Here is a 576,716-nt window from a genome sequence, read left to right as displayed (position 1 = left end):
GGCAAAGGATCTTGAGGGAGGAAACTCAGCATTTGGTCATGTCCATGGGTGCCAGACTTCAGTCAGTCATTGACTGCAAAGGATTTTCTTCCAGGTATTAAAGGTGATCCTTCAATATGAGATGATGTTGGTTTGTTCCATTACTTATGAGCCACCAACGATGTGTGTGTATTTGTATGCCACTGGCAGTCCTTCCTGAATGGTTAGTGCCCCACTTTTGTCAACCCCCTTGAATTACAGCTGAAAGTCCTGCCTTCGCTCCCATCTGGGTGTGTTTCCTTTCAACTTCAACGTGGTGGTGTACAGAGGCCAACTGCCAAAACAGTTATCCTTGTTCCAATATTTCTGGCCCTGACTGTATATTACAATATTAGGCCATATTACACTAATGTGGATTTTTTAAATTTTCTTTATGGTCAGCACGGCTACCTTTGCTTTTTGTGGGACTGATAATAAGGTTAACATCTGCATGAACATGTCCTGCACCTTCTGCTTAGTGTTAAACCGGGAGTATGAGAAAAGGTTGTTTCCTTTTTTCATGTCCTTTGGTTTTCTAAGTTGATACCAGTGATGCTGCTGAAATCTGAAATGTACAGGTTTGGAATAAGAATTTTCAGAGCTTAAAATTCCTGGATATATCCGAAGCAGAGATCTATTGGCCTGTTCTTGTTTTTCTTACTTGAAATGTAAATCAAGATCATTTCAACTTTAAGTGTTTATCTTGTGTCTGTGGGACAGGTGTTCATCAGACTAGGCACTCAAAATGGGCAGCCACTGCTGTTGGCACCTGCTCAGACACTCATTACTTTAATCCCTTTCTCTCAATGCAACTGTAGATGATACCTGAAATTGGCTTGAAATGAGTGTGTGTCTGTGTGTGTGTTCTAGGCTGCCTGCCTTTCAGGGCAGGAACCCTCTTAAGGTGGCTTATAACAATAACATCCCATATAGTAAAAACCCATACAATGATAAAACAGTAAAAAAAAAATCATAAGATCAACAAACAACAGCAATAAAACATCTGGCAAAATGAAACACCGATTGGTTCAAAATTGGGAAAGGAGTACGACAAGGCTGCATATTGTCACCCTGCTTATTTAACTTATATGCAGAGTACATCATGAGAAATGCCGGGTTGGATGAATCAGAGGTCGGAATTAAGATTGCTGGGAGAATTATCAACAACCTCCGATATGCAGACGATACCACCCTAATGGCAGAAAGCGAAGAGGATCTCAAGAGCCTCTTGTTGAGGGTGAAAGAGGAGAGTGCAAAAGCTGGTTTGAAACTCAACATTAAAAAAACGAAGATCATGTCATCTGGCCCTATCACTTCCTGGCATATAGAAGGGGAAGAAATGGAAGCAGTGACAGATTTTACTTTCTTGGGCTCCAAGATCACCGCAGACGGTGACAGTAGCCATGAAATTCAAAGACGCTTGCTCCTTGGGAGGAAAGCTATGGCAAACCTAGACAGCATAGTAAGAAGCAGAGACATCACCTTGCCGACAAAGGTCCGTCTAATCAAAGCTATGGTTTTCCCAGTAGTAATGTATGGCTGTGAGAGCTGGACTATAAGGAAGGCTGAGCGCCGAAGAATTGATGCTTTCGAACTGTGGTGCTGGAGAAGACTCTTACTAGTCCCCTGGACTGCAAGGAGGTCAAATCAGTCCATCCTAAAGGAAATCAACCCTGAGTGCTCATTGGAAGGACAGATAATGAAGCTGAAGCTCCAATATTTTGGCCACCTAATGCGAAGAGAAAACTCCCTGGAAAAGACCCTGATGCTGGGAAAGACTGAAGGCAAAAGGAGAAGGGGACGGCAGAGGATGAGATGGCTAGATAGCATCACGGATGCAATGAATATGAACTTGAGCACGCTCCGGGAGAGAGCGCAGGACAGGAAGGCCTGGCGTGCTATGGTCCATGGGGTCACGAAGAGTCGGACACGACTGAACGACTGAACAACAACAACAACAACAAACTTTTCTCTGAAAAATCAACTTGGCCACAAGTCTGACCATTGGTTAAAACAACATTGCCTCTTGAACAACAAGTTAATAATCAGTTTTAAAGTTCAGAAAAGTGAGATTTACCTTGCTGTGCCAGCCACTGTGTGCACTGCAGGTACATATGGCCTAGAGTACTCTTGGACTCCTACCTTCTTTATTTTTACTATGTGATTTATTGAGTACAGAGCAGAAGACCATTTTTGATGAGCATGTTGTTCTTCTTCTTCTATGATCTATTCAAATAGGGTCAATTCTCCTGTCTTTTCACTGTTGTGTGTGTCACTTGCTTGCCCTTTCCCATGTGCCATCCCATATCTGTGTTGTTTTTTTCCTCAAGTGGATCTTGATTGCCCCTCATTCTGGTTTTAGCACCACTTGAAGGCATGTTTCTTGGGAAGATTACTTATTTTTGTGGTGACTTTGCTTGTGTGTGCTTCTATAAATAATTTCAAGCCAATAAAGAACTGTTGGAAAAAACTGATTTTAATTTATTTATTTTTGTTAGTGTTTGATTACATTGCCAAGCCAATTCCAAATATAGTTAAGGGGAATTCACTCATCACTAAGGGATAGCCAGAATTGTGTATGCTAAGTGATTTTGTCCCTGGGCATACTGGATAAGTGCATCTGCCCTTTCACCCCACTGCAAAATTAAACTACTGCCCCACACATATTGACTTTTCTTTTGGTCCATCCTTGCTGCTTGTCTGTTTCAAAGCATGCCTCAGGGAAGCATGCAAGTGGCGGGATAAGAAAATAAGGGGAACGCAAATAGCGTAGACGCTACGCTATTTGCGTTCCCCTTATTTTCACCGTCTTAGTCTACGTCAATGTTTACGTAGACTAAGACGTGCCAAATGTTTATGTAGACTAAGACGTGCCAAAATAAGGTACGCATTTGCGTACGCGGGGTTTTTTTTCCTTTTAAATCAGCCGTGATAGGCTACGTAAACATTTACGTAGCCTATCATGGCTAGATTTTAAAAAAACACTGTGATAGGCTATGTTTACGTAGACTATGTAAATGTTTACGTAGACTATCACAGTTTTGTGGGTTTTTTTTACTGGAAATGGCCGTTGCAGCAGCCAGTCAGAAGACCGGCCGCCGTCGCCACCGCACCGCCGCCAAACTGCCGCCACAGCCACCGACGCCACCAAGAAGATTCACCGAAGGTAAGTCCCGTCCCAGGGGTGGCGGGGGGTGGCAGACCATTCCGCCACCGATTTCGGGGGGCCGAATGCACTGGCATTCGGCCTCCCTGAGATTTGTAGTGAAATTCTCTGACTTCCCTAGTATACAACCCTGCCGTACTCCTTTTCCAATCTTAAACCAGACCGTTGATCCGTGGTCTGTTCTTACCGTTGCTACTTGATTGTTATACAGATTCCTCAGGAGGCAGACAAGATGATTGGTATCCCCATACCACCAAGAACTTGACACAATTTGTTATGATCCACACAGTCAAAGGCTTTAGAATAGGGATGGAGGAGAATTTCTCCCCGAAACTTCCGGGGCCGAGTGCCAATGTGTTCGGCCCCCCGAACAAGTTTCGGGGAGAAATTCTCCGCCCCCCGCACCCCCCTGGGATGGGACTTACCTTTGCCGAATGTCCCTCCCAGCGGCAGGTCTGGCCGGCGGTTCGTCGGGTCTTCGTCAGGGGCGGGGGCGGCAGCCGATCTTTTGACCGGCTGCTGCCGCCACCATTGCAATAAAAGAAAAAAAAATGCCCCCGTGATAGGCTACATGACGATTAACGTAGCCTATCATGGCTAGATTTGCAAAGTCAGCCATGATAGGCTACGTAAAACGTCACTTTGCCTATCACGGGTGACTTAAAAAAAAAAAAAGCGCGTATGGATAATGGCTGCCCCCATAGGGAGCCGCCATTCCAGTTCCTTATTTGGTCGCTGTAGTCTACGTAAATGTTTACGTAGACTACAGTGAAAATAAGGGCAATGCTATTTGCGTTGCCCTTATTTTCGCCGTTATCTACGTAAACATTTACGTAGACTACAGTGACCAAATAAGGAACGCGAATGGCGGCTCCCTATGGGGGCCGCCATTTGCGTACATGCTTTTTTTTTAAAAAAAAAGTCACCCGTGATAGGCTATGTGGCGATTAACGTAGCCTATCACAGCTGACTTTGCAGATCTAGCCGTGATAGGCTACGTTAATCGTCACGTAGCCTATCACGGGGGCATTTTTTTTTAACTGTTTAGTTCGCGGCCGGGCGAGGCGGGAAGCCTCCCCCCTGGCCTGAATTTCGGCCGGGCAAGGCGGGAAGCCTCCCCCCCCCGGCCTGAACTTCGCGGGGGGAGCAACGAAGCGCCTCCCCCCCACCGTGGGAAATCTTTGAGGACAGGTAAGTGACTTTCGTCCACCCCTACTTTAGAATAGTCAACAAAACAGAAAGAGATGTTTTTCTGAAACTCCCTGGCTTTCTCCATTATCCAGCGGATATTGGCAATTTGGTCTCTAGTTCCTCTGCCTTTTCGAAACCCAGCTTGTACATCTGGCAATTCTTGTTCCATTAATTGCTGGAGTCTACCTTGCAAGATCTTGAGCATTACCTTACTGGCATGTGAAAGAAGTGCCACTGTTCGATAGTTTGAACATTCTTTGGTGCTTCCCTTTTTTGGTATGGGGATATAGGTTGATTTTTTCCAATCTGTTGGCCATCCTTGTGTTTTCCAAATTTGCTGGCATATGGCATGCATCACCTTGACAGCATCATCTTGCAAGATTTTAAACAGTTCATCTGGGATACTGTCGTCTCCTGCTGCCTTGTTATTAGCAATGCTTCTTAAGGCCCATTCAACCTCACTCCTCAGGATGTCTGGCTCTAGCTCACTGATCACACCGTCAAATCTAACCCCGATGTCATTATCCTTCCTATACAGATCTTCCGTATATTCTTGCCACCTTTTCTTCTTCTGTTTCTGTTAGGTCCTTGCCATCTTTGTTTTTGATCATACCCATTTTTGCCTGGAATTTACCTCCAATGTTTCTAATTTTCTAGAAGAGGTCTCTTGTCCTTCCTATTCTATTATCTTCTTCCACTTCCTCACATTGCTTGTTTTAAAATAATTCCTTATCTCTTCTGGCTAACCTCTGGAATCTTGCATTTAATTGGGCATATCTCCCCCTATCACTGTTGCCTTTTGCTTTCCTTCTTTCTTGGGCTGCTTCTAGTGTCTCAGCAGACAGCCATCTTGCCTTCTTGGTTTTCTTTTTCTTTGGGACATTGTTTGTTGCTGCCTCCTGAACAATGTTGCGAACTTCTGTCCATAGTTCTTCCGGGACCCTATCTACTAAATCTAGTCCCTTAAATCTCTTCTTCACCTCCACTGCATATTCATGAGGAATATTCATGAGCTCATATCTAACTGATCTGTGGGTCTTCCCTATTCTCTTTAGTCGGATTCTAAATTGTGCAATAAGAAGTTCATGATCTGAACTACAATCAGCTCCAGGTCTTGTTTTTACCAACTGCATAGATGTCCGCCACCTTTGGCTACAAAGGATGTAGTCAATCTGATTTCAGTGTTGACTGTCTGGTGAAGTCCGTGTATAAAGTTGTCGCTTAGGTTGTTGGAAGAGTTTGTTATGCACAGTGAGTTGTCTTGGCAAAATTCTGTCAGCCTGTGTCCTGCTTCATTTTGTTCTCCCAGACCATGCTTGCCTGTAATTCCAGGTGTCGTTTGACTACCTTAGCATTCCAGTCTCCTGAAATGAAAATAACATCTCTTTTTGGCATATTATGCAGTAGGTGCTGCAGATCCTCATAGAACTGATCTACTTCTGCTTTTTCAGCATCTGTGGTTGGGGCGTATATTTGGATCACTGTGATGTTAAATGGCTTACCCTGAATTTGAATTGAGATCATTCTGTCATTTTTTGGATTGTATCCAAGCACTGCTTTAGCCACTTTATTATTAATTATGAAGGCTACTCCACTTCTTCTGTAGTCCTCTTGTCCACAGTAGTAGATCTGGTGGTCATTTGATGTGAAGTGGCCCATTCCAGTCCATTTCAGTTCACTGACACCCAAAATGTCTATATTTAATCTTGACATCTCCCCAGTAACCACATCCAATTTGCCCTGGCTCATAGATCTTACATTGGTTCCTATGGTGTAGGGATGTACGGAAGTGATTTATCTTTTCGCGGATTCTGTTCATGGTGGGGGGGAGGCATTCTGTCCCTCCCCCTGGAATCTTTGATGGGGGGGAGGCGATCTGGTCCTCCCCCCCCGGAATTCTCGACGGCCGGCTGTGCTCCACGGTGGCTTCGCAGAGCAGCCGGCCAGGCCCAGGCCAGGGCCATCCGCAGCTGGATTTCCAGCCACGGAGGGCTCTGGGTAAAAAAAAAACCACCAAAAAAATGCGTACGCAAATGGTGGTGGCTACAGCCGCTGCCATTTGCGTTCCTTATTTTTTGCCGTCTTAGTCTTCGTAAATATTTACGTAGGCTATTACGGCGAAAATAAAGGGGAACGCAAATAGCATAGTGGGAGCCATTTGCGTCCCTTTTTGATTTGCCGTTTTAGCCTACGTAAATATTTACGTAGGCTAAAACAGTGAATCAAAAAGGGACGCAAATAGCGCCCACTACGCTGTTTGCATTCCCCTTTATTTTCGCCATAATAGTCTACGTAAATATTTTTATCTTTAAAATACTTTATCTACATAAAGGCAGCGAAAAATAGACTGCAAATGGCGGCAGCAGCAGCTGGTCGGAAGACCAGCCGCCGCAGCCGCCACCCCCGCAGCCGCCGCCAGAGCCACCGCCGCCCGGAGCATCCACCCCAGTTAAGTCTCATCCCGAGGGGGATCCATGGGGGGGCGGGGGGGGAGGCCGTTCTGCCACAGATTTCGGCGGGCCGAATGCACTGGCATTCAGCCTCACCGAGATCCGTGGTGGAATTCTCTGACATCCCTACTATGGTGTGTTGATCTTTAGAACATGGGATTTGTCGTTCACCACCAGCACCATCGGCACCATACCAGGGATCGTGTTTAGTCTGACCTCTCTGCCATTACCTTCCCGTCTTGGGTGTCCCTTCACAGTTTAGCTCATGATGTCATTGAGGTGCTCAAGCTCCAGCACCACGACAAGGTAACAATTTCCTTTGCTGAAGAAAGTGCAGAGTAAACACCCCCAAATTAAAATGACTCGAGCTCACTTCAGCAATGTCAACATGCCCTCTTGTGAAATTATTCCATTCAGAAACCTACTCTTGAGTCTTGAACCCTTGAGTGAATGTTGTCAGAATCAAGTTTCTGCCCTATTCAAGTAGGAAAACTCAGAAACATGAACTTTTAGTTCTTATTTAATTTTACTCCTATTCTCCTATTCTCCTCCTCAATCCTCACTTTCTTTATAATCCCTTTATGTAGGTCTTTTGTTGGCTTAACAGATGTACTTCTTGTACTCTCTTAAACTCTTTCTTTGTGTAACCCTTTGCTTAGGGGAAGAAAAGAAATGGAGGGAAACTATGGTTCACTTGAGGTACCCTCAGTAGGCACTCACAATTAACAATTGAATGCATCAGTTGCTTTAAATGGCGTGACTGCAGTCATTCATAAGAATAACAAAAGAGAGATGACTGATTAACATTCTCTGAGGTCTGAAGTGTTTTAAAATTTATTGGTGAGAGTTTGAATGGGAATATTTCTGTCACACACATGCACATCTGTTGCTAGATTGTGATCCACATTAAAATACAAAAGGAGGACTGGCACAGTTAATTCCCTTCACAGAGTACTAATTGTTCAGTTTCTTTAATGCAACTTAGTGACAACTCTTTTGTCTTACATTTTGTCACTGATTTAATGTCTGTACTTATTATTCTCTGCTGCTGCAAGAGCTCAACTGTTATGTTCTGAAAGAACCAGTGGCATGCATCCTTTCCATTTCTAGTTCTGACAATTAAAATATAACAAACCAGACCTCTGATTAGCAGAGCAATCTTATTAGAAATAAATCGTACTGTATTCAATGAGGCTTAGGAAACTGCATAGGACTGCAAACTTAAACTGCGCACAAAGAACTGAAGAAGTTACACTCAGCATTTGCTAACCACACAAAGGGACAGCATGAGCTTGCAAAATAGGATGGTCATTTGTAGTACTTTTAATTTTGACTCTCAGCATTATCAACCATATAAAAACAGTCAATGAAATACCCTTGGCTTCAATCATATACTTTTATTTCTGTCAGTTACAAATGTATACAATTTGAAATAGTGCTGTATCAAACAATGCAACAATATATATCTTTTAAAATCCAAAGCCTGAGCTCCACTTCGTAATAGAGTATCACAGATTCATGGCAGAGGAGCAAACTAAAAATATAAATCCCAAGTAAGAACATGAAACTTGAACTTAAATTCCAAGTACGAACATGAAACTCCCACCTTGCACAGTAAGCTCAGCTTCTCCTAGTTAGTGAGATAAGACTGTATAGACAAAGGGTTTTAAAAAGTTATTATTTATGCCCAAAATAAAAGGATGATTTTCCACTGTGCTTTTCTCAGTAATAGATAAACAGACATATATGGCTTGGGGTCAATATAAGTGCCTCACTAGACTATTCAGGTGTTCAGTAGCCATGGGTACTGACTGCATGAAGGGGCCAATGAGAATGCTAGCTCCATTCCTCACCAATACGGAATGTGCTGGCCACACCCCTAGCCGATGCACAATCAATATCAGTCTGAAGGGGGGGAGCTTCTGTGCATGCAGGGTTTCTGCCATGGGAATGATTGACTATCCCTGTGTTGTAAACCCTATGTGCGTAGAAGTGGCATGCTTCAAACTGATGCCAATCATACATCAGCCAGGGAGCATGGCCAGCACTTGTGTCATCATCAGGGGGGCAGGGATAGCCCCATTCATTCCAGCTGGCTTCTTCATGCCTTCGGAACCGATGCTAATGTTCTGTCTCAGTCCAATGCCATGTGGATATTGTTTTCCTTCCCAACTGGCTTTGCCTGTGTGTCTTTGGCCCTTCATAGGAGAAAAAAAAAATATTTTCCATTCCTGCATTAGAATGCAGCTGTGCAGCTCCAAAGGTGAGCTATGTGCACTGAAAAGCATTTTAATCTTTCACACATTTGGATGAACACAAATATTTAAATGCATACACACTAGGGATGGACAAAAGTCCCTTACCTGTTCTCGAAGCTTGCTTCGTGGTGGGGGGGAGGCACTTCGGTTCTCCCCTCGAGGGGAGGGAGGTGCCCCGCCCTGCCCGGCCGAAATTCAGGCCAGGGGGGAGGTGCCCCATCCCTCGCAGCCAAAATTCAGGCCGGGGAGGAGCGTCCTGTCTCCCTGGCCGCGAAAAAAAAAAGTAAAGTAAAAAAACAACAACACACACCCGTGATAGGCTACATGATGATTCACGTAGCCTATCATGGCTAGATTTCCAAAGTAAGCTGAGATAGGCTATGTAAATGGTTACGTAGCCTATCACTGGTGACTTTGGAAAAAAAAAAAGTGCGTACGCAAATGGTGGCTCCCATGGGAAACGCAAATAGCGTTCCCTTAATAACGCAAATAGCATTCCCTTATTTTCGCCGTAGTCTACGTAAATCTTTACGTAGACTACCCCTGTCCAAATAAGGAACGCAAATGGCGGCGCCCATGGGGGCCGCCATTTGCATATGCGCTTTTTTTGTTTTTTTCAAAGTTACCCGTGATAGGCTATGTGACGATTTACATAGCCTATCATGGCTGACTGTGGAAATCTAGCCGTGATAGGCTACATAAATTGTTACGTAGCCTATCACAGGTGTTTTACTTTTTTTAACTTTACTTTTTTATTTTGTAATGGCGGCGGCAGCCGGTTGGGAGACTGGCCGCTGCCCCCGCTGAAATGCTGCCGAAACGCCGCCGGGACCCGCCGCCGAGAGGGACATTCGGCCACAGTAAGTCCCATCCCGGGGGGGGCGGGGGGCCGGCAGAGAATTTCCCCACCAATTTCGGGGGGCCGAATGCGTTGGCATTCGGCCTCCCAGAGATTCATGGAGAAATTCTCCGCCATCCCTAATTACACACACTAGATGTTGCATTCAGCATGAGATGGTGGATGAACTAGTCCTGGGGGAAGGTAGACTTCTGTGCCACAGAAGACTGGAAGTAGGAAGTTATAAGTAATTGCCAAAGCATGAAGTTCAATTTGCTGGGGTGGTTAAGAGCATGACAGCCAGAAGAGGACTAGATAATATTCTAAGCAAATCACCCATTCTTGACCAGCAGATTGTGCAGCCTTCCCCACAGTCCAGTTGAGGAGTAAAAGAAAGAGGATTCCTTAAAGCAGTCTTCTCCAGCCTGATGCCTCAAGATGTGTTGTACTACAACTCCCATCACCCCAGCCAGGATGGCCCATCCTGGCTGGGGATAATGGGAGTTGTAGTATGAGACATGTGAAAGGTGCCAGGTTGGGGAAGGCTGCTTTTGGGATAAAGGAAATTGTCTTCCAGTATGCCCGGACGCTTCATGAACTCCTGTGAGAGGCCCCACCCCACACCAGTGCTGCTATCAGAAGGGATTGGACAGGCTTTTAACGGGAAGCTGGGTCTACCTTTATTCTACTCCTTCCTCCATGAAAAAAAGTTCATGTTAATTTTTTATAGGCCTCCAACTTTATTTGATAAAATGCTTAAACCACACGATTGCTCATCATAATCTTTTGTGCTTGTATAGCAACAAGGTAAGAGTTTGTTAAAGCAGAGGACCTTAAGGAAGGACATGAAGAAGCAGAGGAAGCTGCCTTAAACCAGGTCAGGATTATCTCCTCTGACAGACAACAGCTCTCCATGGGCTCTGGCAGAGGTCTTTGTCATCACGTGCTGCCTTTGAAACACGCACACACTCCAAGAGAGATTGAACCTGGGGCTTTCTGCATGCAAAGCATGTTCTCTGCCATTGAGCGATGGTCTCTCCCTTCCTCAGAGAGACGAGATCTGACCAATAGAAGAGGTGGGGGATGGTCTGTTCCAACCACAAAGATTACATGCTTTGCTAGGAATAGAAATAAAGGGATGAACACAAGCCGGTGGATACAAGCCAGGACTCTGAATGGCTCATATCTTATATCTTTTTTTTTTTAGATAATTTGTGTATATTTTCTGAGGGGGAGACTTTTTCAAGCAGAGGTCAGTTTTGACCTGAAACATACATTTCAAATGTGTGTGCGTGTGTGTGTGTGTGTGTGTGTGCATTATTTTTTATTTTTTTAAAAAGAAACCATCTCAGGGAAGCAGAAGGTTTCATGAGCAGCCTAGGTTGAAGCATCCCCCAAATCTATAATTCAATCTTAGTTTATCACCCTTAGCAAAAGGCTTTCTATCAATAGGATGTCACCTTCCAACAACACTATCTGCAATATTAAATGAACACTGAAAGCTCGAAGTCCACTAACATCTTTTGCTGCCAAGCATCCCATTTCCCCTGACTCTATCTTTCTTCTGCACTTACAAATCAAACCCATATTGTTCCATGTCTTAACAAGAATCTTGGTAAGGTAACAGGGTTACACCATCATAAATTTAAATGACTAGTGAGACACCAAATGCATATACATCTATATTTGCTGAGAAGATATTATATAGTATGTATGTACACATGCATGCCTGCTTCAAGAAGGGTGTATGCTGCAATACTGTTATTTCCTCCTAATTGAGAATGAACCATTCCTCCTTGCTGCAGACCAAATGAACCTTTAAATCAGAGATTAAAACCTTCAGGAGAAGTAGGTGGCAATTATACTTGTTGGTGTTTTCCCTAGGTGATCTTTTTCAGCAGATCAAGATTACTGACAGAAAACAGCACCTTTTTGAAGATGCTGAGCCTGTGGATTCTGAGTCTGGGGAGGACCAGGCATTTATAAAAATAGGGAAAGGAACTATATGCCGAAGTCTTCCTTAGAATCAGTTAATGAAATGTCAGGTGTTCTCTCTCTGAAGTCCCAAAGGGCAACTACCCTGACCTTTTAAACTTTGAGTTAAAGTTCAGAGAGCCTTTACTTAGAAACATCCAATAATTGGGCTGGGTTGATATTTTTTATGTTTATTTACTTATTCTTGAGATAGAATTAACAGTATTAGGGATGTCAGAGAAATCCGCAATGGAATCAAATGAGTTCCAATTTCCCTGAATCCACTTGTGGATTCTGCAGTGGACTGGTTTTCCCAGAGTTGCATGGATTCCAGAGTTCTGGACCACTTTTTTAACTTCCTGGAATTTTATGCATATTCAGTCACAGAAAAATATGTAACATTAAAAACGCACACACACTGGCTGAAAATGTGCAGTTCCCTCATAGGCTAAAGTATGAAAATGCACATGGGGGAGGGAATTTGTGCATTTTTGCAAGTGCGAATTAGCAAAAATGCAGATTTCTGCAAATTTGGGAAAATGGAAAAAATCCGATTGCATCAATGAGTGGACAATGGAACAAAAGGCATCTGGCAAGCCACAAAATGATTTTACCAAATTTGTAGATCCCTAAACAATATACATGACTTTTACAGAATGACATTTCTTTAAAACAATGTTCATGAGAGCTTTCAAAAGAGAGGATGAGATGATGGTGGAGGTAGTGGCAACGGGATAATATACTGCTACGCACACACTTAGGTTTAGTTCTCTAGTGGTGTGAGACTAAGGCTGCAATCCTATACCCACTTACCTGAGAGTAAGCCTCACTGAAATCAGTAAGATTTAGTTCTGAGTAGATATGTATAAGATTGCACTGTAAAGAGTTAAGCCAAAAGCTCCACAGAAAAGGAGGGATCGAATGAAGAGAGGATATGTAATCAGACTTCCCTAAGATGATGGCCTCTGGATATTTTGGACTTCAGTTCCCATTAGCCCCTGCCAGCAAGGCAGGTCAGCTATCTTGGGAGCTGTAGTCCAAAACACCAGCTTGGGGAAGGCGGGGTCAGATGTCTCAGGTGTGTGGATGAGTGCTTTGCTTTCCCTGGCTGGTAATGTGATTAGGTGTAATATGCATTGAAGTGAACTTGCATCGATACATCCCACTTCCCAAATTGGGGGCTGCACTTATAACAGCAAACATCAGAAATACAACATGGTTTTCACAGGACTATGTAACATGTATCCAGTGCAGTGCCTCTTGCAGGTTTAACAATACCACCAGCATCTTAGCGCTGCAAAAAACCCCACCTCAGTCACTGAATGTCCCCAAAGCCAAATGTTTCTTCCTAGCTGAGCGATCCTTGATGGGCTTATATTCTGAAGCATTTTCTTGTTGTTCAGAATGGTTTGTGTAAAGCTTTCATATTTTTATCCTTAAAGTGGATTTAATTGTCAAGATTCATCAATGTTGTAAAAAGGCATTTAACTGAAAGTTTCTTGCTCAGTATTCGGGTGGAAGAAATGATACTATATATAAATACATTCTTGGTACATTATAAGGATGAATTGGGTTAATAGAAAAGATTATGTTTGCTAAATGTCTTTTCATTTCTCATGTTGTCATCTCATCTTTATTTGAATTATTTTGGCCACAGAATTACAATCAGTAGACTGAACCTGAAAATTTGATACTACAGGTTTAGTAAACCTTTTCAGTCGGGGATGTCGAACCTTTTCAGCCCAAGGCCGAATTCAGTTTTGGAGAAGCTCAGGTGGGGGGTGCATTCCAGTGATGGGTGTAAGTGAAGGGAAATGGGGCTGGACTATACAAAATACAATGTCCCACCCCCAGCATATTTTTAGGTTAAAGTTCTTACTGCCAGTAACTAAGCCTTAAGAGAGGCAATTCGGTCTGTAAGCATGGATTAGAATTCTGCAAAAATATACAGTACACATTCTCGTACAACACCTTGCAGATCATTAATACAACAAAAGACTTTTTCTGCAACTATTCAAATGTGCAGTAGAAAAAACGTAACACAACACAAGCTGGACCAAGAGGTTGCACTTACACCACACAGCTCATTCAAAATGTTTTTTAAAATGTTTTTGGTAAAGATGATGGCCCACAGATGTTCTTTGATCACTCACTTATCACATGAGACTTGCCAGTGATTACTGTGCTACCAAATAGTGAGAATGTCTGTCAGAATGAAGTGGTAGAGTCCCAAGTAGGGTTGGTGGAGAATTTCTCCCCAAAACTTCGGGGGGCCGAGCGCCAACGTGTTCGCCCCCCCAAAAAAGTTTCTGGGAGAAATTCTCTGCACCCCCCCGCACCCCGCACCCCCCCCCCGGGACGGGACTTACCTTTTCCGAATGTCCCTCCCAGCGGCGGGTCCCGGCGGCGGTTCGTCGGGTCTTCGTCAGGGGCAGGGGTGGCAGCCGATCTTTTGACCGGCTGCCGCCCCTGCCATTCCAATAAAAGTAAATAAAAAAAATGCCCCCGTGATAGGCTACATGATGATTAACGTAGCCTATCACGGGGTCGTTTTTTTTTTTTTTACTTTTAATTTCGCGACCGAGCGAGGCGAGGCGCCTCCTCCCCGGCCTGAATTTCGGCCGGGCGAGGCAGGAAGCCTCCCCCCCCAGCCTGAACTTCGGGGGGAGAGCAGCGAAGCACCTCCCCCCCACCGCAAAAAGCTGCGAGACCAGGTAAGTGACTTTCGTGCACCCCTAATCCCAAGGTCATAGAATGTCCTGTCCCACATTACCCTGTAGATGGGTGTGTGTGTGTGTGCGTGCTGTTTTTAATGCTTTCTTATGCACCCCGGGTGCGGTTCTCATTGCAGAATTTTCACAAAAGTAGACCTATAATTCCAAATGCAACATCCAGTTGATTTTGTGGGATATTTTATATCTGAGTCTCTTATTTTCAGAAAGAAAACTCTGTACGGGCACTTGAAATATTTCCCTCTATCATGTTCTGACTTGTCTCATGGCTTTGACTTCTGGCTTGCTTCTTTGTTCTGATTCCTGCATCATCTCTCAGCTCTGATTCCCACTTGCTCCTTGGCTCCAAACTCTTTGTCTCTGACTCCCTGGCTCAACTCCTGGTTCCTGGATTATCTCAGAGCACTGCTACAATTTATTCTCCTGACCTTATAAATTGTATCAGCTGGGTAGCTGTATTGCAATTCTAGGGATGTACGAACGTTCTGCCACGGATCTCGGGGAGGCCGAATGCCAGCACATTCGGACCCCAAAAATCGGTGGCATAACAGCCCACCCCCACCCCCACGCCCCCCTGGGACGAGACTTACCTTAGGCGGATCTTCCTGGCGGCGACGGCGGCGACGGCGGCGGTTCGGCGGCAGTGTGTTGGCACCGGCTGCGGCTGCCGGTCTTCCAACCGGCTGCCGCCGCCGCCGCCATTTCCACGTTAAAAACAAACAAACAAACAAACAAAAGCATGATAGGCTACATAAAGATTTATGTAGCCTATCACGGCTAGATTTTTAAAAAGCACCATGATAGGCTACGTAAATCTTTACGTAGCCTATCACGGCTGACTTAAAAAACAAAACAAAAAACCATGCATACGCAAATGGCGGCGGCCATGGCTGCTGCCATTTGCGTTCCTTATTTTGGCATGTCTTAGTCTACGTAAACATTTATGTAACCTAAGACGGCGAAAATAAGGGGAACGCAAATAGCGTAGACACTACGCTATTTGCGTTCCCCTTATTTTCACCATCTTAGTCTACATATATGTTTGTGTAGACTAAGACATGCCAAAATAAAGAACACAAATGGCGGCAGCCATGGCCGCCGCCATTTGCGTACGCGCGTTTGTTTGTTTTTTGAATCAGCCGTGATAGGCTACGTAAACATTTATGTAGCCTATCACGGCTGACTGCAGGGACGCGAATGGCGGCGGCTATGGCTGCCGCCATTTGCGTCCCTGCTAGCCAGCAGCCGGATGTCAGAATCGCTGTGGAGCACAGCCGGCCGGCCAGGATTCCAGTGGGGAGGAATGGAACACCTTGCCCCCTGGCCAGGATTCCGGGGGGAGGGATGGAACGCCTCCCCCCCACCATCAACAGAATCCGCGGAAAGGTAAGTCACTTTCGTACATCCCTATCCAATTCATACATCCCTATCCAACTGTTATATAAAACAGTTTTTATCAGCTTCCTTTTCTCAGTTGCTAAGTAAGTTGTCCTGTAGCAAACAAGGAAGAAGGAAGCCTGAGGTTTTGTGTTTGGTCGTAGGGATGTACGAAAGTCACTTACCTGGTCTTGCAGCTTGCTTCGCGGTGGGGGGGGAGGCGCTTCGCTGCTCCCCCCGAAATTCAGGCCAGGGGAGAGGCTTCCTGCCTCACCCGGCCGAAATTCAGGCCGGGGAGAAGCGCCCCGTCTCCCCGGCTGTGAACTTCAAAAGAAAAAAAAAACAACAACGCCCCTGTGATAGGCTACATAATGATTAACGTAGCCTATCACGGCTAGATCTGCAAAGTCAGCCGTGATAGGCTACGTTAATCGTCACGTAGCCTATCACGGGTGACTTTGAAAAAAAAAAGGACGTACGCAAATCGCGGCCCCCATAGGGAGCCGCCATTCGCGTTCCTTATTTGGTCCCTGTAGTCTACGTAAAGATTTACGTAGACTACGGCGAAAATAAGGGCAATGCTATTTGCGTTGCCCTTATTTTCGCTGTAGTCTATGTAAATCTTTACGTAGACTACAGGGACCAAATAAGCAATGCAAATGGCGGCTCCCTATGGGGGCCGCCATTAGCCGTACGCCCTTTTTTTTTTTTTTTTTTAAGTCATCCGTGATAGGCTACGTGACGACTTTGCAAATCTAGCCGTGATAAGCTACATTAATCGTCACATAGCCTATCACAGGGGCGGGTTTTTTTTAACTTTTCTTGTAATGGCGGCGGCGGCAGCCGGTCAAAAGACCGGCTGCCGCCCCCGCCCCTGACGAAGACCTGCCGAACCGCCGCTGGGACCCGCCGCCGGGAAGGACATTCGTGAAAGGTAAGTCCCATCCCGGGGGGGGGGGCGGAGAATTTCTCCCCGAACAACCTTCGGAGGACCGAATGCATTGGCACTCGGCCCCCCAAAGTTTCGGGGAGAAATTCTCCCCCATCCTTAGATGAGGTGGGGTGGCTTCAAGTTCTGTTTGTTCATGATTTCAAACCCTTTCCTTTTCCCTTCTCAATTATTAAACCAATCCTTCTCTCAGACATTTTCCTGCAGTGAAACATAATTCTTTCCAGTGCCACCACACTTCACTATTTATTTATTTTTAAAGCCTCAATCTGGTTTTTCAATAATCCCTAGCTCCTGCTTGAAGCTAGGGATGAAGACAGGATACCCTGGAGAAGATGCTGATGTCTAGGGAAAGTGGAAGGCAAAAGGAACTGGGGCCGACCAAGGGCAAGATGGATGGATGATATTCTGGAGGTGACAGACTCGAACTTGGAGGAGCTGGGGGTGGCGATGGCCGACAGGAAGCTCTAGCGTGGGCTGGTCCATGAAGTCACGAAGAGTCGGAAGCGACTGAACAACTAGGTCCTGCATGTATCCTTCTGGAACTTTTCAGCTTTCATGCCTGGAAACACCTCTATGATGTGTTCCATTTTCATACAAATCATCCCCCCAAAAAACCCAAGGCAAGGGGAAGCTAAACACTGCCCCCACCAAAAAAAAAGACTTGAGTGCTCCCATTCCACATGAACTACTGCACCTATCCTCCTAAATCTTTGCAGTTTTCTTACTTAGGGTCACCTATAAGTTATCTATCATTTTCAGAACAATGGTCCACAAGAAACATAATGAAGTATGTGCATCCTTTTCGGGATACCCTTAAAAGTCTGCTCTTCCACAAAAATCCCTATACTTATTCATCTGAAAATTGGCAGGCTATATCCCTTCTGAAGTGGAAACAAATTTAGTTTCCCTGCCAATCCCTGCAAAATTGCAGTCCCTGCACATTTTGTCTCATTCTTCCAAGAAATAAGAACAGGTTATCAGCAGTTCCCTTTTAAAACAATCAAAATATAAAGTCATATAGCACATAAACCCTTATACCCATTTTTCTGGAGTTTGGTAACTGTAATTCCCTTCTAACCCCTTCATGGATCACTGCCTTGTTGTGGCGAAGGGACTTGCATAACTCAGTGAAGCCGTAAGCTATGCCGTGCAGGGCCACCAAGATGGACAGGTCATGGCGGAGAGTTCTGACAAAATGTGGTCCACTGGAGAAGGAAATGGCAACCCACTCCAGGATTCTTGCCAAGAAAACACCATGGAATGTATCACAAGGCTTAAAGATATGATGCCGGAAGATGAGCCCCTCAGGTTGGAAGGTGTCCAATATACTACTGGGGAAGAGCAGAGGGTATTTCCAAGTAGCGCCAGAAAGAGTGAAGCGGCTGGGCCAAAGCCGAAGCCCGAAAGGACACTCAGCTGTGGATGTGTCTGGTGGTGAAAAGAAAGCCCGATGCTGTAAAGAACAATATTGTTTAGGAACCTGGAATGTAAGATCAATGAATCAAGGTAAGCTGGAGGTGGTCAAACATGAGATGGCAAATTGAACATGGACACCTTGGGAATCAGCGAACTCAAATGGACAAGCATGGGTGAATTTAATTCAGGTGACCATCATATCTACTACGGTGGGCAAGAATCCCTTAGAAGAAATGGAGTAGCACTCATACTCAACAAAAGGGTATGAAAAGCAGTACTGGGGTACAATCTTAAAAATGATAGAATGATCTCAGTACGAATCCAAGGCAAACCATTCAACATCACAGTAATTCAAGTCTACGCCCCAACCACTGAGGCAGAAGAAGCTGAGGTTGATCGGTTCTGTAAAGACCTACAACTAGTGATGTACAAAAGTCACTTACCTTGAACAAAATTTGATTTGCGGTAGGGGGGAGGCACTCCGTCCCTCCCCCCAAAATTCTGGCTGGGGGGGAGGCGCTCTGTCCCTCCACCCCTGAATCCTGGCTGGCTGGGCCGCAAATGGCGGTGGCCTTAGCTGCTGCCGTTTGCGTCTCTGCAGTCAGCCGTGATAGGCTACGTAAATGTTTACGTAGCCTATCACTGGTGAGTAAAAAAACCCGCGCGTACGCAAATGGCGGCGCCCATGGGTGCCGCCATTTGCGTTCCTTATTTTGGCACGTCTAGTCTACGTAAACATTTACGTAGACTATGGAGAAAATAAGGGGAACGCAAATAGCGTAGACGCTATGCTATTTGTGTTCCCCTTATGTTCGCCATAGTCTGTGTAAATGTTTACATAGACTAGACATGCCAAAATAAGGAATGCAAATGGTGGCGCCCATGGGCGCCGCCATTTGCGTATGCGCATTATTTTTTTTTTACTCAGCCGTGATAGGCTCCGTAAACATTTACATAGCCTATCACGGTATTTTTTAAAAATCTAGCCGTGATAGGCTACGTAAATCTTTACGTAGCCTATCACATTTTTTTTTTTTTTTTTTTTTACTGGAAATGGTGGTGGCGGCAGCCAGTCGGAAGACCGGCCACCGGATCTGCCGCCACCGAACCGCCGCCGAACCGCCACCGGAGCAGCCGCCACCAGGAGGGTTCACCCAAGGTAAGTCCCATCGCGGGGGGGGCGGGGGGCAGACTGTTTTGCCACCAATTTCGGGGGGCCGAATGCACTGGCATTCGGCCTCCCTGAGATTCATGGTGAAATTCTCTGACATCCCTACCTACAACACCTTCTAGAACTGACTCCAAAAAAGATGTTCTCTTCATCATAGGGGATTGGAATGCTAAAGTAGGAAGTCAAGAAATCACTGGGATAACAGGCAAGCATGGCATTGGTGTACAAAATGAAGCAGGACAAAGGCTAATAGAGTTTTGCCAAGAGAACATGCTGATCATAGCAAACACTCTTTTCCAGAAGCACAGGAGGCGACCCTACACATGGACATCACAAGATGGTCAATATCGAAATCAGATGGATTATGTTTGTTGTTGTTGTTGTTGTTGTTGTTGTTGTTGTTGTTTATTCGGTCAGTTGCTTCCGACTCTTCATGACTTCATGGACCAGCCCACGCCAGACCTTCTTGTCGGCCGTTGCCACCCCCATCTCTCCCAAGGTAAAGTCTGTCACCTCTAGAATATCATCCATCCATCTTGCCCTTGGTCGGCCCCTCTTCCTTTTGCCTTCTGCTTTTCCTAGCATCAGCATCTTCTCCAGGGTATCCTGTCTTCTCATGATGTGGCCAAAGTACTTCAGTTTTGCCTTTAAGATCATTCCCTCAAGTGAGCAGTCTGGCTTTATTTCCTGGAGTATACTATGGACTGGTTTGATCTTCTTGCAGTCCAAGGCACTCTCAGACTTTTCCTCCAGTACCACAGTTCAAAAGCATCGATCTTCCTTCGCTCAGCCTTCCTTATGGTCCAGCTCTCGCAGTCATAGGTTACTACGGGGAATACCATTGCTTTCACTATGTGGACCTTTGTTGGCAGTGTGATGTCTCTGCTCTTAACTATTTTATCAAGATTTGTCATTGCTCTCCTCCCAAGAAGCAAATGTCTTCTGATTTCCTGGCTGCAGTCAGCGTCTGCAGTAATCTTTGCACCTAGAAAGACAAAGTCTGTCACTGCCTCCACGTTTTCTCCCTCTATTTGCCAGTTATCAATCCAGCTGGTTGCCATAATCTTGGTTTTTTTGAGGTTTAACTGCAACCCAGCTTTTGCACTTTCTTCTTTCACCTTCATCATGAGGTTCCTCAGCTCCTCCTCACTTTCAGCCATCAAAGTGTTATCATCTGCTTATCTGAGATTGTTAATGTTTCTTCCAGCGATTTTAACTCCAGCCTTGGCTTCATCAAGCCCAGCACATTGCATGATGTGTTCTGCATACAGGTTGAATAGGTAGGGTGAGAGTATACAGCCCTGCCATACTCCTTTCCCAATCTTGAACCAGTCTGTTGTTCCATGGTCTGTTCTTACCATTGCTACTTCGTTGTTATACAGATTCCTCAGTAGGGATGGCGGAGAATTTCTCCCCGAAACTTCGGGGGGCCGAGCGCCAACGTGTTCGGCCCCCCGAACAAGTTTCGGGGAGAAATTCTCCCCCCTGCCCCCCGCACCCCCCCCCCAGGACGGGACTTACCTTTGCCGAATGTCCCTCCCGGCGGCGGGTCCGGCCGGTAGTTCAGCGGGTGTTCGTGCGGGGCGCTTCAAAAGTCACTTACCTGTCGTCGAAGCTTGTTCGCGGTGGGGGGGAGGCGCTTCGCTGCTCCCCCCGTGAAGTTCAGGCCGGGGGGGGAGGCTTCCCGCCTCGCCCGGCCGCGAACTCCAAAGTTAAAAAAAAAAAAAAAAGCCCCGTGATAGGCTACGTGATGATTAACGTAGCCTATCATGGCTAGATCTGCAAAGTCAGCCATGATAGGCTACGTAAATCATCACGTAGCCTATCATGGGTGACTTAAAAAAAAAAAAGCATGTACGGATAATGGCGGCCCCCATAGGGAGGCGCCATTCACGTTCCTTATTTGGTCGCTGTAGTCTACGTAAATCTTTACATAGACTACGGCGAAAATAAGGGCAACGCTATTTGCGTTGCCCTTATTTTCGCCGTAGGCTATGTAAATCTTTACGTAGACTAGATGTGCCAAAATAAGGAACGCAAATGTTGGTGCCCATGGGCCGCCACCATTTGCGTACGCACTTTTTTTTTTTCAAAGTCACCCGTGATAGGCTACATGATGATTTACATAGCCTATCACGTCTGACTTTGGAAATCTAGCCGTGATAGGCTAGGTAAATCGTCACGTAGCCTATCACGGGGTCTTTTTTTCTTTTTTACTTCTTGTTTTGCGGCCAGGGAGACGGGGCGCTTCTCCCTGGCCTGAATTTCGGCCAGGCGAGGCGGGAAGCCTCCCCCCCTTCACCTGAACTTCGGGGGGGGGAAAGCGAAGCGCCTCCCCCCCACCGCGAAGCCTAGCTGCGAAAAGGCAAGTGACTTTCGTACATCCCTCTATCCGCGATATTATTATCCTTCCTATACAGATCTTCCGTATATTCTTGCCACCTTTTCTTGCTCTCTTCTGCTTCTGTTAGGTCCTTGCCATCTTTGTTTTTGATTATACCCATTTTTGCCTGGAGTTTACCTTCGATGTTTCTAATTTTCTGGAAGAGTTCTCTTGTCCTTCCTGTTCTATTATCTTCTTCCACTTCTGTGCATTGCTTGTTTAAAAATAATTCCTTATCTCTAAGGATGGACGAAAGTCCCTTACCTGGTCCCGCAGCTTGCTTCGCGGTGGGGGGGAGGCGCTTTGGTTCTCCCCCCGAAGTTCTTGGCGGGGAGGAGGCTCCCCACCCCTCCTGGCCGAAATTCAGGCCAGGGGGGAGGCGCCCCATCCCTCGCCGCCGAAATTCAGGCTGGGGGGGAGCGCCCTGTCTCCCCGGCCGCGGAATAAAAAAAGTTAAAAAAAAAAAACACGTGATAGGCTACGTAACGATTTATGTAGCCTATCACGGCTAGATTTTCAAAGTCAGCCGTGATAGACTACGTAAATCTTTAAGTAGCCTATCAGGGGTGACTTTGAAGAAGAAAAAAAAAGCGCGTACTCAAATGGCGGAGCCCATGGGCGCCGCCATTTGTATTCCTTGTTTTGGCAGGGGTAGTCTACGTAAAGATTTACGTAGACTACAGCGAAAATAAGGGCAACGCAAATAGCATTGCAGAGGGGCGGGGGATGGCAGACCGTTTCTCCACCAATTTCGGGGGGCCGAATGCGCTGGCATTCGGCCTCCCCGAGATTCGTGGCAAAATTCTCTGACATCCCTAGCTTAAATTGAAGAACACAGGGAAAACCACTAAATCATTCAGGTATGACCTAAATCATATCCCTTATGAATATACAGTGGAGGTGAGGAATAGATTTCAGGGATTAGACCTGATAGACAAGAGTGCCTGAAGAACTTTGGACAGAGGTAACATAGTTCAGGAGGCAACAATTAAATCCATCCCAAAGAAAAAGAAATACAAGAAGAAAGCAGCTGTCTGATGATGCTTTACAAGTAGCTGAGGAAAGAACGGAAGCGAAAAGCAAAGGAGAAAGGGGAAGATACATCCAACTGCATGCAGAGTTCTAGAGAATAGCAAGGAGAGACAAGAAGGCCTTCTTAAATGAACATTGCAAAGAAATCAAGGATAATAATAGAATGGGAAAGACTAGAGATCTCTTCAAGAAAATCAGAGATCTCAAGGGAATGTTTTGTGCAAAGACGGGCATGATAAAGGACAAAGAAGGCAGGGACCTAACAGAAGCAAATGAGATTAAGAAGAGGTGGAAAGAATACACAGAAGAACTATACAGGAAAGATCTGAATGTCCCTGATAGCCATGATAGTGCAGTCACTGAACTTGAGCCAGACATCCTAGGGAGTGAAGTAAAGTGGGCATTACGAAGCATTACTAACAACAAACCTCGCAGATATGACAGTATTCCAGCTGAGCTATTTAAAATCCTAAAAGATTATGCTGTTAAAGTGATGCTCTTCTTTGGAATTGGAATGTAAACTGACCTTTTCCAGTCTTGTGGCCACTGTTGAGTGTTCCAAATTTGTTGGCATATTGAGTGCCCCACTTTAACTGCATCATCTTTTAGGATTTTAAGCAAAATTTGGTCTACAAATATTTTATTTAGTTTCTTATCAAAATGCAAGAATGCAGGGATGGACCTCCTGCCCAATCACCTGCCTTCTGTGTATGCAAGATCAGCCCTCTTGCAAACATGAACTGACTTTCCAGTCTGAAAACGAAACCTGAGACTTAGGAAACATCTCATGACTTGAGGTTTGGCACCAATCATTTGTCTGTTCGGAGTGAGTAGGTGATTTTGCCATGGAATCTTGTGCGAGCTGGTACATTATCTATGCAAGGTTGCTTGTAAGGAGTCCATGGAGGCGTTTAGGAAAAGTCATGTTGTGCCTGGTTTACAAATAATGAGTGGCCTGTGAGGTTTGCCTGAGAATGTGGCTGAGATAAGAAAATGTGCAAATATTGCTTTCAATAGTCTTAGAATTAGCTGCAATTAAAACCGTGAGAGAGACACACTGCAGTTCATTTTATCACAGTAAGAAATGTTTGTGCCAAACGACAGCTGTGGCAAAACTGGTTGTAGGCCTCTGGGGGACAGCCACCAAAGTGAATCAGCAAAAGGAAGGGGAATTTACAAGGCAATGGTGGAAAATTCAAGCATTATAAAAGCTGAGATTGATAAGACTAATGGGTAGCTGCATCCCAATTAAGAATAAGGCACTGTGATCTCTTTCACAGTGCTTCTCTTTTATTCCTGGCCAATAAAGCGGGGTGAGCCTGAGGTCATGGAGATTCAGATATCATTCTGAGTCACAAAGAGGAGGGCTGCACAGAGCTGGTAGTAGGGGCAAGGATACCTCTAGTTGAAAAAGTACCCTAGCTCTAGAATGCCGCAGCTTTCCCCCAACACGAAGCAATGAATGCATGTTGGCTTGCAGAGCTAGATCTACACTAGGGCTTATTATCAGTATTGAAGTGCGCTGCTAACTGCTGGGCACATTACATTTCATTTCATTCATTATATTTCTATACTGCCTCATAGCCAAAGTTCTCTGGGTGGTTCACAACAATTAAAAATAATTAAAATACATTATATAAAATATAAAAAAAACGATTCACATAATGACATAAATAGCACACACAACAAAAACATATACCTAACACAATTTAAAACCATCAGCCAGAGACAATCAGAGACTCATTATATGCTGCCAAATGCCTAAGAGAAGAGGGCAGTTTTAACCTGGCGCTGAAAAGATGACAATGTTGGTGCCAGGTGGGCCTCATCAGGGAGATTATTCCACAAATGGGGAGCCACCACCGTAAAGGCCCTCTCCCTTGTTGCTGCCCTCCAAGCCTCCCTCGGAGGGCCTTGGATGCAGAGGGCCTTGGATGCAGAGCATAGTGTATGGGACAGTTCATGCCGGGAGAGGCATTCTGTCAGGTGCTGCAGTCCCAAGCCATGTAGGACTTCATAGGTCAAAATCAGCACTTTGAATTGGGCTCAGAAGCATATAGGCAGCCAGTGAAAGTGGGCCAGAACCGGTCTTATGTGTTCAGAACTTCTGGTCCCCGTTATCAGTCTGGCTGCTGCATTTTGCACAAGCTGCAGCTTCCGCACCATCTTCAAAGGCAGCCCCACGTAGAGTGCATTGCAGTAATCTAACTTGGAAGTTACCAGAGCATAGGCAGCTGAAGCTGGGCTATCCCTGTCCAGATGGGGGTGTCGCTGGGCCACCAACCAAAGCTGGTAGAAGGCACTTCGTGCCACTTGCGCCTCAAGTGACAAAGATGGCTTCAGAAGGGCCCCCAAGCTACAGACCTGCTCCTTCAGTATTCCGTATACTTCTTTTCTTGCATTATTTACCTTTTTTTATTCCATATTATCCAAATATGGCAACAGATGACATTGTGTGTGCTACAAGGCATAACTGTGCAAGAGGGATATAGCATTACCATGGTGGGATCGTCTCGATATGACACGAGGCCTAGATCTGGCCCAGGTCAGTCAGCATACAGGTGGGGAGAACATCAGGGCATATATGCCCAGCACCTGCTCCTAGACAGCCATTATCCAGCTTGTCTCAGAGACACCTGCCCAGGTCCGGACCCAGACATTTTGCTGCCTGAGATGAAGAACAAGATGCCCCCCCCCCCAATTCCATGTACAAAAACTGACTGAACTGGCAGCTGAATCTTTCTTCAAGATTGACAGTGGAACAGCATCCTCCCCTACCCCTGAACGCAGCAAGCTAGCTTAGGGGCCAAAGGGCTGGCTGCTTGGCCCACAGCTCTCTCCTCCAACACCTTGTTGCTAACTCCCAGCATCTGCTGCCTGAAGCAACTGCCTCACTCTGTCAGAGAGCTTTGGCGATGGAGCGGTATAGAAATGAAAGAACGAAAGAACGAAAGAACGAAAGAAAGAAAGAAAGAAAGAAAGGGCTGGCTTTGCACCCTCCCCACCCTCCCAGTCAGTGGTTTCTGACTGCCCAAGTAGGATCCCCCGCCCCGCCCATTGATTGGATTGGCACAAGAAAAATGGGGTCACCTGCTCTGCCCTGTCAAGAGGTTGCATTGAATTAGTTAAATAGATTGGTCACAACGGGAGGACAGTTTGGTTTCAAGCAGAGACATTGGTGAGCACCTGGAAGCACCAGAAGGGTGGAGGGGGATTCCCTCAGAGCTGTGAACCCATGGGCAGAGAAGGGAATCTGGCTCACGTATTCAGAGTCTTGAGGCTCATGACGCAGTGACACTCAGGTGGGCTCCCCTCACAGTAAAGGTGGTGTAGCTGTATGGGTCAGAAGCAGATAGTACACTGCTTGTGTTTCAGGACAGGCTCAGGCTTTCCTTCAACTAGCCATGTAGAGGGAGGTTGCATAGTCAGCTCCAGCTTTAGCCAGTTCCTGCACCATCTCCAGTACTCATGCAGAACTCCTATGTTATATTCAATAATGATGTGGCCCTACTTAACCTTACACAAGTGTCTCATCTCTTTATTCCAGGTGTAGGTGGAAAGACTGAACAGATTCCCAGGTAGGGAGTAAGTGACTGGATTAAGATGTTGCTTGGTAGGACCCAACAGCCCTGGTGTTAGGCAGAGTGGGCCCAATAGGGCATAATTAAATAGCAGGGTTTTGTCACATATAGTTAAGGTATTATAATTTTCCTATGGGAAGGGGGCTGGAATTTCTGCCTCTGTGAGAGATATCTTGGACCCGCTCAGCCTGGACCTGATTCTGCCAATGCGGTACCCTTTGGCAGGATTAACCAGGGCTGGGATGAATGAGGACATCTCAGCCAGAGACTTACCCCTCATAAAAATTGTTTCTGGAACCTCTGGAGTCTATCATTCATGGTGCCTGGAAGCAACATGGTAGAATCTGCATTGCTAGCAATGGGTGAAGGAGGGATAGTAAGAAAAAGCAAGGTAGACCAAAATAGCCAGAAGCCAGCCAGGAGGCTAGAGCTACCAAATGAGCACAAAAATGTTAAGCAGGGCTTATTTTCCTAGTTTGTTAACTGACATTAAGCCAGAGTTCCCCAGTTTGGACATAGTCTGGCTTAATACAAGTGAGGATATTCACAACAAAGGCAGTGCATGATGGGAAGAAGACCAGTGGAGGCTGGTGGCTCTGATTTCACTAGGCTGTGAATCCATTCTGGGTTTTAGTCAGAACCAGCAAGAACTCTAAAGGAGCTATCCAACTCTAAAGGTGGTGAACCTATTTTGGGAGTAGGGTTCAGCACCTGGGATAGTTTTGGCTGGTTCTGACTAAAACCCAGAATAGATTCACGGTCCCACCAAAATCGGAGCCACCAGACTCCACTGTGGAACAGTCAGCCCCAGTGCTTTTTCCTGATTTATGAAACCCTCAAAGCATCCTCTGAACTAGGTCACAGGCAATTGCTTTGGTTGCTTTGGTGAAATGAAGATCATAAACCTGCTCACTGACTTTAAATCTGCCAAACTGCATGTTTATGATCATATTGTGTTTCCCCATGAGGCTAGCATGGGACCCTTGAGGAACTCCCTAAAATGCAAGCTTAATTAACATCACCAGCTGTATGAATATGTGCATACATCTGGCAATGTAGAGTAAGAGTACTGCATGGTGACAATATAGCAGTCGCCCCCTCAAATATATTATTCCTTTCTTATCTCAACATATTAAGTGTTGAACCTGAGTTGAACAGATGCCAGTGCTCAGCTGAAGTGAGGGTGGGGAGTACATTTCTTGAGCATTTTTGCCCTCTGCAAAATATGCCACTCTTTTCAGCTACTTTTGTACCCTGTTGTGAAAGGGTGCTATAGCTCAATGGTAGAACACATGTTTTGCTTGCCGAAGGTCTTAGGTTTGCTTGCCAAAGGTCTGGCATCTCCACATAGTGCTGGGAAAGACAACTATCTAACCCTGGAAGACACTGACAGTCAGTGTAGACAATACTGGAGTAGACAGACGTGAAAAAATGGTGTGAAACTGCCCCCATGGGTTTCAGAGGAAATACGTCCTCATTCCCGATGGAAGGGACCCAGTGCTTCTGAATCTGAACTAATCTCACTTAATTGGGTAGCTGAGACTGGATGAGAGTGCAGATGTGCATTCAGATATGTGTCTAAGTGAACATCCCACAAACAGTAATTCAGTGCAGATACATAACACGTACATTCTGATGCACTGCTGAGCTGGTTTGTGGGAAAATCTTGTGCGAGCGCCGCAGGTAGGCAATGAACCTGCCATCAAACTGTGTCAAGCCAGGACACGTTAGACCAGTTGACTGGCCACCCAGAATGTAATGCTCCCTCTGCAGAGCAGGAGGAGATGGAGGGCGGGGGAGGCTGCAAACAGGAGGAAAAGAGAGGAAGCCAGAGGTTGTTCATGAGCATTTATAAGCCTTCCAAAATGGCAACATTTACAGTGAAAAGTGAACTTCATGAGAAGTAGCTCAGCATTAATTTTAAACACATATCTATGACCCAACAAATTATACTGATATGCAGCCTGTATATTTGAAGTTTGGTTTGATTCTTTTTAACAGTTTGCTAAGCATTAAGCAAACTGAAGATATATTGTTTATACTGATTTATGGAAAAATAGAAATGCCCTAACCCCGGAGACCAAGTAGCAACGGTAAGAACAGACCATGGAACAATGGACAGGTTCAAGATTGGGAAAGGAGTACGGCAGGGTTGTATACTCTCACCCTACCTATTCAACCTGTACGCAGAACACATCATGCGACGTGCTGGGCTTGATGAAGCCAAGGCTGGAGTTAAAATCGCTGGAAGAAACATTAACAATCTCCGATATGCAGATGATGCCACTTTGATGGCTGAAAATGAGGAGGAGCTGAGGAACTTCATGACAAAGGTGAAAGAAGAAAGTGCAAAAGCTGGGTTGCAGTTCAACCTCAAAAAAACCAAGATTATGGCAACCAGCTTGATGGATAACTGGCAAATAGAGGGAGAAAACGTGGAGGCAGTGACAGACTTTGTCTTTCTAGGCGCAACGATTACTGCAGACGCTGACTGGAAATCCGAAGACGTTTACTTCTTGGGAGGAGAGCAATGACAAATCTTGATAAAATAGTTAAGAGCAGAGACATCACACTGCCAACAAAGGCCCACATAGTGAAAGCAATGGTATTCCCCGTAGTAACCTATGACTGCGAGAGCTGGACCATAAGGAAGGCTGAGCGAAGGAAGATCGATGCTTTTGAACTGTGGTGCTGGAGGAAAATTCTGAGAGTGCCTTGGACTGCAAGAAGATCAAACCAGTCCATACTCCAGGAAATAAAGCCAGACTGCTCACTTGAGGGAATAATATTAAAGGCAAAACTGAAGTACTTTGGCCACATCATGAGAAGACAGGATACCCTGGAGAAGATGCTGATGCTAGGGAAAGTGGAAGGCAAAAGGAAGAGGGGCCGGCCAAGGGCAAGATGGATGGGTGATATTCTGGACGTGACGGACTCGACCTTGGGGTAGCTGGGGGTGGCGAAGGCTGACAGGAATCTCTGGCGTGGGCTGGTCCATGATGTCACAAAGAGTTGGAAGCGACTGAGTGAATAAACAACAACAAACCCCAGCGCCAGCTTGTCTGGCAGATGATGGCACCTTGATGGCACACCGCCGCCGGAGGCCAGCCGCCCTCCTGAGGTGTCTCTATCACCAGTGACGCAAGCGACATCATCCACCTTGCTGGCAGCGGATCCAAGCACAGCCGTCATGGGTCCAATGTGTCTGGATGACATGGAGGCCCCCACCTCGTCCTCGCAGTCTCGCCTTGGCGGCACACCACCGCCGGAGGCAGCCCACTCTCCTGAGGCATCTCTGTCAGCAGCGGTGCAATCAACAGTAGCACTGCAAGCGAAATCATCCCCCTTACTCACAGGGGACCCCAGCACAGCTGCCCCAGATATGGGTAAGATGACCACACCTCGCTTTACTTGGCCAGGTGGGCAACCTTCAGGGCCTTGGGGCCGGTTGCCTTATCTTACCTCCCTGGGGTGGCCATCCCTCCCAATGTCTTCTCCCTGTGCGACACCTTGGCCGCCTGCAGCTCCAGCAGTCACACCTTCACTGTAGCCCCAGCTGCTTAACTCAGCATCTGGCAGGGCTTTGCTGGAGTAACTCAGGACTGTTTTCCCTGCCCCCGCCTGCTCAGATGGCCACATAAGTGGAAATATTTAGATCCTTACGCCAATCTGGGGAGAGGAGCAATGCCCACCAGGGCTACTTCTCTTATTGGCTTTCACCTGAGGAGGTGTGTGGCTGGCCTATGTCGAGGCTTTCTGCAGGAGGGCCGCTATTGACCCTTCTCTGCACTGGGACCTGAAGGACCGGGACCTTTGGCTCCAATTTTGACTCCTTTCCGACCAGGTTTTGGTGACAGATCTGACTGTGGCCACATTCTCGACAGGCTGTCTCCCGCATTGGCCCTCAGCCTGTTGCGGGTCCGGTGCCTCAGCACCGCTGACTGTGCTGGGAATATAGCTCCAAGGGCGCATGCTCCCGGAACCCGTGCCGTTTCCGTCTTGTGGGCTCCCTTTGTAACGGACAGCACCTGTGCACCTCTTGTCCGTAAGCCTGTGGATGGCAGGGTCCCCCTAGGGAATGCCAAGGCAGTAGGAAGCCCAATGGTGGGCTACAGCACCCTCCTATGGGCCCCAATGTGTTCTACTTGGAACATGGCTTCATGCTAGGTTTTAGGACCCCCCTTTCCTAGGTCAACATAGGCCATCCTTAGCTTGCAAGCGCAAAATCCCTCCTTGCCATGCATCCATGGGTTCACGAGGAAATTGACAAGGCAGCACTGGCAGGATGGGTTATACCCCCCCTTTCCACACCCTGATACCTAATCCAGGGATTTCCCCTCTTGGAATGGTGCCCAGGAAATCCTCTAGGGAGTTTAGGCTGATTCGTTACCTCTCTTCCCCAAGGGCCAGTCTGTTAATCACGAGATCTCCGATCATCAGTGCTCAGTGCGATGCACCTCTTCGATGAGGTGGTTGTCTCAGTACGGGACCCCGGCCATGTGTCCCTGATAGGCATGTGCTATATGGTGTCCAAAGATGGTAGTCAAAGTTCTGACCTATGCAAGCATTGTTCCCCTTTCCTTTTACCTCAGGTGTCCCTTTAGCTCTCAAAAGATGGAGGGCCCATCTGCCATGTTAACATTCCCGGGAATCGAGTTAGATACCCCTAAGCAATGTTCTCGCCTCCCTCAGGACACATTTCTGGTCCTTTGGGCACAGCACTAGGTGGTTAAACATCTTCCTAGGGACTCCCTTGGGGGCCCTGCAAGATGTTGTAGGGTCGTTTCATTTCCCATGCAGGTAAATGGCCCCTGACCATGCCTTCATGAGCCGGCCCTGTTGGAGCGGTGCAGGGACTATGGCTTCTGCACCATCAACCCAGGGTCACTTCTGCTGTGCGCATCGATCCGCAGGTATGGCATCAACTTAGCAGGGCTTTAATGGCGTCTCCTTCTGGAGGCATGAGCCGCTCCTCAAAGCTGACCTGCGGATTCACTCGGGTGCTGCTGGTACCCTGGGGGTTTCGGAATCATGTGGCGGGTCCAACGTGCTGTGGGCAGTGGCCTGTAGAGTCGGGCTGCCACTGGAATTTGTCAGGACCTTACCTTTCTGGGATTCTTGCCAGGTTTGGCAAACCCAATTGCTGATGCTTTGTCACGAAATCAGATCAACAGGTTCTGGGCCTTAGCCCTGCGGGTGTGTCCGTTTCCAGAGCCCATACTTTCAGTACTATGTGACAGGCATACTGAAGCCGAGCATGCCATCCTGAATTCCAAAGCTCCCAATGCAGGAGCCACCTACGATAGAGCAGGTAGGGAGTTCCATGCCTTAGGAGCGCACTTCAGTTACAGGATTCATGGCCCTTACCTATAGATCAACTGCTGCAATTTTGCATCTTTTTAAGGGACAAGGGGCTATCTGACAGGACCGTAAGTGGCAAGCTGGCTGTTTTAGCCTTCCAGGCATTAACGATGGGAGTTACTGACTCCACGTCAGATTTCATGGTTTGGCATGCAATGTAGGGTTGGGCATGGATGTTGCCTGCTTTAATAGATTTTAGCCACTTTCTCTCCCCGGATACCCCTTTTGGGCTCCTGGGATTATGGCCCTCCATTTGCACTTCCCAGTATGATGTTTCCCTTTTCCGTGCAGCAGCCTTAACGGCCTTCTTCGGGGCCCCTTAGGATTTCAGGTTTGGCCGGGGCTTCCATGTCTGACTTGTCTGGGAGGGCCTTGACGTACTCCGATGTACAGGTCTGTTCCAGTGTACCCACTCATGCGTTTGGAAATCAGAAACTTACTGGTATGGCAAGGGCACAGCGGTAGCCCATGGCTGAGTGCAAGTCGATGGGTTATGCCCCATCAGGGCCTTATGAGTTTTTACTGGAATGCCGCGGGTTTGCGGAGGGACCTCAGTTTTGTCACTCCAATGGCTTACCGCTGACATAATGGCAATCTGGGCAATTTCTACAACAGCTCTACCCACTAGGCCTAGGTAATTTTCAGTTCAGAACCCACTGTTTTTATGCATTGGAGCGGTCTCCATGGCAGCTGCTGTAGGTTTCTGTTACTGGAGCGTTATGGCAGTTTGAGGATGGCGCTTCAAAGCGTTCTGGCCTTGCGTTCGCAAGTCTGCTTCTTCCTGATGCAATTTTCTCTTCGCTTGCCCTACTGTTCTTATTCTTTAGACCAGTGGACGTATGCCAGAATGGGTGCTCTTACATGGGCACAGTACAATGTTTTGCATGAAGGGCTGTTACGTCGACTTTTGATTTCAGCTTCTGTCACCCCGACACATTACGGTCCAGTGGTTTCATAGGCGGGTCATACGGAGGGAGTCCCTCCTCCTCACCCTGTGCCACCAAAGTTTGGTCAGTCTTCCTCCTCAGGTCCAGGTGCTGCACATTGTGGGGAACAACTTGAGCTGTAAGCCAGGCAAGGACCTGATCGAGCAGGCCTTGGTTAATATGGAGGTGGTCCAGCATACCTGGCCAGAAGTAGCCATATGGTGGTCCTCACTGCTCCCACGAATCAATTGGAAGGCTCGGAATGACCTTGCCATTGGCGGGCATGTCGGAGAATGAACAGGGAAATGGCTTATGGCTTATGTGAACGGGTTGATGGATGCACCACCCATCAGGGAATTCTGTGGACAAGGAGGGAACGTTAGAGGCAGCAGTGTCCGCCTGTCTCATGTAGGGAATAACATATTTCTAGGGATGTACGAATCCCTTACCTTGTTCCATTCCGGGGATCCATGGTGGGGGTGAGGCGATCCATCCCTCCCCTTGGAATCCTCCCCATTCAGCTCAGCTGCCAGGCTGCTGCAGCCGCAAATGGTGGCCGTTGTAGTGGCCGCCATTTGCATCCTTGCATTAGGCCGTGATAGGCTATGTAAGTATTTACGTAGCCTATCATGACAAACCCTATCACTTCCTGGCATATAGAAGGGGAAGAAATGGAAGCAGTGACAGATTTTACTTTCTTGGGCTCCAAGATCACCACCGACAGTGACTGTAGCCATGAAATTAGAAGATGCTTACTCCTTGGGAGGAAAGCTATGGCAAACCTAGACAGCATAGTAAGAAGCAGAGACATCACCTTGCCGACAAAGGTCCGTCTAATCAAAGCTATGGTTTTCCCAGTAGTAATGTATGGCTGTGAGAACTGAACTATAAGGAAGGCTGAGTGCCCAAAAATTGATGCTTTCGAACTGTGGTGCTGGAGAAGACTCTTACGAGTCCCCTGGACTGCAAGGAGGTCAAATCAGTCCATCCTAAAGGAAATCAACCCTGAGTGCTCATTGGAAGGACAGATACTGAAGCTGAAGCTGAAATATTTTGGCCACCTAATGAGAAGAGAAAACTCTCTGGAAAAGACCCTGATGCTGGGAAAGACTGAAGGCAAAAGGAGAAGAGGACGGCAGAGGATGAGATGGCTAGATAGCATCACCGATGCAATGAATATGAACTTGAGCACTCTCCGGGAGAGAGTGGAGGACAGGAAGGCCTGGCGTGCTATGGTCCATGGGGTCACGAAGAGTTGGACATGACTGAACGACTGAACAACAACAACAACAACATCATGACAAAAGGCAGGGATGCAAATGGCGGCTGCTACTTTGCACCCCTGCTCTTTGCCGTGATAGACTACGTAAGTATTTATGTAGCCTATCATGGCCTAATGTAGGCACAAAAATGGCGGCCGCTACGACGGCCACCATTTGCGGCCGCAGCAGCCTGGCAGCAGCCAGATGACAAGCTGGAGCCGCCACTGCCACCGCCGCACATCTGCTGCCGCCACCGCATCCACCGCCAGGTAGGTCCGTCCCAGGGGGATTTGAGGGGGGGCGGTGGGGGGTAGTCCGTTCCGCCACGGACTCCGAGGGGCTGGATTCCAAAGAATCTGGCCTCACTGGAGTCTGTGGCGGATTTCTCCAACATCCCTACATATTTCTGTCTGATCTGCAAAGGGGCCTGCGGGAAGTGCTTCTGCACAGGTGGGGGGAGTTTCACAAGCAATAGGCTTGTGACTCCTGTGGCGGCTAGTATGGGCTAAAGCAGAAAAAGATTAGGAATGGTGTGCATGCAGAGGCACCTTATGGTGACAGGTGACGCCTGAGGGCCCCTGAACGGGTTGTGCGGCTTGGCGGGGGCATAAGGGTTGCCTGGGAGACCAACCCTCCTCACTTACCCGGGTGTTGTGCGGCACCGGGTTGGGGGTGACACCGGAAGGTCTACCTCCCCCAGAAGAGGCAGTCCGGAGGGGTGGCAGGATCGACGCCACCCCTCAGGCTGGGTGTGTTTTTGCCCGAGAAGTGCCAGCTAGTCGCTGGCACAGTCAGCTGCCCGTCCTAGGTACCCCCTTGCAGATGTTTTCAATAAATGTGGCCCAATTTTCAACCCAAGCCTTGTTGTTTGACTCTTCTTTGACCCATCTCCGCTCGCAATGGCTCAAATGCCAATTTCTGGACTTCTTCTTCTGCCATGCTGTGTCACTTTGTCCTGTAGTGTTATTTTCATCTGTTGACAGAACATTCATCATGCTGAATTTCCTCATACAAAAGGCATTTTGGAAACTATACGAATCCTGGTTTATTTCTACAGTGCGAATGTTGATCTTCCTTGACCACAACCTCATGATATCTTTTTTTAAAAGGCACAGTTCAACATGTCTTTTTGTGTATATATAGTGGTATCTACTGTGGTGCAAAAGCAAAGGAAGCTGAAATAGATTTACTTGCTATTGTCCTTGTAACCATGGTTACCCTATTCAGTTTCTGTGTTGCTAACATAGGGGTAGAAAGAATTTTGGCTACCACACATTCAATCTTATCTCTTCAGCCACGAGGGCTAGAAATCTACTTCTCTTTAAAATTAAAGCTGGGATTCTCAGGATTCTAACAGGACCCATGAATCGCAAAAATGCCCTCAGGAAGGGTGTGTGGTTACTAATCCCTAATATAAAGAAGAGAGAGAGATCTGTTTAATTCTTGAAAAAGGGGAAGGTTTTCCCTAGGCTGCCCCATGTAGAAAAAGATTGTATTTGGTGTATGAATAAACAGTAGTGGAAGGGGTATCTTGTTTCTTTGCTTGTTGTGCTGCAGCGTTGAATTAGGAACATGATTCAGATAAATTAGATTTCTCCTGTCAGCGTGCTACTCTAGATACAGTGCCAGTGATAGATGTTCCCCCTATCTCTGTTTGGTCAAGGGAGATACTTATTTCCTTGCAGGTCTGGCTAAGGTTTTGCATACTGGCAGTGAAGTTTTGGATACTGGGTAAGATTTTGCATAATGCATACAAATACCTTTTTTAAAAAATCCAAGTTAGGTTCTTAAAATGGTGGCTCTACAAGAGGTAGTTTAGACAGAAAAAAGTCCTACAACTCCCAGCATCCCCCAGCCACAAGAACTAACGATGGACACCAATTTGAATAGCTTTAAAGGGGGACTGGATGAATTAATGGAGAATAAGGCTATCAATGGCTACTCGTCCTGATGGCTATATGCTACTTCCAGTATCAGAGGCAGTATGCCTACGTACACCAGTTGCTGAGGAACATGGGCAGAGGGTGTTGATACACTCATGTCCTGCTTGTGAGTTCCTGATCAACAGCTGGTTGGCCACTGTGTGAACAGAATGCTGGGCTAGATGGACCCTTGGTCTGATCCAGCATGGTTCTTGTTAAGTTCTTAATGCTGGGAGTTGTAGGATTTGTTTCTGTCTAAACATGAATAGGATTGTATGCTTGGGTGTTGCCTAAAAAGTGCTGAGTGAGGGCTATAGTGTTATGGTAGGGCAGCAGCAGAATGGAAAAAAAAAATAAATAGAAGCTTACAAAATGGCCCCTGCAAGGTACACTTGTAATTGGTGATATCATGGGCATTTTCTAATTGCACTCGTGACATTCCTGCAGACATGCTCCACTGAACATCTGGAATAGAAAATGAAACCTTGGGAGAGTACAGGAAAGGTTATATTTTGAGCTTGAATAATTCTGCCTTAAGCTTAAACAGTCGAAAAGAAGAAAGCACTAGAAAAATGTTACCTTAAAGCAGTGTTTCCCAACCTGGTACCCTCCAGTCATGTTGGACATCATCCCCAGCTAGCATGGCAATTGACTGTGCTGATTAGGATGGTGGGAGTTGTAGTCTAACACAGGTGGCAACAAATAAATAACAAGTTACGAACAACTACACACTTATTATTCTATAACAAGTCTTCTCCATCCTGGTGCCCTTTACACCTGCTAAAACTTCGCTGACTGAGTGACTGACTGAATGCATAGTCCCAATTTGAACCCTCATGTCTAAGCAAATATTTCCAATGATTTGCAATATAATCAGTTGTCGCTTATGGAATCCCAAGATGTGATAATGGCCAGTGCTGGCTCCAAGATACCCTCAATAGGCCCCCTCCCTCAGTGAGTCTACCTTCTCACTGCTATTGTCACCAGCTGTGATTGCTGCTCATCCTCATCACTGTTACCACTGGTTTGCTTGACAGGCAGATAGCCACTGAGCAGGTAAGCAGTAACATCTACTTTTCCTCCTCACCACCAGTGTCTGGGCAAGAGCAAGAGGCTGGGGAACAAGCAGGTTGCAATGGCAAAGTGGAGGAGCAAGTCCAGGAGGCTCTTGTCAGGGGCCCTCTGGTGGGGCGTGGGCCCTAGGCAGGTGCCCAACCATGCCTACCCTTGATGCCAGCCTTTAGCTATGGCTACCAACGTATATGATTTTAAAAAGGAATTAGACAAATTAATGGAGTATAAGTCTGTCAATGTTGTATTTATATTGTAATGTGTTGGAAGACACCTTGGAAATACTATGCCCTAAAAGGTTGCCTAAAATATGTAAGTAAGTAAGTAAATAAGGTCATGATGGCTATAAATTACCTCCAGGATTAGAGGTGGTATACATCTACATTATCAGTTGCTTAGGGAAGAACATTGAGAATGGACTACTGGTCCCATCATGCCCTACTTGTGGGCTTCCCACAGAAATCTGGTTGGCCACTCTGGGAAACAGGATGGTGGAATAGATAGGCCTTTAGACTGATCCAGCAAGGCTCGTTAATTAATTAATTAAATTTATTTCTTAGCTGTCATTCAAGACCATGTTATTCCCAGAGAGGCTTTCAGCATAAAATCAATACAACAAACCTATTCATAAAATCATATTAGATGTAAACAATTTTAAATAAAACTAGTTTCAATAAGGTGCCATTTCAAAATATCCATCAGCAGCACATACTGTTAAAAAATGTAAATTAAAAGCTAGGGAGAACAAATGAGTTTTTAAATCCCTTTCAAAAGTAGCCACAGATGGGACCAGCCATGTTTCTCGGGGGGGGGGGAATTCCATAAAGTAGGGGCCACCACTCTGTAGCCCCTATATCTAGTGCCAGCAAACCTTAACAAACTTGGTGGTGGGCCAACGAGGAGGGCCTCTAAAATGCTCTTAAAACATGGGCAGGTAGGTAGCTTTTCCTATGTTCCCATGTCCCAGATAAATCACCAGATGCAGTAAGGGGCCAAACCGTATATACTATTGTCATAAGAGGCACAAGACTCTTCAAATGAAAGTTTTTCTCTTACAATATTGTTCTTAATAGTTTGGAATCACCATCTCTCTATTATGTTTTCAGACATAATTATGCCTCTATTGCGTTTTAGTCTCTCCTCTGGTAATGGACTTGGTATTCCTGCAGTGCAAATAAAATTATACTTTAGCCCTTCATCTCAATGGCCTTTTTAAGCACACTTTTTCTTGCAGTTTTGAATGCTCTGTCATTTCATACAGTGAATGGTGCAATCATGAAATCATTATCACAACTGAATAAACCTGCACCGTGAACCAAAATCATACCAGCATTTCTCTGTCTGTCTGTCTGTCTGTCTTTGTAACTCAGGAGATGGAAATAAACTGAGGATGCAGAAATCCTTAGGGAAGGAGACAAAAATAAACCCAACTTTTGACAAATAAATAAATAAACAAACCCAAAGCCACATCTGAACTGTGGCTCCAACAGTGACATTAAATCAGCTCTATAGGGATCAAAGCAAACTGTAGATACACAGAACTTCCTATAGAAGTCTTCATGGGAGCTGCAGTGAATGTTTTGTGAGACATTTATAAAGAAATGAGAAGTTCACAAAGGACTCTGCCAGAGCTGTCTAACAGTGTTTTTTTAGCACTTAAAAAGAACGCCCTTCAGAAAGGCAGCTCTGTAATTAGGGTCTGATCATGCTGCTCTTTTTCAACAGAATTACTCATATTGGATGGGCTACCATTCCAGCACACAAACTCTCTGGTGATATTTGGAGCTAATCTATATTTCTTGTTTAGGCAAATAAACAAATAAAAGAAGGAAGACCTTTTGAATGATTATCGTTGAAAAATAAGAGTTATGAATTCTGCATGAAGATATAAAAGAAAATGTGACGCTCACTTTAAGCAATCATCATCACATCCATAACATTTCCCAAAGATTTTTGCACATCTCTAGTACCATAGCAGGGCATGAAAGTGACAGGTCCTAAACCATGATTTGGATTCCCAAATTAGCCCTTTCATAAGACAATGAGATTTTTTAAAATAATAAATATAAATGGCAACACAAGATGCAAGTAATAAGGCTCATCCACAGAGCATAGGATGGTGTGGATTGCCCCCTCTCACAAGACCATAGACACAGCTATGACCTCAAGAGGGGGATCTGAGTGGAGATTTCCCCTCCTCTCAGCTGCCATGGAGAGCTCTGCAGTGGCTCCTCTTCTGAGGTCACAACAGTAACCTCAGAAGAGGGTCAGGCAAAATGAAAAGGGGTCAGAATAGTGGGTGGGGAAGGAGAAGTAGAGACATGGGTCTGCTAGACCTGTGGCCCTCTCCATCACCTGTCCTGCCCAGTCAGAGATAAGGAAGCTAGATGGGCCAAGAGGCCTGTCTAACTTAAAAGTAGGGTTGTGCACCACCTTCGTCTGAAGACTGAATAACAAGGCGAAGCGGGCTGATTCAGAGGTGCCTTGGTGTGATACGAGGTGGATCAGAGCAGCACCGAGGCACCCTGAAGCAAAACAGCTCATTGACAAGGTGCCTCGTCTGTCTTGGAAATTTGTAGCTCTTTTGATGCCTTCTGAGAAGCCCAGACAGGCTGGTGCCAAATGTATCAATTTCAGAGAGAGCCACGAGGGAGGAAGGGTGAAGGGGAGCTAAGCAGAGGAGGAGGAGGAGGGAGTGAGCTTTGGCTAATGGCAACTCTAGTTGCCAAATTAGGGCTGAACATAACCCAGCAGTCTCCAAACAGTGACAGTGGTGGAGGAGGGGGAAGGAGGAATACTGGAGTTGACTTACTGGAGAGATCAGCCTACATTTGCTCATTGTGAGAGAGGTGGTATTACTGGAGAGGAGAGGAGAGGAGAGGAGAGGAGAGGAGAGGAGAGGAGAGGAGAGGAGAGGAGAGGAGAGGAGAGGACTCTGTCTCTCCACCCCACCCCACCCTTCTGTAATAGGTTTACCGTTCATTCTTCTTGTTTGTTCACTTAAAAATCCAGAAAATTTCACTTTAGTTGCTTATCTTCCCCCCCACATTCACACACCTTTTCAATTCTCTTGTCAACCATTACTTTGCCCTTACTTTTATTCTGTCTATGAGAGAGAGAGAGAGAGAGAGAGAGAGAGAGAGAACTGTCTTGTGCTTCTCCTTGGCTCCCCTCCACCCCCTTCTCAATTCCTGTATTCTTTCCCTTCCCATTTTTTAATCTCTTTTCCCTGAATAATTTTTTTTTTTAAAACTTTGTCTGAGATTATATTTAGTCCCCCCACCCTTTGCTAGTTTAGTGTTTGCTTTTCTTTTGCTCATGTGTGTGTGCGTGTGTGCGCGCGCTTGTACTGTGTGGACAAGCAAACAGTGTGTGTCAAAGGACTACACACAGTCCATGTTTCCAAAAACAGTGGGCAAAACACTACACACACACACACATACACACAGAGACACGCACACGCTAACAGCTGTTATTTAAATTATATAATACTACACTGGGTGGCAAAGCAAGCAAGACCAATATGAGGCATCTTCGCGGTGTTGTTGGCAGGGGCAGAGGTGGGTGAGGTGCTGCTGGGAGTAGCAGCACTGGTAGGCAAGCTGGCTCTCCCCCAGTCTGGATAGCGCATTCTGGGGTAGCAGGAGACAGAGGTTCCAGCACCCAACCCCTCTTCCATTGTTCCCCCTGCTCATGTGGTGACCCCTGAGACTCAAGGCAGGCAGTCTGTGCCTCCACAGAAACGTCAGGGCAGCATCCTGTGGGACCACTTTGAGTTGGGAGTGGATCCCGGCACTGCCGCCTGCCACCGCTGCAAGGCATCTCTGAGCAGGGGGAAACAGCCAGGGCACTACACCACCACCAGCCTGCTCCTGCACTTATGGAGGCAGCACCAATTGGTCTTGCTCAGGGAACAGGCCCCCACGTCCCAGCAGGCAGGCAGAAGGGGCAAGCAGAAGGCTGGTAGTGCCAGAACTCCTGCAAGCTGTCAGTCTCTCACCCCCAAGAGGCTTAGGCAGGCTACCAAGGAGGAGATGGGTTGGGGGAAGCATGGGTCCACAAGGTGGAGGTTTCCAGAGTCTGACCAGATCACCAACTGCATATATAAATAAATATAAACTGGATAATGATGTGCAGTTTGCTACACTCTCAGTTCCTTCAGTTCAATGGCATCGTTTTTTAAATTAAAAACTGTCTGAAATTTGGCAGTTGTGGTGTGGCTAAAAAAAGGGAATTCATTAAAATAAATGTAAAATACTCATTTTGCGTGTGCTAGGGAAAAAAAGGCACATTACAACAGAAATAAACTACTCCTCCAGCCTGCCTGCCAGATAATGTGTTTATTCAGCCAAAGAGGCCCTGAGCCTGTGATCTTCTGAATAGGAAGTACTAGGGGAAAGGGGTTGTTTGCACTCCAAAAAAACCTACAGCAGAGATTAGGGACGACTTCCTCCACTTCAACACACCTAACTTATTATCCTTTCCGAGTTTGATTTCAGTTTCTGAGAACAGCACATTTCACCTGGGCATAGCACAAAAACTACTGGGCCAAACTGTCTGAAATTTGGGAGGTAGGTAAGGATGGACTAAAGTCACTTACCTGGTCCCGCAGCTTTATTCGGGGGGGGAGGCGCTCCGGTTCTCCCCCCGAAATTCTTGGCGGGTGGGGAGGCACCCTGCCCCTCCTGGCTGAAATTATGGCCAGGGGGGAGGTGCCCCATCCCTCCCCGCCAAAATTCTGGCCGGGGGGGAGCGCCCCGTCTCCCCGGCCGCGAAAGAAAAAAGTAAAGTGTAAAAAAAAAAAAAATGTTATAGGCTACGTAACGATTTACGTAGCCTATCACGGCTAGATTTTCAAAGTCAGCCGTGATAGGCTATGTAAATCTTTACGTAGCCTATGGTGGCTGACTAAAAAAAAACACAATGCGTACGCGAATGGCGGTGCCCATGGGCGCCGCCATTTGCATTCCTTATTTGGGCACGGGTAGTCTACGTAAAGATTTACGTAGACTACAGTGAAAATAAGGGCAACGCAAATAGTGTTGCCCTTATTTTTGCCGTAGTCTATGTAAATCTTTACGTAGACTACCCGTGCCCAAATAAGGAACGCAAATGGCGGCGCCCATGGGCACCGCCATTTGAGTACGCACTTTTTTTTTTCAAAGTCAGCTGTCATAGACTACGTAAAGATTTACGTTGCCTATCACAGCTGACTTTGAAAATCTAGCTGTGATAGGCTACGTAAATCGTTACTTAGCCTATCACTTTTTTTTTTTTACTTTACTGGGAAATGGCGGTGGCGGCGGCCGGTCAGAAGACTGGCCGCCACCGCCACAACGCCGCTGCATCGCCGCCGGGACCCGCCACAGAGAGGGACATTCGCACGAGGTAAGTCCCATCCCGGGGGGGGGGGACGGGGGTGTCGGAGAATTTCCCCACCAATTTCGGGGGGCCGAATGCATTGGCATTCGGCCTCCCGGAGATTCGTGGAGAAATTCTCCGACATCCCTAGAGGTAGGATCCCCTCCAGGGGGGGCTGAGAATTCCCCCAAAGTCATGCACTTCTGTTTATGCAGTAAAAAGTTATAGCTCTTTCCTTTGAGAGTTTTTGTGGAGTAAATCAGATCTCACCTGCGCCGAGCACAAAAAGTACTGGGCCAAATTGCCTGAAATATGGTAGGTAGACACCCCTCTATGGGGGCTAAGAGTTCTCCAGATTTCATGTACGTATCATGAAAACTGCAGAAAGTTATGGCCATTTGTGTTTTCCCATGCAAGTCAATGGGAAAACGTCAAAAATGAATGATTTGGATGTCCAAATCTTGCTTTGTATTTGGATCTGAGTCAAAGCAGATGGGGTCTGAACCAGTCCAAAAAGAAATGGGGCTGCTTTGGAAGGTCCAAATCGGCATCCAAAGCAAAGTGGGGGGTCCATGCATAGCCCAACTTAAAAAGTTTTTTTTAAGGTGTAATGGGAGGCATTTTTGCCTCTGCCCTGTCCACAGACCTTTGGATGGAAGCCCTCCATCTAAAGAACAGCAATCCTGCTGGATTGAACTCTTCAGTCTAACAAAATTCTTGCTTTTATTCAAAAGATATAAAACAATGGCTAATGATAATTTAATACATCAACTCACAGGTGTAGAAAGGGATGTAAGCCTGTTGGGAGGCAATGTTTTGTCAAATGCTAGAAAGATTTTTACTTATTTATTTGTGTTTGCACTTTAACCCTACTCAGAAAGTAGGCCCATGTGTTATGGGCCTACCCCCCATGTGAGTATCCCTACCAGTTCTACCCCTCCCTAAGACTTCCAGTGCAGGTCTGGAGTGAAAACCTACACATATTGCTGTGCATGTATAGGTTCCTCCATACAGAGGGCACCCAATCGTATGGAGGAACCTACATGAAAACAGCTCTACATGTGTGGGCTTCCCCTCCAGTCCTTCACTGAACATGTGGATATCTGGGGATGGAAACTGCAAGAATGTTGGGGCATGGAATGCATGGAAACACATTTCTGAATTGGGCTTATATCTTCCTTTCCAGCTCTAAATATGACCAACCCATAATTGGGTTTAAAATCTAGTTATGTAGGGATGAAATTAAAAAATGGGGACTTGTTGATTCATGGGGTTGGGGGGAGGGGTCAGGTTCTTATGATTATATAATATATACCAGGGCAATATCCATGTGATATGCTGGAGAAACATGAAAACTAATTTTAGTGGCTAAACACCTGCTTAACTATCCCCAAGTATTCAGTAGTACAATCATCTTCATTGGTAGCTTCAGGCCATCAATATATTTATTCCCCTCACCCCCCTCAATGCCACTGAAGCTGTCTGAAATGATATGTTCATGGATTTATTGGCTAGAAAAGAACTTGGCATCCCACAGCTTTCGCAGAAGATCCGGCTTAACTCTTATCCCTATAATTCCATGCAATCTCTCTAACTCCCCCCCCCCCCGCAACCTGCAACATGCCATCTTTTAAAATAGTTTTATGTCATAAAGAGCTTTGTTCTAATGGGTATTACTTAAAATAGTGTGTCAGTAATATTTATTATTATGGCATCAGCTATTATTTGTCTCATAATATTATCTTTGCTTTAGACAACCCATAATCCTAAATCCCATATTCACATCAAGGCGGCAGATAACAGCCTCTGAGAAGGTTTGCATACAAATTGCATACAGCTACTACAGACCACATACCTATAAAGTGAAGGCATTTTAATTCATTTTGATAAAGGGAATGCTTTGCTTCAAAATCCTTTGTTATTGTTGTTGCTTTTTTTTTTTTTAAGGAAAGACAGGAAGCCATAAGATTAATTACAATGTTTGTGGCTGGTCACATTGATCGCAAAAATATCTTACAGAAATCCTGAACAAGGTATATGTTATGAGATGTTTTGATGAGGCCTGACTGACTGAAATGACCCCATTCTCAAACAAAGAATGGTGGATGTTGACCTTAGCTCTTCACAATTTTCCTTTCATCAAATCATTGATTATTTCATATTGTGTTTAGGTGTCCTGGCATACTAAGTAATTTATCACCGAGAGATATAAGATCCAGCAGGCTCAAAAAAATCTAATTGAATTTTGTCAAAATTCTCTGAGGGACTGAAAAAATCTATAACTAACATTAAATTTTTTCAGTTTGTGAAGACATTTTGAAATATTGCATGTGTCTTTTAACAGACAACTCTTTAAAAAAACAAACAGTTGAAATGAAGTAATTTAATGACTTAGGGTGCAATCCTAAACATACTTACTAGGGAGCAAGCCCCATTGAACTCAATATTGCATGTGTCTTTTAACAGACATTTTTTTTAAAAAAATAGTTGAAATGAAGTAATTTAACAACTTAGGGCGCAATCCTATGGGGATAGGCAGCCACCTCTGAACGCCTAACTAATGCAGGGCAGGAGAAGCACGGAAGGGATCATCCTTCAGCTGCCCTGCATTCGTAGACAGCCGATTTCGGCTGTCCAGCTGCAGGAAGTTGGAGCGGGCAGGGGGGCGGATGCTGGACAATGCATAGGAAGAGTCAGAATGGCACTCCACACTCCTCTTTCGAGTGCCGAGTGCGGGGCTGTTCTGTGCTGCCTGCAAGGCAGTGTGGGAGGGGGTGGAGGTCAATTCTCAGGGGACCGACCTTAAAGTGTGGGCTCTGAGGTTGGTTCCCGGACACCGACCTCTTCTATGGCTGTCTAACTGCTGACTAGTGGCCATAGGATTGCGCCCTTAGGAAGCAATCCTAATCATACTTACTAGGGAGCAAGTCCCATTGAACTCAATGGGATTTATTTCTGAGTAAACATGATTAGGATTGTGCCATTACAGTATCAGCGCAAATGTCAGCTAGAGTTGACCATTACATTTCCTTCACCATTTTCAAAGCAGTGTAACACAAACAGCTCATTATTATCTTGATGCATGTGTACATCCAGTAACTAAACTGCAACGCATGCATGCAAAGTACGGCTGCTTGAAAAGCAAGTCAATAGAAGCTGCTCCCGGTGGACATCAGTTTGTATGAAGCCACACAATTTTGGGTTTTTTTAACCACATCGCTATAAACTTGAGGTGACGTTGTAAAAATCACCAGACCCACATGGGAATGCTTCACATGAATTACTTGCCAGTAAAGTACTTACCCTGTGGTTGCATTTCATGGTTACCACTTTACATCTGCAAATCAGGTCTAATGATGGCAACAGCTGGATTGAAGCAAGAAATGTTGGGATTCATTTCCATTCTTGTTGGTTTCATATGAAGTTTTGTTCAACTGTATTAGTACCAGAGCTGCACCTGCAAGGAGCCAGTAGGGATGAAAAGGTATGGCCTTTGAAGTGTCCATATTGCAGCACTTTTGAAGCTCCCTGGTCCACTCAGGTCATCCCTGTCAAGATGAGGGCAAGCAGTTGTGGTCTCCTTTGGCTGCTAAATAATGAAAATTTTGATCATGACTGTTCTTGAGTTCCGTGTGTGTGTGTGTGTATGTGTGTGTATGTATATGTGGGACGGAGGGGTGGGGGGAAGACCGGATGATCTGCTTCCAGACAGTGGTCGATCCAACTGATTTCTACCTTTTCTACAGTGGTGCTACAAATTGTGTGATGTTTGAAGGCTCATCTTTATTTCTCCCTGCCTTTGGCAGACCTAATAGATCTTACCCTTTCTGCTGTTTACTATTTCACTGGATGCCTTGTTTTTATGAGTTGTTATTGATTATGGCTTGGATCCACAGTTCCCATGAGCTGAAGTCTGTTCCTGCTAGAGGAAGAGGGTGGGGAGGCTATTTTCATTGATTTCTTTCCCCCCATGCAACCCCATGTAGAGCTGCTCAGAAAGGTTGGAGGACTCTCCAGAGCACTGTGGAAAGTAGTCCCGAGAGCTGCAGAGAGAAGGGGGAACTGGTGAACATTGTCTCCCCCACTTCCTCCAGCATCCGCCCCACCAGATCTCAGTCCCTTGCATGAATGGAAGGAGCCCGTCTATTTGTAGAAGGGACAGTTGGATCCAACCCTATGTATTTCAGATGAGTAGTATTTATATTTTGTCACAAACCATGTTGCATGCCTGTTCTGGGTAGAAAGGAAATATACAAGATTAAGGAAAATAACTAGAGTTCCCTTAATCTGTATTCTCTTCAAAAGTCTGAGATTTGTGCTGATGCTAAAGAACTATCAATCATATTTGGAAGCTGAGTGGCCAAATGTTTGATTGTGCAGTGCTATCAATATTTTTTTTCTCAACCAGACGTGTTGAAGCTCTGATGATTCAAGTTGACAACCAGCACACAAAGATTAAGAAATAAATCTGCTCAATCCCTTGCTCACCGCCTGAAAACAGGCCTACTAGCCATATGTGCTTTTAAAAAAACTAGGAAGGGAGAGTAAGCAAGAATTAAGAGCAAATAGATCCCACGATAATTGATTGCAATCTGATTTTCTTTTTTTATGAAGAAAAAAGATAACAGAATAGCAAGCTGTAAAACGATTTATCATGTCAAGCAAAGCTATGACATTACAAGATGGATCATTTAATATAGCAAACTGTGCCAAGGCTGTGTACTCTTTGCATCCAAAGTACAAAATTGTTATCAGACAACATTTTTTATCCTTCGCGGGCTCTGCTTCGCCAGTTTCTAGTCTAGCAAATCTATCACATCATTAGTCTTTGTTTGCATTCGCCTCCTATAGATTTATCTCACTTTTGTCTTCCCGTTGAAAATCTTTCTGTTGGCATTAGGTAGCAGAATAATTACTTGGAAAGAAGCTAGAGATGTGTGATACATGGGTATATTTACTGCTGTTCAGCAAATATATTGATCAAGTGTTACAAATACCATCAGAAGCTACTGTGCAGAGCTGACACAAGCCCACACTGTCAATCATGCATTACTGCATTGTGGAGTTTCAAGATGTGTGTTAGAATGTGCCACCATATTGGCATTGATCCGATATAATTGGGATAGCCAACAGTGCTTACTTCCTTCAAGCTTGGATCAATTCCAATCTTTAGTGCATGCTCTGTCTCCTAGGTGGGTTATTGTGATCAAGATAATGACTCAGCAGAAATGACATATTTCTGTCTTCTCCGATCCAGTTGTTGTTGCTACATATTTGTGAAGGATAACCTGGGGACAGTAGTCCACATGCTCTGATAACTTCCTGATTGGACTATGGCAATGCTCTCTGCATCAGGCTTCCCTTGGAAATCGTCTGGAAGCTGCAGCTGGTGCAGAATGCTGCTGCTCACATGTTGACTGGAGCAGTGAGATGTGAGCATATCACACCAGTTTTGAAATCTCTGCACTGGCTGCCAGTAAGCTACTAGGGCTGAATCTACACATAGCAGTCATACCGTTATCATACCATTATCGTAACTATTATACACATGACACCAATGGGCACCAATAGTTATGATAACGGTATGATAACGGTATAACTGCTATGTGTAGATTCAGCCTAGGTCCAATTCATGGCATTAGCACTGGTGTAACATGTTCCTATTCCTAGTACTTTCTCCCTAGGGTAGTGAAAAGTGGCAGGAGCCACCAATATCCCTTGGGGCTTATGCCTGAATTGATAGAAACAAAGGGGCACAGAGACACAGTCTTCTGCTTATCCTCCTGGGCCAAAGGGATTTGACAATACCCACTACACAAATCCAAAACTGAGAACCACTTACTCCCATGAAGATAGTTCAAAGCATCATCCATATATAGGGTCATATCCTGGTCTGGTACTGAGCGTTTATTCAAAGTCAGATCAACAGTGCAAATCTATATTTCCCCATTTTTCTTATTGACCACTACTATAGGAGATGCATATGGGCTGTGAGATTCAGCACTGATGCCACTCGCCAATAACTGCTGGAGGTGCTCCCTCACATCCTCCAGCACAGACAATGCAATCTTCTGTGACCACTCCTGAAATGGCCGAGGGTCACTAAGTCAGATACTACGTTCTACTCCTTTCACGCAACCTACATGCTACTCATCCAATGAAAACGCCTTAGCATGCTCACATAACGCCTTCCTCGACCTGATTTTCCATTCCTCTGGCATTGGTGTTATACTGTTATACTATGGCATTGGTATTATACAAAGTTAAACTGACTAGAGTCAATTTAAACAGAATTGTCTTCATTCCAAGGCTGCATTACACTTTTAAATTGAAACAATCAGCAATTTTGGGTCCCAATTTAATAATGGACTCCTGAGCAGTTTTGTTCAATCGTTATACCTTTAATTATTTGGGGGCATTTTTTTCAGGCAAATTTATCAGCAGCCTCTGAAGGGGCATTACCCCAGGTGGTAGCACTCTACACTTTGGATTTTCCAGTGTAACAACAGTTCCTCTTTTATCTTGTGGGCAAACACTGGTTGTTGTTGTTGTTGTTCAGTTGTTCAGTCGTATCCGACTCTACGTGACCCCATGGACCATAGCACGCCAGGCCTTCCTGTCCTGCGCTCTCTCCCAGAGTGTGCTCAAGTTCATATTCATTGCATCGGTGATGCTATCTAGCCATCTCATCCTCTGCATTCCCCTTCTCCTTTTGCCTTCAGTCTTTCCCATCATCAGGGTCTTTTCCAGAGAGTTTTCTCTTTGCATTAGGTGGCCAAAATATTTGAGCTTCAGCTTCAGTATCTGTCCTTCCAATGAGCACTCAGAGATGATTTCCTTTAGGATGGACTGATTTGACCTCCTTGCAGTCCAGGGGACTCATAAGAGTCTTCTCCAGCACCACAGTTCGAAAGCATCAATTCTTGGGCGCTCAGCCTTCCTTATAGTCCAGCTCTCACAGCCATACATTACTACTGGGAAAACCATAGCTTTGATTAGACGGACCTTTGTCGGCAAGGTGATGTCTCTGCTTCTTACTATGCTGTCTAGGTTTGCCATAGCTTTCCTCCCAAGGAGCAAGCGTCTTTTAATTTCATGGCTACAGTCACCATCTGCGGTGATCTTGGAGCCCAAGAAAGTAAAATCTGTCACTGCTTCCATTTCTTCCCCTTCTATATGCCAGGAAGTGATTGGGCCTGATGCCATGATTTTAGTTTTTTTAATGTTGAGTTTCAAACCAGCTTTTGCACTCTCCTCTTTCACCCTCAAAAAGAGGCTCTTTAGATCCTCTTCGCTTTCTGCCATTAGGGTGGTATCGTCTGTATATCGGAGGTTGTTGATAATTCTCCCGGCACTCTTAATTCCGACCTGTGATTCATCCAACCTGGCGTTTCTCATGATGTACTCTGCATATAAGTTAAATAAGCAGGGTGACAATATGCAGCCTTGTCGTACTCCTTTCCCAATTTTGAACCAATCGGTTGTTCCATGTCTGGTTCTTACTGTTGCTTCTTGACCCTCGTACAGGTTTCTCAGGAGACAGGAAAGGTGGTCTGGTACTCCCATCACTTTAAGAATTTGCCACATTTTGTTGTGATCCACACAATCAAAGGCTTTAGCCTAGTCAATGAAGCAGAAATAGATGTTTTTCTGGAATTCTCTTGCTTTCTCCGTGATCCAGCGAATGTTGGCGATTTGATCTGTAGTTCCTCTGCCTCTTTGAAACCCCGCTTGTACTTCCGGTAGTTCTCGGTTCACATACTGCTGAAGCCTAGCTTGTATGATTTTGAGCATCACCTTGCTGGCATGTGAAATGAGTGCAATTGTGCGGTAGTTTGAACACTCTTTGGCATTGCCCTTCTTTGGAATTGGAATGTAAACTGACCTTTTCCAGTCTTGTGGCTACTGTTGAGTGTTCCAGATTTGTTTAGGGATGGCGGAGAATTTCTCCCCGAAACTTCGGGGGGCCGAGCGCCAACGTGTTCGGCCCCCCGAACAAGTTTCAGGGAGAAATCCTCCGAACCCCCCCGCCCCCGCACCCCCCCCCGGGACGGGACTTACCTTCACCGAATGTCCCTCCCGGTGGCGGGTCCGGCCGGCGGTTCGGTAGGTGTTCGAGAGGGGCGGGAGCGGCAGCCGGTCTTTCGAACGGCTGCTGCCGCCGCCATTGCAATCAAAGAAAAAAAAAACGCCCCCTGATAGGCTACGTGACGATTCACATAGCCTATCACGGCTAGATTTGCAAAGTCAGCCGGGATAGGCTACGTCAATCGTCACGTAGCCTATCACGGGTGACTTTAAAAAAAAAAAAAAGCGCGTACAGATAATGGCGGCCCCCATAGGGAGCCGCCATTCCCGTTCCTTATTTGGTCGCTGTAGACTACGTAAATGTTTACGTAGACTACAGTGAAAATAAGGGCAACACTATTTGCGTTGCCCTTATTTTCGCCGTAGTCTACGTAAACATTTACGTAGACTACAGCGACTAAATAAGGAACACGAATGGCGGCTCCCTATGGGGGCCGCCATTTGCGTACGCGCTTTTTTTTTTTTTAAGTCACCCGTGATAGGCTACGTGACGATTGACGTAGCCTATCACAGCTGACTTTGCAGATCTAGCCATGATAGGCTACGTGAATCGTCACGTAGCCTATCAGGGGGCGTTTTTTTTTTTAAAAAAAAACTTTCGCGTTCGCGGCCGGGCGAGGCGGGAAGCCTCCTCCCCGGCCTGAATTTCGGCCGGGGTGAGGCGGGAAGCCTCCCTCCCCAGCCTGAACTTCGCGGGGGGAGCAGCAAAGTGCCTCCCCCCCACCGCGAACATCCTTCGACGACAGGTAAGGGACTTTCGTCCACCCCTAGATTTGTTGGCATATTGAGTGCAGCACTTTAACAGCATCATCTTTTAGGATTTTAAAGAGCTCAGCTGGAATGCTGTCATCTCCTCTAGCTTTGTTGTTACTAATGCTTACTAAGGCCCACTTGACTTCACTCTCGAGGATGTCCGGCTCAAGTTCAGTGACCGCACTATCATGGCTATCAGGGACATTCAGATCTTTCCTGTATAGTTTTTCTGTGTACTCTTGCCACCTCTTCTTAATCTCCTCTGCTTCTGTTAGGTCCCTGCCTTCTTTGTCCTTTATCATGCCCGTCTTTGCACAAAACGTTCCCTTGAGATCTCCAGTTTTCTTGAAGAGATCTCTAGTCTTTCCCATTCTGTTGTTTTCCTCGATTTCTTTACATTGTTCATTTAAGAAGGCCTTCTTGTCTCTCCTTGCTATTCTCTGGAACTCTGCATTCAGTTGGATATATCTTCCCCTTTCTCCCTTGCGTTTCGCTTCCCTTCTTTCTTCAGCTACTTGTAAAGCCTCATCAGACAGCCACTTGGCTTTCTTGCATTTCTTTTTCTTTGGGATGGATTGAGTTGCTGCCTCCTGAACAATGTTACAGACCTCCGTCCATAGTTCCTCAGGCACTCTGTCTATCAGGCCTAATCCCTGAAATCTATTCCTCACCTCCACTGTATATTCATAAGGGATATGATTTAGGTCATACCTGAATGGTTTAGTGGTTTTCCCTACCTTCTTCAGTTTAAGCTGAAATTTTGCAACAAGAAGCTCATGATCTGAGCCACAGTCAGCTCCAGGTCTTGTTTTTACTGACTGTATAGAGCTTCTCCATCTTTGGCTGCAAAGGACATAATCAATCTGATTTCGATATTGACCATCTGGTGATGTCCATGTGTAGAGTCGTCTCTTGTGCTGTTTGAAAAGAGTGTTTGCTATGATCAGCGTGTTCTCTTGGCAAAACTCTATTAGCTTTTGTCCTGCTTCATTTTGTACACCAAGGCCATGCCTGCCTGTTATCCCGGTGATTTCTTGATTTCCTACTTTAGCATTCCAATCCCCTATGATGAAGAGGACATCTTTTTTGGGTGTTAGTTCTAAAAGGTGTTGTAGGTCTTCATAGAACCGATCAACCTCAGCTTCTTCGGTATCAGTGGTTGGGGCATAGACTTGAATTACTGTGATGTTGAATGGTTTGCCTTGGATTCGTACTGAGATCATTCTATCGTTTTTGAGATTGTACCCCAGTACTGCTTTTCCCACCCTTTTGTTGACGATGAGTGCTACTCCATTTCTTCTAAGGGATTCTTGCCCACAGTAGTAGATATGATGGTCACCTGAATTAAATTCGCCCATGCCTGTCCATTTGAGTTCGCTGATTCCCAAGATGTCGATGTTCAATCTTGCCATCTCATGTTTGACCACCTCCAGCTTACCTTGATTCATTGATCTGACATTCCAGGTTCCTAAACAATATTGTTCTTTACAGCATCGGATTTTCTTTTCACCACCAGACACATCCACAGCTGAGTGTCCTTTTGGCTTTGGCCCAGCTGCTTCACTCTTTCTGGCGCTACTTGGAAATTCCCTCTGCTCTTCCCCAGTAGTATATTGGACACCTTCCGACCTGAGGGGCTCATCTTCCGGTGTCATATCTTTTAGCCTTGTGATACGTTCCATGGGGTTTTCTTGGCAAGAATCCTGGAGTGGGTTGCCATTTCCTTCTCCAGTGGACCACATTTTGTCAGAACTCTCTGCCATGACCTGTCCATCTTGGGTGGCCCTGCACGGCATACCTTATAGCTTCACTGAGTTACGCAAGCCCCTTCGCCACAACAAGGCAGTGATCCATGAAGGGGAAACACTAGTTACCAAAAGGTAATTACTCATATTAGCATACATTCAGTCCCCTCTGAATGAGGTGAGGTAGGTGGCTACTAAGGAGAGGACCCTTTCAGTGCTGGCACCCTGGTTGTGGAATGCCTCCCCAGAAAGGCTCACCTGGCACCTACATTGTGGTCCTCTTGGTGGCAGGTGAAGATCTTTTTATTTTGCATTGTTGCATTTTTAGGTGTTCGCATTGCTGCGGGTTTATCTTGGTTCCTACTTTGGTTTTTATTCTGTTGTAAACTTTTGCAACCTCATTGTATTTTATGGTTTTAGGATATATTTTTATGGTTTTAGGATTCTATACTGACCATCATCCAAAAATCTTTGGATGATGGTCAGTATAGAAATGTAATAAACAAACATTGTCACGGGGTCCTTTCTTCATAATGTACAAAGTTTATAGGATAATTTACAACTTCCCTTCTTGCTTTCTTAATCTTCTGATAGGCATTAACACAATGACTTGGTTCAGTCAACACGACAGTCCACTGTAGGTTAATTAACCCTTGGGGCACCGCTTACATGTGCCATCTCCCATTATGAATATGCAAGCACCATCCAGGGGTTGCCGTGGTTTGTTGTGTCATGCAAGCCTGGGTGGTGGGCGTTATTTATTTGTAAAGTTTGGATACCACTGAAAGTTGTTAAATAGTGAGATTATTAAGGCTAAATCATTATCTAGAAGTAAACTGCTCCAACATCAGCAAGATAAAAACCTTAACAGAACACCTTTAGTGATCACCTGTAGTTCATAGTTAAGGGTGCTGCAACACGTTATCAGAGATCTACAGCTGGGGATGTATGGATTTTGTAAAAACCATTTGGTCTGCATTTTGTGGATTGTCAGGTGCCTTTCATTCTGTTGTTTGCTCATTGAAGGAATCAGATTTTCTCCAATTCCCCAAATTTGCACAAATTCGCACTTGTGCAGATTCACACTTGTGGAAATGCACAAAGTCCCTTGCAAATGCTAAAAGTCCCCCCAAATGTGCATTTTCATGCTTCAGCCTATGGGGGAAATGTGCATTTTCAGCCGGGTGATTTTTAATTTTACCTATTTTTCTACGACTCAATGTATGTAACATTCCAGAAAGGTGTTTTCTGTTTTTTTTTTAAAACAGTCCTCAAGTCCATGGAATCCAAGTGACTTGAAAAAGGCTGGTCCACTGCAGAATCCATGGGTCAGATTCATAGAAATTTGAACTCATTTGATTCCACTGCAAATTTTTCTGACATCCCTACCTATAGCCCATCCTGGAGGATGAACCCACTCTAAGAGACATAACAGGAGGCGCCCCTATGCTCGTATATAGACAGCTGCCTAAACTGAAGCAATTGTTGACCAGGGACAAAACCTCATCACTGGACTCAGAGCAAGGCATCAGACCTTGCAATAAACCTAAATGCCAACTGTGCTCATTGATAAACAGCAGTAATAATGTAGGTGGACTCATTTGGGCTACCCACCGCATCCAGGGCAAATATACCTGTGCACTATTGAGTGTTGTGTATTTCATCTTCTGTACCAAGTGCTCTTGCATCAGTAAGCCTGACAGTGAATGCTTTAACCTCCCTGGGCATGCCATCAAGCACCTCAGAGTGGCAGTTCTAAAGAAATTGAAATCAGGGGCTTGCTGGGAATGTGAGATTGAAGAACAACAAATTATACAGAAATTTGATTGTGTTAATCAGGGACTCAATAGGGACTATGGTTTCTGTGCACATTTTACAGACTCTTAGTGCACTTTGTGGTTTGTAACTGTTGCTTTAAGAGAACAGAATCTGGTTGCTGCAGATCTAACTGTTTAACTGTCTTTTCAGACTCAAAGCCTCCAGTTCCACCTATAGCATCGGATGAAGTGGGTGGTAACTCATGAAAGTTCATGCTAATTTATTGAAATATCTGAACAACTAAAACAGTTAGTCTATGTGGGTGCTACAGTGAACCCCTGAATTTCCTTTGGAATGCCGATTCTGAATGGGGCTACACCACCTTTTCTAATGCTTTCTCAAATGCCTTGGCCCATGAATCTGGTGCAACAACAACAATAGGGAGTTCTCATGTGGTAGTAGGCCAAGTAAAGTGAGGACATCCTGTAATGTTGCCCCTCTTTTTTCTAAAAATGAGGTCTTTGGGTTTGGTTTGGTTTTTAGAAATTCTTCTTGTGGAGTTTTAGATAAGTGGCTTGGCTACCTTGAGTTACCATCTTCCAAACTTTCTCCCCCACTATAATTTCACTTGGCATTTCTACTGATGCTTTCAAAGCACATAAAGCAAAGCAAAGCTGCTCTCAGCATTGGGTCAGAGGGCCACCAGCCACCAGACTCCAGCTCTGTAGCAGCCACCAGACCCTGGTCTTTAGAACTGTTCTCATTCCCTGAAACCAGCTCTCCCAGCCCCTCAACTGCAAAGCAGCTTTTGACCCAGGCAGGAACAGCACAGCAGCCTCTCTCTTCCAGATAGCACAACTCTGAGGCAGCCAGGACAATCTCTTTGCTCCTTAGCAAAGTCAGCCACACTTGTTTATAATGTTCTACTTCATTCAAATGTCCTTTGAGCCTGAACTAGCAGAAGCAACAGAAAGGCCCTCCTTTAGGGATGTACGAAAGTGACTTACCTTTCGCAGATTATGTTGATGGTGGGGGGGGAGGTGTTCCGTCCCTCCCCCCGGAATCCTGGCCGGGGGGGAGGCGCTCCGTTCCTCCCCCCGGAATCCTTGAACGGCCAGCTGTGCTCCGTGGCAGCTCTGTGGAGCAGCCGGCCAGGCCCGGCCCGGCCAGAGCCGTCCGCAGCCGGATTTCCAGCCGCGGAGGGCTCTGGGTAAACAAAAAACAAAAACCACATACGCACATGTGTTCCTTCTTTTTGGCCGTCTTAGTCTACGTAAATATTTACGTAGACTATGACGGCGAAAATAAAGGGGAACGCAAATAGCGTAGTGGGTGCTATTTGCATCCCTTTTTGATTCCCCCTTTTAGCCTACGTAGGCTAAAACGGTGAATCAAAAGGGGACGCAGATAGCACCCACTACGCTATTTGCATTCCCCTTTATTTTCGCCGTCATAGTCTACGTAAATATTTACGTAGATTAAGACGATAAAAAGAAGGAACGCAAATGGCGGCGGCCGTAGCCGCCACCATTTGCGTATGTGGTTGTTGTTGTTTTTTTAACCCACCCAGCCGTGATAGGCTATGTAAAGATTTACGTAGCCTATCACATCTTTTTTTTTTAAACCTAGCCATGATAGGCTACGTGAATCTTTACATAGCCTATCACGTCTTTTTGTTTTGTTTTGTTTACACAAGGTAAGCCTGGAAATGGCGGTGGTGGCAGCCGGTTGGAAGACTGGCCGCTGCCGCTGGAGCCGCCACCACCTGGAAGATCCGCCCCAGGTGAGTCTCGTCCCGGGGGGGATCCGCGGGGTGGGGGGGGGTGGCAGGCCATTCTGCCACGGAGTTCGGGGGGCCGAATGCACTGGCATTTGGCCTCACCAAGATCCATGGCAGAATTCTCTGACATGCCTACGCTCCATGTGCCTTCAGGGCTTTGGCTTAAAAACTCATGGTGGTCATGCTGAGCACATTAACTCCAAACATATTAGCCTCTACCAAACCATGGCGCACAGCATAATATAACATTACATTACATTATACTTTCTCCATTATATATTCTCCACAGAAAGGGAAGGATATAGGTCAAATAAATAAATAAATAAATAAATAAGGAGCAAGTGATCAATCCTAGGTTAGGGCACCTTTTGTATATTTCTAACCTATCATATATAATCAGAAATATTGGATCAGGAAATGCAGGCAAAGGAAGCAAGTAGGTGGTGTGTGGATGACTGTACCAGTGAATTTAATCATCCGTCCATCACACAGCCATAAACTTTCCCATGTTTATTGATTTTTCAAGTCATGAAAACTCTTCATGTTATGTAGCATCAGAAAAATGCAGTTTCCTGTGAGAAGCGTTTCTGATGCTCCCACTCACAGCCACAATATGGTCTCTTTGTCTGCTTCACTGGAATGGAATGGCTTGAGCCCTCTCCACCTTCCCGATGATTCCACAGGAGTGGAGGGTGTGGCATGGCCAGCCCTGACTCCTGATCCGTGCCGGAGTGAGGGCTGGCCCTTCCAGGAGGTGGAGTGACTCCCCCGCCTCAGGCAGCTGATCTAGAAGGGCGGCGGCTCCCACCTGCCCTGCTGCAGGGAGAGCCATGGGTCCCCATGCTGCTGCTGTCCTGTGCCTCCCAAAGTGAGGCACAGGGCTGGCAGCCACTCAGGAGAGCCCTGCTGGCCACTCTCCTGCTGGGGCAAATACTGCAGCAGGAAAGCAGCCCTTGCAGCTCCCCGGAGCAGTGGACTGGCCACCACCTTATGCCTCACTCTGAGTAAGGCAGAGGCGGGCAGCTGCTGCCCTGCTGTGGCAAAGGCCACAACAAGGAAGTGCAGCTCCTCGGGGTGCTGCTACCCAGCCCAGTGCCTTTCCCATACTGGGGCACAGAGCAGATGGCTGCCGCTGCACCACCCCTTGAGGCCCTTCCTGAGAGCAAGGCATTAGTGGGGAGGTGGCCCTGGAGCCTGCCTGTGCTGCCGGGCCACAGATGGTCTCTAGGGCCACTTCCCTGCCAGTGCTTCACTCTCACAAAGGACTCCTCAGAGTGAAGTATTGACAGGAAGGTAGACGGAGGTAGTTGGCGGGTAGGAAGGAAGCAGGGGGAGGGCGGCAGTGGCGGTTCGCAGTACTCCCCCCCCGCGCATGTGACAGAAACTCGTGCTTCTTCTCCCCCTCCCCAGCGTGGCTCATGCTGTTCTTCCTCCCTCATCTGCCTCATGCTTCTCCTCCCCACCGCATGGCTCACGCTCCTCTTCCCCCTCTCCATGTGGTGACTTCTGCCCCTTTCCCCCTGCATAGTGGCTCACACTTTCTCCATCCAGCACTCCCCTCCCCTCTGTGTGGCAGCGGCTCGCATTCTTCCTCCCCCCCACACATGGTAGTAGCAGCTCATGCTCATCTCCCCTCTCCTCCACAGGGAAGCAGATTGTGCTCCCCCCACCCCTGTGGCAGGAGGTCTTACGCCAGTCCTGGCAGGAGTGGAGACCTCTTGGGCTCAGCATGCGCTAAAGGCATCATCTACAGGTCTTATGGCAGGTCTACTAAGGTCTTACAACAAATCCAGGCCTCTGGATACAGTTTCACTGAGATGGAACCCAAAGCATTCTGTTAAATTCCCCACCCCCAGTTTTGGTGAGAGAGGTCTGTTGGTTTTGTTTTACCAGCCCTTCAAATGGGGAGCTGAAAACACAGACAGACACATACAGCAGGATAAGTAGGGAAAACAGAACCGTTGTATTCATGTTATCAACATTGCTAGGAAAACCACTGAATGTCCTTTGAATCATCTGCACATTTATCTCTAATGTGAAGTTTAACAAATCTTGAGTTTAACAGAAAAGAGAGATCCCTTTGTCTAATTAACCAACCACAGGAATAACACATTTAGCAAGGATCATAATCAGGCTCTCATATGTTGCTGCTGATGTGTCTTTTGCTTTCCATTTCATGAAAAGAAAAAAAGAAAAAAGCAGAAATGCCTTATGGTTTCCTTTCCTGACAAGCAAAAATGACTGTAACAGCAGCCAAAATTCACACATTGCTAGATTGATATCGATTTCTCAGCATCCTAAATCAGATTCTGAATATATTCTGCTGTAACTTCACAGACTGTAAACACATCTTTTAAAAAAAAATGGATGGGGGGGGCAGGGAATGATGAAAACAAAAAGTGCAGTGGGCTATTCATATTCAGTTACCTGGAGTGGCACAATGCAACCCCCTCATGACTTGGCTTTGTCAGCTAAGGGATGAATGGCAGGGTTTGTCCTAACTCATGAAAATAAATGGCGTTATATTGATGTTTCCAACAGTGCCCTGCACAGCTACTCAGAACAGATTAATGTTATCTATATTGCAACATGTTCTTTTTTCTTTTCTTTTTTTGGAGGGAGGGGTGGCAATTCCGGTCATGGGAAACTTCAAGGTTCTTAATGTAAGTGAGTATTTATATCACCCTGATAGAGATAGGGAGAGACATAGAGCCTTTGATGGCTGCCAACACCTCACTTCTGTGAATAAAAGAGGGACAGACAAATACACAAAGTCCTATGCACTCTCTTTTTAAGCCCTTCAGGCCTATGATATAAAGGCACATTATGTTTCACAGCAACCCTGGAATGATCACATCCTCAGATTGTTTCCCACATACTTGGTCATCTCCATTGTTGTCAGTGGAGGCACATAAGACTTGGACTGGTGCTCACAACTTTTTCTCTTTCTTTCCAGTCTATGAAGGGTCTTTCCCCTTGGCATTTTCCCTAGAAATGGCTAGGGAAAATAATATCTCCCATAAATCCAGAGAGCGGGGGGATGGGACTTCTCCATGCTATCTCTCTGTTACTGTCAACTGCCTTCATAAATTAGACTCTGTGGTAACCTTAGTAAAACCGGGATTGAATTTGTCAAATAGGCCAATATATATAAATATATTGCTTAATAAAATAATATATTTGTTCCCCAAAGACTTCTACAAGTCAAAAAGCTAAACCAATAGGATATGGTCCAGCCAATGTTAAGCACTTTTAAGAGAGTTTTGACTGTTGGGCATTATAGAAATAAATAAATAAGTCCAACAGATTCCAGTGAAGAATTAAGTGCGTGTACAGATTTATAGGAAAAATTAGAATCCTGTATATGGGATGCTATGTTGCTGTCCAAGCATTAATTTTGTGAAGACAAGTACTTCATATACAGAAGATTTATTTACTATCGACTGCCTTCATAAAGGTTGAATATTATAATATGCATAGTAGGTCTGATATCCTTTCATTTCTTTTATAACTCTAATCAGATTGGCAATGCAAAACCAAATAGCTGGAATTATATGAAAGGCATTTTGAAGACCTGTATATATCATTTCTGCCAGCATTGTTAAATCAGAAAATAGTTCCAGGAGTTAATCAGACCTAGGATAGAAACAACAATGAAATCAAAGCAACTAATGGCTTATTTAGGTGAGGAACCCAGTGTTGTAACAATGATACATACAGTGGAGGCTGGTGGCTCAAAAGTCAGTGGGGTGGAAATTCCGCTCCAGATTTCAGTCAGAACTCTGAAGGAGCTATCTAAGGTGCAGATTCACCATGCCATTGACTTTGGAGCCTCCACTGGACACATGTGAAAGGCATGGCAGCCGTATGTTTGTTGTGCACAATAGCAGGGTGAAGACCCCAAACAGAAGGATCCTTCTCCTTCATTTCTTACTAAACATTCTCTTCCATATCAGGGAAGAACAAAAGGCTTAGAAGAAGCTCTTGCACAACTACAAACCATTGATCATACTATTTCCAGTTATTTGTTCTATCCATTCTTCATAATCATTATGAAGAACTACCTCTTTTCAGGCACTGATGGTATTCTGTTACAGACTGGACATGAAGAGCAGGGGGGAGCATATTCCCTTTACTGAGCTACTCACTTTGCTTTCTCCTTAAAATCCCTATCAACATTATGGATTTCAAAATTGTTGTGTGAGGCAGAACCTGGGACCATGAGAAGGATGGGCAAACCCTTTATCTTCAGAATGTGAGTACAAAAGATCACTTATATGTCCTCTTTGGGTTTGAGTAAAGATGAGTTTATGGAAATAATGCCAATCCTTTCACAACCCTTTTCGCAATCTTTTCACAACTTTAACCCTACACATATGAATAAATGGGAAATGGGTATAGTCTGATATACTGTGGACAAGGAGGGATTTCCCTCAGGACTGCAGCAGAGGAGGAAAGGGTTAAATTCCTCCTCCATGCCTGTTGTGATCCCTATAATTACCAGCCCCAGCCCCCAGAGAACTATTTGTATTTTTAAAAACCTGCATGTTAAATGTGGAGGAGCATTAAACCTCACCTCTCATTTGGCCCCAAGAAAGCCTTCCTCCTCTGCACTGTAGTTTATCAATACAATAGCACCAAGCTTATCTTTCCAGGCATGCATTTACTTGAAACATGGTATTGTCTTTTTTTGTCCTAATTCTCTTCTGTCTTTCTTACTGGATGAGAGAGGATTAGTGCTGCCATGGAACCAGAGGAGGAAATCGCTGCTTCTCATAAAATAATATGTGGCTTTGGCAGAAACGTCAAGAGCACAAGCACCTTCAAATTTGTGTTCTGTGCCTCCTATTTTTGAAGTGACCCGTCCTATGCAAATGACTTGTCCATTGGTAGAGAAATTTGTCCTCTACAGCATCCTAAGTGCAATCAGCAGATTCAGCAGAGAGTATAATGATACTTCACAGAAACATAATTGCCATCCCACGGTTTCCTTCCCTGACATGAATCACGGCAGGATTTTGAAATTTCAGCTAATAATATTATTTCCCGCTCTCTTCTTCCAATTTATTTTTGGTTCTTCATTCATCCTAGTCCTTTTTTCTTTTCTTTTTTAGAATAAATCAGATCAGCAGTGCAGACATTTAGGGCTGATCAGGAGAGATGGATGAATCTGTCAGTTTCCTCTTCTCCCAAATTCATAAAAAAAAAAAAAACTCAAGTTCTTTCCATCCTGTTTATGAAGAAATTTGCAAATTTCAGTGGTCAGTTCTCATCAGACAACAAACTGAATGGAATTCTCAATCAATGGTACTTGCCAATTCAGTACATACACCTATTCCCAGCATGAAGATGACCATGTTGTACCTGGCTGTCATATAGTTGTTAAAGATGAGGAGCCTGACAGAAAAAAAAGTGGCAGCCCTAATTCAGCACAACAAAGACGTTTGAATACACAGGGATTCAAAGCCAGGCTGTTAAGAGGTAAGCACCCCGATCCATCTACCTGGGTAGATTAATCTCTCCGTTTGCTTTCCTCCCACATTTGCTTTCCCCCCTCAAATTCTTTCCATTATGTTTATGAAGAAATATGTGAATTTTGGTAAGTTGTTATCGAAAACATAAACAAAATTCTCAGCCATCCCTCTTGATGACAAATGATCAAGGTGATTTCACACAGCAAGACTATTTATGTATTTTTATTTAGACCATTCATAGGCTGCCCTACAACAAAAAGTTATCAGGACAGCTTACAATAGAAAATCAAACAAGCTAAAAAGCCAATAAACATAACATTTAAAAAACAAACAAACAGATGAACTAGATGCAAGAATGAATTCTAGAAACAAACTAGACTTGACACATGAAAGAGTGCTCAACTGATTACCCATAAAATAATCAGGGCATGGAGCAAGGTCTGCAAACCCTAGATAGTGTTATGGTACTACTATAAGACCCCTTCATGGATCACTGCCTTGTTGTGGCGAAGGGGCTTGCGTAACTCAGTGAAGCCATAAGCTATGCCGTGCAGGGCCACCCAAGACGGACAGGTCATGGCAAAGAGTTCTGACAAAATGTGGTCCACTGGAGAAGGAAATGGCAACCCACTCCAGTATTCTTGCCAAGAAAACCCCATGGAATGTATCACAAGGCTAAAAGATATGACGCCGGAAGATGAGCCCCTCAGGTCGGAAGGTGTCCAATATGCTACTGGGGAAGAGCAGAGGGTATTTCCAAGTAGCGCCAGAAAGAGTGAAGCGGCTGGGCCAAAGCCGAAAGGACACTCAGCTGTGGATGTGTCTGGTGGTGAAAAGAAAATCCGATGCTGTAAAGAACAATATTGTTTAGGAACCTGGAATGTCAGATCAATGAATCAAGGTAAGCTGGAGGTGGTCAAACATGAGATGGCAAGATTGAACATCGACATCTTGGGAATCAGCGAACTAAAATGGACAGGCATGGGCGAATTTAATTCAGGTGACCATCATATCTACTACTGTGGGCAAGAATCCCTTAGAAGAAATGGAGTAGCACTCATAGTCAACAAAAGGGTGGGAAAAGCAGTACTGGGGTACAATCTTAAAAATGATAGAATGATCTCAGTACGAATCCAAGGCAAACCATTCAACATCACAGTAATTCAAGTCTATGCCCCAACCACTGAGGCCGAAGAAGCTGAGGTTGATCGGTTCTATGAAGACCTACAACACCTTCTAGAACTAACACCCCAAAAAGATGTCCTCTTCATCATAGGGGATTGGAATGCTAAAGTAGGAAGTCCAGAAATCACCGGGATAACAGGCAGGCATGGCCTTGGTGTACAAAATGAAGCAGGACAAAAGCTAATAGAGTTTTGCCAAGAGAACATGCTGATCATAGCAAACACTCTTTTCCAACAGCACAAGAGGCGACTCTACACATGGACGTCACCAGATGGTCAATATCGAAATCAGATTGATTATGTCCTTTGCAGCCAAAGATGGAGAAGCTCCATACAGACAGTCAAAACAAGACCTGGAGCTGACTGTGGCTCAGATCATGAGCTGCTTCTTGCAAAATTTCAGCTTAAATTGAAGAACGTCGGGAAAACCACTAAACCGTTCAGGTATGACCTCAATCATATCCCTGATGAATATACAGTGGAGGTGAGGAATAGATTTCAGGGATTAGACCTGATAGACAGAGTGCCTGAGGAACTATGGACGGAGGTCCGTAACATTGTTCAGGAAGCAGCAATGAAATCCATCCCAAAGAAAAAGAAATGCAAGAAAGCAAAGTGGCTGTCTGATGAGGCTTTACAAGTAGCTCACGAAAGAAGGGAAGCGAAAAGCAAGGGAGAAAGGGGAAGATATACCCAACTGAATGCAGAGTTCCAGAGAATAGCAAGGAGAGACAAGAAGGCCTTCTTAAATGAACAATGCAAAGAAATCGAGGAAAACAACAGAATGGGAAAGACTAGAGATCTCTTCAAGAAAATTGGAGATCTCAAGGGAACGTTTTGTGCAAAGACGGGCATGATAAAGGACAAAGAAGGCAGGGACCTAACAGAAGCAGATGAGATTAAGAAGAGGTGGCAAGAATACACAGAAGAACTATACAGGAAAGATCTGAATGTCCCTGATAGCCATGATAGTGCGGTCACTGAACTTGAGCCGGACATCCTAGAGAGTGAAGTCAAGTGGGCCTTAGGAAGCATTACTAACAACAAAGCTAGCGGAGATGACAGTATTCCAGCCGAGCTATTTAAAATGCTGTTAAAGTGCTGCATTCAATATGCCAACAAATCTGGAACACTCAACAGTGGCCACAAGACTGGAAAAGGTCAGTTTACATTCCAATTCCAAAGAAGGGCAATGCCAAAGAGTGTTCAAACTACCGCACCATTGCGCTCATTTCACATGCCAGCAAGGTGATGCTCAAAATCCTACAAGCTAGGCTTCAGCAGTATGCGAACCGAGAACTACCGGAAGTACAAGCTGGGTTTCGAAGAGGCAGAGGAACTAGAGATCAAATCGCCAACATTCGCTGCATCATGGAGAAAGCAAGAGAATTCCAGAAAAACGTCTATTTCTGCTTCATTGACTACGCTAAAGCCTTTGATTGTGTGGATCACAACAAACTGTGGCAAATTCTTAAAGTGATGGGAGTACCAGAACACCTTACCTGTCTCCTGAGAAACCTGTACGAGGGTCAAGAAGCAACAGTAAGAACCAGACATGGAACAACCGATTGGTTCAAAATTGGGAAAGGAGTACGACAAGGCTGCATATTGTCACCCTGCTTATTTAACTTATATGCAGAGTACATCATGAGAAATGCCGGGTTGGATGAATGAGAGGTTGGAATTAAGATTGCTGGGAGAATTATCAACAACCTCCGATATGCAGACGATACCACCCTAATGGCAGAAAGCGAAGAGGATCTCAAGAGCCTCTTGTTGAGGGTGAAAGAGGAGAGTGCAAAAGCTGGTTTGAAACTCAACATTAAAAAAACTAAGATCATGGCATCTGGCCCAATCACTTCCTGGCATATAGAAGGGGAAGAAATGGAAGCAGTGACAGATTTTACTTTCTTGGGCTCCAAGATCACCGCAGACGGTGACTGTAGCCCTGAAATTAAAAGACGCTTGCTCCTTGGGAGGAAAGCTATGGCCAACCTAGACAGCATAGTAAGAAGCAGAGACATCACCTTGCCGACAAAGGTCCGTCTAATCAAAGCTATGGTTTTCCCAGTAGTAATGTATGGCTGTGAGAGCTGAACTATAAGGAAGGCTGAGCGCCCAAGAATTGATGCTTTCGAACTGTGGTGCTGGAGAAGACTCTTACGAGTCCCCTGGACTGCAAGGAGGTCAAATCAGTCCATCCTAAAGGAAATCAACCCTGAGTGCTCATTGGAAGGACAGATAATGAAGCTGAAGCTCCAATATTTTGGCCACCTAATGCAAAGAGAAAACTCCCTGGAAAAGACCCTGATGCTGGGAAAGACTGAAGGCAAAAGGAGAAGGGGACGGCAGAGGATGAGATGGCTAGATAGCATCACGGATGCAATGAATATGAACTTGAGCACGCTCCGGGAGAGAGCGCAGGACAGGAAGGCCTGGCGTGCTATGGTCCATGGGGTCACGAAGAGTCGGACACGACTGAACGACTGAACAACAACAACAACAACAACTACTACTATAAGAACAGTGTAATGCTCTTAGTTACTTAGATTTGTTTAATGAAATAAAGAACAAATGCTGGTGGGAAGAAATATTTAAAATGCTCACACTAATTTCACATAGTTTCAACTAGTAGTGTGCCCCAGGCCTGTACAACATAAGCCTCACCAAGCCAAATGCAGCCTACCCGCTATATATGGTAGCACATCAGGGACTGGATAGCCTTCCTGTTTTGGTTGTTTGCTGAAGACTGCAGAAACTGAGATGTTAAATACCTGGAACTGGAAGCCACAAGACATGGATGGAAAGCTTTGTTCAACTTGGTGGGTTATCCATTGTGCAGCCCTTAGGGCTGAGAACTCACTGGTCTTAGCATAGGCAAATCAGTGATTTATGAAGCTTCAAGATGCTTGTCTGGGATCACAGAAGTTGTGGCTGAGATTTATGAGTTCCAAGCTATACACTATATTACTCAGCTGCATGGGGATGCCAGGTGGACTTTTGCATGCCTGCAAGTCTTCCCCAGATCACAGTAATCCAAAATTGCTGTCTCTTCCAGCTTTTCCATTAAGAAATATGGATAGAAGCACTAGGGATGTATGACAAATTCATTTCATTTTTTCTTGGAATATACCCAATTTGCACCTCCCAAACTGAACAGAGACTCTGTTCACTCAAATGCAACCTATAGATGAAGTCAGTACATTTCTAAGCTTGCAATGTGATTTGCAGACCCCAAAATATGTGTTTGACAGCATGCGAGCATTTGAAAAATGTTCATGAAAAACTATGTACTTTTGAAAATATGCACAATCGATGGGATAAGAATGTGTGCATGTGCACAATTGATGTCTACATTTGGAAAATATGCATTAATTTTCATGTGAAAAGAAAAAACGCCCCAAAGATTGCAATCTGATATGGACATGAGATGGAACGAGCTTTGAGGTGGAATATGTAGAACTTCAATGAGTTCAAGTTTTGCTTATACGCAGATCCCTAGTAATAACATATTATGCAAACACGACAACTTGATTAGATCCACCTATCCCATCCTTTCAGCAGTATGATAAAAATATTCATTTCAACATTAATAAATTTACATCTGGCTATTGAGTTTTGAAACAATTATCTCACTAGAGATGCTGCTTCAAGCATTTTTCAGTCTCCATTTGGTGATGCTTCCCAGTAGCTCCTTAGAGGACCACCTGTGGTGACAAAGGGTCATTACATTGCTGTCCTTCTAGGTTCTTTATGGAACAAAAGGTTGCTGATGCTATTGTTAATTAGGAGAAGGGTTTATTTTATTTTATTTTGTGTCACAAGGGTCTGACCTAGTGGTCACTGACAGATGTAGGATCCCAAAATCATCAGTTTTGGGCAAGACATTATTTTAACTGATGAGGTAAAGAAGAAATATTCCACACAATTTCCAGTTCTCCTATGAGCCAGTTCACCTATGAGGACATATATTGCCTAGTGGAGGCTGTAGATCTGAATTATTGGACTTTTTGTCCACTTTTGCAAGTTTAAGGGATCCTATTTTTTTTCTTCACTATTATAGTACTTCATAATCACTTAGATGCCTATGTGAAGGGGAAAGCTTCATTTCCCATCTGTTGTAGAAGACGCAAGTGGGGTTTCAGGAACCAATGCACTATATCAAATCCTATTTTCCTATCTCCAAAGCATGCAGAAGACTCCAAGTTAGTGTATTTTTATGCCCTACGGGTGCCACTGTAAATATTTGTACTGTAAATATTTTGAACATCTAAGAACCATTTTGATGCATATTTACATCATATTCATTCACTCCCGCAGTTTCTGCTTATATTTCTGAACTTAAATATTATCCAACCTTTCTAAAACATTGTTTTAATGAATCAAGCTTACAGCCTATTTGAATCACATGTGAAAAACACAGCACAGTGTGTGTGTGTGTGTGTGTGTGTGTGTGTTTGTTTTTCCCTCAGTAAATATCTGTATCTAACCCAAATTTCATTAGCTGCAAAGGTGGTTTATACTCGGTGAACAGAATACCCTTTTTTTCCCCAACGTATATTTTTCAACATATATTGCAGTGCAGGGGAGGACAGCAAAGCTACGCCATCATCTTGGAAGCATTCTTGCTGCTAGTGCCAGAATTCTATCTTCATTTTTGTATGGAACATTAATGATCACTCTTTGTTTATAAAGCTTCTCAGCTAAACTCTTCAATTCACCATAGCCCAAATCGATGAAATGACCATCCTATCACAAACATACACACACACACACACACACACACTTACGTATAGATTATATGTTATGTGTATAACACACAAGGAGTGACACACACAAGCAAGAAAATGAACAAAAAAGAAATATATGTGGTTTATTGGGAATGATTATTGCCTCTGGATTAATGACTGGCAAACTGCAGTTAGTGCAGATAACTGCAGAACAATGAATCTTGGAACAAAAAGGGAAACATAGCCCATCTGCTAAAAGGGAAGATGCTGCTGAATACTAATTATGAAAGAGATCTGGGAGTTGTTGACAAAAATCTCCAAAGCATTCTGTTTAATGTGCAACTGCAGTGAAAGGGCAAAACCAGTGCTGGATTGCGTTGCTAGTGGGAGACAGTGTTAAACCAAAGCAGCTGGCATTGCTACTGTAAGGTATTGTTGTTTTGTCATCACCTAAACTACTTTTATTGGTTCCTGGCTGTTACAGGGCCAAAATGCATTTCCTGTTGAAGTGTTTAGGCTGTATGGTAGCTAAGATACCAGAGCTGTATAACTTTGATTACCACATGTGCATAGAAGAGAAAAGGATATGGGGGAAACACATATAATCAAACTCATTTGATTAGTATTACTTCTTTCTTTCTCACCTCCCTCCATCCAAATGGTGCATATTTTCTCCTGACTTCCATTTGAAAATACACACACACACACACACACACCAGAGAGAGATAACCCAAGCTCCACATAAAGGATTCTTTTATCATGTGTGCATATATGCTTTCAGGAAATGCCAAATGACAGAGTGAAAATTCAATATGGGAAGGTTCTGGTGCAAGTGTGAAGGTACATGAGGCAAGAAGCTTGCTGAAGCTAAGTAGATCAAGGACAAGGCTAGGATGGGAGAGTTTGCAAACCCTTTGTATGATGCTGCCTTCAGATACATGTTGTTGGAATGATGGGATACGAACATAAACAAATGCAAACATCTGTTTTGGACAGGAGGCACATAGATTAAGTATCTTCTCTAACATGCCTCCCTGGATTAAGTACATTATCCTTTTTTTTACATTTTCATACATTTTTTGAAAGTTCTTTTCTTGTAAAAGGTTTGTGGTAAATTCAAATACAAAGGCTTAATGCTTTGCATGGAAAGATATGTTGCAAAAGTTCAAGAAGAAGTGGAAGGCCTGAGATGCTTAAAATGAAGAAAGGACTTGAAGCTGATGCACAGGGAATGGAGACACATCTCTGTCCATGACTGAAGCTTGTAGAGCATCCACTTGCCAATAGCAGGGGCTAAGATTGTGGACCTGCAGTAGATGTGTTGCAGACCTCAGTAGGCAGGCAGACAAGTAGCAGTCAAGAGTATAGTGTAATAATCTAGTGTTATGACTACACTGTGGGAGAGCTAGAAGTAAGACTAAGGCTAGGACAGAGCTTGCCACCTGGAGTGTTGCTCTGATCTGATGCCTTCAAAGGGTTGAGATACTCATGAGGTAGGTCGATGTTTAAGACATGGCCTCCCTGGAAGTGATCAGGCCTTAGTTATACGACAGAACTCTGTTTCTGAGGCAAAGTTGGTATGTTTCCTGCTTCATCTAGAGATGGTATGGGTGAGACAATGGGATGCGGATAGCTGAGGGAGTTTCTTCAGTGAAGTCATGTGTGTCCTATGTCATTGACAGGGAAACATTATTTGGAGCAGAGAATAGAAAAAGTGTTCTTTAGAATTCTTCTTCCACTTCATCTGAGGAAGTCTCAGACAGTGTGGTGGAGCCAGGGCTCTCAAGGTTGCAGTGCCAGAACCTTCTAAATAGCAGCGATGCTGGCATCACCTGCCACCCCCCCCCTCAGAATTCTCTGTTCCTGCTAAGGTTAGCCACAATTCTCACAGTAGCTGGTGGAAATAAATTTCCCCAAAAACAATAATATTGTCCTGTTGTATGTTGTGGTGGCTTGGTCATGATCATGAATGGTCAATTGAGACCCATTAGCTTAAAAAAAAAAAAAAAAAAGACCAGCTCCTGGTGAAAATAAAACTACTAGAACTGATTTGTTGATATGGATTAACAAAGTTTCTTGAATTTTAGGAATCTCCTTGGAGATTCCACTATGGGGAATTGTTATGATGAGTGTCTGCACTTCAAGATTTACCACTAGACCACTGAAAGTGTGCATATGAGGAGTTGTCTCATTGACTGTTTTCTGAGATGGTTCAGAAAACAGGACTCATTATCAGAGTTCTTTATGTGTTATGACTCTCTTCTGATGCAGAGTTTGAGTTCTGTGCCATGACACTAAGATGTTAATACAGCAAAATGCCTCATACAGCCCCCTAATACCACTGCACTAGTGATTTAAGGAAGACTCTGGGCTGATTATCTGCCACAACTAGTGCACATTCGGAATAATCTGGCACAACAGGAAGGGAGATGCCATGGACAGTGGCATCGTATTACACTGGCCTATCCCAACACAGTGAGGTCTTGTATGCACCTATTGAACTTAATGGAGATTACTTCTGAGTTGACATGAATAGGACTGTAAACGTATTATCCCGTGGGATCCAGTCACTGCTCCCCATCCAACAAACACAATGCACGTGCACAAATAGGACACATGGATCTGCTGAAATGGGGGATTCTTGGTCTGACATAATTAGAGGTCCCCTATAATGCCCTTGGCCCTAGGGTTCAGTCTTCTGTTACTCTTGGGTTATAGCAGTGATCACAAATGAGGGATAGGGAAGGGTATAACATGTCTATTTAGAGAAATGTCAAGTGTATGGATAAAGAAGTATAGGGGGAAAGATATTAAAAATTGTATGCTGATTGTTAGGGATGAAGTAGTGAGGCAAACATACTATTTTGATTGACTGTTGAGAGTATAGAACTTCACTATTGCTGGGTGTTTTTTCCAGGGATCGGGTTGACAGTGGGGTTCTAAGAGCAGCTGGAGAGGTCAGGAAGATAGAGCAGCTGCAAGCTGCAGTTAAAGGAAAAAGAAGTTCTAGGAAAATGAGGAAAGGATTACTCCCGTAACACACACACACACACACACACACACACACAGAACTTTAGGTCTGTGCCTTATAATTTAGGGAGGCAGTCATCTACATTGCCTACTTGTCTTGTTTGACTTTGTGTTGAACAGCCTTCTCCATCTTGGTGCCCTCCAGATGTTTTGGACTTCAACTTCCATCAGCCTGAGCTAGCATGGCCAATGGTAAGTAATGCTGGAAGTTGTAGTCCAAAACTTCTGGAGGGCACCAGGCTGGGGTGGGCAGTTATTACAATGATTAAGCATGAAATTCCATTTTTTTCTTAGAACTTAGGTTACCACAGCTCCATTTCAGGCAATACTTTGGAACTTGCTCAAGACCTTTGTGGTGGTAAGATGATCTCTTTTGCCTCCTTTCTCATCTAGAAACATAGGAAGGCTAGTGCAGAATTGTATAAAGTTATTACTGTTTTTTTGTTTTGTTTTTAAAAACCTATTAGATCCATTGTTGCTTGCCCTGTGTGGTGAAGGTGAACAGCTTTCACAGCCACAACCAGGTTACATTTATATACTTGAGAGCACAGGGTAATGGAAGGAAATTCCTCAGGTGGGGGAAGGAGGTAGGCAATAACAGCAGTAGAACTCTCACTCCCACATGGTGAGGTGTCATAATGGGTATAAAGTCTAATGGAGTGGTGGGCAGGCTCAGGAAATGATCCTTGGTATGAAATATTTTCATCTGTGAAATGTGGGATGGTATGATATTAGCATATATTCAATTATTCTGGGTTAAGTAAGTGTAGATCAGGAAGCAACTAAATTATCAGTTACTGTTACTATGTATTCCCTCCATGCAGCTTACAGGAAAATTCACCGGTACAGATTCCATTTTTATAAAATCCTGTGAATGTTATACCCCTGGATTTTTACAGGAAAATGGACTACACTTAATGACCATCAGTTTGCATATAGGATCATTAATTGATTTCAAATATAGATTAACTACAGAATTAAAATCTGTAGTGGAATCATTGATCACAGATGGGCAAACAGATTCAGATCAGTACGTATCAATGGAAGTAGCTCTTTCTCCTCTATACAAGACATTTGCATAAACAGCCTGTAAGTGGCAACTTCACCCTCCTAAATACACATCCTCTGTATCAATTTCTGAATCATATGTATTTTTTCTGTATTTTGGCTTGCCTTCAGGTCAAACAACAAGAATAAATTAGATGGCATAGTGGTATGATCTGAAGAGTTTTTGCTGTAACAGTATTTTAATAATCAGAAAAGTCATTCATGTATAGTTATGATAAATTGCTTTGCTACAGGGTAATATAAACTTTAACAAGTATGATGAATATTTCTGCTTTGCTAAGGAAACTGAAGTTACGGTAACTGCTTAAAATATATGCATCAGAAGGAATTAAGATGAAAAAAGCAGACTGAAAATAGCTCAGAATGATGCTTCTATATATTAAATCAGAGAATAAGTTTTATAGATAAGCAATATAAAAAACACATTCCTTCTAAAAGGACAAAAAATGGGTAGGCATACATTAGTTATGTCTTTGATGAGAGAAAGGTTTTCTGAAAATTGGTGTGTAATTTGGCTTACATGGATATTTGAACACCTGACTTCTGACACGCTAAGGACTTGAAGACCAGGTTCACACAATCATGGAGGGGAAATAAGCCACCGTGGCTTCCCGTGTGTGCCCATCATGAGCTGCCTAATAAGCATAATTACCCTCACTGGGCACGGGTTGTCATGACATCCCAAACCATCCTGAAACGCATGGCTTGTTCTAGGGTTTCGGGGTGGGGATTTTTGTAAACCACCCCAGTCACCCATGCTCGCTGGGTTTGGATGGACATTCAACTAATTACTGAATGATGGTCCACGAAAATGGACATTAAACTAATACTGAATCTGTCTCTCCACAGATATTTGGGGTTTTCCCTCATCCACTGTTTCACCTGTGATTCCAAGAGACATGAAAACCTAGCCTGGGCTGATCATTATGGCTGTGGCAATCGTATTAACACTGGCTAATTTTTGGAGCCACCTTGTCAGTGCTGTTAAGGCAGTCTGTTCAGGGGAAGAATGCAGTGTGTGTGTGTGTGTGTGTGTGTGTGTGTTTCCATATATCCAGTTTGGTGTTGAAATGATGAACCACAGAGTGTCTCATTTAGAGAACAAGCACTCCTATTAGTGGTGGCTCCAGTTTAAAGAGCTAGAGGAAATGAATTCTATGCATCCCTGAGAAGTGGCAACACAATCCCAAATTGACCAGTATATCCAAGATCTGAGGGGCAGCCATCATAAGACAAAAGAGGAGGAACTGGATGGGGAGTATAAAAGAAAAGAATTGGGGGACAGCTGGCTGGAAGGACTGGGAACAGACAGAAGTGTTACTGTACAGCTTCCAAGTGTGGGAAACCTGGGCTAAAGCAAGAAGGAAAGCCTATGTTTTGTTCTTGAAGCAGTCAGGCAGAAGGACCATGGAATAAAAGAGCAATTCATAAGCAGCTCTAGTTTGACACACATATGCCTGGGTTAGGGAGCCCAGTATAAGAAATGGACTTAGTCATATTCCAAAGCACCCCCCCACCCCTGCCCCAAATGGGGAAAAGACAAGAAAGACCAAAATAGGCCTTACATCTTGGGAGAAGTAAGTAAACAGCTCCTCGCCCCAGGGTAAATTCCATCATGCAGAGGACTGGAGAGGGACCTATTTTTGACCACATACATCCTCTGTGTATCCCACCTAAGGACCCTTTTGCTTTGGAATGAGGCCCTAAAGGTCACTGTCACATGAACTCTTTATGGGACATATAACTGGCATTACAACTGCAGGGCTGAATTTTTAAAAAGTTGTGGGTATCAGTATAGCACAGATATCTTGGAAAAGCCTAAAGGGCCACCGGCTGAGCTACACAATGGTAAGCTGGAACAAAAAGCATAGTCATGGGTCAAGGCAGTAATTCAGACTGTCATTGCAACAGGAAGTTTAAGAATGACCTTTTTATCTTTAGGCAGGAGGTTTGTAAAAAATGCTCTCAGAGTACTTCGGTTGAGTTTATTGTATACATCTCTGTATGTATTTCATTGTACTGTACAAAGTATTTTAGGAGACTAGTATTTTAAGTTTCAATCAAATAGCTGTATGAAGTGGCAGAAGAGAGAACACTGCCATCTTCATTGGGAGGCACCTTGAAGCTCTTACTTCTGTCTGACTTCTAATATATTTCTTTGTGGTCCAGATCGATTCCATTTCCATTAGGCCTTTATATCTGACATTACAAAAAGAAAAGAAAATAGAGGTAAGTGTGCTGAGAATGCTTCTTGTCAATGAAAACGGGGGGGGGGAGGTATATCCATTTGTTTGAAGTGGAATTTATAACTACAAAGAAAAAAACATTTTCTGGAATAAGGGGTGACTTACTCAGTAACTCTGAGTTTCTATACCTTCTCCCAGCTATAGTGTCATGCTTGACTGGACCAGGTTTTTCAGTTGTCAAATATAGATGTACTTCATCAACACTGGAAGTTGAGAAGGAGCTGCTAATGTAGCCTGACTTGACCAACAATATCCTGTCCTGGAATAAAAGTTCCTATCTCCATCAAAACCTCCAACTCTGACCTGTAGGAAACAGATCTACTAAGATGTACATAGGTGACATAGAAAAAGAGGGCACAGCTCATGGGGCGGGGATGGCTATCTGACATCCAGAGAAACATACACAGATGTCATGAAAGGCTTAGAGGACAGATCAGCCAGGAAACTAAACAGTAACATTTTGTTGTTCAGTCGTTAAGTTGTGTCTGACTCTTTGTGACCCCATGGACCATAGCACGCCAGTCCTTCCTGTCCTGCGCTCTCTCCCGGAGCGTGCTCAAGTTCCTATTCATTGCATCAGTGATGCTATCTAGCCATCTCATCCTCTGCTGTCCCCTTCTCCTTTTGCCTTCAATCTTTCCCAGCATTAGGGTCTTTTCCAGTGAGTTTTCTCTTCGCATTACTATCTCTTAACAAGAACAGAACATCAACAATAAACTTGTGATTCCATCCAGATAAATTGAGTGCCACCTAGTGACTAAATTATATCATGATACTATCCAGACAACAGGTTCCATTAGAGATGGACAGACTCAGAGGAGGGAGGTACGCAAGCAGCAACCAATGGCTATCGCCCACATGAGCCAGGCTACACAAACCCCTGGAGGGCTTGGAGAGCTGTCTGGAAGTGCACCACAGCTGCCTGCTCCTCCGTGCAACCAGCCATCTTTTATGCAAGATGGAGCTCTATATTTTTGCATATTTGCTGTGTATATATGAGGCAATAAAATGCTAGTAAATATATGAGGGAGCGAACCTTATCTCCCTCAGCAGGGAGTTCCACAGCCAGGGAGTGGCCACCGAGAAGGCCCTCTTTCGCATTGCCACCAAGTGCACCTTTGAAGGCAGTGGTATTGAAAGAAGGGCCTCTCCAAAAGATCTTCAGAACTGGGCAGGCTCATATGAAAGAAGACAGCCTTTCAGGTATAGAGAAAAAATGATTAAACCCATCCAAACCATTTTTTGTTCAGGTAGAACAATTGTATGAACTATCATAGTTCACATATGTATGCTGGGGAATCTTAAGTAGTAGTGGGTGTGTTTATTCTTTGGACTATGGCAGTGCATTATACATACGGCTTCCTTTGAAAGAGAGGTTCACCTGGCACCTACTTTGGTGGCATTCTGGTGTCAAACGAGGTTCCCCCCCCCAGTCTTTTTAATCTGTCTTGGATTTAGACCATTTTTACTTTTTGCAGCTGTGTTTTTATGCTGGTTTATATTTTATTGTTGTTTGTATTAGGGATGGCGGAGAATTCCGCCACGGATTTCAGTGAGGCCGAATGCACTGGCATTTGGTCCCCCGAAATCCATGGTGGAATGGCCTGCCACCCACACCCCCCGCAGATTCCCCCCAGGACGACGCTTACCTGGGGTGGAATTAAATGGCAGCGGGTCCGGAGGCGGGTCCGGCGGCGGTGGCTGGTCTTTCGACTGGCTGCCGCGGCCGCCATTCCCATCCTGGTCTTTGCCGTGATAGGCTATGTAAGTCTTTACGTAGCCTATCATGGCAAACCAAGCAAAAAAAAAACCAATGGCATACGCAAATGGCGTCGGCTACGGTGTCCGCCATTTGCGTTCCCTATTTTTCGCTGTTTTAGTCTACGTGAATATTTACGTAGGCTATTATGGCGAAAAAAAAGGGGAACGCAAATAGCGTAGTGGGCGCTATTTGCGTTCCTTTTTTTCCCGCCGTAATAGCCTACGTAAATATTCACGTAGGGTAAAACGGTGAAAAATGGGGTACACAAATAGCGGCCGCCGTAGCCACTGCCATTTGTTTATGCCCTTTTTTTTTTGCCCAGCCATGATAGGCTACGTATAGGGATGGACGAAAGTCCCTTACCTGTTCTTGAAGCTTGCTTCGCGGTGGGGGGGAGGCGCTTCGGTTCTCCCCCCAAAGTTCAGGCGAGGGGGGGGAGGTGCCTCACCTCTCCCAGCCGAAATTCAGGCTGGGGGGGAGGCGCCCCATCCCTCGCTGGCAAAATTCAGGCCGGATAGGAACGCCCCGTCTACCCGGCCGCAAAAAAAAAAGTAAAAAGAAAACACACACACACTATGGATATACGAAAGTCACTTACCTGGTCTCGCAGCTTGCTTCGCGGTGGGGGGGAGGCGCTTCGCTTCTCCCCCCAAAGTTCAGGCTGGGGGGGGAGGCTTCTTGCCTCGCCCGGCTAAAATTCAGGCTGGGGGGAGGCTTCCCGCCTTGCCCAGCCGAAATTCAGGCCAGGGAGAAGCGCCCCGTCTCCCCGGCCGCGAACTTCAAAAGAAAAAAAAAAAAAGCCCCGTGATAGGCTACGTAACGATTTACATAGCCTATCACGGCTAGATCTGCAAAGTCAGCCATGATAGGCTACGTTAATCGTCATGTAGCCTATCACGGGTGACTTAAAAAAAAAAAGCGCATACGCAAATGGCGGCCCCCATAGGGAGCCGCCATTCACATTCCTTATTTGGTCCCTGTAGTCTACGTAAAGATTTAGCGTTGCCCTTATTTTCGCCGTAGTCTACGTAAATCTTTACGTAGACTACAGGGACCAAATAAGGAACACGAATGGCGGCTCCCTATGGGGGCCGCCATTAGCGTACGTGCTTTTTTTTTTTTTAAGTCACCCGTGATAGGCTATGTGATGATTAACGTAGCCTATCACGGCTGACTTTGCAAATCTAGCCGTGATAGGCTACGTTAATCGTTACGTAGCCTATCACAGGGGCGGTGGTTTTTTTTTTACTTTTCTTGTAATGGCGGCGGTGGCAGCCGGTCAAAAGACCGGCTGCCGCCCCCGCCCCTGACGAAGACCTGCCGAACCGCTGCCGGGACCCGCCGCCGGGAGCGACATTCGTAAAAGCTAAGTCCCATCCCGGGGGGGGGGGCAGGGGGGCGGAGAATTTCTCCCCGAACCTTCGGAGGACCGAATGCATTGGCACTCGCCCCCCCGAAGTTTCGGAAAGAAATTCTCCCCCATCCCTCACACACACACACCCGTGATAGGCTACGTAACAATTTATGTAGCCTATCACGGCTAGATTTCCAAAGTCAGCCATGTTCGGCTATGTAAATCATCACGTAGCCTATCACGGGTGACTTTGGAAAAAAAAAAGCGTGTACGCAAATGGCGGCTCCCATGGGGACCACCATTTGCATTCCTTATTTTGACACGTCTAGTCTACGTAAAGATTTACGTAGACTACGGCGAAAATAAGGGCAACGCAAATAGCGTTCCCTTATTTTCACTGTAGTCTACGTAAATGTTTATGTAGACTAGACGTGCCAAAATAAGGAACGCAAATGGCGGCGCCCATGGGCCGCCATTTGCGTACGCGCTTTTTTTCTTTTTTTTTCAAAGTCACCCGTGATAGGCTACGTGACGATTTACGTAGCCTATAATGGCTGACTTTGGAAATCTAGCCGTGATAGGCTACGTAAATCGTTATGTAGCCTATCACAGGTGTGTGTTGTTCTTTTTTACTTTGTTTTTTTTTTTTTTTGCAATGGCGGCAGCGGCAGCCAGTCGGGAGACTGGCCACCGCCCCCGACGAACTGCCGCCGAACCGCCGCCGGGACCCACCGCCGAGAGGGACATTCGGCCACGGTAAGTCCCATCCCGGGGGGGGTGGGGGGCCGGTGGAGAATTTCCCCACCAATTTCGGGGGGACGAATGCATTGGCATTCGGCCTCCCGAAGATTCATGGAGAAATTCTCCGCCATCCCTAGCTATGTAAAGACTTACGTAGCCTATCATGACTGCCTGGCTGGACGCAAATGGCTGGACACATTTGCATCCGCACCAGCCAGTCTGCAGCCGGAACTCCGGCTGAGGACGGCCCTGGCTGGCTGCTCCACGGAGCCGCCGCGGAGCAGAGCCGGGCAGGCAGGATTCCGGGGGGGAGGGACGGAGCGCCTCCCCCCCCACTGTGAACACAATCCACAAAAAGGTAAGTGACTTTCGTACATCCCTAGTTTGTATTGTTATTTTACTTGTTGTTGTGTACTTCCTTGAGAACTTTGTTATAGTGCAGCCTATAAACATTGCTAATTGTTGTTTATTATTCCCTTGCTCAGACAGGCGCTCATCCAGAAGAACCAGATTTTATTTTTTTTAATGGCCTGAAGTTGGAAAACTCCATGCCTTGAAAGAGTTTCTTCTGGCCTCAGAAGAACTAAGACTGCCAGACTGCGTTTAAATTGTTTCACTTCTGCTTTATTTGTTCTGGTGTTTAATTCGCTTAGAGCTCAGCTCCTGCTAAAACCTAATTTGCTCGTCTTAATTAACTGCAATGAGCTGTTATTTGCTATGTCACTCCAGGTCTTTCCAAATTTCTTTCACTTTTGCTACTAAGACAATCATATTGTTTAGAAAACCACAATGAAGGAATAAATATTTGGTACCTGAAGAAAGTGACCATAAGGAACTCAAGGTACCAGGAAAGAAATGAGATTTAAATAGGCAATTGTGAGGTTGATTGACCTTAACACTGGCACTCTACCAGTTGAGTAGAGTAAAAAAAGTAGAATACAAAGGTAGAAAGCTTCGAACTCTGTACTTTTGGCCAAGAAGCGATATTTTGTAGGTGGGCTAGCAAAGTACAGACAAGAAGCCAGGAATGTTTTCTGCCGAGACTAATTTGATGATGTATGATGAAGACTGCATGTACATTGAAGAATTAATAGAGGTAACTTTTATTGCCAGAGTTGGTGAGATCAGACATTTTCCAGGCCCAGAAGATCAGCAAAGTGCCCATCACCCTGCCAGTACATCATTCCAACTTTGCACAAGCCTTCCAAGAGAGTCAGGTGCCTAGCTACCTGAGGACCAATGAAATCCTAGACCCAGCACTGACATCACATGTCTCCTTTCTTAAAAGAGTCCTCCAGAAATTACCACCCCTGCCCACTTTGGTGGAAAATGGCTTTTGACCTTAAATCCAAAGCCTGGCTAGGAACAAGTCATCTGAGTTAAGAATTTCGTTGGATTACCCAGGCTCTGGAAAGCTTTGTATGATGTCAATTACCAGGCAGGCCTATTGACAACACATGGCACATTTGGGCAGCTGCTAGCTGATGTCTGCCCTGGACCCCCTTTCAAAAATTCTCAAAACCTTGATCAGTGCAAAGCAGCTGGGAGCTACCACTGAATTCCCCCACAATGGCCTGGACTGACTCTATGTCAGGAGAATTGTGGGAAATGTAAATGGCAGCTCTCAGCTATCTGGTGCAGATTGGAATTCTGATGCTGCTCCAGCCACAAGGTAAGCCCACTAAAGCTTGCTTAAGAGCATTTTGATGAATCATAGAATCATAGAACAGTAGGGTTGGAAGGGGCCTACAAGACCATCAAGTCCAATCCCCTACTCAGTGCAGGAATCCCAGTCAGACCATCCCTGACAAATGGCTGTCCAGCCTTGTCTTGAATGCCTCCAGTGTGGGAGAGCCCACTACCTCCCTAGGTCATTGGTTCCATTGTCATATTGCTCTAACAGTCAGGACGTTTTCCCTGATGTTCAGCTGGAATCTGGCTTCCTGTAACTTGAGCCCATTATTCTCTGTCCTGCACTCTGGGGTAATCGAGAAAAGATGCTGGCCTTCCTCTCTGTGGCAACCTTTCAAGTACTTGAAGAGCGCTATCATGTCTCCCCTCAGTCTTCTCAAGGCTAAACATGCCCAGTTCTTTCAATCTCTCTTCATAGGGCTTTGTTTCCAGTCCCCTGATCATCTTTGTTGCCCTCCTCTGAACCCTCTCCAGCTTGTCTGCATCTTTCTTAAAGTGTGGTGCCCAGAACTGGACACAGTACTCCAGATGAGGCCTAACCAGTGCTGAGTAGAGGGGGACTAGTACTTCCTGGGATTTGGAAGCTATGCTTCTGTTAATGCAGCCCAAAAGAGCATTTGCCTTTTTTGCAGCCACATCACATTGTTGGCTCATATTCAGCTTGTGATCGACAACAATTCCAAGATCCTTCTCACTTGTAGTATTGTTGAGCCAAGTCTCCCACATCTTGTAACTGTGCATTTGGTTTCTTTTTCCTAGGCATTTATCCCTATTAAATTCAATTCTGTTGTTTTCTGCTCAGTGCTCCAGGCTCTCAAGATCACTTTGAATTTTGTTTCTGTCTCCCAAAGTATTAGCTGTCCCATTCAATTTTGTGTCATCTGCAAATTTGATCAGCATTCCCTGCACCTCCTCCTCCAAGCCATTAATAAAAATGTTGAAGAGCACTGGGCCCAGGACTGAGCCCTGCGGTACCCCACTCGTTACATCTCCCCAGTTTGAGAAGATCCCATTGATAAGCACTCTTTGAGTCCGATTCTGTAGCCAACTGTGGATCCACATGATCGTTGTTTCATCTAGCCCACTTCGAGCAAGTTTGCTCATCAGGATATCATGGGGCACTTTGTCGAAAGCTTTGCTGAAGTCGAGGTATATTATGTCCACAGCATTCCCACAGTCCACAAGGGAGGTGACCTGATCAAAAAATGAGATCAGATTCATCTGGCAGGATTTGTTCTTGAGAAATCCATGTTGGCTTCAAGTAATCTTTGCTAGGGATATCAGAGAATTCCACGACGGATTCCAGTGAGAATTATTAGAATCCGGCCCCCCGGAATCCGTGGCGGAACGGTCTCCCGCCCCCCTGCGAAATCCCCCCACGACAGAACTTAACCTGGGGCAGATGCGGCATCGGCAGTGTCCTTGCAGCCGTGATAGGCTACGTAAGTATTTATGTAGCCTATCATGGAAATGACCAGGGGCGCAAATGGCGTAGTGGCCGCCATTTGCATCCCTGCTCTTTGCCGTGATAGGCTATGTAAATGCTTACGTAGCCTATCACAGCTGCTTGCAAGGATGCAAATGGCAGCTGCTACGACAGCTGCCATTTGCAGGCGCAGCTGCCCGGCCGTGGATGGCCCTGGCCGGCGGCTCCGCAGAGCTGCTGCAGAGTGGAGCCAGCCATGGAGGATTCCGGGGGGAAGGGACGGAGTGTCTCCCCTCACCGCAGATGCTGCTGCACGGAGGCAGGTAAGGGATTCGTACATCCCTAATCATTGCATTGTTTTCAAGGTGCTTAAAGATGGATTGCTTTATCATCTGCTCCAGAATTTTCCCAGGGATTGATGTCAGACTGACTGGTCTGTAGTTCCCAGGTTCCTCCTTTTTGCCCTTTTTGAAGATAGGGACAACATTAGCCCTCCTCCAGTCATCTGGCACTTCACCCGTCCTCCATGATTTCTCAAAAATAATAGACAGTGGTTCTGAGTTCTTCAGCCAGTTCCTTTATTACTCTAGGATGCAGTTCATCTGGCCCTGGAGATTTGAACTCATTCAAAGTAATTAGGTGTTTTTTCTTGACCATATGCCTATCGATCTCAAGCTGCAATCGTGCCCCTTCAGCCTGCACTTCACCTTTGCCAGGGGTGGGTGCGTGGGTCATAGACCCTCTTTCAGGAGAAGACTGAGCCAAAGTAGGAGTTGAATACTTCTGCCTTTTCTCTGTCCTCTGTTATAATTTTGAAATCCTCATTTAATAGTTGAACCACCATTTCTTTCCTCTGTATTTTACTATGCACGTAGCTGAAGAAAGCTTTTTTGTTGCATTTAGCTAAGGATGGCAGAGAATTCCGCCACAGATTGTTTAGAATCCGGCCCCTGGAATCCATGGCGGAACAGCCTCCTGCCCCCCCCCTGCAGAATCCCCCAGGACAGCACTTACCTGGGGTGGATGAGGCAGATTCAGCGGCAGCGGCGGTTCCGCCGGCGGCTCCAGTGGCTGCTCTCCTGGCCAGCTGCGGCTGGGCTGCTGTGGCCGCTATTGCCGTCCTTGCAGCTGTGATAGGCTACATAAGAATTTACGTAGCCTATCACGGCTAACCTCCCCCACAAAAAACACACACCAGCGTACGCAAATGGCGGCGGCTACGGCGGCCGCCATTTGCATTCCCTATTTTTCGCCATTCTAGCCTACGTAAATATTTATGTAGGTATTACGGCGAAAAAAAGGGGGATGCAAATAGCGCCCACTACACTATTTGCGTTCCCCTTTTTTTCGCTGTAATAGCCTACATAAATATTTATGTAAATATAATATATAATATATAATATGTAATATATAATATATAATATATAATATATAATATATAATATATAATATATAAATATGTATTTATATACATAAATATTTACGTAAATGTAATAGCCTACATAAATATATTAGAACGGAATGGAGCCGGCCAGGGAGGATTCCTGGGGGGAGGACCGGATCACCTCCCCCCCGTCGAGGATTTTGGGGGAAGGGACGGAGCGCCTCCCCCCCCACCGTGAATGACATCTGAGAACAGGTGAGTTTCGTACATCCCTACTTTTAGCATCCTTTGCTAACCTCTGCTCATTCTCAGCTTTAGCCTTCCTGATGCCATCCCTGCAATTCTGTGCTACCTGCCTGTACTCTTCCTTTGTTGCTTGTCCTTCCTTCCACTTCCTATATGTATCCTTTTTTGTTTTCAGGTCATCCCTAAGCTTTTTGTGAAGCCACATTGGCTTCTTCTGTTGTCTTCCACCTTTTTTTTCTTCTTGGAATTGTTTGTAATTGTGCGTTTAGAATTTCCTTTTTTTTAAACTCTCACCCATCTTGGACTCCTTTTCTCATTAGAGTCGCTTGCCATGGGACCTTACTTACCATTGTTCTGAGTTTATTAAAATCAGCTTTCCTAAAATCAAGGGTACGCATTCGGCTACACTCGGCTTGTGCTTCCTTTAGAACCAAGAACTCAAGTATAACATGGTCGCTTTCCCCCAGAGTGCCTGTAACTGCTACCTAGGGATGGCGGAGAATTCCACCACGGATTTCAGTGAGGCCGAATGCACTGGCATACAGCCCCCTGAAATCCGTGGTGGAACGGCCCGCCCCCCCACCCCCCCACAGATTCCCCCTGGGACAAGACTTACCTGGGGCGGATGTTCCGGACAGCGGCGTCTCCGGTGGCAGCTCCGGCGGAGGCTCTGCCGGTGGCGGTGGCTAGTCTTTCCACCAGCTGCCATGGCCACCATTTTACATCCTGGTCTTTGCCTTGATAGGCTATGTAAGTCTTTACATAGCCTATCACGGCAAGTCATCGAAAAAAAAATACCCGACGTATGCAAATGGCGGCGGCTATGGCGGCTGCCATTTGCGTTCCTTATTTTTCGCCGTTTTAGTCTACGTAAATATTTACGTAGACTATTACGGCAAAAAACAAGGGGAACGCAAATAGTGTAGTGGGTAAAAGTACAGGGAAAATATTTTTGGCGAAAATAAAGGAATGCAAACAGCGCCCACTATGCTATTTGCGTTCCCCTTGTTTTTCGCCATAATAGTCTACGTAAATATTTACGTAGACTAAAATGGCAAAAAATAAGGAACTCAAATGGCGGTCGCCGTCACCGCTGCCATTTGCGTATGCCGTTGTTTTTGTGTGTGTGTTTTGCCCAGCTGTGATAAGCTACGTAAAGAGTTATTTAGCCTATCACGGCTGCCTGGCTGGACGCAAATTGCAGCCGCTACGGTGGCCGCCATTTGCGTCTGCACCAGCCAGTCTGCGGCCGGAAATCCGGCTGCGGACAGCCCTGGCCAGCTCTCTGCAGAGCCGCCACGGAGCAGAGCTGGCCAGAGAGGATTCTGGGGGGGAGGACCAGATCGCCCCCCCACCGCGAACAGAATCCGTGAACAGGTAAGTCACTTTTGTACATTGCTATTGCTACCTTATCCACTAAGTCATGTCCCACTACTACTACTCTTCTCTTCTTGTTGTAGGCCTTGGTTTCATCGCCTCCGCTTGACTGACTTTCAGCCTCTTGCTCACTCTCATGCAGGTTCCCCTGTAATTCTTCCTCTGCAGGCTGTCCTCCAGTCTCATCCTCCAGTACCTGGAAATGGTTCCATAGCTCCACTGCTTCCACTGGTGGAGAATGGCTTCTAGTTCTTCTGCTCCTAACTGCCACCCTTTTCCCAGGAGTATCCTCTACTGCATTTTTCCTCACCTCACCATTTCCCACTTCTGCCTCAGCTTGCTGTTGCTCTTCAAGCTTCTGTTCTTCACTTTGCTGCTGTAGTTCCACCTTTCTCTCCAAGAACTCTTCATGTTCTCTTATTACCTGGAGGGTTGACAGTCGCTGCTCCAGTCCTCTTACTTTTTCTTCCAGCAGTGTGATCAACTTGCACTTCTTGCAGGTGTAGGCCATGTTGTTCTCAGGCAAGAAAACAAACATTGCACACACCTTGCAGGTCACCACCACTGGAGAGTCTTGTCCTTCCATAGCCTCTTTTCGCTTTTTGTGTCTAGCTTTGTGATTGTACTGGAATACCCTGTGCCTGGTCTTCTACTCACTGCACGTTAAAAACAGAGTCCCACTGGTATAGAAGTGTGTGTTACAAGACAAATAATTTTTAAAAAAATGAAAAAAAGTTTTTTAAAAAATGTTAGGGGCCTCCCCCTGCTGAACTCCCCTGGCGAACTCCTGTTTGCTCCTCCTGTTCAGTCTCTCTGATCACTTGCTCTCTGGGAGCTTGCTTGCTTCTATGGTCCCTCGAACAGCTGGAGCAGCTTCCTCTGCTCTGCTCAGCTGGGGGGTGGGAAACAGACTGAAACTTCCTGCCCACACAGCTGCTGGGAGTACTCAGGCCACACCGCCCCAATTCAGTTGGAGCTCTCAGGAGTACCTGGTGAGCTCACAGTCATGCAGAAGGACAGCCCCCTGGGCTTCCTCCAGCCCACTTTCCTCTTTGCCTTTGTCTCTTCTTCCACTGCAACTCCCCTGGCCAACTCCTGTTTGCTAGCTCTGATGGCTCACTCTCTGGGAGCATGCTTGCTTCTATAGTCCCTAGACTAGCTGGAGCAGCTTCCTTTTGATGAAGGTCTCCTCTAACCTTTGTAAATTCCTCCTTGAGAGAGGGAGTGGTGCCAGACTTTTTAAAAGAGGCAGTAATTGGGCCACTCCTGAAAAAGCCTAACCTGGATTCCGAGGACATTAACAACTATAGGCCAATGACCAACATTCCCCTTCCTGGGCAAGGGGCTTGAGTGGGTTGTTGCTGGACAATTCCAGGCACTCTTGAATTAAATGCATTATCTAGATCCATTTCAATCAGGCTTTAGACCTAGTTTTCGAGTGGAAACTGCCTTGGTCGCCCTGTGGGATAACCTCTGCTGGGAGAGGGACAGGGAGAGTGTGACCCTGTTGATTCTCCTGGACCTCTCAATGGCTTTTGATACCATTGACCATGGAATCCTTCTGGAAAGGAAGGATTTGGGAGTTGGAGGCTCTATGTTATCCCCCATGCTGTTTAACATCTACATGAAACCGCTGGGGGAGGTTATCCGGAGGTGCGGGCTGAGGTGCCATCAATATGCAGATGACACCCAGCTCTACCTCTCCTTTTCATCAAATCCAGATGAGGCAGCGGCTGTTCTGAATCAGGGCCTGGGCACGGTAATGGACTGGATGAGGGCCAATACACTGAAACTCAATCCAGACAAGATGGAGCTACTGTTAGTGGGTGGTTCATCTGCCCGGCTAGGTGATATTCAACCTGTTCTGGAGGGATTTGCACTCCCCCTGAAGGATCAGGTTCATCGTTTGGGGGTCCTCTTGGATCCAGAACTGTCACTTGAGGCACAGGTGAACTCAGTGGCATGGGCACTTTTTATCAGCTTAGGCTGCTATACCAACTACGCCCTTATCTGGATAGAGATAGCCTAGCTACAGTTATCCATGCTCTGATAACCTCTTTTCTGGATTACTGCAATGCGTTATATGTGGAGCTGCCTTTGAAAATGGTTCGGAAACTTCAGCTAGTCCAAAATAGGGCAGCAAGATTGTTAACAGGGATTGGCCAATGTGATCACATTACACCAATACTTTTCCAACTGCACTGGCTGCCAGTACATTTCTGGACCTGTTTCAAAGTGCTGGTATTAACATTCAAAGCTCTAAACGGCTTGGGGCCAGGTCATCTGAAGGATCACTTCCTGCAATATGTGCCTGCCCAGACCCTAAGATCATCCTCAGGGGTCCTTCTATGGGATCCCCCATCAAAGGAAGTGAGGCGGGTGGCTACCAGGAAGAGAGCCTTCTCTGCTGTGGCACCCCAGCTGTGGAATGAGCTTCCTAGAGAGGTTCGCCTGGCACCTACATTGTACTCCTGGTGCAAGGTGAAGGCCTTTTTATTCTCCCAGTATTTTAGCATTTTAGCTTCCTAAGTTTTTAGCTCTGGTGTTTTAAATCTGTATTTTAAATCTCTGCATTGCTACTAGGTTTTATTCTGGTTGTACTGTTATATTGTGGTTTTAAGCTTTCATATTTTATATTGTTTTATGCTGCACTCTGTGGTGTTGATTTTTGTGAACTACTCAGAGAGCTTTGGCTATTGGGTGGTATGGAAATGAAATAAATAAAATTGAAAAAATAAAATAAATAGCCTGGAGCCAGCCCTTTGAACAGGAATCTTGGGCAGAGGTCTGTGACTCACTTGAGTACACAACCAAATAATAATTGAAATCACGCAGGTCTATAAATGTCAGGTAGTCAGGGTCAGCCCCAAACATTTTGCTGCCTCATGGCCAAACCAAACGTTCTGTTAAGCATGCATAGCGGAGCTGTGCTCCACTATTTACTGCCAAGTAAATAAAACACAGCCCTGATTTGGATTGGGACCATGGTGCCTTCCAGGGGTGTGTGTGTTAAATGCCCATTTTCATCCCAGAATTCCACCACTGTGATGGGGTTAGAAAAGCAAAAAGTCTCCATTAGAGTCTCTCTCTCTCTCTCTGTATGTGTGTGTGTGTGTGTGTGTATGTATGCATGTATATGTGTGTGTGTGTGTGTGTGTATATATATATATATATGGAATTTGGGGGAGGAAAATGGGTGGGGTGAAGCTCCTCTCTTGAAGCATCATGGTTCCATCTGGATCAGGTAAATACAAGTAGCATGCATAGCTCCACTGTGTGTGCTTAAAGGAATATTTAGTTTGGTCCTCAGGCAAAGGACAAGATGATGCCTCCCGTTTAGGGATGTATGAAAGTCACTTACCTTTTAGCAAAATTGATTCGAGGTGGGGGGGAGGCGCTCCGTCCCTCCCCCCTGAAATTCTGGCCAGCCGGCTCCGCTCCACAGGGATTCTGTGGAGCCGCTGGCCGGCTCCGCCAGCGGCCGGACATCTGGCCTCTGGCTAGCAGGGATGGAAATGGCGGTGGCCGTAGCCGCTGCCATTTGCATCCCTGCAGTCAGCCGTGATAGGCTATGTAAATGTTTACGTAGCCTATCACGGCTGATTTAAAAGGAAAAAAAACCACGCGTACGCAAATGGCAAGTCCCCTTATTCCTTATTTTGGCAAGTCTTAGTCTACGTAAACATTTACGTAGACTAAGATGGCAAAAAAGGGGAACACAAATAGCGTAGATGCTACGCTATTTGCGTTCCCCTTATTTTTGCTGTCTTAGTCTACGTAAATGTTTACGTAGACTAAGACGTGTCAAAATAAGGAACGCAAATGGTGGCGCCCATGGCCGCCGCCATTTGCGTACGTGCATTTTTTTTCTTTTAAATTAGCCATAATAGGCTACGTAAATATTTGCGTAGCCTATCACGGGTGACTGCAGGGACGCAAACAGCGGCGGCTATGGCCGCCGCCATTTGCGGAGCCGGCCGGCCAGGATTTGGGGGGGGGAGGGATGGAGCACCTCCCCCCCGGGCAGAATTTCTGGGGGGAGGGACAGAGCGCCTCCCCCCCACTGTGAATGTCACCCTTTGAAAAGGTAAGTGACTTTCGTACATCCCTATCTCAGGCAGTTGCTTAACTCTGCCTAATGATAGGGCCGGCCCTGCAATTATCTAAGGGTGATTCATATTCAATTAACCTAGAGAATATTCATAAAACAAGGAACACAACAAAACATTTCTGAAATGGTACTTCATACTTCTTTTAATAGTACTCACATTTGTACCTGAGGTATACTTGAGGTGGCAGGGAGGGGAATCTCACAATCATATAGGAAAAACTGGCTGCTTTTGATTGCCTTCTCTGAGGGTAAAACAGACACTTTATGGCAAAATAGACCATAGGTTTCATCAAGTATTGCTACAGGCAAACAAGTCCTTGAGGGATAGACGTGTTGCACAGGAATTAGCTGGTTCATAATCATACATTTAAATAGCGGAATGGTCTTTGAATGGAGTAGGGATGGCGGAGAATTTCTCCCCGAAACTTCGGGGGGGCCGAGCGCCAACGTGTTCAGCCCCCCGAACAAGTTTCGGGGAGACATTCTCCGCACCCCCCGCACCCCGCCCCCGCACCCCCCCCCCCGGGACGGGACTTACTTTTGCCGAATGTCCCTCCCGGCGGCGGGTCCGGCTGGCAGTTCAGCGGGTGTTCGTGTGGGGTGGGGGCGGCAGCCGATCTTTTGACCGGCTGCCGCCACCGCCATTCCAATAAAAGAAAAAAAAAACACCCCCGTGATAGGCTACGTGACGATTAACGTAGCCTATCATGGCTAGATCTGCAAAGTCACCGTGATAGGCTACGTTAATCGTCACGTAGCCTATCACGGGTGATTTAAAAAAAAAAAAAAGCGCGTACGGATAATGGCGGCCCCCATAGGGAGCCGCCATTCCTGTTCCTTATTTGGTCGCTGTAGTCTACGTAAATCTTTACGTAGACTACAGTGACCAAATCAGGAACGCGAATGGCGGCTCCCTATGGGGGCCGCCATTAGCGTATGTGCTTTTTTTTTTTTTTTTAAGTCACCCGTGATAGGCTACGTGACGATTAACATAGCCTATCACGGCTGACTTTGCAGATCTAGCCGTGATAGGCTACGTTAATCATCACATAGCCTATCACGGGGGCGTTTTTTTAAAAACAACTTTGGAGTTCGCGGCCGGGCGAGGCGGGAAGCCTCCTCCCCGGCCTGAATTTCGGCCGGGCGAGGCGGGAAGCCTCCCCCCCGGCCTGAATTTCGGCCGGGCAAGGTGGGAAGCCTCCCCCCCCGGCGTGAACTTCGCGGGGGGAGCAGCGAAGCACCTCCCTCCCACCGCGAACAAGCTTCGACGACAGGTAAGTCACTTTCATCCACCCCTAGAATGGAGGATTATTATAATGCCTAAATACCTAATTGAAACAAGGTACCACAGTTAACACAATAACAGGTTAATTTTCTGCCTTTTATCAACCAAAATGTAATTTAATGGTGGTGGTGACGGGCGGGGGGGAGGAATCCTACCACAGAATGTAGGTAGAAAACTAACAGTGATATTGTCTCACATAAGAGGCTTACATAAATGAAGCACAGTAGAATTCCATTTATTGTAAAGCTTTCATATATAGGTTTTCTTTTAAAGACTTCCTGTAATCTGGAATGTCTTGTGGGACATCACCTAGCCTATATTAAAATGTAAGAGTGGTATTCATAAAAAAAAATACTAAGAGCTTTGTTAGCAACAAATCTGAAAGTGCCTATCTTTGTTGGCTTCTTTTAAAGGAGATTTTCTGTTTTCATTCACTGCCTCCTCTCTCATTTAACTCATAAAGTAGCTTCTGCAGAAACAGTTCAGGCATACAAAATGCAAACATATGCTTCTTGCCCAAACTCAGTATTGGGACAATACCTTTGCTAAGCTAACCCCAAAATCATAAAATAATGTGCAAACCCTTGAGTTCTCCAGAATTCTTCATCAGGCTAGGTGGTAAATAAAATAAAAGTCAGGGAAGGCGTAGGGGTAGGGGAAAGAAAAATACTGGCTGATGTTGAAGTCATGGAATATGCATTCAGTGGAGGCTGGTGGCTCCAATTTTGTGGGACTGTGAATCCATTTCACTCAGAACCAGCCAAAAATCTTATTGAAGTTTAATATAATCCTTTTTTATTTCCTTCTTTTGCTATCCTTCCTTTTTCCACTCAGAATACTGTAAAGTTGCAAACTGAAGATTCTGATTATGTTGTTGGTAGTGTTTATTTCATTTATAAAAATAAAATAAAAATAGATTTTTAAAAAAAGAGATAAAAAGAACCAGCCAGAACTCTAAAGGAGCAATCCAGGGTGCTAAACCCATCTTGGGGATATGTTTAAGCACCTTAGATAGCTCCTTTAGAGTTCTGGCTGGTTCTGAATGAAACCCAGAATGGATTTACAGCCCCACCAAAATCAGAGCTACCAGCTTCCACTGTATAGATTAAGCACAATCTTAAGAGGAGGCTGCAGCCATTCCAGTCAGGCTCAGCTAGGTGCTGCAATGATTTCTGGTTGCACCCAAGACTGCCCCTAGAGCTGCCCCTAGAGCTGCTGGTTGATCATCCATTTTGAAAATAGAGATTACAGCTTTTACCTAGATCTGTCTCAGCCCTTAGGCACACAGGCAAGGATGGGCACACACATGATAATCAAGCATGTCGAGGTTCTCCAAATTCGTCCTTGAAGTTTGGTTCGCCTTGTTCATGTTCCCGAATATGAGCATCTTTTTCCCCCACCAGGGAAAAGACGGATTTTCAACAGTGTGCACCCCAAATGCCCAGTCCTTTGCCATTCAGCTAAGCATGAAAAATGAACATTTTATGAACAGGTTCACAAGTTTGGAAACGAAACGTGAACATTTTCTCTGAAAATGTGTGTATGTTCACATTTGGGGTTGCAAATGGGGCTCGTTTGAGTGTTTTACGAACAGAAATGAAACTCTGAGACATCCCTACACTCAGGTTTCTTGGTTTAGGCACAGATTTATTTAAGAACAGAGGACAGAGTGGGTGATGGGGTAGGACAAATGTTATACAGTCCAATGTTACATATCCTCATAATCTACAGAGGATTTTTGAAATCTTTGTCACTAGTAAGCCAAAATCAGGCCACTATAGGGTCTAGATGGATTGTGAAGCCAGATGTTGTTATCCCCCCCCCTCAGTTGTTAATGCCTGCCAAAGGCTTCTTCCATCTGTATACAACACTACAGGCCAGATTCAATCAAACTCCATTAAGCCTCATGGAGGTAAGACACCAACCAGCTATATTTGAACAAATAACATATTCACACAGTCAACTCCATTTACAAGTATTTGACAGATAAATAAAATATCTGTTATGTAATAGATACATAAATCAAGTTGTTTGTGTTGTTTTTTCTTTGTTAAGTTTGAGGCACAATCCTATGGCCACTAGTCAGCGGCTAGATGGCCATAGGATAGGTTGGTTCCTGGGAACTGACCTTGAAGCCTGCGCTTCCCTGAAGACCGACCTCCACCCCCCTCCCGAGCTGCCTCATAGGCAGTGTGGATCAGCCCCGCCCTTTGCACTCGAAAGAGGAGCGCAGAGCAGTGAAAAAGGGCATTCCTGGGGGCGGGGGCGGGGAGGGTGGATGTGCTCTGTGCTCCTCCTGCCCTGCATTGGATAGGCGGTCACCTCCAAGTTCGGAGGCAGCTGCCTATCCTGATAGGATTGCGCCCTTAGACGCGAATTTATTTCTTGTAATCTGTTTCACATATTTCTCAGAAATACAGAAGTGAGATGAACATGCTTTGAAATAAATAAAAATAAGTATTTCATCATGACAGACCACAATAAAACTCCGAAGATCAGACCATTTCCAGCCAAATATCAAATAGCTCAGGGGCAGAGCCCATGCGTTTCATGCAGAAAGTCCCAGGTTTCATTCCCAACATCTCCGGGCTGAGTTGGAAAAAGCCCTTCCCAAACCCTGAAGTGCTACTGCCAGTCAGTTTCCGCAGAACTGGACTAGATGCACCAATGGTCTGGCTCAGTATAAAGCAACTTCACATGTTTCTAACCCAGTTGAGAAAGGAGGCAAAAGAGTTCATCTTACTACCATGAGGGTCTTGAGCAACTTCTGAAGTATTGCCTGAAATGGAGCTGTGGTAACCTTAGTTCTAAGAAAAGATGTAATCTCATGATTAATCATTGTAATCACCACCTTTCCCCAACCTGGAGCCCTCCAGATGTTTTGCACTACAACTCCAAGCATTCCTGACCACTGGCTGGTGTTGCTGGGAGTTGAAGTCCAAAACACCTGAAAGACACCAGGTTGGGAAAAGGTGTTAAGAATATTAGGATCCCCTAGTAGCAGTGCTCCCCTTCATGGATCACTGCCTTGTTGGGGCGAAGGGGCTTGCATAACTCAGTGAAGCCATAAGCTATGCCATGCAGGGCCACCCAAGACGGACAGGTCATGGCGGAGAGTTCTGACAAAATGTGGTCCACTGGAGAAGGAAATGGCAACCCACTCCAGGATTCTTGCCAAGAAAACTCCATGGAACGTATCACAAGGCTAAAAGATATGACGCCGGAAGATGAGCCCCTCAGGTCGGAAGGTGTCCAATATACTACTGGGGAAGAGCAGAGGGAATTTCCAAGTAGCGCCAGAAAGAGTAAAGCAGCTGGGCCAAAGCCAAAAGGACACTCAGCTGTGGATGTGTCTGGTGGTAAAAAGAAAGTCTGATGCTGTAAAGAACAATATTGTTTCAGAACCTGGAATGTCAGATCAATGAATCAAGGTAAGCTGGAGGTGGTCAAACATGAGATGGCAAGATTGAACATCGACATCTCGGGAATCAGTGAACTAGGGATGGATGAAAGTCACTTACCTGTCCTCGAAGCTTTTCGCGGTGGGGGGGAGGTGCTTTGCGGCTCCCCCCGCGAAGTTCAGGCCGGGGGGGAGGCTTCCCGCCTCGCCCGGCCAAAATTCAGGCCGGGGAGGAGGCGCCTCGCCTCGCCCGGCCGCGAAGTAAAAAGTTTAAAAAAAAAACATAAACGCCCCCGTGATAGGCTACGTGATGATTAACGTAGCCTATCACGGCTAGATCTGCAAAGTCAGCCATGATAGGCTACGTAAATCGTCACGTAGCCTATCACAGGTGACTTTAAAAAAAAAAAAAGCGCGTATGCAAATCGTGGCCCCCATAGGGAGCCGCCATTCGCGTTTCTTATTTGGTCGCCATAGTCTACGTAAAGATTTACGTAGACTACAGCGACCAAATAAGGAACGGGAATGGCGGCTCCCTATGGGGGCCGCCATTATCCGTACGCGCTTTTTTTTTTTTAAAGTCACCCGTGATAGGCTACATGATGATTTACGTAGCCTATCACGGCTGACTTTGCAAATCTAGCCGTGATAGGCTACGTTAATCGTCACGTAGCCTATCACGGGGGCGTTTTTGGGTTTTTTTTTTTTTTGGAATGGCGGCGGCGGCAGCCGGTCAAAAGACCGGCTGCCGCTCCAACCCCGGACAAAGACCCGCCGAACCGCCGGCCGGACCCACCGCCGGGAGGGACATTCGGGAAAGGTAAGTCCCGTCCCGGGGGGGTGCGGGGTGCGGGGGGTGCGGAGAATTTCTCCCCGAAACTTGTTCGGGGGGCCGAACACGTTGGTGCTCGGCCCCCCGAAGTTTTGGGGAGAAATTCTCCGCCAACCCTACAGTGAACTCAAATGGACAGGCATGGGCAAATTTAATTCAGGTGACCATTATATCTACTACTGTGGGCAAGAATCCCTTAGAAGAAATGGAGTAGCACTCATAGTCAACAAAAGGGTGGGAAAAGCAGTACTGGGGTACAATCTCAAAAACGATAGAATGATCTCAGTACGAATCCAAGGCAAACCATTCAACATCACAGTAATTCAAGTCTATACCCCAACCACTGAGGCCGAAGAAGCTGAGGTTGATCGGTTCTATGAAGACCTACAACACCTTCTAGAACTAACACCAAAAAAAGATGTCCTTTTCATCATAGGGGATTGGAATGCTAAAGTAGGAAGTCAAGAAATCACCGGGACAACAGGCATGCATGGCCTTGGTGTACAAAAAGAAGCAGGACAAAGGCTAATAGAGTTTTGCCAAAAGAACACGCTGATCATAGCAAACACTCTTTTCCAACAGCACAAGAGGCAACTCTACACATGGACATCACCAGATGGTCAATATCAAAATCAGATTGATTATGTCCTTTGCAGCCAAAGATGGAGAAGCTCTATACAGTCAGTAAAAACAAGACCTGGAGCTGACTGTGGCTCAGATCATGAGCTTCTTATTGCAAAATTTCAGCTTAAATTGAAGAACGTAGGGAAAACCACTAAACCGTTCAGGTAAGACCTGAATCATATCCCTTATGAATATACAGTGGAGGTGAGGAATAGATTTCAGGGATTAGACCTGATAGACAGAGTGCCTGAGGAACTATGGACGGAGGTCTGTAACATTGTTCAGGAGGCAGCAACTCAATCCATCCCAAAGAAAAAGAAATGCAATGAAAGGCTGTCTGATGAGGCCTTACAAGTAGCTGAGGAAAGAAGGGAAGTGAAAAACAAGGGAGAAAGGGGAAGATATATCCAACTGAATGCAAAGTCCCAGAGGATAGCAGGGAGAGACAAGAAGGCCTTCTTAAATGAACAATGCAAAGAAATCGAGGAAAACAACAGAATGGGAAAGACTAGAGATCTCTTCAAGAAAATCAGAGATCTCAAGGGAACGTTTTGTGCAAAGACGGGCATGATAAAGGACAAAGAAGGCAGGGACCTAACAGAAGCAGAGGAGATTAAGAAGAGGTGGCAAGAGTACACAGAAGAACTATACAGGAAAGATCTGAATGTCCCTGATAGCCATGATAGTGCGGTCACTGAACTGGAGCCGGACATCCTCGAGAGTGAAGTCAAGTGGGCCTTAGGAAGCATTACTAACAACAAAGCTAGCGAAGATGACAGTATTCCAGCTGAGTGATTTAAAATCCTAAAAGATGATGCTGTGAAAGTGCTGCACTCAATGTGCCAACAAATTTGGAACAGCAGTGGCCACAAGACTGGAAAAGGTCAGTTTACATTCCAATTGCAAAGAAGGGCAATGCCAAAGAGTGTTCAAACTACTGCACAATTGTGCTCATTTCACAAGCCAGCAAGGTTATGCTCAAAATCCTACAAGCTAAGCTTCAACAGCATGTGAACCGAGAACTACCGGAAGTACAAGCGGGGTTTCGAAGAGGCAGAGGAACTAGAGATCAAATTGCCAACATTCGCTGGATCATGGAGAAAGCAAGAGAATTCCAGAAAATCGTCTATTTCTGCTTCATTGACTACGCTAAAGCCTTTGATTGTGCGGATCACAACAAACTCTGGCAAATTCTTAAAGAGATGGGAGTACCAGACCACCTTACCTGTCTCCTGAGAGACCCGTACAAGAGTCAAGAAGCAACAGTAAGAACTAGGGATGTCAGAGAATTCCGTGACGGATCTCGGTGAGGCTGAATGCCAGTGTATTCGGCCCCCCAAAAACCATCGCAGAACAAAGCCCCTGCCCCCCCACCCCATGAAAGGTGCACAAAACGGAGCACTTCCCTGCTCCCGTCGGCGCTGCTGTGCAAATGGCAGCCATCCTGCGGCCGCCATTCGCTTCCTCCTTCAGCTGTGATAGGCTACGTAAATACTTACATAGCCTATCACGGCTAACACAGGGACGCCATTTGCGTCCCTGCGGAGGCCGTGATAGGCTATGTAAGTATTTACGTAGCCTATCACGGCGGGGGGGGGGGGAACCCCAGTGTATGCAAATGGCGGTAGCCGCCGCCATTTGCGTATGCTGGGGTTTTCGCCCTGCCGTGATAGGCTACGTAAATATTTACATAGCCTATCATGGCTCACTACAGGGTTGCAAATGGCGGCAGTTACGATAGCCACCATTTTTATCCCTGCAGGGCTGGCCAGCGGCCGGATATGTGGCTGCAGGTGGCTGGAGCTGGCCGGCAGCTCCGCAGCTTGGCCACAGAGCGGAGCCGGCTGGCCAGGATTCCGGGGGGAGGCATGGAGCGCCTCCCCCCCCGGCGAGGATTCTGGGGGGAGGGACAGAGCACCTCCCTCCACCTGTGGAATCCGACGGAGCCAGGAAAGTGGGGTTTCGTACACCCCTAGTAAGAACCAGACATGGAACAACCGATTGGTTCAAAATTGGGAAAGGAGTATGACAAGGCTGTATATTGTTGCCCTGCTTATTTAACTTATATGCAGAGTACATCATGAGAAACGCTGGGTTGGATGAACACAGGTGGGAATTAAGATTGCCGGGAGAATTATCAACAACCTCAGATACGCAAACGATACCACGCTAATGGCAGAAAGCAAAGAGGATCTATAGAGCCTCTTGTTGAGGGTGAAAGTGGAGAGTGCAAAAGCTGGTTTGAAACTCAACATTAAAAAAACGAAGATCATGGCAACTGGCCCCATCATTTCCTGGCATATAGAAGGGGAAGAAATGGAAGCAGTGACAGATTTTACTTCCTTGGGCTCCAAGATCACCGCAGACGGTGACTGTAGCCATGAAATTAAAAGACGCTTGCTCCTAGGGAGGAAAGCCATGGCACACCTAGACAGCATAGTAAGAAGCAGAGACATCACCTTGCCAGCAAAGGTCCACATAATCAAAGCTATGGTTTTCCCAGTAGTAATGTATGGCTGTGAGAGCTGGACTATAAGGAAGACTGAGCGCCCAAGAATTGATGCTTTCGAACTGTGGTGCTGGAGAAGACTCTTACGAGTCCCCTGGACTGCAAGGACGTCCAATCAGTCAATCCTAAAGGAAATCAACCCTGACTGCTCATTGGAAGGACAGATACTAAAGCTGAAGCTCAAATATTTTGGCCACCTAATGCAAAGAGAAAAGTCACTGGAAAAGACCCTGATGCTGGGAAAGATTGAAGGCAAAAGGAGAAGGGGACGGCAGAGGATGAGATGGCTAGATAGCATCACTGATGCAATGAATATGAACTTGAGCACACTCTGGGAGAGAGCGGAGGACAGGAAGGCCTAGCGTGCTATGGTCCATGGGGTCACAAAGTGTCGGACACGGCTTAACAACTGAACAACAACAGTAGCAGTGCTCAAATTATGGGGAGAAAGATTGGGGATGTTTTAACCAAGTTATGCACCTGTAGCTTTTAAAAACAATAGCTAAGGGGACTACCATAAAATGTAAGCAGTCCAGGGGCCCTCTAGCCCCCCCCCCCCCATTCAAGCACTGAACTAGGTGGATCTGTGTAGTAAACTCAGTAATGTAGAGTTGGAAACTAGACTGCCTTCCTCAGCCAGGCATATACACAGAAAAAACATGGTGGGGAGATGTAGGGAGCAACTCATACCCCCTGTAACCTTGTAAAGCAGTAGCTAAGGGGTTCATCACAACAGTTAGGGAGCCAAGTCCCTCTCTCTCACTCTCTGCTAATTCAAGTACTGCTTAGCAAGTAAGAGCTACATCTTCGCATCAGCTGAGTTTAGGGTCCTATGAGAGATAATGTCCAGTGAGATTGAGCATGAAATAACCAAGTGTTTGATACCTTCTTTATAAGGTCTTTCCTATCAGAGAAGAGTGTCCAAACTTAACAGGAACTCTAGGCTGGAGTATATTTTCTGTGCTAGGAGAATGAAGGTAAATTCTTTCTAGGTAACGAGAAGCCTCCCTATCCTAAGTCTTGCATTTAAATCTGAAATGAGAGACATTATATGAGAAGGAAGAGTTCTTATCCAAGAGGTAAATACTTTAATTTAATCACACACCCCTTCTCCACCTCCCAGGATAATTAAATTGCAAGGCCAGGCAAGCTGCAGCCCTTGGCTTCATTTCAAAAGTCCTCTGCAAGTGATCAGTTCAGACCTCTGGCAAGAGTGATCTGTTCCTACCACAGCAGCCTGCTAGGTGGGGAGGAAGAGAGAGAGAGGAGAAGAGAAGGGGCTGGCAGGAAGAGAGACAAGGGTTGACTCCACCCACTTCTGGCTCGTGTTCTGCCTATTGCTCCTGATGGATTAACCTGGAAGGATTTTTTGTCTGGAAAAAAAGTTCCCCACTCCTTCTCTGACCTGACATAGAGCCATTCCAGAAGTACCACTGGGCCACCATTACTGAGGAAGTGGCAGAGGAGCAATTAGTTACAAAACTCATCTTTAATGAGCTTCCGTCGTGCATTAAAAACGTGGTTGTTCAGGCAGGCATTTGGGGTGGGCTAGGGTATTTTTTTAAAAAAAAAATTATGGTAAAATTTTATTGTTTTAAATTGTTTTATGGTGGGTTGTACATCGCCCAGAGTGGCTGGGTGACCAGTCAGATAGGCGATTAATAAATTAAATAAATAAATAAATAAATAAATAAATAAAGCATACAAAGGCCTCTGCCTCCACTGGCCCCCAACCCAGGTCCAAACACATTTAAAATTGACCCCACTTCCCAAAGCATGGCTGAGAATGCTGCCCCACTTTTATAGCATGCAAAGAGGGCTTCAAACATGGGACAGCATTTTTGGTTTAGATATAATTGCTCCAATATTTTCAAATATATGTATAGATTTCTTCAGAAATGCTGCCCCTGATGTCTCGCCCAGAGGCAATTCAAGCCCTTGGGCCTAAAAAGGTTCCCCACTCCTCTTTTACTCTCTTCAAAACTGGGAACCAAATCTGCAAAAGGCTCCCACATGGGGTCACAAAGAGTCGGACACAACTTAACGACTGAACAACAACAACAACCTTTGTATCACTGTGAGATGAAGAAACATCACAACTATGTGTCTCCAACTATAAACAGTCCTTGCATTCATGAAAGCATTTGCTTTCTGGATTTTTCTTCCAGTTCTTTCCCCTCTTAGTCACAATCTGTTCTATTTTTATGCATCCCCTTACTCCTAGACACCAGCAGTTGAAAACTGGTTTCTGCAATTAGTGCAATCTTGCTTCTGCATGGTAATCTTTTCTCCAGCGCTCTGGCTGCCTTGCAAATTTATCTTTGAACACAACTGATCCTCTGGTTCAATAGAGATTAATGCAGGGAAGTGCTACCTTTTAGGGGCAAACCTGATTAGGGAGGTGAAATAGACTCACATTTTCCTATTTGAGGATGGACAAAAGGTACTGGCTGATTTGAAAATGCCGGACTGTAGCAATTTCACACAAAATCAAAACCACATTACCTTCATAGATAATATAATACTCATTTCTCATTTCTTTTTCCGAGTGATCCATCTTTGCCATATTATTTTCCTGTGATGAACAGCTAGACTTGTTGTCAGCTACTAAGAAGCTAATGGATTGTTGATTCAATGAATATGAGGTTCGTGAGTATGAGGGACATGTGACTGATACCGGCATTCTTTTACAATGTGTTTTAACCTGTGATGTTTTTATTTTCCACTGTGAACACCACTTTAATACAAGTAGGCCAATTGACTCTGACATAACTGACTCAAGTGGTCTGCCTCAACAAGGTGGAAAGTGCTTTCTCAGTTACTTGCCATTGCTCAGCCATACTGGAAATAATTAGACCTTGGTTTGCTTTATGAGGAAACTACATAACGAAACTAATCTGTTTATATCTGAAACCTGTAAAAACTACCAAGAGATGCCAACCAGTCTAAAACTTTTTTATTTCAAATTTATGGAAGTTCATTTCAGCTCTTAATCTGTTGTTTTGGTAGAATGCACAGTATGCATAGTTTCCATGTATCCTACACACTGCAAATTCCCTATAATAGAGAATTAGCGCATGAATGCATGGTGGCCCATGTCTCTCGTCATTTTTCCTCTTGCCCACTAGAGTTCCACATCTGGTTCTACATGTAGCATGAGTTTTCCTCAAGCCATCAACTGCCATTGCTGTATAAAGCTGGTGAAAATAATGAGTAAGGCTGGAAATGCTCCTATATACAGCCACATGATTACAAGTCGTATTACAAAAGATAGAACCAAAATAACAGCTGAAATGAACTTCCACAAACATTCAACATTTGACAGATTTTCCATTGTGCTAGGCAAATTTTGAATGATAAATTTCAGATTCAAAATATAGATTTTTTTTTTACTTCCAAACTTGAAATAAGAACAGTTTTAGACCGATTTACATCTCTTGATAGTTTTGATTTTTTGCAGGTTTCAGATATGAAATCTTAACAACTGTCAAACACAAATTACCACTGCATGTTATCTATAAAATGCTGTCAGATATAAACTACCACTGCATGTTTCTCTGACCATTTTTAATATTTTCTAACCATTGATGTTATCATTAATTATACAAGTTCATAATATTATTTCCCACAAGAAGATAATCAGGCATTGTATATCAAAACAATGATTGCTTCAGTAAAGTTTCACAGATCTTGAGTCTGTGGTCTTTTATACTGGTTGTGTTTTACCCCCTGACCCACCAGGTTATAAAGGTGGAAATTCAAACTCAGATTAGACCACTAAATTAGCACATTACCTATCAAACACTATTAAAGATTGTGATTGTATGCCAAATCGGGATGCTGGGGAAATTCGAGATGGACTAAATGAGTTCCGATTTCTAAGAATCTGACCAGCAGAATCCACTGCAGACCAGCCCCCTTAGGCTGTGCAGAGTCGGTGGACTTTTGCATCTTTTTTTTTTCTCACTTTCCCAAAATTTACGCAAATTTATTCATAGGAAAATATGCACCTTTCTGCTGAGACATATGCCAATGGAATGGGGGACAATGCACGAAATGTTATGTAATAACATAAATTATGTAAATTGTTGCGAGGCCTCTTATGGAATTATTTGCATATTTTTCTGCATAACTGAAAAAAAAATCAAATCCATCTGTAAATGAATGACACTGCACAGTCCATGAAACACACATGGGACAGATTTCTCAAAATCTGCACATCCCTAATGCTAACTATCAAATACGGTCATATACGATCCACATACAATGCACATTTGATTATTTAGAGGCTTATTTATTTATTATTATTTATTTATTACATTTGTATCCCGCCTTTTTTCCTCTTTAAGGAACCCAGGGCAGCGTACATAATCCTCCTCCTCTGTTATCAGTGGTTTCTCATGAATTATGAGCTGCTCTGAACAAGTTTCCCCAAACTTGTCCACCATTACTCATCTTCCTCAGCAGAACAGAACCATAGAGAAATATTTGTGTAAGTTTCAGAGCATACTCCTAGCTCAGCACGGGTGATGATAATCCACATGAACTGAATGTGTGTGTACCTGTAATGGAATGAAATATTCAGCCATTTTGTGTTTGGCTGTTGGATTATTCCAACAATTATTAATTATTAATTATTCTTATTATTATTAGGGATTATTCAGCCCAGGAGGGTCAAATGTTCAGCCCAGGAATCTATTAGGGATGGGCAAATGAACAATGCTTGATCTCATTGAGGTGTCAATTTTCCACCTTGACTCATTCTTGCTCCCAAACACAAACACCCTTTTCCCCCCAAACAGGAAAAGTGTATATTTTTCCAGGCATGCACCCAAATGTGCACACACACACACTCACACACACCCATTAAATAAAGTGTGAAAATGCATCCTTTTTGGAAAAATTTGCATTTTGACGTGCACATTTTCTACAAAGGATGCAAGTTGCAGATGTGATTACAAGCTGAAGAATATGCAAGCTTTTCTCAAAAAATGCAATCGCTTTCGACTTTGCGTTCAGGGTATGAGTGGGGCATTTTCGGCTGTTTTTCAAACAGCAACAAAATTCTCACACATCACTAGACTCTATCTAGCATTTAAGAAGAAAGGAGCTAACAGGAGAGAAGTTGAGCCTGGGAATCTAGCATTTAAGAGAGGAAAGGGTCACACAGGAAGGTGAAAATATCAGCCTAGGAACTTAATATTTAAGGAGGGAAATGAGCTCACAAGAAGGTCAAAATTTTAGCCTAGGAACCTAGCAGTTAAAGAGAAATAGAAGGTAACCAGAACTCTCCTCTCCTTCAGATTAACTAAGAGGTTGGGAGTAAAAATAGTGTTCATAAGTACAGCTGGAAAATAGAGGAGGAGGAGGAGCAAATCAAGATATAGAATTGGAAGAAGAGGGAATTTGAGAGACCTAGAACTGAAGTTAGAGCACCATGGCAGAAAAAGGCCAGGGAGGAGGTCTGCTATGGATCTAGATGGGAGAAGCTAAACTGAGAGAGCTGGAAGCTGCTTTATTGATAAGTACTGGCTAGGGTTTTTTGTGTGCGTTTTTTAAACAGTCTAGAATAGGTTTAGCTGCGTGCATTGATCTTGGGGGAGGTTATTTGCTCATGGGGTTAACTATTCATCCCATTCTAAAATTAGTGTTTCTTAAAAAACAAAAACTGTTTATCTTGTTCCCTTACTGAATCTTTTAAGTAAAAGCAAATTGGTTTGGGGAAAACTTTGCCTGAGGCCTTGCTATTCACCCCATGCCTAAAGCTAAGTGCCATCTAGGGATGGCGGAGAATTTCTCCACGAATCTCCGGGAGGCCGAATGCCAACGCATTCGGCCCCCCGAAATTGGTGGTGAAATTCTCCACCCCCCCGCCCCCCTGGGATGGGACTTACCTCCTTCGAATGTCCCTCTCAGCGGCGGGTCCCGGCGGCGTTTTGGCGGCGTTTGGCGGGGGCGGGGACGGCGGCCGGTCTTCTGACCGGCTGCCGCCGCTGCCATTACAAAGTAAAGTAAAAAAAAAACCAACAACACGTGATAGGCTACGTAACGATTTACGTAGCCTATCATGGCTAGATTTCCAAAGTCAGCCGTGATAGGCTTCGTAAATCTTTACGTAGCCTATCACGGCTGACTTTGAAAACAAAAAACAAAAGTGCGTACACAAATGGCAGCGCCCATGGGCGCCGCCATTTGCGTTCCTTATTTGGGCACGGGTAGTCTACGTAAAGATTTATGTAGACTACGGTGAAAATAAGGACAACGCTATTTGCGTTGCCCTTATTTTCGCCATAGTCTACGTAAATCTTTATGTAGACTACCCCTGCCCAAACAAGGAATGCAAATGGCGGCGCCCTTGGGCGCTGCCATTTGTGTACGCACTTTTGTTTTTTGTTTTCAAAGTCACCCGTGATAGGCTACGTAAAGATTTACGTAGCCTATCACAGCTGACTTTGGAAATCTAGCCGTGATAGGCTACGTAAATTGTTACGTAGCCTATCACGTGTTTTTTTTTTTTAATTTACTTTTTTTATTTCGCGGCCTGGGAGATGGGGCGCTCCGCCCCGGCCTGAATTTTGGTGGCGAGGGATGGGGCACCTCCCCCCCAGCCTGAATTTCGGCCGGGAGGGGTGGGGTGCCTCCCCCCCGCCAAGAACTTCAGGGGGAGAACCGAAGCGCCTCCCCCCCACCCCGAAGCAACTGCGGGACCAGGTAAGGGACTTTCATCCATCCTTAGTGCCGTCTCGCACTAGCCAGAGAGTTTTCTGGGTCAGTAATTAGGCTTCAGAAGTAAAGGGCTGTTTAGTGGAAGAAGCCTGGAAATAAAGGCTGGATCTACACTTACCGCCTTTTTTCGCTTCCAATGAGGTTTCACTGCCTGCCTTTCACAGTATGCAGTAGCCGCCTCGAATTGGAACCAGAATTTCCCGCTTCCACGCTCCCACTTTCAATACCCTAATATCCCGGTATTTCCCCTTAATGTGCTCTAATTTTCCGCCTTCGCTACCGTATCCAGTCGTAGTCCCCTCCCCCGCCTGTCCATATACAGCAGTGTTTGTATTTCCCTCCTGTCCAATCACAGGTCTTGACGGCCCCATGTCTTCTTGTGGCTACTGAGTGCATAGCTTCCTCAGCAGCCCCAGTTTCCTCAGCAATAAGCAAAGAGCTGGATGTGCGCGCACTTGTCTATCTTGGATGCTAAGCAGGGTTGGCCCCGGTCAGTAGTTGGATGGGCGACCACCTGGGAATTAGGTTTCCTGCACTGAGCAGGGGGTTATTCCATCCCTTCAAATGAGTCTAAATTTTACCCCCTCCTATCCCCTGCTCCTGTTTTTTTTTTTAAAAAAAAAAAAATTAAGGTGTTGTCCTCGCAGAATCGGGGCTTCTCCGCGATGTTTTTTTTTTTTTTTCTAATTCAGGCATGATCTTCGAAGGGATAGAATAACCCCCTGCTCAGTGCAGGAAGCCTGATTCCCAGGCGGTCGCCCATCCAACTACTGACTGGAGCCGACCCTGCTTAGCATCCAAGATCAGACAAGCGAGCGCAGGAAAACAGCAGGAAAACAGCACAGCGCTCGGGTGTGAACTGAGCTCGTGCATTCGATGAAGCACTGCAACAGGGAAAATGGGTGAGTGTGAATAACCACGTTTTAATGCGAGAGCGTTTAACCCGACAGGACACTGAATTCATTGCAATGGTGGGCGCAATGTAGATCGGCCCCAAGACATCCACTTGGTGGCAGCAGCAAGAACCCAGCAGGGCTGGCTGGGTTTGCTGGTTTGCTTATCTCCCCTCTCTCTGATGGTGCCTGTGCCATCACAACACCCTACTGGAACAGGCCCAATGCAGAAGGTTTCTATGACACACAGGCAGGAATTCATTGGCAAACAGGTCAAAAAGTGTCCCCTGAAAACAAACAAAGAAAGAAACCCTGAAAAGCTCTGTAATATAACATGAGGACAGGCACCGCCTTGTTTATTCTTGATCTTATGGAAGCCACTCTGGGAGCCTTTTCGGCTGAAGAGCAGGGTAAAAATGCTTGCACTAAATAAAGAAAATGCCATTGCATGTCACCTATGAAATATAGTAAAATATCAGCAGTCACACATTGTGTGTATCATTACATGTATATACCTCTTGCAAGGAACCCAAGGGGGAAATGTCTTCCCCTTTCTTGCTTGCTTTGAGCAATGTGGGTGGCTGCTTACTTGTAGCAGCACCAATCCTACTCTGTCAGGGTCCATTTCAGTCCCTAATGCATCTGAGGAAGGACATTATGTGGGCTGAAATGGCCCCCAATGGAGGAGGACTGCTGCTGCTGTGGGAAAGGATATTTCTTTCTATTTAAAAGAAAGAAAGGGAACGATGATAGTAAGAAGTCGTCTCTGGGGCACCAGCTGCCTGAGCAGCTTTGTGCATGCTGCTACTTTCTCCCCTCCATCAGAACCACTTTGTTCACTTGGCTGTCTTCCCTCCTCCCCACCCCACACTTACCAGGTGGCACAGGGGGAAGTGATACCTTTCTCTCTGATTTTATTTTATTTTATTTTCAGATACTGGGTGGCTGAGGCTCCAGCTGCCCACCACATTCATTTCCTCAGAATGCCTCTGGGCCTTCTGGGAAATGAATATGATGCACCAATGGAGCCTTGGCTGCAACTTCACTTTGCAAAGTGCTAGCCAGCTGCTCCCTGACTATAAAATGTTTTCAGAGGAGGAGGAGGAGGGAAGGAAGGAAGGAAGGAGAAGGAGAAGGAGAAGGAGAAAGAATAAGAATGCCATGCATCAGATCAGCATCAGCTCTGGTGGGTCACGGGATGCCCATGCCAGCATGTGTACTGATGCCAATCCTCTTTGCTGCCACCTCATATCATCTGCTGCTCTCTAGGGGGTTGTTCAGGGGAGTGGATGGGCTATGATGCCCCAGACTTTGGCCCCAAGATCTGGTTTTAGGAGAGCCACTGCTGTTAGAGGGCTTTTTTCTCTCTAGATTTTTCATACTTCTACAAATCTTGTGGTTTCCTTAATATGTCTTGCACATGGATGGTGGCATTTTGGCTACAGAAAGGCAGTCACTCTGAGAAGGCATTTACTAGTAGCAGAGAGCAGCCTTCCCCAACCTGGTGCCCTCCAGACATTTTGGATGCTGGTCCTAGCCAGCATGACCAATGTTCAAGAATGCTGAGTGTTGTAGTCCAAACATCTGGAGGGCACCAGGTTCAGGAAGGCTTGTAGAGCAGATGAGGAAAAGCCATATACCGAAAGTATCTGCTCTGTCCAAGGATAATTCCCATACTTGCAGTTTAGCATTAAAGCCCTGGACTAAAAAACGTGGAAAGCTGCCATGCAGACACACTCTAAAATGCTAAATTATATCTTGCAAACTGGCAGTTAAGCAAATTGGGCAGAATTACATTCAGAGCTTTGAATTTTCTAGAGAGAAGTGGTTTTTAATTAAAAACAGCCTGACTGCATTGTGTCACCAATGTCATGCCCTTTCCCTTCCATGACATCCCCTTGAGTTACTCTTCATTTACACCAGTATAATCAATTTTGCAATCAGGCATGCTATCTTTCCTTGCCAATTTGATTTTATCCTTTTCTGGGCTATTCTTCTCCCAAGATGTACAAGCAAGAGTGTTTTATACAGTACAGGTGAAAGAGGGACTGCTAATTAAGCCTTATTAGTCACTGTCATCCCTCTATGAACTAAAGCTGGTGACATTCAAACAATTAATCTTATTCACTCTCAGGGTCACAATTGAAGCTACTGATCTCATCAGAATAAACACCCATAATCACTCCTTATCCACTCCATCACCATTCATGCCATATTTTGTTCCCACTTGCCTTTCCAGAGCTGCCACTCCAAACACACTTCATGGATTTCTTCCTGAGCGCTGTGCAGAATGTATCAGAGTGGATCACATACGTCTTAGTTGAGAAGCATTTTTGTCAATCCAGACAGCTGTTGGGAATTTATGATCTCTCATGGTGCTGCCTGGTAACCTGTCAAGTCTGCTCCTTCACCCAAAATGGAATGCTTTCGGCGGGGGGCGGGGGGCAGGGGGCGGGGGGGGATCTGCAACTGACGTTCTCTTGGGAGATGCCAAATAAATTAATAGGACATCTCCAAAACAGAGTCATTTCAGACATAATCCAATACAACAGTAGGAAGTACATGATAGCTAATTAATTAAGCTAGAATTTACTTCTGGGTAGCAGGGAGTTCCTGGTAAAAAAATAAATAAATCAGGATGTAAATTTGCAGCTGCGTTGGAGCATACCGCTCAGGGTAGATGATATATTCACACCTAAACAGAGAGGAGTAGGGCACATGTTTCTTTCATGCAGGAGGTCCCAGTTTCAATCGCTAGTTTAGAAGGATCTAGTTTAAAAGGATCAGGTAGAAGGTGATAGAAAGAAAACCCTGCCTTAAGCTTGCCTTATGCTGCAAGCCTATGCATGTTTAGACAGAAAAAAGTCCTACAACTCCCAGCATTCCTTGGCCATGTCTAAACATGCATAGGCTTGCACCCTGACTCTGCAGTGGATTTAGGCCTCCGTGTGCGTATGTGTTTTAACAGTAGTAAGTAGTAGCAGTAGCAGCATTGGCAATATTAGCATTCTTGTATTTGCTTTATGTATGAACTTGAGCACGCTCCGGGAGAGAGCGGAGGACAGGAAGGCCTGGCGTGCTGTGGTCCATGGGGTCATGAAGAGTCAGACACGACTGAACAACAACAACAATTTGCTTTATGTAATCTATCCAGCAGTAATCCATCTAAATTAACTATTCACCTTGCTGCAATCAGTTAACACTTTGGGCTGGATCCAGATTTAGTCATACTTACAGAAGACCTTCTGAAATCAGCGGGACTTATGTTAGCCATAAGTAACTTTAAGTCCCACTGATCTCATACTCGAAGTATGACTAAATCTGGATCCAACCCGCTGAATATCCCTGCATTTGACTAGAACCCAGTGATAAGTAACAGAAGCCCTGTCATAAAACAATGTTGTTGTTGTTGTTGTTCAGTCATTCAGTCGTGTCCGACTCTTCGTGACCCCATGGACCATAGCACGCCAGGCCTTCCTGTCCTGCGCTCTCTCCCGGAGCGTGCTCAAGTTCATATTCATTGCATCCGTGATGCTATCTAGCCATCTCATCCTCTGCCGTCCCCTTCTCCTTTGGCCTTCAGTCTTTCCCAGCATCAGGGTCTTTTCCAGGGAGTTTTCTCTTCGCATTAGGTGGCCAAAATACTGGAGCTTCAGCTTCATTATCTGTCCTTCCAATGAGCACTCAGGGTTGATTTCCTTTAGGATGGACTGATTTGACCTCCTTGCAGTCCAGGGGACTCGTAAGAGTCTTCTCCAGCACCACAGTTCGGAAGCATCAATTCTTCGGCGCTCAGCCTTCCTTATAGTCCAGCTCTCACAGCCATACATTACTACTGGGAAAACCATAGCTTTGATTAGACGGACCTTTGTCGGCAAGGTGATGTCTCTGCTTCTTACTATGCTGTCTAGGTTGGCCATAGCTTTCCTCCCAAGGAGCAAGCGTCTTTTAGTTTCATGGCTACAGTCACCGTCTGCGGTGATCTTGGAGCCCAAGGAAGTAAAATCTGTCACTGCTTCCATTTCTTCCCCTTCTATATGCCAGGAAGTGATGGGGCCAGATGCCATGATCTTCGTTTTTTTAATGTTGAGTTTCAAACCAGCTTTTGCACTCTCCTCTTTCACCCTCAGCAAGAGGCTCTTGAGATCCTCTTTGCTTTCTGCCATTAGGGTGGTATCGTCTGCATATCGGAGGTTGTTGATAATTCTCCCAGCAATCTTAATTCCGACCTCTGATTCATCCAACCCGGCATTTCTCATGATGTACTCTGCATATAAGTTAAATAAGCAGGGTGACAATATGCAGCCTTGTCGTACTCCTTTCCCAATTTTGAACCAATCGGTTGTTCCATCTCTGGTTCTTACTGTTGCTTCTTGACCCTCGTACAGGTTTCTCAGGAGACAGGTAAGGTGGTCTGGTACTCCCATCACTTTAAGAATTTGCCAGAGTTTGTTGTGATCCACACAATCAAAGGCTTTAGCATAGTCAATGAAGCAGAAATAGACTTTTTCTGGAATTCTCTTGCTTTCTCCATGATGCAGCGAATGTTGGCGATTTGATCTCTAGTTCCTCTGCCTCTTCTAAACCCAGCTTGTACTTCCGGTAGTTCTCGGTTCGCATACTGCTGAAGCCTAGCTTGTAGGATTTTGAGCATCACCTTGCTGGCATGTGAAATGAGCGCAATGGTGCGGTAGTTTGAACACTCTTTGGCGTTGCCCTTCTTTGCAATTGGAAGGTAAACTGACCTTTTCCAGTCTTGTGGCCACTGTTGAGTGTTCCAGATTTGTTGGCATATTGAATGCAGCACTTTAACAGCATCATCTTTTAGGATTTTAAATAGCTCAGCTGGAATACTGTCATCTCCGCTAGCTTTGTTGTTACTAATGCTTCCTAAGGCCCACTTGACTTCACTCTCTAGGATGTCTGGCTCAGGTTCAGTGACTGCACTATCATGGCTATCAGGGACATGAAGATCTTTCCTGTATAGTTCTTCTGTGTATTCTTGCCACCTCTTCTTAATCTCATCTGCTACTGTTAGGTCCCTGCCTTCTTTGTCCTTGATCATGCCCGTCTTTGCACAAAACGTTCCCTTGAGATCTCTGATTTTCTTGAAGAGATCTCTAGTCTTTCCCATTCTGTTGTTTTCCTCGATTTCTTTGCATTGTTCATTTAAGAAGTCCTTCTTGTCTCTCCTTGCTATTCTCTGGAACTCTGCATTCAGTTGAATATATCTTCACCTTTCTTCCTTGCTTTTCGCTTCCTTTTTTTCCTCAGCTACTTGTAAAGCCTCCTCAGACAACAACTTTGCTTTCTTGGCTTTCTTTTTCTTTGGGATGGATTGAGTTGCTGCCTCCTGAACAATGTTATGATGGACCTCCGTCCATAGTTCCTCAGGCACCCTGTCTATCAGGTCTAATCCCTGAAATCTATTCCTCACCTCCACTGTATATTCATAAGGGATATGATTCAGGTCATACCTGAATGGTTTAGTGGTTTTCCCTACGTTCTTCAATTTAAGCTGAAATTTTGCAAGAAGCAGCTCATGATCTGAGCCACAGTCAGCTCCAGGTCTTGTTTTTACTTACTGTACAGAGCTTCTCCATCTTTGGCTGCAAAGTACATAATCAATCTGATTTTGATATTGACCATCTGGTGATGTCCATGTGTAGAGTTGCCTCTTGTGCTGTTGGAAAAGAGTGTTCTCTTGGCAAAACTCTATTAGCCTTTGTCCTGCTTCATTTTGTACACCAAGGCCATGCTTGCCTGTTATCCCGGTGATTTCTTGACTTCCTACTTGAGCATTCCAATCCCCTATGATGAAGAGGACGTCTTTTTTTGGTGTTAGTTCTAGAAGGTGTTGTAGGTCTTCATAGAACCAATCAACCTCAGCTTCTTCGGCCTCAGTACTGCTTTTCCCACCCTTTTTTTGACTATGAGTGCTACTCCATTTCTTCTAAGGGATTCTTGCACACAATAGTAGATATAATGGTCACCTGAATTAAATTTGCCCACGCCTGTCCATTTTCGTTCGCTGATTCCCAAGATGTTGATGTTCAATCTTGCCATCTCATGTTTGACCACCTCCAGCTTACCTTGATTCATTGATCTGACATTCCAGGTTCCGAAACAATATTGTTCTTTACAGCATCAGATTTTCTTTTCACCACCAGACACATCCACAGCAGAGTGTCCTTTCGGCTTTGGCCTAGCCACTTCACTCTTTCTGGCGCTACTTGGAAATTCCCTCTGCTCTTCCCCAGAAGTATATTGGACACCTTCCGACCTGAGCGGCTCATCTTCCGGCGACATATCTTTTAGCCTTGTGATACATTCCATGGGGTTTTCTTGGCAAGAATCCTGGAGTGGGTTGCCATTTCCTTCTCCAGTGGACCACATTTTGTCAGTACTCTCCACCATGACCTGTCCGTCTTGGGTGGCCCTGCATGGCATAGCTTAAGGCTTCTAGGGATGTACAAAAATCACTTACCTTTCGGGGATTATGCTGATGGTGTGGGGGGAGGTGCTCCGTCCCCCCCCCGGAATCCTGGACGGGGGGGAGGCACTCCTTCCTCCCCCCCCCGGAATCCTGGCCGGCCGGCTGTGCTCCGCAGCGATTCTGCGGAGCTGCCGGCTGGCTGCGCTAGCAGCCGGACATCCGGCCGCTGACTAGCAGGAACGCAAATGGTGGAGGCCGTAGCCGCCACCGTTTGCATCCCTGCAGTCAACCATGATAGGCTACGTAAATGTTTACGTAGCCTATCACGGCTGACTAAAAAAACAACAACAACCGCGTGTACGCAAATGTTGGCGGCCATGGCCGCCGCCATTTGCGTTCCTTATTTTGGCATGTCTTAGTCTATGTAAACATTTACGTAGACTAAGATGGCGAAAATAAGGGGAACGCAAATAGCGTAGCGTCGACGCTATTTGCATTCCCCCTTTTTTTGCCGTCTTAGTCTACATAAATGTTTACGTAGACTAAGATGTGCGAAAATAAGGAACGCAAATGACGGCGGCCATGGCCGCCACCATTTGCGTACACGCGGTTGTTGTTGTTTTTTTGAGTCAGCCATGATAAGCTACGTAAACATTTACGTAGCCTATCGCGGTGTTTTTTTAAAACCTAGCCGTGATAGGCTATGTAAATCTTTACGTAGCCTATCACGTTTTTTTTTTTTAACTGGAAATGGTGGCGGCAGTAGCTGGTTGGAAGACCAGCCGCTGCAGCCGCTGCAGCCGCACCGCCACCGGAGCCGCCGCCGGAGCTGCCGCCGCCGCCAGGAAAATCCACCCAAGGTAAGTGTCGTCCCAGGGGTGGCGGGGGGGTGGCGGGCCGTTCCGCCACAGATTTCAGGGGGGCGAATGCGCTGTCATTCGTGGTGGAACTTTTGTACATCCCGAATGGCTTCACTGAGTTACGCATAGGGATGTCAGAGAATTCTGCCACGGATCTCGGTGAGGCCGAATACCAGTGCATTCGGCCCCCCAAAATCTGTGGCGGAACGGCCTCCCCCCGCCCCCCCGCGGATCCCCCCCCGGGACGAGACTTACCTGTGGCGGATGTTCCGGGTGGTGGCGGCTGTGGCGGCGGCGGCTGTGGCTGCGGCAGCTAGTCTTCCAACAGGCTGCCGCCGCCGCCATTTGCAGTCTTGTCAATTTTTTTTTTTTTTTACAAGACATGATAGGCTACGTAAAGATTTATGTAGCCTATCATGGCTGGGTAAAAAAACACACACAAAAAAAACCACATACGCAAATGGTGGCGGCTATGGCCGCCGCCATCTGCGTTCCTTATTTTTGGCCGTCTTAGTCTACGTAAATATTTACGTAGAGTATGACGGCGAAAATAAAGGGGAACGCAAATAGCGTAGCGGGCGCTATTTGTGTCCCTTTTTGATTCGTCGTTTTAGCCTACGTAAATATTTACGTAGGCTAAAACGGTGAATCAAAAAGGGACGCAAATAGCGCCCACAACGCTATTTGCGTTCCCCTTTATTTTCGCCGTCATAGTCTACGTAAATATTTACATAGACTAAGATGGCCAAAAATAAGGAATGCAAATGGCAGGGGCCGTAGCCGCTGCCATTTGCGTACGCGGTTTTTTTTGTTTTTGTTTTTACCCAGAGCCCTCCATGGCCGGAAATCCGGCTGCGGACAGCTCTGGCCTGGGCCTGGCCGGCTGCTCTGCAGAGCTGCCGCTGAGCACAGCTGGCCGTGGAGGATTCCGCGGGGGAGGAACGGATCACCTCCCCCCCTGTCGAGGATTCTAGGGGGAGGGACGGAACGTCTCTCCCCCCACCATCAACATAATCCGCAGAAAGGTAAGTGACTTTCGTACATCCCTAGTTACGCAAGCCCCTTTGCCACAACAAGGCAGTGATCCATGAAGGGGTTTAACATTATTTGTTTATTATTTCTAGTAGTATTACTACTTATTAATACTACTAATAATATTGATACAATAGATCAATATTATTGTATGAGCTTTGTGTATATGAGTATATACTTTTGATAGCTGACCAAGTTTTATTTTAATTAATAATGGTAGAGGCAGCTGCATGGAACTTATGTGTCCCGCCCCCCCATTATAGGTTCCTAGTGTAAGTCCTATAGACTAGATGGTTTAGACCCTTGGGTGGAGTAACTCAGAGAGAGGGCTAAGAGAAAAAAATAGCAGGAAGAGTCAGGGTGTATTGTTGGGAAGGTAAATGCTAGAGGATGGATGTATGTTTATGGGCTCTTATCACATTGTATAAGTTAAGAAATCTACAGAGGGACTGCTGAAGTATCCAGCATCTTGAGAAAACCACAGACAGTTTGGGACTGTCACTGGCCTACTGCAAAGTTGCAATCAAGAACTCCATATTTTTGTTTGGACTCGGAAGGACTAATTGTTGCATTTATTTATATTGGGAAATTGCTGCATGTTTTGTATAATTTTAATTCTTACTAAAGACATGTGTGTTCAGTTATAACTTCACAAGTTTTATTTTAATTAAGCTCCATAGGACCCACACAAGTGGAGTTTATAGTGGCAGGCACCATCTTTAGCAGGATGATGGTGCCTTGCCCTCTCTCTACTGGCTGCCAGAGAGAAAATGCCAGGAGAGCTTGACACAGGTTGTGGGCACTCAACGGCACTCCACATCTCACCTGGGGAGCTGGTGTCTGCAGCAACCTCCCACTGAACAAGCCACAGTGGGTACAGGCATCTCTCAGTTAGTGCAGGTTCTCAAGTAAAGCCATGATTTCATCTGATCTCGGAAGCTAAGCAGGGTCAGCCCTGGTTAGTACTTGGATGGGATACTGCCTGGGAATCAGGCTTCCTGCACTGAGCAGGGGGTTGGACTCGATGGTCTTGTAGGCCTCTTCCAACTCTATGATTCTATGATTCATTCTGGAAAGCTCTGAGCACTGTTGCTGCCTTGGCTGTCACAGCCACAGCCATAAAATACAGAGAAAACACAGGAGCAGCCTCTTACCAGCTCTGTCAACATCCTTCCTAAAAGCGCTATTATTGGAAGTAAAAAGGGGGCCCCCAGTTAGAAGCTAGAGTTGTCAGTTCACAAAATTACTGTGGAGACTGGCCCGAGCATCACAGAGGGCCTTAACACTGAAGAGTCTGGGTCTGATTCCAAATCAGAGAGGGATGATTTAGACTCCAGGATTGTAGTCGACACCTCAAGGCCTGGGAACCTGGCACAGCCCAACTCTGCAACTGATTACATGACAAGGAGGAGTGTAACTTTAGATCTGGCCCAGCTGCCAGTTAAGGGCTTCATGTCACACCCTTGATTTAGGGCCTGATGGTGGGAACTGGAAAATGAGAGGATTCTGAGGAGGAGGTATGCCACTCAGGTTGAGACAACAGATCAAGAGAGAGAAGTAGTACCATCCCCTGTGCCATTCTCTGCAGTTACAGGCTAAGGTTCAGGTAGGGAACGGTGGTCAGAATAGGGACGTTAACTAGGCCTACCCTTGTATTTAAAGTAGGCCCTAGCTGACGAGACCTCGTGGAGATCAATGTCTTTTATGCTTGGATATCTACCCTGTCTGAATTCTCTTGCCTACTCTGTGAATTTGTGTTTATCATAACTTGGTACTGAGTTATGCATGTCAATCGTTTGCCAGGAACTACAACTCTGAATGGATTTCAGTTTAAGATTGTCTTCCCAGAGTCAGGTTGAGGGGCCCTTGCTGTGAAGAAGCCAATTGTTTGTAGTGGGAAGTTTAAGTGCTGCAAGCTAGTTTGCAAGACTTTGGAATGGCTGGATGGGAAGAGTAGGAGGGATGGGAAGAGATGAAGTTGTCAGAGCTGGGCTACAGGACTCCTCAAGCGATTCAACATGTGAGTCCTTTTGCATTCAGCCTTTTATTTTCATAGATTTGTGTAACCTGAATAGATCTGTGTAGCCTAAATGCAAAAGACCTCTGGTGTTGAATCGCTTCAGGAGCCAGGTAGCCTAGCTCTGAAAACTCCATCCCTTCCCATCCTGGCATGTTCCTTATATGCAGTGCTGGGGGGGGGGGGGGAATCAGTTTTTGGAGACACTGTCTGTGTCACTCTGAATTGTTCATGAAACTTTGGGAGAACCCAGATTTATTTTGGAGCTATTCAGAGAACCTTTGCTTCACTTCAGATGAATCCTGAATCTGTCTGAATCTGCCTGGCTCAGCATTAAGGATTCATCTGCATCCAATGCACAGTGCCAGGGAATGGGAGAGGGAGTTTGGGGATGTTATGTATCAGATGGCAAAATAATTTGACTGCCCTTTGGTACTATGCCCTTTGATTTAGGGGTATACGAGAATTTTCTTTCAGTTTGCAAATCATCCAAACTTGCCCTGTTCGCAACCCCAAACGCAAACACGGATGGGAGTGCATTTTTTCCAAAAATGTTAACATGTTCCTAAACTTGCTATCACATTCTAAAAATGCATACATATTTTTTTCAAAAAAATGTGCACTTTGAAATGCACTTTTTTTTTTAATTCCTTTTTAACCCTTTTGTCAATGGAGGAAAAGCACACATTTTTGAAAAATGGACACAGAAATGTACACTTTTCCCATTTGAAATGCCCATTTTCCCCCATTGAACAAACTGGGAAAAAATGCTGCAAACAAAAATGGGAGTGAGCCAAAGTGAGCTTTGAAATGAAGTTCAGAGAATTTTGGCAAACTCAACTACCGCTGGTTCTTCCATCTCTACTTTCACTTAGGTGGCATGGCATCATTTGCAATTCTGCCTTAGGCAGGACAATGTGTTGAACTGGCCCTGATGAAGGTAGAATGTTTGAAAACCTGTTTCGGTCTATCACAAAACGCCAACAGTCAAACAAGCTGCTGGGTGGCAGTGATATGCTCAAATGAAGATAGCAGAACCATAAATCCAAAGGCAGCACAAAGTGTTTTGAGTAGGAGTCAAAAACACTTTTTACCGCAAACTATTCAGGGGGTCTCTCAACACATTTCAGCCTCTGCCAGCTGTTCATCAGGGGAGTATCGGGAAGAAAATAAGCGGGTAAGAATACCTCTTTGCTTCTATAAAAGGTATATTCAAGCTATAAAACAATGTGCAATGCACTGCAGTGCTTCAGGGGTTTGCCATAGCACTCTCAAACAAAGCTCATAAAGCCACTGAGATAAGGCACAATATTGCTTAGTTGTTTCAAAGCTCATCGTCAGGCTCCAGAGGACATTCCAAAGGTAGCGCAAATCCGTCTACCAGAGGGTATAGATTGGCCCTGCAATAAGCCCCTCTTTTTAGTGTACCTGCTGTTTGCATGCATAGCACCGCAGACTGGATTGTGACTCCCCTTTGAGAAGGTGAGAGGGTCTCAGTTCAATGTTTGGGTTCGAAGCATCATTCAACCTTTGAGTTCTTTCCACAGTTCTATGATCTGGAGCATTGCAGGGGCTGTTGAGCCTTAAACAGGTAAGGATTGTTACCCATCTGGCCATATTCTAAGTGTCTTAATTAGATTCAGAGTGTCTGGTATCGCTCAGTGATGAAAGTACTGTGTCTTTGTTGGACATCAAAAGCTCACACGGGCATAGAATTCAAAACAGCTGTATTCTCCTTTCCTCCCATCTCTGTTTTATCTTCTTTTCTCTCTCCTACTCATGCAGACTTTTTTTTTTTTGCTAATCAGTTTACCATATGCAGGATTTGTAGGGTTTCATTTTTAAAAACTATAGTCTTGGTTGCAATAGCCTCATTTACCACGAGGCCCCTCTCTTGCACACTTCCTTGTACTTTCTCACACATACTCCCTCTCGGTTCTTACTTAAATTGAATATCCTGAAAAACAGGGAGCAAAACAAAGTAATCCATCTTCAGCAGCCGATGAGATTGCATCAGCTAACAAAGATAGTGCAAGCAAAAAAAGGGGATATCTTCTTTTGGTGCAGAGAGGGGCAGAGAGTGATGATTTGGAAAGAAATTAATGACTTAGTGGTGGTTGATAAACAGGACAGAAATGAAACTAGGGACCAAACTATACATTAAATTATTGTTGGCATTTAATGTGAAGGTTTTTAAAAAATGTAAATAGCCTCAGCTGGAAAGGAGTGATCATGATTAGGGTCACAGTAGATGTGGAGGGGAAATTTAACCTTTTCCTACCCTGCTGTAGGCCTGGGGGGGGACCCTCTTCTGAAGGTAGCATTTGCTTTGGGAAGAAATCCTCCAGTGGTGCCAATGAGGGATTTCCCCTCAATGCAAATAATGCCTTCAGAGAAGGGATTCTCTTCAGGACTCCAGCAGCAAAGGAAAAGGTTAAATTGCAGTGATCTGGATAATTATCAGCCTCCCCGCTCCCCACAGCTGCTGCTATTAAAATTTTAAAACCTGCATGTTCAATGCAAAGATGCATTTAACGTCACACCGAATTGATTCCGTGTATTTAAATGTGAAATTTCAGGGATACATTCTTCCTACTGGAATCCAAATAGGAAGATGTGAAGCTGCATTTCAGAGGTGCAATGGACTCAAAATCCACAATATGGCAGATTTCCACTTGGTGCAAATGCTCGTGAATATTACCCCTACGTGTTCAGCATGCTCACATCAGGACATCCGCCCACATGCAAGTCCTGCCGCTCATGTCCCCGCCTCCACCTGCCGGGTCCACAACTTTCCCGTATTGTGAGGGAAGGTCAGAAGGGGATTCTCTAGCCTTTGCTTGAACCTGAGTAGAAGCCTCTCCACAGTCAGGGACTCTGCTTGTTCATAGGGCTGCGGTATCAACAGACCTGGTTTATCTGACTTCTGTTCATGAAAAGAAAACAAAGAAGCATAATCAACAAAAAAGCACATAGATATAATTCTAGCACGTTTCTAAAAGCAGGGCTGTCGATGGGATGACCGTTTGATGCTACTGGATTCTCTCTAGTTTGTTTGTAGCATCCTGTGGAAATGTGGGCTGCTTTCTAGCTTTGCCTTTCATTTTTGACATTTATATTGCCTTGTTCATGCATCCCAGATGCTGGCAGCAACCTTTGCCACCAGCCTGAAATTACCAAATGCAATTTAGAATGTGCAATCAAAAGCGCAATTTTTAGTGCTTTTACTTCACATGGTCTGAAGACATGTCATCTTGAAACTAGGGATGGCGGAGAATTCCGCCACGGATTTCAGTGAGGCCAAATGTACCGGCATTTGGCCCCCTGAAATCCGTGGTGGAACAGCCTGCGGGCGGATGTTCCGGACAGCAGAGGGTCTGGCGGCGGTGGCTGGTCTTTTGACCGCCTGCCGCGGCCGCCATTGCCATCTGCCCTTTGCCGTGATAGGCTACGTAAGTATTCACATAGCCTATCACGGCAAGCCAAGAAAAAAAAAACACCCGTGTACGCAAATGGCGGCAGCTACGGTGGCCGCCATTTGCGTTCCCTTTTTTTCGCAGTTTTAGCCTACATAAATATTAGGGATGTACGAAAGTCACTTACCTGGTCTCGCAGCTTGCTTCGCGGTGGGGGGGAGGCGCTTCGCTTCTCCCCCCGAAGTTCAGGCCGGGGGGGAGGCTTCCCGCCTCGCCCGGCCGAAATTCAGGCCAGGGAGAAGCACCCCGTCTCCCCGGCCGCGAACTTCAAAAGAAAAAAAAAGCCCCATGATAGGCTACGTAACGATTTACGTAGCCTATCACGGCTAGATCTGCAAAGTCAGCCATGATAGGCTACGTTAATCATCATGTAGCCTATCACGGGTGACTTTGAAAAAAAAAAAAAGCGCGTACGCAAATGGCGGCCCCCATAGGGAGCCGCCATTTGCGTTCCTTATTTGGTCCCTGTAGTCTACATAAAGATTTACGTAGACTATGGCGAAAATAAGGGCAACGCTATTTGCGTTGCCCTTATTTTCGCCGTAGTCTACATAAATCTTTACGTAGACTACAGGGACCAAATAAGGAACGCAAATGGCGGCTCCCTATGGGGGCCGCCATTAGCGTACGTGCTTTTTTTTTTCTTTTCAAAGTCACCTGTGATAGGCTACGTGACGATTAACGTAGCCTATCACGGCTGACTTTGCAAATCTAGCCGTGATAGGCTACGTTAATCGTTACGTAGCCTATCACAGGGGCGTTTTGTTTTTGTTTTTACTTTTCTTGTAATGGCGGCGGCGGCAGCCGGTCGAAAGACCGGCTGCCGCCCCCGCCCCTAACAAAGACCTGCCGAACCACCGCCGGGACCCGCCGCCGGGAGCAACATTCATGAAAGGTAAGTCCCATCCCGGGGGGGGGGGTGGCGGGGGGGTGGAGGAGAATTTCTCCCCGAACCTTCGGAGGACCAAATGCATTGGCACTCGGCCCCCCGAAGTTTCGGGGAGAAATTCTCCCCCATCCCTAAAAATATTTACGTAAGCTATTATGGCAAAAAAAAGGGCAACGCAAATAGCATAGTGGGCGCTATTTGCATTCCTTTTTCTTTCACCGTGATAGCTTACGTAAATATTTACGTAGGCTAAAACAGCAAAAAAAAAGGGAACACAATGGCGGCCGCTGTAGCCACCGCCATTTGCATATGCGGGTTGTTGTTTTTCTTTCGGAAGGAAGGCTGCCCAGCGGTCGGATTTCGGCTGTGGGCGGCCCTGGCCGCAGTGGCCGGCAGCTCCGCGGAATCTCTGTGGAGTGGAGCAGTCCAGAGAAGGATTTCGGGGGGAGCTGTGGAGCGCCTCCCCCCCCCACTGCGAATCGCCTCGTCGAAAAGGTAAGTGACTTTTGTACATCCCTACTTGAAACTATGAGCAAAGACTGTTTGCTCCTGTGTAGTGTGGATGCACAAGAATTCGGAACGTAGACCTTCTACCAGGTTAGACTCTTTGTCCATCCAGTCCAGTGGGTTCTCTTTGACTGACAACAGCTCTCTAGGTTCGCAAGCAGGGCTTTGACCAGTCACCTGCTACGTTATCCTTTTTTAACTGGAGATGCCATGGATTCATCCTGGGACCTTCTGCATGCAAAGTAGGGCTGTGCAAGGACCCCAATCCACCTCAGAGGCTGCTTTGGGGCATCCGAGGTGCACCAATTCACTTTGGGCTGCTTTGGGGTGGGGGGCTTGACCCACTTCTGCTTCTGGAGCTGAAGCAGGATTCGGATGGCTGAAGTGGGATTCACTCTGACCCCGTGAGCCCCCAGCTCCTTACCTGGGCCCTCAGGATGTGTGCCAGCAGCCATTTTCTTGTTCCAGGGAGTCTCCATTTTTAAAATGGTGACTCCCTGTATTTCCAGAAATAGATCCTGCACAAATGGAACAGGAAGAAGGCTGCCAGTGTGTGTCCCAAGGGCCCAGGTAAGGAGCTGGGGGCTGGGCGGCAGCGGCAGCACGGCTGGGCTTCTGGATCACTCTGAAGCACCGCCAAAGAGCTTTGGAGTGACCCGACCCACTTCATGCCTCTTTGTGTCCCCTCTTCCTTGCCTCAGAAGAGGCCTGAAGTGGCCCGAAGTGCCCCACTTTGGCTCAGAACTCAGGTTTTGGGCCAAAGCAGTCCACGGTCCTAATGCAAAGCGTGTGCTCTGCTACTGAAATATGGTGCCTCCCTTGAGCACCATTGTCCTGTATATTATGGTCCAATTATGGTCCCTTCTAATTATGACTTTGAAATCCAACTCCAAATGGTTGGAGAAACATCATGGATATTTTAATTTGATAAAGTTGTCAGAAAATATGACTTTTCCCTACTATTTCACAGGGGATATTTTGGCTTTGGGGCAAATAAGGGAATATATGAATGTTAATAACTAAACAATACATCAATAATTTGTACTTTTAAAAAGGTTCAATGGGCCTCTGTTGTCATGTAGTTTGCCCTTGTATTGTTCATTGTTTTCTTTAGTAAATAGCAGGAGCTGGGGGGATTGGGGAGAGCAAGTTCAATGCTGTGAGCTGGAGGGAGGTTCTTCTAAAGTCTCATAATTATGAATGAGACCATGGGAGGGCAAAAGTTCAAAGCTCCCCAACGCCATAGTCTCAGTCTGACCCAGGCTCCTCCATGCCTGCTATTTGTTAAAGAAAAAATCAACCATGCAAGGGCAGACTATGTGACAAATGCCACATCTAGTTTGGCCCTAAGATATACCATTTAAAAACAATGGCTGCTACTGATGCAGTAATACTCCCCAATAGTATAGTGGTAGGTTCATTCGTAAAACACCATGTATGTGCCCAACCTTCAGTCTGTGAATTCCAATGTTTTTGCCTCACCTAAGGAAGAAATTCTGGAGAGCAATGCTCTTAGTGGTACATTATCACTCATCACAAATGGTGTGTTATATTGTGGAATGTAAGGTCAATTTGACTTGGGACTTTTCCAGTTTTTCCAATGCCTTTGTGATGTATACACAAACATATAGAGAAGTGTGAATAACCTGATTTCACTTTTGAAAAAGCATCTTAAAATCAGTTTTCATTTTAATATTGGTTGAAAGACGACAAATGTATCATGAACTGCTTTGGATACATCTGTGTGAAAAAGAGGCACAACAAAAACATATTAAAAGTGTCACATTAAAGGACCTATAGCTCAGCATTTAATTCCCCTTGAAGAAAATAAGAAGCGGCACAACTGTATTCAGTATGGCTTTCCCCAAACAAATCTATCACAATAGAAAGGGCTTTGCAACATTTCAGGATTCAAAGAATCATAGAATAGTAGGGTTGGAAGGGGCCTATAGGACCATCGAGTCCAACCCCCTGCTCAGTGCAGGAATCCCAGTCACAGCATCCCCGACAGGTGGCTGTCCAGCCTCTTCTTGAATGCCTCCAGTATGGGAGAGCCCACCACCTCCCTAGGTAACTGGTTCCATTGTCATATTGCTCTAACAGTCAGGAAGTTTTTCCTGATGTTCAGCCGGAATCTGGCTTCCTGTAACTTGAGCCCATTATTCCATGTCCTGCACTCTGGGATGATTGAAAAGAGACTGAACCATAGTATGGTTCATAGTATATATGGAGCTTGTTCTAGCTCTTCTACATACACTCTTCTCATGTAGGAAAGTTCCTAGTTTATATTTCTGCTCAGTGTCATCTCTTTAGAGTTATGGTGGGTTGCATTCCTATCTAGAGTTTGAGTGTTGGCATGGAGATTCCTTTCTTCTAATGGATGTGTGCAGTGCTTTGAGGGCACAACACATGCTCAGTCCAATTCAGAGTCCTTGTACCAGGCAGGTGTTGTCAGCACTCACAATTAATACCTTGCTGAGAAACTAGCTCTGGGAATTAGATCCACTGTTTCTTTTCACAATTTTCCTTTAGCCAACGATAGGGGTGTCAGAGAATTCTGCCATGGATCTCAGTGAGGCCAAATGCCGGTGCATTCGGCCCCCCAAAATCCATGGCAGAACGAAGCCCCCCGCCCACCACCCCATGAAAGGCACGCAAAACGGAGCATTTACCTGGTGCTGAAGGGAACGCAAATGGTGGCCACCGTAGCTGCCGCCATTTGCGTTCCTGTTTTTTTGCCATGATAGGCTACATAAATATTTACGTAGCCTATCACGGTAAAAAAACAGGGGTGCAAATGGCGTAGTGGCTGCCATTTGTGCCCCTGTCTTTCGCCGTGATAGGCTATGTAAATATTTACGTAGCCTATCACGGCCAAAAACAGGAACGCAAATGGCGGCCACTGTAGCTGCTGCCATTTGGGTCCGCAGGCTCCACACACCTGCGAATGCACCTGGCTGGCGGCTCTGCGGAGTTGCCACAGAGCGGAGCCAGCCAAGTTAGGATTTCAGGGGGAGGTGTGGAGTGCCTCCCCCCCACCGCGAATCACCCCTGCGAAAAGGTAAGTGACTTTCGTACATCCCTAGCCAACGATGCTTAACCATGTATAGGCCATCCTAATCCATTTGATAACAGCATCTCTACAGCAATAGCTTGGCTCCAAATGTTTTTAAAAAGGAACAAAAAGAGGCATAACAATTTCTGTAAAATCTGAATCATTCTTTTCAAGAACAAAAGACCACATTCTGCTCCTTGTAACATTCTTTTAACACCACTGAAATCTGTAATATCAAACCAGTATAGGTTTGGCTGGTGGCATTAAACATTGTTCAATGGTCATATACGCTACAACACATTCTAACATTATTTCACCCAAGGGTTCCATGGCAGTTAAATTTCAAATCTTAGCTAACCAACCAGGTGTGGGGTGTTACAGACCTTTACTTCAGGATATATATAACTTTGGGGGGCAGTGCAAATCCATTTCCTACCTCTGCTGGCTTACTTGGATTTTCTGAACTCCCAAACAAACATATTTTTGACTATTTGCAAAACAAAAGACAGGCTCTTGCACAATCTATTCTATCTTTACTGAAATTTTGCCATGTATTATACAGATGTTTAAAATAATGACCTTTTTTGTCCCGTCCCCCGACCCCGCCACCTATTATTGACCTAACTTTTGGGAGTGGGGATGAATCCAGGGAGCCAGTGTGGCATAGTGTCAGTCTGGGAGCAGGGAGATCTGGGTTCTAGTCCCCACTTGGCCATGGAAGCTCGCTGGGTGACTTTGAGCCAGTCATAGACTCTTAGCCCAACCTACCTTTCAGGGTTGTTGTTGTGAGGAAAAAATGGAGAGGAGGAGGATAATGTAAGCTGCCTTGGGTTCCTTGAAAGTGGAAAAAAGGCAGGATATAAATGCAATAAATAATAAATAATCTTGTGAATGTGTGACATTCTAGGTAAGAGGTTACAAGAAAACGATTTAGAATCAGAGACATATTCTCAGAGGTCTAGAAATGTAATATTTAAGTAAGGATATAAGAGTCACAGTAGACTGAATCAGAGAACTAGGGTTGTATAGGGGCCAGAGAGTTAGATTTGGATGTGAAAAACCCTAATCTAGAAAGCTCACCAGTTGCCTTTGGCATGGCAAGCCACTATGCTCTGCCTAATTTATCTCATAGTCTAAGTTCTGCTGGCAATACTGGGCCACTATATCACATTATTTATAACATTTGAATCTGCTGTTTGTCCAAGGAACTCAGAGGGGGAAACAGAGTTACTTTTATTGTCATAACAACCCTATGAGGTAAATTAGGCTGAGCTGAGTTTGAGACCTGTTGACTGGGCTACACAAATCATGTGTTTATTTGTGCAGTACAGTGTTTAGTTGGGTCCGTGCATCAAAAGGAAAAGAACAAATTAGACACACACACTTAGCTGGGACAATAAATTTTCCGTGACTTTATTGACTTTTGCTTGAATAGTCTTGGCAGAGGCATAGGGTATGGATCCTGACATTGGCCAGGCTACCTGCTGTCCAGTTCCCCCTTCCAGCCTGCTTGCCAGGGGCACTGGTGGTGGATACTAGTGCCAGGGACTCACCACAGTGCAGATTGCTAATGTGAACTGCTTTCCACCACCTTGGACATGGCCAGTTCACAGCCCCCATGTTGGGCTGGTCTTGGTGCCACATCCCTGAGACCCATTACATTAGAGGGATCTCCGCCATGGGGAGTGGGGAGCTCAATCCCACTCACCCTCACAAATGGATCCAGCCCAATGCCTATCATGCTTACTAGTTGTGACATAAACATTATAAAATGAAGCACCTGGACTTTACTGACAGTCCAGATCAACTTATTTACAGTGGAAATAATCTTGCAATGAGGAAGGCAAAAAAAACCCTGCACCATCTTTGCCAATTTGTGTGCAGGTAAATCCCCCCCCCCCACACACACACACACACTGTTAACCAGCGGCTGCTTCTGCTACTGCAATACATATTGCTACCCTAAGTGGGTGGATGGGGAAGTCAGTGACTGCAATGCTACAGCCACATCAGGGGCCTGCTTTTAGGGGCTTCAGGTTGGACCAGGGTGAGAACACTCCCATTAATTTGCCCTTTGGCCCAAATCCCATCAAGCCCATTGGAGCACCAATTGACTCAGCCGGCCTCTCCCTTTTTTCCCTTCACTGCCAGACCTGTGTGCTGCACAAATCACAGCTCCCTGGTAAGTGGGATACTTGGCTTATCACTAGGGATGCTGGAGAAATTCGAGACAGACTAAAATGAGCTCAGATTTCTAAGAATCCAACCAGCAGGCTCCGCTGCAGAGTGAGCCCCTCAGGGCTCACGGAGTCAGTGGACTTTCGGATCTGTTTTTTACTTTCCCCCAAATTACGCATATTTATTTGTAGGAAAATACGCACATTTCTGCTAAGGAAGAGTTTAATGGAATGGGGGATGATGGAGGATGATACGCTAAATGTTATGTACTAAGGTAAATTATGCAGGACATGGAATAATGGGCTCAAGTTACAGGGAGCCAGATTCTGGCTGAACATCCGGAAAAACATCCTGACCTAGAGCAATACGACAATGGAACCAATTCCCTGGGGAGGTGGTGGGCTCTCCCATGCTGGAGGCATTCAAGACGAGGCTGGACAGCCATCTGTCAGGGATGCTCTGACTTGGATTCCTACATTGAGCAGGGGGTTGGACTCCATGGGCTTGTAGGCCCCTTCCAACCCTACTATTCTATGATTCTATGAAACCTCTTACGTAATTATTTATGTATTTTTCTGCATGGCAGGGGAAAAAAATTGCATCCATCTCTGAGTGGACAACAGAACAAAAGGCACTTGACAATCCGCAAAACACAAGATGGAGCAGATTTTACACAGTCCGTACATCCCTACGAATCACACTTGAACCATCTCTTCCTTGAAGGAGCTTAGAGGGGAAAAAATAAGGTTACTTTTACTTTTATTGTCACAACAACCCTTAAGCTAACTTAGGATCTCTCAGAGATCAAGTTTTCCCAGCTTTGATTCCCCTTACGTTAAAGTTGAGGCCACACACTTGAAGAGCATACTCTGCTACTGTCCCATAGTCCTTGCCCATCAGGCCAGCTAATGTCCTACAGATGAGATTTTCTCAAAAAGTGTTGAATAGTTTACTGTTTCAGTCTTACATGTGTATATCTGCTAAACACTTTGGTCTACAGTTCCACTTAGGTCATTCAGGTGAGGATAGGAATGACCTCATCTAGCAGTGTTTCTAATTGTTCAGGCCTTATCTAGACAGGATGCAGATGGGCTGTAAATCTCTAGCGTGAAATCCTTCCTTATCCAAGTATGAATTATTGAGATCAATACCATGCTTGTGTCATGAGGCATGACTGAAATGTGAAGGAAAAATAAAATCTAAGGACATCTTTATCTTTCCTGAGATTAAAAACCACCTGTGTCTGGAGTATTTGAAAGATGCCAGCTGCACAGGTATACACATCTGATGTTCCTTCTGCATGTGCAAATTTGATACAGTTTTCCCACTTTCTTTAAGAACTGCAAAGTGGGTCCAACGTAGGTCTCTGTGCCTGTGGAAATTGGCATAATGTGTGGAGGCAGTGCCACCTTCATTTCTCAAACACATCGAACTTCTACTATCTCCTTCACCCTTTCTGTTCTGAAAACCCTTCCTAGTCTTCTCCCAATGAGCCCAGTAAAAGGAGGGGGGAGGAGTGTTTTATTTACAGTGTAGTGAAAGTGGATAGAGGAAGGTTTTTCTCCCTCTCTCATAAAACTAGAACGCAATGGGGTCATCCCATGAAGCTGATTGGTGGGAGATTCAGGACAGAAAAAGGGAAGTACTTCTTTGCACAGCACATGGTTAAACTATGGAATCCACTACCACAAGATGTAGTGATGGCTGCCAACTTAGATGGCTTTAAAAGGATATTAGATAACTGCACGGAGGATAAGTCCATCAATGGCTACTAGTTGTTGTTGTTGTTGTTGTTCAGTCATTCAGTCGTGTCCGACTCTTCGTGACCCCATGGACCATAGCACGCCAGGCCTTCCTGTCCTGCGCTCTCTCCCGGAGCGTGCTCAAGTTCATATTCATTGCATCCGTGATGCTATCTAGCCATCTCATCCTCTGCCGTCCCCTTCTCCTTTTGCCTTCAGTCTTTCCCAGCATCAGGGTCTTTTCCAGGGAGTTTTCTCTTCGCATTAGGTGGCCAAAATATTGGAGCTTCAGCTTCAGTATCTGTCCTTCCAATGAGCACTCAGGGTTGATTTCCTTTAGGATGGACTGATTTGACCTCCTTGCAGTCCAGGGGACTCGTAAGAGTCTTCTCCAGCACCACAGTTCGAAAGCATCCATTCTTCGGCGCTCAGCCTTCCTTATAGTCCAGCTCTCACAGCCATACATTACTACTGGGAAAACCATAGCTTTGATTAGACGGACCTTTGTCGGCAAGGTGATGTCTCTGCTTCTTACTATGCTGTCTAGGTTGGCCATAGCTTTCCTCCCAAGGAGCAAGCGTCTTTTAATTTCATGGCTACAGTCACCGTCTGCGGTGATCTTGGAACCCAAGAAAGTAAAATCTGTCACTGCTTCCATTTCTTCCCCTTCTATATGCCAGGAAGTGATGGGGCCAGATGCCATGATCTTCGTTTTTTTAATGTTGAGTTTCAAACCAGCTTTTGCACTCTCCTCTTTCACCCTCAACAAGAGGCTCTTGAGATCCTCTTCGCTTTCTGCCATTAGGGTGGTATCGTCTGCATATCGGAGGTTGTTGATAATTCTCCCAGCAATCTTAATTCCGACCTCTGATTCATCCAACCCGGCATTTCTCATGATGTACTCTGCATATAAGTTAAATAAGCAGGGTGACAATATGCAGCCTTGTCGTACTCCTTTCCCAATTTTGAACCAATCGGTTGTTCCATGTCTGGTTCTTACTGTTGCTTCTTGACCCTTGTACAGGTTTCTCAGGAGACAGGTAAGGTGGTCTGGTACTCCCATCCCTTTAAGAATTTGCCACAGTTTGTTGTGATCCACACAATCAAAGGCTTTAGCGTAGTCAATGAAGCAGAAATAGACGTTTTTCTGGAATTCTCTTGCTTTCTCCATGATGCAGCGAATGTTGGCGATTTGATCTCTAGTTCCTCTGCCTCTTCGAAACCCAGCTTGTACTTCCGGTAGTTCTCGGTTCGCATACTGCTGAAGCCTAGCTTGTAGGATTTTGAGCATCACCTTGCTGGCATGTGAAATGAGCGCAATGGTGCGGTAGTTTGAACACTCTTTGGCGTTGCCCTTCTTTGGAATTGGAATGTAAACTGACCTTTTCCAGTCTTGTGGCCACTGTTGAGTGTTCCAGATTTGTTGGCATATTGAATGCAGCACTTTAACAGCATCATCTTTTAGGATTTTAAATAGCTCGGCTGGAATACTGTCATCTCCGCTAGCTTTGTTGTTACTAATGCTTCCTAAGGCCCACTTGACTTCACTCTCGAGGATGTCCGGCTCAAGTTCAGTGACCGCACTATCATGGCTATCAGGGACATTCAGATCTTTCCTGTATAGTTCTTCTGTGTATTCTTGCCACCTCTTCTTAATCTCATCTGCTTCCGTTAGGTCCCTGCCTTCTTTGTCCTTTATCATGCCCGTCTTTGCACAAAACATTCCCTTGAGATCTCCAATTTTCTTGAAGAGATCTCTAGTCTTTCCCATTCTGTTGTTTTCCTCGATTTCTTTGCATTGTTCATTTAAGAAGGCCTTCTTGTCTCTCCTTGCTATTCTCTGGAACTCTGCATTCAGTTGGGTATATCTTCCCCTTTCTCCCTTGCTTTTTGCTTCCCTTCTTTCGTGAGCTACTTGTAAAGCCTCATCAGACAGCCACTTTGCTTTCTTGCATTTCTTTTTCTTTGGGATGGATTTCGTTGCTGCCTCCTGAACAATGTTACGGACCTCCGTCCATAGTTCCTCAGGCACTCTGTCTATCAGGTCTAATCCCTGAAATCTATTCCTCACCTCCACTGTATATTCATCAGGGATATGATTTAGGTCATACCTGAACGGTTTAGTGGTTTTCCCGACGTTCTTCAATTTAAGCCGAAATTTTGCAAGAAGCAGCTCATGATCTGAGCCACAGTCAGCTCCAGGTCTTGTTTTGACTGACTGTATGGAGCTTCTCCATCTTTGGCTGCAAAGGACATAATCAATCTGATTTCGATATTGACCATCTGGTGATGTCCATGTGTAGAGTCGCCTCTTGTGCTGTTGGAAAAGAGTGTTTGCTATGATCAGCATGTTCTCTTGGCAAAACTCTATTAGCTTTTGTCCTGCTTCATTTTGTACACCAAGGCCATGCCTGCCTGTTATCCCGGTGATTTCTTGACTTCCTACTTTAGCATTCCAATCCCCTATAATGAAGAGGACATCTTTTTTTGGTGTTAGTTCTAGAAGGTGTTGTAGGTCTTCATAGAACCGATCAACCTCAGCTTCTTCGGCCTCAGTGGTTGGGGCATAGACTTGAATTACTGTGATGTTGAATGGTTTGCCTTGGATTCGTACTGAGATCATTCTATCATTTTTAAGATTGTACCCCAGTACTGCTTTTCCCACCCTTTTGTTGACTATGAGTGCTACTCCATTTCTTCTAAGGGATTCTTGCCCACAATAGTAGATATGATAGTCACTTGAATTAAATTCGCCCATGCCTGTCCATTTTAGTTCGCTGATTCCCAAGATGTCGATGTTCAATCTTGCCATCTCATGTTTGACCACCTCCAGCTTACCTTGATTCATTGATCTGACATTCCAGGTTCCTAAACAATATTGTTCTTTACAGCATCGGATTTTCTTTTCACCACCAGACACATCCACAACTGAGTGTCCTTTCGGCTTTGGCCCAGCCGCTTCACTCTTTCTGGCGCTACTTGGAAATACCCTCTGCTCTTCCCCAGTAGCATATTGGACACCTTCCGACCTGAGGGGCTCATCTTCCGGCGTCATCTCGTTTAGCCTTGTGATACATTCCATGGGGTTTTCTTGGCAAGAATACTGGAGTGGGTTGCCATTTCCTTCTCCAGTGGACCACATTTTGTCAGAACTCTCTGCCATGACCTGTCCGTCTTGGGTGGCCCTTCACGGCATAGCTTATGGCTTCATTGAGTTACGCAAGCCCCTTCGCCACAACAAGGCAGTGATCCATGAAGGGGGGCTACTAGTAATGAAGGCCATATATTACCTTTAGCATCAGAGGCAGTATGGCTATGTGCACCAGTTGCTGGGGAACACAACTGGGAGGGTGCTATTCCAAGACAGTATTGCATTCCTACTCATGGGTTTCCCACAGGCAGCTGGTTATCCACTTTGGGAAGAGAATGCTGGATTATTCAGGCATTTGGTCCAGCAGGTCTCTACTTAAGTTCTTATGAAGCTGGCATTTTATAGTAGCCTCTAAACTGTGAAAGAAAGTTTGATTGATTCTCCCAAGCCTCGAAGTCTTACAGAAGTCAGTCCCACTATATTCAGTGGAATTCACTTCCGAATAGGTGCAACCTGAAAGGATTGCAACCTTAACAGTACAGATGAAGGGCTATTTGAGGAAGGTGACAAACAGTGGGAAGGCTACTTGAAGGTGAAAACTCTATATAAAATCTTTCCATGGAATGGAGTCTCTGAAAAGTGTGACAAATCAAAACATATATACTAGGGCATTGTTTGAAGGTATTTTACACACAGGTGTGCAGGTGCGCGCACACACACACACTATATATATATATATATATATATACATACACACACACACACACACACACATATATATATGGTTTGATTCAGATTCTCCCAGTGGAAAGATACTGCTTGTGGAATGGGACTTCCACATCTTCTCCTCCCCACTGCAACTCCTCTCTGCATGCCCACCAAATCTGCTCTAGCAGGTCTTCTAACCCTCTGGAGTAGCTTTGGAGGGCTCACAGGGGGCTAGGGATGCTGGAGAAATTTGAGACAGATTAAAATGAGCTCAGATTTCGAAGAATCTGACCTGTGGAATCCACTGCAGAGTGACCCCCTCAGGCCCTGCGGAGTCTGTAGACTTTCAGATGATTTTTTTACTTTCCCAAAATTTACACATATAAATCTGTAGAAAAATACCTAAGTTTCTGCTAAGGAAATGTAGAATGGAATAGGGGACAATACACTAAATGTTACGTACCGGGGTAAATTATGTAAATACTTATGTAAATACTTACGTAATTATTTCCATATTTTTCCACATGATGAAAAAAAAAAATTGCATCCATCTGTGGGCAGATGAGGGAATGAAAGGCACCTGACAATCTGCAAAACACAGATGGGGCAGATTTTACACAGTCCGTACATCCCTATGGGCGCTGTATGGGGTGGCGAGGATGCAGAAGTCACATTCCACATGCAGTATCCTTCTGCTGGTGGAATGATAGATCTGGGTCCAAGATGAAATAATTTAAAGGGGGAAGTAGTGGGGAGGCAAGGCCATCCCCCAGCCCTGCTGAAGACCACCTCCATGAAGGCTTCTCCTCTCTCAGCTGTCACTACAGCAGCCATTATAGCAGGCTGCACCGAGGGAAATAAGAGGGGAAAGCAAGGCCATCCTCCAGCGCTGCTGTAAGGCTTGAATTCCCCCCTCCCCTCCCCATTCCTTTTTCCTTGTGTATTTTTATATTTTTAGGGGCTGCCTTATATTACTTACTGTATGTAATCTGCTCCAGGAGCCTTTCTGGCTGAGGGCAGGATAAAAATACTTTAAATAACCATCGGCATGCTGTTTTTTCTTAGTTTTTCCCTTCAGTGTATTTTAAATCATAGGTTTATTACATTTTAAGTGTACTTTTAAATTTACTATCTTATCCTGATCTAATTTCCAAAACAGTGTTAGGTTATCTGCAACTCGATCTAAAAAGGAATGAATAATGATTTTAATCTCTACAGCATGAAATTAGTTAGCATTTATACAGGAAATAAACATTGTAGAGCTCTAACTTAATTTCACATTATCACTCTGAAAAAGTGAATTAATTACGGTGCTGTATAATATTTCAGTATAAAACTAAAGATATATATATGCTTTGTGACTTATAGTACAGTCCTATGCTTACCTAGACATTGAATTTAATGGGGCTTACTCCCACAAAAGTGAGTGTAGGATTGTGACCTAAATATGTATGCATGTGGGAGTGTGCATGTGCGATGGCAGGTGTTCAAGTCACAGCCCCCAATCTGTTTAATTAAACTGGGTGAAACTAACAAAAATACTTGTTACATCTTATCTTCAGTATTCTTATGTTGTCTCACAATAATAAGCTGAAAAAACTGCAAGAGGCGAAGGAAAACAGATGAATAAACTATTTAGTTCAGGCACCTGATAACTTCTTTTCTCTTCTGTTTTGTGTTACAGTAATAAGTACAATATACATTGGCTCTGTGTTTTTTGGTATTATTTAATTTTTCAGGAAACAATTTTCTGGCATGTTGGGAGGAAAGAATAGTCTTGCCAGGTGAATCCATACTGAAGATAGTAAGATACAGTCTTTAATGAAGATACTTTTACCCTCAAATGTTCAAGGTTACAAAACAAACTCTCAACACTTGCACTGTCTTAGAATTTCTTTTTAGAAAAATCACTTTTATTGCTACTCCTAGATGGGGCTACAGTCCAGGGAACCACACAAAGGACCATGTAAATCCGCTAAATCATCATCATCATCATCATCCAATACATTTAGGGCTCAATCCTATGCATGTTTAGACCCATGCTGGCTGGGGAACGCTGGGAGTTGTAGGACTTTTCTTTTGTTGAAACACACATAAGTTTGTGCCCTTAAACAATAAACAATTAAATATTTCTTTTGTTTGTGAATTCAGTGAACATCAGTGTTTGAATTCTGAAAGATCACCACTTTCAAGTTTCAAATTCAGAAATTCCAAGCTTCAAAATCTTCAAAACATTACTTCAGTACGTCTGAAGTCCTAAAGGTTCTAATTTTAAAAGGGATGAAAATGCAGAGCAACAGAATACTATTTGCTGTGTGAGAAGGACATGCAGTTATCTGTACTAGCTGACCCCATTGGCAGAGTGCCTTTTTTTACTTTCCGGTATATTCACTATCTTATTGTCAAGCATACATTTCTCCAGATGCACCTGATTTGCAAAAGTGACTTTGATCTATACCGAGACACATGGATGGAGACACGCTGCTCTGGCCGGCAGATTTTCGAATCCTTTCTTTGAACCTCTTGAGTTGTTGTATGGCTCTTTGCTAAAAGCATGCAGATGCCAACTGAATGTGTGTTCCAATTTCCAAAAGGTGAAAGGAGCTTAGATGGAGAGACTAACTTCATGGAAGCTACAAGTCTCCTCTTTCAACCCAATCTTGTTTGTACTTGGAGCCCATGCTGGGAAGTTACTGTACCGTACAATTCTGCATTGAAGGGTTCTTTGAGAGAATGTCACTGTTGCTTAGTGAAACGCCCCCTACACACACACAAACACAGACTCACAAAAAGGCATGTTAAAGGTCTCATTTAGCCACCCCTCCCACACCCTTCCAAAGAGGAACTGCTAATTTGCAACCTAAGCTTTGAATTTTTTAGAGAATTTTTAGTATCATCAACAACTTTCTATAGAAAATGTGTTATTTGCTGAGTATCAAAGAACTGGAAGAGCCTCATCTGTGTAATTAAAATATCACACTTAATTCTGATAATTATGTCTGTAGCTAAAAAGAACAAGGTAACCAAAGTCTGTCCTTTCCATTCTTTTTTTAGCATTCATTTTCTGAACCTGACAGCAGTGCATCTTTACGTGGAGTCACTTTCATTTTCTTTCTGTACTAAATGCCTGGGAAAACGTTTCCCTTGTCACTGTTCATAGAAAGGGCAGAGCACATCGTTTGCATGTAAATGATCACAGGTTCACAAGACCCGGCATCTCCAGGTAGGAAATATTCCTGTCTGAAACCCTGGAGAGTGGCTGCCAGTTGGTGTGTAGAAAATATACCCAGTTAAATCAGGTATATAAAATATACCAAGGGTCTGACTTGGTATAAGGCAGCTTCCTATGTTTCTGTCATGATGGGTTTCTCACACAGCAATAAGGAAAAGCAAATAATTTATCTCTGTGTGTATTACATACATGCATATGTAACAAATCATAACTTTATGATGTTAACAAACATATTAATAACAAATCATAAATTATGGACAAGATTGAAACAGCATTTTAGGGTGCATGATTCTGCATGTACAATGGGGCTTCCTTGGGATATTTTTCTCCCATGGTCAGAGCATTCTACCCTACCATGAGACAGAGCAGTAGCCAGTGCAGTGGTTTGTTGAGTGAAACACTGGCAGCGGCAGGGTAGAGATAGAGGGGAGATGAGAAATCCCAGGCTTACTATTTGGTGCTGGCAGGCAGTAGCAGAGGTGGAACATGCTGCAGTCAGCACTGTGCAAGTACAAGTTACTAGGGAGATCATCAGCCCTGTTGAGGCCAGCAGCCTGCATCCACACTAGAGTAACTACCCATTCTAGTGAGCAACTTACCACCAGGGACAGGGGAGAAATCCATTCCATTTGAATTTTAACACAGATTGACCATATATTGCATGTTCAAACCACTATGTGAACCCAAATTCAATTACCCTTCAAAAGGTGCACTTCCCCGAATTTTGCAATTGAATTCTCAAATCAAAAAATGTTTACAAAAATGTGTATATTAGAGAAAATAACATTCAAAGATGCATTATTTTAGGAAAATTGCTTGCAAAAAAATGTGTGTATTAGGGAAAATCCATGTAAAAATGCATGTATTAAGAGAAATGTGCACAAAAATTCTTACGAATTCTCATGAAAACTTTACAAAAAAAATGAACATTTCAGATTTAAAGTTGGAGAATTTCTCAAAGTTTGAAATGAAATGAACATAAGATTGGAAAATGGAGAACTGAGAACAAGTGAATGACAGTTTTCCACCCGTACTTTGTACTTCCACAGTGCTGTTTGTGGCACATCTTTATCTCCACTACCACCACACGCACACATGCACACACACAGCACCAAGAGGTAAGTGTGGGGTTTCCCCACTACTTTTCACCATGCCAGAGTCAACTGAAGTTTTGCATAGCAAGTTGCCCTCCTGACTAGGGATGCTGGAAAAATTCGAGACAGATTAAAATGAGCTCAGATTTCTAAGAAACGGACCTGCGGAGTCTGCTGTGGAGCGCCCCCCTCAGGCCATGTGGAGTCCGTGGACTTTTGGATGATTTTTTTACTTTCCAAAATTTACACATACAAATCCATAGAAAAATACATAAGTTTCTGCTGAGGAAATGCTGAATGGAATGGGGGCAATACACTAAATGTTACATACTGAGGTAAATTATGCAAATACTTACATAAATATTTACGTAATTATTTGCAAATTTTTCCACATGATGAAAAAAAAATCACATCCGTCTGTGGGCGGACAACAGAATGAAAGATGACTGACAATCCATAAAACAGAGACGAAGCAGATTATACATAGTCCATACATCCCTACTCCTGACTACCACTGCTGAGACTACCCATTAAGTTTCCCCAAATTTAGGGAGCAGCTTGTCAGGAAGTATGGGAGGAAGATTAGTGTTCACTTTATATGCAAGATGTTCCCAACATGGCAGTTTTACCATTTGAACACCGAATTGTTGTAAATGCAGATTTACTCAACGCTGACTTTTATTACAAAATGTACCTCTTTCTATGACATCAGATGGATGCTGCAGAGATAGATGCCAACTTGAAGGAATAAATGAATAAATATATATTAATCTGTATTTTTATTTTCAGTTATGCACGTCAGTAATCAGACAGGCATTTTATGTGCTGATCTTTTGACCTTCTGCTAATGGATTGCTTTGATGCTTGGCCCGGTCATTTCCTAGTGCTGATAGTGGAACAGAGTTTGTGCCACTCCAGATTAGAGCCAGTGGCTTATATATAGTAGCAAAAGACAGTTGTAAGACACTGAGTCAATTGTGTAATCATGTACTTGGTAGGAAATAAAAATTTGTCATGACCCCCGCAGGCAATCAATTTATGCCCTGAAGCATGAGATTTGATTAACCATGTTATTATCTTGGCTTGCATGGCTACAAATGTTATATGTAGTCATAAAATTATCCAGCCTTCAAAATGTATATTTGAAAAGATCCCAGAGTATTTGACTCCCTGACCTCCTGAGACTGAATTCCAAGAGGTATAACTGCCTCTAAAATTTGTTGCTATTTTCAAGCATTGACTTTCCCCCATTTCCCCTCATATTTTCCAGCAGTATTAAGAACATGCCCCACTATTTCCTTTGTGAAATGTTCAATGCTGCAATCAAGAGTCTTCTAAATAAGGCTCTGTGTTCTCTAACGCTGAAGAAAAATAATATATATTCAACACGCATTTTTAAAACATTATGAAGCATATAAAAGTGACTTCACCCCCCCTCCCTTTCAGTGCTGCTATGTTATTTAAGGATTACAAGTGTTGCTGTATGCTGCTTATGATATCCATCCTTCTACTTCTATTTACGCTAGCCAAAAATCTGGGAAGTGCTTCTCATGGGTAGACTTTAAAAGACAAGCCTGAGTCATGCAACTACCCCAGTTTGAGCTGGAAGTTTGGACTGAGGTGTTGTCAATATGCAGATGACACTCAGCTCTACTTCTCTATTCCCCCATCTAATCCCAGGGAGGCAGTTGAAACCTCCCTGGGGCAGTATTAGAATGAATGAGGGCCAACAAGCTGAAACTTAATCCGGATAAGATGGAAGTTCTGTGGGAAGGGAAATCTGCTAAACTCGATGGAGGTTGAGATCTGACACTAGTTGGGCTTACACTCCTTCTGAAGTGCCATGCATGAATTCTAAGAGTGGTCCTGGACTAGGTGCTTTCTGTGGAGGTGCAGGGAGCATCAGCTGCCAAGAGTGCTTTTTACCAGCTTAAGCTGGTTCAGCAGTTGTGGCCCTACCTAGAGAAAGCTGGCCTAGCTGCAGTGACACATGCCTTGTTATATCCAGGTTAGATAACTGTCACGTGCTCTACATGGGGCAGCCCTTGAAGCTGATTCGGAAACTGCAACTGCTACAGAATGCAGCAGCTAGAATGCTCATGGGAGCTCGGCATTTGGAACATATTACTCCTATTCTGTATTGTTTACATTGGCTGCCTGTTAGTGTCTGGGCTCAAGATGCTGGTTTTGGCCTTCAGATTTCTAAATGGTTTGGGACCATGTTATCCAAAGGGCTGCCTACACCTGCATGGGCCTGCCCAAGCATTACGATTAGTCTTGCAGGACTTCTCCTGTCCCACCAGCAAGAGCTACTTGGCTGGTAGGTACTAGGGATGGGATTTTCCCACATCATTTCTATGCCCTTCCAAGGGAGATATGTATGGCTTCATCACTGCTGGCTTGAAAACACACACACACACACACACACACACACAGACCCATTTGTTCCAGTCTGTTCGGTGCTTTAAAATCACTAGTTGCTGCCACCACTGATGCACATATGTATGTGTGTTTAATTGTAATTGTATGTTCATGCTTTTGTAATATCTTAAGCCACTTTGTAGGGACACTGCACACTGAAAGGTGGGTTAAAAATCTCTTAAACAAAAGCAACAGAAACACTCTTTTAGTGCACAATTCAAGGACCTCCTTGTCAAGACAGATGTACTGAATTCCATTCCAGAAGATGTGCTAATAGTCATGATCTCAAATGGCTTTCAAAAGGGATTGGTCAAGTTATTGGAGCACAGTCTATCACAGGATTATAAGAGTCAAGGGCACAAACTTCATCTTCTGGGTCAGGACATCTTAAACTATCCACTGCTGGACATTATAGCAGTGGAGCTTCCGCAGGGCATCAGGTTGCCCACTGTTAGAGACAGGTAGATTTGTGATCTGATCTGGCAACACCATTATTTTGTGTCCCTGATATTGCAAGACCTACAATTCACCAGCTGCATTTGCTGGACATGAGCTTTGCTGTGAATGATTGGCTCTGTTTAAAATGCCAGCTATGGACACAGTTAACTTTATGTTTAGCAGAGGATTTTGGACAAATATTTCATTTTCTGAGGAGAACTTGTTGGATGGAGTGGGGGGAGAATATTTCAAATGAAAGAAAGGTTTTTCTTACAATTATGATGTAAAAGCATTTCTTGTTAAAACAATACGGGATTGTTGGAAAGTTTTATAAGCTACCATTTCCATCAGATGTTGTTTAAATAGGTGCATTCTATCATTCTTCAAACTTCAGTGGATAATGAAATTGCACAAATGTTACACTGAAATCATTCTTAATATGAGTGAAAAAGATGCCACAAGAGGAAACTATGGACACTTCAGCAGCTGGTTTCTCCCTTTCTGGACTAACTCACTGAATGGCATTTAATAACCAACACAATTCATACATTTAGAGCGATGCTGATGGGCATAGAATTGAATATACTGAAGCTAGAATTAATGAATCCTGTATCCATTGGGGATTTCTTAAAATAGTTCCTTCATTTTTAAAAAAATTGATACACTTTGGTTATTGTTAACCTTTTATGAGAAATACCATTACCTCATAAGGAAGTGAAGAATCGAGTGGGAAAGAAATACAGGAAAAGTTGATTGTTGTTGGTATCACAGAAAGAGGAACCAATTAATGACCATATTTCTGAACTGAGCTTCAATAGTGACATAAAAGAACCAGAGTAAGTGCAAACCTAACCTGCAGATCTGCAGGCTGGAGGGATTTGGATGGGGCCCCTCCACTGGCAGAAAGGAACTCTGCCAGTGGGGGAAGGTTGCATCCACTATGGAGGACACCTGCAGAACCTCCATGAGTGTGGGTGTAGATCTTCCACCAGCAGTGTTTCCATCACTAGTAGGCCTCAAATTGCAACAACTCAGGGCTGTGTTTGGGACTTGTCAGAGATGGCCTTGGATCTGCTGGATCAAAAGCCCTCCATTCCTCCGAGAGGCCCCACCAATGTGCCCATCAATTATGGCAACTTGAAGCTGGCATAGTTAATTTTTCCCATTGTTTTTTATGGGGGAGATTGACTGCAAAACAATGTTCTGGGGTATTCTGTGTGTGTGTGCGGGGGATGACAGCCTCCACCCCCCAAAAGAAGAACCTTCAGAGAAAATTCTTCAAAGTGTCCTCCTTTTTCAGGGGGAGGGGAAGATGAAAATGAGAAAGATCTCAGTTTTTTCCTCAGAAAAATGTACGTTGAGACATTTCAGCTCAGCTCTGTCAGAAACACAGAAATAAAATAAAATCACTGTCTGTCTGTCTGTCTGTCTGTCCACACACACACATAGAAGGAGAGAGTCTTACAATTTCACAAAAATAAACCAGGGCTGTGCTGACTATTCACTGCAGGCCCCACAGATGGAAGGGTTCCCTCCATTCACAGGAGGCTTCTGATCCAGTGGGGAAATCCAGCTGGCAGCAGGGGAGAGGCAGTCTTTGTTGATTTCCCCCCTCCCCTTGCAGTCCTCTTTCCTTCCCCACTCCAAGATGAGCTCTGGAGAGTTGGGGGACCCTCTGGAATGTTATGGAGTTGGTGCCCCCCCCCCCTTGGGAGCATTCTGTGAGCCACAAAAGACATTACTTTAAATCCAGTATCTAGCAGCTAGGTCTGTTTTTAATTATTTATTTTTTTACTCTAGAGTAGTTTCAGTGAACCTGATCCTGTTATGGACCCTAGTGTGGGGGTGGGAGTTAAGATCTGGATTGAGCTTTATGAGCCTACTAGAGTAAAAATGAAACACAGGGACTTCTAGGTCTGAGTGGGGATATAGAATGAGGCCCCTCGTTCTATACACATGGGGCACAAGAATGTATACAAAACACAGTCACAACTATTACAAGGCCCAATTTTCAGTTTTTACAACAACTGCAGAAAGCATCTTTAAAAATTGCAGGTAGTCATGCTGTGTTATTAGGCAAAATCCAAATGCAACATTAAGGTAATTCATTTTATTAAGACCAATGAAAACACCACTGTTGCTGCCCCCAACTAGATCCTGTGTTATTTGTTGTGTTGCCCCATAGAGTCTGCATTTGTAACTGCTCTAATTTTCCCTGTACGAGTCTGTTGGCAACTGATAGGGCCTTGTTGTCATGTATTAGGAAGAATTTCTAATCCCGTTTGTAGTATCTTTTCCTCAGTTTAGGAAGAATCCTCCCTCTGACCTGGTTCTCTGTTGCTGTTCTGGGTTACAGCCTGAAAGCCTGGGCTTTCATTGTTTTTTTCACCTCATCCATTCCTCATGCATACCATGTCTTTCATTTCAACTATCATTCCTCCTTCTACAGTTAAATATCCTGCATTGATTAGTGGTTTACTGTTTCTGTTGTGTTTCAATAAGGTTGAAGTTTTGATTTACATGGAATTGGATTGGATGTGAGTTCAGCAGCCTGGATAGGCACACAGCCCAACATGTGCTGAGGCCAGAACAGTCACAAAGCAGTGAACAAACTTTCAAGTTAACTCTGATTTGGGCTAGATGCTCAATTAAACAAGAAAAAGGAGAAGAAAGAAAGAAAGAAAGAAAGAAAATATTGGGGGCGGGATGGTAGAAAAGACAGAAAAACTCTGCATTTGCAACAGTCTTAAGATGGGAAACAGGAGATGCTATGCAGACTTACTTATGTTAGGGCAGAAATAGATTTCACGTTGCATCAAAGGCTGCTGGGACAGAGAAGCCTAAATCTTCTTTCTTTAAAAATATAGAAGCTATCAGTAATTTTGATCCACTGCTATTGCTAAATAGACTGCACAGATGCGTTAAAAATGAGAAAATAGAAGCAAAACAAATGTGATAGTCCTTATACTAGCAAAGCTGGAGATTAATTTTTAAGTAGTGCGCTAGGTTAAGCGTCAATAGAAGCTAAGTTGGGTAGCATTAGACAGTGCTTGCAGGATAAGCACTATCCTCATAAAGTAAAGACCCATCATTAGGTAGCAGAAGGTCACCTTCCTACAGTTCTGTGATACTTCTTCTGGGCAGCTGAACTCAGTATTTTTCAAAAGAGACAAAAATTGCAGGTCCATTACAGCAAAAAATCCAAAAGCGTAGAAATGTCTGACATTTGCATAATTAAAATGTCAGGCATAACATTGCATTAATATAAGGTCCTACGTTCAGCTTAATCGTTTTTAGACAGTACTTCGGTCACCTTTTGCCTTATTAGCTTGTGGGATTTTTCTGCTGTTAGCACATTTTTTGTAATATGTGTTATATTCCCTTGTCAACCCCAATGTGCATTTTAGTCACCTTTTCCTATCTGCAACTTATCTCACCTGAACAATATTGCCTGAGGTGAAAAAAGATGCTTCCCCAGTATTTTGATATGTTCTGTTACTTTTCTGAATTTGTTTGTAATTCTTTACCCCAGTAACAATAAAGCCTTAACAGTGCTTGCCCTAATTCAGTATGGTAGTCTTATAGCTCAAAGGCAGCATACATTTTTTTTAGGGTTATTATTGTTCTCTATATTATTAGACGAGGGGTGGGAATACAGAGAGAAAAGTTCTGAGAAAGCTGTGAGGGAAAGAATGATCATAGAAATCTAAACTTCTGTAAAGCTAGGAACAGACAAGATCACCCGGACATTTTCTTATTTCAGTTGACTGAGATCTCAGAGTTGGAGTGAATGACATGCAAAAAAAGTATTTCCTAAGGGCAAGAGAATAAAGTCAAACTACCCAGAAGTCTATCAAAGGTGAAAGATAAGCCTTCATGATCAATGCTCCTGCTGTGGGTTTGATCCAAAAGCTCTTATTGGTCCTTTTTGTCAACTCCTGTCTGTGGGTGGCTATGATGCAGCACATCTCTGCCATATCCCTTTCCTTCTAGGCTCAGGTGTTGTTTTGGATAGAACTCCCTCTGTGATTCCTGATAATTGAAGGAGGACAATAATAGCAAATCCCTCTTATCCTACCAAGATCCAGCTCTCCCACTGGACAGATGAGTCATCTCCATTCAGGACACCAGGTCTGCAGGGAGCACTATGCAGATGGCTGCCAGACACTACTTTGCTACCTCTCTGGCCACCTTTCTACTGTGAATGAGCCTTCTTTTGCCAGTTCTTGGAAAGAATGAATATTGTAGTTGACTATTACCTATGGCAGGCCATTTTCCCCAGCCACTTCCAGGACACAGGAGTGAGCCAGATCTAAACAAGGGAATGGCTGCCATATAAGCCTTGAAGACAAAGCAAGGAAGCACATGAGCATAGATGGGTGGAACTGAAGGAGGCACAAAAAAGGCAAAAATACCAAAATGTGGAAATCAGCAGAACTTGAGCTGGTCGAGTTCTCCAAGTTCCACCTCAAAGCTCAGCCTGACTCATATCCACTCCTAATCAGATTGTAAATGTTTTTCTTTCCTTTTTGTGTGAAAATCATATAAAAATCGCAGTATTTGGGTGCGTGTTCAAAAGTATGCAATCTTCTCCCACTGATTAAAGTGGGTTTGTGTGCACTTTTTTAAAAGCATGCATTTTTTCCATGTGTATTTTTCTAATGTATGCATTTCAAATACACCCCTTCCCCATCACCTACACACACACACACACACACACACACACACCATTGCAAGTTCGGGAATGTACGAGGTTCGGCTGCAAATTGCAGTTGCATTCAGGTTCAGGAGGTGCGAACAGAATAAATTTTGGTCATAAATGAACTGAAACAAATTTCTCTTACATCCCTATCCTCAAACCACTCCTGTGTCTTGTTCTTGGCTTTGGAGCATGTCAGGTAATGGATAATGCAGCCTAGAAAAATGTCATGAGGGTTGTCTAGAGCTATCTCGTTCCTTTTCTTCTCTTGGAGTCTCAGTGATGGCAACTCTGTACTGCTCTCTATCTGCAGATTGATTTCTCTGTTTCTTTTCCCTTCGCTGGTTTTCAGCTAATCAGTCCATTCCTTGACAATGTAGAATGGTTCCCTAATGGATATTTTTCCTAGTGAAGTGTCCAGTCTCATTTTAATTAGCTTAGATAATGGACTCTCTACAGCTTCCCTTGGGGATCTGTTCCAAGGTTGTAAAGATCCAGCTGTTTGTAAGTTCTCACTCCCTGCTATTCGGCCAGGCTTCTCCTTGTCTTGATTTCATTTCATTACTTTCAGATAAGAAATTAAGAACAGATAATCAATGAATGTTCCTATCAAAAACCAAACACTTTTAGTGGGGACAAAATCTAAAATACTGAAAGGAAGAGAGGGAAACACTGGGGCAAAATGGGCTTTCCATGGGTAACAAATGTGTGCCTGAAACTTGTAATCTGTGATGTGGGCTGAATCTACACATGGCAGTTATACCGTTATCATACCATTATCATAACTGTTGGGACACATGACACCAATGGGCACCAATGGTTATGAAAAATGTTATGATAATGGTATAACTGCTATGTTCAGCCATGGTCAGAAAGAGATCAGCCACAATGTGTGAGATTTTAATATAGCACAAGTCTCCATATAATTGCCACTTAAATTGTTCTGATTGCTCCATGTCAAAAAGATTATCATAGAGCTGAGAAGGTACAGAATGAGCAACCAAAATCATCAAGGGCTTAGATAATTTTTCCAATAAGGAAAGAATTTGGGACTTTTTAGTTTACAAAAAGATGGCAGAGGGAGCAATCCTATGGCCAATAGACAGCGGCTACATGGCCGTCGGATATCTTGTTTTCTGGGAACCAACCTTGGAGCTCCAGTTCCTGGAGAACTGATCTCCCCACACTTCCATGCTGCCTTGGAGACAGCACAGAACAGCCCCATCCTCCACGCTTGCAAGAGGAGCACAGAGCGGCTGAAAAGGGCCATTCCGGGGCGGGGAAGGAGGAAATGCCTATATGATACATCCTTTGTGTCATCCGGCAGCCTCCTCCCCTGCTCCACTGTCCTGTGGCTACACAGCCACAATCGGCTGTCTAGCCACAAACGTAGGGCAGGAGAAGTGCGAAGGGAACAATCCCCTCCGTGCTTCTCCTGCCCTGCATTGGATAGGCGGTCACCTCTGAGTTTAGAGGCAGCCGCCTATCTGGATAGGATTGCGCCCAGAGAGAACACATGATTAGGCCAGATCTGATGCTATCACTCCCACAATCTCACCTGTCACACCTGGAGCAGTCTACCTGCCTCTGCAATGGGAATGGAACATACATATCTGCTTATGTGCATGAAATCCAATAAATGCAGGCTAAAATTGCATAGTAGGTCTCCAGATTTGATTAACCATGCAATTTTAATTTTTCTCATGATACCAGAACTTGGAGTCCACAAAATGGATTGCTAGTTGGTTGTTCTTCACACAAGGCTTAATTAACTTACGGTTCTGCATATTGTTCAGCTCAATTCTAAGGGAAGGCAATGGAAGTGAAGGAAGATGTAGCTGAAGACAGAATATGCCCTGGAAACAAAGCTGGGCTGAAGAGACTCCAAAGAATGTTCCATGTTTTCCAAGGAATTGGAAATTCCAAGGAATTTCCAGCAGGTTGACTATCTCCATTCTTAGATTAAGGTACATTATGCAAACAAAAAAGGAAAAGGGGGGGGGGAAGAGAAAGAAATTCATCCAAATTTGGCCTTGAGAAAATTTACTTAGGATGCAGTCTCAAGCCATTAAGATCAAAGGAGTTTAGCCTTTGCCTTGACTGGCAAGCGTATGCATCCCAAAGTGCATGTTTTCTTTGTCAGAATTCAGAATATTTCAGCAAGGGCTGGAAAGCAGGAAGATAAAAAGGGGGGGAAGGTTGGCATGAGTATCAAGGACAATGGGACAGAGAGGAATCACAGGCTGAAGAAATATGCAGCTAATAGAAGCCCTGATGCTTTTATAGGTGGAAGTCCTGCCCAAGTTTGGCTGATTTCCAAGCCTCACCATTTTATTTTATTTTTCTTCCATGAGAGCTAGTAACATGCTAGTTTTATGTTTGACTGTGTGTGTGAGTTTTTAAGATGAGAGTCTGGGGAAGCTGAATTTTGCACCTGACATCAGATTCCAGATGGTGCTCATATGGATGCTAAGAAATGGCAGACATATAATCTAATTAATATCTGTCAAAAGTGAATAAAACTTTCACAAAACAGCACAGATGTGATAGTAGCCAGTCTGTTTTCTAGTCCTTGTCCTAGAAGGGTTTTAAAGCCATCTAACTAGGGGTGGTGTCTTCATTAGATTGATGTATTAACTAGAGCTAAGCAGAAACTGCCAGATCAATGCAGAAATTATTTTCAAAGTTTTGAAAGAAGAAAGATTGTGATTTATATGTTCAGACTTTCTCTGCAAATAGTTATTTTTCAAGCTACTTCACAATACCAAGTTTCTATCTATTCTTTGATTTTCCTTTTTCACAGAATGCCATTTCACATTAGTCAGGCAGCATACAGGGTAGAACAGCCTTCCCCAACCTGGTGCCCTCCAGATGTTTTGGATTTCAACTCCCATCAGCCCCAGTCAGCATGGTCAATGGCTACTAATCGTGGCAGTTGTACTCCAAAACATCTGGAGGGCACCAAATGAGGGAAGGCTAGGAGAGAAGGTAATAATTTTAGAAATAAAAGCAAACACGTAGCCAGTAGTATAGAATATAATAGGGTTAAAAAAGCACAGGAACACACTTGCTGTGCTCCTTTTGCCATGTGGCTGTGGTTCCACCCCTGGGGAAAGGAGCTGGCTTCGAGGCATCCTGGCTTTCTAAACCATGCTTTCTTTCGGATGCCAAGAGTGAGTGTCGGGCCCTCCCCTCCTCTTGTGCACCAGTTTCGATGCAGTGAACCTGCCTGGTTAAATAAACCACAGTTCCCCATTAGGTCTGAAACAGTAAACTCTTTAGACTTTTAAAAATATGTAAGGGTTGTTCGTCATGTCTGAAGGCACATGAGGCAGCCACCTTGCTGAAGCTCAGCAGATTTGGGTCTGGTCAGTGCTTGGAGGGGAGACTACCTGGGAACCACATGTGGCCGCCTTAAGTTCCATGATGTAAGAAAGGTGGGATATAAATGTAATAAATAAATAAGGACACAATCCTATGCATGTTTAGACAGAGAAAAGGCCTACAGCTTCCTGCATTCCCCAGCCAACATGGCTGGGTGGGGAATGCTGGGAGTTGTAGGCCTTTTCTCTGTCTAATCATGCATAGGATGGCACCCTAAATGTATTGGAACTCTAAATACATGGATGGCTTGATTCCTCATGTTAAGTTTGCAATGTTTTAAGCTTTTTTATTAGATTTATGAAAATGAAAATAAAATATTTTTTAAAAAATGTGTAGGGAGAGAAGTTACCCTTGTTTCGATGGTCAGGTGGGTTAAAGATGATTGGCAGTTAGACGCTCCATAAGGAACTTGATTGGCCAGAAGATTTTAAAAAGGACAGGGAGTGGGAGTTGACAGTTGGAGAGAGTCTGTTGGTGTGTGATCTGAGAAGGACCAGGGAAAAGTTGATGAGAATGTGGAATATCAGTATTCCCTTATGGACAAAAGTTTCCTTTAATAAACAACCTCTTTCATAGTTTAAACTGTCTCTAGTGTTGGTGCCCATCTCACACCTAAGGCTTTCCCACCAAGCTACTAGGAGGTTTTTAAGGATTCCAAGAGAATTGGTGGCAGCAGAAAAGGGTTACCCTAGTGAAGGGTGGTCCTTCCACAGCATGTATGGGAGGGATGAGGAATATGAGTGTGTATATATAGATGCATGGGGGTGATGGGTGTATCTGTATGTAGAGATAGGGCAAGGAGTGTGTGCCAACTGATTGATTGGTATGAGGGTCTTTGTGAATTTACACACACACACACACACACACACACACTCAGAGAGAGAGAGAGAGAGAGAGAGAGAGGGAGGGGGTGATTTTAACTCCCCTAATATTCTTAATTGTGGGGTGGTATTGATTACCTTAAGAGAGAAAGAGTGTGAGGTGGCTCTGGCCCAATGCCAATTTGTGACCCTCCCCAACAGATTGCTTCCAAGGCAATGAGGCCCTTGATGGGGGGGGGGGAAAGATTGTCCATTCCTACTATAGGATGATAGAAAGATTTGGGGGCGGGGGGTGCGCTAGCATCCCAGGCTCTGACAACATCCCACTTCTCATGTGCATGGCCATAAGCATTGTGCAGCACCCTAACACATTCCAGGGCATTTCTATGGCCATTCAGAATAGGCAACAAATGTATATGGTTTTAGCTAAGGCTCTCACTTTCTCTCCCCAACCCTCTGCATTTCGATAGCCATTTGGAATGAATGACAAGCATTTTGAACAGTTTTATGCTGAGACTGTCAGCATCGTGTGCATGATGCCAAAGGCAAGGCTTTCCAATGGTAATTCAGAAATAGACGTGTTAGCATGTTACTCTTTGGCCTGTACGTCAGGGCACAGAATCGGAAAAGCAAACCCCAAATAGGAAACCCCAAACAAGAGAGGCTATAAGCATCACAGGAGCTTTGGAAGGGGATCCCTCTGTGTACCTGTGACTGATGTTAAGACTCCTGATACTTGCCACTTGGCAACTCAGCAAGGCCATTTCGGGGGGGGGGGGGCAGAGCAAACACCTTAGGTGCCAAATCTGGGGGTGCCAAAATGACCTTCTGACGGTGGTGACGGTGCTCTGGCTTCTCCCCCTTGCCAGCCATCCACCCACCTGTGCCACCAAGATTGCCCACAAGCTGGCCTAACATGGGCATTGTTGTAGAGAGGCTCACCTGGACATGGGCCCCGGATCTTTGTTTGAGCTGTGTCCCAGATCTTTTGAGCTGTCCTAACTGCCATTTTTTAACATTTTCCCATTGACTTGCATTGGAAAACAGAAATGGCCATAACTCTTTTAGTTTGTATTATAAATATATGAAATTTGGAGACCTCGTATCCCCCATGGAGCAGATTGAACATGCCCAATTTTAGGCAATTAGGTCCAGTGGCTTTTGTGGTAGTCACAGGCAAGATTTGCTTTTTCAAGAAAATCTGTCAAAGCGAAGAGCTGTATTTTTTTGTGCTTCCACATACATGCATGAAATTTGGAAACCTGGGAGCCCCTATGGAGCTGACTGAGCCTGCAAAAGTTCAGACAGTTAGGTCCAGTGGTTTTTGTGCTAGCCATTCATAAAATTTCCTTTTCTCAAAGATTAAAAAAGTAAAAACTGTCAAGCCACACAGAGGATTAGAGATCCTAATGAGAAGTTGTTTAAGGTGACCATTAGGAGGTCACTATCCCTAATCTCTGGTGTAGGGTTTTTTTTAAGGTGCAAAAAACCTCTCTCCCCCTACTTTTCTGCTCTTACATGCCCACTGTTGGGAGCTTGCTTGTGATGAAATTTTGAAGAGGGAGAAGGAAGGGAAGAAAGTGCTCCATGTGAAATACTGGTATTTCACATAGCATCTGATTTTACTGCCCCAGACTGGAACCTTTGGATACTGCAGAAGTTTAGTAGCTTCAGTACAGCAAAGGATCCAATCAGCCTCCACAAACTTATTTCTCCCCCTCCACTTTAATTTCTCCTAAATAGCTGTAGGACTCAACTAATCCCAAAGGGAGGGTTTGGACTATGTGGCATCATGATTAAGAAACTGCTGGGGCTTTTAAATAGGTTGTACAGTTTTTTAAAAAAAAAGCTAGAAAAAGCCCTCAGCCACCTCACCTCACAAAGTTAATTTAAGTATGTGCAATCCTTACAAACCCTCCACAGCCTCCTAAATTCCTCTGAAGTACCCCCTCTCTGAAAGGAGCCACTTGGCTTAGGGAATTCTCTCCACCCCCCACCCCCGCGCACATTTCCAATCACCATTCTTCTTTTCTTCTTCCCTCCCCTATCCTGTTCTTTCTTTCTCTCCTTTATTCCACCCAGAACATACCTTGGGGAATTCTTAAAGAGAATTCTCTGCTGTGGGCAAGAGAAGTTCTGAACAGTATTTGACTTTATACAAACAGACAAGAGGGTTGGTTTTTCTCTTTCTGTTCGCTAAAGTCTTTGAGAAAAGTGGGTTCACATGGCTACAGAGAAACAAATCTCAGGCTGTTTTGTTTGTCATTTGCCATTATCCAGCAATAGGAAGGGCTGTAGCTCAGTGGCAGAGCACACACTCGGTATGCAGAAGGTCCCAGGTTCAATCCCTAGCATCGCCAGGTAGGGCTAGGTAAGAATCCTGCCTGAGCCGCTGCAGCCAGTCAGCAATACTACACTAGATGGGCCCAGGGTCTGACTCAGTATAAGGCAGCTTCCTATGTTCCTCTGAACAGAAAGCTTTAATAAAAATAAGACTTTTTCATTTGTTTTTTAAGTGGAGGGGAGATAAATACTGCTCATTTATGCAATCCTATGTAGGCCTACTGAGAAGTCCCATTAAGTTTAATGAAGCTTACCCTCAGGGAAGTGTGCATAGGATTCTAGCACAAGTCACTTTTGCAGGGAAGTTTGCATCCTGATGTTCTGCATGTTTACTCAGAAATAAGTCCTGAGTTGTGAGCATGGTACTGCAGGCTTAATACAGTGCCTACCCAATTCCATCCAGTGAATTGACTACCCTTTCAGCTCAGTCCTATGCATGTTTGGTCAATTGTGTTGTTGTTTTTTTAATTTTGCATGAACTCTAGCTTTAGCATTGAGGTTAAGGCACTTAGTACATGCTCAGAGTTTCTCCATAACTTAGCCCTAGTTTTGAAAACAGACTCATTGTCTGAATCCTGATGAAGTCTTGGCAAAAATGAAGTTATGGGGAGGAAGATCCAATGAGAGCTTGTGCATTACAAGGAGGAGGTAGAGGACAGTTGCACAAAACAAAGCATCTGTTTATGAAGAATAGCTGGAGGATGGTAGGATGAGGAGGGATGGTTGCATGGAGTGGAATAGAACTGGTAGGGGGAGACTATAAGTGCTCAGTGGTGAAAGAAAAGCATTCTGCATATGCTCAGAGGCACTCTATTTTTAAGAATATAAGAAGAGCTGTGCTGCATCAGACCAAGATCCATCTAGTCCGGTGTTCTGTTCACACAGTGGCCAGCCAGATGCCCATGGGAGTGCAATGAGTGCAGGACATGAATGCAATGGCACCTTGCTACCCATGTCCCCCTGCTGCTAACATTGGTGAAATGTAAATAAATTCTAGTCATTCTAAATTTGCATGCATGGAACCTTCAGAAACTGTGCAGGTTTCTTGCCTGGGGGACTCCTCTAAGTGCATTTTCATACAAATTTACCCAAAAACTATTGGGGAAGGAGGGAAGGGAAGGGAAGGGAAGGGAAGGGAAAGCAAATCACTCCCTCCCCTAAATTGGAGAACTCCCCTTCCACAGTAACGGCTGCAGAACAATGGTCCACAAGTAACATAGGGGGAGAAGTATATCCTCTTTTGGAGGCCTCAAAATGTCAAGGCCACCCTTGCACAAAAATCCTTGTGGCTATCATTCTGAAATTTAGCAAACATGATATCTTCTGATGGGGCAATGAATCCTGACATTTTTATCCAATTCTTCCAGGTAATAAAAACGTTATTGGCAGCTATCTTTAAAAGAAAATCAAAATATAAACCCTGCCCCTATTTTTCTGACATTGTTGTTGTTCAGTCAGTCAGTCGTGTCCAACTCTTCATGACCCCATGGACCATAGCACACCAGGCCTTCTTGTCCTCCGCTCTCTCCTGGAGTGTGCTCAAGTCCATATTCATTTCATCGGTGATGCTATCTAGCCATCTCATCCTCTGCCGTCCCCTTCTCCTTTTGCCTTCAATCTTTCCCAGCATCAGGGTCTTTTCCAGTGACTTTTCTCTTCACATTTCTGACATTGGGCAGGAACCCCCTTCTAGGGGGCTACTATGCCTGAAATTATCATCCAGTTCTGACCAAGAGAAAAAGGTTACAGTTTCTTTCTAATTTCCCATGGTAGTCAACAGGAAGCATAAAGACTTGTTTTTTCCAAACCTTGACTCAGGTTTGGTGCTGAGCTGAGCTGGTCTGACTACAAATTGGCCCAAGCAGAAGTGGGATGTTTTCCAAAATGCTGAATTGGGGACTCAGTTGAAGTTGGGTGGGGTGTCAGTGCACACTTCTTATGCATGTATGTATGTAATCTATACACACACGTAAGTACACCACATGCACCACACACACGCACATTAGAGGTGTGTTTAGACTTGAATATTATATCATAGAATAGTAGAATCATAGAATAGTAGGGCTGGAAGGGGCCTACAAGGCCATCGAGTTCAACCCCCTGCTCAACGCAGCAATCCAAGTCAGAGCATCCCTGACAGATGGCTGTCCAGCCCCGTCTTGAATGCCTCCGGTGTGGGAGAGCCCACCACCTCCCCAGGTAATGGGTTCCATTTTCGTATTGCTCTGACTGACAGTCAGGATGTTTTTCCTAATGTTCAGCCGGAATCTGGCTTCCTTGAATGTAACTTAACTTGAGCCCATGATTCCGTGTCCTGCACTCTGGGATGATCAAGAAGAGATCCTGGCCTTCCTCTCTGGGACAACCTTTCAAGTACTTGAACACAGCGCTATCATATCTCCCCTCAGTCTTCTCTTCTCAAGGCTAAACAGGCCCAGTTCTTTCAGTCTCTCTTCATAGGGCTTTATTTCCAGTCCCCTGATCATCTTTGTTGCCCTCCTCTGAACCCTCTCCAGTTTGTCTGCATCCTTCTTAAAGTGTGGTGCCCAGAACTGGACACAGTACTCCAGATGAGGCCTAACCAAATACTGTATATATACATATACAGTATATATATACTGTGTGTATATATACTGTGTGTGTGTATGTATGTATGTATGTGTGTGTGTGTATGTGTGTGTATATATATATATATATATATATATGCATGCAAATTTGTGTTATGGGCCTTTAAGAACCAAGTAACACCCCTGCTGCCTAATACCGGAAGGCTCTCAAAGAGTGAGAGATCAGTCAGGCAGGCTCTCTCTGGAGAGCTGGCCAAGCCCAAATGCCACACTTTGAGGGGTCCTTCCTTAAGGCAAGGCATTCTGGGTGAGGTGGCTATAAAGCTCGCTTGTGCTGCTGTGGCACAGCACAGGCAATCCTCAGTGCCACCTCACTCAGAATCCCTCACCTCACTTTAAGGAGGAACCCCTCAAAGTGCAGCATAGAGGGGGTGGCAGGGGATGGGGAGAGTAAGGAAAAGGAGGAGAAGAGGAAGGATGGCAGGTGGAGAAGAAGAAAACATCAGAGGTGGGAGGTGGCAGTGGGGGCTGAGGTGAGAGGAGAGAAGAGCCATAGCCAGGGTGATGGGAGGGGGGGGGAGAAGAGAGAGGCAGAAGTGGCAGCATGTCCACAGGGTGCCAAAATACCACCTTGCCTGGAATGCCAGAATACTTAGAGACAGGCCTGCAATTCAACTGAGTAATAAGGCAGATAGTGATTTTTGTTGTTCAGTCGTTAAGTCGTGTCCGACTCTTCATGACCCCATGGACCATAGCACGCCAGGCCTTCCTGTCCTGCAGATAGTAATACCTGTAGACAATTTAGAAGGATCTGAAGTATCTCAGTGCATTCCTATGGCTATCAACTGGAAACTCACTAGATTTTTATGCAGATAAGGGTTGAAGGGATGGGTGTATTTTAGCAGGATACAACCCATGCCAATGTATTACAGTGGCCATTTGGAAGGATGATTTGGATGGTTTAATACATTCTAATACATTCCAATGGCTATTCTCTGTCTCTTGTTTTTGTATGACCCAGAACTGGGCTTAGGCAAGACAAAGACAACAGAATGCAATCTGCTTGTTCAAAACAAAAGGGACTGTGTGTGTGTGTGTGTATGGTAATGTGGATGGGGGGGGGGATCAGTGTCCTACAGAGAGACTCCTGGTTTAAAGATTTCTCCTGCACACCTTTTGGGTGGGGAGAGGGCATCCTTCACAACTGGTCAAACCATCTGTGCTGTGCCTCCCCCCTGTCCCCCACCCCCACCATCATTTCCCATCTCTCAGAATCTTCCCTTCCACTTCACCAAAATTCTAGGAAAGTTTTTAAGGAGCACCTCCATCTGCTCCTGAACTCCAAGCACTTTAGTCTGGAAGGGTGTGGCAGATACCTGCGCATTCAGGGAATGGAAGTGAGAGGCACTGTGAACATGCCAGGACTGGACTCTCTGCAGCTCCTTGCCCTTGGGCAGCTGGGGGAAGAGGAGGAGGCTGGCATGCAATCACTCCCATTACAAGCAGCCTGAGGAGGGGGTGGGGGGTGGAAGGGTGTGTGTGTGTGTGTGTGAGAGAGAGAGAGAGAGAGAGAGAGAGAGAAAGAGAGAGAATCAGAGAGGAGGGCAGCTGTGCCAAAGAAAGCCTCTCCCCATCCATTTGATGCCTGGTGCCCACCGCCCTCCTCTTTAACCCCCTCTGCGTTTTCTCTTCACTGCTCCAAGCAGCTGCTCTGGAGGAGAGGAACTCTGCTGATTTTTCAAGGTACGGCGCGCTCCCGAAGGAGCTTCTTGTTGCTCTTGGTAACGCTGGGTGGTTCAGCATGGCAAGGATAGTGTGTGTGTGTGTGTATGTGTGTGTGTGTGTGGTGAGGGTGATCTCCCACTTTACCACCCCTTCGGAGAGATTCACATGGATATAATCTAGGGGCTTCACACCTGCTTTGGGGTGTGTATGTGTGTGTGTGTGTGTGTGTGTATATGAATTCTCTTCCACAAATACACACACTTCTTCCCTTTAATCTCGTGATCATGGGAGTGAAAATCTACTTTAGGGTGGATTTGCCCCCTTCCTTTTATTACTCCTCCAGAGTTAAGAGAAAATCATTTTATGATCAAAGGAAGAAGGAGAACCTGGCTGGGTGGAGGCTGAGAGAGTCTCTCTCCTCCTTGCCCTGCGTCTTAAGGGAATGCTCATTTAATTTTTATGGATCCAGGGGAGGAGTTCCACACCTGGTTGTATGTCTGTATCTGTATTTCTCTCTCTCTCTCTGTAGCCCATCACAGCATTTGCCTTTCAGAAAATGATCACTGAATGTTTATGGTCAAAGGAAAGGAAAGGAAAGGAAAGGAAAGGAAAGGAAAGGAAAGGAAAGGAAAGGAAAGGAAAGGAAAGGAAAGGAAAGGGCTTCATACCTGGATGAAGTGGCGGGGAGGGGGGGGGCAGATATAGCCCCCACGCCACCCTCGCAGCTGCCTATTTGTTACAGTCTGAACTGGAAAACACGTTTTACTTGGGCGGGGGGAGCGGTGTTGGGATGGGGACAATCCAGGCGGATGTGTGTGAAGTGATCTCCCCCCACGTATAACCCCATCAAATGGCCAGGTGAACGAGGCGCCGGCGTCCCCTTCCAGCATTCCGGATTGGCACAGATCAAACAAGTACTTGATCCCGCAAGACAGGGGAGACACGTTTTACACGCGCGCCTTCCCGGGGAATTCTCCCGGCTCGCAGCCTTCTGTATCTCTTCAGCCTTGCCGGAGTGTGTAGGGTGGGAGGGTTCTGGCTGTCTCTTTCCTCCCTTGAGCGGCGGCGGCGTGTGTGTGTAGCTGGGAGAGATTTGGGAGGTTTAGGGGCTCGTTGCCATGGCTCCCTTGAAGCTCTGCCGAAGGAGATATTGATGCCAGTCACGGAGGGACCCTTCTTCCTTTCTGTACGCTTGATATTTTCTCCCTTCTTTTCTAACCACCCCCCCGCTCTCCTCCTTTTCTCCCCCCTCCTTTTTTGGGGGGTAGAGAAGGCAAAGTGATTAATTTAGTGAGCTGGGACGGGGCTGCTCACATCACAAGCCGGAGCCGGACTCCCTTGCAAACTCCTGCCTCTTCTCTGCCAGGTCCACACGCGCACGCTCGCCCCCCCCCCCCGCCCCGAGCCCCGAGCCCCGAAGCGCTCCCGGTAGCAGCGGCGGCGGCAGCACCCCCCTCCTCGAGCTGCAAGGTAAGATGGAGAGGAGGGGCGGCGGGGAAGGGCTCCTCGCTCACCTTGATGGGAAATCGATCACCGCGGGCTTCTTTGATCGCGCGAGCAGGTCCTGTGGCTGTCCGAAGGGGCCGCGATGAGTGACAGGGAGAGATGCGAGGCGATGGTGGGACCCCCCACCCAGGGGGGAGATGGCGAGGGGGCTCGTTTTTCCTCAGATATGTAGGCAACATAAGGTGTGTCTGTGCTGTTGGGGGGAAAGGCCAGGAACACCTAGGGATTCCCTGCTGGGCTGGATTTAAACCATCACTACCCCCCCGCACACACACACACACACACACACACTCCAGTGGCTACCCCCTTTTCACGTCCCCCCTTTAAAGAACAAATGTTCCCATCGCCCTATGTGATTTGGGGCCAGGTTCAAATAAGTGCTTGGCTTCGTTCTCCAGAGACTATGTGAGGGGGCTCGGATATCCTCGAGCGTCCAAGGGAATTTGTCTTGCTGAATCTTGGTGGGGTGTGCAGTGGGTGTGTATCAGCCTTTTCCTGTGTATATGGGTGTGGGTGTTTCTCCCTGAGCTATAGACGAGCTCCAAGATAGAGAAAGAGATGCTCACAGGTTCTGGTCTCACATGTTTGGGTAGTTGGCATCCCCAAATATGAGGCATGATCGACCCACTCCCCCTTTCTGTTTAAAGCCCACCATCACCTCTCAAGGTCCAGATGAGATGATATAGCGTCAGGGATCAGTCAGTGATATGGTCCTGGTGTTGTTGTTGTTGTTGTTGTTGGTGGATTAAAATAAATTAGCGTGTCATTTGTTGTCTGGATAAAGTTTGCATGTGGGTGTAGTCAATGGTCTGAAAATACAAGGGGAAACCTTTCTGAGTCTCAGTGGCTGAAAGGAAGGGAACCTGTTTTGTGTCCTGCTGTCTACAAGTGCAAATCTGTGATGATCATTGATCATGCGTGATGCTGAATTTGAGGATTATAAAGCGCTGTGTGTGTGTGTGTGTGTGTTGAGGGCAGGGCAACAGTGTTCATCGCTTTGGACTCGTTCAAGTTTATAGAGTTTGGTGTTGTCTCTGATGGAGCTCACCTCTTGTTTATCATGATAGTAAAAATTAATGTGAGTGTTTTGTTTAAATATAGCATTGTTTCAACAAGTGCACAACTGAAGAGCAAATTAGACATGAAATTGGCATGAGCCATGTGCCGGAATGTGGGTCATAACAAATTTCTATAAAGTGTGGTGAGGGGTGATTTAAAGCACAGCACACAGGAGAAGAAGGACTCAGGAGGTGGTCTCAGCAAGGGGCTGGGACACAGATAGGGGAAGGATTTAGCACAAATGCACACACTACACTTTCAAGCCTATCCTGCCTTTACAGAAATGTAATCCTAATGCAGGGGCTTGTGGCCATTACATGTAGTTCAAGGTGTTCTGATGTCTTGCTTTTGGATGTGTAAGCCACTTGGAATATACAGGTAGTATCCAATGGTGCTCCTACATAGAGTAGACGCATTGAAGTGAATGGGCCTAGTCTGGGTAGGACTACCATTCGTAACTGCCCTAAAGCCTTTATAGAAAAAGTAGAATGAAAATCTATTAAGACAGAAAAACGTCCTACAACTCCCAGCATCTAAATATGCATAGGATTGTGCCCTAAATAAATAAAATATATACACCTCGCCACAGAGTGGTTCTGAATTCATCAGGTTGGATCCAGACTACGTTTGTTATGCTTAAGTCCCATTGAAATCAATGTGAAAAGTTAAGTGCAACTGAATCTGGATCCCATCAGAAACAGATAAGTGCCAAGGATTCTGTGATAATGACTTTACTTGATAAAGGATTTGGATTTAATGGTTTGGACTGTAAAGCCAAATCTTCGTCAGGGCAGGTCTGTGAATAGTCGTTAGAGATGTTTATACAGCATCATCAGTCACATTGGTTTTGAATGCAATAGTTTCTCCAGGTTTCTGCTTTCCATATTGTGTTTCCCTGTAACAGGGGTGCTTCTGCAAGAAAATTCTGAGCTGAGTCTAAGTAAAAAGGATTATATATATAGCTGCTGAGAATTTTCAAAAAGTTCATCCTACCTGTATATAAATGACGTTTTCAGACACTTGTTGGTAGCATTACAGAGCAGTGATTGCCTCTGGCTGGGGCGCAGAACCTTTCAGCAGGGGGGCAAATCTGGCTCACCTGCAGTCTCAATCTGCCCTCTGGGGTTGGTTCCACCCCCTTCCCCATTACTTCTTTAGGGTTCTCAAAGCCAATTCATAGGTGTATTGCGGGACTTGATTAGAATGGAACTGAATGGAGAGTTCACACTCTTCGGAAGTAGTTGAATGGAAGATGGAGATCATTCCACTCATCCTTGTCAGAAGAGGAATGCTTTATTTATTACATTACATTTATATCCCACCTTTCTTCCATCATGGAACTCAAGGTGGCTACATGTGGTTCCCAGGTGGTCTCCCCCACATGCACTGACCAGACTGAGACCAGACCTCATGTGCCTTCAGACTATGCACTGGGACCATGAAATGCTTTCCCCCAGCTTTAGTGCAGTCCCCCCCCCCATTCTAAAAGGTTGAAGTGACCCTCCTAAGGCTTAGTTACTGAGAGGAAGAGCTTTAAGCTAAAATAAGCTGGTATTTATGGCTCTTCCCCTTTTGCCTTTGGCACTGACCACCACTGGAATGCGGCCCCTGAGAGATTCTCTGAGATGGAATTCAGCCCTCGGGCTGAAAGAAGTTCAATCCCTGCCCTATGGCACACATGCTTTTTTTCGTGTCCCACCAAATTATGTATATAGGCCTTGGTAGTGCTTCAAGCTGAACTAAGCCTCTAGCAATGCTGTATTAGACATGTTGTTGTTGTTCAGTCGTTCAGTCGTGTCCGACTCTTCGTGACCCCATGGACCATAGCACGCCAGGCCTTCCTGTCCTGCGCTCTCTCCCGGAGCGTGCTCAAGTTCATATTCATTGCATCCGTGATGCTATCTAGCCATCTCATCCTCTGCCGTCCCCTTCTCCTTTTGCCTTCAGTCTTTCCCAGCATCAGGGTCTTTTCCAGGGAGTTTTCTCTTCGCATTTGGTGGCCAAAATATTGGAGCTTCAGCTTCATTATCTGTCCTTCCAATGAGCAGTCAGGGTTGATTTCCTTTAGGATGGACTGATTTGACCTCCTTGCAGTCCAGGGCACTCGTAAGAGTCTTCTCCAGCACCACAGTTCGAAAGCATCAATTCTTCGGCGCTCAGCCTTCCTTATAGTCCAGCTCTCACAGCCATACATTACTACTGGGAAAACCATAGCTTTGATTAGACGGACCTTTGTCGGCAAGGTGATGTCTCTGCTTCTTACTATGCTGTCTAGGTTTGCCATAGCTTTCCTCCCAAGGAGCAAGCGTCTTTTAATTTCATGGCTACAGTCACCATCTGCGGTGATCTTGGAGCCCAAGAAAGTAAAATCTGTCACTGCTTCCATTTCTTCCCCTTCTATATGCCAGGAAGTGATAGGGCCAGATGCCATGATCTTAGTTTTTTTAATGTTGAGTTTCAAACCAGCTTTTGCACTCTCCTCTTTCACCCTCAACAAGAGGCTCTTGAGATCCTCTTCGCTTTCTGCCATTAGTATTAGACATGAGTACATGTCTAATGAGTAAATGTTGATGTGACTCTCACAGGTGCTTTCTGGATAGTGTCCATGATGTGTAATGCACTCCCCCCCCCCAACAACCAACAGGTATTGTTGAAACAATGCAATGTTTTCTTTTAATTGCCTCTTTCTGTTACTGGGAAAGATTTGTGCATACTGCATATATACATAACATATGGAGTTATGTAGCACTTTTCTCCCTCAAAATACTTTCCCTTAGGGGTGACGTTGACTAGACTACAAGGCGCTTTCCATCTGTCCTAATCAATTGCACATCTCCTTTGAATTCTATAAGTGGAACTACTGGTTAGCTGTACAATTAAGAATTAGAAAAATGGAGCAAGATCTTCTCCTCCTTCCTTGAGTTTATGAAATTAACATGCCACTGATGCTGGGTCAGAGACAATGCCACTGTAAAAAAGGAACGAAAAGAAGAAAAAAAAGGAAAAGGAAAGCTGTACCCTGTTTCCACATATTTATTTATTTATTACGTTTCTATACCCCCACTAGTTGAAGTTCTTTGGGCGGTTAACAACAATTTAAATCTATAAAATGCAACGTGGTAAAATATAAATGTTTAAAATTGCAGTATAAAAAAATCCAAAAAATTGAATAAAACCTAGCAGCAGTGCAAAGACTGCTCATCTATACATGTATGGCACTACACAGGTGTACCTGTACATGTGTTGGGATCCTTAACCTAGGGAGTTTCTCCACAAGTGACTTACTCCAAGCTGGCTGTGTTTGGAGGTCATTAGGGATACATGATGTCATAGCCATCCTGCAGCCACCCTGGAGCTTATGAGGGAACAACCAGATTTCCTGACACTGCTTGAAGTCTGATTCTTTTCCTTAAGTCGGGTTCTTCACAGTATAGTTGTTGTGTGCCCCAACCCACGCAGTTACTTTGGGTATGCTAGCCCTGCCCACGGGTGTGCTTTTCACTGTGACTCCAGTCAAGGGGAGTTTCCTGTCTCCCATCCCTGTGTTTCCCAGCACAAACCAATTAGTGTCTGCTCAGAAGTAACTTCCATTGTGCTCGATGAGGCTTGTCCCCTGAATGCCCACATTAGAATTTACAGAGATCCCCCTCAACTGAAATGGCACAGTTTAAGCACAAAGTCCCTAAAGGATGTAAAGCGTGATCTCGAGGCTCCGATTCTCCATTGTTTGGTTTATTGCCTTAGGAAGTAACTACTTCATACCCTTGTTATAGGGATCCTGCGCAGCACTGGGTTAGAAAGGGGGCTGGTTTCCTATCCCTGTGCCCCCCACATCTTTCCCAGCATATGTGTGTCTACTCAGAAGTAACTCCAGTTGTGCTCAATGAGGCTTGTCCCCAAAATGCACACTCCAGGGAGTCACTGAGATTCCCATGAATCGAAATAATGCATTTAGGAGCCTTAATGTCAAAGCTTCAAAGCTTTGATTGATCCAACACAGCAGCTAGAACACTGTGTTCCTCCTGTACTGATGGTTTATTTAACAAAGTGAGTACTGTGTGGGAGGGGAGAGAGAGAAGGAGATTGTTCAGCAGGGAGAACACTGCTCTTTTGATGGTTGTTGCTTTAAGAAAATACTTAATGCAGGTGTGCAGGGGGAGGGGGAAGAGAGAGGAGTTATTTTTATCAGGACAAAAGGTGTTTCCCGTTTCCCAGCACACACATATGTGAATCTACTCAGAAGTAACTCCCATTGTGGTCAATGAGACTTGTTCCTGAAATGCAGGTGCATCAAGAGCTTCAAGGGAAAGGAGAGGGAGGGGGGAGAGCTGGAGGGGGTCTCTTATTGGTTGAGCAGCCCTAGCCAGTCAGATGACATTTATTCCAACACCCATACCCACCCAGAAGTATGTTCTGTGAAGCCATTTTTATTCATGCAAAACACTCGCTCCTGGAGCCCGGCATGGACCAAAGTGCAGCAAAGCTGATTCCTTTAAAAAATCCGGTACTCCTCCATTTGCTTCTTCTTCTGTTGTCATGGAAACACCCCCCTAGACTCAGCAGATCTTTAACCTAGTGTGCCATGGAGGAGTTAAGGCTCCAAGAAGGAGAAATAAGCCAATAGATAATAACCAAAGTATAAGGATACTTGAATACATGGGGTTGGATCCTGGAACTGCCTTCTACAAGAGGAAGGGACTTTCCTCAAAAGGAAGAGCTCCACTCATGAAAGGTTTCTCTGCCTGATTTGGGGGGGGGATTTCCTCCTCCTGCCCACACCACAGTTCACCCCATTCAGCAGGGTCTCCTTACTCCCTGTGTAGCATTCTCAGGGGACTGGAGGGCTGACCTGGGAAGGAAGGGGCAGGGAAGTCTACTTCCACCAGGGCGTTTTTTCCAGCTTAACTCTGGATCCAATCCATGGTTTATTACAAAGATAGATACATAAAATACACAGCCTTCAGAACAAGCAATGATTCAGTTTAAATATAGAGGAAGTGGGGAAGACTAGGCCAGACAGGACAGCATATGGGCAGTAGAGAAATGAACATGTGTGTGTGTGTGTGTGTGTGTGTGTGTCTGTGTTAATGCCAAATAAAGAGATGGGAGGGTTATAGAAGTCAGATAAATGTGATAGGAGCCAAATCAGATTATGGTAAATAACATTGCACCTGAGGTAATACAGGTAACTGCTTGAAGAATTAGAAAGGCCCAAGAGGGCACTGAATTAGGAGATAGAAAAGGCTAAGCTATAGATATCATCTATTCCAATATGAAAGGATAGAAAGATGCTCTTCCTCAATGTGTCTGCTGTGAACTGGGTCATTCTGGGATATCAGAGTCGCATGAATAATTCTATGTGATTCACCAATTGTTAGGACACCTTAATATCGGACAACAAGGTGCAGGTTGTTACCTACAAACATCCCAAAAAAGAACTGTGACAGGGAAAACATAGCTACTGGCAAACCCTTGGGTTTCTTTTGAGCCCTGTATGGTACAGACCTTTCTGAAGGAAGGTTATGATAGGGGACAGTATCCCATTCAGCACTAACGCTAATGTAAATGACATTAGCAATAATACCAAATGTAAATGACATTGCACAAGCGTAAGTGACCGCCACTGCAATGCCAACAGCGTTTGCTGGTACGATGGATTTTCCAGGGAAGCCAAACATGCCAGCAGACGCCATGGGCATCATGCTAGAGGTTGCTCATGTTAGAGCAATGTAATTTACATCAGGCCTAGGGCCAAATTGGATCTACTGTCCATGGCAACTGACAAGCCACAGGTCCTCCCAGAAGCCCAAACAACAAAACGGAAAAGGTTTAAGGAAAATCATGTTTACAAAAATATATATAACAAATTTTAATATAAAAACTAATATTTCACCCACAGTTTAAAACAATAGATCAGCAGTCCTACAGTATATCATACGTGCACAGTTGCAATGCTGATTTCCAAATAAAAAATGTATAACTATACAATGCCAAATAAAAAATGTATAACTATACAATGCCAAACTGGTCCTCATCAGTGGGAAAAAATACAAACAGTAACTACAACCCTTGTTAAAACAATATTTTCATGATGTTCAACCTCCTACATGGAACATAGTACATTTACGTAGTAAATATTAACTATACAAATTCTGTAATCCTCAACATGTGGTTGGTAGCTGAATGCAAAAAAAGGGTCAAGAACATTCCCTCCTACGTTCAAAGATGATTAGCTCCTTCCATCTATAGAAGCCACTTACAGTACCACAAAGAAATAAACAGGACTGTTGTTTAGAACAAGTTTTTAGGTACTGGCACACACTGGCCAACTCCCAGAAAAGGTTTGGATGCTGTGTGTAACCCAGAACCCCACAGAGTGGGCACAAAACTAGAACATGAGAAGGGAAAGCCCCGTGATTCTGTTTGGAAACTTTTCTTAAAGGTTTGGGGTTTGGAGGGAGGGTCTTTCTTAATACAAAAAGAGAAAAAGGAGGTGAATGATCATGTAAGGTTTTATCCCCCCCCCCAAATTAGGTTGAGCACAAAATGTGGATTGCAAAAGGGAGGTGCACATCTTTTGGTTCTATGGGAGTGCAAAATATAATGGGTGCTAACTGGTGCCTAAGTATTCATGGGGCTCCTTCACACCGAGCTTTTATCCTGCAATTGAGATTGCTCCTTCATGGAAGTTTACGGGATCTTTACATGACACCATGATCATTCAAGGCATCTCCTGCACTAAACGCCCTTTGTTCCATTTTTAAATAGATTGCAGATAATGAGCTATCAAATTACCCCACTGTGTTCTGCTTCAGTTTCCTCCGTTTAAAGAGTAAAAGCAGCAAGAAGAGGAGTGAGATCAATGAAAGATAACAGAAGACTCAGATTAGGGGAGAAGGAGGGGGGAAGGGGCTCAGGGGACGGCAGAGGATGAAATGGCTAGATAGCATCACGGATGCAATGAATATGAACTTGAGCACGCTCCGGGAGAGAGCGCAGGACAGGAAGGCCTGGCGTGTTATGGTCCATGGGGTCATGAAGAGTCGGACATGACTGAACAACTGAACAACAACAACAAGGGGGGAAGGGGTGGGGGGAAAGGAAACACGTGAAAAAGGGAGTTGTGATCCTGCATTTAAAACAGAAGCAAAAAGCCCCGTTTTAAATGCAGGATTTTAGGCGGCGTAGAGATGCCCATGGTAATGTCCTTACAGCAGGCTACCCATGCAGTGCCCATTACTGCTTTAGAGTTCTCAAAACCTAAGTGTACTGTGACATTTGATTAGAGTAGAACTTGCTGTCTTGGCAACAATATACCACTATGCAAACAAACAAAGACAAGGTTCCCAATAAATTAATACAAACCCAAACACTCCAAGTGCAAGGAACCAAACAACAATGCACTGGATCAGTACTTGACTTTTTATATGAATTTTATAATATTAAATGATACATTTAAACTCAATTATTATTTGAAATAGTCATACAAACAGTCAGTAGATTTTCAAAAACAGTATCAGTAAAGGTCTTAACAATCAGTTTCACAAAAGAGTTATACCAGGCAGTCTGGCAGTTCACTACACTGCTACGGACCCCCGGTGAGATTCTGTTTCGAAGCACGGTTGCATGCACACTGAATCTTTATCAGAACTAGATGCATATAAAACAAACCCTTGGTAGATACTGGCAAAGCTGGAGGTAAGCAAAAAGGCAATTTAGTAGTCTGACTTCTCCAGTGGCAAGATCATGCACCTAACAGCCACTTTCCTTCCTATAATGCAGTCTAGTTCACAAAGAGTTCACACAAGCGGAGATGCTTAGAGATAAATGGTTCCTCATGGGAACAGTTTATGGGAATCCTTCCCTTGCTTTTATTTATTTACTTCGTTATTTATTAGTCACCTTTGAGTCTCCCAAAGGCAACGTACAAATTTAGTGTATAAGACAATGTCATAATAAACATACTAAATAAATTAAAGCAGGAGAAAAACAAATCTTTAAAAACAGTTTACATTTAAAATAATTCAAATGTAAGTTAGAACAATAATGCTTTAATGGTCCACCTAAAACAAAACAAGCAGAGTGGTGACAGATAAGTCCCTTACCCATGTTCCCATCAACGTAACCATTCTTGGCAGTGGGACACATAATAGGACCTCCAAAACAAATCTTAAACAGCAGGCAAGCTGATGTGGGAAGAGGTAGTACTTTAGATATCCTGGCCCCAAATACAGGTAGGTAAGCACCTGTACCTTGAATTGTGGCCAGAAACCGATTGGAAGCCAGTGCAGTTGGTATAGGACTAGTGTAATATGGCCAGCAGAGCATACACCAGAAACCAGTCTGGCTGCCACACTTAGCACTAGCTACAGTTTTAGAACCCTCTTCAAGGGCACCCCACATAGAGTAGTCTAAACAGGAGTAGACTGTTTGCAGTAGCCTAAATAGGAGGTGATCACTCTGGCCACTGCTTTCTCCAGAAACAGGCAGAACTGACACCAGCCAAAGCTGGGCAAAGGTATTCCTGGCCACAACAGTCTACTTACCCTCCAGGAGCAATGCTAGGTCCAGAAACACCTCCCAAATGAATATAATCATTGAGAGGGCTTGCACAGGCTGCACATCCAACCCCAGTTTAGCTTGTCTACTGTACCTCAGACAGTACCTCTGCTTTGTCTGGACTGAGCTTCAACTCGTTGTTGTTGTTCAGTCGTTAAGTCGTGTCCGACTCTTCGTGACCCCATGGACCATAGCACACCAGGCCTTCCTGTCCTCCGCTCTCTCCCGGAGTGTGCTCAAGTTCATATTCATTGCATCGGTGATGCTATCTAGCCATCTCATCCTCTGCCGTCCCCTTCTCCTTTTGCCTTCAATCTTTCCCAGAATCAGGGTCTTTTCCAGGGAGTTTTCTCTTTGCATTAGGTGGCCAAAATATTTGAGCTTCAGCTTCAGTATCTGTCCTTCCAATGAGCAGTCAGGGTTGATTTCCTTTAGGATTGACTGATTTGACCTCCTTGCAGTCCAGGGGACTTGTAAGAGTCTTCTCCAGCACTAGTCTTCTTCATGTGGGCTAATGAGTCTTCTTCAACTCATTAGCCCACATCCAATCTACCACTGTGTCCTGACAATGGGCTAAAACTTTTAACATCCTCCTTGGTACCCATTGAAGAATAGAGAGATCTGCCTATCATCAGTATAGTGATGAGACCCAACCCCAAAACTCTGGATGCCCTACTCCAACAGCTTCACATAGATGTTTAAAATCATAAGGACAAAATAGAGCCCCGAGGAATAGCATAGACCAACAGCCAAGGGGCCAAGCAGTAGTCTCCCAGCAATACCGTCAGGGAGTGATTCAACAGATAGGACCACAACCTCTTCAAATCAGTGTTCCCAAGTCCCATACTGGCCAAACCTCCCAGAAGGATACCATGGGCAATGGGACTGAATGCTGCTGAGAGGCCCAGTAAAATCAACAGGGATGCAGTCCCCCAATCTAGTTCTCAGTGTAGGTCAACTACCAAGGCTGTTTATATCCCCATACCAGGCCTGAACTAAGATTGGAGATGGTACAAATACAAATCCCAGAATTGAGTTGTCACCACACATTCTAGGACTTTGCTCAAAAAAGCAATATTAAAGACTGGCCAATAATTATCCAGGGTGTTGGGATAATTATCCCAATGCAATGCAATTATTATTTTAAAAAAATAAACACACAGTGGTATCACTACAACCCACCCTCAAAAAAGCATTTACAGCCTAAACTGGCCAGTCTCCCTCTGGCAGCTTTTACTAACCAGGATGGACAAGAGTCCAGAAAGCAAGTGGCTGGCCTCACTCCTCCAAGCAACTTGTCTGCATCCTCTGGCTGAACATGATGAAAGTAATCCATCAAAACTTGACAAGCAGCTTCCTCAATCATTACCCTCTCAACGTAAGTCCAAGTAAGAAGGAATGCAAGCAGTTTTATCAGCAAAGTGCTTTGCAAACACACCACTGCAGGTTGCCAAGAGCTTGCCCTCATCATTCTGGGGCCAAGCACGTAACAAACCTTTTGCTACTTGAAACAACACTGCTGGACGCCACCATGCTGATACAATGGTGGCAGAAAAGAACAACTTCACTGCCACCCCACCATGGAATAGGCTCTAAAATGGGCTCTAGCTGTGCTTGGTTAGATTAGTCCCAAGTCTTCCTCCACCAGTGCTCTGGACCACCCACCCTTACAGCTTCTTCCCCTGGTCCTGTCCCTTATGTCAGAGAGAGAAAAGCTGATTGGAGCTAAGAGCTTTCCTTGTGGGTCAGGAGGGCCAGGGCAGGAAGCTGCAGAGTGATACAGGGCTGCTTCATTCTGACCAGTGGTGGTTAGTGACTCCAGTTCTGGAGGGGCTGTGGTTGCATTCACGGTTTTCGTTACCACCAGCCAAAACTCTGGAAGGTGCTATCCAAGGTGCTGGACCTTGGGGGGGGGGGCATAGGGGCATAGGGTTTAGCACCTTAGATAGCACCATTAGAGCTTTGGCTGGTGGTAACAAAAACCTTAAATGAAATCATAGACCCTCCGGAACTGGAGTCGACAGCCCCCACTGATTCTGAGCCTTGTCTGTAGAGGTTTGTCCTGTTTATTTCTGAGCAGTCATGCAGAGGCTTGCTCTGCTCACTTGTGAGCAGACATGATGCTCATGCTTCCTTCTGAGTAGAAATTTTATTTGAAAGTGCTGCTGAGTGATTCAGTCCTGCTTCCCTCTGAGCCTTATGCTGTATATGCTTGCCCTGCTTACTTGTGTGAAGGCATGGATAGGCTTGCTATCTGGAAAGTGCTGCTGAGTCAGCCCTGCTTACTAGTGAGTAGACATGCGGAGGATTGTCCTGCTTTTCTCTTAGTAGCATTCTGCTCATGCTTACTTCTGAGTCAATATGCTTCCTAATATAAATTGGTAACAGTGGAATTGGGAGTAGGGATGTATAAAACTCACTTACCTTTGCTCCGTCCCTCCCCACAGAATCCTCTACGGGGGGGGGGAGGCAATCTGGTCCTCCCCCCCTGGAATCCTTGATGGCCGGCTCCACTCTGTGGCCAGGCTGTGGAGCAGCCAGCCAGGGCCATCCTCAGCCAGATTTCCAGCTGTGGACGGCCTGGTGTGGACGCAAATGGCGGCTGCTGTAGCAGCCGCCATTTGCATCCAGCTAGACAGCTGTGATAGGCTACATAAGAATTTATGTAGCCTATCACAGCTAACATCAAAAAAACAAACACGCAGCGTACACAAATGGCAGCGGCTACGGCGGCCGCCATTTGCATTCCCTATTTTTCGCCGACTCATCTTACATAAATATTTACGTAGGCCAGAACAGAAAAAAATAAAGGAATGCAAATAGCACCCACTACGCTATTTGTGTTCCCCTTTTTTTCGCCGTTTTATCTTATGTAAATATTTACGTAAAAGACAAGTCGGCGAAAAATAGAGAATGTAAATGGCGGCCACCATAGCCACCGCCATTTGCATACGCTGCGGGTTTTTTTTTTGACGTTAGCCGTGATAGGCTACCTAAATTCTTATGTAGCCTATCACAGTCCAAGGACGGCAATGGTGGCAGCAGCAGCCCTGCCGCGGCCAGCCAGGAGACCAGCCGCCGCCACCGCCGGAGCCGCCACTGCCGCCGCCGAATCCACTGTCACTGCCGCTAAATCTGCCCCAGGTAAGTGCCATCCCGGGAGGATTCCGCGAGAGGGTGGGGGCAGGAGGCCGTTCCACCATGGATTCCGGGGGGCCGGATTCTAAAGAATCCAGCCCCCCGCATCATTGGAATCCATGGCGGAATTCTCCGCCATCCCTAATTGGGAGGGGTTGGATTTGTTCAGCCCACCCTTTTTTGCCCATGATCCTGCCACTTTTGCCTTTGGCCCCACACCCACTGGAATGCACCCCCAAAAGCTTCTCTGAAATGGAATCTGGCCCTTGGGCCAAAAAAGGATCCCCACTCATGCTCTTGACATCTTTGTCAGTGCCCTGAGCTCTTCAGAAAACCAAGGAGCCCAAGTTTTGTGCAAAAAGAGAAGGTTGTTGTCATTGTTCACTTGTTAAGTCGTGTCGGACTCTTCGTGACCCCATGGACCATAGCACGCCAGGCCTTCCTGTCCTCCGCTCTCTCCCGGAGCGTGCTCAAGTTCATATTCATTGCATCGGTGATGCTATCTAGCCATCTCATCCTCTGCCGTCCCCTTCTCCTTTTGCCTTCAATCTTTCCCAGAATCAGGGTCTTTTCCAGGGAGTTTTCTCTTTGCATTAGGTGGCCAAAATATTTGAGCTTCAGCTTCAGTATCTGTCCTTCCAATGAGCACTCAGGGTTGATTGCCTTTAGGATGGACTGATTTGACCTCCTTGCAGTCCAGGGGACTCGTAAGAGTCTTCTCCAATACCACAGTTGAAGGCATCAATTCTTTGGCACTCAGCCTTCCTTAGAGTCCAACTCTCACAGCCATATGTTACTACTGGGAAAACCATAGCTTTGATTAGACGGACCTTTGTCGGCAAGGTGATGTCTCTGCTTCTTACTATGCTTTCTAGGTTTGCCATAGCTTTCCTCCCAAGGAGTAAGCATCTTTTAGTTTCATGGCTACGGTCACCGTCTGCAGTGATCTTGGAGCCCAAGAAAATAAAATCTGTCACTGCTTCCATTTCTTCCCCTTCTATATGCCGGGAAGTGATGGGGCCAGATGCCATGATCTTAGTTTTTTTTAATGTTGAGTTTCAAACCAGCTTTTGCAGTCTCCTCTTTCACCCTCAACAAGAGGCTCTTTAGATCCTCTTCACTTTCTGCCATTAGGATGGTATCGTCTGCAATAAGAGAAGGTGCTTTGGAGCAATCATGTCAACTGGTCATCTCCTCATTCAACAGGACTTCAACAGGATTGCCAGCAATAGTGGCTGGAAAATCCCTCAAAGCACCCAGGGCCTGGAAATTTAAACCCTGTTAAGTAGTTATATGTTCATGAGAACTGAGTACTTCTGAACTCCCCTACCTACAGATCTCTTTCATCCACATCAGGAAAAACCAGACCAAGAATGTTTCAATCCCCCAACACAAATAGTCTGAGGAAAGTCAATACTACCTCCAAGACCACCTCTATCAGTGCAGGTTGGAAGACTGTTAGGGAGGAGGGTGGGCAGTGCACCAACAGCATCCCAGTCCTATCTTGATGCCCCACCACCAGGTGAACACCAGCCAGTGTGATGTAGTGGCAAGAGTGTTGGACTGGGAGCTGGGAGATCCGGGTTCTAGTCCCCACTCAGCCATGGAAGCTCACTGGGTGACTTTGGGCCAGTCACACACTCTCAGCCCAACCTACCTCACAGGGTTGCTGTTGTGAGGATAAAATGGAGAGGAGGAGGATAACGTAAGCTGCCTTGGGTTCCTTGTAAGAGGAAAAAAGGCGGGATATAAATGCAATAATAATAATAATAATAATAACAACAACAACAACACATACAAATCTTGGAGATTGTCAAGCAGGGTATCTTGATAGGGGATGGGTTCACAATAGACAACTGCCACTCTACTCCGCCGCCCTTCGGTTCTTGCTTGCTGCTGATGAACCAGAAGACCTGGTGCGCACAGTTGGGTCATCCTCAGCCAAGCCAGGTTTTGGTCATACTTGCTAAGTCTACTTTTACATATATACATAGGGACTAGTTATCAGTGTACTACAGCAGACTCAACAGCATAGTGCATGGTCTAGTTCGTATACATATCTGGTCTCTGGCTTTGCATGGTGGAAGGGTGTGTGTGTGTATGTGTGTGTCCTTTCACCCAAGGGTAATGCATAAAAACAGAATGCATGTGGGCTCGATTTCTGCTATTCTTTTCTTTTGAGAAAAAAGACTGGGGTGGTGGTGGAAGATTGCATAAATCAGACCTTGTGCCTACATGGTCATACATAGCCAAAGTATAAGTGTGTGTATGATGTCTATGCTTTCAAGCATAAAGCAAGCAGAGACTGAAGAAGATCTTGGGATTCTTCAGACAGCCAACAGTGTAATACTACTTTGTCTGAAAATGAAGCCTGTAGTTAACTATTTAGAGGAAGGATTCATTTATCCCCACAGCACTTCTGACTGCTAGCATACAACTTGTTGCATATTGGTGAAGAATTTCATGTGACAAGCATAAATAGTTTCATCTGACAGAGTTAACTCGTACAGTCATGTGGGTTTCCATGCACTATTAGATGCAATAGCGTCATTCTAGTGGCATTCTCTGAAGGAAACTAGTGGTGCCTGGGGGCCTCCTCTGTCACATGTCAGGAATGTAGAAACAGTTGGACAGCATGGAATAGTGGTGGAAGAGGGAAAAGAGAAACATTAGTTGCCTGCTTCACAACTGAAATAACCATGGACGTCTAAAGGGGGGCCATGAAGTCCATGGTCCAAAACTACTTAACTGCACCACTGAACCAAACTAGTGTCTTTTAGTTAAGACAAAGCGCCCAATAATAGTCTTTAAATACATGTAGGAAGAAAGCCAGACTATAAAGAACATGGTCTTCAACATCTGTGTACTAATGCTCAGAGCATGGGAAACAAACAGAACAAACCTGAACTCTTAATATGGGAGGAAAATTATGATTTGATAGGTGTAACCGAAACTTGGTGGGATGACTCCCATGACTCGAATACAGCAATTGAAGGATGTAACTTGTTCAAAAAGAACAAAAGGAACAGAAAGGAATTGGAGTTGCACTGTATGTTAAAAATATATATATCTGCACAGAAATACAGGAGGAGGAGCTTGGTAGCCCCATCGAGAGCATCTGCATTAAAATAAATGGAGCAAAGACTAAAAGGAACATATTGGTCAGAGTCTACTAACAGCCTCCCAATCAAGGAGAAGACAAGGCTGAAACTTTTGAAAAGCAAATTGCCAATGTTTCAAGGAAGCAAGATGTAGTAATAATGGGGGACTTCAATTTCCCCGATATTTGCTGGGAGACAAATTCTGCAAAACATGGCCCTTCCAAGAAATTCCTGACTTGTGTTGTGGATAACTTCCTCCTATGGAAAGTGGAGGAAGGAACTAGAGGATTGGCTATCTTTGACTTGATCCTAACCAACAAAGATGACTTAGTGGATAAAGTAGCAGTTACAGGAACTCTGGGGGAAAGTGACCATGTTATACTTGCATTCCTTCCTGGTTCTAAAGGAAGCAAAAGCCAAGTGTACCCAAATGCATACCCTGGGTTTTAGGAAATCCAATTTTAATTAACTCAGAACAATGATAAGTAAGGTCCCATGGCAAGCAACTTTAATGAGAAAAGGAGTCCAAGATGGGTGGGAGTTTTAAAAAAAGGAAATTCTAAAGGCGCAATTACAAACAATTCCAACAAGAAAAAAGGTGGAAGACAACAGAAGAAGCCAATGTAGCTTCACAAAAAGCTTAGAGATGACCTGAAAACTATAAAGCACACATATAGGAAGTGGAAGGAAGGCCAAGCTACAAAGGAAGAGTGCAGGGAAGTAGCACAGGATTGCAGGGATGGTGTCAGGAAGGCTAAAGCTGAGAATGAGCAGAGGTTAGTGAGGGATGCTAAAAGCAACAGAAAAGATTTCTTCAGTTACGTGCATAGTAAAAGACAGAGGAAAGAAATGGTGGTTCAGCTATTAAATAAGGATGGCAAAATTATAACAGATGACAAAGAAAAGGCAGAAGAGCTCAGTTCCTACTTTGACTCAGTCTTCTCCCGAAAGAGGATCTATGACCTGGCAAAGGTGAAGTACAGGCTGCAGGGGTAGGATTGCAGCTTGAGACTGATAGGCATATGGTTAAGGAATACCTAATTACTTTGAATGAGTTCAAATCTCCAGGACCAGACGAACTGCATCCTAGAGTCATAAAGGAACTGGCAGAAGAACTCTCAGAATCGCTGTCTATTCTCTTTGAGAAATCATGGAGGATGGGTGAAGTGCCAGATGACTGGAGGAGGGCTAATGTCCTATTTTGCCCTATCTTCAAAAAGGGTAAAAAGGAGGAACCTGGGAACTACAGACCAGTCAGTCTGACATCAATCCCTGGGAAAATTCTGGAGCAGATGATAAAGCAATCCATCTGGAAGCACCTTGAAAACAATGCAGTGATTACTTGAAGCCAACATGGATTTGTCAAGAACAAATCCTGCCAGACGAATCTGATCTCATTTTTTGGATCAAGTAACCTCCCTTGTGGACTGTGGAAATGCTGTGGACATAATATATCTTGACTTCAGCAAAGCTTTTGACAAAGTGCCCCATGATATCCTGATGAGCAAACTAGCTCAAAGTGGACTAGATGAAACAACCATCAGGTGGATCCACAGTTGGCTACAGAATTCGACTCAAAGAGTGCTTATCAATGGGATCTTCTCAAACTGGGGAGAGGTAACAAGCGGGGTACCACAGGGCTCAGTCCTGGGCCCAATGCTCTTCAACTTGGAGGAGGAGGTGCAGGGAATGCTGATGAAATTTGCAGATGACACAGAATTAGATGTGATAGCTAATAGCCTGGAAGAAAGAAACAAAATTAAAAATGATCTTGATAGACTGAAGTGCTGGCTGGGCAGAAAACAACAGAATGAAATTTAATAGGGATATATGCCAACTTTGCACCTAAGAAAAAAGAAACCTAATGCATGGTTACAAGTTGGCGGAGACATGGCTCAACAATACTACAAGCAAGAAGGATCTTGGAATTGTTGTAGTAGATCACAAGCTAAATATGAGCCAACAATGTGATGTGGCTGCAAGAAAGGCAAATGCTATTTTGGGCTGCATTAATAGATGTATAGCTTCCAAATACTGTGAAGTACGAGTTCCCCTCTACTCAGCAGTGGTTAGACCTCATCTTGAGTACTGTGTTCAGTTCTGGGCACCACACTTTAAGAAGGATGCAGACAAGCTGGAGAGGGTTCAGAGGAGGGCAACAAAGATGATCAGGGGACTGGAAACAAAGCCCTGTGAAGAGAGACTGAAAGAACTGGGCATGTTTAGCCTTGAGAAGAGAAGACAGAGGGGAGATATGATAGCGCTCTTCAAGTACTTGAAAGGTTGTCACAGAGAGGATGGCCAGGATCTCTTCTTGATCAACGCAGAGTGCAGGACACTGAATAATGGGCTCAAGTTACAGGAAGCCAGATTCCAGCTCAACATCAGGAAAAACATCCTGATTGTTAGAGCAATACGACAATGGAACCAATTCCCTAGGGAGGTGGTGGGCTCTCCCACACTGGAGGCATTCAAGATGAAGCTGGAAAGCCATCTGTCAGGGATGCTTTGACTTAGATTCCTGCATTGAGCAGGGGGTTGGTCTCGATGGTCTTATAGGCCCCTTCCAACACTACTATTCTATGATTCTAAGGGGTGGGGGAGAGAAAAGTGTGGCCAACACTATGGGAAACACTCCACCTCCAAAACAATGAAAGAGCCCTGAAATCATAGTCTGGGAAATAGGGTGCTGAATGTGGGAAAACATTTTGGCTCATTCTTAAGGCCTGTGTGTGTGTCTTTTGTACCATCTCACCTGATGAAGAGATCAGGAGTACTCAAAAACATCTGCTCTCTTTTGTGGCATTTCGATTGGTCTTAATAAAGGATTTGTCCAACTGTGGATTTTGGATTCCCCCCCATGGGTTCAAAGCTATCTTTGTTTTATGATGACACCCTAGAATGTTGGGGTACTTATGTGTCAGCCCCTGTGCATATTGGACTTCAAATATGTGTTCACTGGGCATGAGACCAATAGGTGTAATTCTTATCCCCAGATTAAATATTTAAATAATGCTCTAGTCCTTGCTTGAAAGAGCAGCAGTGAAAGTGAAAGCTTGAATAGGAAGATCCTTCATTGTTTAGGTGAGAGTGACAATGTAAGTGTGAAGGATACAACAGGCTTGCCCTTTCAAAGACATCTCTACATCCACTGCCCCCCCCCCTTTCTTTTCCATTGCAGAAAATCTGGCAGGCCACATATGCCAGCCTTTTTTTTTTTTTCCTTAATCCATAGGATGGGTCCTTCCCATGCTAGCTCTGTCTCACAGTACAAGAGGAAATCAATTCCTCATTTCCCACTTCACCTTTCTACTTTCCCGCCTCGACAAGGATGAATTGTCATCACCTGCCTACTGATGGTGGTACCAGGAAGCCCTTGCTAACTTCTGATAGGTCTGATTCCATCCTCCTATCAATCAATTCCTCTCTGATGAGACAGAATAAAGATGGAGCACTTTTACTGTGCCTTCAACCTGACACCTCAGAAGACCTGTGCCAATTCTCATGTAAGTTGGAACATAGCTTAATAGTTACTCAGTTTGGGCAATGTAGAAACAACTGTCTTTATGAATCTTCCCTTTCCTTCCAAGTTTAATAAAATATTCCAAATTCAGGTTCTGGGATTTGGCTGTTTTTCTGGCGCACCCTAAGGATCAATCTTCTACTTCCTGCTGGAGCAATCTTCCACTTCAGTCTTGCACTAGCTGCTGGAGTCATGTTACGAACCTGGGTGTAAGTGAGGGGAAGGAGAAAATGAGCTGGAACTTGCTCAGCATCATCTTAGCTGGCAGTGGATTCTCCTCCTGGCTTAAACTTGCTGTTCCTGGGGTTCTCCTCTCCTTCGAAGTGGAGTAAAATGGAGAGTGGTGCCAGTGTTCTTATAATGGGTGTGTGGCAAGAAGGTGCCTTACAAAGGTGTTCTACACACTGCCACAACAACGGTTTCAAATTCCTTGTCAATTTTATCTCTGTGGTACAGTGACCTCTCAGGACATGCTATATATAACTGGGATGAAAGTGTGTCATTTTCTTCACTGTTCTCTACAGCCTTTATGTGGGCTGAATCTACACATAGCAGTTATACCATTATCATAACTATTGGTGCCCATTGGTGTCACGTGTACCAATAGTTATGATAACGGTATGATAACAGTATAACTGCTATGTGTAGATTCAGCCGTGGTGAGTACAATAGTTAATGCACAAATACTGCTGAAACTTCCAAGACTGGCAGCTGGATACACAAACCATTGTACAATAAATGGGGCGGGGACCGCTGTTATCAAGGTGGAGGAACGCACACATGCACCAAAGTTTACATGGATATCAGACAGCATGAGGTGGAATAGTGAAACAATGCAGAAATGAGGGGAAAATCTGTAAACAAACGTATAGCAAAACTGTTAGCATAAAAGAGGATAAGAAGAAATATAATACAAACGGAAGAATCTTGCTTTTTTTTTCTAGGCACACTTGAGCTGTCACTGTGTTTTTGATCATCTTCATTTCATTAACCACCTGCCAGGACATTTTGATTATTATGACTCCTGGTATGCAGTGATAATTTAAATACTTATGCCTTAATTTGCAACACTTGCTTTAGAATCACAAGTCACCTTTTGTATGCATGTCTTGTTTCTACCCTCCATTTGTGGATGACTTGCGGCTGCATTTGGTGTGACTTCAGACTTTGCATATTCAGGAGAACAGGAAATGTGTGAGTCACGTCTTTGTAAAATCTAAGAGGTTGCACATTTCCTCCAATTTAGGTATGACACAGGAATTCAAAAACAGTAGGTAGGATTCCTCCATACTTGCTGTTAACCCCTGCAAGTTGAGAAGCCTTAAGTTGTTTCTGTGGGATGGAAAGAGGTACTTTAATGGTTGCATAGCAACCAGGGCATTTGCTTCCCAAGCGTTTTTGGAGATCTAATAAGAGTTCATATAACAGCACATTTCAGCGGATGCATCTGCTTACAAATGCATCTAAGTGGCAATGAATGGAGGCAGGAAGAACCGAGTTCAAATTCTCACTTTTTGCCATGAGTTGAGATGACAGCCTTAAGTAAACCATTTCTTTTTTCAACCCCATATAATAATGCTGTTCTTCCATATGAGGTTATTCTAAGGATTCAAAAAATGTATATGAAGCACTTTGAATGAGAAGCATGATCTAAATGTTGATACAACACAATTCTTCTGCTGCCATAGAACCGTAATGCACACACAGACACACATCCACTTGCTGGAAGATCAGTCGGTCTCCCAGCAATTCCTGTCTTCTGTGTCTTGGTAGCTGCATGGGCTGAAGTACTATGCGAAGTTGCATAGATGGACCTTGATTGGTATTTTCGTGTGCTGCCTGCTACCCACTTCCAAACTTTGTTCTCAAAGAGAATACTAGGAATTCTCAGAGTATACTAGGAATTAAATTAAGTAAAATGAATTCTATATATACATGAATGTTTAGTAGCACAGTATGGATGGGTTAACTCTTTTCAACTCAGTTCAGAATTAGGTTCAGCTAATACAAGCTATTTTCTTTTTTTTAAAATAAAAGAGATATTTTTTCTAAAGTCCAATTCTAATATTTGGAAAGGCTGTTATGATCCTTACAATGTCATCAGGAGCAAGACAAGGCTTGAGTGCCTCGACCTATAAAGCCCCAACTCCCATCAGGCCTGCTCAACTTCCCTTTGTCCCAAATGTACATAGTGGCACCTTGAACATCCCCCCACCTCTGTTCTGCTCACATGCTATCCCTCCCATCCACAATGGCAACTCTCCCCCTTTTTTGTAAACTAGACAGGGTATTATTATTACTATCATCATCATCATTTACATTCTATACTGCCCCATAGCCAAAGCTCTCTGGGTAGTTTACAGAAGTTAAAACATTAAAATACAATATACAAAGTTTAAAAGCCATTTACATAAAAGCACAACAACAATATACACAAACAACATATAACTACAAACAACTTTGAGCAGCAAGTCATAATTAAAGACACATCCAGGACTGATTAAAACTCATCATGTGTTGCCTGTTGGAGTGTAATATTTATTGTCCATTGAAAAGTGGCACTGCTTTAACTCTGAAATGTGTCTTTCTTTATGCCAATCTCTGCTGGTATTTACCCATCATTGTAAGCCAAGGTGAGGCTCCTTTGGAGCTGAAAAGTGAGAAATTAGAAAAAAATTAACCTGTGAATGGCAGAGCCAGTTGATAGGATGCAAGTCATTCAAGGTTACAGTTTGCATGTGTGTATTCTTCTTTCTCTTCTCAAGGCAAAGTTGCAGGACTGGCTGCTTTCTTACTTTTCAGGCCATCTTCAGCCAGTGGTGGGATTTGGTGGATTGGGGGGCAGAAGCAAGAAAAGTATCAGCCTCAAATAGGACACCAGATACACAACTCAACCCAAGAATAAGCTATTCCACAATACAAAGGCTACAGAAGGAGATGGATTGCAGCTCCTTGATCTGTCCCTTCTATTGACTATTCAGTCAAAATAATAAGCTTTTCTACACGAGGCATTTATTATGTGCTCGTGGTTCCTTACTCATGGTTGTTAACTGGTTCTTTGGAGGATGTCATGATCCTCCAGTTTTGCTTCTGCTTTTTCAGGGCACTTTCCCAGTTTTCTTTAGAACAGAGAAAAATGGGGTATTATTTCTGAATGTGCTATTTCTGCTAGTGTATTTATGCCATCCACTATAGCACAGCTCCACCTAGAGGTTTTGTAGTGGAAAAGCAGAAAAGGAATGTGTGGAGCCAGGATCTCAATTCTGCGATGAAACCAAAAGTGGATACAGCAATTAACAGACTCGTGCAGAAAAGCTCATAATCAGCCCTTGGCATACATTGCATGGCAATCTCCAGCGTTCATCAGCATTCCAAAGCACTAGAAAAAAAGACCACCACTACAGCCTCTGTCCTCAGCAAAGGCTGAGCCAGTCTGGCTGTGCCCCTGCAGTAGCTATTGGTGAGGCTTTTTGTATTTTCTGTTGGAGTCTGTGCTGATTGAAGTCAGGTGGACTCAAAAATGGAGTCAAAACACAATGACGTCCTCGTTACATAGTGGGGAGGGGCTTTCCAGGCTGCTGCAGTAGGGTCGATAGAGGAACACATGGAACATGGTACTTATTAGAGATGTCCAATCCACAGAAAACGACATGTCCTGGGTCTTCTTATGCTTGGGATTTTGATGTCCTCTTCCTGAAGTGGAAGTGTTTTTTTTTTTGTAGTTTGGGAACAAGAAAGGGGTTGGTACTAATGCAGGGGGCTTCGTGTGTGAACAGAATTGAGGCAGGAGCTCACCTGGGGTGTTCCTGCCTTGATTCTGCATGCAGCAGTTTGCCTAAGGCTGCTTGCATGGAACGCCACAGTCTAATCATTGTTATAAACATGCTCGACTGAGTCTGTACAGGATGAAAACTTCTAAAAAAAACCATTAAGGGCGCAACTCTATGGGTTGCACTCCCGATGGACAGAGGGTTCTGTGTCTGGAGCCCTCCACCTATCCTATGCCCTGCCAGCAAGAGTAAGAGGAGCGAGAGGAGGATGAAAGTGATTTTGCTTCTGTTCCTCCATTTAGAATATAAAAAGCAGCTGGATGGGCCTATAAGCCCATCTAGCTGACTTACGTTTTGGTGGTCAGGAGGAGACTGGAGAAGACATAAGATACTGCACAACCCAGTTCTCCCCTCCCCTCCTGTTCCATCAGCACATCCCCTTTTCTCCTCCCCTGACTTCTCTCATAAGAGAAGCCTTCCTCGGGAGCTGTAAGGTGTGGGGTTGGGGGTGGGAAGATCCACCAAGATCTCTTCTTCAGTGGTCGTAGCTCTGCTTACAGGCATGGCGGTAGAGTTCCTCAGCATCTTATAGCACCCCAGACCCTGTCTAGGGGCCGCAAGATTGCTCTCTCCTGCACATTAATTGCACTGTGCTTTGGGTTTGTAAAAGTTTATTCATAAATGGAAGCGCATCCTCAGCAATGACTGTAACTCTGTACTATATTAGCACACCAACAAGAAATGAATAGTGACATCCTTTATATGAGGGGTTGAAACAAGAAAATCAGGATATTGTATATTCAATTGTGCACCTTTTGATTACAGTTTTGTACTGAACTCAGTGGCTGTCATTCAGTGGAATGCAGTTATTATGGGCATTTAGTGTGTGCTACATTTGTAATTAAACTTAATGAGTGAAAACGTAATAGCCTAGCTATTTATTTCTGAATGCCCCAAGATAAGTATTCCTATAAATAAAAGATTATTTGCAAGCATGTTACGTTTATTTAGTACAGTTTGAATTGCAGCCATTTTGTTTGCTATTGAAATGTTTAATGAATCAGCCATCATTGGCTGAGAGTGGTGAGGGGGAAGTTAATAAAACCTACCTTTAAGGTAAAATTAAGGCTTTTGTGGATAGTTTGCATGGTAAGAAAGCGTCTGTGGTTGTGTTTTTTGGTTTGGTTTTTTAAAAAAAATTCCCACTGCGACAGGACAGGAACTATCGCAAAACAGTACTAATTACTCCAGTTTATCTCATATGTGTTACATTGATGTAGTTAATTATTGCTTTTCCCATTAGCAGTGTTTTAAAGAATAATGAATTAGCATATCACATTCATCAAAAGAGCATCTACAAAGTTTATCTTCTGAGAGCGAATGTGTTATTGTGTTACAGGAAGTTACCGTGGTTTCCCAAGGAACAAAATGTATTGGGATTCCTTTACAAGGTGCTTTAGACCTTGATGAATGACTTGAATTGATCACCAACAAGTGACACTGGAACTACTGGTTGCTTAGCAACCCAATGTAATTCTGCAATTTTGGGTGCATTTCTCCAGCAAATGAGAAAATTCTGTTTTTATTAAGGAACACTTTTTGTCAGTACAAAAGCCACCCCACCAAGAAATCGAGATGATATGTTACCCAAAGGGATTCTGTACCACGCTTCCTAATGGAATATATTTGAAGGGGAAACACTAATGACTGTTAACCTGAAAACCAGAACAATTTGGAGCTATTAGTGCTTTATAATAAGTCATAATTGCATATTTGTCCTTTCTAAGTCAGACATCTATGGAAAGACAAGTAGCAGTGGGAGAAATAATCCCACTGGAGGGATTCATCCACTCAGTGCTTTTGAAATGGTTCATTCATGCTGTCTTGAAGTGTGAGGTCCTGCTAGGTCATGTTGAGTTACATCGTATTTCATTATGAGTAAATTGAACATAACATGGAGCATGCCATTCAATGATTACCAAAATTATAACATGGCAGCTTGGCACAGCTTGGGGTTCATAGGACTTAGTTGAGTAGTCCCAAGGGCTGAAATTGATTCATGAATGACTCATTTTTGTACTGCCTTCTCCAAAAGAGATAATAAAGATCAAAGTGTCATGGAGGAAGTGGGTTGAATATGTATAGCAATGCTGATATAAGACAAAGATGGGATTTAGGCCAGCTCATAGGATTTCATAGCAATTCTCAAATAAGGTTTGTTTAGAAAGAAGATAATTCTACGTTATGGCTCTGTGAAACAATGATAACACTATATATGAAACTAGTACACTTCATTGTTGTGTTCTGATGGGATTAATGCTTTAAATGAACCTGCCCACATCTCTCTATTTATACCACATCCTATCACTGATTTTTAGGTAAAAATTCTATTACCTTCAGCCGAAGGACCTTCATTTGTAAAATGGCAAAAAGTGACCTTAACTACTAGATCAATGCTGCCCAACCATTTCTGGTCATGAGCAACAATATTGAGTAAGTAAGCTATAATGGGTGGGAAATTACTTTATTCCTTGTCTACCCTGAAGGAGAATAATGATGTATGTCGAGGATGGGCTGGCAAGGGGGGGGGATGTCATTAAATTCCTTTCTATTCAACCTCTCCTTGTTGGCTATGTAAAAAGGAGGAAGGGCTATTCATGCAAGTACTGGAGGCAGTTTAGGAATTACTAGGACTATTCTATGCAGTTTTGGTTGTCTCAAGCCCCAAAAACTTTAGCAGAAGAAGGAACTGATCCAACAAAAGGGCAATTGAAATGATGCAGTGGATGGGTTGTCTGCTTTGTAACGAACACTTTTAGTTTTTGGGATCCATCAAAGTTCTTGGGGGGGGGGCGGACATGAAATATGTTAAGTTTAAAGGTACTTACAGCTGAGTAGATATGGATAAGAGTGAACTGAAACTTAATAGTTGGAGTGGAGAACAGGTAAAAATAAGGTACGCTAAAGCTTCAAAACATGGGGCCATTTACTGAAATTAGTATGCAGCAACTTTAAGACAAAGACAAGGAAATACTAGTTTACCCAGTTAAACTAAATGACCCATGGAACCATAGTAGTCAAAAGTACTACATCCATGATCAGTGACTGTCTCTGTTAAATATGGGAAGGGAATTAACAACTTTGGAGAGGAGATTATCTACATGCTTCCCAATCATCCCAAATCCACATGAATGCATCTTGGAGCACTGAAGCACCTTTCCAGAAAAAAGTGGATTCCACCATAAAGTGGCAATCCTAGACACATTTTCCTGGGAGTAAGTCCCATTAAACTCAGGGGGGCTTATGCCTGAGTAGACATGAATATGATTGCAGTGTAAATCACTCCAATAATGCCAAGGTTTAACAGGCCAGGCCTTCACAATGTGTGACCAACCAAGTCAAATGCATCCTTCTAGCCATGTATTCTATCATGCCAGGCAGGCATAAAACACAAGAGATTCAAAGAGCCCCTTAAAGGCCACAATACATATTTGATGGGTTATGTTCTGGTTAGAGAGTCACAAGTTACTCAGACCAGCATGAGGATTTTGTGTTTGTTTGCACATGATTGCTGGCAGCAAAACATGTTAGAACATAAGAAGAGCCATGCTGGATCAGACCAAGGGTCCATCTAGTCCACCATTCCATTCACACAGTGGCCAACCAGCTGTTGACTGGGAACCCACAATCAGGGCATGAGCGCAACAGCACCCTCCCACCCATGTTCCCCAGCAACTGGTATACATAGGCTCACTGCCTCTAGTACTGGAGGTAGCACATAGCCATCAAGGCAAGTAGCCATTGATAGCCTTTTCCTCCAGGAATTTGTCCAACCCCCTTTTAAAGCCATCCAAATTGGTGGCCATCACTACATCCTGTGGTAGCGAATTCCATAGATTAACTAAGCACTGTGTGAAGAAGTACTTCCTGTTATTGTTGTTATTGCTGTTGTTATATGAATTTGGGTCTCTCCAGTCTAAATCTCACACTCTATCTAGTATATCACTTTGGCTTTCTAGACTTAATCTCAAAGGAAAAAGCACTTATATGTATGCAGGGTAATTGATTGTTGCATTTATGGAAACAATTGTCATACTGAACACAGTTGGATTGGAAAATCTCTGTCAAAAGCCAATATTGTCCCCTGGGTGGTATGTTCAATCTGGGCTTGGGTTCAAGTTATTGTCTTTCAGTGAATTTACTTGGTGTCTTTGTCCGCTAGCTTCAGTTTCACTTGTTCATCTGTAAAGTACTAATATTATCATCTTGCATGATAGGACTGCTGTGTGGGATGAATAAGCATTTAGCACTCTGGAAATGCGATAGAGGAAGAAAAATGTTTTATACTAATGTGTCCATAGCCTACTGAGTAAAATTGGAAGCAACATTTAAGTATCTCAGCCCTGTCCCACCACCTACCTCTTTCCATGGGACAAAACAGGATCTGTAGAATTAAAATGCCATCCTGATAGGTTCCAATATGATGAGAACTCAGCCTCATTCTTCCTATCTAACTCTACCCTACTCTGCTGCCTACTTACAACTTTACTGCGACCTTACAAGGTGGCTAAGAGTTTTTCTCTTGCTGTTTTTTTTTTTTTTTTAATTTAAAGAAAAGGGAGCCATTCTGCTCACAACTTCCATTCAGTGTAGGCAATACTAAGCTAGATGGACCAACAATCTGATTAGGTGAAAGGCAACTTCCTAGATTCCTGTTACTTTGTGCACAAAGAAACATATCTGATGCTGCTCTGAAGAATCTGATGCAACACAGTGGCTTTGTTGACAGAGTGAATTCTAACCCGCAAAACTCGTTATGTTTAATTTATAGGAGCCCAAGGAAAGTGGCATTTTTATTTATGTTTATTCCTAAAGAATTAGAATCAACTGAAGTCCTTCACAATATAGAGTTATTTACGAAAGTTTCATCTTGGTTGTAGACATGTCTGCTTATATTTGAAGCAAACACCATTAAATCCATTTCTGGCTTAATGATCCATGATGCTATGACTGCCATTGGACACTTGCATTTAGAAGCCAATATTCATGAAGCCAAGGAGAATCTGAATAAAAGCACATTTCTCCTAGTATTTCTGCATGCTTTTATGCATGTCTACTGGCAAACAAAGATGCCTGATTATTTGTGCCTGCAATTGTAGTAATTGTCTCTGTACAACAGCCAAGCAAATGCATAGTGATATAGGCTCCTAATTTAGTCCCTTCACTTTGCTCAGTTAACCATTCAATGTATTCATGCAGGAGAAGAATTCTGAATTATTTTAATACTCCTGATGCTTTTTTTCCCCTTTTTTTTTTATCTCTTGTAAATGTCACTTTTAAAAGTCTATGTAGTATTTCCTTCAAGGTTTAATATATTGTTCTGGAAAGCAGGGGAGGCACTGATCAACTCAGATACACTATTCAGAGGACTCTGCAAGAGTAGTTAATAATCCTTTATATATTATTTAAGTGACAGTACAATACTGCTGATGTATGGGTATAATTCTTGGATTAATCAGCTGGATCCCAGTTTTATAAGAGATTCTACGTTGGTTCAGCTGCCATCTATCTATGCAAAACTTCATTCAAATCAGCAGGAGATCAGATGGGTGCACAGACCAGCTTGCAGGAAGAAGTTTCACATGAATAAAGCTGCAGATTATACACCATATTATTTGTAACCGCATTAGCAAAGCACTGACACTAGCAATATTTTTATGCTGATCTCCTAATTCTATGTGCATGTTACTTGCTTTTTAAAAAGTTATATTATGAGATTTCTGTTTTTCTCACACGTATCTCAGCTCATTGAACTCATGGAACAAATTGTGCCTAGGTGTTCAGAATAATGAGGAGTCATTTTTTAGTATCTTCTTTTGGAGGATACCTGAAGAATCATTCTAACACGATGGGTTGCATCCAATGATGGCTTTTTGGTTGTGCAAGGGAAGGCACCCATTTTTTTACCAGTCTCCCCTCCCTCTACAAACCCCTGTATCCCCCCCCCTCAAAAGCTGCTCCTCAGGGTTGGGCGATTCTCTGGAATAGTATGGGATACACAGCAGTCACGGATCTGAGATGCAGGGCAGGCACACCAGGGATGTTGGGTCTGGGGCCAACAAGAACTTGCAGGCACACAGGTTTCTAATTTCCCACATTGGCAATGGCATGAAATGAAAAGTTATCTGGAAATTCTATCATAAGGAGAACCAACTGGACTTGTTTGGCATGGCATGCACAGGCTATATAGGAAGGCTGCTTCAATAATAATATGGCAGCATCTATTTATTTGCATTCCTGGAGAGTTATCATTGTCCTTTGCTGTGTACCTTTCATTCTTTAATGACCTTCTCATTTCAGTAAAAGCTGGTTAAGAAGAAAATAGTTGACTATTGAATGGGGCTGCTGAAATTATCATGGGAAACATGGCATCTTTTGTTGTAGCTCCTCAGAACATGAGGCTTCAGGTCACATCATACATTGCTGCTTAGACCAAATACAGTTGATCATTCATACACAATAAGACTCCCTAATAACCTTTGGTCCCTTGCAGTTGTGGAGCACACATGGTTAGGCATAGGAATGTGTGCTTATACATTATGTTATTATGCTTTTTCAGGACACATATCTCTAAACTCGTCTTGCAGACTAATTCTCCATGTTTAAGGAATAAGTCCTTCCAAAACATGAACACATCAGGAATTTAGCTAAAATGTTGTGCTAGGGGAACCTCTTCATAATGCAACCCTAGCTTTATTCTGCTGGAGGAGAGGATGCTGTCAGGTGGTCTGAAATAAATAACCTTTAACCAAAATACATGTGGCATAACACATGTCACAGATTAGTTCAAATGTTTTATCCTGTGTGGCTCTAAAATCATAAAGTTGCTTCAAGGAAAAAAAATCAGACAGATCAAATATTCAAACAGTTATTTTATCACAAATTTATAAAACAAAATAACTTGTAACATGTATTTAACAACAGCACAATTCCAATTTCTTCAATGCCTCTCCAAGAGGTTACACCACACACATACGAAAACAGTGTGTGTCTGTAATCCACCAGAGCAACAAAGCAAGACACCCCCCACCCCTCCCCAAGATGCTTTAGAAGTCCTCAGCCCAATATAAGTCCTCTTCTCCCACCAAGACGCTGAAGAGAGATCCCCTTACTGGGACTGCAGCTTGGGCCAGATAATTCCCAGTAAATAAATCCTAGGCCTTCTCCTCTGTGTGGAGTTTCACAGCTGCTAGCTGTGCTGACTAAGTTATGTTTTTGTGACACAGTAAAACAAAACAGACATCACCCCATTTAACAATATTTTAAATAAAAGATAGATGTAGGCCTGTAAGCCCAGTAATTAATTTACACTTTTAGAACGAAGTATTTATCCCCTTCTCTCTACAAGATAAATGAATGCTAGCTCCTATGAAGGACATAACTCATTTGGAACCCCACACATACTGTAAAATGAGGGACAATTCTCAGTAAATAAACCCCATGCCACAGGCCTTCTCCTTTATGTGGAGTTTCTCCTACTTCTGGCTGGGCTGACAGCTATTCCCTGCTCTTCCCCATAACTTGCAACATGCATTAAACAACAGCACAATTCCAGTTTCTTCAATGCCTCTCCAAGAGGTTACACCACACAAATACAAAAACAGTGTGTGTCTGTAATCCACCATAGGTGATGACATGGAAGCAGCTTCAGCAGGGTTACGCAGTCAAGCCTCAGCTTAGTTTATCTTTCCCCAAATAGGACTTTCTGAGAGTGGGGATGTTGGGGTACACAAAAAATGGCAGTGTAATTTTGCTGTCTTGGCAAAATTCCATTTACATCTTACACACATATTGCATACTAAATCCAAAAGGGATATACCAAAGTGTGGAGTGTTGCTGTTCCCTATGAATGGAAATAATTTATTTTTTCATTTTGGTTATTAAAAACTGTTCATACTAGGCTATCCTATACATGCCTACTCATAAGTAAGTGCCACTGAATTCAATCGGGCTTACTCCCAAGTAAGTGGATATAGGAATGCTGCCTTAGCCTTTTTACCAGAAGTTGATTAAAATTTGGTAGGGTTGGTACAAGCCAGATAAAATTGTATTAAAGGCTGAATGCAGGCCTTGGGATACTAGTTATTGGTCCCTAGCTTAAGCAAAACCAAAGAGGCCTGCACCAATAGCAGGGGAAATGCATCAGAAAAACCCAATTAGGTGCAATAATCATTTAGGGCACAGTCCTATGGCAGCTAATCAGCAGCTAGATGGCCATAGTATAGGTCAGTTTCCTGAGAACTGACCCTCCCCCTCTCCTGCTCCGCCTCGCAGGCAGCACGGAACGGCCCTGCGCACTACGCTCGGAAGAGGAGCGTAGAGCGGCGAAAACGGGGCGTTCCTGGGGGCATGCTGGGGTGGGGAACTCAGAAATGCTGGTATGACATATCCACCGTGTTGTTTGGCCGCCGCTTCCCCCGCTCTGACTTCCTGTGGCTAGACAGCCTAAATCTGCTGTCTAGCCACAAATGCAGGGCAGCTGACGCAAGGAGGGATGAACCCCTCCTCACTTCTGCCCTGCATTGGATAGGCGGTTGCCTCCGAGTTTGGAGGTGGCCGCCTACCCCAGTAGGATTGCACCCTTAATAAGCATTACTTATCACAACATTATTGTACATAAATGGCTTTGCCTATTGCATTCTTTCGTCCCTGGCTTAAGCTTTTCAAACTATCAACAGCAAACTGCAAAGAGAGGGGAAGAGGACAGGGAGTTGGCCATATACCCCAGGTAGAAAGCCAAGGCCCTTCCCAATAAAACCCTTTATTCAGTGCACTCCCTCCCTGCCACTGGCAGTAGGAAGCCCATAAAATGCAGGGCTTACCGCATTCTTGACAAATGTAGGTTTTCATCCACCAATTGATTCTGTTTTTACTCACTCGTTCACCTAAAATCTGTGATATTATTATCCCTGATTACTCTATTGAATTCCATCACCCCTGCTGTTTGTCTCTACATGGCATGCAAGTAGAGCTTCTGCATGCTCTATTGGCAGGTGATTTTATGATAATACCTGCCCCAACCAGAGCTCACCTGCTGTGAGGCGGTGTAATTGGAAATGGAATTTTGAGCTTCATTTCCTGCTACATCCTAGTGAGCAGCTAGAAACACAAAAATAATCGGCATGATAATACAGCTTACATTTTTAATCTGGAAGCAGTAAGGCACAGGACCTGCAGCTATAGAAAGTAATGCATAGGGGCCAGTCATGCCACCACTAAAGTCAATAGGATTTCTTTGACTGGTTCACAGGAAACAGTATTTAGCTTGTACAGGTCTGTGAGCTAATTATAGCTTTAGTGCTCATTGATTCTATGCTCAGCTATAGAGTTGGCTTCCTCATTATAATATAGTAGGAAGTGTGAACTGGCGCTGTGTTGGCTCCCTTCAATTTGCAAAGATTTCAGAGAGCAATTCCAGCTCCATGTCAGGATGAAAAATTAATCCTCTTTGTATCGTAAACAAGCCTGCGTCTCTTTGGAAGCAACAGCAGCAAGCCTATGAACAAATATTGTGCATTTAGTTCTGCCCTTCAACGCAACCAAAATTTGAAATAATCAATGCAATCAAAAGGTCAACATAAAGCCATGCTACCAAATTGATCCACGAGTCATCTGATATCATCAAAACTGCATGCTATACATGCTTGAGATCAAATACCCACAGAAATAGAACATAATTCCACTAATTATTTAGGTTATACTATTAAATATCCTCTCATAAGAAAGGAGAAGTGGTTTTGTGTTATTCTTTTTTGATCAAGACAGTTTCTCTTCTGTGTATGGTTTCACAAACAATGCTTAGAACACTATTTTATCTCTCACCATCTTTTTAATTTTTAAAATTATTATTATTGCTATTACTATTATTATTTATTTAAACAAACCATATAATTAGTGCAGTATTCACCATTGAAAAGAGCCATTGTTGTAAATATGTTCTAGAGAAATGTAATTCAAATGATGCTGAATAAGCTTTTTTTATCCTTCCCATGAGCCATCATACAATTAAATACACATATTATTGGATCTATGGTTAACATATGAATATACAATGGCACCTTCTACCAAGTCAGCTCATTGGACCATCTAGTCCAGTACTTTCTTTTCTAACTGACATAAACAAACAGAACTACACTTCTTCTCCTAGGAGTTGGAAAGCCCTATGCTAGAAAATATGCTCTCAGAAAACACTAGTACTAAATATTATATGCATGATGTGGATTGGTGACTTCATAGAAGAGTCATGGGAAAATAAGAAACAAGAGCTGCAAATCTTAATAGCTTTAATCAAAAGATAATCAACTAAGGGCGCAATCCTATCTAGATAGGTGTCTGCCTCCAAACTCGGAGGCGACTGCCTATTCAAAGCAAGGCAGGAGAAGCATGGAGGGGATCATTCCGTCTGCACCTCTTCTGCCCTGCTTATTCTGCTAGACAGCTGTTTTCGGCTGTCTAGCCACGGGGGGGGCAAGAGGCAGAGGAGGCTGCTGTACGACACATAGGATGTGTTGTACATGCAGTTCTGCTCTCCCCTCCCAGGAACGCCCCTAGCCCCACCCCTTTTTACCCACTCCACTCTCTCCTTGTGAGCATGGAGGATCGGGCTTCTCCATGCTGCCTCCAGGGCAGCGCAGACGTGGGGCGAGGTCAGTTTCCGGGAACTGATCTCGGAGCGCAGGCTCTGATGTCGATTCCCGGAAAACAGCATATCCTATGGCTGTCTAGCTGCTGTCTAGCAGCCATAGGATTGCTCCCTAAAGATTATTTTTAATCAATGTTGCAAATTAAGGTCACAACATTTTTGTTTTGGTGCTAGTGTATTATCATAGGAAATGAGAAAGAAAATGTTAAAGATGGCCATTCTTTCTAGCAATACATAGTCACTTTTGTTTATTAAATTGTAGTAACTTACATTTCAACATCTCAAAAAATCACCCATACTGATGTTCTGGTAATATGCGTGTTGGGGGAAAAAAAAAGATTAATCACTTTAGAGGAAGATAATTAATCAATTAACAGTTATTTAACCAGAGATAAACAGATTCAAGAATTTCTTGTGAAAGTTATGTCATCTCACATATACCAGAATTTGGCGACAGCATTTGAATTCTTGAGAATATTTGGAAGAAGACAGTGCGCAACTGTGTCTTCCACAGTCAGACATGGTAGGAGTCTGGCTTCATAGTGGAAATGTCAGACATGCATATCAGCATTCCCAGTAATGACTGCCCCTCCACATGTCTGTAATTAATAAAAGTAAAAATGGAGACATTGCTACACACTGCACCAGTTTTCCTCAGTGTGTGTTGGACTACAAATCATGTCAACTCCATTCAACATGGCAAATGGCCATGGATGATGGACATTGTAGTCCAAAACATCTGTAGTCCAAAGCATTACGTGCAGCATGTAGTTTGGCTCTGATGTTGGGACATGACTCTAGTGCTGTGCCAAACATTTCTTCCTCATTTTTTGACTGTTATCATTCCATTTGATAGAAAAGAAACTGTTTCCAAAAAAATGTTCAAAGGAGATGAAATTTTATGTGAAATTCTCATTGGTGGGGTGTGAGGTTCTTGTGCTTACATTAATTAGGAGTTGGCCAAAGGGTATATGTGAGTGTCTTGTCTTTCATTGTACAGTCTTTTATCTGGCAGCCTGCAGCCTCCCCAGCTTCCCACACTTCAATTAAAGCCCAGGGTATGACATCATAAGGTAACTCCTCCCCCATGGGGCTTTTTCAGATCAGGAAGTGTGGCCATCTGGAGAGGCTGCAGATTGATGGAGAGATGTGTGATAGAAAGAAAAAAAACCCACACAGAACCCTCAGGCATCTCACAATGACAAACTGAGAAACACCACCAAAACAGTGTTTTACAGAAATTCTAAAGTGTCCTGATCATAAGGCAGAAAAACAAGTCTATTTCATGCAAGAAGAAAACATTTGGGGAACTAGAGGACCGTGTTTGGCACAGCACTGCATGGTTCTTTGCCAGAAACTTTCTAAATTGCCTCAAACTCAAATATTGGTTCTGAATAGAATGTGCATGTTAAACATATTGACTCAGATTTACAAAAAAGAACAGTGTTTTGCTTTATTTAATAATTTTAAATTTATTAAACTGAGTATGTAATTTGTATTGTGGGAATATGAATAGCCATATATTTACATTTAAACTTACAACATAGAAAAGATTAGCATGATGTGAATTTCTGAGTGAACCTGAAAGAACAGCAGCCCAAAATTCAAAGAGACATATGACACCTGAAAGACTAACTAATTTATGGTAGGATAAGGCTTTGCAGGCAAGTTCTAATCTGTCTGATTCCTTATCAGTAACAAAGTCAGTAGTTTTTCCCTGGCTTTGATCCACTTACACTTCCACTGAAAGCACTGGATTTTAATTTAGTCACGACTACCTTGTTTCATGGTTTTCAGTGTGACACAAGCCCTTTTCAAATGTTAACATGATAGCGAAATGGATGTGCCTAGGCTGAGAGGGCATTATGATGGCAGGTTTGTTTCAAAGTTTGAAATATATCTGCCTGCACACATACATTTCATCACATTATTACATGAAAGAGGCTTTAGAAATGACTCATTTTAGTAGGGATGCATGAATCCCTTACCTGGCTCCGTTCAGGGGCATCTGCGGTGGGGGGGAGGCAATCCGTCTCTCCCCCTGGAATCCTGCCCGGCCGGCTCCGCTCTACGGCAAGTCCGCGGAGCCACTGGCTGGGCCCATCTGCAGCCGGACTGCCGTTCGCTGCCGGGCTGCTGTGGCTGCAAATGGCGGCCGGCGTAGCAGCCGCCATTTGTGTCCCTACGTTAGGTCGTGATAGGCTATGTATATATTTACGTAGCCTATCACGGCAAAGAGCAGGGACGCAACTGGCAGCCGCTATGCCATTTGCATCCCTGCTCTTTCCGTGATAGCTACATAAATGTATACATAGCCTATCACGGCTAACGCAGGGACACATATGACATAGCGGCCACCATTTGTGCCCCTACTCTTTGCCGTGATAGGCTACGTAAATACTTACATAGCCTATCACGGCTAACGTAGCGAGGGAAATGGCGGCCGCAGACCGGGGCTGCCATTCGCACCTGCAGACGAGGGCAGTGGATGGCCAACACAAGGTAGGGTCCGTCCCGGGGAGGTTTCGTAGGGTGGCGAGGGGGATTGCTCCATTCCTCCACAGATTCCGGGGGAATTCTTTAGAATCCAGCCTCACTGGAGTCCGTGGCAGAATTCTCTAACATCCCTACATTTTAGTTTGATTGTAAATCTTTGGTTGTGATCTTAAGCACATACCTAACTTAGAGTGCAACCCTATGCATGTTTAGACAGAGAAAAGGCCTACAACTCCCAGCATTCCCCAGCCAGCCCACAATGGATAGGTCTGTGCCCTTACAAGTAAATTCTACTGAAATATATAATAACTTCAAACTAGCTGTTTTTAGAGCTGGAGTAGAGTGATACACATTAATTATTTGTATTATGATTACATTGCATTGTTATACCACACTGTATGTATTTTTCTCCCCCACTTTTAAAAACATTTCCAACAAATGACTTTTAAGGGAGCAATCCTATCTGGATCGACGGTCATCTCCAAGCCCGGGGGTAACCATCTATCCTTTGCAGGGTGGGAAGAGTTGTGAGGAGTGGATCTCCTTCTCGCTTCTCCTGCCCGGCTTTCGGCTGCCTAGCCACGGGACCTCGGAGTGCGGGAAGCGGCAGTTGGACGACACATAGGATGTGTTGTACCATTATTTCCGACCTCCCCGCCCTACCCTGCGGAATGCCCCATTTTTGCCACTCGTGCTGCTCTTACAAGCGCGGAGCGCGGGGCTGATCTGCGTTGCCTACGAGGCGCGGCATGGAAGGGGGTGGGGGTCAGTTCTCCAGGAACTGACGTTGGAGCGCGGTCTCTGAGGTCAGTTCCTGGCAAGTGACCTGTCCTATGGCTGTCTAGCTGCTGACTAGCGGCCATAGGATTGTGCCCTAAGTTTCTTAATTCATCCAAAACATAGCTACACATGAAAGGAGCATAACAGAGCGTGTCATATCTACAGTTTACACACATACACAAACTTAAGGTAAGCATTAACCAAAGCTTATAGACTACATACAAAGTATCATGACTGCTCTTAAAATCACAGATTGTTAATGCACTCTTGCTTCAGTGTATGTATTTTTTCATTATAGTGAAGTTAAGGAAGCAGATGTATAAAAAGCTGATGGCTTCACACATAATCTTCATTCTTTCTTCACTGAAAATTCTGAAAATTTTGTGCTTTTGTGAATCTAACTTGTTGCTAGTACTTATTCACTGTTACTGCTTTGTTCCAAGAAGAGGTAGGATATCCACTAGAAATCTTAGCGTGGGGCCTGGGCTTGCAAGGATTTTTTTCTTCGACTTCAGAGTCATTTCACGCATTGCTCAGAAAAAAACCAGGATGCTCACTGAATGGATGGACATGGGAAGTAATTGAGGAAAAGAAAGATATGGCGGGGGGTGGGGTGGAAGAAGAGAAATTCTACTCTGGACATCATACTGAGTTAAGAAGTAAAGGCGAATCAGAATACAGAGCAAAGAATTTTGGATTATTTTGGCAAAGGGGTTTTGGGGTGGGAGTTTTTGTTTTTTGTTTTGGTAGGGACGATTTCAGCGGAGTGCAAAGAGCAAAACAGTCCTGGCTCTGTGGTACTATTTTCAACTGTAATCTGAGAAGGAAGCAATTTAGAAAGCAGTTGTTGACTTCCATTAAAAATGTAGATGGAATTGTGTTATTTAACCTAAAAATAGCACTTAAAATACAAATTAGTGGCTCTTTCTATCTAGCTGTTTCATGTGAATGTGTGATGGATGGATTTTCTGTGTTTGTGTGAAGAAATGCACTTATACAAGCATGATAGCATCATTACTGCTAGAACGTGATTAGGGTCCCTAATCTGGCTTGAATTACAACATGATGGGAGAGAGAAATTAGGACCAAATCCACCAGTTTATGGATGAAGATGTGGCAGGTGGCTGCAGTTCACCCATGGCAGCCCAAAGCTCTTCCATTCTTTTCCTTTTTCTAAGTGTTTGCGCACATGTTCCTGAGTAACTGCTCAAAGCTTTTTAGAGAGACATGACTCATCATGCAAAAAACCTAGGACTAGAACATCTGCTACTGCCGACTCTAAATCTCAAATTGTAAATCTTTGGCCATTTATTAATCCTTTCTGTCAGGCCTTGGAGCCTCTGCAAACAGCGTATCATACTGGTTCCCCTTTCTAGAGTGTTTTGAATGAACTGGGAAACAAGGCTTGCATCAGTAATGGAAGGAGAAAAAGTTGACTGTGAGCATGTGTGCTATAAGCACAGAGGCTATGGCAGCCAATATTTTTGTGGATTAAAAGGACCAGAATCCTATCAAATAAGACATTGCTAACCTTGGTGTATCATTATATCATGCAAGCAGGTGCTCAGCCTACTATCACTCACACTAAACCCATCACGCAAGAATCCACAGGTCCCAAGCATGGAGAGGAATAGGTATACTTTATTGGAGTCCAGAAGGGCCAACCCTGAGTTTCAAACCCATTACGATGAGGAAAGCATTAAGGCTAAATTGAGGATATTGCTTCAGGATGCTCATGCAAACTTATGTCATTTTATCTATGTGCTCTGGTCCCATCTTGTAAGACCTTGTGAGTTTCACTTGAGCCAATCAGAAGCTGTGTTGGAAAACAACAAGTAACAGTCTGAACAGCGTGTGCTGACCAAGAGGAGAGAGAGCACACTTATGAGAGAAGCTCCTGGACCTGACTTTTGAGAAACAGACCTAAGTGTGCTGTATCCATGTTTCATGGTATTTCAAGAACTACAAGTCCCAGAGTTCCTTGGGCCCTGCTGTTATGTTCTGTGCCCTGGCAGGAAGAATCAACGAGGTGTGTGATACCTGAGTTTCAACAGGAGGGAGGGACAAACATCCATCATAATCACAGACTCTGAGGGAATTCTGCTCACACAATGAATAATTGTACGGAGTGTGAGAGCAGGACTCACCCCCACATCCACCCTGCCCCCACTGATAATAGGTTGTGGTGGCATTTCTGTAGAAGGGAGCCTGCTGTTTGCATGTGAGCTCCACCAGTGTTGCAAAATCTTGTTTGTGTGTGAACAGGTGAGGTGTGGTGACCTCTCTCTTATACCTCCACACAATTCTTAATCATGTGAGGGGAACCTCTGAACAGGCTTGAGATCACAGGGACAGTGGGAGCTGTGGCAGGATTTACAGGCCTCAGAATACATGTGAGTAGGTGATGTGCCAGGTCACTGTCAGTGAATCTCTGGGGGATTAAATACCTTGCCTTGTGACTGTCTAGATAATTCTAATCAGGTCTGATATAATCCTTCTGCCAGAGCTGCAGACAGGTCCAACTGTCTAGAACATCTTTTTCTTGCCAGTAATTACTGGCTTGAGCCTCCACCCAGTGAACCTGGGAGCAAAGTTTAATGTGTAGTTGTTCAGAAGAAAAGTATGCCCCTTTTTTTCTTTATCTTGTTTACAGTTCTCAAGGGGAGTGGGATACAGCCTACTCCTGAATGGCCTGTCTTTCCTTTTCTGGAGCAACCTGAAGTAGAGAACATTCTTCTGGAGATTTTATAGTTGCCCTACGGATCTTAGTTCTGATATGCTGGGTGGGCACTGGTAATCCTTCCTAGTACATGATTGTAGGAACTTGGTAAGACCCATACCGCAGTGGTGGCTGCATCTCAAACAACAAGATTTCATGTCAGACAAACTGGATATTAGCAGTCTTGTGCTGAAGATGGCAACAGTGGCTTCATCATTCACCAGTCTCTCCTTACAGTACTATAGAACCAAATGAAACCTATCAATATACATCTGTTTGTGCCAGAAATGTGAATTAGGGGTGGTGCTGGAGCAGGCAGTAACCTCAGGACAAAGTGAGTAACAAATAGCCATAACTTTTTATTAATTACAGAGTTTGGCATGGCATAGGGCAAGGATCCAGTCGTCGAGCAGCCCAATTGCTGGCCAGTTGTCCACCCCAGCCATGTGCTGGGGTAGCATTAGGAATGGCAGGCAACTTGGGCCCACCACAGTGTGGACTGATAGTGTAGGGCCCCCTTGCAACCTGGTGTGTGGTCGGCAGGCCAGCCCTTGAATTGGGCTGGAGCCATGAAGCCCCACCCCAAGATCCCTTCAGGGACCTCCTCCCCTTCAGGGGATCAGGATGCCAATATTTGATATGGGTGTGTGTGTGTGCACGCATGCTAGTAGAGGGGCAGGCAGAAGATAGATCAGGATCTACTGGTAGAGCTCTGGGTGATTTGCAGTAGATCAGCAAGGATTTCTGACTTACAGTTGTTTAGAAATGACAAATGAAGAAGGCTCCTCTACACCAAATTAGGCAACAGAAATGAAAAATGCTTAGGAAGAAACGAGGAGTGGATTTGTGGGTGAAACAACTGTATGCTCTGTTCTGGTAAAGAAAACAGATTTCTGGTCTGAGCATGTGCTCAGAGATAGCTAGTTCATTAATTCTAAGTGTATGCCCCTTGTTGTTGTTGTTGTTTATTCGGTCAGTCGCTTCCGACTCTTCGTGACCTCATGGACCAGCCCACGCCGGAGCTTCCTGTTGGCCGTTGCCACCCCCAGCTCCCCAAGGTCGAGTCCGTCACCTCCAGAATATAATCCATCCACTTTGCCCTTGGTCGGCCCCTCTTCCTTTTGCCTTCCACTTTCCCTAGCATCAGCATCTTCTCCAGGGTATCCTGTCTTCTCATTATGTGGCCAAAGTACTTCAGTTTTGCCTTTAATATCCTTCCCTCAAGTGAACAGTCTGGCTTGATTTCCTGGAGTATGGACTGGTTTGATCTTCTTGCAGTCCAAGGCACTCTCAGAATTTTCCTCCAGCACCGCATTTCAAAAGCATCTATCTTCCTTCGCTCAGCCTTCCTTATGGTCCAGCTCTCGCAGCCATAGGTTACTACAGGGAACACCATTGCTTTAACTATGCAGACCTTTGTTGTCAGTGTGATGTCTCCACTCTTAACTATTTTATCAAGAAAATATATGTATGCCCCTAAGCCGCTATTTTTATTTGGGTCCAGTTGGTGGATCTCAGGTTCTAGACCCCCCCCCCCAGTAGATTCTATAAGCCTAAAGTCTGCCCATGCCTCTGCTACTAAATATTTTCATCTTATTTGAGGAATGGGATATGTACAACTACATATTCTGAAATTGTGGGAAAACATCTGTTGGTTGTTGAGGCCTCCCTTAGTATGCATGTGTATTTGTATACGTTGTGTAACACCCTCTGTTGTACAAAAGGAAGGAGTGAATCTTGTGCCTCTCAAATACAAACCATTCTTTTCTAGATGTCAAATTGCACACATTGCAATCTACACCTTGATTTTACCATCTCACAGAAAAAACAGGAAAATGTCAGTTGTCCATGTGTAGGGCATACAGAGGCTTTCACACATTCTGGTACATGTCTCTAAATGAAGTGAAGGGCATGTCACTCATTGCCCAAGGTGCATCAAGCACTGTCTTTTCTGCTGAGGTTGTCAGCAGTTACTGTGATAGGCGGTTATCGACCACATCGCTGGAATCATCTTTTCATGGCATGTCATTCATAATCCTGTTGCTTCACCTCAGCATGAACTCAGGGTTGGCGAGGCTATTAAGGAGTTTACATGTGACCTGTTGGTGTTCCTTATGGAATTACACCAGGCTGTGAACTTTCTTACCATTCATTTTAATTGTGATGCAGAGTCGAGCACAGTATGATCCAGAAAGAGGGGTGGGTTTCAGTCATGACTCTCTGAATCGTTTTCCAGAATTACAGTGAAGATCTTGTATATACTTTGAAAGGGCCCAAGCATTTAAGGCAGAGGTAGGCAACATTTTTTGGGCTGTGGGCCCATTTGGTAATTTGATAAACTGTCCTGGGCACCACCACAAAATGGCTGCCATTGGAGGCATGTCAAAGCACAAGTAACCTGCCTAAAAGACTGGATACAAGGCAGATGGGAAGTCTGAGCCCCAACACATTAAACAACTCTTTTGCACTCTCATTTGTCAGCACCAACCTTTTCACAGTGATCCCAGCTGCTAGTAAGAAAATGTGTTAATTGGGAAGAAGTGGGAGAGGGTAGGGCCAAGAAAGGTGTCCAGGGATGCATGGTGCCCATGTTACCTACCCATGATTTAAATGCATCTATTGTTGTTGTTGTTTGGTTATTTAGATTTATATACCACTTACTAATCAAGCTTTTATTTTCAAGCCTTAAGTTTTTTCCCCTCTGCTATTTTTTATCAGTGCCTATCAGACAACTTGAAAGCATACCATGGACAACTACAGGTTAAGACTCATTTGCCTTGGTCAATGAGTACATATGCATGTGGCATGCCTTGAGTTGAAAGTGACAAACAAAAGTCACTATCATTCTTAAGAGAAAAATAGTTACAGGAGCAGAAACTGAGACCTTCAGAAAGCCTAGATTTTTTTTTTTCTCCCCGAAATCATTTTGTGCAGTCTTCAGCAATGTGCTTCTGCCTGGGCTCATGCATATGATATTAGCTTATCTTTCCAGAAAGTAATTGGAGTGCTGGCAGCATCCTACATGATGGAAAGGAAAACAAACAGAAAATGAAGATGCTTGATATGGAGGCACATAAAATTTTTACATCTCATCCGAGCACATGAATTTTTTATCCATATTTAAATTTTGAGTGTATAGGCTGGTCCTTCCATCTTGCAAAAAACACAAATGTGGAAACTTTAAAGATGTAGAACTCCCATTTTCATAGAATCCTAGAGATGGAAGGGACCACTTAGGCCCTTCAGTCCAACCCTGTGTTGGCTGATGAATTATTTAGGCTTGGTCTTAGTGCGCATTTGCACAAATGTAAATGGAATGAAGTTTGGGTTAACAAATCTGATTCTATCAAAGAGCAGACAATGGAACAAAATATGCCCGACCATCAGCAAAACAAAGATGAAATGGATTTAACAAAATCCTAACATCCTGTTTGATGCTAGTAAATCAGAGTGGTTTTGGGTGCAACCATGACAAGATAACTGAATGTAATTCTCTGAGCAGACACATCAGGAGTAAATGTGCCACTTGTATTACTTATTTCAGTTTCTATGTCTGCCCAGATAAGTGAGTGTAATATGATTATTGGGACTGGACGTGGGACCAAAGATCATCTTCTAGGGCCAAACTAGAGGGTTTGGCTGACCTTTTAAAATGCAGCTGAGCCCAAATTATGTATAAAGTAGGAACTGTAGGTTGTTCAATTTTAGAAGCAAGAGGGGCAGATAGGTGAGGGGTACAAATTCCTCCTCGCAGTCTTTTTCTACCAGGACCTTTCCTCCTGGGTGGGTTCACCTGTTACTGGAGCCCACCTGTGGGAAAAATGATGTTAAGGAGTAGTCTGTAGGGTGTTTAAGGGCAGGCTGGGGTGATGTTCACCACAGTTGCCTGCTCTCCTGCATTTTGTCTCCATGCTACCATTTTGTCCCACAGCCTCTAACTTGTCTGTAACTGCCAAGCAGGCAAGGGCTAGCAATCATAGACAGGATGCAATTGCAAGATTGGTCACCATCTTCTATTGGCATGGGAAACAACCAGGTATGGGGAGATGGATTTCACAAAGGAACTACATGCCTGACTCCTTTAATGATCAAGTCTTCTGGATTCAGGTAAGTCAAACAACTGTTTCAAGGTGCATCCACAAGCCAAGTGTTTGGTTGTGGGCATACTCATAACAGAGGGTTGGATCCAGGATTTGCCTTCTTCAAGAGGAAGGGGTCTTCCTTGAAGAAGGCTTAGGGATGTCTATCATGAGTAAATCCAGCCCTTTTGGGGGCCGATGGATTCCTGTGGCACCCCCGACTCGGCTTGCCTTTGTGAGCTGAGTCGGGGGGTTGTTCTCGAAATCTGGTAACTTTAGCGGTTTGTGTCCCCCCCCAATTCCCATTTCTGAAAATTACCACTATAATTTGGGAAAATGGAATTTCCAACCCCCCTGATAAAGTTCCCTCCCTCTCTGCTGCCACGGCTGCACAACCCTCCCTTCCTCCCTGCTGGTGCCAGCCCCAGCCAGGACAGGTGGTGATGGCGGTGGTGGCGGCGACAGGGAGGGAGGGTTGCACCGTGACACTGCCCTCCCACCCTGTCACTGCCGTACAACCCTCCCTTTCTCCCTGCCAGTGCCAGCTCCAGCCTGGAGAGCCCCTGCTGGGGCTGGCACCAGCAGGGAGAAAGGGAGGTCTGCGTGGCAACAGAAAATCCTCCAGCTGGCCTGACTCACTGCAGACCGAGTTGGGCCAGCTGGTGGAGGTTGGAACAAAGTCCAGGGTGCCAAGCCAATGAAAGCTCATCAAGCTCCACTCCCTAACCATATTCCTCCGACATTCCTAGGAAGGCTCCACTTGAGGAAGGTCCCTCCACCTGATTTTGGGGGATCCCCCACCCTACACCGCAGCACATGCCATTCCAGAGGGTCTCCTTACTCTCTGTGTAGCATTCTCATGGAGCTGGAGAACGTGGCACAGGAAGGAGGTGGCAAAGCCCACTTCTGCCAGCTCAGTTGCTCCGCCATCTGGCTCCAACCTAGAATTTATCAAACTGATGGCACTTCTACACTGATATAAATCCTGACAGTACCTACAAAGTGTTACCCTGAGTTCCTCTGTGTAAAAAAGATTGATCTCCTGCATGTGGTTGTTGGGGCTGGGACTGTAAAGATATTGCACACATTCTTAATGCTACACAAGAAAATAGAAGCCCAAAGATCTGTCAGTGCACAGGGAGGACAATACATTCATCCTTATAATTCTCATAGTGGTGTCTCTCTCTCTCTCTCTCTCTCTTTTACTTGCCAGTTTGCTACATACTTAAATTGCATTTTAATCCAAGGATAGGTGTGCATGTGACATCATGCCCATGAGGGTGGGGATCTCCAAAGTAAAAACCACCCACATAGCCTGCTAGGCTTAATATGTTTCTGACTATGAGTCATGCTGAAAGTGTATTTGACTTTTCTGGAGAAAGGCTTGCCCCAGGCATGTTTTGGCATGGAGAATGTGGTTTCAGGTTTAAAAGGGAAAACTTGCAAGAATAACTACTTGAGAGGAAGGCCAGGATCTTTTCTCGATCATCTCAGAGTGCAGGACACGGAATAATGGGCTCAAGTTACAGGAAGCCAGATTCCGGCTGAACATCTGGTAAAACCTCTTGTCTGTCAGAGCAATATGACAATGGAACCAATGACCTAGGGAGGTAGTGGGCTCTCCCACACTGGAGGAACTCAAGATGAGGCTGGACAGCCATCTGTTGGGGATGCTCTGACTTGGATTCCTGCATTGAGCAGGGGGTTGGACTTGATGGTCTTGTAGGCCCCTTCCAACCCTACTATTCTATGATTCTATGATTCTAAAGATGTTGCAAGCTTCTGCCAATACTCAGATGGCACTTGGTTGTTTCCTGTAATTTCCCATAATTTTTTGAAAAGTGACCTTGGCCAACCAACATTTTTTGTCCTTCCCCCTAAGGAAACGTTGCAATGTTTTGACTTGATACCGCTCCTTTTTTTAACTTATCTTTCACCTTGTTGTACAATAAGGGATAAATCAAAGCGAAAGCTCTGATGGGCTTTAGTCCATAATAGGCCTGCTCTCTTGAGGGAGTGCAGAGATTAAAAAGATGGAAAATCCTCTTGGAGATTGTCACTCAGCTAATGATTAGATTAGCCTATAGCAGTGATATGGTTGATGCTTAGCAGGGGTTGGGAACCAATTAGTCTGCTGAAGAAAATACTTGGTCCATTGGGTAAGTATATTAAGGCTATTTACAGTATAGGCTAGGGAGTCAGAAATGTAAAATGCCACTTATGTATTAGATGGCCTGTGTCATTTTGGTATTAGAAAGTGGGACTAATGGCAGAGATGTTGCACAGGTTAGCAGCTTTGGTGATATAAGACAATGTATGAGCCAACAGATTTTCACCATGCACAATGTGATTGTGGTAAAAAAAAAAAAAAATTCTCCTGGCCAGCCTAAATAAGGTGGCTGTGTTTCCTCTTTTACGGAGGGCAGCCCAATATTTCAAGGGCTATTAGGGGACACTCCTCTATTTGATGGCATTTTCTTTTTGAAGGGTTTTCTGGTCCAAGACCAAAGATAAAGCACCATAAGAAGGAAGAGCTGAGCTGGGCCTTGAACTTGTCCATCACCAGTGAGCACCTGGACAGCAGACTGAGCAGGCAGGCACAAAGGTTACCTGTTCACAGTCTTCCCCACAACCGCAAGATGTATTGCATTTCTGTTTCCATTATAGTCATTTTGAAATTTGCATCTATACATATAAATTAGCCTATGCAAATTTTAAGCCAATCTATGTCTTCTTTGGTCATCTTATTTGGTGATGGACTTCTGATTATGCATAAGTGTCCACCCTAAACCTAAATTTTGGTCATTGTTACCAAGAAATAGTTATTGCCAGCATCCAAAGAGCAGCAAACATTTTTCTTCTTGTTAATAGTTTTACTGGTTTAAATTAAAAAAAAAAATAGCCAAATAACAGCAGAGTTGGTCCAGGCCTCTCCACATGGGTGGGGGAAAGAATATTCTAAGAGCTGACCTACACATTTTAGGTATACACACACCTAGAAATGAAATGTATGAAAAATCAATTGAAGGTTGTACTGATTACTTCTTAAAATGGATCACACAAATCAGTTAACTGGATAAGTACCCAGCCCTAATCTGGTATGAGGGCGAACTGCATAACCCTATACTTCCTGTTTACTTGGAAGTAAGCCCCACTGAGTCCAATGAGGACCCATACTTCATAGTAAGTATGCTCAGTATTGCACCCTAACAGAATGTATATCACACAGATACACACATCATAGGATTGGCTATGCCCAGCCGTTAATTGTATAGTTACTTGCAAATCTAGGTTTGCTGTCATATAATAGAAAGGCCCTGATTTGATAGGCTACTCCTATGAGTTTTTACTCAGAAGTCACACTGAGTACAATGAAACCTACTCCCTAGTAAAATTGTAATGGTTATGCTGAAAGAGAGAGTGACTAGGCCAAGGTCACCCTCACCCAGTGAGCTTCATGGCTGAGTGGGGATTCGAACCTTGGCCTCCCCAGTTCCTATTAAGAACATAGGAACATAGGAAGCTGCCTTATGCTGAGTCAGACCACTGGCCCATCTAGCCCAGTATTGTCAGCACTGACTGACTGGCAGCAGTCCTCCAGGGTTTCAGGCAGGATAGTTTCCTTGCCCTACCTGGACAAGCCAAGGATTGAACCTGGGACCTTTTGCGTGCCAAGTATCTGCTCTATCACACTGAGCTATGCCCCCTCCCAACAGCTTTGTTTAGAAGTGTCATTGTCTGAGACAGTAGTTGAGGCTTTATTTCCACCTAGCTATGGCATTTTAACATGATCTCACACACATGGAGTCATCATTGCTGCATACACTGAATGATCCCATTTCATGAATCAGAAGACTATCAGAAGACAACAAATGACTAGTTGACCCCTTTGGTCTGATGCATGTCTTCTGGTTTCTGGGACTTCAGTGTTTGAGTTCCTAAAGCTATTTCTGATTCCACTTCATTTGGGTTTTGAAGCTTGTTTTCTGGCCTTTTAGAAGCCTCTTTGGAATCTAGAAATTCATTGGTGACTCACTACCTTGTAAAGAAAAGAAGCCATAATTCAAATCTAGGATATGTCCCTAAAGAAGGAAAACCATTGTCAAAGATTCATTGCAAGCAAGCTTAGAGTATAATGGATTTGAGAAAGGATCAATTCTGGAGAACAGGACTATCAATGGCTGTTGTCGGGGATATATGTTATACCTAGGGATGTACGAAAGTCACTTACCTGTTCATGGATTATGCTGATGCTGGGGGGGAGGCGCTCCATCCCTCCCCCTGAAATTCTGGCTGGGGGGGGAGGCGCTCCGTCCCTCCCCCCCCCCGAATCCTGGCTGGCCGGCTCCGCTCCGCAGGGATTCTGCAAAGCCGCCAGCCAGCTCCGCCAGCAGCCGGACATCCGGCCACTGGCTAGCAGGGACACAAATGGAGGCGGTTGTAGCCGCCACCGTTTGCATCCCTGCAGTCAGCTGTGATAGGCTACATAAATGTTTACATAGCCTATCACGGCTGATTAAAAAAAAAAAAGAAACCGCACGTATGCAAATGGCAGCGCCCATGGGCGCCGCCATTTGCGTTCCTTATTTTGGCACATCTTAGTCTACATAAACATTTACGTAGACTACGGCGAAAATAAGGGGAACGCAAATAGCGTAGCATCTACGCTATTTGCGTTCCCCTTATTTTCTCCGTAGTCTACGTAAATGTTTACGTAGACTAAGACATGCCAAAATAAGGAATGCAAATGGCGGCGCCCATGGGCGCCGCCATTTGCGTACGCACGGTTTCTTTCTCTTTTTTTTAATCAGCCGTGATAGGCTACGTAAACATTTACGTAGCCTATCACAGTGTTTTTTAAAATTTAGCCGTGATAGGCTACGTAAATCTTTACATAGCCTATCACGTTTTTGTTTTCTTTTTTTAAACTTGGAAATGGCAGTGGTGGCAGCTGGTCGGAAGACCGGCCACCGCAGCCGCCGAACCGCCGCCGAACCGCCGCCAGAGCTGCCGCTGCCAGGAAGATCCGCCCCAGGTAAGTCCCGTCCTGGGGGGGGGGGCCGTTCTGCCACCGATTTCGGGGGGCCGAATGTGCTGGCATTCGGCCTCCCCGAGATCCGTGGCGGAACTTTTGTACATCCCTAGTTATACCTCCATCCAGAGCAGATTTTCAGGGGACATAGGAAACTGCAGAGAAGGGGGGATCAACATTTGCTTCCCCCTTCCACCAGTGGCATTCACCAACTAGATCACAAGCCTCCTACAGATGAAAGGAACCTTTTCATCCATGGGAGACTTAATCTGGATCCAACCCATTGTAATAACATCAGAACAGAGAGTAAGTTGAACTCGATGCTGTGGACAGGGAGACACAACTTGAGCCATTTTCAGAGTGCTTTTCTCTATAACATTTAGTTTCATCCACAGTGCTGGACCAGATCGGCTTTGGGTTTGATTTGAAAAGGCCATTCTTATATGGTTTCCATATCATATCGTATCCTTACCTTGTTGGCATAATATGGTTTGTTTGGTTGCACACTGGCACAGCAGTTCATATGCCGTAGTTGTGTCAGTTTTGCCTCAGTGTCTAGCACAAATTCTCTATATGACACCTCCTCCCCTTTCCCCTAGCACTGGAATCATGAAGTAAGCTTGCATTAGGCTCTGTGTTAGGTCTCTGAGCATAAATGATGCCGGGAACAATGGAAAACGTATTGCAGTTCTTGAAATGGGAAACCTGTTGTAGTTCTCAGGGAAAAGGGTGTTGATGGGAAGGCCCAATCTGCTCAGGATCTAAAATGAGGCAAGTTGCCCAAATTATTTATAGAGCAGACAGTGGGGCGTTGGGGAGAGGATGGGGGGGAGGAGCATCATTTTAGGTTACATCTGACACAGCTGTTTGCTTGCTCCTTTATCAATCCACCCACCCACTGGGATCATCATGTGAGGCCTTTACCAGGTGCCTCCACTATCTGAGGTGTGGCAGGTATGGACTGAAAAGGGAGCTTTTTCAGCCATGGCTCCCTGGATTTATTTGAATGTGAAAGAGATGCTTATATTCTATGGTGCGTTGCTCCATGTACATCACTATTTAATTCAGATTGGATGGTACTCTTTTTTGACATTAGTCAGTTCCTTTGAAATACAGTCCAGCCATTTCTTTTCTGTCAGACCTATCAGAGCAGCTTTCTAAATCAAACCCAAAGCCCATTTCAGACAAGGTAACATCTAAATTTTGAAGATAGGTAGCATTTGTGCATGTGAGTGGGTGTTGCATATGATAAATGGTGCCATTTTTTATCTCAGTAGGAGGAAGAGGCTGAGAACCTTTTGATGATTATAAATAACAGACTGCACAACAGAAAACATGATTTACATGCCACATAAACTTTCCTTTGTACTCCTTGGCTACTGAATGCTTCTCTGACCAAAAAAAACACATCAGCCCATGACATGTAGAAAGGCAGGATCTCATATACCAGGAATAGCATGGCATCTCTTTGATACTGAGAAGCACAATGCTTGTTGGTTCTGATAATTGTTGTAATAGTTCCTTTATTTGTTGTTGTTCGCATGTTGTATTGGAGATGGGGTGGTTAAATGGGGTAAAAATGTTCTTTTCAAGACAAAGATCCAAGACATTGCAGACCCTCCAGGGAGCTCATTAAAGTGCTCTCTTCCTGATACAGCTTGTGCAACAGCAGCTACTACCATAATCCCCCACAGTGCGCTTTTCAGAGGGGTTAGTTTACACAGAATTAATAGTCTAATTTTGTAAGCAACTAGTGCAGTGAACATTGATTTTTTTTTTTTAAACGTAAGCCTTGCATGTTGCCTTTGTGGATTCTGATCCCCTCCTTTTTGGGGGGTAAAAAATGCAGCATTAAGTTCTCAGTGCACATCAGTATGCCTGAGAACATGTCTTGCGTATAAGCTCTGGCTTATTCATAATATAATTTTATTACAATTCATCATAGTAAATTGGCTATTTTAGAAGAAGGTTGCACTGTAAACTTGTAAAAAGCAAGGATGAGATAATTAAAAATTAAATTAATATATGCCCCCCTCCTGGATGCAGTGGAGGCCGGTGGCTCTGATTTCGGGTTTCAGTCAGAACCAGCAAGAACTCTAAAGGAGCTATCCAAGGTGCTGAAACCTATCCCCAAAATTGGGATAGCACCTTGAAACCCAGAATGAATCCACAGCCCCACCAAATTCAGAGCCAGCAGACTTCACTGCCTGGAAGTGTACATGTGTGGGGAGGGGTAATAGGCAGCTCATAGAAAACCCAGCCAAATGATTTGAATCATTCAAAGGGCTCTGTGGCTTAACACTATAGATTTTAAGTCTGGTTCAACCATGAATGTAGTTAGGTTTTCTTTAAAATAATACAAAGATTTCAGAACCCTAGATTCAAATTCTACAAGTACAACCAATGCAAGAATCATAGAGCAGGAGATCCTTGATGGTACAGTCACTGATGTGTGAAGCCCAAAACTTGTCATGCCAGCTAACATTGTTGGTGTTGCACTAGAGGTTGAGTACGCAAGCGCAACGTAATTTACCTTAGAGTGAGTGCCAACTTGGCTACTGCCCACTGGGTTGTCAAAACTAGGAAGGGACACATACACGTGACCTTATTATAAAATAGGAACTTTCTCTTGATTTCATGTAACCATGAAATGGACAGATGAATACTCCTACTTTTTCTCTCTTAGGGCATGATCCTATGCATGTTTAGACAGAAAAAAGGCATACAACTCCCAACATCTACCAGCCAGCTATGCTGGCTGGGGAATGCTGAGAGTTGTATGCCTTTTTTCTGTCTAAACATGCATAGGGTTGCACCCTTAACAGAACTGGCTGGAAGGTGCCCTGTGTCTTTCTTACACATGAATCCCTGCCACCACCACAGTAGATATCCTAAATCTGGACATGTGGAAATTGGTACCTGTGGAATTTACTTATGGATTTAATATTTAGTCTTATTTAAGCAGAGCCATCAGCTGTGTGTGAGAGAACCCAAGTAAAGCCTCTTTGATCAACCAGTCTTCCAAGTCAAGTAGTTTTATTAAACAGAGTCAATGAAAAGTATGTAGAAAAATAGTAAGTTCTGTCAAAATAAAGAATAAATAGTATTTTTCTAATTAGCCCTTACTCAAGAGATTCTAAAATTAGTTCCAGTACATTTGATATAATCCCCATAGCATTCCTCTGCTTGCCAATGACATGGGACTTGCTCCAGGGGAAAACAAGCAGAGTTTTGCTAGGGAAAGCAAGGATTCAATTGGGTAGAATTCTGACTGGGCCAGGAGGGCAATAATTAATACCAAACAACAACCTAACAAGGCTTTCTAACAGGCATACATGGGAACCAACTCCCCTTGTTTTTTGTTTTTTTGTTTTTTTGCTCTCTGATGGGAGAGGAGGAGGGGGATGCATGCTTCAGATATTGCTTGCTCTCCTAGATAATGATGTGGAGATCTTCTGGGGGGAGACAGGTCTTCTTAAAGGACACAAAGAGAGAAGGGGGCAGACTTGGCTCTTCCATCACAACCCAAAACAGTTTTGACTGGAGTCTTCATCATTATTGTCAAATATTTGTATTTTAACCCTTTGAATATTGACTGACTGAAGACATAGGTGTTTCAGTTCTTGCACAATATACTTGGGAGTAATCCCATTTAATTCGTTGAGAATATAGCATGTGAAGAGTAGTAACCCTATTCCCTGATACTTATTTAGAAGTGAGCTCCATTTATTCCAACTAAAATGACTTCAAGTAAGTGTGCTTAGGATAACTACCTTGGATAAAATGTGGGTAGAACCTATAATTGAAAGTCATATATATTCAGCATACATCATTGATAATTAGATGCTTGAATTGAAATCGCCTGAGGGGGAGCATTTGTGTGAGATGATTGGAACATAACCTCTTCTGCAGGTGGTCCAAATGGAAATCTCAGGAGACCTTTTAGATCAGGCCTCAGGGTATACTGAATTTGCTGGTTGCCTGAGAATCAAAGTACCATTTTCATATCTTAAATATCCAGTCACCACAAATACTGATTTACATTTAAGAACATTATATTATCACCAAAATGTGGCAAAGCAGGTCAAAGTTCAGAAAGAGGTTCCCACACATGGATGGCTCTTACAGTTTTCTGCCCATGTACTTAAAAGAATGTGACAAGGGAAAAGAAAACACATCCAACACCTAAAATGTATACACAATGCCCATGCACCACCTATCCATTTGGGGGAGGGCTGAATATGGGGAGGGACATGTTTACTCTGCTTTTCAACCCTATGGCCCCACAAAGTGGCTCACATCATTCAGAAGAAATACAAACATCATAAAGATGAACCCATCAAACAAAATAAAAAGCAAATAAGAAGCATCAAAAACAAGCACCAGCAATTAAAATTAAAATGCTCTTAACTCAGATTAACATTTTCTCAAACAATATTGTCTTATCTATGCCTAAAAGCCACTATTGAAGGAGCCAGATAAACCTTTCTCAGAAGGAAATTTCAGTGTCGGTGCTGCCACTGAAAAGCCTCAGTCCCATGTAACCAACCACCCATCGCATCTTCAGTGGAGGAAAACATGGATCAGGGCCTTCAAAGTGTAAGAGTAGGTTCCTACAGGAGAAGGCAGTCCTTGAGTTACCCAAGATTACCCAGGATTACCTCTTCCTCCTTCCTGATCCTCCTTCTGCTAGCCTCAGAATTAAAAATAATAAAAATAAGTGGCAACCACAGAGGGAACTAGGGTGGTTCCATGTTATCTTTTACAAAGGATAGTCTTCTGTTCAAAGAGCTTCCAGAGGACCATCCTCTGTTTGAAGTGCTGTCCAGTCTAATTCAGGTTTAAAGATAAAGAACCACAAGAACTGTTGTACATCAACTATTAGCACCTGAACAGTTGACTAAACAGTCAGGAAGGCACACACAGGCCTCCTGGTCATTGTCTTCCACACTATTGTGAAATGTACCGTATTTTTATGAGCACCAGTTCCTTATGGGAAAGGTGGGGTATAAACCAAATACATCAAATATTTAAATGATATGTATTTCTAAATTTGCATTTATGCATATAAAATAGCACATGGAAATGTTATGCAAATTTCAGTCCCCTTTTGTCCTCCTCTGGTGATGTATTTCCTCTTTTTTAATGATTCATAAGTGGCCAATCTGTCCCCGACACACATGGTTTCCTTCCTCATGCCATCTCAGGTGTCTCCACCATGGCTAGGGGGACAGTCATGATGAACACCGGCTCCACATAATTTACCACTATACATTGGTTATGGCTGCTGCAGGGCAGCAGTCAGTGGGTTCACAGTGGGCAGGGATTTCTTCACTTGGACAGATGTTCCTCACTTGGCAGTGACACCTAACAATTTGGGTGAGATAGAAGGTCTCAGTGCTGCTTTCTCCTTGCACCTTCCTGCTGCTTCTCCTTTTGCTAGGCTCAGACTCTAGACATTTCCTTCTTGACTCCCATATCTGGGTGCCGTAGGGTGGGGCAGAGTTAGAATGGGTTTTTTGGCACTGAGTGTGTGCAGTCCAATACTAGCTTCCTGGTGTCAGATGGAGCCTCTCTCTGCATCTATTATATAATGTAGACTCTTGAGATTTTATTCAAAAGAGGTTGAATTGCTTACCAGAATACAATTAAGCATCTGAATTATGATGGGCAAAATAATAATAATTAATAGCTGGATATGAGGCTGCCTTCTTGACAGCTTGCTGTGCTATAATGCGACAGGGCAAAAAACGAAATGTCACCTTCTGAATGGGCAAAATGATTTCAGCAGATTAATGCAAGAGCAGCAAGCCAAGAAAATCTGGAATGGAAACTAAGTGTGCGATGGATCCTAGACAATGGAAGCCCAAACCAAAGCCCATCTGGTCTCCAATAATTACCATATGGTTTTATGTCATATTAAACTGGATCAATTTTGGAAATCGGAACAAAACAAAGACAGCAGGTTTTTATTCATAATGAATTGGGATTAGTGATTCTTCAGAGCAGTAGGAAGGGTGCTAAAATAAGCTATTCATCTCTCTTTAGATTGATGTCCAAAGTGTCTTTGAAAGTGAGTACGAAATAATTTTGGCGTTTCCACCAAGCTAGTTTTGTCTTTTCCACCATGCCATTTTCATGGTGTTTGCCATCTTGGCTGTGATTTTCAAGGACTAAAGAAATGAACTCCAACAGCTTGTTTGAAAGGAGAAGACTTTATATACTTAGGTTCTTCTAATAGAGTGTTACCTTTATCTTAAAATACATTTAAATCCTATCACTTTCAGTGGAACAGAAACATAGAGAATTGTGTTTAAGATGGTGTGGGTTGTGCTGCATGAAATAAGACTTCCAAGTCAATGTGCTTTATTTCGTGGCAGCAGCTGTTGACTGGTTGGACCAATTAAAGGGTTGGTATAATTCTGAAAATTCCACATTTCTAATGCTTTTTTAGCTTTTACACCAAGCTATTTGTTTAAACCAAATATGACAGAGAGCTATGAACTTGGTCAGTTTTATTAGTCTGTTTTGTAGTGCACAGTACCAATTTTAACTTGGAACTCTTCATTTTTCATTATGACATTTCTGAAACAGTCATAAGAATATAAGAAGAGCCAAGCTGGATCAGAGCAAGGGTCCATCTAGTCCAGCATTCTGTTCACACAGTGGCCAACCAGCTGTCGACCAGGAACCCACAAGCAGGACACGAGTGCAACAGTACTTTCCCACCCATGTTCCCCAGCAACTGGTGTACATAGGCTCACTGCCTCTGGTACTAGAGGTAGCACATAGCCATCAAGACTAGTAGCCATTTATAGCCTTCTCCAAGAATTTGTCTTAACCCCCTATTAAAGCCAATGTTCTAGTCATAGTCAATGTTCTATGTTGATAAGGGAATAATGGAAACAATATTCATATTTAGATAGAGTGGACTCTCATTGCAGTCTGCAAGGGGGGTTATTGGCAGATTTTGGGATCAGAGTGGCAAGGAAGAAAAAGGGAGAGGGAAAAGGAAGAGGATGGAAGAGTTAGGAAGCATAGAATGGGAAGTAGTGTCTCAACAGCATAGTCTGACATAGATGATCGCTTTTAATTTACTAGTATATAAATGAGCTGGAAAAGTGCTTAACTACACTGTATACACATGAAAGACAAGAAGCAAATCATTAAACTCTGTTAAGTGAGGAGTTATTAAGGCATAACTCTAGGGCAGGAGTGGGCAAAATGGCCATGTGCGGCACCCATTTGTTTTTGCGGGCCCTGCCTCTTCCCCTGCAGCTGCCAAATTTGCTCCCAAAATCCCAGCAGAGGTGACCAAAATTGTGGTGATTGTCCATTGAAACAAGGCACATCGAGGTGCACACACCATATTTTAAAGCACAGGAGGCTTCTGGAAGTGTGATTGTGCTTGTAAACAAGGCACACACACCCCTGTGCACCATGTTTCAATGGAAAATCACCACCATTTTGGGCACAGCAAATTTGGCAGCAGTGGTGGAAACGAGGTGTGTCCCTGGTGGGTTCCATTGGGGTAATGTGCCCTCCCTGCATCCCCAGAAGGTGCTCACCCTGGGCTACAGTATCAGATGGCAAAAAGTGGGGCTCAGTATAGTAACGTTGTGCTGTGCCATGAGAAGCAGCTAACAAAAACACAAAACTACAGACTTGGGGTCAGCAACGTAAGTCAACTAAACCCATAAATCTCAACTGCTCACCTTACTTTGAGGAATTCTGTTCTTCTTTTGGACAGAGAACTATTTAAAATACCCCACCATTTTACATGACATTGAGACCAAGTTTAAATATGCACAAACTTGTAAAGGGAGTGATTTGAATCAGAGGTTAGTTAGTTATAGCCAATAATTCCAGATCATTTTTAATCCTAAAAAGCCATACTTTCCCTTTTATTGGTCCTGATGGCTAACAGCATGCACAGAGTCCTGTACGTCATTGTTTTTTTAGAACCATGGCTATTTATGCATTGGGAGAGGCCAAACTGCTGGTTTTTATATTCTTTCATGTTCTTTCTGCTCTCTTATGGTTTGATGTGATCATGCTGTAGTCTTGAAAATAACCCCTAAACAAGAGATTACTTCAGTACAATCTGATCAAAGGGTGTGGTAAAACAGAAGGGCACAAAGCATACGTATGCAAGTGTGTGCCTTGAAAGCCATGGGAGAGTGATAAACTGAGTTCAAAGGCTTTGCATTTAAATTCTTATATAATGTGCTTTGAGCATTTCTGGACCTTGTCAACAGGCAACTATTAGGGTTTTGTAGCCCTGTGTAAGAATTGAAACTCCCAAATTGGGCAGCTCCTAATCCCCTGAACCTCTTTACCATGTGTAATTCATTGTCCCTCTGGCACATCACATGTATTTCCACTCTCTTGTGCTAGATACATGGGAAGTGCAATTAAGAGAACTGCAGAAGAGCAAATATGGCTGCTGTAGCAGCAAGGTAAGAGCTAGAGATTTGGGGCAGGCACTCCACATAGCAGTGGGTTCAGGGCAGGATCTCATAGTTGAGAAAGACGGTTGGGCCATTGAGTTCTGCTCCACCTTCGAGATATGTGCAAAAACCTTCCTGAAAAATTGCAATATAGACTGAACTTCCTTGGCTTTTCTCAAAATTCTTCAGACATTTCACCTGGGAAGAAGACTCCAAATTCCTGTTGAAAATGGCTTTATGTGAAATTCAGTGATGATTTAGGAGTGTGAGAAGATCCCTACACAATTCCTCTAGTCTTTGGCTTCTCTCAAAATTCCTGAGATGTTTTCTTTGAGTTGGAACCCCAAAACTTGTCTGGAAATAGAAAAGAGCTTTGAAAGCAACATAATAAGTGTTATGTTCAGAGCCATGTCACACTAGATTTTGGTTTTTTTAAGTGTACATCTAAAATGTTGTAAGTAGTGATGGGCAGGTCCCCTCTCACCAGAGCTCAGTTAGAAAGGGGTTGGGTAAGATAATATATTTCCCCACAAAAATCAGCAAATAATGTTTTTTCTGAGCCCATTCTGAAGTTCAGCTCTGTTCTGCTCCCAGCTGTATCCATAACATTTTGATTTGTATTGCAGAAACATAGGGAAAGTTCAGTGACATCACTAGTTCTAGAGGGAAGTGGAATCACCAGTATTTCCCGCTACCTCTGCCACCAGGGATATTTATGTGGGAAAGGAAAGAGGTGGCAATGGCATCAGAGAAGGGTTGTTAACACAGCACATCCATTCTGAAATGAGCCCAAAATTTGGAAGAACTTGGGATCCATTTTGAATAGGAATGGGTGAGAATTTAATTTCATTGGTTTTGATAAGGTTTCACCAAAATTCATGAAGTTCTTCATATTTGGGAGTAAAAGAACTTGAGATTTTTTTAAAAATTGAATGCAGAAACACAGAAACTGACAGATTCTCTCATTCCTAATTTTGAATGGGCTCAAGGATACCAATATGTAAATTTTCGAGGATACGTGTTCTAGAATTTGGCACCATTATTAATTTAAGTGGACAAGGTGAAACCCACCTATCTGGACTTGTAATCAGCCTGGTCATTCCCTATATTGGTTTTTCCCAAGAATTCTCTAAATTAAGAGACTGGGCCATGACAGCTCCCTGACAGCCATTCCTCCACTGCCCCCAGCCTTCCTTGCTGTATTCTCTCTTCTTTCCCTTTCCAAACATAACCTGTGGGGGAAGGACTTAGTTTCTGGTGCCTGGAATGTGGCTGCAGCAGCATTCATGAGCCTACTGGAGTAGCTCAGACCAACTCAAAACCTGCCAGTGCAAACAGAAAGTATGAGACAGTAATTATCACGCTGACTAAGGGGAGATTACAACATCCACCGAAGCAAGTATGTATTTCATTACCAATTTCTCCACTTGTTTGATGGTTCTGTCGGATCCATGAAAAAGCATGTTGGCATCTTCCATGGTTTCATTAGGGAGAAATTTGTTGGTTGCATCATCATCATCATCATCATTAACATTTGCGTGTGTGACAGGTAGGCTTTTTTTTTTTTTTTTGTAGCTCCGTAAACCTGAACTGAAATGGAGCTTACAGCTTGTAATGAGAACCAAAGATGAAAACAAAGCCTGTTCATTTAATTAAACAAAATATCAAGCGGGAAAACAATAATACAGATTTCTTTTTGTACAACACAATATTTCATTGCACTTTCCCCTTCTAAATAATCCAAGACTGCAAATCCATTATTTTGGTCTCTCATGGAGTAAATATATTTTAATAACTGTCACTCTCCATATTTTCTTTGTGACTGCGTGGGAATGAGAATGAATAATAATAAATGCATTATTCAGAAGCCATAAATATCACTTGAGTAATTGATTTTTATTTCAGTTCTGCTGTATTACTTGTCAGGCCAAGTTGATGGGTGAAAACATAACTTCTTAATCCACGGCTCGAATCATGTTTGAGTAAACATTTTAGCATTCTTTCCAGGAAAACATTTTTCAAGTATGATACTCTAATGAGATGTGTGTGTGTATGTGTGTTTAAATTCATATGTTAAATATGCATCGAACCACTTCCTTTTTCTTTGCTATTAATATTAAGTGTCCAAGGTTATCTGACACTAATGATATATTTGCCTGGGATTGAAGTTTCAACTTTGCAGCAGAAATATTCATACTATAATGAGGATATGGTTGGAAAACTTCCAACACATTTGCAACATTTTAAATTCAGAATTCTGGTGGATATTTGTCTATGGATATACTATGCACTTCTAAAATTTATACCTGCAGCTGGAATGACAATGAAGTAGGTGCTAACAAGCCTCCCAGGGAAGGGAGGTCCGAAAAGTCAGGTCCCACCACCAAAAAGGCTCTTTCCCCCTGGCTACCACTTACCTTACTTTTGATGGTAGGTGCACATAGAAAAGAGCTTCAGATGATGATCTCAATGGATGTGGGGTTGGTATGGGAGAAGACAGTCCAAGAGATACATCGGACCATGATTAAACTTTCTAGATCAGGCATGACATTTCAACCACAAGTATCTTTTTTCACAGTTAGTGTTGTGGTTGAAATTATTGAATCCTCATGTGAGATTGCCTCAAGAGAGATGCTTCACACTAAAAGATTGCTATGTGGTGCTGCTTCCATATGTTTCAAGTGACAACTATCATATGAATCAGGCCTCAAGTTTCTGGTCAGAAAGAAAGAATGAGTTTCATTGCAGATGCTTCCACTTTTAATGATCTCTCCTTTACATACCTGGAGAATATCACTTTTTTTTTTTTTTTTTTTTTTACCTTCAGTCAGGTGCACTGCATAAGAAAGAACTAAAATTTTATTACCTGAATTTCAAATCAAGTCAAGCTGTCAAACTGTTCTTTACTGCTCAACTGGGCCATGGAAGGGGCTGGCTGGGGGGAGGAAAACCACCTTGATCGCTTTCAAAATATTTCTGAAGGTGACATGAGCCATCTGAAAGTTGAGCTAAAAGGACTTTAAACAACTGGGAAGACATTTTACCTGCTATAAATGGAGAAAAGGAATTTCTAGGCCACATACTAAATGGCTGCGCTGTGTACCTGTCTAGTCCAGGGGTAGGCAACTTGCTTCCCTCCAGATGTTTTGGCCTACAACTTCCATCAGTCCTAGCCAGAATAATCTGATCATAATCTGATCTGCTTTCTTGTATTAGGGTCCTTAGGGACCATCTCCAGCAGTGGCTAGTTCCATCTATAACTCAGTCATCCCTTCCCAGTTCACTTCCAAAACCATCTGGGATGTACGTGGTTTGTTGTTGCTAACTTGAAAAGCTTTGAGGGGGTTTATGAGCATTCAATGGGAGCTCTGCTGTCCACCCTTCCAATTCCATCTTTTTTCATAAGCAACCCCCACCCCAACTTTTCAAAGGGGAAAAGACTAACTGGCATTGAAGAAAGCTCTCTTGCTCACAGACAAACAGTTGTCTGGGAACTCCTGAGTTTGAAATTATGCTTCTCTGTATGCTCATAAGTCAGGATAATGGAATTTATAGTTTCCACCTACCCATTCTTGATGCCACAAAGGGAACAGGTGCTGGATCTTGCTTCTGAAGCAGTAGGAAACTGGCAGGGAAGGCTAGCAGAAAGACTAGGAAGAGATCCCCATTTTTAGATCACTCCAGACTTCAATGGATCTGAATCCAATTTGAAATTGGGTTCCCCCCTTTCAAAGAGGGGGTTTACTTTTTGAGCCCTCCCCCATGCCCAAACGTGTTTTGGTTTTGTTTTTTTAATCTATAACTGTTAGTGGTGAAAGAAATGCTTTCTGGACCTGATCAGGGAGACTTTGATTGATTCTTACTTCATATTTTCACAGCTGAGGCCGTGCACTGAAAACAGATGCCAAGTCTGCCGGGTCCGAATTAAATGCCTGAGTTACCATCTTTTCATGGGTGATTCAGACCCATAAACCAAGCTCATAGTTGATAGACCTTTTCCAGCAACAAGTGCTGCAATAGCTGAAAAGAGGAACACAGTGTGGGCAGATGACACAAGCTGTATGTGCATCTGAAATCTGCTTCTCCCACACATGGAAGTTTTTAAAACAGTAGATGTTTTTAAAGCAGAAACATAGATACAGTTGTGCTTCTGCAGCCTCTTGTCCTAGTCAGATTGGCCAGCTGATGTTACTGAGTTGGTCAGGGATTGTACATTCAGTACTTGTGGATTCCTGGAATTGCATTCTACAGCACCTGATCCATCACTCTTGAGGAAATAGTTTTTCTTCCCATCTGCATTGTTGTTGTTCAGTCATTAAGTCATGTCCGACTCTTTGTGACCCCATGGACCATAGGACACCAGGCCTTCCTGTCCTCTGCTCTCTCCCGGAGCATGCTCAAGTTCATATTCATTGCATCGGTGATGCCATCTCATCCTCTGCCGTCCCCTTCTCCTTTTGCCTTCAGTCTTTCCCAGCATCAGGGTCTTTTCCAGTGAGTTTTCTCTTCGCATTAGGTGGCCAAAATATTTGAGCTTCAGCTTCAGTATCTGTCCTTTCAATGAGCAGTCAGGGTTGATTTCCTTTAGGATTGACTGATTTGACCTCCTTGCAGTCCAGGGGACTCATAAGAGTCTTCTCCAGCACCACAGTTGTACTCATTTTGAGCATCACCTTGCTGGCATGTGAAATGAGCGCAATTGTGCGGTAGTTTGAACACTCTTTGGCATTGCCCTTCTTTGGAGTTGGAATGTAAATGTCTTGCAGCCATTGCTGAGTGTTCCAAATTTGTTGGCATATTGAATGCAGCACTTTAACAGCATCATCTTTTAGGATTTTATATAGCTCAGCTGGAATACTGTCATCTCCGCTAGCTTTGTTGTTACTAATGCTTCCTAAGGCCCACTTGACTTCACTTTCGAGGATGTCCGGCTCGAGTTCAGTGACCGCACTATCATGGCTATCAAGGACATTACTATCATGGCTATCAAGGACATTAAGATCTTTCCTGTATAGTTCTTCTGTGTATTCTTTCCACCTCTTCTTAATCTCATCTGCTTCTGTGAGGTCCCAGCCTTCTTTGTCCTTTATCATGCCCGTCTTTGCACAAAATGTTCCCTTGAGATCTCCAATTTTCTTGAAGAGATCTCTAGTCTTTCCCATTCTGTTGTTTTCCTCCATTTCCTTGCATTGTTCATTTAAGAAGTAGGGTTGGCGGAGAATTTCTCCCCGAAACTTCAGGGGGCCGAGCGCCAACGTGTTCGGCCCCCTGAACAAGTTTCGGGGAGAAATTCTCCGCCCTCCCCCGCCCCCCGCACCCCCCCCCGGGACGGGACTTACCTTTGGCGAATGTCCCTCCCGGCGGACATTGAACGTGACGATTAACGTAGCCTATCACGGCTAGATCTGCAAAGTCAGCCGTGATAGGCTACGTTAATCGTCACGTAGCCTATCACGGGTGACTTAAAAAAAAAAAAAAAGCGCGTACGGATAATGGCGGCCCCCATAGGGAGCCGCCATTCCCATTCCTTATTTGGTCGCTGTAGTCTACGTAAAGATTTACGTAGACTACGGCGAAAATAAGGGCAACGCTGCGTTGCCCTTATTTTCGCAGTAGTCTACATAAATCTTTACGTAGACTACAGCGACCAAATAAGGAATGCGAATGGCAGTTCCCTATGGGGGCCGCCATTTGCGTACTCGCTTTTTTTTTTTTAATTCACCCATGATAGGCTACGTGACGATTAACGTAGCCTATCATGGCTGACTTTGCAGATCTAGCTGTGATAGGCTACGTTAATCGTCACGTAGGCTATCACCGGGGCGTTTTATTTTTTTTAAAAAAACTTTTGAGTTCGCGGCCGGGCGAGGCGGGAAGCCTCCCCCCTGGCCTGAATTTCGGCCGGGCGAGGCGGGAAGCCTCCCCCCCCAGCCTGAATTTCGGCCAGGCAAGGCGGGAAGCCTCCCCCCCAGCCTGAATTTCGGCTAGGCAAGGCGGGAAGCCTCCCCGCCCGGCCTGAACTTCACAGGGGGAGCAGCGAAGCGCCTCCCCCCCACCGCGAACAAGCTTCAAGGACAGGTAAGTGACTTTCGTCCACCCCTGTTAAGAAGGCCTTCTTGTCTCTCCTTGCTATTCTCTGGAACTCTGCATTCAGTTGGATATATCTTCCCCTTTCTCCCTTGCTTTTTGCTTCCCTTCTTTCCTCAGCTACTTGTAAAGCCTCATCAGACAGCCACTTGGCTTTCTTGCATTTCTTTTTCTTTGGGCTGGATTTCGTTGCTGCCTCCCGAACAATGTTACGGACCTCCGTCCATAGTTCCTCAGGCACTCTGTCTATCAGGTCTAATCCCTGAAATCTATTTCTCACCTCCACTGTATATTCATAAGAAATATGATTTAGGTCATACCTGAATGGTTTAGTGGTTTTCCCGACGTTCTTCAATTTAAGGCGAAATTTTGCAAGAAGGAGCTCATGATCTGAGCCACAGTCAGCTCCAGGTCTTGTTTTTACTGACTGTATGGAGCTTCTCTATTTCTCTTGTTTTCTCTTGTTTCCTTGCTATTTGCGTTGCCCTTATTTTCGCCGTAGTCTACGTAAACATTTACGTAGACTACAGCGACTAAATAAGGAACGCGAATGGCAGCTCCCTATGGGGGCCGCCATTAGCGTACGCGCTTTTTTTTTTTTTTTAAGTCACCCGTGATAGGCTATGTGACGATTGACGTAGCCTATCATGGCTGACTTTGCAGATCTAGCCGTGATAGGCTACATGAATCGTCACGTAGCCTATCAGGGGCGTTTTTTTTTTTAAAAAAAAACTTTCGCGTTTGCGGCCGGGCGAGGTGGGAAGCCTCCTCCCCGGCCTGAATTTCGGCCGGGGCGAGGCAGGAAGCCTCCCCCCCGGCCTGAATTTCGGCCGGGGCAAGGCAGGAAGCCTCCCCCCCGGCCTGAACTTTGCGGGGGGAGCAGCGAAGCGCCTCCCCCCCACCGCGAACGTCCTTCGACGACAGGTAAGGGACTTTCGTCCACCCCTACCTGAATTAAATTTGCCCATGCTTGTCCATTTTAGTTCACTGGTTCCCAAGATGTCGATGTTCAATCTTGCCATCTCATGTCTGACCACCTCCAGCTTACCTTGATTCATTGATCTGACATTCCAGGTTCCTAAACAATATTGTTCTTTACAGCATCGGACTTTCTTTTCACCACCAGACACATCCACAGCTGACTGTCCTTTCAGCTTTGGCCCAGCCACTTCACTCTTTCTGGTGCTACTTGGAAATTCCCTTTGCTCTTCTCCAGTAGTATATTGGACACCTTCCGACCTGAGGGGCTCATCTTCCGGCGTCATATCTTTTAGCCTTGTGATACGTTCCATGGGGTTTTCTTGGCAGAAATACTGGAGTGGGTTGCCATTTCATTCTCCAGTGGACCACATTTTGACAGAACTCTCCATCATGACCTGTCCATCTTGGGTGGCCCTGCACGACATAGCTTATGGCTTCACTGAGTTACACAAGCCCCTTCGCCACAACAAGGCAGTGATCCATGAAGGGGCCCATCTGCATTACAAACAGGAAAAGCTAATCCTCTACAGACTTTTTATACAGATGGACTTTCACATTGCAAGTGGCAAACTAGAAGCTTTCCTGACATTGCTTTGGTTTTATACTCTCCATAGTGGTGGGAAAAATTCCCCTCAGGCTTTTGGCAGATTAAAGAGATGATGAACAAAAACATGCTCAGCATAGAACAGCAATCTAGGACATTGTGTACAGTTTTTCCTCTGCTTGATTGACTAGAGGCTTAGATTATTAAATAGATGATCCAGTGTACAAGCAAAGAGGTGCATCACAACAGACACTAGCCTTTGCTATGATTGCAGTGCCAGAAGTATGATGTATTACTAGATGCTGGGGCTGGCTGTGGACCAGGTAGGGATGCTGGAGAAATCCGGGACAGGCTAAAATGAGTTAGGATTTCTAAGATTCTGACCTGCAGAATCTGCTGCAGACTCACCTCCTCAGGCCACATGGATTCTGTAGATTTTAACTTTCCTGACATTTACACAAATTTATTTGTAGAAAATACACACATTTCTGCTGAGACATATGCCATTCTGGAAAATATATACAGGGAAAAGTTGGAGTGGGGGACACTGCGCTAAGGGAGCAATCCTATGGCTGCTAGACAGTGGCTAGATGGCCATAGGATATCCTGTTCTCTGGGAACCAACCTTTCCATGCTTCCTCAGAGGCAGCGTGGAACAGCCCCATCCTCCGCACTCGCAAGAGGAGTGCGGAGTGGCTGAACAGGGACGTTCCTGGAGGGTGTTCTGGGGTGGGGAGAGTGGAAATTCCTGGATGACATATCCAATGTGTCGTACAGCAGCCTCCTCCCCTGCTCTGCCATCCCGCAGCTAGACAGCCACAATCGGCTGTCTAGATGAAAATGCAGGGCAGGAGAAGCACGGAGGGAATGATCCCCTCTGTGCTTCTCCTGCCCTGCCTTGGGTTAGGTGGTCGCTTCCGAGTTCAGAGGCGGCCGCCTATCTGGATAGGATTGCGCTCTAAATGTTACATGCTAACATACGTTATGTAAATTGTTTCAAATGCTCTTATATAATTATTTGCATTTTTTGGCGTTCCAGAAAAAAAATCGAACCTGTCTGCGAATGGACACTGGAATGAATGACACTGCACGATCCACAAAACACACACGGGACGGATTTCACAAAATCCGGACATTCCTAGGACCAGGCCACCACAAGAATGGCCATCATGAGCACTGAACTGACAAGGGCCTCATAAATAGCTGAAACGTCTTTCCCTTTTGCTGTCCCATTCATTGGCAGTGAAATAGGAGGGGCATTTGTGTGCGGGTGTGGGGAGAGTACAAAGTGAGTGAGAATCTTCTCAACTAGGCAAATGTTCCTCACTTAGTAGTGACAGCTCACAACTAGGGATGGGCGGAACGCTTACCTCCGGGTCCGGGGGGTGTCTCCGGGGGGGGGGGAGGCGATCTGTCTCTCCCCTCGGAATCCTAGCCGGCCAGCTCTGCTCCATGGCGATTCTGCAGAGCTGCCAGCTGGCTCTGGAGCACCAGCGATATGGCCACCATTGCCATATCGCTGGCTGGGCTGATTGACATGGCTGCATTTAGCTTAAACTAAGACCTTTACGGCCACAAATGGCATAGTGGATGCCATTTGTGTCCCTACTTTTTCACGTGATAGGCTACACAAATATTTGTGTAGCCTATCGTGTGAAAAAGCAGGGACGCAAATGGCTTCCACTACGCCATTTGTGGCCATAAAGGTCTTAGTTTAAGCTAAATGCAGCCATTTACGGTAGTGGGCACCATTTGCGTCCTCAGTCAATCAGCCTAGCCAGTGATACGGCAATGGTGGTTGTATCGCTGGTGCTCCGGAGCCAGCCGGCAGGGAGGATCCAGTCGGCGAGGATTCCTCCAGGAGGCGGAGGTAAGTCTTCCGATCCTCCATGGACTCCAGAGTCTGGATTCTTTTGAATCCAGCTTCACTGGGGTCCGTGCAGGATTTCTCCCCCATCTCTACTCACAACTAGGGGAGGTAGGGGGACTCAACTGTTGCTTGTTTCTCCCTGCCCTTTCCTGCTGGGCTCAGAGTCTGAATCCATTCCTCCTCCCACCCCCACTCCCTGCTTAGTATTGATGATGGGGATGGGCAAAGATTGCCCAGATTCTTCAAACACCAATTTGAAGCTTGTCTCACCTCATTGCCTGCATTTATTTACGCTTTTTCTCTCTCGAATGGGAAAAATGAGCACCCTTTTTTTTTAAAAGCACCCTTAAAATGTGCACTTTCCTCTCATTGAGTAAAGCTTGAAAATGTGCATTTAAAATCAAACAACTTTTTCAAGCATGAATGAAAGGTCAGGAATGTGCAAACATTTTTGGAGAATGTTTTCTCTTTGCATTTGGGGTTGCAAACGGGACATGTTCGCATGATTTGGAAACATAAACAAAATACTCATACATCCCTAGTTGATGATTAGGGATGGGTAAATGAGTGATTCTCAAAATCGACGGGATACTCCAAACACTGTCTCACTGTTCATCTCATGCCGAATTCCCATTTGCATGTGACATCACTGCTTGTTCTGTGTGATCTTGCTCAAATTGAGCAGCGATTGAATGGGAGATTTGCACAAATCTCCCCAAATTGTTGCAGAATTCCTCCATAGACTAAAGCACGGCTGATTCTTGGAATTTGTGGAAATCAAATTGGGAATCAGGAGTGAAATGAATGTGAGCATGTGTCCGACAATTTGCAAGTAATTTAGGTGGACATGCGCTTTTGCTCATGCTCATGTTCAAAGCTTCAAACGGGGCATGCTCACATGTTTTGTGAGTAGAACCAAAATTCTCATACATTCCTATTGATGATAAGCTTTTCAGCAAATAAAAAGGTATCAGGAGACATAGTCACTGATCTCCTCCATCATAGCTTGATCAATAAGCATGGATTCTTAACTAAAGAATGGATTCTTAACTAACTTTTCCTAACTATCATCCAATATTCCTAGTAATAATTCTTCATCATGATCATTTTATTGTGCTTTCAAGTTGAAATTCTTCAGATGCATTCTCTAGTTGTAATCTTTAAAATACCCCTGTAAGATAAGTCAGTATTGTTAGGCCCTATATTGCAGATGGGAGGGAGTCTGAGTCTGAAAGACAGTGGATTGCTTAAGAAGACCACCTAGTAAGTTCTTAATAGAGGCAAGATTCAAATGGGGGGACTTCCTGATTCATACATTGCTCAGTCACTTAGCCATAAAGCTACCTCAGTATTCTATCATACCATCATCACAGATTCCTATGCTTCTGCTTCTTTGAGAGCAAGCCCTGTGCTCTAACCACTCTAAGCATTGACTAGATTTAATGCTGAAAGGTGAAAAGGCAGATCTGCTGCTCTCCACCATGTAACCTTGACAGCAGGTTAGGTAAGAGAAGCATAATGAAGGTGGCATGACAAAAGAAGCCAAGTCAGGGAGAAGGAAAAGTTCTGAGTTCTGGCTCATCAAGCATGAGAGAGAGAGAGTTCTTCATATAAGCAAGCTGTAGGTGTTTCACTGGTCTGGGGCCTATCTTTACATTAATGAGCTTTGTCATAGATGTGCAGAATTACACAGCTGGGCAAGCTGCGGTGATGTTATAGGCATTGTACCTGTAAGAGGGCTGAAGGAAGACACCCTATAAAAGGAAATAGGAAGTAGCAGTAAAGTCTGCTTAATTCTAGCTGCAAGTTTTGGTACCTTTGCTATTTATACTTTTAAATAAAGGGTTTTGTACTTTACTCTGCCTCTTTCATATTTATGATGATAAATATGAGACTATATGCATTGCTTTAAAGAACATTTTTTGTGCCAAAAGTGAATGTAGTACCTAACTGCTCTACATTTCGCCAGTGTTAACAGAAACCGAGTGAGTCTCTATTACAGTACACTGCTGCTTTGAGAAACTTAATGAGTTTATGTAACTTTGGAGATATGGCAGATGAGATGAATAGCAACCAGCTAATTGAGAAAGCATCTCTGCCTCATGAACGAGAATGCTTACTCCTAGAGATGGCTCTTACATTGAAGAAAGCTCTAACTATTGCAGCTCAAACTGAGACAGCCCTGGCAGAAGCTAAAATGATGAGTTTGAATAAAGGAGTTGTGATGCAAGCAGCATATCCTCTGTATAGACGTTCTATTATAAGGCAAATAAAGGGCTATGGAAAGAAAGCTGGTCAAAAACCAGTCAACAAAGTCTAATGAACTCTGTTTTCATTGCGGGTCTTCACAGCATCTTGCAAGTTACACAGGATGTCCTGCTAAGGTGGTTCAATTTAATTATTGTAAAAAATGATATTTTGCTGAAGTATGTCATTGTAATAACCAGCCTAACCAGCAAATACTTACAGTGCCAGATGTTACTGTTTTGAGTGTGGATAGGATGAGTCCCACACACATAGTAGAAAAAAAATGTGTACTGTTAATTTTGCTACAGTTGTAGGGGTATCAAAAGGCATTGAATTAATGCTTGATACTGGCTCAGCCATTTCTATATTGCCTGTATCAGTTTGTTTGGATTACCTTGGAAATGTACCACGCATGGAACCAAAAATATAATTGGTGTGTTACCTGAAGAACCACATTCCTGTAGATGGATGTCTGACTGTAAAAGTAGCTTTGGGCCCATGTTGTGCATCTGCAGAGTTTTACGTGATAGTATTCTTATCCTTGGGAGAGATGTATTTGCTGCACTGAGCCTCGGGATAGTTGATAGACACGTTGTTCTTCCCCAGTCATGCACTTTTGTAGTGCAAACAACAGTTTCAGCTGTGTTGAAGGACCAGAGTGAAGGAAAACTGGCCTGTACACATGGGTTTGTTTATAAAATTAAACTGAATAAATATGCCAGAAGTTATGGTGTTTACCATTTTCACTTAGAGATGCTGTTTCTGAAGAGATTAAGAGATTGGTACAAGAGGATGCTATTGAGGAGGCTGATTCATCTGAATGGGTCTCACCTATAGTAGTGATAAGGAAGAAAAATGGTGGCATTTGTGTTTGTGTAGACTTGAGAGACCGAAATAAAGTTATGGTGATTGACAGCCAACTTCTTCCACATATAGAAAAAGTTTTTGCAGAACCTCGGGAAGCAAGCATATATACTACTCTTGATTTGCAGAGTGCATACCATCAAGTTATGTTGCATGGAGATAGTAGAGATCATACAGCATTTATTACACATGATGGATTATTCCATTTTAAATGCATCCCCTATGGACTTGTGTCATCACCTAGAGTCTTTAAAAAAATGATGTCAATAATTCTTAAGAAGCAGAAGAGGATCCAATGTAATCTGGTGATAGTATTCTGTTTGGGGATACTCCTGAGGAACATGAAAGTAATTTGCAGTCTATATTAGACTGGACTTCAGCAAAGAAGATCGTTACCTTGTCATGGTGCTGTAGCTTGAGCACCTCAGTGACGTCATGAGCTAAACTGTGAAGGGACACCCAAGACGGGAAGGTCATGGCAGAGAGGTCGGACTAAATATGATCCCTGGGGAAGGAAACGGCAACCCACCCCAGTATTCTTGCCATGAAAACTAAATGGATCAGTACAACCAGAGATATGTCGCTATACCATCGGAAGATGGGACTCCCAGGTCGGAAAATGGTCAAAATGCTACTGGGGAGGAACAGAAGATAAGTTCAACTAGCCCCAGATGTGATGACGCAGCTAGCTCAAAGCCAAAAGGACGGCTAGCAGCCGATGGTGCTGGTGGTGAATGACGAATCCGATGTTCTAAAGATCAACACACCATAGGAACCTGGAATGTAAGATCTATGAGCCAGGGCAAATTGGATGTGGTTACTGGGGAGATGTCAAGATTAAATATAGACATTTTGGGTCTCAGTGAACTGAAGTAGCCTTCATAATTAATAATAAAGTGGCTAAAGCAGTGCTTGGATACAATCCAAAAAATGACAGAATGATCTCAATTCGAATTCAGGGTATGCCATTTAACATCACAGTGATCCAAATATACGCCCCAACCACAGATGCTGAAGAAGCAGATCAGTTCTATGAGGATCTGCAGCACCTACTGCATAGTACGCCAAACAAAGATGTTATTTTCATTACAGCAGACTGGAATGCTAAGGTGGTAGTCAAATGACACCTGGAATTACAGGCAAGCATGGTCTGGGAGAACAAAATGAAGCAGGACATAGGCTGATAGAATTTTGCAAAGACAACTCACTGTGCATAACAAACACTCTCTTCCAACAACCTAAGAGACGACTTTATACATGGACTTCACCAGACGGTCGACACCAAACTACATGACTACATCCTTTGTAGCCAAAGGTGGCGGACATCGATGCAGTCGGTAAAAACAAGACCTGGAGCTGATTGTAATTCAGATCATGAACTTCTTATTGCACAATTTAGAATCAGACTAAAGAGAATAGGGAAGACCCACATATTAGTTAGATATGAGCTCACTAATATTCCTCATGAATATACAGTGGAGGTGAAGAATAGATTTAAGGGACTAGATTTAGTAGATAGGGTCCTGGAAGAACTATGGACAGAAGTTCGCAACATTGTTCAGGAGGTGGCAACAAAAAACGTCCCAAAGAAAAAGAAAACCAAGAAGGCAAGATGGCTGTCTGCTGAGACACTGGAAGCAGCCCAAGAAAGAAGGAAAGCAAACGGCAACAGTGATGGGGAGATATGCCCAATTAAATGCAAAATTCCAGAGGTTAGCCAGAAGAGATAAGGAATTATTTTTAAACAAGCAATGTGTGGAAGAGGAAGAAGATAATAGAATAGAGACCTCTTCCAGAAAATTAGAAACATCGAAGGTAAATTCCAGGCAAAAATGGGTATGATCAAAAACAAAGATGGCAAGGACCTAACAGGAGCAGAAGAGATCAAGAAAAGGTGGCAAGAATATACGGAAGATCTGTATGGGAAGGATAATAATATCGGGGATAGATTTGACGGTGTGGTCAGCGAGCTAGAGACAGACATCCTGAAGAGTGAGGTTGAATGGGCCATAAGAAGCATTGCTAATAACAAGGCAGCAGGAGACGACAGTATCCCAGATGAACTGTTTAAAACCTTGCAAAATGATGCTGTCAAGGTGATGCATGCCATATGCCAGCAAATTTGGAAAACACAAGAATGGCCAACAGATTGGAAAAAATCAACTTATATCCCCATACCAAAAAAGGGAAGCACCAAAGAATGTTCAAACTATCGAACAGTGGCACTTCTTTCACATGCCAGTAAGGTAATGCTCAAGATCTTGCAAGGTAGACTCCAGCAATTCATGGAACAAGAATTGCCAGATGTACAAGCTGGGTTTAGAAAAGGCAGAGGAATTAGAGACCAAATTGCCAATATCCGCTGGATAATGGAGAAAGCCAGGGAGTTTCAGAAAAACATCTCTTTCTGTTTTATTGACTATTCTAAAGCCTTTGACTGTGTGGATCATAACAAATTGTGGCAAGTTCTTGGTGGGATGGGGATACCAAGTCATCTTGTCTGCCTCCTGAGGAATCTGTATAACAACCAAGTAGCAACGGTAAGAACAGATCACGGAACAATGGACTGGTTTAAGATTGGGAAAGGAGTACGGCAGGGCTGTATACTCTCACCGTACCTATTCAACCTGTGTGCAGAACTAGGGTTGGCGGAGAATTTCTCCCCGAAACTTCAGGGGGCCGAGCACCAACGTGTTCGGCCCCCCGAAGAAGTTTCGGGGAGAAATTCTCCGCACCCCCCCGCCCCCCGCACCCCCCCCAGGACGGGACTTACCTTTGCCGAATGTCCCTCCCGGCGGCGGGTCCCGGTGGCGGTTTGTCGGGTCTTCGTCAGGGGTGGGGGCGGCAGCCGATCTTTCGACCGGCTGCCGCCGCCGCCATTCCAATAAAACTAAAAAAAAAAAAACACCCCCGTGATAGGCTACGTGACGATTAACGTAGCCTATCACGGCTAGATTTGCAAAGTCAGCCGTGATAGGCTACATAAATCGTCACGTAGCCTATCACGGGTGACTTAAAAAAAAAAAAGCGCGTATGGCTAATGGCAGCTCCCATAGGGAGCCGCCATTCACATTCCTTATTTGGTCGCTGTAGTCTACGTAAAGATTATGTTGACTACAGCGAAAATAAGGGCAAGGCTATTTGCATTGCCCTTATTTTCGCCGTAGTCTACGTAAAGATTTACATAGACTACAGCGACCAAATAAGGAACTCGAATGGCGGCTCCCTATGGGGGCCGCCATTTGCGTACGTGCTTTTTTTTTTTTTAAAGTCACCCGTGATAGGCTACGTGACGATTTACGTAGCCTATCACGGCTGACTTTGCAGATCTAGCCGTGATAGGCTACGTTAATCGTCACGTAGCCTATCACAGGGGCGTTTTTTTTTTTTTAAAAAAACTTTTTATTTCGCGGCTGGGCGAGGGGAGGCGCCTCCCCCCCGGCCTGAACTTCGGGGGGAGAGCAGCGAAGTGCCTACCCCCCACCGCGAAAAGCTGCGAGACCAGGTAAGTGACTTTCGTGCACCCCTATGCAGAACACATCATGAGACGTGCTGGGCTTGATGAAGCCAAGGCTGCAGTTAAAATCGCTGGAAGAAACATTAACAATCTCAGATATGCAGATGATACCACTTTGATGGCTGAAAGTGAGGAGGAGCTGAGGAACCTCATGATGAAGGTGAAAGAAGAAAGTGCAAAAGCTGGGTTGCAGTTAAACCTCAAAAAACCCAAGATAATGGCAACCCCGAAATCGGTGGCGAAACGGTCTGCCCTCCTGCCCCCCCCGGGACAGGACTTACCTTGGGTGAATCCTCCTGGCGGCGGCAGCTCCGGCAGCGGTTTGGCGGCGGTTCGGTGGCGGTGGCCGGTCTTCTGACCGGCTGCCACCGCCCCCATTTCCAGTAAAAAAAAAAGTAATAGGCTACGTAAAGATTTACATAGCCTATCAGGGCTAGATTTTTAAAAAATACCATGATAGGCTACGTAAATGTTTACATAGCCTATCACGGCTGATTTAAAAGAAAGAAAAAACGTGCGTACGCAAATGGCAGCGCCCATGGGCGCCGCCATTTGCGTTCCTTATTTTGACACTTCTTAGTCTACATAAACATTTATGTAGACTAAGATGGCGAAAATAAGGGGAACGCAAATAGCGTAGCATCTACGCTATTTGCATTCCCCTTATTTTCGCCATCTTAGTCTATGTAAATGTTTATGTAGACTAAGAAGTTTAGTTTATGTAGACTAAGAATGTTTACGTAGACTAAGACGTGTCAAAATAAGGAATGCAAATGGCGGCGCCCATGGGCGCTGCCATTTGCATATGCGTGTTTTTTTTGTTTTTTCTTTTAAATCAGACGTGATAGGCTACATAAACATTTACGTAGCCTATCACGGCTGACTTCAGGGACGCAAATGGCGGCGGCTATGGCCGCCGCCATTTGCGGACCTGGCCGGCCAGGATTCGGGGGGGGAGGGACGGCGTGCCTCCCCCCCGGCCAGAATTTCGGGGGGAGGGACGGAGTGCCTCCCCCCCACCTTGAATCAATTTCGTTAAAAGGTAAGTCACTTTCGTACATCCCTACGAAGAGTTGGAAACGACTGACTGAATAAACAACAACATTAGACTGGAACAGTGCAGCAGGCTTGAAGCTTAATTTGGATAAAGGCAAATTTGCTCAATCTGAACTTTATTTTCTGTGTCATACAATTTCACCACAGGGATCGAAACCTGACCCTCATCATGTATTGGCTATTATAGAGGCACCTTCTCCAAGTGATGTACAATCGCTTACATTCCCTTTTGGGCCTTGCCTCTTGGTATGCAAAATATATAGCCCACAACTGTGCATCTGTTGTTGAGCCCCTTCGGAAACTGTTAATAGGAACATCAAGTTTGATTTGGACAGCAGCTACACAAGCTAATTTTGAGAAGGTGAAAGGGTTGATTGTTAATAGTCCTGCACTTGAACTGTTTAATCCTGTATTACCCATGGTTGTGACAATGGATGCTTCGGATTATGGACTGGGAGCAGTACCTATGCAGTTCCATGAGGACAAGGTTGAGAGGATGGTTGTATCCTCAAGAACACTTACTGAGGCTGAGAGGAAATGTTCAACTATTGAAAAGGAGCACTTGCTTGTGTTTGGACCACAGCAAACAGAGGACATATCTATGGGATCATGTATTTAAATTACGTACCGATCATAGGCCTTTGACAACATTTTTAGCTACAAAGGGAGTGGGACAAGTAGGAAATTGTATTGCAAATGGCCAGCAAAACTACTTTCCTTTACATATGAGATAGAATACAGACCAGGGACTCGTAATTTGACAGCTGATTGTTTGTCTCAGAAGTAATGAAGAAGTAGTTACCATTATTACTAGTTCACTTACCTAAGTTACACAAGAGCAATTCCTAGCTGCATGTTTGGCACATCCAATCCAACAAAAGTTACAGGGAAATTTGACAGGCAGATGGCCTAATAATAAGAAAAAACCTTGAGCCTGTTTTGTGGCCTTATTTTAGAATACATGATGAACTCATAACCAAGAAGGATATGTGTTACAAGGACACATTGGTTACCTGTGCCAAAGGAATTGCATTGTACATTTATACGTTTGGCACATGATACCCATCAAGGGACTGTAAGAACTAAACAGAGACTGAGAGATCTGTATTGGTGGCAAGGGATGGACTTGCAAACAAAAGCTGCTATGAAATCACCTGTACGGATGTCAGAAAAATCCACAATGGAACCAAATGAGTTCGGATTTTCATGAATCCAACCCGCGGATTCCATAGTGGGCAGGCTTTCCCCCTGTTGGGCAGATTCACTGGACTTGTGGACCACTTTTCTAACTTTTGCACAAATTTTGTTGTAGAAAAATAAGCAAAAAAAAAAAAAGCCCCCAAATAGGCATTTCCTGCATAGGTTAAAGTGTGAAAATGCACATTTGTGGGAATTTGTGCATTTTTGCAAATGCAAATTGGGACAAATGGGCATTGCACAAATTTGGAAACAAAAACTATCCGATTCTGCCAATGGGTGGACAGTGGAATGAAAGGCACCTGACAATCCGCGAAACACAGGTGGAATGGACTTTACACAATCTATACATCCCTAGTCACCTGTCAGTTGCACGATAGGACAGCAGTAACCCATGTATTACCATTGCAGCCAGATCCATTCTTAGATGTTGCATGGGAGACGGTTGCAATTGATATCCTCAGGGGTCCTCCTCTGGGAGTCCCCAGCAAAGGAAGTGAGGCGGGTGGCTACCAGGACGATGGCCTTTTCTGCTGTGGCCCCCGGCTGTGGAATGAGCTTCCTAGAGAGGTTTACCTGGCAACTACGTTGTTCTCCTTGTAAAGAGGAGCTTTTCTCCCCTTCACAAGGGGCCCTTTTATTCTCTCAGTATTTTAGCATTTTAACTTCCAAGTATTTTAGCTTTTGTGATTTAAACCTGCTTTTTAAATTTCTGCATTGCTGCTAGGTTTTATTCTGGTTGTACTGTTATATTGTGGTTTTAAGCTTTCATCTTTTATATTGTTTTATGCGCCACTCTGTGGTTTAATTTCGTGAACCACCCAGAGAGCTTCGGCTATTGGGTGCTATATAAATAAACAAACAAACAAATATTATAGGACCTTTTGATGTTGTTCCAGTTGATTGATCCCCTGTTACCTTAGCTATGGTTAGTAGCTCTCTTTCCATTGTTTTTAGGAGAGACGGAAATCCTAAAGAACTGATTTTTGGACAATGGTGCTCAGTTCACCTCAGAGAAATTTGAAACCTTTTTAGCTGAGCATAATATTATTCATCATCTGTGTATTATGCTCAAGCTAATGGGGAGATTGAAAGGTTTAATAGAACCCCGAAAGAGAGTTTACAAACAGCTAAAAAGAGAAAGCATGGAAAACCTTGGTTACTGATTTTTTGCAAATATATAGAACTACATGGCATGCAACAATACAGAGATCTCCCACAGAGTTATTGCAAGAAAGAGGGATGCACATTAAATGTGGCTGGAGTGTTAAAACCTAGATCAGATATATTTTTGGAATCTGATATGAGGGAGATGGTGGAAGAGAAACAAAGGAATACAGTTAGAAGTTGTGGTGCTAAAGAGCAGAGATTTGAATGCAACTCTTTTTTTCAGGATAGGAAACTTGGGATTTTAAAAGGGAGAACAGAGATTCACATCCCCTTGTAAAATAGTTGAAAGAAGAGGACGTTATAAAGTTTCTGATGGATGTGTGTGGAATGCTTCTTCTGTCGCTCCAGTAGACTGCAGGAATGAAGTAGATACTCATTTTGTGTTAGAGGACTTGCCTTTCTCACCTGTGCTAAGGACTATGCCAGCAGCTGGGCCTGACCAACCAGAAAATGAACCTGAAAGAAAGCCTGCCCATGTCAGACGACCACCTGTTTGGACTATGGCTTATGTTATGTAGTGCTGGATTGTGGGAGTATGGAGGTTTCTTAAGAAGGGGAGAAATGTGATGATTTTCTAGGCATTGCACCATTAAGAGAGCTGGGATTATACCCAGCTGAAGGAAGGCATAGCAATAAAGGAAATAGGACGTAGCAATAAAGTGTGCTTAGTTCTAGGTATAGCTACTAGTTCTGCTACCTTTGTTATTTATACTTTTAAAGAAATGGGGTTGCACTTTACTCTGTTGCCTCTCTTATCAGATACAACAAGAGCCTTAAAGATCATCTAGTCCAGGACAATTTGTAGCCCTCCAAATGTTTTGGCCTACAACTCCCATGACCTCTCACCATTGGGTGGCTTGGATGGGGCTTATGGCAGTTGTAGGCCAAAATATCTGGAGAGCCTCAAGTTACCCACCCTTGATCTAGTCCTTAGTGCCCTCTACATGTTTTGGACTTCAATTCCCCCGAGAGCCAGTGTGGTGTACTGGTTAGAGTTTTGGACTGGGAGACCCAGGTTCAAGTCCCCAATCAGCCATGAAGCTCACTGGGTGAATTTGGGCCAGTCACTGATTCTCAGGCTGACCTACTTCACAGGGCTGTTGTGAGGATAAAATGGAGAGGAGGAAGATCATGTACACTGCCTTGAGCTCCTTGGAGGAAAAGGAAGGATATAAATATAACAGATAAATAAGCCCTAACCAGCATGGCTAATGGTCAGGAATGATGGGTGTTGTAGTCCAAAAATCCAGAGGGCACCAGGTTGCCTACTCCTGATCTAGTCCATGTGCATTCAACAACAGCATTACTTAGATTTAATGCAAATCGTAACTGTTCAGTCTACTATTTAATTGTTAGCATTGATTTTAGTACTTCTGGACTAGATTGGTACACCTTCTTATTTTTGTTGTTGTTGTTCAGTCGTTCAGTCATGTCCGACTCTTCGTGACCCCATGGACCATAGCACGCCAGGCCTTCCTGTCCTGCGCTCTCTCCCGGAGCGTGCTCAAGTTCATATTCATTGCATCCGTGATGCTATCTAGCCATCTCATCCTCTGCCGTCCCCTTCTCCTTTTGCCTTCAGTCTTTCCCAGCATCAGGGTCTTTTCCAGGGAGTTTTCTCTTCGCATTTGGTGGCCAAAATATTGGAGCTTCAGCTTCATTATCTGTCCTTCCAATGAGCACTCAGGGTTGATTTCCTTTAGGATGGACTGATTTGACCTCCTTGCAGTCCAGGGCACTCGTAAGAGTCTTCTCCAGCACCACAGTTCGAAAGCATCAATTCTTGGGCGCTCAGCCTTCCTTATAGTCCAGCTCTCACAGCCATACATTACTACTGGGAAAACCATAGCTTTGATTAGACGGACCTTTGTTGGCAAGGTGATGTCTCTGCTTTTTACTATGCTGTCTAGGTTTGCCATAGCTTTCCTCCCAAGGAGCAAGCGTCTTTTAATTTCATGGCTACAGTCACCATCTGCGGTGATCTTGGAGCCCAAGAAAGTAAAATCTGTCACTGCTTCCATTTCTTCCCCTTCTATATGCCAGGAAGTGATGGGGCCAGATGCCATGATCTTCGTTTTTTTAATGTTGAGTTTCAAACCAGCTTTTGCACTCTCCTCTTTCACCCTCAACAAGAGGCTCTTGAGATCCTCTTTGCTTTCTGCCATTAGGGTGGTATCGTCTGCATATCGGAGGTTATTGATAATTCTCCCGGCAATCTTAATTCCGACCTCTGATTCATCCAACCCGGCATTTCTCATGATGTACTCTGCATATAAGTTAAACAAGCAGGGTGACAATATGCAGCCTTGTCGTACTCCTTTCCCAATTTTGAACCACTCGGTTGTTCCATGTCTGGTTCTTACTGTTGCTTCTTGACCCTCGTACAGGTTTCTCAGGAGACAGGTAAGGTGGTCTGGTACTCCCATCACTTTAAGAATTTGCCAGTTTGTTGTGATCCACACAATCAAAGGCTTTAGCATAGTCAATGAAGCAGAAATAGACGTTTTACATCTTCTTATTTACTTGTGACCAATGTTAAACTCCATGATAACTAGTAGCTGTGATCTTTCTTTAGTCAATAAATGATAGGAGTTAATAACCAAAAAATGTGTTTCCGAAACCAATCTGTTATGCAAACGAACATGAAAACACTGTAAATAACTTCCTTTGCAGCAGATGCAAAGGGGCAAATACTCTCTTTAAAGAAAAATTTGTGGGCTTCAATTTGCATACAGGTTATGTTCATATTGCCCACCAACTGTTAGCAAAGTACTAACTGTTAAATTGACTTAACGGATTGCTATGCTAGTAAAATTGAAGGAAGGTGTGCTCTCTATGCTAGAGGGATTCTAAATTCAAAATTATTTTAGCCAATATAAACAGATACTTCCTTCACAAAATTCTAATCTTAGGTGAGTCCTAGCAGCCTTATTGTCAATTGAGTGTACTGACTTTAATTGACTGTAAGAATGTATTGACCCAAGGGGTAAATATTGATAGAGGCAACTCCTGACAGTTCCCATTTTCTGCAAAGGAGTGATAAATCTTGGTGCTCACTGCAATATATTATCCACATGCAGTGAAATTTATTTTCACTGCTCCACACAATATATATTGCTATGAACAGAATTAGGTAAAGTCAGGGGGATGAAATTGTATGGTCACTTTGAGATGAATGTAAAGTTCATATGTGGATGAGGAGGAGGAACAAATAACTAGTAGTATTGCATCCATTATTTGTGTAACACTGTTAATATAAAGAGAATAGGGTGTTCTTTATAGTGGGACCACTCAAGGAAGGAGACAGAAGTAGAACACTGGCACTAAAGCAATAGCAGGTAGGGAAAATAAATGGCTGTTCAGACGATTGAAAAAGGTGACCATTATCTCAATTAGTTTAGGAATATAGGACTGGGTACACACTATGTTAGTTACACTTCAGTCCCATTGAAATTGATGAGGGTTAAGCATCCCATTGATTTGAATGGAACTAAAGCATGACTAACTTTACTAGTCTGCTTTATTCCAAATAAGAGTTTTGGTCCAGGTAGGACAGGGCCAAACACATTAGTTGCTAGTTACATCTTTTTCCAAGGTGCTGAACCCATTTTGGGGATAGGGTTCAGCATCTTGGGTACCATCTTTCAGCACCTTGGATAGCACCGTTAGAGTTTTGGCTGATGGTAACTAAAACCCTGAATGGAACTCATGGCCCCTCCGAAACTGGAGTCACCAGCCACCAGTGATTTAAGATAGGTGTAATTCCCAGTTGCACCTGGAGATGCCAGGGTTTGTACCTGAGACTTTCTACATGCAAGTATGTGCTCTACCACTGAGCTGTAGCCATTCCTTGAAGTGTATGTTTGTGGAGGATATTCCCCCACCCTATTAGTACTTTCAACCTGAAAATCAACACCAATGAATGTTTGGTGCAACGCTGGTTATAGCATAGGTTTGTGACTGTGCTCCCTGTGTGCCAGGATTTAATATCTGCATAGCAGAAAGACTTTGACAAGCTTGCCTTGCTCTTTAGGCAGCGGTAGATTCATGAAGCTTTGTAGAGGAGCCATGCCTCCCTGCTATTACAAGCACAAGAGCCCTCTTTGGAGCTGGAACTGCAAAACCTCTGAGAGTGACTGCTGCTTAAGTGCCATTGAAGTCAATGAGACTTATGCATGGGTAATAGATAGCAGGAGGATGACAACCCTATTTTCTTTCACTCTACAAGTACTGCTAAGGATTGCTGATGAGCTTGGTACTTGCAAAGCACAGGCTAAGATAATAGAGCAAAGAAAGCCACGTGTTGTAACTCTTCTTGCTTATCCCAATGCATTTAACGGTTAAGTTCCTTTCATTTTTACAGCTCCCTTTGTCAGGAGTAAGTGGAAGATTTAAGGTATGCTTGTTAGCAGTGCCATTACGAGTTACTATACTATAAATTATTTTTGCAAGTGTGCATGTCAGAGATTTGGGCCATGTCATCTGTCACATTAATCTAGGAAAGTTAAATAGATGGCTTCTATGCTCTGAGGAAGTAATAACTATGCCTGCAGGAACAGATTAAAAGCAGGTGGAATCTGGATAGAATCTAAGCTAGGGAGGCCTAATCTAACAAGAGCCTTCAATGAGTGACATCCTCAGTTTGCACCCAGAGCCATGAGCTGTTCATATCTGATTTCAGTTAGGAGTATCTAAAAAAGCTCTTGAGGATAGCAAGTTTCTGTTCCAACCTATCTTTCAAAAAACTAAAATAAAATAAAATTTGGCATTTCATTACAGTCTTGACTATCAAGGAAGGTTGTAAGACACTTGGGATAGAAGGTAGGTAGAATAGAATAGCTCATAACTCTCCTTTTCTCACCATGCTGCTTTAATGGATGGGTCAGCAAAGTGACAGCAGTGTTTCGTTAGCTGCAGCATACTTTTTTTTCTTGAATTAAAGCAGGAAGCACCATTTAGTCTTTTGTGTGTGGGGGGCGGGTAGACAAATTCATGGAGAATAAAACTAATAATGATGGCTAGTCATGATAGCTATATGCTACCTCCAGTATCAGAGGCACTATGCCTATGTACTAGGGATGTGCACCACTTTGGTCCGAAGCCCAAATAACAAGGCAAAGCGGGCTGTTTCAGAGGTTCCTCAGCATGATACAAAGCAGATCAGCCCAGCACTGAGGCGATGTTTTCCCATGCAAGTCAATGGGAAAACACCAAAAACAGGCGATCTGGATATCCGAAGCTCACTTTGGATTCGGATCCAAGTCGGAGTGGAGAGGGTCTGAATCGGTCCGAAGCAGATAGAGGTCACATCAGAGGATCCAAAGGGGCATCCAAAGCGGATCAGGTGTCCATACGCAGCCATACTATGTACAGCAGTTGCTGGGGAGCATGAGCAGAAGGGTGCTATAGCATTCATGTCCTACTTGTGGGTTTCCCACAGGCAGGTGGTATGAATTCTGGATGTGATGGACCCATGGTCTGATCCAGAATGGCTCTTATGTTCTAGTCTTGCACCTGAGAAGCATGGCTGGCTCAGCTGCACAAACAACCTGAACAGTCATTTGGAGCAGCAATTATGAGCCATTTAGAGAAGCACATGGAATGAAAGTTGTGGTTCTTTATGATGTTGGTTTTTATGTTTTCAAGGATGGCATCCTAGTGTTGGGTGGTTTCCAGTGGGTTCTTTTTTCTCTGAATGGAAGGAGAGGCACTTACAAAAGCATCATGAGTGCAACTCTCCTTCTTTGCATGCAAGCTCCTTCTGTTCATGGAGGAAAAACATTGCCTGTCATATATTTATTGGAAGTGATATGGCTCTGTATACCAGTTGCAGGGGAACATGTGTGGGAAGGTCTTTTGCATCTGTTTGGCCACTGTGTGAACAGATTGCTGGACTACACAGGCTTTTGGTCTGATTCACTTATCAGAGCAGAAGTGGGGAACCCTTTTTCTATTTGAGGCTGGTTATATTGGTGTGTAAGCAAGAATGAAAACAAATCTGGTATTTTTTACAATGATTCCAGTCCAGACAACATTAAGCACACTCAAATTCCGCTGATAGAAGTCGCGAGATGGAGGATGCAATTCTATTCAATGGGTCACCCTGTTGAATTCAGTGGGACTAAGTAGACATGCATAGGGTCCAATTCTATTGCCTGGGAGTAAGCCCCATTGTACTAGTGGGAGTTACTTTTGAGTAAGTGTGTAATGCACTATTAAGCATGTACTTAACCCTCCTATTGAAATAAATGGGATTTAGAAGTACTTAACTTTGCTGGATGGTGTCCAAATTATCTTCTTTTTTTTCTTCAACCAAGCAATATCTCAATTTTTGTTACTGTGAAATATCGCAAATATAAGAGAGTCTGAAAAAAGGCCATGGCGAAAGCATAAAAAATATTTTCAAAGGCAATAGCCAGGCTTTGAGTAATTAGGATTCATAATGCATTCTGGTTTCCCATAATATGTCAATGAAAAATGATAAGTTCATTTTTTCCCACAGTGATAGAACTTTCCAGCTGTTATTATTAAAGACTGAATCATCATAATATTTAAAGATATGAAAATCTTGTCAGTAGAGTGGCAGCTATGCAATTATAGTTTGCATTCATAATGTAAATGTGTGATGCAAGTTTTTGAAGCTGCCTATTCATCTTTTGTCCTCTCCCATTCCTTCATTTTGTTGTTGGTATGTGTCTGAAAACCCAATCATGATATACTGTCCTTTGTGTTCACATGCTTTATATGGAAATAATAATAATAATAATAATAATAATAATAATAGAAACTCACTCAAATGATTGTTATTTTCAAGGACATTAACCTTTCTCAAAAGACTGGATTATTCATGTGGCTTTGCAATCTCTACTAAGTTGTTCAAATGTTAATAATCTATGGCGATTTTTTTAGAGCATTTATAGATGCTCATATTTTATTTCTAAATGTGAGCTTATACTTTTTACTGATGTTAGTGTAGTAATCGTTGTCCTTTTTCTTGACATGTACCAAATTTGAGCTTCCATCTTTTGCTGGAAGTGAAAAAATGACATCTTTTTTTTCTTTTCTTTTTTTAGAAGACATGTCTGTGCACATGGACAGGTAGAAACAGAATGGTGGTTTCCATCCATCATTTGTAAGCAAGGACCCATGGACATTCCATGCATTGCTTTTTACCTACACAGATGGTACAATCTCTTGTAGGAGAACATGAGCATATTAGACACATGTACATGGTGTGTGATAACACAATTAGGCTGATGACCTGGTGGACATAGTATGGATGAACCGGTGCTACTGCATGGGCTCTGTATGGCTGTGATTAGCACAATTAGGGTGGCTCAAAAAAGAAAAAGGAAAAAAGGAAAAATGTTGCTGAAAATGCCATTATGAACTATCGCTAACCTGACTATATCATTTGCAAGTATTATTCTGGCTGTGACTCACACTAGAGTGCTATGAGTTTCTCTGTTTCCTTTCCTTGTGGCTAGTAGAGGAAGGCATGGAGACTCAACTGGTAATGTGTCATGTGGTGAGTACTCACAAGTGTTATAATCAGCACAGGGTGTCAGGAGCACCCTAGCTGCCTCTTACAGTCCACTCCAATAGCCAACTCAAGACACAGACGAAGAAGGATTTTTTCCAAGGCTTTATTCCTTTACAACTTAATGGCTCTTTCAAATGCTAATCACCAGCGACTAAGCAAGGAACTGCACTGGGGTAGTTAGCAGAGTAGCCTAAGCTCCAGGTAAGGTAGTTGGTCCCCGTTTGAAGGAGAAGAGTGGGAAACCTCTGAGCTTATGGGCTATGGAGAGGTCCTCCCTCTTACCCGTAGGTCCTTGGGATGCGACCATTGTTTTAGCACCAAGCGGGCAGAGCGCCTCCTCTCAGCGCCCTCCATCTGGCGCCGCTCCCTGTGTCTGTGCTGAGTGTCCAGCAAGGCCCCATCCCCCGCTCTCTTGCTGCCAGGGTCACTATCTCTCTCAGGAATGCAGGCAGGAGGAATCTCTCCCTGCCGCTGTGCCTGTGAGCAATGAGCGAGCTCCTCTCCCACAGGTTGTTGCTCTTCCTAAGAATCAGAACTGCTCTGGGGCTCTATGGGCTCAGTTTTCCACCCTGACATCATCCCTGCTTCCATGAGGCCCCCCTTCATGCTCCCCCCCAGGGCCCCGGGTTTGTGGGGGTACAGCTGGTGGAAACGCCTCAGCAGCAATGGAGCATGCACATTTTCAGCGGGTTCCCAGGAGCGCTCGTCTGGGCCATACCCCTTCCAGTCGACCAGATATTGCAGATGGCCGTGAGAAAGGCATGAGTCCAGGATCTCTGTGACTTCAAACTTCTCCTCCCCCTCCACCAGCACTGGCAGTGGGGGGGGGGGCTGGCTGAGCGATGAGAGTCGCCAGAAACCAGGGGGGACAGCAAGGACTGATGAAAAACAGGATGGATCTTCATGGAGGGGGGGAGAGCCAGGCGAAAAGCAGCAGGGTTAATCTGGGCCATAATCTGGAAAGGCCCCGTGCTACAAGGCGTGAGCTTCTTCACGGGCGAGTGAGAGGGGAAGTATTGGGTGGACAACCAAACACAGTCTCCCAGTTGCAGAGATGGACCAGGCTGGTGCCGCTGGTCCGCAGAGGCCTTGTAGGCTTTCTTGGCTTGCTCGAGGGAGTCCCGTAAGAGGTGGTGTACCACTCGCAACTCCTCTAAAAACTCATGGGCTGCAGGCACCGAAGAGGGAGCTAGGGTGGACGGGAAAGCCCTGAGGTGGTAACCAAAACTGGCAAAAAATGGAGTTTGGTGGGTACATGGCAGGCATTGTTGTAAGCAAATTCTGCTAGAGGCAGCAAGGAAAACCAGTCACCTTGTTGGTAATTGACATAACAGTGCAAATATTTCTCCAGAGTCGCTCAGTTTGACTGTCCGTCTGAGGATGGTGGGCGGAGGAAAGACGGAGTGTCACATGGAGAAGCCTAAGTAGCTCCCTCCAGAAATGGGCCGTGAATTGGGGCCATGTATCCAAAATGAGACCTTCAGACCAACCGTGGGGCTGGAAAACATGTGTCAAAAAAAGCTCTGCTGTCTCCCTGGCAGTGGTTAACCTGGAGCAGGGGATGAAGTGGGCCATCTTAGAAAACAAATCTACCACCACCAGGAAGGTGGTCTTACCGTGTGAGTGAGGCAAGTCAGTGATGAAGTCAAGGGAAAGCAGTTTCCAAGGACCTGAGGGGGTAGGCAGGGGTTGAAGCAAGCCTGTGGGCTTGCCTGAGGGGGCTTTGGCCTGCTGGCAGGTTGGGCAGGAGTGACATAGGTCTTGAAGTCCCAACACACATGAGGCCACCAAAAATCCCATGTCACTCCGTGCAGGGTCTTGGTGAAGCCAAAATGCCCAGCTGTGGGGGAGTCGTGGCAGTGATGGAGGACTTTCTCGCGGAGGGGTCTAGAAGGCACATAGACCCAGTTGGAATGGTAAGCAGGCCACCCCACAGAGAGAAGGGGGTAGACTGGGGGGGGCAGAGGCTAGTCCCAATTCCTCCACCTTTGTGTGGACAAAAGCATCCTGAGCCTGTTCAGAGCAAAGGAGCTCCTCCCAAGAGCGAGGAACTGCAGCCGCCGCCAGACTCGGGGAGGGGGGAATCAGAGAGGGGGAGGGACTCTCCTCACCCCCTGGCTGGAGGTCCGGCTTATGAGAAAGAACATCTGCTTGTAGGTTGTCAGAGGCTTTCACGTGGCAAATCTTAAGGTGGAACTGGGGGGAAAAAAGCGACCACCTAATCTGCCGCTGGTTTAAGGCACGGGCTGCCTGAAGATGTTCCAGGTTGCGATGGTCAGTTCTGACTTCGACTGGGTGCTGTGCCCCCTCCAGAAGATGGTGCTAGGTCTCCAAAGTAGGGTTGATGGCTAACAGTTCCTTCTCCCAGATGATATAATTTCTCTCAGACATGTTCAGTTTCCTGGAATGGTAGGCGCAGGGTTGAAACCTGCCGCCCACCCGATCTGGCTGAAAAAGCACAGCCCCCACCGCAAAGTCAGAGGCATCAGTTTGCACTACAAAAGGCTTCCTCGCGTCGGGATGTAACAGGATCGGCTCAGAACTAAAAAGCTTCTTAAGTTCCTCAAAAGCCTGTTGGGCAGATGCCGTCCAATGAAAAGGAGATTTCTTGCCCTTAAGGAGGTCCATGAGAGGAGATGTCAGCCGAGCAAAGCTGGACAGGAACTTTCTGTAGAAATTTGCAAAGCCCAGAAAAAGTTGCAAGTCCTTCTTGGTGGAAGGAGCCTGCCAGGAGAAGACAGCCTGGACCTTTCCAGGGTCCATTCTGATACCGTCAGCTGAGATAATGTAGCCGAGATAGTCCAAAGATGTTAGGTCAAACACACATTTCTCCAGCTTGGCATAAAGATGGTGCTCGCGGAGGCGCTGGAGGATGGCGGAGACATGGTGCTGATGGTCATGGGGGTCCTCAGAAAATATAAGTAAATCATCGAGATAAACAATGAGGAAAGTGTCCAAATAGTCCCGGAAGATAGCATTCATAAAACACGAAAATGGGGGGGCGCAGGCGAGCCCAAATGGCATCACTAGGTATTCATACGCTCCGTACCAGGTGCTGAAACATGTCTTCCACTCATCCCCCTCCCAGATGTGAATCAGGTTGTAGGCAAGGATGGCAGAGAATTTCTCCACGAATCTCGGGGAGGCTGAATGCCAACGCATTCGGCCCCCCGAAATTGTTGGTGAAATTCTCCGCCCCCCCGCCCCCCCCCCAGGATGGGACTTACCTCCCTCGAATGTAGGGGTGGACGAAAGTCACTTACCTGTCCTCGAAGCTTGTTCACGGTGGGGGGGAGGCACTTTGCTGCTCCCCCCATGAAGTTCAGGCCGGGGGGGAGGCTTCCCACCTCGCCTGGCCGAAATTCAGGCCAGGGAGGAGGCGTCTCGCCTCGCCCGGCTGCGAACTCAAAAGTTATTTTTTTAAAAAAAAAAAAACGCCCCCGTGATAGGCTACATGACGATTAACGGAGCCTATCAGGGCTAGATCTGCAAAGTCAGCCGTGATAAGCTACGTAAATCGTCACGTAGCCTATCACGGGTGACTTAAAAAAAAAAAAGCGCGTACGGATAATGGCGGCCCCCATAGGGAGCTGCCATTCGCGTTCCTTATTTGGTCGCTGTAGTCTACGTAATAGAGAGATAGTCAGGGTCACTATCTCTCTCAGGAATGCAGGCAGGAGGAATCTCTCCCTGCCGATGTGCCTGTGAGCAATGAGCGAGCTCCTCTCCCACGAGTTGTTGCTCTTCCTCAGAATCAGAACTGCGCTGGGGCTCTATGGGCTCAGTTTCCACCCTGACACAGGGATCGCTCACCATGATCATGACTGGTGTCATATCCATGAATGGTAATGGTAAGTTGAATTCTGGCTCTGAGATATCACTGGCAGCCTAAGTAGTAAGTGGAATGATCCTTACTTCCATTGCAGGTCATGGTACCTAGGGATGTTTGAAAGTCACTTACCTTTTCGCAGCTTGGCTTCGCGGTGGGGGGGAGGTGCTTCGCTTCTCCCCCTGAAGTTCAGGTGAGGGGGGGGAGGCGTCCTGCCTTGCCCGGCCGAAATTCAGACCGGGGAGAAGCGCCCTGTCTCCCCGGCCGCGAAACAAAAAGTAAAAAAAAAAAAAGACCCTGTGATAGGCTACGTGACGATTTACGTAGCCTATCGTGGCTAGATTTCCAAAGTCAGCTGTGATAGGCTACGTAAATCGTCATGTAGCCTATCACGGGTGACTTTGGGGGGAAAAAAAGCACGTATGCAAATGGCGGCGCTGATGGGGCGCCGCCATTTGCATTCCTTATTTTGGCACGTCTAGTCTACGTAAAGATTTACGTAGACTACGGCGAAAATAAGGGCAACGCAAATAGCAAATGGGGGGCCGGCGGAGAATTTCCCAACCAACTTCGGGGGGCCGAATGCGTCGGCGCTCGGCCTCCTGAAGATTCAGGGAGAAATTCTCCGCCGTCCCTAATAGTACCTCAGTGTAGGAATAGCACGGGCACCTGACTGGGTCTGGGAGTTCGTTGGGCTCCACCCATGCCCCCAGACCACGCCTGCCAAGCCTCTGGTTTCACTCACCTCAATCGCTCCGGGAAAATGGGGAAATGGTGGGACCTTGCGGACAGGATCCAGAGTGAGTGTGGGCAGCTCAGTGAGCTTGTGGGGGCTTGACTGCAGGCCTGGGGGGGGGGGTCAAGCAAGGGCAGTGCTTCAGTGGGTGCCTGACAAAACCAGACAGGGGTGGATCCATCCATCCCCACCTCCATGTTTCTCTGGCCTGCCTATAGTGCACCCAAAGACTTCTCTTGAAGTATATGTGTTTGCAATCTAGGGATCGACTGGGACTTGAGAATATGCATGTGTGTCTACTAATATCTCTAACTCTACTAAGCGGTAGCCATGGTGTCCCCCAACTATCCTGCATACAGTGTGTTTGTCCATCTTCTCACTTGGCTATCTTGTAACTACCCCATCCTCCCATATTAATTTTCTAAGCATCCTCTAGGTCAGATGAAACATAGACTCCACCTCAGTGAATATGTCAACATTAATAAAACCTTCCTACCCCCAGCTGCTGACTGATCTAAACCCTTTGACCCTTTAGAAAATTGAAGATGCGATGAGGTTGTTCTGATAAAAACAAGTGTGATTGCAAAACAGGGAACTAAAGAAGAGACAGCGAGGCTCCAATTAACAGCACATGCCCACACATGGACTCCGCAGTGCAACAAATGCAAATGTGCTTTCTGTCTTTGTTTAATCATTGCAAGACTTTCAGATAATTTACTGTGCAATGTTGGGATAGAAGCATTACCTTTGCCACTGTATGACATAACGGACCGATATAAATAAGAATATAAGCCCTTTCCTCCAGACAAGAGAGCAGCGGGAGAGCATTTCAGCTTAGTTCTGCGAATGCCATCAAGGATTTCATTGTTTCTGGAAAACTGCCCTTTAAGGCAGGCTTACGAAATGTGGCTGCTGGAGGAGGGGGGAGACTCTTTGCAGCTGCAAAAACACTCCAGCCCAGAATTGTCCATACAGATGCTTCTCAAGACAATGGATGTCTATAGTAGCAATGGGAAAACATTCTTCTCCCCCCATGTTGGAAAACTGCTAGTGCATCATAGGGAACCCTCAACATCATCTGCTTTGTCTCTCTGTGAACCATCAATGGGTGCCCTTGACTTCAGCATGTAGGTAGTCTGCTATAGAATAGTATTTCCCTACTGAGAGACAACAATGGGTCTTTTGTTTTTGCTAGCTAGCTGGTTCTGATTGCTGGGAGACATCACTGCTGACTTCCAAAGGAAAGCACTTTTCTGTATGATCACAACAGATCAAACTAATTTTCTGCAATATTGCACTAGCATTGATCTCCTTTCCTGGCAATACCATGAAGTTCTGATGCCCTATAGGGTTGCTCAACACTCTAGCGATGGTACAAGGCAATTGTGTTGGGCATGGGTATGCTGCTGTTACACCAGTGTTTCCCACACACGCCAAACACATAGGATGCACATCCTTAAGCATCCTTGTACATGCATCAGGAAACCATGTCTCAACTGGAACATGTAGGTGTTAATACCTCAGTCTTGAGGTACTTGTTCTCGCATTCATTTCATACTTCATATATTGACTGAAAGAAACATTGGGACACACAACTTGTAACTTGGTAGGCTGGCTGAAAATGTAGAAGGCTTTCTATCTTTCCCCCCATCCTACTTTTCTGCTTCAAGGGAAATGAGAATGGTAGGGGTGAGAGATTATAAATTCCCACTCTTACTTTAGAAGGGCTGTGCATACATAAGGGATTATTATGGCTTAAATTACTGTATTTCATAAAGCACAAAAGATTCATTTTTCTAAAAGGGTGGTGTAGGTAGCAAATTTACTTTGTGCGATTAGGCATCAGCATTCTCCTTTGGCTATTCAGGGCCTTAGTGAATCAGCTGGTCGATGAAGAGTTGTTGGACTTAGGCCATAAGTAATATTTAGCCAGGGGCTCAGAATTCTGGCAAATTCAGGAACGCATCTCCAGGAACTGATGACAGCCAATGGAGAGTGTGACAGGCAGGAGTAAATGCAGCGGCGGCTGGGGGGGGGGCAGGTTGTTGGATGCATTCCTTCTGTTTCAGGATTGAAGATGGTGATTTGATTTTGATTCATCATAATCTGTAAGATTTATCCAGGAATTCTCTCTTGATTAAACCATGCTCAAATCTCCACAAGGAGCGGACAGAGAGGGATGCTCATGAGCTGCCCCATAGCAGCGAAACTCCCACTTTTTGGAGATCCAACAATCTGAAGGGTGATTGATCATAGAATCATAGAATAGTAGGGTTGGAAGGGGCCTATAAGACTATTGGGCCCCACCCCCTGCTCAATGCAGGAATCCAAGTCAGATTGGATTCCCTGACAGATGGCTGTCCAGCCTTGTCTTGAATGCCTCCAATGTGAGAGAGCCCACGACCTCCCTAGGTAGTTGGTTCCATTGTCGTATTGCTCTAGCAGTCAGAAAGTTTTTCCTGATGTTCAGCCAGAATCTGGCTTCCTGTAACTTGAGCCCATTATTTCGTGTCCTGCATTCTGGGATGATCGAGAAGAGATCCTGGCCTTCCTCTCTGTGTCAACCATTCAAATACTTGAAGAGTGCTATCATATCTCCCCTCAGTCTTCTCTTCTCAAGGCTAAATATGCCCAGTTCTTTCAGTCTCTCCTCATAGGGCTTTGTTTCCAGTCCCCTGATCATCTTCGTTGCCCTCCTCTGAACCTTTTCCAGTTTTTCTGCATCCTTCTTAAAGTATGGTGCCCAGAACTGGACATAGTACATTCATATACATAACTCAATGCCTCGTCACCTGAGCACCCTACCCATGTTACATGCAGGCAACTAGGGCTAGATCTTGGGACTAAATCCAGGCCCCCCAGCTCAAGAGCCCCCCTTCCCAACCAGAAGCAAACTCCGTTTTATTCCCATAGTCATGATGGTGATATGGTTTAAGGGAGTTGAATAAAACTGTACATCTTCAGAGAGGGTGTTTGTTTTGTTTTTTTACCAGCGTTGGCAAACATTTTTGTTGTGGTAGTTTTAACATATCAGGAATGTAGAAGCATTTTGAAAGCATGGAATAGTGGTTAAAGTGTGTGTGGGAGAAACAAATGCTAGTTAAGACATGGCCATCTAAAAGGGACCCCCATAAGACAATTAAGTCCAGGGCCTAAAATTACCTAGATATGTACCTAGGGATGGCAGAGAATTCCGCCACGGATCTCGGTGAGGCCGAATGCCAGTGCATTCGGCCCCCCGAAATCTGTGGCGAAGCGGCCTGCCGCCCCCCCGCGGATCCCCCCCGGGACAAGACTTACCTGGGGCGGATCTTCTGGGCGGCGGCGGCTCCGGCGGCATTTTCGGTGGCGGCAGCTGCAGCGTCTGGTCTTCTGACCGGCTGCCGCCGCCGCCATTTTCAGTCTTGTCACTTTGTTTTTTTTTTTTTTTACAAGACGTGATAGGCTACATAAAGACTTACGTAGACTATCATGTCTGGTTTTTTTTAAAAAAACGCGTACGCAAATGGTGGCGGCTACGGCCGCCGCCATTTGCGTTCCTTATTTTTGGCTGTCTTAGTCTACGTAAATATTTATGTAGACTAAGACGGCGAAAATAAGGGGAACGCAAATAGCGTAGCGGACGCTATTTGTGTTCCCCCTTATTTTTGCTGTCTTAGTCTACGTAAATATTTACATAGACTAAGATGGCCAAAAATAAGGAACGCAAATGGCGGCGGCTGTAGCCGCCGCCATTTGCGTACTCGTGTTTTTCTTTTAAGCCAGACGTGATAGGCTACATAAGTCTTTATGTAGCCTATCATGGCTGACTACAGGGACGCAAATGGCAGTGGTTACAGCCGCCGCCATTTGTGTCCCTGCTAGCCAGCAGCTGGATGTCTGGCTGCTGACAGAGCCGGCCGGCAGCTCCGTGGAATCCCCGCGGAGCAGAGCCGGCTGGCCAGGATTCCGGGGGGAGGGATGGAGTGCCTCCCCCCCCAGCGGAACCCGGCGGAGTCAGGTAAGGGGACTTTCGTACATCCCTAGATGTACCACTGCATGCACGAATGAGGCCACTCCATTAAAGGGGCAGTGGGGTTGTGCCACTGCCCCCGCCTCCGATGATGTATGGCTTCCTCTGGCACTGCTCATGATGTCCTCATTTTAGGCATGGACATATGCAAGGAGGAAATCCTGTGTGTGTGGAGCTCTACATACATAGGCTTACCTGGAAGCTGGAACCCTGCAGAAACAGAGTTACAACTCCTGGGGATACTACACACATAGATTTCCCCCCTGCAGATGTCCATGCCTAATACAACATTTGGGATGGGATGAGGGTGGGGTGGCTGGGGAAAGCTGTGTGGCATCATGTGGTGGGGCCAGTGGTATGACCCTATGACTCTTTACATGGACCTCCTTCATGGATTATATGATGATGCTTTGATGATGCATATTTTGCTCAAAGTACATATTTCACATTGTGAATTTAGTTCTTTTAAGGATAAGGAATTATTGACAACATGATTTTCCATGCTCCAAAATAATAGCTTGTGCCAGACCTAGGGATGTACGAAAGTCACTTACCTTTTCGCAGGTGTGATTCGCGGTGGGGGGGAGGTGCTCCGTCCCTCCCCCCGGAATCCTCCCTGGCCGGCTCTGCTCCATGGTGGCTTTGCGGAGCCGCCAGCCAGGGCCATCCGCAGCCAGAGTTCCGGCTGCGGCCAGGCTGCTGCGGACGCAAATGGCGACCAGTGTAGCGGCTGCCATCTGCGTCCTGCCAGGCTGCCATGATAGGCTACGTAAGTATTTACGTGGCTGCCTTTGCCATGATAGGCTACGTAAATACTTATGTAGCCTATCACGGCAGCCTGGCAGGACGCAAATGGCAGCCGCTACGGCAGCCACCATTTGCGGCTGCAGCAGCCAGCTGAAAGACGAGCCGCCACCACCGCCTCCACCCCAGGTAAGTTTCATTCCGGGGGGATTCCACCTGGTGGCGGGTGGTGGGAGGCCATCCCGCCATGGGTTTCGGGGGGCTGAATGCCAGTGCATTCAGCCTCACTGAAATCTGTGGAGGAATTCTCCGCTATCCCTAGCCAGATCTCATTCCTGGATGCACTACACTCATTTTGGAGGAAATATTTTATGTTTGTGCGATCCCTTGCATACTGAGTAACCACAACAATTATAATGCTAGATGAAGCAAAGCTTGTTTGTCTGAATGGGGCCTTGGACAGAACAATTAAATAAAAGCTGTTAAAGATTCTAGCCTTCAGTATGACATATCAATGAGTTCGTGCCTGTAGATATGAAAAGGTGGAGGGAAGGAGCTTCTCCCTGGGGGAATAGCAACTTTATCTAGTCTGAAACCAGATAAAGAGACCGAGTAGCAATTTGAAAGAATTGCTAACTATATTTTCCTGTTCATCGTTTATTCCCCCCCCCCCCGATGTGCTCTGTGTGCTTTATAATTCAGGCAGTGATTGGCACAGGACAAAAAAGTCACTATTAAACATGAGAAACAATGAATATTTTTTACTAAGTCAGAATCTTTGGTTTCTTCTTATGTGAAAATTAATTACACATACAACTGGGGTCTGAAAATTATTTTTCCCAATGAGGCTAGAGGGGATGGAGGAAAGTATTAAAACATCCACATAAAACATATGTCTGCCTGCCTGCCTGCCTGCCTGCCTGCCTTCCTTCCTTCCTTCCTTCCTTCCTTCTTTGCTTCCTGGGACCAGAATATAATCTAAGCAGTTCCCTCTTTCCCATCTCTACCCCTACCCTCTATATTTATAGTGCTATGGCAAAGAGTTATTTTGGCATTATAGAAATACCTAAAATTAGGGGTGTGGGAGCCTCCTCAAACATTCCAGTGGTTTTATCAAAAGTCAAAACTATGTTTACTTTCCTCGAATTGCCTCTGTGGCATTTCTTCTTAAAATGCATGACAGAGCACAGTACTAACAGTATCACCCTTGGCTTAAATCCCTCTGGGTTACCTAACTTTATTCTGTGACAACAACATTCAGGATGATGATGATAATGATGATGATAGATGGATAGTTTAGAAGGACAATGGGAAACCTCTGCATGTAAGAATTGCTAAGACCTGGTCAACTCACGCAGGTAGAATTTTGAGGTGATAGACTGGCATTTACCACTTCAAAGCCCCGGTAGGATACCATTTTTAATCCTGCCCCATTAAATACTCCATGGAAGTTTTAAAAAGCTTGCACATTAAGAAGAATGTTTATATCCCACTGAATTCCCAGCTATGCTAGTTTCCTACTCAGAGAGATATTTTTCCGTAGGGGAGCATTCAAAAATGTATCTGAAAGGATGCAGCCCATTCTTCCACCTCAGGACTCTGCCATCTCAGGAGCAGCTCTTTCTGCTGCATGGGGAGAGAGCATAGCTCCATGGTAGAGCACTATGTGCATGCCTCGGAGTAGAGGTCCCTTCTTCAGTCGCTGACATATCCAGTTAAAGTAACAGGTAACAGCTGAAAGACCCCTGCCTGAGACATAGAGAGCTCTCACTATTCAGAGTAGACTGTACTGTGCAAAATGGACAAATAGTCTGACTTGGTGTGATGTTGCTTCATCTATTCCTCTGAATTTCTGAGGTTCAGAATTTTATTTTTTTATTTTTTTTACCAACAAGGTGCTTCTGTGAGTTCACAAGCAGGGCATGAAGTTGATGGGCCAGGGCATAGTTTTGATCTGAGAATTTGTTATGCTGCTTCTGATCCACAGAAGGTCCATAGCAATTTATAGACCTCTGTGAATTTGTCTTCACCTTTTTTGTTGAAAATGCCAGGGCTACTCGGTGGCTAAGTGAACTTACCACTCAGAGGGTAGTATCCAAGAGGGTGCTGTGCCCCCATTAATTCCATTATGCAAGTAAGACCCGCTTACTGCGCAATGGATATTTAGCGCATCCTGGGAGCACCTGGAAACAAGTGGAAATGCTTGTTGTAGAGCTTCCTATAGGAAGTGTTACATCTCCACTGTGCAAGCGGTGGGTCCTGCTTGCACAAAGGAATCGGCGGTGGGGGCTGCTTGTGGAATGGAATTGGCAGGGGTGCAGCTCCCCAAAGGTACTAAGTCCACTTCTACCATACCATCTCAGTTCCTGGAAAAAATGAGACTACTGAAAATCTGATCATCAAAATACCTGATATTCAGATAGGACGATGACGTGGCAGAGGGCATAATGGTTCAAAGGGAAACTCAGCAACAGAAGTGACAGGCAAAGGAAATGGAGAAAATCTCCAAGAGGATTGTAGGTTTTGATAGCCTAAAGTTGGGCCTGTTGTTAACATCTCATCTTTGCTTATATTTCATTTTGTCTAAAGGTGCTATGAAAGGTGCTATAAAGTGAGCAGAATGAAACAGATTTGAAAGTGTCATTGGATCCAGGGCTGGAAAAAGGAGAAGCTGACCTTACTGGTTAGAATATTTATATCTATTTCTTTACTCGTTTTGAAACAGAACAAAACAAAAAAGCATGCAATGCATTATTTCTCTGTCTGCCACTGTTCATTATATGTACACATTTGAATTCATTTTAATAAGCTTTGTATTTAAATAAAGAAGATAGAAATTAGATCCAACCAAGTGATAATATTTCTATAGGCTTCCACGCCCTTCTATATACAGTTACAAAAGAAAGGATATTTCGTTGATCCTAGATCAACTCATCATTGCATGGTCACAGAGATTATTCTATGCCATGTGTAGTTCCCCTCCCCACTCCCCTATGAACTATGTACATGGAAAAAATTGTGGTCAGCTGAGAGGGTGTCTCTGCAGAATTCTGAATTGGTTATGTACTAGAAAACCCTAATTTGGTTTATCATATTCTAGAAAATCCCACCTCTTAGAATTGATATTGAAGACAACCTGATCTACCTATTTGGCTACAGGCTATTCAGGAGTAAATTAAGAAACTGTGTTTCATCTTGTTTCAGTGGAACTGTGAGCTCTGTCTTCTGTAAGCTGCCCTGCAAAATTCTTCCTTCCTTGAAAGTATGGTTGCAATCGAGTACCTAATCCAGGGAAGAATGTTGTGTGGGAGGAATGTTGAACATCTCAGTCTACCCATACCTGTTTTTATTCTGGTTTAGTAAATCTGAGGTGCTACCGAATATTCATTTCTATGCTATAGTATTGCACTTGAAATAAAAAGGGTTAGCCTTGCAGTCAGTAAGATCAGACGACACAGATGGAGAAAGAGTGTTTCCTTTAACACATAGACAATGAATTGCTTTAAGGCTGCAATCTTGTACCCAGTTAGATGCATCTTCAGCGCACTGAAACTAAAAAGATTTGATAGCATGTGATTGAGTTGCAGGATTAAAGTGTAAAACCTTTAAAAGCTCTTTAGGAATCCCTTCTGAATGAACATATTAAAAATGCCCCAAAATAAAAGAAAATACAGTAATGGTCAGCATCATGTACATAATAGATGTCTAGTTATTCTTCATTAGACAAAACAAATGGAACAAAGTTCACCATTCTTTGGACATTTCTTCCTCTAGATTGAAAGGTGTGAATTGTATGAAAAAGCATGAAATGAAGTTGTTGCTTTCACTATAGAATACTGTATGCAGTTTTGATCTTTTGAAAGCAGTTGGGGGTTTTTTGGATTAATGTTCAACGCTATATGGCTCATTCATGGTTTCTTGAATATGTGAACATTCATGGCTGTATGATTGGCTATTTACAACAGCCCTATTCAGGCGTTCAGCTGAATGAGTGGGAGCTTAAAGTGTGTATAGAGTCTGAGGTATGCACGCTGGGTCCGCCCCCTACTTCTCTGGGCGTGCCGGTCCCACCCACTTCACTCCAGACCTTGCCGTGTTGAATCAGCAAGGTCCAAAAGGGATTTCTACTGACAATTTGCTTGAACGTGAGTAGAATTCTTCATGTGATCAGGAACCCTGATAAGGCAGGGTCTGCAGCAGCACAGAGAGTTCTACTCGCATTCAAGCAAAAGCAAATAGAGCTCCCTTTCAGACCTTGGTGATTCAATATGGCAAGGTCTGAACTGAGGTGGGTGGAGCCAGTGTGCATGGCCCTGACTCTCTACCCCGTTTAAGCCCTTACACTTTTGCTTGAACACCTGAACAAGGCTAACAAGTTCTCTATATGTGATTAGTACCACATGGTTCTACCTATACCCCCGCCCCCCCAAGAGGATCCAGAACTTGGCTCTGATGATTTTTAAACTATGGAAACTAACAACACTATTTGTGAAATGCCTGGTCTTGCACTTATTTCTGGGCAAGTAAAGAGAACGATGTTTGTTTGAAAAATAACGTGTATGATCTATTTGGCTACCTCAGCTCTGCATTAGGCGGGATGCGGGAGTGTCAATGGAATGTTTTTTGTGTGTTTTTTTTAAAGAAATCCATCTGGTGGTGGTGGTTGCTGTGTAGAAAAACTGAGTGACATTAGCATTATTCTGAACATCTAAGAAAATCTGGCTGGGAAGCAGTGGATTTCAGATTTTTCAAAAAGCTTTGTTTCGTGTTAAAAGGCCATTGAATACAAAGACTCTGTCTTGCTGATGACATTGCCAAAAAGTGTTATTTTAATGAAAGAAGAGGCCCGACACCACCAAATTATGTAACTGAAATTAATGCTTTCTTCTCCGTAGTCTTCCACAATAGTGCCTCTTTCAGGCTGTTTTACAGTGGAAGCACAAAATTACGAAAGACCCTGGTCATCATTACAAAGTATATTTATTAATTTCTCTGTCTTCATAAACAGATTGAGACTAATTACATAATATGAGATTGAGAGCAAAATCTAAGCTTTCTTTTTAAAAAGTTATGTAAATGATGTGATGTCCACTAACAATAATGAAGGCTATATTGCTAGATCTTCATTGATTATTTATGCTGAAACTTGCCTTTAAGATGTCATTTATCAGGTGTTCTTTTGTTTTATCCCACTTCTCAGCCATTGCTGATGCAAACAACAGCTGTGAAGGAATGTGAGCCCAAACCTGTTCATCTTATTTATGTGTCTGAAGTTTACTTTGCAAACTGCAGCCAATTGCAGAATATATTATATCAAACATAATGGTAACCTCCAGTTTTGATTACTGCAAAGCTCTGTGTGTTGAACTGTCCTTGAAGACACTCTGGAAACTTCAGTTAGTACAAAACATGGCAGCTACAGTATTGACTGGGTATTATATATATAGCGCTGGGTGTTATGATCATATCACGCTAGCATAGCATCTTCACTGGCTCCCAGTTTGTTTCCAGGCACAATTCAAAGTGTTGGTGTTAACCTCTAAAAGCCCTTCATGGCTTGGGGTCGTAGTATCTGACGGAGCACTTCTTTCTATATATTTCTACTCAAGCCCTGATACCATCATCTGAGGCCCTGCTTTGAGTGACCTCCCATGCTCAGGTACAGCGGGTGGCTATTCGGAAGTGGGCCTTTTCAGTAGTAGCCCCCCACTCCCCAGTTACAAAATACTCTCTCCAGAAAGGTCCACTTACCTTTCTGTTTGGTGCCAGGCAAAAAGGCCTTTTTTATTATCTCAGGCCTTTTAATCCTCTTATATTTCTGCTGCTATGTTATGTAGTTTTATATCTGTGATAGTTTTAGATTTTTTTTTGTGATGCCTGTTTTAAGCTCCTGCTACTGTTAACTGATTGCTGTTTTAAACTGATAGTTTTGAATCTATCTTTTTATTATGTTATGATCTGCTTTATACACATTTTATTTGGGTTTTTATTGTATATCACCCTGATGGCAATTAGCTATAGGGCAAATAATAAATCTTAGAAATTAATAAATAATAAACATTCAAATGTTTCAGCCATCTCCAAACAGTTTGCCAGGGCACAGTAGTGTGCTCTGGGGTAACTGCACATGTATTGGCAGAAACAAATTAACTTAAAGACTCCTATGAGCCCAAATAATCCACCCACAGAAGAGTCTTTCACCCGCATCTCCCCATGACTTGCTGTGCAATCTTATACATCTCTACTCAGAAGTAAGCCCCACTGAGTTCAATGGGACTTACTCACAGGTAAGTGAGGATAGGACTGCAGCATTACTGTTTTAGCCTTGCATTGTTCCAGTCAGCCACCACTGAGGATAGATGTTTCAGTTCTGTTATAACTTTTTCTGCCATTGTAACCCAGTTGTGGAACTCTCCTGAAGGAGATGTGGCTGACGCTGGTTGGATGCAGACTTACTCATGCTTAGATTAGACCCACTGAAATCAGTGGGGCATATGTTAAGCATGACTAACGGGTGCATTTGATTTTCATGGGTCTACTCTAAGCATGACTCACTGCCTTTATTTTCTTTCAGAGGCTTTCCTATTTAACCAGGCTTTTGGTTTTAAGTTATTGTTCTGTCTGGTTTTCAACTTGGTGCTTGTTTTGATTTGGCTGACAGTAACGTATGGTACTAGTTTTAGCTGTAATTTATTGTTGTGTTGATGGCTTTTCTGCTGCTTGGTGCTTTTATTTTGTGATTATCTTTGTGTTACAGGTTTGTTATTAGCCGTCTTCGATGCCATTTATGGGAGGAAGGCAGCATACAATATTTGAATGAATGAACAAATAGATAAATGAACAAATAAATAAAATTGCTCCTGCTACATAGATGATTTGCTTATTCCCAGAAAAGCAGATACAAGAGTGATTCACAGAGAAACACAGAGCTTTTCTGATGACAGGCAGTTCTTCCACCAATTCCCTGTAAAAGCAAACCTTTTTCTGTTGTAAAAATGAAGAGTGCCTCCAGTTCAATTTGGGGAAAAATGTACCTCAGTTATCTGAAGTTTGGGAAATGTTTTGTAATATCCATTAAAATTTAAGAAAAAAATGAAGCCCTTATTTTACTTTCATATTATAGTACAATGATTATCTATTCATTCATGACAGCATCCATAGGCTCCCTTTCAGGGTTAACCCTCCCATGGAGGGCTCACAAGGAGGCTCACAATATATTAAAAATATAAAACTCACTATGGTTTATACAAGCCATAAAACCACAATGTATAAAACTCTAAGACCTGGTTCATACATAATGGTGAATTGTGGGTTAATTAACCCATGACTTGTTGGGCATGAGTGAAGCAACCAAGTGCACTCCCTCCAGCACACTCCTTACTTCCACTTTCATTTTTCATTTGGGATGATTGTAGGTTGTGTTTGTGATGTTCAAACCTGAGCATTCCAGGTTGTTTAGGGGTTAAACAACCCAGAGTTAACTCAAGATTAAATTAAATCTCATGTTCAGATGTCATGAGAACAACCTATGTTCAGGGCAATCATAGCTTGTAAAATGAAAGCAGAAGTGAAGAGCACACTGAAGTCAGTGTTCACTTCTTCCTCTAGTGTCTGGCAAATCCCAGGTTAAGTAACTCACTATTTGCCATAACATGTGAACTGGGTCTAACAGTGCAATCCTAAACAGAGGGCGTATTCCCAGGTAAGTGGATATAGGACTGCAGCCTAAAACACCTAAAACTTATTACAACAATAGCAGTTATTAAGCAATATCAGAAGGAAAATCTGCATCATTCTCCCAGCATCATTCTCCTAGGGATGTACGAAAGTTCTGCCATGGATCTCAGGGAGGCTGAATGCCAGCGCATTTGGCCCCCCGAAATCGGTGGCGGAATGGCCCGCCCCCCCGGGACAGGACTTACCTTGGGCGGATCTTCCTCGTGGCGGCGACTCCAGCGGCGGCTCTGGTGGCGGTGCAGCGGCGGCGGCGGCCGGTCTTCCGACCGGCTGCCGCCACCGCCATTTCCAGGTTAAAAAACAAAAAAAACAAAAAAAAGTGATAGGCTACGTAAAGATTTACATAGCCTATCACAGCTAGATTTTAAAAAAACACCCTGATAGGCTACGTAAATGTTTTTGTAGCCTATCACGGCTGACTTAAAAAACAAAAACGTGCGTACGCAAATGGCGGCGGCCATGGCCGCCGCCATTTGTGTTCCTTATTTTGGCATGCCCTAGTCTACTTAAACATTTACGTAGACTAAGACGGCGAAAATAAGGGGAACGCAAATAGCGTAGACGCTACGCTATTTGCGTTCCCCTTATTTTCGCCGTCTTAGTCTACATAAATGTTTACGTAGACTAAGACGTGCCAAAATAAGGAACACAAATTTGCGTACACGCATTTTTTTGTTTTAAATCAGCCGTGATAGGCTACATAAACATTCGTAGCCTATCATGGCTGACTGCAGGGACGCAAACGGCGGCAGCTACGGCCACTGCCATTTGCGTCCCTGCTAGCCAGCGGCCGGATGTCCGGCTGCTGGCGGAGCCAGCCGGCGGCTCTGCAGAATCGCTGCGGAGAACAGCCGGCCGGCCAGGATTCCGGGGGGGGGGAGGAACAGAGCGCCTCCGCCCCCAGCGAGGATTCCGTGGGGAGGGACGAAACGCCTCCCCCCCCACCATCAGCATAATCCACGAAAGGTAAGTGATTTTCGTACATCCCTACATTCTCCTAGCTAGGGATGTCAGAGAATTCCACCACAAATCTCAGTGAGGCCGAATGCCAGTGCATTCGGCCCCGTGAAATCTGTGGTGGAACAGCCTGCCACCCCCCCTCCACCCCGTGGATCCCCCCCGGGACAAGACTTACCTGGGGCGGATCTTCCAGGCAGCGGCGGCTCCGGCAGCGGCTTCAGCGGTGGCCAGTCTTCTGACCAGCTGCTGCCACTGCCATTTCCAGGCTTGTGTAAAGAAAAAAAAAAGACGTGATAGGCTACGTAAATTTTTACGTAGCCTATCATGGTTGGGGGTGGGTTTAAAAAAAAACGCGTACGCAAATGGCAAATTATCTTTCATAATCTGTGAAAGATAAGTCACTTTCATACATCCCTACTCCCAGCTTCAGGTTCACTCTCTGTGTTATTGTCAGGGTGGGAACTGAGCCCATAGAGCCCCAGAGCAGTTCTGATTCTGAGGAGGAACAGCAATCCATGGGAGAGAAGCTCGCTCATTGCTCACAGGCCCAGTGGCAGGGAGAGATTCCTCCTGCCTACATTCCTGAGAGAGATAGTGACCCTGGCAGCAAGAGAGCAGGGGATGGGGCCTTGCTGGACACTCAGCACAGACGCAGGGAGCGGCGCCAGATGGAGGGCGCCGAGAGGAGGCTCTCTGCCCTCTTGGTGCTAAAACAACAGTCGCATCCCAAGGATGGGGCTTTGTTGGACGCTCGGCGCAGGAGCAGGGAGCAGCGACAGATGGAGGGTGTAGAAAGGAGGCGTAGCACTCACTTGGCACGCAAACAACGGTCGCGTCCCGAGGACCCAAGGGAAAGAGGGAGGATCTCTCCCTAGCCCATAAGTTCAGGGTCTTCCCGTGGTTCTCCTTCAAACGGGGACCAACTGCCTTACCTGGAGCTTAGGCTACTCTGCTATCTTTCCCCAGCGCAGTTCCTTGCTTAGTCGCTAGTGATTCGTATCTGAAAGAGTCATAAAGTAATAAAGGAATAAAGCCTTGGAAAGAATCCTCGTCATCTGTGTCCTGAGTTGGCTATTGGAAGGGACTGCAAGAGGCAGCTAGGGCACTCCTGACAGTTATGTATACATTATAAACAATCTGTATAAAACTGACCTACCTTAAAACATTGTAAACATAGCAGAGTTAGATGTGCAAAGTGTCTTGAATGCTTAGGAGATGTGCTGTATGAAAAAGGAAGCATTTTTTCATGAAAAAGCACATCCGGTTCTTTCATGGACTGACCAAATGAGATCATTATGAGCTAAGCTGTCTGTAGAGCAGGCTCCCTGCAGGAAAAACACTGGTGTCTAAAAAACGGAGGCTTATTTGTTATGCGACTGTATAGCATCTCTGATGTAGAATAGGGGTGAGAAACTTTTTTGATTTGGTAGCTGAATTGGCTTTGGGCCAGGACATCAGAGACTGTATGCCAGAATTGGCTGAGCCACTATGCAAAGTGGGCAGACCCGCTGCCCAAAGTAGTCAGAGTCCATGCCCAAAGTATGTGTGGGGGCAACCTTCCCCCCATACAACCTCCCCCTCCCACACACACATCATTCTGTCTCTCACATACACCCTTCCTACCTGTGGATAGGCGTGTAAGAACTCACCCTAGCTCGGTTTCTCCAGGCGCTTGCTGAAGCGGGGCCCCCACTTGCAGTCCCCCTGGACCCGTGCTTGGGCTGCCCATGAGCTCGGCGAGTTCCCTGGGCTCACCGTGATCCCGTTCGGTGAGCGCCCACCATTCTCATGCCTTAGATTTCTACGTAAAACAGGAGGTTAAAAAATGTGCATATTTAAATATGTGCAATTTGGAGCTGGGAAAGCTAAAGCAGTCCACTATAGGGAAGTACGAAAGTCACTTACCTGGTCCCGCAGCTTGCTTCGCGGTGGGGGGGAGGCACTTTGGTTCTCCCCCCAAAGTTCAGGCCGGGGGGGGAGGCGCCCTGCCTCGCCTGGCCGAAATTCAGGCCGGGGAGAAGCGCCCCGTCTCCCTGGCTGCGAAATTAAAAAGAAAATGTAAAAACACTCTATTTGAGTTGCCCTTATTTTCGCCGTAGTCTACGTAAATCTTTACGTAGACTTCCCGGGCCCAAATAAGGAACGCAAATGGCGGCGCCCATGGGCGCCGCCATTTGCGTACGCGCTTTTTTCCCCCTTCTTCTTCAAAGTCACCCGTGATAGGCTACGTAACGATTTATGTAGCCTATCAGGGCTGACTTTGGAAATCTAGCCATGATAGGCTACATAAATCGTTACGTAGCCTATCACGTGTTTTTTTTTTCTTTTACTTTATTTTGTAATGGCAGCGGCAGCAGCCGGTCGGAAGACCGGCCGCCGCCCCCGCCCCCGCCGAAACGCCGCCGGGATCCGCTGCTGAGAGGGACATTCGAGGGAGGTAAGTCCCATCCCGGGGGGGGGGGTGGCGGAGAATTTCACCAACAATTTCGGGGGGCCGAATGCCAATACATTCGGCCTCCCCGAGATTTGTGGAGAAATTATCTGACATCCCTAGTCCACTATTAGAGGTATAATCCCTCTAATATTGCGCTTATTTAGCTTTCCCAGCTCCAAACTGCACATTTTTAAATATTCACATTTTTTTAAACTTCCTGTTTTACGTAGCAATCAAAGGCTCAAAAATGGCGGGCGCTCACTGAATGGGATCGCAGTGAGTCCTGGAGAGCATGAGCAGGTATGAGTGGGGGGCGAGCAAGGAGAGCATCTCGGCAGGCGCAGTCTGCGGATCGCGGGCAGGGGGAGCCTGACAAATTCCCGGACCCAGTCGGGCACCTGCGACATCCCTACCTATGTGGAAGGGAGTAAGTCTCTGCTCCCATTCTCAGCACTGAGCAAAAAGCTCTTATCTCTGATCAGCTGCTCTTTGGAGATAAGAGCTTTTTCCTGCCTGGGGAAAGGGGGCAGAAAAATTCCTGCTGAAGAAAAATTTCAGCTGAAGAAAAGTGCCATTTAGGGTGGGAGATGTGCAGAAAAGAGAAACCAAAATTATCAAAGTATTGGAGCACCTTTCCTACGAGGAAATTCTAAAGCATGGATGTGACATAATAGAGGTGACAGAGAATGGTGTGGAGAAAGTGGATGAGAGAAATGTTTATCCCTCTCATGTAATACTAGAACATGGGTGCGTTCAAAATGGATTGGTGGATAAAGACAATATTTAATTGACTTATGGAAAGATAAGTGTGGCTTTTAAAAGTGGATTAGAAAGTGGGTAGACCTGTCCATCCAGCTGTTATCCATGACAGCTAAATGGAATTTCCACATTCAGGGGCAGCATGCCTTCTGAACATCAGTTGTGGGGGTACAAGCAAATGGGAGATGTCCATTGCCTTCACGCCCTGCTTGTGCCCTTCCCCAAGTCATCTGTTTGGCAACTGTTGGCAACTGGATGCTGCATTGGATGTGTCTTTGGTCTAATCCAGCAGAGCTCTTATATTTTTTAGGTTCTTAAGAAATGAGTATGCAGCAGAACCTCTGGGCTTTGGAATGTTCTCCTTAGAGAAGCCCACTTTGTGCCTAAGCTGCTTGCCTTTTGGCACCAAGCCAAGGCCTTTCTGTTCTCCCAGACTTTTAAAGATTTCCATTGTAAGCCCTGTGGTGTGGTTTTAACTCTTATTCTCTTATTTTAGTTTTTGTAATCTATGGTGTATTTCATGGTATTATGCTAGTATGTGCCTGTTTGACTTTTTCATTTTCTCTCTGCTGGTTTTTAATAGGGTTTTTAAAAAATGCATTGTATTTTGTTGTGTTTTAGAGATTTTGTTGATGAGGTTTTTAAGACATTTAGGGAACAATCCTGTCTGGATCGATGGTCACCTCCGAGCCCAGGGGCAACTGCCTATCCAGTGCAGGGTGGGAGGATTTTATTTATTTTTATTTATTTATTAAATTTATTAATCGCCCATCTGGCTGGTCACCCAGCCACTCTGGGCGATGTACAAAGTATATAATAGAACAGTTTAAAACAATAAAAATCTACAGTAAAAACATTTTCTAACATACCCTAACCTATCCCAAATGCCTGCCTGAACAACCACATTTTTAATGCATTGCAGAAGCTCATTAATGAGCTTCTGCAATGCATGGCGGAGTTCCCTAGGGAGCATGGCAGAATTCCCTAGGGAGGGAGTTCCACAGAGTGGGGGCCACCACAGAGAATGCCTTCTCCCTTGTCCCCACCAGTCTAGCTGTCCTGGCTGATGGGACAGAGAGAAGGCCATCCGAGGCTGATCTTGTTAAGTGGCCTGTCTGGTGGTGCTGGAGGCGATCCTTAAGATAGGCTGGGCCAGAACCATATAGGGTTTTAAAGGTGAAAACCAACACCTTGAATTTGGCCCGGAAAACAACTGGTAACCAGTGCAACTCCTTCAGCACTGGAGTGATGTGATCATGCCGGCGGCTGCCTTTAATCAGGCAAGTCACTGCATTCTGTACCAGCTGCTGCTTCCAAACCATCTTCAAGGGTAACCCCACATAGAGCGCATTACAGTAGTCTAAACGGGAGGAGACCAGGGCATTGTCAGGGTGGACACTGAGCCCATAGAATCCCAGAGTAGTTCTGATTCTGAGGAAGAGCAGTCGCTCCTGGGAGAGGAGCGCGCTCCTCTTTCCCAGGGCCCACAGCTGACGGAGATTCCTTCCACCAGCATTCCTAGATTAGACAGCAGTCCAGGGAGTGACCGAGCAGAGATAGCAGACTTGGTGGATGCGTGACGCAGACGCAGAGAGCGGCACCAGGTGGAGGGCACGGAAAGGAGGCGCAGTGCCCTGTTGGCGCGCAAACAACGGCTGCACCCTAAGGATCCAAGGGAAAAGGGGAGGGACTCTCCCTAGTCCTTAAGTTCAGGGGTCTGCCAGTAATTCCCTTTCAAACGGGGACCAACTGTTTCAACTTAGGGCATAGGTAGTCTGCTGCTCAGATCTAGTTGCTACCTGTAGAGTTGTTAAGTTGTAAAATAAGAATAAAGCTTTGAAAGGAATTCCTTTGTCTGTGTCTGGACTTGGCTACTGGATTAGACTGAGAGAGGCCTCCAAGGAGCCCTTGACAGGCATGTACTACCGATGGGAGCAGATGTTCGGAAAGGAAAGGGCGCAGCCGCCGTTTCAGATGGAGTTGGTACAGCTGTCACAGCTGACAGCTGAGCCACCATGGACAGCTGGGAGTCCAAAATGACCCCCAGGCTGCAGACGTGGTCTTTCAAGGGTAGCCGTACCCCATTCAACACCAGGTCAACATCCCCCAGCCTCCTCTTGTCTCCCACCAAAAGTACCTCGGTCTTGTCAGGGTTCAGCTTATTCCTCCCCTAGGGATGTACGAAAGTCACTTACCTTTTCGACAGGATGATTTGGCGCTCCGCACCTTCCCCCGAAATCCTGATCTGGCCAGCTCCGCTCCACAGAGATTCCACAGAGCTGCCGGCCGGGGCCACCCGCAGCCGGACATCCGGCCGCTGGGCAGCCTTCTGGGGGAAAAAAACCCGTGTACACAAATGGCGGCGGCTAGAGCGGCCACCATTTGCATTCTCTTTTTTTCGCTGTTTTAGCCTAAGTAAATATTTACATAAGCTATTACGGTGAAAAAAAGGGGAACGCAAATAGTGCCCACTACGCTATTTGTGTTCCCCTTTTTTTCGCCGTAATAGCTTATGTAAATATTTACGTAGGCTAAAACAGCGAAAGAAAGGGAACACAAATGGCGGCCGCTGTGTGGCACCCCACAAGTGAGTGGCCACGGGTCCAAAACCTCCTCTCCCAGTGCTACCTTCTGGTACCTGCCAGAGAGGAAGAACCAGAACCACCGCAATATGGTGTCTCCAATGCCCAACCCATCCAGGCGGTCCAGGAGGATACTGTGGTCAACGGTATCAAAAGCCGCTGAGAGAGAGGTAGGGATGGCAGAGAATTCCACCACGGATTTCAGTGAGGCTGAATGCACTGGCATTCAGCCCCCCGAAATCTGTGGCAGAATGGCCTGCCCCCCGGCCCCCCCGGATTCCCCCCAGGGATGAGGCTTACGTGGGGCGGCTGCCGCAGCTGCCATTTGCATCCTGGTCTTTGCCGTGATAGGCTGCGTAAGTATTTACGTAGCCTATCACGGCAAGCCAAGCAAAAAACCCAAACAAACGGTGTACGGAAATGGGAGCGGCTACGGCGGCCGCCATTTGCGTTCCCTATTTTTCACCGTTTTAGTCTATGTAAATATTTATGTAGGCTATTACAGCGAAAAAAAAGGGGAACACAAACAGCGTAGTGGGTGCTATTTGCATTTCTTTTTTCCCGCCGTTTTAGCCTACATAAATATTTATATAAGCTATTACGGCAAAAAAAAAAAGGAACGCAAATAGCGCCCACTATGCTATTTGCATTCCCCTTTCTTCCCCCCTGTAATAGCCTATGTAAATATTTACGTAAGCTAAAATGTCAAAAAATAGGGAACACAAATGGTGGCCGCCGTAGCCGCCGCCATTTGCGTATGCTGTGTTGTTCTTTTTTTTTTTGCCCAGCCGTGATAGGCTACGTAAATACTTACATAGCCTATCACAGCAGCCTGGCTGGATGCAAATGGCGGCCGCTATGGCGGCCGCCATTTGCGTCCGCAGCAGCCCATCCACAGCCGGAACTCCAGCTGCGGACGGGCCTGGCTGGCTACTCCGTGGAGCCGCTACGGAGCAGAGCTGGCCGGGCAGGATTCTGGGGGGGAGAACCGGATTGCCTCCCCTGCATCGAGGATTGCCTCCCCCCCCACTGCGAATCAATTCCGCGAAAAGGTAAGTGACTTTCGTACATCCCTGCTGAGAAGTCGAGGTGAACAAGGAAAGAGCATTCACCTCTATCCAGAGCCCTCGTCGTATCATCCACCAAGGCGTAGGGATGTACGAAAGTGACTTACCTTTAACGAAACTTGATTCAAGGTGCTCCGTCCCTCCCCCCTGAAATTCTGGCCAGGGGGGGAGGCACTCTGTCCCTCCTCCCCCCCGAATCCTGGCCGGCTGTTTGCATCCCTACAGTCAGCCGTGATAGGCTACGTAAATGTTCACATAGCCTATCATGGCTGATTTAAAAAAAAAAAAAAAGCGCGTACGCAAATGGCGGCACCCATGGGCGCCTCCATTTGCGTTCCTTATTTTGACATGTCTTAGTCTACATCAACATTTACGTAGACTACGGCAAAAATAAGGGGAATACAAATAGCGTAGCGTCTATGCTATTTGCGTTCCCCTTATTTTCGCTGTCTTAGTCTACGTAAATGTTTATGTAGACTAAGACGTGTCAAAATAAGGAACGCAAATTTGCGTACGTGCATTTTTTTCCCCCTTTAAATCAGCCGTGATAGGCTACGTAAACATTTACGTAGCCTATCGCGGTATTTTTTTAAAATCTAGCCGTGATAGGCTACATAAATCTTTACATAGCCTATCACTTTTTCTTTTTTTTTTAACTGGAAATGGCGGCGGTCGCAGCTGGTCAGAAGACCGGCTGCCGCAGCCGCCGCCGAACCGCCGCTGAACTGCCGCCGAACCGCCACCGGAGCTGCCGCCAGCAGGAGGATTCGCCCAAGGTAAGTCCCATCCCGGGGGGGCGGGGGGGCAGACCGTTTCACCACCAATTTCAGGAGGGCCGAATGCGGTGGCATTTGGCCTCCCTCAGATTCATGGCAAAATTCTCTGACATCCCTACCAAGGCGACCAAGGCCATTTCTGTCCCAGGCCTGAAGCCCGACTGAAATGGGTCTAGATAATCAACTTCTTCCAAGTGTGCCTTCAACTGCATCGCCACCACCCACTCAATCACCTTGCCCAAAAATGGCAGATTTGAGACTGGGCAAAAATTGTTCAGAACTTGGGGATCCAAGGAGGGCTTCTTTAAGAGCGGTCTTATCACTGCCTCCTTGAGGGCTGATGGCATCACTCCCTCCTCAAGGGAGGCATTCACCACCGCCCTGATCCCCTCACCCAGTCCCTCTCTGCAGCCCATAATGAGTCAAGATGGGCAAGGATCAAGTAAGCAGGTGGTCAGCCTTACAGATGAAAGCACCTTGTCCACTTCATCAGAAGGAAGAAGCTGGAACCGATCCCACAAAACCGGTTTACTACAGACTGCCTCTTGCTCACTAACTGTATCCACAACACATGGAATAACACTCCTAATCCAATCAATTTTATCCACAAAGTGCCTTGCCAACACCTCATAGGAGGCCTTAGAATGCTCCAGTGGTTCCAGAGCCACTGGACCGACCAGGCTCCAGACCACTTGGAACAGCCTCCTGGGACAGCACTCTGCAGACGCGATAGAGGCAACGTAATATTCCTTTTTTGCTGCCTTCACCGCCACATGATAGGCTGAAGATACAGCTCTAGCCTGTGTCTGATCGTCTTTGCAGCGAGACTTCCGCCACCGGCGCTCTAGCCGTCTCACCTCCTGTTTCAGAGCTCGTAACCGTGGATTGAACCATGGTGCAGTCCGAGCCCTGTTCAGGGGAAGAGGGCGTTTTGGAGCCACCTGATCTAATGCCCCAGTGATTGCGGCATTCCACCCACCCACCAGGGTCTCGACCGAGTGGCCGTTGGCGTGCCCCAGAGAATCCCCAAGCACGTTCAGGAATCCATTTGGATCCATAAGACGCCTGGGGCGCACCATTTTAATGGGTCCTCCACCCCTGCGGAGGGGTTGTGGAACCGAGAAGTCCAACATCACCAGATAGTGATCTGACTATGACAAGGGGGTGGTGGATATACCCCCGACTTCCAGATCACTCCCCGTTTCTCCAGAAACAAACACAAGGTCTAGCGCATGACCGACTACGTGGGTGGGCCAGTTGGAATATGGTGCAGCTCTCAGGAAGCCATGGTCTCCATGAAGTCTGGAGGTGCTCCATCCTGTGAGGATGGCCTCTGAATATACCTTGAAGTCCCCCAACACCAGTAAGTTAGGGGACTGCACACACACATCAGAGACCACCTCAAGCACCTCGGCCAGGGAGTCAGTTGTGTAGCGGGGTGGACGGTACACGAGCAGAATCCCCAGACTGCCCTTCGGGCCCAACCTCCAGTACATGCACTCAGCAACCTTGGTCTCCCGGAGAGGGGGTCTGGTGAAAACCAAGGACTCTCGGTAAATAACAGCCACTCCCCCACCCCGATCCCCAGTCCTTGGCTGCTGTGCATACGAAAATCCGGCTGGACACATGGCCGCCAGAGTTGGAGCAGCAGCCTCAGCCAGTCGGGTCTCCATAATACATCCCAGGTCTGCACCCTCATCCAAGATCATGGCATGGACGAGGGATGTTTTCTGGGTAACAGATAGGGGTGTCAGAGAATTTCTCACTGAAACTTCGGGGGGCCGAGTGCCAATGTATTCGGACCCCCGAAGTAGTTTCGGGGAGAAATTCTCTGCCCCCCCCGCCCCCCCCCCGGGATGGGACTTACCTTTTCCGAATGTCGCTCCCGGTGGCGGGTCTCAGCGGCGGTTCGGCAGGGCTTCGACAGGGGCGGGGGCGGCAGCCGGTCTTTCGACCGGCTGCTGCCGCCGCCATTCCAAGAAAAGTAAAAAAAAAAAAAACGCCCCCGTGATAGGCTACGTGATGATTAACTCTGACTTTGCAGATCTAGCCGTGATAGGCTACGTTAATCGTCACGTAGCCTATCGCAGGGCGTTTTTTTTTTTTTTTTACTTTTCTTTTGAAGTTCGCGGCCGGGGAGATGGGGCACTTCTCCCCGGCCTGAATTTCGGCCGGGTGAGGCGGGAAGCCTCCCCCCCCCGGCCTGAACTTTGGGAGGAGAAGCGAAGCGCCTCCCCCCCACCGCGAAGCAAGCTGCGAGACCAGGTAAGTGACTTTCATACATCCCTAGATCAGACCTGGCATTGCAGAGCAGCAAATGAAGGCCAGAAGATAGAGTCACGCCTCCCCCAGCCATCCTTTGGTTCTGGACAGGCCCGGAACAGGGGACAGATATTACACACTTCCCCCTTGTTCCCCTTACCTGGCATGGCCTGCCCCTCATGCCCCACCAGCACCTGCCGCCCAGCCTCGGTATAGTGTGGCCCCCAGAGCTCCCCCACTGCCTCCATCAGGTGGGCACATGTGCCCTCGCTCCTGCCTATCAGGCAGGCTACCCACCCCTAAAACACAACAGAATCCCCCCAAAATTGAACAAAAAACCCAATTAAAAAAATCCCCTTTAAAAATACTGCCAGGCAGGAGTCCACGGTAGTGATAGTGGTGGCGGTGGCGGCGGCTGTGGTGGCGGCGCAGCAGCAGCAGCAGCAGGCCCACCTCTTCCCTGGTAGTGGCAGCTTCTCCTGCAGGCCCTAGCTCTCTCACCTGGCTTGGTGAGGAGCGGATCTCCTCCTCGCTCCCCGCACCTGGCTTTCGCGGCTACTAGACAGCTGATTTCGGCTGTCTAGCCGCGGGACCTTGCAGCGCAGGAAGCAGCAACCAGGCAACATGTAGGATGTGTTGTACTGGCATTTCCGACCTCCCTGCCCCAGCCCACCCCTGGGAACACCCCATTTTCACCACTCCACATTGCTCTTATGAGCGCAGAGCATGGGGCTGATCCACACTGCCTACAAGGCGGCGCGGGGTGGGGGTGGGTTCCCGGAAACTGACCTATCCTTTGGCCATCTAGCCGCTGACCAGTGGCCATAGGATTGCGCCCTTAATTAATTAATAAATCACGAGAAGAATCTCAGCAAAGAGTGCTTACAAAGATCACTACTTGTTGGGGAAAAGGAGCCATGTACCCCAGTCATTGTAAACTAACGGCAATAGGATTTTTCATTTCAATGCAATTTTGAGTGAGGTGACCTACAAAACAACAGTTTACTTGCACATTTTGTTATGTATACAGTCTTGTTTTCCATACAACCCATTTTCTTCTACATCAAGTTCATTCATCCCAAGGCAAGTTTAGAGAACACTTTGTTCCCCTCAGTTCTGTTTCAGCTTGCTCTCTCTCTCTCATTCTCTCTCTCTCTTTTACATGCAAATTCACAAAAGTATTTAAACAGTTTCAAATTGCACAGACCTTTTAAGTGACCCATGCACTGTGTGACCAGAGCATGAACCCTTGGTCCAATCATTCACAGGGAGGTTTCTCCCCCCATGCAAATAAATACGTCCTATAAAATGGCGGAACACACAATTAAATGGACAGCCTTTTGTCTGAAAAGCATTTCCCCTGTTAGGGCTAGTGCACTGATTGTATAAATTGCTGTTTATGCTGAAATGGGCTTCCAGAAAGCTTTGCTTGTATTTAAGAGTTCATACCTTCCTTCCTTCTTCCTTCCTTTCTTTTTCTTTTTTCTTTTGAAAGGTACATTTCAGCAAATATTTGCTGTTGGTGTTTTAAGCTGTGCTCTCCAATTGTGTGCCTTAAAATTCCAAGCATATTTCATGCTGGAGTAGTCATCAACATGCCACATCAAAACGTCTTTTGTCTACTTGCTTAAGAAAAACCAACCAATTTGGTTGAAGCAGTGGCCTTGGTGATAGGGATGGCTCATTAAAAAAATAGCTGATCTTGGATAAATAGAGCTTCAGTACACTTCCTAAAGATCATAATAACTGTAATAATAAATTAATTAATAATGCATGAAGCGAGAAGGACTCTAGACAGAAGCGCCGACTCTCTCATCTCTGAAAATGGAACTTTATTGAAAGCATCTTACAAGGGCAAGTGTCCTTGACAGCTGATGCTTGGCATTTTTACATTCTGGTGTGTGTCCTGAGCTTACTTTAGGTTTAGAGGCCTCAACTATTTGGATAATGTGTGTCATTTGCGACTCAAGCAGTCATTTGTTTCAAGCATGTATTTGTAAAGGACCAGGCAGTCATACAGCTTATCTTTTCAATCTTTCTCTGGCACTAAGACAAGGAAGTCTTTTCTGTCTCTTTTCAAAAATGCATTGGGATCAGACAATCCACATTGCATCTGGACACATATGGAAGCTCCTGTATTGCCATTGCCAAAAGGAAGCTGGTTTCTGCTTGGGGTGAGCAAGGACTCGGGCATCAAAGAGTGTTTGGTTCACTAGGAACGCAGTCCTAGTGAACCAGGGAGATGCTTGATAGATGGACAGCCCCATAGGTGTGTGATATGTATGTGTGCATATATCTTAAAGAAGCCTGCAACTAAGTTTTAGGCTGAATGTACACATAGCAGTTTTACTATTATCATACTGCATTGGTGCCTGTTGGTGTCATGTGCACCAATAGTTATCATTGCAGTATGATAATGGTAAAACTGCTATGTGTAGATTCAGCCTTAGTTTCTCTTTATTTTCTGGTGGTCTGAGCCTGGCCTCTCTTTTTCTCTCTCTTAGTATAGGCCTTGGAGCTGGGGCAGTCCAGTGAAGGGGTGGCGGAGAATTCCGCTACCAACTCAATGAGGCCGGATTCTTAGAATTCAGCCCCCCAGAGTCTGTGGCAGAACGGACTGCTCCCCCCTGCCACCCTGGCGCCGTCCATCCGCTGCCATCCGTCCCATCCATCCTGTCCTCTGCCACCTGTCTGTGGACACAAATGGTGTCCAGCGTAGTGGATGCCATTTGTGTCCCTGCCTTTGGCTGTGATAGGTTCCATAAATCTTTATGTATCCTATCATGGCAAAGAGCAGGGACGCAAATAGCGTCTGCCACGCCATTTGTGTCCCTGCTCTTTGCTGTGATAGGCTACGTAAAGATTTGTGTAGCCTATCACAGCCAAAGGCAGGGACACAAATGGCGTCCACTATGCCGGACTCCATTTGCATCCGCTGACCAGCCATGGCCAGAAGTCTGGCAGCGGCCGGAGCCAGCCTGGCAGCTCCGCGGACTCCCCACAGAGCGGAGCCAGCGAAGGAGGATTCCGAGGGGAGAACCGGATTGCCTCCCCCCACCTGTGGACCCCCCCCATGGACACCAGGTAAGGGGATCCGTACATCCCTAGTCCAGTGTGTGGCTCCTCAGGAATGGGTGTTCTCTCATGGAAATAATAATAAAGAATGCTGTTCTGGGAGTTCCTCGGTCTGAACTGAGTTGCCTGGAGAGCAGGGTCTACGGATAGTCTGCAAGTTGAGCAGGCAAGCTCACCCCCACATTAACTACGCCCAAGGACCATTACAAGGTGGCTTGGGCCAGTATGATTTTCTCTTTCAGTGTTCCACCCTTTTCCCCTTTCTCAACACTCCAAATGAACCACATCCAGTTCTAAAACATTAAGTTCTGTAAACTGCTCTTCCCTGTTAGAGCAGAACTGTGGGACCCATGAAATAGCCTGATACCGCATTTACCTCTGTACTTCTTGCTATATAAATGACACAGGATAACTCCTGCTTATGCTCTTAGTGTCCTTTTGAACCTGATCACTCCTATTCTACAAAGTTATATTAGAACACAGAATACCATCTTTCCATTTTGGAAGCTGATGGATGGATGGATGGATGGATGGATGGATTGAATTTGTACCCTGTCTTTCTACCAAGAAAAATAGCACCCAGGATGGCCATTGATCCCATCCAGGGAAACATATGACGTACTCAAGGAAGGTTTATCATGCAATCAGGACACTTTGAGCATAAGAACTTTGTAGCAGAATTTCAGCCGAGGCACTGGGCTCCAGAATCCATACTGAAAAGCAGTGATGAGATCTGAAATATGACCCATATCTCAGGAAGGACTCTTCTCCTTTAGTTGGCCAGAAAAGGAAGGGGGGGTACCTTTAGCATGAACAGTGTCTTCAATGCACCTGCAGTAGGGCAAGACTTTGAGAAGGAGATATGTCAACCAGGCTTGACCTCTGACACTTTTGAATTAAACACTTCCTGTTCCCTAACCTACCCTCACAGTTGTATTGCAAAATGCTAGTTCAAACTGGCCATGTTTGCTCAGGTAATAAACACTTCCTGTTTAAATAATTTCAAGTGGGACCTGCAAACATATGTTGCAGTATGTCCAGGGTTCCAGCCAGTCATGGCCTGTTCCAGTGTATTCCATTCCATGCCTCCTCCTCTCATGCAGTTTTCTGTTCCCTTCCCTAACAGTCAGAATTCCATGGTGCACAGTCCTCATTGGGATGTTTTTGGTCTCCCTCCTCAGGTCCTCCCTAAATATTTTTTGTACTTCCGAAAACTTTGGGCTCCCTTTTGTGCAGGGGCACTGCTAGGGCCAGAACACAGGGCTCAGGTCTGGGGGCTTGTGCTCTAGGAGGTCCCCCAACCAACTCCCTGATAGGCAGTGTTCCCGCTTGCTGCCACTGTGCTGCCAAAAGAAAGCACTGTGTCAGTGGCAGCCAACTGGTCAAGGCTGTAGCCTGGCTCCCATAGTGTGCCATTTTGAATTAAATAATTTTTATTTCCTAATTTTGTGTAGCAGGTATTGGAACCAATCAGATGCTGCCTCTGTGTGTGTGTGCATGCACGCGTGCAGCCAATGAGTGCACTAGAGCAGCAGGAAGACCACCCCTTCACAGGTCCAGTGCCCTCATTGGCTGCTCCTCCCCAAAAAGGCAGAGTCTGATTGGTTCAGATCACTGCTACTCAAAATTAGAAAAGAAAAATAAAGGTAAAAAGGTGGCCCCAACCAGTCGTGTCCGACTGTAGGGTGCGGTGCTCATCCCTGTTTCTAAGCCGAAGAGCCAGTGCTGTCCGAAGACGCTTCCATGGTCATGTGGCCGGCATGACTGAACACCGAGGTGCACGGAACGCTGTTACCTTTCCCGCCAAAGCGGTACCTATTTATCTACTTGCAATTTCTTGCTTTCAAACTGCTAGATTGGCAGGAGGTGGGACTGAAGACGGGAGCTCACTCCGTCACGTGGCACTCGGGTCTCAAACTGCTGTCCTGCCAACCTTCCGGTCTGCAGTTCAGCGTCTTAACCACTAAGAAAAATAGTTTAATTTAAAATGGCATGTTGTGGGGCTGCAGCCTCAATCAGCTGGCTGCCAGCACTGCAGTGCTTTCCTTTGGCAACTCAGTGGCAGCAGGAGGAGATGCCTCCGTAAAAAAAAAATTGTAGTGTGGTGCTGTGCAGGGAGCAGGAAGGCCCCCTGGAAATAACTTTGCCTGCCCCCCCCCTCGAACCTTGGTGGCACATCTGCTTTTGTGCACAGATGCTGCTGTTTTATATACAGCAATTACTTCTATACTTCTATACAACTATTCAGAGCAGTGGCGTCAAAAACAAAATTAGCTGTAATGATAGCTAACCTCCGATAGGAGATGGCACCTTAAGAAGAAGATGCTGTAGTTTTGGCTGTGTCCCCACTCGGAGAATGAATTCTCTATTCTTGTATGTGTGCTCGTATGTACGTATGTGTGTATATTGAACAGATTTAAATATAAACAGATTTCTAGAAGGCTGGAGACAAACAATAGATTTAAAGAGAGCTGAAAGTGCCTTGAGAGAAGTATCACTTTTCATGTCGACACATACACTCCTTTCTTGTTTTTATTTTAAATGCCAGGAACACATTAACCTTAATACTAACAAAAGCAATACTAACAAAACACTAGTGCACACCCCTTTTCTCTTGTGCCACTCTTGTCTTTGGTTAAAAGCAGAATGCAGTACAACCCCTTGAAAAACCTGTTTTCCAGCAGTAGAGGTGGGGAGAGTGTATACATCCAAAGCAGCAAACCCTCTTTTAAACCACTTTCAACTTTCTGCCAACTCCATTGTCTGTTGCCAGCCTGAGAGCATTTATGTGTGAAGTAGTGAAGATGTGGGATTAGAATAAGCTATATTGGCTATCGAGGTGCGGAAAATATGAAGGTTGCAAATGGAGGGCAGATGCAAGACATGTGAGATTTTATATTTTCTTTATATATTTTTAAAAAACATTTGTCCGTAATGGAAATGGAATGACATTTGTTTACACATGTGGCTGTATTAAGTCCATTCCTAGGTGTAAGTTGATCATTTGAAATGATCATAGTGAATACCGTTTTTTTTTCATCTTCCCTCTCATTTTGAAGGGGCTAGTCCAATGGACAGCCTATCTATACCCCAAGGAAAGGTCAATTCAGACTTAGCTTAATAGTTGGTCCTTTGGAGGGACTGGGAACAGATGGTGTCAAGACCTCCCACTAACCTCTTCAATAGTTTTCCAGAGGTTCTCACAATTCATCTTGGTGGACAATGCTCCCTGGGAGACACAGTACCTCCCAGAGTGCTGAATGGATTAGCAACACAAATCTTTAATGGTACGTTACCCAGGATTCTACATTAATGGCATGACCTGCAAGAAATATTGGGTTTGCTTGTGCATTTGCTGTCATGTACACTGTCTGCACAATGAATTAACCACAGGTCACACATGTCATGGTAGCTGGTCAAATTGTAAAGCAAAAAAAAAATGAACAGCAATTTGTAATGGTAAACTAACCTATGGATGCTATTTTTATGGATTAACCTGGAAAGACCCCCTTTTTTTGACATAACACAGCAATATTGTATTTCCAGTTGTTGTTTTTCAGTTGTTAAGTTGTGTCTGACACTTCGTGACCCCATGGACCGTAGCACGCCAGGCCTTCCTGTCCTCGGCTCTCTCCCGGAGTGTGCTCAAGTTCATATTCATTGCATTGGTGATGCTATCTAGACATCTCATCCTCTGCCGTCCCCTTCTCCTTTTGCCTTCAATCTTTCCCAGCATCAGTGACTTTTCCAGTGACTTTTCTCTCCACATTTGGTGGCCAAAATATCTGAGCTTCAGCTTCAGTATCTGTCCTTCCAATGAGCACTTAGGGTTGATTTCCTTTAGGATTGACTGATTTGACCTCCTTGCAGTCCAGGGGACTCACAGTTCAAAAGCATCAATTGTTCAGCGCTCAGCCTTCCTTATAGTCCAGCTCTCACAGCCATACATTACTACTGGGAAAACCATAGCTTTGATTAGAAGGAACTTTGTCGGCAAGGTGATGTCTCTGCTTCTTACTATGCTGTCTAGGTTTGCCAGAGCTTTCCTCCCAAGGAGCAAGCGTCTTTTAATTTCATGGCTACAGTCACCGTCTGCAGTGATCTTGGAGCCCAAGAAAATAACATCTGTCACTGCTTCCATTTCTTGCCCTTCTATATGCCAGGAAGTGATGGGGCCAGATGCCATGATCTTAGTTTTTTTTAATGTTGAGTTTCAAACCAGCTTTTGCACACTCCTCTTTCACCCTCAACAAGAGGCTCTTTAGATCCTCTTCGCTTTCCGCCATTAGCATGGTATCATCTGCATATCTGAGGTCGTTGATAATTCTCCCAGAAATCTTAATTCCGACCTGTGATTCATCCAACCCAGCGTTTTTCATGATGTACTCTGCACATAGGTTAAATAAGCAGGGCGACAATATGCAGCCTTGTCGTACCCCTTTCCCAATTTTGAACCAATTGGTTGTTCCATGTCCGGTTCTTACTGTTGCTTCTTGACCCTCGTACAGGTTTCTCAGGAGACAGGTAAAGTGGTCTGGTACTCCCATCTCTTTAAGAATTTGCCACAGTTTGTTGTGATCCACACAACCAAAGGCTTTAGCGTAGTCAATGAAGCAGAAATAGAGGTTTTTCTGGAATTCTCTTGCTTTCTCCATGATCCAGCGAATGTTGGCGATTTGATCTTTAGTTCCTCTACCTCTTCGAAACCCAGCTTGTACTTCCGGTAGTTCTCGGTTCACATACTGCTGAAGCCTAGCTTGTAGGATTTGGAGCATCACCTTGCTGGCATGTGAAATGAGCGCAATTGTACGGTAGTTCGAACACTCTTTGGCATTTCCCTTCTTTGGAATTGGAATGTAAACTGACCATTTTCAGTCTTGTGGCCACTGCTGAGTGTTCCAAATTTGTTGGCATATTGGCTGCAGCACTTGAACAGCATCATCTTTTAGGATTTTAAATAGCTCAGCTGGAATACTGTCATCTCCGCTAGCTTTGTTGTTACTAATGCTTCCTAAGGCCCACTTGACTTCACTCTCGAGGATGTCTGGCTCAAGTTCAGTGACCGCACTATCATGGCTATCAGGGACATTCAGATCTTTCCTGTATAGTTCTTCTGTGCATTCTTTCCACCTCTTCTTAATCTCATCTGCTTCTGTTAGGTCCCTGCCTTCTTTGTCCTTGATCATGCCCATCTTTGCACAAAACGTTCCCTTGAGATCTCTGATTTTCTTGAAAAGATCTCTAGTCTTTACCATTCTATTGTTTTCCTCGATTTCTTTGCGTTGTTCATTTAAGAAGGCCTTCTTGTTCCAGAATGCATTACTAAACTGCTAGAAAGTTCCTTGCACATACACATTTTCAAGGTTCTTCACGAGAACACTTCCAAGGAATATAGCTTCCATGATTCTGACCTGTACACACCTATCCAGTCATCATTTAGCAATTGGTTTTGTGAAATGAAATAGAGAAACAGAAATAAAAACCTAGAAGCTACAGTTCTGGAATAGCTATTCCAGATGGAAAAGTCTGGCCACCAAAATGCAACCATATTAATCATGATTGAAGACCCCAAGGGGAACCTGAATAGATAATCCTGCAATGAACTGCTCCAGCGAAACGTTATAGCCAGTGGTGAATTCTGTAAGTCTGAACGTAATTTAGCAACCCAGGGACATATTGGAAGGGCAAGAGCATTTTATGAAAAGCGTTCCTTGGGGCTGGATCTATCTGATGTTTCAGTCGACAATATGTGGTTCCATCTATTTCCTTGCACATTTGATGTTGCATAGGTAAATAGTTCTTCAGACTATCTAATTCCGGTGGATTTTTATTATTTCAGTAGTAGTCCTGAAAAGCTGTGACGAGCCTGAAAGGGAGAACACAGGGGACTGGAGGGAGAACAGGCAAACAGGGAGAGAGTATGATTATTTATTGGAGGGAGAACAGGAAACCAGGGAGAGAGTATTATTATTATTTATTACATTTCTATACCCCCACATAGCCGAAGCTCTCTGGGTGGTTTACAGAAGTTAAAAACATTAAAATACAATATACAAAGTTTAAAAGCCATTTACATAAAAGCACCCAGACAGTATACACAAACAACATATAACTAAAAACAACTTTAAACAGTCAGTCATAACTAAAGACACATCCAGGACTGATTAAAACTGTTCATGTGCTGCCAAATGCCTGGGAAAAGAGATAGGTCTTAACCTGGCATCTAAAAGATAATAATGTTGGTGCTAGGTGGACCTCATCTGGGAGTTTGTTCCACAGATGGGGGGCAACCACTGAGAAGGCCCTCTTCCTGTTGCTGCCTTCCAAGCTTCCCTTGGAGGAGGCACACAGAGGAGGGCCTTAGATGCTGAACGTAGTATATGGGTAGGTTCATTTCGGGAGAGGCGTGCTGTCAAGTATTGTGGTCCCAAGCTGTATAGGGCTTTATAGGTTAAAACCAGCACCTTGATTGAGCTGGGAAGCATATAGGAAGCCAGTGCAGGTGGGACACACTTGGTCTTATATGTGCAGACGTTCTAGTCCCAGTTATCAATCTGGTTGCTGCATTTTGCATGAGCTGCAGCTTCTGAGCCATCTTCAAAGGCAGCCCCACATAGAGCATATTGCAGTAATCTAACTTGGAGGTTACCAGAGCATAGACTACTGAAGCCAGGTTATACCTGTCCAGATAGGGGTGTAGCTGGGCCACTAACCGAAGCTGGTAGAAGGCACTCCATGCCACTAAGGCCACCTGAGCCTTAAGTGACAAAGATGGTTCCAGGTGGACCCCCAAGCTACAGACCTGCTCCTTTAGTGGGGGTGCAACCCCATCCAGAACAGGTTGAACACCCTCCATCCAGTCAGCAGAACCATCCAGCAACAGCATCTCAGTCTTGTTTGGATTGAGCTTCAGTTTATTAGCCCTCATCCAGTATATCGTAGCAGCCAGGCACTGATTCAGCACATTCCCATCCTCACCTGAAGAAGATGAAAAGGAGAAATAGAGCTGCGTGCCATCAGCATACTGATGACAGCACACTCCAAAACTCCGGGTTACCACACTCATGTAGATGTTGAACAGCATGGGGGACAAAATCGACCCCTGCAGAACCCCATACAAAATTCACAGGGACAAGCAATGTTCCCCAAGCAACGCTTTCTGGAGCCGACCCGCCAAGTAGGAGTGAAACTACTAGAATACAGTGCCTTGCGCTCCCAACTCAGAGAGCTGTCCCAGAAGGATACCATGTTCAATAGTATCGAAAGCCACTGAGAGATCAAGGAGAATCAATAGGGTCATACTTGCCTCTCTCTCTCGCGACATAGGTCATCATACAGGGCGACCAAGGCTGTTTCCATGCTAAAACCCACCCTGAAACCTGACTGAGTAGAAGATAGAGAGAAGCTGGAGAAGGGGGGGAGAAGAAGGCAGTCCTGGCGAACAGAGGGTTTGCTATCATGTGGTGGAGTGCCCCTCCCTGTGAACCTCTGACAGCATCTTTCTCCATTGCTGTATCTCAGCCACTGGAAAAGCTGCATATGCTGAATTTCTACATGTTATAACGATGCTCCAGGGAAATAAAATGGCAACATCTTGTGTTTAGTGACTAGACCATTTTGACACAAGCTATAACTTCAGCTGTCTTTGCACTACACTTTCAGAGCATGCACTCCTGCAGACATGGTCAGCTGGTTTAGCCCTTCTGTACAGTAACGGAAGGGAAGTGGTGGATTTAGTGGTTAAGATGCTGAACTGCAGACTGGAAGGTCGGCAGGACATAGGGATGGCAGAGAATTTCTCCCCAAAACTTCGGGGGGCCGAGCGCCGTGTTCGGCCCCCCGAAGAAGTTTAGGGGAGAAATTCTCCGCCCCCCCCAACCCCCCGCCCCCCCCCGGGACGGGACTTACTTTTCCCGAATGTCCCTCCCGGCAGCGGGTCCCGGCGGCGGTTCGTCGGGTCTTCGTCAGGGGCGGGAGTGGCAGCCAGTTTTTCGACCGGCTGCTGCCGCTGCCATTCCAATAAAAGAAAAACAACAACGCCCCCATAATAGGCTACGTGACAATTAATGTAGCCTATCACGGCTAGATTTGCAAAGTCAGCCGTGATAGGCTATGTAAATTGTCACGTAGCCTATCACGGCTGACTTTGCAGATCTAGCCGTGATAGGCTACGTTAATTGTCACGTAGCCTATCACGGGGGCGTTTTGTTTTTTTTTACTTTTTATTTCGCAGCCGGGCAAGGCGAGGCGCCTCCTCCCCGGCCTGAATTTTGGCCGGGCGAGGCGGGAAGCCTCCCCCCCGGCCTGAATTTCGGCCGGGCGAGGCGGGAAGCCTCCCCCCCCGGCCTGAACTTCGCAGGGAGAGCAGCGAAGCACCTCCCCCCCACCGCGAAAAGCTGCGAGACCAGGTAAGTGACTTTCATGCATCCCTAGCAGGACAGCAGTTCGAGACCCGAGTGCCGCGTGACGGAGTGAGCTCCCGTCTTCAGTCCCAGCTCATGCCAACCTAGCAGTTCGAAAGCAAGAAATTGCAAGTAGATAAATAGGTACCGCTTCGGCGGGAAAGGTAACAGCGTTCCGTGCACCTCGGTGTTCAGTCATGCTGGCCACATGACCACGGAAGCGTCTTCGGACAGCGCTGGCTCTTCGGCTTAGAAACGGGGATGAGCACCGCACCCTACAGTCGGACACGACTGGTTGGGGACACCTTTACCTTTACCTTTTTTTACAGTAATGGAAATGATTCCCCCTTTAATGCTTCAGTTGCATTAGCTCCAGTCCAGCTTTGGTAGCCTGATAACTGATTGTACAAACATAACGGGGGAGGGAGAAACTATAGGCGTGTTTGTTTGTCATATTTTTCCCCAGCTTTTTTGTCAAGGCAGCATACATGATCCTCCTCGTTTCCATTTTATCATCACAGCAACCCTGTGAGGGAGGTTAGGCTGTGAGTCAGCAACAATCACCTAGTAAACTTCATGGTCAAGTGGGCACTTGAACCTGGTTCTTCCCAGTCCAGCACTCTGACCACCACGCTGGCTTTCCTAAACACTAGTCTCAATCACACCAATATTCTGTCACACCAATCACACCAATAGGATGCACCCTAGTTGCCTCTTACAGTCACCTCCAATAGCCAACTCAAGACACAGACAAAAGGATTCTTTTCAAGTCTTTAATCCTTTTACAACTTAATGACTCTTTCAGATGCTAATCACCAGCGACTAAGGAAGGAACAGCACTGGGGAAAGATACCAGAGTAGCCTATGCTCCAGGTTAGGCAGTTGGTCCCCGTTTGAAGGAGAATCACGGGAAGACCCTGAACTTGTGAGCTAGGGAGAGATCCTCCCTCTTTCCCTTGGGTCCTCGGGACGTGACCGTTGCTTACGCACCAAACGAGCGCTATGCCTCCTTTCCACGCCCTCCATCTGTCGCCGCTCCCTGCATCTGCACTGAGCGTCCCGCAAGCCCCCTTCCAGTGCTCTCTTGCTGCCAGGGTAACTATCTATCCCAGGAATGCTGGCAGGAGGAATCTCTGCCAGCTGCTGTGCCTGTGAGAGATGAGCGCGCTCCTCTCCCAAGGATTGCTGTTCCTCCTAGGGGTGCACGAAAGCCACTTACCTGGTCTCGCAGCTTGCTTCGCGGTGGGGGGGAGGCGCTTTGCTGTTCCCCCCGAAGTTCAGGCCAGGGGGGGGAGGCTTCCCTCCTCGCCCGGCCGAAATTCAGGCCGGGGCAGAGGCTTCCCGCCTCACCCGGCCGAAATTCAGGTCGGGGAGGAGGCGCCCCGCCTCGCCCGGCCGCAAAATAAAAAGTTAAAAACAAAAACAAAAAACGCCCCTGTGATAGGCTACGTGACGATTAATGTAGCCTATCACGGCTAGATTTGCAAAGTCAGCCATGATAGGCTACGTAAATCGTCACGTAGCCTATCACAGGTGACTTAAAAAAAAAAAAAGCACGTACGGCTAATGGCGGCCCCCATAGGGAGCCACCATTCGCGTTCCTTATTTGGTCGCTGTAGTCTACGTAAATCTTTAAAATCGGCAGTAAATCTTTACTGCCGAACTGCCGCCGGGACCCGCCGCTGGGAGGGACATTCGGGAAAGGTAAGTCCCATCCCGGGGGGGGGCGGGGGGTGCAGAGAATTTCTCCCCGAAACTACTTCGGGGGGCTGAATACGTTGGCACCCGGCCCCCCGAAGTTTTGGGGAGAAATTCTCCCCCATCCCTAGTTCCTCCTCAGAATCAGAACTGCTCTGGGGCTCTATGGGCTCAGTCTCCACCCTGACATATTCATAACATCTTTTAGATCTGCTCTAATGCTGCTGAAGTTCCTCTCCACCCTGAATTAGGGTGGCCAACTGGCCATGTGTCCTCTTTTACAGAGGGCAGAACTCTATAAACGTTCTGTGCTCTGTTTTGAAGGCCTGTCCAATCCAAGACCGGTATAAAGATAACAAACCTCCAGAAGGAAGAGTTGGGCCTCGAAATTGCCCAGCAACAGTTAGTACCTGAACAGCAGACTGAGCAAGGTCACCTGGTTGTAGTCTTCCACACTATGGTGAGATGTATTGTATTTTTATAATAATAATAATAATAATAATAATAATTAATAATAATTTCTAAATTTCATCTATACATATAAATTAGCATATGCAAATTTTAGACAAATAGGTGTCCTCCTTTGTCCTCGTTAGTTATACATGTCCTCTTTTTTGGTGATTCACAAGCAGGGCCAGCCCAAGACATTTTGCTGCCTGAGGCAAACCAGAAAATTGCGCGCGCACACACGCCTGTGCTCTGCATGCCCTCGCCTCCCAGTTTGTACACTATCATACACTGCTCAGATATCAGTTTCAAATTCCAGCTTCGCCATGAAGCTCATGGGGTCACCTTGGCTCAAATCACAACCTCTCAGCCTAACCTACCTCACAGGATTGTTGTGAGGATAAAAGGGGGGGAGGTAGCTTCTGGACAAAAGGTAGAATATACATTTAATGAAATAAACTTCCAAACAGATATAGTTGAAAAAACACGATTCATACAATATGGTATAAACAGTTCAAAGCAAGCCACCCCAGTATGCAAAATGACCATTGGTGCACTGCATGGCTTCTTATAATGTGCACGCATGGATACATGAACAAAGATAAGACACATCAAACTCCCTGTTGGCATTTGTCAGTTAGGTCAGGTGGTATTTAAATCTTTGTAATTAATTACATGCAATCCTATGCATACTTACCTGGAAGAAAGCCCAAGTGGCAATTGAACATTGTAGGGCTGACATCTGAGAAAACGTGTGTAAGACTGTGTGATAAATCCTAAAAACTGGTACAAATCAACTCTTACAGTGGATATTAATAATTCAATAGCTGAACAAGATATCATCTTGCTTTGCATTTTCACCATCCATATGTCTCCATCTTTTTCATGATCATCAATATGTGAAAGAAACCTCGCTATAATTTTCTCCACCCCTACCCCCCTGCACTGTGAAGCATGAAAAGGGACCAATCCTAAACACATTTACTGGGGGAGCTGGTGTGTCGATGTGGCCCTGTTCTCCTTTGCTATTTCATTTTTTAAACGTGTATGCATCCTGTTCTGTTTACAGTAACATTTTTTTTCTTTGGAACACATAAAAAAGTGTGAGTGCATGTGTGTGGGGGGGAGAATTAGAAGGACAAAAATCCAGTAGGAACAGAGAGAGTCGCAGCGCATATTTATTCATCAGAGATTACATTTCAAATGGTGATTAGTTTTGCCATTTGCTTGGAGAAGGATTGACACTGGTTGAGGGTGATAGTTATTTATTTTTAATATGTGTTGTTTTCTCATGTTCTGTATACCTCGGTGCTGCTGGTGTGTGTGCTTGCTCGCTGTCCTTGTGATACCCCAAGAGCCCAGCCCATGCATGTGAGCTGTGCCTGCCCTTCCCCTTACCAAGTGCGGCACCTGGCTACAGAATTCCCCCATGGTGCAAACGCAGGTATTCATACACTACTTGGCCAGGCAGGCAGCTCCTCAGAATCAGCAGCTGTTGCTTCAACTTGATTTGGGAGGGTTGCGACGTGGGGGTGGGCTCTGGTGGGCTCCTTCATACAGGCTCAGGGGGCACAGAAGGGAAGGGACTGAAGTTTGTTCCAGCCTCTCCTTTCTTCTGCAGCAGTAGGCTGGAGTCTGGACAGGCAAGCAATTGAGCAAAGCAGTGGCTTCTTGGTGACTGAGATTCCCACACACAGGGCCTTGAGCTGGGCGAGGCATATAAGAGTCAGTGTGTGAATGGTGTGGTGGGGGGGGGGGCAGTGGCTGCAGCAAATAGGCACCGAGCAGGCAGAAGGATGATGAGGCGATGAGTGGCAGCGGCGGGTAGAGTTGAGGAGGAGCAGTTAGCAGCACCCAGTCCGCTGCTCCTTCAACACACTGCCTCATCTGAACGCCTCACTTTGCATAATGGAAGGGCCGGCCCAGTTCGCAAATGGCCATTCTACCTATGATACTGAGGTTTTTTTAATTAAGATTTTGTATTACTGTTGTGATATCCTCTTCTGAAACTGCAGGGGGATATCGAAGGAGGGAGGGAGGGAGGGAGGAAAACAGACAGACACATCTGTTTTACATCCATGTTACAGCAGATAACAAAGGAACCATCGCAGTGATTATAGTTTTCTGCTGACATAAGCGCCTGTCCCTTAGAAGGTGGACTGGGATCACAAAGTCAAAATCCACCCCAGCTGGCTTTCACCCACTATTGACCATGGCTACGTTTGAATTGATAACCTTGAGATTAAAAGACCCTTTCTTGCATCACCAGTCTCCAAAGCCATCGGACCTTTAATACACCATGTAAAATCAATTTCTATGTGACATTTCTTTGGATACAATCATTCTCTTTATTAATTATTATTAATATTAATGTCAGCAATTGTCTTGATGGATGTACTCGTTATTATCAGTGTACATAAGTGCATTGTTCGTCTTCCTATTGCTTATGTCTGTTCCACACACTTGCTGTATCGATATCCAGCACCGATAAAGGAAAAAGCAAAGGAAATCAGGCTTCCTTAAAATAAAATACATAAGAGGATGGCAGGGAAATTCTGTAAGAACCCCAACAGCCTAAATAAATAAATACAATAAATACAATAATAAGAAGCATAATCCCATCAAAGGTGGTGTGTTATTTTCAGTCAATTGAAAGCTGAAATCCTATTTTCATGGTGAAATAAGCATGTCTGCAGACTACTATGTGAGAATGTTAAAAATAGGTGACTTAAAATAAAATCGGCGAGAATATGCAACACAGTAACACAAATCACCAGAGAGAAAAAATTCAATGAAGGAAGAAAATTACATGCCCTCAGTGGAATGGCGTTTTGCCCCAAGGAAATAGAAAGCAGGTCAGACTAATGGGGAGGGGCAGGGGGTGAATCAAGAGAACAGTCCCTCATATCCATGCCCCTTCCCAAATTAAAAACATTTTTAAGGGATTAAAAACTGCTGGTTGCTTTAAATCAATCTTAAATTGCTAAAAAAAAGAATCTTAAAGAAAGAAAAAAATGTAATGTACATAAGATTTAAAATGAACAGTAGTCTATCAAGTAGATCAAATGCTGAGGTAACTAATGGTCCACATCATCTAGCAAACATCATAAATCAGGCCCTTTCATTAGAATGTAGTACAAATGATGAAGAAGGCCTGACTGCATGAGCATCAGAGCCCAGCCAGTGCCCCTGGACAGGAAACAGATGCAAATGGGGCTAAAAATTACATCAGCGCTAGTGCTGATAAGCACAATACACAGTGCTGTTGCTTGAGTGTGTTACGGTTACAGTCTGGAAATTAAGCAGCCCAAAGACCCAGTGGCTAGGCTGCAGTACTGGGATTGAGCTCACTGGGGGTCTTCTGGAAGGCTGCCAGCGGGATTCAGAGATCAGCAGCAGAGGACTTTTCTGTCACTACTTCCCCACACTACACCATGCAGGTGCAAGTGATGGATCAGGCACTTGCCAAGGGCTAGATCCCTTTGGGGCCCCACTGGAAGCCAACGATACTGCCGTTTTGGGTGACATTTGGTGCTTAATCTTTGAACGTCGCCCAGAGAGCTTTGGCTATTGGGCTGTATAGAAATGCAATAAATAATCACCATCATCATCATATGAGGGCCCCAATCCAAAGTCATCTTTAATGTATGTACCCCAACAGAGTCAAAGCGGACTCCTTCTATAAGGGCTGCTATAATTCGGAGAAGGCCATGCGAAGTACATACTGTAGTTATCCTTGGGGGTGGGATTTGACTGCCGTAAGAAGGAGCAGTATGGAATGCTGTAGCTGTTGTACCACCTGTGATACCTTTACTATCTCTGTGTGTTCTTCTATCCTGGTTGTAAGTCCCTGGGACATGTCCATTCTTACTGTTGCACAGATCCTTTTAAATTATTTTGGTACAAGTGTGATGATTAGAGCTTAATGAACTGACATTGTCATTATCCCATTGATAAACGCCCTCTGAAATCCTCAGACATGCTTTGGAAGATTCAAAGAAATAAGAAAGTGATAGCAGCACCCATTTCAGCAGGCCAAAAGATAAATATAAACATTCATTCATTCATTCATTCATTTGGCCAAAGAGTGTTCAAACTACCATACAATTGCGCTCATTTCACGTGCCAGCAAGGTTATGCTCAAAATCCTACAAGCTAGGCTTCAGCAGTATGTGAACTGAGAACTACCAGAAGTACAAGCTGGATTTCAAAGAGGCAGAGGAACTAGAGATCAAATCGCCAACATTTGCTGCATCATGGAGAAAGCAAGAGAATTCCAGAAAAAGTCTATTTCTGCTTCATTGACTACACTAAAGCCTTTGATTGTGTGGATCACAACAAACTGTGGCAAATTCTTAAAGAGATGGGAGTCCCAGACCACCTGACCTGTCTCCTGAGAAACCTGTATGAGGGTCAAGAAGCAACAGTAAGAACCGGACATGGAACAACCAATTGGTTCCAAATTGGGAAAGGAGTATGACAAAGCTGCATATTGTCGCCCTGCTTATTTAACTTATATGCAGAGTACATCATAAGAAACACTGGGTTGGATGAATCACAGGTCAGAATTAAGATTGCCGGGAGAATTATCAACAACCTCAGATACACAGACGATACCACCCTAATGGCAGAAAGCGAAGAGGATCTAAAGAGCCTCTTGTTGAGGGTGAAAGTGGAGAGTGCAAAACCTGGTTTGAAACTCAACATTAAAAAAACTAAGATCATGGCATCGAGCCCCATCATTTCCTGGCATATAGAAGGGGAAGAAATGGAAGCAGTGACAGATGTTATTTTCTTGGGCTCCAAGATCACCGCAGACGGTGACTGTAGCCATGAAATTAAAAGACGCTTGCTCCTTGGGAGGAAAGCTCTGGCAAACCTAGACAGCATAGTAAGAAGCAGAGACATCACCTTGCCGACAAAGGTCCGTCTAATCAAAGCTATGGTTTTCCCAGTCGCAACGTATGGCTGTGAGAGCTAGACTATAAGGAAGGCTGAGCGCTGAAGAATCGATGCTTTTGAACTGTGGTGCTGGAGAAGACTCTTACGAGTCCCCTGGACTGCAAGGAGGTCAAATCAGTCAATCCTAAAGGAAATCAACCCATGAATATGGACTTGGACTTCCATGAATATGGAAATCAAGTCCATGAATATGGACTTGAGCACACTCCAGGAGAGAGCACAGGACAGGAAGGCCTGGCATGCTATGGTCCATGGGGTCACGAAGAGACGGACACAACTTAACGACTGAACAACACCACACCTTTCCACCAAGAAAATGGAGCTCAAAGCTGGTAAGAATCACAAGAAGTCTTTAAAAAAATTATAGTTGAACTTGGTTAAAACAATAATAAAACAAATACATTAAAACACCATTTAAACCCCAAGAATAACAGAGTAAGAGAGCACCCCACCCAAAAGATCAGCTTACATGACAAAGGCTTGCTTGAATAAAAACACCTTTTTGAAGAGCTTTCATATTTGCACATGGGGTTTTATCACACAAGCTGATTTATGCGGAAATTTCTTCCGTTACTTATGGGTCACACTAATTAATATATTATTAACTTGGTTGTTTATTTAGATTTGTAGCCCACCCCCTCCTGCAGGCTTGGGGCTAACAAGGAATTTAAGGGCATGACGCTTGAATTAAAACAATATAGTTTAATCTGACACTAATAATATTAAAAGCTGTTGATGCAGTTGCTATGGATAGACAATATTTTGTCTACACCTAATTTGTGTTTTGCAGGAGTGTGAAAGATATAGAATCTTTCCTAGATCTAAGAAACTCAGTTTGTGGATGCATGTTGGGGAAACAATCAGAAATTCTGCACAAATACTCCAGAACATAGATCTGATATATGATGGGGTATGGGAGCAAATTTTGGGCTTGTGAAACCATATGCAGAACATTGCAAGTGAACCAAGACATGCTTCTCAAGTTTCTGACTGAATTATTCATCACAAAAAATAGATAGGAGATCGTTTGCATGAAGTGATGTTTAGTAGTAGTTGTAGTAGTAGTAGTAGTAGTAGTATTTGCTGCACGATAGAGTCCCACTGTGGATCGAGCATCTGCAAGTATATTCTTCCCATATAGTTCCTGTTTCTCCCTCAGTGTGAATGCATAGGGGTTATTATAAGAAATGGGGAGAGTTCTGTGTGCCCTTGCATATCCCCATCTTGTCCTCCTTGGCATGACGAAATTTATTCATGCTTTGTGTGATAACTTGGATCACCCAAAGCCAGAGGTGCCAGGTTGTCAGCTGAAGTGGTGTCAGCTGGAATGAGCCTGCATTTCAATGCAGGTGTGGTTGTGATGGGGCACACTTGCCCTTCCCAATAACTACCCAGCAGGACTAGTTGGTAAATACATCACACAGAGACATCTACCCTTGGCTATCACATCTGCTCTGACCAGAAAAGTTAATTTAGCACATGCTTCCAGATAATCCTGGAGGATGCCTAGAAGTATGGGTCTACAAAACCTCACTTACCTGGCTCCACCGGGTTCTGCAGGTGGAGGGAGGCGATCCGTTCCTCCCCTGGAATCCTAGAAGTGGGGGAGGCGATCCGGAATCCTGCCCGGCTGGCTCTGCTCCGTGGCCAGGCCATGGAACCACTGGCCGGGCCAACCCTCAGCGGGGCCTCCAGCAGCTGCCAGGCTGGTGCGGATGCAAATGGTGTCCTGTGTAGGGGACGCCATTTGCGTCCCTACGCTGGCCCGTGATAGGCTATGTAAATATTTACATAGACTATCACGAAAAAAACAAAAAACAAACAGCAAATGCAAGTGGTGGCGGCTACGGTGGCCGCCATTTGCGTTCCCTTTTTTTTGGCTGTGATAGGCTACGTAAATATTTACATAGCCCATCATGGCAGAAAAAAGGGAACGCAAATGGCGGCCGCCGTAACCGCCGCCATTTGTGTTCCCTTAATTTTGCCGTGATAGGCTATGTAAATACTTACATAGCCTATCATGGCTATATGGAAGAAGCGAATGGCGACCGCAGATGCGGCCGCCATTCGCAATGCAGCGCAGATGGCAGCAGGTAGGTGCTCCTTTCTGGGCCCATTTCACAGGGTGGGGGGTGGGGGGGCTTTGCTCCTCCACAGATTTCGGGGGATTCTCCACCATGCCTACCTAGGAGTAGCCTTGTCAACTGGCTCTGCTTACTTCCCAACTCCCACAAAGCACTAGAATTTTAGTAGAGTGCCTTCTCAATGGTGGCCCCATAACTCTGGAATTTACTATCCAGGAGCTCCATCAAGGCCCCTCTCTGCCAGTCTTTCTTTACACATAGGGTTAAGACTTTCTTTGTTTTTTAATTCCACAAGGCCTTTTTAGATTTGCTGCTTTTTGGCTCCTGTATAGTTTAATGTTGTAAAGTTTTAATGTTGTAAAGCTGCCTTGAGTCCCAGGGCTGATCTACACTTATGGTTTTTTTCGCTTCCAGTGAGGTTTCACCACCCATCTTTCACACTATGCAGTACCCGCCCCGAATTGGAACCGGAATTTCCCGCTTCCGTGCTCCCACTTTCAATACCCTGATATCCTGGTATTTCCCCTTAATGTGCTCTGATTTTCCACCTTCGCTACCGTATCTGGTCGTAGTCCCCTCCCCTTCCTGTCCATATATGGCAGTGTTTGTATTTCTGTCCTGTCCAATCATAGCTCTCAACGGCCCCATGTTGTCTTCTGGCTACTGATCGCATAGCTTCCTCACTACTCAATGTTTCCTCAGCAACAAGCAAAGGGCTGGATGTGCGCACACTTGTCTGATCTCGGAAGCTAAGCAAGGTCGGCCCCAGTCAGTAGTTGGATGGTAGTTGGAAGCTTCAAATCTCTGAATTTTCAAATCTTCAAAGATTTGAATCTTCGAAGATCATGCCTGCATTAGAAAAAAAAATCACGGAGAAGCCATGATTTTTCAAAGATAATGCCTTAATTAAAAAAAAAAAAAGCCAAAGGGGGTAAAACTTAGTCTCATTTGAAGGGATAGAACAACCCCCTGCTCAATGCAGGAAGCCTGATTCCCAGGTGGTTGCCCATCACAGTACTGACCGGGGCTGACCCTGCTCAGCTTCCGAGATCAGACAAGCGTGCGCACATCCAGCCCTTTGCTTGTTGCTGAGGAAACATTAAGTGCTGAGGAAGCTATGCGGAAGACGACATGGGGCTGTTGAGAGCTGTGAGCGTGGTGAGTGTGGAATCAGCAGAAACAGGAAGAGTTTCTGATCCTCCAATGAGAGCCTCCGTCTTTAAGAACAGGAAAACAGCACAGCGCTCGAGTGTGAACCGAGCTCGCACATTCGATGAAGCACTGCAATGGGGAAGATGGGTGAGTGTGGATAATCACGTTTTAATGTGAGAGTGTTTAACCCAACAGGACACCGAATTCATTGTGATGAGAAGCGCAATGTAGATCGACCCCCAGTATTGGGAAAAAGGTGGGATGTAAATATAATAATAATAATAATAATAATAATAATAATAATAATAATAACAACAACACATTTTACTTTTGGGATTTTGTGATGTATGTTTAAGGACCTATAGGATTGCACCCTGGGTACTCATAAGCCCCTGAACTTGGAGGCTTACGAGTATCCTATGCAGAAAGGGAGGTGGCCTGCACTTCCCATACTGCATTTTTGCTAGATGGGCAGTTTTGTCAGTCTAGTGGGGACTTTGGGGAGGGGGAGGGAAGGAGGCTGGGGCGGCAATAGGAAAAGGCGCAAGTCAGCTGCCTTGGCCTCTTTGCTTCCCCGCCTCCAGGAACCTAGTGTGGAGAGGCAGCTGGTGTAGTTCTCTCTGCACCAGCTACAAAGGAGAGGCAGAGGGTGCAGGGAGTGCATTTTTCTGGCTTTGAGCTCAGAGCCCTGTCTAAGAACATGGAGCCAGGAAACCAAAAAATCCCGGGGACATAGGATTGCTCTCTCTGTGTGGATATAATTAATTATAATAATTATTATTACTATTTTGCTGGTCTCTAACTTGGGAGAACTTTTATATTAAAAGTTGGAATAGCAACAACAACAACAACAACAACAGCGTGGAGAGACCTAACTGAACAAGAAGGTTGGGAAACTTATTGCATCCAACCCCTGCCAGTAAAAGTGGTTCCCTCACTCCTTGTGTTAAGAATATTGGAATCTTAAATACCACTAGGTTATGGGTCTTTCCATGACAACAGAATAACCACAATCTCTTCTATTTCCAGCCAACTGCCTAACAAATCTAAATAGAACAACAATTGAGATTGCTGGCCCATCTCAGATGGGACATCTCCAGGGTTGTCAGATGAGATAGCCCCATAACATCCTGAGTAGCAATGGGAAGGCCTCAGCATTGATAAGAAGTTAAAACATTGAGGCCTTGAACTCAAATCCTCTCTACCAGCTTAGTTAGAGAGCCTTCTAGGCAATGGGGTGTGCTAAATTAGAACATTCCCTATCTTTCTCTAGAATCTAGCACTTGATTTATAAGATGCCTAAAAGATTGAGAACATGGTGAGAGATACAGACTCTGTGAAACACAATTTCCTGAGGGGCAGCTATATTAGACTGTTGCAGCAAAAGCAACAAAGACATTTGTGGCATCTTAAAGTCTAACAAATTTATTATGGCACAAGTTCTCATGATCACTGCCCACTTCATCAGCTACAAGTCTTATCCTATCCATCTCTCAATTCTCCACTGGCGTTGTATCCACCTGGATACCTTTCTGCATAAGTAATAAAATTCAAAAAATGTATACTCAAAATAATTCCAAACATGGCTGCAGTTGGAGAATGTGTGTCAAGAAGCAAAAACAAAGAAGAGTGTTTGGATCTTTTGGTAGAGCTGTGGATAATATGAAGTCACAATAAAACAATTATTAATTAAGAACAGCCAGCAAGCACTTGGACTACATGAAAATTTACATAAGCAGATTTGCTGATCTAGGTAACACACATCTTTGGGGGTTAAGGGGATTAGTTAATGAATTTACAACTCATAACTGTCTTAAAAAGTCTTGGGGGCTAGCTATTTTAATACCTATCAAGCTGTCTGTGAGGATGAGATACAATGAGTTACTGGAAGGTGTGGGATAATTTTTATCTCCATGTTGATAATGTGTTTGCATGTTTTAATATGTGATTCTGATTCCCCTTTGTCTTGTGTGATCCTGAAAGTGGGAACTTGGGTACTTTCATCTATGTTCAGTACCTACTGTATTTTAGGTGCCATTGCAAATAATTGATGATGAAGATCCAGAGAGTGGATTAATTAAAGTATAAGTGAACTATAATGGGGAACATGGAAGAAAGTCAGAATTTTGACAATGGGGCAGATGAAAGCTGTAGATTGAATCTGAGCAGTGTGGTGCCCAATTCACCATTTTTCTGGCACTATATTGTGATGTATCATTTTACCCAGACATTTTAATTTGTATAACTTCTTGGTCTGCCTTGAACATTTTATTTGCTGTTCTTTTATTATGGCTGCTAGATGTTAGTTTTATTGCATTGTATTAGGTTTTCAAAGAGCTTATGATTTGTTCTAAACACCACTCTGGAATTTCATGTGATGATGGCTGATACAGAAATGTTTCAAATAATTAAAATGGGTCTTGGACAGGGAAGAAGGTGGCAGTGTTGTGGCTTAGAGTCTAGGTGAGTTCTTGGGTGGATACAGTATTTCTGGGATATATTCATTGTATTCTAGTATGTTTAATTTAGATCTAACAGTTAGATCTGAGTTATATAATGTGGTTAATTAGAATTATGAATTTGCTATGGCTAACCAAATGGAGTCTCCAAGATTAAAGGAAGTATACTCTGGATTACTAGAGGGTAAATAGCTAGGCATGACTATTGCATCTGTCAGTGAGCTTGACATGATATCTAGCTTGTCACTGTTAGAAACAGAATGCTGATCTGGTTGGCCTAGTAGAGATGCAGAATAGGGATGTCATGGGACTCTGAGTTGGGGGGTGGAGTCCAGTGGACTCTCTCCTGCTTGGCCTCCTGGGCCCCACTCACTGAGCTGCTGCGCACTTACCGGGCCATTTGCTGAGCAGTCCACAAGCACCTGGCAGCTGCCTGTCCCCTCACCAAGCCACCATTTTGTAAAAAAATGGCAGCTCAGGGTTTTCCATAAAAGTAACATTGCATAAATATTGGTGGTAAAGGGACCGTTTACACAACATTGCAGGCATAAATGACCATTTACGCCTGTAATGTAAATAGCCCCTTTACATCTGCCATTTACACAACATTCCTTTTACGGAAAATGACAAGCTGCCATTTTTTTGGCAAAATGGTAGCTCAGCGAGAGGATGGCAGCTGCTGGGTGCTCACTGGGCTGTTTAGCAGCTTGCACAACATGGCAAGCAGGGGTGGGTGTGCAGTTCAGCTGGCACTCAGTGGGGACCGACAGAAGTAAGTACGTCCATCCCTAGTGCAGAACCTCTTTGAGCCCAAGGACCGAATTCCATTTTGGAGAAGCTTTCAGGGGTTTCATTCCAGGATGGGTGGGGCCAAAGGCAAAAGTGGACGGACCAAAAATACAAGCATATTTTAGTTTAAAGCTCTCACTACTAGTAACGAAGCCTCAGGAGAGGCATTTCAATCCTATAGAATGGGGGGAAACTGCAGAAAAGCTGGGAAACCATCCAATGGTTGATCACTTGGGGAAAGGAGGGTGGGGTGAAGGGGTTGTGGCCTTCTGGGGAATGCTGAAGGGCCAGACTGGGACCCTAGGAGGGTCAGATTTTGCTCCTGGGCCTGAGGTTCTTCAACCCTGGCCTAGTAGAAGTGCCTTGCACGAGGCATGTGGAAATAAAGGGACTTGCCAAAAGTACAGGTGAGACTCTGCATAGCTTCTGTTTCCTTGCACAGGAAAAGTCTCCAGGGGACGCTGAGCTGTATCATGTCACATATTAAATGAATGTGATTATGGGAAACAGTAATTTCATATTTAATGCTTACCAGCACCATTCAGGTCTCGAAGAAACTATTGGGAAATATATTGTTTTCAGATAGCAGAACTGAGTATTCCCATAAATGAGCAAAACAATTGGGAAGTATTTGGCTTTCAGGCACTTTGCTCGGTGGCTCGCTAAAGTGGCTGAACTGATAATTCGCAGAAACATGCCCCATCAATTGCATTACAAGTCAATAGAGCCAGAGTTCATGAAGCCAGACATTGTGAGCAGCAGTCAAACTCAATCTTGGCAATGTGTCTGTTCTTATTGGCACCAGTCCTCCATTTCTTTTATAAGATTTGCATGCTCCATTCAAAAGTGCTCATGATTCCAACGTCATATAAAGCAAGATGCTAATGTTGAACCGCTTCTCTAAATTGCGGGATAAATGGCCCATCCTTTTCTGCTCTTTGCCATTTTACCTGAGATAAACCATATGCTTTTAAAATAAGTGGTGGAGGGGTGGTGGGGGTGGAAGGAGAACAGTACACAGCAACTTTCAAATAACAATAGCAGATTGAAATACATGCTTATCCTTTGTCCCCTTGTCATAAGTATAGACTTGGATCCTGCGATCCTGTTAGCAGAAGTTATACCAGTGAAGAGGGGGAGGAGCAAATTTCAGTGATTCCCCCTTTCCTCTGAAAAAGAGCTGGACCAGTTTTCCAGAAAGCAGCCCAAGCCATCCCATGCTGTAATATATGACCTTGAAAATGACCTTCAAGAACTGGTTAGATAGCAGACAGCAGGAATAAATGGTAGATTCTCCCAATGGAGGGATGTAAACAGTGGGGTCCCACAGTATTGGGACCAATGCTTTTCAACTTATTCATAAATGATCTGAAATTAGGAGTGAGCAGTGAGGTGGCTAGATTTGCTGATGACACGACATTATTTAGGTGGTTAAAACAAAAAGGGATTATGAGGAGATCCAAAAAGATATCTCCAAACTGGGAGAATGGGCATCTAAATGGCAAATGTGGTTCAATGTAAGCAAATGTAAAGTGATGCACATTGGTGCAAAAAATCCAAATTTCATGTATAAGCTGATAAACTAGCAGTGACTGACCAAGAAAGAGATCTTGGGGTTGTGGTGGACAGCTTCATGAAAATGTCAAGCCATTGTGTGGCTGCTGTGAAAAAGGCAAATTCCATGTGAGGTATAATTAGAAACGGAATTGAAAATAAAACTGCCAAGATCATACTCCCCTTATAAAAATATATGGTGCAATCACACTTGGAATACTGCATACAGTTCTGGTCACCACATCTAAAAAAGGATATTGTAGAGTTGGAAAAAAGGGGCAATTAAAATGATCAAGGGACTGGAGCAACTCCCCTACGAGGAAAGGTTACAGCATCTGAGATTGTTTAGCTTAGAAAAGAGGCTTGTAAGGGGAGACATGATAGAGAAGTACAAAATTATGTATGGTGTAAGAAAGTGGATAGGGAGGCATTTTCCTCCCTCTCTCATAATACTAGAATCCGGGGTCAACCCGTGAAGCTGATTGGTGGGAGATTCAGGACAGATAAAATGAAGTACTTCTTCACCCAGTGCATAGTTAAATGATGGAATTCACTACCACAAGATGTAGTGGTGGCCACCACTTTGGATGGCTTTAAAAGGGGATTGGACAAATTCATGGAGACTAAGACTATCAATGGCTGCTAGTCCTGCTGGCTAAATGCTGCCTCCAATATACATGAATTGCTGGAGAACATGAGTGGGAGGGTGCTGTTGCACTCATGTCCTATGTGGGGGTTTCCCATGGGCAGGTAGCTGGCCACTGTGTGAACAGAATGCTGGACTAGATGGACCTTGGTCTGATGGATGGCTCTTCTTATGTTCTTATGGTAGAACTATATTATCCACATAGTAGTTGATGAGTGGAATTTCAACATAAGATCGATAGTAGGCAACAGTGTAACTGAAATCAGGATAGGCACATTCATAGAGCACAGGTGTTTAAATAAGAAGTATACCACAAATAAGTAGTATGGATAACAAGTCTTATCTTCTTCCCTTCTAAAGTGCTTGCAAGTTTTCGATTGCCACACAGAGTTCAGCGTAAACACTGCAACACAAGCATTTAGGAAATGGAATGAATTGAAGAGTATTTATTGTATTGGTCATGAACAGACAAACCCAAGTGCTCCAAGAATACATTAAGTGTGAATTATTTCTTTAGGAGGCTTTATTAAGATGCTTTAAACTAAATGAGAGCAGCTCATTAAATTCAATAAACTGGACACTATTATCAGTATAATAGGCAGGGGGTTTTCCAATCTGTTTCTCAGTCGCTGAAACTTGCTGTTTCTGTAATCTGCATAACATTTGAAGGCACCTGACATGCTTCAGATATTTAAGCATTTGATCAGATTTGTAACCTTTTGAGATTTAGAAGAGGGTTTCTAAAGCTCTACGCAAGAGAATTTGATGGGGGTGGGGGGAGATACACCACAAATAAATGCACAATTTTTGGTTAGGCTGACAAGTCATATGAAACTGCTTGTGAGCAAGAAACAGTTTCTGATATAACCAGTTCTTTGAAAAGATCCTTTCGTTGGAGAGTACCACATACAGTGTCTCTATCATCAGAAGATAAATCTTGGCTCCTGTCAAATCGTGAGAAAACCGCCTACTAATAACAAATTCGACATCATATCCAAAATGTGTCATGCTGGAAAACAAAGGCACTCTGTCTCTGCTCATAATCTCTTGTTAGGATATTAATGGGACAAAGACGGGCCTGCAAATAAAATCTCTCTTATCTAGGAGGAGGCATTCCTTCCCTAGAAATGCTTTTTGTTTTAATGATCACATTCTGATTTTTAGACCATTTACCCCACAAAGTCCCTTGAAATAAAGATAGCCTTGAAAACTTAGTGTTAACTACTGTTATCCTTCCCTGCTTGGCCGCAGTTTAGGATAACACAGTTTACTAAAGATGTTTGTTCTTGGGGTTTACAAGTCTAGGACAGCCTTTGCCAACCTGGTGCCTCCAGATGTGTTGGACTACCAATCCTATCCTCCCCAGATGTGTATGATGGAAGTTATTGCTCAACACATCTTGAGGGCACCAGCTTAGGGAACTGGACTGTTCAGTCTCTTGTATTGCAGAGGCTCCTTACACAGAGTACATAGCATGCCAATACCATCGTAAGGCATAAAAAAAATCTGACCATCATCTTTATTGCTCATATGATTATAGATTGGGTGTGTGTGTGTAAGCACTGAGGCTCCAACCTCTGTGCCAGTGTGCCAGTCCAGGAGACCAGGAAGGAGTGTAGATTGTCAGATGGGAACTAGGGATGGTTTCCTTTCCCCCCATTTCAGGGTTTGCCTGATTTTGGGCAAACCCTGAACCAGGCTGAAGAGGGGAAATGGTAAAAGATTTTCACCATTTCGAGAAAGGGTAGGGGGCTTGTTTTAAAAGTGGCTTCTTGCCTCCCTTTCTTTTTATTTGTAGCAGCTCTTAACTCTTAACCATACTCAAGAGTGTTCAAACTTTAAGGATGAGTCTTTCACCAGTCAGGCATGGCATCCCTGCCAGTTCTCCTTGTCCAATGGTTTCTGGCCCTCTTAACAAGAGTAAGTTTGTCTGGGAAAGGCAGGATTGGTAGGCATGCTCAGGAGCAACCAGGTTTTAAATACAAGGTGTGCAAAGCCTCTGCCATTGCCTGTGGATATTCCTCTCCTTTGCATTTGCTTGGGAAATTGGTGTGTGTGTGTGTGTGTGGGGGGGGGGAGATGGCAGAAGCCAAAACGTTTAGCTCAAAATACATATTTTAAAATACTCTCATTTTAGTCTTTCTATCTTTCTGTCTTTCATATATCTATATCTATATAATGGCCTGCTGTTTTGCCCAAACTTTAGGTCCACTGGAAACTGCCAAGAGGTACATGGGAAGCAGGAACAGAGGACTGCTTGAATTAGACCATTGGTCCATGTCCATCTAGCTTGTGTGTACACTGATGGTCAGTGAGGTCTTCAGGGTTTCAGACAGGACTTTTTCTTGGCCCTACCTGGAGATACCAAGGACTGAACCTGGGCCCTTCTCCATGCAAAGCATGTGCTGTACTTCTGATCTACAGCCCTTCCCCACAGGCCAGTGAGAATGACCCATGCATTGCCTGTGCTGTACCTCATAAGTCGGGGTGGGCAGCTTGTGGCCATCTAGATATTGCTGGACTGCAACTCCTGTCATCCCTCCTCATTGGCTATGCTGGCTAGGGCTGATGGGATTTGCTGGCCAACAACGTCTGGAGGGCCACCAATTGCCCACCCATGCCCTAAGGCTTTAAGGAAGCTTTAGAAAACTGTAAGTGGACATTTCCCCATTACTGACAGAGTGTATATGCCTTTGGAAGAGCCTATGCCACCAGCCTACTCTGTAAAGGCAATCCCAAGAGCAGCCTGCTCAATCTTTCCTGGAAAATGGCACTTCCCAAACCCCAAAGCCTGTACATAGCCCTCTGTTATATAGGAAGATTGAACTGTTCTCATTGTTAATCATTCATGGTCTATGCTGTAGCAGAGCTGATTTTCACCAGTAGAAGCCATTTTAGTTCATGATGTTAGTCATTTGTTTTAGAAATCTTTCTGGCATTGCTAAGATTGCAGGAGTGATGAACTGAAAGTACGGTAGATAGGTTGGCAGTAACAGAACTGAATGGATGATGGGCCCATGGAGATTTTACAAGTGATGTCAACAGTGGCAGCACTGAGCCAGTCATTACTCTCTAGCAAGGTAAATGACATTGTTTTCATAGGCATTTATCGGATCAGCATTCAAAGCACTATTAGCTGTCTCATAGAGCAGAGGCAGACACACACGAGAAGAAGCCAGTACAATTCCAGAAGCATTAAACTACAATCTTTCAGTGAGTTACATATGCCATTGTCACTCTCTGGAACCCGATCTAAACTCCAGTCATTATTAAATGCTTCCTTTAGTACAAACATCATTCATCAGTTTTTAAAATGCAAATACTTTCTGACACCTGTAAAACAAAATGTCTGTGGCACTATGATCTGCAGGTTTCCCGGGGTTTACTGGCAGACCAAGAACTGTATTTCTTCCAACAAAGACAGTTAAAAATGTAATCCATTGTTCTCTGTCACCCACCATACTATTTTATAGTCAATGCCATTCATATGGTTTTGAAGATAAAGCTGACTCTTTGGTGGGCTTCCTTGGAAAAACTAAGTAAACCTCTTTTTTTGGGGGGGGGTCAAATTCCATGGCCAAAATGCAGTTTCACTAAAGGAAAGCATGATGGTGGCCCGAAGGAGCATATAAAGATCATGTTGTTGAAAAGTAAAAGCAAAACAGTGCTTTTAACAGTGATGATAATCTGAAAATGTTCAGTATATGTAACTTAGATTTGATATTATGAAAGTAGCTGCATTGTTAGAGAAATGGATCTCTCTGCCATTTTGTCAGATGAAGATAGGTAGGTCCAGAATAAGATCTCACTCATCCACTGTTTAATAGTGGATGAGGGGGCTGACCTGGCATGTATAACTGAGACCTTCTGGGAATGAGTCTCACCCAGCTGTGGCCACTTGGGTACCTGGAACTGAATCAGTATAGAGTCAAGGGTTGGGGGTATGGTTGCTGTTGTCTATAGGAATTTCATCTCCATCTCCAAGCTTCCTGTCCACTGGAGTGCCAATTCTGAATGTTTGCATCTGGTGTTGGGAACCCAGGACAGGTTTGGGATTATGCTGGTGTACAGCCCACTCCACTGCCCAGCAGTCTTCCTGCCTGATGTTAGAGATGGTCTTGGGCTTGGTACTGAGGACGCACAGGATAATTGTCCTGGGGGACCTCAACATTGCTGGGACTGTCCAGTCTGGTGCAGTTCAGGACTTCATGGATGCTCTGACAACCATCGGGCTGTTCCAACATGTCATCAGCTCAACGTATGTAGCAGCTCATGCTCTGGATTTGCTTTCCTTGGTCAGGAAAGAAGATGGTGATCCAAAAGTGGGGGATTTAACATCTACCCCTTTGCCATGATTGGATCACTACCTGTTGAGGTTTACACTTTCAGCAGCTTTCTCCCTCTGCACAGAAAGGATGGGGGTATTAGAATGGTCTGACCTCAGAGACTAATGGATCTTAATGGTTTCCAGTGGGGTCTGGGGGACATTCAAATTGGTTTCACTGGTGTTTTTGTCAATGTCTTCATTACTTTATGGGACATGGGGTTGACATGATTGTGCTCAAGTGCTCTTTCCCCTTGGCAGGACCAAATTAGTTCCTTGGTACACCTTGGACCTAAGGGCAATGAAGCAACTGGGGCATCAGCTCAAATGCAAGTGGTAAAAGACTCATGCTGAATCTGACTTATTGATACTACTCTGTGGTGGTGAGAAGGCGAATCTGACCCTGAAAGGGAATTTGTCACACTCTTGATGGCTTGCTGTGATAAATACGCAACACACTTTGAAGCTAAAATTGCTCCTATCTGGCATGACTTGGAGTCCACATTTCCATTAATGGAGCACCATCTGCTTCAGCTGTATTGGATGTGTTTCAATTGTTGAGGCATGAGGATGGAGACAAGGTGCTTGGATGAACTAAACTGAATAGTTGTATGCTCAACCACTGCCCATCTTCGCTTATTACATCTACTACAGAAGGGATGGCCAGTTGAGTCCAGGAGATAATAAATTCCTCCATGAAAGTGCTTGTCTGAATCACCTTTGGTGATTTTTATAAAATTACAGTTGTTCAGTACATTCATTCTTATACTACGGCAAAGCAGGCAAAAACGACTAGCACATAATTCTCTAATAAATATGCCTTAGGACATTGCATTATTGCATGGGTAGGAGTAACAGAATGAGGAATGGTCTAGTGTTATGAATTTCACACCAGCTATTATTAAAATCCTCCTTTCTATTGTTGTTGTTCAGTCGTTCAGTCGTGTCTGACTCTTTGTGACCCCATGGACCATAGCACGACAGGCCTTCCTGCCCTGCACTCTCTCCCGGAGCGTGATCAAGTTCATATTCATTGCATCGGTGATGCTATCTAGCCATCTCATCCTCTGTCGTCCCCTTCTCCTTTTGCCTTCAGTCTTTCCCATCATCAGGGTCTTTTCCAGAGAGTTTTCTCTTCGCATTAGGTGGCCAAAATATTTGAGCTTCACCTTCAGTATCTGTCCTTCCAATGAGCACTCAGGGTTGATTTCCTTTAGGATTGACTGATTGGACCTCCTTGCAGTCCAGGGGACTCATAAGAGTCTTCTCCAGCACCACAGTTTGAAAGCATCAATTCTTCTTGGGCGCTCAGCCTTCCTTATAGTCCAGCTCTCACAGCCATACATTACTACTGGGAAAACCATAGCTTTGATTAGACGGACCTTTGTTGGCAAGGTGATGTCTCTGCTTCTTACTATGCTGTCTAGGTTTGCCATAGCTTTCCTCCCAAGGAGCAAGCGTCTTTTATTTCATGGCTACAGTCACCGTCTGTGGTGATCTTGGAGCCCAAGAAAATAAAACCTGTCACAGCTTCCATTTCTTCCCCTTCTATACGCCAGGAAGTGATGGGCCCAGATGCCATGATCTTAGTTTTTCTAATCTTGAGTTTCAAACCAGCTTTTGCACTCTCCTCTTTCACCCTCAACAAGAGGCTCTTTAGATCCTCTTCGCTTTCTGCCATTAGGGTGGTATCATCTGCATATCAGAGGTTGTTGATAATTCTCCCGGCAATCTTAATTCCGACCTGTGATTCATCCAACCCGGTGTTTCTCATGATGTACTCTGCATATAAGTTAAATAAGCAGGGTGACAATATGCAGCCTTGTCATACCCCTTTCCCAATTTTGAACCACTCGGTTGTTCCATGTCTGGTTCTTACTGTTGCGTCTTGACCCTCGTACAGGTTTCTCAGGAGACAGGTAAGGTGGTCTGGTATTCCCATCACTTTAAGAATTTGCCACAGTTTGTTGTGATCCACACAATCAAAGGCTTTAGCATAGTCAATGAAGCAGAAATAGACGTTTTTCTGGAATTCTCTTGCTTTCTCCATGATCCAGCGAATGTTGGCGATTTGATCTCTAGTTCCTCTGCCTCTTCGAAACCCAGCTTGTACTTCCGGTCATTCTTGGTTCGCATACTGCTGAAGCCTAGCTTGTAGGATTTTGAGCATCACCTTGCTGGCATGTGAAATGAGCACAATGGTACGGTAGTTTGAATACTCTTTGGCGTTGCCCTTCTTTAGAATTGGAATGTAAACTGACCTTTTCCAGTCTTGCGGCCACTGTTGAGTGTTCCAAATTTGTTGGCATATTGAATGCAGCACTTTAACAGCATCATCTTTCAGTATTTTAAATAGCTCAGCTGGAATACTGTCATCTCCGCTAGCTTTGTTTTTACTAATGCTTCCTAAGGCCCACTTGACTTCACTCTCGAGGATGTCCGGCTCAAGTTCAGTGACCGCATTATCATGGCTATCAGGGACATTCAGATCTTTCCTGTATAGTTCTTCTGTGTATTCTTTCCACGTCTTCGTCATCTCATCTGCTTCTGTTAGGTCCTTGCCTTCTTGGTCCTTTATCATGCCCGTCTTTGCACAAAACGTTCCCTTGAGATCTCCAATTTTCTTGAAGAGATCTCTAGTCTTTCCCGTTGTATTGTTTTCCTCGATTTCTTTGCATTGTTCATTTAAGAAGGCCTTCTTGTCTCTCCTTGCTATTCTCTGGAACTCTGCATTCAGTTGGATACCCTTTCTCCCTTGCTTTTTGCTTCCCTTCTTTCCTCAGCTACTTGTAAAGCCTCCTCAGACAGCCACTTGGCTTTCTTGCATTTCTTTTTCTTTGGGATGGATTTCGTTGCTGCCTCCTGAACAATGTTACGGACCTCCGTCCATAGTTCCTCAGGCACTCTGTCTATCAGGTCTAATCCCTGAAATCTATTCCTCACCTCCACTGTATATTCATCAGGGATATGATTTAGGTCATACCTGAATGGTTTAGTGGTTTTCCCTACGTTCTTCAATTTAAGCCAAAATTTTGCAACAAGAAGCTCATGATCTGAGCCACAGTCAGCTCTAGGTCTTGTTTTTACTGACTGTATAGAGCTTCTCCATCTTTGGCTGCAAAGGACATAATCAATCTGATTTCGATATTGACCATCTGGTGATGTCCATGTGTAGAGTCGTCTCTTGTGCTGTTGGAAAAGAGTGTTTGCTATGATCAGCATGTTCTCTTGGCAAAACTCTATTAGCTTTTGTCCTTCTTCATTTTGTACACCAAGGCCATGCCTGCCTGTTATCCCGGTGATTTCTTGACTTCCTACTTTAGCATTCCAATCCTGTATGATGAAGAGGACATCTTTTTTTGGTGTTAGTTCTAGAAGGTGTTGTAGGTCTTCATAGAACCGATCAACCTCAGCTTCTTCGGCATCAGTGGTTGGGGCATAGACTTGAATTTCTGTGATGTTGAATGGTTTGCCTTGGATTCGTACTGAGGTAATTCTATCATTTTTAAGATTGTACCCCAGTACTGCTTTTCCCACCCTTTTGTTGACTATGAGTGCTACTCCATTTCTTCTAAGGGATTCTTGCCCACAGTAGTAGATACGATGGTCACCTGAATTAAATTTGCCCATGCCTGTCCAGTTTAGTTCACTGATTCCCAAGATGTCGATGTTCAGTCTTGCCATCTCATGCTTGACCTCCTCCAGCTTACCTTGATTCATTGATCTGACATTCCAGGTTCCTAAACAATATTGTTCTTTACAGCATCGGATTTTCTTTTCACCACCAGACACATCCACAGCTGAGTGTCCTTTCGGCTTTGGCCCAGGCACTTCACTCTTTCTGGCGCTACTTGGAAATTCCCTCTGCTCTTCCCCAGTAGTATATTGGACACCTTCCGACCTGAGGGGCTCATCTTCTGGTGTCATCTCTTTTAGCCTTGTGATACGTTCCATGGGGTTTTCTTGGCAAGAATCCTGGAGTGGGTTGCCATTTCCTTCTCCAGTGGACCACATTTTGTCAGAACTCTCCGCCATGACCTGTCCGTCTTGGGTGGCCCTGCACGGCATAGCTTATGGCTTCACTGAGTTATGCAAGCCCCTTCGCCACAACAAGGCAGTGATCCATGAAGGGGCCCTTTGTATAGGTTCCTGCAATAGCTACTTTTCATTGCATTTTGGTGTTCTTCTAATCTGGGTCTTTCATGAAATTTCAATATTTCCCTACAGGGAAACCATCTTTGACTGCTTGCAGTGTATGGAATCATTGTAGAGACTTCTTAGAATATGTACCATGTTTAAATAACACATATGTTATTTAACCCCCCCCCCCCGGCCATGCATTTTATGGTTGTCAAAACAAGGCTATGTATTAGTGATGTTTTGCATACTCTGTGCATAGTATGGGTGAAGGTGTATGACATTTCCCTCTCAGTCTTGCTTAACACAGTAACACCATGCTTTGCATTAGTCATTTATTCTAATTCAATCCAAAATATACTAAAAATGATTGAGGCCCAACTTCAAAGCCACACCTGTAGGAGACAGTAGGTGGAATCTCCTGTATAAGGTGTAATGAATTTTCTCCAGTGACTCTACAATCTGGTTAAGGCTTAACATTTGTCACATCGCATTGGAAAAAGAGTATTGCCCCTTGATTGTTTGATTGGTTTTTCAGGATATGGGATGCTGCTATTTTGATTAAAATAACTTCTTATATAAAAGAAAGAGAGAATCAAATGTTTTAGAATAGTGTTTTGTTTTTGTTTTTTAGAAATGGAGCATCTCTGTTACATTTTGGAATGAAATTCCAGGGGTTGGATTCAGAATTGTTATTCCATCCGTGGAAGGATACTGCTGGTGGAATGGCCAGGACTTCCATGTCCTCTTCTTGCCTCTGTACCTCCCCTGGAGCACTCACCCTCCAAAACTCCTGTGGAGGATTCCCCAACCTTCCAGCATAGTTTTGAAGGGTGTGTGGTGGCCTGCAGGGGAGGGGAGAGGACATGGAAGTTACATTCCACCAGTGGTGTCCTTCCGCAGGTGGAATGATGATTCTGGATCCAAGCCCAGGATAGCATCTGGCCATACTCCTTATTTTCATTGGTTTGAATTGATGTATTAGAATTAGTAAGATGACATTATTTATTTTGTATTTTTATTATTATTTCAATAAATAAAATAATTAACCTATGTTTATGTATTTCATGCTTTACAATTTCTGTCCTACCTTTGCTCTTTACTCAAAGCAGTAAGAATGAAATGTCCCTTCTGTAATTGCTAGTGAACAGAAACTACAGAACACAGTGCCTCCTGGGATAAGATGTAGTGTAGAAACATGCATACCTGCCGCTCCCACTGATCAAGTGTGCAGCTACTAATTAGTGATGGGTGACCACATTATCTCAACTTTGTTCAATACAGTAAGTATTATCAGTACAATGATAATACTGTTTGTGTAGATAATATTCCTGTTCATCAGAATGTCCTATTTTTCTGGTGTTCTCATAGTCATATTAGTGAGCCTATATTGTGAATATGTATATCAATGTATTTTATGCTTTTTTATGATAAAGGCAAAATACCTTAGTGTTTGTAATTAAAATGGTTTAATAATAAACATTTTTGCAAGGAAGAAACTATGACATATTCATTTTAATATCTTTTATTTGAACCTGGCTTGGGAAAGGCTTTTGAAAGCAACTGCAGATCATGTTGCCTTCACATTTATTAAAACCCAACTGTCTCTGTTGCTATGTATTTAGAATTTTCCCATTTCTCAGTATGGAATTCACATTACACAACAGAACCTTGTGCAGACTGCAGATGTATACCATAGCAATCCAATATCTTGCCTTTAAAAAGTGCATGCAAAGCAAATTTGCCTCAGGTGAATTTTTTCTTGCAGAAGATCTGCTCATTGATGCTTAAGGGCCCTTCTCCCTCCCTCCCTCCCTCCCTCTCAGTTGGGGGCACTTCTACAAGCCAAATTTCAGTAGGCTTTCATGTCTTTTTACATATATAAGCAAACACAACCAGAATAATTTCATTTTCTAAGAATAAGAATGAAGAATGAAATGGAAACCTATCAGTATAGTTTGAAAAGTTACTGCCATGTAAGCATGTGCAGCCCCGATTTGGATCAGGACCATGGCAATTCAGGAGAAGAGATTTCAGTTTTCCCCCCTCCTGTTTTTGTGCTGAAATTTGACTCCTCCACACACCCTGGGTGGGGGCAGTTGAAAAAAGAAAAAAATGTATCCATGGATTTCAACGGAGATATTTGTTCTTCTTTTAACCATCCCCTGGGGGGTTGTGGAATTTCAGCATGAAAATGGTAAGGGGGAATGCTTAAATCCCCACTCCTGAATTGCCATGGTCCTGATCTGAATTGAGGCCATGTACGTACATGGAGGCAAGTAAGTCAATAGCTCTGCTATGCATGATTAGCAGAACTTTTAGTTCAGCCCACCACGTGATGTTGCATGCTCTCATAAGCATTCAGGAAGGGCTGCTGCACTGAAGAAGCTTCTTTGTAAAGACTCCCACACTGCTGCAAGGGCATGGGGCATTAAAAAAAAGACAACACCCTTGGCCACCTCCTACACTTAAAAAGGTGAATGGAACTCCTGCCCCCATCCCCAAGGGGGAAATTATTCAAAATGCTTACCTCCCCAGCCTTTCGTCACAGTGTTCATTTCCCCCACAAATTGCTGAAAAGGAAAGCCGTATTTGCGACAGCGTGGCTTATCATGACATCCAAACTGGATGTGGACGATACAGCATGCTTTGTAAACCACATACAACCCACTCTGAGAACCTGTGGATTGTTGTTACGTTGTTGAGGGTGGCTTGTTCTCAGGGTGGCTTGTCATGATGTGCAAACGTGATAGTCTAGTTTGTCAGTTGCTTCTCAACATAGCCTACAGAGCTCCCTGGCAAGAGCGCTGAAAAGTCTGGCTGCTCCTTGCACTAATACCACCTTCAGCCTCCCTCCTCCCTCATCAGTGATGTCCACCCCTCCACCAGTGCAGAAATGACACTTGACTTGAGAAGGTCCTGAACTCCTTCACAAGCATTTTATCTTTTTTTGGTGCTTCTCAAGTGCTCGAATGGATCTGTAATTTTATTTTTAAATCCCCCCCCCAGTCTTTTGTAAATGCACACGTGCACAGATTCACCTGTCTGCTATGTACCATCTGCAGTAGTACAGTTGCTATGTCAATTTCCTGGCAAATTACCTACTCCACTTTGATGCTTCCCTTGACAGTGACCTCTTTTCTTTTAATTCCGTCACACTTGCACAAGTGTGCACAATTGCAGGACCGCTTCAATGTATATTGTCATTTTTATTTTACATGCTTCCTTAGAACGCTTGTTTTGTACATTGGCACAGCAGAAATAAGCTTCGCATACTCCTGTGATAATCATACCTGCCTGCAAAGCCTTGTCTTGTTCAGCCCTGCTTTCAGAGTCCCCTGTCAAAGGAAGCGCCAAAGTGGAATAGGTAACTGACAAGGAAATTGACAAGGCAACTGTACTACTGCAGATTGTACATAGTGGACAGGTGAATATGCACACTTGAGCTCTTGTGAAGAATTGTAAAAAGATAATAATAAAGAAGTACGAACCCATTTGTGCACTTGAGAAACACCAAAAGGGGGGGGGAGTTTCAGATGAAGTAATTGCTTCGAAAAGGGGTCGAAATTGGAGTGGGGTGGGGGAGCCAGATCGAAATGTTTCACTCTGTAGAGCATTTGAGGATATGAGTGGAGTTGTGCTGCAAAGGGGCCTGCTTATTGGATGGGGGGGGACTTTCCATTGAGAGGCGGAAGCTGCAAAACAAGAAGTTGTGCCGCAAAAGTCCCTGGGATACGTGCCAGGAGCAGACAGAAGTACTAAAGGGGAAACAAACCATGGCAAGCCGTGGAGCGCTTAATCATCAGTCAGAAATAATGTGGTTTAGTAAGTGAACAAGCAACCCACAGTGGGTTATTCTTAGCGTGATGTGCAAACCAGCCCAATGTCTTGATGCCAGCCCTTTGGAAGATACTGCAAGGTTCATATATGTTGGTTTATGCATTGGAGATCAGTGTCTACAATTCAGTCAGGCCACCATACCAGTTAGGCAGGATTTGAAATAAATACAAACTGACTGAGTGATTTGTGTCAGAAACAGAAGAGAGTTATGAGAGGGAGGATGGAGATGGTAGACTACTCTTGTGTCTACTGGAACTAGAACTGATGTTTCATGCTGTGGCCTCCATTTACTGATGGAATGATGTAGAATGCAGTGACTTCTACTGGCTGAAACGTTTACATATCAGCCTTAGGATCTCATTATTTTTTGTTTAAATTTCTAGCTGCAGTTTTAATCAGTAGATATTGTGGATGACCTCTGCTCTCCCTCTGGGCATTTGTCTCCAGTACTGTTGTGAGGGGTCTTTGTAAACTAGGGAATGCTTATTCTCTGGCATTCTCAAAAGGCAGTTTCACTCCCTATCTAGGAAAATAATCATCTCTTTCTTTGAATTACCATTTTAATATACAGTCTCTTTATTTGAAGTCAAGCTTACTAGATGTCCCAGACACAGTGCAACATTTTAACATGCAACTTGGTACTGAATTACATTATTTTTCTTTCTTATACAGCATTATAAATTTGAACTTGTGATATGGATTTAGTTTGCCCCCTAATTTGTGTGCAATTAGTCAGGTTTTTAAAACTGTGTGTCTGTCTTTTTATTGTGAGGGGGAAATGCATAATTTAATGCAACTGGTCCTAATCATTGTGCATGTCAATGCACATCTGATAATGAATAATGCAAAGATTGCTTTGACATTATAGATAATTGCTGGGCTTTATTGCCATTGCCTTGAAAGTCCCACTTGCATTGTTGTGACATTGTATGACATAGATAAATCCGAAGTCTGTAATTGCTTTTGGAAAAAAAATATTTCTACTTTAAAATAGAGAATCATGCTTATTACTAAGCACAAAAGTAGATGAGCTAGCTTTCCAGAATGTGTATATGTTTACTGCTGTGCCCCTCTTCCTTGAAAGCTAAAAAATGCAAAATTATTAGAAGCTACTTTAAATACCTTTATCCAAAATTGCATGCATTTAGAGGACAAAAGTGCATGCATTTAAACTAAGCTTCTGATTCATTGAAGCCCAATTCACATGACCCTTTTAGCAAAATTCCATGTTCAGTAAGTTGGTTCATCAAGAGCTGATGGATGAATATGATGGATCAGTTCCCCTTCTTCATAGTGACATCTCACACAGCTGCTACTGCTGCTGCTGTGTGTGTGTGTGTGAGAGAGGGGGGTGGTGGTGGTGGTGGTGGTGGTGGTGGTGGTGGTGGTAGTAAGAATAGCAGAAACCTTTGGGCAGAGCTGATCTCCCAGTTGGCACTTTTGCTGATTGTGTAAGATTGGCATACCTGCATAGTTGCTGTATTCAAACACACACTCCAGTCATGTGTAGTATCACCACAGAGAAGCAGCTTCCTGGCAAAGTTCATTGCACATATGTGGGAAACTTCAGATGACCAGTGTGACTCTAACATTTACCCATATGGACAGAAGGCCACCCACATCTCACTAGAAGTGTCATGTAAATTGGCTAGAATCAATTGTTTCCTACCATACATGCTGAAATGCGGATAAAGTCATTGCCGCTGTCATTCCCACCCCCTCCTCCTCGACTTTGATACTGAATTTATAATTGTTTTGCCATGTATTGATGTTGAGGTAATTCACTGTCTGTTACTGTCTGAAGGTGTCATGCAAAACAAGTCTTTGAATATGTGACTGCCAACATGCAGTGCATTTTACATTGTTTGTGGCTATGGAAACAGTGCTTGATGCAGCAGTTACAGCTTCCTCAGTACGTCAGTGCAATTAGAGAAAACGGAGGAATGGAGCTATGTCCAGGGGTGGCCCAAGATTTTTTGCTGCCTGAGGCAGAATAACAAATGTACCCCCGTTCCCTCGCACAAGACAAGGTACACAGTACCAAGGCTTGCCAAGTTATTTTGGCACCTGAGGTGGAAAAATCCCACAAGTGCCTCTCCCTTGGAATAAAATAAAATAAAAATAAATTAAATAACTAATATTTTGCTTCCCTTTCATGACACCCAAAATCAGCTGCCTGAGGCAGTTGCTTCACTCTGTTAATGGGAGGGCTAACCCTGGCTATGTTATGCACTGGCTCTTTTAAATTGTGCATAGGAACTGATTCACACACACACACCCCCATATGTGTGTGTGTATGTGTGTTTTTTTTAAATGTTATTTATTTATTTATTTACACATCTAAACAGATTCCAGAGTGGTGAACAACAAAAGATAAAAAGATAAAATAATAAAATACATATTAAACGTGTGTGTGTGTGTGTGTTTTAAACAGAATACCAATAAAAACCATAGCTGGTCAATCAAAGAAGGCTTCCTGAAATAAAGATGTTTTCAGAAGGTGCTAGAAGCAGCACAGTGCTGGTGCCTGCCTGACCTCCAGGGACAGGGAGTTCCACAGAAAGGGAGCCACTACACTGAAGGCTGTAATCCGGGTGGGCTCCAGTCGGGCCATAGGTCCATGCAGAACCACCAGGAGAATCTCATCTGATTACCTCAGTGACCAGGCAGGCTGATAAGCGAGAAGGCGCTGTCTCACGTATCCTGGTCCCAAGTTGTTTAGGGATTTATACACTAGTACCAAAACCTGAAACCTGGCCTGGTAGCAAATAGGCAGCCACTGCAGTTCTGTCAGCAAAGGAGTTACATGCTGAAAAGTGGCAGCTCCCAACAACAGCCAAGCTGCTGCATTCTGCACTAGCTCCAGCTTCCAGACCAGCCTTAAGGGCAGCCCCACATTGACTGCATTACAGTAATCCAGGCTTGAGGTTACTAGTGCCTGTACCACTGGTCAAGCTATTCCTGTCCAGGAGAGGTTGTAGCTGGTGAACCAGCTGAAGCTGGTAAAAGGCACTCTGAGCTGCCATGGCCACTTGGGACTCCAGCGACAATGATGGATCTAGGAGTACCCCCAGGCTACGAACCTGATCTGTCAAAGGGAGTTCAACCCCATCCAGAACAGGCAATGATCCTATCTCCTGAACTCAGGAACCACTCACCCACAGGGCTTCCATCTTGCCAGGATTCAGCTTCAGTTTATTAGCCCTCATCCAGCCCGTTACTGAGTCTAGGCACTGATCCAGGACTTGCACGGCCTCACCTGATTCATGTTACAGGGAGACAGAGCTGTGTGTCTTCAGCAAATTAATGGCACTTGGCTCCAAATCCCCTAATGACCACTCCAAGTGGCTTCATGTAGATGTTGAACAACATTGGGGACAACCACATACTCAATTGCCAAGAGACCAAGGATTGGTCACCCAATGTTTCTCTTTAAAATCAACCCTTCAGGTAAGACTGGAACCACTGTAACACATTGCCTCCGATGCCATCCCACGGAGTCAATCCAGGAGGATACCATGGTTGATATTCTGCAATATTACCTATGAATGGAACTTTTAAAGGTGGGCATTTTAAGGACTCCTTTGTTCTGTTCTTGTTGGCCCTCTCTAAAATTCTGTAACCTTTTATCCTCTATGTTCTCTTCCATCTTCTGTACAAATTGCTAAAAAATTAACCTGTGGTCTGAGCAATTGCTCAGACTCTCATGGCCATAGTATTACCCTTGCTTACTCTTTCTGCAGGAACTCAAGAATGTTCAATCTAGTTAAAGAAAATAGTAGGATTTTCCCCATAATAAATGATGACTCATTAATTTGATAATATCAATAAAATATATTAATAGGCATTAGCTATTTGGTTAGTAAAAAAAAAAAAAAGAGAAAAGGCTATATTACAATTCAGCTATTTAGTTGAGGTTTTTTCTTCCTTTTATACTTGCTGTGTTTATTTCCAGTATTCAATCACTAAAGCTCTCAAGAGACATCTTTGGCCAAATTAGTCCATAATCTGTTGTAATGCCCTCTCTGGAGACTGTTATTACTAAATGCTTTTGCTAAGTAATAGGATATGCAAACTAGGTCTACACTCCCATGTAATAAATTAACAGTAGTGTGTTACAGTAAAAACTCAATTATAAAGAGTGCTAGATTGAAGGTCAACCTTCAGATTTATGTTTTAGGTTTGAATATTTATTTAATTCTATTTATACCCTGCCTTTCAACCAAAAAATGGCACTCAAGGAGGCATACAAAGACAATTTAAAATAGATTAAAACAATAAGGGCACAATCCTACAGGGATAGTCAGCTGCCTCTGAACTCAGAGGTGACTGACTATCCAATGCAGGGTGGGCGGACTGTAGAGGGGATCTTCTCCTCTGAGCTCCATCCACCCGGCATTTATGGCTAGACAGCTGATTTCAGCTGTGTAGCCAAGGCACCTCAGATTGTGGGTGGGGGGAGGCCAGACAGCACATAGGAAGCATTGTAATGGTGCTTCCACTGTCCCCTCTCTGCCCTCAGGAATGCCCCCTTTTCAGCCACTCTGTGCTGCTCTTCTGAGCACAGAGCCAGGGATGAACCGCACTGCCTACGAGGCGGCAGAGGAGGGCGCAGGGAGTCAGTTTCTGGGAAGCGACCTCAGAGCTCTGGCTCCAAGCTCGGTTCCCAGAAAATGAAAAATCCTATGGCCATCCAGACACTGTCTAGTGGCCATAGTATTGTGCCCTAAAACACATTAAAATAAAATAAAAATAACAGTTACAGATTAAAAACAGCACTCAACTTTGCTTGCTGGCAGAAGGACAGCAGAGAGGGAGAAAACCTCACCTCCCTTGGGATGGAGTTCCACAGCCTGGTAGCAGCCACTGAAAAGGCCCTCTTGTGTTGCCACCAAACTGCTTTTTGTAAGCCAGGAGGAGTAAGGGTCTAGCTGCTAGCACCCAAGTGATAGACTTTCCTTCTCCAAGGATTCTGTCAACATCCTCAGGCTGTACAATTTGAAAAGATATCCATTGTAACTAGAGAAGCAGGAGCCAAATTTATATCCACCAGAACTGTATCAGCTATGGCATCCGGGCTGGCACAGATACGATCTGTTTTATCTGCAAAGTGATACGCAGTTTGGTCACATCAGGCGATCCAGTGGTCCACCACCTCTTCTCGCAGGCTAGAACATAACAGGCCTCTAACCATCTGAAAAAGCTCTCCTGGGCAACTCTGAACAGATGCAGTATTGGCGGAGCAGTACGATTCCTTCACCACCCTCATTGCCACAGATCAGGCTTTCAAATGACCTCTAGTCCAGATTCGACCAGATTCATTCCAGGTTTTCCACCAGTGCCACTCCATCATTTCATTTATTATTTCATTTCTTATATTTCTATACTTCCCCATAGCTGAAGCTCTCTGGGCAGTTCACAAACATTAAAAAACATGACAATACATTACACAAAGTACAAAAGTGTTTTCATAAAAATTTATAAACAGATAACACACACATGGACAACATGTATCTAGAACAATTTTTAAACTATCAGCCAAAGACATCCCAAGATGTAATTAAAACTCATTATATGCTGCCAAATGCCTTGGAGAGGAGGGCAGTTTTTACCTGGTGATGAAAAGATGGCAGTGTTGGCACCAGGGCCCCATCTACCCTGGGCTTTTACTCCAGGGCAGGTACAAGTCGAGGTCTCTCATCATAGATGACGCAGTCACGACTTTGCAGCCATCCATGGTTTTCGCCAGGAAAGAAGATTTCCAAGGAGTTGTTTTACTGTGATTTTTTTTGGTTGCTGCAGGTTCCCCCGTGGTTGCAGGCCATCTGTTCCTTCCCTGCACTGACTTTGCTTCTTATAGTGGACGTATCGTAGGTGTGTATAGTGCCGGCATCACTCTGTGATGCCCCTTGGCTTCCCCATCCCTTCGCAGCTGCGCAGTTACAGAGGCACAGAGGGACGTTATCATTTATTTAATCACACTTTCGCAGATTTTTGCAGCTTCGTATCTTCGCAATGGTTGTGGACTCAGTACCCAAGGGCTGGGGTGGGGGTCTTGGGGGAGGAACAGCATCGCTCTAGTGGGGGTCTTGTGGAAGGAACAACATCGCTCCAGCCACCATTTCGGAGTGATGGCTAGGCACGGAGCACTCATGCTTGTGAGTGCAAACCATCATGACAGTCTTGGGCTGGGGAACTGACAAACAGATGCTGAGGGAATGAAGGAGCACAAAATACCCAATTTTTACTGAAAACAGGGTCAGAAAGACACAGCAGAGCCCTTCAAATATAAAACAGCCTCTGAAGTTTAGGATTAAAAGAGGCATTATTCTACTGGATTTTGAGTGTAGCTAGAATTTTTTTTCTAGCTTGGAGAGATGGTGGCAATGCCCATCTGGTTTTACACAACTCAGTACTTTTTTTACATTTGTTAGAATAGGAAACCAATCCAAGTGTTGGCTACTGACTCACAAAAGAGAAGCTGTCCCTGAGCAGAGCAGAGAGCAGAGCACTGCTAGACACATTTTGATATAGCTGCTCCCTTTCCCCAAAAGTACAGTAGATGCTGCCCACAGATGTTATAGTTATTAAGGGGTGAGGAAAAAATAATGAAAAATACTGTTGTCATGTCTTGAACCTCATATTTCTGTAGATTTGTTCTGTCACTTCTACTTTGTTGCCTCTTCTTTGTTGCTACTCCTAGTTCACCAACAATAACATACATCCAAACCAGCTGTCAATCTCTTCATTGTGCTTGTTCCATTTTCCACGTGTGTGTGTGTAGTTCAAATACATTTTCATACTTGATGATGATGATAATGATGATGATAAATCACACTCATTAAGCATCAAAATGGCATTTAGTTGTAGCAGATAAGAGTGCCGTGTTTGGACTCAAGAGCATGGATTGTGAATGCTCCGAATTGTATTTGTGATGTCAGGAAAATCATATTGTTTGATCCTGTGTTTTGGAATGTGACTGATCAACCTATAGCACAGGTGCCAGAAGTGATACAGACAGTAAGATTTTGTTGCACTCCTTCGTATGCATGGCAATATATATGGTATAAAAATGGGCCTACATCCCTGCTTGTCTGTCTGTGGTTACACAGTTGCCTCCTCCTGGCTCAGTAGACTAGAGGAAAATCCATACCATGACACAATGGTAGGGGGAAGGCTGCATATATAGCAGCTAGGGGTGAACGAAAGTCACTTACCTTTTCTCGCAGCTTTTTCGCGGTGGGGGGGAGTGCTTCGCTGCTCCCCCCGCGAAGTTCAGGCCGGGGGGGGGGAGGCTTCCCGCCTCGCCCAGCCGAAATTCAGGCCGGGGGGGGAGGCTTCCCGCCTCGCCCGGCCGAAATTCAGGCCGGGGAGGAGGCTTCCCGCCTCGCCTGGCCGCGAACACGAAAGTAAAAAAAAAAAAAAAACAACGTCCCCTGATAGGCTACGTGACGATTCACGTAGCCTATCACGGCTAGATCTGGAAAGTCAGCCGTGATAGGCTACGTGAATCGTCACGTAGCCTATCACGGCTGACTTTGCAAATCTTGCCGTGATAGGCTACGTGAATCGTCACGTAGCCTATCAGGGGACGTGTTTTTTTTTTTCTTTCATTGCAATGGCGGGGGCGGCAGCCGGTCGAAAGACCGGCTGCCGCTCCCGCCCCGCTCGAACACCGGACGAACCGCCAGCCGGACCCGCCGCCGGGAGGGACATTCAGGTAAGATAAGTCCCGTCCCGGGGGGGGGGCGGGGGGGCCGGAGGATTTCTCCCCGAAACTTGTTCGGGGGGCCGAACACGTTGGCGCTCGGCCCCCCGAAGTTTCGGGGAGAAATTCTCCGCCATCCCTAATAGCAGCACCATTCTACGGACATGAATTGTGGTACCCTTGTTAAAAAAGTTGGCTACTACTGCTATGTAACTCCACGAAGGGTTGCCTCCTCCACTTTTACCTGAAATTTCCACAATTTACTGAGGTGGGTGAGAGCTGGAAATGATTGTTCATAGAAGCAATATGTGTAAAGCAAATAATCAGATCTCACCGATATCAAAAGAGGAACTGGCCCAGTTGAGAAAATCTGGTTTAGAGGATTGGGAATGAGTCACAATGAGCTTTGGACTTGGTCTCCCTCCCCTTTCTTCCTTCTTCACCCATGAGAGGAAGAGAGTGAAAGCTGTCCCTTTAGAACAAAGCACAGTTCTGCTTTATGTTCAAACTTGGAGAATTGCGATTTGTTCAAACCAAAGTTAGTTAACAAACCAAAATCTGAAATCACAGTTTGATCCTGGACTGTTTTAACTAACTTTGGTTAGGACAAAGCACAATTCTCTGAGTTCAGATAGGAATGTGCAACCAGAAATCCGAACAAAATTAGGTTTAGCATGATGCATTTAGCCTTTGTACTGTACATTTTGCAACCCTATAGTCCACATGTTGGAACTTCCTTAGGGCACAATCCTATGGCTGCTAGATAATGGCTAGATGGCCATAGGATTGGTTGGTTCCTGGAGAACTGCCTCCCCAGTTCCTCGCCCCACTGCCTCGTAGGTGGCGTGGATCATCCCCATGTTCCATGCTCGTAAGAGCAGTGTGGAGTGGAGTAAAAAGGGGTGTTCCTGGGGTTGGGGCGGGGAGTTCGTAAGTGCTAGTACAACACTTCCTATGTGTTTTCCTGCCTCCCCACCCTGCACTCTGATGTCCCATGGCTACACAGCTGAAATTGGCCATCTAGCTGCAAATGCAGGAAGACAACCCTCTCTGTGTTCCTCCTGCTGTGCATAGGATAGGTGGTCACCTCTGAGGTTGGAGTAGGGATGGCAGAGAATTCCGCCATGGATTTCAGTGAGGCCGAATGCACTGCCCCCCTGAAATCTGTGGTGGAACAGCCTCCCACCCCTGCCACCCTGCAGAATCCCCCCAGAACGAAACTGACCTGAGGCTCCGGCGGTGGCGGCTCCGGTGGCAGCAGCTGGTCTTTCAGCCTGCTGCTGTGGCCGCCATTTGTGTCCTGCCAAGCTGCCGTGATAGGCTACGTAAGTATTTACATAGCCTATCACGGGCAAAGAGCAGGGACGCAAATGGCGGCCGCTACGTCGTTTGCACCACTGCTCTCTCCGTATTTACGTAGCCCATCACGGTAAAGGCAGCCACGCAAATGCCACGCCCCTGCTCTTTGCCGTGATAGGCTACGTAAATACTTACGTATTTGCGTCCACAGCAGCTGGCCGTGGCTGGAACTCCGGCTGTGGACGGCCCTGGCCGGCAGCTCTGCAGAGCCGCCGCGAAGCAGAGCCGGCCCAGGGAGGATTCCGGGGGGAGGGACGGAGCTCCTTCCCCCCCACCGCAAATCCAAGCTGTGAAAAGGTAAGTGACTTTCATATATCCCTAGGTTGGAGGCGGCCACCTATCCGCATAGGATTGCTCCCTCTGGCTGTAATCCTATACATATTTGCCTGGGTGTAATTGCCATTGAACTCAGGGGGACTCACTTCTGCATAGCGATGTCTAGGACTGGGCTAGTGTAGTTTCTATTCTATCCCTCCCTAATATGATGGTTTGGAGCAAGTAACAGCAATTGAAAATAAAAGACACAATGAAAACAAAACATCAAATAAAATTAAAATTATAGACCCTTGTTTAACCCTGGTGGCTATGCCAGCCCAACCCAAACAGGAAAAAAATTGAAGTACTTCTGTAACATACAGTATTCAGCCTCAGTCTTTTGACAGACTTGTAGTGGGAAGGAATTCCACAATTTTTGTGCAATTTACTCTGTGTGTCTTTGCTGACACATGAATGGTACTTTCAAGAAGGCACTCCCTGACTGAGTAATATTGTTGTTGTTGTTCAGTCATTCAGTCGTGTCGGACTTTTCGTGACCCCATGGACCATAACACGCCAGGCCTTCCTGTCCTGCGCTGTCTCCCGGAGTGTGCTCAAGTTCATATTCATTGCATTGGTGATGCTATCTAGCCATCTCATCCTCTGCCGTCCCCTTCTCCTTTTGCCTTCAATCTTTCCCAGCATCAGGGTCTTTTCCAGAGAGTTTCCTCTTCGCATTAGGTGGCCAAAATATTTCAGCTTCAGCTTCAGTATCTGTCCTTCCAATGAGCAGTCAGGGTTGATTTCCTTTAGGATGGACTGATTTGACCTCCTTGCAGTCCTGGGGACTCGTAACAGTCTTCTCCAGCACCACAGTTCGAAAGCATCAATTCTTCAGCACTCAGCCTTCCTTATAGTCCAGCTCTCACAGCCATACATTACTACTGGGAAAACCATAGCTTTGATTATGTGGACCTTTGTTGGCAAGGTGATGTCTCTGCTTCTTACTATGCTGTCTAGGTTTGCCAGAGCTTTCCTCCCAAGGAGCAAGCGTCTTTTAATTTCATGGCTACAGTCACCGTCTGCGGTGATCTTGGAGCCCAAGAAAGTGAAATCTGTCACTGCTTCCATTTCTTCCCCTTCTATATGCCAGGAAGTGATGGGGCCAGATGCCATGATCTTAGTTTTTTAAATGTTGAGTTTCAAACCAGCTTTTGCACTCTCCTCTTTCACCCTCAACAAGAGGCTCTTTAGATCCTCTTCGCTTTCTGCCATTAGGGTGGTATCATCTGCATATCGGAGGTTGTTGATAATTCTCCCGGCAATCTTAATTCCAACCTGTGATTCATCCAACCCGGCGTGTCTCATGATGTAGTCTGCATATAAGTTAAATAAGTACTGGTCCATGGACCTGTCGTACTTTTGCTTGGCAGAACTGACCATAGAGTTTGTCTGTAAATCTGCATTTCTGTTACAAACTTTACATTTCATGGGCTTTGCACAGGGCAAATGTTTGGAGTCAAAGGTATAAGGATGGGACCTGTGAAGAGAGAGGACATGGCTTGTTAAAGGAATGCTATAGGGAAGATTAATAGGTGGAAAAATCCAAGGTAAAGTAAAATGACTAGGACTTCCCTTACAACAGATACAGCTAAAGGAAGATGTAATAAAAAGTCCAATATGCTTCAAGGCCAAACTAGGTGAAAATCTGTACATTTCTTAAAATCAGCCATGGAGAAAGGGAGGGTGAATTCTATTAGGACCATGGTTCCTGGGAAATTATTTTGTAACCCATTCTCTTATGCTTTTTTCTCAGTCTAAATGCTTCCTCCCTTCCCCCAAAGCAGCTATTTGACCTGTAAGGGAAAACATTTTAGTATATGTATGTCTTCCCCAGTGGACAATTTTTATTATAAAAGTATCATAGGGAAGAAATACTTAAAATCTCCCTCCCCCAGCACCATGGCCCTGATTGCATTCAAACTCTTCACCTCCTGCAGCTGTTTTTAAAAGAAATTTAAAGAGTGGGAGATCTGTGGATGGGAGATCCAATTATAGATCCTCAGCATCTCATCTAGTTTGACCAAGGCCCCATGATGAACACTTATGTTGCTTCTTATAAGAAATAGAAAAATGGAGTAAGAAGTAAGTTTAGTCATGACACTGTCTGGCAAATGCCTATCAGTCTTTGGCTCCAACCATCAATAAACTTACTTGGCAAAAAATTCCACTGATATCCATTGGACTTACATCCAATTTAACAAGTTTAAGGCTGAAGTACCAAATTAAAATGAAAGTCCTATCAGTAGTAAGGACATGCAATATATGGAGTGCATTATAATGGTGTTTGTTACAATGTATACAAATATTGAAAGAGCAAACAGAATATGAATTGTCATGTTCTCAATTGATTAATTATTAATTTGCAGTTGCTTTTCTTAATTCATTGGATGTTTGCCAAGGTTCTCTTAAACACACACCCACACACCAATACTCACATTTACTAGGTTAATTGGAAGAATATCAATTATTTTTACCCATGTTACAGTGTCTTGTGGCAATGATCCTGTGGGTCTCTTTAAGGAACCATTTCAGCTCCTGTCATTACTGCCAGCACATGCCTCCCTCTCTACTTTCCTGACTGTCTGGAATCTAGAGTCTAGATATTTGTAACCATTAAGGCTGAAATCCCAAGTCTATGAAGTCTCCGTACACGTGGAGCTCTGCCTCTGAGTAACCAGGGACGACCCATTTTATTTTATTTTATTTTATTTTATTTTATTTTATTTTATTTTATTTATTACATTTATATCTGGCCTTTCCACCAAACATGGCATTCAAGTTAGCCATACCCTTCAGCATTGGGGAGTGTTTCATATGAGCACTACAAAGTACACAGTATGTGTCTCCAGCTTATGAGGGCAGCCTCTGCATGCACATTGTACCCATTAGGAAAAAGTGTTTGAATTGTCCTTGTCCAAGTATAATTTTCTGTTCTAGGATGATTATTGTCTAAGTTTTCATATTCTTTAGTTGAGCTTTTGGTGGTAAGAATACATTGCTTTATTCTAAAGATGATATGTAAATTGAAATGCTAGACTCTACATTCCTAGTGCAAGATACAATTATGATTTACTGCACAGCTTTAAACAATTTAAGTAAATTGGCTTGAAATGATAAGACTTTAAATGTGAAATGTCATTGGACAGTATTCAGCGGGACTACTCTTCCTCAAATGGTTCCATTGCACTCGTGGGATGCAGAGCTTACACAAAGGGGCTTTGATGCTTCTAAAAATAACCCCAGAAACTAGCAGAAATGCTTGTTTCCACATCAGAACAGCTCAGCTCAGCTTCTGCAAACTTCACTAACCTACCTTATTTTGGAAACAAGCATTTCTGCTCATTTTGGGTTAGTTTAGAAGTGTCAGAGCCCTGTTGCTGAAGCGGTGGGTCCCGCAAGCACATAGGCACAATAGGATACACCCAATATTTTGAGCTATTACCTTTGCGAGCGGAGATGGGTTAAAGAAGATGCAGACAACAAGCTTGGGTTGAAAATTGGGCCATATTTATTGAAATACCTGAAAAGGGGTAACTAGGACGGGCATCTAACTGTGTCAGCGGCTAGCTGGCACTTCTTGGGCAAAAACACACCCAGCCTGAGGGGTGGCGGTGATCACGCCGCCCCTCCGGACTGCCCCTTCTGGGGGAGGTAGACCTTCCCGTGTCACCCCCGACCCGGTGCCGCACAACACCTGGGTGAGTGAGAAGGGTTGGTCTCCCAGGCAACCCTTATCCCCCCACCGAGCCGCACAACCCGTTCGGGGGGCCTCAGGCGTCACCTGTCACCATAAGGTGCCTCTGCATGCACACCATCCCTACTTTCCTGTTTTGCCTGTCCTAGCCACCAACTGGAATGTGACTGATGATATAGACCATATTCCCTTACAGGACACACTTGACCCATGAAACAGTGTGACGTAGGCAAAAAAGACGCACAGTAATAGGCCAATCGAACTGTGAGCCAAAAAAATTCTACATGGCTCCCAAAGGGGCAGCCGGCAAAAACCCCACACTGCTTAGGGGAGGGTGGGAGGGAGCTGCGTTGAGCCAGAGAGCTGAGAGTGGGAGGGGGGCTGAGTTTAAGGCAACTCAGTCTGCCTCTCCTTGCATGGTGGTGCCACTGGGGTGCACCAATCAGAGGCCCCTATGTCTTGTCACCCCACCCGCCTGCAATGCCCCCCCTTTCAGCCCCCCCTTTCAGCCTTTCAGGCGCCGGGGTTAGGGCATATCTTTTCACTTTAAGCACAAGTTTTCCCCATATTGATGATGTGTGTTGTGTCTGCCAGACTTGCTTTGCACTCTCCTTCCTCGTGTGTAAGAAAAGGGAACATTTTATATTGCTTTCTAAATATTTATATAGATGTATAGCTTTATTCATGTATATATTTCTTTGTATATAGATGTATATATTTATTTCACTGCAAGATACCAACCAGGCATTGATTTCTTAGGCCGTATTAGCTGCAACACAACGGACACTTAACCTGGCAGTTGATTGCTTTTCCTCTTCAATAATTTGACTGCTTTGTATAGTACTAATGTATCAAGTGGAATACCTAATGAAGTTGTCACAGTTCATACAGTCCTAGATGTAGAATGAAAACTATTTTCTATCTACATAGATCACTGTTCCACTCTGGCTTTCCCTCCTTATATTTGAGGCTTTGGGATCTTTGTATGAAGATATGGCATTTGAATGCTATGAGTAAGCCTATTCCCATCAATTTAAATACTTTCTGAAATAAGCATTATTGTTCAATAGCTTCATTTTTTTAAAAGCTTAATAGGTTTAGTTGTTTTAACCAAACAAAACTGGTAATTATGTGCAATCAAACTGATTAGGGCTGGTGCAATTTGATGTCCAACATGAATGCTGTAGTCCTGATGGTGTGGACAATTATTCAAAAACCTACTTATGTACAATTCTATTTCATTAACTTTCCATCCCAGGGGAGAGGGGAGGGAGATATCAGCAGCTGAATGTGCATCTTTTTGCACAAGCTTCTCAAACGAGTAAAGCGGTAGCAAGATGAAGAATCTCTTGTGTAAATTGTCAATTTAAAAATAGGGATGGGTAAGAAGAACTACATTTCAGTTCATTTCTTAAAATAAGAATTACCAAAAATCCCAAATTTCTTTATATTTGGGATGGAAATAACTTGATGTTTTAAAAAATGAATGTGGGAAAAACTGAATGACAGATTCACTTGGGGAGGTGGGTGGTGGATGAGTGATTTCCAAAGTCAGATTGGCTCAGGAAATAAACCAAGCTATTTCCAGTTTTGGTGAGTGGCTTGGCTTATTTGCAAAGCAAGTCCAGTATTAGCTGAGAGAAGTCACCCATCATTAAAAACAATTATGAAATGCATGCAAATGCACATCCCATTGGAGGCAATAGAGAAGGAAAACAGATTCTGCATTCAGATATACATTCAGATGTAGGCCTGAATATGAATCCCATTGAAGCAATGGTTGGAATCCATATTTGGATGTATAGACAGGTGTGCATCTGAATGTTCATCCAATTTATGCCCATCACATCTGATTTACATCCATCACTCCTAAAAGCAACCCAAGACATCCCACGGACATCCTATGGGTATCCGAAACTATGGGAGTAGAGCAGAAGGTTTTGTAGAATTAAAGGGAGATATTTTGCACATCTCAGCTCCTGATGGGTGGAATACTCTTTGCTTACCTTGAATAATGAATTTGCAGCAGCATATTCACATTCAGTATAATAGTGTATGTATGAAAATTATCTCTACTCTTCGTTTCTCTCCTGAGGAGGGGGCAGAAAAGTGGGGGAGTCTAGTTAGCAGCCTAATTGGCCAACTGTTTCCTGAAAGAAAGGCAGAAATATAGGGAATATCACAGAGTCGGACATGATGACTTAACGACTGAACAACAACAACAAAAGCTTTGTTATCCTGAATACTGCAGTAATATCTATGTTGTTGGAAGCATTTTGTTGTGTAACGAGCTCATTCCCACTGTTAGATCACCTCAAATGGTTCTCACGCTGTCCAAGTTAGCTCATGTGCTGGGCAGGAGAGTTAATTAATCTTTTGGCAGAGAGAATATCCATTTTTTATTGTCCACAGTGTAGCAATGCATCAATTTAATGACCATAGAAACCTATTTCCCTATACATATGTCTCTGGGACACCAAGGATATTTCCACTTTGACAGTGTGTTCGTCTTTTTGTTCATTCCCTGGCAGTTCAGAAAAGCTTTCATTCTTTCATTGTCAAATCTTGCAACCAAATGCTACCTTGTTTCCTCTCGAGAGAAAAATTGCAACATTTCAATCTAGAAACACAAGGCCCTTTATTCAATAGTTCCTCTTTACATTCCTGAAAATAGGCCAGGAAGAAAATTTGGACTCGTGTTATTACCCCAAGAATCTGTAGCATTCTTGCTGACATTCAGCTATTGCTAAACAGGAGTTACAGATATTGTAGGGTAGCTCTGTACTGTAATTTATTTTTGAAAATATGAGGCTGGCATATTGTCTTATAAGTCTTGTATGGCTTTGTGCTATTGTGCATCACTTCCAAAAGACACATGTTTCATCATCATCATCATTATTATATTTATACCCCGCCTTTTCCCCAGTACTGGGACACAAGGTGGCTTACAAAAATTAAAACATATACAATTAAAACATATGAAGATATACAAAAGTTAAAATATAAATTAAACAATATAATTAAAATTATATTAAAACATTAAAACAGCATTTTAAAACAGCATTATAGCAGCTTACCCCCTGGTTCCAACTACGTCCCAAAGGCCTGCTGGAACAAGCATGTTTTAGCCTGCCTCCGGAAACACATCAAGGAGGGAGGGAGCCATCCTAGCCTCCCTGGGAAGGGTGTTCCACAGCTGTGGGGCAGCCAGCGAGAAGACCTTCTCCTGGGTTCCCACCAAACATGCCAGTGACAGTGGTGGGACTGAGAGAAGGGCCTCCCCAGAAGACCTCAGAACACAGGCAGGTACATAAGGGGGGATACAGTCTTTCAGATAACCTGGTCCGGAGGTAGGGCTTTATAGGTCATAGCCAGCACTTTGAATTGTGCCAGGAAGCAGACTGGAAGCCAGTGACGCTGTTTTAACAAGGGAGTTATATGTTCCCTGTAACCAGCCCCAGTCAACAGTCTGGCAGGAGTTCATTGAACCAACTGCAGTTTCTGAACACTCTTCATAGGCAGCCTCACATAGAGCATGTTGCAGTAATCCAAATGGGATGTAACTAAGGCATGTGTCACTGTGGCCAGCTCAGACATCTCCAACTGTGCAAAAGCACTCCTGGCCACCACTGAAACCTGAGCATCCAGGCTTAGGGCTGAATCCAGGAGCACCCCCAAACTGCGAACCTGAGTCTTCAGGGCAAGTGTAACCCCATCCAACACAGGCTGAATCCCTATTCCCTGATCCTCCTTTTGACTGACCAGGAGCACCTCTGTCTTGTCTGGATTGAGTTTCAATTTGTTCTCCCTCATCCAGTCCATTACTGATGCCAAGCACTGGTTAAGGACAGAAACAGCTTCCTTGGAATCTGGTGGGAAGGAGTAGTAGAGCTGGGTGTCATCAGCATATTGGTGGCACCGAACTCCGAAACTCTGGACAACTACATGAGCAGTTTCATGTAGATATTAAATAGCAAGGGAGACAGAACAGAACCCTGAGAGACCCCGCAAGCTAACGGCCACAGAGTTGAACAGGCATCCCCCAACACCACCTTCTGAGTTCGCCCTGCTAGGAAGGAATGGAGCCACTGTAAAACAGTTAGGGATGTACAAAACTCACCTTTTCATGGATTGATTCATGGTGGGGGGGAGGCGCTCCGTCCCTCCCCCCGGAATCCTCAATGGGGGGGAGGCAATCTGGTCCTCCCCCCCGGAATCCTGCCCGGCTGGCTCCGCTCCATGGTGGCTCCGTGGAGCAGCCAGCCAGGGCTGTCTGCAGCTGGATTTCTGGCCGCAGACGGGTTGGTGTGGATGCAAATGGCGGCCGCCGTAGCGGCCGCCATTTGCATCCAGCCAGACTGCCATGTTAGGCTACGGAAATATTTACGTAGCCTATCACGGCTAACCCCCCCCCCAAAAAAAACCACAAAAAAACCAGTGTACGCAAATGGTGGCAGCTACGGCGGCCACCATTTGTGTTCCCTATTTTTCTCCGTTCTAGCCTAGGTAAATATTTACGTAGGCTATTACGGCGAAAAAAAGGGGAACGCAAATAGCATAGTGGGCGCTATTTGCATTCCTTTTCTTTCCGCCATTCTAGCCTATGTAAACATTTATGTAGGCTAGAACGGTGAAAAATAGGGAACGCAAATGGCGGCCGCCATAGCCGCCGCCATTTGCGTAAGCTGGTTTTTTTTGGGGGGGGGGTTAGCTGTGATAGGCTGCTTAGATACTTACGTAGCCTATCACAGCTGCAAGGATGGCAATGGCGGCTGCAGCAGCCCGGCTGCAGCTGGCCAGGAGACCAGCTGCCGGAGCCACCGCCACCACAACCGCTGCCACCGCCGCATCCGTCACATCCGTCCCAGGTAAGTTCTGTCCTGGGGGGATTCCATGGGGGGGGGGCCAGGAGGCCGTTCCACCACGGATTCCTGGGGACCGGATTGTTTAGAATCTGGCCTCACAGGAATCCATGGCGGAATTCTCTGCCATCCCTAAAAACAGTACCGCCCAAGTCCCATCCCAGCGAGGCATCTCAGAAGAATACCATGGTCGATGGTATCGAATGCCGCTGAGAGGTCCAGCAGAACTAACAGGGACACACTCCCTGTCCAGTTCCTGGCGTAGGTCATCCACCAAGGCGACCAAAGCTGTCTCCGTCCCATACCCAGGCCTGAAACCAGAGTGAAATGGATCAAGATAATATGTTTCATCCAGGGAACCCCTGAAGCTGGGAGGTCACCACACGCTCTAATACCTTACTCAAAAATGGTACATTAGAGACTGGATGATAGTTATCTAGTATGGTGGAATTCAGGGAAGGCTTCTTCAACAAAGGCCTCACAACTGCCTCTTTTAAGCATAATGGAACAATACCTTGTTCCAAAGAGGCATTAACCACTCCCATTATCCACTCAGCCAGTCCTCCTCTGGCCTCTTTAATAAGCCAGGAGGGGCAAGGATCCAGCATGCATGTGGTGGCTCTCGCCACATCTTTATTTGAGGACATGCTTACATGTTCATGGACATTACATAAAATGGACATCTGTACTTAAAAGCAGGAGGGAAAGTGTGTGTGTGTGTGTGAGAGAGAGAGAGAGGAGGGGGGAGAGAAACCTATTATAGACTTGTGCACAAATAGCCTTTCAAAATTCCCCAGCCTATTTGTGGGCAGAGAAATGGGGGGGGCACAATTTCACCAATTTTTTCCTAGGGAAGGAGAAATTCTCCAAAAATTTCTCACAGATAGGGGTCACTATTGGCAGGGGTTGTAGCACTGCACAGGTCCTTTCTTTTTTGTGGTCATAGTTTTTGGTTTATTACACTGCTCTTGCGAGTGGCAACAGCATCAATTATAGGCTTTCACTTTTCTGAGGCAGAATTTTGAATGTCTTTTGGTGGTATTTTTGAGCTTACCTAATCACTGTGAGGTGGCTGAGGGTGCTGTGTGTGTTTTCTCTCAATATTACAAAACTTTCCATTGCTCTGCAGCCTCCCAGGCCACCCACACTTCCTGAACTGAAAAAGCCCCATGGGAGGAATTGCCTCATGATGTCTTGGTCATGATGGCATTAACTGAAGTGCAAGAAGCCAAGGAGGCTACAGGGTGCCACATAGGTTACTGTATGATGACAGATAGGTCAATCATGCACACTCCAGCTTCCCAGGGAAAGGCTTCAACCAGGTATGAATAGAAGAAACTGTTTTCATTTGTTATAATATGCCTTCCTGGAATGTGTAAGGGGAAGAAATGGAAGCAGTGACAGATTTTATTTTCTTGGGCTCCAAGATCACCGCAGACAGTGACTGTAGCCATGAAATTAAAAGACGCTTGCTCCTTGGGAGGAAAGCTATGGCAAACCTAAACAGCATAGTGAGAAGCAGAGACATCACCTTGCCTACAAAGATCCGCATAATCAAAGCTATGGTTTTCCCAGTAGTAATGTATGGCTGTGAGAGCGGGACTATAAGGAAGGCTGAGCACCAAAGAATTGATGCTTTCGAACTGTGGTGCTGGAGAAGACTCTTACGAGTCCCCTGGACTGCAAGGAGGTCAAATCTAGGGATGTACGAAAGGTACTTACCTTTTGCAGATTATGTTTATGGTTGGGGGGGAGGCGTTCCGTCCCTCCCCCCGGAATCCTCGCCAGGGGGGGAGGCGCTCCGTTCCTCCCCCCCTGGAATCCTGGCTGGCCGGCTGTGCTCCTCAGGGATTCTGCGGAGCCACCGGCTGGCTCCGCCAGCAGCCGGACATCCGGCCGCTGGCTAGCAGGGACACAAATGGCGGCGGCTGTAGCCGCCGCCATTTGCGTCCCTGCAGTCAGCCATGATAGGCTACATAAATGTTTACATAGCCTATCACGGCTGACTTAAAAAAAAAAACAAACGCGCGTACGCAAATGGCGGTGGCTACGGCCGCCGCCATTTGCGTTACTTATTTTGGCACGTCTTAGTCTACGTAAACATTTACGTAGACTAAGACGGCGAAAATAAGGGGAACGCAAATAGTGTAGATGCTACGCTATTTGCGTTCCCCTTATTTTCACCGTCTTAGTCTACATAAATGTTTACGTAGACTAAGACGTGCCAAAATAAGGAACGCAAATGGCGGCGCCTGTGGCCGCCGCCATTTGCGTACACGCAGTTGTTGTTGTTTTTTTTAAAGTCAGCTGTGATAGGCTACGTAAAGATTTATGTAGCCTATCACTTTTTTTAAAAAAAAACTGGAAATGGCAATGGCAGCAGCTGGTCGGAAGACCGGCCACCACAGCCGCCACCACCGAACCGCCGCCGGAGCTGCCACCGGAGCCGCCGCTGCCAGGACGATCCGCCCAAGGTAAGTCTCGTCCTGGGGGGGTGGCAGGGGGTGGCAGGCTGTTCCGCCAACGATTTCGGGGGGCCAAATGAGCTGGCATTCGGCCTCCCCGAGATCCGTGGCGGAATTTTCATACATCCCTAGTCAAATCAGTCAGTCCTAAAGGAAATCAACCCTGAGTGCTCATACTGAAGCTGAAGCTCAAATATTTTGGCCACCTAATGCGAAGAGAAAACTCTCTGGAAAAGACCCTGATGCTGGGAAAGACTGAAGGCAAAAGGAGAAGGGGACGGCAGAGGATGAGATGGCTAGATAGCATCACCGATGCAATGAATATGAACTTGAGCACGCTCCGGGAGAGAGCACAGGACAGGAAGGCCTGGCGTGCTATGGTCCATGGGGTCACGAAAAGTCGGACACGACTGAACGACTGAACAACAACAACAACAAATGCCAAGAGGAGACTAACCAATGCGACACAGACAGCCATCTTAGCATAGCTCCTGCAGATTCTATCTCCCAGACACGAGACACCACTAAGAGATAGCTGGCATTCCTACTGCATCAATTTCTCATATAGGCATAAACTTTGATATATCTACCAACTCAAATAGCCAGTTTGACATAGAATTCACTATAGAGATCTACAGTGAAACATGGTGGGAGGATGAGAGGGGCTCAGGTAGTCTGATTTTTTTCATGCAGAAGTCAAGATTTATTTATTAGATTTATATACCAGTTAGAATATTAAAAATATATCTAAGCAGTTTACAAGCAATCTCAAATTTATTTGAGTGTGCTATTACTGAATAGATAGTGATAAGGACCGAGTGGTAGGGAGAAGAGGCAAGAGAATGACAACACAGTTGTATAGCTTTGTACAATTATAAATGGGAAGAAATAGTTTAAAAAAAAATAAACAGTATTAAAATATGCTTCAGTATAAAACACCAGGTCTTCCTAAAGCCATTTAAAAGAAAATGCCAGTGTGATATTTGCTTTGTAAGGTCTTGTTTGCACTATAATGCCTCTGCTCTGCAGTTTGATCCCTTTTACATGGTAGCTTAGGTACAGGGCAGGAATCATCACAACCCCTTATAATTTTGGAGTTCTATGCTGGGAGTTCCAAGAGAGAGTCAGACACAATACTTCCTCTCCTATCAGGACTAATCTTGAAATCACATTGGGTACAGGGTCCAAGACCTGTTATAGACTTAGGGATGGCGGAGAATTTCTCCCCGAAACTTCGGGGGGCCGAGCGCCAACGTGTTCAGCCCCCCGAACAAGTTTCGGGGAGAAATTCTCCTCACCCCCCTGCCCCCCGCACCCCCCCACCCCCACACACACCCCCGGGATGGGACTTACCTTTGGCGAATGTCCCTCCCGGTGGCGGGTCCGGCCGGCGGTTCGTCAGGTCTTCCCCCGGGGCGGGAGTGGCAGCTGGTCTTTTGACCGGCTGCAGCTGCCGCCATTCCAATAAAAGAAAAAAAAAAAACGCCCCCGTGGTAGGCTACGTGACGATTAACGTAGCCTATCACGGCTAGATTTGCAAAGTCAGCCATGATAGGCTACGTCAATCGTCACGTAGCCTATCACAGGTGACTTAAAAAAAAAAAAGCGCGTACGGAAATGGCGGCCCCATAGGGAGCCGCCATACACGTTCCTTATTTGGTCGCTGTAGTCTACGTAAATCTTTACGTAGACTATGGCGAAAATAAGGGCAACGCTATTTTCAGCAGTCTATCAGCAGTCTATCAGGGTGACAATAGCAGTTGCAGTGCTGAACCCATGTCTGAAACCAGATTGATATGATCTAGATAATCTAATCCAAGAGTGCTTGGAGTTGAATCCAAACATACAAAATAAAGAAAAGGCACACGCAAATCCCCTGTTAGGTTAAACAGCTAAGCTATAAGCTACTCTGTGGATTAAACACCATGCAAAATATAAAAGAGCAGCCTTTCTCATAGGATGAAATAGGCCTTGTGCATTGGGGTGAAATGAAGGTGCAATTCACAAGACTAGATTGGTATGAGAATGGTTGAGTTGAGATGCGATGTGATGAATGCTGCATGTGCACCATGGTTGTGCAGGTGTTTTCATCTCATACTTATCCGCTCTTATGATGCTGTGAAAAAAAATGTGGACTGTACTGTAGCAGCACACAATCACTTCATTGGCCGTACGGTTTAGTTTGTTACCACCCGGCTCAGATTTTGAGTATGCCAATGTAGCTGTGTGAACTGGTCCTTGCTTGTAGCAGCTAGGAAATTAATACAACACTAAGATCAATGGAGAAACACTGGGAAAACAAAATGTTTGTGGAATAATATTGCAAAAACATTCCTTGTTGTCCCACTTGAGATGTACAGGTATATCAGTCTCCAAATTTTTGGTTAGTGTGAGATGGAGGGGCCTATGAGAGAAAAAAATGTGGAACTATTCAAATGTTTTATGATTGAGACAGGGCACTTAATGATTGTGTCAACTTGATTAAAAAGACTATTTAAAAGATCCAAGTCCATAGAGAGGGCATGAAATGGGGATTTATTGTTTATGTCTAAGTGTTTGGGTTCTGCTGTTATAGCCAATTTGTGCATGAGAAAACAGGAGTGGTATCTTTTCTTTCCTTCCTTCCTTCCTTCCTTCCTTCCTTCCCTTCCAGAAAAGGTTTTTGGATGAGCTTTCCATAGAGTTTTGTTTTAGAACATACAGTTCCTATGGAAGAATTAAAAACTTGGAGGCATGCAATATTATGAAGCACATTAAGCATATTGTAATTCAATGAGGTATTAACATAAATGGCTATCATCCAAGTTAATGTATTCTTGAATTACACACCTGTGCATATATAAATAAGGTGACAAAGATAAGCAGTTTCGCATATCTTTGATTGTAATGGGTTTACATGCTGGAAACATTAGTGGGATTGTATAAAATAAGTGAAGAAGAAGCAGGGTTTTTTTTTAATGAAGAATTCATTTCAAATGTTAATTATTTTAATGAAGTCTTCTGATTCCTCCAAATTTTGTGAAAGTTTCGTTCCTTGTATTTTTCAAGTATGTTGGAAATGGCATGCTATTCTTCTTAAAGATCTTGTTGAGATATAGAAGGAGATAGAGAAGAATTGCAAAGAGATGGATGCATAGCAAGCAACTGTAGAAAAAGAATAAGAAAGAAACAGAATGTTCCCCACTGAGGATGCCAGGCTTATTTCTTCCACTTCTAAAGCATTTTGCTGGAGGCTAGCACAGGGATGTCAGAGAAATTGGCAATGGAATCAAATGAGTTCAGATTTCTATGAATCTGACTCGTGGATTCTGCAGTGGACTGGCTTTTCTCAAGTCATACAGATTCTGCAGACTTGCAAACCAGTTTTTTTACTTCCCGGAATTTTAGACAAATGTAGTCATTGAAAAATATATACAATTTTTAAAACCCAGCATTTTTAATTTAAAATTTTTAAAACCTAGCAGAAAATGTGTATTTTCTCCATAAGCTAAAACATGAAATGAGCATGGGGGGGGGGAGTTGCACTGTTGAGGGGGATTTGTGCAGTTTTGCAAATGCAAATTTATGCAAATCCAAATTTGTGCAAATTCAGGAAATTGGAAAAAAACCCATTTCCATCAATGAGTGGATGACGGAATGAAAGGCACGTGACAATTCCTGAAATGCAGACAGATTTTACAAAATCTGAATATCTCCAGGCTAGCAGCAGTTCCCACAAAGGCTGTGTATGTTTATAGCCAGGTTACTAAAAATCAAAATTCTTATTCCATCAGACATCAAAGCTAAAACAATGCATCCAATAAGAGCCATAATAACTTAAAGGCTCTTTCAAAACAATACAGAAAAAAGATTGGTTAGCTCATTTCACTCATAATCCACTGTTACACAATTATTCAAACAGGGCCATGCAAAATGTGCAGCTAAATATGGAGCTATAGCCCTCAGGGGACCAAGGTGCAGGCAGTTTAGCACTGGAGTCTTACCATCCAGTCCAAAGTACCTCTATATCTACAGCCAGGCAGCATTCAATTTTAAAACCACCATCTCGGAGTCATTTTGCTACAGAGAAGGAGCAAAAGAGGAATGCATTGCTTCTTCTCATACTTCTGGATGCATATCCTCCCTTCATGCAAGATCCAGACAGCATAAACCACTCTTGCATCATTTCTAATGATTTTCTGGAACACCGAGTGGCTCTGAGTTGGTGCTTGTGACAACATTTGGCATCATACAATTAGGGAAAGCCCAAAGATGATGGAAGACAGTTATGATCATAGAGCCTTCTTTTCCAGTAAGGACTGAATTCCTGCAGGGGTAATGTTTTGGGAGCCGCATGCTAACAGAGGGTTGGAGAAGAGACTTTTCTCTCTTTCTTTCTGTCACTAAAGATTCTTAAAAGAAAGAGAGAGAAAGAGAGGGATGGAGATGATCGAAAGAGAAAAAGTGTGGGATGGTGATTGATCTTACCTTAACCACCAACATTCTTCCACTCATTTTCATATATGAAAATTTTCACATATCCCTTTGCACACACCTCATTCACATCCACACATCCATCCACATGCACCCCAGTAACACACATCCATCCACACATCCGCAGACACATACGCACGCCCATTCACACACACACACAAATACACACACACTATTTACACATTGTCTCATTTTCCCAATGTAAATCTGAACCATGGTGGTGGTGCTGGGGATTCTCACTGGGGTGGCAGCTGTGAAGGGAGAGGTTAACCTTTCCTTTCTCACCTGCCTTTACAGTAGGAATCATTCTTGCCTCCAGGCTTTTCCCTCTAAGCCTATTTGCCGTGTGAGGGTGTGATTCTCTCTGGGATTGCAGTACATGGGGGAGGAGAGGTTAACCCTCCCCACCCTTCCCTGTACACTGTAATCCCAATGAGAATGCCCCACATACATATAGTGGGGCACAGCAGATGGGTTAGGCAGGACTGAGGAGTGGGCAGGGCGCTAGGGGAGAGGCCGGGAGGCAGTGCAGGAAGGTGGTTTTCCATCTGTCATAGGAATGTTCTGTCCATGATAGCTGGCCTTTGACTGACATTTCATATATAGTTGAAGTTATCACATGGTAATAGGGATGTCAAAGAATTCTGCGATGGATCTCGGTGAGGCCGAATGCCAGTGTATTCGGCCCCCCCAAATCCATCGTGGAACAGCCTGCCACCCCCCGCCCCCCACAGATCCCCTCGGGATGAGACTTACCTGGGGCGGATGTTCCGGATGGCGGCGGCTCCAGCAGCGGCTTCGGCGGCAGCGGTGGCTGGTCTTCCAAACGGCTGCCACTGCTGCCATTTGCAGTCTGTATATTTTTTCCTCCCCCCCCCCCATAGATGTGATAGGCTACGTAAAGACTTACGTAGCCTATCACATCTGGGTTTAAAAAAAAAAATGCAAATGCAAATGGCGGCGGCTATGGCTGCTGCCATTTGCATCCTTATTTTTCGCCGTCTTAGTCTACGTCAATATTTACGTAGACTAAGACAAAGAAAATAAAGGGGAACGCAAATAGCGCCCACTACGCTATTTGCATTCCCTTTTCTTTTCCTTGTCTTAGTCTACGTAAGACTATTGACGTAGACTAAGACGGCGAAAAATAAGGAACGCAAATGGCGGCGGCTGTAGCCGCCGCCATTTGCGTACACGTTTGTTGTTGTTGTTGTTGTTATCTAGAGCCCTCCACGGCCGGAAATCTGGCTGTGGATGGCCCTGGCCTGGACCTGGCTGGCTGCTCCGCGGAGCCACCGCGGAGCACAGCCGGCCATCGAGGATTCTGGGGGGAGGACTGGATCGCCTCCCCCCCATCGAGGATTCCAGGGGGAGGGACGGAACGCCCCCCCCATGAACAGAATCCACGAAAAGGTAAGTCACTTTTGTACATCCCTACATGGTAAATATAGTCATGACAATCAGGTCTATGTTTTTATGAGAATAATTAGGCACCTCTTAAAAAAAAAGAAAAAAAGGCTAATTATTGTGAATTCCCCCAGTATGCCACATGCATTGGAATAGTTACTGAACCATGTATTTGAATCAGCAAAGATTTTTCCCCACTATCATTTGGATTTTTTTTTTAATTGGTGAAATAATATTTTGTCAGACTAGAACCTTTAAGAAGTTTAGTGCTAAGTTTGTGGCATAGTGTGAGCTGTTAATCAGATAAAGAACAGTAAGTTGTTGAGTGGCAAACTAAAGAAGATAGAAAGCTCTTTATTTTGTATTAAGACTTAAAATAATCAGTGTGCTGTGGGAGTGCGGGAAGATTATCCCACTTCTGTGATTAGCCTTTTTTTTTCTTTGAACAGGACATGAACTCCTAAAAGGTATATTGCATAGTTGAGAATAATTCAGTTTCTTTGATCTTTCATTCATTGATAGAAGCTTGTCATATCTAGTTTCATCTGTCTCATTGACTGTAGGATATTATTTACAAGAGCTTAAAAGCTAAGTGCATCTTCCAGCACAACCCATATGAATGTTCAGCTGCATGAATTTTATTTCTCTTGAGTTGGTAGGTTCCTAAAATGAAGTGTGTGTATCGGACATATGATTTCATGGGCCTGACCACCCAACCCTGATGTATTTAGCTTCCAAGGCATTTTAGCCTGAACCATAATTCATCTGTTTTGAGCCCTTTCCCACTTCCTCCCACTGCCTCCTTTCCTTTCCCTCCCCAAATTGAACTCAGCCTGACCATGGAAAGGAAAGCTCATGGTGGTTGCCAAATGGGGCCTCTATTAGACTCTAGATACTACTGAACAATGGCAAATGTAGGTCCCATGATGCCCAGTGTCTCTAGGGCCAAATCTATGCCTCATGTCATATCGATACAATCCCATTGTGGTGAGGCTATATCCCTCTTGCACATTTTTATCTCATAGCGCACACAGTGACATCTGTTGCAGTATTTGAATAATGCAGAATAAAAAGTGTGAAATAATGCTAGAAAAGCAGTATACAGAATGTGTAATGTGCCCCACCAGTTATCAGTGCACTTTAATACCAATAAAAAGCACTAGTGTAGATCTAGCCTTAGTCATTTGCTTCATTTATTTCCTTATTATATTTTATAATATAATATATATTATAATATATTTTATCTACCCAATAAATATTCTGTGGGCTACAGCATTCAGGGAATTTAATTTCCCATTGTTTGTAGTGGCTATGGACTCTACCAGCATCCTGAGCCTAAAAGATGTCATATAATATCAGCTACCATGAACATTTTTGCTATAGCTGCCACATCCACTTAATTTTGGGAAAGGGAAGGTGGCAGTGAGGATGGAGAGGAATGGGAAGGGGTGGAGCAAAAAATGTGTTGCAAAACATCGGGAGGATGTTCAGCAACATAATCCTGTTCCCTAGAATTATTTCTGATGCAGACTAGTAGAGTGGGTTTCTCCCTATAGAGGATTTAAAACGATATCTGCACCTTGCTCTAGTAGCCAGTCATAGAAAGATGTGGTGTGGTGACCAGAACAGTACACAGTATTCTAAGTGCGGTTGCTCCATAGATTTATATAAAGGCATTGCTACTGGCAGTTTTATTCTCAGTTCCTTTTCTAATTATGCCTAAAATAAAGTTTGCCTTTTTTTACAGTGACCACACACTAGATTGACATTTTCATCCAACAGTCCACCTGTATTGGCCCCAGGAGCATAACCAAAGTCACCTGTAGTGTTAGAGGGGCCTAGAGATCCATAATGCTTTGCTTAAATTCATTATTGGTGCAATTCCCTTGCTAGTAGGCCTCTGAGCATGTGAGATGAGTCAAAGGCCGATACATTCCACACTAACAAGCTAGAAGATCTTATCCAGACTGGCCTGAGAAATGAAGTTTGTTTGTCTTAAAGCTGCAGGTGGCTGTGCTGCTATGCTGGGAATGAATGCTAGGGCGTGCCTGCTGCTGTCAGGCTGCCTCTCTGCTAACATGTATGGTATAAAATCCATGGCTTGGGGTTCAGACAAGCTGTCTGATCCAACCATGGGGTACGCCTGTGTGCTGTAAGTTACTTAATAAACTACTCCTTGTAAGTAAACCTGGGTCTGATTTATCACTATCTTGGCACCTCTAGACTAAGAGTGCAAAGCTTACGGCAGGGCAATACACCACCACAATCTCAAGATCTCTTTCTTGGTTGGTCACCGCTACCTCAGATCTCATCAGGCTATACTTGAAGTTGGATTTTTTTTTTCACGTATATACATACATATAGTATCCCTCTTCAGGCAGATGGCTTCCCAGTGCTTCCCAGTTCAGTGAATGTGTGAATGACTGAAAAGGGTTTCTATCACATCTGAATGCACATTGCTAGCAGTTGGTGCCAGGAGCTAGAATGCTTTCAGATGAAGCTCTTATCCTGCAATCACCCTGCCTCAAACATGGAATTTTATTGGGTGGGGGTGGGCAGCTTGTGGCCTTCCAGATGTTCTGGCCTTCACCACCTATCAGCCAAGCCAGCATAGCCAGTGATGAGGGATGATGAGAGTTGTAGATCAAAACATCTGATGGGCCTGTTATAGGAGGTCCAGACGTTGTTTTGCATGTGTAACCCTCCTGTGTTTTCCCATCACTTGTTATGACTTTTCCCTCACCCGAAAAAGAAAAATCCATTAAGGAGGAAAAGATGGAATAGATGCACTGTACCTTTTCATTGGTAGTGCTAGAAGGTAGAAGAGAGCACCACTGCTCTCCTGGATGAAGCCAGGGCCTAAAAACTTGTAAACACTTATGATGCCATATTCTCCCCTTTAAAGATCTTGATGAAAAGGGATATGTTAACACTGTGAGTGAGAAAAGGAAAATATATATTTTCTTAAGTGTATTCTAAGTTTATCTATTTATGCCCAGGAGAGTTTTGCCTGAATAAGAACTCTAGTAATATGCCCCTAAAAAGAGGGTTAAATATTCCTAAAGGTGTTGTGCATAATTCATGCATATATTGCTCAGAGAATTCGCATGAGTAAAGATTTTGTAAACTAAAGAAAGGCTGTGTCTTGAAGCTAGGAACCAACCATGCACTCCCCAAAAGAGCTTGTAGAAAAAGATTTCTGTTTCCCAAAGAGCATATTCAGTAACTATGTATTGGGGAAGCAGCAAGCTGGAGAATGTGTATGCAAACGATAAATGTTAATTCTTTCTAAAACGAATTTAGAGTGCATCCCTTTGTTCCATCGTGTCCCGACAAATTGTTGCCTCACTGATTAAAATGCACTTTACATACTTAGTCCCATGTAAGTACAGGTTTCATGCTTCCTCAGTGTCCATAGGTAAGATCACAGATCCACCATGGATTACGAATAAAGTGTGCAGAGTGGAGCTGCAGAGGCAGAAAACACACTGACAAATAGTCTCTCCCCCCGCCCCCACACACATTCTTGCACATACACACACACACACACACACTCAAACACATTCATGTTCCTGATTTTTCTTTACCCTGTCCCCTCACTTGAAATACCACGGACTGTCTCAGATTAAACTGCCTTGAGCAAAAGAGTAACTTACTTCAACACACCCTTCCTCCTCCCACTCCCTCTCCATAGATGACACACAGGCATTCAACTTTGTGTCCCCCTCTTGGCACTGACCAAAGATTCAGTTTTTCTTTAGCCCCCCACCGCCCCGCCCCACCCCGTCCCGTGCTGAGCAGCAGTGAGAAACACAAAACCAAGCCAGAAAGAAAGAGCATGAAAACAAGAGTGTGTGAAAGGCAAAATTAAAAGAGGAAGGAGGGGGAGGGATAAAGGAGAAAAGACATTCATAGAAAAGAATAAACACAAAAGTCCTATGCAGGCACTCAGACTGCTCATGATAGCGTTTAAAGGTGGGATGGGGTATGGGGGTGCCCCAGTCCTGCATTGAGCCAGCACGGGGCTTCTGCTTCCATTCACTTGAACACAAGTAGAAGACTTCATGTAATGAGAAACCCTGATAAAGCTGGATGCCTGTATAGGGCTAAAGTTAAAGCTGCAACCCTCTGCACCTTTACCCAGCCTAGACTAAGCCCCACCAAACTCGGTGGGTTTTACTTCTAAGTAAACATGCAGGTGTTGAGCTGCAGCAGTTCAAGGTGAAATGGGGGGATGGGCTTTGAGGCACAGATGTTTTCTGGAGGTTCAGTTTGAAGGGTGTGTTGAAGTTAAACACAGTCTTAGGCAGTGGGAAATGTGGCTGTGCTATGCTGCTTTCCCTTCACTATCCCTCTCTCAACAAACACACACGCCTTGGGGAAGGGAGGGAAATTAGGGCTGCTCATTTTGCAGTTGTGTTGCTGCTGTTTTATTAACTAGTTAGCAGAGCTGTTGGCTACATACTTGGATCCCAACAGAGCTACTCAAACCAGTAATAATTGTAATGGTGGTGGCAGGGGGGAGTTGGTGGCAGTGGCAGGAGGGGGGAATTCAAAGGGGTTCTAGGGCAGGGGTCTCTGACAAGGCACCCACAAGGACCTCCACTGGTGCCCATGAACGGGTCCCCAGTGGCACCTGCAGATATCTGCAAAACTTGTGTGTGTGTTTAATATACTTGCATGGATTTGTATATATCCATAGCAAGGAATACATATGAAATGCATGCAACTTTCTAGGAACTATACACAAGCTTCAACAAAAGCAGACAAAATATCAAAATAAGTATCCATTTGGAGGTGGTGTCTATATGCCACCTGTTCAAATATGACAGGTGTTGTAAGGTCCTCAATTCATTGCATTATAGGAGGTTTATCCTTCCAATGTTGTAATATCAGTCTTTTAGCTGTCAAAAGGGCATGGAGAATCCATTTGTTAATTTTCTGTGAAGCAGAAATGGGGGTAGCAGCAAGAGGGGGAAATCAAGGAGGTATGGGCGGGCCATAAGGGAGACCCCCACATTCTGTGTGCTGCCTACATATGCTCTACAGGTAGAAAGAGGTTACTGATGCTCTGCTTCTCATTCTGTCACTGTGCCTGGTTTTCATGTGGACTTAGGCCCGTGATGACACTACTTACTCAGCAACTATGTGAACATTTTTTAAAAAGAAAACAGCAAGCTTGAGGGACCTGCTCTGGTTTGGAATTATAGTAAGGGGCAAAAGGTTAAAGGTTCCTAATCCATCCTGTCTCACTCAGAATCCACTGTGACCCTTTCAGGCTGTGTGGAGTTCGTGGACTGTTGGATATATATATTTTTACTTTCCCGAAATGTATGCATATTTATTCGTAGAAAAATACGCAGGCTTCTGCTGAGGAAAATTGAATGGAATGGGAGAGAATACGCTAAATGTTACGTACCAAGGTAAATTATGTAAATTGTTACGAAACGTCTTATGTAATTGCGTATTTTTCACATGACAAAAAAATATTTGCAGCTGCCTGTGGATGATGGAACAAAAGGTGCCTGGCAGTTCATGAAACAAAGAGTGAGTTTTACACAGGCCATACATCCCTATTCTGACCGTGCCCTTTTTAACTGACAGGTCTTTGATCTGTATTTGTCTTGACAGTGGGCCTGTTCAGATGCACATGGGGGGAGGGTGGTTAGGGTAAGTACGATGTCTGTAGCATAACCATGATGCATGCACCCATCACACAACCGGGAACCATACAGCGCCATGTGGTTCCCGTAACCACCCTCCTGCTGCTGCTGCTGCGGCTGCTGGTGATTCCAGCAGCCCTCATGCCACAAAAATGCAAGCACCATCTGTGCAATGTGCCAGTGACCATAGAGAGTCTGTGCAGGCCAGAGCACTGCCCGAAGTGCAGGACACTCTATGGTTGCAGCCCATATATGATGCGGAGCCTGTTTTAACCACCAGCGGGCTCGACAGACATAATGGTAAGCTACCCTGGTGCCCCTCAACCCTGCTGCAGGGGGATGGTTAGTTGGGGTGGTTTTGGAACCATGGTTAGCAGGTTTTTCTTCCCACATATAACACTCTAAGCCACCATGGTTTGTGCAAATTCACTAACCTGTTCAGCATGACGTCTGAACAGGCCCAATCTCTGCAGTGAAAATTCAACTATTGCATTGACTGTAATGATTGTGAGAGGTATCAAGTAAATTGATTATAGTAGCAGCAGAAATAATGATCTTAGTAATAATATATCCTTCTACTAAAGCCAAACCCAGGGTACTCCTTCAATGTGATATAGCTTTTAAGAAACTTTGTTGACAGCATTTAGCAACATCTAAGCATACTTTCCATGGGGTCACGAAGAGTCGGACACGACTGAACGACTGAACAACAACAACAACAACAACAACAAGCATACTTTATTGGCATATATTTTTTACAACAGATGAAGAACGAGCCTTAGCACAGGGGCTGATGCTTTGTCTGATTGTCAAGGAGCTTAATGAGCTTTGTGATAGACCAAGAGCTTTAGTAACATATGCTTGCAGAAAGCATCCTACTTTTGCTGGCTAGCCACATATTACTTCTAAGCAGTAAATCTGCATTCCTTTACTTAGCTTATACATTTATCCTTTACATGTTTCAAACCAGATAGGATAATATAGACTTTTCAGCTTTTAACTAAGGAGTTCAGTCTTAAAATACTGGTTCTTTAATGAAAAAAAGGCATCAAGTGCTTTCATAGCGCAAGCTACATTCTGTGAGTGAATTCTAATTTTCTTTAAAATTAACTGGCTCCCATCACCCTTGGATTACATTCTGTTAAATGAGTCGATTCTAGGAGGCTTATTAAAACCAAGCTCTTTGCCATTTCCCAAAATCTTGAGCAAGCCTCCATTCATTCATTTAAAAGCGCGAGAGAGAAATGACTTTGTAACAAGCTGTGGCGTTGGTGCAGAATAATTGTTTTACAGGTTTGCCATTGTACGGTGACATATTATATGATTATAGCTGTGATTTAAACTGAATTGTTTCCATGAGACGGAACAATTGCAAATTAAATGAGGTATAATTTACTGAGTTAACCACTAATTATAGAATATTGTGAAATCCTCTGGGCATATAATTACTACTAAACTTTCTTTTTCATGACTTCATCACATAATCATAATGTGACTGCTTGCATATTTGTGCCCCATAAAATAAAGTAATGGTTGAGTGGATGTGAAGGGAAAGTGCCAAGCCTTGTGGCATGTTATAACCTATGTGGCAATAGATGATATTCCCCTAAAGGCTACTCTTTTAGGGCCATTCTGAGTTCTGAAAGCTGCAGTTGAGGACCTTCAGATTCCACTCAACTCTACAATTAAAGGTTTCTGAGTAAGAATATAGAGTCTATATTATAGACCCTACAAGGATGGACCATCGCAAGTATACTGTGTTGGACCTGTCTTCAACGTTGCCTCCAGTTGAGAAATAGGAATACCAAACAATTGTCTGATGTGCATCTGACTCTTAGTCTTGTAGCAGTGGTAGGCTTCAACATGTAATTTATCTTTTTCTACAAAGTCTGGCAGTGTTACAGCTTACGCACTTGGTGTGTGCAATGTGTGAACAACAGTCTTTCCAACTGCTGGTGGAAAAAAGGCTTGATTGACATGTGCTATAAGGCTTTTTGTGGTTTAGGATTAGTAAAAGTAAAACATTAACTGGAAAACTCAGATGGATGCTCAGAGATCAGCTTCATCCCATGCTATAACAGTGTGATATTGTCAGAGTTTCAATGCTAGGTCACCAAGAGAACTCTGAAGTACTGATTTTTTGTTTTTGTTTTAATGAGAATACTGAAGCACAGTTTATCTCTGTTGTCTATACCTTCACCAGAGGGAGGGGAGGAGAGAGAAGGAAGTGTCTGAAAAAGATAGCAAGAGAGAAGAATGGGATAGCCCCACCCACTTTTGGTTTGCTCTGGCTGGCCCACTTTTGGCTCTGCCCACACCCAGTGCTGACATCCAACCGATTACCCCTGAGAGAATGTGTCCCTTGACAGAAAAAAGATTCCCCACTTTGTTCTACACTGAACCCAGACTGAACCCAGACTGGTTCCATCCATCTTGTGGAACTCGCTTAACACACTCTATAGAGTTAATAGTGAAATAGCCAGGTTTGCAAATAGCACCAAAGTATATAGGATGATAAAATCCTAATCAGGCTGTGAAGAACTACAAAGGATTTCTTCAAACTGGGTGCCTATGTAACATAATGGCAAATGAGATTCAATATTGAGAAGAAAGGCTCCACGTTAAATTTTCCTTAGTGAGTTCATTGAAAAGGAGCATGAAGGATAAAACACCCACACATACCTGCCATCTAATTGTATTCATAACTTATCTAATCATAATTAATCTAATCATAATTAACTGAGGGATAAATACACATTTCATCCCCCCTGTTAACCAGATACATAACATCCTTAGGATACAACAAAGAAATGCTTCCTTACCATGTGTGAACTGTAGAAAACTGAGAAAGATGAGAGGGAGTGGTTAGGCTTACAGGGAAGGGTTTTATTAAATTTGAATCATACACAAAAGAAGGTAAAAGGAGACATTCTGACTTTTTCTTTCTTTCCTGTGAAGCAGAAGGAAAATGGAATATCATGTGTCAGATTGAGAAGGGAAGGAAGGACTGAGTAAATTTCTAGACTTGCTTACAGGAGGTTGAGACGGTGTGAAAGAAGAGGAAGAAAATGTGAAAACAGGAAGGAAGGAAAAGGGGGTTGTTGTGAAAGAACTACTTTTTACTTTGGGGATTCGGATTATAATCTCTCAGAAGAGATCCACATTTCAGGTGATGTGATTATATCAACTATTAGTTGGCAAAGACAGAGGAACCAGTAGTTATGGTACAACTTTTGGAAATGTAATCTTGAAACCCTGCAAGTGAAATGTAGATTATTATGTTAGGGTCTTAGAGATAGCCTTTCTACCAAAAATGCCTCCACTACTTTTGCGGATGTATTTGCATATCACAAAAGTGGAAGGGGACATTTTGAGAAACCTTTTGCAGGTGAGGAGTGAATGGGGCGGGGCAGCTGGAAAAGGTACTGGTGTTGAAAAGTAGTATTCTTCCTGGAAGTTTCTAGCTGGTGGATGCCATTTTTTTCTTCTGGAACTCCCTCAGAAGGAGACTATATTATGACATAATATAGTTCCAACAGGGATTCTGGGAAAAATTATGGTCTCACTCACAGCTGCCATTTTCTCTCCAGACTGCTCCCTCAGAACAATGATATATCCTTCTGAGGGGGATTCTGGGTAATTCAAACTATATAAGTAATACTAACAGCAATTATATTAGTAATACTAGGAGTAAGAAACTTGACTAGATTTAAAGTGGCTGATGGGTACTGGTTCCTCTACAGCCTTATTGCAAATAATGCATTAGTATTTAGATTTACTTGTATTTAAAAGACCCTGGGTTGGAGCTTGCCCCCTTCTGGGAAAGATGGCAACCATACAAGGGAGCCAGCTTTCTTGGTGAAAAGATATGCAAATGCAGAACATTTCATGAATTGAAATAATAATCAATTAGCATATCGGGATGTAGAAGCCTTTTGTGATCATTATACATTTCTTCTTCTGTGCAAAGATGGGCAGTGGTAGCAAATTCAGCACTTTACATAATGACATCAACCCTAATGGAGATATTGCCAGTCTGCAAAGTGAGAGGCCCTTAAGGCAAAGACAGAAGGTTCTTAACAGACCTGTTATGTTCACAAGAATAAATGTTGTCCACAAAGATATTCAGGGGAGAAAAGGCACAGCGGCAAATATTTAATTAAAAGAACTGCTTTGGCTGACAATTGTGGTAGCAGCTGCTTAAACAGAGATCTGGTCTTTAACTAAGGTATACGACGTCAGCTGATCAAAGGAGACTATATGAAAGAGCTCAAAGGCCATGCAGTGTAACTGCAGAACTCAAAGCACTATCCCCCAGTCTGCTGCCTACATAAGAGTCTCAAACTTCAGGCTGCTCTATGTCTTGTTACTGGAAAACAAAATGATGCCTGAATACATTCAGAAAAGAAAAATTTCTGGGAATAAAGCCTGGGAAAATTGGAGTTCTATTGTCTTTAATGAATGTGGTATCTACAAGGTATGCCTGGCTTCCCTAGATGTTTTGGACAACAACCTCCATCAACCCCAGCCAAAATGGTCTGGGAGAATGGGAGTTGCAGTCCAAAACCTCAGGAGGGTACCATGTTGGGGAAGGCTGAAAAGTGATAGGATTATTTAGTAACGATGTCTCCTGTTAGAAAGGCAATTAGCAGAGAAAAAACAAAAAGACAAAACAGAATGGCCATTTGCCACTCTCACATGCACACAGGCTATAAAAGGAGACCACATCCTTCTTCGGTGAAGAAAAGATAAAATGGTTTTACTCACAAATGTTCTATTATTCGGGCAGGAGCAAGAAAGCGAACAAAAGTGCTCCCAACAATGGAGGAGGAAGAGGAGCAAAAGGAAGAAATCACAGGAAACCACATTGTGGACTGTAGAGCTCCTAAGGCTAGCTGCGATCAAAGTTCCTTAAAAAAAATCTCAAAACAACTTCTTTTATTCAATTGTCCTTAGTACAATGAGCTTATATTCAACAAATACAATAACAGTTGACTATTCAAACAAAACAATATAAAAAAGAAATTATGTTCACATTCTTATTTGAGTTACATTAACAGTAGAACGTTCTTAGAGCAACCTTCATTTAATTAGATTCCCCCAGACTGATGTTTGGGAACTGGAACACTGCCCCCTTCCAGTAACTTGCAGATGAGGTTGCAATATTCCCAACAAAAAGTTCCCGTTTAGGGTTCCGCACTTCTGCAACTTGCAGGATGAATGGTCACCTTCAAAAGCATTGATTAAGCAGGAGATGAGATAGTTGAGGTGCTTCTTGCTTGTTCTTTCCCTCAATGCTTTTGGCCAGCCTAGCCAGGAAAGGAGAGTAAAGAACAAGGGAGTGTGGGGGTGGGGGGACAGACATAAACAGCGGTGGTATGTTTATAGGTAAATGGTCTGTATTGCTTTTTGGTTACTCTAGTTTCTATAGATTACAAAACAATGTAGATAAATTCATCTCGCTGGTCCATCTTGTTGATTGAGACAGTCTAGCCTTCACCATTACGGGGAGAGAAGTAACTTTTCATCAAGCATAGCTTATTTCTGATTGTGGGGAGAATTCCTGTATGTGTGCTCCAACTAAATAGTGGAGCCGTAACTATTGAAGAGTCATAGTGCAATACTGAACCTAGATCATATCTCCACACAGCTTATCTTTTATGAAATCATTGTACGAGACAGCTATGATAGGATTTCACACTGCTTGTAAGTAACACTAATCAGATACTGTGTGAGTGTGCGCATGCGTGTGTCACAGAGCCATACCGCCAATTCTAATTTGACCAGTGGGCCTTTTGCACTGAAAATGTATGCACATAGCACATAAGGGGAATACAAGAAACTTATTTATACCAAGTTGAACTATTTGTTCATCTAGCTTGGAATTGTCTACACTGAGTAGCAGCATCTCTCCAGGGTTTCAGTCACCTACCTGGAGACAATAGGGATTGAACCTGGAACTTTTGGCATGCGAAGCATGCACTCTTACACCACACATTGGAAAAGGCTATAATAGCAAATAGGTACCCTTACTTTTGAAAAAGACTTAATATTCTTCTTCTTGTCTTTTGTGAATATAGTTTAATAGAAAGTTGATATTGTTATGTTACTGTGCCCCATCCAGAACTAGGGATGCTGGAGAAATTCGAGATGGACTAAAATGAGCTCAGATTTCTAAGAATCCAACCTGTGGAATCCACTGTGGAGTGACCCCCTCAGGCCATGCAGAGTGTGTGAACTTTTGGATCTGTTTTCTTTTACTTTCCTGAAATTTATGCATATTTATTCATAGAAAATATGCACATTTCTGCTGAAGAGGAGTTGAATGGAATATGCTAAATGTTGCGTATTAAGGTAAATTGTTATGAAACTTCTTACGTAATTTTTTGCATATTTTTCTGCATGATGAAAAACAATAATTTGCATCCATCTGTAAGCGGATGATGAAACAAAAGTGCCTGACAATCCACAAAACACAGGCAGATCGGATTTTACACTGTCCGTACATCCCTATCCAGAATACAGACTTGCTGATACATGGGATTATAAGATTGGACCATAAATTACCATTACATTTGTTCAGAACTAATTTTCATCTTAATAAGGATTCAGTTTCCCTGAAAACCTCAATACAAAACATTTCCATTAGCAGGAACTACTACTGAAGCAAGATGATGATCCGATAAATTATAATATTATGCTACTTAATAGAACGTGTCAGAATCTTCTATTAAGATTATGGACACTCTGCTCCACTTAGATCTCAGCTGAAAAGTTGTGCCATTATAGTTTTTATATGCCTACATCATGAGATCAAAGCATTCACATGAAAAAGGTTCAGTAAAATAGCATCAATAATATGTTCTTGCTATGTGTGCTTTTGTCCTTGTTTATCTGTTCTGTTTTGAAGCTTTCAAACTGTTCTTTTAAAAAAGTTCTAAGGAGTAATCTCCCAAATCTCCACGCAATCAGTTACTCTAGTGCTTCTATGGGAAAAGGGATTGGTAGTTTGAAGACTGCAGTTCACAAGCTAATTGCACTAGTGGTTAAGATGCTGAACTGCAGACCGGAAGGTCGGCAGGACAGCAGTTCGAGACCCGAGTGCCACGTGACGGAGTGAGCTCCCGTCTTCAGTCCCAGCTCCTGCCAACCTAGCAGTTCAAAAGCAAGAAATTGCAAGTAGAAAAATAGGTACCGCTTTGGCGGGAAAGGTAACAGCGTTCCGTGCACCTCGGTGTTCAGTCATGCCGGCCACATGACCACGGACAGCGCTGGCTCTTCGGCTTAGAAATGGAGATGAACACCACACCCTAGAGTCGGACACGACTGGTTGGGGACACCTTTACCTTTTTTTTAACCCCCATTCATACAGATCTAAGCTCTGATCTTATGTTCAGTATTTGAACCAAAATGTCAATGAAATCAATTATACATTACATTTTGTTAGGAATGGGTGAGAATGCCATTTGGTTTGTTTTTTGATAGGCACTTATCAAATTCACATTTTTTTCCTGAATGGGACAGAAAGAACTTGTGATTTAAACAATGTGAATTAGGGATGGGAGAACCAGGCATGATTGAGTTCACTGAGATTCTCCCAACTCCACTTTGTAGGTTGGTTCTTCTCACTCCCATTCTCATGTGTGATCTGTTTTTTTTTTTTCATTTGCATTGCATGGGGAAAGTGTGCACTTTCATGTGCATTTTTAAAAATTACACATTTATCCCCCATTAAATAAAGCATGAAAATGGGTATATTTTTTTTGAAAAAAATGTATTTTAAAGTGCACATTTTTCAAAATATTGGTTTTTTTACATGATCCCAAATTTGAGAATTTGCAGGAACAAATCTGAAAAAAAATGCTCCCATTTATATTCAAGATTGTGAGCAGGGCACGTTCAAAGGATTTGCGAACTAAAATTTGTAAATCCCTAATGTGAACATGGGAGAAACCGAAACTGATGGATTCATCCAGGCCCTGGGCTTTGATGGCTTAACTGATAAAAGTCTAGTTTGAATTCCAGTGTGTTCAGCCATTGTGATGCTGAATTAGGGTTGCCACCTCTCTTTTTTTCTGACAGGATTTAACTGGAGGACAGGTACAACAACATGGTTGTGTCCATGCTGGGAATAGCTGTGCCTATTGAATTTGGCTGGTGAAGATGATTGAGAATTTGTTTTGGCTTGTTTTTGATTAGAATTTACTACAATCTGTGAATTTCTTCACATACAGGACAGAAAGAACTTGAGCTTTTTTTAAAAAAATGAATGCCAGAGAAAGCAAAACCAGCATACCACTGGATATAACCCAAAGTCTTTAGCTCATGGTGAAAAATATGTTCTATAATATTTGCCTAAATTCTTCTGCTATTTTATTCACTGGAGCCCTTCTGCAAACATCCAAAGCACATCTTGCAGTATCAGAATCTCAGGAATAAAGACAAGTTTAGCCATTTTGCAATGTGGATTATTTTTAACACCCCCCCTTAAAACAATAGTTTCCATATAGTAACTGAGGTGTTTGTCTGTATTTCACTTAAATATTAAAAGATATAATTTCTCTCTCTTATTAGCTAATAAATCCAGAATGCTTAGTGGCTGTGACTTACCAAAAATAAAACAAAAATGGAGCTAGAAAAGCGAATCTTTCATTATACAGTGAAGAAATTATGGAAGGCAATAAGCACATAAGAGTCTGTTGTATTGAAGTCTTTCATTGTCTAGAGTGAGTGCAATTTAAATTAGATCTGTGTTTATATGTATTTTAATATCCAGTATAAGCATTATTTAGAAATTCATGAGTGCTATCAATATGAGAAGTTTACTCAGATTTGTGCTTAAAGGTATATCCCAGTATGCTCTCTCTGTATAGATAGAAAAAAAGAGACCTGTGATAAAAGAACAATATTAGTGGTTAGGAATGTCAGAGAAATCCACGACAGATGAGTTTGGGTTTCTAGTCTGTCCAGTGGATTCTGCAGTGTACCAGCTTTTTCTGAGTTGTGTGATTTGCTGCTTGGTTTTTGTTACTTCTGGTAACAAAATTTCTGCAAATACACACTTACACTAATGTGAACTTGCACAAGTAGAATGAAATCCTCATACCTCCCTAAAAGAAATCTGATTCTGTCAATGAACACATGTCAGAATGAAAGAAAGAACTGAAAGCAAGGAGTAGGCATAAATGGTAAATTCTCCCAGTGGAGGGATGTAAACTGTGGATCGCCACAGGGGATCCATATTGGGACCAATGCTTTTCAACTTATTGATCTGGAATTAGGAGTGAGCAGTGAGCAAGTTTGATGAGGACACCAAATTATTTAGGCTGGTTAAAATAAAAAGGGATTGTGAGGAGCTCCAAAAGAATATCTCTAAACTGGGAGAATGGGCATTAAAATGGCAAATGTGGTTCAATATAAAGTGATGCATGGGGGCAGGGGGATCCCAACTTCAAGTATGATCTGATGGGATCTCAGCTAGCAGTGACATACCAAGAAAGATATCTCAGGATTGTGGTGGACAGCTTGATGAAAATGTCAAGGCAGTGTGAGGCTGCTGTGAAAAAGGGGAATTCCATGTTAGGCATAATTACAAAAGGAATTGAAAATAAAACTGCCAGGATCATACTCCCCTATACAAATGCATGGTGTGACCACAGTTAGAATAGTTCTGGTCTCTGAATCTAAAAAGGATATTGCTGAGTTGGAAAAAGTGCAGAAAAAGACAACTAAAATGATAAAGAGGCTGCAGCAACTCCTCTATGAGGAAATGCTGGGATTGTTTAGCTTAGAAAAAAAGCAAGCAAGGGGAGACATGATAGAGATGTACACAATTATGCATGGTGTGGTGATAGTGGATAGGGAGACATCCTTTTTCATAATACTAGAACCTGGGGTCATCCCATGAAGCTGTTTGGTTAGAAATTCAGGACAGACAAAATGATGTATTCCTTCATGCAGACCATAGTTGAACTATGGAATTCGCTTCCATGTAGTGATAGCCACCACTTTGGATGGCTTTAAAGGGGATTGGACAAATTCCTGGAGAAGACTATCAACGGCTACTAGTCCTGATGGCTATATGCTACCTCCAGTATCAGAGGCAGTATGCAATACACCAATTGCTGGAGGACATGGCAGGAGGGTGCTGTTGCACTCATGTCCTGCTTGTGGGTATTTCATGGGCAGCAGGTTGGCCACGGTTTGAACCGAATGCTAGATTAATTGGACACTTGGTGTGATCTAACATGGCTTTTCTTTTGTTCTTACAATGTACAAAATACAGATGGGTTTAACAAAATCTGTGTGACCCTAGGGATGGTGGGATGTGGCTTAAATGGCACATCACAATTCATGCATATTTCCAATTAGGCAATATACTGAAGGTAATTATCTATTTAAATCAAACCAAAACACAACACTTCGATAATTAAGAAATATCTTTCAAAATTTTGTGAGCTGCATGTGTACTAATTCGTAAGGAAATATTAGCTATTGGGCGATGGGTGTTGTTGTTTTTTAAAGAAGTCATTCCTTTGCAATTAAGTAACATTCCCTTCATTCCCCATACTTGGTGCTATGCTGAAAGAGGTACAGGCAAGTCTTTTGAGCAGGCATGAACCCCATATTGTGAAAATCACTGCTCAAATGGGAAACCACCTTGCTACAAAATGCTAACCATTGTAGTCAGACAATTTTCATGGCATCAAAATTGCTCTCACACTGTGACCTGTCGTGCTTTTAAATTGAGAGCATTCTATGTATGATTTTGACAAGGAATATATAGAGTGCCTTTTCCTCACCATTGCATTAAATAAATCCAGTCAACACACATCTGGAGTAAAGGGTAGAGCTTCCAGATGAAAGATCACAGCTTCAAAGCTTGTCTTGCTTTCTCTAACTACTACAAAGATATCCACAATCCAGTTTCCCACTTCTGAACCACTGCCCTCAGTCTAGATCTGGAATGCCACTCGATTTATAAGGTGAACTTGAAAGTATGAGCTAGTTGACCACATGAAGGAGTCCTATGACTGATACCAATCTGGCCAGTCTAGGAGACACATATCCTGTGATGCATCATCATAGCCTGTAGCTTTGTTGCTTATACACAACAAGCATATTATTAGTCCCAATAGAATTAATCCTTTCAACAGCTTGGGGCTTAAACAGTTCCTGAAAAAAGAGGAGCAGTGCTGAGGATTGATGAAATAATATAATATATGGGTTTTTTGAACATTACAAAAAGGCTGTATCATCTTAACCCGATTAATAATCAATTCATTATGGTGTACAGGGTAAGCAAGCAGAGACAAAGAAGCAAAGCAGAGACTCTCAAGGTGTAAGAGCTACTCTCTCAACACAGATACATTTTCCATCGGTGCATATGTGGCTTTCCAGAACAGTTACTGTTGGAATTAACTGCAAATCCTATTTTCTAGTGTCATTGGCATGTTAGTATTTGTAAAGTCCATGTATTTGTCATACTATATTAAAAATAATAATCTCCTATTGATCCTCTGAAGGAAAGTGTTGTTATTGTTGTTCAGTCATTAAGTCATGTCCGACGCTTTGTGACCCCATGGACCATAGCACGCCAGGCCTTCCTGTCCTCCGCTCTCTCCCGGAGTGTGCTCAAGTTCATATTCATTGCATCGGTGATGCTATCTAGCCATCTCATCCTCTGCCGTCCCCTTCTCCTTTTGCCTTCAATCTTTCCCAGCATCAGGGTCTTTTCCAGTGAGTGAAGGAAAGTGTAGTTGACTCTAAATACAGTGAACTAACATGCTTAAACAGCTATGAGAAAAGAAAGGCATTAGAACCTTTGTTGACTGGAAATGGCAAACATTGTAAATTCTGCAAATTGCTCATATACCTTATATAGTCCACATGCCTGTATAAATCTGGAAAGAATGGAAACACCCCATTTGCAAACCAGAAATAGTATTGTTTACTATTGTTTACAGCCTTTGTGCCAGTTCAGATGTTATCTGATCTGGCATTATGTGATATACCTTCTCTACCTCTGCTATTCCTGGCCTTCACATGGGGACAGCTTATATGAATATAGCCTACATATGTAAAATCCTATGTGCATGGGCCAAAATCATGCAGCTGATTTCCAGACTTCTCTGACAATTCTGTGTCCAATTTTGGTGATACAGCAATATTTGCACTTTTCTTAATGTTGCAATGCAGTTTCCAAATCTAAAAAATAATGTTGATAATAGGGGAAAATGCACACAAACATGTGTATAATAGGCAAAATGTCTATATATCTATATAAACAAATGGGAAGTATCCAATGGTGACTGTCCTCAAGCAGGCTCACTGCCGCTTCCATTCCATGAGCAGCCACCTCCAGTGATTTTGTTGTGCAAATGGGGGCCACTGCTTGCACGATGGAGATTTAGCGCTTCCAGGGTCAAGCCCCCAAAACAAGCAGAAAATCACATTTCTGGAATGTGGCAGGTCAGTGGAGCTCCCTTATACAAGTGAGGCAGGTGGCTACCAGGAAGAGGGCTTTTTCTGCTGTGGTACTCTTGCTGTGGAATGAGCTCCCTAGGGAGGTTTGCCTGGCATGGCAGAACATGGGTGGGATGGCGCTATTGCACTTGTGTCCTGCTTGTGGGTTCCTGGTCGACAGCTTGTTGGCCACTGTGTGAACAGAATGATGGACTAGATTGACCTTTGGTCTGATCCAGCAGGGCTCTTCTTATGTTCTTATGTTGTTACCTACATTGTATTCCTTCCTGCACCAGGTGAAGACCTTTTTTATTTTCCCAGAATTTTAGCACTTTAGTCTTTTAGCTCTGGTGTTTTAAATCTGTATTTTAAATCTCTGCATTGCTGCTAGGTTTTATTCTGGTTGTACTTTTATATTGTAGTTTTAAGTTGTCATATTTTATATTGTTTTATGCTGCACTTTGTGGTTTTAATTTTGTGAACCTCCCGGAGAGCTTCAGCTATTGGATGGTATAGAAATGAAATAAACAAGCAACCTCCCCCAGCTTGCCCTGTTCCAGAAACGACCTTCTTCACACCATTTGGGTTTCCCCCAGAAGCGCTAAACCTCCATTGCACAAGCTCGCGCAATGGAACCAGCGGGGTTGGCCACTAGTGAATGGTTACCATTGGATACTGCCCAATATGGAGGAAGTACACACAAAAATGCATTTGATTAGGGAAAATCGCTTGCAAAAATGTATATTTAGAAAAATGCATACATCTACATGAAAATACATGCCAGTTTTTGTGTGGACTTTAAAAAACAAATTTGCAAAATGATGCAGAAATGGGATGGGACAAACTTAATGTATGAAAAATGAGAAACTGAGCAGAATCAAAATTGAATGAAGCAGAATCAAGATTCATCCATCCCTAGTGGAAAGTGGACTGGCTCCACTCAGGGCCAGATTGCACTTTTCAAGAATCACCCAAACTGGCCTGGTATAGATATCAGATTGCTAAAGTGTAATGCACTTGTAATGTTACATGCATCACAAAGGTTCATAGAGAAAAATGAATTATTTGCATTTAAAATCCCTGGTGCCATGAGTTATGCTGCTTGAGCATTATTCTTCTCAGTGTTATAATTGCTAGAAAAAATGAACTTATGGCATTTCTTTTAGAGTTGACTAACTAGTGGAAACACCGGCGGTAACACAAATAATTATCTGCAACGCTGGTGTACCACATGCCTCCAAGTTCCACATCATGGTCCCTGGATTACCGTACTCTTTTCTTTTCTTTTCCCATGAATCAGCTGCAATATTCTGTCTGTACAAGAATGCTGTTACACAAGATCAATCTTGCTTTCATGAATATTTGTACCATGTCAGTGATGTCATAATCTGTTATCCATTGTCTGCAACATTTCTCAGCATTGCTGCCTTTCTTAAATTCAGGCCATTTTACTAATTTTGGAAAGACACCACAAGAAGAAAAATAAAGACATGGCTGGTCAGAGAGGCAGACTTCTCTAATCTTCCTTTTGGAAAGAAAGAGTTGTGAAAGGAAGCCAGTAATTAGCTGAGCTACAATTTGACCTGAATCCAGAACAAAGGAACATCATTAGGGATATTCAGGAGTGTAATCTTAACAGGATAAGTAGCTACAAAGAAAGACCTGGAAAGATTAAAAGGAAAGAAGTTCACACAACTAAAAGGTAAGCCAAGGAAGATAGTACCTCTAGAACTCCTCTTGAAACCAGCTACCACTAGTAATAGTGTGTCATAGACCAAGAAGCCTAAGGATACAAATGTCTTTGATTTGTGCTTAATACCCAGGCCATACTGAGTCAGAACTCAAATTACGTGCTGATGCGCATTAAGAAGAATGCAGTATATGCAGATGGGTACCACACCCTCAGAAATAAGAAACTATGGAAAGTATTAGTGATTTTAGTGTGTGCATATTTCTCCTTGGTGTCTGAGTACACACCTCAGGAATAGGGTTTATTAGACTCAGAATCCCAGGTAGATGTAGAAGGGAGCCATGTTGTGATTTCAGCTCAGTATCACTTGCGTAACTGCACTCTGGGCAAGACTGGAGGTTCAGCAGAGTGATCAGCTCTTGTGGTACGGAAAACAGATCTGATCTTCTAGGACGTAATGGCTGACTTAAATATAATGTAGCACAGTGAAGTCCTGATATAGTTAGTCTAAACTGCATTCAGAAAACAAAACCTTGTTTAAAGTTACATGATTGTGCTGTTTAATTATGAGTATGGGCACCCCATAGCCATTTGACAACATCTTGAATTTCAAAGGATAGGTAACAATATTTAGGGAGGGGCCCATCCATTTCCATGAATGTAGGGGTCTTTAATGGTTAATGCTCAGAATGCTCAGGATGATTAAAGCAAATGATGGTGATGCGCCATACCTGCAACACTTAGAAGCCAGGCATGATGAATGGGGTTCAAAATGGAACATGTGAGACTTGGGAAATATGCCTAGTAAACTACAAACTAGCAGGCCACTGGCACAGTATTGAATTAAAATGCTGGCAGAGCGCTAGTAATCCTGCAGATTAGTGTTCCTCAACCTGGTGCTCTCCAGAAGTGTTGGACCTCATCATCTCCATGCTATGAGGATGGTGGGAACTGTGGTCCATACAACTGGAGAGCACCAGGTCGGGGAACCCTGCTGTAGATATTTTGCACATTTACTTTGGAATACTTACCCATAGTTTGAAGTACACTCAGGGCCAGAAATATTGGAACAAGGATAACTGTTTTGGCATTTGGCCTCTGTACACCACCACACTGAAGCTGAAAGGAAACACATCCAGATGGAAGTGAAGTCAGGACTTTCAGCTGTAATTCAAGGGGTTTGACAAAAGTGGGGCACTAACCATTCAGGAAGGACAGCCAGTGGCATACACACTCCCCCATCGTTGGTGGCTCATAAGTAATGGAACAAACCAACATCATCTCAAACTTAAGGATTGCCTTTAATACTTGGATGAAAATCCTTTGCAGTCAATGACTGCCTCAAGTCTGGAACCCATGGACATGACCAAATGCTGAGTTTCCTCCCTCGAGATGCTTTGCAGGCCTTTACTGAAGCTGCTTTCAGCTGCTGCTTGTTTGTGGGTCTTTCTGCCTTCAGTCTTGTCTTCAGTAAGTGAAAAGTATGCTCTTTTGGGCTGAAATCAGGTGACTGGCTTGGCCACTGAAGAACATCCCACTTCTTTGCCTTGAGAAACTCTTGGGTAGCTTTTGCTGTATGTTTTGCGTCATTATCCATCTGCAATATGAAGCGGCGTCCTATCAGTTTGGCAGCATTCGGCTGAATCTGAGCAGAAAGTATAGCCCTATACACTTCAGAATTCATCCTGCTGCTTTTATCAGCAGTCAGGTCATCAATAAACATCAGTGACCCGGTTCCATTGGCAGCCATACATGCCCATGCCATAACACTGCCTCCACCATGTTTGACAGATGACGTGGTATGCTTTGGATCATGAGCTGTTCCTTTCCTTCTCCATACTTTTCTCTTTCCATCATTCTGGGACAAGTTAATCTTGGTTTCATCAGTCCAAAGAATCTTATTCAGATCTGGGTGGGCTTTTTAGGTGTTTGCTGGCAAAGGCTAATCTGGCCTTTCAGTTCTTAAGCGTTACCAGTGGTTTGCACCTTGTTGTGAAGCCTCTGTATTTATATCCATAAAGCCATCTCTTGACTGTAGATGTTGACAATGACATGCCTACCTCCGCAAGAGCATTCTTGACCTCACTAGATGTTGTGAAAGGGTTCCTCTTCACCATGAGCAGAATTCTGTGGTCATCCTTTTTAGTTGTCTTCTGTGGTCTTCCAGGCCTTTTGCTGTTGCTGAGCTTGCCAGTTAATTCCTTCTTTTTCAGGATGTTCCAAACTGTTGTGTTGGCCACTCCCACTGTTTTGCTATCTCTCTGATGGGTTTATTTTGTTTCCTCAGCCTAATGATGGCCTCCTTCACTTGCATGGACACCTCTTTGGACCTCACGTTGGGAGTTGCAGTGAACAGCTACCAAATGCAAATGTAACACTCAGAACCATCTCCAGGACTTTTATCTGCTTAATTGGTCATGGGGTACCCAGGAAACAGGCCACACCTGGCCATGCAGCTGCTTGTCAGCCATTCGTTCCATTACTTATGAGCCACCAACGATGGGGGAGTGTGTATGCCACTGGCTGTCCTTCCTGAATGTTTAGTGCCCCACTTTTGTCAACCCCCTTGAATTACAGCTGAAAGTCCTGACTTTGCTCCCATCTGGGTGCGTTTCCTTTCAACTGCAATGTGGTGGTGTACAGAGGCCAACTGCCAAAACAGTTATCCTTGTTCCAATATTTCTGGCCCTGACTGTAAATGTAACACTTGAAAGCACCATTAGGATGAAGAGTTATATAACATAAAAAGAGAACCCTCAGCAGTTTCTTCCAGCTTCACAGTGAAAAGACTGACACGCATACCAGCAAATACATCCCTCTGTCTTGGGCACCCAGCTGCAATGTGCATTGTTAACTCTTCCCAGCTGAAGGAAGAAGTAGGTAGTAAATGAGCCAGATGGCTGGCTGAGTGAGCATTCAGTGTGCTACTGTGCACATCCGTCTTTTCAGTTCCAAACCCATGCTTCTAGTGCACCTGCAGAATGCATAGTGAGCATCCTTTCTTATATTATGTCTGTCTTCACCCTTTTTGTTGTAGAAGGTGAAGTATCCATGTTCTTTTGCAATGCATGCTAATACGTAGCGTGCCAATGTCAGTCGTTGAAAAGATAAAAACAGACATTAGTGACTATTATATGTCACATTTTCTGGGTCAGCTAACAGTGTTCTGTAAGAGGCAAATATGCCTTGAGAAATAGGCCCCTTAAATGTCCTTTTGTAGGACAGCTGTTCTGCGTGGGTAAGTACAAAGAGAATCAAATCTAAATTGTCAGATACTTTGGCAATCATAAAGGCAGAACAATGGCTGTGGTGAAAATAGCAATCATTTTATATATAGTTTTTATAGATACAAAAAGAACAGGTTGAAATAATAGTACAAGCCTGTAATAGGGCTGTATTTTAAAACCATATGATGTAGAGATTAAAATGCACAGCAAAGTGGCAGAAACAAAGACAAACATCTTCATATCAGAATCTGCAACTATCAAGAAGATATTTATTTATAGCATTCCTCTTTCTAGCAGTTTAAGATGAGGGGCTATGTGAGAAACATATGACTCCTAAAGGTTTTCCAAGCTGTGGCTGACTCAAAATTCTGTCTGAAATGCACAGAGAACAGATTGTTTGAAGGTGCTGGAACTGAAATGGTAAAGTGAAATCTATTTATGGAGATAGGACTAAATGTTTATCTCAGCTTCATCTAGAGTTAGGGCCAAACCAGACATTGCTTTAAAGACATAACCAGCAGCTTCTTATTTTTTTTTTACTCTAGAGTAGGCACAGGGGATCTGGGGCATAGGGAGGCTTTAACCCGCTCCCCCACCTCCAACTATGGGCCTGATTCAGGTCACTCACACCCCGTGCCTGCCATTTCTACTGCAAAATAGTGATCCATTTGCTTGATGCAGCACTATTTTACAAGGCACAGGGTTCCTGATCTGGCTCAGGCCCATAGTGTGTGTGTGTGTGTGTGTGTGTAGGAGAAGGAGAAGGAGAAAAAGGAGGAGGAAGAGTTAAAGCACCCCTACTTGCCCATATTAAGTTCACAATATGGATCAGGAACGCTGTGCCTACTCTAGAGTAAAAATCAAAGAAAGATGTAGTTAGCAGCTATGTCTTTAAAGTAATGCCTCTTTTAGCTGTTAGGCCAGGCTCCAAAGAGTACTGTGGAGATAGCTAAAACAAACAGAAGCTGAGTGAGGCAATCATTAGTAAGCAAGTGAGCCACCCTACTTCCCAGGTATCTACAAATCCACTCGCCAGAGGGCCAAGGGCTAGTGCTCCCAGTTCTCTGGCAAGCAGGACACCTGGCACCACACAGCCTTCCACAGAGGTCTCATTTCCACCAAGGTTTTGAGCAGGTAAGAAACAGCAAGAATGCCTTCTGCACAGCACAAATGAGAGAAGCCCCGTGCTCTCTCCTAAACCCTTTGTACATTCCAAAGGATGTGGGGAAATAGATTGGTGGTGTCCAAAATATGGTATTGTGTACAGGAAACCCAAGAAGGCATCAGTGTTAGCGGACCATGTGAGAGGAAGGGGACGCTTTCATTTTGGAGAAAGAAACTAGTAGTAGCAGTTGGACCTGAGAGGCCAGGGCAATCCTGGGCTTATATGACTGTTTATACTCTTGTTTCAAATCAAAGTTTGTTGCTCTGTGTTCCTGTAAGTTAAGGATAGGCAGTCTTTTCGGGCTGTGGGCATATTTGGCAATTTACAGAACTGTCCTGGGCTGAATCTACACATAGAAGTTATACAGTTGTCATACCATTATCATAGCTATTGATACACTTGACACCAATGGGAACGAATAGTTATGATAACAGTATGATAACGGTATAACTGCTACATGTAGATTCATCCCTGGGCACCACCACAAAATGGCTGCCACTGGAGGCATGACAAAGGATGAGAAGATGAAATCTGAACCCCAACACACAAAACAACTCCTTTGAACCCACATTTTTTCAGCACTAATAGAAACCTATTCCACAGCAATTCCAGTTGCTGGTAAGAAAATGTGTTAATTGTACATCGCCCAGAGTGGCTGGGTGACCAGCCAGATGGGCGATTAATAAATTTAATAAATAAAATAAATTAATTAATTTAAAAAAGTGGGAGGAGTTAGGCTCCTTGGTGTTTGCCAAGATTGGTGTCCAGGAGTGCATTGGTGCCAACGGGCACCATGTTGCCTATCCCTGCTGTAAGTTTTAATAAATAACATATACATTTGAAGACATCCAGTGTGTGCCGCTGTTTTCCACATACAAAATAAGGTCTGGCTAGTAAGCCAGGCCAAAATGTGTGAGCCCTTGCTCCTTCCTCTCCATGCTATAGTCTGGGATTGAAAGAATCCACAGCATTAAGGCAGTAATGTGATCAATGGAGCCAAAGTTGGGGTCTTGCCAGAAAGACAGCTGGAGGAGTTGAAGTGGTGGCTGCAGGGAAGAGTTGCTGAGCTGGGAGAGAGAATAAGTTAAATAACAGGCAGTGTGGAAGGTAAGCTAGTTTGTCTTATGGCTCTTGGCCTTAGAAAAATTTTGGCATGCAGGCACCTTTGCTAAAGTTCAATTGGCAGAAATAACGATGATGTCATCAAGCTCTCGAAGGCCACACTTTTATGAAATGACAAGCTATGCTAGCCTGGTTAATGCATATTCATCTGACACTCCATTGTAGACATTGTCCTGGTTCAACAGCCTTCCAATGCTTACTGTAAAGCCCTGTTTTTGGAACCAGCATTGATGCTCCATACTAATTAATTATATTTCCTGACAAAGCAGTTCTTACAAATGGCCTTTGAGGGTGCTGAGAGTAACAAGATAGGCATATATATTCACCCTTGTGTAGGTGAGTGGGAAGAATAAAAAAGTTCATCTACATTTCCATATCCTTCCTCCAATGATTGCTAGAAGACAATAGGGGAATGTTTTGTTGTATGTTAAAAGAATATGACTGATTAGCGTAAAAGGAAATCAAATGTCATTTCTATGTGGTGTGATGGAACATTTCATATTTATGAAATATAGTAGTTTCAAAATATGCAATTATGTTATTGTTGTTGTTTATTCGGTCAGTCGCTTCCGACTCTTCGTGACTTCATGGACCAGCCCACGACAGAGCTTCCTGTCAGCTGCCCGTCACCACCCCCAGCTCCCCCAAGGTCGAGTCTGTCACCTCCAGAATATCATCCATCCATCTGGCCCTTGATCGGCCCCTCTTCCTTTTGCCTTCTACTTTCCCTAGCATCACCATCTTCTCCAGGGTATCCTGTCTTCTCATTATGTGGCCAAAGTACTTCAGTTTTGCCTTTCATATAATTCCCTCAAGTGAGTAGTCTGGCTTTATTTCCTGGAGTATGGACTGGTTTGATTAGGGGTGGACGAAAGTCACTTACCTGCACCTAAAAAGACAAAGTCTGTCACTGCCTCCACATTTTCTCCCTCGGTTTGCCAGTTATCAATCAAGCTGGTTGCCATAATCTTGGTTTTTTTTTTGAGGTTTATCTGCAACCCAGCTTTTGCACTTTCTTCTTTCACCTTTGTCATGAGGTTCCTCAGCTCCTCCTCACTTTCAACCATCGAAGAGGTATCATCTGCATATTTGAGATGGTTAATGTTTCTTTCAGCGATTTTAACTCCAGCCTTGGCTTCATCAAGCCCAGCATGTCGCATGATGTGTTCTGCATACAGGTTGAATATAGGTAGGGTGAGAGTATACAACCCTGCCGTACTCCTTTCCCAATCTTAAACCAGTCCATTGTTCCGTGGTCTGTTCTTACCATTGCTACTTGGTCGTTATACAGATTCCTCAGGAGGCAGACAAGATGACTTGGTATCCCCATACCACCAAGAACTTGCCACAATTTGTTATGATCCACACAGTCGAAGGCTTTAGAATAGCCAATAAAACAGAAAGAGATGTTTTTCTGAAACTCCCTGGCTTTCTCCATTATCCAGCAGACACTGGAAATTTGGTCTCTAGTAGGGATGGCAGAGAATTCCACCACGGATCTTGGGGAGGCCGAATGCCAGTGCATTCGGCCCCCCGAAATCTGTGGCGGAATGGCCTGCCACCCCCTGCCACCCCCGCGGATCCCCCAGGATGAGATTTACCTGGGGCGGATCTTCCAGGCAGTGGCAGCTCTGGCGGCGGCTGGTCTTCCGACCGGCTGCCGCCGCAGCCATTTGCAGGTTTGTTTGTTTTTTACACCGACGTGATAGGCTACGTAAAAACTTACATAGCTTAAAACGACCAGGTAAAAAAAAAAAGGCGTACGCAAATGGCGGCGGCTATGTAGGGATGGTGGAGAATTTCTCCGCGAATCTTCGGGAGGCCGAGTGCCGACGCATTCGGCCCCCAAAAGTGCTGGGGAAATTCTCCGCCGGCCCCCCCCCCCGGGATGGGACTTACCTTCGGTGAATGTCCCTCTCGGCGGCGGGTCCCGGCGGTGTTTCGGCGGCGTTTCGGCGGGGGCGGCGGCCGGTCTCCCGACCGGCTGCTGCCGCTGCCATTACAAAATAAAAAAGCAAATAGCGTTGCCCTTATTTTCGCCGTAGTCTACGTAAATGTCTACGTAGACTACACGTGCCCAAATAAGGAATGCAAATGGCGGCGCCCATGGATGCCGCCATTTGCGTACGTGCTTTTTTTTTTTTTTTCCCCAAAGTCAGCCGTGATAGGTTATGTCAGGATTTACATAGCCTATCATGGTGTTTTTTGAAAATCTAGCTGTGATAGGCTACGTAAATCTTTACGTAGCCTATCATGTTTGTTGTTGTTGTCGGTTTTTTTACTGGGAAATGGCGGCGGTGGTAGCTGGTCGGAAGACCGGCCGCCGCCGCCACTGCCGCACCGCTGCCGGGAGCCACCAGCGCCAGGGACATTCGACAGAGGTAAGTCGCATTCCGGGGGGGGGTGGACCATTTCTCCACCAATTTTGGGGGCCAAATGCATTGGCATTCGGCCTCCTGGAGATTTGTGGAGAAATTCTCCGCCATCCCTAGTCCCTTCACTGTTTAGCTCATGATGTCATTGAAGTGCTCAAGCTCCAGCACCATGACAAGGTAATGATCTCCATGCAATTATGTACATATGTACATATTCAGCAAGGTTGTGATCTTAGAGAGAACTGAAGTCATCCGGAACAGATAATGTTGACAAATAAACTGGTAATAAAGTACAAATTAAGCACATAAACTTGTACAAATTTAAGTACTGTACCTATGTCATTAATATTGTTTAAGATAGGGTATACATTTTTTTCTCTTGTCACAGGTGGCACATGATCTATATATTTTATTTATTTATTTATTTAAGGTGCAAAACTACTCATTAGTCCAATCCAATTTAGCTACCTGGTCTCTAATTTACTTGACCAAAAGATGCAAGTTAGATGAATTATTATTTGATAGGATATCTGGTTTCTCAATAGGATTGGCACTCAGACCAATGTATGGCTTAAATATCAGGCTATCCAGAGACTTGAAATTAGGTCCAGCTCACACAAAACAGCCACCATGTTGAGTCAAGAACATTTTACATTTCTCCCCGTGGTGGTGGCCTCTATACAGCAAGCTGTCCCTATGCAATGGTTTCCCATGCAGACCAGTTTTCTTCATGCCATCAAAAATATAAAAAAAGAAAAGAAAAGGTTGCTGAGATACAGAGAAAATTGTGTGATCTGTTTGATGAGCCATGGTGTCCTAATGGCCTGAACACATGGAAGCAACTGCTGTTGGGAAAACATTAAGTCGGTTCTACCAGGGATGGCTGGCCTTTTGGGCTGGGGCGCATGCTGAACACCCAGCCCCTATTGCCTTCTCTGTGCCCCCAACCCCCTCCCCAAACCTCCCATGATGCCATTGCACCTCCTAGAAATGCTGTTGCTTGCTTCTGTTGAGTTCTGGCAGTGGCTTTCCAAATTGAGCATGTGTGCTGATTGCACATGCTCAAATCATTCCCCTGTTGCAGAAGGCAATAAAGGCTTCCTGTTGGAGGCACCTGTATCTTCTAGCCAGACAGGGAGTTTGGAGAAATGATCACCCACTGAAAGTAAAGAGGGCAGCTCTCTCCTGGAAGGAGAAGACATTGAGTCCCCAGTCTGTTTCTTTTGTACATGGGCAGCTTGGCTGGTGCTTGAGGTACTTCAGAGGCATTGGTAGGGGTGAAGGGAATGATCTCTACAATAAACAACTCATCCCTAAGTGCCATGAAGAATACCATCCTTCTTTTCGAAAACACGCCATTTTGCAGATGTACTTGACTGACTCCCAATAGGAGAGCCAGAATGAGAGCAACTGAGTAGTGGCACCATATGAAAAAAAATTGAATTTTTTTTTTAATCTTATATATATAATTCAAAGTTGGGAGTTAGTTGATCATCCCTTTTTGATTGCCTTCCTGTTGAGGAATTCTCATGAAACACACTTCAGTGGAAAGCTCTTGACACACAGAATAACAATGGTTTTCACTATAAAGTTGGGAGTTTATTTATGTCCATAAATTGACATTGTCATTGGAGATGAAGTGTCAGTGGCTAACTTCTTTGCTATTGATTGTGTAGACAGGCTGCTGAAAAGAGCAATGACACCCCATTCAGTGGCAGGACTATTGTGTTTGGTGGTGACTTTAGGCAGACCTTGCCCATCGTCCCCCATGGTGCCCATGCAGCCATCACTGGCCGGTCAAGAAATCCAACCCCCGGAACAGTGTTACCAAATTCCAGCTTACTCGGAAGATGCACACCCTGGAGAGTGAATCTGAATTTGCTGCCTACCTTTGGACTGTTGGTAATGGCGCTGCGGAATAGTTCCCAGCTGTTGAAGAAGACATGATCAAGATCCCAGACTCATGCATTGTTAACAAAGACATTGTCACTGGTGTCTATGGGACTGACCTTAGCGAGGCAGCTGTATGTGCTAATGCAGGCAAGGTCATTCTCTGTCCCCAGAATAAGCACTGTGACTAAATCAACCAGATGGTATTGGACAGACTGGAAGACGAAGGAAGGACCTACTTGAGCACAGGCAAAGTCATTGGCAATGATGCCAGGCTTGATGTGCAATGCCCTTCAGAGTTCCTAAACAGTCTTTACACAAGTGGTTTGCCACAAAGCAAGTTGACTCTGAAGAAGGGTATTGTGGTCATCCTGCTAAGGAACCTGAATGTGACTCAGAGTCTTATCAATGGCACAAGGTTCATTGTGCTTGTGATGCACAGCAGCTGTTTGCATCAGGAAGTTCTCACTGGACAGGCTAAGGGCAAGCAGATCTTCCTGCCAAGGATCAGCCTTGTACCTCACAACACATCTCTCCCCTTCCAATTCAAGCTTTGTCAGTTCCCCATTCGTCGGGCCTTTGCCATTAGCATCAAAACGAGCCAGGGACAGACTGTGGACCAAGTCTGCATCTATCTGCCTACACCTGTGTTCTCCCATGGACAACTCTATGTTGACATGAGTCATGTGTGCTCACTGGCAATCCTCAAGATTCAAGTCATCAATGGACCAGAACAAGGACATTACACCTGGAGTTTACACCAATAACATTGTATTTAAGGACGTTTTGTAATGATAAAAGATTTAATGCTTCGACTGTTTCAATAAATGCACTTAGTTAAGTTAAACCTTGGTTAGCTTTGATTTTTCTCTGTGAACTGTGTTCGCAGGTAACCAACTGGTTATTTGAGAAATTGATGAGACAAAGAAAGATTGAGTGGCGTGTACATGTGTGTGCCTGAATTTCTTCAAAGTTAAGTTTCTTTCCATCCTTTCCTGAGGAGCGGCTAATGGCAAACCATATGTAATATTTCTGTCCATATTTTAATTTGGGGTGGGGGGACATTGCTTGCTGATATCACCTGCTTGTGCTGTTTTAAAAAGTAATTATATCTCAAAGCCTATTTCTGGAGTTTGAGTTGGGTAGGGGCATTTTAATTTATCCTGGGGCTGGGAGAATTGCTATTATTTTTTAACCAGTATCCTGGGGCTGGGGGCATCTCATCTTTTTCAGCATTCAAAAATCAATATTGTTGTATTAGGCCAACTAAAAGATCAGAAAAAAATATGCAAGCTTTCAAGCTCTGCCAGTCTCTTCACCAGGCATTATAAAAGGCAAAGGGGGGGGGGATTAGGAGGAAAAACTCCAAGCAGATGGTGAAGTCACATTGTCTACAAATTCAGACAAGTTCAGTCTACAAATTAGGGGACTTTATATTCCCCCAAATGGAGGATCACACATCCTATCCCTTCTTCTTCCCAGCATAACTGGGGCAGCAGTACCCTCCAATAACCAAACCTGCTGAATACAGCCCACCCTGAATACTTGGAAATTCCTCCTCCGATGCTACACTTTGGGACTAGCCTGAACTTGTAGACAATGTGACTACACTATCTAGTTAATTCTCTCTCTCTCTCTCTCTCTCTCTCTCTCTCTCTCTCCCTCCCCCACCCCCTCTGCTTTTTATTACATATTGCCTGATGAAGAGCTCTGGGGATCTTGAAAGCTTGCATAATTTGGGTGTGTGTGTGTGTGTGTGATCTTTTGGTTAACTTTTTAAAAAAGTTATTGGCAGTGGCTTGCCAAATTGTATGTCTTTAAGAAGTGTGTGCCTCAGTGGCCATATTTCATGGTTTTAATAGCTCCTATGACATTGTTTCCCTGTTGCTACATGCCTGAGAACTGCTATTCTACATGGGTGGCCATATTTCATATTTCCAACAGCTCCACTGCCATTGTGTCTTGTTTCCTTTATACTTAGATAACTGCTATGCTTCATGGGTGGCCAACTTTCATGTTTTTAACAGCTCCTCTGTTACTCTTACTCATTTCCTTTATACCTCAGAGAAATGTTATGTTTCTTGGGTGGCCATATTTCATGTTTTAACATCTCCTCTGCTGTTGTTTCCCTGTTGCTTGATGCCTGAGAACTGCCATGATGCATGGGTGGCCAAATTTCATGTTTGGTCCTGCTTCCAGTGACCCCTTGGCCCTGCCACTGCTTTTGGTCCCACTGTTCAGATTGGCCACCAGTCACCACTGGCTTCTATGTGGCAGCTGTTTCATTGCACTGTCCCAGTACTGGTATGTCAGTATTGCACTGGTTTAAATGCCAGTTCTAAAGAGAAGTCATATTAGCCCTATGCAGGGATTACATTTGCATGTTTAAAGAACACATGAGGGTTGAAAGTGACAATGAGCATTGAAATGAAAGTGACAGCTCTGCCCTGCCATCATCCTTCTTAGAATCATAGAATAGTAGGGTTGGAAGGGACCTACAAGACCATCAAGTCCAACCCCCTGCTCAGTGCAGGAATCTAAGTCAAAGCATCCCTGACAGATGGCTGTCCAGCCTCATTTTGAATGCCCCCAGTGTGGGAGAGCCCACTACCTCCCTAGGCAATTGGTTCCACTGTCAAATTGCTCTAACAGTCAGGAAGTTTTTCCTGATGTTCAGCTAAACCCTCTCTGAACCCTCTCCAGTTTGTCTGCATCCTTCTTAAATTGTGGTGCCCAGAACTGGACACAGTACCCAAGATGAGGCCTAACCAGTGCTGAGTAGAGGGGAACTAGTACTTCCTGGGATTTGAAAGCTATGCTTCTATTAATGCAGCCCAAAAGAGCATTTGCCCTTTTTTTGGGCCACATCACATTGTTCAGCTTGTGATCTACAACAATTCCAAGATCCTTCTTGCTTGTAGTGTTGTTGAGCCATGTATCCCCCATCTTGTAACTGTGCATTTCATAGAATCATAGAATAGTAGGGTTGGAAAGGGCCTACAAAGCCATCGAATCAAACCCCTGCTCAATGCAGGAATCCAAGTCAGAGCATCCCTGACAAATGGCTGTCCAGCCTCGTCTTGAAGGCCTCCAGTGTGGGAGAGCCCACCACCTCCCTAGGTCATTGGTTCCATTGTTGTATTGCTCTAACAGTCAGGAAGTTTTTCCTGATGTTCAGCCAGAATCTGGCTTCCTGTAACTTGAGCCCATTATTCCGTGTTCTGAACTCTGGGATGATTGAGAAGAGATCCTGGCCTTCCTCTCTGTGACAACCTTTCAAGTACTTGAAGAGCGCTATCATATCTCCCCTCAGTCTTCTCTTCTCAAGGCTAAACATGCCCAGTTCTTTCAGTCTCTCTTCATAGGGCTTTGTTTCCAGTCCCCTGTTCATCTTTTTTGCCCTCCTCTGCCCTCTGGACCCTCTCCAGCTTGTCTGTATCCTTCTTAAAATGTGGTGCCCAGAACTGGACACAATACTCCAGATGAGGCCTAACCAGTGCTGAGTAGAGGGCAACTAGTAGTTCCCGGGATTTTGAAACTATGCTTCTATTAATGCAGCCCAAAATAGCATTTGCCCTTTTTTGGGCCACATCACATTGTTCAGCTTGTGATCTACAATTCCAAGATCCTTCTCACTTGTAGTGTTGTTGAGCCACGTATCCCCCATCTTGTAACTGCGCATTTGGTTTCTTTTTCCTAGGTGCAGAACTTGGCATTTATCCCTATTAAATGTCATTCTGTTGTTTTCAGCCCAGTGCTCCAGTCTATCAAGATCACTTTGCATTTTGTTTCTGTCTTCCAAATAGGGATGTCAGAGAATTCCGCCATGGACTCCAGTGAGGCCAGATTCTTAAGAATCCAGCCCCCTGGAATCCATGGCGGAATGCCCCCCCGCCCCCCCCATGGAATCCCCCCAGGATGGAGCATACATGGCGGCGGATGCGGTGGCGGATGCGGCGGCAGCGGCTCTGGCTGGTCTCCTGGCCATCGTAGCAGCCGCCATTTGCTTGGCTGCCTTTCTTCATGATAGGCTACATAAATACTTATGTAGCCTATCATGGCAAAGAGCAGGGGCACAAATGGCGGCCGCTACACCATTTGCACCCCTGCTCTTTGCCATAATAGACTATGTAAGTATTTATGTAGCCTATCACAGCTTGGCAGCCGCTCAAATGGCAGCCAGCATAGCAGCAGCTGCGGCTGGCCCTGGCCGGCGGCTCTGTGGAGTCGCCGCTCGCTGCAGAGAGGAGCCGTCTGGGGAGGATTCCGGGGGGAGGGACAGAGTGCCTCCCCCCCACCGTGGATGCCCCAGAATGAAGCCAGGTAAGTGTTTCATACATCCCTACTTCCAAAGTATTAGCTATCCCACCCAATTTTGTGTCATCTGCAAATTTGATCTGCATTCCCTGCACCTCCTCCTCCAAGTCATTAATAAAAATGTTGAAGAGCACTGGGCCCAGGACTGAACCCTGCAGTACCCCGCTTGTTACCTCTCCCCAGGTGAAGAAGATCCCATTGATAAGCACTCTTTGAGTCCGATTCTGTAGCTAACTGTGGATCTACTGGATCATTGTTTCATCTAGCCCACTTTGAGCTAGTTTGCTCATCAGGATATCATGGGGCACTTTGTCGAAAGCTTTGCTGAAGTCGAGGTATATTATGTCCACTGCATTCCCACAGTCCACAAGGGAGGTGACCTGATCAAAAGATGAGATCAGATTCATCTGGCAGGATTTGTTCTTGACAAATCCATGTTGGCTTCGAGTAATCACTGCATTGTTTTCGAAGTGCTTACAGACTGATCGCTTTATAATCTTTATAACCAGAATTTTCCCAGGGATTGATGTCAGACTGACAGGTCGGTAGTTCCCAGGTTCCTCCTTTTTGAAGATAGGGACATTAGCCCTCCACATGTTGAGGGGGGAATGTCTACACTGGGTAGCCTTTTGTCTCCATGTAGGCTCCTCATGTGATTTAGAAACCTGCTTTTCCAGGCTTCTGAACTGTACGGGGAGCCTCCACAGATACAAAAGATTTGTCACTGCAGATGTTTACCCTTAATCCCATGAGGGAACTGCAAGACCTCAGGAGCAGGGCTAAAGGCATGGTCCTGCCGCTCCACTGCATCTTGAGTCGAGTGACACCTGAATCGGGCTATTGTCTATTCAAGAACAGAACCATAACGAGACTGAACATTTGTGTACTGCAGCTGCTTGCTACTACAGGCACTGCAGCAGTTGTGGAAAAGGTAGAAGTTTTAGGTAAGCACTGGCTTTGTTCATGTCCTGAGTAGATGGTGATTCATGGTGGTTTCCAGGCAAGGGATCCAAAACAAAAAGCTTGTGAAAAATAGAAAGGTGCTGCCATTAGTCCTAGCATTGACACTAAAACAACAACATGACCTAGAGCCTTTTATATTGCATTGATCGCATGATGAATGGGATCATTGACTGGCTCCCATTCTGATCTAATCAAGACATACGCTAGGAAGGATCTGAGAGAATCTCTGCAAAGTACATTGTCCTGGTTCACACAACAACCTATGGTGGTTTGTCAGCCTTGTTTGTTTCAGAGTGGCTTGTAGTGTTGACCAAATCTGGCAGAATGGCTTAAGCGTCAGTTATTAACCTTGCACAACCTTGCAGTTGTTAACCTTGCCAGCCTGAGAACCCAGGGCTTGTTGTTGGCGGGGCGTCTCATCATAGCAGGAGAATAAACTTGTGTTACAAAGGACCATGGGATATATGCTGGGAGCAAGTGGGAGGACAAAGAGGAAACAAGCCATGGCAAGTTAGTGAGTGCCTGATCATCTGTTGGCAGCAGCGTGGCTTAGTGAGCAATTAACCAACCCACTATGGTTTGTTTTCAGCAAGACATGTGAATGGGCCATTGTCAATATTTCTCTAAGGAGGTCTTCCTCTGAGAACAGTGCATTTGATTTCCAAGTCTCTGTGTTCTCCTAAAACTATGGTGTCTCTATTTCCAGCAGTAGTCTATTAATGAGAGAAAGAAATTGTACCAAGTTACACAAATAAACGTCTTGATGGATAGGAATCATTTAGACCTTCCCTTAAAGCACATTTGTCTTACCCCATTCATTCTGTATAAACTGTATCATAACTCCAGGGAACCTACACTGTCCACCATTTTGCACTCCTGCTGTGCTCTTGTTTCCTCTCTGTCAGTTTAAAAGCTAACCCTAAGCAAGGAAAGAGGGTAATTAGCAGAGACCTAAGGCAGAAATTACTGGAAATTCCAACAAATGGGTACTTTGCCTGAGAGATTAGCTGAAGTGTGAAAGGAGGGTGGTAGCTTGGGATAATGTGGCATTGGTTGGCACTGGGAGTAAAGCAACAACAGATGAGGAGAAGGTGATTATTTCTGACATTTATGAGGGGAGTGAAAAAAGGACATGTGAATGAAAGGTGAACAAGTTATTTCAGAGCAAGAATTAAGAGCCTAGCTAAGACCCTGTAGAGCTGCTGTGAAATTCAGATCCTGAACACCTCATCGTCATTCATTCTGTGATAAAGGTTCATTTAAAGATTATGGTCTAGTTTACTGGGCCCCATTTGTAAAATAGTTTTCAAGTATATAAAAATACAATCAATTAAAACGAAATAAAACTGTTGGAAATACAGTTGGGGAAAAAAGTATTTCCATTCTTATTATATGAAATTCTTCACAAATATGCATCCCGTATAAAGGAAACCACATGAAATAGTATAGCACAGAATTTCAGATAACAGAGACAGACAATTGTTTTACAAGAGGTGGGGCAAGGATGTTGTCCCAGCAAATCCTGTTTTGCTTTTCTGCTGCCATTAGTGATGTACAGTATTGGTATTCTGCTCCCAAGCTAGTCAATTCAGTATAGTAATATATTTACTCATTTATTTTACTAATATATTTATACTATATAACTATAATGTTAGTAAAACATATTTTACTAATATATTGACTTATTTACAAAATATATTGACTAATGGCCATATAGAACAGTGTCCACATGTCATAAGTAACTTGAGTCCTATTGATTACAATGAGTCTACACTAAGTGTGGTAAGGACTAGTTCCAGCCAATTGTGTAGTAAACATGGACCATTGGTCCATCTAGCCCAGTATTGTTGGCACTGACTGGCAGTGGTTCTCTGGGTATCAGGGAGGATTCTTTCTAGCCCTACCTGGAGATGCTGGGGATCGAACCTGGGACCTTCTACATGCAGAGCAGGTGCTCTGCCACTGAGCTACATCTCCTCTTCTTAAAACTATGGGCTGGCGTTAATTAAATAATCAGCATGTTTAATTTCTGAAACCAGAAATCATTTTTCAAGGTTTATCTTGCCATTTTATCATTGAGGGTAGCCCTGGAGCTCTAATTTATAATTGCCAGTGACTTTTATGTAACAGCCTTTTAACATATAAGCCACTGGTAAATTAAATCTGAATTTAGCTAAAGAAAAGGTCATGTCTAGTATTAACTATTGTGAAACTTAGGGAAATCCAATTATTTCAATATTGTTTAAAAGCTTACAAGATCTAGCTTTGAGTGCTTTTGTTTATGGGTATTGGTGATAGCAGAGAAGAAAATAGCTTAGATGGCAGCTATATTTAGTGGCAGAATATAATTTAGTTTTCTAGCAGCAAAACTGTAATCTCAGATTTTGGCTTGTCGTGCTGCTAGAATTTATGTGCTATTTTTAATTCAGCAATTATATGTAGTGAAAATTGCTCAGGAGCTTTAAGAGATGCATGGAATTTTAATATTTCTGTATTATTTGGTTGTCCAATATTTTTAGTACGTGTTCCAAGAAAAGGTAATGTACAGTACAGGAATCAAGAATGACATGGTTCCTTAATAAACTGGTATATTTTGCAAAATTGGCAGGCTGAAAGTAAAGGGCATCTCATTAAACAAACAAATGAGCTGTCCTCAAAGCAATCAGTATTTATTATTAGTGGAAGGGTACAGTAAATAATGCATTGTAGGTAAAGAGTTCTGGGTAACTATCCATAGTGAATTCAAATTATTTGCTTTTTGTAAACCTTGAGCTGAGAAAAGGAGAAACACAGAGAAAGAATGATACATTACATCTCTAAAAATATTTTGCTAGGAAAGGAGACATTTGTACTGGGTTTGGTGACCTTTTGCTGATTAAGCACTGCAGGCTCCTCTCTCCAGTTCAGACTGTCTTAAACAAACAACTTCATTAAATTCTTCATAAAAGGCTCAGTAGATATTCTTCTAATGAGAGCAGACTTCCATAATAAACATTAGAATGGCTGATTAGGAGACTTATTTATGTTTATTATTACCATGATGTCTTGAACTACAGCATAACAGCTGTCATGGGTGATCCAACATGCCCAACACACTCGCTGAACATGTGTGCACAGTGTTTTAGGTGGCCCTTGGGCAAGTCAGGTTGTCCTATGTGGGTTCAATTTGGCCTTACTATTGCCACAACTGTCCGTTCACTTGTCCTTCTCCTCTAATCCCACTTTGCACCACTGCCCAAAGAGAGAAGGCAGGATAGGTAGGGGCAGGTACTTCTCCTTGCTCTTACTGTTGCTTGCACACTCAGAAAGTGCAAGTAAAAAGGCAGCAAGCCAGCAACAGCAAAGAAGAATAGCACCCACAGGGCTCTGGGATTGGTAGAGGGCCCCTGTTTGGCATAGGCATCATCAGATGCCGAACTATACCAGCCCTGTGTGCACTGATAATCAAAATGGGGGTTCTCTTCTCATCTAGCCAGCCCCATATTAGTGGCAAGTATAGCCGAATGCTCTTTTGGGGGCAAGAAACCACCAACAGCCTGAACTTTCCTTTTGTCTTGTTTAGTGCTAAAAATATGAGTAACTTGTTGAAGACCAAAATAACATTTGATTGAAGTAAATTCTGTGTGAAGAAACACATGTTTAAAATGTCTCTAAAACTGCAGGAAAATGTCACAACACTACCATTTCCCTCTTGCGTACGGGAGCAGAAAGTTGCATGTTAATTGATGTAATGCTGCCATTTTGAGCTACACTAAACACTAAGATAATCATAGTTGAAAGACATCCCTGGAACAGTACTAAATTTTCTGCTGTTTGTATACCATTTGGCATAACGCTTCTGAAAAAAGGAAATGGTTTTGTGTCAGGTTGAGTTAGAGTTTGGGAACTGTTTGAAGCTGCTCAAAACCTTGGAAGTCAAACATGAATCCTTAGTGATTAAAATCTATTTATATTTAAAAATGTGTCCCTTTTGAAAAAAGGAAAAGATTTGGGGACAGAAACCTGCTGGACTGATAAAACGAAGAATTGTTACTTGGTTATTGCTGCACGATGCTTCATTTCAGCATGGAGGATTAGTAATCATAGACTTTTCCCTTTGTAGATCAGGGCAGTCTGAACAGTATAGGTTAACATGGACAGGGCAGGCAGCACAAGTGGACACTCGGGAGGGCCCACCATGGGCTCAGGCCATGCTAGAAGAAGCATTGTGCATGCAGTCACACTCTTAAAGTCTAGTTGTGCGAACAGCCAAATATAGAGAGCTTCAGCTACTGGGTGGTATAAAAGTGAAATGACTAAATAATAAATAAATAAATAAATAAATAAATACAGCTGCACCATCATGAGGAAGCAAGGCGGCAGCAGTATTGATAGAAGCAGCAGTGTGCTCACCAGCACGAGGGGAGGGTAGGAAGGGCAGCAAAGTGAGATAATAGCAACAGTGCAACTAGCAGCAGCTCAACCCGCATGAGATGGTGAGGCAAGGTGGTGGTGGCAGCGGTGGCAGTGGCACTGCAGTTCACTGGGCGCAGATGGGCTGGCCCAGACAGGCAGCAACAACTGCTTTTCCCTGAGTCATAGCAAGACCTTGTGCTGCCAGGTGACTGCAGCTTGCCATGAGTCTATAGTGGCTTACCCTAGTCCACTAAACAAGCATCATGCATGGCTGGACCATGGCATAAATTCAAGTCTCCTTTGTCCAAGTGTTACATTCTGTACATTTTTTTTCATTTTTTTTATTTTATTGCATTTATATCTCACCATTTTTTCTCTTGCAAGGAATCCAAGGCGGCATACACAATCCTCCTCCTCCTCTCCATTTTATCCTCAGAACAACAACCACCCTGTGAGGTAGGCTGGGCTGAGAGTCTGTGACTGGCCCAAAGTCACCCAGTGAGCTTCCATGGCCGAGTGGGGACTAGAACCCCGATCTCCCAGCTCCCAGTCCCACACTCTCGCCACTACACTACACTGGCTCTCACACTGCTTATACATGTGCTTTAATACGGTTTGAATCTTCTCCGGTTCAAATCCTATTTCAGTTCACTTTCAGCTTTGATCTTTACCACAGAGAGGGGAAGGGGAAAGGGAGGGAGTGAATCCTTAATATGAAATTCCATCAAAGCCCCTCTCATTTAATTCTGGCATCGAGTCAAAAAACTGCTGAGATCTCCATAATTTCTATCCAGTTATAAACCAATGGCCTGTAACACCCTCCCAATAATTGCTGGTCAGCCAGCTGTTTCTCGCTGTCTCTCTGGGGTGTTATAAGTGTCACTTTCTGGCTGCCTGCCTTCTTCCTATGTAGAATAAGCACGAAAGGTAAGTCTGCCACTCCACAGTGCAAATCACAATCCAGAAAAGGTATTCTGGAAGAGATGGTCACCTGACCTCCCGTCAGTATGGCAGCTGGTTGCCACACCACTAGTTTCTACCTTGATCTCGGGTTGTTTTTCTGACAATGCTGTTGGCTATGGAATGCTGACATTTATTTTGTTCCTTTTAGATTTTTATTCCACTCTTCTTCCAAGAGCTCAGGGTGGTATATGCTTCTTCCCTACCACCAGCTCCCATTTTATTCTTTCATCAACCTTGTAAAGTAGGTTAGGGTAATAGCAACTTGTCCAAAGTCAGTGCCTGAGCTTCATGGGCAAAGTTTGACTTGAGAAAATCAACATCCACTAAAAACTGCTGTCATCCAACTATACTTTCTTAAGGCTGAATTTCTGAAATCCTATCGCCTACCTAGGAATAAGCCCCACTGAAATCCATGGGACTTAATACTGAGTAGGCATGTATAGCATTGCACTGTACTTTGCTGAATAATTGAGATACTAATAACATGGTGTTTATTGTATGCAAACTGCATTTTGTTTTGAAACACATTTATCAAGACCTGTTAAATGCTTGTTGGAGTTTTGCTTTGTATATCGGCCATTGGTTGACATTTGGCCTTTCGCTACTTTGTACATACTTTGTATATAAGGGACATATACACTTTACATATAGCTGTAATGCTGTGTGTGTGTGGGGGGGGAGGCTTGAAGCTTTTGATATTGTGGGTTTAGCCTGTGTTAAAGGACCAAATGGGGTGAATCTTTCTGCTTTAAGAGCAAAAGTGAAAGGTGAGTTCTGAAGAAGGTTATTCATGGTACAAATATCCTTCTTTAGTTCCTTTGTTATTCCTTTCCAAACTGCATTTCTCTTAAAAATGAATGGAAACCATTACAAATGTGGCAATCTTTTAGTAACGTTTTCTCTTGTATGCAAGCAAAAAAAGTAATTAGATTTATGCCGTGTAATTGATTTTGTTTCTTCCCCCCCTTCCTGAGTGTGGGATCAGAAGGAAAAAAAGAATAAATTACAATGTGTATGTTGCTATGATTTATGCTTCAGCTTATAAATCTTGACTATTTCTTCATGTTCCTAACATAATTAGACCTGAGCTGATGCCTTGAGTTTATTTACGTGGCTCTCTCTGCTGCATTTCCAGGCTTCGCTCTTGAGGACTGTTTTTAAACCGAAGAAGAGGAGAATCAGTCTGTTTGGACTCCCTTTTTACAGAAGAGAAATGGAGATGCCATTAAACACAAAAGGAATCACCGTGTGCCTGCTTCTCTTTGTATTAAGTTTGGCAGCAGCCACTGAAATACCACTTTCTGGTAAGTTGTAGCTATTTACTGAATGTTCTCATACTGGAGAACAGATTAAATTTCTGCCGATACGTTGTTCCCATTTTGAGCTTTATTATGCTGTAGCGTGGCCTTTGGGGAATTCATATGTGAAAGAAATGTAAGTTTGCTTTCCTCTCTTGAGTGGTCCAGGCAGAGCAGTAAACTTGTGTAAATAACATATAGTCAGGTGGCTTAACTTTCAAATTACTGTTATTCCACCAAAGTTTGAGTATGAGTCTTTTTTGTTCGGATTTTCAAATTTAGAGTAGAAGCCCACCAAAAATTGGTTTGGTATGCCAATATAATACAGAAACCCAAGGTGGTTATATTAATGGTATAAATAAATTATATATATATTCCAGTAGTTCTTTGAATATTCAGCCAAATAAATTAAATTTAAAATTATTTTTGCTTGTTTTTTATGTTTTATTTTATTTTATTTTATTATTTTATTTCTTAGTTGCTTTTCAAGAGAGTGGTGTTCCTAATGTGGCTTACATTATAAAAACAGTACAACTCAATGCAACACAGTATAAAATCACTTTAAACTTAAAATAAGCATGTTAAAATAAAATTCAGTTTCAAATATCAAACAGCAGCAAATACCATAAAATATTTTATGTAAAGGCCAGGGCTAACAAGTATGTTTTTAAAGCCCTCTTAAAGGCACCCACAGATGGATCCAGCCATATCTCTCTCAGCTGGAGAAATTCCAGAAGATAAGGGCCACCACTAAGAAGGCATTATCTCTAGATTGTGTTCAAGTCTGTGTTCAGTTGGTGAAGTGTGAATTGGGTAAATTCTGTTAAAAAACAAATTGAAACAAATTTCTCATACATACCTACAACTGACTTCAACCAAAGCTGGTAAAAGGTACTCCTGGCTACTGCTGCTACCTGTGCTACCACAGTCAGCAATGAGTCAGACAATCAGACTACAAGCTATGGCTCTGAGCCTTCAGAGGAGAACAACTCCATCCAATACCAGTTGTTGCTTCTCTTCTATGAGCAAGCTCCCACTATGGCCATGTCTAGTTGTGGAATCGATGTTGCAAACCATGCTTAGAATCCTCATTCCCTCCTGGAATCATGAGATTTGAAGTCTTCTCTTGGCAGAGAAGGTGATCAAAACAGAAAGTGAAAGTTCTGAGCATGCTCAGAATATTATTTCCCAAGCTGGCAGCCTTCCTATGTAAGTCTGGGACTTGTGGATCCCTCAAATGCCCTCCTCAGCTTAGTGAAGGTAAGGCTGTTTATTGTTTCTAAAGGAGGGATGGAAGAACTGGAACTGAAAAGAAACATTCGAGACTCTTTGCAAGGATCTGTCCAGACATGGGACTGGATTGGTCCAAAATGGTTTTCCATTCCTCCTACCCCGAGTGGGGGTTTTCACATTTCCAAGCTCTCTCAATTAGAGTATTCACCCCATTCCTATCAGTGAGGCTGTCCATGCCCAGCCATGGTTCCCTTCCCATGTCCTCTTAAGTCAATAACTAGTGTGAAGTAGTTTTCTGAAGGCTTAGCTCAGAGTTCTCCAGGGAGAACATTTATGGTGAAATCTGAGGGTTCGGGAAAGCAAAATCATCCTGTCTACACTGGACCCCAGTTATTTACGTGTGCTTGGCTAAATTAACTGAAACAGATTATAACAACCTGAACAACCAACCATGAAGTGTAGGAGTGGGGAGAGGGAACATCTCCATTCAGGAATGGGGACCAAGAAATTCCTCCGAGGCTTTCACTGCCAGCTAGAACTTACATTGCTCCATCTAGATGGGCAGGGTGCTGCCTTACAAAATGTTACTAAGTGGAAGTGTGTGTTGTGAGTCACTTCCATGCACCTCTGCAAGCATGAGGCCCTTGGTGCCTAGTGTCTCATATCAACTAATGTGCTGTTCTAGCATTGGGGTGGAGGCACAAATGCATGCCATGGTGGGGATGTTGTTCTAACATCAGTAAACAATGCCATCCTTAGGCACACAGTGCACACCTTTCGAACATATCTTTATTGAGGACAGGGATGTGTAACCCGCTTTCATACAGAATGGTCTCATCAGACAATTTGAATATGCCTATGGGAAAATATATTGTTGTTTTGTTCTTGTTGTTGCTGTCTTTTTAGTCCGCCCAATAAAAAAAATTTCTCGAGCCAGATTATATGATAAAAAAAAGAAAAGAGTACACAATAAAACAACAATAATCAGAACAGGAAATTGTTCATTGATTGTAAGCTGCTCCAGGAGCCTTTTCTGGCTGAGGAGCGGGATACAAACAAACAAACAAACAAACAAACAAATAAATGAGCAGCTACTCCAGAAGTCAATAGGAAAATCTAAACTGCAAGATCTAGAATCTAAAATGCTTAGGAGAAAAGCCTCAAGCTGACAAGAAAATGTATTACTTTTCCAGAGTCATATTCAAATTCTCTGATAAACCACAGAAATAGTTTCTGGTCGATCTGTTCCCTACTATCTATCCCCAGATTCTTTGACCTTTCTTTGACCCTACATTTCCATTCAAGTCTTAATTTTTGTTAATTAAGCTTTTTTATGGTTTTAATAAACATGAATTATATTTGGCTATAAACAAGCTGGGCAAAGCCTGGTGCCATTGGAGATGTAGACGATGAGATACCATATGGTGTAGCAAGATACCACATTTTGTATGAGCACTGAGTTTTCTGGTTCACCGGGCTTAAAGAGTTTCTAGCCAGTACCCTAATCTTCATTCCTGTAATTTATAACGAAGTGGTAATTCTATTATGGTCAATTACTCTTCAGGGCACAATTTCCATTTTTATAGTTTGGTTATGTGGAGATTCACAACACTTTAATTTCTTCAGGATAATAAAAAAAAAAATGTAAATCCATGAAATAGATGATTTGCATAGTAGTGAGTCCCATGCATTCCACCACTGAGAAAGCATGATTTGGAATGAAGATGCTGATACTTGGTAACTGAGGGATTTATGTTGGCAACCCAAGCAATACAAGACTTAGGTCAGGTAACAATATCTCTTATTTAACTATATGTTTAAAAACCAATAATGGGATAGTAAATTCATATTAGCTTCTGAACAGTGTAACTCTAGTGACTATTTTATACCGAATTCTTTGAAGTTATGACAAACCCAAAGAAAATGATCTTTCTTGTGTTGCTCATTGGGATGCTTGAATGATTCCAAAATGACCTGAACTGCAACTCCCAGACTAATGCATACATCTGCTCTTATTTTATTTAAATGAAATATAAATAAGTAAGTCTTAGTTAGCTATCTGTGTTCATATTTCCTAAATGTTCCAATGCAGTTATTGGCTCAAAAGACATAGCAGGATATGTTTAAAAATATAGGAAATAAGTTCAGAAATGTATATTTGGGAAGAAAATATGTTTTAAAATGTGTAATTACATATTGTTTAAATACAATATTTTGTCTGATTTTTTAAAAAAATATATTCATAGATTAATGCAGAAACAGATTGGAATGGTCACATGGCTGAACACATGTGAAAGTAATATGGACCAGAAATAAACTGATTCACCCATACATAATTGCTCACCAAAATGTGCTCAGGCTTAGACTTTGATAAATATCACTTCGAGAACTGAATCACTGAAATAATGTCTTTATGTAGCCTTATCCCCCCCTCCAAATCAGTATATTAATGGTATAGTTAAAGTGGAACAACAGAGTATTCATAAACAGTGTTGTTGCTACAGATGTGTGTGCATGTGCATATACACAATGGAACTCTACGTACACACAATTTCCAAAATGAAATAATTTAGTTGTGATTTATATATGAATGCAGATATATGTTTTACTAGTCTGTTCTGGTTTGTATCTGCAATTGTGTTTTAAGTTTTTAGTACTGTCAGTACTTTCTAGGCCAGATGCTTATTATTGGTGTTCGTTGCTTTTATGACATTTTGCTGTTCTATTGCTATATACGTTTTTATTATATAGGATTTTATTGTTGTTAGCTGCCTTGGGAAAGGTGGTCTAGAAATATTTTAGAAAGAAAGAAAGACGAACATAAGAAACCATTTCCTATATTCCTGACAACTGAGAATGCACCCCCTGGGTCTCACTGTGACCCAATGGTGGCTCCATTTACTTTAAAGCAATTGTGGTAAGTCCACCAGAAGGGAAACAAGGATGTATGGAGTGGCCAACAGCACCGGAGTGGGGTTTATGGAGTGCCCATGATGAGGCAAATCCACTAGGAAGCAGGGCATTTTTTAAACATATGCAGCAGTGAGGAAAACCTTGTCCCCTCCACTCCTCAGGATTCCCTACCAGTGAAGTCAAATTTCCTCATCAGTAAAGTGCCCTTTTTAGTTCACTCAGTCTTCAGTCTGAGGATATGGGTCTCTTTGATCCTTGACCTTGTCCCATCTTGCCCATCCTCTGCCCCCTTTCAGTAAATACAACTAAACTCTCTGTCTGCCCTTCTCACACTGCCCCGTCCTGTTCAGAGAACCTCACAGGACTGTGCTAATTGGGAAGCAGGATAGAAATCAAGCTGCTGTTTCTGTCTTCTTCCTAGCTCTGAGCAGAGTCCTGTTGGTCCTCTGTCCATCTTGATTCTTGAATGTTAAATGCAATGGAGATAGAAAGAGGTATTAAATGCTCACTAGAATAACTTTTAAAGTTCAAACAGGGACTGGACAGAAAAGAGTCTGGGAAACAGCAGTTAAACTGTTCCCCAATTCTGTCTAGCACTCAGGCTTGGGTATTGTTCCAGTTCTTAGTGCTAGAAGGGAATTGGGCAGTGGGGGGCGGGGAGTGAAATCCTTGTTAAATATATAGTAAATATGGAGTACCTTGGAAGCCAAGTTGAAGAGTAGGAAAGAATTGGTTAGATTTTATCTACTTTGGGATTCTTACATGGTATACTTTGAATCCTTTGTCAATCCACCTTTTCCCTAGTCTACAGATGTCAAAATTCAAATTGTCCAGTATTTATGTAACTAACTCCCCACCTCCCTGCAAGCTGGTCTCACTCAGCCCCTTTAATAAACAGGCAGCACAAAAGGCCAATAGAGAAGAATTTATTGGAAGTGAGAGCCAATCAGATGGCAAGCAAGCAGCTGTATGCCCACTCTTCCTGAATATGACTGGCAGGAAGACCTATGGTTTGAGTTTGAATGAGAGATTACGGCTACAATCCCATGCATGTTTAGACAGAAAAAATTCCCAAAACTCTTAGCATTCCCCAGCCATCATAGCTGATTACAATGAGGACCAACCATCCCTCCCCAACAAGAATTAGAATCACAGCAGTAGAAGAAACATGTACTAAAAATTGACCAGTAGTGCTCCACAAAACAGGCAATCACTGAAAAGGGAACAAGTTATGATCAAGGAATAAGACTTGATGTGGGGTTTATTTTTTTAATTTTTCAAGAATTTAAATATTAAGGGGTTTTAAGAATGGGTTTTTTTTAAGCCAGTGTGGTGTAGTGGCAAGAGTGTTGGACTAGTAGCTGGGAGATCCGGGTTCTAGTCCCCACTCGGCCATGGAAGCTCACTGGGTGACTTTGGGCCAGTCGCAGACTCTCAGCCCAGCCTACCTCACAGGGTTGTTGTTGTGAGGATAAAATGGAGAGGAGGAGGATAATGTAAGCCGCCTTGAGTTCCTTGCAAGAGGAAAAAAGGTGGCGTATAAATGCAATAAATAAATAAATAAATGTGCATTTTGCCTGTAACCTGTGTCGGTAATTTATAGAGAATTTTTAAAGCAGTAGTCAAAGAATGAGATTGTTCCAATTGCTAGTGGTGTAAGAGGTGATAGAGAAGATCATTTAAAAATATAGTGCATCACCTTAAAGATGTGGAGACTCAGTACAGAAGAAAGCTGCAGTGAGAAAAAGGCAGCGATACACATCCATGGCTGAAAACATAAGTGCTATTTTTTTAACACATTTAATGTGAAAAAATGCCCCCATCATAGTAAGACTTTATCAAGTAATTTGTATTTTTACAAAGGGATAAAAGTACTTTTTTCTGGGTTAAAAGTGCCCTTGTGATTTCATTCTTCCCAATGAGTATTCCTTTTAAAAACTACTGCTGGGAAGTTGCCATGATCAAACCAAATTGAAATGAATGGGAGTTGTGCAAGAGCACCAACTTAGGATTCATTTTGGAAGCCCGGTATTTCCACGCCTTGTAGATCTGCAGGCTTGCCCCCCCCCCCCAATTCATTTAAAGTGCACATGTAATTTTTTTGCAGCCATCTCTTTCCACTCCAGAAAGAGAGTGGAATTCCTTACCATATTCAGCTGTTGCTGGAATAATGTTGCTATTATGAGAGGTCAAGAATTATCATCCTCCAGCTACTATTTCAGAGCAGTCCCATGATTTCTGGAAAACTGTTTCAGAGAGAGTGGTTTAGCACTTGCGATCTCTTAACCTAGAGTTAGAAAGAAGCAGACAGTGAAGAAATAAGGCAGCCCTTAACTATGAATTAGTTACAGTGTGGAGAAGAACACAAAGAATGCAAACCTATACAGCCAGCAGAAGCTTTGCTGTTGATGGATTGTTTTTGCTTTATTGCAGATAAGGAGCTATTGCACTTTAGAAACTTCCTGTATTGTTCTTATAACAAAATGGGCTATTTCACGGTAGAGAGATGAGCCTGCATTTTAAGTGGTGAGACCCAAATGGATAGAGGGTTCATCGGATCTCTGTGGAGTATAGCCAATGAACACCTCGGAACCTTGATTGCTGCAATGATTATTCCAAGAATTTCCTTGGTTACTTCCACAACTGTCTTGATTACATTGCTGCCTCCTATATTTTGATTGTTCCTAGGGATGTCCATCACTGGGAAATCTGGCCCTTTTGGGGCTTGCTGGACTTCTACAGCGCACCCAACTTGGCTTTCTTCTTTTGCAAGCCATGCCGCACTGTTTCCCCAGGTTCTGGGGACTTTTAACACATTTTTTTGGTCTCAGCTGTAATAGAGTTCTGCAAATTTCAGCCAGAAATTGTGCTATTTTGTGCAAATTTTGGCTGTAATTTGTGCAAATTATGCACATTTGCATAAATTACAGCCAAAATTCGCACAAATGTTCTTTTATGCAAAAAATAAAAATTTACCAAAATTCTTCCAGCTGGCCCAACTTGTTGCTCACTGAGTCAGGCCAGGTGGTGGAAGATGGAACATGGAACAGAGTCCAGGGGGCTGAGCTGACAAAAGTTAATTGGGCTCCACCCCCAAAACTGATTCTTCCAATGTCCCTAGTTGTTCCTTGCCTACATCCTTTACTGTCAAAATATACCACTCATTCCAAGTGATTCTGTTTCTTCAATTGATCTGCTTCATCATGTTACCTCTCTGTTATCACTCATGTCTCTTCTGCTCTATTGAAAAGCTTTTCATAATTTTTGAACTCCAGCCTTTCATCCTAAAACAGTGATTAACCTATGTTTATTGGCAAATTTGGGTATCATTTTCATCTCTCAAGTATAAGCTCCTTGGAGTAGAAACCTACTTGTGCACAGTTTCATGAATAGATTTGACACTGTATAGCATTGAAAAAATCCTATAAAATAATTGTGATTGCTAACTATCTAGGTTACATTAGAACCTGCAGTCAATTTTAGTAATGAGGAAAAATGGCCACCCAAGGTTTGTATAGAAAAAATTCTGCAAAATCTGTGTAGAAAACCAGGGTAAAAACAGAATAGGATGAAATATTTTATATTTTTCTCCAGGCCTGGTTGGGTCATTGCTTCAATGTGCTTTATTTGACCATATCATCTGTCTCTGTCTCAGTGCGACAGCTCCCAACAATCACAGCACAACCAACCGATCAAGTTGCATTCCCTTTTGATGAAGAGTTTACAATCAAGTGTGAAGCTAAAGGGAACCCTCACCCAACGTAAGTGTTCTGCAACAGTTTTAGACTATTTATTGCCTTTTTGCTCAGTACTTCTTACCGGCTGCTTAGCACAATTTTCTTTCATCATCATCCACTATTGTACTAGGTGCACATATGCCTTATATCTACAGATCATCCTGTCATTTATAAAATATAAAACCAGACAAACAGTTTCTGGCCAGTGATCTGACTTCATACCCTGGGTTTAACTGCAGCTGGAATAGCATCAGAGTCAAAGTGCATAGCAGCATAGAGTGGAATTCTGTGTTATAGGAAATCCCTATATATTCCTCAAACATCTTTGCTACATGTCATTTACAGAGCCCATATCATAGGGGCTGTTCTGACTACTCTGTCATTATTGTTTGCTTAGACCTTTTTGGAAACCATTGTATCGATAATGTTGTTGCCACCCTCCATGTGGTTTTTGATGCCTTCATGAGATGTTGGTCTTCCCGGGCTTTCTGCTTCTCCCCTCAGGGCATCCAGTATCACCCTCATTAAATCAGGGGACTTTTCCCAAAAGTAGGAACAATAAACTTTGTGTGATGAGATCTGGGTTGCTCTCTGCCTCTTGGCATGAGGTAGGTTGAGAATCAAGGCATGCGGCAAACAGGGGAGGAGAGGAGAAAGTTTCCTCCCTCCACATAGCTGCCACATGGACATGTATATGTAGCCCTCACAGTCAGGTGTCAGTCCCTGATCACCTTACAAGAGGGCAGAAAAGGGCAACAAATAGGCATGTTCATCTGACTCCCTCTTCTCCAACCTCTTTGACTCACCCATTGCCTGCTTTCAATGCATGGAGCTTAGAGATGGGGAAGAAATTTGTTTCGGTTTATTTTTGACCAGAATTTATCGAACTTGCACTTCAAGGAACCAAACGTGGACTTGAAGGCAATTTGTGGTCAGAGGTCCATACTTTTCTAACCTTGCAGTGTGATTTTGTTGTTGTTGTTCAGTCATTAAGTAATGTCCGACTCTTCGTGACCCCATGGACCATAGCACGCCAAGGCTTCCTGTCCTCCGCTTTCTCCCGGAATGTGCTCAAGTCCATATTCATTGCATCGGTGATGCTATCTAGCCATCTCATCCTCTGCCGTCCCCTTCTCCATTTGCCTTCAGTCTTTCCCAGCATCAGGGTCTTTTCCAGTGATTTTTCTCTTCGCACTAGGTGGCCAAAATATTTGAGCTTCATTTTCAGTATCTGTCCTTCCAATGAGCAGTCAGGGCTGATTTCCTTTAGGATTGACTGATTTGACCTCCTTGCAGTCCAGGGGACTCGTAAGAGTCTTCTCCAGCACCACAGTTCGAAAGCATCAATTTCTCAGCGCTCAGCCTTCCTTATATTCCAGGCCTCACAGCCATACATTACTACTGGGAAAACCATAGCTTTGATTATACAGACCTTTGTCGGCAAGGTGATGTCTCTGCTTCTTACTATGCTGTCTAGGTTTGCCATAGCTTTCCTCCCAAGGAGCAAGTGTCTTTGAATTTCATGGCTACAGTCACCGTCTGCGGTGATCTTGGAGCCCAAGAAAATAACATCTGTCACTGCTTCCATTTCTTCCCCTTCTATATGCCAGGAAGTGATGGGGCCAGATGCCATGATCTTCGTTTTTTTAATGTTGAGTTTCAAACCAGCTTTTGCACTCTCCACTTTCACCCTCAACAAGAGGCTCTTGAGATCCTCTTCACTTTCTGCCATTAGGGTGGTATCGTCTGCATATCTGAGGTTGTTGATAATTCTCCCAGCAATCTTAATTCCGACCTGTGATTCATCCAACCCAGCATTTCTCATGATGTACTCTGCATATTGATGTCCATGTGTAGAGTTGCCTCTTGTGCTGTTGGAAAAGAGCGTTTGCTATGATCAGCGTGTTCTCTTGGCAAAACTCTATTAGCCTTTGTCCTGCTTCATTTTGTACACCAAGGCCATGCTTTCCTGTTATCCCGGTGATTTCTTGACTTCCTACTTTAGCATTCTAATCCCCTATGTTGAAGATGACATCTTTTTTTGGTGTTAGTTCTAGAAGGCGTTGTAGGTCTTCATTGAACCGATCAACCTCAGCTTCTTCGGCCTCAGTGGTTGGGGCATAGATTTGAATTACTGTGATGTTGAATGGTTTGCTTAAAGTCTGCTGGTCTAAGGAATAAGCACATTAAAATGTCATAACATGCTTGAGAGAGAAACCTCCAGCGGCTACCATGGAGACTGCTTCAATGCAACCACAGTGGGTTCTGAACTGCAACTTACCTAGGCCTAGCGGGGTAGAGCTAATGTAGAAACTGCCCCAAATTGCCTTTAAGTCAACAGTAAGCCGATGAAGTGATAAAACGGAGGCCCCTCCTCAGACCCGCAGCATTCCATAAAACCCATAAGGTGCTGACAGGGCATAAACCATTGACTTGCGTTTCGCCGTGGGCCACTGCCGTGCCCTTGCCATGCCGATCAGTTTGATCACCAAATACGTAAATGGGTTACATTGGTCCAGACCTGTATCTTGAAGCATATCAAGCCCCTCTGGGACAAGTCGGCCTTCGGAGTAGGGATGGTGGAGAATTTTTCCACGAATCTCGGGGAGGCCGAATGCCAACACATTCGGCCTCCCGAAATTGTTGGTGAAATTCTCCGCCCCCCCTGCCCCCCCTGGGATGGGACTTACCTCCCTTGAATGTCCCACTCGGCGGCGGGTCCCGGCTAGGGATGTACGGAAGTCATTTACCTTTTCACAGGGGTGATTCGCGGTGGGGGGGAGGTGCTTTGCTTCTCCCCGCGAAGTTCAGGCGAGGGGGGGGAGGCGCCCCGCCTTGCCCGGCCAAAATTCAGGCTGGGAAGAAGCGCCCTGTCTCTCCGGCCGCGAAAGAAAAAGTGGGGAAAAAAAACACCCCGTGATAGGCTACGTAACGATTAACGTAGCCTATCACAGCTAGATTTCCAAAGTCAGCTGTGATAGGCTATGTTAATCGTCATGTAGCCTATCATGGGTGACTTTGGAAAAAAAAAAAAGCGCGTACGCAAATGGTGGTGGCCCATGGGCGCCGCCATTTGCGTTCCTTATTTTGGTACATCTAGTCTACGTAAAGATTTATGTAGACTACGGCGAAAATAAGGGCAACGCAAATAGCGTTCCCTTATTTTCGCCACAGTCTACGTAAATCTTTACGTAGACTACAGGGACCAAATAAGGAACGCAAATGGCGGCTCCCTATGGGGGCCGCCATTTGCGTACGCGCTTTTTTTTTTCCCCCAAAGTCACCCATGATAGGCTATGTGACGATTTACATAGCCTATCACGGCTGACTTTGGAGATCTAGCCATGATAGGCTACGTTAATCGTTACGTAGCCTATCACGGGTTGTTTTTTTTTTTTACTGCACTTGTAATGGCGGCGGTGGCAGCCGGTCGAAAGGCCAGCTGCCGCCCCCGCCCCTGACGAAGACCCAACGAACCGCTGCCGGGACCCGCTGCCGGGAGGGACATTCGTGAAAGGTAAGTCCCATCCCGGGGGGGGCGGGGAGGTGGAGGGGGAGAATTTCACCGCCGATTTCAGGGGGCCGAATGCGTTGGCAAGTTTCGGGGAGAAATTCTCCCCCATCCCTAGCTTGGCGGTGGCAGCAGCCTGCACTCTACAGGCCGTTACCCACAGTATGATCGAACCTGCCCTAAGAATCTGAAACCCCTTGGGGTAGCGGCAGAACCATGTGAATCCACAGTCCAGCTTTGAGGAGAGGCTCATGCTTCCAGAAGGAGGTGCCATTAAAGCCTTACTAAGTTGAAGCCATGCCTATGGATACATGCACACAGCAGAAGTAACCCTGGTTCGATGGTGTGGCAGCCACAGTCCCTGCACTGCCTAAACTGAGCCGGCACAAGAAGGCACGGTCAGGGGCCGCTACCCTAACTGTGAAAAGATGTCCTACCATATCTTGCATGGCCCTCTAAAGGAAAACCCAAGGAAGATGTATAACTGCTTGGAGCTGTGCCCAAAGGACCTGAAAGTTGTCCTGAGGGAGGCGAGAATAACGCCTAACTAAGGGTATCAGATTGGCTTCACCAAATGTTGATGTGGAAGACAGGCCTTCAGCCTTTTGTGAGCTAAGGAACACCGAGGTAACAGGAAAGGGGAGCAATACTTGCGTTAGGTCAGAACATTGACCACCATCTTTGGACTCCATGTAGCACATGCCCATCAGGGACCCGTGGCCAGGATCCCAGACCAAGACAGCTGCCTCAACGAAGAGGTGTGTCGCACTGAGCAGAGATGATCAGGGATCTCGTGATTAACTGACTGACACTCAGAGAAGAGAGGTTACGAATTAGGATAAACTCCCTAGAGGATTTTCTGGACACCATTTCGAAAAGATAACGGGGTGTGGAAAAGGGGGGTGGCATAACCCTTCTACCACTACTGCCTTGTTAACCTCTCATGAACCTGTCGATGCTTGGTGAGGAAAAAATGTTACTTACGAGGTAAGGATGGCATATGTTGACCTAAAGAAAGGGGGAAGGGGTCCTAGAACTTAGCATAAAACCGTGTTCCAAGTTAAGATGCGTTCCCTCAGTTGGGGTAGCGTCTTAAAACCCGGAGTAGCAGCGCCAACCTAACCAGGCATGGCCAACCCGAGCTTCCTACTGCCTCGGCCTTTCCAAGGGGGACCCTACCATCCCTGGGCATTAGACAAGAGGTGCATGAGGGCTGACTACTACAAGGTAGCACTCACGACGGAAACTGCACGTGTCCTGGGAGTATGTGCCCTTGGGTCCGTATTTCCAGCACAGACAGTGGTACTGAGGCAGCGGACCCGCCATAGGCCGAGGGCCAGTGCTGGAGACAGCGAGGTGAATGTGGCCACTGCCAGAACTGTCACCGGACCTGGCCGGGAAGGAGTCAAAATTGGAACGAAAGGTCCTGGTCCAACAGGTCCTTGCGCCGAGAAGGGCAATGGCGGCCCTCCTGCGAAAGGCCTCAACATAAGCCAGTCACACACCTCCTCAGGTGAAAGTCATTACGAGAAGGAGTAGCGCTGGTGACATTACAACTCGCCAGCTTAGCGTAGGGATCTGATATGCCACTTACCGCAGGTAAGTGGATGCCTGAGAGGGCAGGGGCAGGCGAGGGATCCCAAATTAATCCAGCAAAACCCTGTAAGATGCTGTGTTAAGTGGCTGGGGTTACTGGCGTGTGACTGACGGAGCTGCAGGCGGCCCGGGCGTCATATAGGGATATGACATTGGGAGGGACAGCTGCCCCAGGGAGGTAAGTTAAGGCGGCAACCCTACGGCTCTGAAGGTCGCCCGTCTGGACAAGTGTGGCGAGGTGCAGTCATCTCACTAGGGATGGACGACAGGGACTAACCTGGTCCCGCAGCTTGCTTCGCGGTGGGGGGGAGGCGCTTCGGTTCTCCCCCCAAAGTTCAGGTAAGGGGGGGAGGCGCCCCACCTCGCCCGGCCAAAATTCAGGACAGGGGGGAGGCGCCCCATTCCTTGCCGCTGAAATTCAGGCCGGGGAGGAGCGCCCTGTCTACCCGGCCACGAAAAAAAAAGTAAAGTAAAAAAACAACAACCACACACCCGTGATAGGCTACGTAATGATTTACGTAGCCTATCATGGCTAGATTTCCAAAGTCAGCCATGATAGGCTATGTAAATCGTCACGTAGCCTATCACGGGTGACTTTGAAAACCCATGGGGCGCCGCCATTTGCGTTCCTTAGTTTGGCACGTCTAGTCTACGTAAAGATTTATGTGGACTACGGCGAAAATAAGGGAACGCTATTTGCGTTGCCGTTATTTTCGCCGTAGTCTACATAAATCTTTATGTAGACTAGACGTGCCAAACTAAGGAACGCGCTTTTTTTTTTTTTCAAAGTCACCCATGATAGGCTACGTGACGATTTACGTAGCCTATCACGGCTGACTTTGGAAATCTAGCCATGATAGGCTACGTAAATCGTTACGTAGCCTATCATGGATGTGTGTTTTTTTTTTTACTTTCCTTTTTTATTTTGCAATGGCGGCGGCGGCAGCTGGTCAGAAGACCGGCCGCCGCCACCGCCGCCGCCGAACCGCCGCCGAACCGCCGCCGAACTGCCACTGGGACCCGCCGCTGAGAGGGGCATTCACACGAGGTAAGTCCCATCCCGGGGGGGGGGGCTGGGGGCCGATGGAGTATTTCACCATCAATTTCGGGGGGCCAAATGCGTTGTCATTTGGCCTCCTGGAGATTCATGGAGAAATTCTCCACCATCCCTACATCTCACCCATATCCAGGAGCCAGGGAGACGATGCCACTTGCAGTGCTCCTGACGGAGATGCCCTATGAGGGCGAACCGCCTCCAGCTGTGGTGCGTCGCCTGAGTGAAACCACAAGGAGGAGGATGTTGCTTGGATCACTGCTGACAGAGATGTTGCAGGAAGGTGGACTGCCTGCAGTGGTGGAATGCTGCCATGGTGAACCTGCAAAGTGAGGTGGAGGCCTCCATGGCGTCCAGGTGTACTGAACCCAGAGACGAGCTGAAATAGAAAGAAGTAGCGAAAATTGGGTCTGTTGTCGCGTTCACTTAGGCTGGACCACCGGGGGTTCCTTAGGCTTGGCTGGGGAAGGGGGAAGGGATCCCTGAAGAACGCTCAGCAGCTTCCAGACAAGCAAGAATTGACGCCAGAAACCGGGTCCGTTTCATCAACAAACTCGGGCCTTGGCAGTGATCTGTTGGGAAGGGGAGGCGGGGCCCTACCCCTCCCATTCTTTCAACCTTGGCCCTTCTCGGGAGGCAAGATGTAGAAAGCGAGGTAAGCTTGGCACGACATTGGAAAGAAGAAGCAAGGGCCCAGGACCCCGGACCCAGTCCAACACACCAACCACCACTCCTTAAAAGTAAATGTGGCAGGGGTCAAAGCACCTAGAAGGAGGTTCCTGTGGGCTACTCACTGGGCACCCTGGGCAACAGGCAGCAGTGCCGCCACTACCGCCAGACAGAAGGGGCACCCTCCGTGTCTGGCAGCAGCTAGAGAGGTGAGTGCCAAAAAACATAGACCCTCTTTCTGTATGGCTCTGTGTGTTGACATTTAAGACAACGTGTGTCTAGCCGTTAACCTTATTAGTTTATAGGGCAGGAGTGGAGAAAGTGTGCCCCGCTCCACTGGCGCTGCCAGGGGTTCAGATAGGGGTTTCCTAGCCCTACCTAGAGATGCCAGGTACTGGACCTGGGATCTTCTGCATGCCCAGCAGGGGCTCTAGCCCTAAACTATATCCCTGGAAAGGGGACTAGAACCTGGGTCTCTAACGTCCCAGTCCAACACTGTAGCCGCTACAACACAGTGGCTTTGAAAGGGGTACGGTTGCCGCCTGCCACACGCCTGGCGCCCAAGAGGCGCAGCAAGGGCCCGCGGTCACGGGAGCCGCTCCTGAGTGTGGGCGACCCAAGCCAAGAGCACCCGCGACCCAGGAGCCACGGTGGGCGCACTACGGGGAGCTGTGGTGGTGATTTTTTAAAAAATTATTATTATGTTATATATATATATATATATATATATATATATTGGGGGGGCGCACGTGCTGCCACCGTGAGCGCCCCACGCTCATGGGAGGCGGCAAGAGCCAGCGCCAATCAGCTCTGCGCCCCGGCCTGGTTTTTTTTATTTTTTTGGTGAAAAAGGGGTTCAGGCGCTCGGCCGCCGCCCCAGTAGGGGAGCGGACCAACAGGCGCTGCACCTAGGTGCACGCCGCGCAGCTGCCACTGCTCCTGCTGGGGCGGCAAGCGCCGGCTGAGGGGGCGACTCTCGTGCACATGCGCCCCTGCCACAAGCGCCGGGAACCCCGGGGCCACGGCCGTGCGGCCCCCGCCCGAGGCGAGAAGAGGGGGTGGGTGCTCAGCCAACGTGAGCCCAGACACCCCCGCAGGACAGCAGGACAGCTGGCGCCGCACCTATGCGCGCACCGGCACAGCCGCCGGCGCTCCCGTCGGGCAGCAAGCACCAGCCGACGGAGCGGCGACCGCGCACACATGCCCCCGCCGCGAGCCCCGGCAAGCCCGGGGCCGCGGCAGCACAGGCACACGGCAACAGGCCAAAGCAGGAGGCGCTGCGCCCAGGCGCACGCCAGGACAGCTGCTGGCGCTCCCGCCGGGCGGCAAGCACCAGCCAAGGGGGCAGCGCCTTCGCACACGCGCCCCTGCCGCGAGCTCCGGTAATCCTGGGGCCGTGGTGGGGTAGGCGCGCGGCCACCTCCTGAGGAGGAGGAAAGGAGGGGCGAGCGCACGGCTGCCGTGAGTGTTGGCGCCACATCAGGGAAGGTCAGGAGGCACCACTCCTATCGGGCAGCAAGCGCCAGCTGGGGGGGGCAGCGCCCACGCACACACGCCTCCGCCGCGAGCGCCACCAACCCCGGGACCGTAGCGGCGGAGGCGCGCGGCGACCGCCTGACGAAGAAGCGAGGAGCAGGAGGGGTCGGGCGCGCTGCCCCTGCAAGCTCTGGGGCCCTCGAGGACAGAAAGCGCTGGTGACGGCAGGAGCCGCGCCTTAGCATGCCCTGCCACCAACATCGGCACTCCAGCCGACAGGGCAGTTGTCGGCCATAATGGAGCCGCGCCGGAGCGCGCGCCCCCGCTGTGAGCACCAGCTAGGTTTTGGGCGCGCAGATTCCACGCCGAGTCCAGGTGGCTGGCAAACGATGAAGCCGGTCTTCAGGAGGCAAGTGTTTTTTCGTGGTTTCCTCTCTAGCTGCGTCGAGCCAGAGAGCTGAGATTGGGAGGAGGGCTGAGTTTAAGGCAACTCAGCCTGCTCCTCCTTGCATGGTGGTGCCACTGGGGTGCACCAATCAGAGACCCCTACGTCTTGTCACCCCACCCGCCCGCAATGGCCCACCCTTTCAGCCAGACAAGCTGGCACCGGGGTGAGGGCATATCCTGAGGGGTGGGTGGGTAAGGTTATAGAATCTAATCAAAACTTCCACATCACTTTTGTTTCAGCCATGACACACTGGGCCAGTTTGGATGTAACAACTTCAGCTTAATAAATTATTGTTGTTGTTCAGTCGTTAAATCGTGTCCGACTCTTTGTGACTCTATGGACCATAGCACGCCAGGCCTTCCTGTCCTCCACTCTCTGTATAAACCTCCACCCCACCCCCCACCCCCAACACTGATCTAGTTTTCATACTGTGGTTTGTAGACAGAGATTAAGCCACCATTTCCCTGTTTGAACATCATGGAAAACTGTTGTTTAAACTAACAAAGACAGAAGCACCAAAGCTGGTGCATGAGCAGAGGGAAGACATGGGCACAACACTCATTCTTGGCTTAATAAACCATGGTTTATTAAGCTGAGATTGTTTGAACCAGCCTTGTGTTTCCTATTTGTGACAGACCTAGGCTGGATCTACGCTTACTGCCTTTTTTCGCTTCCAATGAGGTTTCACCGCCCGCCTTTCACACTATGCAGTAACCGCCTCGAATTGGAACCGGAATTTCCCACTTCCGTGCTCCCGCTTTCAATACCCTGATATCCCAGTATTTCCTCTTACTGTGCTCTGATTTTCCACCTTCGCTACCATATCCAGTCATAGTCCCCTCCCCCACCTGTCCATATGAGGCGGTGTTTGTATTTCCCTCCTGTCCAATCACAGCTCTCAATGGCCCCATGTCTTCTTCCAGCTACTGATCACATAGCTTCCTCAGCAACCCCCATTTCCTCAGCAACAAGCAAAGGGCTGGATGTGCGCGCGCTTGTCTGATCTCGGAAGCTAAGCGGGGTCGGCCCCAGTCAGTGCTTGGATGGGGCTTCCTGCACTGAGCAGGGGGTTGTTGTATCCCTTCAAATGAGCCTAAGTTTTATCCCCTCTGATCCCCCGCTACGGATTTTTTTTTTTAAATTTAGGCACTATCCTCGCAGAATCAGGGCTTCTCCGCAATGTTTTTTTTTTCTAATTCAGGCATGATCTTCGAAGCTTCGAAGTAGACAACAAGACATGCTTCACAATGAAACAATACCTCAATTAGAAAAACAAACATCGCGGAGAAACCCCGATTCTGCGAGGATAATGCCTGAATTTTTTAAAAAAACATCCAGAGCGGGGGATAGGAGAGGGTAAAACGTAGTCTCATTTGAGGGGATACAACAACCCCCTGCTCAGTGCAGGAAGCCTGATTCCCAGGCGGTCACCCATCCAACTACTTACTGGGGCTGACCCCGCTTAGCATCCGAGATCAGACAAGCGCGTGCAGGAAAACAGCAGGAAAACAGCACGGCGCTCGAGTGTGAACTGAGCTTGCACATTCGATGAAGCACTGCAATGGGGAAAATGGGTGAGTGTGAATAATCACGTTTTAATGCGAGAGCGTTTAACCCGACGGGACACTGAATTCATTGCAATGGCGGGCGCAATGTAGATTGGCCCCTAGTGGCTAATGCAAGCATGATGGTGTGATTTATTTACACTGTGCACACTTAGCATATTATATGAAATGTGTAATAGCAATCAGAGGGTTGCAGCTATCCCTTTTGCATGACTTTGCCTTTTATCTCACCACTGTTTTTTATGATATCAACCATACTCTTGACACATCTGAATAAAGATTATAGTACCAAAAGTGTAATGTATTATTTTGCATTTATACAGAACAAGCCATATATATAACAACTGCCTTTACAGTAATAGGTCCTGCAAAAACTGTGTCACTGATTCTGTTTCTCTAAACTTATTAAAATCATTTAAAAGTGTAATGGAGTACAGTATATTACAATGACATTGTGTGTTATTAGGATTACAAATTCACTCATCTGCAGCATAAACAGATTATCAGTGTTAATAAAACTAGAATGTGAACAGATATGTCACATTTTTTAGGGCGATTAATGAAAAAACTATTACTGTCCTGATCTGACTGAATTAATGGTTCAGAGCTGACAAAAATATTAGTACAGACCATTCCTGAAATCACTTTTCCATCTGATGTCTCTTCCACTCCATCTTTTCATTTTCTACCACTTCTTAAAAGAGAGAATCTAGCCTCACACACCAGCCTTCATAGTGGTCTACAAATGATTCCACTACTCTTAGGACATAGTAACAATCTTTCATTAAAAATGCAAGAGCCAGTGGTACAGCCAGGTCATTTTAGATCTCCCTTTAGACAACCATGTGTGTTTCACAACTGAAATAATACAACTACTAACATTTTTCTTTTCCCCAACCTGTGCCATTCCATGCTTTACAAATGCTTCTGTATTTGTTATAAGATAGAACAAAACCAACCAACCAGTTTGCCAACCCTGTTTTGTTTTAAAAAAGCAAATACTCTGACCATGTGCAGTTTCACATTTTAAACTTACCTAAATCATAGTACCATTGCAACTACAGGAATAAAATGGAGTTTGCTTGTCCTGCCATGATGCTGAACATATTTACATGGGAATAAGTACAATTTTGTTGTGGAAAAAGGTAACATATTTTAAAAGTAAAAATAATAAAATGAGTGTTTGCAACCATGTACGTGCCTGGCCAGCCACCTCTTGACTATAAAATGTTTTTAAAAATAATAAGAATCCCAGGAAGACTTCTTTTTTTCTTTATTTGGCTGTCCTGCAATGGGGTGGGTGGAATTAGGGGTGCACGAAAGCCACTTACCTGGTCTCGCAGCTTGTTCGCGGTGGGGGGGGAGGCGCTTCGCTGCTCCCCCCAAAGTTCAGGCTGGGGGGGGAGGCTTCCCGCCTCGCCTGGCCGAAATTCAGGCCGGGGGGGAGGCTTCCCACCTCGGCCGGACGAAATTCAGGCCGGGGAGGAGGCGCCTCGCCTCACCCGGCCGCGAAATAAAAAGTTAAAAAAAAAAACGCCCCCGTGATAGGCTACGTGACGATTTACGTAGCCTATCATGGCTAGATCTGCAAAGTCAGCCGTGATAGGCTACGTAAATTGTCACGTAGCCTATCACGGGTGACTTAAAAAAAAAAAAAGCGTGTACACAAATGGCGGCCCCCATAGGGAGCCGCCATTCGCGTTCCTTATTTGGTCGCTGTAGTCTATGTAATCTTTACGTAGACTACAGCGACCAAATAAGGAACACGAATGGCAGCTCCCTATGGGGGCCGCCATTAGCCGTACGCACTTTTTTTTTTTTTTAAGTCAGCCGTGATAGGCTACGTGACGATTTACGTAGCCTATCACGGCTGACTTTGCAAATCTAGCCGTGATAGGCTACATTAATCGTCATGTAGCCTATCATGGGGGCGTGTTTTTTTTGTTTTTTTTTTACTTTTATTGGAATGGCGGCGGCGGCAGCTGGTCGAAAGACTGGCTGCCGCCTCTGCCCCTGTCGAAGACGTGACGAACCGCCACCGGGACCCGCCGCCGGGAGGGACATTCGGGAAAGGTAAGTCCCGTCCCGGGGGGGGTGCGGGGTGCGGGGGGGGTGCGGAGAATTTCTCCCCGAAACTACTTCAGGGGGCCGAACACATTGGCACTCGGCCCCCTGAAGTTTCGGGGAGAAATTCTCCCCCATCCCTAGGTGGAATTTCAGGCTGAAAATGGTCCTGGGGACTTTCTTAACTGCTATTCAATCCAAATAGGGCTTGGGTGTGCTTATATCTGGGTGAGGGGATCAGGGCGGTGGTGAATGCCTCCCTTGCGGAGGGAGTGATGCCATCAGCCCTCAAGGAGGCAGTGATAAGACCGCTCTTAAAGAAGCCCTCCTTGGATCCTCAAGTTCTGAACAACTTTCGCCCAGTCTCAAATCTGCCATTTTGGGGCAAGGTGATTGAGCGGGTGGTGGCGGTGCAGTTGAAGTCACACTTGGAAGAAACTGATTATCTAGACCCATTTCAGTCAGGCTTCAGGCTTCAGGCATGGGCATGGGACAGAAACGGCCTTGGTCGCCTTGGTAGATGATATGAGGAGGGCTCTGGATAGGGGTGAATGCTCCTTCCTTGTTCTCCTTGACCTCTCAGCAGCTTTTGATACCGTTGACCACGATATCCTCCTGGACCGCCTGGAGGGGTTGGGCATTGGGGACACCGTATTGCAGTGGTTCCGGTCCTTCCTCTCCGGCAGGTACCAGAGGGTAGCCCTGGGAGAGGAGGTTTCGGACCCGTGGCTACTCACTTGTGGGGTGCCACAGGGTTCCATCCTCTCCCCGATGCTATTTAACATCTATGTGAAGCCGCTGGGGGCTATCATCAGGAGGTTTGGGGTGCAGTGTCATCAATATGCAGATGACACACAGCTCTACCTCTCGTTCAAATCGTCACCAAGGTTGGCCGTAGAATCCCTGTCCAAATGTCTGGAGATGGTGAGTGGCTGGATGGGGAGGAATAGGCTAAAGCTGAACCCTGACAAGACCGAGGTACTTTTGGTGGGAGACAAGAGGAGGCTAGGGGATGTTGACCTGGTGTTGAATGGGGTACGGCTGCCCTTGAAAGACCAGGTCCGCAGCCTGGGGGTCATTTTGGACTCCCAGCTGTCCATGGAGGCTCAGGTGTCAGCTGTGAGCAGGACAGCGCTGTATCAACTCCATCTGATACGGCGGCTGCGCCCCTTCCTTCCGACCATCTGCTCCCATCGGTAGTACATGCCCTGGTCTCCTCTCGTTTAGACTACTGTAATGCGCTCTACGTGGGGTTACCCTTGAAGATGGTTCAGAAGCTGCAGCTGGTACAGAATGTGGCGGCTCGCCTGATTAAAGGCAGCCGCCAGCGAGATCACATCACTCCAGTGCTGAAGGAGTTGCACTGGTTACCAGTTGTTTTCCGGGCCAAATTCAAGGTGTTGGTTTTGACCTTTAAAACCCTATATGGTTCCGGGCCAGCCTATCTTAAGGAGCGCCTCCAGCAGCACCAGACAGGCCGCTTAACAAGATCAGCCTCGGATGGCCTTCTCTCTGTCCCATCAGCCAGGACTGCTAGACTGGTGGGGACGAGGGAGAGGGCCTTTTCTGTAGTGGGCCCCACTTTGTGGAACTCCCTCCCTAGGGAACTCCGTCATGCCCCCTCTTTAATGAGCTTCCGTTGTGCATTAAAAACGTGGCTGTTCAGGCAGGCATTTGTGGTGGGTTAGGGTATTTTAGAAAATGTTTTTATTGTAGAATTTTATTGTTTTATTGTATGTTGTACATCGCCCAGAGTGGCTGGGTGACCAGCCAGATGGGTGATTAAGAAATTGTTGTTGTTGTTGTTCAGTCGTTCAGTCGTGTCCGACTCTTCGTGACCCCATGGACCATAGCACGCCAGGCCTTCCTGTCCTGCGCTCTCTCCCGGAGCGTGCTCAAGTTCATATTCATTGCATCCGTGATGCTATCTAGCCATCTCATCCTCTGCCGTCCCCTTCTCCTTTTGCCTTCAGTCTTTCCCAGCATCAGGGTCTTTTCCAGGGAGTTTTCTCTTCGCATTAGGTGGCCAAAATATTGGAGCTTCAGCTTCATTATCTGTCCTTCCAAAGAGCAGTCAGGGTTGATTTCCTTTAGGATGGACTGATTTGACCTCCTTGCAGTCCAGGGGACTCGTAAGAGTCTTCTCCAGCACCACAGTTCGAAAGCATCAATTCTTCGGCGCTCAGCCTTCCTTATAGTCCAGCTCTCACAGCCATACATTACTACTGGGAAAACCATAGCTTTGATTAGACGGACCTTTGTCGGCAAGGTGATGTCTCTGCTTCTTACTATGCTGTCTAGGTTTGCCATAGCTTTCCTCCCAAGGAGCAAGCGTCTTTTAATTTCATGGCTACAGTCACCGTCTGCGGTGATCTTGGAGCCCAAGAAAGTAAAATCTGTCACTGCTTCCATTTCTTCCCCTTCTATATGCCAGGAAGTGATAGGGCCAGATGCCATGATCTTAGTTTTTTTAATGTTGAGTTTCAAACCAGCTTTTGCACTCTCCTCTTTCACCCTCAACAAGAGGCTCTTGAGATCCTCTTCGCTTTCTGCCATTAGGGTGGTATCGTCTGCATATCGGAGGTTGTTGATAATTCTCCCGGCAATCTTAATTCCAACCTCTGATTCATCCAACCCGGCATTTCTCATGATGTACTCTGCATATAAGTTAAATAAGCAGGGTGACAATATGCAGCCTTGTCGTACTCCTTTCCCAATTTTGAACCAATCGGTTGTTCCATCTCTGGTTCTTACTGTTGCTTCTTGACCCTCGTACAGGTTTCTCAGGAGACAGGTAAGGTGGTCTGGTACTCCCATCACTTTAAGAATTTGCCACAGTTTGTTGTGATCCACACAATCAAAGGCTTTAGCGTAGTCAATGAAGCAGAAATAGACGTTTTTCTGGAATTCTCTTGCTTTCTCCATGATGCAGCGAATGTTGGCGATTTGATCTCTAGTTCCTCTGCCTCTTCTAAACCCAGCTTGTACTTCCGGTAGTTCTCGGTTCGGATACTGCTGAAGCCTAGCTTGTAGGATTTTGAGCATCACCTTGCTGGCATGTGAAATGAGCGCAATTGTGCGGTAGTTTGAACACTCTTTGGCGTTGCCCTTCTTTGGAATTGGAATGTAAACTGACCTTTTCCAGTCGTGTGGCCACTGTTGAGTGTTCCAGATTTGTTGGCATATTGAATGCAGCACTTTAACAGCATCATCTTTTAGGATTTTAAATAGCTCGGCTGGAATACTGTCATCTCCACTAGCTTTGTTGTTACTTATGCTTCCTAAGGCCCACTTGACTTCACTCTCTAGAATGTCCGGCTCAAGTTCAGTGACCGCACTATCATGGCTATCAGGGACATTCAAATCTTTCCTGTATAGTTCTTCTGTGTATTCTTGCCACCTCTTGTTAATCTCATCTGCTTCTGTTAGGTCCCTGCCTTCTTTGTCCTTTATCATGCCCGTCTTTGCACAAAACGTTCCCTTGAGATCTCCAATTTTCTTGAAGAGATCTCTAGTCTTTCCCATTCTGTTGTTTTCCTCCATTTCTTTGCATTGTTCATTTAAGAAGGCCTTCTTGTCTCTCCTTGCTATACTCTGGAACTCTGCATTCAGTTGGGTATATCTTCCCCTTTCTCCCTTGCTTTTCGCTTCCCTTCTTTCGTGAGCTACTTGTAAAGCCTCCTCAGACAGCCACTTGGCTTTCTTGCATTTCTTTTTCTTTGGGACGGATTTCGTTGCTGCCTCCTGAACAATGTTACGGACCTCCGTCCATAGTTCCTCAGGCACTCTGTCTATCAGGTCTAATCCCTGAAATCTATTCCTCACCTCCACTGTATATTCATCAGGGATATGATTTAGGTCATACCTGAAAGGTTTAGTGGCTTTCCCTACGTTCTTCAATTTAAGTCGAAATTTTGCAAGAAGCAGCTCATGATCTGAGCCACAGTCAGCTCCAGGTCTTGTTTTTACTGACTGTATGGAGCTTCTCCATCTTTGGCTGCAAAGGACATAATCAATCTGATTTTGATATTGACCATCTGGTGACGTCCATGTGTAGAGTCGCCTCTTGTGCTGTTGGAAAAGAGTGTTTGCTATGATCAGCATGTTCTCTTGGCAAAACTCTATTAGCTTTTGTCCTGCTTCATTTTGTACACCAAGGCCATGCCTGCCTGTTATCCCGGTGATTTCTTGACTTCCTACTTTAGCATTCCAATCCCCTATGATGAAGAGGACATCTTTTTTTGGTGTTAGTTCTAGAAGGTGTTGTAGGTCTTCATAGAACCGATCAACCTCAGCTTCTTCGGCCTCAGTGGTTGGGGCATAGACTTGAATTACTGTGATGTTGAATGGTTTGCCTTGGATTCGTACTGAGATCATTCTATCATTTTTAAGATTGTACCCCAGTACTGCTTTTCCCACCCTTTTGTTGACTATGAGTGCTACTCCATTTCTTCTAAGGGATTCTTGCCCACAATAGTAGATATGATGGTCACCTGAATTAAATTCGCCCATGCCTGTCCATTTGAGTTCGCTGACTCCCAAGATGTCGATGTTCAATCTTGCCATCTCATGTTTGACCACCTCCAGCTTACCTTGATTCATTGATCTGACATTCCAGGTTCCTAAACAATATTGTTCTTTACAGCATCGGATTTTCTTTTCACCGCCAGACACATCCACAGCTGAGTGTCCTTTCGGGTTTGGCCCAGCCGCTTCACTCTTTCTGGCGCTACTTGGAAATACCCTCTGCTCTTCCCCAGTAGCATATTGGACACCTTCCGACCTGAGGGGCTCATCTTCCGGCGTCATCTCTTTTAGCCTTGTGATACGTTCCATGGGGTTTTCTTGGCAAGAATACTGGAGTGGGTTGCCATTTCCTTCTCCAGTGGACCACATTTTGTCAGAACTCTCTGCCATGACCTGTCCGTCTTGGGTGGCCCTGCACGGCATAGCTTATGGCTTCACTGAGTTACGCAAGCCCCTTCGCCACAACAAGGCAGTGATCCATGAAGGGGATTAAGAAATTAAATAATAATAAATAAAAATATCTGCTATTAACTGCTATTCAATCCAAATAGGGCTTGGGTACGTAAGGAGACCAGTCACGCAGAGCTCTGGTAAGTGTGATTAGCTGCACTTTTCATTCGGCCCTGTTTCCAAGTTATTCATACAAAGTTCTTGTCTTTTCAGCTTTAACTGGACAAAAGATGGGAAACCATTTGATGTATTAGCCCACTCAAGGATAATTCCATCCAACAATTCAGGAACATTTGTTATTAAGAACCATGGTAACATAACCATTTTCCAAGGAAAGTATCGCTGCTATGCTTCCAATGAGCTGGGAACTGCGATGTCAGAAGAAATTGAACTTATAGTTCCAGGTGAGCATTTTTGTGCTAATTTAATGCATATTCTAAAGAACAAAAATACAGGCTTTGCTGTGGTAGTTGATTTTATCACAGATTTTGTAGAGTGGTAGAAATACTAGCACGCTCTGGGAGAGAGCGCAGGACAGGAAGGCCTGGCGTGCTATGGTCCATGGGGTCACGAAGAGTCGGACACGACTGAACGACTGAACAACAACAACAAGAAATACTACCCAGGAAAGCTGGGGAACTGAAAGGCACAGCTGGTTTCTTTTGGAAAGCTATACTAAGGACTTGTTGAGCCTTAAGTACCTCTTGGAGATTCCACTGTGTTCATCCACTTCTTCTAAGGCATATTTGAGAACAATTCGTATGGAACTAAGGCTTTCTGCAGGATTCACTGCACTAGCACACAACATTGGGCACTCTTGCTGGTCCGACAATGAAGACAAGGAAGAAGAGGAAGCTATGTGTTGTTGTTTTCTTGAACAAACCTATTGAGATCTGTTAATTGGAGGTGTCAGCAATTTAACATGTCTTATACAAGAAAGCATGTGCTGTATGCTTTATGTTAGGCTTAATATTCTTCCCCATGGGTACACTTGTTGCTTTCTTCATCCATGGACTCACAGGATAGCTTTTTGTTTTGTTTTTTTGTGGCAAATTAATAATCGCTCAGGATAGAGTTGACATGTGACAGCAGCAGATCTGTCGTCTAGGTCTTTGAATGGAAGTTACCACACCAAACAATAGTAAAGAATGGTGGAGACTGTTTTCCAGCAAAATGCTGGGAGATTCTTAAACCAACTGTTGTTGTTCAGTCATTAAGTCATGTCCGACTCTTCGTGACCCCATGGACACACCATAGCACACCAGGCCTTCCTGTCCTCCGCTCTCTCCCGGAGCATGCTCAAGTTCATATTCATTGCATCGGTGATGCTATCTAGCCATCTCATCCTCTGCCGTCCCCTTCTCCTTTTGCCTTCAGTCTTTCCCAGCATCAGGGTCTTTTCCAGGGAGTTTTCTCTTCCCATTAGGGGGCCAAAATATTTGAGCTTCAGCTTCAGTATCTGTCCTTCCAATGAGCAGTCAGGGTTGATTTCCTTTAGGATGGACTGATTTGAGCCCCTTGCAGTCCAGGGGACTCGTAAGAGTCTTCTCCAGCATCACAGTTTGAAAGCATCAATTCTTTGGCGCTCAGCTGTCCTTATAGTCCAGCTCTCACAGCCATACGTTACTACTGGGAAAACCATAGCTTTGATGATACGGACCTTTATCAGAAAAGTGATGTCTCTGCTTCTTACTAGGGATGTACGAAAGGCACTTACCTGGTCCCGCAGCTTGCTTCGCGGTGGGGGGGAGGCACTTCGGTTCTCCCCTTGAAGTTCAGGCCGGGGGGGGGGGAGGCGCCCAGCCTCGCCCGGCCAAAATTCAGGCCAGGGAGAAGCGCCCCGTCTCCCTGGCTGCAAAATAAAAAAGTGAAAAACAAACACCCGTGATAGGCTACGTAACGATTTACGTAGCCTATCACAGCTGACTTTGGAAATCTAGCCGTGATAGGCTACGTAAATCATTACGTATCCTATCATGGGTGTTTGGTTTTTTTTTTACTATATTTTGTAATGGCGGCGGCAGCAGCCGGTCGGAAGACCGGCCGCCGCCCCCCCCAGATGAACCGCCGCCGAACTCCCGCCGGGACCCACCGCCGAGAGGGACATTCGAGAGAGGTAAGTCCCATCCCAGGGAGGGGACGGAGAATTTCACCAACAATTTCGGGGGGCCGAATGCATTGGCATTCGGCCTCCCCGAGATTCGTGGAGAAATTCTCCGCCATCCCTACTTCTTACTATGCTGTCTAGGTTTGCCATAGCTTTCCTCCCAAGGAGCAAACGTCTTTTAAATTCATGGCTACAGTCACCATCTGCGGTGATCTTGGAGCCCAAGAAAATAACATCTGTCACTGCTTCCATTTCTTCCCCTTCTATATGCCAGGAAGTGATGGGGCCAGATGCCATGATCTTCGTTTTTTTAATGTTGAGTTTCAAACCAGCTTTTGCACTCTCCACTTTTACCCTCAACAAGAGGCTCTTTAGATCCTCTTCACTTTCTGCCATTAGGGTGGTATCGTCTGCATATCTGAGGTTGTTGATAATTCTCCCAGCAATCTTAATTCCGACCTGTGATTCATCCAACCCGGCATTTCTCATGATGTACTCTGCATATAAATTACATAAGCAGGATGACAATATACAGCCTTATCGTACTCCTTTCCCAATTTTGAACCAATCGGTTGTTCCATGTCCGGTTCTTACTGTTGCTTCTTGACCCTCGTATGGGTTTCTCAGGAGACAGGTAAGGTGGTCTGGTACTCCCATCTCTTTCAGAATTTGCCACAGTTTGTTGTGATCCACACAATCAAAGGCTTTAGCATAGTCAATGAAGCAGAAATAGACATTTTTCTGGAATTCTCTTGCTTTCCCCATGATCCAGCGAGTGTTGGCGATTTGATCTCTAGTTCCTCTGCCTCGTTGAAACCCAGCTTGTACTTCCGGTAGTTCTCAGTTCACATACTGCTGAAGCCTAGCTTGTAGGATTTTGAGCATCACCTTGCTGGCATGTGAAATGAGTGCAATTGTATGGTAGTTCGAACACTCTTTGGCATTGCCCTTCTTTGGAATTGGAATGTAAACTGACATTTTCCAGTCTTGTGGCCACTGCTGAGTGTTCCAATTTTGTTGGCATATTGACTGCAGCACTTTAACAGCATCATCTTTCAGGATTTTAAATAGCTCAGCTGGAATGCTGTGATCTCTGCTAGCTTTGTTGTTAGTAATGCTTCCTAAGGCCCACTTGACTTCACTCTCTAGGATGTCCGGCTCAAGTTCCGTTACCGTACTATCATGGCTATCAGGGACATTCAGAATTTTCCTGTATAGTTCTTCTGTGTATTCTTTCCACCTCTTCTTAATCTCCTCTGCTTCTGTGAGGTCCCTGCCTTCTTTGTCCTTTATCATGCCCATCTTTGCACAAAACGTTCCCATGAGATCTCTGATTTTCTTGAAGAGATCTCTAGTCTTTCCCATTCTATTGTTTTCCTTGATTTCTTTGCATTGTTCATTTAAGAAGGCCTTCTTGTCTCTCCTTGCTATTCTCTGGAACTCTGCATTCAGTTGGGTATATCTTCCCCTTTCTCCCTTGCTTTTCGCTTCCGTTCTTTCCTCAGCTACTTGTAAAGCCTCATCAGACAGCCACTTTGCTTTCTTGCATTTCTTTTTCTTTGGGATGGATTTTGTTGCTGCCTCCTGAACAATGTTACAGACCTCTGTCCATAGTTCCTCTGTCTATCAGGTCTAATCCCTGAAATCTATTCGTCACCTCCACTGTATATTCATAAGGGATATGATTTAGGTCATACCTGAATGGTTTAGTGGTTTTCCCTACGTTCTTCAATTTCAGCCGAAATTTTGCAATAAGAAGATCATGATCTGAGCGACAGTCAGCTCCAGGTCTTGTTTTTACTGACTGTATAGAGCCTCTCCATCTTTGGCTGCAAAGTACATAATCAATCTGATTCCGATATTGACCATCTGGTGATGTCCATGTGTAGAGTTGTCTCTTGTGCTGTTGGAAAAGCGTGTTTGCTATGATCAGCGTGTTCTATTGGCAAAACTCTATTAGCCTTTGTCCTGCTTCATTTTGTACACCAAGGCCATGCTTGCCTGTTATCCCAGGGATTTCTTGACTTCCTACTTTAGCATTCCAACCCCTATGATGAGAAGGACATCTTTTTTTGGTGTTAGTTCTAGAAGGTGTTGTAGGTCTTCATAGAACCGATCAACCTCAGCTTCTTCGGCCTCAGTGGTTGGGGCATAGACTTGAATTACTGTGATGTTGAATGGTTTGCCTTGGACTCGTACTGAGATCATTCTATCGTTTTTGAGATTGTACCCCAGTACTGCTTTTCCCACCCTTTTGTTGACTATGAGTGCTACTCCATTTCTTCTAAGGGATTCTTGGCCACAGTAGTAGATATGATGGTCACCTGAATTAAATTCGCCCATGCCTGTCCATTTTAGTTTGCTGATTCCCAAGATGTCGATGTTCAATCTTGCCATCTCATGTTTGACCACCTCCAGCTTACCTTGATTCATTGATCTGACATTCCAGGTTCCTAAACAATATTGTTCTTTACAGCATCGGATTTTCTTTTCACCACCAGACACATCCACAGCTGAGTGTCCTTTCGGCTTTGGCCCAGCCGCTTCACTCTTTCTCGCGCTACTCTTTCTGCTCTTCCCCAGTAGTATATTGGACACCTTGTGACCTGAGGGGCTCATCTTCCGGCGTCATATCTTTTAGCCTTGTGATACGTTCCATGGGGTTTTCTTGGCAAGAATACTGGAGTGGGTTGCCATTTCCTTCTCCAGTGGACCACATTTTGTTAGAACTCTTTGCCATGACCTGTCCGTCTTGGGTGGCCCTGCACGGCATAGTTTATGGCTACACTGAGTTACACAAGCCGCTTTGCCACAACAAGGCAGTGATCCATGAAGGGGCTTAAACCATCTACTTGTCCACAATTCTATCTTCAGGCCATTCCACCTCTCTGTTAGTCAGGATCTTTGAAGAACTGGGGGGAAAGTGAGGAGAAGTTGCAGGAGAAAAGCAGTTGTGGGGAAAGATTCAGCACCTTCCACTACTTCTCCAGTGGAAATTCCCCTATCCTACCTAGGGGTGCAGGAAAGTCATTTACCTGGTCTCGCAGCTTGCTTCGCAGTGGGGGGGAGGCGCTTCGCTGCTCCCCCTGAAGTTCAGGCCGGGGGGGGAGGCTTCCCTCCTTGCCCGGCCGAAATTCAGGCCGGGGGGGAGGCTTCCCGCTTCACCCGGCCGAAATTCAGGCCACGGAGGAGGCGCCTCGCCTCGCCCGGCCGCGAAATAAAAAGTTAAAAAAAAGAAACGCCCCCGTGATAGGCTACGTGACGATTTACGTAGCCTATCACGGCTAGATCTGCAAAGTCAGCCATGATAGGCTACGTTAATCGTCACGTAGCCTATCACGGGTGACTTTAAAAAAAAAAAGCGCGTACGCAAATGGCGGCCCCCATAGGGAGCCGCCATTCGCCTTCCTTATTTGGTCGCTGTAGTCTACATAAATCTTTACGTAGACTACAGCAACCAAATAAGGAACGCGAATGGCGGCTCCCTATGGGGGCCGCCATTAGCTGTACGCGCTTTTTTTTTTTAAGTCACCCGTGATAGGCTACGTGACGATTTACGTAACCTATCACAGCTGACTTTGCAAATTTAGCCGTGACAGGCTATGTTAACCGTCATGTAGCCTATCACGTGGCCTTTTTTTTTTTTTAACTTTTCTTGGTATGGCGGCGGCGGCAGCCAGTTGAAAGACCGGCTGCTGCCCCTGCCCCTGTCGAAGCCCTGCCGAACCACTGCTGCGACCCGCCACCGGGAGCGACATTCGGGAAAGGTAAGTCCCATCCCGGGGGGGGGGCGGGGGCGGGGGGGTGGAGAATTTCTTCCCAAAACTACTTCGGGGGGCCGAATACATTGGCACCCGGCCCCCCGAAGTTTCGGGGAGAAATTCTCCCCCATCCCTAATCCTGCCATTTTATTGCTGCATAGTTGCAACCTAGTGTTGAGTGCCAAGCTCCTGGTCATCTTTGTAGTCACACAGTGAAGACAGTCTTTTAGTAAACAGCTTTAATTATGCAAGCCACAGCCAGATCAGCAGTGCTTTAAGTTACAGACATAATCCCCATTCAGCAACACAGAGCTAAGTTCTTTAGTCAGCTTTGCACAATACTAATTAGACTACAAGAAGCTACCTTTGATGAATGCACTATGATAGAAAGTTGCAACAAAAACTGGCACCAGACCAGCTGACAGTGTAAAACCTGAGTAGCTTTTCCCGTCCCACCCTCAGGGAGGGTCTTCCCCATGCGATCTGTTTTGAGCAACCAACCTTTTTGAATGCCTCACTTCCTGACATTCCTCCTCCCTCTTAGCCCAATGTCTGATTCTTGGGTCCATCCCCCCCAGCTCCTCCCCCACTATAAGATCTTTCATTCCCATGGATGGAGAGGTCTCTAGGGATGTATGAATCCCTTACCTTGTTCTGTTGTGGGGCTTCCATGGGGGGGGAGAGCTCTGTCCCTCCCCCCCGGAATCCTCCCTGTCCGGCTCCGTGGAGCCACCAGCCAGGGCCATCCGCAGCCGGACATCCGGCTGCTGGGCAGCCTTCTGGAAAAAACAACAACAACTGCGTACGCAAATGGTGGTGGCTACAGCGGCCGCCATTTGCGTTCCCTTTTTTTTGTTGTTTCAGCCTACATAAATACTTACGTAAGCTATTATGGCGGGGGGGAAAAGGAACGCAAATAGCACCCACTACGCTATTTGCGTTCCCCTACGCTATTTGCGTGGCGGAGGGTGGGAGGCCGTTCCGCCACGGGTTTCGGGGGGCCGAATGCCAGTGCATTCAGCCTCACTGAAATCCGTGGTGGAATTCTCTGCCATCCCTAGAGGTCTTTGGCTGGTTTTGATCCAACTGATTAGCCGGCATCTGGAAAGACTCCTCTCTGCCACTGTTACTCTGTTACTCTGCCCTATATCCAGTAACATTGGTAGCTCCACCACCCCTTCCCCCTCTTCGTCATCTAACTCTGAATCTGTCCTCATGCCTTCTTGGAGCGCTTCAGCAGAGATGTTGGGCCTAATCCATACACCTGCATTCAAAGACACATTTACTTGTAGTTCCATCCTCAGTTTTAACACCCCAGCTGTAAAATAGGAACAGTAATGGACTATGGGTCTATTAGGATCACACTATGTTTATTTTAATTTCTGTTACATTCATACATTCAACAGGTGAGTCCCAGGTTGAAGTGACAGAGATAATTCTGTCAAGTTCAGCTTTCCAATCTTAATTCACTTCTCTTTCAGTCAACAATAAGTGATTATGGAAAGTAGGGTAGGGATTGTCTTTAAGAAGTGAACAGGAATGCATAGTAACCTGTGAATAACCTGAGACAGGAAGAAAGGGGTGTGGTGGTAGAAACTCTGTGTGATCTCTTGCTGGTGTAGTTAGGATAACAACACTGAGGCAACAACCTCAGCATCGTAATTGTGTAAACAATTAGCTGAGTCTTTAGCGAGTCTCATTGTGACCTGGTTTGGGAGCAGATGGGTAAATAATTATACATGAATTGCCTGCATGTGAAATTACCCCCAAACAATAATTTCCTACCATACATCTCAAACTGCAACCCCAAAGCATCTTAGTTAAGTTACAAGGAGTGTGGCTGACTGTATGCATGCATATCTTTCCATTGGTGTGTAACATTTGTTGTTTGCTGGAACTTGCTGACTGAGTCCCACCATGCCTTTTCTCCAGGGAACAGGGCCTGTAGGCATATTAATATACACACAATTTAAACAGTATCCTCAAGAGATCTGAGTGGCAGGAAATTATTTGGTTTGGTAGACTGTATTTAATATTGTACTCCTTTTCCTTTGGAGGTTTATTCTACATGCTCTGCATAGTTTTACATAAAACGATAATTGATCCTTTCAAAATTGTTTGTTTTCAACAACATTTTGAATAGATTTCTTTTTTCTTTTTTGAAAAGAAAAGAAGTAACTTCCTGCAGTTAGAAGAACTCAAAAACTGAGGCACAAAGGCAGATAATTTGTTACCTATAATTCTCCCGCCCCCACCCCTGGTCAGTTCAGTGTGTTCCCATCACGTTTTTGTCTTTCTTTCTTAGATGGGCTTGTAGCATCAATCCAAAGACAAATACAGTAGATATATAATGGATTGCTCATGTGTTGTGTATGTATGTATAGTGCGGGGTGGAGGAAAACTTTGCTGTGGTAGATAGCCATGCTGCTGTCCTGTGCCCCTTTTAGAGGCTGAATAATGTGTACTCCAGGAGACAAGTGTGGAAGTATACATACTTTACAGAAATGGACATAATTTGGCAGTTTCCTTCCAGTAAAAGAAACAAAGAAAGTGGGAGATCTCTTGCAGCATTTATTTTTTGGTACTGAGTTTCACCTCAGCAGTGAGAAGAGCTTATGTTATGTCTGGAGCCAAATTCTGAAGACTTACTGCTGGTTTTTGAAACCTAAAAAGAGCCTTCTCTCTACTTTGCCTTCACTAAGTTTCAGCTCCCAATTGAGTCCCATCCTTTTAGGATGATTACTGGTATTGGGGACAGGCTATGTTAGTTGTCATCAGTGAGGACACTGAGACAGCAGTTACATCACTCATGGATCCTACTTCACTTCCCATGAAGTCCAGATTCCCTCCCCAGCTCATTCCCTGCGACAAATTCCATCATCTCTCTTAGGGTGTCTGTGAGTAGTGGGCCTTGGAAGCTTCCTTTCCCAGCTGTTGTCTTTTTCTCACAAAGTCCGTTGAACATAAACATAAGGACATAAAAGCTTAAGTATAGCCTGCTGGATCAGACTAAGGTCCCTTCTGTCTGGCATTCTGGTTTGAAAAAGCAACCAGCCATTTGCCATTAAAACACCTCAGAAAATTATGTAATAGCCCACATCCCATTGTTAGCCCTGAAGATATAGCAGTACTGGCTCTAACCATGGCAGTTCTATTTGGCTTTTCATCACTAATATCCATTGAAAGATCTTGCATATATTTTAGGGGTACACATCAGATTTGGTTCAAATCCTGAATGTAATACCAAATTGGGCTGATTTAGAAGGATTCAGAAGATTACCTAATCTAAGCAGTCCTCTTCTGAAGTGGACTAAATTTGAATCTGAAGCCTCCTGAGCCTTTGTTAGTTATTTGGAGGGACATAGAAACACAGTCAGTGTGTCTGCAAAAATTGATGCATTTCTCCCACACCTCTCCATATAAGGAAAATGGCAGGTGGGGAGAGGGAGGGGACAGGTATATTTTTTGACAGGCTGATTCTTATCACAGTGAATGGTTTTACCAGGGCTCAGCAATCATACTGCTTTGGGGGAGGGATGCTGAAGTAATATACCACAGGACTATTCTAGTGTTTCTCTGCTTTTCTGGTTCTCTCTCCCAGGAACAAGAACATTAAAAGACTTTTAGTGGAATCTGTGGGACCTGGGAGGGTGTAGCATTCAGTGTTCACATCCTCCTTTTCTGCCACTATTGCTCCACATCCATCATCCACCCTTGTCATATTGCATACTCTGTGACTTTGTGACAAAAAGACCTTAACCTGTTTTTCATCCTAATTCCCTAACCCCCATACCTATCCTTCTGAAATTTTGCAGGTTTCTTGCTTAGGGACACCTCTATGGTGTATGCCATTTTCATACAAATTGCTTGAAAAAATGCTAGCTTTTCCTCCTACAAAAATCACTGCATGTATCATTCTGATTTTGTTTTGCAGGTTTCTTAGGTAGAGAAACTTGTATGCTGTTAGTCATTTTCATAACAATTGCCCCCCAAAGCATAGGGAGATAAGTGCATCTTTTCTTTTCTTTTTGAAACATGAAAACTGGTAAAGGCTGCTCCCCCAAACCCAGCACCTATTCATCTGAAACTTATCAGGCTTGATCTTCTCAGATGTAGCAACTATGCTTGCACATTCATCCAATTCTACCAAGAAATGAAAACGTTATCAGCAATTCCCTTTTCTAAAAAAAAAAAAAAATCAAAATCAAAATGTAAATGTGCCTAGGACAAACACTTACACCTATTTTTTTCTGAAATATGGCAGGATTCATCCCTTATAATTTGTTTCTTAGTGCTTTTATTTTTGTTTTATTTGATTTATTTTAATTGGATGTTTTTAATTGATGAGTTTTAATGTTTTAATTATAGCTTTGTTAATTTTTCTGTATCTTATTCTTAGCTGTCTTGAGCACTGTCCTTAGAGGAAATACACATTTAGTGTATACAAATTTAAATAAATATGAGGCTATTATGTCTACGAATTTCATCCATTTCTGTGAAATAGCAAAAAAAGGTATAGCCATTTGTTGATTTCCAATAGTCTTTAATGGAAGGCATGAAGCAAGCTTTGGATTTGGCCCTTGAATCAAATCAGGTGGCCTCTGAATTGGTCTGAGAGGAATCAAGTAGTTTTCCATATCATCAAATCAGAGTCTGAACCGAATCTTATGGTTGGTGCACATCCCTAATTAACCTGTCTAATCCATTTATGAAGCAATCTAAACTATTGATCATCATTATATCTTTACTAAAGAATTCCATTAGTTAATTATGTATTGTATAATAAAGTTCCTTCCTTTTGTCTGTTCTTCATTTACTTCCAGCTAGCTTCACTGATCTTGTATCCTCCTACCGTATGAGAGAGTGCTGATTTTTTTCTTCTTTACCAAATAAAGTGGCATATAATTGCAAAGATACTATGTATCCCCCCACGCTGCTTTTAATGCCTATCTCATGTCTGAATGTTGTTTATTTATGGCCACTTATTATTTATATTTATACTCTACCCTTCTTATATACTATCTATACAATATTCCAGTATTTGAAAATAACATATTAATAGCTAATAAAATCAGTATCCAAATGAAACAGATCATCAAAAGTTAAAATATTAAAAATCTAGAAAGCCTAGAAAATCTGGAGAAATTAAATAAAAAGCTCTTCACACGGTGCTGAAAAGATATCAGAGTGGGTGCCAGGCAATCATTCAAAAACTAGAGCCTCACCAGCTGGTTTTTCTGGTAGCCACCCTCTGAAACTTAGATGGTGGGGAGTTTGGAGAAGGGCCTCTGATGAGGATCTCAAAGTAGGGGCACTTGTGGAGACAGGTAATCCTTCAAGTTGTTGTCCAGGTACCAGGACATTAGGCTGTGGCCTTCTTCCTCCTCTTTCTCTCCTGGTTATCAGTGATAGAGGGTGACATGATGGGATCTTTGAATCTTGTTTCCTGAGAATCTGATGATCTGTAGTTAACATTAAATCTACATATTAGATTTATGTATTAATTAATAATACAATGAATAAAAATATTTAACTTTGTTACTAAAGGCAGTGTCTGGCATTATAAGGGGAAAATGGCAGTAGCACCAAAAGCAGAGGGAAAATGGCATGGGTGGAACCTTCCAGAGGGACTTAGAACAGTTTATTCTGGTAAAACCAATGCATTTAGGGGCATGAAGAAGATTCTGCTGTGTTCAGTGGCATTTGGTCCCAATAAAGTGTACATAGGACCAAAGCCTTAGTCCATAAATAAAAACAGCACATGATAATACATGGCTTACTGCATCAAGTCAAACTCAATCATGTACAAATATGATAAAATACTTAGATTTTATTCGATCAGCACATGTTTTAAAGTTTTGGTTTGCATCTTAGTGTTTTTCCCAAGTACATTGGGCTTTCATTTAGAACAGGTAAAAACCTTGTACCTGTTGAGGGTCCCTCCTCTCCCTTTGGCACTGTTGGAACCCCCAATACAATACCACATTGCATGGAATCATTTGATAAGTGCTGCTGCAAAAGAGCTTAGAATAAATCAATTTTATTTGTGCATAAACATAATCGAAGCTGGGTCTGGACAGTGTGAGATCATGATAACAGCATGACACTTGGCAGCAATCTGCCAGTTTTCAAAGAAGATGCAAGGAGCTTGGCAACTCACCATCCCAATAAAAGTGAAATGAGCAAGAGGTCACACTAGGTAATGTTTCTGAGCATAAATTATGCCAAGTGAGGTATACACTCCTGCTCAACAACAGTGGGATTCCCAAGGAAAGCAAGGGTGCTGCTGTCTGAGAAAGCAAAGGGTTTGTTTGTTTATACACCTGTTTTGTTATTCCAGCAGTGCAATGAAAATGCACATTTAAAATAAAATAAGCATAATGATTAAACAAATTTGAAGTCAAAATAACCACACTTTGTTCTGGGAATGAAGATGCAAAACCTACAACAAAATAAGAGCTTTATGCAGCCTCACCTCAACCATGTGAATGTTTAATGCTCATTTTACATTGTAGGAAATAAAAGAGCAAACTCCAATAATTATAAGGTACCTGCATAATTGAAGGCAGTTATAAAGACGAAGGCACTAACTGCTGAGCTGTTTAACTGAGATAATCTATTCCTTTTTATTATCAAACTGTTCCCAGAGCCAAAAGGAGGAGAAACTGCTGTTGGGCTAGATATCTAAACATGCTATTTCATTGACCATAAAGCAGCATGGCCATTTCTGTGACTATTTCCCAAATTCCATGCTTACCATATTAACAGCCTTTTCTAGGGCCAAAATAAATTAGGCTTTCAAAAATCTGGAGCAGATTCCAAGGTCAGATTCTAGGCCAGATTGGTTTAGAATTCACCACAGAAATAACGTGGTGTAGAGGCCTAGCTTGTGGACTGAGATAATTATACACACACACACACACAGAGAGAGAGAGAGAGAGAGAGAGAGAGAGAGAATCCTCACCAAAACTTGGGTTGAGACTATTCCAGATTCTGATATATTAGAAATCATAGGAAAATATGGAGTGGGCTTTTAAACACAACCTGTCAGTATTTAACTCTCAGAACTGGTATTCAAAAGCCTGTATTTAAAGTAGTAAATGAAGCATTCTGCTATTGCTGTCTGACCCAAATGGGTTTCAGCTTGGGCAACATTGTGCCCTGGTTCTTGAACAGTGAAAGTATACATGGGCCATGGTTTTGTAAACCCACACCATCCCTGGCAGCCCCTCTTTCCTAGCAGCCTTGGCACCGTTTCCCTTATGCTGCAGTATAGGATCAACTGGTTGCAGAAGGGTCAAGTAGGGTGGTTTTTTCACCCGTCAATCATAGTGACCATTGGGGATTATTTTTTCTGCTTATTCTACACTGCTCATCTGGGTGAGATCAGCAAGTGCATGGTCAGTACCAGACAAACAGATGAGTTACTTGGTCGCAGCAGCAGATTTGTGTGGGACAATAACAGATACAAGTAAGAAAATTGGTGAGCACTGTGTGAAGTACTGTGAGGGGGGTGGGAGGAAGCCCTTTGAGAGTAACCTGGATCATGCACTAAATGTTATGGGGCTCTGGGGGTAGTCACCAAGAAAGGTGTCCTTCAGTACCCAAAGAGGTGTGGCCAGATGGGAGGAGGTTGGAAACACACAACCTCCAACTCAGGGCTTAATGTAATGCAGGGATAGTTGCATGGTGGCTCCTGCATTATTATTATTATGGCTGCAAAAAAGACAAATGCTCTTTTGGGCTGCATTAATAGAAGCATCGCCTCCAAATCCCGGGAAGTACTAGTCCCCTCTACACAGCACTGGTTAGGCCTCATCTGGAGTACTGTGTCCAGTTCTGGGCACCACACTTGAAGAAGGATGCAGACAAACTGGAGAGGGTTCAGAGGAGGGCAACAAAGATGATCAGGGGACTGGAAACAAAGCCCTATGAAGAGAGACTGAAAGAACTGGGCATGTTTAGCCTTGAGAAGAGACGACTGAGGGGAGATATAATAGCACTCTGCAAGTACTTTAAAGGTTGTCACAGAGAGGAAGGCCAGGGTCTCTTCTTGATCATCCCAGAGTGTCGGACACAAAATAATGGGCTGAAGTTACAGGAAGCCAGATTCCAGCTGAACATCAGGAAAAACGTCCTGACTGTTAGAGCAATACGACAATGGAACCAATGACCTAGGGAGGTGGTCGGCTCTCCCACACCGGAGGCATTCAAGACGAGCCTGGACAGCCATCTGTCAGGGATGCTCTGACTTGGATTCCTGTATTGAGCAGGGGGTTGGACTTAATGGCCTTGTAGGCCCCTTCCAACCCTACTATTCTATGATATTATTATTATTATTATTATTATTATTATTAGCATTAGCATTTCTGTACTGCCCCATAGCCGAAGCTCTCTGGGCAGTTTACAGAAGTTAAAACATTAAATACAATTTAAAAGCCATTTACAAAAAAGCTCATAAAAGCACAGACAATATACACAAACAACATATAACTAAGACCAACATTGAACTATCAGTCATAACTAAAGACACATCCAGGACCTATTAAAACTCATCATGTGCTGCCAAATGCCTGGGAAAAGAGATAGGTCTTAACCTGGCACCTAAAAGATAATAATGTTGGCGCCGGGTGGTCCTCATCTGGGAGTTTGTTCCACAGATGGCGGACAACCACTGAGAAGGCCCTCTCCCTCATTGCTGCCTTCCGAGCTTCCCTTGGAGGAGGCGCATTGAGGGGGACCTTAGATGCTGAATGTACTGTACAGGTAGGTACATTTTGGGAGAGGCGTGCTGTCAGGTATTGTGGTCCCAAGCCATATAGGGCTTTATAGGTTAAAACCAGCACCTGGAATTGAGCTTGGAAGCAAATAGGCAGCCAGTGCAGGTGGGCCAGAGTCGGTCTTATATGTTTGAACCTTCTGGTCACTGTTAGCAATCTGGCCACTGCGTTTTGCATGAGCTGCAGCTTCCAAACTGTCTTCAAAGGCAGCCCCACATAGAGTGCACTGCAGTAATCTAATTTGGAGATTACCAGAGCATAGACAACAGAAGCTAGACAACTGAAGGTTATTAGAAGGCACCCCATGCCACTGAGGCCACCTGAGCCTCAAGTGACAAAGATGGTTCGTGGAGGACCACCAGGCTACGGACCTGCTCCTTCAGGGGGAGTGCAACCCCATCCAGAACAGGTTGAGCACTCTCCACCCAGTCAGGAGAACCACCCACTAACAGCATCTAAGTCTTGTCTGGATTGAGTTTCAGTTTATCAGCCCTCATCCAGTCCATTGTCACAGACAGGCACATATGATAGTATCCCACACAGTCATAACATTTGTTGCAGGTCTTTGCTATGGCCCTATTAATCCCAATGCAAGTGTCTCATTTCTGTATACCAGGTGTGGGCGCAAACATTTAAATATAGAAGTATTTCAAGGCATGCAGATATGCATATTTTATTCATTTATTAATGGCGTTTCTTCATCATGGTCCCAAGGTTCCCATCTAGGCGCTGCCCAGACCCACACATTCTCTGTGAGAGTTGATTATATACTTGATCTAGTGAGGGAGCAGCTTCCATGTACACAACCAATGAAGACACATGTCTGGATGCTCATCCATATTGTCAGGCTCATCTGGATTCCATTGGACCAGATGGTTGCAATTTTTGATGGGGATGCGCATCTACTTCTGTGGTCAGTAGTTGTTGTTTATGACTAGACCTGGATTCCTTATGAATAGACCTGGATTCCTGATTTGATTCTTTTGCTATAATTTTGCTATATATGTTATAAAATAGCTATTCCATTGAAAAACTGACCAGGGCACAGTATGGCATAGTTTTCAAACAGGCATTTGGAACAGAAGCCCTTTTAATTCATGATAGGCAAACTTACCGTGTTGATATTCAGAATCATGCATCTGGTTCATGAGCCCAACTGTATAAACTCAGATGAAAGTTCTTCTGTTTTTTGAGCCTTCAACCATGGCTGAACTTTGGCACAGGCACATCACCAAAGTGCACCTTAGGAATGTTGAATGTTGAATGAGATGTTTATTTCCCATCCTTATGTGTTAGGATGCCATGCGTCAGGATGTCTAGTTCTCTGGCCAATAGCACATGCGTTTTGCTTATAAACTGACTTGATCAATATGGAGCCATAGGCAGAGGCAACAGCTGTAAGAAATTAATTTGTAATAAATCTTAGTTTTATGGGTCAGAGCTTGGAATGATGAACAGGTTAGATTCACAGTGTGGGTCAACTAGTTATGACTTTCAGTGGCATCACTACTTTTAACATTGTCATTTCAGTTTCACTCTAGCATTGGCAAAGTCTCTTTACCCTTGTTAGACAACTCTTGTCCCTACCATCAAAGTTGATAGCCAATTGCTGAATGCGTTTCAGTCCTTGAATTAACACTGAACAGCTAGAAAAATTGCTATGTTATAACAAAGCAGCTAGTCTGGGCCTCTGAACCCAAACGTTACTTCTACGATCTTTTTCACATCTGATTTCTCACTGCCACTACTGTCATCAAGAATCAATAAAAACACAATTCCACATTTCCAATTTCATGTCATGGAAGCCTGGCAATGTTTCAGATTCAAAAGTATTTTTTTCTAAAGCTGTTAGCTTTTGGTAAAATGATACTTCAGTTCTTGTCTCAGTGCAGTTGAAGGACATCCAGCAAAAATATGAATCAAGCTCTGACTTGAATCTTCATAGCGGGAATAGTATTTTTCTTCCTAATAACACTTTTTTTCTTTACACAAGGGCTGGCACCTTACCTGTGAAAAAAAACATGTGCTGTAAAAGATATTTTTCCATCAGGCAACTTCCTCCTCCTCCCACCAAATGTCACTATAGACAACCACTCACCACCAGATGGACTCAATATCCTTCAGTGGCCATAACAGTGTCAACTGCCTATGAGATTAGTAGCTTTGAGATGTTTGTGGGTACATGAGACTGATTTACCTACCAGATGATAAACCAGATTGGACCTCAGCAAGCAAATCTTTTGGAAGGTGATCTAAATTGCATGACATTATCATTGCCTGGCAATTTTCCTGGACAACCTGAATGTATCCTGGTGTATAATTTCAGCACTTGAGAAAATAGAGAGTACATTACTGTGTTCCCTCTCTTCCCTTGTGTGGCTGCCAAAGATGTTCATACACATTAGCCTGATTTTTATCAGCTCACTCACATTGGGTCTTAGTCCTACAAGACAAGTCTGCCACTTGGATATATATTCACAGTTCAGTAAAGAATGGGGCATCACTCCCACAGTGCCACGTTTGGCATTTCTCCTGCTTGCAATATGTCACCGTGGAGAACATAAGATGTTTCAACAGGATTCTTGGGTTGTCAAACTGTTGATTTCTGAAAAGAGTATTCTGCCACTGTGAGTGAGAACTAGCTAGTCTGGAAGAATGCAAGATACATAGGATCGAATAAGATGTTTCTTTGCCTGAGATGGACTACAGAAACTGTGATACTTGTCGTGGTCAACAGATTGGCTCATTTGTGCCTCAGAGCAACAACGCAGCCAAACTGTGCAACCGTAAGAGTTGTGCCAAGTCCCTTTTTTCATTTCATTTCACTGAATCAGGCTGCATCAGAGCAGAGAAGATTTTTCAGATGCAAGACCATGTTTGCCATACTACCATCCCTTTGCCTCCTTTGAGGGATACTTTTTGTTCTCTAATTTTAGAGGAAGACTACAGATTTCTGAAGAGGGATTAAGGTGTTTTTCTCTTCTTAGGCACTGGGAAAAGCCACCCCCATTCACCCACCCCATTTCAGTTTGCAAACCTCCCAACCATGACATCTGGGAATTCAGCTTAGAAAGCTGATGCAAAGCCTAATAGCAATGGGTGAAATCTGCCTATTTCAATCCAAAATAGGCTGGGATTTTACTGGCCTTTTTGAGATTTATGAAAGGGGATGGGGAGCTGTTGATTTTTCTGAGTGTTCTACAAAGATTGGAAAGACCAATGTGGGGTAGTTCGTCGGTCAGTAGCTTTCTCATCTGCTTATTTTTAAAATCCTCCTTTCCTACATGTTTCCAAATTTACCAGGTTGGGGATGGAGGTAAAGGAGACAAAATGGGAGTTTATGGGACTTCCAAAACCTGAGGGCTGTCCTTAAATTCTTGATTCACTGCAATAAAGGCTTCTGAACATTCTTGGAGGCAGTATAGTCTGAGAACTATAGTGCTTGATGATGATGACAATGATAACGACATATGTAAAAGAGCCAGTGTGGTGTAGTGGTCAGAATGTTGGACTGGGACTGGGGAAAATTGGGTTCAAGTCCCCACTCAGCCATGAAGCTCACTGGCCACAAAGCTCAGCTTGGGTCAGTCACTGACTTTCAGTCTAGCCCACCTCACAGGGCTGTTGTGAGGATAAAATGGAGAGAACAAGGACCATGTAACCCACCATGAACTCCTTGGAGGAAAGGCAGGATATAAATGTAACAAATAAATGATTTAGAAATATATTATTATTACTCTAATTATTCCTACTCAATAAGTCATGATGAATAAAAACTATACTTTCCAAAACTGATGTTGGCGATGCAGGCTCTGAATATGCTGACAAGGTTTTGTTGCAATGAGTCAGAAACATTGGGAGAGCCCCCAGTTTTTGCAAGCTGTCTTGGTTGCCATTTTCTCTACTCCACGGAAAATTTGGGAAAGTACTAGGCTGGATCTAGACTAGTGTTTTTTATTGCTATTAAAGTGCACTGAAAACTGTTGGGGCACATGACACATCCTGTATCCTGCTTTTCTAGTGTTATTTCCCACTTTTTATTCCGTATTATCCAAAATACTGCAAACAGATGTCATTGTGTCTGCTGCAAGGTATAAATGCACAAGAGGGATATAGCATTACCACGATGGGATCTATATGACATGAAGTGTAGATCTGGGCAAGGAGTCCAAATGGGAGATGAGAGGGCTAGTGCTGAGCCAATATTAGGAGAAGGATGATTGGGCTCTGTTCATAATGGATCATGGATTTCTGAACTTATTGAGTTCATTTCTGAATGTACCCACCCACCCCGTTCTGAAATTGTTCTCTGCCAGCTAGCGTGTAGCAATGTATTGGTCCGAATGCTAGAAAAGTACATGCAGATAGATATACCAGTCTTTATGCAAATCTATGTTGTGTGATCTGTAGAATGGTATTAGTACAGGGTCTTCCTGTGTTATGACATTTCCACTTTCCAAGGTGCAGAACCTTTTTTTTTTTTTTTTACATGCCCAAATAATGGTATTATAGACAGCTCTATACTTCGTAAGATAATTGACTGTCACTTAGTTTAATAACCTGGCCTGTAACTACTTTTGCTATAAAACCACTTTGGGAAAGGAATAAGGAGCTAAGGGCATGGCCCCAACATCCATTCTATGATCCATAGCATTGCTGTGGGGACAAATACTCCCTGAACCATAGAAATTTATTAATCACATAGAGTTAAGTACTTCTAAATCCCATTATGGGATGCAAAAGTGCTTAACTTCACCTTGATCACCTCCAAATGTATAGCCTAATATTTGATTTCTGGAGGAAGATACACTTCAGTTGACCCGAATTAATGGCTGACTTCATTGTTTGGTGTCAGTGAATTGCCTCGTATATGTAAAACTAAGCCTTACTTTACTAATATTTGCTAGGTTTTCATGCAATTGTTATATTGCTATTTTCTTAAACCTTCAGAAAATAAATTCTATCTCTTTTCTGAAACATCTTAAGCTTCTTGTGGCAGAGGAGGAAAAACTTTATGTGCCCCAAAGTCTCAAATCCCCAAAGTCAAAATATTCTCCAGGGGTGGAGTGCCACCTGTTCATGACTTAAGTTGATCCCTTGTTCTTCGTTTCTGCTGTCCTTCCTTCCTTCCTTCCTTCCTTCCTTCCTTCCTTCCTTCCTTCCTTTTACTATGGCTTAATTACACATGAATCTATCTGATTAAATTACAACATCAGTTTTGCATCAGTCCTAGCTTGCCTGGAATGTGAGAAGGAAGAAGTGCCCTGGGACAACCTTAACCGTTGTTGCTTAAAAAGTAGTTCCATCTCTCATATAATCAGGTTTGCTGTGTTCCCTAATGGGAGACATGGTGATCTGGGACTTCTTTCCAGTCATTAGAACAATGGAATGTGATTGGTCCCAATTATGCTGATGCTTGTTTAAGTAACTTCACTGTTGTCCTCTGTCTGCATTTGTCAGACTTGCTGCAAATATTGGAAAGGGTAGAACGGGATTAAAAATCACACCCTTTGCGGACTGTTTGGTTATTCTGGGACAAATGAGAATTACACTGTTGCACTGTCTCTGTATTTTATTTATTAATGCATTTACCAACCATACTGATGTGCTGCTCAGTAACTGGGTGGCTTACATTATCAATGAAATATTAAAATACTGCAATCAACAATAAAACAGCAGATTTAAATAGAATGTAAAAGACTGAAAGTTTTAAGAGGCCTTTAAAGGCCTTTAAAAGCCTAACACAATAAAAAGGTCTTTGCCTGGCACTGAAATAACCCCAAAGTAGGTGCCAGTGAGCACCTCTGGGGAGAGTATTCAACAGGTGGGGGCCATCACCAGACAGACTCTGTCTTTAGTAGACACCTGCCAAACCGTGCCATGCATGTATATCAGTATGTGTGGAGAGGTCTTTCCCATGCCATCTGACAGTGCATGGACAGTGGGAAAATATTTCTGCTGTGGGCATTGGGAATGGGCTGTAGAACTATCTAGAACTATCTTTCTCCATGGTTCCTGACTACATGTACCAAACCTATGTCTGTACAGCTTGTACATATGTAGGATGGGGACATATACATGTGTATACACCACTGAACATAAAAAACCGCACAGCAGTGTACAACATTAAAATCACAACAAGAAAAATACAAGATAAAGATGAAACAATCACGTAACATAAAGCCAATATACACATTTGTATGGTGAGCCAGTGTGCTGTAGCCTCATAGTCTGCACAGAAGACTGGCAGAATAATGGGAATAGCATTAGTAGTGGAGTCTACATAGTGAAAATATTCTGTTTACAGATGTACCTAACCTGTACATTAAGATCTTCAATTCAGGGCCTGCTGTGGTTGTCCCTGCCATCTGTGATACAGATGACTAGCAGTGATCCTTCTCAGTGGTAGCACCTCTGTGGTGAACCACACTTCCCAGATCAGTTTGCCTGCTTCCTGTTTTTTTTGTCCTTTCAGAACCAGGCAAAACCATTTATATTTTCCTGAGCCTTTTAGATGCAATATCCTTACTGTTATATGCTGCTTTAATAACTTTATGGCATTTGGCTTATTTTAGTGTTTGTATTTACATTTCAATTGTTTGTTCTCTTCTTAAACCACCCTGGGAATTTCATTGAAGGAATCATATAAAATAAAACATAAAATAATGAATAAGATGGAGAAATCACAAATATAATGTCGTCTCTTTTTTCTTGTACTATTTCCCACACTAATTTGGCAAACTGGGAGTGCGGGATGTGCCCTCACCTGTAGTAACCAACGAATGTAGATGTCTCCTAATTTGTTAGAAAAAGGTCCTTTAGCATCTTAATTGTAGCTCCAAGGAATCCCAGTGCTGGGAATTGCGTAGGGCCTCCATAGGTGGAAATGGATGTGAAATTGTGAATAGCATTACATTCTCACAGGGGTGCTAGGACTTGTAGTGTCAGCCCCCTCCTCACTGGAAAGGATGCTCCACCAAAGAGCTGATGTGCTCACCTTCACCACCATTGCCTGTCTAAAGTAAGCTTAGTGGACTCTTGGGGGAATAGAAGGCAGCAGCGGCAGAGGCCTGTAAGTGTTTTGAGTGCCTGTGAGTGCTTGGCCTGCATTTGCTTGGAGCACATCCAAAACTTCAATCCTTTGCACATGTTTATTTTGAGAATGCACATAGGATCAAGCCTCTTTGGGTTCTTCATATGAAATACTACATTTAGTAAATGAAAAATAAGTGCCTAATAAAACTTTCTCTGCTGCTTTGCCACATGTTAATAGAACCACGTTATAGAAGCCACGTTAACAGAACCTTTGGGATTTTAGGCGTAGTTCTCCCACAAGACAGAAAGAACCATACACATAGAAAACTAGCAAGCCAGGAAGACATAGGCTAGAACCATTCATCCTGGCATTTAGTTTTCTATTGGAGGGAACTGGTTCAATCCTGTGGGCACAGTCTGCAGACTGAAGTGGTACAGCCTGGATACAAGTTCACCACTTCAGTCAGAGTGGGCTTAGGATGGTGAAGATCACCAGAATACTTTGTAATCTAGATGTATTACTCTTTCATCTGTCATACTCAAATATGTGTGACGTGTGTGTGTGTGTGTGTGTGTGTGTATGAGAGAGAGAGAGAGAACTGGGAAGAATGGCAAACAGCCAACCATGTTGAGACTCTGCTGTATGACATGCCATGTGTCATTAAAAGAGAGATTATAGCAAAGTAAATGTTTAAAACCATTCCTTATAGAACAGTCTTAAGAAACAACATCCATCATGTACTTCACTCATACAATATATGCCGGGGGGGTGTTCACCCCCCCCCCAATAGCCCAAGGATGCAAGACTCCCCCCCACACACACACACTTATTTAATGTTTTAACTTCTGTAAACTGCCCAGAGAGTTTTGGCTATGGGGAGATATAGAAATGTAAATGATGATGATGATGATGACAGCAATAGCAACAACAATAATAATAATAATTTAGCATATATGTATGTATGGAGTGCTGGTGGCCATGGGCAACTCTCTCTAGCAAATGAAATTCTGTTAACCACTTCCCTGGTATGACACAGTCAGCACCCCAAGCAAATTAACTGGAAAGGAATCTCATTGATCTCAGTAACATAGACTTCCATGTGTGTGCTTAAGACCTAGCTCATACATGCGCGTTCATCAGTTTATGACTTTAAAATTTAGAGATGACTTACATGAGTGAACAGGCCCATCGTCAGAGACAGAACTGTGGCATCCCCTCAGACATAATCCTTTTCAGTTGAGCCAGTTCATACATGCAGCTGCTTTCATTATATGCATTAAGTGCATGGAGCAGGGCAGCAAGACCCCATTGCTCACCCTAATGGTCAGCCCTGCCCCTGATGTGTGCTTGTTCAGCATGATGTCTGAAAGGGCCACCTGTGCTCATATAGAAGAACTCATTTAGGCTCTCCATACAATCAAGAATCCCAATAGTTGAAGGTTTCCAAGCGGATGGAGAGCTTGTGTGTGTACCCCTCTATGTTACAGGGTGCTGGGGGATAAAATAGAACATTGCCATATATTCCACTTACTTAGTGGGAAAAAAGGACATAAACATGACACAATGCTCAGATTAAATGGCCATTCATTGTGTTACTTCTAACATCGACCTTGGACAATTATTCAAATTCAGATTACGTACCTGTATTGTTTTAATGCAGGAATTTGGTTATCTTACCTTCTGAATAACCACACACCCATGGGATCACCACACACCCATGGGAAATCAAGGCAGGTAAAAAGAGTATACTAGGAACAGGAATATGACAATAGATGCTACTCAGCAACTTCTCAAGGTGTTTTTGCTCTATTATCATAGGTGTTCCGAAATTTCCCAAAGAGAAGATTGACCCTATAGATGTAGAGCATGGTGATCCAATGGTCTTGCCCTGTAACCCTCCCAAAGGAATTCCACCATTGCACATTTATTGGATGAACATTGGTAAGTAACATTCCATTCCTTTTTGCATCATTTGAAATCAAATCTGTCTTCCATAACTCAAACATAATTAAAATTGCAGGTGTTCAGTAAAATGTATTTTCTGTGTGTAATAGCACACAAAGATGAACTGAAAAGCTTTACAAATAATGAGTTAGGAAATGCTGAAAAGTTATTATAAGGCAATTGTACAGATAAATGCTTTATCTTAACTACTGGTGCCTGGTCCATCGCAGCACAGCAGAAGGAAACATGATAAAGAGTTAGTGGAGTGGATCTGATCCAGTGAGTCTGTGAGGGAGATTGCCAATACTGTTAAAGAAGCAGGAGGGTCAAAGAGAGCAACACCACCAAACCCAGGGTATACAAGGGAGGGAAGAAAAGATTAAGGGCAGAAGCTTCTAGGGGAATCATGAAGTAATGTCACGTCATGTGGCAGGGCAGAGGAAGGAGAAGAAGACATGGGACGTGGCCGCTTCTTAGATTTCAAATGAAGGTTCTTGGAAATTCCCAGAGAGAAACCTCTGGTTGAACCTCTGCCTCATGGTTGTCCAAGGGCCTATGATCTGTTTTTGTTCACTTGTCAGCCCCTGACTTTTTTCTTCCCATTCTCTCATGCCACCTGAATTGGGCAGGGGGTATAGAGGGAGAGAAGCCAGGTTGCTTCTCTCAGGGAGAGCAGATGCTTTCTCTTCCTCACCCCATCTTGCCATCTACATCAGAGAAAGGGTATGCCAGCCAATGGAGGGAAAATCCTCACTGGTATGCCTCAGTCTCAGTCTTCCTTTCTAGTGGTGCCACTAGGTAAGGGATAGCCTTATACCCCTCCCTTTAGAAGGCAATGTTATTGACTTCACATACTTCAAGTAAGCCAGCCCTGCTGAATTTGGGGGCCCTCCTGAGTGGGGACCTGGGCTTCTGCTCCAAAGTCCTGCTCAGATGATGCCACTGCCCCTTTCTGCTGTCTTTCCCAGAGGGAAGTGAGAGGCTGGAATGACTGGACTTCCCCAGCAAAAAGAGAGTTCATCGCATGCTTGTGCACCCAGATCTCTGGCTCTCCTCCTCTTTAAACTGTCCCAACACCAGTTACGGGGGTTTCTGGAAGAATTTCAGAAATTAGGTTAATTTTCATTGGGTAATTTGTGTAGGAAAAAGTTCAGTTTTCATCAGAAAATGTTGTGATGCTCTGTTGCAGGGGTGGGCAACTTGTGGCCCTTCAGAAGTTTTGCCTTCACCTCCCATCATTCTTCACCATTGGCTATGCTGGCTAGAGCTGATGGAAGCTGTAGGCCAAAACATCTGGAGGGCCACAAGTCACTTGTCCTAGAGAGCTCTAACATGTTTACTTTAGCATGTTTATTTTACTTGTATTTAGTAAACAACAATTTTTTTTTTTACAGTACCCATATTCATTTTCTGTCCAAATACACCATAAATATTTGATCTCAAATATTTGAGGAGGGAAATTAAAGCACACTTGATGAGATTTAAATGTTATATACTGTAGAAATGTTTAATAGAATATTTATAAAAATTTAAAGACAATAGCATGTACTTTCATTACATTGTTTAAATTTAAGAAAAAACCCAAAGGAACTAAAAACTGTTGACACTAATTTTAGCAACCCAAAGAAATGTGCATGATATGCTGACAACCACTCATCTGTTTCAACAGAGTTCAGTTCTTTTCCACTGTTGGGGCATTTTCTGTTTCGCTGTCACTATTAATTAGTTTATTCATTTTATTTATTTCATTTTTCTAACACCCAATAGCTGAAGCTCTCTGGACAGTTCACAACTATTAAAACCATAAAATACAATACAACAAAATACAATATAAAAGTTTAAAACTACAGCATAAAATAAAATAATAGCCAAATAGAACCTAGCAGCAGTGCAAAGATTCAAAATGAGAAGGGGACGGCAGAGGATGAGATGGCTAGATAGCATCACCGATGCAATGAATATGGACTTGAGCACACTCCGGGAGAGAGCGCAGGACAGGAAGGCCTGGCGTGCTATGGTACATGGGGTCACGAAGAGTTGGACATGACTGAACAACTGAACAACAACAGCAACAACCAGATTTAAAACAGAAACTGAAAAGCTAAAATGCCTGGGAAAATAAAAAGGTCTTTACCCGGCACCGAAAGGTGCACCATCAATGCAGGCACTAGGCAAGCATATCTGGGAAGCTCGTGCCACAGCAAAAAAGACCCTCTTCTGAGTAGCCACCCACCTCACCTCCTTTGGTGAGGGCTCCCAGAGAAGGAAGCCCTCACCCTTCTCTGGGAGCCCAGAGAAGACAATCCTAGGGTCCAGGCAGATGAATATTTCTAATTCATACTGAGGCATAAATGTATTTCAGTGACATATATGCATTCTCTCACGTAGATTATCACGCTAGGGATAATCACCTGAAAAACATGAATTAGAGCATTGAGACTACCAAGCTTGCCTAATATTGTATTTGCAATTGGCATGCATTCATTTTTACTGAACTTCTGAAATGGAAGTTTCTGCAGAAAAATAAGGCACTGGAAAAATTCCCACCCCACATCACTGTCCAACACACAAAATGTGAAAGGAAGTAGTAGGCAGCCTGAGGGATGGCGTTGCCCAGGGAGACCGGAGTTAGCCTGCACACAGGCTGCCTGTTGCCAATGGCTTACTGGTTTGTGAGAGCTGAACATTTTAGTCAAGTTCAGGGGAATCATGCCTACAAAATATGACCTTAACAATTTCTGGAAAATTGGTGAACTCTGTTCCTAGCACCAGGCAATGTTTCTCAATCAATAAGACAATTACTACCTTCTGAAAAAAATATACATATACAGAATATTGTGGCTATCAAAACATAAAACTTACAATGGTATTGCATATGGAATAATTGCTGACTATAAATGTGTAATCTGCATGATAGGAGCAATCTATAATATAGGTCTGGTTTGAACCATACTTTAACAAATGCACAGTTAAAATGGTACATTTGTCATTTAAAATGTTACATTCTCTCTACATAATATTTATGGGGTGTCATTTTTAAGGATACAGATCAAACAAATAAATAAAGAATAAATAACTAAATTATACTTGGTGGCTGTCTATAGACAGAGATTTGTGCTGCTTCTAAGACCATTTTTCTTTCCTGGGTAGTATTGTAGAAAACTGGTGAAAATGACACAGATGTGTTCAGGCCTCATGACTCTTTAGAATCAAAGAGTCATTTCTTTACCTGGGAGCAAGTATTTGACAGAACAGCAAGCTGTCGTCCTATTGGGGTGAGGGTGGGGAATCATTACCATATCCTTACATTATTATCATTTTCATTTCTAGATTTGCAGCACATCCCACAAGATGAAAGAGTCTCCATGAGCCTTAAGGGAGATCTTTTCTTTGCAAATGTGGATGAAAATGACAGCCGGAGTGATTATTGCTGCTTTGCTGCATTTCCGAGACTAAGGACTATTGTACAGAAAATGCCAATGACACTGACGGTTACACGTTGTAAGTCTGGGAATTCAATTCCCCTCTTTCCCCCTTCATCCCTCCTTCTTTCCTCTGCCCTCTTGCCTATCCCTAAACCTTCAACTCCTCTGGGAATTCTTCTGTGTGACATGTGTTTTTGACACAATTTTTTCTGAAGAAAATATATGCTAATATATTTATTCTTGCACAGCTATTGCTATGAGAGCTAGGCCTGGCTCAGGAAAAAAAAAATGCAGCTGTTGGTCATCCAGAGCACTGCTGCAGTTCTCATCCCATACTTGGGGACTATAAAAATCGAATCATGATGTATGATGGACATCACCCTCTTTTCAGAAGCCTGTGAATGGATAATTTCCCTTTTAATACAAAAGGAGGCTCTGAGGGAAGCTTCTGCTTTGCTGAATTGGCACAGGAGATGTACCTTGGGAAATCTCTCAACAGTTACCTGCACATCTTCCAATATTTGTTAGATGAAAAAAAAAACACATTTGCTCATAAATTAGCACTCAGTCAAAATCACTGATGTGAAATCAATACACACAAAGCTTTGCAGTGTTGTAGCTGCAGTGGTAGCATGTGGTGGCATGGCTATTCCGCTATGCTGCCTGTCATCAGCAGCACCATTGCAAAAGCTTGATATCATCACACTGGATTTTTTTAAGACTGAGACGTTGAGGGACTGAATGTTCATTTGAAGCACCTATTCCTTCTCTTCTCTTCTCTTCTCTTCTCTTCTCTTCTCTTCTCTTCTCAAAGAGAATGTATTGTGTGTCAATGTTGACATGGTGCCCTCCATCAATGAGTCCTAGGAAGTTGCTTCTCCTCCTAAAAAGAGCCTTCAATGAAGTATCAGTGGATATAATTGCACTGCTGTGGCTGAAAGGCTGTTAGGGACTGCTTAGTTAGCAACTTTATCTTGTCCTATCTCTGATCAGATTGCTCTGTGTACAGCCACATCTGACTGCAGGACTGACCCTACCATGAGGCAAAGTGAGGCAGTTGCCTTAGGCGGCAAATGGTGGGAGGTGGCAGCAAAGTGTTGGAGGAGAGAGCTGTGTGTCACATGGCCTGCTGTGCACCCCCTAAGCTAGCTTGCTGCCTTCATGTGGGCTGGAGGATGCTGTCCCATCATCAGCACTGAAGAAAGATTCAATTGCCAGTCCAATCAGCTTTTGCACATGGACTGGGAGAGGGCATCATCTTGTCCTTTACCTCAGTCAGCAGAATGTCTTGGCCTGGCCCTGCACATCTGCATGCCCTATATAACCAATTTAATATCTATTGCCAGCAGTGTCATAGGATGGCACTGGCACAATGTCTGAAGTTGTCCCACGTAATCTACAGATGTTATTTTGCCAGTACAAAACTTGTGCCTCCTTCTAAATTTTTGTGTGTGTGTGTGGTAAAGCAGTTCACAGTTTTGACCCATAAGTAACTTTCACTTGCAATCATATTTTAGTAAGTTCATGTGAATAAATCCATATTCACATATGGTTTTCAACATGGATCGGAAGCCTGGACTCCTACATGAACAGAAGGTCCCTAAAAGTATTTCTCTTGTTTTTGTCTCTATTTTGAGCGCCATTTTTGAGTAGAAAGTCAGGGTACAAATCAAATAAATAAATGAACACATGAATAAATAAAATGTGATCAGATATTTTCTAAAAATCCTCTGAAAGGAATACTGAGAAGACTGATCCACCGTATGAGCAGAAACAGGCTTTCCGCTCAAGACGCATCAGAGTAACTACTTTCCCTGGCAATTAGGCTTTGCAAACAGAATAAAATTTCTAATTTTTTTTTCACAAGATCATCAACCTAATGCATTTTTTTAAAGTTAGGAATTGTCAGTTATTATTTGCTTCTGTGATTTACAGCCACATCATCCAGACTTTTCACCATTTTCACATTTTTCACCATTGCCAATCTTATTTTCCTTAGATCCATTGAGATTGGGAAAATCTTAAATAACAGAAGGAGCTACTACAGACAGAATGGAAAAAAAAAATATGGGATGTGATTTCATGGAAAGTATTCCAAGAAAAAGAAAATAAAAACAAAATTGTTTGGGCATCCAATTGTGTTAAATTTTCAAAATTGGAGATGCAAAGAACCACTCTAAGGAATTTTACTAGTTGTATGGTGTGTGGGGAAGTCTTTTACTTCCCTTATAATTATTTATGATGTAAGCCTGCCTAGACACACTTCCTAGGAAATAAATAAGCGCAACTGAACTTAGTGGGACTTCTGAATAGACATGCATAGGATTCAGCTGTTAGACATTTTGCTTGAGCAGGTACTTTTTGTCTCCAAATTTTGCTTTAGCCCCAAATTGGTAGGAATAACTACAATGAAACCAAGCAAATGTATTTCAGAGTATGACCCACAGGTTAAAATAACGGAGAATGCTACTTTATTTTACACTAGTGTTTTCAAGTAGCTCCCTGTGTCATAATACAGCAGCTATTAGAGAAAACAGGAAGGAGGAGAGGGAGAGGAGAAGAGAGTGAGGGCACAGGGAAATGAAAGAATATAGTATTATTAGCACTAACGATCAATCACCCTGAAAAATCACTAAGGAACAGTTCAGACAATCAAGTTCCTCTACACACAATCAGTCACAATGCAGTGATCACACAGAGGAGTGTTAGTGTCAACACAGCTGTGGTAGGGAGACACATGAGTGCAGCGGCATGTTTTTTGAAATCACAGTATCATTGTGGCTGTACCTGTGTACAACCTGGATTCCACAACTGTAATTTTACATGCAATTGTGGACAAGAGTCAGAGTGTGGAGAAAAAGGGGAAAGTGACTGTGTGGACTAGCGCATCATTTGAGGAGGGATGCAGTCCACAGGGATTTGTTTTCTAAGGGTGCAGGCCTGGCTAGCTGGGGAACGCTGGGAGTTGTAGGACCTTTTTCTGTCTAACCATGCATGGCATTGCACCATAAATAGCCCACTTAATTTTACAACACAGGTCAACTTAATATTATCTGAATTTGACGTCTTCTCAGTGTTTACACTGTGTGTACATCAGTTCATTATCACTGTGTATGCGTGCATTGCATGTTTTATAATTATATTGGTATTTGTTTTAAGAGAGAATAAAATGGTCACAACTCTGGGGGACATGCAGGGAATCTGAACCCAGCTTATGTAATTTTATTTTTACTCAAATGGCATCTCCCCTCACCCCATGCCAAATGGGGAGAGTTTCAAAGCCCCTTGCAATGTGGTACAACATGGATAGGACAAATGTTATTTGGGCAGGATGGAGAGAAAGTCCAACATGCAGTTGGGTTGGCAACATCATAGTCTGAAATCTTTATTTAGTTTTATTGCTTCCATCAGATTTTTAATCAGTTTCATCACCATTCATGTTTCCATTTGGTTTCCGTTTTTTGTTTATTTCAGCAAAACATACTAATGATTCCAGTTCACCTAGTACTGCTAAGGGTAAGTTGTTGTCACTATTTAGCATTTGAGTCCACAATGTCTAAAAGACAGTTTTGAATAGAAGAAAATAGCACACCCTTTTGAAATAAGAGTTACCACAAAGGTCAAGTTTTTAAGAAGGTATTTTACTTGGTACATGAAAATATAAATAAAACAGTATACGTTTTGCTTTTCAGTCTTCAGATATTGTGTATGGCCATATAAAGAGAAACATTCTGTATAGGAGACAGCCCAAGTCATTGTCCCCATTTATTTATTGCATTTATGTACCACTCTTTTTCCAGAGGAGCTTCACCACTCTAAGCTATGCTAATGAGAGGGGGGCAGGAAGAACCCTATTCTTCCTGCCCCCACTTTGTCTTCACAACAACCCTGTGAAGTCAGTTAGGCTGAGAGAGAGTAACTGGCCCAAAGTTACCCAGTAAGAGCTAATCCAGCCTTTCCCAACCTGGCACCTCCCAGATTGCTGGACTGCAACTCCCATCATTCACAGCTAGGATGTACATGATGGGAATTGTAGTCCAACACATCTGGAGGGTGCCAGGTTGGAGAAGGCTGCTCTAAGCACAACTTCCTTGACGCTTTGTGCTGTGTCATAAACTGGTTCTAAAACTCCTCAAATGGTAAATTCGATATGGGTGTGTTTAGCCTTCCTATTATTATTGTTGTTGTTTGCAGCCTCCTTGAACACAGGTCAGACATATCTATTTGGAACACTTTCCTCCAAAAGCTTCCATGCAGTTCTATTTTTGCAATATCCAAGCAACTCCTATCAGGCACATAGTAAAACCCCTGGGGAAGGGGCACAGCTGCTCCCCCCCCCATGTTATGGTGTCAGTGCAGTTGTCTCCCTGACTGCAGTCATTTCCTCAGCTCCATACAAAAGATAGAGTTGTACGGAGCAGGAACATCATGAATGTTGTCACTTTTTTTTTTGCTTTCACTGATATTGACAGGGCTCGTGCTAATTTGAGACACACTTATGCCGCGGTGAATATCTGGTTTATACTTCAGGAATGGAAAACCATTTGTGTTTGCTGCATCCCTAAAATGTATGCACAACTTACAACACAAATACCACATTTTGATATATAGTTATTGAATTCCTTTAGAGGTGTATTATCCTGGATGAATATTTTAAAATAAGTGAAAAATTTGTTGCAGATCTAGTCTAGTGGGAAGGGGCATGTTGTTCAATATCTAATATATAAGCCGTACATGAATGAAATATCACTAAGATTTTTATAGATCTTGACTGATAAGTTCAGGAAGAATTGAACTCATCTTATATCAAGAGCTCTGAAATTACTTTTCCACCCACTTTTCAGCAAATTTAATCAAGGAAAGGAAACCAAAACTGGTTATCCCTGAATCTTCTGGCCACAGTTCAGAAGTGACTGTCATGAAAGGAACTGATCTTTTTCTGGAATGCATTGCTGAAGGACTGTGAGTATGCCTGTTTTATCACCTCCACTAAAAACTGAGGGGGGGGAATAAGTAGAGTATGCAATTGCCAAACAATGTTTGTATGAATTAAGTAGGGATGTATGAGAAATTCATTTCAGTTCATTTTTTATTAGGATTTTTCTACACCAAACACAGACTTGAATGCAATCTGTGGTCAAAGTCCACACATTTCTGAGCTTGCAATGTGATTCCTGGACCCCAAAAATGCGTTTGACAGCATATGTACGTTTGAAAAATGCACCTGAAAAATTGGGCACTTTTGCTAAAATGTGCACAAATACAGTTTAATCAATGGGAGAATACATACATTTCAAAGATGCACACAACTGATGCGTACATTTGGAAAAAGGCACACAAAATATGCATAAATGTTCATGTGAAAAGAAAAAATACAAAGACTGCAATCTGATATGGACGTGAGATGGAACAAGCTTTGAAGTGGAATCCGGAGAACTTCTATGAAGTTGAGTTTTGCTTGTATACCCATCCCTAAGAATTTAGTACATACTTACCCAGAACCACCATGACAGCCATGGGGCTATCCCAACATGTCATCGGCCCAACACATATAAAAGGACACACGCTTGATCTGGTTTACTTGACTGGGCAGGAGGATGGTGATCTGAAAGTGGAGGAATTAACATCTGTCCCTTTGTCATGGTCAGATCACTTCCTGATGATTTTTAGATTCCTGGTGGCCTTCCCCCTCTGCAAGGGTGGGGGACTTATTAAAATGGTCCACCCCTGGAGATTAATGGATTCCAATGGATTCCAGAGGGCTCTGGGGGATTTTCCTGCTGGTATGGCTGGTGCTCCTGTCAAAGCCCAGGTCGCTCTGTGGAATGCAGGGATGACTCGGGTGGTTGACACGATCGCACCCAAGCACCCTCTTCCTCTGACCAGAGCCCAGCCAGCTCTTTGGTATACACCTGAGCTGAGGGCAATGAAGCAAGAAGGGAGATGGCTAGAACGCAGGTGGAGGAAAACTCGTGCTGAGTCTGACCAAGCAAAGGTAAGAGGCCACTATCAAGCCTACTCTGTGGCAGTGAGGGTGGCAAAGGGACAGTTCTTTTCCACCAACATTGCATCTTCTCAGTGTCGTCCAGCAGAGATTTTCTGAGTGGTTCGTGGCCTGTTACATTCTGGGCTAGGGAGAGAGACGGTGGAACCCTTGCTGGCATGCTGTGATAAGTTTGCAAGGCACTTTGAAGATAAAGTAGCTCAGATTAGTCATGAATTGGACACCACAGTTAATGCAGTTCCACTGGTAGAGGCATTCAGAGCACTGTCTGGTCCAGTTTTATTGGATGAGTTTCAGTTACTGAGGCCTGAGGATGTGGACAAGGTGCTTGGCCAAGTCCGATCAACCACTTGTGTGCTTGACCCTTGCCCTTCATGGCTTATTAAAACAAGCAAGGAGGGGATGTCCGGCTGGGTCCAGGAGGTTGTAAATTCCTCCTTGAGAGAGGGAGTGGTGCCTGCCGCTTTAAAAGAGGCAGTAATTAGACCACTCCTGAAAAAGCCTAACCTGGACCCAGAGGATGTTAACAATTATAGGCCAGTGGCCAACATCCCCTTCCTGGGCAAGGTGCTTGAGCGGTAGGGATGGACGGAATACTTACCTTCTGTTCCGTTCTGTTCCTGCAGGGGGGAGGCGCTCCATCCCTCCCCCCGGAATCCTTGACGGGGGGGAGGTGATCCGGTCCTCCCCCCGGAATCCTGCCCGGCCGGCTCCGCTCCATGGCCAAGCCACAGAGCTGCCGGCTGGCTCCGGCCGCCCACAGCCAGACATCCAGCCACTAGGCAGCCCTGCAGGGATGCAAATGGTGTCCCTGCATTAGCTATGATAGGCTACATAAGTATTTACGTAGCCTATCACGGCTATGAAGAGAAGAGGAAGTGAATGGCGGCCGCAAGACGGCCGCCATTCGCAAAGCAGTGAGGATGGGAGCAGGTAAGTGCTCCATTTCGCACGCCTTTTGTGGGTTGGGGGCGGCGGGGACTTGGTCCCACGCGCCTTTCATGGGTTGGGGGCAGGGGCTTCATTCAGCGATGGATTTCGGGGGGCCGAATGCACTGGCATTCGGCCTCACCGAGATCCGTCGCAGAATTCTCTGACATCCCTATTGAGCGGGTGGTTGTAGGACAGCTCCAGGCACTGTTGAATGAAATGGATTATCTAGATCCATTTCAATTGGGCTTCAGGCCTGGTTTTGGAACGGAAACTGCCTTGGTCGCCCTGTGAGATGACCTCTGCCGGGAGAAGGACAGGGGGAGTTAGACCCTGTTGATTCTTCTGGACCTCTCAGCGGCTTTCAATACCATCGACCATGGTATCCTTCTGGATAGGTTGTCTGGGTCGGGAGTTGGAGGCACTGCACTACAGTGGTTCCGCTCCTACTTGGATGGCCGATTTCAGAAGGTGGTGCTGGGGGATTATTGCTCTGTGCCATGGCAATTGTGCCATGGAGTTCTACAGGGCTCTATTTTATCCCCTATGCTGTTTAACATCTACATGAAACCGCTGGGGGAGGTTATCTGGAGGTGTGGGCTGAGGTGCCATCAATATGGATGACACCCAGCTCTACCTCTCTTTCTCATCAAAACCAGGTGAGGCAGTGGCTGTTCTGAATCAGTGCCTGGGCACGGTAATGGACTGGATGAGGGCCAATAAACTGAAACTCAATCCAGACAAGACGGAGGTACTGTTAGTGGGTGGTTCTTCTGCCTGTCTAGGTGATATTCAACCTGTTCTGGAGGGGGTTGCACTCCCCCTAAAGGATCACGTTCATAGTTTGGGGGTACTCTTGGATCCAGAACTGTCACTTGAGGCACAGGTGAACTCAGTGGCACGGCGCACTTTTTTATCTGCTTAGGCTGGTATACCAACTACGCCCTTATCTGGACAGAGATAGCCTAGCTACAGTTATCCATGCTCTAATAACTTCTCGTCTGGATTACTGCAATGCATTATACGTGGGGCTGCCTTTGAAATTGGTCTGGAAACTTCAGCTAGTCCAAAATAGGGCAGCAAGATTGTTAACAGGGACTGGCCTGTGAGCTCATATTACGCCAGTACTTTTTCAGCTGCACTGGCTGCAAGTCCATTTCCGCGCCCAGACCTTAAGATCATCGTCAGCGGCCCTTCTCCGTGAGCCCCTACCAAAGGAAGTGAGGCGGGTGGCTACTAGGAGGAGGGCCTTTTCTGCTGTGTCACCCCAGCTCTAGAATGACCTCCCGGTGAGGTTCGCCTGGCACCTACATTGTATTCCTTTTGGTGCCAGGTGAAGACCTTTTTATTTTCCCAGGCATTTTAGCATTTTAGCTTTCTAAACTTTTAACTTTGCTGTTTTAAATCTGTATTTTAAACTCCTGCACTGCTGCTAGGTTTTATTGTGGTTATATTGTTATATTGTGGTTTTAATGTTCTATATATTTTAAATTGTGTTATTGTGCGCTTTTTGGTTTTAATTTTTGTGAACCACCCAGAGAGCTTCGGCTATTGGGCAATATAGAAATGAAACAAACAAACAAACAAACCAGCCCCACCATGCATCACAATGAAGCAACCTCCTGCTTCAGGTGGCACCATTAAAGTGTATGGGGTAGGGGTTGAAGGCAGGAATTGATGTCTGAATACTACAGCATTACCTCAGTGGGGTTGGGAGGCACAATTTGGGCTCTACTTCAGGCAGCAAAATTTGGGCCAGCACTGCACTTTTAGAATCTAGTTTGCTTCTTTTATGGCAAGGATGGGTAACTAACTGCAGGGAAGCCACCAAAAAAGCAGTGGTTTGCCACTGAAATTCAGTGGCAGGGCAGCAAAACCAGGCTGGTTTTAAATAAAAGTCTCCTGTTTTTTGCTGCTGCACCACTACGCTGCTGAATTTTGGTGGAAAACTTGACGTGGTGTGGGGCAGGGGGCCGCCACCAATGGGTTCTGGTTGGGAGGGGGATTTATTCATGCATTTATTTCATTTCATTTCTATACTGCCCAATAGCCAAAGCTCTCTGGGGAGTTCACAAAAATTAAAGAACCCCAGAAGTTGCCCTTCCCTCATTTATGGAGACACGAGCAAGTTAGGCCCTGTAGAGCTGTGTAATAAGAGGAAGGGTGACTACAAGACACAGATGACATGAGAGAATCCCTCCCCACTCCCCACCCAACCTGTCAAAACCATACATTTTTACCGCTAGCAGACCTGTAACAAACCAAAGGGTTTACTTCAGCTGGATGTTTGATTGGACAGCCCCTGAGCTCCAAAACAATAGTAAAGCAAATCTGTTCATTGAGTCTTAGGCAACCACAGTATTAAGGATGCCATCCTGCTCACAGTTATGTGCTGATTAGTATGACTGAAATCAATGAAGTTTATCCATGTGTAACTGTAATCAGGCTTGAAAGCCAAAAGTGAAAGAGATTTCACTCATGCTGGCAGCTGTTATTTCAGTGATCGTGAAAACTGAAACATTATTTCCACTTTGTATATGCATGTATGTAATAATTTGTAATCAGTTTCATTGTCAGGAGTGTCTGCATTTTAGTACTGTAAAAATTGTGTTTTGCAACAGCCAGATATAAAATGAGATGATAAATTGAGAAATGCACAATGTAAGCTGGGGAGGTATACAATTCTGAGAACACAGAACTGAACAAGGTTATTTGAATAGCATTAGAAATTACATAAATTTACCAGTAATTAGTGGATGACCCCCATTCCCTTTGGTTATTTTTTCTTGGGTTGGCAATATCATACATTCCACTCTCCTTGCCTGGTTTAACTTTGAGAAATACAGCTCCCTGCTTATCAGGGGGCAAAGCTGTGAGGCATGTGTTCCTGGCAGAGAGGAGGGGAACGGCTTGAGCAAGCAGTCATTCAGCTGTGGCGGCGCGGAAGTTCTGGTCAGCACTAGGATGCCTAGGAGCCAATCAGGGCACAGAGTGGCTACCTGAGGGGTGGAACTTCAGGGCAGACTGGATGCAGAACTACTTCTCTCTGGTCTGCCCATGGCCTATAAATATAGGCCTCCATCACGGCTTTGGCGTGGCCATCGCTGACAATGAGAATTACTCAAGTTAATTCCGGAATTGGTGTTTCTGTAGTTTCCTTGGATGAACTTTTTAGTTCAGGTTTCCAACCTTTGCTCCTTTACAGGTTACCAGTGTGCAGAAGTACATGAGCTCATTCATTAAAGCAATGTTGCAAAAAGAAATGTTGATATGATTATGTCATTGCATCAAGCTTCATTTTTGTATTGAGCTTGAATCAGTACATGTATGTTCTTGTACATGGATAAACTTTCAAGAGGAAAAAAAGATATAAACTAATGGCTATGGCAAACTGTGTATGCACAGGAGCCTGAAAGAAGTTCAGAAATCAAAAACAGGAGAAGGGTGCATTGGTTGGTAACACAATGGTGTCAATCCTCATATATGCTTGTAATTCAAATATGGCGACTGAAATGCAGGGATAAATTTAGATGGGGAGGACAATGGGAGGGCCCTCAGGTAGAGGTGCACGAAAGTCACTTAGCTGGTCTCGCAGCTTTTCGCGGTGGGGGGGAGGCGCTTCGCTGCTCTCCCCGCGAAGTTCAGGCCGGGGGGGGAGGCTTCCCACCTCGCCCAGCCGAAATTCAGGCCGGGGGGGAGGCTTCCCGCCTCGCCTGGCCGAAATTCAGGCCGAGGAGGAGGTGTCTCACCTCGCCCGGCCGCGAAATAAAAAGTTTAAAAAAAAAAAAACGCCCCCGTGATAGGCTACGTGACGATTAACATAGCCTATCATGGCTAGATCTGCAAAGTCAGCCATAATAGGCTACGTAAATCGTCACGTAGCCTATCACGGGTGACTTTAAAAAAAAAAAAAGCGCGTACGCAAATGGCGGCCCCCATAGGGAGCCGCCATTCGCGTTCCTTATTTGGTCGCTGTAGTCTACATAAATCTTTACGTAGACTACGGCGAAAATAAGGGCAACGCTATTTGCGTTGCCCTTATTTTCGCCGTAGTCTACGTAATCTTTATGTAGACTACAGCGACCAAATAAGGAACGTGAATGGCGGCTCCCTATGGGGGCCGCCATTAGCCGTACGTGCTTTTTTTTTTTTTAAGTCACCCATGATAGGCTACGTGACGATTTACGTAGCCTATCACGGCTGACTTTGCAAATCTAGCCGTGATAGGCTACGTTAATTGTCACGTAGCCTATCACGGGGGTGTGTTTTTTTTTAGTTTTATTGGAATGGCGGCGGCGGCAGCCGGTCGAAAGATCGGCTGCCACCCCCGCCCCTGACAAAGACCCGACGAACCGCCGCTGGGACCCGCCGCCGGGAGGGACATTCGGCAAAGGTAAGTCCCATCCCGGGGGTGTGTGCGGGGGGTGGGGGGGTGCGGAGAATTTCTCCCCGAAACTTGTTTGGGGGGCCAAACATGTTGGCGCTCGGCCCCCCGAAGTTTTGGGGAGAAATTCTCCACCATCCCTACCCTCAGGTGGATGTTCTCGAGATGCCTCTGCTCCTCTTTCTCGCTCTGGGCCACAGGGATAGAGGTAGCAGTGAGAAGGAGGAACAGTAGCAGCAGGGCCCTGTGGCTCTAGGTGTCAGAAGTGAGCCCTGTGTTGAGACCTTGGCAAGTGCCTACAATGTTGACCCCTGATTTCAACCCTGCAGGAGAATTTTGTAGACTTCTCTCTACAAACTCTTTCTGTGCACTACTTTGAGCATAATTATGGGAAAGTGGTATTTAAATACATTCATTATCATCACCACCACTGTCATTCCTAAAAATTAGAGGTTGGATCCTTCTAAGGTATAGCAGTAATCCCAGTCTGTAAATTTAGGGTGTAATAGCATGCCATGACAAAAGTGCTAATGTGTCGCACAACTAGAAATAGATTAATGCATGGCTCTTCTTAGCCCAAGGGGCTCAGTCATCCACTGGAAGCTGCCCACTGCATCTGCTGCAGCCTTGCCTCCTTCCATCAGCCTCTGCTGAGGAGAGTTAGTCCCGCTGTGTTGCTGCTTCGGCGTATCCTTGCATCATTCAGTCACTGCCAGTGCTATCGTGCACTAGGATCATTTGCCCTTATAGGAGAGCTTCTCTGTTGCGTTTCCTATGAGTCGCTGCTTCCAGTGGAGATGCACGCCTCCTCGGCCTGACGGATGTAGAAATAGAGGGCCGCGGCCTCCTCTGAGAATGGGATACTTACACACTCTAAGACTGATTTTTAGGGATGTGAGAATGAAGTTTACTTCCAAGTGTAACTCGGAGAAAAAGTGTGCATCCCTTATCAGTCGCTTGGGAAATTTTGGTGTCCAGGAACTGTGTTAACACTGCAGCAAGGTAGGCCAAGTGGCCCATGCTCTACTTCCTAGCACTCCTTAGATGTTATTTGTGCTGCAGTGGGAACTTTTGCTTCCTGTATCAAGAATCACTTTAGTTCAACTACATACAGGAGACCTTGGGAACAGGTTTCACTCAGAATGGAATAAATGATAATTTTGTTCTGGGAGCAAAGAATATTTATTTATTATTTATGTCTTTGAAGTATTTTTATCCTCCTCAGTTTACAATCAATCGGTAAACAAGGCAGTCCCTGCGGTCAGGCTTACAATCTGAAAAGGACATGGCACACAAGGAAAAAGGGATGGCGAAAACAATGACGTGGTCTTGCAGCACGGCGGGTGGAATTGCCCTGCTTGCCCTCTCATCTCTAGGGGGATGGGGACAGTCCAACTGGAGCAGGCCCTAATGTCCCTTTTGCCTGCTTCTGTCTCCTCAGTCCATTTTCTTTCCCACAGGGCTGTTGATGTCAGTTAGCCCTATGGGGGGAGGGAGTGGTCCAACTGGAGCGGGTCCTGAGGTTCCCTATTAAATGTGGTGCATCTGGAAATCCTAGCTATTTTTTAGTCCATATAATGTTTCTAGTGTGGATGGGTGAGAAATTCAGTGAAATAATGAAAGATTTTCTGTTCTCAAGTGCACAGGTTATAACACAGATCTTTGGCTAGACAAGGTCAAACGCTGGCATATGTTACCTTTAAGAAGATATCCAAAGATATACCCACTAGAGCAGATATTCTAGTGGCAACATTTCAGAAAAAGACAGCGGAAGATGACTGCTGAAGAAAATAGATGCCACCTGTACTATACATATTCTGTCCATGGAGGAAAACCATACTATCTTTTAGGGATGTGGAACTAAGAGAAACCTGGGTCTTGGCATGTTGCCATCTCAACATATGGACAGAGGAGTAAACAGACATGACTCTGGTCTGTGAGCACCATGTACAGTGTTGGCATCAGGAAAGCCAGCTGGGAATGTTAAGTTAGCAGCCTGCCCTGAACTTTTGTCTTTCTTGTTATGAGAGTGCCCCATTAATTCTACAAAACACAAAGTCGTTTTTATATTCAGTTGCCTAGAGAATTAGCTCTGGCTGGGCAGGCACAGAATTGATTAGTGTCATCACAGTGAAATCTTTAACCCCATTTATGTCTATGAAAGCTGTTATAGAATGGAATTAAACCAATATCTCTACCTCTGTACATGGTACTTTCTGTGGCATTCCAATCCAAACCATTTCTTAAGCTGCTGTTGACAATAGAATATCCTTTACACATTCACAGTATCCTTTAATGAAGAGGCAATACAAATTCCAAGCAGTGTGCCCATCTCTAATCTGAGGTTTTAACCAAGAAGCAGTTCTATGACTATGTATGTGGGAGAGAGGTGATTTATTAGAGTCAACAATATGATAGAACAAAGATAAATGCATAAACTTGAAATCCAGTTGTTTTTACATGGGAAAGGAGAATAATGTAATGTTTTTAACATAAATCTTTTGTGTTTCCCCCCAACCCCAACCTCACCATAGTCCAACACCACATCTAACATGGAGAAGGGTTGACAGAGACAGAGCTGACAGAGGAGTCATTGACAATTATGGGAAGATACTGAAGATAGAACAAGTCACCGCAGATGATGCAGGGATCTATGAGTGTATAGCCAGAAATGATTTGGGAGAAACAAAGCATGAGTTCACTGTTGGTGTTGAAGGTACTGTGGTCATATTAATGATTAGCCATGCTTGAAATATTTATTTATTTATTTATTGTCCATTCTTTCAGTCAGTGATAATATTCTCATTCATCCCAGAAACTAAACCAGGTGTGCCAAACTTCTAACTATGTCACAACTATGTAGAGTGACTGCCCAGTGTTGACATCCCTCTGTTTTTGTAGTATCAAACATTGGCAAATACAGGAGGTTTATCAAGTGCCACATTGCTGGTGGGAAGCACTCACCTTGGTGGATCACATGTTTTGCGGGTCTGATCTAAAGCAATGATTTCAAGATTATTATTTTTTTGCACTATAGTATTAAATTATGATATTTTGAATATTTTCTGATTTAGGAAGATGAAACGTATAAGACAGGAGTGGGGAACCTCTTTCAGCCCGAGAGCTGGATTCAATTTCAGAGAAGCTCTCAGGGCCACTTTCCAGTGGTGAGCAGGTCCCAAGGTTTTTCCCAGGGTCAAAGGCAAAAGGGGTGCGGCCAAAAATGCCAAATGTGATAAAATTGCTGCTCAGCCATCAGCTGACAAGTTCATCACTTGAATTAAACAACCCAGGGGTTCTTAGGGACACTTCAACATTTGTATACACTCTGCTGTATTACCAAGGCAAATTCATGTACACATCCCAAGAATTCACCACCAATTGTTCTTGTCACAGCATGTACACAGATAGACATGTCTGTTGGCTGTATGTATTGGCATCCGCATGAGGAAAACATAATTTCATACATAGAAATAAATATGTGTAAAAGTAATTGTCACACATTGATTGGTTTCAGCTGAGAACCAGCTCTGTAGTACTGACATACAGGAAACCAGTTGAGCAGATTATGATTTGTTGGTTTCCTGCATAGTTTCTGCTAAAGCACCTTTAACATTAGTTAACTTAGGATAAAAGGTAAATAATATGATAGCATAAGCCTCCTTGAGCACCATTTCCTCGTAAGCAGGGCATACATCAAATAAAGAAATAAACAAATAGGTATATCCAATATTCAGTGTTTAATGAGAAATTATTTAGAAGGCAAAACCAACTATACTCTACTGAGTTGTGTTCCTGTCCCAGCTGAAATCAGTCAACAGTTGTGGCTATGAAAGGCTGCTCTTCATGCCAGAGGGTTTTTTGTCTGTTTTTTTCACACAAATATCACTTCTATGTTGGAGAGTTAGAGTACATATAGTCCTTGCACATACTCTAACATCAGCACCCAATGGTTATCTCTATTTTGTTGTCATGGTGTTCCTTAGACAGTTATGGAATTTATAGATTGGTGAAGGTGCAGTGAATTGGTCTCCTGGAACTACAGTTCTCAGGTTTCCATGGGAGAAGGAACAACTATTAAACCAACTTACATCCATAGCTTATATATGCCATTAGGCAGCAATCCTAAACATACTTACTAAGGAGCCCTATTGGACTCATTAGAGTTACGTCTGAGTAAATATGTGTAGGATTGCACTGTTAGTGCAGCAAAATGGAAATAAACAATACTAAGGGAAAGATCATGCACTGAATTTCCTCAGCTTTATTACTTGAAAAAAAATATAATGCTATCATGAGTCATTCATTCTAAACACCTCAGGATATCACCTTACCGAGGGAGGGAGACTTGGAAGAGAATAGTATGTTATATTTCCTAGCACTTATACTAATAGTGTGAACTCATGCTGTGTTACCCCAGTATGAGTGCTATGCCATCAGTGGATTACAGTCATGTAGTTTAGCCATAGTAATTCCATCAATCTGCAAACTCAGCAAATACATATTCTTACAATGAATGGCCTTTAAAATGTCTCACTTACAGAAGCAATCTTCAAGTTATGTAGTTCACAGCTATGTCTGGAATAGGTCACAGAAGCATTGCAATTACATTACTGCCAACTAGACCTCAAAAAGCTAACCATTATGAATGGTAAGAAAAATATCTAGGCACCCCCTCCCAATAAATAGTTCAGAAAGAGTAGTTGGATTGTGATCTTAGTAACAGCTAGGAGAGTTTTCAACTCTTGCCTTTTCAGAAGGCCAAGGCTGTCTGTACACATGAAACACAGAGGCACCGACACCAGAGGTAGGGGTTGATAAAGCAGAGAAGCAGCAGGTACGGTTAAGCACAAAAATAACCAGTTATTTTTTTTCTTTCCCATTCATTGCCTCATGAAACCACTGAGGTTTTGTTACACACAATTGCAGCCACCATGCAACTGGCTGTTTGCATGAACTTGGCGTAAGAGCAAAGAATGACTGTTCATGAGCAGATATAGTTCCATGAGTATTGTCTTCTGTGTATATCCAAGTTTCTTCCAAGACATAGTATTTTGTATATAGGTGGGTTATAAATTGAATTATTATTGTTGTTGTTATTGTCGTTCTTGTTAATATTAATAATAATAATAATAATTTGACCCTAGGTGAATTCAGATGAACCCCTCACACATTAAAAGCATTCCACCCTGTTGCTGACATACCTGCTGCTGACACCCTCTGCTGGCGACATGTTTGGCAAGTGAGAAATGGGACTTACATGGGTACTGATGTACATGCATAGAGTTCTTCCATGTGACGGGGAATCATAGGCCAGTGAAGATTATCCTTTCAAGGAGGAGCTCTACATGCAGAATCAGTACACTCATAGGCCCCTTCTTACAGTCACTGAATATATCACTGGTGGGTGCAGATAGGGACGTATAAGAATTTCGTTTCAGTTCACAAATCGCTCCAAATGCACCTTTTGCAATCCCAGATGATAGTAGGAGCACATTTTCTCCAAAAAATGTTTGTACATTCCAGAACTTGACTTCATGGCCACAAAATGTGTACTTGAAAAATGTGTGACTTCCTTAAAATGCACAACTTTCTCAGAATATGCAAATATCTCAATATGCACAACTTTCTCAAAATGGACAACTTCCTTAAAATGCACAACTTTTTCAAAATGCAGAGCTGTCTCTAAAGGCACACATTTGAAATTACCCACACTTTAGTCTATGGGGGAAATTTGCACAATTTGGGAAATCTGTGCAGATGTGGGGATTGTTCTCACAACTTCCATATTTGATAGCTGTTCATTTTGCACAGTTTTCCCATTCATGCAAAATGAAGAGGCGAGATGAGCAATCAACTGATGTTTAGAGAATCTTGGTGCTTGAACATCACTCGTTCGCCCATCCCTAGGCACAGGGTGTTGTCAGAGCAATTGATTGGATATATTTCTAGAATGCCTTTCTGAGGCCAACCAAGGCAGATTACAAAGATTTCATAAAATAAAAGCCCTAATAAAATATTTAAAACAACCTTAAGAAGCTACAACAGCTGTAGCAACAATGTAAAAAGGCGGAAGGGTCCTGGATGCAGAGAGAGTGGGACCAGTCACAACTCCAAAGTAAGTGCATTCCAGAGCTAGCCTGTGCAGCATGATTTTAACATGAGAGGTGTTTTGTCTGAACCCCCAAATAGTTATGCTTTCTGTTGTATGAACAAAGTAATATATCAGTGGACGTATGCAAATTTCAATATTTGTTGTTGTTCAGTCGTTCAGTCGTGTCCGACTCTTCGTGACCCCATGGACCATAGCACGCCAGGCCTTCCTGTCCTGCGCTCTCTCCCGGAGCGTGCACAAGTTCATATTCATTGCATCCGTGATGCTATCTAGCCATCTCATCCTCTGCCGTCCCCTTCTCCTTTTGCCTTCAGTCTTTCCCAGCATCAGGGTCTTTTCCAGGGAGTTTTCTCTTCGCATTAGGTGGCCAAAATATTGGAGCTTCAGCTTCATTATCTGTCCTTCCAATGAGCAGTCAGGGTTGATTTCCTTTAGGATGGACTGATTTGACCTCCTTGCAGTCCAGGGGACTCGTAAGAGTCTTCTCCAGCACCACAGTTCGAAAGCATCAATTCTTCGGCGCTCAGCCTTCCTTATAGTCCAGCTCTCACAGCCATACATTACTACTGGGAAAACCATAGCTTTGATTAGACGGACCTTTGTCGGCAAGGTGATGTCTCTGCTTCTTACTATGCTGTCTAGGTTGGCCAGAGCTTTCCTCCCAAGGAGCAAGCGTCTTTTAATTTCATGGCTACAGTCACCGTCTGTGGTGATCTTGGAGCCCAAGAAAGTAAAATCTGTCACTGCTTCCATTTCTTCCCCTTCTATATGCCAGGAAGTGATGGGGCCAGATGCCATGATCTTAGTTTTTTTAATGTTGAGTTTCAAACCAGCTTTTGCACTCTCCTCTTTCACCCTCAACAAGAGGCTCTTGAGATCCTCTTCGCTTTCTGCCATTAGGGTGGTATCGTCTGCATATCGGAGGTTGTTGATAATTCTCCCGGCAATCTTAATTCCGACCTCTGATTCATCCAACCCGGCATTTCTCATGATGTACTCTGCATATAAGTTAAATAAGCAGGGTGACAATATGCAGTCTTGTCGTACTCCTTTCCCAATTTGGAACCAATCGGTTGTTCCATGTCTGGTTCTTACTGTTGCTTCTTGACCCTCGTACAGGTTTCTCAGGAGACAGGAAAGGTGGTCTGGTACTCCCATCACTTTAAGAATTTGCCACAGTTTGTTGTGATCCACACAATCAAAGGCTTTAGCGTAGTCAATGAAGCAGAAATAGACGTTTTTCTGGAATTCTCTTGCTTTCTCCATGATGCAGCGAATGTTGGCGATTTGATCTCTAGTTCCTCTGCCTCTTCGAAACCCAGCTTGTACTTCCGGTAGTTCTTGGTTCGCATACTGCTGAAGCCTAGCTTGTAGGATTTTGAGCATCACCTTGCTGGCATGTGAAATGAGCGCAATGGTGCGGTAGTTTGAACACTCTTTGGCGTTGCCCTTCTTTGGAATTGGAATGTAAACTGACCTTTTCCAGTCTTGTGGCCACTGTTGAGTGTTCCAGATTTGTTGGCATATTGAATGCAGCACTTTAACAGCATCATCTTTTAGGATTTTAAATAGCTCAGCTGGAATACTGTCATCTCCGCTAGCTTTGTTGTTACTAATGCTTCCTAAGGCCCACTTGACTTCACTCTCTAGGATGTCCGGCTCAAGTTCAGTGACCGCACTATCATGGCTATCAGGGACATTCAGATCTTTCCTGTATAGTTCTTCTGTGTATTCTTGCCACCTCTTCTTAATCTCATCTGCTTCTGTTAGGTCCCTGCCTTCTTTGTCCTTTATCATGCCCGTCTTTGCACAAAACATTCCCTTGAGATCTCCAATTTTCTTGAAGAGATCTCTAGTCTTTCCCATTCTGTTGTTTTCCTCGATTTCTTTGCATTGTTCATTTAAGAAGGCCTTCTTGTCTCTCCTTGCTATTCTCTGGAACTCTGCATTCAGTTGGGTATATCTTCCCCTTTCTCCCTTGCTTTTCGTTTCCCTTCTTTCGTGAGCTACTTGTAAAGCCTCATCAGACAGCCACTTGGCTTTCTTGCATTTCTTTTTCTTTGGGACGGATTTCGTTGCTGCCTCCTGAACAATGTTAACTCCGTCCATAGTTCCTCAGGCACTCTGTCTATCAGGTCTAATCCCTGAAATCTATTCCTCACCTCCACTGTATATTCATCAGGGATATGATTTAGGTCATACCTGAACGGTTTAGTGGTTTTCCCGACGTTCTTCAATTTAAGCCGAAATTTTGCAAGAAGCAGCTCATGATCTGAGCCACAGTCAGCTCCAGGTCTTGTTTTTACTGACTGTATGGAGCTTCTCCATCTTTGGCTGCAAAGGACATAATCAATCTGATTTCGATATTGACCGTCTGGTGACGTCCATGTGTAGAGTCGCCTCTTGTGCTGTTGGAAAAGAGTGTTTGCTATGATCAGCGTGTTCTCTTGGCAAAACTCTATTAGCTTTTGTCCTGCTTCATTTTGGACACCAAGGCCATGCCTGCCTGTTATCCCAGTGATTTCTTGACTTCCTACTTTAGCATTCCAATCCCCTATGATGAAGAGGACATCTTTTTTTGGTGTTAGTTCTAGAAGGTGTTGTAGGTCTTCATAGAACCGATCAACCTCAGCTTCTTCGGCCTCAGTGGTTGGGGCATAGACTTGAATTACTGTGATGTTGAATGGTTTGCCTTGGATTCGTACTGAGATCATTCTATCATTTTTAAGATTGTACCCCAGTACTGCTTTTCCCACCCTTTTGTTGACTATGAGTGCTACTCCATTTCTTCTAAGGGATTCTTGCCCAAAATAGTAGATATGATGGTCACCTGAATTAAATTCGCCCATGCCTGTCCATTTTAGTTTGCTGATTCCCAAGATGTTGATGTTCATAGATATATATTTCAATATATCTATGGTTATATGCAAATTTCAAAAATGGCCCTTTTGCAATCCCAAGTGTGAACAGGAGCACATTTTCTCCAATAATGTTAGCAAATTCCTGAACTTGTGTTCACATTCAAACTTGAGAAATGCACAGCTTCCTCAAAAGGCACAACTTTCTCAAAATGCACACCTTTTCAATCCCGCATGGTTAATCTGTAGGGGAAATCTGCACAAATGTAGAGTTTTCACATTCTGTAGTTGTTCATTCTGTGCCATTTTCCCATTTGTGCAAAATGAACAGTGAGTGGAAACATCAGCATAAATCAAAGAGACATGAGCAGCAAGCTGATGTTTAGAGCATCTTGGTGAGCTCAAACATCTCTCCTTCACCCATCTCTAAATATATATATAGGATGGGTGACAAATATCATGGTTAGGGAAGTTGGAGAAATCCACAATGGAATCAAATGAGTTCAGATTTCTATGAATCTGACCCATGGATTCCACAGTGGACAGCTTTTCCTGAGTTCCTGAGATTCATGGACTTGCAGATAGGCATGTCAGAGAATTTCGCCACGAATGAAATCGGTGGCGAAATGGTCTGCCCCCCATGCCCCCCCGGGATGGGACATACCTTGGGCGAATTTTCCTGGCGGCGGCAGCAGCTCCGGCAGCGGTTCGGCGGTGGCGGCTGCGGCGGCCGGTCTTCTGACCGACTGCCGCCACCGCCATTTCCAGTAAAAAAAAAAAAAAAGTGATAGGCTACGTAAAGATTTACGTAGCCTATCATGGCTAGACTTTTAAAAAAATACCGTGATAGGCTACGCAAATGTTTACATAGCCTATCACAGCTGATTTAAAAGAAAAAAAAAGCGTGTACACAAATGGCGGCACCCTTGGGCACCACCATTTGCGTTCCTTATTTTGACACATCTTAGTCTATGTAAACATTTACGTAGACTAAGTCAGTGAAAAGAAGGGGAACGCAAATAGCGTAGCGTCTACGCTATTTGCGTTCCCCTTATTTTCACCGTCTTGTTGTTGTTCAGTCGTTCAGTCATGTCCGACTCTTCGTGACCCCATGGACCATAGCACGCCAGGCCTTCCTGTCCTGCGCACTCTCCCGGAGTGTGCTCAGGTTCATATTCATTGCATTGGTGATGCTATCTAGCTATCTCATCCTCTGCCGTCCCCTTCTCCTTTTGCCTTCAGTCTTTCCCAGCATCAGGGTCTTTTCCAGAGAGTTTTCTCTTCGCATTAGGTGGCCAAAATATTGGAGCTTCAGCTTCAGTATCTGTCCTTCCAATGAGCAGTCAGGGTTGATTTCCTTTAGGATGGACTGATTTGACCTCCTTGCAGTCCAGGGGACTCGTAAGAGTCTTCTCCAGCACCACAGTTCGAAAGCATCAATTCTTTGGCGCTCAGCCTTCCTTATAGTCCAGCTCTCACAGCCATACATTACTACTGGGAAAACCATAGCTTTGATTAGATGGACCTTTGTTGGCAAGGTGATGTCTCTGCTTCTTACTATGCTGTCTAGGTTTGCCATAGCTTTCCTCCCAAGGAGCAAGCGTCTTTTAATTTCATGGCTACAGTCACCGTCTGTGGTGATCTTGGAGCCCAAGAAAGTAAAATCTGTCACTGCTTCCATTTTTTCCCCTTCTATATGCCAGGAGGTGATAGGGCCAGATGCCATGATTTCGCCGTCTTAGTCTACATAAATTTTTATGTAGACTAAGACATGTCAAAATAAGGAACGCAAATGGCAGCGCCCTTGGGCGCCGCCATTTTCGTACGTGCATTTTTTTCTTTTAAATCAGCCATGATAGGCTATGCAAACATTTACGTAGCCTATCATGGCTGACTGCAGGGACGCAAATGGTGGCGGCTACAGCTGCTGCCGTTTGCGGACCCGGCCGGCCAGGATTCGGGCGGGAGGGATGGAGCGCCTCCCCCCCGGCCAGAATTTCGGGGGGAGGGATGGAGCGCCTCCCCCCAACCTCGAATCAATTTCGTTAAAAGGTAAGTGACTTTCGTACATCCCTACTGCAGACTAGGTTTTTTTTTTTTACTTTCCAAAATTTTACACAAATTTAGTCATAGAAAAATATGTAAAATTAAAAAACAGGCTGAAAATGTGCATTTCCCCCATGGGCTAAAGCATGAAATTGTGCATGTTGGGGGGATTTATGCATTTTGGGGGATTTGTGCATTTTTCAAGTCCAAATTTGTGCAGATGTGAATTTGCACAAATTCAGGAAATTGGAAAAAAAATCCAATTCCATCAGTGAGTGGATGACAGAATGAAAGGCACGGGCACCTGACAACGCAGACAGAATAGATTTTACAAAATCTCTACATACCTAATCATAGTGTGGATACAGTCAAATCTTTATGAGATACAGTCAACAGCAGTATTAAATAATAAAACTGCCCATGCTACTGAGGAAAATGAGCACAGAGAACATTAAGCTGCACGCATCTGTCTCCTGCTTGATTTTGTTATTTATCCCTCTCTTCTCACTTCTGTGGTATCAGAGGGAATCCAGAGAGGAAATAAGTGTTTCAAATATTTATGCTTCATTTTCTTGTTACTTTATAAATTGATGAGCCACTCTTTTTTTCTTTTTTTTTTAGTAAATAAGCTCTGGGATCACTGTGCTTTTCTGTTTGACTTTATACAGTATTTCTCATCCTGAACAGGGGTGGCTGGGCATATGTGGGGTTGGGGAGGAAGGTTGCATTGGTATGAAATGGCTACAATACTGCAAACTGCTGACTTAGAAAACATTCCAGATGGCTTGGAATGTGTCTCTACTATAGTAGAATATTTTAACAATCTGGCTGAGGATTTTTGTCTGAAAAACTGAAGCCTTCAAAGGAACTGCAGGAGCTGCAAAAAGCAATCAAATGCCAAGGAAGTCACAGCAATTAAGCTGCATAGAATTATGGTCCCAGATTCAGATAAAGATTCTGGCCCCCATTCATTATGATACAGAGTTTCAGAGACATCCACATCTCCCGCACACCGAAACAGAGCCATATTAATAGTTTTATGAGCAATGAAATCTATTAAACAAGACCAGCGACATTGACAGGAATTCTGCCTATTCCCAGAAGTCACCCCACACACAGGAGACAAGGGCAAAAAGAAATAAAATGTGCCCAACTCCTTTCTTTCTCTTGAGTTTCCGAGTGGTGAAATGTCACCGCCATTAATCATGGGCTGACATCTTCATTCCCACTCCATCATGAGCTAAGGGCCAGGGCTCGTTTGCTGTAAGTGAACTTAGCTTTGCTGACCTCACTGGCTATCGTAGATTCCACTGGAGTTACAGTCAAGTTACAACCAGGCCATGCTGCTCTTGCCCTCTTCCCTTCAAGAACACGGCTAAAGATGAAGCATATTTTAAACCCGAAGGCCACGGAAGATGCAGACAGCTCACCGATGCTTGCACCCTGTCCGTTCCCTTTTCTGTCAATAATAGAGAAGCGAGAACACAGATATTCATAGGGTTCCTGTCATCTCTGCATGTGGAAAACACAAAGCTTTTTTAACAGCTGCCCTAGTGCTTGCATGTCTCTCGCATGCACATCCTGCAGTAATTTGAAAACAGAGTCTGTTTGGCTGATTATACACATTAAACTGCATTTGCAGATAAGGACTGACACACTGGTTGTTCAGATCCCCACAGCTTTGGTCATCAGTATTTTTCACATGTATACATTACTAGTAATGGTCTTTGATTATTTATTAGAGGTCACATAATTCTTCATGTATGCCTAATTCTCCTGGCAGCCAAACTATACATGAGAGATAGATAGGTAGGTAGGTAGGTAGGTAGGTAAGTAGATAGACAGACAGACAGACAGACAGACAGACAGACACAGTTGTTGGAATGAGGAGAGGATGCTTTGCCACTTTTCTTGCTGGCCATTTTCTTCTCAAAATCACCTCCCTGGGGAAATTATACAAGTCTATGTTTTGTCCTGTGTGGAGAAAAGCCGCTTGAGAGGGGGCCCTTTCTATGGAAAAACGTCTGGCAGGGGAAGGGTTAAGTACCCTTCTTTACCCACTCTTCCTCCAGCTTCCAGTGACTGATTTTCCTGAGTGATTTTGTGTATATCTGTGTGTTTTAAAACTGTCAGGGGAAAATTAAATAGAACCCAGTACAATATATAATTTCACCTTAAAAAGAGCTCTTTCATGATGGTATGGAAGATAAAACCTGAGAACTCCTGCTGCTCTGTATTAGAATCTCTTGCATATTTAGGAAAGGAAAGGGGGGGGGAATGATTTTTGGCTTTCTGGATTTGATCCAGAGAACCTGCTTTTAATTATGAATCATAACGTTAAAGAACTTTTCAGGACTTGTTCATCTTCAGAGGAGCAGAGGCAGTGTTGGCATGCTTCAGAAGACCAGTGGCTGGGAAGCTATTGCCCTCGCTTATGGGCTTCTCAAAGGCATCTGGTTGGCTGCTGTGGGAAACAGGATGCTGACCTTGATGGACCGCTGTGGTCTGATCCAGCAGGGGCTCTTCTGAAATTCTTACAACAGACCTTGCATTTAATATTCCCATTTTGTAGACTGGGAATCAAGATGGAAAAAATGGTGGGTTGCCCAGGCATTTCCTGGCTGAGCAGGGATCTAAAATATGCTCTCCTTGTTCATATTCAAGTATCAGAGAGATTAGTCCTCCCTGGTCAGAGAGAGAAAAAAGAAACCGCTTTCAGTCCAATATATCTACCCAAGAATCTCCCATTTAGTCATTTGTGAGGCTCTTCAAACTGAGGAGAGGCCACAGGTTTAACAAGCTTCACCACATACATCAACAAAAAGATAGTTTGACTAGTGATTTCTCGGGCCTAGGAGAAATAGATAGGAGGAATAGTGAGGGAGCAACATATAGCAAGAGCCGCTGTATTTAGAAGAGAGCAGAACTCATTTATTTAATCGCTGTATAGCCATGTTCAACGAGTGGGAGTTTTTCCTACTGCTGTACTAATATGACAGAAAACCTTCTGATAATCTCCCTCCTACAAAACAACTAAAGCCACAGGCCTGCTGTCTTCTGTTGTAGCTGGCAAACCTCATCAAGTCTACATGGTGAGTCACATTGTTTGAGACTGCAACCTCAAAGTTGCCTTGTAAACTGCAAATGTGAGACCTGCAATAAAATATTGCAGTATGGAGTGTTCTTGTTCAAGGTTCCAGCCAGTTAGCCATGCCCTATTCCAGGATACTGCATTCCATTCCCCTCATAACAGACACTCAGCAATCTATGACCACTGACCATGCTCAGCTCTTTTAGTATTTTCGTACTTCTGCAAACCCTGACGCCTGCCATGAGCTCCCTCTTCTACATGGATTTCGCTTACAGTTTCTCTGCATAAGGATCCATACTGGGAGAAGGAGCAAAGTTCTTTATTTTATCTTGTACAGGATTAAAAACACAACAACCTGGGACTCTCTCACTGAGGTGGGAGGCAAGTAGGCACATAGATGCAACAACCCACATTGGTAGCAGGTGGTAGCTTATTTGTTTTCCTTCTGACAACCTGAGCACACAAATGCCAATAGAATTTAGCCAGGGAAGAGCTCACACCTCTTCTGGTCACTGTCTCTGCCTCCTTTGGACAGTAATCAACATACTTCAAGGCTTTTGACTCTTGTTTTGAAAAAAAAATCAAACCATGGCCCTTTCATATTATGGTCATGTGATGATGTTGGAAATGGGAATCTCCCTAACCGTAGACCTCCCTAACCTATACTTCATTCATGGATGTGCAGCTCCTCCATGACTACTATTACCACAATGCATTGCATGGAATGTTGGTGGGAATCATTTTTGAGCTGAGGAAAACATGTTCATGGGCCCTGAGTCCTGTACCTGGGTCTAGATCCCCAGCATCTGTTTATCTAGGGTCTTTCCCTTTCAAGTTTATATTGCATCCCATAAGGCCACTTCATGCATTATACAGACCAGGATTAGTTTATCCTCAACCAAGATCCCTGACAAGTGTACTGTAGTGTGTGTGTGTGCGCGCGCACGCGCGCACTCATGCACTAAAAATATCTTAGGTTTACACCACAAATGTAATATGTGAAAAATGTCCACAGTTATCCATTGCAGTCGCAATTTCTCAAGGGACTATTTCCTAAACTGTGACAGCTGAGCCCCTGATGCCACCATGTGGAAAGTTTGGAAAACAGAGAAATCCCCCACACCCATTTTGGTTCCATTTAAATCAATAGGATTGTCTCATGTGTGTATTATGACCCCAATTGTGCCTGGCCTTTATGGAGATGTACAAGACAAGTTGGTAGTTAATGGGAAGCTTGCAATCCAACACTGGAGCTCTCACAGTTTTCAGGATTAATCCTCTTATACCTTAATGCCCCTTGAGCAAGGCTAGAGATTTAGAACGCTGTAGTCTTAGAAGTCCTTTTTGAAAACAATCTTATGCTTAAGCCCATTTTTTTCCCCTGTGTTTATAAACCAGCAACCAATACTCAACTAACCAAAAGCACAAATTAACTGATGTTGGTTGGGTTCCCAGAATAATTAAAAATGAGCTATTAAAAATGAGCTATTATATAAAAGAGAAAATAGCCCCCTTACATAGAACGTAGGCATCCTGGAAGTGGGTACATGGTGCATCAACAAACAATTTCCTAATCATCTAGCTGCCAGAAGTCATACGCCAGGAGACTGTCTACTTCAAAGGATGGCTAGACATATATCTCTCCTGCAGTTCTTCAAAACATCTAAGTAATGGGATTCCAAAGCAACCTGAAGGTGCAATCTTAAGCATGTTTAGACAGAAAAACCCCTATAACTCCCAGCATTCCCCAGCCAGCATGGCTGGCTGGGGAATACTGGGAGTTGTAGTGTTTTTTTGCTAACTAAACATGCATAGGATTGTACCTTTAGCCTCCTTACTCTACTGCTTGCACTACTGTTCTTGTCCTTAAGAAATTCCTCCTAATGATTAGCTTAAATGTGCGTGCACAGAAACACACACACATACACACTTCCCTCGGAAATGAACCAAACGCTTCCCCCACCACTACCACCAATTTAGAAATGATTTGGTAATTTCCCGAACCAATCTGGAGAGCTCATAAAAACACACACCCACACCCAAACCCCACCCTTTCCATTAGTTATCAGCAAGTGGGGACATATGTTGGTAGCAATGATGGATAGAGTGGAACAGGATGGAATTTTCCTCCTTCCTTCCTGCTCTCTGATCCTGGTCCTGACAACCATGACTGAAAGAGTGGTGGTCCTTGGGACTTGAAGTCTTCCCAAGGGCTACTGGAGGTGGAAGGAAGTCGGGGGGAATGTCTTCTTGCCTGCACTCTGCCACTGCTTCCACTGCTGTGTGTGCTTGCTAGTCAGTTCATTTCAGAGCCAGGTTTGGGTGAACTTCACTGGTATCGCTAGGAGGAGGGGTCTGAGAATCAGATTTGATGCTTTAACTGCAGCTGAGCAGCACTGATGATTATAGTGTTTGACTGTAAATGGAAGTCATTTGGGGAGTAGAATATGCCATTCTCAGCATGTAGTACATTGTGATTTTGCACTCGTTCTGCACATTTTAATCCTGCTTTTGGAAAGGACCAGCCAGTATTTGAAATCTTGACAATGCCTGCTTGCAAACATCAGCAATAAATTGCAATCATGTTGTAGTAGCTGAAGATGTAGTGACAACAGATAACAGGATTTCATATGCGTTTTCCCCTTCCTTTGGTGAAACCAGAGCTGAAAATGAAACAATAACACGTTTGTGTAAAGCACTCTTTCCAATTTCCTTCCCTATGCAGTTGTTGCCAGAGAGTGCCATCTGCTGGGGAACTGGAATAAATGCACTACTGGAGTAAAGGCACCACTGAGTAAAGGCACCACTTCTCTTATTTTTCTCTACACTTGCTATCTGTTTCTGTTCCTTGGTTATAAACACTTTCTTTCAAGGCTCTTCATGATTTTCTCCAATCTCCTCTCCCTGACGTTTCCTTATCTGCTCTCTTGTTCTTTGTGCCCTGCTCAATCTAATCTTTGGATTAAGCCTCCAGTCTCTTCAAAACTGGCTCATCTTCAGTCATTGCTCTGGCTTCATCTATGCTTCTCAATATCTATCTTCTGTCTTGACTCTTTTCTATTGATGGCAGAGAATTTCATTTGGTCCACATTTTTAAGCAACCAACCTAATTCACACTGCCTGGACTAAGATTCAGATCAGAACACAGTTATCTTTTGGATTCTTCACTTCTCCGAATTTTGCAATGCAGTTCTTGGCACAAAAATTGCATACAAAAATGTCAAAGTAGGGGAAATCACATACAAAAATGTGTATGTTAGGGAATGTTAGGGAAAGTTGCATAGAAAAATAAATGCGAATGTTCATCTGTGTGTGTGTGTGTTTTAAGAATAATAATCACTGAATGATGCACAAATTGTATGGAACGTTTGAATATATACAAAACTGACAGTAACCAGACTGACCAGTGACTGATTTGTACATCCCTAGTATTGTCTTTCTTTTCTTTTTATTTGTCTAAAAGTCTTTTCTGTACTTCATTTCGTTCTATCAGCTCTTAAGCCGTTACATGTTTTGGATTAGAATTCATTCTTCCATACTTCTTTTGGTTTTCCCCATCTGACTTCCTTACTTTTCTTTAGGCCAGATTACACACTGTAGATCTCTCTCTCTCTCTCTCTCTCTCTCTCTCTCTGTGTGTGTGTGTGTGTGTGTGTGTGTGTGAGAGAGAGAGAGAGAGAGAGAGAGATTTGGATGCTCTCTGTGACATGGGAGAAGGAAGGGTTTGGGTTTAACTCTTTCTCCTTATACTGATTTCCTAATGTAAATATCTGCCCTCTTAAACTGTTCTTAGCCATGGAGGGGAAAACATACAGGCACAATATGGTTGCCTGTATATTTTGTCCTCCATGGCTAGCAGGTTTGGGGCAGGGGAATTGAATTGTGAAATTAGCATGGGGAAAAGGGTTACAAACCCATCAAAACCTCTCTCTGCTAATCCAAATCAGGTTCCGCTGTGGCTATTACTAGGACAAGAAATATACATCTGATCATGAATTTCTCATGTAGCATGTAATTTCAACTATAATGTGTGGGTCAGTTTTAAATTCTACATCTGTGGGCAGAGGAAAAAGACTATTGTAAAGCGCCTCATAAATTGTAATTGCTTTATATTAGAAAGCTGTAGTGATGATAATGTGTCTCTTCATCTTCATTGGTCCATAAGAGTGGCTGAAATGTTTTTTCTTCTTCTTCTTTCTCAACAGAACCACCCACATGGGTCATGAAACCAAAAAGTGGGGTTTACAGTAAAGGTGGAAGTTTTGTGTTGTTCTGTCAAGCTATTGGCTACCCTGAGCCAACAATAAAGTGGAAAAGGAATGGCATTCCTCTTGAAGGTAAGCTCAGGCAATGGTTTAATTAGGTAAGTTGAGACCCTGGACTTTAATGTTCTTATGGAGGGAGACTTTTAGACGGCCATGTGTATTACTTGACTTGTGAAGGAAACAACTCACATTTCTCTTCTGCCCACCCCTGCCATGTCATGTTTTACCATTTCTGACATGTTAGAGCAAAACAAACAAAAACTGTGGGCCAATCCTGATAAAAAGACAGAGAAAGAAATACTCTGAGCATTTTAAAATACTGTTTTGCATTTCAAAATCACTTAAATGACAGCGCCATCATGGCTACAGAAATAAAAGAGATTCAACCCCCCACACTCCCCAGCCAGCCATGTTGGCTGGGGCATGCTGGGCATTGTAGGACTTTTTCCTTTCTAGACATGCATAGGATTGCTCACTAAGAGGAAGAAAAGGATGCTGCAGTGAGCAGCATTGGTCCCAATAGTTCCATGATGGCTTGAGAGGTGACCCAGGGCCTGTTTGCTGCTGAACTACTTGCCACTCTCTGGCTAGTCATTTCCTGGCAGTGGCAAACAGGCTTTGAATATATTTGGTAAGCCAATTTGAGCATCTCCTTTTTGGGATGGGAAAAGCTGGGTATAAATCCCTTAAGTAAAATTAAATACATGACACAGACTAGCAGACACTGTTAATTTCTTGTTATATTGTTCTTTTGTGATATGAAACTAAAAACTAATAAAGAATTGGTTTTTTAAAAGTAATATTAAATACATACAATACCACTGAAATTATGGGACTGAAAAACAGATCTGCAGTCTTTATTGTTAACTGTTAAATGACATGGACTCATTTAGTGTGTGCAAACGCTAACATTTTACCCACTAACATAGGCAGTTATAGGGCTGAAACAGGGTTGTACCTTTATTTTGTAAGACATCAGATTTGCAATGTGCTGTTCTACAACAGTCCCACTCCTTACATATATGGAAGTGAGCTGAACCGAGCTTTGAAGGAAAGTCTGGAGAACTTTAGCAAGCTCAAGCATCTCTGGTTCTCCCATCCCTGGTGATCAGTGGCCACCTCCAGTAATTATACGAAGGTATCTTATCTTATCCCCTTTTTTGACACATGTAGAAACAAAATCCAGCAGGGCTGCTTTTTCAACAAGGGAGATCAGTATCACCAATCTAGAGCTGAAAGACAGTGCAGTGTACCAATGTGAGGCTACCAACAAGCATGGCACCATCCTTGCCACAGCCAACGTTGATGTTCTTGGTAAGTGTTCCCTGTTTGTGACAGCAGTTCCATACTTGGACTGTAGCTCAGCAGTAGAGCGCATACTTTGCATGCAGAAGGTCCAGGGTTTAGTCCCCAGTATCTACAAGGAGGTCTGGCAAAGGCTCGTTGAAACCCTGGAAACTCTGGCAGTCCATGTGGAGGACAATACTGAGCTAGATGGACCGGTAGCCTGAGTTGGTATAAGACAGTTCCCAATGTTCCTATCAAAATTAGCCTACTCACGGGCTTGATTTCTCTTTTAATTTTGATTGCAATGGGCTCCAGGGCATTAGGCATGTAGACCAAGAAGCTCCTGACCTGGCATATCCCCAGGCAGAGCAGATATTTCAATTAATTTTAGTAATGACTCATTATCAGCATGGTAAGTCAAAACAGGGCTGTTGGGTGCATCAGGGAAGCAATGGGTAAGATTAGCTTCTATCATGTGTCTCAACTGCACTTTTTCCATCCTACTTCTAGACTACTTCTGAAAGCTCTGAGTGGCTTCGGGTATGATCCTTTGGGCTGCAGTCTCGTTAGAAGGAAGCCTTTGACCTTGGAGCCGTCCAAGTATCCAATACCCTGCTGGGCTGTCGCAGGAGGAGGACAGAGGCAATTTTTGCCTCTCCATCCTCCTGTTTACATTTGTCCCTCTAGATGGAAAAGGAGCCCTGGTGGGAGCTGTTTGGGGGCTGGAGAGGTCAGAGTATGTCTCATATCCTGGCCATTCTTCTCCCCTCTTCTTCCGTCCCACTGGAACGGCCCTTTTTCTGTCCCTTCGAGGCCACATTTGCAACTTTGAGAAGCAGGCGACACAGCTGCGAGGACTGGCTTCCAAAATCCCCCTTCCAAGGTTGTAGCAGTGCCTGTGGCCTCAGAGGGGTGCTTCTGAAGAATCCTATGGTTCCTGGGACACTGTCCCAGGATCACAGGGTTGTTCTCTTATTAAGGTGTTTACACTGCAAAGGGTGAGGTAGGGATGGGGAGAACCTGGGTGGCAGCTCATGAGGTGATTTTCTGGAGGCCTAAAGGAAACTGCTGAGGAGCATCCCTCAACCAACCATCAAAGGTACAAGAAGCGACACACAAGGATGGACTGGAGATGAGAGGAGGGGTGCAAAAGAATTTTCTTTTTTTTCACATTTTGGTAAGAACTTAGCAAATTTGCACTCCCTGGCTCGATATGTGAACCAGAACACAGTTATCCTGCAGTATTCACACTTCTCAGAATTTTGTGATGCAGTTCTCTGAATTAAAAAAGTGGCCAAAAATGTGTCTGTTGGGATATATATATATATATATATATATATATATATATATATATATATATATTAGTGGGGAAAACAGACATAAAAGCATGAGATAAGGCAAAACGTCTTGAAATAAATACATATATTAGACAAGATGGCATACAAAATGTGTATGTTAGGAGACATGCACATGAAAATGCTTATCAATTTTGATACAGGTTGTTGTTATTGTTGAAAGAAATGGTCTCAAATTCATGCAGAAATTGGACAGAATGAACCAGAGAATGGAAAAACGAGAAACTGAGGAAACCAAAATTTGAGAGATCTGCAAGAAACTACATGCAGGAGTCCAGGAAGGGGGTGGAGTCCGGCAGACTCCCTCCCGCTCGGCCTTCCGAACTCCAGTCTGTGGACCATTGCATTTGCCTAACTCAACACACACCCAATCAGGCAAGCACGGCGGTCCTCGCTGGTCCGCCAAACCATCATTTTGCGAAAAAGTGGCAGCTCAGGTTTTTTTCCATAAATGTAACGCTGAATAAATGGCAGCCATAAAGGGGCCATTTTCATAATATTACAGGCATAAATGATCAATTTATACCTGTAATGTTGCGTAAATGGCCCCTTTACGGCCGCCATTTACACAACATTAAATTTACAAAAAATCCCGAGCTGCCATTTTTTTCACAAAATGGTGGCTTGGCGAGGAATCGGTGTGGATTCAGACAGTCCTTCCCTTTACCTCTACAACCACAGGAGAACTGGTCAAGTATTACAACAATGCTTTGTTTGTTTCTTCTGGATATTGAGTGATTTGTAAACACTTGAGCCAACTCCTAAGTACAACTTACTTTTTTTAGATTTAGTTCATGGTGTTTGAGTTCATTGAGTTTCACCATTCCTGTGGGCTAAATGCTGTTTCCTAAAGCTACCTTTTTATAGGTCTGTGGTTTTGGTTTTGGTTTTTTGCCATTCCATATCTGCTTTTTCAGAAATCCCTCCAGAAATACTGACTCCGGATGGTGAAGAATACGTTGCAGTTGTGGGTTATGCGAGTTACCTGTACTGTCAGTTTTTTGCAGTGCCTTCACCCGATATATCTTGGTAAGCTTTACTGCAGTTCCTTCCCCTTTTTCATAGGCTGCTATTGACATTTCTTATCCCCTTGTGTCCAACTGCAGTGATGTCTTTGCGTTTTTAAAAACTGCATTGATTTTTAAGTATCTATCTAATAGAGATTACTATCATAAACTGCCAAGAAGATGAGTTTAAATGTACTTGTATCTTAAGGATTTCAGTGCATTCATGTGACAAGGTTAATGAAGCCATGCATTGTTTGTTAGCAATGGAAATGATGATAAGGTCCCCGTGAGCTGGTGTTCCATTTCCTTCATCTCCAGGAAGGCAAAGGTCAACAGAATTAGTTTGCTCAGACGGTTTCCTTGCTCAGGAGCATTTTAGATGGATTAATGAAAAGCAAATGTTATTTTTGAGAAGACACTAAAGCACTCAAATCCCCTCAGGTCCCTACAGCTTTCTTTAGGTGTACAAACAAATTCACTTCAGAACTTAACTTGGATTGTTCAGCTCTGTGGAGAACTGTTGTGGACCTGAAGTAGACCCTCATTTTCCCTTGGGTCTCACTCATCTGGGATCTCCCATTGGAGAGCTCTCACTGGAGACTGGACTGGGATTAAGCTCAGTCCCAGTTCCACTGAAAGAAGACGCTTTGAATCTCAGTTATGGATATAAGTGGGACTATGATGGGGTATTGATTAAGGAGGATCCAGGAATTACATTACTGGGATTTTGTTATGGGTAATGGTCAAAACAAATACACTGAATTTAATTGAATGGGAGTTTTATGGGAAAACTTAAAAAAAAAAACATGTTTGAAAAGGGCATTATAGTTTCATACAATATCTATTTGTAGAAGAAGAAGGAAATGCATTGCTAGAGTGTGGTAAATCATCCTAGATATTCTGATGTAGTTGAGGAAAAAAAATGGGGATTTGGCCACTCTGGAAAAGGTTGCTAGTTTTGCTAATTAAGAAAAAAGATTCATATATATTCTGATACCATTATGACAACCTGGCAGCCTTTTATTGCTCTTTTTTCAAAGTGGATTGGAATCTTACACCAGAATATGGTTTCCCAAATATTAATACAGAGGTGGGAAGAATGTTTGGCCTGCTCGCGTGTCATGTATGGTGAAATAAATTATTTTTTTAAAAAATGCAGAAAAATAAAGGTATTTTTTTCTAATTGTATTTATTTAACTATTTATTTGTGCATGTTTCATGCCTCCTGGACTGCATGGGGGAGAGTAGTCCAAAGGGTGGCCACTGCTACCGAGAAGGCCCGCCCTCGAGGTGTTGCATGGGGACATTCCGTTAATTTTGGAATGACCAGCAGGACCTCTTCTGACAATCTTAAAGGTCGGTTGGATATATATAAGGGAAAGCAGTCTGCTAGATATCCTGGTCCCAGGCTGACTTGTGTATGATGATAACATTGAAAGAAGGAGACCAACAGACCGATCCTAACCTCCAGATGCAGTGGCTGGAGGAAGTTAGGATGACATAGAGGTGCCCCTCCACCAATGGAAAGGTGCTGTGCTGGCAAGGACCCACAGATTCTTCTGCAGGTGGAGATCTACCACTGGCAGTGTTTCCACCGGTAGTAGCCACAGTTAGGCCCAAAAGAGGCAATGCAGAGCTGGGTCAGGGCAGAGATGGAGACGGCCTTGAATCCACTGAATCCAATGCCCCTTTATTCCCCAGGAAGTTATGAGTTGAGGTCTGCCTTCATTCCAAAAGCAAGGAATATTCATAATATTCATGTGCTATTTTCTCATTTCTGTTTCAGCTCAGCAGTAAAGGTGAAACTTGGCTGCCCTGCCATTTCTACTTTCCCCTAACCTCTACCAACATACTGTATCGGAAAATATGTCTTGTGGAAATAACCTTTTCCATAAAGCTTTTCCAGTTTTAAAAACATATTTTAGTGCATTTTAGACATTGGGCATTACTGTTGCTGTTTCTGTTTTGACGTTTTGTTTTTTCTTTACACTGCCCAGAAAACATTATTAACAGGCAGTATAAAAATGCTGTTAATAAATAAATACCTGTGATTCTTATTGCCTTGCTAGGACTAAAGATGACAGCATGAAACATCTTGATGCCGATCAAAATGGAACCCTGGAGATCAGAATAACAAGGAAGGAAGATGCTGGGTCTTATACTTGCATGGTGAAAAATTCTGCTGGGAGACGCGGTCTCACTGCTACTCTAACTGTCAGAGGTAAAAATGTGGTTGCTTTAACTGCACCTAACGGTTTTGAGAAGAGATGTGAAAAAAATGTTCCATTTATATTTGAGGACATTTCCACCTTCCCAAACAGTGGTATCATATGTTGCATCAGACATGTTTCACTGGAAGCAGTTATGCAATTTTCTTTATGGATGTGTTTAATGCGTATCATTCTCCATTCTAAATCACAAAGCAGACTCAATATATTGTTGTTCATAGCTTGAAAAATTGGCATAATTGTATGTCCTTCCCAGCTTAAAGGCAGCACAGACTTTCTGGAGCAGATTTTCATGGGGCGGGGGGGGGGCAGTGAATGAGGGAGGATAAAAGGAGGAAGTCCCATCTCTGTACAACATGTTGATGATTAAAATATTATATTACAAACAAATGACATAACAGTTTATAAATGCCTGTCTTGTTTTCTTAGATGCCACCAAAATTTCTGTTATGCCTAAGAATCCGCAAGTTTTGAAATCACACTCAGTTTTATTGAAGTGTAATTCTGAATATGACCCACATTTGAAACGCCACTTTAAAATCTCGTGGAGAAAGGATGGAAAGGAGCTTGAAAAGAATGACACTGATGATGGGAGGTAAGAAAAGAGACATCCAGCTTTATTCTTCTTTATTCTGACCTAATTAATCTTCTTTCATAGGTATCCAATGTTTCCTTTTAGTCATCACCTGCCTCTTTCCATGTGACACATCATGCGCACAGCCTTGCTATTCTCTGCCTACTCCTGTGAGCAAATCAACAGCACAATAACAGCTGAGACAAAAGTTCCCATATCAACACCAACAGTCACATTTATGCTGTCCCTAAAAGCTCTGCATGGAAGGCCCCATCCAATTGACATGTGTCAATGGCCACATGTTGGCAGGATAATGTCGCTTCACCCAGTCTACATTCCCTCATACACCTCAACATGCAAAACAGACAGCCAGGGAGGATGCAAAGTGCCTCCACTCTAAGAGACCCTCTGCTCCAGCAGTGAGGAGGACAGGAATTGACGCCTGTACCCAGGGGTTTAAATGGTCTGGTAGCTCAAGTCACCCATCAGCAGCCTGCAAGTAACCATGACAGGGAAACAGGCAGGGACACACAGAAGAATGAACGTCCAACTGCAAAAAAAAAACATTGGGTAGGAGAAGGCCCACATGTGGTTCCCATGAGCCACAGGCTTGCTAGGAGGAGGATTCAAGTTCTGTTAAAGGAGGACCAAGTAGACTTCAGTCAGGCTAAACTCCAGAGGGAGCATGTTTGGGCATTCACAGGTCCCCAAGACCTGTAGGTAGCACCAACCATGCTACCATTTCCATTCTGCACAGAATATCCAAGATGATGCAGCCTCAAAAAAATCTGAGTTTTATTCTTATACCTTTGTATGTTATGGCTTTAACCTCTGTTTTGTGAACCACTTGAAGGGCTTCAGCTATTGGACAGTATAGAAATGTAGTTAATAAAAAAAAATGATGGGCTATGATTGCCTCTTGAGCTGGTGAAGATCCTAACCTTTGCTGTGGCTGTTGGAGCAGTGAGTCCAACAGAGATGATGAGCAATCATCTGGACTTCCCCACTGAGTTCCATAGGAGTGTTTAAAAAAACACCAGCTCTTCTGTAGGTGTAACATTACATCATAACTGGGGCAAAACTGACCTGTGAAGAGAATCCCCCACCACTACACCCCCACCCCACCAATCTCCAGATCCAACTAGCTAGCCCTCCTGCACTGTCAGAGTCCTGTGGTGTAAGGGTATCCCTATATCACCAAAACCAGCAGCACCACTTGGTAGATGTAGCTTTGTTCTCTTTCAGCACATGAGGGTTTAGGCTGGGTGGCAACCTGTAGCTTGCCTTTCTGCCCTTCTGAGCCCTCCAGATACTTCACAGCTAGGGATGGCGTGGGAATCTGAGGAGGGGGTGGAGTCTGACGGACACCCCCCCCATCCAGCCACCCAGACCCCACTTGCTGGACTGCAGAGGGCTCACTTGCTTGCTCAGTGACTGGCAGGAAGAGCTGCAAGGACATCCGTCCCCTTACCAAGCTGTGACTGTGGTTCGGTTACTTCTGCGTATGTAAAGTGGTGTCTATGGGTGCCTTAAAGGGCCAATGACTCAAGATCACAGCGTAAAAGGCCCATCACTGCCCCTTTAAGGCACCCATAGATGCATCTTTACATATGTGGAAACAGGGGTGTTGCTAGGTTCTTAAAAGATCCGGGGCATGGGCCCATAACACACATTTTGCATCCGAGTCTAAGTGCACCTCTAATATATATATATATATATGTGTGTGTGGTGTGTGCATGTGGTGTGCTTGCATGTTTGTATAGATTGCATACACACATAAGAAGTGTGCACTGACCCCCCCCCCCACACACACACACACTTCAACTCAGACCCTGATTCAGCATTTTGGAAAACGTCCCACTTCTGCTCGGGGCAGTTTGTGGTCGGACCATTTCAGCTCAGCACCAAACCTGAGTCAAGGTTTGGAAAAATGAGTCTTTATGCTTCCTGTTGACTACCAGTGGAAATTTAAAAAAAACAAAAAAACCTATAACTTTTTCTCTTGGTCAGAACTGGATCATTATTTCAGGCATAGTAGCCTCCTAGAAGGGGATTACACCTGCCCAATGTCAGAAAAATAGGGGCAGGGTTTATATTTTGAATTTCTTTTAAAGGGAACTGCCAATAACATTTTTGTTACTTGGAAGAATTGGATAAACATTTCAGGATTCATTGCCCCATCAGAGGAGATCATGTCTCCAAATTTCAAAATGATAGCCACAAGGGTTTTTGTGCAAGGCTGTGGCCTTGACATTTTGAGGTCTCCAAAAGAGGACATATTTCTCTCCTTATTTTCCTTGGGGATCATTGTTCTGAAAATTACAGACATCCTACAGTTGTTCCTAAGTAAGAAACCAGCAAGTTTCAGAAGGATAGGTGCAGCAGTTCATGTGGAAGGGGAGTTCTCCAATTTGGGGGAGGGAGTGATTTGCTTTCCCTTCACCCCTTCCCCAATAGTTTTGTGGGTAAATTTGTATGAAAATGCACAGGTCATTAGAAGTGTCTCCCAGGCAAGAAAACTGCACAGTTTCTGAAGGATATACATGCATGCAAATTTAGAATGACTAGAATTTATTTACATTTCACCAGTATAAGCAGCAGGGGAACATGGGTGGGAAGGTGCTATTGCACTCATGTCCTGCTTGTAGGTTTTCCTTGGGCATCTGGCTGGCCACTGTGTGAACAGAATGCTGGACTAGATGGACCTTGGTCTGATGCAGCATGGCTGTTCTTATGTTCTTAACCATAGAGTGCCTCTGAGCATATGCAGAATGCTTTTCTTTCTCCACTGAGCACTTACATTCTCCCCCTACCAATTCTATTCCCCTCCATGCACCCATCCCTCCTCATCCTACCATCCTCCAGCAACTCTTCATAAAAACAGATCTCTTGTTTTGTGCAACTCTCCTCTACCTCCTCCTTGTTATGAACAAGCTCTCAAAGTATCTTCCTCCCTATAACTTCATTTGTTCCAAGACTTTACCAGGTTTCAGCCAATGAGTCTGTTTTCAAAACTAGGGCTCATTTATGGAGAAACTCTGAACATGTACTAAGTGCCTTTCCCTCAACACTGAAGCTAGAGTTCATGCAAAATGGAAAACAACAACAACAACCCACAAATGACAAAACATGCATAGGACTGAGCTGAAAGGGTAGTCAATTCATTAGATGAAATTGGGTAGGCACTGTATTAAGCCTGCAATACCATGCTCACAACTCTAGGGATGTTAGAGAATTCCGCCACGGACTCCAATGAGGCCAGATTCTTTAGAATTCTTTAGAATCCGGCCCCTCGGAGTCCGTGGCAGAACGGACCACCCACCTCCACCACCCCGCAAAGTTGCCCCAGAACGGATCCTACCTGCCACCGGCCAGGTCCGATCCATCTGCTGCAGCCCCGCAAAAGAAAATGGCGTCCAGCGTAGCAGATGCCATTTACGTCCCTTTTCTTTGCCGTGATAGACTATGTAAAGATTTGCATAGCCTATCATGGCAAAGAGCAGGGACGCAAATGGCATCCGCTATGCTGGATGCCATTTGCGTCCCAGCGGCCAGAAGTCCGCCAGTGGCCGGAGCTGGCCAGCAGCTCTGCGAACTCACCGTGGAGTGGAGCCGGCCGGCGAGGATTCCGGGCGGGGGGAGGGACGGATCGCCTCCCCTCCCGCAGACCCCCGGTGGACTCTAAGTAAGGCTGTTTCGTGCATCCCTACGTAACTCAGGACTTATTTCTGAGTAAACATGCAGAACATCAAGGTGCGAACCTCCCTGCAAAAGTAACTTGTGCTGGAATCCTATGCACACTTGAGGGTAAGCCTCATTAAACATAATGGGACTTCCCAGTAGGCATACATAGGATTGCATAAATTAGCAATATTTATCTCCCCTCCACTTAAAAAACAAACCAAAAACTCCTATTTTTATTAAAGCTTTCTGTTCATAGGAACATAGGAAGCTGCCTTATACTAGTCAGACCCTGGGTCCATCTAGCCCAGTATTGTTGACACTGACTGGCACCAGCAGCTCTCCAGAGTTTCAGGCAGGATTCTTTCACAGCCCTACCTGGAGATGCTGGGGATCGAACCTGGGACCTTCTGCATGCCAAGCAGGTGCTCTGCCACTGAGCTGCAGCCCTTCCTATTGCTGGATAATGGCAACTGACAAACAAAACAGTCCCAGATTTGTTTCTCTGCAGCCATATGAACCCACTTTCTCAAAGGCTTGAGTGAGAAGGAGAAAAACCAACCCTCTTGTCTGTTTAAAGTCAAATCCAGTTCAGAACTTCTCTTGCCCACCGAAGAGAATTCTCTTTAAGAATTCCCCAAGATATGCTCTGGGTGGAATAAAGAAGAGCATGAAAGAACAGGATAGGGGAGGGAAGAAGAAAAGAAGAATGGTGATTGGAAATGTGGGGGGGAAGGGTAGAGAGAATTCCCTAAGCCAAGTGGCTCCTTTCAGAGAGGTAGTACTTCAGAGGAATTTAGAAGGTTTTGTAAGGATTGCATGTACTTAAATGAACTTTATGAGGTATTCTCCTTTATGAGGAGAATTTGAGTCCTACAGCTATTTAGGAGAAATTAAAGTGGAGGGGGAGAAGTAAGTTTGTGGAGGCTGATCAGATCCTTTGCTGTACTGAAGCTACTAAACTTCTGCAGCCAAAGGTTCCACTATGGGACAGTAAAATCAGGTGCTGTGTGAAATGCCAGTATTTCATATGAAGCTCCCTTCCTTCTCTCTCTTCAAAATTTCATTGCAAGCAAGCTCCCAACAGTGGGCATGTAAAAACAGAAAAGTAGGGGGAGAGGGGGATTTTGCACCTAACCCCCCCCCTACACCAGAGATTAGGGATAGTGACCTTTAATGGTCACCTTAAACACCTTCTGATTAGGATCCCTGGGTGACTTGGCAGTTTTTACTTTTTGTTTTAGTCTTTGAGAAAAAGAAAATTTATGCATGGCTAACACAAAAGCCACTGGACTGAACTGTCTGAAATTTGGCAGGTTCAGTCAGCTCCATAGGGGCTGCCAGGTTACCAAATTCCATGCATCTATGTGGAAGCACACATAAAAAATAGCCCTTTGATTTGACAGATTTTCTTGAAAATTGCAAATTTTACCCGTGACTAGCATAAAAGCCACTGGACCTAACTGCCTGAAATTTGGCAGATTCAGTCATTTATATAGGGGCTTCCAGGTCCCCAAATTCCATGCACTTATGTGGAAGAGCAAAAAAATTATAGCTCTTTGCTTTGACACATTTTCTCCAAAAAAAGCAATTTTTATCTGTGGCTAGCACAAAAGCCACTAGGCCTAAGTGTCTGAAATTTGGCAGATTCTGTCATCTATATAGGGGCTGCCAGGTCCCCAAACTCTATGCACTTATGTGGAAGCACACAAAAAATACAGCTCTTCACACTGACAGATTTTCGTGAAAATAGCATTTTGTACCTGTGACTAGAACAAAAGCCACTGGACCTAACTGCTTGAAATTGGGCTGGTTCAATCAGCTCCATGGGGCTACCAGGTCTCCAAATTTCATGTATTTATCATACAAAATAAAAAAAAGTTATGGCCATTTCTGTTTTCCAATGCAAGTCAATGGGAAAATGTAAAAGAAAATGGCAATTAGGACAGCTCAAAAGTTCCGGGGCCTGTGCCCAGGTGCCCCTCCTAATGACGCCCCTGTGTGGAAGTAACCTGAGCCCCAATTTCTGCACACAATTGGAGCTCGGATAAGATGACGATGGCCTCACAATACTTCTCGGATGATTGCTGAGCTGCTCCTGCAGTGCAGCTCGCGCAGGCGGGCAGCGAGGACGGCTCGTCAACTGCCTGAACAGAGCAGATGGGGGTGCGTCCGTCCATCCCTATTCACAGCACGGAACCTGTGATGGAAGGTCGGCATGTCCGCTGGTTTCAGAACACCCCAAAATGAAGTCTTGCTTCTTAGGGGGCAATCCTATGCACTTTTAGAAAGAAAAAAGTCCTACAACTCCCAGCACGCCCCAGCCAGCCATGCTGGCTGGAGCGCACTGGGAGTTATAGAGGAGTTTTTTCTGTCTAAACACACATAGGATTGCACCCTAAAGTAATGAACAAAAAAGAAGCTACAGGGTCACTAGCTATGTTTGAAAATGAGGCAGAGTTGATTGGTCTGCTGCTTATAATTTTCAGGCAGCACATTTTTGTAGGACATCGGGAGGTTTGAGACTGGCATGAGAAGCAGACTTTCAATTTGGCATTACAGGGACAATATAGAATTTGATGTGGATTTTAAAGAAAAATGTTAAAAACAGTATCTTCAGCAGTTCGGGAATCTTCACTGCGAATGGCAGACCAGCTGCACCTTACACCACTTAAATTGCATTATATTAATAAAGACTTTCTCTGCTATTTTGGAGGGGATGTGACAGAAAGGGCACATTTATTTCGTACGTGGAATGCGTGATCTAATGTACAGGTACTTTGGAACTCAGCCTGGTCATTTCAAATATTATGCAGCAACCTCTACAACCTGATCCCTTGTTGGCACTTCACTCAGTTTTTCTGGGTAGCCAAGAACAGACCTTCCAGAAAGATCTTAGCCAATTTTTACTAGCAGCGGTTAGGTTGGAAGTTGTGAGGCATTGGAAAGCAGCAACAGGATGTACAGTAGATGGTTGGCTGCCAAAAGTTTGGAGGATAGCTCCTGTTGAAAAATTAACAAACTGAAGTAGACTTGTAATAGGATTAAGAAAATATTATTTATTATTTTTAGCAACATGATTCATTTTATTCTGTACATCAATATTGGATTTCCCAGGCAATGTTTACTAGATAATCACTCCTCTTTTTTGAAAGATAGCATCACCCCAAAAGACAAGAAGACACAGATTATGACTCACTTGCTAATAGTCAATTGGCGAATTGAATAACAGTGTTCTCTTGGTCTCTTTAGTGTCTATCAATTGTGAATTACTGTTGATGGGTCATATTTTGCTGATGTAAATGAAAACTGAAAAATTATTAAAAAATATTGAAAATATCATAAAAACAATAATAGGACATGCATATAAAACAGTCATGACACAGTCAGCTAGAAAAATATTGTGCACTAAGTCATAGGAATCTTTTGGCCATGGTGGTGTGTAAGTCATACAGTCCATTGGTTATCCCTGTATTGTATCTCATCAACTCACTAAGGAAAAAATATATTTTAGTTTTCTTAATGAAGGCTATAGAATTTTTCTTGTTCATTTTTTTAAGGATCAGTGTGAATCTTTAAGGCCTATGAAAGCTATGAGATTGGCAATAGTGGACAGAGAATTAGAATTGTTTTCTTTCTCAGTAAGATAATAAAGTAGCTTATGTTTCTGATTTCTGTTTCTAACAGGGCTTCATAGCTGTCCTGGAGGGACCTCTAGTGGTAAAGGCACTGTTCAAAGAAGTCCGTGTTATATTTTGTATTCAGCAGCCAGAAACCTACAGTTATTTGAACACATACATGCATGGACCAAAGCAGCTGAATGTGCATACTAAATACAAATGGAATTCACATAGTTAGATCATGTGTTATAGCAGTAAACAATTCTAGCCAGAACAAGTAAAAAGGAAGAAGTCTACCTTGTAAATTCATTAAGGATGCAATCCTATGCATGTTTAGACAGAAACAGTCCTACAACTTCCAGCATTTCCCAGGCACCTGCCTGGGGAATGCTGGAAGTTGTAGGACTTTTTTCTGTCTAAACATGCATAGGATTGCACTCTAAAAGATTCAGATATTCTCAAAATTCCAAAGTTCTATTTATTGGAACTCTGAAAACTGTCTCACAGAGTAACTGAAATGATAAATAATAGCTGCATAGCACCTTATGGACTTCTACAGTGATTAATAATCTCCAGATGTCTATAAAACAGATTGATATAGTTCAGTTGCAGGTGCTTGAAACTGTACTAGTAGTTAATGCTCAGAACACCTGCTCTCTGTGTCTGCATGTGTGTGTATGTTTGCAATCAATTTGCTATATGAAATGTAATTTTAGCACAGTTCATGTAAAATATGACTTGGTTACTGAGAGCTTGTTTCGTGTGTAGACTTCCAGACTTTGCAAGGTGGGTGCAAAGAAGAGTAATCCTAATATGCTTGTTTTTATTATTGTCATACATATATCATTTCTATTTTCCCTTACAGAATAATAATTGAGATGGATACATTGTTTATACCAAATGTGGAATTAGAAGATCAGGGAGTGTACACCTGTGTAGGCAGTACATCTCTTGACAGTGCTACAGATGATACCCGCATCACTGTCCTTGGTAAGTGAATTTTGTCCTTGTGTTTACAAACTAAATATTACTTCTGGTTTAAATCCATCTAGGAAATAAGCATTTTTTTGTGCTGCTTTACTAACCACTGAATTTCATCCTGAATTTTAGGACCCATTGCAATATTAATCAGATTCATTACTGTGCAGGCACATGTCACACTTCAAACCATGGGACTTGTGGATCCCTGTTCTCTAAAACAAATAAAAAACATAGTTAACTGTGTCAATCCCATTAGAAACAAACAAACAAACAAAACCAGAGTGGGCTAATACCTCTATTAGGACCAAGTAAATGGTCTTAAAGTAGTGGGCAAGCTTTAAGTAGCGGGCAAGACACTGCCCCTCTGGTGCAGCCCCTGCTGCAGCAAAAACAATAACAAACAAACAAATTGGCCACATTAGTGCTACAGAGTGCTAAATGGGCCAGTTTGGGCTTGTTTTGAAGCTACATTTGACCCGTATAGCAATCTGTAGTGGCATTTTTGTTGTTATTGGGGGAGGGCTGCACCATGGTGCCCCCAGAGTGCAGCCCCCAGGCGGGTTGGAGGGGGAATGGCCCCTGGACCTGCCAAAGTTGCCCATCCCTGTTTAGAGCTTTTCAGAACTTATTTTCCTCTTGGATGTTAAACTTAGTGAACGTATTATCCTCCCACAGCTTTTGGATTGTTACTGTGCATATGTAAGAGTCTCAGCGCAGTGACTTTTGGTATATATCTTTTTTATTGATAGATGGATTACATTTCTTCCAACATGTAATGCAAGGCAGTGTACGTAGAGTCCCAGACAGTGTCCCATCCAAGGCACAGGCCAGGCCCAGTCTTGTTTAGCTTCAGGAGGTTGTGCTTTCACACAACAATGGCGTGTGTTTTGAAGTCACCAAAGTTGATACTATTATATATGATTTTAAGGAGATGACTAGGCATGAAGAGGACATTGAAAAATTACAGATATCACTGCCTTGTCAATAACTTCAGATGGGGCATTGAAGTCCAACTAATCTTGCTCCTTACCCACCACACTCATTCTTGCCTTTTGGGGTTCCTCCCCTTCCCCATCCCTGTTGGTGTTGGCACAGCTATTTGTAGGACGAAAGAAAAGGAATTCCACTTTAGCCCCGCTAAATATTGTAATGGCTCAGAATGGTATCCTGATATTCCACAGGCACTACAAAACTGAAGTCTGTTGTTTTTGACCTCAATTCTCAGACATATTAATGAATGGACATCATATAATTTGGATTCATTTTGAATCTGGATGAAAGCAACCCACCCACTCCCCACCCACCTGCCTCATGCCTTTCCTTAAACACATTAAAATTGTACTTGGCTGCCAGTCCCACCATGGGGCTAAAAATGCTACCCCCAGCTGTGATCCTTTTAGCTTCAATATATATGTCATTTCAAATCTAGCTTGCAGACCTCCATGTCTCTTGCTGCCTTTTAAAGATCCAGCACTTCTATTTTTAGTAATCTATAAAGAATCACATATTTATGCAGGATCCTCCTTTACCTCTGCCTCATTGCTTTCCTGCTACCGTGACAGTTGCTTAATAAGAATCCTGCTGTGGCTGAGACAAGAAATAGAATTTGACCTTTCTTGGGGAGCATTTCTAAGCTATTGGAGCAGTGATTATTATTTTTTATTTTTATTTTTTGGTCTTCCTTTAAGCAGAAGGAATTATCATATGTCATACACAGAAAAAACATTGGATTATGTTCACCCCACTAGCAGTACAGAGAGGATGACTGAAATAAATGCTGACCTGGAGAAATAAACCTCTTCTCCCCATTGCCTGCCCTTCATTCTCTGGGTGCACATGGAACTATTTCATTCACGCACAACTCTCCTGTGAAGAAAGTGGCACTTAGCAAGGCCTACCCTATTTAGGAGAAGGGAACCTGCAGCTCTGTAGATGGTGTTGGACTCCAACTCACATCAGCCCCAGCCAACATGGCCAATTGTTGGGGAAGATGGGAGTTATAGTCCTAAGAACCTCTAGATGGCCACCCCTGTTTTAGCTGCTCTTGCACATCCAAACCTGGGGAGACCTGGTGGACTGCTCCTGATAGACTGGCTGTGAATGCATTCCGTACTTCTGTGTATATTCCCAGAATTCTTAATTGCCTCCCCAGCCAAACTAAGAAATAGGATAGCCAAGATTACCAAAGCCTCACCAACTAAAACTTAGACCAGATTGAAATTAGCAGCAAAATTAGGTGGTGGTGGTTATGGAGTTCTGTGGTGGTAGAGTGGATTGTATCACTTCAGGCTGGAGCTGAGAGAGCACATTTTTAATGATCCACTCCATTAAAAAGTGTGTGTGTGGGGGGGAATCCATGCAAGTAGAAAATTAGCACAGCAGGGATCAGGGTCAGTCAGAAGCTTTCTCTTTTAGGTGCTAGATTGGGCAGCAGGGGTGTCTGCTACTTTTAGGGAATATTTTATATTTGGGGACATTCAAATGTGGGAATTTCCAGCTTCAGCCTGAAGTGGTAGAGTTTTACCACTTGACCACTCTACCACCTCCTTCTGCTGCATGGCCTTCCACTGATACCTTGAAATCTATTGAATGCCATCAAAGCTGGCTCTGAGGGAGATTTCTTTTTACTAGCAGAGCCTTCCCCGCTACCTGGCCCCCTTTCATTAGGACTGCCCTAGGCAACACATCTCATTCCAAAGACCCAAGGCAAAGTAGTGTATACCTCATGGGGTTCTTATGAAACTTACAGTGCAATCGTATATGTGTCTGCTCAGAAGTAAATCCCACTGAGTTCAATGAGGCTTACTCTCAGGTAAGTGAGTCTAGGGTTGCAGCCTTAAATGCTCTTTTTGCTCCTTGGACTAAATATTTATTTATTTTATTTATTTCATTTCTATACTGTCCAATAGCCAGAGCTCTCTGGGAGGTTCACAAAAATTAAAACCACAGAGTGCAGCATAAAACAATATAAAATATGAAAGCTTAAAACCACAATATAACAGTACAACCAGAATAAAACCTAGCAGCAATGCAGAGATTTAAAATACAGATTTAAAATACCATATCTTAAAGATTAGAAAACTAAAATGCTAAAATACTGGGAGAATAAAAAGGTCTTCAGCTGGCGCCAGAAGAAGAACAATGTAGACACCAGGCAAACCTCTTTAGCGAGCTCATTCCACAGCTGGGGAGCCACAGCAGAAAAGGCCCTCTTCCTGGTAGCTACCCGCCTCACTTCCTTTGGTGGGGGCTCCCGGAGAAGGACCCCTGAGGATGATCTTAGGGTCTGGGCGGGCACATATGGGAAGAGACGATCCTTCAGATAACCTGGCCCAAGCCGTTTATAGAATTATTATAGTAATAATTCTAATCCAGTTGTTTTAAATGAGAGGGAGATAACCTTCTGTGCTGCTCCTCCATAAAGACCTAGGTATTCTGGCATACTAGAGTATGGGCATTTAAAAATACCTATGGTGTGGGTATTTAAAAAACGCACAAAACAACATTCATTTATTGCACTCTTTTTCTCCTCTTACCCAGTGTTCCACAGAACTGATCTTTTTGGTATTTTGCATTTTTTTTAATTCACTCATACTAAAGGCTTGTTCACATGGAGCTTTTATCCTTCTGTTGAGACTGGTTACTCACGGAAGTTTGTGGGTCCTTAAGATGACTGCCAGATCTACACCTTATGTCATATCATTATGATTCCATCATGGTAACGCCATATCCCTCTTGCACATTTATACCTCATGGGACACACAATGACATTTGTTGCAGTATATTGGATAATGTGGAATAAAAAACAGGAAATAACACTACAAAATTGGTATATTGAATGTGCAATGTGCCCCAACAGTTATCAGTGCACTTTAATGCCATTATAAAGCAGTAATATAGATCTAGCCCAGATGACGTTGTTAATCTCCAGGGTATCTCCCGCACTAAATGACCTTTATTCAATTTTTTAAAAGATCAGAGTTAATGAGCTATCAAATGACTGCGCTCGAGTTCCATTTGAGTTCCCTCCATGAAAAAGGAAAAGCCGCAAGAAGAGGAGCTAGAGCAATGAAACGTATGGAAGACTCAGACATGGGGGCAAAAGAGTGGGGAACGGAGGGGAAGGAAGCATTTGTAAAGGGAGTCCGTCGTGATCCTGCATTTAAAATGGAAGCAGAAAGCCCCTTTCTAAATGTGGGATTGTAGGCTGGTGTAATTTATCTATCTGGCAGTGTAACTTTAATCCTGAAAAGCTTATGGCACAATAACTGTGTCAGTCTTTAAAGCGTCACAGGGCTCTTTGCTGATATGGCTAGTTTTCTTATGAGATATTGATAACTGATGGGAAAAGGACATGACCAAGGACATGGCCTGGACCCCAAGCATGAGTGCATGAAGAGGGTCATGTGTGCAACCCTAATGTCAGAAGCCATCGTGTGATTTTTCCAGTACTTTCTTATGAGCTGTTTTAATGCGGGTCACTGTTTGAGGCAGAGGGAAGACATGCTGGTCTCACATTTTTTTCTTTCTGATGGTTTGTATGGTCCCTTTTGGAAATACAGCATTATTGGTGAAATATCCCTGTGTCTCTGGCTGAGAGCCACCCCACAGGAAAATGCCATTCTTCTTACATTTCTTTCCAATTTTTGTTAGATATCCCTGACCCACCACAAGGCCTACACCTCTCAGAAAAGCGGAACAGAAGTGTTAAGTTGTCATGGAACGCTGGAAGCAATAACAATAGCCCAATTAATGGTAAGAAGGATTTCTCCTGCCATTGCCTCACTTTTGTAAAGTGACAGCAAGTGATCAAAACCGAATAAACAACCCTAAAAGCTGTGCTTAATTGGTTTTATTGTTGAAGGGATTTTGTTGCTAATCATTTTCTTCCCTTCTCATCTGTTTGTTTCCAGGGCTGTTTGTTTCCTTAATTCACATGCATTGCTTGCTGTGTCTTCTTCCCTTGTCCTTTCTAGAATCTATTGTGGAATTTGAAGAGAACCGATGGGAGCCCAGAAAGTGGCAGGAATTAATCAGGCTCCCAGGGAATGACACCACAGTTATTTTACCACTTGCCCCTTATGTAAATTACCAATTCCGTGTTATATCTGTTAATGCCGTTGGAAGAAGCCAGCCTAGCGAACCATCAGAACGATATGAAACGCCTCCAGCTGGTATATATTATTTATCGCCCATTTCTTGTATTTTCTTTTACTGTATATGAGGAATAAATAAGACATACCAATGCACATGCACCTAATATTTTGTTGTTGTTCAGTCGTTCAGTCGTGTCCGACTCTTCGTGACCCCATGGACCATAGCACGCCAGGCCTTCCTGTCCTGCGCTCTCTCCCGGAGCGTGCTCAAGTTCATATTCATTGCATCCGTGATGCTATCTAGCCATCTCATCCTCTGCCGTCCCCTTCTCCTTTTGCCTTCAGTCTTTCCCAGCATCAGGGTCTTTTCCAGGGAGTTTTCTCTTCGCATTAGGTGGCCAAAATATTTCAGCTTCAGCTTCAGTATCTGTCCTTCCAATGAGCACTCAGGGTTGATTTCCTTTAGGATGGACTGATTTGACCTCCTTGCAGTCCAGGGGACTCGTAAGAGTCTTCTCCAGCACCACAGTTCGAAAGCATCAATTCTTCGGCGCTCAGCCTTCCTTATAGTCCAGCTCTCACAGACATACATTACTACTGGGAAAACCATAGCTTTGATTAGATGGACCTTTGTCGGCAAGGTGATGTCTCTGCTTCTTACTATGCTGTCTAGGTTTGCCAGAGCTTTCCTCCCCAGGAGCAAGCGTCTTTTAATTTCATGGCTACAGTCACCGTCTGCGGTGATCTTGGAGCCCAAGAAAGTAAAATCTGTCACTGCTTCCATTTCTTCCCCTTCTATATGCCAGGAAGTGATAGGGCCAGATGACATGATCTTAGTTTTTTTAATGTTGAGTTTCAAACCAGCTTTTGCACTCTCCTCTTTCACCCTCAACAAGAGGCTCTTGAGATATAGCCAGAGTATTTGTTTTGACTTTTGAAAATTCTAGCTTTCTAACAGTGCCACCCTATGCATGTTTACTAAGAAGTAAGCCCCTTTGAGTTCAGTGCAGCTTACTCCCAGGGAAGTGGGTATAAGAGTGCAGATTTAGTCTTTTTAGACTAACTTATGAGCTAGATGGTGGGTAGAGAATAGGAACCTGCTCACTGGTTATGTGCTAGAATCTTTGTAGTGCTTGACCCTGTTGTGAACAGTACTGTTTGTAAAAATATTGTTTAAATATACACATCTCTTTCTCTCTTTAAAGCAGCCTTCTCCAACCTAGGGCCCTACAGAAATTTTGGATTTCAACTCCCATCAGTCCCAGCCAGCTTTGCCAATGGTCAGGAATGCTGGGAGTTGTAGTCCAAAACACCTGGAGGGCACCAGCTTGAGGGAGGCTGCTTTAAAGTGTATTCTTAAGGAGCCAACATCCTGTTTAGATAGGGACATAACATTGTTCAAGGCCATGTTCCATACAGAAGATAATGCCTTGCATAAATTCAGGTTGTGTCTGCATTTGGAATACTTCATACAGTTTGGTTGACAGATCTAAAATGGATATAACAGAGCTGGAAAAGGTGCATAAAAGGTCAATCAAAATTGTTATGGAGTTGAAGTACTTTTGCTATAAAGGACGGCTAAAGCATTTGGTGCTTTTTAGTTTTGGGTGGAAAACAGATGACCAAGGATGGACATGATAGAGCAGGGATGGGGGATCTCCAGATGTTGTTGGACTGCAATGTGCATCATCCCTGACCATTGGCTGTACTGATTCGGGCTGATGATTGTTGGAGTCCAACAACATCTGGAGGGCCATGGGTTCCCGATCCATGTGACTGAGGTGTATAAAAACATGCATGGTGTGGATAGAGTGAGGTTTCTCTCCCTTTCTTATAATAATAGAACCTTGGGGCTGCCAATGAAATTGATTGGTAGCAGATTTGGGATGAGCAAAATGAAGTGTTTCTTCATAAAGTATGTAATTGATTGGCATTAAAGGAGGATTCCACTAGTTCAGAGGACAGGTCTATCAGTGACTGTTAGTCATAAATTGACCTCCATGGTCAGTATGCCATTAATACCCACTGGTGGCAGAGGAAGCAATGGGCACGGGCATGCCCCTTCATGCCCCTTCATGCCCCTTCGTGTTGGCTTCCCGTCAGCATCCACTTTGCCACGATGGGAAACAGGATGAGGGACCAGATGGACCTTTGGTCTGATCCAGAAAGGGTCTCCTCATGTTCTCATGGGATTAAAAAACAAATGGAATGCCAAAGGGCAAGAGCAAAGAGCTGCAAATAATTATCACCATAGTCAATCTAGTCTTTTGTGAGCATTCCCTTTCTTTGCTGCATACTACTTGATGATACTGGGGTTTTATATGCATGATGAAAATGCAAACACGTGGCCCTAAAGAAATGAAAGAGGAATTGCTGCCCTTCCCACATTGAAGATGCACCCCCTCGTCTGTCTCTCATGCAGATCCACAGAATGGGTTTCTTTTGAAATGGAGTGCTTCATCCCAGGGCAATGTGAGATAGCATTCCCAATTCATCTACAGTTCCTACATGAGTTAATGCAGTGCTTTTAAAATTCAATCTAGCCTTTTTAAATGTACATAGATGTCATGTCTGGATAGGGCATTTAGTAAGATTTATAGCGAGTCTCATAGCAGCTTGGGACTTTGGACAAATTTCTGTTCCCAACCAATTTCTCTTGGTATAACATGAAATAACTGGCTCTTGAAAATACTTTTATAGAACAGCTGTTCTGCAAGGCTTATTCATTTATATTCTCCTAACATTTTTTTAACGTTGTCTCTGTGCCTCCCCGGCTCTCCAGTTCTATGCCTCATACTAATCATACACCTTCTGTTTTCCCAGTCCCATAGGGCTATCGCTTTAGAATAATTCCATTAACATCTGGTGCTTTGTGAAACTACCATTTAGTTTTTATCCAGTCGTTTTCACCAAAATGACTGAAACCATATCCCATGCATGTTTTTTTTCATTGCGCCTTTTATATGTCAATTGATCTTATTATCCAAGGGAGTCCTAGGTTGGATTTCTGTACTGATGTCTGTCATAAGACAATCCTTAACTCATGATATCTCTGCTGCTTGAATTAGTATCACAAGGAGCTGTTCATGGTTAACAGCACATGCCATAAACCACCACAAAAAGTATAGTGTGTTGTTGAAGGCGATAACTTTATTGCATTGTAAACATGGAATTCGGCTGAGGTTTTCCTGAGTTTATTTACTGCTTTTTCATTGCATAATTCATTGTATAATTATCATTGCAAGGAAATCCAAATAATGAGGAAGACAGTTCCTCCATCATTTACTAATTCGAAGCAAGTGCAAGCATATGGGGAAAGAATTAAAGATTGATTAATTAAAATACTCTTGCATTGTATTTTATTGATGCATAGCTCCAGACAAGAACCCGAAAAACATCAGAGTTGAAGCATCTAAACCACACGAGATGAACATGACATGGGAGGTAATGTTTTTTTAAACAACGTTAATGCACACAATTGTTATGATTCGCTCACTCATACTTTTTGAATAAGTCCCATTGAACACAGTGGTACTTATTTCCAAGTAAGCATACATAGCACTGGACTGAGACCCAAGCTACATGTTACTTTGAAGACATATGTAGCAGCTACATCTTTCTTTCTTTTTTCTAAAGTAAGTGCAGGACCCCCTAATCTGTATCAGGACACTAGTGTGGAGGGTAGGGGGCTTTAACCCTTTGCCCTCCACCAATCTATGGTGCCAGTGTGTATTATCCCCCTGCCCCTGTAATTTTCCTTGCCCAAGGAAAATGGGGGGAGGGAGGCACTGATCTGGATTGGGACCACAGCAGGGGGACAAAGGTTTAAGCCCCCTAGCCCCACACTAGGGCCTCAGTGTGGATTAGGACCCCTGTACTTACTTTAGAATAGGAAAGAAAAACATTTCAGCTTGTTACGTCTTCAAAGTAATATGTAGCTTGGGCCTGAATACATGGTTTTTAAAAAATTCTTTGAAACAATGTTTTTGCTTCTCCATTTTATTCCTGCTAAAATATTACCTCACATCTTCCTTTCTCCTGTTTCTTACCAATGCTTCTGTGCTTCATACTTCACTTGTAAATGATGTGAAGCTAGCTAAGGAGGTCTAAAATTTGATGGAAAGAATAAAGCTTCATTACTGCAACTGATCCCACCCTTTCCCACTCCCCTCAATAACAGGAGATTCTCTCATTAAATGCAACAGCTCCTGGGTGGAAAATGAGAAAGAGAGCCCATAATAGTGGCTTCTGGCTTTTGGTTTTCTGTGAATTAACACTGGTAGCTTCAGTCATATAATTCACATTATATGGCTTGCTTCATTTAAATGGCTTCTGGACTGTCATTTCCTAATCAGAATCTGTAGAAATGATGCTTTCATGTCATCCTCATTAATGCACATGTTTTCTTCCCTATAAATTCCCTATAAGTTAAGCTAACTATTCTTGATTCATGCCCTGTGTGTGTGCATGCGTGCTATCTGCCTGCATTAAAATATGATACCAGTTATTATTTATACAAGCACATTACTGAACATGGCAGTTTACAAAAGAACATAAAATACCCACACACACTGACTCACACACACACACACACACACACACACACAGGTCCTTGCCCTCAAAGAACTTACATTATAAATGTTGACAGAAGGGAGACAGAGGGGAAGAAAGAAAACAGAAAGTTGATTCATATTACCATTGTATAAATGAATCCTAGATAGAAGAATGCCTTGAACGAGCCATAAAAATAGTATTATCCATTATGTTATCCAGACATAGTTTACGATTTTTCTTGTTGTTGTTGTTGAATGTTTAATACTCTACAGAGTAATCTTACGTTTTAATGGACAAATCTGCTATGGAACATTAAAAAAGAATCTGTCATACTGTAACCACGTTAAAGATAACACATTTTCATGTGATTTTCACAGTAAAACAAAAGTAAACTTCCTGCAAATTGAGGAGTAATGTCTCCAACATAAAAGTATATGATTAATAATCTCCATGCTTTCAATCCATCTGTTTCATCTCTTACATGCTTTTGAAAAGCCACAGTATTCATTCCTTCAGTTATCTTAAAACCATCTTTGTGGGTTAATTTTTCCTGCCTTGCAGAATTATAGCTGTCTGTTCTGTAAAATGGTTTGTCCTTTCAGCTGCAGGTTTTTGTTTTTTTTTTGTTTTCATGACAACAACAAAGCCTGATTCATTTTGACTTCATTTGCAGCCATTAAAGCCCATGGAGCAAAATGGACCAGGGCTGGAATACAAAGTGAACTGGAGACAGCAGGATGTTGCTGAATGGGAAGAAGAAACAGTGCAAAAACATTTCTTGATATTGCAGAACACCCCCACCTTTGTACCTTATGATATCAAAGTCCAAGCAGTGAATAACTTTGGATCTGGCCCTGAACCCAATATAATAACAGGCTATTCAAGTGAGGACAGTAAGTAATGGAAAACTCTGTATACAAAGAATGCTATGTGGGTGATTTTCAAGCTCAGTACTGAAGTGTGAACAAAGCTATGGAAACTAGAGCAGGGGTGAATGTTGTTCCATGCACACACTTTCACAGGGACAGTTGCACGCTGCAAACATGGGGGGTAGTTTCAGTGACCTTTGGCGGTTCTTTGAAATCCATTTATTTTCAGTATGCGTGTGCATGTGTGTTTAGAAGCTCCTATTATTTAAGAAGAGGTGGTAGCAAGGGTTTGTGTCCTTTTTGTTGTTGTTGTTTCTTCCTTATCGCAGAAAAAAAGCTTTGCCTGTAGTGGTGTAGTGCAGAGCTGCAGTCAAAGCACCCAGTGGCATTTCCATTTGCTGCAGACTGGCCCAATTGGAATGATACTATGTCATGGTCAAGCACTGTTGCCAGGGCATTTGGTGGTGGTGAGGAGATGGCTACCTCCACTGGCCAGTTGGGAGTTAAATGATTAAAATGCCAGTGGCATGAAATATGTGGAGGTGCAAAACATATGCCAACACATCCCAAGATATGAGATCTTGGGATATGCCAGGGCGTGGGAGTGGCACAGCCATGTAAAGCACAATTTTCAAAAGAAATGTAGAAAAATGTGGTCATTTCTTTTTGCCTTATCTGTGGTTGGAATGAATGCCCCATTTCATGATAATGCAATGCAACATTTCACTTTAATAGAGAGAGCCAGTGTGGTGTAATGGTGAGAGCGTTGGAGTGGGAGTCAGGAGATCCGGGTTCTAGTCCCCACTCGGCCATGGAAGCTCACTGGGTGACTTTGGGCCAGTCACAGACTCTCAGCCCAACCCACCTCACAGGGTTGTTGTTGTAAGGATAAAATGGAGAGGAGGAGGATAGTGTAAGTTGCCTTGGGTTCCTTGCAAGAGGAGAAAGGGTGGGATATAAATGCAATACATACATACATACATAAATGTGGGACTCCAAACTATTGTCATGTAATTAATTCTGACTTGGTAGATTATTCATTTATTTATTCATTTAATTTCTTTAACCGCCCAATAGCCAAAGCTATATATTTGAGAAAGGGTGGATTTGCATAGTCATTTCTGACAGGTCAAAGCCACCACATGGTAACTTCTCCTAGTGATCATCCAACGAACAAGCTTTCTTGTGAAGATTCTAAGTCTGGGCCAAAATATCCCTACTAGTGTCTCAAAAAACTGGGAATTACATCCCTGCTCAGGCTGAGTAACTATATCTCCTAATCATGTCCTAGTTTTGTCTCCAACCACTTCTTTACCCCACTCTTTCCCCTAGCCCACCTCCTTCTGTAGTGCCTCTCCCCAGTGGTAACAATGATGTCGTTCATTACTGATCAACATAACAAACAAATACTTCACAATGGCACAACCCAACCAGCTACATATTACACTTAAATGTTATCTCCGTTTCAACTTACATTCAGACACCAATATCTGTATTGCCCCAGCTGTGACTAGAGGATTTGCTATGAAAAAAGAAGTAGATTAGTTTAAGTTTTAAAACACCTCACTGACATCTATCTCTTCCTAATCAGTATCATTCTACTGAAACTTGCAATACACAAAATATCCCTTTGCCATCTCAGCAACCCAGAATTATATGTTACATTATTACATTAGTCGATGGTAGCTAGATCTTCCTTCCTGCCCTCCCATTATAACCACCACTGTCATAAAGTACTGTGGTGGATTTTAATAGAGTGCCCAGGAAGTCATAACCCTAATAAAATAACTGCAAGTGTGGAGCCATCACACAAAGGAATTGTTTCTTGTGTAAAATACAGGAGACTGAAAGCTTCTGCAACCCTGTTGTGAAAATTGGACAACAGCCTTTCCAGCGTCCTCTCTGCTGCTACATTGCAATTTTCATTTTTACTTTTATCTTGTTTAGAGAGTTGATAGATGGATAGATAGATAGATAGATAGATAGATAGATAGATAGAGATAGAGAATATATTATATAGACACATACACACACACGGAGAGAGAGAGAAGATTATAAACCCCCTGCTGCAGTGCTGGATATCACATTCATCGGCAAGCACAGCAGCTTTAAAAGAAAAAGAAAAAAACTCCACCCCAACGCAACTTTATGTGGATTTAAGGATTAAAACTACAGAAGAGGAAACCCCACTGTAGTCCTTTAGACTGGGAGACCCAAAAGTCCTTGATGTGAATGGAATATGCACAGCAGATTAGCATTTAGCAGTAGGAGATTAAGACTAGGACAGCAAATAGTTTACAAAATTGTTTAAAATTGTACAGTCATACAATTATGCAGATAAGAATTATTATTTCAGCCAGACAGCAGGGTTGTTAATTAGACATGCTAAAATGCTTCCAAGGTAGGGGTGGGCCCCAAATAGACCCACATCACCACATAGAGTTTTTGAGACATTTATTTGCAGGCTGCAAGCTCTTTTTAGAGACTGATGATCTGAGTTTTCACTAAAGAAAAATTCTAGCCCCCATGATAATATCACTCTGTTAACATTAAATAAATATTAAATATGCATGGGAGTGATACTGTAGGAGACATGTGAAGTTCATTCTCAGTTTTAAAGAAATACTTGCGGAGCCTAAAATGGTGGAATGTATTTTGTGGGCATTTTCTTCTCTTGCAAAATGCACCCAGCCCTTTTTTGAGGTGGTTTGCTACAGGGGCATGGAAGGGGCCCTGATATACATGCAGGCAGTGCTCCTGGTATGCATTCATGCATAGTTCTTGTGATGTGGAGCTTCTGCCCCCTGTAGTGCACAGGCCAGTACCTGGCATTAGAATAATAGAATTGTAGGGTTGGAAGGGGCCTACAAGACCATTGAGTCCAACCCTCTGCTCCATGCAGGAAGCCTGATTCCCTGGCAGTCTCCCATCCAAGTACTAACCTGCTTAGCTTCCAAGATCAGATGAGATCAAATGTCATCAGTTCAGTCCTAGGGAAATATGCAATATACTAATAGTGAACTTCTTCTCTGAGTGACTATGATTATGTAGACAAATCAGTGGGGATGTCGGAGAATTTCTCCACGAATCTCTGGAAGGCCGAATGCCAATGCATTCGGCCCCCCGAAATTGGTGGGGAAATTCTCCGCCCCCCCGCCCCCCCCCGGGATGGGACTTACCTCGTGCGAATGTCCCTCTCGGCGGCGGGTCCTGGCGGCGGTTCGGTGGCTGTTCGGCGGCGGTGGGGGCGGCGGCCGGTCTTCCGACTGGCTGCTGCCGCCGCCATTTCCCAGTAAAGTTGAAAAAAAAAACACGTGATAGGCTACATAACGATTTACGTAGCCTATCACGGCTAGATTTTCAAAGTCAGCCATGATAGGCTACGTAAATGTTTACGTAGCCTATCACGGCTGACTTTGAAAAAAAAAAAAAAGCACGTACGCAAATGGGGGCGCCCATGGGCGCTCCCATTTGCGTTCCTTATTTGGGTACAGGTAGTCTACGTAAAGATTTACGTAGTCTACGGCGAAGATAAGGGCAACGCTATCATGGCTGACTTTGAAAATCTAGCCGTGATAGGCTACGTAAATCGTTACGTAGCCTATCATGGTGTTTTTTTGTTTTTTTTACAATGTACTTTTTTATTTCACGGCCGGGGAGACGGGGCGCTCCCCCCCGGCCAGAATTTCGGCGGCGAGGGGTGGGGCACCTCCCCCCCGGCCTGAATTTTGGCTGGGAGGGGTGGGGCGCCTCCCCCCTGCCAAGAATTTCGGGAGGAGAAACGGAGTGCCTCTCCCCCCAATGAAAACAGCTGCGGGACCAGGTAAGGGACTTCCGTCCATCCTTACAAATCAGCACACAAGGGGGAAGTATCAGCAGACTTGGGGTAACCTCAAGGTTTGCAGAAGTAGAAACAATCTTCAAAGAAAATAAAAGGGGGGGGCACAAACAGCCCAAGGGGACTGGCTGTCATAAGGAAGAATGGAAAACCAGGGAGGGAGGGAATGGAATATCATAGAAAAGAGTGTGGCTGGATGGCTGGAACACTGAACAAGAAGCACTCCACGTTGCAACATTTTGTTGCAGGTCGCACCTGTATTTAATAAACTCCAATTCTGCTCAGGCTTATTCAGTAGGAAGTCCCACCAAGTCCAGCTGGACTTCTGCCCAGGTAAATGTGCATATGGCTACAGCCTTGACTTCGCAAGGCACGGATGGAGGTTTAGTTTGGATACTGTAACATCTAAATATTACAACCAGCTTGCTCATAGGAGGGTTGATGGAACCTAAAAGTGGCTGGATTTGAGTAAATCAGAACTATTCTTTTGAACTCAGACCAGCACCTGTAGGCCACAGGGCCCAGTCTGGAACCAGAAAGACGTCCCCCACAGCTGCTAATGAGCAAAGGAGGTGTTGAGAAAGTGACATATTTGTGGTAGCTTTACTTGTTGGCAGTCCATTTTAAGGAGTAGTGTCTGAGGCTCTGATCCCTTAACCCTTGCTCTCTTCTAAAAGTGGTCCTCCAAGATAACTCATTGCTGGCCATTATTTTAAACTCAACATGCATGTAAGCACAACTTCACAATTGACTATGCTGAATGTCTAATCTAAACATCACCTTCCTGTGTTTCCAGTTCCAGAAGCCGCTCCTTCTAATGTAATAGTGCATGTCATCAACAGTACTCTGGCTAAAGCCATCTGGTCTACAATTCCAAAGGACAGAGTTCGTGGCCACCTCAAAGGCTATAAGGTGATTATTGTTCTTTCCCTCCCTCCCTTACTCTGCTTTTTGAATCCTCATTAAAAAAAAAAGTAGGAGAAGTACTGTATGTCATACTTGCACCCTGTCTCAAAGGTTCAGTTAGACCTTTCCAGCAGGTGGGGATGCAGGAATCAACTGAAATTAAGCTTGTCAAGGTCCTCTGAATTCCACCTTGAAGCTCATTCCAACTTGTGTCCATATCAGATTGCGAGCTTTGGGCAATATCCAATGGTGTCATTCTGAAAATCCAAATAGCACTAGCAGAGCTTCAACAAATCTTTCCATTGTGCAAGTGGTTGCACAAGTATAATATGTGACTGGTTGCACATTGGATTGCACAAGCATATGGACACCTGCTTGCACAACAGGTCATGCAACTGCTTATGCTACTGTGCTTCCGCAAATGTGCTTGCGCAAACGTAACTTTAGTTGGATTCTCCTCTTGCGCATAGTTCAGAACCTAGTTTCCACTAGCATAATGTCATTTGCTCTAGTGGTATGACACAGTTGGATACTACCCTATGGGTTTTTTTTCGCATGAACATTTGTGCTTATTTTTGTGCGCATTTTCCCAAAGTTATGCATCAATTGTACACATTTTTCCCATTGATTAAAGCACATCTGTGTGTATTTTTCAAAACTACATTTTTTCATATATATTTTCAAATGTATGCATTTGTAAATGCACTTTTTTTGTTCCATGACTCACCTCATAAGGTCAGAGGATTTCAATCACAGATTGCATTCGGGTCCACATTCAGTTCTGGAAGATGTTAACTGGGTCAACGCTGGTCTAAAATGCACTGAAAGAAATTTCTCATACATCCCTAACTGCAGGTCAACTACTGGAAAATACGAAGTCGTCAGGATGGAAAAAGTCATCACCCTGACAAACACTCCTTGACATTTAATGGAGACCGAAACGATGGAATGATTCCTGGTCTAGAGCCCTTTAGTGAATACCGCTTAACAGTTTTGGCATTTAATTCCAAAGGACCTGGCCCAGAAAGCCTCATGTATGAATTCCAAACCCCAGAGGGAGGTAAAGAATGAGAAATGAGGGAGATGAAGGGAAACAGTAGCCAACATTAATAAATGTATTTATGTGTGTGATGTGCTAGTTATTTCCCCGTGTGGGCATTCTCACAGTCAGAGCGATGAAATTATGAGCTTTAGATTGATTTTGTGTGTTTCTGTGCCCAAACGTTTGTTTGTTGTACCAGCTGGACCAATGAATGCAGATGAATAATTACCAGCTTTACAGAAACAATCACAGCGGTTATGCATTCATTGGGTGTCACACAACCATTGTCATTGTTCTTGATCTGAATATATTTCATACCGTTTTCCTTCCTTGGAAACCTCTAAGAACATCATGGACATGCATCGGTCAGAGGTTAGACTAGATGACCCATGTGAGCAGCTTCAGACATTCGGAATTGCAGGAGGTGGGTGAGGCTGGGAAAAGAGCAAGAAGCATTAGTCAGATTCTCTCTATTTTCACACTTTTTCCTAATATAAAAAACACAGGATGTCTCTACCCAGGGACAGATGCATGAACATACATAGCTGCACTCTGTGATGGTGGTGCAATGCATGGGTAGTCCCATCTCAAACATTACAAAGGAGTGAGAAAACAGGAAACATTTAGTCTCCCTACATGTCTGTGAACTAAATCTCTTTGGTAAAATAGCATGAAAGATGTGTGCCTGTTGGGCTCTGTACGAGAAGATGGGAAAGGAAACAAATTGTTACCTAAAAAGTAGGAGTGTGCATAGTGGCTAACCTTTACTTACTTACTTACTTACTTACTTACTTAGTACTCTTATACATAGATTTGCCATATTGTCCAGTTGGCCAGGTTTTATCTGGATTCTAATAAAGCCACCCACTGCCCACTAGTTTGCACCATTAGCTGGCCTGTATCCCTAGCTTGCTTGCTTGCTTGCTTTCTTTCTTTCTTTCTTTCTTTCTTTCTTTCTTTCTTTCTTTCTTTCTTTCTTTCTCTTTCTTTCTCTTTCTTTCTTTCTTTCTCTTTCTTTCTTTCTTTCTTTCTTTCCTTTCTTTTCTTTCTTTCTTTCTTTCTTTCTTTCGTCTTTAAAGATAGATTCTAACCCCTGTAGAACCAGAGATACAGGGTAAAATATGCAGGCATTATGCTGCCCATTTGTTTTGTGAGAATGGTGTTTCCCATGCTTATGCTGGGTGTGATTTTTCCCCTCCCCACCCCATTGCCTGGAAAGAAGACAAGTGAAGAGGGCACGCTCCAGTGGAACTTACCCCCTAGAGGCTTTGGTACATCAAACACTGACTAGCGGGGTTAGAGTGGAGCAGACAGGGGCCCACTTTTTAATGGATGGACTATAAAGGGCACAGATCAACAAATTAATTGGCCTGGTAACTAAAACCAGGGTGGTGCCTAAAACCTAAACCCAAGCCCAGCAGAACATGTTGGGAGGCTCTCCCATCTGTCTTCTGGATCTGAGTGGGTGCCTGCACATAGCCTTTATTTGTAGACATGTGCAGATTGTATTTGGTTTAGTTAATAACAAATGAATAATAAATTGGATGCCTAAATAATGTCCTGGGTCTTCATTTTGATGGGGAGGCAAATGAGCCTACTCCTGCCTTTCAGTGTTTTTAGCCAATGAGTCACAGGTATGATTGACATTTACAGAAACAGTACTAACCATAGAGACAAAAAATGCAGTGACACACCAAGCAATGTATGGGTTTTGTTAAATCCATTATGTCTGTGTTTCACAGGTTGTCAGGTGCCTCTGATCCACTGATTGATGGAATCGGATGTTTTGTAGGAGAATTTTATTCTACTTGTGCTAATTCACATTAGCACTAATGCACACTTGTGATAACATGCATTAGTTAATGCAAATTTGCACAGGTCTCCCCAGAAGTGTGAACAAGTGCAAAATGCACAAATCCCCCCCTCCCCAATCCACATTTTCACACTTTAACCTATGGGGGGAAATGCACATTTTTGGTTGGTGATTTTTTCCCCTTCTTTTTTGTACAACTAAATTTGAATACTATTCCAGAAAGTAAAAAAAAACAGTGTGTGGAATCCATGCAACTTGGAAAAAGCCGGTCTGCTGTGGAATCCATGGGTCGGATTTGTGGAAATCCAAACTCATTTGAATCCATTGCGGATTTCTCTGACATCTCTAGACACAGCCATTGTCTAGAAGAAGGGACTTCCTAGATAATTTTGATGCCTTTTTTCATGGTCTTCCATGGTATAGAAAACAACTGAAAAATCCAGGATTTTAGCGTAGCTACGCCTGGGCAGTGGTTCACACTCTTTCTAACTCGGATCTTATATACCACCTTTCTGTCAGTGAACATTTAATAGACTATGCAAAAGGAGAAAGGGGAGGTTGTAAGAGGAAAATAACCACATTTAGGTCCCTGCATGAGTCAGTTCTGTGAAAGGAGAAGCCAAATGGTAGCTGGTCCCAGCTGAGCTGAAGTAAGGGACCTGTCCTGCCTTTCCATCTGAGGCTACAAGTTGGAATAAGTCCTGATAAAGACAGTTCTGGGAGTGGAGAAGCCAAGTGGCAGATGGTCCCAGCTGGGCTGGTAGAGGGGGTCTTGCCCTTTCACCTCCCTGTTCAAGGCAGCCACTGGAATTGTTTATGCTTGGTCCATTCAGATTCTAACAAATATGGGGAAGGGCCTTTGGAAAGATCGTTGGTGTTGTGCTTCTGGGGCTGCCTCTGTTATTTATGCCTCCTCATGCCGGCCATATTCTGAGTGTTAATGCACATTTAGCACACAGCTCTAGAACTTTGCCTAATGTGTTCAAAGGGCATGTGTGTGTGCTTTGTGATATGGTTGGCAGACCCAAATTGAATTATATTGCATGCTTACCCAAGTTTAAATGTATTGAGCTAGTATTAAGCAAGCATAATACATCTATGTGTGTGTATGTTTTACAGTCCCTGAAAAACCACACTTTCTAAAGATTCTAAACTTCGATAAAGACTCAGTAACACTGTCATGGGGACCACCTAAGAAACCAAATGGGATTGTCACTGGATACATTTTGCAGTACCAGAGAAGTAAGTAAATGAACAATCTACTTGGATATAGTGTTAAAAAAAACAAAACAAACCACTTTCAGAAGCACATCATTGGAATTTGGTGCTCAAATTCGGGGGAAGGATCCCCTGACCCCTTACATTTTGTGTCAGCTCCCTTACTTATTTATTTGTTTGTTTACAGAATTTATTACCTGCTTTTCCTTATACGAGAACCCCGAATCAGGGGACAAAGCCAATAAATCACAGTAAAAACAAGCAAACATACATGGATACAACTATAAAACAGGGGAGATCAGAAACAGAGACAAATAACAGTTTGCAAGATGCTGCGCCTGCAACACAGATTCAATCAAAAACCTGGTGAACAAATAGGTTTTTAGTTGGTGCCAAAAGTATATAAGACTCGGTGCCGATTGTATATAAAGTGGGAGGGAGTTCCACAATCAGGGTGCCTGTACTGAGAATGCCATATTTTGGGTTGCTGGCTGCATATTGAATCCCAGACAAATGTGGCACCATCAAGAGGGCATCCCCACTAGATCTTAATATTCAAGCAGGTACATAAGGAAGAATGTGTTCCTGTATACAGGTATTGGGCTTTATATGTCAGCACCTAGAACTTGGCTCAGTAGATTATTGGAAGCCAGTGCAACTTCTTCAGAACAGGTATAATATATTCCCAGTAGGCTGTCCCAGTCAGCAGCCTAGCTGCAGAATGTTGTACTAGTTGAGGCTTCCAGCCAACCTGAAAAGCATCCCCATATAAAGCACATTGCAATAGTTCAAACTTGAGGTGACCACTGTATGGGTCACTGTGGCAAGCTACCCCTGTCCAGAAACAGCTGTAAGTGGTTCATCAACTGAAGTTGAAAAAAAAGCCCACCTCTCTGTGGAAGCCACTTCTGCCTCTGTTGACAGTGATGGATCTAGGAGCCAAGCTATGCAGCTGCTCTTTCAGAGGGTATGCAGCCCCATCCAGAACAGGCATCTTACCTGTTCTGACAATTCACTGACAAGGGAAATACCTGTCCACACAGTGACTCATTCTCCTCAGGATTCAGCCTCAGCTTATTGGCTCTCATTCAGCCCACCACAGCATCCAGACCCTGGTCCAGGGTCTGTACAGCCTCTCCTGATTCAGATGATGCAGAGAGGTATAATTAGGTATCATCAGCATAGGGATGACACTTTACTCCAAATCTCCTAATGACCCCCCAACCCCAGTGCCTTCATATAGATGCTGAATAGCCTCAGGGACAGAATAGAACCCTGCAGGACCCCATGGCTTAATTGCCATGGGCCCGAGAAATGGTCACCCAATGCTGTCCTCTAGACACAGCCCTGAAGGTAGGAGTGAAACCACTGTGACCTCTAACTTCTAACTGACAGAGCCAATACAGAAGGATGCCATGGTCAATGGTATCAAAAGCCGCTGAGAGATCAAGGAGATTCAATAGGACCACACTCCCTCTGCCAATAAAGGCTGGGGAAGTGTGATCCTGACTTTCCCAATTGACTTTATTTACTTTTCCAATAAAGGCAATTCATTAGGTCAACTAAGGATAATTCAGTCCCAAAAACAGGCTTGAACCCAGACTGGAAAGGGTCTAGATAATCAGTTTCTTCCAAGAGCATCTGAAGCTGTATGGCCACTACGCTCTTGAGCACCTCCCCTAAGGAGGGGATATTAGCAACTGGGCAGTAGTTACTAACTTTACCTCTGGAACCACTGTGGCTTTCTTGAGAGGTAGGCACATCACCTCTTTCAAGGCATCGGTCACCCATCCCTCTCATAATGGCATGTTTACCATATACTAGGCCTGCCTGGTCAATCCTGTCCAGTTAATTAGAATTAGCCATGATGAGAAAGGGTTGAGAGGGCAGGTAGTTAAACTCATCACTTGTTCACATAATCATGCCTCAAAAGTGGAAAGCAATCCCACAAAACCAGACAGATGGAGCATTGGACCCCTCATTTGGACTTACATCAATGTGGCATCCAAGTTGGCTACTGTTTTAAGAACAGAAAGCTACGGAAGAGATATGATCTAACTCAGATTGGGAGGGGCCGGGGGTAGAGGTTGTGGATTTCATTAAAAAGCCCTTAGCCTTTTCATTCCTTGAAGACAGAGATTTTGCCACATCATAGTAAATTCTTTCTTAAAAGAGGTGTGCATATGCAAAGTCTGTTCTTCATAAATACCCCAAAACCAAGACTTGTGGTGGTCTTGTGAAGAACTGCAAAATTCAAATGGTGCCACTCCACTTGTGTCAGCCTTGTTTGGTGATGAATCAAGTTAAAGTTCTTTTTTTAGTTGTAATCCTAATGTATGTGGCAGTGATTGAAGACATGCATATTGCTTCATCATACACATAGTCATTTCTCCCATTAACACACAAAATTGACATGACAAGACATATTTTTAGTGCTCATGTAGTTTGTGGTGGCACAAGGATACTTAAGTTAAAATAAAACTTTAAAAATGTCTGGGGATTAAGTGAATAATGGCTTTGAGTTCTGGATGGGTATTTTTTATATCCAAATTTGTTCCAAGTTCAGTAGGCAAGTTAGTTTCCAGAACTGTACCATCTTTTAACATATACTGAAGAGCTTTTTGTAATTTTTCATATTGCAAGTAATACTATCTTTGTACATCATTTTTGTTGATGTTCAGATTCTGATAATAATAACAGTATTTATCATCAGACATTCCCCCCCCCCTTCATGGAGATTAATCTGCATGATGTAAAAAATAATATACTTTTAATGTGTACATAGTGATTTAAGTGCCTTTTACCTGTACATTCATGGATCAGGGATGAGGTGCATGAGGCTTGTTTGTAAGAAGTCAATCTCTCAGAAGTTGGTGTCTAACTGAATACTGTCCTCTGTTGCTTATTCTTTTTCAGTTAATCAAACTGATGACATTGGGCCCTTGCATGAAATCAATATTACCAACCCTTCGTCATTCAGCTTCAGGCTTTCAAATTTGAGCATCAGCACAAAGTATAAGTTCTATGCAAGGGCCTGTACAGTAGAAGGTTGTGGGAAACCAATAACAGAGGAAGGAATAACAATAATCGAAGGCAGTAAGTTAAAAAAAGGGCTGAGCCAAATTTCCGTGAGTTTAATTTTCACATTGAAATTTGCAGCTTCAAAATCTTGTGTGTTCTTATCTTTTTTATCAACATCCTGGACACAATCACAAGCAGAAGGAACTGTGATAAGCCTTAAAAGGCTGAGAGTTAAGGTTTCAGAGAACTGAGTATTTCTGATCATCTGTTAAGAGTATCGCAGCTGTACCATTTTGTCCTGTTACTTTTATTTTCTGAAATTTTTGCAAAGTTGTTTCCTGTGATAATTCTTAGAAGACATGGATTTACTTTCCATTTGCGTAGTTTCTGAAGCTTTACCTTAAGGAAGGCCTAAGGGGTTTAAGAAGAATTGTTTTGAATATTGCATGCCACTGTCTCTCAGGTTGAGGAAGGATGTGATCTTAAACATATAGTGTAGAATAGCATGGAATGAAGTTATTCCAGAGTAAGCAGCTGTAGGATTGCAGTATAAAACTACACTCAGTTAATCAGTGGACATTAGCGAAATTTATAAATATGTTCAAAGTTGAAATAATTCAATACATAGTTGAGCATACTGAAGACTATTTCAAAGGGATAAAGCACACCACAAAACTCTGCACTGGACTGTGGTCAGCAAGTATAAAACTATGTCTAATTTTTCCACATTTGCTGCAGGCAGACCACTACTTTTACGATAGATGTGGCCAAGAGTAAATTCATTTTTGAATTATTCAGCCACTTCTTCAACTGAGTTCAATGATTTACTAGCTGGTCTATTTAACTTCAAAACTAAAGCCCCATTAGCATAATTACACCTGTCTCGTTCAGCTAAAATTCAATCCGATGAATGGCTTGGTCAGTCCACAACTCCAGCCCTGTGAATGAAGAACCAACTAGATATTAATTGGTAAAATTAAGTAAGATTGGCAAACCAATTTGCCAGTGAGAATGAGATAAGCAGAAAGTGCCCAAGCTCATCACTGTGGATAACCTACAACAGCAGTGTTGACAGGGAAAAGTCAAACATTGTCTTGCACTTAATAGAGTCTCTGATTTGGATGTCGCACAACCCATTCTGGCCACAAACCAAGACTGTGAGACACTCACCAAGGCTGTGTCATATTAGGATAAAATAACCACACAGAGGGTATGATTTCTTTGAATATCTGGCCAAATATACTGTATTCCCTCTTTTTGCACAAGATATAGTCTGCACTTGTGAACCAGAATCAGCATTTTGTTACTGCCACATAATTACAGTCTTTATTGGGGTAGGTTCTTGCTTGGTTGAGCCACCTGAACTATTTGCTCTGTAGGCCCGTTCTGCTCATGACATGCTGCAGTCTGGACTGGGCAGGTTAATCTATAGGAAGATGGGATGTGGTGGCAGGGGAATCAAACAGTCAAGCCATTTAGCCAAAGCCCTGAACAACATGGCTGTTCAATAATGAGCAACAATAACAACAAATGAAAGGACCAGGTATAACACACATTCGAGAAGCCAAGATGTTTCTACTGAGACCCTGAAATAAAGATGAGACACCACTAGTTGGATTACCTAAACCCAACAACTTTGTTACATCTTAAATATGAAGGGATCTGCAAGGGAATGGGTTTATGATTCTATTTAACAAATTCCCATCCTCCAGTGCAGGTATTAATCCTTTGATACGAGGTGGTGAAGCTCTCTTCTCTCTCTGTTTCAAACCCCTGGTGGGTGAGTCTCTTGGCTCGAAGCATGACAGCAGCTGCATTTTCCTGCTCACGACTCTTCAGCTTACAATACAGTGCCATGCCATATCAGCAACAACCCAGGGCAATTAGCTTTGGCTGCATGAGAATTTACCTGAGTTTTTCCAAAAAAATATATAGGAAGAACTCAATTCTGGGTAGGCCAAAAAGACCCCTGATTCATGACCTACCATGGGGGTGGCTTTTGGCTCTCAACTCTAAACTATCGCCTTTTGTTTCTTCCCCCATAAAGACTGATGGAGCCAGTAGTTTCTATAAGGGTGTGACAAAAATGTGGGATGTAATTGGGGGGAGGGGAGGAGGGTAGATTAAGGGAGGACATAATAGAGGTGTATAAAATTATTCAAGGTGTGGAGAATGTGCATAGGGAGACATTTTTATCCCTCTCCCATAATACTAGAACCTGGGGTCATCCCATGAAGCTAATTGGTGGGAGATTCCAGACAGATAAAAGGAAGTACTTCTTCACACCACGCATAGTTAAATTATGTAATTTGTAGTGATGTAGTGATGGCCGCCAATTTGTATGGCTTTACAAGAGGGTTAGACAAATTCCTGGAGGAGAGGGCTATCAATGGCTACTAGTCCTGATGCCTCTATGCTACTGCCAGTACCAGAGGCAGTGAGCCTATGTACACCAGTTGCTGGGGAACATGGTTGGGAGAGTGCTGTTGCACTCATGTCCTCCTTGCTGGTTTCTCGCGGTCAGCTGGTTGGCCACTGTGTGAAGAGAATGCTGGACTAGATGGACCCTTGGTCTGATCCAGCAGGGCTCTTCTTATGTTCCTCCTGTTCCTTAGCAAAGCAGGTTTCATGATGGCAGGAAATACACTGTGGGACTTCCTTGCCTGAGTACTGAGTTTTTGAGAGCTCTGGAAAGGAAGTTCAGGGGTTCGAAGGCTCTGTTTCAGTTTGGATTTGGGTCTTATGAACAGCATAGTTTTTATTCTAAATTAGTGTCTGACAATCTCTCTCATCATCCCTACAAATAGCCCTGAAGAACAGGTCTAGAGAAGCCAACCACTGACTCTCCAACCTTCATTCCTTTTCTTCTCCACTACATGCAAGGAATGTGGAATTGTGACCTATTTAGTAAAGGCCAAATGTTCATTAGTGGGCCTCAAATCTACAAGCAACACTCCCACCCCACCCCACCCCATCCCCATCAGTGCAGGGTAGAGTAGATGAGAGAAAAATCAAAATACTTGCCAACAGCCAATCTGGGTCCATAAGGGGAAATTGTCTGCCTGGCTTTTGACTGCACTCAGTAGCATACCTTGCTACTACATGGAGAACTAGTTCAGGGAGATGAGAGTTCCAGCCTTAAAAATCTGACTGGGTTCTGCCATCCCATTGGCTGGTCCAAATGAGTGTATTCTGGCTTTCCCACTGCTCCCTCTCTTCCCCTGTGTGCCATGTACAAAGCCATCACCTACGAAGAGGGGAGGGTGGAAGCAGCAAAAAAAAGTAAAAGAGGAAGATGGCATGTTAAGTGGGGTAGAGAGACAGTGGAGCCTTTTTTTGGCATTGTCAGTCCTGGGGCCTAGCTTTGTGGCAGGCTGCAGTGAGGGTCTGATTCTGGCAAAGACAGACGAGGATCACATGGGCCAGAAACTGGCGAGTCATGCACTGCTATGGGCAAGTAAGAAATAAAGGGTCAAATCAACAACAACAACCAAGGATTTTAAAAGAGCTTAAGAAGATCTCTACTGGATTAGACCATTGGCCTGTATTCCAGAATCTGTTTTCTCACAATAGCCAACCAGATGCCTATGGGAAGCCCATGTGAAGACAAGGGCTCTCTCTTGTTGCTGTTGCCCAGATGGGCTGGTGACTGGATAGTGGCTTGGGAACCAATGGGCTAGAGGCATGAACATAATCAGAGAAGGGCTGGAAGTCCGGTACCAGATGCAATGAGCGCCAGGACACTGCTCGTGCTACTCATAAAGACAAGGTGCATGGATTGAGGGATGCAGCTTGGAACAGTAGCTATATACAACCAGCACATGGTCCTCCTGGCTGTACTCCAGAGCTGTTCAGGCTCTGGCTCCACCATCATATTGGTGGTGCTGCAGCGTAGTAGAAATTGGGCTGGTAATGCCTTCAGCCTGAGAACTGCACTGGTTGCATGGGGAGAAAGGCACCTGGACTCTGCTGTCTGCTGTCACAGTCACAGCTGTTGTTTCTGGGTAACTGCAGCTGTATCTGTGAATGGCTTAGATCACATAGTTCATTCACAATGTGAATGCGTCTGCCAAGAATGTTGGGGATGGCTTGTATAGAGAGAGTTTTGAGTGTCTGCAGCAACCCTTAGGAAACAGCAGCTAGCAATTTCAAAAGTTACCTTTTGTTCAGAATGAGATACCCTGGGGGATAGATCAACAGGAATGAACTCTAATGATAATGCAGGTCTTCACATAAACTCTCTGGAGGCAAATACTAGTGCTGTGAAAATGCCTCAGATGATGCAAGAATCTGAAGGGAATATGACCTGAGTCCAAAGTGGCCAGAGGTGGAGTGGTCTGGTCCTGAAGCTTAAGATCCATTCAGAGGGTGATGGGTTTTTTGTCCCAATTTGATACATTTTTGAATCTCCCAGAAACACTGCAAGTGCTCCATAAATAGAAAACACCAGACCGGGGGCAGGGGGCAGGGGAGCAGAGGAGAGAGTGTAGTTTCCCTAGCTTACAGTCAGGAAATGATTTTACCAAAAGCTGTTGCAGTGAATTGTCCACTGTTGGCAACTTGTGGTTGCTAAGAGCAGCTGTCTGTTCAGTGGATGGCTGGCACCAAACTCCCCAACCCTTGCACCTTCTGAATGGTTCTCTGTTTCTTGGCAGTCTCTTGAGCATCAGGTATGTGGAGCACCACCAAGAAACTCTTCCTGAGTCAAGCTCTGTCCTCTTCATCTTCTCCAGCAGCGTCTCCCTGGCTGCCCGATGCAGGGAGGGCACTGAAGGGGCAGAGGGGGCTTCAAATACTGGGTGTTTTTATTCATAACTCCTCAACCACAGCCCCTGTCTGTCTGAAATGTTGCAGGGAACTTACCTGGAGGTACCTCTGTCTAGTATGTCATATTCATGCAAATTTCCTGCAAAGCCACAAAGAAGATAGGTTTAAAAAACAGCAACAACAAAGCAGTGAAATGTATATAGCATCATCCTTCCATACTGTCTGTGCCTGAAAATTTAATCAAATTCTGCAAAACAAAACAAAAATTATAGGCACTTGTTAATTTTCCCCATTATAGTCAACGAAAAGGTGTCAAAGGCTTCAGAAAATGGGGTGAGGCTCTGCCTGTAAACCAAGCCAAAGCACAATTTCATTCCAGAGCTCCATGCTGAGGTAGCCCAATATCTTAGCCCATGAGGCCAGTTCTGAGGCAAATATTTGTTTTCTGTGCATGGCCCTAATAAATATCACACAAGTCTGCCTTAACTTTCCACTTGTTGCATTAAGTTGTTACTCAAAGACAAGCTTGCCAATAATTTGTGATAAGTGTGTATCATAACAGACATGCCTACCTTGGGGAAAACAGTAAAATCATTCATCTTTGGGGAAGGTTTATCTTGTTTTCCCCACAGTATCATAAGTTCTCATAAATCTCCAAACCCAAGAGAAATCTTAAGAAATTGCAGTTCAGCGTTTACTGTTCATTTGAGTCCCTTGGTACAGCAGAAAAATGAGAAATGCTGGTGGCCTGTTTATTTTATTATTGCTTCTCTCCTTCTGTATATTAAAAAATTTAACCTAGCTGCTTTCAGTTTTCTAAAGCTAATACCTATAGCGCAATGACCTTTTCATATATTGACCATAAATATTTTTCTTACAAATGTGTCTTTGCTTTTATTTTTCAGGGTTCTCCATTTCTTTTCCTATTCTAACTACAATTGTATAACTGCACATCCAGTTACCAACTATCTTCTGTAGGCATTGCATATGGTTACATAAGGAAGGCCTAGTTTATTTGGGGAGGTAATTGTTACCCAGATTATCCTCAGTGGACTTCTACATTCACCGGATGTTCGTACAGATCTGCCAGAGAACAAATATTTGAATCTGTGTAGCATTCTTAAACAAACCAACCCACACTCCCCAAATCCCTGAAATTATTTGAATGTTAGAGGGATATCTTCAAAGAGGCCTTAACATCCATCTCATGACAATTACTATCCTTGCTCTCTGTTATGATTGCTTTGGGGGAAGAAGTCGGGGAGAGACCAGTCTTTTCATGCCCATTTCAGGCCAAACCTTTCATTGAAACTCCAAAATAGGTCTAGAATACCCCCCCCAACACACACACACACACACACACACACACACACACACATACACTTGAGGAAGTAGCTACAGAACTGCCAATTGAAGAAACGAAACTCTGTATGTACATGAAGCTTGTAGAGTGTTGTATCCAATGGTGTATGCTTTCCCCTATGCAGATTCCTGCACACAGGGCCAGCGTCAAGGGTAGGCATGGTTGGGGAGCAGCCTCAGGCCCACACCCCAACAGGGGCCAACTGACAAGAGCCCCCTTGACTTGGTCGTCGTCCTGACCATTGCAGCCTGCTTGTTCACCTGCTTCCCGCTCTGGCCCAGACAACAGTGGTGATGAGAAGAAGGAGCACTAGCTGCCACTGCCTTCTAGTTCCCTGGCTCTCTGCATGTCAAGCAGCATTAGCAATGGTGGGAAAAAGTATGAGGAGCAATAGCAGTTGGTGTTGAAGATGGTGGTAAGGAGGTAGACTCACTGAGAGAGGGGGCCCATTGAAGGTGCCTTGGCCAAGGGTCTTCAAAAACCTGGAGCTGCACTGCTTGCACACTCTCCAAATTTGCTCTGGAAGGCTGGGGCACCCTCTGAAGTGGCGGTGGGGAGAAAAGAAAGTCCTGTTGTGAAGTAGGGATGTCCATTGCAGGAAAATCTGCCCCTCTTAAGGCCTGGCAGATTCATGCGACACCCTTGGCTCAGCTTGCCTTTGTGAGCCAAGCTGGGGTGTCATCCCAAAATACTGGGAACTTTTTTCCTTATCTTTTTTTCCTTCTGTAAATGCATTTACAGAAGGGGAAAAAAGAAAGAAAAAAGTTCCCCCTGCTGCCAGGCAACTGGCCCTCTCTCTCTGCCAGGGCCAATCCTGGCAGGGAGGGTCGGTCGTGCAGCATGGCAGTGGCAGCAGGAGGGTGAGAGGGGAAGCACTAGGGCACTCCCCTCTCATTCTCCTGCCCCCACCGCCATGCTGCTGTGTAACCATTGTCCCTCTCTCTCTCCAGGGACCAACTCCAACAGAGAGGGAGGAACGATAGTTACATGGTGGCGTGGCAGGCAGCAGGGGTGGGAAGATGAGAGCAGTGCGCCATGGCACTCCCCTCTCATCCTCCCATCCCTGCTGCCACACCACCATACAAAGGTGGACAATCTGCCGGCTTACCTGGTAGCATGGCTGAGTTGGGCCAGCTGGTGGATGTCAGGTCAGAGTCCGGGGGGGGGGCAGCGAAAGCTCACCAAGCTCCACCCCGCAAATGGATTTCTTTGACATCCCTATTGTGAAGTAGAAGCATGGAGGCCGGAGTCTGCAGTGGGGAAATCTCAATTACAAACATACGGTTAGGCCATTGAATCTTGACTAGTGGCTACAGTCCAGAGGAACACAAGCACCATAGCTAAAAATTAAGTGAGAAAGTTCTGAATTCACAAAAATACATATGACCCTTTGGGGTTTCCCTCGTTTCTTCTGCATAGTAATCCCTCCCACACACACACAATGATGTATTTTAGATCACAAACTTCTAGCATAATCCTATGCATGTGTAGTCAGAAGAAAGACCCATTGAGTTCAATGGGGCTAACTCCCAAGTGAGTGAGTGTAGGATTGCAACTTTAGTCAATGTTCTACCATGATTGTTGTATACAATGAACAGAATGTTCATCAGTCTTTAAAACCTTTTCTTCCATGATTATCTACTTGTATCATCTATCTTTGCACATATTTTCACTATATAGTTTCCCAATACTTCTCAATTTCTACTCAACTGTGTGATCTCAGAGAATATCAACTACACCTGGCATTATTTCCCTCAAGGAGTTCATTCATGAAACATTCTGCAGGCAGAAGAGCCCTCAGTGATAAGTCCCCAGCATTTTACCATGACAAAATAATAATGAATGCCATCACAAACACAGAGTGAGGCATTACGTGATGTCTAAAGCAATTTATGGAACATATTTGATTTCCAATGTGTAACAAATCTCTCTGAAAGCAGTTACTTCAATGACTTGAAGCTGGCTATGTATCTAAATAGCTGCTATGAGCCTGAGAATGTGGGTGCAAAATTTACTGCCATACTTAATATACACACTGGAGTCTTTTATTACTTTTTGTTTTAGTTTTTAATCCTGGGTAGCTGACATTTTCAAGTGTTTTGCATCATTCAGTGTGACAGGAATTGACATAACAGAGTTTATTTCTTGCCTTGTTACCTTTTAGACTGTGTTTCTGTTAAGTGTATCATTTAGACTTTGTGCATTTAGGAAAAAAAACATAATTAAAATATGACCTGCTGCTTAATTTGTAGTTTGATTAGAAAATGTGGTTTCAACTTCACGAAATTCATTTAGCAAAATGTACTCTGCCAGATAGTTTTAATTATGCTAAAACCTTTTGCATCAAATTTTGGTTTTATGCACCATCAACATATTCACTCTAACTCACTGTGGCAGTATAATAATGAAAGCACTGATTGTAATTGATGTATAATTGTCTTGAAAAAAACATATCATGTTCTGCCCTTTTTTTACTGTGTCCACAGTGTTATTAATCTTTCCTTTTTTTCCCTTTAGTTATCTTCTGAGTGCTAATCTCTCAAATTTCCTGTTTGCTTGCTTTCTAGTTTCAGAACTAATGATTATTACTTCTGTTTTAGATATGCAAATTGTCCTAAGAATTTGCAGGCTCTGCTATATATCTATATGAATGAATAAGCTCAGACACCCTATTCAGAATGCTCTTTGAAAGTTATAGTAGAGGCATCTAGAAAATTAAGCAAATGAGAGAGCTTAATCAGAGGCTCCATTCCTTTGTATGCCCTGTCAGCTCTTGTTGGTAGGTGGAATTCAGGAGGGAGGTGGGGCTTACTGTACTTTCCTTCTGTCTGGTGATGGAAGAAAAATCAGCCTCTCCCGTTGTTGGCAATGGGAGATATAGATATCTCTTGACTGCGTGTAGATGTTTTTCTGGATTGGGGCATAGTTGGGGGCTGGGAGGATTTAAGATTCCTTGGATCCTCAGCCACTCCCTCCCTGCCTACTGGCACTTCCCCCCTGCCCCGAGCCTCCAGTTCCCTCCCATACGGTGTTGGAGTTCCATGGGTGAAACCTTTGCAGTGGCTTGGAGGAGCCAAAAAGAGGGATTTCAATGAAGACCATAAAGCAGCTCATGTTATTTAATCAGTTCTGTCTCCCATCCAGTAAATTTTGAACATACATTATATGTCCATTATAGATTTTTAATCCTAATCCCACCCCCTTGCCCAAATGATCCATCAGGGAAAGACTGAGAATGTTTGCAAAATTGCTCACCTAATTCTCTGAAAGAAAATGCTGAAGATGTTCACGTTTATCTGTGCTGATTTTGTCACTTTGCATTCCAAGGCCCTAACCCAATTCACATATTTGACTTGACTCTGTACATTCCATAGGTAAAGCTGTCGGGAAGATTGCCGAAGCACTAAATCCCACCCCAAAGACTCAGCCTCTTGAGGCGCTTGAGCCTGGAACTGCATACACAGTTCGACTAGTGACTAAGCATTGGGTTGATAATAATAGCATTTCTGCAGATGTAATTGAGACAAGGGGGAGAGGTGAGCAATTCTTAAGGCCTCTAAGATGAGCATTATTTTTGTAAAAGCAAAGTTTAGCACCATTATTTTAAGCTGTGTTGGAGAGCATTATATAACTATTTTTAGAAAAATATAGAATCCACTGCCACCAATCTCAATGATATTTGTTACTGTTGACTTCAATAGAAGCAAAACCCTCTCTGTTCACAATATTCAAACCACTCACTTTTGAGGAATTCCGCTGAAGCCATGCTTGGCCTTGGGCATGCAGCCTTCTTCTAATTAGCTTGAAAATTTGGTCTCAGCATCACCTGGCATCTTTGCAACAAATGCAAGTGTGTCCTTAACTAGTCCCATTCAACCACATTTGCACCTTTGGTGGCTTACCTTTACCAGCAAAATGCACACTAAGAAGATCTCTGGGACAGAGGGTATCAGGAACCCCCAAATCTACCTATGCACAGAAAGTAGGGTAGGTGGAATTAGAACCGTGCCAGCATCTCACTGCCATGGTAGACAACCACAGGGCAGAGGCATGTGTCTTCTCTCTTCCCATTCTCACTGCTCTTCTTCATGGAACAGATGTGGAACAGACATGCAAACTGTGATGTGTAGAGGAGTTCAGATTTGGTGGGTTACTTGAATCTTATGTGGAAGTGAATCCTCCAGAGAGGATGTAGATGTGGTAGTACAGAAGGAAGGAGAGTTGCATAAAAAAGCCAGACACATCCAAAAATGAGGTGCCCAGTTAAATACAGAAGATGTAGCAATGATTTGGGAACAGGCAGATATCATGGAATAAGGAATAGCTATTTGTCCTGAAAGGGAATAGACATAAGGAAGAGCAGTAAGATACTTTCTTAGGACATGTAATTGGAGATAGATGGGAGGTGATATTATTCCAATATGCAGCACGTTGTTATTATAGAAAAAGGATGTTTTTCCTAGAATTGGAAGCAGAGATCAAGCAATGAGTCAGTTCAGATTTGTGAATATCCCCTGCATCCTATTTCATGGGGACTTTTGGCTTATGAATTTCATCCCAAATAGGTCAGGCATATTGGGTAGCCTTAGCAAGGTATTATACAATGTGAAGGAGACGGTTTAGAAATCAATACCTTTTGCCTTGTGGGTGGTAATTTATCACTTATTTAGCCAGGTAAAGGTTTGCAAATGGTTTCATCTATGTATGGGGCTACCCTGTTGCTTAATTATTGTGGTGTGGTCCCCAAACCATTTCTCTTCACAATTCTCTCATAATTTGCCTAGCGTCCAGCTCTGTCTGCAGTTCTCTGCTAGGGAACTGCCTCCAATCATGGGTTTCCAAGGAGAACTTGCTTGTACCACTGTAGGTGAGTCTGACACTGACAGTAGCCAGTGGATCTACTCCATTCATACTCCAGAGTGAGTGGTTTGAGGATTGCAGTTTAGACTTAAAATTCAGCTTTGTACATCGCATTGCCTTCAAAGACTATGGTGACATAATTTCAAAAATGCCCAATGTGTATTATTTACAGGCTTTAGCCACTATGTCAGTCCCCGGAGGGTAGGTCCCTTACTTCTTGCATTTTAATGCAGCTGGCTGAGCACTTGCATGTGTTCTATACACTTTTTAACTCTGTCTCTATTCCCCAAACTGCTTTTGCATGACAGGCTGACCCGAGTGCTCTATTGACTTTCCTATTTGGCATGAACCTTTTTAATCAAAAGCTATGCTGGAATTCCCATTCCAAATCTCAAAAGTGTGTGCTGCAGACTCTTTCTTTGCCTTTAATATAAATGTTTGGCTCCAGTTCTGCCCTACTGGAATGGTGGAATCCATTCCACTATAGCACAAAGTACTAAAAGTGTGTTAACTCATGCAGAATCAGTTTTAAAATACACCATTAAAATATTATCATCTGGATATTCTTCTTTTCTTATGCATATGTTTATATAGCTATTTATTTATTTATTTCTCTTTTAAAGCTTATGCTGGTATTTATGAAAAAATCTCTACACAAGGCTGGTTTATCGGACTGATGGGTGCCATTGCTTTGCTTACCTTATTGTTACTCACAGTCTGCTTCATTAAAAGGAACAAAGGCGGGAAATATTCAGGTAAAGAAAACCATTGCTCTTAAACTTGAATGTACCTTTTGGCTAGCTCACCCCCAAATACCTAACTGGACTGATTGCATCCTTAAGCTGAACCATTCTTGCTTTCCATTTGTATATCTTTACATCTCCAGTTATACAAGTTTTATCCATACCACAGTATTTTGATGCTCTCTTTTTAATTCCCCCACACACACTGCTATGTGTCATTTTTAAGAACCCTTCAAGCCCCTCATAAAACATGTATTTTCAGATGTTAAAAAAATAATTAATCCCAGGGATTAAGCACCAGCCTGAATTACACATGTCCTGTGTGACCTTGTGAATTATTTGCTGTGATGAGTTGTAGGGGTTCAAGTCCACAGCAGCTTGAAGGCATCTAAACCTGCCATCTTGTATTGCTGATTAGGCCTGACCCCAACAGGGTGCATCTACTTTCGCTGGCACTGCTTTTCTGGAATTGTCCCCCTGCTCACTGTATGACAGAGGTGTTTATGACAAGTGTATATGATTTTGTGTATTACATTATTGTGTAAACTTCCTTAAGTAGGCGGTATAGTCCTTAAAGGTGGCATGCCATTCTTAGAGGTGGTATATAAATAAGTAAATAAAACCTGGAGGTTAAAAATCCTGTTGAAAAGGAAGAAACCTTGACATCACAGTGAAAGGTTATCAGTTGGGCAGGGGACATACAATTTCACATTTATCTTGGATAGAAAAGAAAAGAAACTTCTCTTTCCAGAAGAAATTGCATAGTCTTTTTCAGAGCTGTGTAGAAGGGTTCAGTTGCAAATGGCACAGCTATCATAAAGCATGTAAGGCAGATTGCATTGACCAGTTCTGCTCTTAGTGTAGTCCAAATTTTTATAAGAATTTACCAAATTCACACTTGCCAAAGCAATGACCAAACTGGAACAGAGTTGCCCACTGAAATTCACTTTCCTGAATGTTCAAAAACATGTGGAAAAAAAATGCACACATCAGGAAAAAGTGCACATAATAACCCATTTGTGAACAACAATATGCATAATAATGAAAATAATGTACAAAAGCACATAATTATAGGGGAAATAGCTTGCAAATGTGATTACATTAGCAAAAAGTGTGCACAGATAAATGTATACATTTGGAAATGCACAAGAAAATGCTTACACATTTTTGTATGAATGTTTAAAAATAGAATGTGTAGATGCAGAATCAGGACAAACCAAACTTAAGATGGGAAAAATGAGAAAGGGAACAGAACTGAAATTGAGAGATTCATCCATCCCTAGTGTGGATTTAATTGTTACAGTGTGGCCTTTAGGAAATTGGGCTTACAGAGCTAACTAGTTTAAGCAACATCTAAGCAGTGTTGTCTTGAGCTGTGTCTTATTGTTGGATTTTTTTAAAAAAATGTTTTTAGTTCAAAGTTGTTTTTAGTTATATGTTGTTTGTATATATTGTCCCTATGTTTATATGTAAATAGTTTTTAAACTTTGTATATTGTATTTTAATATTTTAAGTTTTGTAAACCTCCCAGAGAGCTTTGGCTATGGGGCAATATAGATATGTAATAAAATAAACAAACAAACGAACAAACAAATTAGCACATAGAGAGATGTAGCTGCAACTGACTGAATATCACTGTTGGGACTTAGTCACCCAGAATAGTTCTACTTCTATTCAAATGGTATCCCTTGGAAGTAATATAAAATACTGTCCCATGTTGCCAGTGATCATTACAGTTGTCCTCCAGTGACTGCTAAAATGAAAAATAAATGGGGGGGATCCCTAAAAAATGGGAACAAGTAACTTCTTTTGTGTGTGCAGTGAAAGAAAAGGAAGATTTGCATCCGGATCCTGAAGGCCAATCCATAAAAGATGAAATCTTTGGTGAATATAGGTTAGTGGGATGTACTATTCTTCATAATAATGTGGGATGATCATGAACTATTTCTTGGAATGTCTTTTAATAAGAACACTACAGGCAACAATATTTTTTTTCCATTTCCAAAGCAAACCTCATGAGATTATATGATGATATGAAGTATATCCAGAACACTGAAGTTCATACACAGTTTATTGTGGGTAAATCACTAGCGGAATGGTGCTCAAATTTGATCTGTTTCTTATCTAGAATCTTCTAAATTTGTTAATGGTGGTTTTATGATCAGATAGAGATCAGGCCCTTAAGCCATTTGGGGCAGTTATCTAATAGACACGTCCCACTGCTGTTATCCAGCTTCTTCGGTGCATAACAGGGTACTCTGACTTGCATACAAAGCTACAGTTTTACAGCATTCAGCACACAGCTGTTTTCTGTCAGCTGGATAAACGTTTCATAAATACAGTGGGGATTTCCCATCATGCTTATGGGCAATGCTGCCACAGCAGAAAACAGAAAATCCCCTATGTAATGGGAGTACTCCAGAGTATGTCATTTGAAATTTACCATCCGATCTTTAGTAATGTAATAATCACTCTTTTGTGATGAACCAACGTCAGGTCAATTTATACTTGCAGTTCTGCTATGTATTGAAATGTATGACACAGTAGTGTATAAACCATATGTAACGACTATTTGTCATTGTAAATTTAAAGGGAAGTTTTTTAATAAATCCAAACAATGTCCTACATAAGGTACAAATATTAAGCCCTACATAATTTCATGTATATTTAATTTTAATGCTTTCTGTTGGGACAGATAATTAGAAAGGTAAGCAAGTCATGTAGGTGGTACTTTCAGTCCCTAGGTGAAGTACCAGGTTTACCTTCCTTTCTCAACTATCCTTCCAACATCAGTATCACCTTCGCTTTCCTTGGTTTTTGTTCTAAGATAAATGTACACATGCTTGAAATCAGTCTACCTACTTGTTGTTGTTCAGTTGTTAAGTCGTGTCCGGCTCTTGGTGACCCCATGGACCATAGCACGCCAGGCCTTCCTGTCCTCCGCTCTCTCCCTTCTTACCTTCTGCTCCCCTAATTGAAATCAGCAGAATGCAAGCTTTTACTGAAAGCTTACTAATTAGTATACTGTACTGTAGTTGCATGTTATTGGGCAAATATAACAATTGTCAACTATTTGACATCAAATAGTCATTTGCAGCATCTGTCATTTGCAGCATCTAATTCATACCAGAAAAAAAGTTGTGCCAATATATCCATGTTGAAATTTATATTACACCACCATCTAGTGACAATATGGAGACCAGTTTGGGTGATCTAAAAATCAACACTACATGTTTATAAGTTATAAAATGAATGGTATATAGAGAAGAAAGTGTTGAAAGGAAAAAGCATCATTCAGGAACCACAAGGGCAAATGTATAGTTCCAAGTAATGGTGCCAAGCAAAAGTAGCATGGAGCAAGTGGGAAAATATTAGATCATCTAGATATTACTTTCTTTTTGTCACAAAGTTATTCTTACAAAGCAAATACAAAATTAAAATAGACTACACTACATCCTATTAATGCCTGCCCTGTTTGCATTATGCCTGAATGAGTTTGTAGCTTTAGACACTTAGAGCAAATTATATTCATTAAATTATAATAGGGCAAAATAAGTATTTTTGGCTTGTACAGTCCTTAGAAACAACGCAATAAACTAAACATAGGCAGCTAGTGAAAATCGAGTATTTCACACAGGGTATTTTTCCATCTCTAGTGCAATTTAGTATCAGAGAACTCTAGGATAGGGAGAGCAGGAGAAGCTCTATGGCTGAGACTCTTAGTTTGCTCCCACTTGCAGGAGCTTTCCTGAGTAGACTTCTGCTCACAGAACAGTCTCACCAGTGGAAGGGGGAGGTAACTTTTACTGAGTCCCTCTATCCCCTACAGTCCCCTGTGTTTCTGAAAACCTGCTCTGGCAGGTGGGGAACACTCTTGAAGAATGTGGGGGGAGGAATTGGTGAGAATTGCCTCCCGATCCTTCTGTCAGTGGATCCACTGGAGGATCTCAGTCCTAGCCATGATGAGAAGGAGACTTTCCATTCACAGAAGCCTAGTTAGGATCTAAATGTATGCACTTCGTATTTCTCCTCAGAAAAGTGTGTCTAGTCTGTTATAAATAACAAGTGCATATGGCAGAGGAACATGTTTTTTTTGTATTGCATGGTATAAAAATGGACACTATGTTTTGGAGGCTGTCTTTCTTTAAGACCAGACTGATAGCCTCCATTTTTATTTCAGTTTAAAAATAGTTGCTGATTATGACTTAAAACAATATTTATGCTTATATTTCCAAGCCTTGTCACAAAATATAAAAGTTGGGGACAGCAGAACTGCAAGGAAAAGCTAAAGAATATGGATGAAAATGGTCAGTTTTAAAATCTTCAATGCAAGATAATCTGATACTTTTGAGTTTTCTTTTTGGGGTCAACTACCATTGGCCAAGAGATGCCATGATGTCTAAACGCCAATTAAAAATCATAATTTCCATTTGCCCTGACCACAGACATATTTAATTGATAGCAAAGTGTACTGCCACAATTAGGACTTAACTCTAAGTAAGGTCGCACTCCTATGCATGTTTAGATAGGAAAAAAAGTCCTGCATCTCTCAGCATTCCCCAGCCAGCATGGCTGGCTGGGGAATGCTGGAAATTGTAGGACTTTTTTTTCTGACTAAACATGCATAGGATTGTGCTCTACACCTTCTTTGAATTGGAGTGTCCAGCTTTCCTGAATATAATGTATCATCCACTGCATAGCCACTTGTGAGTTCTTCATACCCCTAAATAGTATTTCCAGTTGTTCTTTCCCTGATGTGTCTATCTGATAAAATGCATGTTTTTGCTTCTTACAAGTTTTTCTCCCTTTTTTTAGTGACAGTGATGAAAAGCCACTCAAAGGAAGCCTGCGGTCTCTTGACATGGACATTAAAGCTGCAGAAAGTGCTGATAGTTTGGTGGATTATGGGGATGGGGAGCACAGAATGTTCAATGAAGATGGTTCATTTATTGGTGCTTACACCGGATGTAAGGAAAAAGCATCAGTTGAAAGCATTGGGAGTTCTACAGCAACCTTTCCTCTCCATGCATAAAATATTAGCATGAATGATTCATTTCAAATCACCATATTTATCTTTACTAGTCATCAAATATCATACAAGTCAGAAGTAGGCTGCAGAAAAATTCAAGACCTTGACATCCAGCCTATATAGAAATAGGCACTTGACTTCAAAAGCTGGGGTTTTTGGAAACTCTTCTTCCTCTCAAGACACAGGCATTTTCATTTCATTAAAATATGACTCCGAACTAAAATTTGGTAAGACGTATGCCACTCAGTCTGACCAAACCCCAGCTACTTCAGTGTTATATATGTATATAGGGACCCGATACCCCCCATGTTTCTTACAGCCCAGTCCTATAGATATGTGTAGCTGCAACAACACTCAAACAGCTTACACTAAAATGGTTACTGTTGTATCTTTAGTTTGGGTCATGGAACATATCTGCCCTCCTGCAATCCCATTATAAATGGTTACTCCCAAATATTGGATATATAGATTATGATGGCCAACAATGCCTTTCGGATGCTATCCAAGCAAATCATTTCCAGTTCTGCCTCTGCTACGCCCTCTCTGCTGTTTAGTTCTGTGCTGCACAGTAACGCTGTGCAAAGCCAATACATCACATCTGCCAATGGTGGTTATTGCTGGTGTATTAGCAGTGATCCGCATGGTACCTGTGGCATCTTGTATCAGGAACAACAGCAGTGCAATGCATTCTACTACATGCGCTACATTCAAAACACTAATCTGGCACACTGCAGTTAATAGGATTGGGCCTTGAATTAGAACCTCCTCTTTCTTGTACATTTCTGTTTCTCTGTATGCACATTTCAAACCCTATTCCTTAATAATGTCATAGCCTCAGTATTATAGGGGTCAGAGTCCAGAGAACGCAACAACAGTTACTTATCACACAACACTATATAGTAAAATAACTAAAGAAATACATTCCATATCATATATTATTTAAAGTTCACAAGGAAACTTCCCAGTTGATTTTAGAATTTTGTGTTGATGGCAGGGGCTTAGAAATGCAGTATATGATCTATCTACCTACAAGATATTTTCAAACTTGCTGAATCTTCTATCTCTTTTTGCCCACTAGCTGGCACTCTTGCTTCATTTGCAATAACTTTCCTCTGAATCCTCTCTGGTGGTGGAAAGCATATGGCTGATACAAAATCACTGAGTTCCAGTTAGTGCAAGCAGAAATAGGCCCTTTCCCCCTCAATAAGGTGAAATGGGTTCTTTTAAAGCAAAATGCTGCCTTTTACAGCAAACTGGGTTTATCGGTACCCTGTCTGTATATTTGTATGCCCGCATACCTTTTGTGAATTCTTGTACATATTATGTTTATATTGATACATTCAGGGCAAGCCAGACTAGATTTCTTTTGCAGCAAAGCATAGCAGTAGCACAGAGCTATGGAGCTGAGTAGTAATTGAATTTCTCTTGTCAAGTCGAATTTATATGAATAAGATTCATTTTCCGAACAAAACATGTTGAGAAACATTTCTAGTGTGTTGAATTTCTCCCTCTCGTTCCTTTTTTTAAAAACTGTCTTCCAAATCCCCAACCATGAATTCTTTAAAAGTAATTTGAGTCTCAACTTACATTCTACTGAATTAAAGCAAATGTCATTACTGAAAAAGTCTTCTATATATGACTTTTCAGACCCAGCAGAGTTATATCTTTGGGCATGTAAAATAACTGTTACCCAGAGCCAAAACTTTTATGGCGAGAGATACACAAAGGTGGTCATGTTAATTACAGTGATACTGTCTGGAGGCTGTTGCATGAAAAATTATCTTGGGGTAACATTCCTCACCATTTTGAGTGAACACACTGTTTGCTACTCAGCCATATTTCGTATTATTTGATAGGCACTTACATATACATACCATTAAATCTGGTGCATGCATTTTTATTCTGAGCATGTATGTTGCTTTGGTTCTCTGTTGAGATGGATACAATGAAACCAAGCACTGATCTTGGGCTAGCCCCATTCATTCTAAGCCCTAGTCGAAATCTTGGTGTCTTCAAAGGGCTTCAGCTTAGTGCAAAAGCATCCCTAGTGATGATGTCACGGTCCCAATTACTTCAGGTTGATTATTAAAGCCTCTTGCTCCAGGGCTTATTAAGAAGATACTTAGGTTCTCTCATATCAATCCACAGACAAAGCATTTCTGGCTTGTTGCTCGGTTGCCAGAGAACCACATGTAATTGTTTATCTGCTGAAAACGTGGCATAGAGTGAAGAAACGTGTTTCAGCCCAACAATAGTATTCTGGAAAGCTGTAAAGTTTGAAGTAGATATGTAGATGCAGCAATTTGTGTTCACTTGTGCATATGTAGTAGATGCAAGATCGGAGCCAAAGTACCACATGCCTTCCATAGAGTGGCTAAAGCTGAATGGATGTAAAACATTCCCTGCGCTCCCTTGCACACTATGTAGTCCACTCTTACAACCAGAAAGTAGCTTGTGGCTCAGTCCACCAGTACTCAATGTGTGAGGGTGACCACTCTAATCAGGGTCAAAAATCTGCTGGGGAGACACCAGCTCTTCTTCCATTCAGGGTTGGCATTAGGAGCTGGGATAGAAGGGGATCTTCTAGGACCACACTCCAGCAAGGGAGAGGGGCAAAGCTAGCCCTGTAGCTTTCCTCCTCTTCCTCCTTTATGTCTCTGCCTCCTCACCTGTCTTCTCCAAGCATATGAAGAGAGACAAGAGCAACAAAAAGGAGAAGCAGCCTTCATTTGCCTTGCCCTCTCTTTTGGGACAGTGGTGGGGGTGGGACCCAGAGGAAGTGGGCAGTTGAATGGGCCATGGTGACAATGGCAAGGAGGAGGGAACCCACTTAGGGAAGGATGCCAGCTAGGGGCATCTTACCCAACAAAGCCTGGAGCCATTACGGCTTTGAGTCCTATTACAGGTTTTGTGCACACCACCAGGCCAGAAGGTTTACTGCCACAACCTGCCAACAGTCCTCCCACAGCAACATTTTTCCAGTGGGGCAAACTCTTTTTTTAAAACAGGGTTCTTGCTTTACTGGGAAATCTGCTTTCCTTGCTGTAAAGTCTACATTTCCCTATTCCCCAGACATAACCACAAAATCTTCCTGTTTCCAAGGCTGAGATAAATACTCTGTAAGATCCAGCCTAGGAAATACAAGTCATCACATGGTGAAACAGTTCCTGGATGAATCAAGTGAAAAGGAAGGTGGGAACAATGAAAACCCTTTGTGCACAGTAAACCTGTTGTCGGGACAGAATTCAAGCCCAGCTGCCTCCCTGGGATGCTAATTTTCTACATGTAGATTTTTTGTTAATTGAGGGGAGAACAAACATGACATTCTCCACCTACAACATCAAGTGCTGCAGCAGTCCAGGTGCATTTTTACCATATGATGAATTGTTTGTCTAACTGAACTATTGTTAGTAGAAGCTTGGACAATGCACAATGGTAGTTTTGTCATCTGGAGAGAGGCTGGTGGAGTATGAGAACTGTGTCTAGTACAGAAGCAACATAATCAATACCTGAAGCAGATTCCTTTTCTTAAGAACCTACATTGAAAAAAAATTCTGCAACTGCACTAGAAATGAAGAGCACTGAGGACATCACACACACAAAATGCACTATGTTCCAGCCTTTAAAAATACTTTATGCCAGTACTTCAATATCCCTCTTGTGATCCAGTTCTCTTACAAGTGCTTTTATCGCTTACATTTCCTTCAGAGGATATGAACCTCAATGTGACATCTCAACACTTACAAAATAAACAACAAAATGCCAAAACAATAGCACAATGTCAGTTTTAAAAATCTGCATCGACTTGCATTAAATATTCATGAAAAGTGTGATTTTTATTTTTTTTAATGGCTGACATTTTCATTATCTTTCCAAGGGACACTTTCTAACACATTTTTAAAAACAACATGAAACTTCTGAAAATTCCTGCACAGGTAATTGGGTGCATCATTCTTTTGAGAAGGATGTTGTGAAAAAGAAATATGAATTGTTCAAATCAAGATATGTACTCTGATTTTAGCAGGGATGTTTTGTTTTTCCTTAATTGTGAATGTAAGATGTTAGCAATATTATCGTTATAAAAGCAGGGTTAATGCTGAGCCTCTCAATGCATTTGGAATTATAAAAATCCAGTAATATTTGCCACTTTATATACTGAGCTGATAAATTGACATTGAACACCAAGATTTTCCAAAAGGTTTTGTTAAAGGGATGCATGCAAGCTACTTTTATTCACATGATTCACAAACACACACACACACACACACACACACACTGACCTGATTCAGACAACATGAAAACCCATTGTGATTTAATTTACCTTCGAGGAGCTGCGGTGTGTACCGGCCACCATTATGAATATACAACCCCTGATCAGTGGTAGTCGGGGGGTTCTCATGTCATGGGAACCTGGCTGGCAGGAGCTCTTTGAGGGTTAAACAACCCTGGCATAACCCTACAACAGCCGGTGGGTTATGCAAAGGTTGTTTAATCCTCAAATAACCCCCACCGGCCAGGTTCACGCAACATGACAACCTTTGAGCAGGGGTTGCATATTCATAATTTCTGGCATTTGCCACAGCTCTTCAATGGTAAATTAACTCATGATGGGGTGTCATGTCGTGTGAACCGGCCCACTGTCTCCAGTCATGGATCTGTGTGAAGAACTGTCAAGGTAAACCAAATTCTACAGCCAGAAGCAGCAGTCAATGATTCCAATGATCATGAAAGCTGGAAAAATAGCTAGAATCACATACATTAATACTGGCTAATGCTGTCTGTATACATCTGCAGCTCAGTGCACAGTGCACACTAATGTCAGATCCTGCACTTAAAGGTAATCATGCAAGACTGAATGAAGTAGCTTGCTTGTATGTGTAAAATGGCACAAAGCATCTCACCAGCAAGTCCTAAGAGAACTTAGGACAGGGTGAGAGGGCAGGTCTAGTAACTGGTTAAAAGTTATGGAGAAAAGGCAGGAGTACACAGAGAGGATCCTCAATGCAGTAGAGTACATTGCCAATGCTAGTGGCTCATTCAGTGGTTCACTAGTGGGCTATCAGCTTCCTCTACTGAGTGGAGCTGCCTCCATTGAAGAGGAGAATAGCATGGCAAGGCATCAGCAGACGCTATTACATCAGCACCACGCAACAGCACGATGACATGGCCCACACACTGGACGCCGTTACCCACTAATATATAGCTATATGGATATATGGTGGTGCTGAAGTAGCAATCCCTCTGGCTCTACCACCTCTTTGTGACATCTTCATTTAATTTTATTAGTCCCCCACGACCCCCTCCCAATCACAGGTATTTGGCATCATAAGCTGGTAGGTTGCCAGCAAACTGCTGCACACACTGTTCAGCAGCTATTTGTGTCAGAAATGATTTGTGAATTTTGCCATGATATGGAATCATGAGTGAAGTTGCCAGATTTGCAGAGAGCACCAGGTTATTTAGGATCTGATCAGCAGGGAAATGGTGGATGACTTTGCACAAGCAGCCTGGTGCTGCATCACATTTCTCCATATCTACAATTCTCTGCAAATACCTGCTGCTTGACGCTATTTTTTTCACATCACGTTTTTTGATATAGGCAATTTTCCACTGCCAGTTTCAAAGGGGGATGATGTTTGATTGACTCTTACATAGTGAGAGCTGCTATTTAAACCACAGTTTGTCTTGATGTGTTACCACCGTCACTCACCCTATGACATTCAAACAATATATCTGCCATGCAAAATTAACATTGTAAAAATAATCTTACGGGGATTTTACCATGTCACAGCTAGCATGAGAATTGTCATAAGAAGACAGAGTGACACCTGGCTGATCTTAAAGGGTTTGGAGTGAGGCCCAGTACAATATATATAAGCCATCATAAGTCACTGTCCCTTGCTGGAAAAGGACATATAAATGTAAGTCTCTTATGTTTCATTATATTTATAAAGATTGTACTGAAAATATTTCAATAAGAATCCCAATAATGTCAGTGAGATTATATAGCAGATAATATTCACATGCTACCTTTACCAGTTTTTCACTGTACTAGTATTTTACCAGTTCTCCAAACACAGGGTACCAGGTCATGTGGAGGTCTCTGTGCAGGCAGCTGTAGGTGCACAATCCCCCTTTCTGTAGATGCTCATGCTGTACATGCAGATATCAGTAGGAGGGGCAACTTGACACATGATGCTTGGGTGGAACTATTCAGCATGGCCTCACTCCCTCCTTGCATGTCTGTATAACTGGTAAAGATAATGCCTGCACAGAGACAATACTTCGACTCCGAGGGTTTTGAAGTCAACACTTCTTTTGGAGCTCTTTTGCATGGAATGTCCCATTGTCATGGAAAATGGTTAAAACTGCTGGAGAAGTCATTCTTGTCATACTTGTACATTTTCCATTCATTTCTCAGAAAAGCAACGCCTTTAAAAATCAGAGTATATAATGTTGATTTGCTTCAGAATACAAGTCTTTAAACTCTAAAGCCTCTAAACTCTAAAGCCTCAATCCTATGCACTCTTTCCTGGGAGTAAGCCCTATTAAACATTAGTGGGACTTACATCGAGAAAGCATACATAGGAAACAGTTAAATGGCACTGTTTCTCTTCCATTCAGAGTCTTAAACATTAACGGCTTGTTTACATGTCAGTACCATCCCTATTATGTCAAATCTCCAAATTTGTAATCTGCTGTAATGTTACAGCTTTTGCACAGGATTGGTCAGAGCCAAAGTATAGAGTTTTGTTTTGTTTCTTAAAGGTTACTACATGAAAAAAGATGGGGACATGAGTACTAGGTTCATACTGTTACTTTTCAAAATCAATGTTAGTGAAAATTTATTAAGGCTTAGAAAAATGTGTTTGTATTGTAGTTGCTGTTTGTATCATGCCTATGTATATGTATGGTTTAAAAAAATATTTTCATTCTACATGAATTTCAACTTTGCTAATAAAAGTTTGACTTGATGTAATCTTCAAAAGCCTAAATTGAGACCAGAGAATATTTTGGTACCCCCATTAACATACAAACTATCAGGTGTATCCATCACTCTGCTTGCTAGATCGCAGCACTTCCAGAGTGGAGTTATATAGAGGCTGCCAACTCTGTCAGTGGAAGTCTGTGGCCAGGAACTACTATGAGTGTTTTCATGGAATTACATCTGACAAGTCATACCATTGTTCTCTCACCAATTGAACCCCATGCCTAAAATTTTCTTTTAAAACCTGGGTTTCTGTCCCCCCCACACACAGAGACAATGTGCCTATTCTGATCTTGTGCCCATTAAGGGACAAAATACATTAAGTGCATATTCACATTTGTATGGGTATATGTGATGGGACTTGTAGGAAGATTTGCACTTTGGGGATTTTTTTTTAATTGCACTGTGACATGGTGGAAAGGGTTAAATGTCCTCTCCAACTGTGCAGCAGTCCTGAGTTAGATTAAGGTTACCTGCAGCTGCTATTTTAAAATACACACAAATGCAAATATGCATTTAATGTAATGTGTAGTTTGGCTGTAACATTCCCTGCAATTCTGAGCATAGTAGGTATTATCAAAACGAAAAAAGAGTTTCCAATTACTCCAAACATATGAGACTGGAAACTGTTGCCTGTCTTTGTACTAAATGCCTTAGATGTTACAGCTGCTGAGACTAGAGAGTTCGATGTCTTAGGTCATGTAATTATACAATCTGGTGAAATCTGGAAAGGGAGTAGCTTGCAGCCACAAATGTGCAGGCCATGATTATACAAGGCTAGCTAAGAAAATGGATTGATCAAATAGGAGAGTATATCGTGCCAATATAATTATTAGCAGAATTTTATGAAAGGTTTCTATCTCTCCCACTTTGAACAACAAACACCTGGTTTTAGGGCTGATTTCTTCGCCTCCCATTTTGACATCCATTTCTCTGTGATTACATGGCACGATCACAGAATATGACCTTAGTAATGGTTCACAAATGCACCTTGGAAAGTGTTGTTCTGTGATTGCAAGATACACACAAATGCAACATTAACTGAAGTTTGTGCATCGTAGCAAGTGTCCCTCACAAACCTCTTCCCTTTTCCTAACCTTGGAGTAAGTGATATAGGGTTGGAGCCAGCATCAGTGTTGCACAAGCAGAAGGATACCGCTTGTGGAATGGGACTTCTGCCTCCTGTCCTCCGCCCTGTCCTCTCTCTCTCTCTCTCTCTCTCTCTCTCTGTCTCTGTCTCTCTGTCACACACAAACACACACACACACACCACCACCACCACCACCACCTTCCAAATCTTCTCCAGACCCTTTGAATGAAATTTGGAGGGTACAGAAGTCTACAGTTTGGTTGGTGGATCCTTTGGATGAAATGTGGAGGGTACCAAATCCCTAAGCAGCATCCTTCCACTTGCACAATGCCAATGCTAGATCCAAACCCTTCTCTGCAGCGTTGGAGCACCGCTAAGTGCAGCATGGCATGGTCACCTTCCTCCTGAGATGGAGACTGGGGACAATGGCGCCATTGGGAAAAACTTCAGGGCAGAAGCCTAGAGCTCCACTCAGTGGAAAAGTCCCCAAAAGTGCACTTAGGTACCTCACTTACATTAAAAAGTATACATGTAATAATAAGTTTAAAAAGGTAAGCAAACTCGTTAACATTTAAAGTAGAGGGGTATGAAACCATTTTGCCCAGAGTCTAAAATTAACTATCTGCGCTAGTGGTTGAGAATGGGGTTGGGGAGCACTCCTGATGTTGTACTGCACTTCTGAGGAGCGCTGAGCATCTCCAAGGCTCACCATCACAACGGAGCCAATTGCACTGCTTGTCTGAATCAGAGAAGGACCAGTTGTGCCCACTAATTTTGACTGGCTATGAGACCCAGCACAAATTTGGGTTGGTGTAAATGGCACCTTAAAAAAAAGAAGAAGCCAGATACAATGGCATGTGTTAGGAACACTTGAGAACAATATTTTAGGACTGAAAATCTTGCACTACTATATTATTATTAACCCCATAATATCCAGAACAGAAGAGAATGGCCCAGAACAGCAATTTCCAAGCAAGCCATGCCAACCAAATGCACCAGTCACAGATAACTACATGGACTTGATATAAGCAACAAAGCATCCACAGAAAACATATTTCAGTAGCCGTTCCAAGAAATAGTCTTTATTCCACAAAATGGCCTGGAACAGCAACTTCCAAGTGAGCCAAATAAAAAAACACATCAGTCAGACATGACTAGATGGGATTGATATAATAAGGTACAAAACATCCACAGAAACCACATTGTCAGTAGCTGTTCTGGGCAAAAGTCCATATTCGGGGGGGGGGGAGAGGCCTGGAATGGCAACTTCCAAGTGAGCCACATCAACCAAATTCACCAGTCACACATGAGTACCTGGGAGTGATACAATAATCTACAAAGCATCCACAGCAACCATGTTCAGATACCTGTCTGGGCAATAATCTGTATACCAGAGAATGGCTCGAAGTGGCAACTTCAAAGTGAGCCAAGCCAACTAAACTCACCAGCCACACAAAACTAGTTGGGAGAGATGCAATAAGCCACAAAACATTCACATAAACGTTTTGGTATGTGTTCCAGGTGTTAGTCCATATTCTGGAAAATGGCAGAACAGCAACTTCCAATGAGCCAAATCAACCAAATTCACCAGTCGCACATAACTACATGGGGGTGGGATGCAATAAGCCACAAATCTTCCACAGAAACCATGTTTTGGTACCCATTCTGATCAATATTCCATATTCCAGAAAAATGGCCTGGGGTGGCAACTTCCAAATGAGCCAAACCAACAAAATTATCCAGCCACACATAACTAGTTGGGAGTAATCCAATAAGCCAAAAAACCTCCACAGAAACCACATTTTTGTACCCATTCCAGGCAATGCATATTCTGGAAAATGACTCAGAACGCCAACTTCGAAGTGAGCTAAATCAACCAAATTTAGAAGTCACACATATCTGGATGGGGCAGGATGCAATAAGCCATGGTACTTCTACAGAATCCACATTCCAGTCCTGGGTAATATTTGTTCTGGGAGGGCAATTTGGAATGCCAACCTCTGAATGAGCCAAATCAACCAAATTCACCACTCATAGGGAAATAGATGGGACTTACGCAGCAACCTGATAAACATCCACCAAAAACATGTGGCAGAACCCATTCTGGAAAATAATCTGCATTTAAGAAAATAGCATGGAACACAAACTTCCCAGTCAACCAAACTCACTAGTCGCAGCTGACTAGATGGGATTGATTGATGCAGCAACCCACAATATTTCCACAGGAGTAATGTTCAGGATTCTGGGAGAATGAACCAGAACATCTATGTCTGAGATAACAAAACTGACCAAATTCAGCGGTCATAATATGGGATTGATGCTATAAACCATAAAGCTTTTAGAGAAGCCCCATTTTGGTTTGTCTTGGGGCAATAATCTGTATTCTAGAAAAAGCAACCAACTTCCAAGCTAGCCAAACCAACCTACTTCACCAGTCACACCTGACTAGATGGGATGACGTAATAAATCACAAAACATCCACAGAAGTCTTATTGACCAATTTAAAACTTATAAATCACCAGACCCAGACGGTATCCATCCTAGAGTTCTTCAAGAATTCAATTGTGAAATTGCTGACCTTCTAACAAAAATATGTACCATGTCCCATAGATCAGCCTCTGTACCAGAAGACTGGAGAATGGCTAATGTAATGTCAACTTTTAGAAAGGGATCCTGGAGGATCTTGGAAATTGCAGGCTGGATAGCTTAACATCTACTCCAGGTAAATTAGGGTATTTTAGAAAATGTTTTTACTGTAGAATTTTATTGTTTTAAACTGTTTTATTGTATGCTGTACATCGCCCAGAGTGGCTGGGTGACCAGCCAGATGGGCGATTAATAAATTTAATAATATAAATAAATAAATAAATAAAATTGGTTGAACACATAATTAAAGATAAAATTAGTAAGCGTATAGGAGGACAAGCCCTACTGAAAAAGAATCAATGTGTTTTCTGCAAACCTAAGTCCTGTCTCACTAACCCTTTCATAGTTCTTTGAGGGTGTCAACAAACATGTGAAAACAATGAAGAGCCTTGTGGCACCTTAAAGCCTAACAAATTTATTATGTTTATCACTCAACAATTTTTGAGAAAGGCAACTGTTAAAGTGGTTATCATTATCTGTACTTTTTTTGCATTTCAGTTCCCTCTGACAACACTGCTTACAGCCCCCCCGCCCGCTGCCCCCTTCATGTTATATAAATCAGCCAATTTGAGATTGACAATTCACGTATATTATGTAGACAGGATCCACAAAATCTTATGCCAGAATAAAGATATGTGTTAGACCTTAAGGTGCCACAAGGTTGTTTGTTGTTTTTGCTGTTACAGACTAACAGGCTACCCTTCTGGAAATAAACATCTGGACAGGGATGGGTATTGGAACAAGGCTTTTGTGGATGTTTTGGGGCGTATTGCATCATTCCCATACAGTTATGTGTGACTGGTGAGTTTTGTTGGTTGTTTGGCTCACTTGGAAGTTGCCGTTCTGGTCTTTTTCTGGTATATAGTATACCAGAACAGGGTCCAAAGCGTGGTTGCCATTCTGGACGTTTTTGTGGCACATGAATGATGGCCTGGAACAACTACTGAAACATGGTTTCTCGTTTCTGTGAATGTTTTGTAGCTTATGATATCAATCCCATCTAGTCATGTGTGACTGCTGAGCTTGGTTAATTTGGTTCTCTTTGAAGTTGCTGTTCCAGGCCATTTTTCTGGAATATGGACTATTGCCTGGAACGGGTATTACAACAAGGTTTCTGTAGAAGCTGTGTGACTCATTGCATCTCTGCCATGTGTGTGACTGGTGAGTTTGGTTGATTTGGTTCACTTGGAAGATGCCATTCCATTTTGTTCCAGATGGGTTCTGGGTATTATGGGGTTAATAGTAATATAATATTGCAAAGGCTTCAGTCCTAAAATATTGTTCTCAAGTGTCCCTAACATATGCCATTGTTTTTGGCATGGTTTTTAAAAAGGTGGGGGGAGGAGCGGTTCCGGCCCATTCCCTTCAGTTCAGGCTTTTACACTGTCCTGTCATTTTGTAGACCACACAAAGCTTGCTTTGAGGCAGCAGGTCTTCTGAGGATAAGAAGTTTGCAATCATTATTTGGGAACTCTCTCTTTCCTAATCCCCGGCGTTAAGAAACCTATTGGGGGTTCGACTGGGGGAAAGCAGAAGGAAGAGAACAGCATATGGGAGACAAGGACTATCGGATCTGAATGACAGGAGAGGCCGTGGACAGTATAGCATTGTTTGAAAACCAACACATTAGAGTACAGCCGTCACATATATCCAACATTCATAGTGAAATGTCAGGTAAGAGCCAAACCAATAAGAGCCCTCCAGCCTTTGGGGAGAACATTCAGCTGGTTTAAATCACAATTGCTTCTTTAGAAAACTTACCTTTCCCTTAAAATTGAGGACTTGAGACAAGCAGGTGGGGTAAGGAGAAAGCTTCAGATATAGGATGCTGGGTCAAGGGTTTATCCTGAACACAGGAAATATTACACTGCTTGGTACTCTTTATAAAAATGGGCTCACAAGCATTCACATACACTAATAAGATCATTGGATCAACTGGCGCTTTTGGTTTGTTTAATACTAGAAGCAGCCTTTCAGGTTACACTAAACTCGTCTTCAGGACCAGATTATGTGAACAAACATCACCTTGCCAGAGAATCTACCTGATGGTTACCTAGTTGCAGAGGTTTACTGGCTGCTGCTGTTGGCATGGAGACTGCCTAGGTTGAATGCAAACACAACGTTCTGACATCATGTATGATGTCACAAGCATGATAAGCTCCAAGTCTTGGCAAGTTAACAGTCTGACTGAGGTGCCACGCTGTCAAGATGGATCTTCGTGACAGGTGATATAAAGCTTTATTTGGGCCTACACTGACTTTTACCATACGGGGGAAAGTTCGGGAATGATTTACAGAGGTGGTTCACATGGCCCCTATCTGCATAACTTGTAAAGCAGAGGTGTAGAACCAAAATTGGGTGGGGGAAGCCCCGTTCCCCAGGGAGGCAGGGTGGGTGAAGCCAGGGCAGAGTTGGCAGAGTCCCCATTGATCCTCTGTTGGAGTACCGAGGGGGCTTGACTGCTTCGGCTTTGCAGTGCATGAGGCTTCCCTGAATAGGAAAGCCCATGAGCAGTGCTGTGGAATGCCCACTTTTGGGGATTCCTCTACCTACTTCCTCCCCAACCCCATTAGGGGAAGGGCTTATAGGGGGTGGGGCTTATAGTGCTGAGGCAGGGTCCGCAGGGGTGGCACAAGCCTCCGCAGGCCAGATTAGTCCTGTGGGTGGAGGTTCTGCACCCCTGTTGTACAGGAAACTGCAGCCATTCATACATTTGGGTACCCTTCACATGAAATATTCTACCTGTGTTATTTTGTAATTTGATAGTTGGAACTGTGTACAAAATAAACATAAAAAGCAGCCTGTAGAAATTGCAAGATGACAAAGATTGTCATGATGTTATGTAGTGCTCATGCTATTTAGAGCTGTATTAATTACAATTACAACTTTGATTTAAATTTTTAATTCTTATTTAACATTATAGTTAGGCTGCCTTTAAAGGTAGAACCCACTCAAGACAGCATACAAGATAAAAACCATACAAAACAAAGACACTTTTGTTTAAAATAAATAAATAAATACTATGCAATACAATCCATTAAAAACAATGGTTACCAATAAAATGAGCAGTCCAAGAACTATGAAAAGGCCAGTGAAAACAGGTGGGTCTTTAGAGCTTTCCTAAAGACCTGCAAAGAAGGGGCCCGATGAACCCTTAATAGAAGTTGATTCCAGTGGGGCCACCACTGAGAAAGCCCTCTCCCTTGTACTCACCAGCCTAACATGTAATCCTTTAGGACATGCATTGGTGCAATGTGCTCGTGTCACAACACTGCTTGCAGGTGTGTTGCTGCATGTTGAACTTGCTGAAGCTTCTGAACACTCTTCAAGAGCATTCATATACAAAGGGCATTGCAGCCATCCAGTTCTGAGGTTATGAAAGCATGAGTAATGGTATTACAAGTATCCCTGTAAGTTAGGAGACATTAGCAAGTATTGGGAGGTGGTCATTCCTCAGAAGGAAATACTAAAACATATTCCAGGCATCATCAGCTCATATGACCCTGTTGCACAAGAAGTATTCAGTCTCTGAGGTAACCTTTGGTGAGGTGATCTTCTATCACTTGTTCTAGGACTAACTTCTCTCTCTCTCTCTCTCTCTCTCTCTCATCTCACAGATTTGTTTCTGCCATCTGAAGAATCTAGGGCAGATAACATCAGCCTCTTGGCCTACTCTTCGAACAGTCTGTGTGCCTTGAGCATTGGAAAACCACTGCGTGTTTTAAGGATGGTTTGCAGCTTTCTGCAGGATTTTTGTGGGGTACAATTGTTTTCAAACTTCTCATCGTATATAAACTTTCCTGTACTGGGCCACACTGAGTTTTTGAAAGACTCTTTACCTTGTATAACTCTTAGATGAATATTATTATGACAGCAAAACATTTGGTGAAGGAGAAAGAATATATTAAGGTTACAATAGTTTGGGGAGGGGGAGGATGGTGGAGAAATGGAAGTTTTTGACTGGCAAAAAAGACAGCGAGTTACATCAGCAAGGTAATCCTTTTAGTCTTTAGGAAGCCTGTCTTAAAATTATTTACATAAATTTGAGAAGTTACCCTGGTTTGAGAAAGTACCTTGGTTTGAGAGGGTACCTCTGAATTCTGTAGTACAGAGTTCATTGGAACACTATTATTTTAATTTCAGCTCCCACTTCTTTTTTCAAGGGTTAAATATTTTGCTTTCACCCTTAGATTTTTTATTTAGGTTATTTTAGCAAGCAACATTCTTGGAAATGATATTCTTTCCCACAAGGATACTCACATGAAGCAATTATTTCATTTGCATCCTAATTCATTCCTGATCTTATCCACCTATGCCCAAAATGAATGTCATCACTGAGATCCTGCAAGCTTTCATGTCAGCCGGCAACATTCAAGGCAATGTCCTACTCAAACAAGCCATGGATGACCTGAAGACGACACCAAGATCACATGGTTAGACATTAATCTGCAGCTAGACCAGTTTGAGAGATTGTGAGTGTGCACTCCTCCTTAATACAGAAATACACTGATGTCTAACAAGTCAAAATTGATTGGGGAAGAATGTCCAAAATATGCAGTGAGCTATGCATTCAGATAAACCAGAGTTCTGTTTATACAAAATTTCATTGACTGGTGTGCCTGTGATGAATTTATGTCAAGCCACACCATCTTGCCTGCAAGCCTTCTGCACAGTCCCAGGTGGGTGGACATGGGTGTTTGGAAATACTCACAAATGAAGAAACAATATGCCAAGTGGCACTCTGAATTTGCTTTTGTTTTTATCTTATGTTCACAAGACCTAAGGTATGAACACTGGGATTGAATGCTGATTCTTGGGCTGAACTCTGACTTGGAATAAGCCCTACACCAAACATTATGAAATGACCAGGGTGCTCTGAAAATTTCTCCTTATACCTTAGACCAAGCCTACGTAGTCTGTGACTTATCTGTGGATGCATTTAGAGGCCATCCAGAGCCACTTCCCAGCACAAACAGCTCTCAAGCTATACAAATTCAGTGTACCAGAGGTTTACATTTGGGCCTGTCTTCTTCATGAAAAGGTTCAGAAACACTACAGTAACTGCCTTAAAACACATGTAGAATTTGGGCACAAACTGGCAGATTTCTCTGATAAATGGACCTTAGGTAAAAATGCCAAAAAAAACCAACAAAAAAAAAAAACCCAGAGGAATTGTAAGAGCTAATGATTTTGGACCAGTTCTTATTTCAGTTGCCTTCTGAGTTAAAATTGTTAGTCAGAGACCGTGGCCCTAAAAGTATCAAGGAACCTTCTGAAAAGGCGGACACTTTTGCTATGAACAGAGGCATCACTACCCTGGCCAGGTCTGGTAGAGACTTTAACAATAAAAGTCTTGTGAAACCTGGAGGGTTCAAAAGGGAGGTGGTAAAAATAAAATCCAGCAATCTCCCACTAGTCCTGAAATGTTCAGTCAAACCTTTATTTGGAACTATGAATATGGCATGTTATAATTGTGGCTTGGTGGGTCACATTAAGCTTAATTGCCCTATACTGGGGGGGGGAGAGAGAGAGAGAGAGAGAGAGAGAGGCCAGTTAGGTGAAAGAAACCCAAGGTTTGACCGGTCACATGTTGAAGTGGAAAAAGTGTCAGACGTTGATAACACCTTGAGAGAGAAAGTGAAGTTAAATGGATGTGAATAATCAGCTCTCTTAGATATGGGGGCAAGTTTGTCTCTTATAAACCATCAACTGGTTAATAAAGAGGACATTTTACCTCAGAAGTACATCACTATCAAGGCCATTACTGGCAAACGTACACAGATTCCATTGGCACAAGTTACTGTGTCATGGATGGGATCTGAGGAAACATATAAAGTGGAGGTGAATGCTGAACAAAATGAACCCTTTGTGTTAGGCTGAGATATTATGACACCTAGGAGACAAGTATTTTTTGGTCACAAGGTCACATGCTAAGGTCAAAAAGCCAAGTCCAACATATGGGACCTACACATAGCCATCTACATTAGGAAAGGCCCGCCTTGAAGTAGAAACAGCCAAAGTAGCTTACCTGTGGAGGCTTCTGTATCTCTTAGTTCCTGGAAGGCAAGCTCACTGGTTGATAGCAGGGCTGAATCTACACATAGCAGTTATACTCTTATCATAACTATTGGTACACATGACACCAATGCACCAATAGTTACGATAATGGTATGATAAAGGTATAACTGCTATGTGTAGATTCAGCCCAGGTTTAAGCAGGCAACTGTAACATACCCTAGCCTGCAGTCACTGAGATCTCAAGCACTAGAAGGAGAGACTCAGCTGAGTGATTCCCAAAGAGAGCAAGTTTGGGGGGAATAAGGGACTGCTTTATAGGAAATGGCTACATACAAATAGGGAGACAGTTATGAAGCTGAGAGACAGTTAGTTGGTCCTAAACCATATAGGGATCAGTTCAAGTCTCTGGTTCATGAAACTCCCTGGGCTGGACATATGGGGATTGGCAAAACATGACAGTATTTATTAGCCAACTTCTACTGATCTAATATTGTGCAGGAAGTCACCATTTACTGCAAGTCCTATACAGTTTGCCAGAAGGTGGGGAAAGCAGGAGGAAAGTTAAGAATTCCTTTTCAATCCCTTGCCTTTAATTAGCCAACCTTTCTATAGAGTGGCCATGGATATAGTTGGTCCATTTTCAAAGTGAATGGGGGGGGGGATGTTCTCACAGTGGTAGGCTTTGTCACAAGATATCCAGATGCTGAGCACTAAGATCTGTAGATGACACTTCTGTAGCTGAGGCATTGCTCAGGATGTTTACATATTTGGGGTTCCTGTTGTTGTTGTTCAGTCGTGTCCGACTCTTCATGACCCCATGGACCATAGCACGCCAGGCCTTCCTGTCCTGCGCTCTTTCCCGGAGCGTGCTCAAGTTCATATTCATTGCATCCGTGATGCTATCTAGCCATCTCATCCTCTGCCGTCCCCTTCTCCTTTTGCCTTCAGTCTTTCCCAGCATCAGGGTCTTTTCCAGAGAGTTTTCTCTTCGCATTAGGTGGCCAAAATATTGGAGCTTCAGCTTCATTATCTGTCCTTCCAATGAGCACTCAGGGTTGATTTCCTTTAGGATGGACTGATTTGACCTCCTTGCAGTCCAGGGGACTCGTAAGAGTCTTCTCCAGCACCACAGTTCGAAAGCATCAATTCTTCGGCGCTCAGCCTTCCTTATAGTCCAGCTCTCACAGCCATACATTACTACTGGGAAAACCATAGCTTTGATTAGACGGACCTTTGTCGGCAAGGTGATGTCTCTGCTTCTTACTATGCTGTCTAGGTTGGCCATAGCTTTCCTCCCAAGGAGCAAGCGTCTTTTAATTTCATGGCTACAGTCACCGTCTGCGGTGATCTTGGAGCCCAAGAAAGTAAAATCTGTCACTGCTTCCATTTCTTCCCCTTCTATATGCCAGGAAGTGATGGGGCCAGATGCCATGATCTTCGTTTTTTTTAATGTTGAGTTTCAAACCAGCTTTTGCACTCTCCTCTTTCACCCTCAACAAGAGGCTCTTGAGATCCTCTTCGCTTTCTGCCATTAGGGTGGTATCGTCTGCATATCAGAGGTTGTTGATAATTCTCCCAGCAATCTTAATTCCGACCTCTGATTCATCCAACCCAGCATTTCTCATGATGTACTCTGCATATAAGTTAAATAAGCAGGGTGACAATATGCAGCCTTGTCGTACTCCTTTCCCAATTTGGAACCAATCGGTTGTTCCATGTCTGGTTCTTACTGTTGCTTCTTGACCCTCGTACAGGTTTCTCAGGAGACAGGTAAGGTGGTCTGGTACTCCCATCACTTTAAGAATTTGCCACAGTTTGTTGTGATCCACACAATCAAAGGCTTTAGCGTAGTCAATGAAGCAGAAATAGAGGTTTTTCTGGAATTCTCTTGCTTTCTCCATGATGTAGCGAATGTTGGCGATTTGATCTCTAGTTCCTCTGCCTCTTCGAAACCCAGCTTGTACTTCCGGTAGTTCTCGGTTCGCATACTGCTGAAGCCTAGCTTGTAGGATTTTGAGCATCACCTTGCTGGCATGTGAAATGAGCACAATTGTGCGGTAGTTTGAACACTCTTTGGCAGTGCCCTTCTTTGGAATTGGAATGTAAACTGACCTTTTCCAGTCTTGTGGCCACTGTTGAGTGTTCCAGATTTGTTGGCATATTGAATGCAGCACTTTAACAGCATCATCTTTTAGGATTTTAAATAGCTCGGCTGGAATACTGTCATCTCCGCTAGCTTTGTTGTTACTAATGCTTCCTAAGGCCCACTTGACTTCACTCTCTAGGATGTCCGGCTCAAGTTCAGTGACCGCACTATCATGGCTATCAGGGACATTCAGATCTTTCCTGTATAGTTCTTCTGTGTATTCTTGCCACCTCTTCTTAATCTCATCTGCTTCTGTTAGGTCCCTGCCTTCTTTGTCCTTTATCATGCCCGTCTTTGCACAAAACGTTCCCTTGAGATCTCCAATTTTCTTGAAGAGATCTCTAGTCTTTCCCATTCTGTTGTTTTCCTCGATTTCTTTGCATTGTTCATTTAAGAAGGCCTTCTTGTCTCTCCTTGCTATTCTCTGGAACTCAGCATTCAGTTGGGTATATCTTCCCCTTTCTCCCTTGCTTTTCGCTTCCCTTCTTTCGTGAGCTACTTGTAAAGCCTCCTCAGACAGCCACTTGGCTTTCTTGCATTTCTTTTTCTTTGGGATGGATTTCGTTGCTGCCTCCTGAACAATGTTACGGACCTCCGTCCATAGTTCCTCAGGCACTCTGTCTATCAGGTCTAATCCTGAAATCTATTCCTCACCTCCACTGTATATTCATCAGGGATATGATTTAGGTCATACCTGAACGGTTTAGTGGTTTTCCCTATGTTCTTCAATTTAAGCCGAAATTTTGCAAGAAGCAGCTCATGATCTGAGCCACAGTCAGCTCCAGGTCTTGTTTTTACTGACTGTATGGAGCTTCTCCATCTTTGGCTGCAAAGGACATAATCAATCTGATTTTGATATTGACCATCTGGTGACGTCCATGTGTAGAGTCGCCTCTTGTGCTGTTGGAAAAGAGTGTTTGCTATGATCAGCATGTTCTCTTGGCAAAACTCTATTAGCTTTTGTCCTGCTTCATTTTGTACACCAAGGCCATGCCTGCCTGTTATCCCGGTGATTTCTTGACTTCCTACTTTAGCATTCCAATCCCCTATGATGAAGAGGACATCTTTTTTGGGTGTTAGTTCTAGAAGGTGTTGTAGGTCTTCATAGAACCGATCAACCTCAGCTTCTTCAGCCTCAGTGGTTGGGGCATAGACTTGAATTACTGTGATGTTGAATGGTTTGCTTTGGATTCGTACTGAGATCATTCTATCATTTTTAAGATTGTACCCCAGTACTGCTTTTCCCACCCTTTTGTTGACTATGAGTGCTACTCCATTTCTTCTAAGGGATTCTTGCCCACAATAGTAGATATGATGGTCACCTGAATTAAATTCGCCCATGCCTGTCCATTTTAGTTCGCTGATTCCCAAGATGTCGATGTTCAATCTTGCCATCTCATGTTTGACCACCTCCAGCTTACCTTGATTCATTGATCTGACATTCCAGGTTCCTAAGCAATATTGTTCTTTACAGCATCGGATTTTCTTTTCACCACCAGACACATCCACAGCTGAGTGTCCTTTCGGCTTTGGCCCAGCCGCTTCACTCTTTCTGGCACTACTTGGAAATACCCTCTGCTCTTCCCCAGTAGCATATTGGACACCTTCCGACCTGAGGGGCTCATCTTCCGGCGTCATATCTTTTAGCCTTGGGGTTCCTACATGAATTAATTTCTGACACAGGGACAATTTTCCTTACAGAGGTCATAAAGTGTTTAAGTGTTGTGGAATCAAGTACCTAACATCTACAGTGTACCATCCACAAACAAATGGACTGGCTGAGAGATTTAATGGCACACTTAAGAACATGATAAAATTTTAAAAATGGACCACCCAAATGACTGGAATAAACATCTCCCTTGCATGTTATTTGCTTACTGCAGGGTGCCCCAGGACCACTGGATCCTCTCCATTTGAGCTTATGTTTGGCTGCAGAGCCAGGGGGTCCTTAGCAATATTTAAAGGGAGCTAGGAAGGAGAAATCCCAGAAAACAGAGTATCTATAGTACAATATGTGCTAGATTTCCATCACAAAATGAAAGAGATGGCAGCATTGGCACAACACAATTCCACAAAGGCACAAAATAAGCAAAAGCTCTGGTATGACCAGAAAGCCAGGGAAAGAATTTTTGAGATTGGTGATAAAGTGATGGTTTTTCTGCCCAGGTAGCACAACAAGTTAAAGGCCCAGTTGGGATTTTTTTTTTTAAAAGACCCCACCACCTACATGGTTACCCAGATAGCTGGCGGGTGGAAATAAGTCATACACATCAATATGATCATGCCCTACTATGAGAGGGAAGGTCCAGTATACCACCCCTCCATTCTTCTTTCCAATAAACAAAAAGCTAAACAAGATTTACTTATGAAAAGTAAAGAGAGGGGAGGGGTAGATCAGATAAAGTGGGCAGAGGAAATACCTGATAAATCAAAAGCACCATACTAGGGGTATTGACACAATTTGCACACCTCTTTAGTGCAAAACCTGGATGAAGCAGCCTTCATCCAGGTTAAACATACTATCAACACACTTAATCACCCACCCATACATTCTACTGCTTACAGGGTGAATGGTAGGGTATTACCAGACATTAGGAGGGAAGTCCAGGAGATGTTGAAACTTGGGGTGATTAGGGAATCAAATAAGCCATGGACATCACCCATTGTGCTTGTTCCTAAATCTGATAGCTCAATATGTTTTTGTCTAGACTACTGAAAATTAAATAAAATCAGTGATGGATGTGTATCCAATGCCCAGAGGTGATACGTTATTAGACCTTTTAAGCTCAGCCAACATAATCTCCAGTCAATTTGACCTGAAAACAAAAAAGGACACATATAGGAAGTGGAAAGAAGGCCAAGTAACAAAGGAAGACTACAGGCAGGTAGCACAGAATTGCAGTGAGGGCGTCAGGAAGGCTAAAGCTGAGAACGAGCTGAGGTTAGCAAGGGATGTTAAAAACAACAAAAAGGCTTTCTTCAGCTACGTGCATAGTAAAAGGCAGAGGAAAGAAATGGTGGTTCAGCTATTAAATAAGGATGGCAAAACGATAACAGATGACAAAGAAGAGGCAGAGGTGCTTGAATTCCTACTTTGGCTCAGTCTTCTCCCAAAAGAGGGTCTATGACCCCCCCTGGCAAAGCCAAAGTGCAGGCTGAAGGGGCAGGATTGCAGCTTGAGATCGATACACATATGGTCAAGGAACACCTAATTCCTTTGAATGAGTTCAAATCTCCAGGGCAAGATGAACTGCATCCTAGAGTCATAAAGGAACTGGCAGAAGAACTCTCAGAACCGCTGTCTATTCTCTTTGAGAAATCATGGAGGATGGGTGAAGTGTCAGATGACTGGAGGAGGGCTAATGTTGTCCCTATCTACAAAAAGGGTAAAAAGGAGGAAACTGGGAACTACAGACCAGTCAGTCTGACATCAATAGTAGGGATGTACGAAAGTCATTTACCTTTCGCGGATTATGTGTATGGTGGGGGGGGAGGCGTTCCGTCCCTCCCCCCGGAATTCTCGACAGAGGGGAGGTGCTCCATTCCTCCCCGCCAGAATCCTCCACGGCCAGCTGTGCTCCACGGCAGCTCCGCGGAGCAGCCGGCCAGGCTGCATTACACCATTTGCGTACGTCTTTTTTTTTTATCCAGACATTTTAGGCTACATAAAAACTTACGTAGCCTATCACGTCTCTGTAAAAACAAAAAAACTGCAAATGGCGGTGGCGGCAGCCGGTCAGAAGACTAGCTGCCGCCGAAGCCGCCACTGGAGCCGCCGCCGCCCGAAAGATCTGCCCCAGGTAAGTCTCATCCCGGGGGGATCCATGGGGGGGGCGGGGGAGCAGACCATTCCGCCACAGATTTTGGGGGGCCGAATGCACTGGCATTCGGCGTCACTGTGATCCATGGCGGAATTCTCTGCCATCCCTAATCCCTGGGAAAATTCTGGAGCAGATGATAAAGCACCTTGAAAACAATGCAATAATTACTCGAAGCCAACATGAATTTGTCAAAAACAAGTCCTGCCAGACGAATCTGATCTCATTTTTTGATCAAGTAACCTCCCTTGTGGACCGTGGGAATGCTGTAGACATCATATACCTCGACTTCAGCAAAGCTTTCAACGAACTGCCCCATGATCTCCTGATGAGCAAACTAGCTCAAAGTGGGCTAGATGAAACAACGATCCGGTGGATCCACAGTTGGCTACAGAATTGGACTCAAAGAGTGCTTATCAATGGGACTTTCTCAAACTGGAGAGAGGTAATGAGTGGGGTACCTCAGGGCTCAGTCTGTCAAGGGCTCCTTGGAGGGCTCTCTCAGTCTAATCCAGTAGCCAAGTCCAGACACAGACAAAGGGATTCTTTTCAAAGCTTTATTCTTCTTTTACAACTTAACAGCTCTACATGTAGCAACTAGATCTGAGCAGCAGCATCCCTATGCCCTAAGTTGGAACAGTTGGTCCCCGTTTGAAAGGCAATTACTGGCAGACCCCTGAATATAAGGACTAGGAAGAATCCCTTCCTCTTTTCCCTTGGATCCTCTGGGCGCAACCGTTCTTTGAGCGTGAACCATTTGGTGCCGCTCTCTGCGTCTGCGCCGTGCATCCCCCCCAGTCTGCTATCTGTGCTGAGTCACTCCCTGGACTGTTTTCTAAACTAGGAATGTGGGTGGGAGGAATCTCCGTCAGCTGTTGGTCCTGGGAAAAAAGGAGCGTGCTCCTCTCCCGAAGGAGCGACTGCTCTTCCTCTGAATCAGAACTACTCTGGGATTCTATGGGCTCAGTGTCCACCCTGACATCATCCCCACTCCCATGAGGCCCTCCCTCCTGCTCCTCCCCTGGGACCCCAGGTTTGTAGGGGTACAGCTGGTGGAAGCACCTCAGGAGCAACGGAGCATGCACATTTTTCGCGGGATCCCAGGATCACTCATCAGGCCTGTCCCAAGAATGAGGCACTGCAGCTGCCGCCAGGCTTTGAGGGGGAAGAATCAGAGAGGGGGGGGAAGTCTCGTCACTCCCTGGCTGGAGTTCAGGCTTACGAGAAAGAGCATCCGCTTGTAGGTTGTCTGAGGCCTTCACATGGCAAATCTTAAGGTGGAACCGAGAAAAAAAAAGCGACCACCTAATCTGCTGCTGGTTTAAGGCACGGGCTGTTTGAAAATGTTCCAGGTTGCGATGGTCGGTTCTAACTTCGACTGGGTGTTGTGCCCCCTCCAGGAGATGACGCCAGGTCTCCAAAGCAGACTTGATGGCCAACAGTTCCTTCTCCCAGATGGTATAATTCCTCTCAGACATGGTCAGTTTCCAGGAGTGGTAGGCGCAGGGTTGCAGCCCGCCGCCCTCCCGATGAGGCTGAAAGAGCATCGCCCCCACCGCGAAGTCAGAGGCATCAGTTTGCACTACAAAAGGCTTCCTCGGGTCGGGATGTAACAGGATCGGCTCAGAACTGAAAAGCCTCTTAAGTTCATCGAAAGCCTGTTGGGCTGATGCTGTCCAATGAAAAGGAGATTTCTTGCCCTTAAGGAGGTCCGTGAGAGGAGAAGTGAGCTGAGCAAAACTGGGCAGGAACTTTCTGTAAAAATTAGCAAACCCCAGAAAACGTTGCAAGTCCTTCTTGATGGACGGAGCCTGCCAGGAGAGGACAGCCTGAACCTTTGCAGGATCCATCCTGATACCGTCAGGCGAAATAACGTAGCCAAGAAAGTCCAAAGAGGTTAGGTCAAACGCACATTTCTCCAGCTTGGCATAAAGATGGTTCTCGCAGAGGCGCTGGAGTACGGCAGAGACATGACGTTGATGGGCCTCGGAGTCCTCAGAAAATATAAGTAAATCATCGAGATACACAATGAGGAAAGTGTCCAAATAGTCCCTGAAGATGGCATTCATAAAATGCGAAAAAGTGGGAGGGGCGCAGGCTAACCCAAAAGGCATTACTAGGTATTCATACGCTCTGTACCGGGTCCCGAAACAGGTCTTCCACTCATCCCCCTCCCGAATGCGAATGAGATTATATGCGTTACGCAGGTCCAAGTTTGTGAAAATCTTGGCTCACCCCAGGCGCTCCAGCATCTCTGGTATGAGGGGGAGGGGGTACTTTTCAGGGATGGAGACGGAATTTAGGTTTCGGAAATCATGCACCGGCCTGAGTTCTCCAGACCTCTTGGCCACAAAGAAGGTAGAGGCTCATGCGAGGGAGGAGGAGGGGCGAATGAAACCGCGTTTGAGATTTGTGTCCAAAAACTCCCGCAGAGCTCGAAGTTCCGGCTCCGACATCGGATACAGCCGGCCAGAGGGGATGGTCGCCCCCGGAATGAGGTTAATGGCACAGTCAAAAGGGCGGTGGGGGGGAAGCTGGTCAGCCTCTTTCTTGTCAAACACATCCCGAAAAGCTGCATACTTCTCTGGGAGGATGACGGTCGCTGAAGGACTGCCAGAAACTGATGAGGAGGGAGAGGAAAGGGTTAAGGCCTGGGCTGGGACTGGCACCTCCTCCGGGAGGCAATGCTGCTGGCAGTAGGGAGACGCAAACTCCACTTGCTGAAGTACCCAAGAAATCTGAGGGTTGTGCTTAGAGAGCCAGGAAATACCATGTTTCAGAAATAAGCTTCCCATGCTTCCTGTTCAGCATTTCAGCACGATTGGGCATAAGGGAACCTTGGCTAAGTGAAACTGAATCTGCTCAACGTGGGACTGGGTGTGCATAGCGAGCGGAACTGTAAGCCGGGTCACCGCGCCTGAAGAGAGAGGACGCCCATCAATGGTCTCCACTGCCAAGGGGGCAGGAAGGGGCAGGGTAGGAATCTTGTGGAAAAGGGCGAAGGTCTCATCCATGAAACTGGTCATCACCCCTGAGTCCACTAAAGCCAGGGCCTCCACCCCCCCCCTGAGAGGAGTGGAGGTGAACATGCAACAGCAGATAGGAGGGTTGGGGAAAGCACCCACCCGGTGGGGAACTGACCCCCACAACTGAGGCCCCCAACAGGCTTGGGGGGCAGCCTAGTCAGGCCTCAGGACGAGGAGGAAGGGGAAGGAGAGGAGGAAGAGGAGGAGGAGGGGGAGGCAGCGGAGCCGTGGATATCACTCGGCAGGTCTTGGCGAAATGCCCCAGCTTTCCACATCGAAAACATCGGCGCTCAGCACGGGGGCGCTTAAACTCCTCTGGCGGCAGCGAGGCTCAAGTAGCTCCCAGCTGTATCGGGGTCTCCTCTGCCCCCAGCGTCAGAGCGGGGAGTGGGGGAGGAGGCAGGAAACGTGGGGGAATGGGAGGAGGGAAATACCGGCCCCTGGCTCCCCACCGGGACTGCCAGCGCCCCTCCAGTCGACTATCTATCTGAAGGCAGGTGTGGATGAGCTCCTCCAAAGTAGACGGGCCGGGCGCGCGCGCCAACTCATCCAAAATCTCGTCGTTCAAACCATCCAAAAACTGAGCCAGTAGCGCGGCATCATTCCACTGTAAATCCTGCATCAGCAAGCGAAAGGAAGTCGCGTAGCTGGAAACTGAGTCCTTACCCTGCCGGAGGCGGCGAATCTCCCGAGAAGCCGTCTGCATGCGCAGGGGGTCACCAAAAACACAGGCCATGGCTGTCATGAAACCTTGATAGTCCCTGAGCAGGGGGTCATTAGCGAGAAGAAGTCCCGAAGCCCATTTAGCTGCCATGCCCGACAGCAGGGTAATGACTAGGGGTGGACGAAAGTGACTTACCTGTCCTCAAAGCTTGTTCGTGGTGGGGGGGAGGCGCTTCGCTGCTCCCCCCGCAAAGTTCAGGCCGGGGGGGGGAGGCTTCCCACCTCACCCGGCCGAAATTCAGGCCGGGGAGGAGGCTTCCCGCCTCGCCTGGCCACGAACTCGAAAGTTAAAAAAAAAAAAACGCCCCCGTGATAGGCTACGTGACGATTAACGTAGCCTATCACGGCTAGATCTGCAAAGTCAGCCATGATAGGCTACGTCAATCGTCACGTAACCTATCACGGGTGACTTAAAAAAAAAAAGCGCGTACGCTAATGGCGGCCCCCATAGGGAGCTGCCATTCGCGTTCCTTATTTGGTTGCTGTAGTCTACGTAAATCTTTATGTAGACTACGGCGAAAATAAGGGCAACGCAAATAGCGTTGCCCTTATTTTCGCCGTAGTCTACGTAAATCTTTACGTAGACTACAGCAACCAAATAAGGAACGGGAATGGCGGCTCCCTATGGGGGCCGCCATTATCCGTACGTGCTTTTTTTTTTTTTTTAAAGTCACCCGTGATAGGCTACGTGACGATTGACATAGCCTATCACGGCTGACTTTGTAGATCTAGCTGTGATAGGCTACGTTAATCGTCACGTAGCCTATCACGGGGGCGTTTTTTTTTTCTTTTATTGCAATGGCGGCGGCAGCAGCCAGTCGAAAGATCGGCTGCCGCCCCCGCCCAGGACAAACACCCGCCGAACCACCGGCCGGACCCACCGCCGGGAGGGACATTCGCCAAAGGTAAGTCCCGTCCCGGGGGTGTGTGCGGGGGGTGGGGGGGTGCGGAGAATTTCTCCCCGAAACTTGTTCGGGGGGCCGAACACGTTGGCACTCGGCCCCCCGAAGTTTCGGGGAGAAATTCTCCGCCATCCCTAGTAATGACAAAACCCCCACGAAACTGTTCCGTCTGGAAATCCTCAGGTCGAAGGTGCATGTACAGCTCTGATTGGGCCCTGAAAATCTGAAAAAGTTCTTTCTCACCAGAAAACTTCTCTGGCAACGCCACTGGGCATTTACGGCATGGGGGAAGCGGAGGTGTATGGGGGGGTTGAAACCTAGCCTGTAGATCTTGCATGGCTGCCGCCAGTTGAGCCATCTCATCACAGAGCAACTGGTTCTCTTGCAGCAGAGCTTGCAGCGCTGTGTGCCCAGCACCCTCCATAAGGCAATCGGAGAGAGAGAGAGAGGAGAGAAAAAAAAAGAGGAACGAGGACCAAGCTGTCAAGGTCTCCTTGGAGGGCTCTCTCATTCTAATCCAGTAGCCAAGTCCAGACACAGACAAAGGGATTCTTTTCAAAGCTTTATTCTTCTTTTACAACTTAACAGCTCTACAGGTAGCAACTAGATCTGAGCAGCAGCATCCCTATGCCCTAAGTTACAACAGTTGGTCCCCATTGAAGGGCAATTACTGGCAGACCCCTGAATATAAGGACTAGGGAGAATCCCTCCCCTTTTCCCTTGGATCCTCTGGGCGCAACCGTTCTTTGAGCGCGAACCATTTGGCGCTGCTCTCTGCATCTGCGCCGCGCATCCCCCCCAGTCTGCTATCTGTGCTGAGTCACTCCCTGGACTGCTTTCTAAACTAGGAATGTGGGTGGGAGGAATCTCCATCAGCTGTTGGTCCTGGGAAAAAAGGAGCGTGCTCCTCTCCTGAAGGAGCGACTGCTCTTCCTCCGAATCAGAACTACTCTGGGATTCTATGGGCTCAGTGTCCACCCTGACACAGTCCTGGGCCCAGGTCTCTTCAACATTTGTAGTAATGACTTGGAGGAGGAGGTGCAGGGAATGCTGATCAAATTTGCAGATGACACCAAATTGGGTGGGATAGCTAATACTTTAGAAGACAGAAACAAAATTCAAAGTCATCTTGATAGACTGGAGCGCTGGGCAGAAAACAATGGAATGACATTTAATAGGGATAAATGCCTAGTTCTACACCTAGGAAAAAGAAACCAAATGCACAGTTACAAGATGGGGGATGGATACGTGGCTCAACAACACTATAAGCGAGAAGGATCTTGGAATTGTTGTCGATCACAAGCTGAATATGAGCCAACAATGTGATGTGGCTGCAAAAAAGGCAAATGCTCTTTTGGGCTGCGTGCATTCATAGAAGCATAGCTTCCAAATCCCAGGAACTACTAGTTCCCCTCTACTCAGCACTGGTTAGGCCTCATCTGGAGTCCTGTGTCCAGTTCTGGGCACCACATTTTAAGAAGGATGCAGACAAACTGAGAGGGTTCAGAGGTGGCAACAAAGATGATCAGGGGACTGGAAACAAAGCACTATGAAGAGAGACTGAAAGAACTGGGCATGTTTAGCCTTGAGAAGAGAAGACTGAGGGGAGATATGATAGCGCTCTTACTTGAAAGGTTGTCACAGAGAGGAAGGCCAGGATCTCTTCTCCATCATCCCAGAATGCAGGACATGGAATAATGGGCCCAGGTTACAGGAAGCCAGATTCCAGCTGAACATCAGGAAAAACTTCCTGACTGTTAGAGCAATACAACAATGTAACCAATGAGCTAGGGAGGTGGTGGGCTCTCCCATACTGGAGGCGTTCAAGACGAGGCTGGACAGCCATCTGTCAGGGATGCTGTGACTTGGATTCCTGCATTGAGCAGGGGGTTGGACTCAATGGCCTTGTAAGCCCCTTCCAACCCTACTATTCTATGATTCTATGATCTAATTTGTGTAAGGGATTTTGGCAAACAGAGCTAGACAAGAAGACCAGAGGTAAGTCTGCATTTATAACACGAGGTTGACTCTATTAGTTTATTGTGCTCCCATTCATACTTATGAATGAAGTATTAAGAGGCATGGCTAGTTATGCAATAGACAATATAGCCATTTTCAGTCATTCACTAGCAGGACATTTGCAGCACCTTCACAATGTCCTGTCTGCCATAGAGAAAGCAGGGCTGACAATTAAAGCAGCTAAGTGACAGTTTGGGAGAAAAGAAGTGATTTATCATTGAGTGGGGAGTGTGCCATTCTCCACTAGAAGACAAGATTGCAGTAGTCACCACCTAGCCAACGCCCACCTCAAAGAAACAAGTCAGAGCATTTTTATGGTTGGCTGGGTAGATTCATCAGCAAGGTTGGAGAGATTGCTGCCCCATTGCATGAACTTACTAAAAAACATAAGTCTGACAAAGTGACCTGGAATGATCCATGTCAGAAAGCCTTTGACACATTAAAGTAAGCTCTCTGTAAAGCACCTGTATTAACCACACCCAATTTCAACCAGCCATTCATTCTGGCAACCCATGCATCAGAGTCAGGAAACGGGGCTGTACTCATGCAAAAAAAAGGAAGGCACCAATCACCCTATAGCCTACTAGAGCCGCAAGCCGAACAAGTGTGAAAGAAACTACTTATCTGTGCAAAAAGAGTGCCTAGCAGTTGTATGGGCACTAGACAAAGTTAAGTCATAAGTCTGGGGCCAGACATTCACCATGCTGAGCAATCACTGAGCACTTATGTGGCTGCAGACCATGAAGAACCTCAGCCATCTTCTTCAGTGTTGGTCATGGAAACTCCAGAAGTGCCAGGCAGAGATTCACAATGTAGCCAGTAATGACAACCTTGTTGCAGATGGTCAGTCAGGAAGAGAATCCTCCAACATGCCCATCACATAAGACTTTGTTCCTTCCTGACTAGAAGTGTTATTGGCCAGAAGGACTCTGTTGCGTAGGCCAATACCTTATCTTCCACTGACTCTGGATGAGGGTGGAGGGTTTGTTGGGGCTTGTTTATTATTCTGGGGATGGGTTTGTGGGAGGAGAGTTTTTCTTTTGCAGGGGCTTTTGTCATTTGAAAGAAGACTGCAACATGGACCTTTTAACAGCAATATTTTGGACTCACTGTATGAACTGAACTCATAACTCATTCACACACACCATGCAAGCTCCAGATCTCTACTTGGTGGGCAAGTACCATCCTCTGCTTGAAGGTGGTGGTGGGGTGGTGGGGGTGTATTGTGACAAAATAACCTGTTTGTTATGTTAATCTGTTTTATTGTATTAATATTAATGTGTTTCATTTTGAAGGAAATGAATGTATAGGCGGGAAAGAGTTAACTGTAAAGGCAGGATAGGACTTAAGTGTAATTGGCTGTTTTAGTTCTACCTGGTGGGAGAGTGGAATAAGTGATGACAGGAAAGTTTTTTGTTCAGCTTGAGTCAGTTGGGTTTTGGAGGGGAGATAGGGAATGGGTTGTACAGACGACTGTCTTGGTTGGGGAGGGAGAATTTAGAGAGGTAGTGAGGCAGGCTTAGGCTAATTAATAATAACTTGTAAGTAATAAACTTTTATTTTGTTTTTCTAAGTTAAATCCTTGTGCCAGCTGGGACATTGTTTACGCTGCTTCATCAAGAACATAATACCCAGCACCCACTTCCCAAATTAGAAGTAACTGTAACAGTGATAAATTCAACACACTTGGTGTTAATTGTGGCTGGGTAAAAGGTTAGTTAAGTCAATGGGTACAACTGATTTTGCAGTGATGTCCCACTCCTTAGCTTTATTATCTGAGGTGTGAAGGGATAATAGGGGAAAGCCTGGGTAAAGAAGGGGTGGACATCACACTTGTATTTTCAAAATACTGATCATTTGAGTTGCATTTTTTTTTCAGGGAAAGTGTTCTGACAGTTTTCAGTGTAGTCCAAATTGTAGGGCTATGGAAAGTTGGATGCAGCTGGTGCTTACACCAGATCCAGCCTAACCAAATGTAAACATGGTCAGATGTGATTTGGAGAGCTGGCAGCCATCTGCCCAATGTTCCCTTACCCTCCTTTTGGGTGTATAAGGAGCAGAGGCAGCTGAGGTGGTGATGGGTGGAAAAGATGTGGAAGCTGCAGTCATGGGACAGGCACTTGGTCAGAGGGACAGAATAGACTGAGCTCAGATCAAAGCCAGACCCACACTAAACCCTCCAATGAGAACTGCAGGGGGAATGGGGATCCATTGAGCTTTTTCTGTAAGGTCCAGGTATATGCCAGCTCATGGTGGGCCAGAGATATGGCTAGGGAAGGTGGAGGTTGGGAAACTGCAAGATTGTAACAGTTAGAGATTTGAAGGCTTGGAGAAAAACTGGGAAAAACTAAAAAAAAAAATTGAGGGGAAACCCCTCCCCCCCAATTCTAATAGACCCCTAGAAAATGAACTTTTTTGTTTTGTTTTTCTGTCTCCCCCTCCCCGCACATTTTTTTCTGTCCCCCCCCCCAGGCCTTCACATCTCTAGTAAAGATTGCTGCATGATAGGAAATTGGCACAAAAGCAAATAAGAGCCAAAAAGAGGAATTGCATCCTGGAAAAGCCACAGTGATGGGCTGGGCTTCTTGACTCTATGGGCTCGGGGAGGGGGCACTCAGCCCACAGGGCACATGCAGCCCCCACTACCAACCCAGTGCAGTCCTCGCAGAACCTTTCCCCCCCCCCAATTCTTTTCCAAATTATGCTTAACATGGAGTTTGTCTTTTTTACAGCACTGCACACTGGGTTGACATTTTCATGGAGCTGTCCACCACAACCCCAAGAACTCTTTCTGGGCTGGCCACCAATAACTCAGATCCCTTAGGTTATACTTGAAGTTGGGATTTTTTGCCTCAATATGCATGACTTTACACTTGCTTACATGAAACCTTATTTGCCATGTACTGTAGATGTTCACTCTCCCAGTTTAGAGAGATCTCCTCACAATCCCTTTTTGTTTTAACCACTCCAAATAATTTGGTGTCATTGGCAACCTTGGCCACCTCACTGCTCACTCCTAATTTGAGATCATTTATGAACAAGTTCAAAAGCACTGTTCCCAATACAGATCCCAGTGGGATCCCACTATATTCATTCTTCCATTGGGAGAATTTGCCATTTATTCCTACTCTTTGCTTTCTGTTCTTTAACCAGTTACTGATCCATAAGATGACTTTTCCTCTGATTCTATGACTTCTATGTTTGCTCAGAAGTGTTTGGTGGGGGACCTTGTCAAAAGCTTTTTAGAAATCAAAGTAAACAATGTCTACCAGATCACCCTGTCTACATGTTTATTGACATTTTAAAGAACACTAAAAAGTTAGTGAGACAGGGGAAACCCCTCCCCCCAAATTCTAATAGACCCCTAGAAAATGAACTTTTTTGTTTTGTTTTTCTGTCTCCCCCTCCCCGCACATTTTTTTCTGTTCCCCCCCCCCCCGGCCTTCACATCTCTAGTAAAGATTGCTGCATGATAGGAAATTGGCACAAAAGCAAATAAGAGCCAAAAAGAGGAACTGCATCCTAGAAAAGCCACAGTGATGGGCTGGGCTTCTTGACTCTATGGGCTCGGGGAGGGGGCACTCAGCCCACAGGGCACATGCAGCCCCCACTACCTTTGCAGAAGCCATGTTGATACTTTTTCAGCGGGGCTTGTCCTCCTATATGCTTACCAGTTTTATCTTTAATAATGCTTTCAACCAACTACCTGGAACAGATGTTATGCTAACCAGCCTATAATTTCCTGGATCTCCCCTGGATCCCTTTTTAAAAATTGGTGTTACATTGGCCATCTGTACTTTGGTACAGAGGTTGATTTCAGGGACATGTTGCATATATTGGTTAGATCAGCAATTTCACATTTGAGTCCTTTAAGAACTCAAGGATGGATATCATCTGGACCTGTTGATGTATTTACTTTCAGTTTTTATCAATGAGGTTAAGAACTTCATCTATTGTCACCACTATTTGCCTCAGTTCCTCAGACTCCCTTCCTGAAAACATCACTTCAGGCACAGGTATCTGTCCTACAAGACAGATGAGCTTGTAATTTGCCTTTGCCAGGTGGGTCATAGACCCTCTTTTGGCTCAGTCTTCTCCCAAAAGAGGGTCTATGACCCCCCTGGCAAAGGCAAAGTACAGGCTGAAGGGGCGGGATTGCAGTTTGAGATAGATAGGCATATGGTCAAGGAACACCCAGTTACTTTGAATGAGTTCAAATCTCCAGGGCCAGTTGAACCGCATCCTAGAGTCATAAAGGAACTGGCAGAAGAACTCTCAGAATTACTGTCAATTGTCTTTGAGAAATCATGGGGGATGGGTGAAGTGCCAGATGGCTGGAGGAGGGCTAATGTTGTCCATATCTTCAAAAAGAGCAAAAAGGAGGAACCCGGGAACTATAGACCAGTCATAGAATCATAGAATAGTAGGGTTGGAAGGGGCCTATAAGACCATCGAGTCGCACTCCCTGCTCAATGCAGCAATCCAAGTCAGAGCATCCCTGACAGATGGCTCTCCAGCCTCATCTTGAATGCCCCCAGTGTGGGAGAGCCCACCACCTCCCTAGGTAATTGGTTCCACTGTCGTATTGCTCTAACAGTCAGGAAGTTTTTCCTGATGTTCAGCCTGAATCTGGCTTCCTGTAACTTGAGCCCATTATTCCATGTCCTCCATTCTGGGATGATCAAGAAGAGATCCTACCTTCCTTTCTGTGACAACCAGTCAAGTACTTGAAGAGTGCTATCTTATCTCCCCTCAGTTTTCTTCTCTTCTCAAGGCTAAACATGCCCAGTTCTTTCAGTCTCTCTTCATAGGGCTTTGTTGTCAGTCCCCTGATCATCTTTGTGAAGTCGAGGTATATTATGTCCACAGCATTCCCACAGTCCACAAGGGAGGTTACCTGATCAAAAAATTAGATCAGATCCGTCTGGCAGGATTTGTTCTTGACAAATCCATGTTGGCTTCAGCAAAGCTTTTGACAAAGTGCCCCATGATATTCTGATTAGAAAACTAGTTAAAAGTGGGCTAGATGAAACAACTATCAGGTGGATCCACAGTTTGCTACAGAATCGGATTCAAAGAATGATTATCAATGAGATCTTCTCAAACTGAGGAAAGGTTATGAGTGGGGTACTGCAGGGCACAGTCCTGGGCCCAGTGCTCGTCAACATTTTTATGAATGACTTCGAGGAGGAGGTGCAAGGAATGCTGATCAAATTTGCAGATGACACAAAATTGGGTGGGATAGCTAATACTTTAGAAGACAGAAACAAAATTCAAAATCATCTTGATAGACTGGAGTACTGGGCAGGAAACAATGGAATGACATTTAATAGGGATAAATGCCAAGTTCTGCACCTAGGAAAAAGAAACCAAATGCATAGTTACAAAATGGGGGAGACTTGGCTAGGGTTGGCGGAGAATTTCTCCCCGAAACTTTGGGGTGCCGAGCACCAACGCGTTCAGCCCCCCGAAGAAGTTTCGGGGAGAAATTCTCCGCCCCCCCGCCCCCCACATGCCCCCCGGGATGGGACTTACCTTTCCCGAATGTCCCTCCCGGCGGCGGGTCCCGGCGGCGGTTCGTCGGGTCTTCGTCAGGGGCGGGGGTGGCAGCCGATCTTTCGACCAGCTGCTGCCGCCGCCGCCATTCCAATAAAAGTAAAAACAAAAAACGCCCACGTGATAGGCTACGTGACGATTAACGTAGCCTATCACAGCTAGATCTGCAAAGTCAGCCATGACAGGCTACGTAAAAAAAAAAAAAGTGCATACGGCTAATGGCGGCCCCCATAGGGAGCCGCCATTCGCATTCCTTATTTGGTCGCTGTAGTCTACGTAAAGATTACGCGCTTTTTTTTTTTTAAGTCACCCGTGATAGGCTACGTGACGATTTACGTAGCCTATCACGGCTGACTTTGCAGATCTAGCCGTGATAGGCTACGTTAATCGTCACGTAGCCTATCACGGGGGCGTTGGTTTTTTTTAACTTTTTATTTCGCGGCCGGGCGAGGTGAGGCGCCTCCTCCCCGGCCTGAATTTCGGCCAGGCGAGGCGGGAAGCCTCCCCCCCGGCCTGAATTTCGGCCGGGCGAGGCAGGAAGCCTCCCCCCCCAGCCTGAACTTTGGGGGGAGAGCAGTGAAGCGCCTCCCCCCCACCGCAAAAAGCTGAGAGACCAGGTAAGTGGCTTTCATGCACTCCTAGACTTGGCTCAACAATCCTACAACCAAGAAGTATCTTGGAATTGTTGTAGAACACAAGCTGAATATGAGCCAACCACGTGATGTGGCTGCAAAAAAGGCAAATGCTCTTTTGGGCTGCATTCATAGAAGGATAGCTTCCAAATCCCGGGAAGTACTAATTCCACTCTACTGAGCACTGGTTCGGCCTCATCTTGAGTACTGTGTCCAGTTCTGGGCGCCACACTTGAAGAAGGATGCAGACAAACTGGAGAGCATTCAGAGGAGGGCAATGAAGATGAACAGGGGACTGGAAACAAAGCCCTATGAGGAGGAGAGACTGAAAGAACTAGGCATGTTTAGCCTTGAGAAGTGAAGACTGAGGGGAGATATGATAGCACTCTTCAAGTACTTGAAAGGTTGTCACAGAGAGGAAGGCCAGGATCTCTTCCCGATCATCCCAGAGTTAGGGATGTCAGAGAATTTCTCCACGAATCTCAGGGAGGCCAAATGCCAGTGCATTCAGCCCCCCGAAATTGGTGGAGAAACGGTCTCCCCCCCCCCCAGAATGGGACTTACCTTGTTCGAATGTCCCTGGCGGCGGCGGCTCCGGTGGTGGTTCAGTGGCAGTTCAGCAGCGGCAGCAGGCGGTCTTCTGACCGGCTGCCGCCGCCACCATTTCCAAGCAAAACAAACAAAAAAACATGATAGGCTACGTAAAGATTTACATAGCCTATCACGGCTAGATTTTTAAAAAACACCGTGATAGGCTACGTAAATGTTTACGTAGCCTATAACGGCTGACTTTGAAAAAAAAAAAAAGCGCGTACGGAAATGGCGGCGCCCATGAGCGCCACCATTTGCGTTCCTTATTTTGGCACGTGTAGTCTATGTAAACATTTACGTAGACTACGGTGAAAATAAGGGGAAAGTAAATAGCGTTCCCCTTATTTTCGCCGTAGTCTACATAAATGTTTACGTAGACTACACGTGCCAAAATAAGGAACGCAAATGGCGGCGCCCATGGGCGCCGCCATTTGCGTACAAGCTTTTTTTTTTTAAGTCAGCTGTGATAGGCTATGTAAACATTTCCGTAGCCTATCATGGCTGACTTCAGGGATGCAAACGGCGGTGGCTATTTTGAATATTTGGACATACCTATTGGTTGATAGAATGCATCGTCTGCACTTCCATGTCTAGTGAATGCCATTTTCTGGGAATTCCTAGATCATTTCATGATTATATACCTAGACAATATCTTGATGTCTTCTGATACTCCGGATCTTCATGTGCAGCATGTATGATTCATTCTGCAGCAGCCTCAGGAAAATCAATTATACAGAAAGCTTGAAAAATGTGCATTTGACAAGACCAAAATTATATTTTGGGGGCACATCATTCCTAGACGTTGCAAACTGCTACCATCACTTTAAGAGTCTTGTGTGGCGCAGAGTGGTAGGCGGCAGTATTGCAACCGAAACTCTCCTCATGACCTGAGTTCGATCCCAGCGGAAGCTGGGTACCAGGTAGCCGGCTCAGGTCGACTCAGTCTTCCATCCTTCCGAGGTCGGTAAAATGAGTCCCCAGCTTGCTGGGGGAAAGGTAGTCATGACTGGGGAAGGCAATGGCAAACCACCCCGCTATAGTCTGCCATGAAAACGCCAGCAAAAGTGGCGTCCCTCTAGGAGTCAGCAATGACTTGGTGCTTGCATTATTATTATTATTGTATTATATGTATTCCTGTTCATGTGCCACTTTATTTTGAACATCTAGTGAAGAGGGAATATAGGGTTGCTTTCACACAAGCCCAGCTAAATGTCCTCCTCTTGGCAGATTATAGTGGGCATTCAGAATACCCCAAGGAATTTTAGAATCTACCCATGTAACAAAGTAGTGGTGGAGAACCTTGCCCATTTTCTACTATAGTTCTAGACCTGTATGTACAGCCACTATTGGCAAGGAAAACAAAGAAAACCAGCCATGACAAATTTCTGTATTTGCTATGTGACCAGGATATAATACATTCAGAACTGCAACATTTATCATTCTTTTCTTGAAAGTGCATTCTAAAGCAATATGATCAAAGACTCAATCCTCCTTGCCCTCTGTACTCTACTGTCTAGGTCTAATCAGATTGTTTTGGTTTTATATCTTTGTTTTAATAGTTACTATAATTTGAATTTATTTTGCAATGTTGAATTTAACAGCTTGACTGTTGTTCCTGTTTGTAATTGTATGATGGCCGATTGCTAATACGATAAGCTATCTTCCTTCCTGACCTCATCGGAATACAAATATCGCATTTGGGAGAAGGAGCAACTGGCTCTCAAAGGAGCCTTTGAAACCTGGGTACCTGGCACCATTATTTCAAGGGAGTCCAGTCAGTATCCCATGGAAGTTCAGACTGATCACTGCAATCTTTAACATTTTCAAACAGCTAAACAACTCAACTGGAGCCAAATCTGGTGGTCTCTGTTTTTAGTCAGATAAACTTTCAGATTGTCTACCTTCTGCACACCCCAAACTGCTGGGCTGATGTTCTTTCTTGGAAACCAAAGCATTTGCAGAAAATCAAGGATATACCTCAGCCACAAATCAGGATTCTGACTTGCTAACCTTTGTCCACCAACAGCAACAATAAGATGCTTACACAACAGATTCAAATACTGGCAGAAGATCACCATCCTCCTGTGGGCAATGGTGTCTCTGATGGACTTCTGTATATTCATTCTTGCCTGTATATCCCTGGTGGTCTCACTCATTTCCAGGTTTTCACCTTTGTCATGATGGCCCCCCCAGGCAGCCACTTTGGACTCTTCAAAACACTCCATCAAACAACCAGGGATTTCTGGTGGCCGTGCATGAGGGAAGACACACAACATTATGTGTTATCTCCTGTGAAATGTGTGCCCATGTGAAGGACCACTCTGGGTAATCAGAGGGCCTGTTTCATCCCTTGCCTATTCCAGATGGGCCCTGGAAAGCCATAATCCTGGACTTGATTCCAGAGCTACCTCTGTCTCAACAATACATGGCCATCCTAGTGGTAGCTTATGCCTTTACCCAAATGGCTCATTTTGAACCATACACATGCTTATCTACACCAGGGGAGTAAGCACAACTATGCCGTCAATCTATATTCCAACTACAAGGTCTCCTGGTCCATCTAGTCTCTGATTGAGGACTGCCATTTTTGTAGGGATGTCAGAGAATTCCGCCACGGATCTCAGTGAGGCCGAATGCCAGTGCATTTGGCCCCCCGAACTCCGTGGCGGAACGGCCTGCCCCCCTGCCCCCCCACGGATCCCCCCCAGGATGAGACTTACCTGGGGTGGATGTTCCAGGCAGCGGCGGCTCCGCTGGCGGCTTTGGCGGCAGCGATGGCTGGTCTTCCGACCGGCTGCTACCGCCGCCATTTGCAGTCTTGTCTTGTCTTGTCTTTTTTTTTTTTTACAGAGACGTGATAGGCTACATAAGTTTTTACATAGCCTAAAATGTCGGTTAAAAAAAAAAAATGGTGATGGCTACAGCCATCACCATTTGTGTTCCTTATTTTTCTTCGTCTAAATATTTTCGTAGACTAAGACGAAGAAAAATAAGGAATGCAAATGGTGGCAGCCGTAGCCGCCACCATTTGCGTACGCATTTTTTTTCCCCTTACCCAGAGCCCTCTGCGGCTGGAACTCCGGCCGTAGAAATAAGATGCAAACTGAAACTGAAAAGTTCTCAAAGGTTCTGCCAGCCTTCTTAATGCATCAGTTGACTGCAGTCCTTCACCATAACAACATCTCTTTATGGGAGAAACTTCTAGTCAGTGCTTCATGCACTGCACTCTCCCAGATCCTGCCTTGCCTCCAGCCTTCCTTCCAGTCTTGCCTCCAACATTATCTGATGTGGATACGGCCTTGCTCAGAGTGACCCAGAACAGTGAACACTATGTGTAGTCCTCTTCCCTTGGGTCTGACACTGAGCCATGAAACCCCATCCCTAAAGCTTCAGGGAAAACATTCAAAGCAAATGCCCCTCCTTTCGTCCAGTTTATGGGAACATCTCTAGCATCCTTCCCCAAATCTACCCCCATGTTGCACCAAGAATGGTGCTTGTATTTGGAGTTTGGTGGGCCTATAATGGGGGATGGAGTGCTGAGGTCAAGTAGGTATTGAAAAAGACTACCTCACATCAAACTCTAAGATCTGCCCCTAATTCAAATGTGACAGGTTGTTTAGCCTCACAACTGCCAGAAGTCCCACCCCATCCTTAGAAGTCCCACCTCTGGAAGTCCTGCCCTGGATGGAGGCATCACACGATGGGGGTCATGTGGCTCCCCTATAAATTCCTTGATTTTGCCCCTGCCATAGATGTGGGGGCTGGAAGCAGTTAGATACAGGGGTTCAGGTGAAGGCAGATGTGGTCGACATAGCAGCCAGAGGTGAAAACACAGTCAAGCTGTCGGATACATTACACGGTACAGTGTGGGGTGGTGGATAAGACCTCTCTCTGCCCCATTGCAGGCTGACCCAGCCACAGAGACGGTGTCTTCATGAGGCAGTTCAATGCGGCACAGGGGAGAAGGGGGTACACCTCCAGAAAACACCATGGAAGAGCAACAACTGGGATGGATCAAACTACATTGGCATCTCTTCTTGGACTGGAGGGAGGTGTGTGGCCCTGAAAGGCATCTGTAGAAGTGAGAGGCAAGCTGAAACTGGAGAGTCCTCAAAGGCTCTGGGGACCTTTTTAATGCTTCAGTTGATTGTAGTCCTTTGCCATAACAACAGCTACTTATGGGAGAAGCTTCCAGTCAACACTTCATGCACTGCACTCTCCAAGCTCCTTCCATGCCTCCACCCTTGCCTCCACCATTGTCTGATCTGGATACTGCCTTGCTCAGAGTGATCTAGAACAGTAGGGAACACTATGTGCAGTCCTCTTGCAGTCCAGAAGCAGAGTTTTGAAGGAATCTAAGGGTCAGTAGAACAGAACATCAATCACAGGGCAAGCTCTGGGAGGCAAGGTAGCAGACAATGGATCATTTCCAACGCCATCTCTGGAAGTCTCAGGTCTGGAAGTCCTTCCCTGGATAGAGGATTACCTGATACGATCATGTGTCCTCTCTACTAACTCCTCATGCTATCATGGCTGAATAGGAAGAGGTGGCATGATGAGTTTGTAGACAGATCACATGATGACCTCATCAGGAGATCACTAGTTCCAGGGTAGGACTTCTGGGCGTGGGGTTGGAAATGACCCCTGTATGGTTACTTCCAGTCCCCCACATGTATGGCAGGGATCCTCATCCTATTGGTCCATGGGGGAATTAGTTTGTAGAAGAGTCACATGACCCCTGCCAGTAATCCCTCCATTCGGGGCAGGACTCCACAGGTAGAACTTCCAGGAATGGGGTTGGACATCTGGCAAGGGTGGAGCTAACCACCTGTCATGTTAGAATAAGGTGCAGGGCTTCCAGTTTGATGTGATGTAGACTTTTTCACTGGTCACCTGTGTATTTTGTCCAGTGGGCCCATGGGGGATCACCCACCAATAAGTCCTCTCTCTGCCCCTTTGCAGGCTAAACTAGCAAAAGAGATGGTGTCCAGATAGATGGGGCACAGGGGGAAAGGGAGTACATCTCCAGCAAACACCATGGAAGAGGAACTACTGGGACACTCGGGCAACCTGAGCCATCTCTTGCCCGGTGCCCCCAAAAGCAGCCATTGCAGTGCGAGACACTCTGACATATGGATGTATGTATTGTGTAAAATCTGTTCCATCTGTGTTTCATGGGTGATCAGTTGCCTTTCCTTCTGTCATCTGCTCATTGACAAAATTGGGGGGGGGGGTTGTTTCTGAATTTGCACAAATTCACATTTGTGTAAAGGTACAGTTGCCCAAATTTGTACATGCAAAACTGTGCAAATTCCCCCCAAATGCATATTTTCATGTTTTAGCCTCTGGGGGAAATGTGCATTTTTGGCTGTTTTTGTTGTTGTTTTTGCATATTTTTCTATCACAAAATTTGCACAAAATTTGAAAGTTAGAAAACTGGTCCACAAGTCTGCGGAATCTGCCTGACAGGGAAAAAGCCAGTCTGCTGCAGAAACTGTGGATCAGATTCATGAAAATCTGAACTCATTTGGTTCTGTTGCAGATTTCTCTGACATCCCTACTCTGACATTGAAGGGTCCTCAGAAGCTGATGTTCTAGAGGAGGTGGGGGAGAAGCATTGACAATCTAAGAGCATCAAATGCTCTGCCAACAATCACAAAAGCAGTTTTAGGCTACATCAATGGAAGTATATTTTCAAAATCACTTGAAGGGATAGTTCCACCCTAGTCTGTGCTAGTCAGAGCTCACCATAGATACTGTGTCCAAGTTTGGACACTACATTTGAAGAAGGATTCAAATAAATTGGAATGAGCTCAGAGAAGGACAACAAAGATAATCAGGGGACTAGAAACTAAGTCCTACAGGGAAAGATGGAATGAAGGGGTAATATTTAGCTCTGAGAAGAGAAGACTAAGGGGGGATATGATAGCACTTTCCAAGTACCTAAAGGTTGGTCCTACAGAAGAGGGCCGCAACCTGTCCTTTTGTCATCCAAGACACAAAATAATGGGCTTAAGTTAGAGGAAGGCAGATTTTGGTTGAACCTTAGGAAAAACTTCCTAATGGTCACAGCAGTCAGATAATGGAACCAACTGCTTACGGAGGTGGTGGGCTCTCCATCTGGACAGCCATCTGTCAGGGATGCTTTAAACTAGGGGTGGACGAAAGTCACTTACCTTTCGTCGAAGCTTGTTCGCGGTGGGGGGGAGGCGCTTCGCTGCTCCCCCCGCGAAGTTCAGGCTGGGGGGGGAGGCTTCCCACCTCACCCCAGCCGAAATTCAGGCTGGGGGGGAGGCTTCCTGCCTCGCCCGGCCAAAATTCAGGCCGGGGAGGAGGCTTCCCGCCTCGCCCGGCTGCGACCTCGAAATGTTTTTTTTTTTTTTAAACGCCCCCGTGATAGGCTACGTGACGATTAACGTAGCCTATCATGGCTAGATCTGCAAAGTCAGCCGTGATAGGCTACATTAATCGTCACATAGCCTATCACGGGTGACTTAAAAAAAAAAAAAAAGCGCGTACGCTAATGGCGGCCCCCATAGGGAGCCGCCATTCGCGTTCCTTATTTGGTCGCTGTAGTCTACGTAAATCTTTACGTAGACTACAGCGACCAAATAAGGAACGCGAATGGTGGCTCCCTATGGGGGCCGCCATTATCCGTACGTGCTTTTTTTTTTTTTTTTTAAGTCACCCGTGATAGGCTACGTGACGATTTACGTAGCCTATCATGGCTGACTTTGCAAATCTAGCCGTGATAGGCTACGTTAATCGTCACATAGCCTATCACGGGGGTGTTTTTTTTTTCTTTTATTGCAATGGCGGCGGCGGCAGCCGGTCGAAAGACCGGCTGCCGCTCCCACCCCACACGAACACCCGCCGAACCGCCGGCCGGACCCACTGCCGGGAGGGACATTCGGCGAAGGTAAGTCCCGTCCCGGGGGGTGTGCGGGGTGTGGGGGTGTGTGGAGGATTTCTCCCTGAAACTTGTTCGGGGGGCCGAACACGTTGGCGCTCAGCCCCCTGAAGTTTCGGGGAGAAATTCTCTGCCATCCCTACTTTAAACTAGATTCCTGCACTGAACAGAGCATTGACCTCAATGGCTCCTTCCAAGTCTAGGTTTCTAGGATTCCCCTGATTCTATGCTCAAGGCATCAAAGAATGTTACTGGGAAGAGAACTGCCATGGATGGGTCAAGCACTCTCTGAGAGTCAGCAGGGATGGTGATTATATGTGGGGAATTTATGGGTACTGTAGACCTGCCCCAGTTCCCAAGACCCAATAGAGGGTGGCACCACTGGCATGCAGACTCCCATCTTGTCCTGATAGGAGAAGAAACAGAAACAGAATCAACTTCTCCAAGATAAAGAGGTATCTTTATTTTTTTGTTCTTTATTGCATAATTTTATTGATTTTATTGTTTTAATAATTTCATGTAAACTGCTTTGTGAGGTCAGTCTATAAAGCAATATATGCCTTTAATAAATCAACATCCAGTTATTCATTGTGTGAATGATGTCATAGCTAGTTTGGCCCTTAGACTGAGAGTTTCTGGAAGGCCATTGTAGCTGCAATAAGTTTTTATCCCTAATGTAATCCCTCATTCCCTACCTGAAACCCTGTGGGGTGGTAGAAATCATGGGGCTTTGGTTCATAGAGTAGTAAGATGGGTGAGGGAGAAAATTGCTGACCCTCTAGTTGAGGGGACCTTAAACGGAGGACTGTCCTCTGACAGAGTTTCAAACAGAGGACTATCTTCAATAAAATAGGACACCTGGCCAGCCTAGTCCTGAGCTCTGCAATGTGGTGTCCATTGGCGCCTATGTGACCATGGATGCCTCTCTTTACATCCATCAGTCTCCCTGGTTTTTATTTTATTTCATAAGATTTTTTAAAAAAATGAAAATGTGTGTGTGTGTTTTAAACTGGGAGGTTTAATGTGCCACCCTCCAGTGCCACCTTTATTTGGGTTCAAAAGAGTAGTTTTGTCTTTTGGAGTCTGGACTAGGGATGGGGGAGAATTTTTCCCCGAAACTTCGGGGGGCCGAGTGCCAACGTATTCGGCCCCCCGAAGTAGTTTTGGGGAGAAATTCTCCGCCCCCCGCCCCCCCCCCCGGGATGGGACTTACCTTTCCCGAATGTCCCTCCCGGCAGCGGGCCCCGGTGGCGGTTTGGCAAGTCTTCGACAGGGGCAGAGGTGGCAGCCGATCTTTCGACCGGCTGCCGCCGCCGCCATTCCAATAAAAAAAACCCACGCCCCCGTGATAGGCTACATGACGATTAACGTAGCCTATCATGGCTAGATTTGCAAAGTCAGCCGTGATAGGCTACGTAAATCGTCACATAGCCTATCACGGGTGACTTAAAAAAAAAAAAAGCGCGTACGGCTAATGGCGGCTCCCTATGGGGGCCGCCATTTGCATACGTGCTTTTTTTTTTTTTAAGTCACCCGTGATAGGCTACGTGACGATTAACATAGCCTATCACGGCTGACTTTGCAGATCTAGCCATGATACGCTACATTAATCGTTGCGTAGCCTATCATGGGGGCGTTTTTTTTTAAAATTTTTTTATTTCGCAGCCGGGCGAGGCAAGGCGCCTCCCCCCGGCCTGAATTTCGGCCGGGCGAGGAGGGAAGCCTCCCCCCCCGGCCTGAACTTCGGGGGGAGCAGTGAAGCGCCTCCCCCCCACTGCGAAGCAAGCTGCGAGACCAGGTAAGTGGCTTTCGTGCACCCCTAGCCTGCACCCCACCTCTGCCTTGGACTTAAGTTCTTTGGCAAGTTACTTTTTTTTTATCCTCACCAGTTTGCCTTCTGGGAACTGAGTGTTTTGTAACAGCCGTGGCAGCCATTTTATGAATGGACAAGGTACCCTTGTGGCAGCCAGTTTGTGAGAGAGCTAATGACACTCTCTCAGAATCCCAAATATGCCCACTAACCCAAAAGTACTGGGGACCACTGGCTAGTGCTGTTGTCCCCCCCCCTTTTCCCTCCAGCCTCCTCAGGACCTGCCTGTAATCTTGCATAAATGGCACTTTACAGCCACCATTTTCATAGATAGACATTTATGAACAAGGACATTTTCCCACAAAATGGAGGTTTGGTAAGGAAGTGGGTGGCTGTGTGCTCCTTGCCAGGTGTTTGCAGATTGCTCAGCTTGGCATGTGGCACAGCAAACAGGGGCAGGTGGCTGGTGGGGGTCTGGTGAGCAGCGCGTGACCCAGGCTCTGGTGAGTTCGCCGATTCCTGCTTCAGGCACATGTCATTTTGGAGCATTGTGTGAGGAAATGCTGGCTAGCTATCAATGGGGGAGGCATTTGTTGTTGCAGCTATCATTTTTTCACACAATCCCCTGGAACGATACTTCCACTGCAAACAGGGAGCTCCACCTGCTCATAATTCTGACAGAGAATTTTGACTCCTCTGAAACTGTTGGGTTTTATATGGTACTGCTGCTAGGGATGTACGAAACTCACTTACCTTTTCGCGGAATCTTTCATGGTGGGGGGGATGGGGGGAGGCAATCTGGTCCTCCCCCCTGGAATCCTCGACGGCCGGCTCCGCTCTGTGGCCAGGCCGTGAAGCAGCCGGCCAGGGCCGTCTGGAGCCAGATTTCCGGCCGTGGACAGGCTGCTGCAGACGCATTTGCGTCCAGCCAGGCAGCCGTGATAGGCTACGTAAGAATTTACATAGTCTATCACGGCTAACCCCCCCGAAAAAACCTCAGCGTACACAAATGGCAGCAGCTACGGCGGCCGCCATTTGCGTTCCCTATTTTTTGCAAGGAATAAAGGAACGCAAATAGCACCTACTATGCTATTTGTGTTCCCCTTTTTTTCACCGTTTTATCTTACATAAATATTTACGTAAGATAAATCAGTGAAAAATAGGGAACGCAAATGGTGGCCACCGTAGCTGCTGTCATTTGCGTACGCTGGGGTTTTTTCGGGGGGGTTAGCTGAAGTAAATAAAAACTTACGTAGCGTATCACGTATGTGTAAAAAACAAAAACAAAACTGCAAATGGCAGCGGTGGCAGCCGGTCAGAAGACCAGCCACCGCAGCCACTGCAGCCGGAGCCGCCACCGTCCGGAAGATCCGCCCGAGGTAAGTCTCATCACGGGGGGATCCACGGGGGGGGAGGCTGTTCCGCCACAGATTTCAGGGGGCCGAATGCACTGGCATTCGGCCTCCCCGAGATCCGTGGCAGAATTCTCTGCCATCCCTAGCAGGGGCTCAAATGGCGTAGCAGCTGCCATTTGTGTCCCTGCCAAGCCGTGATAGGCTACGTAAGTATCTATATAGCCTATCATGGCAAAGAGCAGGGGTGCAAATGGTGTAGCGGCTGCCATTTGCATCCTTGCCTTTTGCCGTGATAGGCCATGTAGATACTTACGTAGCCTATCACAGCTTGGCAGGGATGCAAATGGCGGAAGACGACCCAGAGCTGCTGCTGCCGGAGCTGCCGCCGGAGCCAAGTAGGCTCCATCCTGGGGGGATTCTGCAGGGTGGTGGTGGGGATTGCTCTGTGCCACCATGGACTCCAGGGGGCCAGATTCTAAAGAATTTGGCCTCACTCAAGTCCGTGACGGAATCCCTAAAAGAGATAGAATGTTAAGTTTGACCCTGAATACAAGCCTGAATTGTAAACATACTGAAAAGTATTTTGTAACTGATATCTGAATGTGAATTAGAACACTATGAAATGTGAAAAGGTCCACATTCTAAACCAGTCCATGTCATATGAATAGCCCAGATCAGGAAGGGGAGGTGTGAATGGAGAATGAATGGTTTTATGGCAGGAGGGCCAGATGAGGGTCCTCTGGTATGTGCTGAAGATTGCCAAAGTATCCGTTACAAAAGATGGACATAGGCCAATAAAAGACGAGTATCTGCAGATGTTCTGATAACAAGGACGGCACTTCATGATCATGGAGATGTTGGGGAGCTGGAAGGAGGTGCCTGGCTGTCAGCAACAAATGTCAATCTGTCAGCAACAAATGTCAGTCCTGGAAATTGGGAACATGATGTATTACCAACAAAGTACACACTCAACCACTCTTTGATGTCATAGACCCCAACGAGGGAAAAGGGTATAAAACCCCTGAATCCACCATTGTTCAGGAGGGGCATGGTTGCATCTGGATCATTGTATGTGCACATACCAACAGTACCCTCAATCCAACGGGACACGTAGTAAGTGCTCTGGCCAAGTGCTTGATAGCGTTGTGGTGAGTATGTGTTGGGTAAAATTCAGGGAAAGGATTTTACTGTCTAGGGCTTAGATAGTAGGGATGGCGGAGAATTCCTTTACGGATTTCAGTGAGGCCGAATGCACTGGCATTCAGCTCCCTGAAACCCATGGCAGAACAGCCTCCCACCCCCTGCCACCCCGTGGAATCCCCCCGGAAGGAAACTTACCTGGGGCTCCGGCAGCAGCGGCTGGTCTTTCGGCCAGCTGCTGCGGCCGCCATTTGCATCCTGCCAAGCTGCCATGATAGGCTATCTAAGTATTTACATAGCTTATCACGGCAAACAGCAGGGACGCAAACGGCGTAGTGGCTGCTGTTTGCGTCCCTGCTCTTTGCTGTGATAGGGTCGTAAATACTTACGTAGCCTATCACGGCAGTCTAGCTGGACGCAAATGGCGGCTGCTACGGCGGCCGCCATTTGTGTCCGCAGCAGCCTGGCTGGAACTCCGGCTGCGGACAGTCCTGGCCGGCAGCTCCATGGAGCCGCTGTGGAGTGGAGCCAGCCAGGGAGGATTCCGGGGTGAGGGACGGAGTGCCTCCCCCCCACCGTGAATCACACCTGCGAAAAGGTAAGTGACTTTCATACATCCCTATTAGATAGGGCGCATCTATCTTTTTTCTGTCATACTCGCTGTTGGTTTGGATATAAGACAGCAGGTTTGGGCATGGGTCTGGCTGACACTGTATCACCATTGCTTCAGTGGGCCATTTTGTGGCGGTTGGACCGCTATGGCACTGAGCAACAAACAGGGGCGAACTGCATATTTAGACATTTAATGCACCACTCTACCTTAAGAGGTGTGCAACCTCTTAAAGCCTCAAAGAAGGGTGCAGCTTCTTGAAGATTATTGGTATTGGGTTCTAATCTAAAAGGCGTCTAACCTCTTGAGATTTAGCGGGCTTGAAGCTCTTTGAGATTTCTTTGTAATTGAGTTTGAACCAAAGAGGTATGTGTCCTCTTCAGTCTTGAGCTTCAGAGAGCCTGAAACTCAGTGAGATTGGTTTGTAACCAAGTTTGTGCCTGAGAGGTGTGTGACCTCTTCAGCCTCAGAGAGCGTGCAACTCTCTGGGGAGGTTCTACTTTTGTTTATTTCTTTTGTTTCAATAAATCTCCTTTTCTTTCATCTACATTGGTTGTGTGCGTGTTCTTCTCCTCATAAGATTCCAAACCTCTCAGCCTGATCAACTGAGTGGTCCTGGGAAAATTAAATCCATATTTCACAGCAGCGATATATCATATAAAACCCAATGAAACAGGGATAGGCAACTTTGAAAGGCTCAGGGGGCATTTTTGCCTCCCCAGGCCCCTCCCCCACATGGGTGCTAATATTAACTCTTTGGGCACTCTGTAACTTCTATGGACATCTCTTCTTTTCAACACAATTTTTTTTTTTACTGAATTTGGGGGTATTGGGAGGTGGTAGGCAGCAGGGAGCAGTCCATTCCACGTGCTGTCCACTCCTGCCCTAAAAGATAAATAAGATCCTCTCCCCCAGTGCACCACTTGTGAATAAGGCAGTGAACTGGTGGAGAGAGCATTCCAGAAGAGCCTAAGGTTGTGTCCCTGAAACAAAGATGCCTCCAACTACCAGTTTGCTCACCAGCAAATCACCGGCCATGTGCACGTGGAAATCCAAGATTGTAAAATCTGATCAACAAACAACTGGGAATTGCAAAAGGAGTTGTGAAATATAGTGCATCGATGGAAAATCGATGAAGGGACGACGACTCCATTCATTTTACAACAAATGGTTGGCACTTTTAGCTCAGTCACCGTTATGCTTGCAATATTCTTTTCACTTGCGTTACCAGCCTCTGTATGCATCTGTGCTATCAAGCAATTCTATATATTAGAGCAAATCTCCAAATGACAGCTTCACTGCTATAAATGAAACACACATACACACACAATCACACAAACCATCAGTGCAGATACAAAAATACACCTTGAAAGGGGATTAACCTTTGAGGGAGGTCTCAAGGGCATTTGAAATTTTGCCGTTACTATTCATATTCCAGATATAATGAGATTTATACTTTTCTCAGTATCATAATGTGGAGAAAAAACCTCACAATCATGTGCTCCACTGGACTGAGAATAAAGATGCTACTGCCATCTTCAGATACAGAAAGTACAAAAGTTCAGATTCATGGCAATATCACATGCTCCATGACGTACTAAAGCTAAGAGATGAGAGGCAATGAAGGCCAAAATGCAAGATGAAATCCATTTAATTTAGAAGTGCAATCTGGAGTTATATGATTTCATGTAAGAGTCTCAGAACAAGTAAAGCATAGCATCATAGAATCATAGAACAGTAGGGTTGGAAGGGGCCTACAAGGCTATCGACTCCAACCCCCTGCTCAATGCAGGAATCCAAGTCACAGCATCCCTGACAGATGGCTGTCCAGCCTCGTCTTGAACGCCTCCAGTGTGGGAGAGCCCACCACCTGCCTAGGTCATTGGTTCCATTGTCGTATTGCTCTAACAGTCAGGATGTTTATCCTGATGTTCAGCCGGAATCTGGCTTCCTGTAACTTGAGCCCATTATTCCGTGTCCTGCACTCTGAGATGATCAAGAAGAGATCCTGGCCTTCCTCTCTGTGGCAACCTTTCAAGTACTTGAAGAGTGCTATCATATCTCCCCTCAGTCTTCTCTTCTCAAGGCTAAACATGCCCAGTTCTTTCAGTCTCTCTTCATAGGGCTTTGTTTCCAGTCCCCTGATCATCTTTGTTGCCCCCCTCTGAACCCTCTCCAGTTTGTCTGCATCCTTCTTAAAGTGTGGTGCCCAGAACTGGACACAGTACTCGAGATGAGGCCTAACCAGTGCTGAGTAGAGGGGAACTAGTACTTCCCGGGATTTGGAAGCGATGCTTCTATTAATGCAGCCCAAAAGAGCATTTGCCTTTTTTGCAGCCACATCACATTGTTGGCTCATATTCAGCTTGTGATCAACAACAATTCCAAGATCTTTCTCGCTTGTAGTGAGCCACGTATCCCCCATCTTGTAACTGTGCATTTGGTTTCTTTTTCCTTGGTGCAGAACTTGGCATTTATTCCTATTAAATGTCATTCTGTTGTTTTCTGCCCAGCGCTCCAGTCTATCCAGATCACTTTGAATTTTGTTTCTGTCTTCCAAAGTATTAGCTATCCCACCCAATTTGGTGTCATCTGCAGATCTGATCAGCATTCCCTGCACCTCCTCCTCCAAGTCATTCATAAAAATGTTCAAGAGCACTTGGCCCAGGACTGAGCCCTACGGTACCCCACTCATTACCTCTCCACAGTTTGAGAAGGTCCCATTGATAAGCACTCTTTGAGTCCGATTCTGTAGCCAACTGTGGATCCACCGGATCGTTGTTTCATCTAGCCCACTTTGAGCTAGTTTGCTCATCAGGATATCATGGGGCACTTTGTTGAAAACTTTGCTGAAGTCGAGGTATATGATGTCTACAGCATTCCCACAGTCTACAAGGGAGGTTACTTGATCAAAAAATGAGATCCGATTTGTCTGGCAGGACTTGTTTTTGACAAATCCATGTTGGCTTCGAGTAATCACAGCATTAGACTGCTTACTACTTATCAGTGTGGTGTAGTGGGAAGAGTGTTGGACTGGGAGCTGGGAAATCCGGGTTCTAGTCCTCACTCGGCCATGGAAGCTCACTGGGTGACTTTGGGCCAGTCACACACTCTCAGCCTAACCTATCTCACAGGGTTGTTGTTGTGAGGATAAAATGGAGAGGAGGAGGATCATGTAAGCTGCCTTGAGTGCCTTGCAAGAGGAAAAAAGGCGGGATATAAATGCAATAATAAATAAATAATAATAAATAAATTACTTGCTTTGCCCTCAAGAGGATCCAGTATGATCCAGTACAAAACATTACAGTAAACCACAGTGAGGGTTTGGCACACATCTGATAGTACAAAAGGGTATATGGGAAAGATCCTGTTTCATTCCTTTTGTATGGATATCCTATGATGTCAGGTTTCCTGATTCCCCCAGTGCACACACTCAGACAATCTGACATCGGACACCCAAATCAGTGAGATTTCTTTATTGTAGGGATGTAAATGTACGAAAGTCACTTACCTTTTCGACGAGGCGATTCGCGGTGTGGGGGAGGCGCTCCGCACCTCCTCCCGAAATCCTTCTCTGTCCGGCTCCGCTCCATGGATATTCCGCGGAGCTGCCAGCCAGGGCTGCACACAGCTGCAAATCTGGCCGCTGGGCAGCTTTCCTTCCATAAGAAAAAAAAACACCACCGTACACAAATGGCGGCGCCTACGGCGGCCGCCATTTGTGTTCCCTTTTTTTCACAGTTTTAGCCTACGTAAATATTTACATAAGCTATTACAGCAAAAAAAAGGGCAATGCAAATGGTGTAGTGGGCACCATTTGCATTCCTTTTTTTCCCGCCATTTTAGCCTACGTAAATATTAAGCTATTATGACGAAAAAAGGGGAACGCAAATGGTGCCCACTACGCTATTTGCATTGCCCTTTTTTTCGCCATAATAGTTTACATAAATATTTACGTAGACTAAAACGGCGAAAAAAAGGGAACACAAATGGCGGCCGCCGTAGCCACTGCCATTTGCGTATGTAGGTGTTTTTTTTTTCTTGGCTTGCTGTGATAGGCTATGTAAATACTTACGTAGCCTATCAGGGCAAAGGGCAGATGGCAATGGCGGCTGTGGCAGCCAGTCAAAAGACCACCCACCGCCGGAGCCGCCGCCATCTGGAACATCCACCCCAGGTAAGCCTCATCCTGGGGGGAATCTGGGGGGGGGGGCAGGCTGTTCCACCACGGATTTCGGGAGGCCGAATGCCAGTGCATTTGGCCTCACTGAAATCCGTGGTGGAATTCTCCGTCATCCCTACTTTATTGCAGGAAATCCCATGGCGAAAGCTTAATGCTTACACTCTTCAGAAATCATATAGCTGATGGACAGTAGCTATAGGCTCTATGTAATTCCAGAACAGTCCAAAGCTAAACACTTCTACCGTTACTGAGTTCCTCATCAACATGGTTTCCCTATTGTCATTCTCCATGGTTCCGAACACAAGGGGTGGGACTCTGGATTCCTGGGTACCTAATCCAGGCAATCCTTTCATGGGGTTTGTACCCCAGACATGGAAAGGGGATGATTCCTGGAATGAACCCATCAGGCAATCAAGGGATAACTTCTTGAAGGGCCTAAACAAACCACACCCATAGGGAGTCCAACTTTGAATCTTTTGTTGATAACTCCAGGCTACATGATTAAGGCCTATCAAGATCAAAGGAAAGGTAAACTCAGACACACCGGGAGTTCTGTGCCACTGCTTTCACACTGCTAACTCCACATTGCATGCATCCAGGTAGAGGAAAGACCAAAAGTCATAGATCAAACCCAGCCTGCCAGTACGTTGAGCAAATGACAGACACACACAGTCCACAGCAATGAGAGTTCAAGTCTATGAAAAGCCTCACAGTACTTTTCATGGCAAGTCCTTAACAATTCAAAGTTCCAGTCATGTGCAGTGTGCCTCCACAAGCCCAGACGATGATGGATCCAAGCAGAGAAGGCTTCGGGCAATGAAGACGAGGTGTTCCTAGCAAAGGCTCTTTGCCTTTGCATCAGCTTAAAAGGGAAGGCATGACTGTAGGACACCCCCTCCTGATCCCTTGACAGACAAGGGCCATTAGCCTTTCAGCAAGGCTCCTCTCTAAACAGAGCAGCACTGCTCAGCCCTCCAGCAGTGATGCTTCAACCTGGTCGACCCTTCTGCAAACCCCACCCCACCTCTGTCAGGGTTTTCACGGACAGCTTCCAGCCTCCCTGCCTGCCAAGGCCAGACCAGCAGGTGGACAGGGAGTTGGGTGACTCCCCCTGGCTCTGCTCTGAGAACACTGACAGAGATAAGCTCACACAGACTCTGACGTCCCAGAGGCTGATTAGGCCCAAGCCCTTCCAGGCTACTTCTAATCAAATCCTGACTATAACCTACAAGACCCTGACATATGGTAGCCTTCCCCAACCTGGTGCCCAATGGATGTTTTGGACTACAGCTCCCATAATCCCCAAGCATTGGCTATTCTGTCTGGGGCTGATGGGAGTTGTAGCCCCAAACTATTACAAATAAATAAATAATTGAATAGAATTGCTGCCTCCATTTGAAGGAATCAGGATTAAACAAACAAACAACCCCCCCCCCACCCTTGTCTATTATAATTCACCACAAAGAAGCCTTCTTAATTTGTGGCTTGGTTATTTATATATAGATATAGATATAGATATAGATATATAGTATTACCATACTATTGTGCTTTTGACTTGATCGATTTGTTAGATCACTTATTGCTTGTCTGAGGTATACATCTAAAAGAAAAAAAAAAAGGTAAGCATGCACTGTGAAATGAAATCATGATTTCCATAGTTAAGTAATTGTAATTCCATGTATGAACTTGAGCACACTCTGGGAGAGAGTGGAGGACAGGAAGGCCTGGCGTGCTATGGTCCATGGGGTCATGAAGAGTCGGACATGACTTAATGCCTGAACAACAAATTCCATGTATCATATAGGTCAACATGAAAGAAAACAGATTCAAATACATTGAGGAAAGGGTGGGATTACCAACATGTAATGATACATTTCCTTTTCAATAAACCAAGAGAAATGTAATGATAAAAAATCTGCTGCTTGAAAACCAGAGTTACGGCTGTCTTGAATTAGCTCTACCTCCACAAAGCCAGGAAACTGCAAGCTAAGGCCTTAATAGGAGTGCCCTGTGATCAGCAATGTCATTGTGCTATGTCATAAACTCTGCTTGCTTACAACTTACCCTCCATGCACCCACACTTTGCCTTGGTCTTTGAAGCTCAAATCCAGATGGGGAGAATGGACTGCCTGGGACCAACAAAGATGCTTCTTATTGTCCTGATCCTGTCTTGCCTTAAGAAGCATCTGAGCCTTACCATATTACTAGAGGAATCCTCCTGTCCATTGACCCATGCCTGTTTGTTGGTTGCATCAGTAGCTGGTAGGATGGATTAAACCAAGGGGGTGAACAACTTGTGGCCCTCCAGATATTTTGGCCTATAACTCCCATCAGCCGTAACCAGCACAGAATTAAACAGTGGGAGGAGACCCTTTTCTTAGCACCATCTAGCTGACCTGGAGAAGGTAAGGGAGGAAAATATGATTTGTGGGTGAGATGTTTGGTGACATGAGCATGGTGTCCTCCCAGGGTGACCACTTCTCTGCTGTCAAGGAAGGATGGTGTCACTCCAAGGAAGAGAAAAAATGATCCCTTACAAAGGACGCACTCATTGGGGAACCAACTGATACCCTTTTGCACTAAGAATATGCCTTGGGCGGGGTGGGGGTGGATCTTGATAGTGGGTGATTTGGACACTGGAAACACAGGGAGCTGGTATGTGATGGACAGCATGCCTGCCTGGTGTGAAGGCAGCAGATATCATGCTTCATCTAGACAGGCTGGGGAACAGAGCTCGGGAGGAGTCAATGGTCGTGCTGCAGATTGGTAGCAGTGACATGGGGAAATGTAGTTGTGCAGTCCTGGAAGCAAAACTGATGTTTCAATGTAAGAAGTTGAAATCCAGGACCTCCCAAGTAGCTTTCTCTGTAACGCTACCTGTTTCACACACACGGCTAGCTAGAAAGACAGAGCAGAGAGCTCGCAATGTGTAAATCAGACAGTGGTGCTGGGGTGGGGGGTTTAAAATTGCTACGCACTGGAGAACATTTTGAGACAAGCTGGGCCTGTAGAAAAGGAACAAGCTCCAAAGGGGTTTCTTCCCTTGCACTGAATCCCACAGCAAGTTACAGGCATCCCCTTTCAGTTTCTTGGATCCTCCAAGTGATCACTGATACGTTACCCTTATGTGCCCTACCTACAGTGCCCTGTTTGGGTGGCCACTTTTGAATCACCTGAACAAGAGGGCAAAAGAGGATACCCACTGCATAAACTTTGTATATACTAGTTTATATGTATAGATGTAAATTTAGAAAAACTTTTGTTGTTGTTGTTCAGTTCTTAAGTCGTGTCCGACTCTTCGTGACCCCATGGACCATAGCACGCCAGGTCTTCCGGTCCTCCGCTCTTGGGCTCAAGTTCATATTCATTGCATCGGTGATGATATCTAGCCATCTCATCTTCTGCCATCCCCTTCTCCTTTTGCCTTCAATCTTTCCCAGCATCAGGATCTTTCCCAGGGAGATTTCTCTTCGCATTAGGTAGCCAAAATATGTGAGCTTCAGCTTCAGTATCTATCCTTCCAATGAGCAGTCAGGGTTGATTTCCTTTAGGATGGACTGATTTGACCTCCTTGCAGTCCAGGGGAGTCGTAAGAGTCTTCTCCAGCACCACAGTTCGAAAGCATCGATACTTTGGTGCTCAGCCTTCCTTACAGTCCAGCTCTCACAGCCATATGTTACTACTGGGAAAACCATAGCTTTGATTAGACGGACCTTTGTCGGCAAGGTGATGTCTCTGCTTCTTACTATGCTGTCTAGGTTTGCCATAGCTTTCCTCCCAAGGAGCAAGCGTCTTTTAATTTCATGGCTACAGTCACCGTCTGCAGTGATCTTGGAGCCCAAGAAAATAAAATCTGTCATTGCTTCCATTTCTTCCCCTTCTATATGCCAGGAAGTGATGGGGCCATATGCCATGAGCTTAGTTTTGTTAATGCTGAGTTTCAAACCAGCTTTTGCACTCTCCTCTTTCACCCTCAACAAGAGGCTCTTGAGATCCTCTTCGCTTTCTGCCATTAGGGTGGTATCGTCTGCATATATGAAGTTGTTGATAATTCTCCCGGCAATCTTAATTCTGACCTGTGATTCATCCAACCCGGCGTTTCTCATGATGTACTATGCATATAAGTTAAATAAGCAAGGAGAAAATATGCAGCCTTGTCGTACTCCTCTCCCAATTTTGAACCCATCAGTTGTTCCATGTCTGGTTCTTATTGTTGCTTCTTGTCCCTCATACAGGTTTCTCAGGAGACAGGTCAGGTGGTCTGGTACTCCCATCTCTTTAAGAATTTGCCAGAGTTTGTTGTGATCCACACAATCAAATACTTTATTGTAGTCAATGAAGCAGAAATAGACGTTTTTCTGGAATTCTCTTGCTTTGTCCATGATCCAGAATGTTGGCGATTTAATCTCTAGTTCCTCTGTCTCTTTGGAACCCAGCTTGTACTTCCAGTAGTTCTCGGTTCACATGCTGCTGAAGCCTAGCTTGTAGGATTTTGAGCATCACCTTGCTGGCATGTGAAATGAGCACAATTGTACGGTAGTTTGAACACTCTTTGGCATTGCCTAGGGATGGCAGAGAATTCTGCCACGGATCTCAGGGAGGCCGAATGCCAGCGCATTCAGCCCACCAAAATCTGTGGTGGAACGGCCTGCCCCCCCCCCCGTGGATCCCCCTGGGACGAGACTAACCTGGGGTGGATCTTCCAGGTGGCGGTGGCTCTGGTGGCAGCTGCGGCAGCGGTTCGGAGGTGGCTGCTGCGGCGGCCGGTATTCCGACTGGCTACCGCCGCCTCCCTTTCCCATGTAGAAGAGAAAAAAAAGACGTGATAGGCTACGTAAATCTTTACATAGCCTATCACGGCTGACTTAAAAACAAAAACAAAAACGTGCATATGCAAATGGCGGTGGCTACGGTCGCCGCCATTTGCGTACTTTATTTTGGCCCGTCTTAGTCTACGTAAATATTTACATAGACTAAGACGGCGAAAATAAGGGGAACGCAAATAGCATCTGCTACGCTATTTGCGTTCCCCTTATTTTTGCTGTCTTAGTCTATGTAAATATTTACGTAGACTAAGACGGGCCAAAATAAGGAACGCAAATGGCGGCCGCCATAGCCGCCGCCATTTGCGTACACGCGTTTTTTTTTTTTGTTTTAAGTCAGACATGATAGGCTACGTAAAGATTTACGTAGCCTATCATGGCTAACTACAGGGACGCAAACGGTGGCGGCTACATTTGCGTCCCTGCTAGCCAGCGGCCGGATGTCCGGCTGCTAGCGGAGCTGGCCGGCGGCTCCGCAGAATCCCTGTGGAGCACAGCCAGCGGAACCCAGCGGAACCAGGTAAGGCCAATTTCGTACATCCCTAGCATTGCCCTTCTTTGGAATTGGAATGTAAACTGACCTTTTCCAGTCTTGTGGCCACTGCTGAGTGTTCCAAATTTGTTGGCATATTGAGTGGAGCACTTTAACAGCATCATCTTTTAGGGTTTTAAATAGCTCAGCTGGAATACTGTCATCTCCGCTAGCTTTGTTGTTAGTAATGCTTCCAAAGGCCCACTTCACTTCACTCTCGAGGATGTCCGGCTCATGTTCAGTGACCACACTATCATGGCTATCAGGGACATTAAGTTCTTTCCTGTATAGTTCTTCTGTGCATTCTTTCCAACTCTTCTTAATCTCCTCTGCTTCTGTTAGGTCCCTGCCTTCTTTGTCCTCTATCATGCCTGTCTTTGCACAAAACGTTCCCTTGATATCTCCGATTTTCTTGAAAAGATCTCTAGTCTTTCCCATTCTATTGTTTTCCTCAATTTCTTTGCATTGTTCATTTATTCTTGCTATTCTCCAGAACTCTGCGTTCAGTTGGATATATGTTCCCCTTTCTCCTTTGCTTTTCACTTCCCTTCTTTCCTCAGCTACTTGTAAAGCCTCATCAGACAGCCTCTTTGCTTTCTTGCATATCCTTTTCTTTGGGATGGATTTAGTTGCTGCCTCCTGAACTATGTTACGGACCTCTGTCCATAGTTCCTCAGGCACTCTATCAGGTCTAATCCCTGAAATCTATTCCTCACCTCCACTGTATATTCATAAGGGATATGATTTAGGTCATACCTGAATGGTTTAGTGGTTTTCCCTACGTTCTTCAATTTAAGCCGAAATTTTGCAAGAAGCAGCTCATGATCTGAGCCACAGTCAGCTCCAGGTCTTGTTTTTACTGACTGTATAGAGCTTCTCCATCTTTGGCTGCAAAGGACATAATCAATCTGATTTCGATATTGACCATCTGGTGATGTCCATGTGTAGAGTCACCTCTTGTGCTGTTGGAAAAGAGTGTTTGCTATGATCAGCATGTTCTCTTGGCAAAGCTCTATTAGCCTTTATCCTGCTTCGTTTTGTACACCAAGGCCATGCTTGCCTGTTATCCCGGTGATTTCTTGACTTCTTACTTTAGCATTCCAATCCCCTATGATGAAGAGGACATCTTTTTTTGGTGTTAGTTCTAGAAGGTGTTGGAGGTCTTCATAGAACCAATCAACCTCAGCTTCTTCGGCCTCAGTGGTTGGGGCATAGATTTGAATTACTCTGATGTTGAATGGTTTGCCTTGGATTCATAATGAGATCATTCTGTCATTTTTGAAATTGTACTCCAGTACTGATTTTCCCACCCTTTTATTGACTATGAGTGCTACTCCATTTCTTCTAAGGGATTCTTGCCCACAGTAGTAGAAATAATTGTCACCTGAATTAAATTCGCCCATGCTTGTCCATTTTAGTTCGCTGATTCCCAAGATGTCGATGTTCAATCTTGCCATCTTATGTTTGACCACCTCCAGCTTACCTTGATTCATTGATCTGACATTCCAGGTTCCTAAATAATATTGTTCTTTACAGCATCAGATTTTCTTTTCACCACCAGACACATCCACAGCTGAGTGTCCTTTTGGCTTTGGCCCAGCCGCTTCACTCTTTCTGGCACTACTTGGAAATACCCTCTGCTCTTCCCCAGTAGTATATTGGACACCTTCCGACCTGAGGGGCTTATCTTCCAGCGTCATCTCTTTTAGCCTTGTGATATGTTCCATGGGGTTTTCTTGGCAAGAATACTGGAGTGGGTTGCCCTTTCCTTCTCCAGTGGACCACATTTTGTCAGAACTCTCCACCATGACCTGTCCATCTTGGGTGGCCCTGCACGGTATAGCTTATGGCTTCACTGAGTTATGCAAGCCCCTTCGCCACAACAAGGCAGTGATCCATGAAGGGGTAGAAAGTATTACTCTCATTTAAATAGAAATACAGTACATCCTACCATAGTGTGAAAGACTGTGACCAGATGACCTGTGTGCCTTGCTTAGCCTACTATCTAGGTGCTGTTGATGGACAACTTCAAGGCCCAGCTCTTCCTTCTGATGGACTTGGACTGGACTAGGCATGGCGGAGAATTCCGCCACAGATCTCGGTGAGGCCAAATGCCAGCGGAAATATTACAGTTTATTGCTTTTTAGCTAATCAGGCCATCCGCACACAAAACAAATAGAATTCGCACATCAACCCAAAAGGGAGACCGAAGTACAAATTATTAATAAAGTAACTAACAAGAGCAAGTTAAAAACATTTTAAAATCCTAAAACAATATTTGCCAGAATGTTATTACTATTTTTACGGATTTAGTTTTTTTATAAGAGTCAATGACTTTTGCCTCTCCAGGGCTCGACTGACGAACTTAGCTGTCCTATATAATGTATAATGATCTGTTCCAGCTAATATTAATCAAGTTATGCTTGCACCAGAAGTATCCTCAAGCACAGCTAATAGGGGCTCAAGGTATTGCTTCCTCAAATCGATATACAATGGGCATTCTGCTAGAAAGTGCACCATGTCCTCTGCCCTGGGGCAACCAGCTGGGCAATCTGCACTCATGCCATGATGGGTCCTATAACGTGCCTTCACCTCCATCAATTGGAGTGAGTTCAGTCTACACCTAGTCATGAGCCATCTCAATTCATGTGAGGTGATGGAAATCAAATATGGGGGAGCCTTCCCCGGAGAGGTCATGATGCTTTTATAGATCTTGTTAGAGCGACTTTCAGCAGCAACAGCCATTGTTGTTTGAATATCAACATCCTGTAACCTCTTTAAAATCTCATCCCTAGCTCTATCATAGCCCCTTGCAATCAAATATGATTGTGAAAAGCCCAACTCAGAGATCATAGATGTGGTTATCTTGTCTGCCCATGAGCCCCTTCCCATAGCTTCATATGCTAATAAGACCAAGGGGGAGGCCAGTTGGAACACTATCTTTAACCAGAAGAAAGTGGCAGCTATTTGGACAAGCATTCCCACTGAGTGACAAGCTGTTTCCAGTCGGACAATGGCCTTAGAAGTGGATCTGGGAACCCCGAGTACTCTGGATAGAAATTTATGCTGCACGGACTCCAATGAAGCAATGTTAGCATGGGTCCAGGCAGGTGCCCCATATAATATTTGGGGAAGTAATTTGCCCTTGTATAGCTCTATTAAAGGGGCCTCCATCTTACCACCTGGTCCAGCAGCAAAACGAAGAATGGCATTACTAGTTACATTAGTCGTCAGGGCTATTGCTTTCAAGTGCTCCGACCAAGATCCTGAACTTTGAAATGTCACTCCTAGGTATTTATATTTGTTGACCTGATCAAGCAGGTGGTTATCCAGCTGCCATCGGTATTTTTTCCTCCTTTTGCCAAAGACTAAGATTTTAGTTTTTTCGTAGTTGACCTGAAGGGCTTCTCTCGCACAATATGAGCTTAGGGCTCTTAAAAGCCTATGCATCCCCACCTGGGTGTATGACAGGAGAACAGCGTCATCTGCATATAATAACACTGAAATATTCCTGTCCTTTAAAAGAGGTGGGAAGAAGTATTGATTAGATAAGTAGGGAACCATATCATTAAGATATAGATAGAATAAAAGAGGTGCAAGCAAACATCCCTGGCGCACTCCTTTGTTAACAATAATGGGGTCTGAAAGATCACCTGAAGACACTCTCACATGCAAGATAGAATTCTCATACAGCCCCTGTATTCTCCTGAGCAATTTATGATCCACATTTAAAAGTGTAAGCTTCTGCCAAAGGTGGGGTCTAGATATAGAATCAAAGGCTGCTCGAAAGTCTACAAATGCAACAAAAAGTGAGTGATAAGGGGGAGATGTATATTTCCCAGCCAAATATTTTAGTAGAAAACAATGGTCTACTGTAGATCTGCCACATTGGAAGCCTGCTTGTTCTTCAACTAGGAGATTCTCCCTGAGCACCCAGTTTTCCAGCTTATCTAAAAGAAGTCTTGCATACAACTTACTTATAACATCCAGTAGACTTATAGGGTGATAATTCTTAGAGTCTGACCTATTGCCCTTTTTATAAATAGGCACTACAATAGCCACTGCCCAATCTTGGGGCAATTTCCCAGTTCTATCAATAAGTGTAAATAAGGTTGCTAACATTGGAATCCACCAATGAGGATAATCGATCAAGAAATCTGGTGAAATGCCACTCCTTCCGGTGGCCTTTCCGTGCTTCAACTTCCGTATCAGCATAGCTATTTCCTCATAGGTGACTGGGGGCCAACTAGGTGATTCTGGGTCTTCCTCCTGCAATGGGGGAAGACAGGCCATCTCATCATAAAAGAGGGAATGGAAATGTCATTCTCATACATGTGTTGTAATAACAGAGTCAATGGATGGAGTCCCAGAGTATATTAAATCTGAAGTAAGGTGCCAAAATCTAGGTCATTTCTTTCGAGTGCTGATGCTAGTTCCACCCATTGCAACCTAGCATGCTCTTGCTTTTTTTCTTTAATTGTATTTTTATATAATTTACGCAGTGCCAAATACGACTGTGGTAAAGGGACTATACCTCTGTCTCTTAGGAATTTATGTTGTCTTTTAATTTCCTGCTTAAGTTTCCTACAGTCCATGTCAAACCATGGATTGTCCTCTTTTGGCCTCTGGTTCTTTGACTGGCCTTTCCAAAATAAGAGAGGTTCGACTGCTGCTAAAATCTGGGCATACCATTCTAGTACTACTTCCATCTCTTTGGAAGAGGACAGGGTATTCAGCAAGAGTTGTACACTCTCAGAATGCCATAAGCATTTAAATTCACATTTAAATTCACATTTGCCCATTTACGGTGGTATGTTGCAACCCTCATGCTTGGGACTGGGAGCCTATTTTCTTGATTTGCACGGGCATTTTTAAGACATTCTAACTGGACAATCAGTGGTTGGTGATCATTATATGGATATGAATCTACTCTAAAGAGTGTAATCAGCCCAAACACAGCTGGAGGGACTGCAATATAATCAATTACACTAGCCCCAAGATGGTTGATAAAGGTAAATTCCCCTGTCAAATCCTCGGACAGAGAGCCATTCAGAATGAGAAGTCCAGATTGAAAGATAATTTGAATAAACAGCTTCCCTTGGGTGTTAACTGTGTGATCCTTTGACTATCTATCCTCTATCAGTGTGAAGTCATCCAGGAAAAAATAGGAGACTGGCTCTATTGCATTCCAGTTTGGGCCAATCCTGGCATTAAAATCACCAACTAATATCAAATGAGCTTCAGATAGTTGGGTCTGCAGGCCAAGTATGTAATCTGTAAGGCTTTCCCAAACATTCTTGCTGTGATGAGTTGATTTCCAAGGAGGAATATATACATTTACCATGATATATGATGTTGAATTAATTTTGAAAAATATAGCCAAAGCCCAGGACTCCAAATTACTGATGAGATAGCTTTTGCCTTTCAATAACGTTGATATACAACAGGCTAATCCCCCTCATGGGTGTCCCATGCCTCTGGGGATGCTTGCAGGGACTTCATAGGTTTTGTAATCACTCAAAAGAATTTTCCCCATGCACCATGTTTCCTGTAGGAATATAGTATCAAAAGATCTAAGGTACCTTCTGAATGAACCATCTGCCCTTTTATTAGACCATCCAGAGATGTTCCAGGAGACACACTTAAGTGAACTCCCCAAAGCCTTATTTTGTCAGGAGGAACAATCTAATGTAATTTGATCTACTGAGGGGTCAAGCTGCGCGTCACCATTTTAGCGGAAAGTGGAGTTCTGGATCATGTGTTTCCTTTGAGAATTATTTGCTATTGGGACTACTGTGGTATTGATTTCAGCCACCACTGTTTTCTGGTTTTTTTGCAGTATCAACTGAAAGTTGTCAATATTAGAATTAATTGCAGTATTGGTTAAGAGAATTTCAGTGTCTAACAAAACATCATTTTTGAGTGGGGGACTAGAGGGACATAAAGACCTAAAATTTGTTCTCTGAAGGCCCTGATCAGTGGACTCTATATCAATGGTCCCAACATCCGTCTCCTGAGTTGTAAAATCAATGAGCATTTCAGTGTTAGACTGCTCTAGAACATTATGTAGTCGACTTGCTTCTGGGGCATACTGATCTATGGGTTTCCTTCTGGATATCTGCTTAAATAGTGGTGTTAATGAAGAAGTTTTAAAGACCCTTCTAGCCCTTACTCCATATTTACCCAGTTGGAGCCTCGCAGCAAAGATTTCTTTAACCAACATTGGTGAGTTGAAAGTTATTATACATCTCTGTAAATACAGAGAGCCTGGAAGTGTGTGTACAGATCTAATATTTCTTATATGAATTCTTAAGTTCAACAATGCATTAAGATTATACACAACTTGGTTTTCCCCCCACCAATTAGGCAGAATCCCATTTGATAATGGTGATATTTCAAAGGCCACTTGGTCTGGGACTAAAATTAAGTTCCCCTTAAAGTCCCAATTCTTCAGTTCTACAAGTTCTCCACAGTCTGCAAGGTTCAAGAAATTCGAATGTTGGGATACAGCTGAAGGAACCAAAGCCTGTATAGGTTGTAAAACTGGAAGTGTCATGTCTTTCTGATTTACTTCTGGATTCATGTCTTGTTTTGTTCTGGTATCCTGATCCTTGAGAAGTTGTATAATCTCATCAAGTTGCTTTGTATATCCAGTGTTTGGAGTTAGTTTATCATTTATAGCTCTGATTGTCCCAAAAATATTAATTAGCATTTTAAAAATTAACAAGCACTGTTCTGCCATGGTACCAATAATTGCCATATTCACATCTTCAGGCTTCAGCCCAGTAGTTGCCTGTTTCTCCTCATTTCTCCATTCCTGGGACTCCTCAATTTTTCCTTCCTGGGACTCATCATTTTCCCCCAAAGGGGAGGCCAGAATTGAATATCATTTTGTAGTAAGGATTGGGAATTCTCCAGGGGTATCAGAGCCACCAAGCATGAAGCTATCAATTTTAGATTGTTTTGAAACAGGGAAAGTTGGAGACTGTAGTTGGTCTCTCTGCCTCTTTTTCTTACTACACATTGCAAACAGAGGGTAGAAAAATCAGGTAGCACCACTCTGCAAGCTTCTCCACTTGATAAATGCTTACAGAAGTCAGCAAAATTGGCAAAGCAATGAGGCAGGCATTCACATATGCTTCTATGGCTTGTATGTGTATGTAAGGACTTTTGAAGAATTCAAAACATAGTCCAAACACTGAGAGCTCTCGCATTGCCTCCTCACAGCTGGTAAAAACTTGAACAGATTAAACCTTAGGGCAGCCAAAACATTACAGTTGCCTGGCGTGCACTACAATAATAGAGGTTTAAACTGGCAAATTAAAACTTAAAACACATTATGACAATTTAAAACAATTAAAATTTAAAACAAACAAACAGACGGAGGAGCCATGAAATCTGCCGCTGCTCATGCTGACCGGAACCAGAACTCTTTTTTTACTTTCCTGAAATTTACACCTATTTATTCATAGGAAAATTGCAAGTCTCTGCTGAGGAAAAGTTGAATGGAATGTGGGACAATATGCTAAATGTTACATACGAAGGTAAATTATGTAAATTGTTACAAAACCTCTTACATAATTATTTGCGTATTTTTCTGCATGTTGAAAAAAAATTGCATCTGTCTGTAATAGGGATGGTGGAGAATTTCTCCCCGAAACTTCGGGGGGCCGAGCGCCAACGTGTTCGGCCCCCCGAACAAGTTTTGGGGAGAAATCCTCCGAACCCCCCCGCACCCCGCACCCCCCCCGGGACGGGACTTACCTTCGCCGAATGTCCCTCCCGGCGGTGGGTCCGGCCGGCGGTTCGGCGGGTGTTCGAGCGGGGCGGGAGTGGCAGCCGGTCTTTCGACCGGCTGCCACCCCCGCCATTGCAATAAAAGAAAAAAAAAACGCCCCCTGATAGGCTACGTGACGATTGACGTAGCCTATCACGGCTGACTTTGCAAATCTAGCCATGATAGGCAACGTTAATCGTCACGTAGCCTATCAGGGGGCGTTTGTTTTTGTTTTTTTAAACTTTCACGTTCGCGGCCGGGCGAGGCGGGAAGCGTCCTCCCCGGCCTGAATTTCGGCCGGGGCGAGGCGGGAAGCCTCCCCCCCGGCCTGAATTTCGGCCTGGGCGAGGCGGGAAGCCTCCCCCTCCGGCCTGAACTTCGTGGGGGGAGCAGCGAAGCGCCTCCCCCCCACCGCAAACAAGCTTCGGTGAAAGGTAAGGGACTTTCGTCCACCCCTAGCTCTGTAAGTAGACAACGGAACAAAAGGTGCCTAAAATCCATGAAACACAGATGGAGCGGATTTTATGCAGTCTGTACATCCCTAGCCCATACCTTTTGGTCCCAGCATGTACCTTCCTCTGGGTGGGTTGCAAAGACCAATCCCCCTGCAGATTGCTTTGCATCTGCAGGAGAGAGTATCAGAGTTCCATGTAAGTACACCCAAAAGTGATACACACCGGGGCAAAACACCCTAACTTCACATATATATCCTGATGGGAACTAAGCTGGCAGTGACTGATCAGGAGAAAAAATGGGTTGTGGGACTGTGGTGCAGAAGTTGATGTGCAGCAGCTGTGAAAATGTCTAATGCAGTGTTAGGGTTCATGTGGAAATGCATTGAAAACAAAGCTGCTAATATATCAGAGTGCCTTTTAAGAAATTGATGGTGTGACCATACTTGGAAGGCTGTGCACAGTTCTTGTCACTGC

General features: G+C 44.2%; 1 protein-coding gene across 8 annotated transcripts; it reads left to right on the top strand.

Annotated features, from left to right (window-relative positions):
• Window positions 1-153,164: 153,164 nt before the first annotated feature.
• On the top strand, window positions 153,165-517,483 carry CHL1 (cell adhesion molecule L1 like). Of its 8 annotated transcripts, none has more exons than XM_084840326.1 (28): window positions 153,192-153,393; window positions 251,276-251,369; window positions 374,489-374,657; window positions 382,453-382,558; window positions 400,108-400,298; window positions 423,397-423,519; window positions 426,853-427,023; window positions 430,422-430,463; window positions 431,792-431,909; window positions 440,800-440,981; window positions 456,581-456,712; window positions 457,814-457,954; window positions 460,200-460,311; window positions 462,359-462,510; window positions 462,947-463,112; window positions 471,258-471,382; window positions 476,027-476,128; window positions 476,350-476,547; window positions 479,843-479,913; window positions 481,697-481,916; window positions 486,527-486,642; window positions 487,492-487,696; window positions 490,611-490,733; window positions 493,626-493,805; window positions 503,235-503,396; window positions 505,344-505,475; window positions 507,285-507,357; window positions 510,279-514,256. In XM_084840326.1, exons 3-28 carry the CDS (start codon window positions 374,567-374,569, stop codon window positions 510,493-510,495), a joined length of 3,651 nt encoding a protein of 1,216 aa, XP_084696452.1. In that variant the 5' UTR covers window positions 153,192-153,393; window positions 251,276-251,369; window positions 374,489-374,566; the 3' UTR covers window positions 510,496-514,256. The 8 variants fall into 8 exon arrangements, with proteins under 8 accessions (XP_084696459.1, XP_084696452.1, XP_084696457.1 ...); XM_084840327.1 differs by lacking the exon at window positions 153,192-153,393 and adding an exon at window positions 154,424-154,845; XM_084840331.1 differs by lacking the exon at window positions 503,235-503,396 and having other exon boundaries at window positions 153,202-153,393; window positions 510,279-517,483.
• The last annotated feature ends 59,233 nt before the right edge of the window (window positions 517,484-576,716 follow it).

Source organism: Heloderma suspectum, chromosome 2, assembly GCF_057233095.1.
Source record: "Heloderma suspectum isolate Gila_16-S chromosome 2, 16-S_ref, whole genome shotgun sequence".
NCBI classification, from domain to species: Eukaryota; Metazoa; Chordata; class Lepidosauria; order Squamata; family Helodermatidae; genus Heloderma; species Heloderma suspectum.
This window is presented reverse-complemented; position numbering and strand designations above follow the sequence as displayed.

Coding starts and splice junctions, on each gene's coding strand:
- CHL1 (XM_084840326.1), top strand. CDS start 374,567: ATGGAGATGCCATTAAACACAAAAGGAATCACCGTGTGCCTGCTTCTC. Junction 463,113..471,257: donor AATGACACTGATGATGGGAG/GTAAGAAAAGAG, acceptor TTTCCCTTACAG/AATAATAATTGAGATGGATA. Junction 490,734..493,625: donor CATTTTGCAGTACCAGAGAA/GTAAGTAAATGA, acceptor ATTCTTTTTCAG/TTAATCAAACTGATGACATT.